Below are 575,264 nucleotides of genomic sequence, written 5' to 3'. Positions count from 1 at the left end.
AGCAAGTAAAACTGATGAGAAATACGCCCTATACCTGTGCCCTCCATTCTCTCCAGCATGAACACTGTAGCTGCCTTTAAGTTCTCAAGTCTGAAGGAGGACATTTAAACTGCGAATACCTGAAAACACTTCATTTACATTTAAAGTTGCGCTTGTATCTCTCTACCCATTTATGGTTCAACAAACTTTAAACGCAACCCACCCTTAGCTTGACGGTAATCTCACTAATATGATAATAAACTGCCAAAAGGAGAAGTGGACTTCCTGGAACCACGTAAATCCTCAGAAATATGTTTTTGCTCTAAATACGAGATCTTGCTTGAAAATGACTTTCTAGGAAATCACCTCTGTTTTCCTTAAAGTCTTTTTCAGGGGAGACTTTTCAGTGGGAAATTTCCGAACCCTGAAGGAAACCCCTCTACACTGATCCTCAGTCCGGCACGAGCCCCCTTGGGTTCAAAATTAAGACGTGCTTTTTGTTTTTCTCTCCTATTTCTTTTTCAGCCACCGTTTTCTTCCCACTGTGTCTTAAAACTTCCTGATTTTGCTTCTCTGCCAGAAGGCTGGGTGGGAGCGGCTCTGATTTAGTTTCACTGGGCAGGGAAGAATTTCAGGGAAGTTTAACCTGGGAACAGGACTCATGGGGAGCCTGGTGTTCAATTAATTAAGGCTCATATTGGAAAAGAGGTGTATCTTAGGTTTTATACAATGCGCGAGCGGTTTTTAATACACAACATTGGGTTAGGCAGCAGCAAAAACCCAGCATGAGGCGAAACGCAGCCATAGTTCAAAGGGGAGGAGAGCGAATGTCAGACACCACTCCTCACTGACAATTTCTTCCGCAGCCTTTGGGAACGTCGGCCATTGTCAGCATCAAGCGCTGGCATCTCCGCCTGGCACACCCTGTGAGGTGACACGAAATGGCCTCTGCACTGACACGCCGGGCTCCTGCGGGGAGCACCGCGGACAGGCCCTGCTGTGCCCCGGGACCCTCGGCACCCCCGCGGGGCCGCAGGAGGCAGAAGAGCGGCCGGGAGGCTCCGCGGGCCACCCCGTCTGCATCACACCCGCCCTCGGCCTTTGCCCCGCTTCAAAATGGCGGCGCCCCCTCGCGCTGGGGCCGCTCTACCCGCCGGGTCCTCCACACTCCTCTCGTTGGGCCGCGCTCCCCCCCCCTCCCCGCCTACCCCGCAGGGGGTGGCTGCGCCTGCGCAGAGGCGCGTGCGCCTACACTTCCGCTTGTCGGCGGCCGCTTCCGGGCCCCCGTTCCTTGGTAACAATGGAGCAGAAAATGGCCGCCTGAGAGGGGAGGGAGGGCGACGCTGCGGCTGTTTGGGGACGGACGGAGCGGGGCGAGCCGGGACCCAGTCCCCTGAGGAGCGAGGAGAGCAGCGGAGCGAGAGCTGGGGAGGCGGCGGCGGCAGGCGGCGGGCGGTGAGTATCGCGACCGGAGGCGGACTCTCAAAATGGCCCGGAGAAGGGAGAGGCCCAGGCCCAGGGGAGGCGGCGGCTGCGGCGGCCCCCGCCCGAAACCGGGGGCGGCCGGAGGTCGCTCTGCCCCTGCTCTGGGCCTCCGCCGTGCGGAGTGCGGGATCCTGGGGAGGGCAGGGCGGCTCCTGGCTCCGCGGAGGCCGGGAGGCCGCAGCCGCCCCGCGGCAGAGGCGGAGCGGGTGCCGTGATGGAGCTGCGGGCGGTGATGGCGGGCGGGTGCGCCCGGGGCACTGCGGGGATCCTCGGCCCCCGGATGGGCCGGGCTGTGTCAACCTGGGGCCTTTTCCCCTTTCTCCTGCCGGAGCGGGGAGAACCTGTTCCTCCATTTGGAGCTGGAGAAGGGTATGTGCTTCCCCCTCGGGCCCCTCACCCTGCAGGTGTCCGGTTGGGCTGGAGAAGGAGTTGAAAGCAGCCCCTTTTTGGAGTAGAGGAGCGTGGGAAATTGTAGCCCTTATCTTGAGCCTCGCCATACAGTTTAGTACCTGCTTAAGTATTCGCAGTTCTTAGGACTGTGTTTTGAGGCTGTTGCGACAAGAAGCCCAGTTGTGGCAGATAGGCAAGAGGAAGTCTTCACATCTTGCTGTGTCTATTGCAAGGGTCTTGATCAACGTGTGACCTGTTAAAACCGGTGATGTCTGCCATTCCTATCCTGTTAGTTTTTCTCTAGTTAATCACGTCATCATTGCTCTGTCACCTTAGTTTCCTGTGCAAGTTCTTCCTTCCCTTTTTCATACTTTTTGTTCGACATTTAAGGTTTCTGTTTACTGTGTTTCAAAACCATTGTCAAGTCCAGCTAGGTGTATTTATTATTTTATCTTCAGTGATCTGCTTTAAAGGAGGAGCAATATCAGGTTGTATATAGTAGTGTGTATATATATAATATAGTTATTAAGGTTTGTTCTGTGTCTTGATTTTTAGTGTGTAGTAGAAGGAGCCTTCCAAAAGGTTTCACAGCAAAGTATTCAGACTTTGTTTTTTAATTTATAATACTTTTGTTTGTTTCACCATTTTTCAGGAAGGTGGAGTCTATACAGAGAAGCTTGTAAACAAGAATTCAGACTTGGTTTTACCCAACAGTACTGTCACACATATCATTTGTTTTCCCTGTCCGTTTTGGCAGTATGGGTTAATTTCAAGTTGAAAATCGTTGTCAAAATGCTAAAGAAGCTCTGACACCAATTTGTCCCAGAATTTTAATTGCAGTGATTTGTCAAATCTTTATAAAAATAAACACTTGGCCGCTTCTTGAGCAGTTCATTATATTAATTGAGAGTCGGATGCTTAGTTTTGTTGTAGTGGTCAAGTAGCAGTTAAACTACTGTATTCCCTCTCCAGGTCTACCCTTTTGGAATTAAAAGAATTATAGCTTGGAATTGTCTTGCCCATTCCCGAGAAGGGAAAACACACCACACATTATAAAATTAAGGGCTTCTTGTTATGTTAGACCACTAAAGCATAACAACTCGCCAGCAGTTCTGACTATGTAACTCTGTTTGTCACTGAAATAACCGCACCAGCATTTTTCAAACAAGTAGTGGTTGTCATCTGTACCGTGTTTATTTTCCGTATTACTGAATTACTAGATGTGTCAGAGTATACTCCAAAACAGCACTGCAAGTGACTGGTCTCTGCTCCGTGTCTTTTTATATTAGTATGATTACTGGTATTTTTAGGGTAATGTATAATGTGATCCTTAAGCGGAAATGTTTTTAAAACATCTTTATATTGCTGTATCTGCCTAGCTTGTTCCTTTATTCTTCTTTGCTATGAGAATGTATGAAAATAAGTTCCTTGATCTTAGTAGAATGTTTCTAGTTGCAATGGAGATGTTGTACGTGTTGGTTGTTTGTTTTTTTATAGCCATAACATAATGTTATGATTTCATGTACTTGAGTCTAAAGATTGCATGTAAGTTCAATTTAATGTAGCTTAACATGTTACACTGTTTGTGTTTTTTTTCTAGAGAACTCAGTTTCCATATATTAAAACGCTTGAATTCAAACAAGATTATTGGGTATTTATCCAAGTTTTTGTGACTTAATCTCAGTCTCGATGAAAACTCATCAGCTTTTGAGCTTAGAAAAAATAATTTTGAAGGGATAAAACCAAACATGAAGTATTTTTATGGTGATCTCATTTATCTCAAAATCAATACTCCTAAACAGCGTAGCAGTGTAATAACTTGGAGCCAGGACCTTGGTGTGGTGAGCAGGCATGTCCAGAAGCATCACAGAGACTCCATTTCGCTTTTGTACAGGTTCCTGGCTGCACTAAAGACCACAGAAATACACAAGCCTGTATCTCCTTCCAACTGTTCAGGTTTATATTAATGAGGTACTCATTAGTAAATTTTGCTGATGTGCTGTATTCAAGCTCAGCTTTTTACCCAAGGTGGTCTGCAGAGCTGTACTGTCTCATAAAAACGTCTAATGATAATTGAATATAGGAAAAGCCAGCACACATTTTCTCTTAATTTAGCAACTTGAAAGCATTTTGCTTAGAACACTCTTAAATTCAATATGCAAGATATAGGTGCACATTGTCTTGTTAAAATGCTTGAGCTTGCCTGCCTTGGTATATCATCAGAAATGGAATTCTAGTCTTACAGATATCTATTTACGTTCAGATAAATGTTACTTGATTTTATTCTCCACTTCTATATTTGTTAGGCTCTAGACATAAATGACAAAAATCCATGTAGCAGAATTCCTGCGGGGGTTGCGGTTGTAATGATTGTTACTGTTGCGTTGGCCTTTTACTTTCAGTAGTTGCTGTATTAGCAGCAGTTTAGCATAGACAGTGAGATTGGTAGTAAATTTAAAGATGTTTTTCTTTCTTCATTGAAATTCATTGAGTTATGATTGGCTTAGTGCTTTCACTAACCAGAAGTTCAGTTTCTTCATGGTCATCACGTAGTTTTGCGGGTATAACTTCTTGAATATCAATCCTGTTTATACTGCTGTCTTCTCAGTGTCAACACTGGTTACTTGCGTGCAGTTTTACTTCTTCCTTTGAGCTTCAGAGTGCACTTTGTGCTTGCTGACCCACCAGCAACCTCAATTCTTAGGGGGGAAAAAAGCACAATTTCCTGGGACTCTAGTGCTGGAAATTTGTTACACCTTGTATATATGCTAAGCTTGCTTTTCTGGGATATCTGAATTTGAGGGCAAAAGGCAGTACTGTCTTAAGTTTCTTCTCAACTTGTATGTAAAAACTGTGGGTTTAGTAAGTAGAGATGATAAAATGTGGAGCCTTGCGTTTTGGCGGTTTTTGCTGCATTTTATTTTCAGAGCTCTGTCTTCATTCCACATGCTCTCGGTATTCTGGACTTGCTAAGTTCTGCTCTTTCATATGGAAGATAACATTGGAAAACTAATTAGTTTTGCTTCTTTTTTAATTAGATCTCTTTGAGTTGGGAATTTATCCTGTAAGATGGTTACTCTGCCTTAGATACTGTAGGGCTTTTGGAAGCTGCAGGGATTCTGTACCCTTCACTTCTCTCTGACTTCTCAGGAGTCGATAGTACATCTAATGATATTTCTCCATCTCAACAGTTGGTTCTGTTAGAAGGTTTTCCTCTCTTTTTTTTTTTTTTTTTTTTATTCCATTGAATTTGCTGCAGCTGTTCTGCAAAAGTATTAATCTGCTTTCTATTGTTTAAAATGTATGTTCAGAATGACATCTTGTTTTACAGCCTTTGCTTTGAAATGTACTGGGATAGTAAAATAGCAGAATTGATGTTTAACACTCCTTGTTAGGCTGGCATATAAATTTTATAGCGGTTTACATGTAATGCTTCGGAGAAGCCAAAATTTTCTTTCAGCTTTCCAAAAGTCATACATTTTCCATGATATTTTTTGAGGCAAAGAGGACATACAGAGTTCTTGGATGTTTAAAATTTCTGGTGAGTTTAGTAGAAATCTATTAAGAGTGTAGATTTGTTGTTCCTCAGAGTGTCAATGGAAAGCAAGGATAGCAGATAAAAAAAGAGTATATCCAGAATTCATGAAACAACTTTGAAAACTAGTAAAGTTTGTTACTTGTTACCATTTCTAAGATGTAGATGAGTGATTTGTACCATTGCTATCAAAGGCTTCGGGGTGATCACAAGAGGAAACATGTGCACCTGGATAAAAAGGAAATAATACCAAACTTGACATAATGAAGCTCCATGTATAATGCAGAGACCTGTGGCATTTCACTGTTTTATGGCCTTTTTCCTTTAATGACAGGATTCACTGACAGTTCTTGCTTCTGCTTTTGAGCTTGCAGACTTGAATGATGAAATATTTAAGAAGAAAATGTAGCTTCTGTTATGTCTTTCTGCTAATTTTGAGTATTGAGAAGATGGATACTGACTGGCATGGAAACTATTTTTCAGCTTTTAATTATTCTAGGAAAATCTGGTGGTTGGGAGATGGGATGGGTCAGATGAATACCGCGTGTGAAGCTGGTTCTGTTTGTACCTAAAGAACCCGGAGTAACAGAACTGCCTGTTCTGGCTGCTGTTCCTGTGTCATTTGAGAAATTGAATGGGAGAGACCGTGGCTGGGACTGGTCCTGCCAAACGGGGTGGTGTGTTGGGGCTGCTCAAGTCAGAGTTCGTGGAAAGCACTTTGAACAGACAGCTGTGTTGTACTGCTGCTGTAGGGCTAAAATGTCTTTGAGGTATGATCAGTGAAAGTAGGGGAGGAAAAAATAGTTAATCTGTAACAACCCAAACCAGAAAATAAGTATTTCTGGCTTCTACTACTTAGTCACTTGTAGTTGAAGGCTTTGATAATTTTTGCAGACTGGAAGTAAGCTAGGCGCTCTACCGGTCGAAGTACCTAATTAAGATGAGGTTATGAATCATAAATGAGAAATTAGCCTTCTGCTGAGCACATCTATGGAACACTTATTCATGTTGCCATCACCTTTTTTGTTTGTACAGAGGTATTAATTATGTTGCTGGGACGTGAGTTAATTCAGGAAATGTTCCTAACATACAGGGCACTACATTCTCATATAATGTTGAAATACTGGTAACACCTGCGTGGGGGGAATTTTTGAGGAAATTTTTATTGCACAGCTAGTTCATGAGCATCTGTTGTTTCTGCAGTTTAACTAATTCAGTGCCTTTCTCCTGTGAAAATTTGAGACTTGCCCCATATATCTAATGAGGATTATTATAACTTTAAGGTATTTCTTTTCTTTTAACCCTGCAAATGAATGATTTCTGAATTTGTCAGATCTATGTTTTACTTAGCTTAATAAGAGTTCTAATGTTTTATGTATTTTTTTAATTTAAAAAATTCAGGCTAAGGTGTCTCTTGGTGTTCAATACAGATAACTAATGTCAGGAGATACTACACATTTGTGAAGGAGGAAGAGCTAGTGATTTATCACTGTGCCTTATGGTCCATTAGTACTTTTTCTGGGAATAATCCTGTAGTCTGTAAGTGCTAAGCAGTATGGAGATACACAGTGTTATTGCTGAAGGTAAATGGACAATGCAAGTGTTTTATCACTGCCAGCTGCTGTCCCGCTAGCTTGTTTTTAAGCAGTAGTAAATTCCTGACTGATTAGATTTAGTTTGCACTCAACTTGGCAAAAGGGAAAATGTAAAATATATCTTTTGCTGTAAGAATGGTAACTTCACGTTATTGAGGGAATACCTAGTACGCTTAAATTGTTCCTATCGAAAGAAGCATAATATTACTTCCGCTTGAATAAAAGAATGTAACAAACAGTACTCTTTGTGAGCTTACAGTTTTTGCTCCTACAGTCTCTAGCACAGTGGAGAGACAGCTCATCACTTGTGCTCTGAAATCTCTGAGCTTGTTGAAGCATAACTGCAGGGAAGATATTTCACTGACTTGTGGAAGGATGGGAACACCAATTAAGAATTCACTGTAGTTATCGTGTCTGGTTATTCAGCTGCTGAAGAATATATATTTTTTTCTTTTTTTAGGAGAAAGTCGTTTATTCTATCTCTTGTTCTGTTGTTTTGTGCAGCCTTTAGGTGATTCCCCCTGCCTCATTTTCCCGTAAAGATATTTTAATTGTTGGGTATCTCAGCTGAAGTTGGTGTTAATAAAGAGATCTGAACTTCCTGCTCATAGATGTGACCTTCCCCACCCTTAGTCAACTCAGTGCTGGCAAGAGAGGACACTAAAGAAGGAAATTCTGAATCTTTTAATGGAGTTGAAGCGTACCTGTTTATTAGATAATCAAATGTGGGTTATTTTGTTGTAACTGAATAGTAGACCTCTTGGTTTTCTCTCATTAGGTTTCCCTGTGTTACTGTAGTCAGCTTCCTTAAACCAGTCTTAATTTCCTGCAGTGTATGAGCTCAGAGCAGGATCCTGCGTGAGGAACAGGTTTGCAAATTATTTCTACAACACTCTACTGTGCTGAAATAGGAGTGAGGTGACATAGTAGCTACCATGGAAATCCTGTTGTACAGCCAGATGGAACCTATGGAGTCGTGCTGAGGCAGTCGTAGTCTAAATATTCTAGTAAGTTCAGCCTGGTAATGTGTAGCGCTCTGCAGTGGTGTGGGAAGTGAAGCTTAAAATTGACAATGTGGACAATAAGCTGAGTGGACAGTGAAGAGACAAAAGTAATAGGAGCCTTGGAGTAGAAATCCCGTTTTCCATGCACTGGTTATGATATCAGAGCTCTAGTCTGAAGAGTATCATCCCACTTTCTGTCAACCGTAAGGCAGGGAGAACGTGTTGATGTGCATTTATGCGTTTCTTTGCCATCTGTATTTCCATCAGTGTAAACATCCCATATAGATATATAGCATTTCTAGGACACTGAAGCTACAAAGCCTGAAATTGGAGCACAACAGGCTAGTGTAATCTGGTGCAGTAGCTTGCGATAGGAAAATACAGCGAGTTTGTCACTGGTAGAAATAGTCCTAATGTCAACTAAAATCTTAATGCAAGATCCCACCTCTGAGGCTTTCTTCTTAGCACTAACATCCCTTCAGTCTTGACCAGTAACTGACGTTATGGTTTGGAAGGGAAGATAAGAAACGATGGAAGAGAAGAGAGGAGCAAACCTGGAAATAAAACTGACTTTGACTTATTCTGAGCATTTCCTAAAAGATCACCTCTCCAAGTGTATATCAGTCTATTGGCAATAGAGGTTATTTATTTGTTTGTTTATTTTTTCCCCCACCACTTCACTTGTTTTGACTCTCCCTTTTTACCTGACCAAGAATGATGCCCCTTCATCTTCTGAAATTGAATGGGCAAATGGGTATTATATAGCTAAGGTGCCTGCAAGCACTGGCATTTGCAGTTAAAAGGAAAATTTCAAAGCATAAGCAGTAAACAAATGTCATGCTCTGTATGCATAGTGCAGTTTTCTTTTTTAAAAGCTGTTGTAGAATTAGTCTAATGTTAATGTTACCATTATGAAGACATTCTATGTGTTTTAAAGTCAGTAAATACCAAGATGGCAGGTGTTTGGGGGAAAATATTTTACAAAACTTTATGCTGCACTTGTCCCTTAACATCTTATTGCAATCCCTTATTTTCTTAATCTTACTGTCAAGTTTGTTTCATTGTTGTCCTAAAAAATGGAGTGTTGGTTGGAGTTTTGCTGTGTATCCCCAGAGAACTAATGTATCTTTCAAGGTTTTGTTTTGGGTGCAAGTCTCTTGTTCTGCTTGAGGCTTTATTCAGATGTTTCTCTTACAAGCAACTGTCTTTATATTCTAGACAAGATACCAGAAATATATCTTTATTTGAAGTTACTTGGAGTCGTCATTCTGCTACAGAAAGCTTGTTAAAAGTTGTTTGAGTTTCAAACAACACTATGTTCTCCTTAGAAATATGTCTGAGGTTTGAAGGACATACAGATTTCATAACTGAGCCCGGTCCGAGCTGAACGTATCTGCTGAAACCATTGCACAACTCTCACTGTGAATGGGTTTGTTTATCCTTGTATTTGACAACATGTCACATGCAAGTCTTCAGACAGGCCGTGCAGTCTTTAGATTGCACCAGAGATTTAGCAATGCAGAGAAAGCTGATAGGCTTCCATTAGAAATGGTAGTAACTCTGGCGATGGCTGCTGCTTACTGAGGAAAAGGTGGAAGATAAGCCTAATTTCTCTGGTAAAATGGCAGAAATTCACAGAGCCAAATAATACCACTAGCCTTGCATAGTGTATTGCTGAGCGGCAACAAGTAATTTGTGTCTTAATGTGACTAACTTAAAAACAAGTTCTACTGTGTCACAATTCAAGCCAAAGAGGGCTGGAGTAGCTGTTTTTTCATCTGCAAGTCTGCAATAATGGGATGTCCTATCCAGTGGAATTTTCTGCTGTTACGCACTGAAGTTGTCAGTGCACTTTAATTTTCACAATAGCAGCTGAACTAAACTACCTCCAGAGATCACGCAATGCTGCCTTTCTGTGGGGACGCACTAATGTAAACTGTGGGCAGTCTTGACTTGACAGCTGTGCTGACAAACCAAAAAAAGATGCTTTTTGCACTAGACAGATGTCTAAGTGTTGGAAACTTTCCAGTGAGAGGGAGAAAAGCTTTATTCTTCCAGTGTTTTCATGTCACATGAAGTATGGTTTAAATGAAAGGAATGTTTTCTGATGGGGAATATTATTGCAGAGCTTTTTAGCATGCAGAGGATTAGCTTGCTAATCACCTCTCTGAGTAAATTCTACCAGTTTTACAGGAAAATTCTTGATGTTGTGAATAGCAAGGCATAGTGATTAAGGAAACTAGTTATTATTTTAACTTCATTTGATATATTTGCATGACACAACTAGTTCCAGAACGTCTCCCGCATTTGCATGTATTTTGTTATAATATTTATATAGACATGACATTCATGGATAATTTGGTTTTTTTAGAGAGAGACATCGTCAGGGAAGTCACACACATGAAAAACAATATGAGAAGATTATACTAAAAAATACACAAGATATAAGACTACATTTTATAGCAGAAGTTATACCTGGTATACACTGTGGAAATTCTAGCCCTCAACATCAGTAATTCAGTAAATGCTGAAATTTGCAAGCAAGTTCTTCTCTTGACATAAAACTACAAATTTGATTTTGCAAACCTCTTTTTTTTTCTTTAGGAAACTAATAGTATGGTTTTCATCTTGTTTTTTCTTTCCTCACACACAGTATCTGTGGCATCTTCTGTTGTATGTGTTTGAATTCTTTGTAACATTTCATTCTGTTAAAATTCACTGGGATTTTGAAGAGGGTGTTCCTCATAGCAGGCAGTAATTCAAATTGATTCCTGCTCTCCTTATTATAGCACAGGGCAGGAAGAAGTGACGGACACTTAATCCCTTGCTTGTTTAGAGTTAGAGAGTGTGATCAAGGCTGGTTTGCTCTTCTGCCTTGTTCTACACTGTTGTGTGGCACTGCAAGGCATGCTGTGTGCAAGTATTAGGAATGTTTTACACTAAAAAGCAGGTAGTCATGGACACATCAACAATGTAAAGATGGATGAAGAGGTATGACTGATGGTATTCCACGTGTTCGTACTTGCCGCTTTGTTGAGTATTTGATAATAGGTACAGATTCTGTTTGCACTTCTTAGAGGTTCATGCTTTGAGAATGATTTCATTTGTGATCCCTGTGGTTAGGCAGCTTATCTTAACTGAAGCTTCATCAGCAAACTTATTACCCCTCGCCAAATTTAAGGATAACAATGAAGAATGTTATACAGGTCAAACATGCCTGCATTCCATGCCATGTTTCACTATGCTGGATGAAGTGTTTGTTTTCTTCCTTTTAGGTACTCTTCCACTCATCAAGATGGAAAGCTCAGATTCTAGCGATAAAGGAAATATTGATCAATCAGAAGCACAACGTCAGAGTCAACTAGATCGGTTAGATCGAGAAGAAGCTTTCTATCAGTTTGTAAACAACCTGAGTGAAGAGGAATACAGGCTTATGAGAGATAACAATTTACTAGGAACACCAGGTAGGTAATGCTTGGGTATGTACAGCTTACTCAAATTGCTTGTAGGCAATTTGTGTCATTTTCTGTACTCCTGAAGCTGTTTCCCCCATATAGTTTATGTGCTGCAGTTGTGTTCCATGGTAGGAAGTAGCTTCTTGCTCGTTTGTGCATACTCAAATTTGAGCAGTCCCCTGACTAGTAGAGAGGTAACTAGGATGATGTGCACCCAGAGTTGACCCAGTTCCAGTTATGGGTCCTTAGACACTTTTGATTGCAAAGTAAACCTCCCTTAAGCATCTGTGTGAAAATTTTGTGCTGGTGAGGTTAAGGGTTTGTAACTAGAATAAATAGTCTGGTGCAAGATTCTGCATGGGAATTTTTATCAGTTTTCAATTGACTTAATACTTTAAATTGACTCTTTATAGGTTGATACCTAATTCAAACCAGTTCTAATTTAAAACATGTCTGCAACTAATTTAAACCTTTTTCATGCTTGTGAAGGGGTTACCTTAAATATTTCACTCTGGACAGCTATTTAATTGGTACAGGATGATGAAAATTGCTGATAAGCTGTAGAGGTTATAGAACCAGAAAGCATATCTGTCTTGAATAGGTTGAAACTGTTGGTATCTTTCAGCTTCAGTAAAACTTACTTGGGACAGTGTTGCTGAAGTGTCCGAACTTCCCCTCAGCAACCTGTTTGACAGTCTCTTTATGGCAGGATTTCATTAGTAAATAAGACAAGCAGTGGCTTGTACCTTCTCTAGAAGCTTTTAGTAATGCTTGCCATACAAGTGATTTGGAAATATTTTTGGAAAATTTTGCTTATTTTCTAAGGTGAAATTACTGAAGAAGAGTTGCTGAGAAGGCTACACCAAGTTAAAGAAGGTCCGCCACAGCAAAACAGTGATGAGAATAGAGGTATATACAGTATTTGTGAAAACTCTTAACTTTAGCACCCCATACGGACCTTAAGTTGAGTGCAGGAGTGGAACAAGTTAAGCCTAGGCAGGTGCAAGGTGAGCTTTGTTTCAAAACTAAGTGAACGTTATGTCTGATATCTGCTGCAGAGGTCAGTTTGGGACAGATTTCACTCATAACAAATCAGCTACTTGCATCGAGATAAAGTCAAATTTAGAGTGGTGTGTGGTGGGGTTTGTTTGTTTGTTTTTATTTTTTTAACTTAAGGTGCCTTTTTCCCTGCTCCCTTCTGGGATGCTTTTTGGAATCCCTCTTTATTTGCCATTCTTCCCTTTCAAAGATGCTGTATGTCTTTTGTCATCACCCTTCTATAGAGATGGGTGGAGGATGCTTGGAGCTTGCCACTGGGGTTCATTCTTTAGTGAGGTAAATCTGCTACAAAGGTGTTCCTCAAGTGAAGGGTCAGGACAAACTTAGTTCTCTGTTTAGCAGTCAGTAGATCACTTAATTGTTTGCAAAGGAAAACACAGATCATTGATGTGTTATGACACCTGAAATGTGACTTTCCATTTAGTTACGATAAACAATATGTGTTATTTTGATTACTTGTTTGCTACATGATGGCCGCAGTCTATCTGTACATATTAGAAAAATGTCCACTCCCACTCCCTTAAAAGAGCTCTGGTAGATAAGAATTGTGATGCTACGTGTGAAACCACAATAGCGCTTGGTAGGATTAAGCACTTCTAGATTGTCACCTGTTAAACTAAGCAATTATGTTCTTGGAAGAGATCACTCCAAGATTAGCTCAGTACTCTAATTTTGGTAGTTCCCTGTCGTTTTGCAGGTGCAGAGTCCACAGAAGATGTTTCAAACGGAGATTCTATAATAGACTGGCTTAATTCAGTCCGACAGACTGGAAATACAACACGAAGCGGGCAACGAGGAAACCAGTCTTGGAGAGCAGTGAGCAGGACTAACCCAAATAGTGGTGACTTCAGATTCAGTTTGGAAATAAATGTCAACCGTAATAATGGGAACACAAATCCAGAAACTGAGAATGAGCCATCTGTAGAGCCTTCCGGTGGGGAGGATTTGGAAAACAGCCAAAGTGACTCTGAAATTCCAAGGTCTGAATCACCATCTGTAAGGCAGCCTGGATCAGAAAGGAGCACTTCAGAGGAGCTGACAACTGAAGAAGCTTCCCTTCCTAGAGGGCAGAGGAGAGCGAGAAGCAGGAGTCCAGAACAGCGGAGAACACGGGCTAGGACTGATAGAAGTAGGTCACCTATTAATCCAGTGAGTGAGACTCCTCGCAGGTCTCATCACAATACGTCATCTCAAACACTCGACCACTCCTCAGTGAATGAAGCTGAGGGAAGCTCTAGAACTAGGCAGCATGTGACATTAAGGCAGCACACAGTGGGAACTGAGGTGCCAAGTGAAAATGCAGTTCTGTTTTCAGCCCCTGAAACAAGACCTGTTCCTCAAGCGGCAGGTTCTTCAGAAACCAATGGCACCAGTGAGACCGCAACTCCTGGGCAGCGGCCTCCTACCATAGTACTTGATCTTCAGGTGAGAAGAGTTCGGCCAGGAGAGTATCGGCAAAGAGACAGCATAGCCAACAGAACACGGTCCAGGTCCCAGACACCCAACAACACCGTCACATACGAAAGTGAACGGGGAGGGTTTAGGCGCACATTTTCACGTTCAGAACGGGCTGGAGTGAGAACTTACGTCAGTACTATTAGGATTCCGATCCGTAGGATCTTAAACACAGGCTTGAGCGAGACTACATCAGTTGCTATTCAGACTATGCTCAGGCAGATAATGACAGGCTTTGGAGAGCTGAGTTACTTTATGTATAGCGATAGTGATGCAGATCCGAGTGGCCCAACTCCAAATCAGAACGTGGATGCTTCTGAGCCCCAGAATGGAGGTGGTGGTACTTCAAGCAATGAAGGTACAGATGCTGGCTCAGGGGAGGTGTACGAAGGTGGTAATGACAGTGGTTCAACATCTGGTGCCAGACGGGAAGGTCGGAATACAAGGGGATCAGTCACGTTTGAAGAAAGTGGTTCTCTGCCATTCCTTAGCCTAGCACAATTTTTCCTACTAAACGAAGATGACGATGACCAACCAAGAGGACTCACCAAAGAACAAATTGACAACCTAGCAATGAGGAATTTTGGTGAGAGCGATGCTCTGAAAACCTGTAGTGTGTGTATCACAGAGTACACGGAAGGCAACAAGCTCCGTAAATTGCCTTGTTCGCATGAGTATCATGTCCACTGCATTGATCGCTGGTTATCAGAAAATTCCACTTGTCCCATTTGTCGCAGAGCAGTCTTAGCTTCTGGTAACAGAGAGAGTGTTGTCTAAATGCGATCGGAATTTTGGCAGGCAGCTAGTGTGATAGTGATGGGCAAAGAAGTCACCTCCTTTATGGCCACTTTTTGAGTGGTACCTCAATGTATAGTAATGACTTGGAGTGAATCTTCCATCATGAAAGCCTTTTCCCTGGATTCAAGCTTTTAAAATTGGAAAATTTCTTTAATTAGAGTTTTCAAGTTCTAGTCAGTTTGGGTGTTAAATTTCACTTGTCCCAAAGACATCTACCCACTTAAAAATATTTTGTTTTTCTTTGTAAAGAGTATTAAGTTCTTTCCCTCACCCAGCCCCTGCCATCGTAGTCTAATAAACATTTTGTCCTCAAGATTGTGCTTATGAGCAGTTCTTTGAGAAGTCATCCTGGCTTAACGTACATGAGTCATAGAGGAATTTTTGCAAGAAATCCAACTATCTGGAAAAAGAATCTGAACTTAATTGCACACTTGAACATACTTTTAATTTTCATACTGGGTTAATATTGGACATGGCTGTGTAAATAACACTAATGTTAGCCCTTTCCCCATCACTATGGCACGCTGTAGGATGAGCTGTTAGCTTAATTGGGATATTTATCTTGTTGTGGAAATATAAGAATTGCCTATGCTTGTTGAAATAAAAAATCTGTTTTAAAATTGTAAAGCTTTTTTGTAGAAGCTCAGTACTTTTCCAATGCACTGTTGTACTAACGCATTAAGAATTAAAATTGTACCATGCTTAGAAATCAAGAATGCTTTTCATACAAAACCCACCACACAGAGTGCAAATACAAGAGAGCTGCTTTTGTAACTGTGTACCTGTCAAGAGCAGTGCATATCTGTACTATTTATGTGAACAGCTACTGTAATATAAAAACAGTTGAATTAGACATCTGAATTGCATTAAAAAAGAAAACAACGAAAAATCAGAAATGAAATGTTATAATTGCAGTGTTTTGGCTCAGTAATGCCACCAAAAAAGGTGATAAAAATTAGAAACTGCTCGAATGACTGGTTATTTCTTGGTGTGGTTGCTAATATTTAATAATACAAACCAGTATGTACCAATTCAGTGAAGTTTATGCCCGATTTTTCTATCAAATTTTACTTTCAATTTTTGCAGCAACTCTGTGTACCTATTCAGCAGACAGGTATTGACAGGTTTTAGTTTCTGTTTTCTTCCCCACCAGTATATGAGTAACCTCTGGCCCTGTTGAGTGAACATGCTGCTCTAGCCAGTGTTAGTAGCCTGTGGCTCAAGTGCCACTGAACAATAACTTAAGTATTTACAGGAAAACAGATTAGTAGAGTGTTAGGTTAAATTTTAAAATTACAGTTGATTATGGGAGCACGATTGAAATGTAGCAAATTCTAAGAATAACATTTAAAAAACCCAACAAACTCTTAATGCTTGTATTGCACAGGTAAAAATGAGTTGAATTTACTTCTAAAATTATGTGTGTGACATATCAAAATCAAGAATCATAGAATGTACCTTGACTCATCAGTGTCAGGGGAAAAAATCCTTCAACCTCAATGACCAGTTCTTTGGTTTGTTCTTATTTTGTTTCTTTTCCTGAGCTTATGTGTGCAACGAGGACAGCAGTATTTATTTCGGCTCCGGGGCAGTAGTTATGAAGGGATATGAACTGCTCTTGCTGGCTATGTGGGAAATGTGGCTTGTTCCTCAGATGACAAAACCAAAGCCGGCCTATCTCTTTTTCCTAACTCAAACACATTTTGGGTGGTTTATAGTGGTGGTTGCATAAGCTCTAGTCTCTGCTCTGAGCCCTTTTTAACATCTCATCAGCTAGTTAAGGATTCCACGGTGTCCCAAAATTCCACATTTATTTCTACGTGTGCGTTTTGTGGTGTTTGGTTCAGTGGGAAACCCTGACTGGCTGTTGAGCTCGCTTTCCTCCTGGTGGGACACACCATCATGGCCGAGGGAATACGTGTATTCTTTTTCAACAGGAGAATAAATAAGCTCACCTTTTTTTTGTATTTTTCCCTCTCACACATATCACTCTCAAATTGGAAGGTAGCTCTGAATTTCAGGTGCTGGAATCTCTATGCCAAAATGTCCTCGACAAAATCACAGTGCTGAGTTTCTTCCAGTCGCATTCGCATGGCAAATACATGCTAGCAGTTGCAGTTTCCAGTAGCATTACTGACTTACTGGAGCATAGAATTAGGAGGAGAAAAACCCTTTCTACGTTAATACTGTGTTAGACTCTGAAAGTCTGACATCTCTGGGGACTAACGCTGGTGACCAGCGAGAAAGGAGCCCACTAGCGCTAATTAACGTGAAGCACGGCTGCGATACGTGTCATTCAGCATCGCTTTCTTTTGAATGTTCTGAGTTTCCAGTAACTGTTCACGTTGGTGGAATCAACTTTACGGTTTTGTTATAGCTTAATAGTGGCATGCCTTAACATTATATCTTCTGTAACAAGAGCAACTAATAAAATGTTGGAGGTTTCCCAAATGGTACCAAGAACAAATAATTTAACCTGAGTTCAGGAGACCTTAAGTGTTCTCAATGTTTTATTAATACACACCTTTTCCAACACTGAGCGTGCGGAAGGTGCTGGGGGTTCATTGACGTCTGGAGAAGTTGGCTGAAATGAAGTTGCTGGTACAGCAAAGACCTGTTGAAATGGCTGAGTCATCTGTCAGCCTCTGGTTATTCAGTTTCTATTATTTTACTGTTAGATTGGGATTAGGAAAAGCCAATATTAACACTTCGGTTGCTAACAAAAGAGTGCAAGACGCTCTAAGCTTCACAATTAGCCTAATTTACAGTTCGTGAATCATTTTGGTATTGAGCGCTTGTGCGCACCTACGCTTTCCTGGCGCTACAGGAGGGATACAGCCGCTCGACTCCTTGTAGCCAGATGGAGGGTGATGCTGGCTCGATTTGTCACTGTCGCAGGCTGGTTGTACAGAAATGAGTCTGAGGAGGCAGCTGGACCCTGCGATCAGCTGCCTGGGTCACAGTGCCATCTCCTGGGAGCCTCCATGTCCCCACAGCCAGGACGGCTCTGGCCTCTGCGCTGTGAGCAGGTGCTCTCTGGGGCATTGAAGGTTGTTGCCTGCTTTTCTTTTCGAAGGAGGGATCGTCTTGGATGTTTTCAAACCACAAACCACCCAGGCTCCTGCTGTGAATATCTGGTGTGTGAGCTCAGTTCCTTTTTTATTTAAGGAGTGTGTTTGATAGTTTAACTCAGATTATGAACTGATACAGAGTTGTGGGTGCTGACTTTATGTTTTTTTAATTGAGGCTTTCTCCATTAAAAGACTGTGAAGAGTTATTCCCGGGGTTTGTTAGATTTCCCTTTCACGTGCACTTTTTTATTTCTTTGAACAAGTTGGGTTTTTTTGCTAAGACCTTCAAGGCAGTTAATTGACTTGTTTTAAGAATTATTTGATTAGTGTAGGTACTGCATGCATAGAAATTACTCATTAAAAGTTTCAAGACGTTCTGTAGGAAGTATTGATGTGCAGGCACAGCAGCTGCACTGACATGATATACCCCATTTTGAAGGAGCCATAATTGTCCATTGTGTCAACTCGCAAACGAACGCAGTTTCCCACCAGACTTTCCACAATGGACCATAATGACTGTCACTCCCGTCTGCTGTCACTTGTCTGCATTATGCAAATGCACAGAGTCCAAGGGACCGTTTCCTTGGTGTTTATCTTGAATTGGTGCCTACACAAAGAGGAGCTTCCCAGTGGTCTCGTAGTAACGAGGGTTTCACGTGAAGCTGTGACAAGAACCGTGGTGAAGGCGGACTGTCGGGCTCTGACTTTTAGCAGCGCCGTGAGGGCCCTTCTGAATTTCCCGGTGTGATCCTCACTGTCACGCTGCAATACAAAGCTTCGTCTTGTCAGCTTAAGCCGCAGCCTTCTCTTTAGTTTGGGATCCTTTTGATTAACGTGTCCATTCGTGTCACTGTCCCATGTCTCGGTTTTCTCAAACTCGCTCCTACCGCAGGAGCTCGCGTCGCTTCGTTCAGGATGTGGAAGCAAGTGCTGGAGCTGATGGGGTGGCCGGTTGCTGTGGAAATGTCCGTCTGCTCCCAGCAGGAGGTGCTTTGGCTCAGGGTTGGCTTGGAGCCATGGATGGGGAATTTATAACAAATTAAGGAATGTTTCCAACCTTTACATACACCAGGCTTTTTGTTTGTTTATCCTTGACTAGGGAGGGAAGAAGGAGGGTGAAGAGACAGGATCAACAGTAACTTACCCAAAGTACATATAGGTTGTGCTGTGTTAAAAAAGAAGTTTGCATCTGTTACACCAGGGCTTCCCAACCTGTTTTTGATATGAGGTATCTCCTTTTTTTTGTTTCCTTCTTTTTCTTATGGGGAAACATACCACTGAACTTGTTTTGATTGTTTTCTCTGGTTTTGTTCCCTTAAGCTGAAATAACTGAGACCCCTTCCTGAATGTCACTGTCTGCTAGTAAGGCTGTTGGTTGGGAAGCCCTGAATTCAACTGAGAATGTATCCGATTTTTGTAGTTTTTGGGGTTTTTTTTGTTTGTTTGTTTTGGTTTTTGTTTGTTTTTTACAGTGCTTTACATCTGTCTATACTGGACTGGTTTAATACCAAATGGTACTCTGAGGTCATTGGATGACAGTTTGACCGGATTTGATGGATAGCTAGCGTTCAGGAGGCATTTGTTCCCTATGTAAGATGTCATAATGCAAATTTAAATAGACTCAATAAAATGCGTGAAGTGTTCATTTTGTGCTTGATCATCACTCCTTGGGTTTATTCTTACAGAGGGAATGCACTGGAGCGGAAATGATGGTGGATGTGGCAGGAGTTTATTTCCTCCGTACACCTTTTTCTTTGAGGCTGGGCAGAAAGGAAAGAGCTGGCACGGTACAGAGTTCTCAGAAGAATGTATTGCTCCTTAGTACGTAAAACTGAAGAAATAAATCTATGTCCTAGACTTGTGTAAATCTGTCAGTGGATAATGTGGGTTACTGAAGGTCTGCAGGTTCTTTCAAGTAGCAGCTGTGAATTTTCCAGGTGCCTGTCAGTACCAGGGCCCGGTGGTCGGCGCTGGCAGGGCTGAGTCTCTCTAGAAATACACTTTGCAGAACTGAGTGGCTTTCACGGGAAGCTCCCACATGTGGCTAAAAACTTCTTCCTAAAATCAATAGCTGATGTACGTGCAAATGCTTGCTTGAGTGGGAAGCTCTGTGTATTACCGGCGCGTCCCTCACCTCAACTCCATTCCTCGAGCTGCCCGGAGGGGTGTGCTGAAATGGAAACAAAAGCAGGGGTACGAAGGGGATGTGCCCCATGTTTTGGGTGGCTCAGCAGCAGGTGGATGCTTGGCAGCCCTATGAGTGATGCTCTTGCTGCGCGAGGAGGAAAGTCATGGAATTCTTCAGGGTTGCATTGAGGGATTCTGCTCCAGCTTCACTCTCTGTGGGCAGAGCTCTTGGATAACAGTAGTTTTTTTGCTCCCATTCCCAAAAGCTGCTTCTTGAGCTCCGTGTCCTGTCTTGCTCTACAGGTGTACAGGTCAATCTGAAATTGAGTCTTTAACATACCTGTTAATGTTTATTTTGGTGACTTAATTCACAAAGTGGTTCGCACACTTTGGCACCAGGAGCTCTTTGCCAGGTTGCCGACTCCAGCCCCGCAGGAAGCCCTTTGGTTTGGGCAGCCCTGTATTTGTTCCTTCAGAGCTGTCGATCAGCCCCCAAATTGCTTAAGGAGTCTAAACCAACCTTGGAGCACATGTGTGGCTGACTTCATCCCCGTGTTTGTTTTCTTTAATATATTCGAGGTCTTTGTTCTGGCCTGTAAAACTTTATATAACCTTGTTCCTCCCTCTCGGTGCTTAAACCCTGTAACCTTTTGCACTGTCCTACTCCTCCCTTCAGGGTATGTTTCTGTGGCAGATCCAGACCTTCACAGGGGAATGTGTTTGGCTGCTGTGCTAAACGAAAGGTTGTTTTTGATGAACCCGTCCATCCCGGAGTGATGGGGGTGCAGGAATAACCATGTATTGAGAGGCTTCTTCCCTCCAAAAGGGCTCTGCTGACCACTCTGTGGTGGGATTGAGTGTTTGGGAACTGAGAGGCAGGGGGAAAAGCACGGGCTGCTCCTGCTTGCTTGACCTGTTCTAAGTGTGGTTGAACCTGTTTTGGGGCTTTTAATATGATGAATGTAAACTCAGCTCTGTCGTGGCTCCCTAAACCCTTACAATAAAGTTATATAGGGAAAACTAACCCCACTTTTTAGTCTTAAACTGGGGCATTGTCTCTGACACTAATGAGATGCTGACGCTGCATGCTCCAGCTATTCCCCTGAATACATCCCCTGTCAAGCCGAGCATATGAAAATCCAACCGTCAAGTCCCCTCAGCAGTGATTACTTCATAAAATAGGAGTCATCCCATATTTGCTGAGAGTTTCTTGAGTTTGGGCGCCCTACACCATCAGGGTCCATTTTTCTCAAGGAAAAAGCCCCCAATGCCCTGTGCAGCACCAGATGGGAGCCGGCTGGGCTCCTACTTGCCAGCAGAGATGATTTTTGTAGATTATTTTGGCACTGGTTGGATTTCTCAGGAGGGATTTGCAGAATGTGATTTCTCCAGGCTGAAAGTTTGAGGCCGATGGGTTATTTTGCTCTGGAGCAACAGCTCTGCCCATTGGGATGGGGCTTGTACAAAACGCCACGAAGCAAAACGCACCTGGCTTGGTTTCTTGGCTTTAATACCTGCTGCGGTCTTTCCTTTCACAGCAGTGAAATGGCCCTGACGACACCACCCCGGACAGAAACCCCACGTTTTGCCCTGTGTCTGTAACACCAGACCTTGCCTGCAGGCTGGCGGGTGGTTGTGCAGGTATTGGAGAGTGTTATTGATTTGAAAGCTCTTGAAACAAAGCTGTTTCGGGAGCCCACGGGGTTCATCTCCTGAGCCCACAGCCAGGACCTGTGCTGAGACATGGAGGTGGGACTGCTGCTGTGAGCATCGCTCGCTGCCAGCCCAGGGGAAGGCAGCGCCAGGCAGGTGAAAGGCAGGAAAATACGCAGTGGAACCAATAGTTTAATCTCTTTATTTACTTCTAAATACACAAAATAAATCCTAGATAAACTTGGAAATGACTTGGCCTTTGCTACTGCCACCTTTGGAGTGATCTTGCTTTAATTTGTCAAGATGGATCTAAAGAAACTGGAATACTTGTGGGAGGGCGGAAAAGCTGGGAAATGCCCTGAAAGATGATTGCTGTCGGCAGGCGTCAGTAGTGCCGCTCGGCCATCTTCCCTGCAGGGACGTGGGGAAGGAGGGGAGGTGGCAGATGATGGAAAGGGATGAAGGACAAAGGAGGGGAAGGGAAACAGGAGGTGAGTTAAACTGAAGGAAAACTAAGGAGGGGTAAAAGATAAAAGGCTTTTGAACTGTGCTCATCTGAGTGGGACTGGTAAAACATCAACACAGGTGGAAGAGGAGTACAGGTAGGAGCAAAACCGCGGAGATCCTCAGAGTCTGGCTGCAAGGAGACAGAGCGGGTCCAGAAGAAGAGACCTGGGGACGGTGGTCTGGGGGCTGAGCGGCAGGAGAGCAGGTGCTGCTGGGGACATGTGGCCTTGGCCATGTGCACCGGGGCTGGCCCGGCCTGAGCGATGCTCCAGATGAGATCACAACAGCTTCGTAACGGTGAAGTCCCGATCCTGGGCAGAATAGGTGTGTGCCAGAACCATAGCTGGAGTCTGCGAGGTTGGGGAGGGGACACACGTGGGAACCCACTTGCACCTCACCCCACAACTGTGAGAGGGGCTATTTAGAGTCACTGAATCATTGAATTGTTTAGGTTGGAAAAGACCTTTATCATCGAGTCTAACTGTTAACTTGGCGCTACCAAGTCCACCTCTAACCCATGTCGCTAAGAACCTCATCTATGTGTCTGTTAAACCAACCCCTCCAGGGATGGTGACTCCACCATTGCCCTGGGCAGCCTGTTCCAATGCCCAACAGCCCTTTCTGGGAAGAAATTTTCCCCCATATCCAACCTAAACATCCTCTGGTGCAACTTGGGGCCATTTCCTCTCATCCTGTCAGTTGTTACCTGGGAGAAGAGACCAACACCCCTCCCATCTCAACCTCCTTTCAGGCAGTTCAGAGATCAGAAGGTCTCCCCCAGCTCCTGTTCTCCAAGCTGAACCCCCCAGGTCCCTCACTTGTGCTATTTACACAACCTTCTGAAAAAGCCCCTGAATGCTGCTTGTGTTTCCAACGTGGGATGGAGCGGGGATACAGGTGTTTGGGAGGGACTTGTTTGATGCAGCTCTCGTGCCAAAAAAAAAGCTAACAAAAGCATCCCCTGAAGCCTCGGCCAGGATAAAGCACACACAAGCAAACAGGTCCAAAAGCAATCGGTGCTTCTTCAGCCCATGGTGTTGCTGCGTTCCCTCCCTGGTGGGGTGGGCTCAGGCTCAGCCCGTTGCGGGGATTCAGCATCAGCTTTGGTGTCAGCAGGTCCCTGGCTCTGGGACCGTGGGTAGCCTGGTCGCTCCTCTACCCCAGCCACACACATCTTGCTCTGCTTTTCCCTTCTTCTCATTCTTTCCCCACCCTTGCACTATGTTTGCCTCAAATCTAAGCATATCTATATATATGCGGCACCCGCTCTTGGGCAGAGAGCAAAGCCCCACAGCTCTGCCGAGCTGGGTATGGCTGGACAGCCTGGGGCTGGGTTCTTTCCCAAATAATTGCTTCAAATAACCAAAGCAACAGCTCTAGGAAATAGTTGCATTTAGAGGCAAATATGATTAAAAAAAAAGCCTCTGCCCCTCATCAGCGCATCCTTCAAGTCCTTCAAAGGCATTTGCAGATGGAGTTGTATTGGCTTTTTGTGTGGTGGTGGTGTTGTGGGTTGGTTTTTTTTAAGCATTGCAGTATTGAAATCCTGGAAAAAGAAAACAGATGGAGAGGACAATGAAAGAAAACAAGCCCAGCCCAGAGCCCCCAGGGAGGGGGAGCGGAGGAGCCTCCAAATGCCCATTAACCACTTGCAGGGAGTCAGCCTCACCCAATGGCAGCGTGTACACATTTTATATATTTATAGATATATATATATATACATATATATATAAACCCCCTCAATATAACTATAGATATCACATATGTCATTCATATCTATATGTCTAAAACATATATGTAATTTATAAGTATTTAACTAATATAAAACATCGAAAGGCTGAGGGAGCTGGGTCTCTTTAGTTTGGAGGAGACTGAGGGGTGACCTCATTAATGTTTACAGATAAATGAAGGGTGAGTGTCAGGAGGATGGAGCCAGGCTCTTCTCAGTGACAACCAGTGACAGGACAAGGGGCAATGGGTGCAAACTGGAACACAAAAGGTTCCACTTAAATTTGAGAAGAAACTTGTTCCTGGTGAGGGTGGCAGAGCCTGGCCCAGGCTGCCCAGGGAGGCTGTGGAGTCTCCTTCTGTGCAGACATTCAAACCCGCCTGGACACCTTCCTGTGGAACCTCAGCTGGGTGTTCCTGCTCCATGGGGGGATTGCACTGGATGAGCTTTCCAGGTCCCTTCCAGTCCCTGACATTCTGGGATTCTGTGTAATATAAAATATTGCCATGTGGTTCATAATATACATAACATACATGTAAATTTTGCACTATGTACATGCAAATGTAAGCTATTATACATAATCAGCTTGTTAAATGCATGATATTTCAGTTTTAATGTATGATTAGAGCTACGAATATTTAACAATTATGTTACAGTAATGAAAATATTTTTTTGTTGTTGTGGTTTGGTTTGGTCTTTTCTTGTTTGCAGCCTTTATATTGAAAAGCTTGGGGTTTTGCTCTGATCCAATATACTTTTTCCCATTTTTTTGTGTACAAACACACCTATCAAGAGAGAGATATATATATATATATATATATATACACACATATATATATATGTATGTATGTGTGTATATTTATTTACTTATATGACGCTTGTGGAGATGGGTTGTGATGAGCTGATGCTGAGCAGGGTCCCCCATTTGCCTGGCTGGGTGTCCCCGTGCTGTGCACTTTTATCACATACCCATGCTCCCTCTCAAGTGCCCCCTCCAAAACTGCAGCTGCCCCAAGAATATTGGTGTAATATTAGGCCAGTGCTGCTTTCTTTGCTACCTGCAGATGAGGCACCGTGCGGCTCAGCATGTTTGCACGGTGCTTCCCGCTCCCCGCGTTGCGATGCCGTGTTCCCTCTCCTTGCTCTGTCCCTGCACCAAGTCCTCTTGTTCCCTTTGGATCTCTATTTACCACCTCTTAGCTCAGCTGTGGGGGGTCTTTTATTTCCCTGTGCAAGAGCCCCCGGGAGCAAAGATGATGGCAACCTACAGCCCACCAAAGACACAGGCACGGACTCCCTTTTCTTTTTAAACTGGTTTTATTCTACACAATTTTTTTAAACAACATTCATAAAACAGTAATTACAAAAATGGGCTAGTATGGGATAGGCTTGTTTTGTTTTCTTTTGTTTTGTTTGTATACCAACAATCAGAACTTCACATTTTGAAAGGACAGTCATACTTTAAAGACACACATTCAAATACTTTACTTCCAGATACAAAATCTTAAGGGAATACAAATTGCTTACAAGGAGCAGATGCAAAAAAATAATTGAAAATTGAATAATTTTAGACTTTGGGGCCTGACTTCTGCACTGAATTAAGTGGCTGCTTTCAGGCTGCTGGTTTTGCAGCTCCAGGCCCCTTGTAATAATAATGGTTGCAGGGCTACTAATAGTGCTTGCAGCTTTTTAGTGTCTTTGCAGGGGCTACAGACACCCTGAGGGTGAGCGTTACCAGCACATTGGGAGGGCAAAGCAATGCACCCCACCCCAAAAACCTGCTGTTTCCATCAGCGATGGAGGTGATGCCGACCCAGGGCTGGAGCACAGCATCAGGATCCACGGATGGGGGGGTGATGGCAGCAGGTTTGGAGGTCCCATTTTAAAAACAAGCTGTCACATGAATTACCCAAAACGGCCAAAATTCTAGCCTCCGCCCTGGTGCTCTTATGTGGAGTTGGTTCCAAAATCCACCTATATGAAAGCAAATATTTGGCTTTGTCCTGCTGGATTTAAGGGCAGGGGAGGGAGAACAGGGTAATTTCCTAACTGCCCTCAGCCTCCCCAGAAAAGTCCTGTCTCTTGCTTCAATGGGTTCAGATGGCTGAAACAGGATATGCTGGGAAAGCTCAGGCCTCGAGAAGTTGCGTCCTTTCCCGAAATGATTGGATTGAATGCACTTGGCAGCCAAAAACCCAACTGCATTCAGGCAATCTGGCCATCGCTGACCAGAGCATCAATGCTACGCAAAAACTTGCTCCAGTAAACAACTCGTCTTACATGCCATGATTAAAAATGTACAAAAAAAAAAGCTTCATTCCTTAGTAAAATAGACTTGCCTCTAATCCTATGGTTAAGAGCTACACTTGCCTTGCTGGTTGGACGTGATGTAGGGTGAGCGTTGGGAAGTATGTTACAGAAACAGGAGAAACTTTGGAGGTACAGAACCTCCTTCCAAAGCCGTGTTCTGCAGAGAACAGGAGAGACCGTGTATCTTTCCTGGCTCGGCTCTGCCGGTGTTTTGTCCCCACAGTGGCACAGCGGTGGTGGAGAGAGGAGGCATGGGGGCACCGCAGTGCCTGTCCTTGGTGGGAGTACTAAGGGCATTGCAATGTTTGCAAAAATAAAGCAACAAAACACCCCCGAAAGGGGTTGTGCAGGATGAACCTGCCAAAGCCCAGCAATAATCTCGCTGTCACCAGGACTGAAGTCCACGGAGCCGCCGTGCCAAGCTGATAAAGCACCCGGAGTGATGCTCACCCCTTGGCCACGGGGAAGGTCACCCCTGCAGCCACCCTCAGCCACCAAACCCGCTTGGAGCTGCGCAGGGATGGCAGCTCCATCCATCCCACCTCTGCTTTCCTTCCAAGGAAGAAGAAAGGATACAGCTTTATTTTGGTTTTCTTTGCCAGTGGGGCCCCTCTATGGTGCCAGGTCCATCCCTGCATGACGTTATGCAGAGGATGTTGGAGGGTTATTTATGGAGCACTTGTCAATCACGTCACTCTCCCCAAAGGTTACAAGGGCGGCTGACATTTAAACTAAAGTGCCCAAAAGAGCTGCCCAAGTGTGGGTTTTTGTGGCAGAAAGCAGCAGCTCCGGTGGCGGGAGGCGCCGCTCGGCTTGGCAAAGGAACCAGGGCTTTCAGAGTCATTCCAGTTTCCTGCTTCCAGCTGGATAAGGAGAAGCAAACTCTGCCAGTGTGAAAGTTATTGAAGCTAAAATAACCAAGGTAACTCCCAAACAAAACTCTGTTGGGTACAGAGGCACGTGAAAGTGGTTTGCAGTGAAGGATGGAGGGATGGCAAGGGTCTCAGCTGGATCTGTCCCCTTCTGCATCCAGAGGATTTGGTCCAAGTTCACCTTTATGCAGGGTGTTACATCTGTATGGCCACATACAGATGCAGATGTCAAGCAGGCTTAAAATCCACCCCAAGCCTCCCGAGATGCTGAACCAGAGTGATGTGAGCAAGCGCAGATGAGATCCTCAGCACCGAATCAGGCTGCCCAGAGCAAATCGCTCTTAGCACCAACGTACCAACGCCAAAAGAGCCCCTCGAGCGCTGTGCGAAACGCTCCTGCAGCACTGTCACACACGGAAGGACAGGAATGTCCTTGCCCAGCTGCAGCCCAGAGGGTTATGAAGCTCCTCAACTGCCGGTGTGGCCAAACTGGCAGCCCCGAGCCACCGTGATGGTGGGAGACAGAACCAAAAACATCTTGAAACAAGGGGTCTCCAAACCCCACGGTACCGCAGCAGACCTGCAACAGCCCTCAAGCTTTGGCAGCAATCAGGATGTAGCCTTCCCACAGCGGGAAGTGTTAGGAAACCTCAAGCCCAGGCACTGAATAGCCAGAATTTGTTGATTCTACGCTATGTGACTTTAAGCTATATTTCCCTGGTTGTAGGACCTCAGGGCAGGGCACAATGCAATGAAACAGCTCTCGGAGATGGATCCAGCTTTGCTTCATAACTTGAAAAAGCTCTAAGCTGAGAATTGCGGCACTTCCCTGGGCAGGTCCTGCAGCCGCTGCCCCACCAGCCTTCCCAGCGCTGGGGCAGCCCCCAAAGGCTGAAAGCACAGCCAGGCCCTCAGCTCGGCTGTCCTGCTCCATCCCTCAGCCAGAGCGAGAGGAGTTAAACCCAACGCCTCACTCTGCACCAGTAAAAAAAAAGAGGAAGAAAAGACAACAACTTGGTTTTGAACACCCTCAAGCTAGGGATTCAGAAGGCAGCCCCAGCCAAGCCCCGAGCAGGCACTGCTGAGACACGTCCCGCGCTTGCTGTGCACTTACACAAAGCTACGCGCGTGCCCGCAGCTCTCCAGGCACTGCAGGCACCGGGTGAAGCTGATCCCTCCCCGCTGCCTTCCACCCCCTTCCCACCAAGGGACTCAACCCATCCTCGTACCCTCGCTGGCTCCCAAAAATGGCTGAGCCTGGAGTGTCCGGCTCCACCTTCCCATCCCCAGAGCAAGGGAGCAGGGGAGGAATCACAGCCCGGCACTCACAGGAGACAGAGAAGTTTGGTGTTTTTACTCAGAAAACTGAGTAAAAGGTAGTTCTTACCATGAACGCTGCTTCCCATTCAGCCCTTTCCCGCCCAGAGGAGGACATGGATGTGCTGGGCCGGGATGGGGAGAAACAGCTGTTTTAAGATGGAACTTTTTTGCACCAGGTAGGGACCTATTTGGCATCACAGCACCAGATTATAACAGAGTAAAAGGATGTTTCAGAGAACAATACAATTTCTCCCTGCTTATAGATTCTCAGACTGCCACAATCCCTCCTCTCACGTGCCACAAGCCTGCAAAAAATTCTTGCAAGCTGCCCAATAATCAAGGACAAATTAAACACACAGCAGCACCATTTAGCTGATAAACAAACCCCAAAATGCTTCCCTTTATGTCCATGGACTCCAACCTTTGCCCTTCCCGTTCCCATCTGTGTTTGCAGACGAGGTGAACCTTTCATCGCTGTTACTCAAACATTCTTTGCCCACTGCAGAATTTGTCCTTGTCCTGACCAGGGGCAGGATCTAAACCAGACAAAGATGCTGAGGGTGGGTTTGGGAGGCTGGTACCAGCTGGATGAGGGGTGGATTCTTTCAACCAAACTTGGGTGGCCCATGAATGCACCTCATCACTCAAAATCTAGAGAGTAGAAAGTCATGGGCAAAGACCAAAATTTGAGGGGTATGAACATGGGTACCACCACCCCTCCGGGGATGAGAACTGGCTCCTGCTGACACAGAGTGGTCGGATGCCACTGCAGCGTTAAGCACCCCCTGCACCGAATGCAGACTCCTCCCGGGGCAATGACCTCTGCAGGCAGGAAGAGCATTTAAGGCAAGTGGAAATCTGTAGAAATTTGGGTTTTGAATCATAAATTGCCTTATGAGCCAGGTAGGTTTTACCGCAGCGAAGTCTCATGCAAAGCTGGGAGCAGCCGCTTGCTCAGGCCAGCTGTGGGTTTGAGACAGCTCTGCTCATCCTCTTGTTAATCTGAAGAAGCTACTTCTTGAATTTAAATCCCTCATAAGCTCTTTTTCAGGGGGCGTTAAGATTGAAAACATGATTTAAAGAACTTAATCAAACTCCAATATGAATAAAAGCCTCAAAACTCATGAAAGGAGCTACAATACAACCTATTTCTTTCCTTCAGCTGTCAGACGGCTTTGAAGATGCCCCACTGCCAACGCTCCCACCTGAAAAGCATCACTTTAATGCCCTGCCCTAGGCTAAGCCCGGCAGATTCCACCGGCGCCGGAGCAAAGGCACGGTGGTTCGGCTCCCCGCAATGCACGGGTACCTGCACGTCCTGCCTTCCGCTCCTGCTGCCGCCCGTGGCCTCCTAAACCAAGCAACGGGCCAGCAGAGCCATAGCAGATGATGCAATACAGGCAATGAAGGGTAATACCAGTCATAGAAAAGAGTATCGAAGAAAGAGACAAATGGACATCGCGTTTTACAGTCATCAACAGACGTGTCACAACACACCGGTTAGTTTTCCAGCTTGTAAGGGGACACAAGGGCCACAAGACCACAAGACCTTATAATGCATTAGCCAATGCAGATTAAAAACAGGGCCAGAGGGGCATGCAGGATCCTGAGCCTATATACAAAGGTCCCACTGCTGACTGTGGGACGGGGGGTGTCCACTGAAACCAAGTTTCCACAGCAAAGACTTGTCTTGGTTTTATGAACCCCCACACTCGCTTGGGGACCGAGGGATGGCACATGTTCCTGTTCGCGCTTCTCATTTTTTAATGGCAGGTGAATAAATGAAAATCCAGGATAAATGCAACCAGGATAAAGGCGAGCTTTGTTTCTTTCTCTCTTCTGAGTTGTTATTCCCAGGAAAAGGTGCCCTGGTCCCTCATTCGCACAGGGACTCACTGGGGTAGAAGCTCTGTGCCACACTCATTAGCGATACTTGGAGATAATGAATTTCTGCACAGGGCTGAGCCCTGCCTTTGCTCGGTGTGGTGGGTACCATGGGCTGTGCTATATTCTTGAACTCTCTCCCCCTGGGGACAGCACTGACCCTGCACCGGCTCTGCACGGCAACACACAGGCTGCAAGTTAAATGCTGCCAGGGCTTTTATACCCTTTGGAAACACCAGGCTGACTTGTGGTTATTGCTGCATAATACACAACTGCCCCCAAAAAATCACAGCGGTACCCTGTGCCCCAAGGCAGCTGCACCCCTGCACCGCTTGGCGCAGGGAAGCCGCCTCCCAGCACGGAGTGAACCCACAACACATGGGGCTCTGTCTCGACCCTGTGTGCCTTGATGCCTCTGAAATCCCATCTCAGCATCTTGCAGAGCCAGCTTCCCCTCTCTTTTGCACCTCAAAAGCCCCATTATTAGTCACTGGGTGAGAAAAGGAAGGTGGAAAGTGGCTGAGGGACCTGCTGCTCTTGTCCCTGCGTTTTTAAGGCATATTTCACAAGAGGAGGATGCTCCTGTGTGGCTCCATCCAAGGAGGGCAGCAGGACCAGAGCAGGATGAGCTCCCCATCGCTCCCGCTGCAGCTCCCTGGGTGCATGGGAGAGCAGTGGCAAAGGAGAGAAGATTAATGCAGGACTTGGTGACCATGTATTTGGTTTGTGCATCAGACTAAAGCAGCGTTTCCTCCTTCACATCTGCTGGCTCCAAAACAGCCTCTGGTGCTGGACAAGGAGGGGGCTGTCTTGCTTGGACGTGACACCGGAGGAGAAGGTTGGACAGCTGCAAGGTTCAACATACTCCATCCGTGGCCTGCTTTAAAAAGGCATTTATTAACTGTAAACTTCTGTTGTGATGTATAGAAAACTGGAGAGAGGAGCGGGAGATCGATCAAGTTTAAATCCTGGAGAGATTTTTCCTTAGAAAAATGGTTAGAGGAAAAAAAATGTGGCTTTGAAATCAAAACTGTCCTGAAAGAGAGAATTTCTGCTAGTTAAAAGCCTTTAACTAGAAGAACATTTTGTGTTTTTTCCTTTACAAACATAGTGCATTTGTAATTATTGAGAATTACGGTCCGTCTAGAAAAAGACCTGTGCTTGGGCTATGGAGAGGCTGCTGGTGGCGACAGCGAGTGTCGGTGAGCGGAGATGTCACTTGTCACATGCGCGCTTCGGAGGCAGGACAGCCGGGCAGCAGCTCCCCGTTCACCGTGGTCTCTGAGACCAGCATCTTGTCTTTGCCAGAATCCAGACGCTGCTTCTTCAGCATCCTCTGATGCACCAGTGGGACGACAGAGAGCACCAAGCTGCCGATGATGGGGGGGACTCCGGCAAAATAAAAGGCTGCATCATAATTCCCAAAATAATCATTGAGGTATCCTGAAAGAGAAGAACAACGGTGGTTATAGTCATGTCAGTCTAATACCGAGTTGTCTTCTCCCTCGAGTGAGAGCTGCAGCTTGCTTCAACCACCACATTTAGGGAGATTTGGGTTTTTAAAACAATCTTTTTTTTCCATTGCATTCCTTGGAGATTTTACAGCCTGAACGTGCACAGCCGAGAAGCAAAGCCTCAGCCGTCCTTCCTATTTAACCAGAACAGGAAACAATCAGACACCTCTCAAACAATCCCAAATGCGAGCTGAGACAATATTCAATGACCTGACATTTCAGGTGGCTCTTCCTAATGCCTTGCTGGACAGGCAGGGGCTGTTCCTCTGCAGATTGCTGCCATCTGGAAGCCCTGCTTTGCTTATGGGTATTTTATCTATCTGGGGATGTCAGAGGAAACATACATTCTGCCAGTTATAAACAATAACCGATCCCTTAAAAACCAATTCGCTTCTGCACGTGTTAGTTCAGCAAGTTCTGACACAGCCAGGCACCCGCAGAGAATAACACACTACCATTCCTTGGTGCTGGAAAACCCCGCTGAGTTTTCCCCTGTGTAGACGCTTGCCTGGGGATTATGTCCATGAAACAAGACCCTTCACCCAGCCCTGTACTGGTGAGCCCAACCCAGCGGGTCCTGCAGCAGCACCTGAACAGCAAGGTGTCTGCAACCCCCACGCTCCTTCACAAGGGCATTAAACCTGAATTTTGCTGCCAGAAGCAGAAAGATCAGAGGTGCTTATGCAGCTTTAGCTTAGCGATTGCTGTTGCAGACCTTCTTCTGCTCAAGGGCCAGCTTTGGCAAAGGGCTCGCTGTTAAGGACATTGTGGTTATGACTGTGCTTAAACATACCGAAGTCCTGGGAAGACAGAGTCTCAGGTGTTTCCATCTCTAACTTTGATTCAACAGTCCAGGGGCTGAACTTACCAGTTGGCAGTTAGTCTCTAGATATCTAAAAGGACTTCTAGAAAACCAGTATTTGCCAAGTTTTAGTTCAGCTTCAAGCAGAAACCAGTTAATGTGATCTTGGGTCACTCTCACTGTTCCTCTACTGGTCACTTTTCTTCAGTTCAGAAGAAAGTCCCTGAGATGCTACAGGAAGTAGCATGGAGTGATGCTACACCCGTACTTCAACATCTATGTGACAATAAGCCAGAAAATTCCAAACCATATGCCTGCTCTCATGCCAAAATATAACCACAGGTGAAAGCCATTACAGGCATCTCCTCCCTCCCAAGCACTGGGTCCAGGTCCAGCACCTCAACACTACCAACCTGCTATTGGTGTACCCGCCGTCATGGGCACGGCCATCAGCCCCATGAGGTACCCTATGGCCTGGGACGCCTGCATGGGCCCCACCAGCTCGAAGGCGATGGGGGCCATGATGGTGGTGAAGAAGCCGTCGCAAAGGCCGAGGAAGAGGCAGATGACAATGACGCCCTCGAACCCTCGGCACTGGGGGATCATCATGCACAGGATGCCCAACAGCAAGAAGGACACAACCTGGGGGGACAAAAGTGGTCATGTCATTGAGGTGCGAGATGAGTGGGGATGAGCAGCAGGAACGGTCACGAAGAGGACACTGAACAGGCCAACGATATCACCCCTCCCTCTGGACCCAGTAATGTCATCCATCCTCTGCTCTCGTCTTGGAGAGGTCCTTAAGCATAACCTTTCAAGAAGCTTTAGGAAGGATTATCTGATGGATTAGCTGCTAGATTTCAGCAGTTTTTCAGTGAGTGGGTGTCCAGCAGTCTGGGAAGAGCTGGGATCACAGAATTTGATTGCTGAATGGACACCAAGACCTCAGGTTGAGTGTGTAACTTCTCTATACACTTTTCTATAATAATTTTTCCACCCTGACAGCAGACAAGGGTGTTAGGTAATGGTTGGTAAAGGATTTGCAATCTGTGGTTGACAGTTATTAAGCCGAGTGTCGGTACTGATGTAGAGATGCTGTCCCCTGACCGCCAGTGGTCAACAGCTACACAGAGGCACAGACACAATGTACCTGCAGGTAAATCTTCTTCAGCCCAGGAATGCAGTCGCCAATGCGGCCTGAAATCAAGCGCCCCAGACCTGACATGGCTCCGATGCAAACCAGGAGGATCCAGTCCTTTTTGGTTTCTTGGAATCGCTTCTCCACGTATTTTACCTAGGATAGAGGGAAGGACGCAAGGACATGAATCCTCAGTAAGTTAATCCCTAAAAGGGACAAGGCTTCCCACAGAGGGCTCATGGCTTTGGGGGTGGTTGTGTGACCCTCATGCCTGCACTATGCTGACCTGCACACACTACTTGTCCCCACCCCAAACCAAACAGCCCCCTCCTCTCCTGCTACCGATGCCTGTCCTTGGGAGCTGTGGAAAACCATGGTTCTACCCACCCTGGTGCAGTGGACACATAGGAGCATTAAAAAGCTGTCTCCTCCCATCACTATTCCTGTTTATAGGACGTGTCTGCGGTCGTTTCTCAGCTTTAAGGTTTTTGTTGGCTCTGTTCCCAACTGTCCATCTCCACCGCTTGCACGGAGGAGCCCTTTCACTGCAGGCAAAGGCACCCCCCTCCCCTTCCAGTCCAAGCCAAGGCTCTCACCAGGTTCATGAAAGGTACGAGATATCCCAGGACAGCTGTAGCGATCCCAAAGGCCCAAATCCGATAGGTCTTTCTCCGGAAAATCCTCAAGTTGAAATACTTGCGTGTCTGGGACCAGCACTGTTGCCGCACACTCCGGCTGCCCAACTTGTCCTGCCCTCCGTGCTGAGAGTCACAAGAAGGTGGCAAGATGGGCCGATAGGTCAAGCACAAGAATATCTGGATGAACATTAAGGCACTGAGTACTTGGAAAGTATGTGCCAGCCCAATGGCCTTCCCGACCATCTTCAGGAAGAAGGGGAGCGGCACGGAGATGAGGCAGCTGCTGCCGGACACGATTCCGTTGGCCAAGCCAAGGCGGCGCTTGAAGTAGTGACCAAGGATGACCAGCGAGGGCTGGAAGGCGAAGGAACTGCCACAGCCAAAGAGGATCCCATACGTGAAATAACGAACTTCCAGAGACCTAGTGGAAAACAAAAAAACCCAAACATCGAGGTGGTTATGTTATGCAGAGATAAGGAAGCCTCTCTACCGTGGTTCTGCAAAACCTGGAGCCAAGATGCAGGTCTCACACACCACAGGTGCTACACAGACAGTCTGACCTCAAGGAGCTTATTCCCTAGCCAAAGTAAGGATTATCCTCATTTCACAGCTGACATGTTAAGTCTTCAAGAAAATGGAGTCTAGCTGGGGAGCGCTTTCTACAAAGAAGAGAAGGCAGTAGCCAACCTGCCCTCCTTGGGAAGTTGACCTAATTTGAAAAATTTTTAAATTACAGCAAGCAAGATTTTCTAAGGTAGGCAGGGTAGGTTATTTTTAGCTAGAAATCCTTTTTTTTCCACTGAAAGGATTCATTGAAAACATTCTGCACCCAGTGTTTGAAAGCAGAAGGCACCAGCCCCACTAGTTATTAGGCACTTAGGAAGGGAACGTTGCATTTCTGCTCAGGCTCCAGGCTGGTTAATTAAGTTCTTCTTCTTTAAGCTCTTCTGGGAGTTTCAATTAGACAGTTAATAGGTCTCATTTGTACCTTACATTGGTGGCTGCACTTGAGGAGAAAATGAAGTGGCTGCTCTACAGAACAGGTGGAAAGTCCTGAGAGCCTTTGGCAGGAGCCATTTCCCAATTGCCAGTCCGGTTTTCCCAGCAGGAGCAGCTGAGAAAGGAGCCTAAAGTTAGGCGGTGCCAATAACCCATTGTGTTTCTCTCCAGATGAAGGATTTTTCCTTCATTCCGGTGCAACACATTCAGCTGCAAAAGTCTGCACATGAAATACTGCATGGGACGAGAGTGTGATGGAAAAGTTTGGGCAGCTCATCGGGCAGAGGTGTTGCACAAACAGGGTCTTTACTCCAACACTCAGAATGATTTGTGTGAAATACCGAGTGCTGCTCCTGTAGCAAGTGAGAAGGCAGCAGCCCAGATCTAACAGAGCACTTTGAAGTTGAGAAGACATTTACAAGCACATCATTTCTTCCATTACACGCTCTTCTCTTTAGCTAGCCAAGCAGAAAGCACAACATGCTTGCTGTATCCAACAGCTCCAAGACAAATTACTGTCATGAAAGGCAATTTCCAGCTCCTCCAGAAAGAAGCCACATCAGAAAACCCCTCTGTGGGAGCCAGGCAAGCAGCTGGGCTACACAGGCTGTCTCCGACCTCCCACGCACCAGCCTTGGCCATCTCAGCTGGGTCACACCAGCTTTGGTACTGCTGCTAAGCTGACATGTTGGATAAGTGGAGACAAATGCCAAGGTTCCCATCTACTCCCCATGGATGCTAAGACACCCCTACATGAGCGTAGCAAACCAGGGGCTCCTTTCAGCCTTTCTTCTTAGCCAGGATTTCCCACCCTGATTGCTGGGAATCAGCCAGCTGCTCTCCATCAGGAAGGGTGGCATTGTCTCCCTTGGATAATGAGATCTCCCATGGATAATGACATCTCCTGGGACAAGGAGGTGTCTGTCACAGCCTCTCACAGGAATGGCCCTGGTTCAGCTCTGCTGGGGGAGGTTTGAGGTATTTCTCTTTGTGGGAGAAACGGAGCAGAGATTGCAGCGGGGAAGGAGAGGCCGATGAAAAGGGACCAAAACCCCACCACAAAACACTTAACAGTGAGGAAGTGCAGGGCTGGGAGGGCACCGCTGGGCATATGAAGACAGCCCTGCTGAACTGGCTACCATCTCCCATTCCTCATGCTGAAACATTCCCCCTCAAAACTGGAGGGATGATGAAGTCTGAACACAACTGAGTTTTCTCTCTTTTTGAGGGTGCATAAGATCTGCAGCGGCTTGAGCTGCTGAGGAGTACAGGAGACATCCCAGGGCAAGGCAGCAGAGTGAGGAAAAGCCTCACCTCAACCCCATCCAGAAAACTTCAGCCTTCCCCAGAGCTCTGCTTTTCAGCGTATCATGTTTATTTAGTGGTTTTCATACAAAACTCCAAATATTTTGAGAGTAGGAGGCAACTGAGCATGAGCTGGGCGCTGGGGTCCTGCCGTGCAAGCTCAGTGGGTTTTTGGATCAGCTTGGTGCGGTGCTGGCAACCGCGGCTCCTCTGTTTGGACAAAGCAAACCCATTTTAGAGAAACCAGTAGATAAGGGGTTGCTAAGCCTAGATCCAGCCCTGCCTAAGCCCACCAAACCATGGCTGCATCTCCCTTTACAGCAGCAGCTGATGAACAGCAGCTCCCTTTGCAGTGGCGCTGGGTGGCTCATCTCCAGCTGCAGGGAGCCGGCAAGGGGGAGCAAAAAAAAAACCAAACCCAAAAACCCAACCCCTTCTCCATTGTTCTGGGTGAGAGAAGCCACTAGCTTTGATTTTCAGGACATCCAGATGGATTGCTGCCAAATCCCACAGCCCTGCTGCTCTTCCCCAAGCCGGGCTGTGCCAAAGGCAGCAGCGTCCGTCGCCACGGTCCAGCTGCAAAGGGGCTCCTTTCTGCCTTACAAGGAACCAAAGGAATGTGAACCGAGAGCGAGGAGGCAGGAAATGGGGATTGCAGCTCTTGAGCTCTCCTGGAAATAGTATTCTTCTCTGCCTGTTTGATTTTTATTTTTTTTTTAAGCCCAGCACAACAAGCCACTGGCAGCGATGCGGTCCCAAGAGCTCTTTGTCTTTGCGTGAGCATTTTACAATGGTGGGGGGAAACTCCAAACTTTGTTGATTAGAAGGAAAGCAAAATTACGTGGGAAGTGCCTGTGATCTGCTCTGCCAGGAGCACAGGCACACCTTCCCTCAGGACCAACCGTACTTTCTCCGATTACTGTTATCTTGTGAAATACAAAGGGGTAGCACCTGTGGAGGAAGTCTCAGAGGGTGCTTTCTTGCACATCGTTGCTGCTGCCCGAGATGTTTTAGCATCCTAAGTCCCCCAGCTGCGACTGGTCCCTAGGGCTTTGCAAGGAGGCTCAGAAGCTGCCCCCTGCTCCATGCAGTGAAGGGGTCCCATAGCTGGGGACTCGGTGACCCATCACACAGCATTATCCACAGGGAACCAGGGTTGGGCAAGAACAAGGGAATCATTGACCAGGGTAAGAGGGAGCTGGCGTCCCGCTGCCCAGTGCAGGCGGGGTGGGCAGGGAGGAGCACAGCACAGGCGAGTCGCCCTCTGGGAAACCCGCATTTGTTTTAAAAAACACCCACTTCTTGAAGCATTTTAATTAAAACAATATTGATCTTAACTGAAACCCAACCCAAACCAGTGTTTTTATTCAGAAAAACTGAGGAAAATGATGCTTTGGAGGGTGTCTCCGTGGTGCCTTTGAGACTCCATTTAACAAGTGCTGCGTGAAGGACCCCAGAGGTGACCTTTTTTTGCTCCCACAAAGATGCAAATGCTTGGTCGGAAAGATTCTCACAGGGAATCAGGTACACCTGCCATCCAAATGCACATCAGCAAGTGCCTGCCAGCAGAAATTCATGGCACTGAATCAGCCGCGGAAAATGAGGAGCAGTGATTGCCCTGCGCTGCCGCAAACATCCAAGCCGGGAACAGCACACACTGCTCCAAACCTCGTCTGCCTTCCCCTCCCTGTCTGCCCTGCATGGAAACTCACTCTTGCCAGGTGTAATCCATCAAATATTATTTTAAGCATTAATTTACTCTCAGTACCACATGTGAAATCAGTGCAAAGTAGAATGGTTTTGTCCAGGAGTGTCTCTTTGGAGTTGCCTGCGAGAGGCACGCCAACTTCTAGCTGCCTGTTTTAAAGATCAAATGAAGGACACGAGGGCTGAAATGCCATAAAATAAAGCCCCTTGCTCAGGTAAAATTCACTCTCTTGTTATATAAGGACAAAAGAACAACTTAGATCAATTTGGAGAGCACACATGAACAGCACGTGAGCTGTAGGGATGCCAGGAGACCTCCCATCTGGATGGAAACCACCTGCTTTGCCCCAAAAGGCAGCAGCAATGTGTAGATGGGGCAGTTGCAGGGAACAGTGAGGAAGAGGAGCTCGCTGAGGAGCTGGACTCTGCAGCCTTACTTGGTGAAGGAGCTGGAGAGGAGTCCGATGAAGGCGATGGTAGCTCCCATGGCTGCCGTGGTCCTGCAGCCAAGCCGGTCAGTGAAGATGCTGACGATGGGAGAGCAGAAAAAAATCATGCCCATGGCCAAGGAGCCGACCCATGCTAGGGAGAGAGAAAAAAGGTGACGGTGAGGGCAGGACATCAAACGGGTGCCAAGAAGAGAACAACCAGGGACCAACTCCAGCTTTGAAGGTGGTCTCGGCAGAGAAGCAGCCCCATCACATCATTAATTAAAAGTGCAGCTAATAAATAGCACGGTTTCCACACACGCTGCCCACTGGCATCATGATCAGGGCACGATCTGCAGCATCTCACTCTTCACCCATGTGATGGAGGCACGGTCAGGTTTTCCTTTCACTCCCCTCCACTGGGTTCGCACGTGTCCGAGGGAAATCACTGAATTTTCAATGCTTTTTTCTAATGGCCCTTGCTGTGCCTGTAATGACGCCTCCACTGATGCTGTTTCCACAGGGGACATCTCCACGATCAAAAGGCCCCTGAACTCCTCAGAGCCCTCTGCTCTGAGGCTTCGGCTGTGAAGAGTTTCATACCCTGAGTTACAGCTCTGCATTTCAAGGTACCACACTCATCCGTCACTGCTGCCCAGAGCCAGGACAACCTCATTTCCCCCTCGCCCCATGTTCAGCAGGGACTTCTTGTTGTGCTGGCTTGAATTGCATCTGCATCACCCCGCCAGGTGATGCCCAAGTACGACCATGATCTCGTGTCTCCTTCCAACCCATCTCTGGAGAAAAACACTGGCTGGCTGGCTCTCTTTTTTCAGAAACTTTTATTATTTGCAGATTATTTCAGCCTGTCTTCTCTGTTTTCTTCTGAGAAAAAAACTCTCAGTCTATCAGCTCTGAGGAGGAGCAAGAGGTCCCTTCATGGGGCACAGCAGGACAGATGGACAAACAAGAGGACCCCAGCCCTATCCTGGCACCCAATCGGGGGCACCTCCTGGAGCATCTCCCAGCTATAGGCACTGTCTCTTGGCTACCAAGTGCAACTTGCCCCACACAGACCACAGGACATGTGCGCCTTGCTTTTTTTATTTCCCCCCCTTCTCTTCTTTCACCCAAAGCAATCACTCTGCGAACCCTTTTAGCGCAGCCCTGCACAACAACAACCCCGTCCTTCAAGAGCCATGAGATTTTTCAGAAAATAGCCAGGTCCCTATTAAAAGCAAATCCCAGCTATAAAACAGCCTCTCCAACCTCTGCTTTTCAAAAAAGGACCACACAAAGAAGCCCTTGCTAGCCTGGGAAGAACTGACCCTTCCAAATTAATTATAAGTTCGCAAGGATCCAATTTACTCTGAAGTCTTCCTTTATAAACGCAGAGTGGAGCAATAAGAAGGAAAGCAGAGGCTGCGCAGGAACCTCGTGGGATTCGCTGGGCTCTCGTCTCGACATCAGGCAAAATGAAAAAGGGTGAGGGAGAAGGACAGGGCCCCCCTCTCCGGCTGATTTTCTTGGTTAGAAACACAAGGCACAGTGTAATGTAAGTCCTTCTAACAAGATTAGGTGGCACGGCTCCAACGAGCCGTCCAAAACAACTCCAAGAGAGGGCAAGGGGTGGGAGTAAAGCCAAGATGGGAAAGGCTCGTTAAATTGGATAATATACTTCCAGAAATGTTCCTTCTACTCCAGCCAAGGCAGTAAAACGTTAGATGGCCCCATCATGTTTGAAGTTTGTTATTTTTGGAAATTACTTTAAGAAATGCGGAAATAAAAGCATAAAGCAAAGTATTAAATTTAAAGGGCTAGATTCTGATCTTAATAACCTGGGGATTTACATGCAAATAAGCAGTATCAATCTCTGGCCCCAAAAATGCACACTCACCTGCAGAGATCAAAGCAAACCCAGGGCGAGAGGCTCAGCAACGGGCACTTAAAAGCTCCTCCAGCTTTGGGTTTGTAAAAAGGAGATATCGCTCAATTAAAATCAGTAAACACACCAAAAAAAGAGTCTCGTGGCAAATTGCTCTACCTTAAAGAAAGGGCTTACCACAAGCAATGAATAAAAATAGGCTTGGGGAAGAACATCAAGTTAAAATTAGTAAGAACAATAGCCTCACTTCCAGAGTGGGGTTTTGTCTTCCCAGCACTTCCCAGTGCAGCCCCGGGAAGCCAGGAGGGCTGGGCGAGATCCAGTGCTGGGAGGAAACCTTGGCAAAATCTGGGGGACAAGAAAGCCCCCGCCTCCAGTCCCGGTGTGATTCACCCCAAAACAGCCCCTGGAGAAGCACGATTTACCCCCCTGTTTTAACCCCAGCGCGACGGTGGTTTTCTCCTGTCCCCTGGGTCAGGGGAAGGCTGGAGGAAAGCCATGGCAGAAAACCATGGGTTGGGACAAAAACGGGGTTCAGGTGAAGTGTAGCCCCAAACCTGCCCTCCAGACGTGGAGCTGGAATCCCTGGATCTGCTGCAGGGGATGAAGGGTTTGCTTTTGCCAACCCATGTAACATGGTATGGAAGTTTCTCCTGGACATGAAGGGCAGAGGCAGCTGTTCCTCCAGTGGAAACCAGACAGGGCTTAACCAGCCTGAGTCAGGCTTCCCTTCGGCAGCTCCTCAGATGCTGGAGAAGTTACAACTTGATTTAAAACCCAGAGGAAAAACAAAAAAAGGGGAATCTTTGCTTCTGATTTCCACAAGGTCTGGATGAGACTGTTAATTCCTAGCTCAGCCACACCTCGCAACCCTCTGTGGCTGATAACCTGGGCAAGATATTGAAATACAAAAAGACAAGCCCCCACAAGAGGCACGAAGCCTTATCAGCCACGTGGTGTGATCAAGCAGATCCTAAAAGAAATAATGGACTGAATCCAGCTGAGGATGGGGCTGGAATGAGCTCAAGAGCTGTGCAGAATTTGGACAGGAGTCTGGTTAAGACTTGATCAAGTCTTGAGGTGCTGTAAGTCCAACCACCTCCTGGAAGTGCCAGCTGAAGGGACTGATTTTGGAGCTGTCACAGTGGGACCCAGCTGGCAATGGCCAAGAAAGCCCCTCTCCAAGGGATGCATGTACAGAAACACCAATGGCTTCAGAAAATGCTCTTTTAGTTAAAAAGAGGCATTTAAAGCACTGTCCTTTTGCGAGAGGGAGTGAAGATGACCTCTGGTTTGGGGATGGCAGCAGCCTGAGCTGCCACCTGAGCCCAGGCCACCTGCAGCCTTGTATTCCTCTAGAGCCGATGGGACCTTCCTGGTGGTCCTGAGGATGCTCTGGGCTATGGAAAGAGCCCAGCATAGGGCTGGTGCCCCTTTGCTGGAGCAGCAAGTTTGACCGAGAAGAGCCAAACTGTTGGCCCATGGCAGATCCAAAGCAATATGGCCTTCAACACGGACAGAGTTGAAGATCTCCAGGGAGAACAGTGTGGATGTGGGTAACATGGCCAAGCTGAGCTGTCCTCACTCACTGCTCACTCTGGGCTCAAGACAGAGTGAAAACTGTGTAGGTCGTGCATCTGCCCACCAGCCCTACACCATCCAGCTATGCCCATGATGAAGGAGCTCTGGGACCAGGTGTGCCTCAGCCACCACGTCCTCCTGGCCGTGGGTAACACCACTGCTGGGGACCCTGTGGCAGAGGAGTAGGGTCAGGATCTGCAAGGGGGCTGGCAATGCTGAGGAGCCAGGGAAGGCTGTGAGCACCATGTTTGCGTGTTCATGGCAGCAAGAGGTGGGCAGGGTCCCTGTCCCACGTGCCAGACATCAGATGAGCTTGCTTTCCAGCAGGGCCATCCCAAAAGAAGCATAGAATCATGGAATAATTTGAGTTGGAAGGGACCTTCAAAGCTCATCCAGTGCCACCCCTGCCATGAGCTGGGACATCTTCATTCAGATCAGGTTGCTCAGAGCCCCGTCCAGCCTGGCCTGGGATGTCTCCAGGGATGGGGCATCCACCACCTCTCTGGGCAACCTGGGTCAGTGTCTCAACACCCTCATTGTAAAAAATGTCTTCCTCATGTCTAACCTGGATGTCTCCTCCTCTAGTTCAAAACCATCACCCCTTGTCCTGTCGTAACAGGCCCTTCTAAATAGTCTGTCCCCAAAAGGATGAAAAGCTCCTTCCTTGCCAGTATTTCCCTGAGCATAAAAAGATTCTGGAGCACTGTGGAGCAGAGCAAAGTGAGAAACAGCAGGGGAAAATGTCCCCACTACAAGACGCAGACCCAAATGCCCACAGAATTTAGCTCATTGTTCCAAAAACCATCACTAAAAAGTCATACTGAATAATATTTGCAGCTGAACCTATTTGTTCCTTTAAAAATGTGTCTCCAGGGAGAGAGAAGGAAGGGACGTCGCTCTCAGCTGTGCTTCCCCGCTGACCCAAATACCCTGGACTGGAAGGATCAAGGACCAGGAGGTGACCTCAGATCCGCTGCTGGAGGAAGTGTCTTCCCTCGCTTCCCGCGGCTTCTCCCGCTCGGGTCGCATGGCCAGGACAGGGCGGCTACTGGAGGGGACAGGGACATGCTGCAGAGGATCATCTCACCATGGCATTTGGCATTTCTTGGAGGAGAAGTGGGGCAGCCAAAGCTATTTTGCCTCCATCTCCCCATCTGTACTGCTCCTCCAAGAAATAAGTCATTTCTTGACTTGTGCGTTCTGGTGGCAGGGAAGCTCTGCGGCCACGACAAACCTCGCCACACATCTTCAAAGCCCTTCCCAGCTCCTTTTTCAGGTGGCCTGGGAGCCCAAGCAAACTGGTGGCCCTGCCCACGCAGACACCATGGGGAAGGGGTCAGCTCTGACTCCCATTTCACGGAGCTAATGTGTGCTGTCCATCTGCAATGGAAATGAAACAGCTGTTTCATCTTGTGCCCATAAAACACAATTTGCGTCATCCTCTTGCTTGCTCAAAGTGAAGCCTGACTTGCTCCCAACAGCTCAGCCCTATGTCCTCAACACCCCCCGCAGACCGAGCACATCCCGGGGAGGGCTGGTCAAGGCTTAAATAAAGGCAGATGCAAAGCCACATCTGAGGAGGTCACCACGACGCACAGCAGGAAGGGAAACTAAGCTAAAGAGCAGCAAACAGAAGCTTGAGAGCAGCAAACCAAAGCTGAGGAGCAGCAAACCCAAGCTGGGGAGCAGCCGGGCTCCTCTGGACGGGAGGTGGTGGTGCGGTGCAGTGGCAGCTACTGTGCATCACGTGCAGCTAAAAGCCAGATAAACTCATTAATTGTATTGCAAGCCCTGCTTAGTACCATACCCTAAAGCTTCAGAACAAAGTCCTCCTTTATCAGGTTTGGCTGACTTCTCCCCGCTCCCTCCTCTCGAAAACAATTCCAAAATAGCCTGAAAATTGGAATAAATGGAATTATTCAGAGGAATTAGTCAAGGCCAGGTCTGACTAAAGACCCTTTCAGGGTCCCATGTGTGGCAGTATTAGGAAAGAGTAAGGAAAAATGTGAATATTGTAGGAGAATTGGCAGCTACTGTCACCACGCCATGGTCCCATGACCATGGATAACACAACAGTTTCTCAGAGACCAGACCCAGCAAGCGTCCATACAGTCTTTGCAATAGGAGACTTGTAAAGAATCAATTTTTAACTTGTTCATGAGCATAGGGCACTGGAGTAGAGTAGGCTGGGAAAGTACTTTGCTTTAAAAATCCACCACATCTCCTGTGAGCAGGCTTCTCTGCCTTCCCTCGCTCTCAAGGACGCAGGAGACATTTAAGAGATGATGCCCAGGCCACCTCTTGTAACCACTAAATGACAGACATCAGCTTATGTGAGAGAAAAGTCCCAATATTAGCTGCCCTGTGGCCACGTTAAGTACAGATGGAGACAAATCTGTGGTTTTGCTTGGCAAGCAGCAGGTGTGGAGTGTTTGCCTGAGGTTCCTGCACTGAACGTCTTGGAGAAACTCAGCCCTAGCCACATTATGCACCATTTAATTCCAAAACCATAAAATTCAACCCCGGTTAGAGCAACATGGCGTTGGAGCTCGTGTCTGAGCTGCGTCACGTCCTCCCCATTCACAGCCCAGCTCCCGCTTGGCCTCAGAGGCTTCAGAAATGCAAATTCTTGTGAAATCCATCCAAAAGCAACAAGGCAACATGTGCTCTGCAGCTGAAACCCCCCCCGCCTCCATGTGCCCAGGCTGGATTTTTCTCCCCAGCATTCCCTTCATCAGGACAGGAAGGTTTTTCTTCTCTGCTTTGCCTTCTGGGTTACAATTTTTGAGAGATGATTCACCTACCACACACTAAAGTTACCCAACAAATAGCTATGGTCACAACAACTTCATCTCAACATGGGCTCCCATCCATCATGTCCCATCCAGACATCTTTCCATGGCCTCCACCCTCGAGGAAGTTGGAGATGTTGCTACTCCAGTCTCTCCTGATGCTGGGTGACTCCAAGGGATGTTGGATTGGACCAAGTTTGCCCGTGTCTCATCTCCCCAGGTGAGAGCCTAGGGATGCATGTCCAGAGGGCAGAACTTGGGGTTCAACTGCTGTTGGGCAAAACCAGTGCCCTGACACAGCTCCTGCCTGAATGAGCTGGCAGAGCCTCTTAATATTGGGGGGAAAAAACCCCACATCCCAGGGGTGAGCGTTCCCTCATTGAACTGCACTGTCAAACACCCCACCAGCCCCTGGCTCCGTTTTAATACAGCAATTTTACAAAAGTTCCATTTTAATTGGTGAAAATTCCCTCCTCCCGCCCGCAGAGTGCCAATCTGTAATTAGCCTTTCATGTAAAAACGATGTTTATTCCTGACGGAGTTTATCTTGGCACAAACACGCACTCTGAAATGTGCACACATTTGAAGACTCAAACCCTGCATTTAATTCTCTATCTGCTTGTTAATGCTCATTGTTCCCAAGCCCGTTTTCAAAACACACCCACTGGGAGAAGAAAGCGTTTATATATATATATATATATATTCAAAAAACCCTTACAGCATCAGGAACACCAGCAGCGAGTGCAGCATCACAGGCACCAGCCTGGGGTCTGGCTGCCCCACAGCTCCCAACGCTCACCCAAACACACCGTGCCAATCCCAGAAGCCTTTCATCCTGATTTTCTTCCTTTTTTTTTTTAATATAACTGTTCTCCCCAGCTGTGATGTCTCTCAGATGTCCCCCCTGCAATGCAGTCACTCCCCTGAAGGACAGGAGCCTTCGTGTTTGTTTGTCAAGCTCTACAGTGGTAGGGTGGGCAAAGCATGGTGGGGGAATCATCACCAGCCCCCAGCCCTGTTTTGGAGAAGGAGAGGCAAGTAGATGAGGACTAGACCCCCAAGTTTCACAATTCCTGGGCTTAATTTGCAGTAATTTGAGATGTACATGCTCCTTGTGTGCAGCAGCCACATCTCCTGGTGCAGCAGCTCGGGGCTGGACCAGCAGCCCCCAGGGACATCCCAGCTGGGACTGGGTGAGCGAAGCAGACCAGGGGTCTTCTTCTATCCAGCCCCAAGCACAGACGACGGCATGGGACCCATCAAAGAGAGTGGGGAGCAGGGGGGGGTCTGCTCCAGGTTGCCCTGCTCTGGGTGACCACATTGCTTCCAACAGGGCAATAAACACAATATCTGCCTTATAAAGTGATAGAGAGTAAAGGGTCAGGGTTTGGGTCAGAGTCACGGTCAAGGTTAGGGTCAGGATTAGAGTCGGGGTCGGTGTTAGGGTTTGGGTCAAGACGAGGGTCAGGGACAGAGTTTGGGTTAGGGTCGGGGCTATGGTCAAGGGTTAGGGTTAGGTTTAGGGGGCCTGGCTCTCCCCAGCCCAAGGAACTCTGCCAGGTTAGGAGTTCCTCCAGGCCCCATGCGCTGCCTCCTCACGCTGTGTTTTTGGGGAATGTTCCCACTGCTGGAGCCAGGCAGGTCCTGGAGCCGATGCAAATGATTAACTGTGGCAGGATGGTGTGGGTCAGCTGTGAACCCAGACACTGGCTGCTGCACGTCAGAAATTTTACACCTTTGGAAAAGCCATGACCTGACCAAACTTCACTGGGCTTTTGCTAAGATTAAACTCCTCCAGTCACTTGTAGAAGTGCGTGAAGGGCTCGCTTGGGAACAGCTCAGCACTCGCACCATGTCACGGCCATCCTCCCATGCTTGAGAGGGCAGTGGTGACACCGTTCCTCTTCCCCAAGCCCAAAAATGAGTCATCTCCTCCAAATCCCCACCGTGGCTGCTGCTTTTAACTGGCAGACTTGTACTGGTAACCAGTTCCTGCAGTACACAGATGACTGGGAAGACAGTGCAGTTGGGAGATGAGGATGGAGTAGCTTCAGGAATTCACCCCACTGCTTTATTTCCCTTTGGAGACCACTAGCACCAAGAGATCGCTCTGCAAAACGTGGTTGTCCATCCAAGGCAAAAAACACCGCGTTTGCAAACCAGGCAGGGAGGATGCAAGGAGGTGGCACCAGCTACCACCTCCCAGCCTGGAACCCAATGAGAACTGACACTATTGGGGGGAATACCTGACACTCCAAAAGGGCAGGAGAGTGACTCTGGAGGCACCTCACCCCCTACCCCACGCTCACCTTGCACCCCAGCATCCTGCCAGCCATCCCATGCACATGGCTGTTGCAGCATTTCACGGGCTCGGGGCAGCTTGGCTGAATTTGTGATACGCCGCCAGGACGCAGAGATTGTGGCTCCTGGCCAGCACACATCACAAGACAAAGCAGCACCATGGCTCGTGGGCCCAGCTGAGGCCAACAGGACGCTCGGTGTCAAGGTCAGTGGTTCATCTTGCGCCAGACACAGCCTCTGTGTGCATCCCTATGGGTGCCTCTGCCCAGCGCAACCCTACCGCTGCAGCTGGCATTGCGTCTTCTTCTATATGATGATATTATACCCAAGACATGGTTGCAGAACCCCCTCAAAACCCAACATTATTACAGCACCTGGGGCATCCCAGCTCCTTGATGTCTCAGGGAGAAGAAGGGCTACGGGCCCCCAAGCGGAGGCAGGTTGGGTACCCCTCCCAAAACACAGCTGGTGGCCCAAGACTGCTCCATCCCTTGCAAAATCACTGGGCGCTTTTTGTCTCCTCTCTCCCCCCAGAGCAAACCCCGCCTGGGCTGCATCTGGGGACCCTCCGCCTTCTGCAGGGAGGCTGGGGTGAGAAAGGATGCTTTTTTCCAAGCTGGAAGAGACAGAAAAGTTTCCCTCTTTGCCAAATTTCTCCCAAGCCATCTTCTGTTTCCCATTAATGGTGAGAAGAAACCCTCAAGCCTGGGTCTGTGCTCCTCCCATTGCAAGTCCCATGGGCAATTGTCAACATCCCAGTAAAAAAGGAGAATTAAACCCACCTGACCTGGCTGGCCATGATGCAGGGACCCGCAGAGCAAGGACTGGCAATGGATGGAAAACAACCCCCCTGCTCTGCTTTTACATCTCCCCCACAGACAGTTTTTCAACTCCAGTTGCTGGCAGGAGCCGGGCTGATCCCAGTTGAATTCCTTCCAATTACCAGCAAATAAATAGCAGTTAAATGGAGGGAAAGAGAAAAACACCCTTTTTTTTCAAAGGGAAAACAAAGAGGCTGGGGAAAATAAATGGAGACGAAATATTGGGCTGGTCATACGCTCATGAAGATCGTTTTCCCCTCTGGTTTGTGTACTTGACAGCCTTCTCTTTCAGTTAATTAAGGGATACTCAGAAAGAAAAATACTTCCAGCCCTTTGCCAATGCTGACCATTAAGGGGAGAGTCATAGCATGCTTGAGCCCAAATCCAAGAGCCCTGACCACAGCTCCTCCATCTGGCCCAGCCACTTAAACCACCGTTTTTCAGACAAAAAGGTGCCGTTGCAGGACATCTACAGTCTCCTCCCAACCCTGGCAGACTTCTGCCCAACCTCTTCTCCAAACCCTCTGCTGACAGGCATCTCGAACCTTCTCTAGGCAAGGGCTGGCTCTTCTCGCATTCCAAGTATTTCTCCCAACCAACACCCTTCTTGCTGCAAAATTTCAAAGCGTCGCTTTGCAGCCTGTCCCTCACCAGACAGAGAAAGCAGCTTATTACCTTTTTAGCAACTTTATAGGGAGCTGAAGGCAGTGATGCACCTTCCTCCTCTAACAGGAACAACCCCAGCCCAGGCTTCTGTGCTGCTGGCTCTGCATCACAGCATCCTCCCCTCCCATCACCCCCAACCTGTATAAACCTCACAGACCCTCCCAAAAATGCTGCAGCAACCTCAGCCTGAACCCCCCTGGGGCAAGCGCCCTGAAACAGAGAGTGCTGGGGCAGCAGCGATGCCTCCTCCACGGCACACGACCAGAGCCGGCTGCTCAAATATTATCAAAATATTTCAGTTATGTTACTTATTCGCTTACACCCAACAAGGCCCCAATTTCCCCGAAAGCAAAGTCCGCCCAATACCAGACTATAGATAGGGCTGGAAGTATGAAAGGGAAAATGTAGGCAGCTGCTGCGGGCGCTTTCTGAAGGGAGGCCCCTCTCCAGGCTGTGCCAGTCAGCTTTTAAGTTGGCTTTTAAGTTGTTTTGCCCCCAAGCTTCGTTCACAAATGAGATAACACCTCCCTGCAATGGCCTCTTCTGTCTGGGCTCTCCCACAACTGTTGGTGGATCCCTGGGCTGGTCCCAGTGCTCATCCCCAGCCCAAACCCTCCGCAGCGCAAGGGATGGCACAAGGTGATGACCAACCACAGCGGAGGACCCACCAGGGAGCCTCTTACCTTGAGTGAATATCTTTAAAAATCAAAATTAGCTAAGAAAAGCTGTCTATAAGCAGGTCGAGCAGAGCCCTTGAGTGGGCACACAGCCAGGTCAATCTCCGGGGCTGCCCCAGCCATGTCTGTGCAGCAAAACCTGATGGTCATTGGGAAATTATTTCCTTCTCTGATGCAGAAGGGCTTCTTCTGGGTCTTCAGCATGGAGACATTAACACTTTTGGATAGAGCTCCTGAAGCCTGCTGATGGGGGGAAAAAAATCCCCGAACAATGCAAGACTTGTGTATCATCATTAAACCACACACCCAGGGGCCAAAAGAGGGGTGAAATATCCATGTGATTTTAATCTCCTGGAGTTTCCTTACATTAAAGCACACGCTTGAGAACACCTGGATATCTCAAAAAAATAGACCATGCTGTAATTAAGCAAATCCGATAGCTAAAGGAAACTGAAGAACAGCAATATTTTATTTAACTTTTTCCTCGACAAGAAACAGGTTATACCCCTTTGCCAATGGGCTGTTACTTTTGGCTGACCTGCTCTCATTTGAAAGTTTTTCAGACGCCGGGTGGCTTCGGCAGCCACCCCGCAGTGCGGGGAAGGGCCAGCCCTGCCCTTTGATGCTTTGGGCGGATGGAGAAAAGCCATGGCCGAAGCATCAGAGTTTCCTGTGTGGGACGGCACCCAGCCCCACGGTTCCCATCAGCATCTCGGGAACCCAGCCCCGAGCCCTCCAGCTCCTGTCGGTGCACCTTGAATGGGGATCCATAATACGTATATACACACACACATATATATGTGCATACATATGCCCATATGCATCTATGTATACACACACATATACATATATATTAAAAAAGCAACCCCCTGAGGTCTTTAGCCCACACAAGGGTGGCTTCCCCTGAGCCCCGCAATGTTTAACGAGACCGAGGGGAACCGGGGACAGCCCGTATCATTTAAAGTGCCTCGGCAGCAAAGTGCCCGGTGAAACATTAATGTGCTTCCCCGGAGAAATGCTTTTGCTTTTTGCTGCATCAAGGCCTTTGAAATCAGAATAAATAACAGGGCAGGTTAATGAAGGTTTCTATCAGTTACTGGGTAAGTTTTGGTCCCTCTGCGATTCAGGTTTAGAAACCAGGGAGCCACGGAAATATTGTATTTTGGGATAGGAATTCAAAATACCCTGATTCCACAGCTGCCAGGCATGGGATTGCTGTAGGTAACACACACCTCAGTCCCTGGGCTCATTTTCAAGCACCTGAGTTCAGATTTCTCCCATAAAGCTCATCCATGCCCAGGGGCAAAGGGAAAAGCAGAGGCCAAGCAAGTCCAGCGGTGCAGAGCTGAAGCCCCCCCATGATTTTGGGGGTAAGGAGGGGTGTGAGAGGCCACGGGCAGCTCTGGGATGCAGACCCCCAGCACAGGGTGGATCTAACCCTGCCACTTGCCCCAGCACCAGACTGTGGAGATCTGTGGGTGGACACAAGTCTACCAGCTGCTCCATGACCATCTCTTCACTGAAGCATCATAGGATTGCTCAGGGAAGGCTCAGCCTCTACAATGACCCCAACATGGGGCTCTCCATTCCCAACCCATGTCTGGCCACAGCGAGCTGGCTTTGCAAGTGGCTTTACAGCTGGGCAGAGCAGGGCCAGGGTGCTGAATGCCACTGTGGGGCCAAGTGTCTGTGCCATGTGCCAGCAACGAAGGAAAGACTGCTGAGACTGGGGTAAATCTGCACCATGGGCTCTGCAGCCATGGTGCTGAGCAGAGGCAGCCAACAGCTCTTTACTGCCCATGTAGCCCTTCCCGGGGCAAGAAGGGCTCCCAGATCCCAACTGCTACAGCTGAAGTCATGGCAAAATGTCAAGCCCTTTCTGCTGGCCAAGGAGCAACGCAGAACTGGGGCAACCTCTGGACTGGAGCAGCAGATGCAGCTGAGCTGTGCTCCCCAGCTGAAGCTGAGTAGCAATCACAGGTAACCAGAAGCTGAAAATTCCTCCCTCCCCAAAAAAATCTGTGCTGTGGCACTGACCAAGAATAGATGCACTAAGCAGAAAGTGTGGGATGTAGAGCCCCATTTGCATCCACCACTTGGTCTGACCTGGTCACAAGGCTTCAGTGTGTCAAGGAGCTGGAAAGGGCACAGAGGTGTAAGGGAATGGGGTGATGGAGAAGCTGAATCCCCCCCAACCATGGCTTGGGGGGCTCCCGTGCTGCTGCCAGTCCTGTCAGGCTCCAAGGTGGTGGCCGTGGGTCAGCTGGAGATCACTCGTCATTTGCAGAGCCAGGGAGAGGCTCCCTCCTGCCTTGATTGCTAATGAGAGTAATACCAGCTGCTTCTCGCTTAACCAGTCTGACCATCAGGCTGAGCCAAAACTGATTCATTCATAAGAAAATGGAAAAGGAGATCAACTTGTCACCAGCTCTGACTAATGGGGAAACCAGCCAACAACCTGCTGCTTGCACACTGGCCCCAGCATCGTGCTTTTTCAGCTTTTCATCATCTTCCCAAATTCAAATGCTCAGATGAAACGTGAACTTCGCCCTGGCATAGCCGGGTGGCGGGTGGCCTGAGTGACAGAAGAAAGGGCTATCTGCTGCAAAAAGTGCCAGCATGTGGCCGGGGAGTCAACATCATCTGTCAATGCCTGACATTTTGCAATAGCTAATTCCTGCTTCAGAAGCAGAGAAAATATTAAAACCCCAAAAGACGTTGCTTTTCATGCTGCTCTGCCTGGCATCATCTTCCCAACAGCTTTTTGTTGTGGGTTCCCCAACTCCCCCATTTAATCTTCATCCTGAAATAAAAATCTAAGCAACCACCTTCATTGAGCAGAATAACTCCCCACCACTCTGCTGTAAAAACGTCTTTCTGCTTTTCTGCAGCATGTTTTGTTGTATGGGGCCAATGGGGCACAAACCATGGCAGTGAAGGCTGCAAATGTTGTCCCAAGGGAGAGAAACAAGCTCCAAAATCTAGACTGGGGCTAATCTAGGATGGGCCAGCGAGGGTTAACAGCCAGCCACAGAGGTCAAATCAGGACCCGAAGCACCTCCACTCCCCAGCTGTTTGGATCGTGCTTTGGTCGATGAACTGAAGTAGGGCAGAGTTTAACAGCTTCAAAGAAAATTAATAAATAAATTGAAATAAATTCAAAAAACAACCAAAAACCCACCCGTACTATATCCACGTATGATCTATTAGCTTTGAGCAGCACATTTGATTTTACATTAATCTCCCTTAATAAAGCCCTTTCCCAAAATGCATATTCACAGAATCACAGAATGTCAGGGATTGGAAGGGACCTCAAAAGATCATCCAGTGCAATCCCCCTGCCGGAGCAGGAACACTTAGATAAGGTTAAATGATATTGCAATGGCCAGGCTCTCTCAGCCAAAAGCTTGAGACACCATCTCTTGTCCCCAGACATCCTGAGTTTTTATCACCCTACCCTGCAAATGTCAGGACAAACACAGCAAAACTTGAGTTCTTGGTGAGAAACCCACCCTGCATGACTATGGGTCTTGAAAATCTTGATTTTCAAGGCAGAAAAGCCCCTGCCAGGCCAGCCTGGGCAGGGAAATGCCTCAAATCCCAACACCAGGAGTGCACAACCGCCTCAAATCCCAACACCAGGATTGCACAACCGCCTCAATGGTTGCAGGGTTCCAAGGGGACAGCAGAAAGCTGAGATCCTGTGGGTCAGAGACAAGCAGAGCTACAGGTAGGAAAAACCTGCAAGGGATAGAAACCACATTCCCAAGGTGCAAGGGAAAAGCCATCCAGAAAGTGGTGGACACCATCCGTGTCGGTCTTCACCCTTTCCCCTGCCAGGCTGGTTTCTCCCAACTGCAGGTGAGCTTCCCTGGCATCGGGGTGGTCGGCATGGCTTTTATGTGATGCTGAATTTCCCTGCAGGCAGGGCATGCAGAGTGGTACAGGCAGGAGGAACCCTGCAAAGACCTCCTACCTCCAACAGCGATGACGCCACACTGAGTTTATTAAAAAAAAAAAAACACACAAAAACCCAAAACCCCAACACCACCTGATATATTCACACCTTGGCAACATCCTATCTTGATAACACTCTATTATTATACCCTGCAATTAAGCGATAAAGCTATAATTGCCTTATCTGATAGAGCTGGGCACAGCAGCAGAGCAGGAGCTGGCCTCTGCACCCCTGTCCCACTGGTAGGGGCGGGTTGGATTTACAGGGCAGATGGCATCACATCGGGCATTTTAAAGCCACCCTGTCCAAAAGCATCCTCCTGTTTGGCAGACAGATAGACAGACAGACCATCAGGACTCCACAGCAGCACTGGGCTTCTTTTCTCCAAACCTATGTCAGCAGCATTACCCCTGTGCTACCCCACTTCCATCTCTGGAGACCTCAGGTGGTACCCAAGGAAGGCGTTAGTGGCCTCCAACCAGGATATCTGGCCAGGATAGAAGCACATAGGAAAAAAGGAAAAAGCAGCTTTTAATCCACTTGTCCTGTGGGAAAGTAGAAGTGGATGGTCAGGGAACCAAAGTGCAAAACCACATCACCAGCTGTGCCCCAGCCCTCCCTGCTTCAGCATCCCGGGGAGCAGCCCATGGCCACACAGCCGGGAGAGCCGGCCAGCGGCCGGGGCACTTGGAGAGCAGCCCTTCAGTCCAGGATTGAGCACATCCAGCCAACCAGCCGCATCGGGGCACTGGTTTTAGAGGAGGTGACCCCAGTTCCCCAGCCCAGCATCTTGACATGCTGAGCAAAGCTGCACCCAGCAGCTTTCAGGCCATAATAAATGCAGCTTGGTATTTTCATTCACACGCTCATCACCTCTGAAAGAGCCCTCACAGGCTATGGCAGCCTTTCCAACCTGACCAGCCCTGATTTAATTTTTTTTTTAAGTTTGGTGTCCCCTGTATCCTGATTCTTGCCAGATTTTCAAGTCTTTTGAACATCTCCCAAATTCGCCCCAATCCGCCTGGGTAGCGAAGCCGCCCGCTCCCCGCACCCCCAGCCCAGCGGCCGCGGTGAGGGGTGCCGGGCCCTGCCGTAGCCCCTGCCAGGGCGGGAGCGCTCCCGCCCGGGCGAAGCCACAAGAAAGGCCGATGCAAATCGCATCGTTAGCATTCTTTCCGTTTTAATAACCCAAGGTGTTACCAGCAACAGTGTTACTGATTTTTATCTCCGCAGCGCCTTTTAAGAGCTGCAATTTGTTTTTCTTGGAGATCTCATTTTGTTTTATTAAACCTGACACCGAAGAGGGAAAGGAGACATTCTGGGCCCAGAACAAAAATATCCCATTTAAATACGCCGTATTATTTTCTTGGATACGCTTCTCCTTTGACTTTAATTAAGCTCTCCCTGGGCTCGCGAGCTTGGCGTGCTTGGCTTTCAGGAGAATTTAATCCCAGCAAGCTCCCCCCACCCCCAGCGCTCCCCGATTCCATTGCTTACACAAACCTTAAGAAATAAACTGGCTTTTGCTAAAATACATGGATTAGTAGCTGGCCCACCATCAAGAACATCTTGACGTTGCCTCTTCATCACCAGCTGGCCGTGGAGCAAGCACACAGTCCTGGCTGCGCCACTCGCTTTGCTGATACACCCCAAAAGCAGCTTTTATCTCTTATTTCTTTATTCTTTTCTGCCATTGCAATGCTGGATATGGAAACAGGAGATCGGTCCCTCGTGCCTGACCATGCCCAAGAGCTGCCTCAGCTATCAGAGGAGGCAGGTTCACCCACGAGCCCGGCTCCAGCGGCCACAGCGCTGCTGCTGAGCCTTGTGCAATCGAACCGGCTGCTGCCGTAGTGTCAATAATTACCAACCCCCCACCCCCCACTTCATGGTAGAAGCACTTCAGGATTATTGCAAAGTTAAACACTCCAAAAGTTGGGAAATCCCAGGAGGGAGCTTGCCTGGGCACCATCTGGTGCATACCCATTATGTAATTACTGTCGATCTTTAATCACAGATGATTTTTTTTCCATCGGACCCAATTCAGAGGCTGCACAGGAGGTACAACCCTCACCAAAGAAGCTGCCATTAGATTTGATTTCCACCTCGGCGAGCTCCTGCTGCTGCACACGAGGTTTGTACAAACCCTCCGGCCGCAATGCCTGACTCCTTGGCAAGCACCAACACACCCGCTCACGCAACGTCCCCCCGAGAGGGAAGGATTTCAACTCCCTTTACGCACAGGATCTGCGGGCGGACAGATTAAGGCCAAGAGGCTGAAAAATAAGCTTTGTTTTGGTGCCTGATGCACCACGGCCAAGAAAGGGGCTTTTGGGGATGCTGCTGCATGGCAGGGGGGAGCCTGCATGCCCTGGGGGCCCCCATCCCAGTTGGTCCCTGGGGACAGGGTGATAGGTGAGTGTTCAGAGCAGGTTCCATTGCTGCAGAAAGACTGTTTCTCCTCCCTGAGGAGGGCCCCAGCATTTGCCGGGGGCAAACCCCAGCAAGTCAGCCCATGCAGCAAGCACCCACACCGCTCCGGCAGCACGCGGGGCTTCCCCAACCCGGGAACGTCGGCTGTGACCCCACTGTGCTCTGCATCAGGGCAATCAAGCTAAAAACCATCACTGAGCTGCTAAATCCAAACCCAGAGCCAAAAAGACAGCAAAGACTGGGAAAAACAGAGTCCGGTGAGCTTGCCTTGCCACCACATCTGGAGACCAGATGCTCCCAAAGCCTGTCTCCATCTCGCACTGAGGTGCTTGCACTGGGACACCACGCCGGGAGCTGATATTACAGCGGTGTGGTGCAATGCTCTTCCATCTGTGCCCCGAGGGATGCAGGGATGTAGGTACGGGATATCCCAGCCTGGAGCTCCCCTGGGGTGTGCAAAGCAAAGGTGCAAAGGGGTGACGGGGCTGAGCTGCCAGCACAACACCCCCGTCATCTCATCAGCCCCATGCGAGCCCAAGAGGTTGCTCAGAGCAGCCTAAGCTGCTCCTTGTGAGGACAGCGGGCGGCAGGGCTGCCAGGCATGCCCGAGACGAGTCCCGGCGAAGCAACCCATGACGGGCACAGGGCTGCGACCTGGCAACCGTTCCCAAGGGCTTTCCCCTGCATTTCTCCCCGCTCCAGCTCAAGGGATGTGCTGGGGGCAGCAGGGAGCTTGTGCATCAAGTGTTTCTTTAGGGATCTGCAAATAACAGGGCAAAGGCGGGGAGGGGGTGGGAAGCCTGAAAATGTGTTGCACCCCTGCCCCGTGGGGTGTGCTTGACAGGCTGAAGCGGCAGCAGCAGCTTTGCTGCCTGCAGCCCGTGACGCAGGCAGGCAGCGGTGCAGGCAGGGTGCTGCGGGCAGCCCCACGTCCCGCCTGCCCGGGGCAGCTGGCAGGACCTGTTGTACGAGGTGCCTGGGAGAGATTGGAATGGCTTGCGTCTGTGAGCGTGTTGCAGCAATTCCCAGCACACGTCATGTGGGTTTTGCAACCGCCCCAACTGTCTCGGGATGGATAAACGGAAAAGAGCACGGAATGAACCGAGCTCCCCCATGCCCACTGCAGGCACCAACACCACCCCAGCACAAGAGCTGAGCAGGGTCCCAGGTGATGCCCAGCCCGGCACACACCCCTCTGCTGGGGCTTCTTCTGCAGGGATGAATGACAGAAGTCAGCATCTCCTTCCCTTGCGATGGCGAATAATCAATCCTTTGAGGAAGAGGAAGGGAAAACAGAACAAATCCCTGCTGTGATGGGTACAGAGCTGTTTTTTGCAAGCATTATAACATATGGGGGATGCCTAGTCCTCTTGTCCCGCATTGCCAAAGCAGGTATGGTTACGACACAGACCCACAGGCTCGTGGCTGTGGAAAGCTGGGGAAAAGCAATTCCCCAGGAAAACTGCTGGCTGCAAGAGGAGTGTGCACAGCCACTGTCCCTGGCATCCTCCTGCATACCCTGCCTGGCTTGTAGGAAAACCCTGAGGGGTCATCATCCCAAAAAAAGCAAGCAGGAGAGACCAAGGTATTTGGTGACATGCCAGAAAACTCCCTACGGCACCTGGACACCAGCCAAAAGTGAGCAAAACCCCAATTACTGAGCCCGGGTGAAGCCTCAGCAGTTTCCAGCAAGGGGAGACTGTTCTGGGAGCCCGCATGGGGGGTGGTGGGGAAAAGTAAGTGCACGTGGCACCGACCCAAATACCGCCAAGGTCCCCGTCAGCCCACACATTGCTTCGCCCAGCCACACTGTCACTCTACTGCTGGCACACACGCTGCGCTGATTTGGCAGAGGTCCCGAGGAGTCATCGAGATAAAAAAGCAAAAGGTTACCCAGGCCCTATGTTGAGATGCTGCCAACTGATCCAAATTCCCCTGGGTACAATGGGTACCGGTGCTACCGTCCCACCAGGATTAGCTCCCTGTTAGCATGACGGGAGCAGGGCTTGTTTACTGCCACCCATGCCCCCAGCAGGAATTTCTCCCTGCACGCTGCAAGATACAGAACCAGGCTGCAGACATCCCTCTGGGCACTTTCCAGAGCAACCAGGGCACTGCAGACGCCACAGAGCTCGGTCCTACCAGCGCCGGTGGGCTCACAGCCTTGGGATGGGGGAAACTCAGGTTATTTCCCCTTCCTCAAACATCCCTACAAATCCCACGGGGGTTCTGACAGCCCCAGCTCCATGTCCACCTGGTCTGGTGGTCTCCATCATGCCATTTTTGGGTAGATGGCTTCTTCCACCACTCGTCTGGTGACACAGTGGGACAAGGAACCCATCGGTGCTGCCCCGCAAGTGGCATGAGTCCCGTGGATGGACATGTCCATAAACAGGTGGGATATGGAGGGAGGGAGGCAGAGGAGGTGCCCTGGGGACACGGGGCAGGTGACAACGCCCACATGAGCTATGCACAGCCAGCCCAATGGGCACTGCCTGCGAGGTCAGCGGTGCCTGGCGGCTACAGGGTTTCACCCAGCCTGGTGGGTTAGGTCTATTTTAAGGTGCTGGATGTCGAACGCCACAGTTGGCGGTCATCTTCCAGCTGCTGAGGGTTTTTAAGGGGATTAAAGGGTGACCTGTCCAGTTCCCGGATTTCCTCTCAAAAGGTGAAATGAAACTGCTCCTTTGCTGCTGACCCCGAAAAACGCACAGTATTGCACCACTTCATGTCCATCTGACCCCACACCTCTGCATCTATCCCAGCCCCACACCCTGCAGCATCCATCCCCTTTCTCCTCCCGTCCCTCGTCTTCAGTGACGGAGCTGAAACCTTCAAAGTTTAAACTACAATCAAATCCCAGCAAGGTGGGGTGGTTTTGTTTGTTTTGTTGTAACTGAAAGGACCAAGAAAGAACCCCAAACCAATTGCACAACCCCATGTGCTGCTTCTTTCTATACTGCAGCAAGGTCACGGGAGCTGCCACCACTTGAGGACAATGGCCACTAGAAATTACAACTGAGACTCCTTAGCTGGGTGGTGGGGGACACTTAAACTAAAAAAAACCACTAAAATGGGAAGTGTGCTGGCTGAGAGGGACCCTGCAGTCTTTAAAAACAAGAAACTCCTCTAGAAACAGCGCTCCAGCCTCCTAATAACCTTATTCACTAGTGATGGCCACAAGAACCAGGTTTAATGACACAGCTACGTTTTGTTTGCTTTTTAGGCTGCTTTATCTCGTGCAGCACCTTGCACTCAGCTCAAGAGATGAAAATCCAGTTCCGCTGCAATTCACCCCTGTTCCCCTGTGATCATGAGCTCTGTCTCCCAAAACGGTGGGAGCTGAGCCAGGGAAGAGCCCCATGCTGGCACACCAGCATCCCACTGTGAGAAACCCCCAGTAAAGCTGGGAAAGCTCCATGGCACCTTTTATACTCCCCAGCTAGCAGGGCTGGGTGATAATAAGTTTTTTTATGGATCTTCTTGCGGGATTTACATCCCCATGCAGTCTATGTAAATATCGTTCATGACAGCACATCCCTCTGCAGGTTTAGGAAATGCAGAAGAAGGCTGGAAACTCAGATGGATGTGGGGAAGCCCCCAGGAACACCAAGGTCCAGTGCTCTCAGCCAAAGCATCTGTGAAACAGAGCCAGTGACACTCCTTGGCAATTAATAAAAGCACCGAATCCTGCAGATTTGGGTAAGAAGGCGACAACCACAAAGTCACCTTCAGTAGACAGGAGCCTCCCGGGCACCAGCACTGGGCGATGACACCCATCACAGTTCTCTGATATGTCACTGTTTGGTAATTTGTATTTAAGAGCATCAATAAGGGTGGCCTCACCCATCCCAAAGCCCAGACCTAACACCTGGGGTAGATGCCGTTCATTGCAGCAGGCTAAATAAAATGCAGTTTCATGGCAGCTGCCCCTATTTGGCCTCACCCAGGCCACAGAGTATTGCTGAAATTTAGTTGGGACCCTTTCTAAGAACTACCTCTTGTGATTTATGGTCTCCTTGGTGTTTTCCTTCTCAACTCCTAGTGCTCCAGCCATACTCATGAGCCCTGGCGCTCTTCTTCAGCCCACAGAGTTGTCCGTGGCTTCTCCTCCCCATCTTTCACTATGGCTGTTAGCACTGAAACACTTCATTTTCTCCAAGAAACAAACACATTCTTCCTTACCAAGCCTCCATAATGACGCTGGAGTAAAAACAGCTTTTTCCAGCTGAGCTCACCTGTCCTAAGGATGTGAAATCGGGGCTCAGGAAGAAACTCCCCACCAAACCAGATGGGAGAAGATGTGAAGATGACACCAGTTCTGCCTTGGCTTCATGGGCAAAGACAAATCCAGGGTTGTGGTCCATGCACCAGCCTGGCTTCCCCTGGCACGGGGCACTTTGGCAGCTCCAGCTCCCCGGGGAAAGCTGCTCCCCGAGTTCTCGCACACAGACCAGGGGATGCTGCCAGACACACGGACAAACTCGGAGGAGCTGCAGCCAAACCAGACCAGCTCCTCAGGCCATCTCTCTGAGTGTTTGCAACTCCCATTCCCAGCAACCAAAACATTAAATATTAAGCAAAGAGAGTTAATCTATACCTGGGATATTGACACAAAGCAGAGAAGGGGAGAAGAAAAAGATAAATATTTAAAAAAAAAAAATCAATGTCTGTCTCCAAGCTGTCCTGCCAGCACTTGCCAGACCTCCGAGCATGGCACCAAGGATGTGTTTGGAGGAACAAGATGCACTGAGGTGCCGCCCTCCTGGCTCTCCGCTCTCCCCAGGCAGTCGGAGCATCCACCGGGACCCTTGGGTGGCTTGGGCACAGAGCCCTGGCCGGGGACGGGCTCACCTTGCACTCACCTCTCCTGAAGCTGTGAGAGCATCCAAGCAGCGGCAGAAAAGGCATCGATTTGAGAGGGTCAGCGCTCAGTTAATACTTACCAGGACTGGTCAGCCGCTCAAATTGGCTTTTGGAGCTGGGAAAGACAAGCACACACCAGGATGGCTCATCTGTCCCTCGGCTCAGCGTCAGCCCATGCCTGGCGGGCCTAGCACCGGAGCAGCCGTGCCCCATGGATCTCTCGGCATCAGAACAAGCCTTGTACAACCGGGGGGAAATGCCACCATTCACCTCCTAGCAAACACTTTCAAGCATCACTCAACACCTCTCCAGCAGAGGAGACCGATATTTTTTTTCCTGGCTGAGTGCTGCTATGTATATTATTTTTTTTTATCCCAGTCTCAGCAATCCCCCCTAGGCCTCCACTTCCCCCAAAAGAAAACAAACCCAAAAGCACAGAGTGTGCCTTGCAAAAGTCCCGGCTCTGGCGTCCCACTGAGAAGGGGCACGCGGTGGTCGCAGCAGCCAGCCCGCCTCAGCCCGGCGCTGCTTGTTGACATATGCAGTACAGTATATTTCTTTAAACAAAGGAGCCTATGCATTCAATGCATTGTTGCGAGAGGATTTGTTTTCAAAGCCTGACCCGAAATCTGAACTCCACGGATCCTGCGTTTCTCAAGATCAAACGCGAGAAAACGTGACCAATGCAAACAAGAAATAAACCTTGATAATTATAGCTGTGTGCTGGGGCGGCTATTGTTTAGTGCACACTAGTACCCACTTTAGCATAAACATAACCCTATTTTTAAAGAGATACCTGACCGGCTCACAACGTTACTCCCCATTTTGCCTCCAAACACCCTCTTTGGTACAAATCCACCTTCCTGAGAACGGAGGGGAGATTAAGAGCGGAGCCAAAGGGCTAAGCGATGCACCCATGGCTGTGCTGAATGCTGGTGTCAGAGCTGGGAGCGGATCCTCGTGCCCTCAGCCTGCTCTCCTGGTTGGCGGAGGACAAGGGGGACCCTGGGGTCCCACGGTTGCTTGCAGCCAGCAGGAGCAGACCAACACCGGAGGACAAACAGACAGACCCTGTCTTTTCAGGAAGGCCATATCACTTAGCGCTTGGAAAGGAGCTACAATATTTTCCTGATTATGTTTGCACGCAAACGAGTGCCGCGGGGAAATTATGCAACCCTGAGCGGGGAGGGGTGGGAGCAAGGGAGGAAGGGCTGGAGGGGGGCCCCACACTGCAGCACGCTGCTCTTGGCCCCAGACAGCGCAGCTGCAGCCCCCGAGGTACCGTGCTCCCTACGGCAGATGGGCTCCATCACTGTCGCTGCCTCTCCTCGCTGCCGCCAGAGCCCCTGCACCGCAAACTCCCAGCATAAAGGCAGCGCTCAGCCAGCGTGTCGTACAGCGCAGGGGTTATTAACGGCCTCTTTGTTCAGCGCCCTGACCAAAATGCATATATTCGTCACCCAGGCAATTTAATTACTGAGCCCAGGTTCACCTCACACACCCACACGCCTTTCTTTTTCGAGGCCTCTATGCGGTCATAGCCATAAATAAATAGATCGCAGGAACAAGAGGCAGATGCTGACTCCTACCACCTCTGTCTTGGGCATGGAGCCTTTAAACCACCAGAACTTGCAGCATTTAATTTCTTTTGTTGCCGCTTCTACCTTTAGAGCTCTGCCTTAGGCTTTCTAGATATAATCACAGGGAGCAGGAAACGGAGCTACACGATGAGCTTCCTGGGGATCACACACACACACACACACACTCGTACAGCCCATCAATCATCCTAATTACAAATGGCCACATGTCTGCAGCTCTCAGGGGCACTCCATTACTGCCCACGATTGCACTATCACATCATTTCTCCGGTAACAGTATCACGGAGTTAATTAGTGATCTGGAGATGTAGCGTACCTCATAATGGATTTCATCCTGGTGCGCTCACTGTCGCGATCACCAGTCATGCATCAGCTGAGCAGAGGGAACGTGGGCAACACCAGTCCCCAGAATGAGACTTTCAGGTCCCCCCGTGCTCCCCAGCACTGCCTCTCTCCACAGCACACCCCCACTGGGGTTTCTGACTGCTGCCCACATCCCACCCTGAGTCAGGACAACATCACAAGCAGGTTCTCTCAGTATCAACTGCCTTTCTCTACCTGCCTGATAAAAGCAAGGTCAGCCATGAGTGTCCATTACAGGGATGGATATGGTCTTCTCAGGGAAGATACCAAGTTCTGGGACTAGGCTGGACCTCCTGACTCCAGTGTCCATCATGGATCCACTGGGACTGCCATCCGACAGGTTGGTGTCCCTCTGCCAAGAGTAAGGTCCTAGCACCAAGCAATGTCCCTTTTCTCCATGTTAACACTACACAGTCTTAATCCTGCCTGAGCCTGTAGGTCCTAACAAAACACACAACTGGCTGCAGTTTATTAAAGGATGTTGGCTGCTCAAGACCCCGCACCAACCTCAGCGTGACCACGCAGGCAGCGCTGCCCTACGTTGGCTTTCCCACCAAATGGATACAACTCGGAGGAAGCGTGTCAGCAAGGCGTGCTCTCCTGCAGCCACCCCGAGCGTGGTCCGGCAGATAAGGCAGACAGACATACAGCTTGAAAAAGCCATAATGAAATAACTATAATAATAAAAAACAAAAGGGGTGGCTCACATACATCAGCTAATTCACCGGCAATGCTCTCCTTACTCCAAAATGCACCAGGCAGGACAAGCTAAGGGCATGCTTTTCAGATGAATTACTTTTAATTGAGTACATAGGAGCTTAGAAACACATGATGCTGCTGGAGATAAATATAGCCACGACTACGAGGATGGAGGGGGCAGGGAGTAATCGCGGTTCAACGCATCCGAGAAGGAGCTTCCAGCCGCACCAGCTCCCCGGTGTGCTCGGGAAAGCAGAGCCGGCCGAGCCGCTGCACGTTCCCCCGCCGCGGCCCCGCTCCCCCAGGCGGCTCCCCGGGGCTGACAGCTCCGCTTGTACAAGCCCCGAGCGGTGCTCGGGCACCCCCTGTTCCCCCTGCTCGGGCCGGGAAGGGACCGTGGAGCCCGTACCTGTTTTGAACTCCAGCGCCGGGTCCTTCTCCCCGTCGCCCAGGTCGCTCTGCAGCATCATGTAGATGATCCCGAAGGAGTTGTGGATGCCGAAGATGGAGCCGTTGCACCAAGCGGCGGCGAAGACCACCACCCAGCCGAAGCCGCCCTCGGGGGGCTGGAAGGGCGCGGCAGCCCCGCTCGGTCCCGGCTCGGCCCCGGCCCCGGCCCCGGCCCCATCCCGCGGCTCGCCCTCACCCTCGCCCGCCGCCGGCCCCTTCTCGTCGCGGTGCGCCATCGCAGCCGCGCTCCCGCCGCCGCCCGCCGCCCGACTGCCCGACAGCCGGTCCCACATGCCCGCCGCCCCCCCCGGCCGGCCCCCCCTCCCGCCCCCTCCTGCCGCAGCCTCACTCCCCGCCTCCCCTCCGCCGCCTCCATCCTCCTCCTCCTCCTCCATCGCGCCGCTCAGTCCCTACCTGCGGCGGGGGCCGCCCGCGCACACAACCCCCCCTTCTCCCGCCGTGCCCCCCCCTCGCCCGGGCCGGGCCAGCCGCGGGCGGCGCTTCCCCGACGTCAACGGCGTTCGCCGCCCGCCCGCGGGCCTTAAAGGCGTCCCCGGGCCCCGCCGCAGCCCCGCATCGCCCGCCGGGCCGCCGCACCGCCGCCGCATCCTGCAAGCGGGCGCAGCCCCGGGGCGGGCCGCCGCCAGCACCGCCCTCGCGGGGCCCGGCTGGGCCGCCGGAGCCGCTGGTCGTCCCCGCTGTCTCTCGGTCCGGGAGAGCCCCGGCCCTGCGCTCCGGCCCCCGGCTGCGGGAGCATCCCGCGGGGGGAAAGTGCCCGGCGGGGAAGAGCTGGGAGGGACAAGGGGGCTCCGCGATGGCCGCGGCTCGCTCGTGCTGATGCTGCTCCCCTCGGCCCCGGCCGAGGTAGACGAAGCACCGGGAGAAGCCCGAGCCGGTGGCAAAACGCACCCCAGGCACGGCGGTTTATTTTATTTCATCCGGTTTTGCAGGTGGGATTATTGGCTCGCCAGCATACCCGACGCTGAAAAGTTTTGAGACCGTTTTTGTAACACCAGCCCAGAGCCACATAAGCTTCTTGCTGCGGGGTGGCCAGGCGAGGAGCCTGCAGCTTAATCCCATCAGCAGGATGTTCCCCGGGGCTGTGGGTCACCCCATGTCACCTCGGCATTGGGGTTCGCCGAGCAGGACGGGCAGGCTAGTGGTGGCCATACAAACTCAGCAGGGAGCTGCTCTCTTGCCTCTCTCATGTTTTGCAATAAGCTCTGCCTTTTCTTTCAATAAATAATTATAAACCCACCAATATATTAAAGCCTGTCTTTTCACACGCTGAAGGTATTTACACTTTAGTATATGCCAAGTCTAAGTTATTATTCTTTCTTTACCCTAATGGCTGTGTCAGTGTCAGATTCCTATCAGAGTAAAATAATACATCCCGGCCTCACGCTGTTCTTTCTTTACCTCCAGGGGTATGAATTACCAGCACCTGGCGAGTCAGCAGGGCAGGCTGGGGAGCCGGAGGGGAGGTGACAGGCAGGGCCCCCATGCCAGCACCATCTCCCCACTTCTCCTGCCGCTGGAGAACAGCACCCAGCCACGGGCAGGCGGGCTTGGAATGTGTTTGCCTACGTGCTGTGGCTCGCCAGGCTTGGCGAAGACCCTCTAGGACATTGCTACAGCCAGAAAAGCCTTTGCTTGGCCTGCCTGCTTGTGCTTGACTGCAAATCACTGCCAGATCTGTGACTACTCCATCGCCATCCGCTTCCTCCCACCCAGGGAATGAGCAGTGGTTGGTTCTCCCCAGCTTCCAGCAGCCTGAGTGTGGGTTGGCGAGACCTGAGCCAGAGGGGTGCGATGGTGGGAGGCAGAGAAGTGGCCTCCTCCCCTCACCTTCCCTTTTCGTTGCCACGCCGATTGATGAGCCCAAATCCTCCCTACCCGGCGGGGTGCCCGGCGGTAACGCCACACTCCGGTCAGCCTCGCTGCTGGAGGAACTGCATTTTTATTTCTCTTCCTCTCTGGTGGAGTCTCCTCCCCGGATCCCCATCTCCACAGCACGGCTGGGAGCGGCTTGGGAGGTTTGGGAGCATCTTCCACTGCCCTCTGCCGACACGAAGAGCTGTAGCGCTGAATTTTAATAACCATTTTGCCATAGGGCCAACTGGATTTGCTGGCCTGCTGATTTTATTTTGTTAAATCCCAGCAATCTGAGAGAGAAGGGGGTTGGGGTACTCCAGGCTGTGCACAGGGGAGCTGCACCTCAAAATGCTAATACCTCACAGCAGCAGAGCTGGGGTTGGATTAAAAAGAACACAGAGAGAGGTGGGAGAGCCCTTTGCCGTAAGACACATCATCTCTAGTGACTTTCCTCTCCAGAGACGCAGAAGGCTCTTGTGGAGTGGGAAGTGGGGAGTTAATATTACTTTGGACCTTGAGCCAGACACAAAACCACTGAGCAGCACCTCTCCTGGATGTTGCTGCACTCCGTCTTGATGGAGCTTTTTCTGGTGCTGGTTGTGCCAGGAATCACTGCAGCTTTCTGAGCTGGGCTGAACGACTCCAGTGGGCAAGGGGGTAAAATCATGGAGGGGGCAATAAGTGAAGGGAGGTTAAAGAGTGAGTTGGTGGAGGCTTCATCCAGGAGGGAGCTGCAACCTGGAAAGCTCTGGCGTCGTCAGGCAGAAACGGCTCTGCTCACTGGTGTAAGACCAGCTTTTATTTAGGTTGAAGCATCACACCCAAAGTGTTTGCAGCTCTGTAATCACATGCTGAATAAAATACTGAGAGAAAAAACAGAGAAAGCTGCTCTTCCGTGGTTGCAATTGATGAGAAAATATCCCCCTGTGTCTGTGGCTTGGCTTACCTCAAAGCCCCTAGCTTGCTGGCTTGGTAAGGGATGTGGTGGATGGCTGTGGCTAAGCTGTGCTCTCCAGGACCTGCATCTGATGTCCCTGGGGAGCTGGCAGGCAGTGCCTTGTGTTGCAGTTGATGGGTCTCTGGTTGCCCAGATAAAGAATGACTGCCAGCAGCTTGTTGCTTGTCTCTGAACTGTAGTGCCTTTGCCAAAGGGATTGGCAGCTACAAAATGTGTGTGTTTGGTTTTGTGGAAGGAGACAAGTGACTGAATGGAAATATCTTATGCAAACACCTTGGGAAGTATCATGGTGGGATGTGGCCTCTGAGGACAACACAAATTCCCGGTAGGTGTGCAACCTGGCTTTGTTTTGGTGGGTGTTGCACAGTGGCATGGGGACACGTAGGGCTGTCCTGAAGAGATAACATCACTGACAACATCTGCTGCTTGGTCAAAAGCATCGAGAAAACAACTCCTGGCAGATACATTCATGTGCTGGGCACAACCCCTTCTTGTCATTAGCAACGCTTTTCTCTTCAGATTTCAGCCATAGTTAAGACAGCCGTTACATCTGGCCTGACAAAGGCAATAAATAGATTATCCCAGAAGAATAAACAACTCGAGGGCAGCCTGAAGGGACATGGCAGCAGTCACCCACCGCAGGGATGCTGGGACATGGGGTCTGGCACCCAAGGATTGTCATGGTGAGAAGACAGCGAGAATACCAGGGCTCACGGTGCTGCCGGCACTGCCTTCAATGGATCATGACCCCGATGGCAGCAGCCAGGCCACGGGCAGCACTGCGGGACTGCCGCCTCTTGTACCCAGCCAATGCAAAACGCACGCCACGGCACCCTTTCTCTGCCTGACCTTCCCAGTGTCTGGGATCAAAATATTAGAGGTGGCATTTTCTGCCTCGTTAACAAGATTAAAGTCAATTCTACTTAGTTTGGCTGAAAAATGAGGCAATTTAAAAGTGCTGGTGTGAGCAGCAGGTTTTGAGGATGTGGTGTGCCATGGAGCTCTGTGTATGGCTTTGTTTCGCTGGTGGAAATCACAGCACCGTGTTCACTCAGCGGCTGCAGGCTGGGTGGGGAACGTGGTCTGGCTCAGCCACAGCCACTGCCCTGTCAGATTTACCATGCAGTTGAGCAAAACCACCATTCCTGGCCCAAACAGAGCAACAGGATGTATCTATATTGTATTAAACGGCTTCTGAAGTGGTTTACCTGCCCGCTCACCTTCAGTGTCCAGGTGAAGAGGTGTAAAGGGCGCTTTCTGAGAGCGCTTCACTGAGTTTGCATCTTTCCTTTGAAATAAGAGCTACAAGGACATGTTCCTGCAAGGAAGTGAGAGCTCCTGGCCAGAGTCACCAACCCCAACCACCATCCAGCCGCCAGCAGCCACCCCGCTCTGCTGCGTAACCCCACAGGACCTCAGCGAGAGGTGCCAGAGATGCTCTGCTGACGGGAAGAGCTCAAGCCGGTGCACAAAGGAGGCAAGGATCCAGCTGTAAATTAATATTTTATAGAACACCAAGAAAAATCAGAGGAGCTAATTACAGTGATAATCATCGTGGCCCGAAGGCATTTCCATGGAAGTCAGGAATTACCCAGGATTACCTCACCGCTTGCAGCAGCCTGCGCGGGAGGCGAGCGCGTGCGGCGGCGGCACGGCACCCGGCACCTCCTCCTGCGCCGGCTGGGGGGCTGTGACCCAAACCAAGGAGCAGCTGGGTTTTGGCAGCCTCCCGGCATCTGACTCCGGATGCATGGCACTTGGTTTGCCAAGCTGAGTGTGATGGAGGGTTGGACTCGCGTGGTTTTTGGCTGGGTGCTTACGCCAGTGCATGCCTGTGATGTCCCCAGTGCCACTGATGCAGGAGCCACTGTTGACTCCAGGTAGGTTAAAACCCGGAGGTGTTCAGGGCATTGCTAGTAGAGACATTTGTGGATGTGCCCCCAGGATAAGTTGTTCCCACAATTCATTAATTAGTGGTAGCAACTGTTAATTGTATAGTTTATCCAGGGGCAGAGTGAATTCCCTGTGAGCTCCTCGGTTTGGAGGCTGTGGGGCATATCTCAGCTCCAGCACGGCACAAGGTTGGCCTCACGCTGCTTGCAGCAAGCCGGGAGCATCTCCATGAGCTGCGTGGCCAGGAGGGCCGCCTGCTCCTGCGCCACAGCCCAGAGCAAAGTCAGCGCAAACATCCCCGGGGAGAGCCGCTCCGGCAGCAGAGGAGCAACGGTGAAGCTGGTTGGTGCAGCTGAGCTCGAGCAGGAGGGCACGGCCAGTCCAAGAGCCAACCTGCAATAGGGAAAGGAAAAAAGCTTGGGTAAAAACCCGATGCGTGCTGTGCAGAGCCAGGAAGAGCCTGGGCAGAGGCTGGCCCCAGGCTGAGCATGCTGCTCGGCTCTGCGGGTGCCGCTGCCTGCCTGCACCCTGCCCAAACCGTGCGGCAGCACCCCTGGCACTGGCAGAGACACCAGGCATGAAGCATCCCCTCCCACAGCTCCGGTGCAGTCACAGAAGGAAAAGTTCCTAATCTCTAGAGTTAGTAAAGAGGCAGAGAAGAGCTGCAAGGACCTCTCGTTGACAGACCATCTGCCAAAATGTCCCTTAGCATGCGGCCTGGCCACCACCTGAAGACTGCGGTGAGACAGCAAAGGTCCCCATGCACAGGAGCGGAGCTCACGCTCCCTGGCTCTCCGTCTGTCTGCTGTCAGGAGTAGCGTGCTGCCTTTCTCTGACTTTCTCTGCCCATCCCTGCAGCGTGTTGACCAGATGGCCAAGCTGCATGGGGTGGCCCAGGCACGCTGCCTGCTCACTGCCTGCACCCCACGGGGGCTGTCAGCACACTCACCCAGGAGATGGTTCAGGGGCTCCTGGGGCTGAGGCTCAAGGAGCTTGTGACACCCGATGGATTTGCTCCTGACGGTTTGCAGGTTCATGATGTGGTGACCTGCTCTGTGAGCCCTGGCAGCACGAAGAACCCCGGAGCTGCTCCAGCAGGGCTGGACGTGACTGACAGCTGCAGGCAGCGTTGGGCAGCTCTCCACTCAGACACAACAGGCTGTAGCATGGGGGCTGCTCACATCTTCTGGCTGAAGATGAGTCCTCTGGATCCCTGTCCCTGTGACGAGGTGGTGCTGACACAGGCTGTGCCAGTCCTGCATTCACCATGCATCTGTTCCTGTTTTCTCTTCTTGACGAGGACCGGGAGCAGTCACAGCAGCGCTTGGGGCTGAGGGTGCAGCAGCATCATGTGCTGGGGAACAGAGAGGTTGGCCCTGCTGCCTCCACAGTGCTCACTGTGGTGCTTTCCTTACACACACAGCTTAATCCAGCCCTGGAGCACTCCGTAAAAAAAATCAAAGCGTGAGTCATCCCACTCCAAACCTCAAACCATGTCACAGACCATCCCTTGCTCTGCTGAACTACTCCTTCTTCCCCCACATGCCTCAGAGGAAGGGGAAGCAAACAAGGTTTCCCACATCCAAGCTCCTCGCACAGCTAAAAAACCTGTCTCGCCTGGCTCACTCTGCCCTCTAGTAGTGGCTGGATTTACAGCAATGTGCTGTTTCAGTGCTGTGCCTTACACTGCTGCATCACCACCCTCCAGCCTGGAGCTGCCCCTTGGGCAGGGGCACAGCCAAGAGTTTGGGGAGGGTGTAGGGAGCACCAGAGCCTGCCCTGGCTCCACAGCCATGCCTGTGCTAAGGAAGTGTTGTGTTTTGTTTTTGTTTTTGGTTTTTTCCCTAGGTTTCCCACAGCAGTGACTCATGATAATTTATGAAACACAGCGTAGAGAGCAGCTCGAGTTGAGTACCTCCAAAAGAGGGACCCTGAGCCAGGACAATCCTGGGCAATTATACCCTTACAGTCTAATCCTTCCACCCCTCACATATCAGTTTGGGCCAATTGTAAACTGTCTGGGGCCTCCCTGTTCTTCATTGAATCTCTTCATTTTTGTCAGGTGCGCTGTTTCTTGCCTCTGTTTGTGTTTTACTTGGCCAGACTGGATGTCAGTTCTAGGTCTTGACCATTGGTTGCTATTTTGCACCTGCAGCTGGTGAGAAAAATAATTCCTTGGCAATAACCAAAACATTATGTTTCTTGTCTTCTTTTAGACGCACCATTCTGTTCCTTTACGTACCTCTAGGGATGCCGCTCCTGCTGATGATCAAAAGGTCCCTTATTTTCTTGCTTGAGCAGACTCTGGGGCCCTTCTTTGCATAATGAGGCAGAAATTTCAAAAGTTCACAGCTTGTGGCCTAAGCAAAGTTAGCTACTTATGCTAAGCAAGTTCTATATAAGCAGTTTCTAAACAAGTTCTATAAGACACAGTATAGCAAATAATTCAATAAACTAATGCAGCCTGTTCTCTAACAGTTGGCACTGATGTGCAGCCAGCATGGGCAGAGCCATGCGCTTCTCCCACAGTGCCCGAGTGAGTCATTTGTGTCACTCCTTGGCCAGCCTGGAAAATTGCTGCTGAAAGTCCAGGGCTGGAGCATTTGGTGGCTTTGGTGGGCTGGAGTGGCCTACGAAGGGCAGAACCCTGAGGTGGGGTCGCTTTTGGACACCCAGGCTTGGGTTTCTGGTAGCTCCTGCTGAAGGCTTAGAACTGGTCTGAGACCAAGTGGCACCCATGGGCTATGAAAAAATGAGGAGCTCTTTTGGAAGCAGCAGCGTCAGACCTCCAGCCCCATTGCCATAGACCCCGCCTCCTCAAATGATGAGATTAAGCCTTTACAAGCAGTTGCACCGGGTTGCAAAAGTATGGGAAATTAGTTATTTATTTAAAAAATGACAAAAAAACCCCCAAAGTTATAAAGAAGGAAGCTGGGGTCCGCACAGTCGCAGTCGGTCCCGGTGCGTGGTGCCGTTCCGACCCCGCGCACCGGGGCCGATCGTGCGGAGCGGGGCGGAGCGGGGCGGAGGCGGTGGCCGAGGGGGCACATGCGCCGTGCGCGCACTGCGGAGCGGCGCGGAGAGGCGCGCAGAGGCGCGCAGCGGACGCCGCTGCCCTGCACCGCCCCGCGGGGCCGCCGCCGAGAGACCACCCCCCAAAAAAAACCCGGCGGAGGTGAGCGGGGGGCTGGGAATGCGGGAACATGTGAGTTTGGGGAGGGGGACACCCTATCGCGGGGCATCGCGGAGCGTCCCCGGCGCTTTGCAGCCTTTTTATTGGGGTCCTCCAAGGCTTTGCATCCTTTGCGGGCGGGGGACATCCTTGCATGGAGGAGACCCCACCGCTCTGCATCCTTGTATTGGAGGGGAGGAGGTGTCTGGGCGCTTGCATCCTTGCAAAGGGGGGGTTCTCCACTGCTTTGCATCCCTGGATTGCAGGGGTGTCCTCCATACCTTTGCATCCGTGCATGTGGGGGGTGGGTGCATGTCGCTTTGCATCCTTGCATTGGGAGGGGGTTGTCCAAGCTGCTTTGCATCCTTACTTGGTGGGGTCCCTCATCCCTTTGCATTGATTCATCACAGAGTAGGGGGGATCCTCCACTGTTTTACACCTTTGCATGGAGGGGAGCGGGGCTGCTTTGCACCTAGTCATTAGGGGTGGGATTCCCAAATCACTCAGCACATTTGCATCACGGTTCTCTGGGCCTCTTTGCATGGGGGTGGCCATTGCTTTGCAGATGTATGGGGGAGCCCTAGCAGCTTTACAATCTTGCAAGGTGTGTGTGGGGGTCAGGCCTCCTTGCACACTTACATGGTGTGGTGGGGTGCTGTCACTTTGCATTCCTGCATGGAGTGGGGGGTACCTGGCTGCTTTGCACTCTTGCACTGAGGGATGGGCATCACTTTACATCCTTGCATCCTGGGGAGGGAGGATCCTTTGCTGCTTTTCATTTTTAGATCATTGTGGAGGATAAGCTGGGCCTGCGGTTGCCTGTGCAGGGAGAGGCACCTCTACCCAGCATTGGGAAGGGCTCATCACCCCCCGGTTGGGAAATGTGGGGGGCATGAGGGGATGGGGTGCTGCAGCCTGGCATGAGGCTGGCGAAGCAGAAGGAAGCAGGAAGGCAGAGGGAACAGGGCCAAGCAGGGCAGAAGCCTGGTGGTATCTGCCATGCGAGAACCCCCACCCAGCCCAGGGTCCTCTCTGGCGTTTGGACCCTGTCCAGTGTCCCCCAGCCCAGGGTACCCTTGCAGGCAGGCGCACACGCCCCCACCAAAGGTGTGGAGCTTGGGCCTCCACCTCAGTGATTCAGCTACTTACAGGGAGCTTTAATTTTATTGCTTAGAACTCGAGTTCTTGCTGCCTCGTGGTGGTGTCAGCGCGATATGGATTAAGATGCTTTTTCGTATAGTTTGTGGCTGCTTTGTCTGCAGCTGCCTGGCGCACAGCAGCCGGCTGCCGGATACGCTGCCGGACACGAACCGGAGGAGGGGAGCGCAGGACCTGGATGTATGGGCAGACCAGCAATGGCAGAATTAATAATTGATCTTCAAAACTTCAGCGTGCCAAGGCACACCCCTCATTTGCTGCATCTCGTGGCCTGGATTTTAGAGATGTTGCTAGTTTCATTTAAACAAACAAACAAACAAACAAACAAAGGTATTTTCATGGCATCTCTATATCTCAGTAGCATCCACTATGACAGGTTGAACAGCTCGGTGATTTGGGGAAGTTGAAGACAGCATCAGTCCAGCAAAACTTCACCTGGCAGCTAGAAGGTTAACATGCACTGTGCTCTTCTGCCACAAACGCAGAGCACACTAAGGGCTCTTACACAAAATGCCTGTGATGCAACTTAGACCCCTTTCCCGAGGAGCTGAAGCCCACAGAGAAAACTCGAGATGGAGCATATTTTGCTTTGAGCTGTCATCTCCCTTGGCCCAGTTCTGAACTAAAGATACTCATCCTCCATTTTATGGTAGATGACAAATCAGCTGCGGATGCCAAGATCTTGACAAGTTACGAACAACAGCCCTCAAGCCAAGAATGTTAAAATAAAATAAAATTAAAAAAGACATGAACCTAAAACCCAATAATGTTTTTTTGCAGAGCTGCTCATCCAAAAATCCACCCTCTGGGCTGCACCCCTCAGGCAAGAGCCGCAGCGTTTTGCAGGTTTCTGAGCAGAGGGGATGCAACGAGCTCCCAGGCAGGAGCTGCCCTCACTCCCCCAGGTCCCCCTGGCATTTTGCAGGGCTGCACGTATAGCACCGGTGGGCAAAGCCGCGTTGTCAACGTGGGAAGGGCCCACCCGGGCACACAGCGCAGCCCCGGCAGGGAACTGACTGGAGCCGGCTGGGAGTGCTCTGTGGCTGGAGATGCTGGTCCTGCGGCTGTTCCCAAAGCCAGCGAGCACCGGCTTTCCAGAAGGGCCCTTGCTGCTCGCCGAGGGTTTCCTGGGTTAATCAAAGAGCCTTCTATATTAGGGAGAATAAGGCTGGTTTGTTCAGCGGCGTCTTGCTCACACAAACCTCCAGCAAGTGAGAGAGATCCTTCTGTTAATGAGCTGAGCACAAAAAGGAAAAAAATGTCATTGAAGATTTTCCTTTGGCAACAGAGAGTCATTAAAAACAACACGATTCCAGGCCAGGGGGGATCTTTTCTAGCCAAAACAGAGCTGGGACGTGCTGCTGTTCCCACTGCCCCATTCCCCGACTCCTCTGAAGATCAAGGCATCACGGCTCCCAGGCGGTCCTAGCACAGGAACCGCGCACCGAGCAGCCAAGGGATGATGGAGGAGGATCACATGGAGTTTCATCTGCACCTTTTTTCACCCCTTTCACCCTTCAGCATTAGAGTATCAGAGTGTTGCATTTGTGTGGGTTTAGCTTGTATCGGAAGCAGAAATGAAGCCAGAAGGTGGTGGTGATGGCAGGTCTGTCTGGGGGCTGGCAGCGGCTTCGGTGGAGTGGGAAAGACCTGATGAAATAGCCCTTAGCACCCTGACCAGCACCGGGGAGCACCGAGGCCTCCCCATTTATGAGAAATCAAAGGACTGAGCCAAACCCCACATCAGCTAAAACCCAAGGGAAGCAACTGCCTGAAAACCCACTTGCCAATTTACCATGTTTGCTAGTTGCATACCTGTAAAGAAACATCATTTAGATAAAAACCATTAAGCAGCCTGTTCGTTTTAAACCAGACATGCAGCGGCACAAGCTTTTTATACTAACCCCAAGGTAGCAAGGCAGTTGCATTTACAGCATCCTCCTAAGCAGGCTTTTTGGCAAAGGTCGGTGTTGCAGAGCCCAGCCTTCAGAGGCGTTTGTGATTTAGAGGCAATTTAGTCAAGTGCTGTTCCTAGAGCTGTAACATTCTGCAGTAGAAGTTAAAAAAAAATACCATGGCATTTACTAATAAAACTCTTTAGGAATATTTTTAGCTGTGATTTCACGTTATGTTGCACTTTGCTGTGAAGTGTTCACTCGCTGAAGCCTCCTGGCAGTTGTTAGCTGTGGTAGAGCTGCCTTTGGCTGAGCTTGCAGAGGAGGAGAGCTGCAGATGGACCGGAGGAGAGGTGTGGGCAGCACTCCCAGCCGGGGCGGGCCGTGTGCCTTCCTGGTGGGACACAGGTCACCGATCCAGCCCCAACCCAGAGAGCGATGCAGCTCTGCCCCAGGACCAGCCAGACATCCAGCTCCGTCTTCCCTTTGGCTGGAGGGCCTGACCCTTTCCCTGCAGCTCAGCCCCAATCAGTTCTTGGCTAACAGCAAATATTGTGTGCCACCCAGGAGCAGGGCTGAGACCTCTCAACTCATTTCACATGTGCTCTGGAAGCAGCCAGTCCCCAGCCCCAGCTTCCATGCCCCCCAGCCCCATAACCTGCAGACCGGGAACAAAAGCAGCATTTTCAGTCCCCAAAGCATTTTGCTACCTGATGCTTTGCTGTGCAATGTGCTAACCCTTCCTGCTCAGGATGGGGCTGGGATGCTTTCTGTGACCCCAGCCAGACTCCTTCTGGATGGAGAGGTCTCAAGGAGGGAACAGGCAGTGGCATTGCTTTTCCCATGCCCACCAGCCTCGGTGCAATCAAGAGAATTTAGTCTCACTGAAGATCTGCCCTCTGGTTTATTTTTAGCCAGGGGAATGCTTGAGATCCAGCTGTTTTTAATATATTTAATTAACCTTTGGACAAGAGCTCTGGAGTGATTATCAGCTTTGCACAAAACAATGACATTTGTCATGCTGGTAGCGTTCACAACCATTTGGGCTAGCAACGAATTAAAAAGTGGTCGCAGATGCATTTTGTAAATTAGAGCGATGAGTCCTTGCGGTGCAGATCACACTCCATTTTGTGTGAAGTCAATCAGCAAATCTGGTCCAGCTCTAGCAAGCAGGTTTCTCCGCATTGCTGAGAGCTGCCTGCAGAGTTTTTACTGGTTGATTTTTTTCAGAGACACCAAAGCTCCAGCCCCTATAGGTACAGACTCTGCTCTCCCACCTGAAGATGTTCATGGCCCACATCAGCCAAACATCTGAGGTCAAGAAGCAGTTTTGGGCCACCTGAGCCAGAGCTCACCCCTCAGCCATTAGGTAGCTGCTGGTGGCCTCTTCTGTCCTCTGTGTATTCGTCCTGTTGCTCCTTGAACCCTCCTGCACCGATTTCCAGCACACCCTGTGGCAGAACTCCACAAATCAACAGCTCAAAAGCTTGCTGCTTTTGCAGCTAACACTTATTTCTGTCTGCTCAGGAATGCTGCACACCCCGGGGATCTTTCCCAGCTCTCTCCTGTGCCAGATCTGTCCTGCCAAATTCCACAGGACAAGCTCCTGCAGGCACCTATGAGCCCAGCTGACTGTCACCCCTGCCTCTTGTCCTTTTCCTGACTGCAGAGTCCTCTTTTTTTCCTCCTTTCAATATTTCAGGACTACCTTGCATCTCCTTCTCCCTCCTGCCCCTGCAGCCCTTCCCCTCCTCGCCAGTCCCAAGGTATCTACACCAACGCAGGTTGCTGTCCTGAACAGGCACTGCAAGATCTGACTTCTTGTCCTTTTGATAATAATTTGTAAACTTTTTTTGCCTTTTATTCAAACATAATAGATGTTCAATACACCACTTTGTATTTTTTCACTACTCTGGCTCCTGACATCTGACCAAAGCTTTTGCTCCCTTGCAAAACCCTCTGGTTACTGGCAGCGTCTGGTCCTTGGGGTTCAGCAGCGCCCTGAGCAGCCAAGCAAACAGATTGCTCCCAAACCTTGGCCCAGAACTGAGCTTAGCTGAGGGGGGTGACCTAGACTCCCAGTTTTTAGGGCTTGGGCATGGCTGTGCTCACCACACGCTCCCCCACATTCTCCTCAAAACAAGGCTCAGGCTTTGTCTCATCTGTCTGACACACGGTGCATGAGGTTTCCCTTGGCTGCCTTGTGCAAGTTCAGCTGCTGCTTCACGTGCTGGGTGCCGTGTTTCGATACCTTTGCAAAGGTATTGAAGGTACCTGCTTGGCTGATGTGTTTTCGCAAGCCAGTGGTGTGCAACGTGGACATCCTTCCCAGCCCTGCCACAGCTCCATTCCCAATCTGGGTTTCTCCTGCAGGGAGCACCCAACCATGGAAACCCCCAAAAGTGCCTTCTGTCCCACCTTGGCCCAGTGAAGGAGGTGGCAGCAGGGGGACTTCTCTCTCCTCTTTCATGCAATATGAAACAGGGCACTGAGGCTGAGACTGCAGCTAATCAGGCACTTACCAAACCAAACGTCTGTCATGGGGATTAGCCAGCACCTGAGAAGCATGTTGTCACCCAGCCTGTCCCTCCTTGCAGGGCCATCCAGAGCATGCGTGATCCTTGAGGCCACTTTGAACCCCTCTGGTCGAGTCCAGCCTGGCTTGGCAAGTCACAGCCTCAATCCCTGCCCAGTGGGAGACAGCGAGTTGTGTTTGGGGGTGCAGTGGGGAAGAAGTGACAGTCACATACGTGAAAAACTGCTGCAAAGAATGTAAGGAGCAATGGCTGGACACAAAACTCAATTTTTTGGGCCCTTTTGCAAAACAAGAGCTGCTTTTCTGCCCCAACAGCCCGCAAGGACTTAAGCTGCAGGTGCGATGGCTGCTGAGATGAAGGATGACATCTGGAAGGAGCCAGCTGTAGGGGTCACCTGTGAGCCAGCATCGGCACATCACACTGCCGGTCTGGTCTGCAGGGACTAGGCAGTTGTGCTCTGGGGTAGCCCTTATTCTCCAGCCCTCTTGCACTCTTCTCCTGCATGGTCTGGCAAAGCAGGGGCTCCTCTTCAGCAGCACCAGCAGCTCTGGGGTTTGGGATGCTGCGGTCAGTTTGCTGAATGTTCCTTGGGAAAAATCAGCTTGTATGGGTGGAAGATAAAGCTCATTTCTAGTCTCATCACCTCCCCTGCCTGTGCATCTCATCTGGCCTTTGTTCAAGCAGTGGTGAGCTAGATGCAGTTCCCTTCCAAGCTCCTTTGCTTGGCTTGGAAAGCAGGTGGGAGGCTGCACCTCTGCAAGCTGATTCCCAGCTTGGGTAGGACACAGCAGATTTTGGAGGGGATTTGTGGCCATAGGGGAGCATCGAGGCTCTTTGCAGGCTGCAGAGGGCTGTGAGCTGGCTGCAGTCCCACACACTGGCTGCAGTGAGCTGCCCCTGGCTAGACAGAGTGATGGGGAAACTGGGCTGAGCAGCATCTCCCAGAGCACGGGCAGCTGCTGCCCCAGCGAGACACTCAGGAGGTTTGACAGATGTATTATGGGAACTGCAATGCCCTACCCTGGGAGGAAGCAGCTATGTGCTGTGGAGAAGCGGACGCTTTCCAGTTATTATCAGCAGCAGTGCATTTCTCTTTGCATGACAGATGAGGCTGTCACCACTGCCTTTCACCTGCGACATTGCCCAGTGCAACAAGATTTAAAGTTATCAACTCTTTCAGCTGTCAGAGAGATAAGACAAGTGTTGGGAGAGCCCACACAGTGTGTCTGTACTGTGGCAGCAGCTCCTGGGAAGCGCCTGGCTGGTCCCACTCCTCCTGCCTTCCACCTCCAGGAAATTCCTGCTGGTTTTGTGGCTCCCATTTTCCTCCTCCTGCAGCCTGGCACAGGCATTATCCCCTTGAAGGCTCCTCACTTCCACACTGTGTGTTGGCGATGGCCCATGATGTGGAACACTGAGGTGGGGTCCAATATGGTGATACGTATGGAAGAAATCATGAATCGCTCTTGGCCAAACTCTGTCCACATTTGAGCTTCTCCCCATTGCACCAAGGAGCCACTTCCATGCCCAGTGGATCCTTGCTCCTGGGAGCCCTTTTCAGAAGGTCTGAGGACTTGCCACCAAAACCACCCCCTGGAAGGCTTGGAAATTGCCCAAAATATCAGCACAAGCAGGAGCAGTACTGGGCATAACTGAGCATCCCTTTGCTGGGGCTTGGTCCAAGCCACCAGCGCTCAGAGTTTATCTGCAGCCTCTTGGTGGGTGTGAGCAAGACATGCCTGTGAGGACAGAAATCAAGTTGCTGTCATGCGTAGCCCATCGCCATCCAAAGTGTTTTGGTCCCTTGAGATGGTGGGATTTAGGTTAGAAGTTGGCTTTTCAACCCAGACATCAGAGGTCTGGTGCTACTGGTGCACAAGGGATGCTGTTACAGCAGGTTGAGGTGGCACTTGTCATGGGAGGGGATCCCTGAATTCCTGTTAGTGGCCATTAATTGGGGAGGTTAAAAAGCAGTTTCTGCTATGGCTCAGCCAAAGCTGGCTGTCCCAGCTACACTAGCCAAAGTCTATGTGCCTCTCTCCTCCGTGGTTTCTTCTGCTGTAAGCTCTGAGTCTTGTTAGGGCTTTTCTGGAGGGAGATTAAAGGCATCTTTCTTCTCTAGGAGTGCTTTCCCATGGCGTAATCTCAAATGCTGTTATCAGACCACATACCCACCTTCTGCCAGCCTGCAGGTCTTTCCCTGCTGGGAAGAGTTTCAGACCTCAAATCCTTTTCTCCTTCATTCCCCTCTTGCATCCTCACAGGGGGTGGAGGCACAGAGAGGTCCCCTGCGTGGGGACAAAAAGCCCTGGGTGCTGGTGGCCATGTCCCAGGCGGATGCTGAGAATGGCTCTTTGTTCCTTGTTTCTAATTGCTGGGCCCAAGCAGCTCATTAACGGCTCTGCCCCGTGCCCCATCCCTGCAGCTGCCACTCAGTGGGGACCTCCCCACTTGGACGTGCCCAGGCTCGGCCTCTGTGTTCAGATTTTGGGTTGACACAGAACACTCAGGCTCAAAGCGAGCTTGGGGTGAAGCTGCCAGCATTGCTTGTCTCTTTACACAGCCTGGGGGGCGGGTGGTTCAGGGGGTGCTCAGAAAGGGGAGTTGTACATGGCCCGAGCAGCTGCCCATCAGCAGGTATCCTCAGCCTCCCCTGCAAACCCTGTCACAGTTTTCTCAGCTGAAAAACGACCAGCTGACAGAAGCCTCTTGGGCTTTTTTGGGAGCCAGGGACAGTACCAGCCCCACCATCCGCGTGCAGTGACTCTGGGAAGGACCGGAGGACACACAGTTTGCTCTGAGCCCAAAGCATCATGCAGCCCTAAGGAGGGCTCAGGGCTGGGGTCCTTCCCATGGCACCCTGATTCCCCTGGGGCTGTACTTACAGATCGGGGAGCACAATCAGCTCTTTGGGAAGTTCTTTATTAATGATTTAGAAACAATTTTTTGACTCTTCCGTGGAGGGAGCTTGCATTTGCATTTGAAAACTGCAGAGGAGCTGGTGGTGATGGCAGGGGGACGGGAGCACTGGCCGGGTGCTATCAATGGGAAACTGTTCTGTCTAATGCTGCCGGGGCTAAAAAATGTGAAGTCTGCAGATTTCTGGCTCCGTTTGTGGTCAGAATTGCTGCCTCTGTTGTCAGTGCCCGGTTGCTCTGCTCCCAGCTATTAATGGCCCTGTTTGGAAGCTGTTTTTCCTTCGCTGCCAATGCAGAGCAGGGTCCTGTGAAAGACGGGCTGGATGGGGGGTGACCAGGATGTGAAATAGGAGAGATTCAGCTCGCTGCACTCGGGAGCTGGGAAGGCTCTTCGTGCTCTCCGGTCCTTGTCAGACCGGGATCCAATTCACAGCGATTTCAATGCTAAAGCCATCAGTTCGCCTTTGCATTGGGAGCGGAGCTGAGGCGCAATGCACTCGTGTCATAGAAGAACCCCTTGTGCCAGCCTGCGGGTCACTGCCTGTATTGTGCCTGTCAGTGTCCCCGTCCCAGGCTGCAGCACCCCAGTATACACCACCCTGGCTAATAAATGCTGCTTTTTTTTCTCCTGTCTCAGCCTGTTTCACACCACTCACCCTTTACGCCAGTGGAGTAACCTGTGCCCAGGGTAACCGCTGTGCCCATCCTTTGTCCGCCCTCACCAGCTCCCATGGGTGCTCTCGCTGGAGATGGGTCTGTTTGGTGCAGGCATCTCCATGCATCTCCTTGAGCCCCGCAGAAAATGAACCATCCCTGGTTCAGGCGGAGCGGGGGCCATGCAGCGATGCTGCGGAGAGCAGGGGTGAGCTGGCTGCGGCAGCTTGCCTCGGTGCAGCGTGTGCGCAAATCAAACCCTGGAGAGCCTTGCACTGAGCTGGAAATAATAGCATTACAAGTGCTTGCTCGCTTCTGGCCGCTGTTTGGGTTGGCTGAGGCTTTTCGGGGCCGGCTGAAGGGCTGCAGCACGTGAGGGTTTGCTGTTGGTTTGAGCGCAGCTCTGGGAAGGTAAGTGGGAAAGGTTCCCCAGGCTTGTCAGCAGAGCACAAAGGTAGAGACAGGGCCCCAGCACAGTCCTCACCTCCATCCTGGCATCTCTGTACTTGCTGGCATCCGGAGGTTTGCACCCACAGTGTCCCCTGCATGTAAAAGCCCTGCTGCCATCGTGGGGGCTGCATCCTCCGTATGCCGGTGGGGGAAGGACAAGTCCCCTGGACAAAGTGCAGAGGGAGTGGGTAGAAAAAACAGGCAAAAGGGGTGTATTTTCTTTTTTTCTTTCTTTTTCCTTTGTCCAGGAGAGGCGTGAGGGCTCGTCGGCAGCATGCCGCTGGTGAAGAGGAATATCGAGCCCCGGCACCTCTGCCGGGGGGCTCTTCCCGAGGGAGTGACGAGTGAGCTGGAGTGTGTCACCAACAGCACGCTGGCTGCCATCATCAAGCAGCTGGGCAGCCTCAGTAAGTCACGGCACAGTGACCCCAGCATGAGACAGTGCCAGGGCAGTGGGATGCTGGTGGGATGCTGGTGGGATGCTGGTGGGATGCTGATGGGATGCTGGTGGGGCACCGTGGTTGCTTGCTCTGGTTCCAGTCACAGAGAAGCAGGGGCTATGTGAGAGCTGTGCAGGCTGCAGTCACCTGTAGTTCAGTGGGAATTATCCAGCTAATAAAAACAGGAGGATGCTCAGGGCCAAGCCCAGTGTGGGGCTGGGTGATATTTTTAAGACCTGTTTTCTTCCTGTAGCCAGTCTGTGCAGTGGGGGGCAGGAAGCCTTTGTGAGCCCCTTGCTTCTGGGCTTGGCCAGAAATAGGAATGTCGGGTGAAGATTAAAAAAACCCAACCTATCCTTTTTCATCTTTAGAGTTTTATGTGAAAGTGAGGTCTATATAAAAGGTCTAAATCCACATCTGTCTTCCTGCCCTGGACTAATTTTATTAGAAAAGGGGAAGACGAGAGCATTGCACATGCCAATGTGAAGGTTTAATAGGGGCAGCCTATTTCACTGCTGCATTTTGACTTAAAATAGAGAGAGAAGCATGGGCTCTTCGGGGCTCCCCCTCTATTTTCCCCCTCCAGAAGTAGATTCTTGTCTAAAATACTCTCAGAAAAATAAACGTTATATTCAGGGAGCTGCTGAAAGTGCAGCAGGCAATGTGAACAGCACCCATGGGTGCTCAGGCTGTGGCTGCTTAGTCTGGGGAAAAAACAATCAAATAGCCATGGCTGAGTCGGGTGACAGGCCAAGCAGATATCAAAAGTGCCTTGATCTTGGGAACCATTTGATATGTGGTTTTGGGGGAAGTCCTGAGGAGCTGGGGTGCTGTGCCAGGATGGGACGGGTGCTGGGACAGGATGGGTGCTGGGCAGAGATGGGTGCTGTAGCCTGCAGGTGTCAGCAATGCTCTGCCAGCCTCGCTCAGCCCTGTGACAGCAACAGCCCAAATAAAGAGCTGTTGCAGCGACGCACTGAGTGCTGCAGGAGAATAACTGCTGAAGTGAAACAAATCGCGGCTTCCCCCTGCTGTAGCACCCACCTCACTGCCCTGCTCTCGGTTTGCTGCCTTCAGGGCTGGGTTTCTGCAGGTCATGGTAGTTTCTTTGGCTGCATCTGCCCAACTATATGCAAAGGCTTTTCGGGGCAGAAGCCACCGTGGTTCAGTGCATCCTGTAGGTACCGCTCTCACTGAAAAGAATGCTTGTGCACAGAGGAGGGGGCAGGAGAAGGGTGGGTGTTTTGTGCTCCCCTCGTTCTGTTCAGCACTTTGTCAGGTCTGGGAGAGGACGAGGCTCAGATCCCAAAAACCCAAGGCTGGGGAGAGGGCCCCATGGAGTGGTCCAGGTGACCGGCTGGGCGAGGGCTCCCTGCCTGCCGCCCTTGCCCGTGATGGGTGTGCGTTGCCCTCTGCCAGGCAGGCACGCAGAGGACATCTTCGGCGAGCTGTTCAACGAAGCCAACAGTTTCTACATGCGGATGAACTCGCTGCAGGAGAGGGTGGACTTGCTGGTCATCAAGGTGACACAGTTGGACTCCACTGTGGAGGAAGGTGAGGAGCTGAGGCTATTTTGGGGTGACAGCTGGGTGGGAGTGGGTGGGAGACACGTGTTTGGGGCCAGACCACCCGCCATGCGTGGTTCAGAGAGCTGAGGCCACCCCTACACCCCGTCTTCTTCCCATGCCTCCAGTTTCGCTGCAGGACATCAACATGCGGAAAGCATTCAAGAGCTCCACAGTGCAGAACCAGCAGGTTGTGTCTCGCAACTCCATCCCCAACCCGGTGATGGAGATGTACCAGCGCTGCGACAAGCCCCCGCCGCTCAACATCCTCACGCCCTACAGGTAGGGCAGCTGGTGCATTGCTCCTTGGGCGGACCAAGGGGGTGTTGGGGTCCTTTCCAGGAGAGGCATTTGGGGGTGCACCCCATTTGCTGCTTGGCAAGAGCTGAGAGGCTGTTCTGCCTGCTTGCTGTGCCACCATCCCCATTGCATAGGGATGAAGTGACCACACACAGTTGTAGTGACTGCTCTGTTGGACGTGTTCATGGTGAGGTAACAGCTTATGGCTGTGATTGTACCAAACCCCACTGTGCAGGGGAAGGAGATCTTATCCTGTGGCTGATAACCCCCTCTCCTCCCTCCCCAACCCCACAGGGATGACAAAAAGGATGGTCTCAAGTTCTACACTGACCCCTCCTACTTCTTCAACTTATGGAAGGAGAAAATGTTGCAGGCGACAGAAGACAAGAGAAAGGAGAAGCGCAGGCAAAAGGTAACAGGCAGGCAGGGGACACCGGGTGCTCCCCCATGTTGTGGTGGGTGCATCTCGCAGGGCTGGGTGATGCTGCCTGGGTGCTGCTCATGGTCCAGAGGAGCTGGGCTGGAGATGGAGCTGCATCTCGTGTGTGTCCCCAGGAGCAGCGGCTGGTGGAGGACTCCACCCGGGAGGTGAAGAAAGTGAGGAAAGCCCGCAACCGGCGCCTGGAGTGGAATATGATGGCGTATGATAAAGAGTTCCGACCCGATAACAGGTTCTCACCATCCCCCTATCACATGGCATCATCGGAAGGATCACTGTCCCCAGATAATAGGCAGGTTTTACCTACTATGTGTTAGCTCACCGGCTCTCCTTTGCTTTTCTATTCTTCTCCATCTTTGGGGGATGCGCTGCTTGCAGCAGGGTTGGGATGTTAAGCCATAAACCCATGGTAGCTTCATGGACAGCTGGTGTCCCCAGGGTTGCATCCTGGACCTCAGGAGCAGCCCCAGCGTTGGGGTAAAGTCGGAGCGCTTTCCATTTAGCGGCTAAGGGACAAGACTGGGTTAGCTGTGTTGGCGTCCTCCTCCCCTCCGCTATCCCTCTGCTTTCTTGTATATCTATATTTTTGTGGCCATTTTTTGTTCTGTTGTCTCAACCCCAAAATAACCTCAAACCCATGTCCCCCCAACCCTCCCGCCCAGCTGACCCCCCTCCCAGGAGTACGACCATTGAGTTTCCCTGTGCCGTAGATCTTACGCATCAGACGCAGCCGACCACTCGTACCCCGCGAGCCCCAACCACCCCGCGCAGCTCCTGGCCCCGACGTCCCACCTGGCCCCGGCAGAGCACAAGGAGGGGGTGCTGGCAGCTGTTGCCCCCCAGGAGCACGTCTACCGCCCGGCGCCGGCAGCGGGCAGCCGGCAGAACAGCCTCAACCGCCTCCAGCAGCCCCACGTGCCGCAGCCCCCCGAGGCCATCCTCAACGGGCCCAGACCTCACTTAGTCAAGGATTATGGGTAGGACTTCAGCCTGGCTCTTGCCCATGGGAAGGGGAGCTTGGTTGGGGGCTAACCCCAGTTTCTGGGCTGGTGCAGGAGGGAGAGCCCTCCTCCGCAGCTGCCATGGTCTGAAACTACTAGTGAGACCTGAGGCCAAATCAGTGAGGAGCACTTTTGGGGTAACCTCATCCCAGATAAGGGACAAGGCGGATGGAGGGGACTGTTTTCCCCTAGGATGTTGGCTGCTTTCCCACGACCACGTGCCCCATAGCTCATCACTCTGGCAGAGCCCCCCATCTCCATGACCGTGGGACAGAACTTACACGGGAGTCCAGAGCAAACCAAGCCATGGCTCAGCCGGTTGTTGCCCAGGATGGGTGTGGATGCCTGGGATGGGTGGTGGGTGCTGTTGTTCCTCATGCCACTGATACAGCTTTGCCCTCCCGTTGCAGCCCGCAGCCGGTGCCGATGGCCGAGTACTTCGTGCCGCCAGCCCCGCCACCCCCACCGCCCGTCATCCCCTCTGCACAGACAGCCTTCGACAGCCCCATCTCGGCTCCCCCTGCGCTGGCACCCAGCTCGGCTGCCCCCCCATCCTACGCACCCTCACCACCCCCTGCACCCCCTGGCCCCTACTCTGTTTCCCCGCCACAGGCTGGCCCCATGGGACCCCCGGTGGCACCCCCACCCCCCCCACCGGGACCCCCTGCCATCGCTGCCTCGCCGGCGCACTCGGCATCGCCACCGGCCCCCACCGTGGAGCCCCGCAAACCGCAAATCCCACTGATGCCCATGAGCGACGCCCGCAGCGACCTGCTGGCAGCCATCCGCAGGGGTGAGCGGTGGGGCTGGTGGCAGCGGGAAGGGGTGGGGACGGGTCCCCAGCATTGCCATCGTGGTGGTAAAATACCTCTCGGTGTAGACTTGTGTGGCACTGGCTTTGTTGAGTGCAAGACAAGCCGCAGGTGGCCAGGTAGTGCATGAAGATGGTGGCATCCAGGTGGGACCTGGGGAGGGAAAGAAAAGTGATGCAGGGGGTTGGAGGGAGAAACCCATGGCTGGAGGTGGGATGGAGCCACACAGGGACACCTGGCAGCTCTTGTGCACGTAGCTTCCTTCCAGGCCGTAGCAGAGAACATGCTCCAAGGTCTCTCCCATTTCTCTTTCCTGTAAATCTTCAGGTCAAATGGCAGATTTCACCTTTAGGAAAGTTCAGCCTCTTCAGGTCAAGTGGAGGAGGAGGAGCTTTGTTGTGCTATATAGCTTTATAATCACATGCATATCACATTATTGTCTCATATTGCTTTATAACTGTGTGCATCCTCCTGCAAGGGGCTGCAGGCACTCCCTTTCAGCCAATACTTTTAATTGGGGTGGGGGATGCTGCACATTGGGCAGAATTCCCCCTAAAGCCTTTTCCCCTTCCCTACTGCAGGAATCCAACTCCGGAAAGTCCAGGAGCAATGGGAACAAGAGGCCAAAAAAGAGCCCGTGGGCAATGACGTGGCAACGATCCTGTCTCGGCGGATCGCGGTGGAGTACAGCGAGTCCGACGATGACTCCGAGCTGGACGATAACGAGTGGTCAGACTGAGGGGCCGCGGGGCTGGGCTGGCGCGGAGCTCCCCAGCTCCGTACCAGGTGTGTATAGGCGCCTTCCCCAACGTCGATGCCAACAAGCGCGGGCGGCCCCGTTCATTCAGGAGCTTTGCTTTTACACTATGTTGAAAACCCTTTGGGCGGTGGCAGCACGGGTAGGATACACCTCGGAGGCAGTGAGACCAGAAATTAGCAGCACCTTCACGTTTAATGACTTCAAAAAATACTCAGAAGGCAGGTTAATAGGATTACTCCAGATTTACACCTAGAGCAAGACCAGAGACTGGCCCTGAGTGTACTTTGCTAGGAAAGGGAAGCCCAGAGGCAGTAGTGCTTTTTCAGCTAGATGTTAATTGCGTTAACGAGGAGCTCCTGGGGAAGAAGCCTGTTTGCACAGCCGGTGCCAGCATGGGCGCGCAGAGCTGGCCGTGCACTGGCTTTGGGGACATTTTGCTGCCTGCATTTGTAACATTGGCAGATCCAAAAGCTGCATGTGGGCAGGAACCTCCTTCCCACAGAGGGATGCACTGCATTTCGCAGCAGTTGCATAGGGATGGTCACCATTGTGCGGTCACTCCTTGGAGAAGACCGAGGTGTTGGTAACCTGAGCCCATTTCCATTCTTAGGACTGGTTTTATGGGACAAAAGGGTAAAGGCAAGGCTTGTGCAGCTGGTAGGGAGATGCAGTGCTAGTCTTGGCTTAGACCCTTAGGTGCAATGTGGGCTGTCCTCAAGGGGGGAAAGGGGCTGCCAGCAAGGGAGAAGAGCTGTTCAGGGAGCTTCCCCAAGCCCAACTCTCCTTGGCCTTAGTGCTACACCATTTCAGTGTTATTTGAGTAAAAAAAACCCCACACAAACGAAAACCAAAACCAAACAATTATACAAAATGCTGCTTTTATGTTAACTCTCAATTTGCACTTTGTATCCCCATGAACTGCGCCCGTACAATTAGGATCAGCTCGGACCCAAGCACTGTTGCCTCCCGGCCTGACCCTGCCGCATCCCTTACCCCGCGAGTGGGTGCTGAGGGGGGTCCTGGAGAGCTGGTCGCCCACCACAGTGCCAGAAATACTGCTTTGCTCATCAGAATAGAGTGTGATTCATCAAAGGCTTTTTACACAGCTACAAAGGGAGGAAGCACGAGAAGGCAGAGCAGAGGGGTGGGGAATGCTGAAAATATCACAGTCAGAAGTCAAAGCCTTCAGAGAGCTGGGAGAGGTTCCCCACCGGCAGAAAATGGGTCAGGACCAGCCATGGACTTGCCCAGCGTGCTGTCCTGAGGTTTTCACTTGTGTTCCCATATACCACAAGTCCCTGAATGGGGGAAAACTGAAGCCGCACATTGAATCTCTTCTGGGCAGAAGCTTGGCTCCGAGCCCACCTCTGTGGCTCTCCCAGTAGCCATGTACGTGATGGCTGCAAAAATAGTATTTTGACTATCTAGAAGTGACCAGACCTGTAAAGGAGGTGAGAAAATACAGCTGGGAGCCAAAAGGCTCAGAGGCTGATGCTTAAATTCACCCTGAGAACTACCAACGTTGAATGATGCCCCAAGTATTTGTTTGCTTTCCCCATGGTGAGAAACTCTTCATGGCAAGATGCGATGAACCCCCTGCCCAGCTGCTGAGAGGTGTCCCCAGGTCCCCTGCCTTCTCCTGACTGATACAAAATGGTCTCTGTCCCTTGGATGTGACACCTTCTCCATCTCTGCATCTGGGCTGTGAGCTGTGGTGCTGAGTGGGAGGCTGGAATGGAGGAGCATCGTGGATGTGGGGGAGAGCAAGGGTGGTTGGGGAAGGGTTTAGGATGGAGTGTCCTGCCATATCCCTGGCTTGGGTCTCCCTTAGGGAAAGCTCCTCTTACCTTCAGTGGTGCTGATTGTTGGAGCAGGAATTGCAAATAAAATCCTCGGATTCAAGCCCAGAATTCCTCATCTTGGCAGCGCTCATGCTGTTTAAGCTGCTCAGGTGCTCATCCTGCTCCAGCAGCCTCTCCCAGTGTGAGGAAGACCCAGCACTATGGGATGAGCTGTATGAATCCATCCCAGTTCCCGCATCAGCATCCCAGGAGGCTGGCAGGGAGGCTTCGCGCCTCCTGTTTCACCCAGTTCCCACCACAGGCAAGAAGCAGCAGAGCAATAGGACACGTGGAATAGCTTATCTGCAAACCCCAAGGCAACAGGATTGACCGAAGGAGACAGGGAGACATGCTGTCCTACAGGTACCCAGGGAATTCCTGATCCTTAGTGCCCACCAAGAGCTGTCAGTTCTGAGATCAACCCTCTGAGATGCAGAGAACTGGCTGCAAAAGCTTTTGGCCAAAGCCTGGTGTCTCCACACAGGCAGAGAGCCCCTGCAGTGCCCATGATGGGCTGTCCTTAGCCAGGCAGCTGGGGTTGGAGCTGGAGGAAGTTCAGAAGAAAGGCTTGCAAAAATTTAGAGTAACATTTGAGAGTCACCTCGTGGTATTTATTGTGGGGTGTTATTAATATAGACGCGATCACAATAATGTTTGTTTGTGAAGAGAAATTTGGTTTATGTGGATGATTTAGAAACAGCAACAATGCTTTGTGAGAGACTAACAGTGGGCTCTCGGAGCTGCTGTTACCTCTTTATGGTGGTCAAAGGGCTGCAGTTGACTGCAGGGACCCAGCTGGGGCTTGGACAGAGCTGGTGAGTCCCACCGGGACATGAAGGAGCTGTAGGACATGCAGGGACATGTTTGTCCCTTGGGTCTGTGAATGTCCCAGTTCTGCAAAGCTGAGCTGATCCTGATGGGAACTGGAGAGGAGCCCAGTGCCCCTAGAAGACTGGGTCCCTTCTTTTCATGCACTAGTTGCTTTGTGTGTGTCACGTGAATCTACGATAACTCTGGTAGGACTCCGTTGGTGTGTCAGGATTGTCCTCATAGCCTCCCACTTCCCTGTCACCTCACAGCAGGTTTGCTCTGCTTGGGATTGGCAGCAGTCAGTCAACCCCTGCCACTAGCAGGGCCAATGCCGTTGAATGGCAAAGCGCCTGACAATCACAGAACTCCAGCCTCGCCTGCCCTGTGCACCAGCCACATCTGCAGAGCAGATGCACAGCTGGGAGCCTTGGGGATGCAGGAGCAAGGCTCATCCCCATTTCCTCACACCTTTACATTCTTACACCATCCTCTCCTCTTTGGACATCCCAGCACATCCTCATCATTTACAGTCTGCTTAAGAAAATTCCCGGCCCCTGGTAACACAAACCCATTTCACATGCTCAGCTCCAAAACAAGTCAGCAGGACCATAACCTCCTGGTGTTGCCCATTGGTTGAAGACATCACGATACAGCTCTTCCAGGGATCTGAACTGCCTTGGCTTCACTGAAGCTGTCTTGATACCCTGGATGGGCCTGATCCACAGGTAGCCTCCCCTCAGTGAGATGTCTACATCAGAGATCATTGCTCAGGACTATTGCATAGCTGGTGGAGAAGTAACATATGTAGTCAGTGTGGGCTGTAGACACCCATTTCTGGTCTCATCATGGTGCACCTTGTGCTTCCCAACTCTCCTGACAACATCACAAGGTGGGCAAGCACATGATGGCACCAAGAGCCCCAGTCTTATGACACAGTCATTCCTGCAAGGCCGGCTCTGCTGGTCAACATCCTTAGTGCCTTTGCTTGATGGACTCAGCCATGTTTGAGGATGAACATCTTACTTTAGGCGCGTTCATCTATTTTTTGCCCAGGTGACCTCTGAAATCCAACCTAAGTGACACCAACTCCTTGGTTGGTCTGAGCTGGGTTAGTGCTGGTGGAATTGGTTGAGCCATACTAATTAGCACTGGCTGGCTGACCCATATGCTTTGTACTCAATATTTTGTACATATGTGCCTATTTCTGTATACTCTTCCAAAAGTAGGCCATGGTGCGTTACACAACCTGAAATGCTCAAATCCCCACGTGGGCTGATATAAAAGTGAATATTTAAATATTTTATCTAGCTTGGCAGCCATTAAAAATACAATCCAGGTCACAGATGATTTAATTTTTCCTTTCTCAAGCATACCAGAAGCAGGCTGAGGAGATTCTCTTGTACATTAAGGCATCCCATTTCATGTTAAAATATAGCAGCGGCATTTCATTGCCAACAGATAATCACGGAGTGCCAAACATTTAATGAGCCCAACTGATCTCCTGAGAGTTTCTCTTACCATTTTATCTGCTTTCTCCTACTTGCCAATTTATGGGCATAGATTAAAAATAATAAATATAACTGCCAATAGGAGGAAGTATATTCTGCGTGCATACAAATGAATTGGGTCAGATGCAGCGGAAGAGTAAATAAGCCAGTTTGGTTTGCTTTGATAAATTAACAGAAGGCTATAGTCCTTGGGGTCCATCAGGAACCTCTTGGACATCTCTGATTTATCTGAAAAGGAACATTATGGGCACAGGTTATTGCCTGTGAATGCTACATAGGTGTGAAGTCTGGTCTTGCTTAAGTTTCATGAAGGTTGGTGGAAGTCTAGCAGTGTTCGTGTCCTGGCATTGCACTCTCAGTGTCTCCTTGATTTTGAGTGGACATTGGAGCTGGTAGTTGACACTGGTGGCTCTTGGAGGATTGGTGTCCTGAAGGAAAAAGGAATTGGGTAGTTTCTAACTTTCCACCCTGGGCAGTGACCTGTAGAGGTGCGAGCATCACATCCTATAAGACATCCTGTTTTTGCAGCTACTTGATCTCAGGTTTAACTCTAGTGAGAATTTAAGGCTGAACACAGCTTCTCCAGAGAACTCCCTTTACCTAAGAGCCCTCAAATTTCCTCCCAGCAATTTTTTCCATCTCTATCTCCCTTTCAAGACACCAAACAGCCTGAGCAGCAGTTTTACAGACTCCCCTGGGAACAGAGCCTGAATTAACACCTCAGCTTAAAGGACAAATGGAAGTTTTGCTTGTGGGGAGGCAGGTTGTAGCACTGGAGGTGGTATTTTGGAGGGTGCTTTCTGGAGGTACGTGGCTGGCAGGAGCACCACGCCAGTATCTTAGGGACGGACCATGGAGGGCTGTGGGAAGCATTCCCCATCGTGAGATGCTGGCAAGGAGAGCACAGGCTGTTCCTTCCACCATGATTCCTGTTTTTCCTGTAGTAGTGGTTGTTATTTAGGGGTAAGTGTTATTTAGGGGTAAGGTTTTCTCAGCTGGCATGTCACTTTACGGATAAAAAAAATAAAAGGGCGGGCAAGGACTTTGTCCTGAGGAGTTTACAGTTTACAGCAAAGACCATATAACCTGCACTGCACTTTAGAAGCCTCAAATGCTCACCCACCCATGAATTTACCCCCAACTGGGCAGCAGCACGTTGAAGACTGTTGTCCCTTCCTTAGGTGACCCCACAACCAGCACCACGACCACATCCCCCTGCTGATGGCAGCGGTGGGGCTCTCCTGCCCCTCTCCACTATCCCCACACAAAAGTGCCTGAGCAAAGTACAGGAGCACCAAGACATGCTGGTTTTGTCTGCCCTCAGGATGGTCCTCACATGTTACTCAGGGCTCTACTCCTCTGGGGTGTCCATGCATGTGATAGGAAATATGACAAGGGGCACCACTGCAGTTACCTGCCAACACTTAGAGCTGTGCATACAGTATATACGACGCTCTACTAGCTCATAGAAAGTGTCCTCCTTCAAGCACCTGTACAGAAGCCTAGATTTGGAAGTATTTCAGTCTTTTTTGAGAGTCAAAGGGGTTTTTTTGCTTTGGTGTGTGTGTGAAGCTGATCTTCTTTTAACAGACCCCAGGTTTTCTAGGATCACTCTCTCAAGCTCTGCTTTCTCCAGGTGAGAACTGTGCCTGCATTTTGCTGGGGGAGTGAAAGAAATAACCACACTCACAAACTTCAGTGAGGGGTTTGTCCCTTCTGTACTGTGCCCACAGGCAGGCTGGGAGGAGGGCACCAAAGTGCTCCCAAAGGAGGACACCATCCTGGTGTTGCCACTAGGCTGAGGCAGAGCCTGCAGCAAGGGACCTGCTCTTGCTGCAGAAAATCCCCAGCTCAAACCTGGATTGACCATGGTGTCCCCCGAAGACTATGCTGATGTGACATCATCACTATTATCTGTCTTATGTTGGTACAGGCCCTGAGGTCACAAACATCTCCATAGAACTACATGATGGTAGATCACCAATGCTTCACCCTCCCATGGGCATATCTCCTAATAGACTTCTTCCCACAGAGCTGCACCCACAGACCCGTTTGTGGTCTTTTAGCAGGAACAGGCTCAAATCTGCTGTTGGTCATTGTGTTTGGGAGCTTGCGAGCCCAAGGGTGCATGATATGAGCCTTTCCCTGCACACTTCTCCCATGGTGGCGGTACCAGAGGACTGGGTTGGTCCTGGGTGGACTTTCAGCCCAAAGGTAGCTCTAGCACTTAGCTGTGCAGAAAGTGTTCAGAGTGCAGAGAGGAGGAAACAAGACAAAGAAAATAGCCTGGCATTTTAGGTTGGTTACACTCCCACCATTCCATATGGGGAAAAACTTCAGGTGGGCAAAAACCTCTGCAAAGCTACAAAGGACAAGGGGGAGAGTAAACCCATTTTTCTGTGCGTGTGTTGGACTAGAGTAGAAAGCATGGGCTTGAGTTGTGACAGAAAGGAGTAAAATCAGATCTCAGGGCAAGCTTTCTCAAGGTAAGGGTGAAGAAACCCTGAAATGGATCACAGGCACTCAACCATAGAGGTCTTGGAGAAGCAGGTAGGCAAAGACCAGAGAGAAGCCCTCGTTGGCCCAGTGGGTGGTGAAGGTGCCCACAGGGCATCTCTTCCAGCTTGGTACGTTTGAAGTTCTGCCTCATCCCCTCCTCCAGCAGCACCACTACTTACAGGTCTGTCCTGGCAGGTTACAGTCCCAAAACATTGCCCATCAGCCAGGGCAGGCTGCTTGTGCTCTCCCTTAGCTTTGTTGGCCCTTTTCTGATTTTGGTGTTGACCCTTAAATACAATAAAGATAAAATGTACTGCAGAATAAACACCTGAGGAGGAAGGATGTGAAGTAACCACAGAGAACCAGGACACACAGCTGTTACCACTGTATTTCAATGGTTAGAAGGCAACAGCTCCAGCAGCCTGCTCCTTCAGACCATTCATGATCCGCAGACTGCATTGTGTAAACCATGGTGGTGCATCAAGTCGAGCAATTTTAAAGTTACCCTTTGATTTGGGGTAGCTCAGTTCAGTAATCTGAAAACAAACACAAAACTGAAAAAAAACCACAAAGTAACTTACATGTGATTTCCAAAAGGAAAATCTGTTCTGTCTCCTTCCCCTGCACCTTGAGGGACAGTCAGACCCAGCATTGCTTCCCAGCTAAGCACCAAAAAATGGAGCAGTTATCACCATAACCGCTTCCAAAAAATCAGTTCTCTAAGAAACTGGTGCTTGAGAACAGAGCAAGCAGCACATTGGCCCACAGGGCAACAAAGAGACAGGGCTCCTGCTACTGTAGAAAGTGCTTTTATCCCTGAAGGTCCCACCCCAGCTTAAGTGTTTCAAATCCCATTGATTTTCACCCATTACCAGTGTTTGTGTATGCCTGATGCCTCAGCTGAGAACACTTACTCCATAGAAAGTCACTTCTCGGTGTGAAAAAACCCATAAAAATCTTGCATTAGAAATGAAGAGGACTTTGAGCCTGATGGTGTTACTGTGATACACATGGAGGATTTACTGGTTTCCTGCTGGCAGCAGGAGCATCTGGCGTGATCTGGCCAGGTCTCTGAGAATCACACTGTTATGAGCATCAACAACCCCCCTCACCACCACCACCGCCAAAGTTATTTTAACACTGAGATGTTTCAGATCTACCTTTAATTCTGGCCAGTTTTCCACAAATGGGGCCTCTCTTTGTGGTGCCTTTCATCTCAGAGCAGATTAGGAAAAAGAAAGAAAATCCCCACTAAAAAGAAAACTTTTTCTCCAAAATGCATTTTTAGGAGTGTTTTGGGGCTGATGGCTCCTCATTTCCTTCATTCTGGGGCTACTTGACTTGCCTGGGGGAATCTGAACCAGGATATCCCCAGCGTGAGTTTGGGTTGATGCTGAAGCATTGCTGATGCTTTGTTCCCCTCTGCTTTTGGCTGTGCCGTGTCCCTTGTGCCTTTTCTGGAGGTCCCCATTGCGTGGCCGAGGAGTGCGGGGCTTTGCGGGGCTTCCCAGGGCAGGTGTGTTGGCCGAGCTGGGGAAGGGTAGAGTATTTCCAAGTATTTCTGATGCTCAGCCTGTCCTCACCTGGGTGGAAATGTGGGCCTGCCCAGACCCTGAGGTATCTGCTGGGATTCCTCCTTCCCCGCGCAGGGGGTTTTACACCCCTGGCTGTGCACAGGTAGTTTTGGGAGCAGCTTTTACTCTGATCTTGTCCACCCCAAGGGAAAACTTGCATGGGGACATGGAGGGCACGCCGGAGGAGACAAACGCTGTCACCACTTTGCTGTGGGACACATACATGCTGGTGGGTTTGCTCCAGAGCGTGTGCACTGCTGCTACCATGGGACAAGTATTCAGGCTGGAGAGCCTTCCTCCGCCTCAACCTCCTCCTCCTGCCCCAGCCCAGGACATGATTGCAACAGGACAGGAGCCAGCTCGCTGCCAGGTTTCCATGGCCATCAGGGTGAGCAGGAGCAGCAGCACCCCTGGGTGAGCCCATGTGCTGCAGGAGCGTTATTTTGACAGGCACTGAAGCCACAGGAGGATCATCTCCTGTGCCCTGCAGCCACCAGCCTGGGGTTCCAGGCCAGCACAGGCTGGGAGCACCTCAGATACCCCAAAAACCCCCCAGCGCTACCCAAACACAGCAGCTACAAGGTAGGGAAAAGCCCTGGGACAACTGGTCCTCCTAAAATACAGCATCTATGAGTGGCCGGCTCAAGCTGGGCACTTTAAAAGCGATTTTCTCCCCTTCTAGCACTGGCCTTTCTTAGGGACAGCCTGGAGCTGAGGCTGATCTTCGCGGAGGTTGGCTCCAGCTCTGCAGGGTGGCGTGGCGGGGACAGGGAAGTGTGGTTTGCTTCCCCGCATCGATGGGGCTACCCTGATGCTCCTGCAAAATGCTCATTTTTTAATACCGGCAGAAGTATTACCTGTATTTCTTTCAACTTGCTGTTTGACAGAATCAGCTGGGAGATGGGCATCTCTCCCATGGGAGGGTCACCCGTTGCAGGCCATAACTTGATTTCCGTTATTATATAGTTGACATTGAAAAAGAAGGAGATGTTCACTGTCTAATGGGGTCTTTTAACCATGTGCACTTAGTCAATAGGTGAGTAGATGTTGCTGCTTGTATCTATTTGCCGTACCCAGTTGCTACATGTGAACAAGTGTGTTTTTTCCCAGTGTTGTGGGTTCTGCCTATCGTGACACGATGACGGAAAGGTAGGGACTATGTCCATCGCAACACGAGCTTTCTTCTGTACAGTGTAGAGAGGAAACCTGGAACAATCCGAAGCACCACTTGTAACTACATTTGTTCAAAAAATGTCGTCTTAATCCCAAACTGTTGACACTTTATGCATGTGATAATTTAAAAAAAATAATAATAAAGATTTTAAGAGGTTAAAGTAGATTTGGGTTTGGCTTTTTGTCAGCTTGCCCTCACTGAGTCCCTTTGCTGTGAGTTATCAGCCCTGTGATATGCCCTTCTCTATTAGAGTCAGGGCACAAAAGCAGCAGCAGAAAGCTGTGATTTCTCTAGAACTCTTCATTTGGAGAAGCTGGCTCTCAAAGATCAGTTCATTCCCATGAGTATTTAATGCCTGACCGCCTGGGCGATCAGGGGGCAGAATCACTTGCTGATGGAGAAATCTCCATCCTTTTGCATGGAGCCATTCCTTTCCAACCTGTTTGATCAATGTCTCAAGCAGGTTTTATCCTCACCAAGCTCATCGTGATCCAAGTGGAAACACAGACCTTGGGTGAGGGAAAACAGAAACCTGCGCTAGGCTTGCTTCAGCTGAAATAAAAACACAGACACGCACAGTATGGCACATACCTGGGACAGGAGCCCAGATCTTCAAATGTTTTAATTTTAACCCCCCCTCCCTCTATTTTTGGATATCCTCTTGACAAATCACTTTAACAGTTTTATTTACAGTAATAAAAATAAATTACTCTTACAGATGAATGTATAATATTGTACACAATAGAGATACAGTGCAATAACAGCATTGATTTGTTTTCACTTGTTCATAAAGTGCATCAAAGGGGTCTGATTTAACCATAATTGAATTATAACTGTACAATTTTCTTTGAGATCCATTTTCCCGGTCAAGTTAAAAGGCTAATGAAAACACATCAAAATAAGTTGCTGTTTTAATTGCTCGGAAACAGCCTCGTTCCTGGGAAGCAGGTTGGACGGGAGGCAGGATGGGGAATGGGGACGATCGAGTCCTGCTCTGCCCATCTGTGCTGCCGTGGGTGACACCGACGGGTGCTGCCCAAAGCCCAGTCAGGCTAATTTGCATTTTAGAGCCCCAGGAGGGTGACTGAAGTGCACACCAGTAACCTCAGAGCCACCCTGGTGACTGCAGGGCCACCCCAGTAACCCCAGAGCAGAGTCTGGCCCTGGGCCACCCCACTCTGGCTGAGGCTCCTGCTGAGCTTTGCCACCAGAAACTCATCCCCTGCTCAAAGCTAGAGGATTTGCTCTCCTGGGAGGATTCTATTTATCCTGCTGGGGGATTGATTCTGTCCTACTCACAAAGGACATCAGAAAAAAGCCCTGTCCTTGTCATTCTCTACGTGGGGAAGAGAAAAGGCAGAGCTGAGAGTTCAGGCTGCAGCAGAAGCGAAAGACCAGTGCTTCCTCTCATCCTTAGCCAGATACCATCCAGATGGAAAAGAGCTTTTCCTGGGACAAACCAAATGTTTTCCAACTCCTGGATCCTGCAACAAGGTCATAAACCTGTTCTTGTGATTTTGGTCTCTGTTGATATGATGTGCTGTCAGACATCCAGCATCCTACCCATTGCAGTATGCTCAAGTTGTGAAGGAATAACCTGGGTTTAGACATAATTATGCTTGACGTTGAGCAGAATTTGTGAAGGCAACTGTTACCCTTGGAGCCAGAGACTATTCACACCCTCAAAGTCAGGCACAAAAGACCTCTGGACTACCCATCCTGATTTGGGTCTTCTCTACTGAAAACCCATTTTCTCTCTACAATGCTCTGTATTGCAGAGTTTTCCAATGGGAGTGGGAAAGCTCCATTCCCGGGGCTGCAGACACAGCGGGAAGGGTGGCTCTTGGGGGATTTTGCAGTAGGCAACTGCATTGCTAACAGCAAAGGTACAAATGGTACAAGCGAAGCCATCAGCTGTGTTAGGGGAGTAATTCCATAACAGCGGCACGTTACCACCTCACCCAGGGCAAAGGTTGCACGTGAGTGGAAGAAAAGAGTTACAAGGAAATACCATGCGCATTGAACAATTATTCCTGACAATTAAAAGTGAACTGTTGTTAACAATTAGGTGAGTTTTCAAAGCTGCTCACTACACATCGATACAAGTGATTACCAAGATCAATGGCTTTTTAAAGACCTCCCTACCCCAAATTTGATGCTTCCACAAGGAAGAAGTACTTCATCACCTACCAAGAACACTAACAGTTTCTTGGGATTTTATTCAAAGCTCAGTGAAAACTCTTTGTTTGAGATGAACAAGTTACGGCTGCCACATCAGGACTGAGATCCTTGAGACATTTACTGCTGGTTACTCAACTGAAGTTGGCTGAAAAGAGATGTTTTCTCTGCTCAAAATCCCCAACTGAACGAACTGGAAAGAAAGAAAACAAAACAAAGAAGCAAAACAAAAAAAACAACCAAAGCATCAACAAACCAACCAAACAAAATGGGGAAAAACACAAATAAACAACCACAAAAACCACAAACAAACAAAAATCCCACAAACCCTAAGCTGCTTCATTGGTTTGTTGGTAGAGTCTATATTTCTTATCACCTTTTCTTTCTTTCTTTTCTTTTTTTTTTTAATTTTTTTCAGTTTCTCAGTTGAAACACTCTGGGACAGGGACAAGAGCTTGCTGTTAATGCACAAGCTCACACCCACCCCAGCACATCTCTAAGAAACTCAGGGTGTTCGTGCAGCTGTGGTCACATCCCATCCCACAGTGTCCCTGACAGTATATCACAGTATATCCGAGGAATGTTTTCTCTTTCTCCTGCTTGCCCTCTCCTCATCCTCTCAACTCAAACAGCCAACCGCTGACACAGGAAGTATTTCATACCTATAACCTGCTTGCCACCAACTCACAGTAGAAAAGCCAAAGGCAAACAGAAACCTGTAAACAAACAGACCAAATAAGAAACCGAATCATTTCCCTGGATGCATTGATCCCTGCCATAGGTTTGGCACTGGTTAGATACCTCATGTAATTGCTCAGGACCAATGTTCTGCTTGTTTCTACTGCTGTAAATCCAGACCAGCTCCTGTAGGGTCCAGAAGTGATGTGAGTGTAAGAGGGGCCAGGCTCTGGCCCTTCACATTTTACCAGACGCTATTTGCAAAGTTCGGTTTTTGAAGGTACAGTGACAAGATCTGGGCTGTTCACCAGGGTGAGGACACAGAGGTCTTCCCAACTAAACGCCAGCCAGCCCTTTCCAAGCAGGTGCAGCTTCCAGTTGGAATGGCCACAGTGGCTCTGTGGAAATCACAGAATCATGTAATAGAACTGTTTTGGTTGCAAAAGACCTTTAAGATCATTGGGTCCAACCATTAACCCAACACTCAAGTCCACCACTACACCATGTCCCTAAGAACCTCATCTACATGTCTTTTAAACCCCTCCAGGGCCGTTGCAATGCCTGACAATGCTTTCTGGGAAGATTATTTTTCCTGGTGTCCAATCTAAACCTCCCCTGGTGCAACCTGAGGCCATTTCCTCTCGTCCTGTCACCTGTTACTCTGGAGCAGAGACCAACCCCCTCCATGCTCCAAGCTCCTTTCAGGCAGTTCAGAGATCAGAAGGTCTCCCCTCAGCTCCTGTTCTCCAGCTGAACCCCCCAGGTCCCTTGGCTGCTCCTCATAAGCTCACAGGACACCTGCACATTTCCACCAGCTGAAGACTTTGTGTTTTGCAGAACTGCCACTGTCCCCTTATAGCTCATCTGAAAAAGCACTACAATTAGATCAACGGTTTTTATAGATCTTAACTTTTCTAATGACTCATGACATAGGAATCCCAGCTGGAGGAGGCTTACCAATACATTCAATACCAGAAAATTGAGAACAACGGTCCATACTGTGTCCTTGTCGTGATACCCATGAGCTAGAAAGGGGCTGGTTGGCTCTTTTCACCATTTTTCCAGATGTTTTAGACCCTCAGTGAATCCGCAGAGGATTTACTGTGCTGGAAAACCCTTTGTGTTTTCCAGTGCTCTTCTTATCGTTGGTGCCCCATCCACATATGATATCATGATATTTACAGGAGCTGATCCTGGTTTATGGCAACAAAATCTCATCCAAATTCAGGCCCTGTTTTCCATACTGAGCATGTCCCAAAGCCACACCGAACACCAGGGCATTCCCACCCTCCACACAGCATTGCTAACTTGCTAAGTATTTTAAGGCTTTAAGTTAGCTCTCATGATGTCCAACATAAGGAGCTTCCAACATCCAGTGTCCTCACTGATGTCCACCGTTATCACTCAAAATATTTTCCAGTCAAATATTTTCTTTATGAAAAAAAACCACAACAAAACACTAAGCAAAGGTGCAGTAAAAGGGTTAGAGATTTCCATAATGCAATCTATGGCAGGTTAACTCATACCTGTTTATTTTCTTGCTCACTTCTCCTTGTTTTCCCCTCTTTCCACTGATAAGAAACAACAGGGGAAACATCAAAGAAAAAAACACCTAGAAAACGCGTTTATTTTTACTGAGTGGAAAGACTGCAAAAATGCCAATGTATCAAAATGTTCTTTAGAGATTCCTTAAGTGTCTTCACTTAAGCCTATCAAGCATTTTTAACAACTTCCATGACCACCTTCAACAGTCTCCAAGAGACAGGTTTTAGATTGGCATTTTGAACTAAACCTGAGCATGCAATATACTTGTGCCACATCTTCATGCTGGCCATGAGCTGGATTAGTGGGATTAGTGCAGCAGAATGTCTCCCTAGTGCAAGGACCAGAATTCAGGCAGCAGCCTTTGCCTTGGACAATGTTGTTGTCCAAGTACCAAGCATTTCAGTGAGGACATCTCCAACTCTTCTCTAACTCAGCTGTTTGGTAGGGACCTTATCCTCAGCTTTAGCTCCTCTCATGCCAAGTTCGTCTCCTACTGCTATGGAGGGACGCAGCAGAAAATTGTTTTCCATTGCCCCTTGTACACCTTTGTCAAAGCTGATCCATGATCCCTCCAACTCAGACAAGTTTCAAGTATATGATTAAACTCTAACCAGAACATTTTAAAATCAAATTCTTCAGCAACAGGGAATTGACTGGAAAGCCAAGAAAATGCAACTTTTTTCATGACAATGTTTCTCTAGAGATGGGTAGTTAATACTACATTTCATTTAAAGTTACAAAATGAGCTTCCCAGAGAAACAAACACTGTCTACTAGATAGGGCTGTATAAAAACAGTTCAAAATGTTCACGTTTCAAAAATGGTTTAAACTATGTCTTGAATTTTCACACTGAGGAACTGCAGGGATCTGGCTGCAGAATAAATAAAATGAGCAAAGTGTTTGTATATATATTACTCTTTCTTACATATAGATTTACTTTTGAATGTATGCTGATTCAACATTGTGCCTACTGGCCATTGTCCAAGGCATTCAAAAGAGAAAGGAAATGAAAAAAAAGGTGAGAGATTGGCCACCTTTCAAAGGTAGACAATAAGTCCAAGCCCCAGGCACGCTGTGGAGATTCATAGCTTTCTTGTGTGCATTTAGCTCTGAGGAGCGAGAAATTCATTGCACAGATCCAGAGAGAAAAAAAAAGTTGTGCCTGTATCCACCCATAAAGTGGCTTCATACCCACTGCTGCCTCACAAAGCAAGAACATTCCTGTCTTCCATGAAGCCACGGTGTACACGCACCGTGGTTTGGTGGCAGTGATGCCATTGGGTTCTGTCAATAGGAACCCACATCTGGTTTGCCCATGGTGCAGCAGAACCTGGCTCCTGCTTTAAAGAGTGGCATCTTGGATGCTGAAGATCACAGCATCTTTCTTTAAAGAAGAGCAAATGTGTTTGGGACACCAGGCTCAGCTGGTGGGGTGTCTCCTGCTGCAATGGCTCAGCTATTTCCGTACCGGACTCCATCCACCACCTCTGCCCTGGGCATTTCACCCCAAGCCCTGACATCTCTCTGAATGTTGCTTGATTTCTTGCTTTTTAAGTGAATGCGCTATTCCACTTCTCGGCCAAAAGAAAGCACAAGATAAAGGACACTTCATCATGGTCTCACTAACACCACAAAGCATGTGATACAGTAGAGGAATGTGAGGGTACCGTAGCTTCTCTAATGAAGCGAGTTAAACTGGTAGCATCCAGAATAACACGTGTGAATACAGAGGCTTCCCTTTAGGGGACCCGAGCAAGCCCAGACCTGTCTTTGGATTAAAATCCCACCCCATGTAAACGATCGGTGTGGAAGTGAGTGCAGCTGGGGCAGCACATCACCCCAGGGCCCCGAACCCGGCAGGGGTGCCCTACTTTGGCCTCCCCAGAGCCTTGTGGGTACGGGACACGCTGGCTGCCCTCACCTCCTGTACACCATGAGCCCCCACCCTGCCCGCTGTCACCTTTTTTTGGGGGAGGGGTGAAGAATGGATTCCCCAGGGTACCCCCATCCCCATAACAACCCAAAACAATGACTGTACCCTAAAGTGCCTTTCGCCCCGCAGGTTCTCAAAGTGCTTTGCAAACGACATACAAACAGAGACGCATTGTTTGCCCCACAAGGTCCCCTCCACCCCAGACCCCCGCAGCTCCCTGCGCTCCTCCGGGTCCCCCGGCAGAGCCACCCGCCCCCCTGAGCTGCAGCTGTCCACCTCCCCCCTCCCCCCAATTATTGCATAGCATTGCAAGACCTGATTTTAGGGGGATGGGCACCCTGGACAACAAACCCACACGTGGGGACCAGCCCCGTTGTGGGGGGACCTGACACCCCCCCTACCCCCTGCCGCTCCCCGTGGCCTTCCCAGCAGCTGCCACTCGTGGGACGTGCCCCCCCAGGCCAAGCTCGCTGCTCCTCTGTCTTCTTACCATGAGAGGAGACAAACGCCATCATACAGACATTCTTTTTTCCTTCCTTTTTTTTTTGTGTTTTGTGTTTTTAAATAAAAAATAAAATGTGTAAGAAAATAACATTTCTAAAGGAAACCATTATCATTCTATCCTCTCTCTTTCTTTCCCCCTTCTTTTTCCCTTTTGCTTTTTTCTCTTTTTGGCCATCTTTCCATGGAACGAGATGTGCTGGCCGGGGAGGGGGGTTCCTCCCGGTAGGAAACAATAACGGTGGAGGGGAAAAGGAGGAGAAGGAAGAGAGCGAGGGATTGCGTCTCGCTCCGTGCTCAGTCCTCACACATCACTGGATGTCCTTGGTCTGGAGGAGAACGTGGAAGGGATACATCCGCAGCAGGCCAGCCAGAGCGACTTCTGGATGTCTGGGTTTCTGAAGGCGTAAATGATGGGGTTGATGAGGGAGTTGCAGGTGGCAGGCAGCGCCAGGGAGTAGGTGTAGACCACGGGGTAGCTGGAATCGGCCACCAGAGAGTAAATGGCAAAAGGGATCCAGCACAGGGCGAAGGTGCCAAGGATGAGGGAGAGGGTGGAGAGCCCTTTGCGGGTGGACGTGGCCTGTGCCGTGGCGATGAACTGGTGCTGCACGGCGATCTGCTGGGCGTGCCGGAAGGCGATCTTGCAAATCTGCAGGTAAAGCTGCATCATGAGGGCGAAGAGCAGCAGGAAGGTGACGGCCAGCACCGCCGCGTTGTCCTTGGTGACGGGCCGCAGGATGCTGCAGGCGCTCTGGTCCCGCAGGCAGTTCCAGCCCAGGAGGGGCAGCAGCCCCACGCCCAGGCACAGCAGCCACATCAGCAGCACCATGGCGCAGGTGAAGCCCAGCGTGCGTTCGCTGTGGTAGGTGAGAGCGTTGTACAGCGACAGGTAGCGGTCCACGGTGATGGCCAGCAGGCTGCAGACGGAGGCGGAGAAGGCGGCCAGCAGCAGCCCTGCCGCCCCCAGCTCCGCCGCCTCGCTAGGCGGCCGCAGCAGGTACCGGACGGCGAAGTTGGCCACCAGCCCCAGCCCCGCCAGCAGATCGGCCAGGGCCAGGCTGCCGATCAGCAGGAACATGGGGGCCCGCAGGCTCGGCGTGTAGAACAGCACGGCCAGCACCAGCGCGTTTTCCCCCGCCACCGCCGTCCCCGTGGCGCACAGCGCGATGTCCCAGGGGCTGACGGCTCCCCCGGCCCCGGTTCCGCCGCTACCTCCCGGCGCCGCCGTCCCCGGCTCTCCCGCCGCCGACGGCCAGGCGCTGGGTTCCGAGGCGTTGCCGAGCCCCGGGAGCCGCTGCTGCTGCGGCTGCGGCTGCCACGGCTCCCCCATGGCGGCGGGGCCGTGCAGCATCGCTGGGGAGAGAGGGAGAGGGATGCGGTGAGGGGTGGCGGACCCGGGCGCCGAGCTGCGGGAGAGGCGCCGAGCCCCGCACCGAGCCCGGGGAGCCCCGCACCGGGTTCCGGGGACACCCACCCCATCGTTAGCTCCGGGACGCCCTGCACTGAGCCGCTCCCGCCCACCGCAGGAAGCATCCCGTCCACCTCCCCCTAGCCCGACTGCAGTTTCCCAGGCAAGTAATATCCCCTCCAGCCCGGGGTACGCCCGCATCCCCCCCCGCCCCACACGCACCCCTGGCCGGGGAAGCCTCCCCGCTAGCTCCTGCTCCTCCCGTCGGGCTGAGGCCGAACACAACTCAGCGCCCCGATGCCGGCAGCAGTCTCCATGCGCTCTGCCCCGCGCAGGGTCCGCGGGCGCTGCGCACCCCGGCGCCGGGGAACGCACGTTGCCACCTCCCCCGTCGTCCTCCTCCTTTCCCCGGGGCAGCTACCTTTTGTCGCCTATTTATAGCTCAAAGCTCGCCCCCCCCGCCCCGCAGCCTTTTCTTTTCTGCGTGCAGCGAGTAAAAATAAATACTATTAATAGGCCAGCCCTCGCATGTATGCGGAGCCGCTGATGAAATGAGCAGGCACCGGCAAGGGACGGTCTGCGTTAACTTTCTCCTTTCTCCTTCCCTTCCCCTCTTTTGGAAGAGACTGGTGCAAGGTGCTCCCAGCTTGCTGCAGACAGCTGCAGGATCCTGCCCGGCTCAGTGCAGTCCCTCTTGCAGAGTAAATGCGCGCCCCCCAGGGCCGGGCAGCCGAAGTGTGAAGGTCGGGGGGGCTCTGCCCGCTGCCAGCCCCCACTGCCGGCATCACCCTTTCCCGCATGCAGCCCAGCCCGGGGATTGTTGTTTTTTTACCTGGCTTTAATGCTCAAGGATCAGCTTGCTTCCCCTCGTTTGTATTTTTTTTGCTTCCCAGTCCTTCCAGTCCTTGGTGTTAAGCCTCATTCCTCGGTGAGCATTGCTAATAACGTTGCCAGATAGCTGGCATCCACTTGCACTTAATATTCCTGCCCCATTGGATCTGCTGATAAATCTCAACTCTGACGTCAAAGTCTTCACTTATATTCATGATCCAAGTCTGTGAATCAGAGCCGCTGTGATCAGAATAACAACAAGGCTGGCTCCCTGCTCCACATCCACATCCACACCCGCAGGCACGAGGGGATGCGCGCACCCGCACGCACCCATGCACGCACCCCTGCACGCACCCGCCCCGCCGTTCATTCATAAGCTCTCCCGCCAGCCCCACGCACCTCCCCAAGGTCAGGGCCCTCCGCACCTGCGTTTTGCGGATGCAGTTTGGGTGCCAGCCAGGCCCCGGTGGCTCGCAAAGGCGGCCGGGCAATGTTTATTTTTACCGCTTGTGCTGAGGGATGCGAGGATCTGAAGGGAGGGGTGGTGATCTGGTGTGGCGTGGTTTGGCTGCCCCACTCTTCAAGGGCAATGCCCAGGGATAGCAGCGCTGGTCTCCATGCAGCCCCAGGAGCTGGCAGCTGGGGTGTTCGGGGGGCCCTGTGTAACCAGGCTGGGGCAGATGCATCCCCCCATGGGGCAGACATCATACCCCAAAGCCTTCACCCTGCATAGGCTTCCCTCCAGCCAGTGGAAAAACTGGGATAAAGAGGATCAACCCCTGGGAGTTTCACGTGGGCTGCCCAGCCCAGCACCCACTCTCCTGCACAGGAGTCCTGCCCAAGGACAGTGGGTGCGGGGGGTCTGTCCCCCTCCCCACACCACAGCACCCACCCGCCCCCAAGGCTTCTTTCCTGACTATTTGGGAAAGGATCAGTTTGGAAAGGAACATATCCCAAAGACACAGTAATTTTTCTGGTCACAGACAGCTCTGTGATTCAGAGAGGGAGCAGGATCTTCAAAGCAGGGATGCTCAGCTCCTGCGTCGGCAATATTTCAGCTACACCTTCTCCCCCCTTTCCAGCTGGTTTCATAATACTCCAGCTTTACTCCTTCATCCCCCTCTCTCTTTCAGGCTGTAGCTATACAGTGCAGCAAGGAATAATTTCCAGCTCCTGATGCACAAAGATATTTTGATGAATACCGGTGGTTTTGGATGAACCCAGTCGCCCCAGTTAGGATCATCTGGGTTCTTAATCAGGCTGAGCCCCATCCCAGGGGACTTGAATCGTCATCTACCTGGGGCCGCCAGCCGCGTGACTGAGCGCTATTGTGTGCCGAGTGACATGAGCAGCATGAAAAGGGGCGGAGGAAATCTGAGCAAAGAACTGAATGAATACGCTCCTGCTCCCAGTAATTACACACTGCCTGGGAAAGGGGAGGCGGGTGAGGAGCTTTGATTGACTCCTATCAGCAGCTGCCTTTGCCAGGAGGTGGGTGCAGAAGATGGGCTGGGTTGAGCTGTTGCGGCAGAGATGTGACAGCTGTGCAAGGGACAGAGCCCACCCAGGGCCCCCAGGCTGAGATGAGTGCAGGTGGCCTCAGCCCAGCCAGGCTGATGTGCCATGAGCAGCCGCAGGTCTGAACAGGGATGGCTCTGCTGTCACCATCGGATCTACAGGGGGCTGCCGAACCCCCTACCTGTCCAAGGGGACACTGTTGCAGCTCTGGGTCCCCATGCCCAGCCAGCAGTGAGGCTGAGCAGGGATGGGCACATGCAGATGCACTGCGCATCCATCCAGTAGGTGCCCTCAGACACTCAGTTGCCCCAGTCTGGCCCTTGGATCTTCTTGCACACACACACACCCCCCAACAGATCTCAGGTGACCCCAAAGCTCCTCATCTCACTGGCGGTTGGCTTGGACCTCCCACTCCCTCCAGCATCCAACCACTCCTGTAGCCTCACTCACAGAGATACCATCAAACACCCAGGTGTCTCAGTTGATCCCCAGGCCCCACAGTGGCCTTGGTAGTCCCAAACCACCCTGCTTCTTCCCTTCCCCACCTTCAGCTCCTCCCCTTAACATTCCAGCACAAGTTTGGTACAATCCCATGATGATATTGTCAGGTCCTGCAGCGAGTACCAGACTCCACAGGTTTTGTCTCCCAGCACTGAGAGGTGCTCCCTTTCCACGTACTCATAGCTGTGCTGGGGCATCCAAGCAGTGTCATAGTTTCCTCAAGGAAAATAAAAATGACCTTATCTGGCCATTTTTTAACCAAGGCATGTCACCTACAGAACTGCTTCGAATGCAAGCAGTGTTGCATCTCTGATGAGCACCACTACACATCGGATTTGTAATATTTGAGCATCCGCCTTTTATAGTCCCAGATAATGCTTTGAGCTGGGTATCCAAAACAACATTTTGACAGTACATTAAGTATACTTTATCTGTATTAAAATTATAGACTCAATAGTGAGGTGTAAAAACCAAAGCTAATCAAAATCACCAGCAAAAGCCTGACGCAGCGATGGCAGAGCAAGAGTCCCCCAGCCTCACCTGGGAATGTCGTTCAGCAAGGAGAGGCTTTCCCTTATCATTTCTCATCTTCCTCCTTGGATTTTGGCTCTTGGGAAGAAGCTCAGAGTTAAACATCACATGTGGTCCTCCCCACAACTGCAAGGCTTGACCTGGGTCTCATCCTGCCTTAGAAACTGGGCTTTTTTTGGCTAAAAACCAAATGGCTGGCAATGTGGCTGCCTGGCAGGCAGGAGACAAACTTGGAAGCCACTAAATTTTTCTCTCCATCTCTGACTTACTTCACCACAGCTATTTCTATAACCAGGTCTTTGCGGTGATCAGGTGGCCCTAAGAGGGAGATAACGAACATCTGGGTGGGTATAGGGTGGTGATCACTAACAACCTGGCCATCCAAGGCATAGCCCACTAGTAACCAAAGTTTGCACAAGGGCTGCTGCCTAACAGACATAACAGGTGGTCCAGAGCTCACCAAGAGGAATAACTGTGATGTCAATAATCTGTAAAAGCGGATGGAGTGGCAGCATTTTCACCACTGTGTGTTTGTTTTGCAAACAGCAACAAAAATACCCTGAAAACCACAGGTAACCGAGCCAGCGGGCAGCTGGGTGTAGGTCCCCTGGGCTATGTGGTGAGCCCTGAGCCATCACCAATCGCTGGTGGTACCGTGGCAAGCCCTGTGCCGTCACCGATGGATGGTGACGCCGTGGCGCTTTGCGGGCGCTGCCCCGGATTTGTGGCTGTGCAGGGAGCCCTTCTGGGCATCCTCTGCCATCCATCACGGGCTGTAATAAAATCATACCCAGGACACATTTGATCAAATAGATGCAATGCAATTTGCCATCATCCTTTTTCTCGAAAAGCATTAAAATCATCTTTATTTCTTTTCCTTGGGGAAATATCACTACGTCCTTGCATCATATGAGCTTTTCCTACCTCAGCTCCTGCTCCTACCAGAGCACCCATGGCCAAACCAGCAAGCATTGCCTTGAAACCCCCCAAGACGGGTGTGCAAAGCCGCACCGCTGGAAATTCATCCCCATATTTACACAGGCATCTTTTCCGCAGTGAGTGGATGCAGCCTTATTTCAGCACCTCTGTTGTTCCCTATTACTCCAACAGTGCTTGAAGAGCTATAAGAAGGAAAAGTGTGGCTATAATTAGCAGTGTTGACTAATCAGGGTGGCAAACAAGCGCGCTGCACCCGCCAGCCTCCCCGAACCGGGGCTGTGCATTGCTGGAGAGTGCATAAAGTCCTGCATTCAAAGGCTTTGCATAATCTTTGCGGCTACGGGGTGGAAATGAGGCCATTTTCTTGCCGCTGCTGCTGCTGGAGAGCGGGGACTTCTCCCAGTGCTGCTTCAGCTCCAGCCTCCCTGCCTGGTGGGAGAAGGGACCAGGGCTCAGTTTGGGTGTTTGAGATGCTGATGGCAAACCCAGGCTTTGGAGGAGGCAGAGGAGGGCCTCTGGCTTATAAAATCATCCCACCCTGTTGAGAAACAGTTGATTTAGCTGAAAAATCTCTCTTGCGGGTCACTGGAATGGGTCTGTTGGAGGGCCCAGCTTGCAGAAGTGACCCCTGCCTTCCCACCTTCAGCGGCACCATCGCAACGTGGCTTGTGCCTCTCAGAGAGCTGTGGATGGGTAGTTGCCTTTAGCACACAGGTCTCAGCTTGCCCCACACTGCGGAGACATGTGAGACCTTCCTGCACCAAAATGAGGTATCTCTGGGTTGTCTGGTGTGGGGACAGCGAGGACACCATGTCTTGCTGCACCGTTGCAGTCAGATATCCAGCTGCTGTGAACATTCCCCCATTTACCTGCAGGCTCAGCGGGGTTTGTCCCAGGAGAATGTTGAGGTCCCATTGCTGAGTTTGAGCTCAGCCACGCTCCAGTGACAGGTCCAGGCTGCTGGGGCCACCCCTGCTCGAGGACAACTTGCATCCCTGCATCCCGCTGGCGCTGCACAGGGACAAGGCTGTATTGCACATGCATGGGGATGGGACACAAATGGCACCTGCGCAGGGACAAGACCCCCAGTATGGGTGAGCAGGGGCGATGCCACGCTGTGCCAGGAGGGCAGGAACAGCCCTGTGTGATTTGAAGTTTTCTCTCCATTCCCACCAAACACTCAGGCCAAACCAGGGGGAGGATTTTTCCTTCTCCCTTCAGTGGTATCATTCCCATCTGAATGATTTTGCCCTAAGCCCTTAAGCTCCTGAGCTTTCCTGAGTCAGAGGGACACACTTTGAAGCACCTTTGCTGGCACACACTGTGCCACCATATGTCAGCTCAGCTCTGGCATTCAGGGCTTCTGGGGCAAGGTGGGTTTTTTCCGAAATAAAAAGCTTTTGCACTACGTTTTCCTCCTTCTCCCAGGCTGTGTTTGGTGCTCTGGCTGGCTACCTCACCAGGAGTGGCTGTGTTTCCCTTACGCCATTGTTCATCAAGCCATAGGGAACACTGGGAGCATGCAGGATGCGGGGCAAAATATTAGGGCAAATGATTGTGATAATTAGCAATGAACAAAAACCTAATTCACCTGATGTGGCACAGAGGAAAGGAAGGTTTTCTGTGGTTTTGGAAAGGGCAAAATAAGAAAGATTCTTTAAAAAAAAATGACTCTAAAGTCTATTTGCAGCTGAATGCAGGGCAGCCTTCATCCCCGCTGGTCTCCTGGCCACCTGCTGCCACCAACGAGAGCTTTCTAAGGCCAGGCTTGCCGAAAGCCACTCCAGTGGAGCTCAGCTGCTGCACCCACACTGGGACCACCATAACTCTCATCAGGGACGCAGGTCTGAGGACCAACAAGGCCCCAGGTCCCTGCAGAAAAGCCATCGGTTGCCCTGGAGCAGCACCAAAAGAAATCCGCAGCCACCACGTGCCAACAGGGATGGATCTGTCTCTCCATTGCAAGTGTTAAACCCTCATGCTGATCCCTCCCAACGTGTCGGCATGGGGAGGTGTCAGGCAGCCCACCCGGCGGGGAAAACCCCCCCGCGGCAGCACTCAAAGCACCTCCAGCCTCCCCAGTTCCTATCCCGCTGGGCAGGAAGGACGTTGGGTTTCATAAAACCCAGGGAACAAGTTCTCAGCTTTGAAGTCGAGCAAAAGGCAGCTCCACACACCCCCTCACCCAAGCACAGCCAGTCCTCTCTATTTATTGGTTTTAAGTCTGGCTTCTGACATTTAAACAGGATCCTACGTAGAGACATGGTGCCGGGCTCCCCTCTGAGCATCTCCTGAGCGTGGACGCATTCCCTGGAGTTAGGCTGGGGACCACACTGCCCGGAGCCGTGATCTGAAGCCTGGGGTGGGCTAGGACTTCACCAGAAAAAGGTCACAGCTGCTTGCTGGTAAGCAAAATAATTAATGTAAAGCAAGCACTTGGCTTGGAAAAAAAACCCAGCTTGAGTTAGGGAGACTTTTAAGTGGGTAAAGCCAAGTGCCAGGAGCCAACAGGAGCAGCTCCCATGGGCTGGCATGAGGTGCTGCCTCCCCCTGCCCTCCCACTGCCTGTGTCCCCCAGCCACAGCCCTGCCCAGCCCAGCAGGATGGGTCCAAACGCAGCTAAAAATGCCCAACTGCCCCTCAAATTATTAGGAATAGAAATAACATGGGAAAAGCAGATTTCACCCCTTTGCATCTGACAGGCTCAGTTGCTCCTGTAGCTCAGGGCACAGGCGTGCAGTCCTCGGCCCATCCATTCTGCAGGTGATGTTATTTCTGCCCATGACTATTGCAGCAGAAGGGTGAAGGGTTCTTGACTTCCCAGGGTCTGGGGCAGCATTTGCAGGCAGCATTGCTGCAGGTACCGGGCTTGCCAGCAACCTGGATCTTATCCCAACCTTCAGTCTGAGCCATACACACCTGGATTTTGGGTGTATGGAGGAATTCCTCACCCTCTGGGCATTGTGTTTTCTCCTTTGGCACCACTGCCCACAGCTGCATCTTAGTGGTGGGAATTTCTCAAGGGTAAAAGAGACATTTCCAGAAGCACAAATAGCCAGACAGACTGGAGAGCTGCTTCATAGACTGGGAATCTGCCTTCTCCATCCCCCGGTCTGGGGTTTAAACCAGAAAAGTCTTATGTTCTCAAAGGGTTTCCCTGTGCCCTGTGGCCTTTTCCCCAGAGTTGTGCTGCACGTCTCCCCACAGCGATGCTGGAGGTCACTTGGCTGGAAAACCTCATCCCCTGAGATGGTCAGATCTATGGCAGAAAGGCTCTTAGCAGAGGGAGTGAGAAAACAGAAAACTAGCAGTGAGGAAATACCCTCCAAATACTTAAAACGTGCCCAATCTGAAGGGACTGGGGAGATCTTGGTGGGAGTTTTTGGGAACATAGCAGCAGTTTTCCCTGGCATATGCAGAAGAATGATGCATGGCCCTAACAGAACCACGGTGCATGTCACCGACAGAAGCATCAGAGACTGCATCCGATTTGCTTTTATTTACCACCTGGGAGCTCCTAAGCAGGTGAGGGCAGTGGGATGAATAGGGAGGATGAGACAGGGGACTGCACTTTCCCATCCGGTTTTGAGCTATTATCCTTATTTTTAATTTTTTTACATTTTTTTTCTCCCCAAAGGTCAGCTGTCTTGTCAGAGCTAGAAGTCACAACCAGCTTCCCTGATATCAGTGTAATCGTGTTTGATGAGTCACTTGTTTAACGGGAAGAGGCTGCTGGTTGCTATAGGGATGGCAGCAGCGGAGAGAGGATCCCTTCATTACCCTAATCACTGCTTGTGACAGAGAAAACACAACCCCAAACAATTCCAGGCCAGACTCCCCTTCACTCGAACTTCTTGACACAGTGTGGTATGTCAGGTTTTTTTCCCCAGCTGCAGGGATGCCCAGACAGATCCCTGAGTGATGGACAAGCTGGAGTTTGAGGATGTCACAGGGCTGGGAGGTGACGAGGACCAGGGAGGGGTATGGATGAACATGGTGCTCAATGTTGGGCTTGGGTACCACGGGGAAACCGGGGCCTGTGGGGGCTGCAGTGGCTTTGGGGTGATAGAAGGAGCTCCCCGCCACTGGCTCATTGGATTCCCATCCCTCCTTGAACTGTTTCTCGATATCCTGGGAAAACACGGGGCTCCTGGGCGTGCCAGGGCTGATGCCTTTGCAACACAGCCAGTGCCCTGATCTGCAAAGGTGAGATATTGGCAGCACCAAGGGAGCTGCAGCTGTTTGTTGCCTTTGGAAATGAGGCCAGCGGGTCACGGAGATCAGCCGTGAAGGTCACTGGGACCCATCTCCTCCCGGCTGGGTGTTTGCCAGCCTTTCTCCCTGCTGGCTTTCATCACCATGGGGCATCCCCATCCCGCAGGCAGGCACCTGCCAGGGGAGCCTGCTCGGTCCCTTAGCTTCACCTTCTTCTCTTCTGTGCCAGACTGGGGGATTTATTCCCCAATTTGGTCCCGGAGGAGCTCCCGGTGACTTCTATAGGGCACACAGGGAGGGCAATTCTGTCAGGTCCCCCACTGCCATCAGTAACCTCCCACCATCTGTGCGATGCTCAGCAGAGCTACTGCTCTCCCCCGGGACACCCCCTGCTTCCCCAGCTCTTCATTAGGGGATGCCTAATTACCACCAGAGCATTGATCGATGCCATTTCACCACAACGCTCTCGTTCTGTGTAAATGGCTATATTTAGCTCCGCTGCTCCTGCCGGGGATGCAGCTTACCTGCTCACACTTCTTCCTCCGGAGCAGGAGGCACCTCTTGATGGTGGGGAGGGGAGATGGGAGAAGTCTCCAGCTTTCAGCTGTGCTCTCCAAAAAGGTTCATACTTGTTCTCTCCTACATGAGCAGGGTTTGAAGAGCTGCTGTCTCCCAGCTGTGCTGGGTTTCAGAAAGGACCATCTTTCCCCCTTCACAAATCCCCCTGTGAAAAATAAAAAGTGGGAGATAAAAAAGGAGGATTGCAGCCGGGGAGATGCAAATCTTCTGGGTACCAGCTGGTCTGTTGCCCCTTTGGCGAGCAGTGCTTAAGCCATAGTGGGAGAGCCCATTTTTGTGTGCTCTGATGCCATGGTTGCACTGACAGGCTCTCTCCCATCATCTTTGTGCTCTCCCAAGCAGCCGTGATCCCATCAAGCTTGATCCCATAGGTTCCCCAGATTTTTGGGAGTTATTCATGCTGGCAACACCATGCCATGGCCTTCTCCGCTCCATCAGCCGCCTGGCATAATCTCTGTGGGTCGCGCGGCTTTCCTCCATGCAAGAAAACCTTAAACACAGCTGGTTCCAGAGCAGCTCTGGGGATGGGGACATCAGGGCTGTCACCAGAGGAGATGCAATGGGGAAAAAACCACTTGTGGTAAAGCGATGGCTGCATGGTCGCAGCGACGTGGCTCTGCATTTGGAGCGCTCCAGCCCTCTCTGCCCGACCCATCTCACTGGGTGCAACATGGGGACCAGCGCAGGCACCCACATTTATCTGCCGTCCTCAGCACATCAATTCATGGTGGTGCTGGCTCTGGCTTTGGGCAGAGACCCCAAACCCTTCAGAGCCCCTGCGGGGGTTTGCTGGGGCCCCTGTCCCCGCTGGGTCCCACTGTGCTGCTTCCCAAGCAGCGGCTCTCAGCCTGTACGCAAACGGGCTGCTGGACACAGCAGCGTGTGCTGAGCCGCAGTGTAACTCGTGTGTGGCTCGGGGACCCAGTGATGCTGCTGGTGCAACACGGCTGAGAGAGCCTAGAATGGGGGACGGGGGCTGCTCTGCTTCCTCCAGGGCTCAGCGGTGAACTTGGTCTGGCCGTCCCTGCCCACAGTGCCCAGCCCAGGCATGAATGTCCCACACGTGCGGACACCTGTCCTACCCGCATCAAGAAATGGGGTATGAGGAGCAAACCAGGGACACCCCCTTTGCTGGAGAGACACCCCTTTCCTTCAAAATGCACTGCTCCTGATCCAGCAGAGATGACCTGGAGGCATTAATGAGGCAGGAAGAAGCTCATCCTGCATCACGGCCGGGAAGCAGCCTGGAGCCCACGATTTATTTATCGGTGCAGGTGAAAACTGCTGCAGCGATGAGAGCAGAGAGCAAGGGCTGGGGATGAGCTGCAGAGCCACAGGCAGCAGCGCCAGGCACCCCACGGCACCCCGTCCCCACAGCCCTGGTAGGGTTTGTCCTCGCGAAACCCACACCGGGCATCGCAGGGCGGGCAGGTGCCGGAGCAGCTACCTGCTGCCTCAGCTGCAGAAACCACTGTCAAGGTCTTTTTCGTATTTTATGCACTGTGTATACCTTGGTGCTACACGCAACCCCCGTGCAAGGTTTTCAGATGCCTTGGGGAGGCGGATGCAGGCGATGCAGTGCTGTTCCTGCATCCGTGCTCCTCCTGTGCGGACCCCACTGTCCCCAGGGCCAGGGACTGCTGTGCCTGAAACTGCCCCAAGAGCTCCAAGCTCTGTCCTTTGGAAGGGACAGGTACTTTCCCATTTGCTTCATGGTGCCTCTGTCCCCAAATCTGCCTCATCGGGTGTCTGAGTCCCCTAAAGTGCTGCCCTGTTGGGTCCCTGCATCCCAAATCCTGCCTCGTTGAGTCTCTGCTCCCCAAATCCCACCTTGCTGGCTCTGAACCCCTAGATCTTGCCTCAGTGAGTCCTGACCCCTGCTGCTCCCTGCACCCCAAGGCTCACAATGCCAGAAGGGACAGCAATACCCACATCCCCCTCTGTCCTGTTGGGGAGGGGCGGAGATGCTATATGCCCATGTAACTAAACGATCATTAAAGACCAGTGCATAAATAAATCCGATCCAAAATCTCTGAGCTTGTAATCTTCTGTGGCTATTTCAGCAAGGAAAAAAAAAAAAACAACCTCCTTGCTTTGCCCATCAGGTGTTTCTTGAGACACAAAAGAGGCAAAATAGCTTCTTTAAATAGCCGAGCGCAGGAGGCAGCCGGCAGAGCGGGAGGCAGGAGGCAGCCGGGCTCCCGCTGCTGGAGCTGCGGCTCTGCGGGTCGGCCCCGCACGCAGCCTGTGCCGGCTTCACGCCGGGACACCGCGGGCCAGCGAGCCGAGGGCTATTTTTAGCCACTTGGCTTTTTAAGAAAACAAAACCCCATCCAGGAAAGGCACCGCTGATCCACTGGGAAAAATAAACCCAGCCCAAATGGCGGTCCTTGGGAGCATCCTCAAACCCTCCTGCATTTGGAGGTGCTGTGATGGGGTTGGGGACTGGACCCCCAGCCCTGGCTCACTGCAAATTTAAGAAAATACAGGGGATTTTGTGCCAAGGCACAGACTGTTTGGATTGCCTGTGTCTGTTTAACTGGAAATCAGGTAGCGAACGCTCTGACCAGTGTCAGAGCAGCCACTCGGTGCACAGTCCAGGTGGCATTAACTGGTGCCTCAGATAAAACCCCAGTGTGAGTGCGGAAGGGGAGGGGAGTGGACAGCAACTGGGGTTCGTTTGTGGGGCACACACGCATGGTGGGAGTGCCTTCCTCCCCGCTCCTGCACTTACACAACCAGGCAAAACTAGGAGCATATTTTTCCCCCCAAATTACAGTATTTTCATCCTGGAAACCTTTCAAGGCGAGCGTGACCCTGGTGCTCACAGCAGCACTCAGTTCTGGTGCCAAGTCCTGTACGGGGATGGGCGCTGCTCCCTGGCCCCTGCTGCCCAGCCATGGGGGATAGGACAGAGCATCTTAGGAGAAATATCCCCAAAACAGGGTGTTTTGGATCCCCCCAGATGCCCCAGAAAGCAAAAGGGGAGCAGGGCTGTGTCTGGCCAGTGCAACCCACTCTGCAGGATAAATAAAAGAGAGTTAACACATGACAAAACCAGGTGGACACCCCGGCCAGACCGTCCCACTCATCCTTCCACCTACTGCTCCTGACTCATCGCAGCTCCGCAATGTGGAGGCAATGGGAGGAAGAGAGGGAGGAAGAGAGGATGCCCGGCTTCTCCCGGCAGCCGAGGAAGAGGCGATGCCTCCAGGCATGGCAGCAGCTGACGGTGCCAACTCGGGAGCGTTGGCTGCCAAGGGGGCGAGCGGCAGTTTGAATCCATCAAAGACGCACAAGGCAAAGGGAGACTTCCTGAAATGCTTCCCACCAGCCGTGGAGGAAAACCAGGGTGGAAATGGTTGGGATGAAACCCAAAGCAAGGTGGTGTTTATTATCCCCAAACCTACAGTGGAGAGCTGGAGAAGGGGCCAGGAGAGTGGCTGCTCAGTGATTTTGGGGCAATCCGTCCGTTCGCAGGAGTGCTCAGAGGGAGACGACTGCCTCCCAGCAGCATTCACCAGCCCGGCGTTTTATTTCTTTCAGTGCTGAGATATAATTAGTGCCAGTTCTTCAGGAGCTGCCACTCACCATCACGCAACATTTGCTTTTCTTAGGAATATGACTAACTGGCAAATGATTAAACACGCTCACCCAAGGAGGAGGGGGAGTGAATTCTTTTTCCTGCCTAGGATTTGAAAAAAGAAAAGCAACCCAACAAAACAACTTCAGGAGCCACTTTGCAGTCACAGAGAGCAGAATAAACCTTGACAGCACCTGAGGAGGGATGCGTGACTCCAGCACAAGGATGCTCAGAGTCATGACCCCAAGAAAAAGTCAAGCCACCTTCCTGCCCAACTCCTGGTTTTCCCTGGTTTCTGTGCTGCAGAGGGTGCTATCATTTGCTCACCTGTTCTGGTTTTGTTAAAAAACAAGTTTCTCTTTTAGTGAATTTGCCTGTCACCTAAAGCTTCATATGAGCTTCATTTTCCTGGAGAACCAGATACATGTTCTGGTAAACCTAGCAATGGAATGTGAGGTTATTGATAAGGATGGATGCACATCTTGTGAGAGGGGCAACAAGAAACAGGTGACCAAAAACTGATCAGCTGAAGTATTCCATCCCATTCACATCATACTTTGTATAAAAGTGTGAGATCACCAGGATCTTGTCCCTTTTCCCTATGGCTGACATTAGGAGAGGACCTTGCTGGTCGTCCCTGCGAACTGAGACCAGTGACAGACTGAATCCAGCTCTGGTTGGCTGCAGAGTCCAGTCCAGGACTTTGGGTGCCGGCTCTGCAGTTGCTGAGACTTACAAGATTGGGTTTGTATATTTTGTATTATTTTCTCTATTTTATCAGTAGCATTAATAAAACATTTTTAATTTTTCCAACTCTCTTCTCTCTGTCCTTCTGTACCTCCCGATCGCCTGTGCCGAGTGGGAAGGGGGGACAGGGAAAGGCTGAAGGGGGAAGTGGGGGAGAGGAGTTTAACAATACATCTGCCAGGGTTTGATTGTCACCCCGCAATCAAAGCCTCACACTGCCCTCTCAGCAGAGCCCTTTTAACACAACGGTTTCTCCAAGCTCATCTCACCAGCCGTGCTTCGAGGAAGGACGGCTCTCCCGGGGACCGATGGTGACATCGCTGTAATTACTGCCCTTTAGCTGCGACCCGCGGCCCGTGCTGCAGCCGAGAGCCGAGCTCCGGCCTCCAGAGAGCCCAAAGTTGGACCCCGCTCTTTCAGGTGGGTTATTTCGGAGAGGTTTTATGTTTTGTCAGAAGATATTTTTAGAAGAGGATAATGCGGTTGCCAGCTCTCACGGGAACCCTCCGCTCCAAGAGTCGTTGCTGGTGAAGCACTTGGCGCAAACTGCGGAGCAGCAGCCTGGAGAAACTGGTTTTCCCAAATCCAGTAACCTCCTGCTGTTGGGGGATGGATGGGAAACTTCAGCAAAACCAAAGTTTGGCCTTTCTGCTGGGTCTGAGGTTAAAGAAACCGTGAGGCCTCAAAAACCCAAACCTAGTTTTATCTTCAGTTCTATACCGCCCATGAGAAACCAGGCAAATAAGGGTAAAACTTCCATTCAGCTCTGCTTAACCTGCACCTTAGGGCTAAGTTAATGAAAATATTTCTGTTTTGCTCTGTTTCGTGGCTTCACACATCCTTTAATACCCCTTCCCGGCCTGAAGACTCATTCTCTGATCCTCGCTATCCCGCACTTGTCCCCACGTTTTGGGGACACCCCACGCGCCTGCCAAGAGGCTTTGAAAGGTGTCAGCGAGCGTCCTCGGTGCAGGGACACGGAGATGTCGGGGCTGTTCCTCCAGCCACGTCGGCAGCAGCTACCAGTATGGTTTGACTCCTCTGTGCTGAAGTGACGGCAAAGAATTTTGAAGGAATAAACTGGATTTTTTCCAAACTCGCGGCCTTTTGCGTCGAGAAACATTGTGACTCAAAATCTGAAAATGAACAGTTTAACATCAGAAAATGTAAAAAGATAAAAAAAGAGGACTTGAAAAGGGTTGCCAAGAATAACACTTTTCCCCATCTCCACCACGTGCTCTCTCAGGCAATTCATTGTGCTCTTGCCGCGAGGAGCTGAGTGTTTGCTTGTGTGAGGGTGGAAGCAAAGGGACCCAGAGGAGTTTCGTAACAGAGCAATCTTCTGGCACTTGGCTTGTCCACGTGACGGGGCAGGGGGACCTACAGGTGCTGCTCACACTTGAAAAGCACATGGCAACTTGATGGTGCCTCAATTAGAGCCCAAACATCCACCCACATGTGTTTCATCACCCAGGGACATAGAGGTAGAGATGTGCCACTGAGACGAGACTTCCCACCTGCAACAGACCCTGGAACACTCAGTGCCCCCGACCTGCAGAGACACCACCACAGACCTGACCATCTCAAAATACTGAGAGCATTTCAAATTGCCCATCGCTAAGAGAAAAAGGAACAACAAACCCAAATTGTAGAGGGTGCAAACAAGTCAAGACAAGGAGGTCTCGCAAGGTGTGGAATCTATGCTGACACCAACGCGAGGTTCCTGGCCAAATAACCTTTCCTGCTGGCTTTGCCTGGGGTCTGACACACAAAGACCTCCGAGACACCAGCCCTCTGCTCCCCGCTAGGGTTTCCCTTCCTTCAGGCCATCCCTTCCCTGCCTCCGTTTCTTCACGGCACAGTCCCCTCTTTCTGCTTTACAGCGCCGCGGTGACTTGTTGCGGTAGATGCACGCTGCTTCTCTCGGAAGGAAACAAATGCGCTAATAGAGCACTAATTAGGATACTTAATTACAAAGTTATTAATCTCCTGCTGAAAACCGCCCACTATTGTCGTGTCTATACTTAGGGGTAGACAGAAGAAATGACTTCAGTCACATTTGAACTGATCTCCATCCCCAGCCATGGTCTGGTGGTCAGCCTGAAGCTCACTCAGCTGGGCAGCTGAAGCTCCTGTTAGCTTGTCCCTTCTAAGTCCAGGCCTTAAAGCCATGTAAATGTCTCTTTCCACCTTTATATTCTTCACACAGTATCTTTTGCTGAAGCATCCTGAAAAGGAAATGAACTCTGGGTAGATCTGGGGATGTTCTCAACCCCAAACGCAGCTCCAGCCTCCAGCCTTCCCCTTTCGCCCTTCCTCTGCAGGTTTCCTCTTGCACGACACCTCAGACTTGGAAATCACCAGAAGACCCAGCTGGGACCACTTTATTATTTTTACACAAACTGCAGTGTAATCTGTGCCTCCACTGCATATCCTGGCTTTGGTGCAGCTCCCTGGTCCTGGTGCAGAGGACACTTCTCAGCAGCACGGCACCGAAAGTGTTTTGCCCTTGATAAAACTGGGCCAATGTATCTAGAGTAATACTTCGGGAGCCCTGATATTTTAAGACCATCATAAAACTTTTCTTAGCTTTGCCCTTCAGGTCTAACTCCTCCTCTTGGGGTTTCTAAGTCACTTTCTGTTTCAAGGCCCCTGACACTGGCCCAGGGGTCCAGACCCCATCACGGTGGTCTCAGAGAGCATCTATTCCTACACCCATCTCCCACGTCCCAGACAAACATACCCTGGCATGGTATGAAGGAGCTTCCAAAACAGTTGCCAATGGCTCAACGTGCTCCTTATTGGCAACCCAAATGATATACTGTCCCTGTGGAATTTGTCCTTCCCTTCGGGGTGCTGTGTAGAGATGTTGCACACACTACGACAGGTTCGTTCGAGTCCCAGCCTGCCCAGGGACCCACGATGCTCCGCCGTCTGTGCCACCAGCTCCAACGCTGCTACACTCTGTTGTACGTACGACCTCTAGCAGCGAGATCCTCACCCTGGCCTGGGGCTGAGCTTTGACACAAGCCGAGCTCCCCAGACGCCACCGAGCCAGCATCCCCTCCAAACGCACGCTGACACAAAGGGGAGTTGGTTAAAATGAGCAGCCAGATGGCAGAAAGCATCAAATCCTTTTCCTTTGCAAAGCGTTGTCTTCAGAGTAAAAGTCCAAGATGACCCTCACGCTATCCCACCGCTACCTCTTCATTTTTAACTTTACGTACTCTGAACTATCACGTACAGACATCTAATCCCAGTTGGCTGTTGCTTGCAGGAACCAAAGGCTGGCTGGGTAGGTGGAAACCAATTCTGCAGATAGGACTGATGTTGCAGGAGCGGGAGGGAAGCAGACAGAAGTAGCCCGAAGGTTAATTAGTGCAACAACGGCAAACGCTGGCAGGACTTTACATGTTGAGAATTAATTATGTTTCAGGGGATTGTTTCCTTTTGATGAGCACTGAGGACTACAATGGGAAGGTTTTACTTGTCTCAGGGGCCTTTGTTAGTCTATTTTCTTTCTTGTACCAATCAAATGTGATTTGTTTTAAACATATCCTAAACCGAACTGGCATGGTGACTTTAAAAGCTCTTGCTGGTAACTAGAACATGCCAAGCACAAACACCAATTCATAAACAACTCTGGTTTCTGAAGTCTTTAGGGCAGAGCCTCTCCACAAACCATAGGATCTGCTGACCTGGAAGCAAAATATCCACACGGGGTGAGTTTTGCTTCAGCTGTTAGCGAGCAGAGAGAAATAATAGTTATGGGATGGGCTTTAGAGCACCCTCACTCCAGCACCAGGTTCTGGAGGAGACCTGAAGTGACATGACCAGCCCTCAAATCTTGGTATCAATCCTTTCTCACCTGTGCTCCAAGCTAAACCCACATCGTTTTCAGATGTTCTGATTTTGGTTGTTTGCCCTAAAGAAAATTAATCCTGGGTAATACTTTTTCAAAAGTGACTGAAAGTTAAACATTCACCAGCGTTAAAATTAGCTCCATTTATTTATTGCTAATGTGTGGCCCAGCAGGACAAGGACCAGACAGTATTTTGGCTTTAAAATGTGGTTTTACAGAGTAGTTGTCATTTTTCAATCTCATTTGCTTCCGTTGCATCCTGACCTAGTCCCACAAATTCCTCCTCATGGGAACAGCCTTTGTTTGATCCAATTTTCCCCATAAAAACGTGAACTCCAACGAACGACACAGAAATGAAAACCTGTCCCCCAATGAACCCATAAAGCTCCAAGCATATGGTACTATCTTTGCTTTCCAATGCCTCTGTTCCAGATCAGTCAGATAACATTTGCAACAAAGTCTTTGGGAATCCAAGAGCAAGAGGTGAAAGAGGGAGAAGGAGAAGGGAAATCAGAGGGAAAGGCAAGGGCAGAGCTCTGGGGGCTGCTGACCAGCTCAAGAACACCTGCACCGGGGACCAGACCCTGCCAAAGCTCTCCAGTTATCATCTGTGACACTGAATTATTCGCTTCTCTTGCTTTAAACCGCTCACGCACAGGTTTTATACAAGTACAAACCCAGCCAGCACGGAGGGAGGAGGTCTGAGGAGAGGGAGCGCCCAACCGCGGCCGTCTGTTTCTGCCTGGGGCTGAAATACAAGGAAAAGCGTTTGGGCCATGTGCGTTTGATCATACATGACCTTTATTGGAGACAGGTGGGGTCATCTATTATACAGAAGTAACATCGCACCGTTCTCTTCCAATTTAATTCCTTTTAGTCTCCTTATAAATCTGTAGCAAAAGTGCACTTTTAACAGTTTTTAATCTATAGTATATATCTTTCAATATTATCTCTCAGTCAGGTATTTGTAAAAATGTCTTGCCAGATATACAAAATACATGTCTAGTGTACTACATTAATTCTTGTATTTACTGCTTAGATTATTTTTAAGTCAGTGCTCTCTTATTATTTTTTGCAAGGCTTGGTGATGACAGGCTTCTGGGAGCGCCACCAGGAGAGACCCACAGCTTGTGTGTGAACAAGGGGAGAAGGCTCTCAGCCAGCAACAATTCGCACACAACAGGAACAAGATGACAAGAATGTTTGCTGTTATTGAACACGGCGCTGCAAATGACAGTACTCTGGATAATAAAAAATAATTTAAAAACCCAGTATCCATATTTTCTCTTCTGGAAGAGATGTGCCAGGAGGATGGAAGCTGTACCCAGCTGGAACACAATGATAGTGATACATCTGCATCTTGAAGACAGGAGTTAATTGCTAACGTGACGTTTCTGGTTGTGATAAGAAGAAACAGATACATAGAGCCACGACGAGAAACTGTTTGTGAAATGCTGTTTTCCTGAGGACAATATTTTGGTAAAATATTTTCTATCCTGTACAAGCCACAGAATTGCATAAGTTAAATATCCTCAAGAACAACAATCACTGGTAGATACCACGAACGGCTGTGCTGGGAACAACCACAAAGAGGACAGCTCTCACGTCACCTAACAAGATGAAGAAAGGAAGATATTCATTTCCACTGGTAGTTTAGAGCCAGCTGTGACAAGCTTTGGCACGGCAACAGGACTTTTCCAAAAGAAAACTTCAGAACATTTTCTGAGATTTCTTACAAACTTCCTTAGTCTTTTCTTTCTAGTTATCCTTGAGATTATAATATATACACACATAACGGATAATTACTTAATTTCAGTCTTCAAAAGACTAACAATTTCCCCTGTTAAGCAAGGCCTATAGAGGTAAAACAATCAGAAGCATTTTTAGAGGAGTGTTATGATTCCCAGATGGACTGGAACATTACCAGCAGGTGATGAGGAACACTTAGCAAGGTAACATCTGGGTTGGGTGGTTTGATTTCCTTCTTACTTGTTCATTATCTTGAAGACTACGAACAACTGGATTAGCTACATAAATAACGCTTCCCTTGGTTAACTCTTCACAATTAGTGCTGTTTCTGTGTATTAGCATAGATTCAAAACGCGAGTTGCATCAGTTTACGACGTATTGAATGAAATGTTGAACATGTTTCGGAAAGAGGGCACTTTTGGTTTACACAATAGCTCCAAGAAATGCTGTAACTTCCAAGTTTCTACAGCAACTGGTTGCCAGACATATTGTTCAGAAGGTAACTGCTCCCCTTAAATCTGCAGCAATGAGGCTCTGAGTCAAGACTTCTGTTTCGAAAGAAAAAGAGATTAGGCTGAACATGGACAAAGTTCTAGACCTTCCGAAGAAGAAACAGAACAGAAAAATAAAAATATACACAAAGAATCAGTGCTTGTTAGTGTTACCTAAAACCAAGATAATGTATAACGGGGAATTTACAACGCTGCAGAGAGAGGTTTTTTGTAATAAAAACTACAGACTTGACATTTCCAATATGTCTTAGCTTTGTACTGCTTCTCAAGTCTGAGTCACCCAAAATATCCAGCAACCAGCTGCTGTGCATATCCTAAAATATGCCTTCAGCTGACACTGAATATTGAAATCGTTCTGCTAAAATACAGAAAAACGACAATGGTAGAAACCAAGGTATAGCCTCAGGCCAACGTTAAATGGTCAAAATTCTACAATGCTACTTTTAAATCTCTTCTTCAGTTCGTGAACAAATAAGCAGCCAGGTTTCAAGTAGAGGTAACACAGCTTTTGGAAGATAGCACGTAAAAAAAAGCCCAGAAAGAAAACTGGAACAAAAGCTCTTCTTGTTACGGCAGTCGGCACTCATCCTCCACGAAAGGGCAGGGAGACACCTCCATTCGCCCCGCTACGTCTGTCCTGGTCCTACGGCAACAACGAGGAGCTGCTTCTGCTCTCACAAACACGTTCCATTTGGACATATCTTGATCCCTTTTTTATCTGATTTGTATACATGTATCTCTTATCTTAGTCTCTTGACTGGTAGAAGAGGATATATCCAGACTCTGAGTTTTTGGAAATGTCTGATGTTAACCCATAGAATTCTTCAATGGCTTGGGCATCGATTTTCTGAAAATTAATGAGAGTTATAATTAGCCTGAGTCAAAACATCACCCCAAGAATCCCTTTCCCAGACAAAGCATTGTTTTCCACTCTTGGGGGTGATGCTGGAAAGCCCCCCAGCATTAACGCAACAATATTTCAGTATCAATGAATCCAACCCAATACAACAAAACATTTTTTCCACTTATTACCTTACTCACTATTGAGAAACAAGGAAATAAAGATGAAATAATAAACCTCTCAGAATCAGTGCACTCTTAAGCCTGACTGTGAAAAAAGGGATCCAGGAAAACGTATCCTTAAAAGAATACATTACTTTTTTAGTATTTGCTTTCGCATTCAGACAGGTGTTACCTGACTGTTCGTAATGTATATTTTAAAAAGCGGTCACTAATCAGCAAAGAAGGTTTTTGTACAGTTGGGAGTACATAAGGACCATCTTGAACAGATTTTTTAACATTCAGATTAACTAACCCCAGATTTTAAAGTTCTTGTGACCATTTCACATAGGGAAGCCCTGCAAGTGCTACTGGTAACTATACCATGAAATCTGTGGATTTCATCTGATTATGACCTTCTGGTCTTACAAGAACTTTCTTTCCTTCGCCAGCACAATGCCTACTACAATATTATCACAAGGTTTTCATTGATGAGAAATAATTACTTGCCATATCAATACAATTAAATGGTCTGCTTTTATTTCGAGTTGGGAACTAAATGCAGAAAAGCTGTTTTCCCATTTTCTCCTCCAACCAGCAAGGCCTGTTGGGCATTTTAAAGGTCTTTTAAAGACGCAAGTTCCAGAGTCTCGATCCAGCTCCTGAGAATGATCAGCTTCACATTCCTGAATGTGCCTCTGCAGTCAGTGCAGAGCAAGCACAGCAACTAAACACTGAAATAAACCACTCCCAATGACCTGTGTTGCTCAGCACTATATTTTAGTATTTTAAAATACCTTTAGGACTCTGGATAGTGGGGGAATAAAACCCCAAGGAGATGTGTTGCCTTTCTCTCTTCTCCATTCTAAGACTTCAGAGAAGCTGCAATACTGTGCTAAGGGCTTTTGTATTTTCACCCCATTTATTAACCAAACATCTCCTATAAACCGTTGGGTACAAAGGCCTTGTCATATATTTAGGAGATAACTCAAACGTTTCATTTTAAGTGCCAAGCAACTTGTCATGCAATCAAGTCTATTTCCACTACTCATTTTGAATGCAACTCAAACATTTGATCTAGATTAATTCATCCTACAGATATTTTTAGTTTTCTCACAGCAAAACTCACTTCCTTTTTTAATTTCACTGCCCACAGAAAACACCGTGGAACTGAAAGAGGATTATATAGATCACAAAGTGGACCACAAAGTTGCAGCTTTAAAGGAACAACCAGTTGATGGTTTCACAACTATTTTTAGGATTCTGCAGCCTCACCTGGCGTTATGATTATTTTTCCTGTTAACTGAGCTTTACTACTCTTTGTTCATTTCCAGATAACTCTGCTGGTTCCCCAAACCAACCCCTTTTCTTGCGGACCATTCATAGCATTCAATTGAACAAATATTTAAGTGAAGATGTAGAATCATTCTCCCCTTTTCTCTATGTGGAGAAGTCCTTGGGTGGACACTTTTCCCTCCCTCAGATAAAAATTGTCACTGTAACGTCTCACTTAGCTGCTCTAATGACAACACGTCTAACTAGCCAGAGATCATTAACTCAGGTTTCTCAATTAATTTTACTTGGCACGGTATCCCACGCGGACTGATCGGCCTCCTGGATTTGATGCAGCTGCTTTTCACATATGCTGTAGTATGTTTGATTATTATCTATCTTCAATTTAATTGAAAGTTGGCCTTCCAACCAAATCCAAATAGATAAATAAACATGACTTCACCATTTCTGACATTTAGTGGCTAATAAGGATAAACTACTTCCTATTGGCGGTTCAGAGCTACTAATTCCCATCACTTGCCAAAAATGCAACAAAGCTTTTTAACTGTGCTTCAGGGGAAAAAGCTTTTTCCCATGTTCTCTTTCAGTTGCAATATCTGTATAGAGACACAAGAGCTTTGGACTCATCTCCTGTCATCTGCTGACTAGCACTTGTTTTGTCATGCAGCCAGTTCACACAGAAAATGTGAAGTCTTAAAAATCTGACTTCATGTTCTTAGAGTCTCTGAAGAGCAGAAGAATTCACATTTTAGGGGATTTGGAGGTTCTTTTTTTGTCACTTCATTTTTGAGGACAACCTCTGAAATGTCACACACAGCAATTTCCTGCAGTGTCGCCTTATGGCCAGTCACAAGCAGTTTGAAAACAGTACTTGGTCGAGTTCAGAGTGGACACTTAAATGTCTTTAGGCAGCAGATGGAACTGACAAAAGCAGTTGTGGCTTTACCTCACTATTCCAGTGAACAGCCTGCAGCACTAGTGAGGAATTAATTCTCCAGAGCTGATGACTAAGAGGGGAGAGAGAGAACAGATGAGTAAAACTGCAGCTACTTCTTCCAGCAGCCTGTAGTATCAGCAGAGGAGGAGAAGCCTCCACTGCCCTGTTCTCCTTGATCACCGAATCTCCAGAAATTCAGGTGAGTTTTAGAAGGTCAAGGAAAGAGGAAGGGTGGGACTTTATAGATGGAGGGAGGTGAGATGGGACCTTGATGTTCATCACACATGCGGAAGACAGGAGAAGCTACAAAGAGATGCTCTGGGACAAACCCAGCAGGAATCCTCATCCTCTGCTCTTCAAAGCAGCGCAAGGAGTAACCGTTCATCTGAAAGGGCCAACGGTCTCGAACGACGAGTGCAAAACTCTCCTGTGCAGTTTTTCATGCCTTCCAGCGGAAAATTAAAGCCTAAATTTCACAGAAAATAAACACCACATGCAAACGCCAGCCAAGGAGAGTCCTCTAGCGGGAAAAGGAATTGTAAACTGCTGAGACAGTGCTACAGGACAGGGCTATCTTGCTAATCCTAATCAAGACAGTGAATACTCCAAGAACCACGGAAAACACAAAAAGCAGAAATTTCAGAACAATGAGCTTTGTTTTTACAGCATTTTAGATAAACTCAGTAAAAGAAGATGAACTTAAAAAAAGAAGAAAGCCATTATTAAAGTTAGAAAAGCAACTTAAAGGAAAAAGACAAAAAAACCCATCCCTCTAAGAGGGAGGAACGACATTCTAGCTCACTTGTGACAGCTCCTTGAATTTATTGTCCAATAACAGACAGCACATATTTAAAAGCTGCGTTTTGGCACATCTATAAAAGTGCCAACAGTGTTTGCAGATAACAAGAAATTCCATTTTGACCTAAAAGCTAAGGTACAACATAGAAGTGACCGATAAAAAATAAACAAAGAACAACAAGATGGTTATTTTATACCTGCTTTTAAAATGTGAAGTTTATCTCCTGGCTGGAAAAGACAGTGAATATTTGCACTTAAAAATATTGAAGTGAACACTACTTCCAACATCGCTGACACAATTACGTACCTTGGCCATGCCAGAAACAGAGGAATATAACCCTCAAAATACAATAATGGGAGAAAGGCAACTGTTTGTAATCATACAAGCTATCCAAGTCACCCTTGATGCTCAAAGCTAAGCAAAGATTTAAAAAAAAATTGGAGATAATACTACACCTTCTTTATATCAACACAAGGAAGGAATTCGCTGCACCTATTTGGACACGTAGCATGAGGCCTCAACCTTGACCATGAGATCTTGGAGGCGAACGCTACATTTTCATGTCTACAAAAAGCAGTTCTACTGTGGTATTTGTTCTACTGTTCAATATTTGCTTGATAATTATGTGAAATACACGGATATATATATATTTTGGATATTAGTCTTTACAGATATGTCAGTAGAAAAGTTAAGGAACAATTTGCTAGAATAGACTGTTTAAATATTATCACAAATAGCCCAAATATCTTTGTATGCTCTCAGGACCTTCCCACAGTCTTCAGTTTTAATACACTTCAAGTTGGGGGGGGGGATTTGCCTACAAAAGAGAGAAGTTCTTAAATACAGCAATGAAATGCAACTAGCACAAAGCAAGTCAGAAACAAAACGGAGCCCAAAAGGTGCGCTGAGATAAGAGCATTTCAGATCTGGAACACGACAACTGTGGTCTGAGGGGTCAATACAGCCCTCGTGTGGGTTTGCCCTTCTCCACACTATTTCTATAACGAAGATGCCCCAAAATGCCACAGTTTACCTTTGAAACGTCCGGAATGATTCTGTGTTTTGCTGAAATACTTTCAGAGGTACAAAAGCTAATCCCAGACATAAAACCAGAGCAGAGGAGCGATGCTGCCTACACTTGTTTGCACCACGTAAATCATACCTACCTCTACAATGTCATCATCAAACAGCAACCAAAAGCCATGGCTCTTCACAATGGTGATATAATGTCCACGGTTTGGACCACTGCCAGGAAAAAAAGGATTAAAGACTTATTAATCTTGTGCCTACAAAAGCAGGAGCACTGCTCTCCCTCATGATTCCAGCTATTACTGGCAGGGTTAGGTTTCCCGGCTCTTAATGTTGTCTAATAATACTCATAACATCGTTTAGGTTCTTAGCCTTTGCCAAATTGCTTGAATTAAAATGTCTGTCTTTGCTACTTGCCAAATACAATATATTCAAAATACACCGTTTCCTAAATATTTCCGATTGTCATTCATTTCTTTCAAAAACCAAAACTGAAAGCCAGTTATTTCAATCACTGTTCAAAAACTTTTGACCACGGTCCAAACATTTTAATAACTGTCTGAACTATTTTATTTGCACAGATTTTTTTAATTCCCAGTGTGGTTTAGCCTATGGCTGACGGCAGCCAGCCTTTCTGCGACTGCTGCTCCCACTTTTCCAGCAGCAGTTTCCCAGTCTGATTCTATTGCCTATATCCCAAATGCTCACTGTGAAAAGGTGATGGTTTGGGTTAATAAACTATTGTCCTGCTTTTGTTAAAAACAAGTTTCTCTTTTAGTGAATTTTGCCTGTTAGCTAAAGCTTCATATTAGCTGCATTTTCCTGGAGAACCAGATACATGTTTTGGTAAACACAGCAATGGAATGTGAGGTTATTGATAAGGATGGATGGACATCTCGCGAGAGGGGCAACGAGAAACAGGTGACCAAGAAACTGACCAATGGAGTATAACATCCCATTCACGTGAATACTTCATATAGAAGTGGGAGATCACAAGGATCTCGTCCCTTTCCTTTTTCCTTTCCCTTATGGCCTACATTAGGAGAGGACCTTGCGCATCGTCCCCGTGAACTGAGGCCTAGTGACAGACTGAATCCAGCTCAGGTTGGCTGCAGAGTCCAGTCCAGGACTTCGGGTGCCGGCTCTGCAGTTGCTGAGACTTCCAAGATTGGTTTTGTATATTTTGTATTATTTTCTCTATTTTATCAGTAGCATTAGTAAAACATTATTAATTTTTTCAACTCTCTTCTCTCTGTCCTCCTTTCCCTCCCAATCGCCTGTGCTGAGTGGGAAGGGGGGAGAGGGAGGGGCAAAAGGGGGAAGGGGAGGAGAGCAGATTAACAATACATCTGCCAGGGCTTGATTGTCACCCCACAATCAAAACTCTTGACAACTATATGGATGGAAAACCATGAGCTATCAACCTACCAACCAAAAGAAATAGGGTTCTGACTCCACTCCTGCCCTGTTGTACTTCTTACTTTGTATGTACTCAAGGCTTTAAAACAACCTATATTCATATCAGGTTTAGGCAAAAGAAAGTACTTCTGTAATCTTTCTGGAATTATTGATACACTTAAACATATTACCTCTCATGGAATTAAACTCCTTTGTTTAGAACAGCTAAATGAAAACTGAAACTTAAGGGCAAAATACTCAAAAATAAGTTCTGAGAACTCAAATATTTAGAAAACGTAGTTTATCTTAAGTCTTTGGTAAGTTCCTAGTAAGAATTGACACCAGGAGTCACAGGATTCCTAGACAAGAAAACAGGTTTGAGAAGAAAAAGCAAAGCCACTTCATACATCTAAATTATTAAACATCATTGTTAAAACATTGAAGTGTAGTTATCGGTATAGCAAATTGAGAATCTATAGAAAAAAATACACAGGATAAGTTCTTAACATTATAAAAATAAATAAAAAGTAGCACAACTGTACCACAATAGGGATCACCTATCATTATACGTAGTTTATTTATACTAAATCTATGCAATATTAATGTGTTGATTATATTGTCTTGTACCTCACAAAAATGCTTCAGAACATCTGTGTGCTGTAATAACTTATTGCTTTAAAACTCACACTTCCAGAAGGCAGTTATAAACATTTTTTGCCTTCCACGGCTGCTTTTTTGCCTAAAAGTGCTTGAAATTTTTTCCTCTTTGCTTTTAAAACCAGAATTGAAGCCACCACCACAACAATTTAATAAAGGGTATTTTAAAAGATGAGCAGTACACAGTTTATTCCACGTGGTGGCACCAGCTTCTAAAAAAACCTGTAATGGTTTAGCAAGCAGCAACATGAGAACTGTAACTTAATTCTATTTCAGTGTTTTTCCAAGATTTGTTCTAACTTCATTTAGCTTTCTTGGAAAGCAGGGGTGAGGGTGTGGGGGTTTGTTGGTTTTGGTTTTTTAAATACTGCTCTTTGCTACAGCTCAAAGAAACAACTTGTCTGAATTGCTGACATCATAGAATCCCAGAATCCCAGAATGTCAGGGGTTGGAAGGGACCTGGAAAGCTCATCCAGTGCAATCCCCCCATGGAGCAGGAACACCCAGCTGAGGTTCCACAGGAAGGTGTCCAGGCGGGTTTGAATGTCTGCAGAGAAGGAGACTCCACAACCTCCCTGGGCAGCCTGGGCCAGGCTCTGACACCCTCACCCCCAACAAGTTTCTTCTCAAGTTTAAGTGGAACCTCCTGTGTTCCAGTTTGCACCCATTGCCCCTTGTCCTATCACTGGCTGTCACCGAGAAGAGCCTGGCTCCATCCTCCTGACACTCCCCCTTTCCATATTGATCCCCATGAATGAGTCCCCCCTCAGTCTCCTCTTCTCCAGCTCCAGAGCCCCAGCTCCCTCAGCCTTTCCTCACACGGGAGATGCTCCACTCCCTTCAGCATCTTGGTGGCTGCGCTGGACTCTCTCCAGCGGTTCCCTGTCCTTCTGGAACTGAGGGGCCACAACTGGACACAATATTCCAGGTGTGGTCTCCCCAGGGCAGAGTAGAGGGGCAGGAGAACCTCTCTGACCTACTGACCACCCCCTTCTAACCCACCCCAGGTATCATTGTCCTTCCTGGCCACAAGGGCCCAGTTCTGGCTCATGCTCATCCTGCTGTCCCCAGGACCCCCAGGTCCCTTTCCCCTACACTGCTCTCTAACAGGTCATTCCCCAACTTACACTGGAACCTGGGGTTGTTCCTGCCCAGATGCAAGACTCTACACTTGCCCTTGTTATATTTCATTAAATTTCTCCCTGCCCAACTCTCCAGCCTGTCCAGGTCTCTGCACGGCAGCACAGCCTTCTGGCCTGTCAGCCACTCCTCCGAGCTTCAACATATTTGAAAGCTGATAAAAGAGCAAACCTACGTACCCAGAAGGGAAAATTTAAATCAGGAAAAAAAAGCAGTAAAAAAGACTGAAACATTTTAAAAATATGTACTTTTGGGCAATTAGCTCTGACGCTGCTTAGTGTGGTCCCATAAGAGCCAGGGTACTGTTATAAAATGGCATATGGATGACAGACTCCTTTCAAATGTCAAGAAAAAGCATTTAAGGGCCAAAAAGCCAACGTACCTGCCACAGTGAACAACTACAGCCACGAGGTCATACATTCTGTCAGGGTTTGTAGCGTCTCCTGAAGTGTTGAAGAGCCGGAGCTCCAAGGGAAAGACGACACGGTAGGAGAGTTTGGTGTATCGATGCAGCTGGTCCATGTATTTGAACCTTTTTAAGTGCAGAGCTAGAATCATGGGCAACTTTTTCACTCGCATTCTGAGCCACAAAAATACGTTAAACAAAGAAAAAGGTATTAGCAGATCACCTAAAACAAAGCTTTTCAAGAACAGTTTCAATATGAAGAAGCTTCTTAAAAGGCATCTAAAATGTTGATGAAAATTTTGTTTTGAAATTTGCCTCTTTTTAAAAAAAATTAGCTTTTCTCATGTATATTCCAGTGAGAATAGGCAATATTTACTCTGAAAGATTAACAGCACAACTGACATCTGAATGCAGTACAACTGCCTATGTAGAAAACATCATTTTTCCATCACATCAATGGGAAGAAATAGATGGAATAAATCTCATTTGCTGCTCTATCTGTGACCAAGTACGAGGTGAGAAATACGATTTTTGTATTTGGTATTCCCAGTGAAAGCAACTGGGATGGTTTCCAGTGCCTTTAAGCTGATTAATGTTAACTGGGGAAAATGCGAGTGTCTGGAAGCACCAGATACAAGCTCTTCAGAGAGGAATGAAGAGATTGATTTTGTATTCCTCCCAGATAAGGTTGCCACAAAGTTACTCGGTCTCTCCACTTTTCCTTACTCCCTTCCCCACCAAACACAGATCTAAACAGCCATACGTTCTCTTTTGACTGAATTCACATGGTGTATTTTTCCCACAACTGCCCATTTTAAGAGGACACTTACATTAGCCTGAATATTTGAACCTTACCTCTTCTGTGCTTCCTGTTTACTGCGGCACTGCTCGCAATAGTATTTATATTCACTGCATAGAGTTTCAGTATTACTAAATCCCCTGTGGAAATGAAAGAAAAGTGAGATAAGCTAATAATGTTGAAAAAACCCAAAGCACACACAGAAGATGAAATTCCTCTTATTCAAAATGCTCATACTACCCAAACATATTTTAGGTGCATTTGTCCCAGTCTTGGGATGTAGTATCAATGTTCAGCTGGAAAAAATCTGGAAACTACATCCTCAAGCATTAACTGCGTATTTTCTGGGCAGGAGTCAAACATGATAGGCAATAAACAGCAATAAGGTGATTGTGTTTTGTTTCCAGAGGTAGCGACTCTGTGTTTTCTTTGGGAACAGACATTAAACGTTACGGCCTACAGCCATGAGCCACTGACTAGCGCAAGTCTGGATTATCTTTCATCTCCTAGCAATTATACATCCATTATCAGCTATTAAATAGCCAGCTGCTATACACAACTTGTAGTATCCTAGCAGCTGATAAGCCTTGGGTCTAGCAGCCAAATACACAGAACAAATTTCTATCAGCAAAGAAAGCCCTGGACACAAACATCAGGACCAGACAACTGAAATGTAATAATGCTATTAAAATAAACAAGAATTTATTATGAAACCAAACATACTGTGCTTAGTTTTGATAAAACCTGACTATATAATGTAACAAATTTAAATCCCCGTTGAAGAAAGTGAAAAATCAATCTTACATACCACTAAGACTTCACTGTATTGCTTAACTACTAAAAACCGAAGAAACTAATAGCAATTTCAAAAAGCCACGATAAAGATAAAAAGACCAGCATTCTGAAGAAAACGTATTTTACCATAAGTCAAAGCCTACATCTGCTGCACAACAGAGCCACTAAGCTAAGCTCTTTTCTTCTGACCATTTTTTCCATTCACAAGTATTTTTGTTTACCTCAGACAGTGTGTAATTGATGTATTTTGTTCCACATCAACCGATAGATCCAGAAAGTCCTCATCTTTGCTACTAACCTTGAAAAGAATAATAAGAAATATTTCATAACGGTTTAGAAGCGGCAGATTTCTTTTACCCATTTCTGGAATGACGCAATGTCCTCGCTGCGAGTGGAGAGCGTTGTGATGAAAAAGAAATACACACACACACAAGTCCTTTCTTGATGTAAACTAAAACTGAAGAAACCATCTGATGTGTTGTTACAATCCAGAGAGGAATATTGAAAAACAAAACAACACAAAACCACCAAACCTTTATGGAAAAACATGTGTCCCCCTTGAGACTTCAAGACACATCTGCTGACTCCACTGGCAAAACGGAGGTTTTAACCACTCAGAGCTCTCAGAGCTGGACAAGTTTTTACCATGTTCCTCTCTGCTTTGTAAACCAACACAGCTTTCTACTGCATTTCAGAGTTGAACAGTAAATGGTTGTAGGAAACACAGAAACAGGCAGATGGGTTTTCAATTAAATGGGTTAGCAGTTAGGAAAACCATCTTTCCATGTGTGGAACACTCACATTTAATTTCAAAATTCTTTTAGAGCTTCCGTTCACCACATAACCATAATTTTAGATGGAAAATGCCAAGAACAGCCATTTCAGTTGTAATCGCTTCTTTTTCTCTCCCCTTCTAAGTTTTAATTCTTTTAGAAACATTAAAGTAGACATAGCACACGGCTAACTACAAATTCCTGGTCTGAAGGTGGTGTTGTTCTAATTCTAGACCTTGTGGCACTTCTTTTGCTCTCAAATAGAGTCGCTGTGGACCAGCATCAAGAAGCACAGACTTACAGTGCAATAAATGCAGTTAATCCCAGAGTTCAATAAATATCGAGCAACTCTCATGTAGAAACACAACATGAACTATCAATCACCGACACAGGAATAACACGAAGACAAAAAGGCAGCTTAGATCAGCCAGGTGCAGACTGCCTCGATGGAAACAGGGAGGAGGAACAGAAAAAACACTACGCTTTTTCTGAGAAACATACCTTAATGAGTATTGGTTTGAACATAGAGGTGATACAGTCATAAAATAGGCTATGCTCCATATTTTAATAGAGAGAGTGCAATTTCATCTACCCTAATAAATGAAAAAGTGTGCTTAGTATTAGGAAAAATGAACCAGAACCTGTGCAAAAATCTAAGAGGTTTTGTTTTGTTTTAAACGTACAGCCTCACAGTTAAGACATCTGGTTTCATTGGTTAGTGTTCCTTGGAAGATTTCATGGACCCACGTCAGATCGGTCTTGTCTCCTTCTTCACTCTCAATGCTGCCATTCTGGAGTTTGCCATTCTGCTTCTCCTGCTTTTTCTCTTCTTGGAGTAAGTCAGCAATAGTGTTAAGCAGGTAGTTCAGGAATTCGTGTGCATCCTGCTGCATATAATTATCAAATAATTCTGCAAAGGAGGAGATGAAGGAGAATGAAAAAAATACAGATACTTCATAATATCAAGTTACTACGATTTAGCAATCACTGCATGCCCGTCCCCGTTTTCTGGCCTGTCCTACAACTGTGGGTTACACTGTTAAGAGTCTTTATAGAATTGTACTTTGTTCCTACAACAGATGGGAGGTTACCCTCACCTGTTCCTCAGGTTGTAAGAAACAGGCAGCTGAAAAATAACATAATGGTAACAGTTTGGGCATTTCTTGGAACTGAAGAAAACCATGATTGGTTTTTAGGTTTGTTGGTTTGGTTTTTGTTTTGATTTTTCTTTGAGGAGGGAGAAAAATAGAGAAATTCAGATCTGCTGCCTTCGGTCATTAGTCCAGTAAGTCCAGCATCACTAGGCGAAAGTCCCCTCCTAGAAGTTTATCTTTTCAAATTCAAGCAGAGATGATAAATCAACATACAGAACCCTTCCTCACGAAGCAGCCCTGGGAAATAAACACTAGTTCTCATCCTAAGGAATTTATCCTACCACAAATATAAGTAAACAAGCTAAGGGTGGTTAAATTTCCTTAGAGACTTTAACTCTGATCAGCTCCATGAGGTCTGTTTAGCCCATGATGGTTTCCAGCAAAGACCCCAAATGCGCTGACTTGCAGCCGACCTCTGCAGAACGTGATGCCAACATGGAATAACTGGAGCACTGAGACTCATACAATGCTCTGTGCCTGGTCTGAGCAAGTACAAAACAAAGATACCTAGAGAATGCTCTTACAACACAGCACCGTTCTGATAGAATCTCTCTGCTCCTGTGCTACACAGGTGGTGAAATTCACACTGCAAACAGGAGTTCGAAAATCTTCCAGAAATCTGTTAAAACTTGACAGCTTGGACTCACTCAAAAAGAAATCTATTTATGTTTTCTATTCTTAAATATCCAATGCTTAAATCTGCATTAAAAAGTCATGCATTCATTTACCATTTTCTTTCCTCAATCGGGAAATAAATTTCTTGGGTGGGATGACTCCCACCTTCTTCTTTTGCGTAGCAATACTGTTGAAGAGATCAGAGAGGCATGTCAGGAGGCTTTCCTTCTTTCGAGGCTGCACTTTGTATGCCAAAACTTTTTCCCGAAATGGACGACAAAAATAAAGTGCCTGTAAGACTGAGTTGCAGTAGCAGGTATTGCCGAACTGGTTAAAACAGAACAGAAGGAAAACAAACGTTTTCATATTAGGTCTGTTAGGAAGTAATCAAAGAAAGGTTGCTCATTAAGAATGTCACATACTGAAAATGGAAAGGTTGTCTGTCAGAGCTCATTTATTGGGGAAATACATGTAGGCATGGTGTAGGAGATTCATCCTTGTATCCACACAGCTGGTAACAGCGAGAAAAGGAAGAGAAGGCAACAGTCACAGTGATGCTGAGCACACACAAAAAGCAGGGAAGCACGACCAAAAAACAGAGGGACAGAGGGACAAGGAAACAGAAAGAGACAGCACCCATCGCAGGCACACGGCGCCCATCCGCAGGCAGATCGCAGGCAGACCGCAGGCAGACCGCAGGCAGACAGCGCCCATCCGTAGACATGCGGCACCCATCCACAGAGCACCCATCCGCAGGCACACAGCACCCATCCGCAGAGCGCCCATCCACAGGCACACAGCACCCATCCGCAGGCATGCGGCACCCATCCGCAGAGCACCCATCCGCAGGCACACAGCGCCCATCCGCAGAGCGCCCATCCGCAGGCACACAGCGCCCATCCCATCTGCAGGCACACGGCGCCCATCCGCATCGCTGCGTCCCAGCCATGTTATAGTACTGAGCTCAACGCATGACCTCAGATGGTAGATTTGCCCGTGTCAGATCCACAAAGTACTTTTTAGAGATAGTTAGCAAGGTATCTGCTCAACATTTCCTGTTTCTAATGAAATATTATGAGAAGAACAAGATGCAGGCAAATTCAAAGAGCAGCTGGTTCACATCTGCCATATCTGAAGTCGTTTTGGAGAAAGGAGGACGGCGATAACAGCTTCCAGAGGCAGCGCTCCGTGTTGCTCAACCAGAGCAAACACTCAGATATTATCATATAATCCCCATGGTTTTTAAAGTTGTCTCTTTGCAATTTATTGTGCAACTGTACTGTACAATGCTGCCGCTTCAAAAAAGCGAAAGAAATCCTGGGTTTGCCCATCCCCAGATATTCTGGCAATGAGATTCTGCATCTCAAAAGCACTGAGAGCAAAATATTTTAAATAAACAAAATGAGCATACAAATCTCACTACAGAACACTGACTATTTTGTTAAGTGGTACTCAGAGAATATGGTCACTAATGTTCACCAAAATTCAGTGTGATTACTGTAGCAGAATGATTTCAATTTAATATAATAATCAGTTTGCTGATTGAAACAGAACATTAACAGCTTAAAAGGTTACAGCATTAGAGTTACATTAACGTTAACTTATACCATATGCAAGCAACACAGAACAAGAGCTAAAACTTACTGACATGAGGAAAACAAGCAAGCTGAGTAAGTTAGGATAGAAACTACCTCATATGCCTGTTAGCGGCCTAAGAAAACAAATAAGCATCATGCTAACTAAATTTGCATATAAGACAAAATAGGCAAGAGAACTACCAAAAGTGTGATTAAATATGATGGTTTTCAGATGAGGTATCTAATATATTAGTCTATAACAATCCCAGAAAATTAAGAGACAGAAGAAACTAGAAATTACCCACCTTAACAACAAAAAAATAAAGAATGTCATGGTGCATCTTAACTCAAAACAAGTTTACAAAGCAAGTAGTTAATGAGATTTCAGAATTCTATTAATGGAGAAATCATATAAAAAACGACAAGTCAACCGGTTGTACGTGTCCTGCTTCAATGCTATCTATACAGAGAGAAATTATTAGAACCAAAGTACATGGAACAGAATTTACATTCCATCCAAATAGCTTTTAAAATTCCTGTCAGTAAGATGCAAGATGCTTTGCAGCAGTCAGTGTGATATGGTGAAAACTCCACTTCATGGCATGGTCTAGATTTTGAAAATGTCCTTCTAAATAATATTTCAACTCTCTTTGTTGTCTACCACCTTTACATAAAGTCACGTGGAAGAACTTTTATTCCTGAAATCAACATCTATTTTAGATATTTTACTGCATGTCAAGTACTTTGCAAAAAGACCACACCTTGCATTTTAATTCAGCATTTCTGACTTTTATTTCAAGTAGGAACACAATCCTTGCAACTTTGAGCAATTCAGGGCTTTGGGAAATGTCTCAATTTCTCCATTATTGATCTACCCTTCTCTGAGTTAGAGTTCTCCACAAATAAACAGTATTACATAGCAGTGTCACACTTTTAAGCTGCAATTGGTTTGCACTGGGAAGTCCAAAAGAGTCAGATCTTTCCAATCATGACCTTAACTTTGTTAGGAATTCTTCAGAAAAAAAAAGAGGGTTCGAACCATTTGTCTTTGATAGAACCCCCAAAACCAGGTTGACAAAGCAGTTCTCAACGGGCCGATGAATATTTCCAAACCTAAAGCTATAATGCACAGATCAAATACACAAATAGTGTATAAAGTCTAATGTGACCTAAACTACAAAAGAAAGACAGGTACAAACATGTAGGTTTTAAAATTTTTTTGTCATGGTATAAAAAAATATTTTAAATAGATGCAAAAACACGGGGGGTTTTTTTGCTTAAAACTGTATTTGGAGTCAACATCACCTACCTTTATAAGAACTTGTAAAATTTTATATTTTCAACATAAAATTAAAAGTTTGAAGGCTTAAGATAGCAGCTTTTTTAAACTGAAAACTGAGATGTAATTCTAGAATGAAAACATTGTTCCATCCCTCTTGTACTTCAGTTCAACGTCACACGTCATGTATTTTCACAGGTCTGGGAAGGAGCAGTCAGATCCTTCTCCCATTTACTCTGTTTTAGCAACAGTTTGAGTGCAGGCAAACTGGTTCAGCTCACAGAGCCAAAGAGAAAATAACTTTTTTAAAAAAAGGAAAATTTTAAGGCTTCCATTGTCCATGGGTTTAACATCTTTATTGATGATTTAGATGAGGGGATTGAGACCATCATGAGCAAATTTGCTGATGACACCAAGTTGGGAGGGAGTGTGGACCTGCTGGAAGGCAGGAGGGCTCTGCAGAGGGATCTGGATAGACTGGAAAAATGGGCCGATTCCAATGGGATGAAGTTCAACAAGGCCAAGTGCTGGGTCCTGCACTTTGGCCACAACAACCCCCTGTGGTGCTCCACGCTGGCCACAGAGTGGCTGGAGAGCAGTCAGGCAGAAAGGGACCTGGGGGTACTAATGGACAGGAAGCTCAACATGAGCCAACAGTGTGCCCAGGTGGTCAAGAAGGCCAATGGTATCCTGTCCTCTATCCAAAATAGCGTGGTCAGCAGGACAAGGGCAGTGATCCTTCCCCTGTACTCTGCACTGGGGAGGCCACACCTGGAGTATTGTGTTCAGTTCTGGGCCCCTCAGGTCAGGAAAGAGATTGAAGTGCTGGAGCGGGTCCAGAGAAGAGCAACAAGACTGGGGAAGGGACTTGAACACAAGCCCTATGGGGAGAGGCTGAGGGAGCTGGGCTTGTTCAGTCTGGAGCAGAGGAGGCTCAGAGGTGAGCTCAGCACTCTCTAGAACGACCTGAAGGGCAGTTCTAGCCAGGTGGGGATTGGGCTCTTCTCCCAGGCAGTCAGCAATAGGACAAGGGGGCATGGGCTTCAACTCTGCCAGGGGAAACTGAGGCTGGAGATTAGAAAGCAATTCTGTGCAGAGAGAGTGGTCAGCATTGGAATGGCTGCCCAGGGAGGTGCTGGACTCACCAGCCCTGGAGGTTTTTAAACTGAGATTGGACATGGCACTTAGTGCCATGATCTGGTCAATGGGACTGGAGTTGGACCAAGGGTTGGACTGGATGATCTCTGAGGTCTTTTCCAACACAGTCGATTCTGTGTGTGATTCTGTGTGTGTAAACACTTTATTCTATTTGCAGTGCAACCACATATTTTCCAGCAGTGATGCTGAAGCCATGAAACTGCCTTCTTTAAAGTGCTCCAATTACCTTCAAAACATGAAAGAACTAGAAATAACTCAGGAAAAAGCTTTGCAGAAAAACAGCGTCAAAACGATAAGCCTAAAGATATTGGTTGCAAGGAGCAAAGCATAACAGTATTTGTAATATTTTGTCCTTCAAAACAGAGAATGGATGCAGTTATAATAATTCTGGTTATTTTTAGAATGCTATTTTTTTCCTCTTCACACTATTCATCGCTCGGCTATTTATGTTACAATTGGAGATGCCTTCCATTTTTCTCATTATGGAGCAAACCTCAGCAGCTTTGGAATGGCCATAAACACCATACTTACGGCATATAACTCAACGTGTTTAGACAGTTTGGTGTCTGAGAGCACAAACCGCTAGAAAGCCACACAGAAGTCAATTAAATGCGTTTATAACAAGCTGCAACAAATAACACTTCAACTATTAAGTTAACCGTATTTGGTGTGTCAAACAAAATATCTTTCAATTTTCAACAAAATGTACCCAGACGACCGGCAAATAGAAGTTTCTCATGAGTTTTGCAAAAACTGTAGTTTCACACAATGAATATGATGCCATGGAATTAGTGTTTCTGTTAACCAGCTTCCTATATTAATTGGTAAAAGATGTCACAGGTGCAACACCTGCCTTTCTGCTCCAGAAGCACTGGCAAGATCAACATCAATGTTCCATTCTCCCCATAGGTAATTTAGGCAGACAATTCTTATTGTCCAACAGATCCCAGGCAAGTGAGCTCTACACAAACTGACAGATACCAAAAAATACATCTTTTTAGAAGGATTCACTGTTATACAAGGCTGTCAAAAAATAAAGAAGGCCTATTACTACATGTAAGAAAATTATTGACCAAGTCAATGCCATCTCCTGGCTATGTTCTTGCATAGAAGAACTTCCACTAATCCCATGAGCAATATCTTTTTGGAAAAGTAACACATTTTCATTTTTAAAGCTCAAAATTTCATCTAAAAGCTTCAAATTTTACACTGTAGCATCAGTGTAAAATCAAATCTCTCTTCTCTAGAAGAGCATATGAACAATGCACACACAGAATGAGTTAACACCCTTTCCAGCTAAATATTACAATCCTATAATTAGAAACGTACCTGAGTAGGACGGTTTCTCTCAAAGACTTCATAATATGTATACTTATTTTTCTATATTTAAGATGACATTTATATCTTGGTTAATAACAAGGCACAGCACCATACTGCAGCATGTGGTGTGCATGCAGAGTCTGCTTTTAAGTTAAAAGTGCTCATAGATATGTTTCTAACAGAGAAACTTATCGAAATTATGATATCAATTAAAACCCAGTGTTTCAAGCATAGAAAATTCACTTACATTGACCAAACCAAAATAATGCTCATTCACAGGGAACTGTTCAGGACCAATCTCTTTCTCCAAAGCAGAGGCATTGGCGCCCTATAAAGAAAGAATATGCTTATGTTAGAGAAAAAACAAACAAACTTCCTAAAAAAATCCAATGGAATTCGTACTACTCCTATAAAAAACAAAGAAGCTAAGAAAATAAGATACTTCCACAGAGAATAGCATCTTGTGCTTCTGATGTTCTTCAAAATGAAATCAATAGGATGCTTTATTATTATAAAAGGTAACACGGTTTCTCTTGAAAGCTCAGCTTCATCAGCCCAAATTAGAGCTATCTGATCTAACAGAGCGGGGTTTGGCATTTGAATTGATTTGAAAACTAACAACAAGAAACTTGTTTTCACATAAGACTTCAGGTTACTCACAGTGACTTAGCAACACCAATTTAAATTTAGTCAAGAATGCATTGTACAAATAAACTTGTGACACACAGGGAACTTCTCAATCGAGAGGACACAAACCATATGGGCTACAAATCCCATGAAAGAAAAAATGCCTTTTTGTGATGCTGATGCACAAAAGGTTTGATGTGGCTGTTTATGATTTGCATCTCATACAAGAATGATTGAAAAAAATCTTGCCTTCACTGACACATTAGAAATATTAGAATGTTTTAATATTCTTCCTGGAAAATACTAATGGAAAAGTGGAGCACGATTACAAAAAGAATGGAAACAATAATTTTATCAGTCATTGCTCAAACTCAGGTCACCAGAAAGACTTTGGGTTTGTCATTCTTGATTTAAGAACACGGCATTAAGCTTAAAGCACATTTTGATACATCCTTGTGCCTCCAGCAAATAAGGACAGAACTCACTATTTTCGATACAACTGAAAAATACCATTACAGATCCATATGGTCTTATTTGTCACACAGAACAAAAACTAAAGCATATAAGCATTTTAGTTTCAGTTTTTAACTTTGCCACCTCAAAGTGGTTTATATACCTCTCTTTCCATTTTTTCCCCCTTTTTTTTAATCCACCAATACCTTATAGCTGAGCTCTCACTTGGGATTTGGAACCTTCCCTCATCCCACTCCACCTTGTTCTTTAATGTTTCTTGTTGATCTTCCAACAGTCCTTAAGCTGCATCTGTGCTGTTGTCTAAGGAGCTGCCATCATTCAATGCAGAATCCAAGCACTTTGGATTCTTGTATTTCAAATATCCAAGTCACTCCACCTATAACCTTCTGTAAACAGAGATCCTTCTGCATGGGTGAGCCACACCAGAAAAGCACTAAAACAAAAATTACCGTTCCAAACAATTCAATTCGTCTTTTTCCCTGAAGCTGGTAATGTTTTTTAATTGCTGAGCAAATATTTCCATCACTTCCATTAACATTCTGCTATTAATGTAAACCACAGACAAGGAGAGACTGTATGAACAGGTCCATCTAGATTGCCTTTACCAAAGAAATAACTAAACATTTTCTAAGAAACAGGAAAGAAACCAAGAAATAACCTAGTTTAAAAGGTGGAATGGAAACTCTGTAGTTGGATCTCCCACATCAGATTTACAGTAAATTACATATATTAAAAAAAGAGACAAAATGCAGAAGGCTCAAAATTGGGTACTATAAAAACCACAAACATGTTCACTAGGTGCTTGAAGATTTACAAGCAAGAGGCTTTGCAAGTAGCAATTCTATAGACATTTTCTGAGGCATCGGTGCCAGTTCAAGCAGCTCCTCTCATTTGTTTCCCTGCATCCAGTACCTCATTTTTCCTCCATTATCTCCCCCGCAGAAACCCGCACCAAACCGAGACATCTGCAAATCTGCAAGGAAGAATGGCTCACACAACTCTCTCCAAATGTTACTTCAGCTCTTCACTCATCTTGTTCTGATCAACCCTGTGACTTTGAGTAATACTGTAATAAAAAATTATAACCCACGTACTATGTAAGTGCACAAGAGGTGATGCTGGTTTTGAAAAATGTTCAGTCTTGAAATCAGACCTGACTGCTCTGTGAGGTTCCTTTATATTCTATATTCCTTTACTCTATATTCTCTTTGTTGCAAGATAAAAGGACGGGATGTGTGTAAAATCTGCAAGCCTACGAAGCTCAGTTTAAATTGCTCTGAACTGTCTTCTCATCTCCTCCACAATCTCCACGAATAAGCAGGCACCACAACCTACAGAACTAGTGAAACCAGACAACCCCAATACTCCAGTCTGTAAAGCAACATATGGAACAAATACCTGAACAAGAAATAAAATTGAATTTTTTATCAAAAGTATGCTATAAGGAATTTAATAATCTACCATAAAGCAGTATTGCAGTTCAACGAAACCACCAACCCATATTCCACATGTATCTATCCATTTAATCTAACAGGCTACATGTGGCTTTTTTTCAAGCTCTTCCTTTTATCTACTGCTCAAACTTTGTAAGTTTGGGTAAGTTCACTGCAGGGGCAGATCAAAAATTAAGCTTTTCTTAATAAGTCAAATGCTAAAGTCAATCAGCCACAGAAGCTAAATTAACCTGACATTCAGTTGCAATGCTTCTGAACTTTCTTGTTAGAGAAGATTTTAAATTAGCGTAACTAAATCATAAAAACCAAACAGGAGACTGAAAGCAATTGTGGAGGAATCAAAATCACAATCGAGTCATAAATAGTTCTGAAGATGCAAACTTGCAAATTAAATAATATGTAACACACTGAAGAGGCTCTTTAAGATGCACATGCCTAGCATACCACAGTAAAATACCAACAGCGCAAACAATATAGAGCGATTTATCATTGGAGTCAACGCCCAGATCTACACTACACAAGGCAACGAGTATGTAGGGAAAAAAGCACTTTATGGTGACAGCACAAATTGGCCTTGGTCACGTATCAGGATGGAAATACATAAGACACTTGTAAGGCTGCGTAACTGGAGTCAACGCTCAGCTACTCGCAATCCGTCACCTTTACAACTAAATGTGCAGATAGCAAATTAACCAACCGGAGATGAGATCTAGTGCAGCATGAATCGTGTCTTGCTGTAATGAAGCCTAATAAGCAGCTTTGTTTTCAGACCAATAGGTGTGATACACATTTTCTCACCCCCACTCAAAATGTTTTCCATCTGGATAAATATTTCTGCCTCCAATCGCATAAATATTTGTCCATAAGAAACAATACACGCTTCATAGTTTTGGAAACATAAAAGTCACATTTCTCATCTAGAAATAGAATCTATCAAAAATTGGCAAGTGTCCAAAGTATGAAAATTTATACTTGGTTGTTTGGCGAATCAAGAGAGATGTACCTCTTCTGCGGTGCCACAAACTATTCTGCATCTTACAGTACTTTATACATCTAAAAACATAAGAAAATCAATACTGTATTGCTAAACTATGACACACATTGTGGGAGCAATAAAAAAATGACCAAAAAATATCACTAATACATACCAATTGAGTTTGGTTGGCATATAAAAGCTAAGCAAGTAATGTACACCACAATACAGCTAAATATAAAGCTTAATGCATGAGATTAGAATTGACTTCTCATTGCTAGAGCAAGACAAATAAATACATCTTATAAAAACCCCGGAAGAACATCCTTGAGACTTCCAGGAGGTCCAAGGAAACGCTCTCAAGTATCTGTTCTGTTATTCTGGTTCAGGAAGAGACGATCAAACTTTCTGTACAGGGCTCCGTGAGCAGGAACAAACCACAAATTTATACAGTCAACATGTAATTACTTGACAAGGAAAACATCCTCCTAGTTTAACTAAAGCAGCAATACTGTTTTGCTTATATAATTAGACTCCGAGATAGATGCAGATTTAACACTTCCGTATCACTGGGGGAGGTGACAACTAAAGTTTCAGCAACTTGCAAGCAGGATTTTAAATCTTCTAGAATTTACTGTGACTTAAAGCCATGTCTTGGAGGTTGGTTGCACTTTTCAAGAGCACCCGTACTCTGTTCACATCTCCTTTGCACCCAGAGAGCAGGCAAGCTCAGCTCAGTGGGTTTCCACAGTTCCAGCACTATTAATCAAATAGAAGAATGGAAAGCTGCCTGGTCCATCTGAACTGTTTTAGCAGTTCGGAATAATAGATACGGTTAACAATGGCCAAGATGACCCCAGAAAAAACAACAATAAAATATTTTCTGTCATAGCTGATTAAAAAAGGGACCTATCCAAGAACATTTGTGCTCACTGATTTCCATCAGAAAAGACAAAGAACACATATAATGGATTTTAAATTAGCAAACAAAAGCACAGGGAACTGGTAATATTCCAGTTTTTCTCCATTTTTCATATCAACTCAGTGAGGACATAACACCAGCATTAGATATGTATGAGATATAGGGAAGACGGGATTAATTAAAATTAATATTTACCCAAAGAACATCAAAAGGTCTCGGAGGCAGGTTTTGTTGAGTTTGGTAAAGCCAAAAAGGACAGTAAAGTAACAAGGGACATGAAAAGACCAGTTTCAGAAAGTCTTACCTGAGGTAGCTGTCTAAGCAAGTCATCATGGATGAAGTGACTCCACACTATAGCTGAAATTCTAACTGAATAACCCATCTAAACCAAAACAGAGACCTATCAAGCCTTCCAACTTGCAAGCTGTGAGTCCTTTTTGCTTGGTAGAGAGGTCTTAAAGATTTATTTCCAGTTCAATACACCACGCAAATGGAAAAAATAGTAGTTGACTTCTATTTCTTTAGCCAGATTATACTGCTAACTCGTTGCATCACCCAAACGAGATAAGAGAAGTATGCTTGGGCATTACGGTCTCTTATAAGCTCTACAGTTTGTGATTCCTCCTGCAAAGAAAATGAATATTTTGTCTGGTCTAGATTTAAACGATTTCAGAACTGGAACTGTATCTATACCCTTAAACTTATTTGAATTTGTAATTATTCCTATAGACAAGGGTTTATCGATTGTATCACTACTCTGAGAGGAGGCATAAGAAGAAGTTATTGTTGGGAGATGAAGAAAAGTTATCACTTTTCTATTCACTTTACATAAGTAGCTTTACAGTAGAAATGATAATAAGGCCCAGAGCTGAAGAGTTCTGAAGCTACAGAAGAACAGCTGGGAGTGATGAGGAACAACCACACAGCTCAGAACATGAACTAGGATCAACTGATGAGAGAAATCCACGGCTGGCATCCACATGGGTCCTGCTTCAAGTTAGAACTTCTTCCCTTTTCAGTGCTATGGATTACTAAGTTTCAGCGAAATCCCAGTCCTCCACAAAACTTGGCTGAGAAAAAGTGGATTATTATTACAGACAAACCAACATTACCGGTCAAAATTGTTTATCTTGAACTAACACTTTCACACTTTGAAGGAATTCACACTTCCATTTATAAGTATTTACTTTTTGCTAGTAGCATGGTAACTTTGCAGATGTGGGAATGGTTATAAAAGCAAGGTTGTACTGTTTTGATAAGCACGCAAGCAGACCTTATGAGCACGAAGCAGCTGCTGCTCGAGCTGCAGTCAGAAAAGGATCAAAATTAACTCAACATTGGGTCAGTATCCCTGCTGCTCTTGGCAAAAAATAATCAGGTCAAGGCTGTGCTGTTGCTTGAGCAGTGAGAGGCACTGATGGTATAAAATGAAGGAAAAAACCAGCACAGAGCAGATGATGGCAAAGGGTGCAGTGCTGTGATTCTATCAAAGATTAGGACAGCACAGGAGGGCTCAGGTTGCCGTCCTGCACGTTTTGGAGGGTGCTGGTTTCACACCTGTTTGGACGGAACAGTGGAGTGTCTGACATTAGCACAATCCACCAGCTACCAACAACTGGGTGCATCTGCTACGCTGTAGAGGTGGGTGTGTGACACATTCATGGGACAGGCTGAAAGAATCACAGTAAGAAAACAAGAAGAAACTGTGGTGAAAGAAGAGGGATAGTAAGCGAAGATACAAAAAAAAATAACTATCAAAATAGTCATTAAAGGTGGTAGCGGTGCAAGCAGCATTTCTGACATGCTCTAACTATACAACGGGGTTGAAATTAGGCAGGAAAATCCACGCAACAGCAGATTGTCAATAGATTTATAACCTTTCCTTACTAGCTCAACAGAATGGGACAGCATACTAAAGACTTGCCTGGTTTCTTAGAAGGACATTGAAATTTAGAGATACCTAAGCAAGACAGGACACTTGACAAACAAATGCTATCGGAGTTTTTTAAATGCTAACAAGGATGAAGCAGTGGCTTAAAGTACAAAAAAAAAGAAGTAGAACCACGAAGCCCTTCTCGCATTTTCATAAACTACAACCACAAACTTGCAGTTTGTTTCTTTTTTTAACAATAATGATCCTGACAAAATCTACCGAGTCCGAGTAAATCACTGTCTTGCCTATTTTAGATGCTCCATTTACAGTTCATTTGCAGACAGCAGACGATTTTCAGAAGTGAACTCTTGAAATCTGTATGTATTTGTATTATTGTATAACATTTAAACTGTAGTTTCCTATACTTGCCTATATACTTCAGCTTTTTTAGCCCTATCTAAAATACACACAAGATTAATATCATCACCCGATTACTTTTAACGAGCTATAGAGAACCAGTTAATTTAAAACTCTCTCCATACAGTCCACGGAAATCTGAAGATACAGTCTTCCTTCAAGGATAAATTACTGGTTTTTTTAGTTCAGTGCAAAATATCAATTTCCACATTATATGGTTTTTACACAAGCCTTTTACCCTTCTCCCATTGCAATTAAGATCATTCAGTTCAAATGAAGTAATTAAAGCACTGCAGCTTAGGATATCTCTAAACTTTTATGACAGCTGCATGCAGGCTCAGAACTAGAGTAGCACGTTTGGTGTAACAGCCTGTTGAAATGAAAATCCCTTATGATATACTAGTTTGGGCTCAATCCCATAGTAATTCAGCTTTCAGACTGGAACTGGTTTATTCCCACTGAGCGCATCGCATGCACCTGCCTGCAGAAGACATTTCCCTTAAAGAAACACAAAAAAGGGAAAGACATTTAGGTGGTTAAATATACTGTCTTTTAAAGAGTGAACAAACAAAACGAAAAGGAAAATAAAAAAAAAGAAGTAGGCCAAGCCAGAGTTACTTAAAGCCTTCCAGGAAAGAAATCTGAATGAGTCTGCCTGTACTTTAATTGCTATATTAGCCGTGATAACAGTTCCAGCTTCAGGACTATTAAAAATACTATGTGGGGGATCGCAGAAAGGAGCAGAGCTGAGGTTGGATTTCTGGAAGTTCACAGAACATACTGTCATGATTTTCTAAACACAGAATGAGATGTTGCTTCCCCACCTTTTGAAACTCCTTGGTTGTGTAGCACTGAAGTCAGATAAAAAGAGTTGTCAGCTCAACTATCAGTCAATGTGATTTAGGTTTGGAAATTATCCCTTCTCACACATCCAGGAAGGCTGCCACTCCAGGCATAACAAATCATGGTAAATTGAACTTTGGATGCCAGCGCTTAGCGTGTTTATGCATGCAAAACAAGCTGATAATCTTGAAAGGAGCAGGTGTAACAGTGTCACAGACTTCACAGGCAGGAATGCCTGGCTTTGCCCTCTCTTCAACAGTGAGCCAAGCTTACTGAACGCTTCGGTTACTGCCGGTATCATGGAGACCACAGGGAAATTAGAAAAAGCTACATTTCAAAATAAGTTGACTACTAGGAAGGGCTTAAAACCTGAAGTCTTAATTGGAGTGTTTTAAATAAATTAATACAGAATGATTTATAAACGGTTGCATGTCAATGTTTATTCAATGAGGAGCTGGTCTTGCAAGGTCGAAGGATCTACACCTCACTTACAGATGTAAAGCAAGTCATATACACTCATGAAATTCTGTAATTTTATGCTCTTTAACATCAGATACTAAAGCCCGGTTCCCGTAAAAAGGGCATATGAAAAGGATGCTGGATGAAGGGTAAGAAGCTGCTGCTTAGTCTCAGCCTCTAACGTCCTACTGTATGCAACCCATTTCCCCCTTCTTGGCCACTGTCTCCAAGATCACCAAAGTGTTCACAGCCAGTTCATCCACCTGAGAAGAGCTCCACAAGATTTCTCCAGACCTTGCAACACACAGAAGAGAGGATGTCTCGCTAGCACAGCTCTCAGATATTGTGCAGCTTTTCAGCTCACTAAAAGAACAAACACAAACAGATCTACAGGTGCACCCCAGGCCAAATGTTTACCCGTTCTGTTCTTTTGTGAGATGGTAATAAGATTTTCTCATGACCTTCACACATCAAACAGTGCAGGAACAATACTGTAAGAAGCAAGGAAGTGGATGGTTATGGATGGCAAAACGCTATAGATTTATTAATAGGTTGTAACTTCATAGATTACACATGTACAAGCTAAACAGGCACAGAGGTACTGCAGTAAAATTCAGACACAGGGCCCATCAATGGATCTGAATGTGTATATATTCACAACTCCGTGGATGGGAGGCTAAGTGGATAATTCACTAGCAAAGGAGCTGAAAATATAAAATACAACATAAGAAACCAAACAATGATCCCTTTTATTTAGCCCTTTGTTTTGGCAACAAGTTCAGGAATCTCCCAAACGGACATCTGTAAGAGCAAACACTGAAAGCCATTTACTTTTCAAGAGGAACAAATACTATGTTCATATTAATATAAATACAGATTAATTCAATGTATTAAAAGCATTTGTCTTAAATCCTGACCAAAGAACAAAACAAGGAAGATTCAATAATATAGAGCACATTGAACTACCTCCACTGCTATTTTGACATCTTTTCCTGGTATTCACACTTCATTTTTTAATTGTAACAGCTCTGTAGTAAAGGCCCTCTAGTATAATTAATATCTAGCTTCAACTAATGAGTCATATACTGCCCATAGTTTCCTCATGGCACAAGACAGTTATGATCTCTCATTTTCCCAAGGAAAGTAAAAAAATCTTGAAGTTTATAGTCGATCTGGGACAAAACAGACAGCGGAATAGCAGAAAAAACTAGTCCATGAGGTAGTTCAGGACTCCTGCAAAATCCTAAAACATCATTCAAAGGAAAGCTTTGTATTATTGACCTGAGCTGGTGGGTACCTGCAGCCTGGCTGGCTGCTTTGGACAGGCTGGCATCTCCAAACTGCTGCAAGTCCAAAATCTGGAGAACGCATCAACAACCACCCATCACACACGCAGCATTGAACCAGAGTACAAACAGCACGCGAAAAACCTTGCACAAAGTGACCTACTAACTGCTTTGCAATGGCTTACACACGTGGTTTTGTTGCTTTTTTCCCTTAAAACAAAGCAGTTTATTTTTAAGCTGAGTTTTAAGTCCAAAGATGAATATTTGTTCCCTTTAGCTTAACAAGTCAATCAAGAAGCAGAGTACTGCTGGAAACAGAAGTCTGCTTAGCTACCTCTGCTTTTATCCTCCCTTCCTGAGCGACGCCTTCCCAGCCATAAATGCTATTTCACTGATAAAGCTAAACCAGAGTTCTATAAATATAGGTGAAACGGCAGCAAGGCAAACATACATCAGCAACACAAAAGCCCTGCTTGAACTGAATAATGTAAATTATTCAGGCAGCAAATGGAAATACATTACTTACAAATGATTCAGTCATCTTCTCTCTAGCACTGAAGTTAATAATTACACCCGTGCTGTAGTGATTCAGAGGAGCAGAATAAGACTATGACCAATTTGTACACTGGATTTGAGTTCTTCAGGCATGTCTTACTGGTTTAGCAAACAATTAGACATGAATCTAGGGGAAGTGCCTCTAATTAGCCTACCAGAAACGCCAATATTTCTGCTAACAGCTTACTACAGACTTTTTATTATACAAAATTAGCAGTCAGAGAGGACAAGATCAGATCTATAATTCACATTTTGCTCTATTCTAATGTTCTGCTTCTCCAACAACAAAAAAATGTCAACGCAACAAGAAAAACCCCAGTTCCTGACTCAAAACCCCAGCTGACTGTCTCAGCCCCCTGGAGGTGTGTTCTGAATTAGATGATGCAGTCAGACCCATGGAAATTCAGCTCTCCCTGTTCACTCTCCTCAGTCAAGAGAGGATTCACTTCTGTCCACAACCACATATGTGCCACAGAACTACAAAGACATCGCTTTGAAATAGTTCTGAAACAGCAGCTATGCATTTTTCATGAAGGGTAACAAAAGACCATAATAGTGCTTTCTATTTCACTTCCCCAGTTAATTCTGCAGTTGCTTGCAAAAAGAAAACAGAAGCTCCTGAAGTCCATGGGAAAGATAAGGACTGGGAAATAAAATTAAGTCAAAGGGACGCAGCAGAGCTCTAGTTGGTAGCTCTTGGCTATGGATGTGTCTTGCCATAGGCGACAGCAGCTTTACCAAAACAATGAATCATATTCAAATGGACAAGTGTTTTCCTATGAGTTTCCAATCCTCGCAATGCTATAGGTGCCACATGAACGGTAAGGAATGGCTGAAAAAGGGACGGTGATCGCATAAAGGAAACGCAACAGTCATGGGGCACAGGAGAGATGATCCACAGCACAGAAATCTGGAAGTTATTCTAGGGAGGGGCATATGATTAAAGTTATAACTACATTACTGTCTACTAACGAGTTGAGGCATGGAATTTAATTTTAAAAGAGATACTGGAGATGAGTGTCTGAGACAGAAAGGCAGAAATGCCAGTCCCTGTGCTACTGATTGACTAAGGGGTCTGAGAACGTCCTAAACCTGTGTTTCAGTTTTCCAGCCTGAAGCGTAGATGACGACTAGAAGCACTGGTGAAAACTGCATATTTTACTACAAATATGTAAAGTACTGTACAATCACTACATATTAGCATAATCCTGAAGAAAGTAGTTTCCCAAAGGGACTTTGTTAATGTAATTACATGTGTTTATAAAGAAGGCTTAGGTTTTTCATATTCGCATCATGACAAAGCAAACAGTGATTTTTCTTACTGGAAACTAATTGAAGTAGATGTAAATAAACTGATTCAATTTTAAAATATAGCAACCAGACCTTACTAGCTGAAGAAAAAACAGTGAGACTGACAGTAAGTTTAGCCAAGCTACACATGCACCTAAAACACTGATGCTCAAAAATTCCATAACATCTGATTAAACAGCTACATAAGAAATTTGGGAGTAAGTTTAATTCAATCATTTAGTGCCAGCAGCACTGCTCAAACTTTTCTACAGAGAAATGAAACAATAAGTTCTCCAATGGAAACAAAAGCAGTAAAAGGAGAACCTGCTCCCCAAAAGCTGCAACGTTTTGAAAAGTCTCTTGAAAAAACCCACAGTATTTGAGAAGGGGCACTAGCAAGCTACAGGTATCTGCTTAGCTTTCTTCTGTCATCCCAACCAAAACGAAGGTAAGCGCGGGAGCAGAAATGAATGCAAGATTGAGCACACATAGCCAAAGTCTCCAAAACCAAATCACGAGCACCGGAATGGCTGTATTCAGGTTTGGCTACATACTCACAGAAAAATGCGTTGCCTTACATTTGTCCTCTTAATCTGAGGCTCAGTCAGCTGATCTCAGTCATGATTCAGCCACCTCTCATGACCTTATTTTCACTTGTGTTCGTGATGGGCAATTAAAAAAGCAAATTATATTGTCAAAAAATCTAGTGAGATTAGTAAAGTGTAAAGTTCTGGGAAATCTTCAGTGCTTCAAACTTTAAGATCAGGTATCCATCGCCACAAATTTAAAAAGAAAAAGAATCTCTTGTTAAGTGTGTTACTATGAAACTGCAAACAGGTTTGTACAGAACCACTGCGGCTCTGTTCAACTGGATCTCAAGTTAATCATAACCAGCAGCCAGTACCTACATGGAAAAGAAACAGGAGAACCCTGCACGCTCTACACCAGTGTGAAATCAGTCTCAGCAAGTTGGAAGACAAGAGCCCCTTTGGTCAGGGCAACCGGCTCTCTGGTTTGCTACTGCTTCAGGTGAGATCTAAACCTGATGTCTGACCACTTGGAGCAATTAGGATGCAGGACTACGAAAACCAAAATACTAAAACTGAATACCCTCAGCTTGATTCTAAGTTGGATTTTTACAATTCAACGCCCTCTTATAGTTTATACTGACTAAACTCCTTACAGTAAGAATCTTTGTGGAATGTTTTGACGGCGTATCAAGTTGCAATATTTTCCTATGAGTCAGTGTGTTTCAGCGCTAGACAAACCACTTACTGGCCTCTATTTATGCAGCAATGTAACTTCATTAAAAATTCTGCATAATCATGCAATTATCAGTCTCCCCTTGCTAGATTTTCATTGGTAATATGGATGACACCCTGTTATGTGCATTCATGTGAAATGATTACAGAGCTCCTACAAACTGGTGTAACGACCTTTGAATTGAGCTCAGTTATCACAACAAACGACTGCGACCTGACCCAGAAAAATAATTTATGCTCGATAATTCCTTTATTTCCTGAAAGCGAGCATCCACCTGCCCTAAGCACCTATCTCTGGGAGCTGACACATTCCCCGGCGAGCTCTCCTTTCTGCAGCGAGCTCCCCACGCCTTTCCCCCCTCCCCGGACCGGGGCCTAATCCCCCCGCAGAATCACAGAATCGCAGCCCGGCCGGCCCTGCCCGCTCCGCTCCAGCCCCGCTCGCCCCTTCCCGCCGCGCCTCACCCGCTCCCGCCGCCGCCGCCCCTGCGAGGCCGCCCCGCTCCTTCTGCGGCCCTTCCGAGCCCCTCAGCGCGGGCCCGGCGCCCCCGCCGCCCCCCCGCGGCTCTCACCATGGTACAGATGGCGGCGAGTCTCCGGACCGTCGTCAGTACTTCCATCTGCCCGCCGCGGCCCCGCGCCCCGCGGCCGCTGCCGCCGGCGCCATGTTGGGACGCAGCCGCCCAACTGACAGCGGCAGCCGGAGCCGCAGGTGGCGCAACCGCCAAACGGGGCCGGGCCGGGCGGTGCGGCGCCAAAACGGCGCCGGCTGCGCCCCGCGCCGCTGCCCCCGGGGTTCCCCCGGCTTCCCGGCCCTCCCCGCAGCCCCTCCTTGGCCCCTCGCTCCAGACCGGCCCGGTGCGGTCCGTGCGGATGGCAAGAGGTGCCTCAGTTCCCTCGCCCAGGGAGGTGGCTGGAGGCCCCTTGCGTCACCGGTGAAACGGCTAGAAGGTGCCGTTCTCACAGCGCGGGTGCTGGGGAGTTGGGGGATGTTGTCAAACCCCCCGGCGAGGGAAACCGCGGACACCCAGAGCACGGAAATGGTGCGCACTGAAACTCTGTGTTCCCTGAGGTGCTTTTCAGTGGCTGTGAGCACCCACAAATCCCAGAATGTCAGGGGTTGAAGGGCCCTGGAAAGCTCATCCAGTGCAATCCCCCCATGGAGCAGGAACACCCAGCTGAGGTTCCACAGGAAGGTGTCCAGGCGGGTTTGAATGTCTGCACAGAAGGAGACTCCACAACCTCCCTGGGCAGCCTGGGCCAGGCTCTGCCACCCTCATCAGGAACAAGTTTCTTCTCATATTTAAGTGGAACCTCCTTTGTTCCAGTTTGCACCCATTGCCCCTTGTCCTATCATTGGTTGTCACCGAGAAGAGCCTGGCTCCATCCTCCTGACACTCCCCCTTTCCATATTGATCCCCAGGAATGAGTCCCCCCTCAGTCTCCTCTTCTGCAGCTCCAGAGCCCCAGCTCCCTCAGCCTTTCCTCACACGGGAGATGCTCCACTCCCTTCAGCATCTTGGTGGCTGCACTGGACTCTCTCCAGCAGTTCCCTGTCCTTCTGGAACTGAGGGGCCACAACTGGACACAATATTCCAGGTGTGGTCTCCCCAGGGCAGAGCAGAGGGGCAGGAGAACCTCTCTGACCTACTGACCACCCCCTTCTAACCCACCCCAGGTACCACTGGCCTTCCTGGCCACAAGGGCCCAGTGCTGGCTCATGCTCATCCTGCTGTCCACAAATGGGTTTTTACGGCGATGCCCAGAGTGGTTTTGCACCAAGTAATCCTTTGCTGTTCTGCACCACATGTCGTGCTTTCAGCAAAATCACAAAAAGGGCTCTTTCAGAGCACAGCGCTGCAAATGACAACAGTGTCTATTGTAAACCCAAGAGGAAAAGGAGTGAAAAATGTTGCCGTATCACCATAAAGCACTTTGCGCAGTGCATACCCAAAGCAAATATGTATCGGAGGAAAACATCCCTCGTGGAGTCAGGGATGGGTAAAAATGTTTGTCATTTGGCTGAGTAAGATCTACAGAATTGTGTCAAACCTGAAAGGTGCCCTGCTTGTATTTCATGCTAACTAGAAATGGAGCGCTGTTGAAAAGTGCTGATGAAGGTGGCTGGAAGTCCCCTGGTCATGCTGTGTGTCACGCACACTGTCACCGAGACAGGACAGTTTCCACACGCCGTCCCTTACTCCAGCCCTGACCTCGTGGCAATTTCTGCAGAGATGGAAGGATGGTTCAGTTTCCAAAGGACAAACTTTTTTTTATGAGGCCAAGATGTTTCTGTTCTATTTGAGTTGTTCGCCTGCAGCGATGTTCTCTTATACACATTGTACTTTCCACGTCATCTACTACAGGCTCCCAAGGGAGAGTATTTGGCAACCTAAAAAAAAAAAAAATTCCTTACAAGATATGCTAAAAGTGAGTAAGGACACGTGCTCCTTACAGGGTTTCCATGAACAGCAATGCAACAAAATTAGGGACAGGAAATACAGAAATAGTGGAATTTGTACAGAGTTTAACCGAACTGAACTATATATTTAAATTATCACTTCCCTTACATCTCAAAATAGAATCAAATATGATTTATCACAGCTGTCACAATAGTATCTGAGGACACTTCCTTCCCCTTTGGCCTCAGGATCAGAACAACTTTGTGCTGGGTACAATTATGGTGCTAAAATAGCAGCCTTGTCCCCAGACAACATCTGCTGAGGTTACCACTGGAGCATGCGGCTCAATTTTTAACACATTTTGCCCATGATCAGGCACCTTGCAAGGTGAAATCCCAAGTGCCCAAAGAAAGGCTGGCTCCTCGTGCACATCACATTCTGTTCTGTTCCTTCCCTGCCTCCTGCAAAGATGCTTTTTATTTGCCTTTCCTAACGATGAGGGAGCAAAAAGGTGGTTAAAACACTACTTGTGTTTAGTGCAGTGTGAGAACTGGCCTTTGGGCCCCAAGTTTGCAGCAAAGAATGGTCAAAGCTGCAAAGATGGATCTGTTGTTGTCTGGAATACGTTCAGGAGCGGGGGACGTGTACACGAGCTGCCAGCTACGAGTTTTATCCCAGCATCTGCCAAAGCAACTGGCATTTCCCCAGCACCACCTTTAGCTTTTCTGCTCAGAAATGAGCTGTGCTTCTCCAGCCGTGTCACCGTAACGTCAGTGTGCTGTGCAAAAACATCTGAGATGTACTGCAGGGAAATGTGACCATTGCAAACAGACTTTTAGAAGAATGATGATTTTTGCCAGTGCTGGGCAGAAGGGAAAGAGTGACAACAACCATCATTTCCCCAGCATGCTGGGATCTTAGCATGATCGCTGGCTCTGCTCATCTGTTACTCCTTTTGTAAAATGTATGAGGAATAATTACACCCAATTTTAAAAGCAATTTGACATCCTCATATGAAAAGCACTATGGTAATGGCAAATATTTTTATTTTTAGAAGGCTTCATCTCTGAAGATGTGTAGGAGTGCCAGCAACAATAAAAACAGAAAATCTTATTAAAAACATAGCCCAAAGCAACACAGACCAATAAATAAATCTGTAAAAAAAATGGTGTGGAAATAACATAGTCTCTGTGCAGCATGCAAAGGCACATATCTTTGCATGGAACAACTCAAGCAGTCGTTAGTGAAATCTCCAGAATCATCCACATGTTTTCAAAGTTGCTCTGAGTTTTGCAAACACTCTCCCTCTAAATTAAACTATTGTTTTCCAAGAGAATTTGAATTTAAAACATGGTTTTCTTAGCTAAATATAAGTCCATTGTGCACAAACAATGACTATCTCTTTTAAAAACAATTCTTATTCTACATGCCAAGGGTTATACAATCTCAAATAGTGTGAATCCTTCTGCATGGTTTCCCTCAGTGAAAAGACTATTCTGACAATCTAGAAAATCAGAAAAGGATCGGATTTGAAAACCTCTGGCTTTTACTCTATATCTTAACTTGAATTATTTCAGAATTAGAGCCTAAAAGTTGGGAGGTGGGGGGGAAGAGGGACCAGAACTTGAGAATAGATTTAAAACTTTTGGAGAATATGCTGCTTTTTTATTGTTACTAAACCATGTTCTCTCTGGACAGAGGTTTCTGCACACAGTGGAAACAAGCTTTGGTTAGAAGCACAAGAAGCCCCAGTGCATAAGAAATTTAGATTGAACCATATTAGCAAAGGAATGAGAAATCAATTGGTCTGCTTCCAAGATGCAGCCTAAAACTGCTTTCACATTTGTTTTAAGCAACCAGAAGCCATCACAGCTGCCAAAAGAAGCAGTTCAACATTTCCTCCATCACGGGTCTTTCATTTCTGCCCCCACGCGTCTCCTCTCATGTCAGCACCAGCGTCCGTACAAGCACATGCGAAACAGCTTTTCCAGTCTCTCCTCCAGCTGCTGTGATCATTTCTGGTGCCCTGCTCTGTGCCTCTGCAGACCCTGCTATGTTTTTGAGATGCAGAAAACTGCGTGTTGCCCTGGCAACGAGGATGCTCTGAGGGTTTGTGTCAGCAGCAAAATGTTCCCCTATGTCTCCTTCTCCGTTCCCCTCCCGAGGATACGCAACATTTAGTTGGCTTTTTTTGCTGCTGTTGCACTCCGAGCTGATGAGTGTGAACTGCCAGTGATGACTCCAAGGTCTCTTTCCTAATTTATGAGTGCCACGTCCAAGTTCAGCATCATTTAAGCATAGTTGATATTAATTTTCTCTGGATGCATTCATCTAGGCTAAAACTCACCTGCCAACTTTACGTGTACTCGCTTTTGTGAGGCCCTTCTGGTGTTCCTCAGCACTGGCACAACATTTGGTTACCCAAAAGGACTTGAACTTCTGTTTCTGTTGATTGTGTTGCCTCTCTTTTGGAGCAAGCCAGAAGATCTGTATTCTTCTAGGAATGCCTTTGCTCATGTAGAATATTCTCCATGATGTTCCTTAATTTATCTGGCTTTTTTTCCTGGTTTGAAACTCTTCTGGCCACCTAGAAGCTGATAGATGATACATTACTGTTAGTTTTTATAGGGGGACTCTTCAGATGACTACTTTTATATTAGTCACTAATATATGCTTTTAATAGCAAATGGTAACAAAGGTTCCAACATCCTACACTTAGAGAGGCAGACAGTTACATACTGGTGGTAGCTAATCCCCAAATTTATAATGTGTCCAATTCAATAACACGTTTCAAAGTGCCCTGTTAATTGACCATAAGATTTTGAGCATTTTCCTATTCCTCCTTTCATTTTCCCTGTTCTTACAAAACTTGTGTGAGATTAAAGCACCCTGGTAATGAAATTTCCTGGAAAACAAATCTTTCAGTCTGTGGGTGTTTGCAAAAATCTGGAAGCAAATTTACATTGGAAATTTGAAAACCATTCGCACAGGAGCCGTGTCCCAAAAGACACATGATCCGGCAGCTCCCTCCCGATACCATGAGCTGGGGAGCCCTCCAGACATTTTGTTCCACCTCTTCATCAGCTGACTGTCATGATGCTCAAAGTAATAACACTTGGTGCTTACACAGCAACTCTACACAAATACTGCTTCAGAAGTAGTTTTCAGAGGGGAAGCAGAGTCTTAGAAAAGTGACACATCCATAAATCTTCCGCATCCTGTGCTTATTTCACTGGACTGTTGCACACCAAAGCTGGATTTTTCTAAAACCAGTTCACACTCAGCATGTCCTCTGTGATGCTGCCGTGGAAATAGAGATCATTTGACAACCTGGCCCCCAGTGCTTCAGGAAGAGGTCATAATCCAGCGATCTGGCCTGATTTCCCTTCCTCTTGTGCTCACTCGCAACCGTACCCCTCGGCTCTAAATCCTTCTGGGGAGAACTCGTGTGTGTGCTGTGATTAAAAGCAGTGGCGTGAAAACAGCTGGGCAGAAAAAGTCTCTTCGCTGGCTCCAGCCTCTACGTAACGATCAGTTACCCATGCCTACCTTCTGCTAGGGCTGTACAGAAGACGAGAAAAATCTGCATCCTCAGGTCTCCATGATCTGTGGGTGGATTAGATGCAGTGCCACTTTCTGTTAATATCTCTGTCCCCTACACAGCGTGACAGAGCACATGTTTCAGAATTATGCTGCCCGCACCAGGCTCGCCTCTTCCCCCCGCTGCCTGAAGCTGCTCCTGCCCCTTCCAGACCTCTTTGGAGAAGTTTTTCAAAGCTGAATACTCTAACTATATTTTCTGTACTTTAATTTACATCTGGTTTATATTATTTGCAGTTTTGCTTTATCCGGCTCATTCCCTCCCCACTGCTCTTCCCTTTTTCTTCCCGCCCCATTATCCTTGATAACTGAGAGCTGATTGCAGCCAGTGTACAGTTACATGCTGTCATCCCTATAGACCTCGCAGCCGCCAGCTGTCTTAAAACTATGCTGGGTTTTCCTATAGAAGTCATTCTTTCTTCATTTCCTCTGCCTGTCTCGCCCCACTGAAGGATACCGAGTCCTTCCACGGCCTTCCCAAGTCTGTTGCCAGCCCTAAATTCACTTTTCCATGTTTGGAGAAACTGCAGGGTCCCAACCCAATGCTAACCCACATTCCAGTGGGCCATTAAGACTAACAACATGTATAAACCAGCAGATCAAATGTATCCTGGAGGATACACATGTGAGCTAGTATTACGGAATAACCCACAGCTGCCTGAAAACTGGAGGGGGGTGTGTGTGAAATGTGTTTGCTTTCCTGAAGAGGAGTGTCCCATCAGCTTCGGCACTCTGAAGGGGCCCAACTGCAGGATACAATAGGACAGGGAGAACAAGAGAGCATGGAGCTGGAGCCAATTGAAAATGCAAAGAAACTAGACAGGCAGAACGGGATTATTCAAAGTGGAATTAGAGCAGAGCATGGGGGTGACTGTATCTCGCTGAAAACGCTGCCGCGATGACTGTAAAACAGAAGAATCTCATTTTAGCAAAGAGCCAAGGGCCAGCACATCAAACAGGCAGCGGGGAGATAAAGCGGGGAGCGAGTGGGGAGCGCGGAGGATGGAGACACAGCTCGGTGCCCGGCCGGAGGAATGTCCTGGGTTCCCTTGTGATTGGCTGGGGAACGGAGGAGTCAGTTTTCACGGGGGCTGATCAAAAAGTTCCCTTTTGCTTTCCCAAAGTTGCTGTCTGAGCAGAGGCATTGAGGAGGCCAGGCGCTCTAACATTCCGCAGGAAAGCAACTTAAATGAAATGAAAAGGCTTCTCTATTCAAGGATATACAGCCAAGAACTGACGCCGGGAAGCTGTTTTCCTTATTTTCTCCCCCAACTCCTCCTGGAGTTGAACGGCTCTCATTTCTGGCATGCGTCTCATCTCTCAGGATACTATGTCACAGTATTCTACTAACTTTCTCTTGCTCCCCATACCAGAGTATCCTGTATTGGACTGCGTGCCCAACAAAATCATCAAGCTGGTGGTACTGGGTGGCAGTAGCGTTGGCAAGACAGGTAAGTCCGCAGGTGTAGCTCCACGCTTTTTCTTGCTGCTGCACTTACCAGCTAATTTGCAGCTCAGTTAGACCCAAGGCTGTGAAAATCCTTAACTGTTGCAGCTTGAACATTTTAATTTTTTTCTTATTTTTTCCTGACAATGCACTGAATAATTTGTGGGTTTGCGTGAGCAGCCAACATGAGGTGGCAGCTCAGAGGAGAGGGCACCGTGTTGGGAGCTCCGCACTCCCAAATGGTTCTACCCGCTCCTGTGCAAATAATTTAACTGTGGCTAAACTTCCACACCCCAGAAATGGAGGTAATGGTTTTTATTCTCCTGTTGTACATGTTTTATGCTCTGCAGAGAAATAACAGTGTACAACATGTGTCTTCCTGTATTGTTCTCCAAAGGGGAGGAGAAGGAAAGAGGATAAAGCAAGCGTTATTGCTTTTTAATATGTGGTTCGTAATTTCAGATTATTAAGGCCAAATCTGTTTTACTACATCTGGGGTTACACAGCACTCAGTGAAACATCTGATTGGTTTGGATTTGAAGCAGCCACATTTTCATATTATTTTTAAGTAGTTTGTTGCAGGTAGCTGCACAGTCAATTTCCTTTAAGGGTACTGAAGAGATGACCTGGTGGTATTCACCATGAGAAAAATGATTATTTTAAATGAAATCTATTATAGAGTTATTTGCAGAATGAACCCTTTTATTTAGCTATTAACGAAGTGGGTTTGCAAATGATAAGGAATCTGCTGAGATGAAAGCACTACGGGGAATATAAGTTATTGTTGCCATGACAAGATTTTAAGCGTTGTAAAGCGATCAAGAAAAAGGAAAATGTTCTAATCGAACAGTGTAAGATGGTCCCACAGGTTAAGATGAAGAAGGCCCAGGGAGCTGGAGCATGACCCATGTGTGCAGAGCACATGCAGTTTGTTTGCTGGATGTGATTAGATACCGCTAATGGGTTCCATGAGGAGGACTGAGAATTTTTAAGGCTGGGAAGAACCATTACAGCCTCACTTATAAAACACAGAGGTCTTAAGTGTAGTATTGGGATTAGGTTTGGTTTACTGGCTTGTTACTCTTTTTCTAAATTATTTCAAAGCAAAGGTCAGATTGTTATAGATGCAATCTCAACAAGCAAACTTCCGTATCCTACACAGAACAGCCACACTGAATCTAAGGGGTAGTTTCCAATACAAGTTGCGAAAAACTCTGCATTAAATATCACAGCCTGGCCCAGATGATTTTCTGTGAGTGCTGAGAGAAGCTTTTGCAGAATAATGTATGAGCAATTCAAAGATTAACTTGGTTTCATATTATACTAACTCTTCCAGTAAGATATTACATGTGTTCTGCAAAGACTGATTTTGGTTCACATTAAAGACCCATCTTTTTTTCATTGTTTTACAGCCCTGGTTGTGCGCTTTCTCACAAAGAGATTTATTGGAGACTACGAAGCCAATACTGGTGAGTCTGCTTTCTACTGCAGTACTGCAGAGAGCTTGAAATCTGCACTCTTTTGTGACTGGTGTATATTACAGGAAAGCCAGGCAGTGTTAGATGTCCATAAGGTGCATATTTTCAGTTAATAGCCTCAAGCTATGAAAGCAATAAATCAAAGGCTCATTATTTATGATCCTTTTAGCTATTTTTTGTCCAACTTGATGGAAAAGGATCCGAGTAAAAGGTTTGCTTGGAGACATACCTGTACTAAAACGCAGACCCAAAGAACAACTTGCATATCGACTAAACCGCAGAAACCCAACGCTGCTCCCTCTGCAACCCCAGGGAAGCCAGAGGAATTCCAAAGTGCGTAAAAGGCAGTTCAGAACTTTTCCTGTGTATTCCCTTTTTTCAGTGGCTTTTATGGGAGACTTAAGGGAGATTTCTAACTCAAAGTCTTCTTTCCATAAGATAAGCAAAGTGACCATGCAAACTGCTTCTACTGCCTTTCTTGTTTAATCCTGACACCTCACAGGACGTGTTCCTGTAAGCTGTTTAATTCACAGCCTCTGTTCCAAGAAAGTGCCAACCATACTGCCCAGTGTTGTAGAAAAGATCTACGTACACCATGCCTACCAGCACATCCCGCACGTAGGCCGTCTCCCAGGTTTTGGGTGAAGGAGGACAGGATTTAAAGCAGTGATGGCTTGACTTTGGAGACGTGTGCTGTATTTCTAATGATGAGTTAGGAAAGGAGATGGCAGACACCTTTGATCTCTGCCTGTCTGACAAAACACAATTTGAAAGCTCCTCCTTACAGCTCTCACTGACCCTAAGTAACCTTGAGGGTTGGCTGCGCTATTTCTCTTTCTTTTCCTTCATCTCTTCCATGGGAGACTGTATATCAAGTTAGACTTCTGAGCTTTGCAAAGAATTGCTGCCAGAGACATTGCTGAGATCCACATGCTTTTCTCATTAAGCTAGCAGCCCAACAGCCACGCTGTAGAAGAAACAAACAGGCCAGAAATAAGAAACAGGTGGCAGTGTATTTGTGATCATTCAACCATGCTTCTCCTTCAGCTGGCTATAAGGCAGAGCACAGTCACCTCTGGAAGTACCTGCATTTTTTTCTGCAACGCATTACAGAGTGGGAATAATATGTTGTCTGGTCTTGGCTTCCCATAAAACAGTACCATCTTTTCATCTTAAAATCTGATTTAAAAAAAATATATATCTCAGAAGGGCTCTATCACCTCACAGAGTCAGTATTAAAACATAACATGGTAATGCTAGATTGAGTTAGAGCAAACTTTGCCATACTAAATTTCTTCATATTGTAAATGTTTCTATGAGCTCAGAAGCAATAGCATTATTGTCACTGACCTCCCTGTTAATCTGAATTCCTTACTCTCCAATAGATAGGATTTCTGTACATTTGAGGTGAAATACATTGTTTTAGATGTAGCGGTGACAATTGTATTTGGACAAGACTGAAAGGCTGCACTCAACAGCTGTGGATATTGCATTTCTTCACACAGCCATGTGACTTGTATCAAGTTCTAAAGAAACATGATGATGGCGTCAATCTCTGAAGCTGTCCTTATCACAACCATGGGTAGTTCATAAGATCAAAACTTTAATTTTCATTGTCACTTAACCCGTATTTCAGCAATAAAGTTCAAGCCCAGAATAATGATGGTCTTACTAGAGCTGGATCGGTCCTAGATATTTTGAACTTGCACTGGGCCCTGAATGTGTGTCATTCAGATAAATCAGAAGTCAGATTCTAAGTGTCCAGTGTTTGGGGATTCCAACCAAGCTCTGACTGCTAAGGTCACACAAATCCCAAAGAGCATCCGGGTGTTTCATGTACAGTCACTCTGTGTCCAAAACTGGAATACATTTATTTTTTTAAAAACTTTCCGAGAATAGGAAGAGGAAACAGATCAGTCCTTTTACAGACAACACCTTTAATCTTGGTTTGAGATTAAAAATACATGCAGTTCACATTTTAAGAAGTTAAAAATACAGACTGAAACCCTGAATGGGATTTATGCACCCAGTTTGACTATTTGATTCAACACAAGGTGCCACCTTTCCCAGATACCACCCTAGGTATACATTCAAAACCTCCGACCACACAACAAATACAAAACCACTTTACTGAAGTAAACAGCCACGCAACCGCTCTGCTGCCATCCAATTTGCTATAAGCAGGTACATATCAGAAGCCTCAAAAATCTGGATTTCAACAGTTCCATTTTACCTTTATGTTCTCTTTCTTGTTATAATCACTGACTCCTATGATCTTACTTTTTCACCAGGTGCTTTGTATTCAAGGAAGTTCACCATAGATGGGGAACAGATCTCTCTACAGGTGCAGGATACTCCCTTTGTTTCACTGGAGGTAAAACATCTGCTCAGTGCATCGGTCCTTACAGCACGGTTACTGTCTCTTGTTTGTTGCCAGCACTTCTGTAACTCCGCTTTGCAGAAACACACTTGGGCTCAAATCTAAATGAAGACTAACGGGGGTACCTTAAGCCCTGCCAAAATGAGCCCTTGAAGAGCTTAAATCAGGCTCCTTTAAGAGTAAGAATTAAAACAAATCTATTTAAAACACATTACTGCCTCCTAAGCCTAAAGAGCTGTAAAATCATAGTCTGGCTCACTCCTGCCAACTCCTTTATTGTTTTATTTCCTGTCAAATGGTTTCTGTCCTTGCATGGCAGAAAGCTCACCTGCCTACAAGACTGGCTGGCTCAGCTTACACCTATCTACACATCCAGAATCTTTCTTCTCTAGAAAGGTGTTTCTTTCCAAAGGGTCAGGCCTTACAGCAGTTGTCATTCCCAGCCAGGGTGTTTTTCAGTGGTCTCTTTAATGAATTTGTTTATTTTATTGTTATTTCATTCATTCCTTATATTAAAGGAATATACCTTTATATACCTATATACCCCTTTCTCTATACATGTTCTAGATTTAATATTTGACTAGGAACCTGTTTCTAGAAATATCTTTCCAAGCAGGATCTAAGATTAAGATGTCTTTTTTTGAAGATCTGCTTCACATGCAGAACAAGAGCATAAAAATAATGTCAAAGCAGCAGGAAATGTAGTGAAGTTTGTTTTTACATGAATGGTGGAAATCTCATGAGAGAAATAATTCCCAGAGAATAGCAGAGATTTCATGATAAAATTAGGTATACTCTTGTCACCATCAAACATGGGCTCATTTCTGTGCCGTAGAACTCTTCCACCCTGAGCTTCCAGAACAGAATAAGCAAAGCTCCCACAGCTTCAGTTTCCATTTCTGTTTTCTCTGATGACTGGAAGTAGATTTAAGTAGAAATCTTTGAGAAAGTTCCACGCTCTCTGCTGCTGCTGGGGGTGCACAGAGCAGTGGAGAGGACCCCTCATTTAATCTGGACACTAAAAAGCAAACAAAAGCTGCTATGGAAGTCCTCCAAATATTCAAGTAGGACTTAACAATACAAAGGCTATGCCAGCTTGCTTCGAGAAGACCTGCAACAAGAAGCTGTTGGTGGTGGTTAGGGACTGCCTGATAACAAAGGGAATCCCCCCCTTTCACACCAGAAATGTGTTTATTTTCCAGTTTTTCTGTTTTAATCAAGACTGTGCCCTAAAGTTCTGTGACTGTAGCCAGAACTCCTCAAAATTTAGTAATGGCAACACCTGAGGTTTCTTAGTCAGAAGCAATTTTAATTTAGTTAGGGAGGAGTTTTGTTTTCTATGTCCCAGTCAAAGATCTGCACTGTTTCAATAGTTCCCACAGACACACTCATCTTCGCCTTATCTCTCTTTGCGTCAAATCATGTATCGAAAAATCATTTGAAGGGACTGTTCCTGAACAGGACTTGTTAAGTCTGAGAACAGGTTGGATTTTCTGGTTAAAAACCTTAAGGGAGAGAATTTCTTGTGCTCTGCAGGCTGAGTACAGCGTTTCAGGAGGAAGTCATGTGGAACCCCTCAGGATTCTAGCCACATTGGAAATGTGAACATTTAAGAGAGAAACAGAAGCAAATAGATAACTGATTTTGTTAGGCCATTCATTGCTGCTTGGTCTATACACAGCAAATGACTGCATGTTGCAAAATTCATTCTGGAGCAGAGATTTCCATTTAAAAAGCAGCCCATTAGCCTTTGATTTTCCTGAATAAAGCATTCCGTTGGGGATTATCCATCCATCTCACTGCTGGGTGGGCCTAGCTGGAGTAACTGAGAGTTTCTGCTCATTAGGGCTGTCTGAATGTACACCTTCTCCAAAAACATTTTCAAACGCTTGCCAGAGCAATGAGTTCTTTTTCCCCCGTGAAAGGAGTTTGCTGGTGAAAAGAGGCTAGCAGGACATGAAGGGTGGCTAATTATCTACAGATTGGATACAACCCAGACACTAACAGCGCAAATTGCCCTTCTTCCCACAGCCTGCCCTGTCCTGGCTTGAGTTCACTCTCATTAGCCTTTCAAACAAGGCTGCTAGTGAGGATCCCTCTGATTCTGTGTGCAACTCTGTTGGGGTTTGAGGGTTTTGGGGAGCGAGAGGAGCAATAAGAGCATCTGTTCAACAATTTCACTGCTAACAGGATTTAGTGTTAACTATGAGCTGGCAAGGGCAAAGAACTACTAGATACAATAAGCCGAAGTCTCTGTGGGCAATACTGAAATATTTATGAAAGGCAGTTAGTTAGCAGAACTCCTGTTGAAAGTTGTAAGCCTGATTTATACTCTGAGCCTTCAGAAATTCTGCTTCCTGCTTCCCACAAGCCTTGTTGCTCATCCTTTTTTTACTACCCGATCTACCATAAAAGAACTGACCGGCTTTACTCATTCTTTTCCACCTCTGCTTCTTGAAGTTAGGCTTTATAATTCATATTTAGGTGTCTAAACAAAAGTGATGTGTTTGGGGAGATTGCTGAGCACACGCAAATTCTGTTAAAATGAGTGTGAATGGCTGATATATATTCTATAGATAATTAGATAACAGAACATATGTTCTAATAGTCTTACTGAAGTTGTTGCAGTTGTCTTGAATAGAATTTAGCAATAATAATAAAAGTCTGGGCTCTGTACTCCTGATGCTGAGCTCCCCCTAAAATCCACAAAAACCATTAATTCCTACCAACTTCATCAAGAGCTGAATAGTGAATATGCTTAGGGCCTTGATGGATATGGAAGAAATTACAAAGTTCCAGGCAACCTGTAGTATTGACAGGAATGTCAGTTCTTCCAGACTGAGCATACTGGCAATAACTAAAGCAGTGATCTCCCCGTCTCGTTGGGTTACACGCCAGCATGGATAACAAAGAGTAGAAGATTAGCTGAAAATAGCTTCATCTTGAAAAGTGAGCTGATCTCTTTTCAAGTCCCCACGCTATTGTATTCAGTTTTATATTCCCAGCACTGGTGGTTGTTATGGCTGGCTGAGTAGGAGCAGTGATAGACTGAACAAACCTCTGAGCAGCAAAATAATAACATAAACCCATTGCTGCTCTACAAATGAGCAATGAGATTTCACCTCCTTTTAAGTTCCAGGAATTGGTGATTGGTAACAAATTGCTTTCTCAGAGGAGCTTTGCCTTTGACTATCTGGAGACCTACATGGTAGAAAAACCTGTCAGGCTTCACCGGAGTAAGTGAGAATCCCCGTCCATGGAGACATTGAGCACAGAACTCGAAAAAAACCTAAAAAATCACCTTGGGGGACAACAGTTCATTTGCAGTAGTGTCACTAGACTGCTGAATTTTATAAGGCTCTTATGGTGCTCTTCATTATTTTATCCACAATGAAAGCGTGGGTTTCTGTCACACTGATTTAGCACAACAGAACACAGAAAAAACTTTTCAATATGAATATTTTGTCTGTTCTCTTATTTTCAAGCAATTTGTTCTGACCCCTCTCCACTCCTGTACTGCTTACCTGTCACCACGTTACTGTCACAGTGGAGGTTTCTCCTGTCCCTGGTAGATTCCCCAGCGGTCAGAGGGGTTTCTGCCTGTACATTGAGAAACAGCCACACGTTAAAATGAAGCTCTGAGTAGCTAACAGTGCTATACGACTCTTTGCTCTGTCTGCTCCCGTTTTTCAGTTTTCTAATCTCACACCTCTCGGTTTTGACGGCAGGATGACACTGACAGCATCTGCTGCCAAGAGCAGATAAACCGTTCAATCTACTGGGCGGATGGCTTCGTTTTTGTTTACTCCATCACAGACTACGAGAGCTACCGAGTCATCCGGCCCCTGCACCAGCACATCCGCAAGATCCACCCCAACGCCAACATCCCCCTGCTTCTGATGGCGAACAAAGGAGACCTCCTGCGAGCCAGGCAGGTGTCCTCCAAAGAAGGACTCCAGCTGGCCAGTGAACTGGGAGGTACTTACTACGAAGTCTCAGCCCGGGAGAACTGCGAGGGAGTGCACGAAGCCTTCCAGCAGCTCTGCCAGGAGGTCAGCAGGATGATCGGGAGCTGCAACGGAGAGAAACGAAGAGGCCTCCACCTTGTCCGGCCCAAGTCCCCAAATATGCAGGACTTGAAGAGACGTTTGAAACAGGCTCTGACTTCCAAAGGGAAATCCGCCACGACGCTTTGATGGAGCCGACAGAAATTGTTTTCCGCAGCCCTGAAAAGAAGCAAAAAAGGCAAGAAAATAAGCTGGTCATAAGGGGCATCGCTGAAATTCAGCAAGCAGGTTGTATGAGAGGCTCTTCCATGTTGTCTGTACATCTTCCTTAAAAATCCCATGCTCATTCAGCAAAGGAACCTGCAGAATTTGCTCTTTGGGGTGAGAGTTTAGAAACTGTGATTTAAGAAATAGGTTGTCCCAAGTAATTCCCTTTTTGAAAGGGACAAAGTCAAATAGTCTAGGATTACAATGTGGGTTTTTATTAATAAAAATCATTCAAGTCTACTTTGAAGAGAAGTGACTTCTCGTGGGGATGGCTCTAAGCTCCAGCAAGACAGGAGGAGAGTGATGTGAGCTATACTGAGCAAGCAAAATTTACCAGATATGCCCAGTCACAAGACTGGAAAATAAAGGCAAAAAGTAAACAAAGAGCATAAATAGTGAAAAGTAGTGATTGAACACTTCTAAATGGCAGTTTAGAAAGTGTTCTTAGAAACTTGGGGAGAGATCTGTTCATATGCAAGCTCCGGCCTTACAGTGTCTCTTCAAAGGGAGATTTTTTAAAAATCATTATTTTTTTAGAGTATTTTTCTTTAAATGTATATTGACTATTTCTGAAAGTGATTATATGGACAAAATATGTACTTGTAGCAGCATTTTGTAGGCACACTTCTAATTTTTCTATAGATTTCCTACATATCAACAACAGAGGGAAAAACAGAGCAGCGTGGTTTAAAATCTGCAAGACAAATGGACTGTGTTAAAGAAGAGCAAGGAGGTGACCTATAACTACTTAACTTTTTCTTTTTTCCAAACTAGTTAGCTTTCAAGTTCAAGATGCTGTTTTAAAGAAACAAGGTCATCACATAAATTAAATTTAACTCATTAGTGTGTTTTGGTGGTGGTGGTGGTGGTTGGGTTTTTTTTAAGAAGAAAATGATTGATGATGCCTGAAATTTCTGGCTTTTGGAATTCATCCTTTTGTCATTTGCCTTAAAACCAACCCTTACTCAGTACCTTGCAATACATCCAACTCACCGGTCTCTCAATACGTATTTCACGGGCAGCATCTCCCTGCATTATGTCTCAGCACATGCTGAGGGGTGGGAAGCTGCGTCCTGTGAGCCGCCGTGTTTAATGGTGACAACAACGCGAAGCATCCATCGTGCTGTTCCCAAAGCGAGCGGGAAGAAACTGGCTTGGACCATGCCAAAATCACAAAGGAACAATCTTTTCTTTAAACAGACCCTCTGAGCAATTCACAGGACCATGAAATGAGGGAGAGCTCAGTGATTTACACTCAGGAAGGGGAAACCCTCGCTTGATGGATACAGAAAAACACTCCCAGCTGTGGTTTCAGCTGGCAATGCTGAGATAAATCAACCTTTTACTCATTATAAGCAGCAAAAATATAAACTGAGACTGATGAGTATTTATATAGTTCAGGGCTTGAAATGTATTTTATATTTTTCTTGTCCCTTTATTAGACAATTCTAATCATTGTTTTCCTTATCACCTGGATTTGCTCTATCTGCAGCTCACTTTCTGTTTTATTTATTGTTTTCCACAGCTGGCCATCTGAGAACACAAGTTCTGATTAACTTAAAAGCCTTTTGTTCACACAAAATAACTGCTTTTTTTTATTAGTTTCAAGTGGTAGTAAGAAGGGAAAGAGAAAGCTAGATCATCCAAACAGGGAGTCAAACAATACCAGGGGATTTCTCCTTTAGCTTATGTTTAATGAACAATTTGCTGTTTGAGCAGTGTCATTATTCACTGCAGGTACTTTGGTATAGCATTTATTGGCACAGAATTTCAATATTTTAAATTGCTAATAGTATAGCTCAAATATCAAATCTAAAGATTCAATAACATGAAATAGAGCGAAATGTTTGCAAGAGAGAAACAAACTGAAAATTGTTCACAGTGGAAAAATGATCACTAATTTTGAATAGCAAACAGATATTTTACCATCCCAGTACTGCACAGCAAGGGCTAAATTTGCTGACAGTTGTTTTTATAAGAGCCTCAGAGAATTAGGTGCTCTAGCTTGTTACATTTTTTGCAACTTCCTCTTTCAACTCGAACCCTTTCTTATTTGGGAAGAAAGTTCAACAAATTTCAAACCTCTCAATGTTTTATTTTCAATAGTGATTAATAAAACATGCAAGGTCTTTCCTGAGTGGCATCTAAAATAGCTCCTTTACGTCTCACATCTTTAAATGTTCCTTGTTTATACTATAAATATATTTTTTTCCACTTCTATAACCTAATACACCCTGCTTTGGAAGTATACACAAGTATTGCTGTGCTTGTACTCCTACATGAGGATGTATTCCCATGTTTCTGCAGCACTGGTGGGGACAAAAAACATCTACATTTTAGCTAAGGCTAAAAAATATTGAAACATTTAAGTCTTCTAAATACTAACATATGGCAAACATTTATTCTGCTACAGAAAGCTGAGTATAGTTTCTCCTTTGTTGGTTGACCAGCAATACAAATCCTGTAATAGCTCTGATCCTGGTTTTAAGCCAGGATATACCATCCATGGAAGACCATAGAGCTCAGCATTTTTATTATGATAGTAGTGCAGGACTTAAGCACCAGAACACAGGGCTGTGCCACTGAAGCTAAGCAAGGAGAACAGTAGCATGAAAAGGAGGGAGAAGAGAACACTGTAAAATTAAGCGCCTAAAAATAATCATGTAAAATATCAAAGATTCGTCATGTAGAACCTGATCCTGAATTAGAAACTTCAGGCTGCCAGGGAAAAACCATGTATTCCACTGAAGGTTTGAAATTAAGCCTCTAGAGAGAAGGTACTTGACATAAAGTCAAGAGAGGAATGGAAAAAAAAGATTTGAGGGTGAGGTGGGTTTTTCTGATATCAAGGCAAATTCTTTTCTCGGTTATATTGGTTGAGTCCAGATTAACTTCATTGGAAGCAAAACCAATAGCAACAAGCTGTAGTATTCACTTTTTCTTCTCATCCCTCTTCATTCTCCTGAGCGGTTTAAATCTTGTGCACCATCTGGTTTTCAAGATGGTTTGCAGCTGGGTTTACTTGGGCACAAAGCAGTTGAGTGATTTGCCCCAAGGTTACACAGCTGAGCAAGTACTTGAGAGGAACTCAAAACCTATGTCCTTTGTAATTAATTCCAAACTCTTTACAATAACTACCAGACCATACCACCTCCCTCAAGGTATGCACAAAGCACAGTGAGGTGTATTACACAAGAATGTAATTAAAAGTTGGAAAAAGTAACTTAAATTACAAGCTATGTTGGGAACTGACTGAGCAAAGTATTACTGATGTGCTGGCACTGTGCACCATTATAGTAATACCCAGACTGGCTCAGGAGTTATTGAAGATTTCTGTAAATGGTTATTTGCTGCAGTATTTCTGTCAGCTGCATTTTTCACACGTTTGCAGTGGTTCCTCGTGGAAATACACTGTGATTTGGGAGACGGGAAAATCAGACTCCATTTTTAACTTGTCCTGTGAGTTGCTTGATGATTTAGGCCAGGTCTCTTAACCGAAGTTACTGTGTCCCTAAGAGGAAGGATATTGTCACATCTTTGCCGTGCACAGGAGAGAATCATCAGTGAGAAATAAAGGAATTGCCTGCGTTTGTAGTACGAATGGCTTAAATCTTAACACCTGAATTCAGATCTCAATTCCAGATTCCTTGAACTCATTTATGTCAGGTGTACAAATGAAGATGAAAGAGTGACTTTCTGAGACACTGAAAGGAGCTTAGTCTGTACCAGAAAACAGCTGTCTAAGTGGTTCACAGGGCAAATGGGAAGGCTGCCAGCTTATTGTTACTGCTGGAGTTCCCTCTGCCCAGCTAGAAGACTTGGGGTCAAAATCACACTGACTCTGCTCGAGCTGCAGCTATATTTGCAGAGCCAGCACATGACCCGGAGGTAGCAGAACATAATGATTTATTTGTTAGTATTTAGTTATTAATGTATTTTCGGAGTTGTTAGAAGCTGTCCCTGTCTCTTTTGGGGCTGGCACAGGAAAGCCATACAATTAGAAGTTAAAAGATTTCTGCAGTTTCACTCTAAAAATCTCAAAAGCAGGGACAGTGGTGCTATTAAACACAATCTAATCTGTCACCTCTGGAGCCAAAGCAAGACTCTTCCTTTGATAATTTTTCAGCCCTGTTCGCACTGGCTCTGCCCTTCCTTGTCCCTCTCCATTCATGCCTTTGTGCTCATTTAATTTAGCCAGCAAAAACTGCTGCAATTGTTCTCCCTTAGATTTAGAAATATATTTTTAACTCCAAATGTGGTTTATAGCAACGTGTCTACTTAATCTTTTGACCTTACTTACCTAGGGCATTTTAAAGCATATCTAAATGAAGTCAGCAGAACTCTGTATTTAGATAAACCTTTGAATTCATTCCGTTTCTCCCCAAGTGCTCTCACTGGCTTAGCCCAATATTTCCTTCCCTTGTTTTGTGCTTACAGCGTTGAGCTCATTTGAGTTGCATAGTCATTGCTTACTTAAACCTGTTTAGTTCTTATAAAGTTCTGCTGCTCTTTCCTGAAATCTCTTTGGTTTAATCAAGCAAGGTCTCTTCTCTGAGCAGCTGTGCAAGCGGTAGATGAGCTCAGAACAGCTGGTGATTTTCTGCTCTGTCAGATTTTTGCCCATTATTGAAGATTTTGGAGAATAAACAGGAGCATGGAGAGCAATGCAGCAAACCCAGTTGTAGTCTCCTTTCATCTGTCAGCCTTATTTGGTGACAATAATTTTATCCATCACACAGTGGACAAAGTTTATCCTAAATGATAGTGTTTCAGCATGGGTTCCTACAGCTGGAAAAAACCACCAAATATGAAGCAGAGAGATGAGTTGATAGGCTCTATAAACCCTGGGATCCAATTCATTCAGGAGCTGTCATACCAATCTTCTTCTCTTTAGAAGATACATTTTTTACATTTTCCTTTTTATCCAAATGGGTTTCAAGACACAGGCTCTGGATCTCATCACGCAGACACTTACTGCCTCCTCTGCTGCAGGTCAAGGGATAGCTGCACATTTTCTAAATATGATGGGTGAAAGTATGCATGCCTTGTGCTGTTATTACGGATGCTTGTGGAGACAGTTCCTAAGAATAATGTTTTTCTTCTTTCTGGGCAATAATGCAGAACACTAGCAATCAGTAAGTGGTCAGTTTGAAAAGATATTAGTTTTGTTTGATGAATCTGGAGACACACTGTACCTTCTCCACTGGTTAGAAAGCTCACCAGATAAGCTGGGGTTGGGCTTTTTCTGATGTAGCTTTTGAACTCTCACAAAGAAAGCTGAATTATATCACTTTTTGACCATGATCCAGGTTTCCAGATGCTTGCAGGAGCCACCACTCTTCAGAGTGTTCTGCATTGTATTTCACTTCAAAACTCTCGATATTTTTCTGTGCCATGATGAGGAGAAACAACTTTGGAATATCACACTGAACTGCAGCAGCCTGTTCTCTTGCATCACTATTTTTGATCAAGATCACGAGTATCTGAGCTGGTTTTACATTTGTTGGGGACTAGAACTTGTGCTCTATAAGCAAAGGTGTTTGTAATTTCAAATTAACAAGGCTTCATTATTTAACTAGCAGAACAAGGTAAACTGTTGTTCTGTGACTGTCAGTAAAGAAGAGTGGGGTAGGGAAATGAAAGAGAGGCATAAAATCTTTAAATTATGCTCATGTGTGCATTTGATTTTCAGTAAGAGAGACTGACTCCCCCTCAAGCACTGGGAAAGGCAACAGGCTGGTGACAGTGCTGAATATAGAGAATATGGTGATGAACATAGTGACGGCAATCCTGGCTCAACAGAATGTGCTCCAGTCCCTCTGTTTGGGAATGGTGGGGAAGGTCACATTTGGGAGAACAACCTCCCAAGTGCACAAAAAAGGGTCACTGGGAAACTATGGGTTCTCTGAGGCAGAAGCAAAGTGATGTTTCTGTGAACTACACATCTGGAGGTGCTCTGCTGAAATGCGAAACCAGAATCCAGGCCTTGGAGAGCCATTAGCATTTCCCTTCTCCATCCTTTCAGAGCAGTGGTGAACACCCCACGTCTCTGTCACACTGCAGCCCAGCTGGTTCAGTTATGCCCATGTCAAAGTCACTTCTTCTCCTAAAGGACCACAGCAGTATTGCTGGTCTCAGTGTAGACACTGGTACAGCTCCAGCAACAAACGGCGGGTTTGAGTTGCCATCCTTACCCACCTTTTCACTGCCAAGACCACCTATGAAGTCCAGAGTCCAAGAGCTAGTACCAAATATATCTGACTAGCATTCATCAGTCTGTGCTGGAGAGCTGTAACTGGCTCTCAGGAGAGCCACACTCTGCCAAAAGAGCAGCTTTTAAAGCTCAGAATACATATTTGTGTCAGAACTGTGAAATGATACATTTTCTATGTAAGTGCTGTTCCGCGAGTATTATTTATTAGGCAGCTTTGCAGAAAGCAAGAAGTTTTGTTTCTAAATCCTGAGTGCTAATCACTGAGATTCCTCATTTTATCTATTTTTGTGTTTTTAATTTTAGCCATTTGCACTTACGAACCTCACACTGGGGAATTAAGAGAAACAAATGGAGCCAAAGTTTCATCTTTTATATGTTTTGCAATGCACATTTTCCCCACACTGTAAATACATCTCAGCACTGGAAGAACCAATAATCATGAAAAGGGCTGAGAAAACACGTTCAGTTTGCAAAGCCCAGACACCCCTCAATCCCTGTGCTGTGGCTACTGGTAAGAGCCACTGGTGAGACAAGAACATACAGCTGAAAAGCATCACTGCTCACCACCTATTTACACATGGTTTGCAAGGAGCTTTAAAACTGAGGCTTCACAGGATGAGGGGAGAAGGTTGTCAAAGGGTTAAATGTTTCCTGCCTTTAATCTAGAATCACGTAATGTGGAATGAATGTTTCAGCTCAAAATGTTTCCTCACTCTTGACAGTTTCATGGTGTGAGGTCAAAGTGTGGGAGAGATGGGGAGGAAAGAGGGGGAGCATGGAGTGGTGAGCTACTAAACCCAGAGAAACGCACAGAAACCCCGAGAAATAAAAAGGGTGGTTTCTCAAGCAGCTTCAGCCCAGCTGGAAGGGGCTGTGGTGGAGCCATAGGCAAAATCTGTGACTTTAAGGACTTCCTGCTCAGGGCTGCCTCTGCTTCTCCCATGTGTGTGTTTCTGCTCTGGGCACAGTTCCCACACTACATTGCAAAATGCGCTTTGAGTTTCTCACAGTATCGCTGCCCAGACACTAACTGCAGCTTCGGTCCTTCCTCCACCCTGCAAATTCAGGAGGTGGGACTCCTTTGGGGGTACTGCTCGCTATATTTATTTTTCCTGCCTGTGTGGAGCTTTTCCTGTGCTACAAGATCTGTTTCGTACACCAAAGGGCTCTACTTGGCGTGGCAAAGTTCAATTTCAAAACTCATCAGATTTCAAATCAATTTGGTTTTTTGGACTAACCTGGTCTCAGATCGCTTGTCACACAAAGGGAGACTGGCCTGGTTTGATACCATTTGCAGGCCTTCCTGCAAGGGCAAAGTAATCACTCATTCATGAATATCATGATGTCAGAAATGTATTTCTACAGATCAGTTCAGCACATATTTGCCTGATTCCCTTGTAGTTCCCACCTTCTCTGCCGTGGGCAAAAGCTTCCATTTGGGGAATTTTTACTTCTTTAATTTCTTGCTAGTTAACATAAATTTGTAAGCACTGATACAGGGTCTGAGAAAACAAACAAACAAACAAACAAAACCAGTTACACAAACACTTCAGTAAACACATTTCCTTACCGTCTCCCTCAAGCCAAACACAACAGTCTCAACCTCCCTGTTTTCAGCCTGGGTTACACACAGGCCACCCCAATTCCTTTCTTCCCTGTCTTAAATAAGCATGAGGAAGGGCATCATCATGCACTCCTCTGGTGGGCTGAGGTTTGGGCATGCAATGGGGTGTTCCCATGTAGCAAAGATAAGGACAGCCCCCTGCCCAAATGATAGCAGTAACACGGAGATTTGGTAGATCAGCCTTCCGCCGAGAACAGTAAATTCTGCATCTCCCCACCAAATGATAACAAATGTCTGAAAGGAATCAGCCGAGAAATCCTCTTGCTCAAAGCCACTCACCCCTAAGCTGCATGAAAGAACCAAACTCCCTTCATGGCAGGAAATCCTCAGGCCAGTTTGTCACCAGGATTCAGAAAGATTTAAATAACTGAGCCACTAGCAATGGATTTTGGCAGGTGAATGATACAGCCAGAAAAGCTGGTCAGCAAGCATTTCTGTGGGCTGATAGGTACAAATCCTATTTTAAGTCTATTAGGCAAACACGAGTACTAATGCTTTCAGGATAAAGAAGCAGGCTCCTCCAAGGAGGAGGACTCTAGAACTCTTTTTAAGAGTTTTACATGGAAACAATTCCTTATGATTTAGGAAAAGGTCAAACTCCTGCCCACAGCTCCAAACATTTTATTTCTAAAATGGGCCACATGAAAATTCCCTGGGTCAGACCTAAGAGTTTTCAGCGTGCTGTTTCACCCTTTGAACTGAACAGAAAGATTCTAATTTAAGTCTCTTTCCTTCATGCTACTGTGTGTATTGTGGGACACTACCAGTCCCTCTAATCCCGTATCTTCACACTCCCTGTCTCTCAGGCACTTTTTCCTGCTAGTGCAAGACATAATGCAACCTAAGGGACCAAGAGCACTGCAGGGTGTTGCTCAGGTTCTCCTACCCATGTGCTTCAGTTTCCATAAAATTAAAATGATACGTCCTTCCTTTGTAAAGTGTTTTGAGATGTATTGATTAAATTCCTGTGTGTGAGCTAGGTGTCATACTGTTTCCAAGATTCCATTGCTGCTGTGGAGAAGAGCGGATGGTTTGTTATTACTAGAGCAGGAAGTGGGGATTAAACTTTGCTTGCTAATCACAAACAAAAGCTCTAATCACAAACAAGAGCTCTGTAGCTTCTGGGTAAACCTAGGAACTGTTCGTAAGGAAAGTGAATCCCAGAAGTAGAAACCCAGATTGATGTCTCCAAGGGAGCTGAACTGAAAGCAGGTCAGGCTTGGCAGCCTGCCTCCTCTTCACCTTGTGAATGTTCTCCAAGGGACGGGTCTGGAACATAACTGCTTTGACACGGGGTTTCCGGTTGCAAATGCTCTGTGCAGGCTCCACATCAAACAGCTGGGATTTTTATTAACGTGTGCCTAAGCCACATTTTCAAGTGGTGTAAATTGCCGTAGCATCACGAGAGTCTTGCGGATCAAAAGAAATCCAGCTGTCAGTTTTTATTGGCTGAGGATTCAACCTGGCCTAAAAATCACCCACAGCAAAACTGATTTCTGAGGCCAGGAAAGTAGTTTCATGTAGGCAGACAAAGTAGGACAGTCATCTTTTCCAAGCCCAGCTTTGCAGCGGTAGCTGTGGTGTCTACATTAAGTCACACAGAAAAAGCTTCGAGAGTTGTGTAAACAAAAGCTCTGCGTGTTTAGTGGCCTTTTGATTTGCTTTAAACTCCTCATGCATATTTTGCATTCACTTTCCAGGAATAGCCTGGTGAGATTTACCCTGGCACAAGAGCTCCTAGCAACTAGGATTGATGTCTTCATGATATCAATTGCACTGCTGTGCGGCATCAGACTGCTACGATGCACGTGGGAGTCCTGATCCACCCGTGGGCTACCAGACTATATAAAACAAATATGATATTACAGCAACAACCAAAGAGATTATTTATAGATGCACCAGTACCTTCTAGCATGGTACAGAAGGTCGTGAGCTCCCACTGGCCACACCGGTACATCCAGATAGCACAGGAGTTGCCTCTGGAGCCATACCAGACCCAGCTCTGAAAGCTGCATAGGTCTGTTCCCACAAAGCTGCATTCTCGCTAATAATCCCTGCTTAACTGCAAAAATGTAGCACTATGCTAGCACAGGCCTGCTGCTTCCAGTTTTGGAGCTGGTTTGTTCGGCACTAACTGAGGACTTGCTGCCCCACACTCTATTGTGTGATATGGACGTGCCCTTAGAGTTATGCAGCTGGGTGTTTGTTCTGGAAACATTCATGCACTCACCCACTCGGCCCAGAAACAATGCAATGTGATTTTTTTCTAAGTGGTTATAATTAACAAAACACGACCCATATAATCATGCAGCACTGCTCAACATCACTGGAGAAATCCACAGAAAAATAATTACCTCCCCACTGCTTTTGAATAGCACAAAAAAGTAAATAATCTTACCACCAGAATTCAGTGAGCAAAACAAAGCCTAAATTCATCAGCGGTATCATCTCCCTGCCTTTAATGTTCAAGCAGTGTTTAATAAATGCTCTATGGTATGAGCAGCCTTCACAATTGCTGCACGCTTAGTGTGCTGTGAACTGGAGATGTGACAGACAGTGTTCTGTAAACATCTAAGCTCACAAAGCACGTTCGTTTGTTATAACATCAGTGGTAGCAGCAGCTATGCCACTGCGGTTCATGCCCAGAAACCCAGGTCTAAGAAAGAGCTATCGCATAAAAATAAACAGGACTCTCTGGTCCAGTTATTCAGCAGGGCATAAAAGCAATTAAAAAGATACTAAGGAAACCAGTCATGGAAAATTTAGGTCATACTATTTAAATTCAGTTTTAGGGTTGTGTTCCTTCTTTAGTGCGTTTTCCTCCTTATGCTTTACTGTTGTTTCTAATGGTGATGGCAGCTACAGAAGCATCAAGATCTTTGAGTGCCCTTCTGACTATCCATGCCCAATTTACCTTTCAATGTTCCAGTAAGTCCAGATGCCTCAATAAAGATTACCTGTAAAGTAAGAAGCAGGAAATAAAATGAACTATAAGGAGCCACTCAGCCTAGGTCTGTTATGTGAGTTTTATGAAGTCCAGAAATTTTAAAAGCAAACCAGAAATTTTGTACCAGCACATTCCAAGCAAATGTAGAGGAGAAAAAAAAGAGCCTTGCCACTGTAAAACTGTTTGGGTTTTTTTTAGATACTAGTACTTCTGCATGCAGGAGATTTTCCATTTGATTTCAGTTGTTCAGCTTGAATAACTTTTTTTTCCTTGAGATTCCAGCCTCCTTTAATGAAGATACTTTAACCTCGATTCTAAAAAGCAGGGAAAAGGAGCTCGAACACTGTCTAGCACTATAGCTGGGGTTCCAGATCACTGATGGTTTACAAGACCATGATAAAAGACCTGCAGCTGCCCTGCAAAACTGCACTGTCACCTTCAAATTTGCAACTGAAAATGTGAGGCAGGTGTTTAGCAATCTGCAGTCGTTTCTTTATAGCTAACAGCACTCTGCAGCCCCACAAATCTGGGAATCGGTAGTCTAGGCCAGATTAAATTTTAAAGGAAGGATAACAGCAAGTTATTTCTGCATTCTACTAAACCACTGAAGATATTATATAATAAATGACTATTCTCAGATCTTCATTTGTATCTCATTTCTTTAACATTCTCTCTACAGACTCCATGGAGGCAGTTATGTGTCATTGAAAACTCAGTTTTATATTGTACCACTTTTGAGTGGCAGAAGGGCTGTGTGCAGGGGTGTGCTCTATACCGGACTTTATGGCCAACATTTTCCACTACCAAAGTTCCAAACTATGTGCTTTAGCTGCCCTCACCCAGGCATCCAAATAAGCATCTGAGGATTTAATGAAAGAGGATGGCTGTTCACCAGATGTCCATGCACATATAATTGACCTGGACTATATGGATATCAGTGTAGAATTTACCAAAATATCAGCTGGGAAAATAGTGGTTAAACCACAGAAAACAGGGCTTGGTATGAGGATTTTTCTGTAGATAGAAAGCTGTTTAAAAGAGAAATGGTAACAGAATGGACCGAAGAGGACTGGACTGGTGCGAATATAATACTAGAGTTTCTGAAGAATCAGACTTGGAACAGATCTCATTGAATATTTTTATGAATGACCCTGGCACAAACCAACAGAATATGCGAGTAAAACTTGCTGATGATGTAAAGCTGGGAGGGACCATCAATATACAGGAGGATCAGAGTGCCCTACAGGAAGAACGACGTTCCTCTGGGGAATTGAATCATTGTAATAGGATGCAAGAGCAAACGCCTAGGGACCGAGAACAAGAATTTCTCTCCTAATCAGTCAGAAGCAACACAGGAAGAGAAAGGCCAAAGCATGTTACAGTAGCATGGATGGATATCAACATCTTGCAGCTGTGAAACAGGAAAAGTGATCTGAGGATGTGTCGGGCAAAATAATTACAGCAAAGGCTGGGAGTATGGGTGGAATTGCACACAGGCTGCCTGAGACCTTCCCCTGAGCACTGCCCACAGCCCCACTCACTATTTTCATTACAGGACAGGTGCAGGCAGAGGAATTACAGAGGGCTGGAAACCTGTTGTATCAGAGGAGGCTGAAGCTGTGGTTATATTTTTATACCTCTCACCTGTAAGGATCCTGCAGCAGGCTCCAAATATGTTTTCAAGTCCACATGGAATAGCACATTAGGCACAGAAATATTAACCCAGGTGTGGTTGGATCTTTGGTGGTAGGGCTACATACACAAGATCCTGTGCACTTGCTGGAGCCTCCAGCTTCTTGTTCTTGCCCTCTGGGCTGCCTCTCTCCATCGTGCTGACACAAACTTCTCTGCAGTCACCTGGGAACAGAGTCAGAAAATTGCTCCACCCAAAGAACAATGCAGCAACAATAAAAAGCTAATTATTCAAGATCAGGTCTATAGACAGTCAAATATGTCTGCACTTCCTTGCAATCTGAGGTTTGCTCAGTCAATGGTGACTTGAGAACCCTGGCGAAATGGCGTGTTTGTTGTAGTGGCAAGGCTTCGCAAGGGTGCCCTATTGGGGCTTGTGGAAAGTATCCTGAGAAAAGACAAAGTTACTCGCTACACACCCATTAGAGCAGTCAAGAAAAATTAGTTAGCTGAGAAACAGCACTGAGCAGGGATTAGTGAAGAAACTGCCTGTGAATCCCACTTGTCTGGGAATTAGAAGCTGGTTTCTGTCCATGAGAGTAGGTGAAGATCTGGAAGAGCCTTCCAGTGCAGAACAAACACTTGAACTGGTTTTAGAACAGGTTTGCCCCTTAGGGATTATACAATACAGCTTTGCAATAGTTGGAAGTGTCCAAGGAGGTCCTTTCCGATGACCTGGTACACACAGAGCCAAAAGCACCCTCCTCCAACAATCTTTGTCACAGAACACAGTAAAACGTGTGGCAAACCACACCACATTTGTCTACACATACACAAAAAATCTTGGCCATTTCCCCCCACTTTGTACCTTTGTGATACAGTGCAAATTTCACCAGTATTGTTTATCAGCACTTTTCACTCAAATATCTCAAGACACATCAACCACACCATGCCCAAGACAGGAGAACAAGGCTTCAGGGACTTACTTTCTTCTTGGAAGGAACAAGCCCTAAATTAAGCAGGAGAAGGGCAAATCCTAATCTCTTTATGCTGAACTGTTGCACTGCATTCCTCTCCATATCATTCTCCACTTTAATATTGAAGTTTTCCATCCTGGGTAGATTGACTTCAAGTGTTTCAAATGCACAGAAAAGCGGAACTGGCCACTATGGCTAAAAAGAAATTGTTGTAATGAGGAAGACTGATCCTAAACAAAGAAAAATTCAACTCGAAATGATAGATGAGGAATAAAAGAGGATTTTCTTCTGCCCCAACCTAAAGCTGCAGCATGAAGTTGGGATGATGCAGAGGTTTGCTGTGGAGCACCCATCCAAGAAGCATGGCCATGGCCTGGATGCATGGCACAAGCGCTGGGGCCCCAATGAATCCCACTGTATGCAAACCTGCAATGACACCTACTGGTAACCAATCCAAGATGTTCCTGCTTATGACCAAAGTGAGCCTGCTTGCTTCCAAACATCAAAGAGATTTATTTTCCATCATCAAGGTTCTCCACGTTGGTTTTACACATTCTAGTGCCGGAAGCTGGGCTCTATTTAGCCTGGCTCATTTGCAAACCACCTATTTACCATTTTTATTCTCTGTTCTGAGCTGAATAACCCAGGCTGGAGTACATCAGTGTGTGTGCCTAATGTCTATGGGCACTGGGGCCTTGTTACTCCTCTCACCTTGGGCCAGGTCTATGACATGGACCTTTCATGGCCCACTCCTATGCTTCCACATTAACAGTTCTTTTATGGAATCAGAGAATCAGAGAATCATTTCAGTTGGAAGAGACCCCCTCAGGATCATCAAGTCCAACCATAACCTAACCCAACTCTAGCGCTAAACCATGCACCTAAGAACCTTGTCTAAATGTCTTTTAAACCCCTCCAGGGATGGTGACTCCACCACTGCCCTGGGCAGCCTGTTCCAACACCTGACAACCGTTTCTGTGAAGAATTTTTTTCCTAATATCCAATCCAAACCTGCCCTGGCACAACTTGAGTCCATTTACTCTGGTCCTATCACTTGCTACTTAGTAGAAGAGACCAACACCCTCCATGCTACAACCTCCTTTCAGGTAGTTGCAGACAGTGAGAAGATCTCCCCTCAGCTCCTGTTCTCCAGGCTTGAACAGCCCCAGTTCCATCAGTCGCTCCTCATCAGACTTGTGCTCCAGACCCCTCACCAGCTCCATTCCCTTCTCTGCGCTCTCTCTAGTATTTCAATGTCCTTCTTATGACGGGGGGCCCCAAACTGAACACAGTATTCAAGGTGGGGCCTCACCAGCACTGAGTACAGTGGCACAATCACTTCTCTAGTCCTGCTGGGCACACTATTCTTGATACAAGCCAGGATGCTGTTGGCCTTTTTATCCTACAGGACAGGAGTTGCCCTTAAACTGCACCTAATTACCTGCTCTCTGAAGGCCTTGAAAGGTGACCCTCTTTTTCTGTAGTTGTCAGCAGTAACACCTAGAAGATCACCCATGAACTGGTGAAATGAAGCAAGCATCACTTCAAATAAAACACACCCACAGCAGACAGCAAGGGAAACCAACAGTATTTGATAAAAGTCTTGTTTTAGAACCTAACACTGGAAAGTTTGAGAGCCAGGGATAGTACATCTCCTTCAAAAACCTTTGTTTCCTCATCTTTGAATGAAGACTTTGACAAAATACAACCAGCAAATCCGTGGAGGACTGATGGTATGCTAAGCTCTACACAAACCAAAGGAAGACGGAAGACATGACCAAACTGTGAGAAGTCACGGTCCTCAGCTCAGAGTTAGCATTAGACTTCCTAATTCAGAAGAAATAACATGGAAAGAAAGGGAAGAGTGGGGAAGGGGAAACTGCATATATTCTGAAAGTCAGGAGGGTTTTAATATGCATTCTGTCAGTCCGCTGGAACACCGCAGAATGATCAACGCTTATACAGGGTGCCATAAATCACATGAAAAATACACGCAAAGTAATTAGACTCAGGAATCCCACATGAGATTTTCTTACTGAATTCCCTGGATTTGTCCCAAATTTTAATTCGTCTCCTTTGTCTTTTTCTAACACATTTCTGGGTGGCATTACAGCCATGCATAAGTTCCCTTAATTATTTCTAAGACTGTAGCAGCTGATTGGAATTATTAATTTGCTTTAAAGAAAACCTGCAGTGAGAATGTTCTGTATTTGTAAATAGGTAAAGAGCTAGGCAGACAGATCATCAGCCGGCATCCCTGAGAGGCACACAGCCTAGATTAATCTCATTAGCTTTGGATATCTACAGACTAGACATAAATCGCTGAAGGCTAGTTTTCCAACTTCTCTCTGCAACTAAGAGAAACAGGTACTTGAAGGGCACACTTTGTCTCATCCTAGACATTCGGAAATATCTTTGCCAGGGTGAGATGAATTGCGCCTCAGAGAAGAACCTATTTTTCCCTTATGTGGAGTCACCGTATATATAAATGTTATGCTATATATATATATAAACCTTGTATAAAATATCCTATAAGGAGAGTCTGGACAACTATCCGGTGTGGTAAATACCTCACAAGTATCTAATGTGAAGCGATGAACTCTCTCCCCTCATGTTAAGAGAGAGACCTTCGTGCAACAGCCTTTCCTGTGCATAGCCTGAACTTGTACTGCAAAGGCACAGTGAGAGGCCTTGGTAATTCCTTTTATGAAGGGATTAAGATGTTTTGATTAAATTTTCAACCGAAGTAGGTATTGCATTGTGATGTCTTATGATTACATTAGCTCACATATAGCAAGGCTTACGTTTACCTCTTTGATTAACGCAAATGACACAAATAACTCCCATAGCAACGGATGGTCCAAGACTGGGCAGCCAGCTGTAACTTCCTACAGCAGTTCCTATAAGTTTTCCTTTGCATTAAGCACAGTTCTTCTGGGAGCTATATAGCTCCAGTCACTGATGGGCAATTCCCCCACAGCACAGAAAACTATCACAGACTGCAGAGCATCATTTTAGCCCTTAATTTGGGCATAAGTAGCATTTTGATCAACCAAAACTTTTATATTTTTATATGTCTCCAGGAAACAATGTAACTTCCAAACAGACTAGTTTGTCCATGGTTTTCATACACAGAAATCTAATATTGTATTTACTTAATCTGGCAAATTTTGAAGTCTTCCTTTAGTTAGAGCTAAATACAGTCTGTTCTTGAAATTAATTTATTTATACTACTCGGCGTCCCCACTGATATGTTCAAATGAGAACACTGCCTGCAAATATGTTTTCCTCCTGCATTTAGAGCTCATGGCATTCCGCAACACTTTGAGGCCAAAGTCTGCGACTTCAGAGAACCAATTCTTTGGCAGGAGCCGCTTCTTGTGAAAATATTTTTGGCCCAGAATGACAAGACTTATGTAGCTCCTCCCAGTTCCCTATCACTAGAACACCACAAGCTATTATGGAATGGAGTCACAAGGCTAAGCCAATGTCCTCTGGATCACTGCAAATCTGAGAAGCTGACCCAATCTAAGCATCTGATGATGGATTTCTTTATTTTCTCCGAAATCACATTATCATTAAAACTTGTTCAGCCACCTAAGATAATAGCATCTTGAAGGAGGAAAGAATAATGCTGTTAGCTCACCTGCGTGAATTGCCAGAATTCCAGTGCTTGTTTTCACAGTAACAGTTATCTTGAAAACACGTAGGCAGCCTCAAAAGACACTCGAGATCCACAGCATGATTTGATTAGCTGTACAGCAAGACTGGATTAGCAGCCCTACTGAATTAGCAGCTGATGAGGTATTAAAACTTGAGCTTCTGCATCCCCACTGTGTGCAGCACTTGACCTTTCCAATAGCCTAGTTGGTGCAAGTTCAAAGGACCAACAAATTTGGACAACACCTTAATGTGGGGACAGGGCTTGGGTTAGTGTGACACCAGCTCAGGTACCTGCACGAGCCACCGCTGTCACTGCAGGGATCACTGCATAAATGTGAATGAAAGCAGAGTATGACAGCTGTGTCAGGCAGCTGAAAAGATAGTGAATTTAGGCCTGATGTCACTTCAACGAGAGCTAAAGACCTTGGAAAGTTTTTTTCCAGAGATCTACCAGATGTGAATTTAATGTTCTCAGGGTCTAGGAGACAAACATCCTTCACACAAAACTCCTTGGGACAAGTGATGTCAAAGAGGGAGGGAAAAGCTCAGTTCTTTATAACACTACCACAGAGGTGTTTCTCTTGGATCAATTTTGAAGCACATAAGCAGAGGCATTCCCAGTTACCACCCCTGCACACAGCTAGGATAACCAGGAGATGCTAATCTCATTAATTTACACATGGCATCAGCATTTACACAAAGGCTTCAGGAAAAATTAGTATGTTCCCTATATGCCCTGGAATGTGGCAGATACCTCCGAAGCAACTGTGAGAAGTCTTATAAGGGACAATACAGCAAAGCATCCTTGGGCACGCTACAAAAACAAACAAGGAAAGGATTCGGGAGAACTGGACATCACTTGGCAAAGACCAGAACCCTTTCCAGGTATTTTTCCCCTGAAGCCTCAAACCTGAGCAATATCATTTTACTTTGTTGTAGACAGAAGGATGGTGTCCATGCACGCTGCCATATACAAAGATGTGCAGATTCTAGACTTTTTTCGTGTGCAAGATTTGACACGGAAAAACCCAGCACGTGAAAGTCCCATTTTCTCCATCTTTTGTCATTATTTATAATGCTATAAAGAAAGGCAAAACAAACGAAATTTTACCAATACAGTGTTGTGGCATTTTACAGCCTTTCAGCGAGGGAAGTAGCAACAGGAAGGTTTGGAAAACAGAGAATCAAAGCTGCTGGATGCCAATCTGCAATTAATCTGTTTTCATTTGCTACTTCAGGTTTTATTAATATAACAGAAGAAGAACCAGGGGATCAGAGCTGAATCAAATACTTCACACCAAGAGCATCCAGATTTTTTTTTCTAAAATCTTGTTATTTTCGAGCACACAATAGAAACCAAATGTCTCCATCAGGATTAGGCCATAAGCCACCCACAAAAATAAACATTGCCAAATATAAACTGTTCCGATTCCTTTTTTTTTTTTTCTGTCAGCAAGCAAAACACCATCAGCTTGTTTACACAGAACAGTAACCAGCTTTGCAATTAAGTAAGGCAAAAATTCAGCAACTGATTTGCATTATTTTCCATGCAAATAGAGACTTTATCAAGCCAGCAGAGAGGTAGGAACAGCCAATTCTCTCCAAGGAGCAATGCACAGCAGGTTAAATTGCATTGCTTGTTGATATATAAGGAGGCACCACAATAAAAGAGCAACGCAGTCTGAAGGGTCAACCATTTCCATTTTCCTCCGAGGAGCTGTTAGTATGAATTAGAAACCATTAGTCACTGCAACACGGGGATGCAGGACACAGAGAATCATCAGGATCAGTTTCAGTGACAGATCTTCTGAATCCATAGACAAAATTATTAAAAAGATAATTCCTTACCCCACACTGGAACCCCAGTGCAAAGAGTAACTGCTTTGCATGTCATGGACCCTGATACCACCCCCGGGCTTAATTCTCTTTTTAAACTGCTGCCTGCTGAAGCCAGGGTTTGTCTTGATGCCTGATTCGGAACACATCAAGCACAGTGCTGGTGTTCATATAATAGAGAATGGCAGTTAAAATCCCAGGAAACTGCTATAAATATGGGGGGAAACCCAGGTGACGTCAGAACAACCAGGTATTCCGCCCAAGGTAGATCAGCCAGTATGGGAAGTGGCAGCTCAATGTCAAAGTGTCTTTACTTTTGAACATTTCCAAATAGGATCCATTAGGACTTTGCTTATTGTTGAGATATTTGAACTGCAGGCTAAGATACAAGCACAGTTCTACATTTGGATCAACTTTTGGATTAGAAGCGTTTCTATTATTTCTAGCCATTTTTTCATAAAGCCGCAATTCTGTGGGGAGTTGTTCTGTGTATTTTTATGTGGAACCAGCATTGATTTAAGATTATAACACACAACTAGGCTTTATAGATCTGCATATTAAGGGCATATTGCTATTGTTTGGAGAAATGTTTGTTCACCCAATTTTTAAAAATCCAGCATTAAGAAAATGCACACAGTGTTAAGAAAATTCCAGTTTCAAAAGACAAGATGATGTAACCTTAACTCTTCTGTCTGTTACTCACAGAGGGTAGGCAGAAATCTCGCAGTTGTGCTTTTTGACAGCCTTCGTATATTCAGTCAGAAATCTTTGTTTCTGAAATCTTTCTGTGTTGTCATGGAAATTATCACCATGTCCCTAAGACCAGGATAACAATTTTATGACAAATTACAGGAGATAAGGAAGGAGGATATGTTGGCATAAGACAATACTTACAAGGAAAGAAAATTCACATGATGTTTTTGCACCCTTAAAAGGCATCCAATTAAAGATTACTTTCCAATCTGTTCCCATTCTTTACAACTAGGCAAGTACAAAATGTAGCAATCTACAGGGGATATTTTTTGCAGGATTCGATATCGAGCAGCCCATGCAGTCCAGGGAAGATTGGCCATTCTCAGGTTTTCCAACCATTTGTCCCAAGCATCATGCACCAAAATCTAAGAACGAAGCACAGCAGAACATAAAGATCTCAGTAAGATTTCTGACCATTTTAACATCTGAATCTTGCAGACCATGTCTGCCATAGACACCCTGTGCAATCACCAGGTCTCTAAACCTTTATAAAATTGTTCATGCATGAAAATCACCTGAATGGTACCCAACATAGATTTTTAACAGGTGAAAACTCTTCCTAAATAAAGAAAGGGATGTGGAAACTGATTCTAGCAGAGTAAAGAAAGATTATCTCCCCCCTATTGCTGTACTATAAGCTTTGCAGTGGTGTCCAAGGCATCTGTCAACCAAAGAAATACGATCTTCCAGAAGACAGAGATCTGACCTTCCGGGCTGTATTCTAGGCCACATCAGCTGCAGTATTAGCTCTAAATAGCCAAATGCAAATGGATTCTTTAAAAGGGCATTTTCTCAAGGAGGGCGATTCCTCTTCTGTGATGAAACCATCTTCACATGCAGCTTCCAAAGCGAGGGGAAGCTTTCATGGGCAGTGAGTTAGAGTGAGTAAGTTAGATAAACAGATCATCTGGGCTGAGCGTGGCTTTTCAGGGGGTCATTTTGAGGTGCCACATCTAAAGCGGGTTTCTGCTGCTCCACAGATGAGGCAAGTCAGAGCACAGAGAGAGCCGAGAGGCAGCTTCGCCCTCACCAGGCCTGTCAGACAACCAAAAAGTTGATTGAGATAAGATACTGAACATCTGTCTCTCTAAAACTTCAACCCTGCCACCTTTCACAGTTACCTGGACTCACCGACTAGAATACTAAAGAATGCAAAATTTCTGCTACTTTCCATTGAAGGCATAACTAACTGACCTATAAACAAAAATAGCAGTTCTGTGGCTGTCTAGAAATCAAAAATACTTCAGATGATTCATATAAACAGAAGTGATATTTCTGCTATTTTTAAAGTGAAAAACAAATGGGGAAAAATGCAACTTGGATAAATGTCCAGATTTTTTTTTCCTACTTTTTAAATTTTCGCTGGAGAGACGTTGATTATTTTGGTTTTTAGACTATTTTTTAAAACTAACTTTAACTTATTTACTTATTTTGCAGACAGCACAACGCAGCGGCATGCAGAACCAAAGTAAAGGTACTGCAGCTTTTTGCTGGTTGCGCATAGGCAGAGCACATATAACTTTGTGTTACGTGCACCGGAACAGGCTGCCCAGGGACGTGCAGGAATCACCATCCATGGAGGTGGCACTTAGGGACATGGTTTAGTGGTGGCAGTGTTATGTTAACAGTTGCACCTGATGGTCTGAAGAGTGTTTTCCAACCTACATTACCCCATGATTCCATAATTCTGTGTCTGAGTTGCTTTCATCCGGTTCTTGAAAAACCTATAAGCAGACTCAATGAATGAGATCCTGGACAAAAGAAGGCTCTTAGTAATTAATTGAAAGTATTTGTATTGTTTTTTTCTAATATTGATATTCAAAACTGTAACTACATCAAGAATTTGGAGTTTCAAAATTTGGTTTTCCTCACTACTTTTGAATTATCAAAAACATTTATTTTATTTATAAAAGGAAAGATTTTTTTCACATTCAAAAAGATTCGGCAAAGTGAGATGGTCCTAAAAGAAAACACAAGAAATCCCAAGTGCTTTGATTTTCTCCTTCCAACACAATTTAATGTGTTCAAGTGACAATTTCAACCATTTACCAGTAGAGGGCGGACGCTGACAATAATTTGAGGCTGCAGCCCTAAAGCTTTTGGTTAATTAAAGTGCTAAAGCTGAGAAAAGGAGTAGGATACATTTTAAGATGATCACTTACTAATAAGTCTAACACAAGCTCTCCAAATGGCAAAGATTGCAGCTGACATAAAAGAAGGAAGCTCGCTGCTGAGGGACAAAACCTCCTACTTGGAAAACAAAACAAATCCCTTATTCTCTTCCTGCCGAACAGTAACTGATTTCAGTCCAATTATTTATTTCAAAAGAATAAAGACACTTCCATGTCTGAAAACCACACAGAAAAGTGGTTCAACACAAAACACCCTAGCCATGGTAATGGTGCCAGCTCCGAGTAAGCTGCACCATCGCGGTTAGGGCAGCTTTGAAGATTCGAATGGCTGGTTAAAGGCCTGCATAGAAGGACCAGGGAAAGACAAACAAGCCTCAAAGGCACAACACACCCCTCCAGACCTGATAGCATCCTTTAGCCACTTCAAAAGAGCGCAGGTCTGTTTGATATTCACTTTTCCTCCTTGAATTTGGGAACATGTAAACAGAGAGCCAGGCCAGCAGCCTTGAGCCGAATGCAGGATCCGCAGAGGGAAGTGGGAGGAGAACGTGGCACAGCTGGCCTGGCCTGGCTGTTGTCAAATGGGAAGGTCTATCTAGTGTTGGCCCCTGGAGATCAAACAAAAGATACAGCTGCTTTGAGAATATATGACTATATACATCAGGGAACTTCCTGACCTGGCATAAGGATACCATAGAGGATTTGCGTGCCAGACCCCTACTGCTAGCTGTCGGGATCTTGTTGCAATTCTTGAGAGCTGACTGGCTTCTCTGAATGATTCCACCCCTGGAATTCACTATGCATGGGTACAGTCCTCAGCCTGAGTAATAAGGAATACACTTGAAACAGCTGAAAGAAGTAAAACCATAACCTGTAACCCTAAAGGATGCAGACCCAGGAAGAAAGCAAAAATAACCCAGTGTTTATTATTTTTAGGTTAGTGAGAGTTCTATGAAACATCTCATAGTTGGGTGCCTGACTCAGGATACTTAAAAGCTTGAGGATGTCAAACCTGTAATTATTTACCACTGGCAAATCAAAAAGAAACATCCATTTTCATAAACCTCACGCTTCAGAATGTAAGCCAATCTCTGCTTGCACCAGGAGCTTCCTTTTGAAGTAGGTTATTTAGAAAGGCTCTTTATGGAAATTCCTCTGAAACACCCTGTCCTGACGTCTGCTGGAGATGGCAAACAAGAGCGAATGAGCCACTGGTCAGATGGCTTTGAGGTTCCTCGAGCAGTAAGGTGCCTCCTGACCAAAATATGTGGTCAGCAAAACAGTGTGAATAATTCCTCGACAGGCTCTCTGAAGCCAACCCTGTCAATCCTGCGGCTACTCTGTTAGAAAATAAGGGAGAAAAAACACTTGGCCTGAGCTTCTGTGAGTTAATATTCCTCCCCAGAGCCCTTCACTGAGAGAAATTTCTCATCATGCCACGGACTCTCCGCAGCCCTCACTCAGCCAGCCAGCCTGCCTTTAAAGTACCTTTTCACAGGTCCCACAGAACTTTCGCAACAGTTCTTGCTCTGCAAAACAAATTCCTGTTGCCCTCCTGCCCTTGCTCTCCAATCAGAGGCCACTTTTTTCATTCTCCTTTAAAGGTGAGGTCACTTCGCCCATTTCCTGATAGTGACATTGCAGAGCAGGTCTTGTAAATCCCATCACTGCTACCAAAAAGAGCCCAGTGACCAAAAAGCTAAAGAAAAAGCATCTTTGGCTAGTGAAGTTTTTCCCTTCCCCAAATCTGCAAAGTTCAGGCAGGATGAGCCTCCAGGCTCCTCTCTGAGTGCTGTCACTTGTGCAAACAGGGCTCTCCGGCAAAGCAAAGGAGAAAGGCAGAAACAAGAGATCTAAAGGCTCCTGTCCATACGCTCTCAGGCTTCTTCCCTTTGCTTTATCAAGGCGCCTTACATGAAAAGGAATCTCGCAGTTTAAAGGTCGTGTCAGCCTGCAGCTGGCTATGAAAAGGCTCACCATGAAAATACTGCAGCGGTGAGTGAGTGACGGGGTGGAGACAGCCTATGCACGGCCCCGCTGCAGCTATTGTCCAGCACTTTTTCTGAATAGGGTTGGAAGCCTCTTCCATGAAGAGCTGATCTTTTCTCCTCCTCTGCTACTTACTCGTCCCACTTTCATGTTTTGTACTTCAGAGCTGCGCGGCTTCCTCGCCAGGGTCAGCACAAGGTCATGACTTGTGACATGAGGTTAATGTAGTTGTTAAGTAACAACATGAGTCTTTTCAGTGGCATGAATATTCCACCCCACCCTCTCCCAGACACACACACGCGTTCTGTCTCCGGGCTGAAGCCTCACTTGAACACTTGTTTAATGTATAGGCAATCACGTGAGTCTCTTGGACAATATGCGGTGCAGTTACACAGATTTCAATAACCACACACCCAGTAAAATAAGCTATTTAATACATAGCATTGAAAGATTTCACATCACTTTTAAAAATTGGGCAAATATTGTGACTGCTTTTTAATAGTTGAAAATGAACGATAAATATGCACTGTAGTATTGACACTATATTGTGAACAAGCACAGAAAAGTGCAGGTTGATCCAAATCTCTAAATTTGCTGAACATCTGCAGTATTCATTTACTTTAGGAGGGGCTGCATATACTTAGGAAACAGCTTAGGTGATCTGGATGAGACTTTTGAAGATGGAAATGTGGAAATCATGGAATTGTATTTCAAGGTTGAAAATTTTTGCAGTCAAAGCACTTGGATGTGAGGCTTGTCTGTGGGGGATGAGAAAGAAGAGAGAGACAAAAGAAGCTTTTAGAAAGTGTCAAGCCAAAATGCACCCAATTTTTTTCTACCTTCTCCTGAAAAACCACTAATAAATGCATTATTGGACTGATATCTTAACAGATATTTTCTGTTTCTATTTTCCATGCTCCGTGTAGTCTGTAATTATCCAACAGAAATGAGAGCAGGATACTGGATCAGATATTAGCGTCATAGTATGGTACAAGGCCCCTGTTTGATAACCACATGCAAAGGGGCAATAGATAAGACTGGAGAAGAGAAATCCAACTGTCTGCTTTGCTAATGAGACAGCTTTGTCTGCGTCTCTGAATTCTGAAAGGGCTCTCAGAATAGCTGTTTACCTACTCCCTTAATCTGATGGGAACTTTTTGATCTCAGCTGGGTCTGACCACTCAGTTTACAAAGTACAATTTAAGACAGATAAAGCCTCTTGGAAACAAATCATTCAAATCAGAAGATCCTAGAAAAGAAGCCAAATGATGTTAAGTGAGAAACATGCAACTTTACTGACTAAGATTTTGAATCCAAGATCACCCCTGAAAGAAGAAAGGGGCTGAGGCAAGCTATACTGGATATGTGGCTCTAAATAGGGACCAGAGAAGCAAGGCAAAGCAGACCGAACAGGACAACTTCCCTGCAAGAAAGAGAAATTAAAATTCAAATAGCTTATTATAGTTTAACAGACTTCTCCATCTGCAATAATCACACAGCTGCAGACTTTGCAAACCGCCAGGTATTTCACAGCTACCATTCACAGTTTCACAGACCTAACAGGAAAAGAAAGCAGGTCTCATTTCTCCAGAAAAGTAGATGTCAAAGCAATTTGGAATGGTTATTATTGTCAGAATTGCAAACACATGCAAGTAAGACCATCCCAGTCACCAGGGATCCCCCAGGTGTCAGGGACGGGAAAGGACACCAAGCTGTGTTGGTTTTCTCTTCAGTTGTTACACAATTGATGGATGCGTTGGTGAAGCTATGGAATGAGTCCCAAAGGATGTGCACCTCTCAAGCTCTGCCCTGCTTTTGTTTCAGGCCTCTAAAGGACTATTTGAGATGAACACAGAAAATAAATACATTCATTTACTATTTTGTGTACAGCCTAAAGTGTTATTTCAGAACCTCTTCTGTGCTGCTTGCTCAGTGACCACTTTATTGTTCTAGGTGGGTCTGATGTTTTACGGAAACCAGAGGTACCAGGTTTTGCTTTAGACAATTGTCACTAAAACAGCTTTAAAAGCAACTGTCATGGCTTTATGTGGGTTTCCATGAACTTCCAGCAGCTGTCCAGTTATAAAGCAGACTACAAAACATCTGTGAGAGGCCCCAGAGAAAGCAGTTGGCTCCTACATGCCACAGATGCGTAGACAGCAGGCGAGTTAAACACAGCAGGACAATTAGGGGCCCAGGGGAACCTGGGCTTTTCTTTCCTAGAGATGGAGTGAACCATTTACAAGAGGGAATGGTCAGAACCAGATGTGGGTCAAACTGCAGTCAGCACAATCTCTGTCTCTTTCTCCCTTGCTCTACAGGGGATTCCTAGTCTCGACTTGCAGTTACTTCTTTCTTCAATCTGTGCTGACTTTCTGTCACATTCAAGACTCACCAAAGGGCTCAGATTCCTGGGTCTCCTCTCTGAATTCCAGCTATGAGTGACCAAGCAGGGTCTGGATCCACCTGCCAAATATTACCTCTAGCCCATGACAGTTTTTTCTTCCCAGTCTTTTCTCCAGAAGAGCGATTCTTCGTTGCTATTTGCTTTCTTGGTAGAAAGTAAGATCATGCTTACCAGGCCCCCCCCCCTTATATTTCTGTTGCCATATTCCTCCTCAAGACTCTCATTGTTGACCTGTGATCCCTGCAAACTATCTATCTGCATGTAACATGCATGGTATCAAGTGTAGCAGTACTTAAAATCATCATATGTTTACTCCCAGTGCTGGTTGTTGGGGAAAATATTTATGTCGAAGATCTAAACACCAAGCAGTGAAAGAAACTATTTACAATGACATATATGCCTCACATTATGATGAAAAAAAAAAGAGAAAATTTAGGTAGAATAGTAAAACTTACTAAAGTATAAAAATGCCTCTGAAGGGACATCTATTCCTAACAGTGTTCTGTGTTTGAACACTCACGTTATTTTGAATGGTATCTTTCACCAGGCTTTTGAACTAATGCAATAGAATATTTTTTGTTACTGAAATAAATTTCCAAAATCAACGTGCACTATGCAATTAACACAACCAGACAGAAGAGCTATAGGACAGAGCCCAGTACAAAAACATGCCAGCAGAGGGTACTCATACTTTGGACATCCCAGAGCCGGGTGCACTGTAATGCTCCCAAGGGCTGGAGGGACAGCACTGGAGGACAACAGGGGACCTTCAAGAATAAGCAAAGTACTGACATGAAGAATGCCCATAGCTGCTTACCACCCTCCTGTCACTGAAGAGCTTCATTAGGAGCAGCTGTGAGTAATGTAGCAAGAAAAAGAACATGAATCAAACATTGAAAACGTTGCCAAAGACAATGATTTATAGGTTGTTTCCAAAAAGCTGCTCTTTAACTCTCAGTCTTCTAGGACAAGCAGGTCATCATTATTACAAAACAGCTAGATGGGTGAAACTATCATAAACTTATTTTTTACAGTTCTGTAGCTAAAAGGTTACAGCTAAACGAATACAAGTCCAAGTATAAGTAATATTATCAGTGTATACATGCTTGTACCAATACAGAATTGGAAAATAAACAATAGAATATAAGCAGTGACACCACTATGAAACCTGAGTTTTGAGCAGAGCTCGTTCTCCATGAGACTCTTGGTTCTACTGCAAGGGTAGAGGCTGAGCGAGGAATATGCAGGATATTCAGTAAAAAGAGCCCAAAAAGACAGACGTTTCTCAGGAAAAAGGGAAATTAAGAACCGAGGTTTTTTTGTTATAAAGGCAGCTTGAGAGCAGAGAGCAACAAGAACACTCCATGCTTCAACATGATCGATACCTTTAAGACCAACTTGGACTTTAGCTGCCATATTTAGAGTAATCTCCTCTTAATTTGTTGTGGTCTGACCATGCATGGTAAGAGCTTGAGGACTCTTTCTAACTTTGCTTGGTGTCATATAAGGACAGGTACCTAACCTGCCCCTTAGCTTACTACTCAGACTTAACTGCAATGTTGTTTTAGTCAAGCAGAGAACATACCTGCTGCAGAGGTACTACTGTATGGAACAATTTAGCAAATACTAATTTAAAAGTACCAGAACGTTGTTGAACATCCAGTACTGGAAAGAAGAGCAGGAAAATATAATAGTATCAGCATTTTTGTTTGTGCATAGACAACTAACCATAATTAATAGAGCTGTCCCTTTTTAATTTTATGATTATCTTATTTGAACCAAAATACTACTTGGATTCCTCCTCCACACCTTTGTTTTTACTTTAGATTGCAAACACGTGATAGACACACACTGCTCTGTGCTAGCATACATGGAAGCAACATCTCAACACCAAGAAACCCCAGAAAAAGGAGTTTCCTTGTGATAGATTTACAAGATAGCCTTTTAAGAAGTGAAGTTTCACCACCAATACTTAACAACACAAAATTCCTGAGTACCAAGTTGACTTTTACCTTGTTTTGAACCCTAAGCACCAAATTAACTGCTACTCTAACATCAGTACTGCAACTTAAAAGTCACATCAGAGATAAATATAGCATGCCTGTCCTGGATGTGGGGCCTTATCTGGCAAACCCTTCAAAAGATTCCACACATAAGCCTTCCTCTCCCCAGCAGCAAACAAAACCATTCAGGAAGCCTTCCTTTTCGTAGAAAGCAAGATGACCACTGGATCAATTTTCACAATTATTGAAAGAATCAAGAAATATACAAGCTGATGTAAATAAGAATAGGAGCAGCCCTTTGAGTTCTATTAAACACAGGCTTTCTCTGTAGTGTCACAGTGACGAAACTTCTGCGTGCCTCAGTTTCTAAATCGGTAATGTGGATTGTAAACTGTGTGACTGCCAGGAGCCAAATCTGCAAATTAATATCTCCAAACGACTTTTTGATGATTAGGTAAAAAGAAATTAAGAAGGACCACATATTATAAGTACAGAAGGCAGACTTGCTAGTGGACTCATCAGCAAAGGGGAGCTTCATGGAAGATGAGGAATGTAGTTAGACCAGAAATCAAAAGATGTCATGCAAGCTGCAAAAACAACAGCATCTTCAACCACAGGAGAGAATTGTTGTATCCGTGAGATGTAGCAGCCAGTTGAAATTATTGTTTCCAGTAATTCATTTTTTGAGATATGTTTCAGTCCTACACTTGAAGAAATTCTTTTTAACTAGCTGAACGCTAGATGCAGATAAATAACTTGGATGGCCCTCACTCAAGCAGAGATGCAGCATTTATGGGTTTGGCTTTTTCTTTTTATTTTTTTTTAATATCGAATGTTCACTACTTTGACCATGGAATCTTCTGAAAGATGTAAAAAGGATAGTGCTAGAAATGAGCCCGGTTTTCTGGTCTTAACAGTTGAACAGATTTAATATCGGTTCTCTTCAAGTCAGAAAACACACTAGCATGTATACCATGCAACATTCCCAGAGCAGCTTGTTCTTAAATACATCTTCTCTGAGGAGGACCAACAGTAGAGCTATTGCTTTTCTTACCAGTTCAGAGTAGGTCTCCAGATTTCGAACAAAAGTGAATATTATAAGTGGGCTATGACCAAAAAACAGTTTTAATTTGGGTACAAGGTATGTACTTCAACCAATATTATACAATAGATCTGTGTTCTGTTTCACTTGACATCTCTTGAGCTTTCATTAAGTGATTATTAAAGGTATTTCTTGGGTACAGGCAGTAAGACTTTTCTTACTGTATGCACTAATGAATCTAATTCAGGAGAGGACTGATACCAGCACTTGGCATGGAGCAGCCTCCTTTCAGAGGTAGGTCCATCACAGCAACGTGAGTGTCAAAACACAAATGAAAGCTCTTCTAGGGAATGTCTACTTAAAATATCTGACTGCAGCCACATACATATTCTATTTGTCCAAGTAGCTGCTTCATGGCAGGGTCAGATTCCTCCATTTTATGATTAAAAATTAAAATATTTCTACTCCTTCCTGTATTTTGAAGCTCATACAAGTTTGGGTGACTGAGCTGGAGGGAGTCATGCCTTACCCAAAACTCTTTTATCATGTTCAGACTGTAGAGTCTTAATAACCTGAGTCAAGCAAATTATTAATAGTTTAAAAACCCCTGACACAGTAGTATTTTTGCTAAAATTATGTGGAAGATGCACGTTTTCTTATGTTAACTCACCACTGGAATGTATTTAACAAGGTTTTTCTCCCTAAGTCATGCATAGCTTAAATTGAAGGCAGACTGCTACAACTGGTCAGAACAGTCTCTCAGGGCTGCTGACATTGTTTGACAATGAGCCTATGAAATACGGGTCAATATTCTTGTGTACGGAGACACAAAAGTGTCGGCTTCTGCAAATCATGACTTGAGTGTTCGGGGAGAGAAATGGCTGGAAAAGAATTAGTATTGAAATATTCTGTGTCAAATGGAGGTAACTTATTTTTACTGAACTCACTGCCATCTCCTGCATCAGAATTCAGCTTAATGGGGAAGCACAACAGAGGACTTCTGTTACTGCAAAGTTCATAATTATGGTCAGGAAACTCGTGTACTGTATCCATGAAAACTCTCAGAAAATCTGAGGCATCTGGTCCAGAATTTAAGGTGGCAACTCTGCAGAATTACATTTCTCCAGAAAAGAGACTCAAGTACATATTGAAGAAGCATGTAAGACTTAACAACTGGGTCTGCCAAAAACCAGCCTGGTTACAGTTCAAAGTTAAGGTAGAATTAGTTTAAAAAATGAAGTATTCCTAGGAAAGATCTATGCTATTTTCACAGCTCTATTATTGTTGTGACACCATAGATTTCTATTCTAGAGTTCACCTAAAAAAATGAGAGGTGATTTACAAGTACTAAGGTTATGGAAAGCCCTATAGTCGGGGTTGTTGTGTCTTTTTCAAGCTAGAATCTGGGACATGACCACTCAAAGTGCGTGTGCTGTCCATAAACTCTCCTCACATCATCTCCAGTGGCACTGCAACAAGCAGAAGAAAACAGCTAGAGCTGCAGGTCCCCTGGGAGGGTCTGCAGGGTTCCTAACTGTCAGCTAGAAAAATGTAACCTCATGGTTTGGATCCAGAGTAGCTTGGTCTAGGAATGTGAGAGAGAGCTCACACCGGATGCCACTCTCAGAAAAATCCGATTAATGGTATAATTGTACTTTAAGCACCTATATTGCTTATTTCTCTGATCTCTTCCTCAGTGCTGTGGCAGAATGAATTCTTGTGGATTAGCTTGTTAATATGTAATCCTATTTAGTAGGGACCTTTGCTGCAAAGCAGTCTTGGCTTCCCACCCATTCAGTTAGGAATGTTTATATTTAGTTATTTTCTGGAAACAGAGCTCCAGCTGCAGCACATAGCAATTACTTTGGATGGATCTTGGTTTTCCTCAGGTTATGTCTCTTTTTCTTGGTGTAGACTGAGCTGTCTCACTAGAATATGTCACTTTGCCCAAAGAGAGTTTTGAAGAACAAGTAAGTTTAACTAGTACAGGTCCAGATCTGTGTTAGATCTTAATGAGACTTGCAGCCATCCCACATTCCATCCCTTTGGGTGTACACTGCTGTTATTAAAAATTGATTGTTGTAAATGCTAAAGGTATTCTAGGGCAATTTTAGTAAATAAAAGCTCCAGGGAGAAAATAAATTCCAAGGTGTCTCAGTACCTTTTACCTCTCTAACATCCTGATGCTGAGATGCTTCTTCACTATCTTGCAGGATGGTGCTATATATTATTAAATAAATGGACACTGAGTCTCATATTCCATTCCAGAAGTGAGTACAAACCAGGCAACAATGCAGAAATCCCTATGGAATTCTTTTCTACATAGATATTTGTTTTGGCACCTGCTGTGCTAAATGGCTTGCAGCAAGCTGTTGGTAGAGAACTGATGAATGTAATCTGTCCATTTTAATGAGTTTCACAATCTTCATTTTTATTCTTCAACATTCTTTGCATAGCTATCGAAGTAAATTGTCCCGCCTATGATGGCTAGTTTGACACATAGGATTTGATGCAGTAATTTTGTAAATCCAGGTGTAGGTTACATCTGTACAGCTGGATGAAATACAACCAAAATGGACGCTTTGAAAGATACTGCTCTGGAAAAACATTTGATAGATGTTGTGGTGGCATGGACAAAGGGCATCTCTGGTTTAGTTTTCTAAATGTAAATGTCTTGCTAGCAAAGAACATGGCACAGCCAAGCAGAATGCAAACAGCTTTTGTTCTAGAAATAACCTTGCTGAAGCAGACAGCACAGCTCGTAAGAGCGCAAGGGGACTGTCCTTATGGTTATCCACAGAGCGGCAGACAGTTCAAAACGAAAGGTGATTAAAATCCCCAAACTCATATCTACCGAGTATTTTACACTTATGCTGGAGAAATAAAGGCACTCTGTCCATTACCTTGAAATAATTAATGAACAAGACCTGAACATACTTCAGAAATACCACACCAGTGCTCTATATTCCACAACCCAGCCATACTGGCTGCTGCTGCTGTTGCTGCTACTAAACCCTTGCAGCAGGGAGTTTACATACACTAGGAGTAGTGCTGCAGATTTCCTGTCACTCCTGCTTCCCCAGGAAGACACGGCAAGCTGCCACCGTCTCACCGGGGACTTGAAGGGGAAGAGTTTCCTGTTAGGGACAGGATAATACCCCTTGACATACGCAGCCTTTTCCTCTGACCCAGCTGCCCAAGGAGCAGCGTTCAAAAACACGGGCGGCAGAAAGTCAGCATTTGTTTTTAAACAGTTAACAGAATAAAAGTGGCTAGAGGTCAAATTCTAAATGCTGCAGAAACAAATTATTTAGTTAATATTCCATATCAGAGAGCAGCAGTACCTCCCAGGCACAAAATTATGCAGATAATTGGATCAAGTCTACTCAGTACCTGTTATCAGTTTTAACTATGAGAAGAGTGTTGCAATTACAGGCTATAAAGTAAATTGAAAATCATACTTGCTTTATAAAAATAATTGCTAGAAGCTTGATTGTACCTCATCTCTTTTCTTCAATAAGTTAATAAGGGAGGGGAGTCAAGGCAGTTCAGCTCAGCATCACAAAAGATCAAGTCCAATCCTGTAAAATAATAACAGAAATTTCAGTAGGACCTAAAATCGGCCTAAGGAAATTGTATTTTATTTATTTGTACACTCGACAGGTGTTATATTTCTGAAGTCTCATTTAAAATGCTGCAACAGAAGCGTTGTGATTAAAAGAAAGCTGGGTTGGTTACAAAGCAGCTGCAACATTTCAACAGTGTAATTTAAAAATTATGAAATGGCCATCAGTATTGTTCACAACAGCAGATCAGGAAAGCAATTTCCTTCATGTAGGTTTTTTCTTATATTATCATATCTGCTCCACTGTAAGAAACCAGATGGGATATTCCCCTTCTAAGAAAAGCCAGATGTCCTCTTTAAAGCTGCCAACACACTTTTCTACAAGCAGAGAATCAAACTGTTTACTTCTAATGAAAACATTCTGCAGATCCATCAAATAAAGTACTCCAACATTGTTAATAACTGACCACTCAATAAAACACCACAAGGAAAGACACTGTAAAATAGTCGCAAGTCATTACTAAGACATACAAGACTTTTTTGATATTAATATTCTGTTTTCTCCCATTTATAAACTTCAGACAATGGGACTCCAGCCACTTCCTATAAATCTAAAGTATGCAATGCATATATAGCAATAATTTGTAGCAAACATAACAAAATACTGTAAAAGGAACAAATGTCTTATAGAATCTGGCAGAATGAATCCAGACAATGTGCTAAGGGTCTTGGATTTACCAGAATCCACCGTGTCTTCATGCATGCGTACTTCCATTGCTCTGCTTTCCACAAAAGGGAGATTCCAGGCCATTTAATCATAAATTCCTGGGATGACTCTCCCTCCTTGTTTGTTGTGTGGGTTTTTTTCTTTCTTAATTGTGTTTACATTCTTGTGTGTGGGTTGAGAATTTAGGTTTGTTTGTAATGAAACATCAAAGGTGAGTCCCAAATTAATACTGTGCAGCGGTATATTCTTTGCACCTTCCCACATAAGGACGATAGAAACACATAAGGTTCCTAAGTTTTATGCAACATTAATGGGGCTAAACTAACCTGTAAACCTTTTTGTGATGCGATTTTGCTTCCCCAGTCCATTTTCCTACTGTTATTTTTCCTATTTTTTGCTTACTGATTTTCTTTTTCAGATTTTAAAAAAACCTTTCCAAATCATAATGTGAAATTAAAAAAAAATAAATCTGTAAACGTGCAAGTATGTTTAGTTGATATATCTAATTCTGTTTATCAGAAAGTGGCATTTTAATCCTGACATGCATTGAGCAGGTATGTGGCCCATCATCTTTCTCCACATGGTATCACAGAGGTTACTGTACAAATTACACCATCACATACAGGAAAAAATCAGCAGTTAGAACAGATCAAAGCTCCAACTCAGATTGCTGTATTTTTTCATAGAGAGTCTTCTCAGTTATCAAAAAAAATAGCAGAACTGCTAGCAAATAAGAAGTCCTTACGTTCTGCAGAAGAACTTTGGTATTTCAAAGACCAACAGATTGTGGGGTTTGCAAGAGATGCCAGTGAAGAGAGCAGACTGAGATTCTCTTCGACATAAGGTTAACCCAAGTTATAATTTGAGCGTTACCCAAGAAACTATTTCTCTCCCAAATGTTGTGATGTTTTTCAGGCAAAATGTTTACATCTGAAGCTGCATGAGCTGCTGTTCAAATTCACACAACACATTAACTGCTAGCACAGCAATCCAGTGAAGCAAGCCATTTACGCTTTGCAGACTAAATACTCAACTGTGGTTTGGGATCCTTCTTTACCAGGATCAGTTTTGTATTTAGCCACTTCATTCTTCTAACTGCTTGCTTCCATTCTAGTAGGGAAGACGGTCATCCCTCCATAACCTCTGAATTATAAACTAGACTGGAGCACTGATCTATCTGGCTTTAAAACTATAGGTATCTATTTTAAGTATGCTTATATTTTTCAAATGAAATCTGTTTCTCGAGATTTCCACCCTGTTGATTTTTCAGGTGGATTAGTATCCTGATCTGATTCACAGCTGAGCCACACAAAGAGCTGCAGACACAGCGAAGGGCTGGTGTGCGGTGTTGCAAGCGCAGGAACAAGGAGCGGGTAGGAACCAGTAATACAGCAAAGGCTTCATGTCATCAAACCACAGCCTTGTTTACAATGTGGCTGCTTTTGCTTGGACTAAGAAAGAAATTAATTTCAGTTCCTCACATTTGTGTTAGCTCTGCAGAAGAGACCTGTATCCTCCATGAGTCCATTTAGTAACCATGACTCAGTGTGATTCCTTTATTGCAAAGCCAAACCAAAATTCCAGCACACTCATACAATAAACTTTCACCGTATCTTAATTACATATGGGCACACTGTCCACTCAGGAAAACAGGTCATTGTACACGATAAAAATCTCCAGCGAGTGCTAACTAGACAGAATTCCTAATTTTAAAGATTTGCATCAATTTGAAATTTCCCTGGGGTTTGTCTTCCTGATACCTCGAGTTCACCCACACATTTCCTGTCCTCACCGACTGAGCTGCAGGCTGCGCAAAGGAGAGACTGGTTCTCTGCTACGGTTTAAACCTCTGCCCTCAAAAGTGCTCCAGCTCCGCAGAGCTTAGCTTAAGCCTTTGCTGGCTTACACACAAGCCAGTATTCGATGAGTAACAGGCTCTGGTGTGAGGTTGGCTGACAGCGCAGACACCGCTTGATGTCTCTGCATCAAGCTCTAGTCATTACACAGCTCTGGCTTGCTGTTGGCTGCTCTTCCTTCCCCAAAAAAGAGCTTAATTCCACAGAGTCTCAGGCCAAACACTTTCTTGCCAAAATATTTTTTTGTTCAGAATGGTCTGAGGATGTGACGCTACCCATCTTCCTCAGCCATCTCAGCCTCGGTGCTTCAGAGGAAATCCTATCAAACAATTAACTTAGTTTAACCAAAGTCAATGCTTCTGCAAATCTAGATCACAAGTTCTCAGCCAAGGTCTTCAAAAATACCTTACGCTTCACATCCTGTGGTAACATGAATCTCATTGAACAAAGATGCACTGCTGGTGTGCCTCGGGTCCATCAGATTTCCAACAATGATCTAAAATGAAAAGAATAAAGGGCCTTATTGCATTTTTGGTACCTGGTGCATCTCCTGCAGTCTCACCTTTGCAACATAAAGATCTTTTCCCATGCTAACAGGCATAGCCCAAACCCCCTCACTGACAGACTTCAACAGATAAAAAGAGGGAACAGAATTCAGTGACGTAGCAAAGAATCGAGAAGATTACATAGGAAATTTAACATAGGATGGGTAAAATTGAGCCAGATCAGCCCATGTCTGAAATAAAAGACAATACCGTCTCTCTATACCAACATTTCTTGAATAGTCTTAATTGAGTAACACAGATCCCCAGCCCCACCAAAGTTTTCAGGGCATTGAAAATGCTTATTCCTCTCTCCATTTAGGTCTGCTTCAATGTTGGACATACCTAAATGACCAAATGCAGACAGGTGTGTGCTAGGTCCACCTGTACTGCCTATTACCTATGTTAATGTACAAAGGTTTCCTTCTTCCTCTAAAACTGTGGTTTAATGTTCTATTTTTCTTCATTGGCAGAAATGTTGTGGTCTTTATTACTATTCAGGACCCTCTTGACTGCAGAGAGTGTATTTCCAAAGCTGAGAGATAATCCAGAGCAAGAAATTATAACCCAGAAAATACTATGGGTTAGTTTTGGGGGATTTTTTTTAGAACTGAAACATGTTCTAGTTCACTGCGTGGGCCCAAATGTGACGTGGTACAAAGAAAAGCACCATACCCACCCAGGAAGGTCTCTTCCTCTGGCAGGAACCCCTGGCCTGGCTGCAGCACTAGCACGGCTTCACCACTTTTAGACACCACCTGGTTTGGCACTCATTTCCTTGGCTCTTATTATTTGCCTTGCCAACAAATTAAATGCAAGTCTGAATTGTCAGTATTTCTTTTTATTGCCCAGAACACAAATAATTTCCCTTCTTTTTTTTTTTTTTTTTCCAGCCAGCTGAACTACAATTTTCTCCTTAACTCAGAACAGGATCAGGTTTTGCTCTTTCTTCTGTTTGATTGCATTTTTGGTAAGGCAGAGCCCTCAGGACACTGGCAGAAGGAAAGGAAACAGAGAATCCCAGAATGCCAGGGGTTGGAAGGGCCCTGGAAAGCTCATCCAGTGCAATCCCCCCATGGAGCAGGAACACCCAGCTGAGGTTCCACAGGAAGGTGTCCAGGCGGGTTTGAATGTCTGCACAGAAGGAGACTCCACAACCCCCCTGGGCAGCCTGGGCCAGGCTCTGCCACCCTCACTGAGAAGTTTCTTCTCAAATTTAAGCGGAGCCTCTTGTGTTCCAGTTTGAACCCATTGCCCCTTGTCTTAACACCTCAGCATCACCTCAGAAACCATCCCCGAGTGAAAGGAGAAACGGTTCCCACCAGGGCCAAGGTACCTGGGATGAGCGGCCGGGGTGTTTCCCAGAGCTGCGCCCCCAGCACCTCTTCCTGCGGCCCACTGAGCCTCAGACAGCGAAGCAGCGCCTGAGGGGAGCGGGAGGCCCCGGGGAGGCGGTCCGGGGAGGGGTTGGAGGCGGAGGGCAGCGCGGCGGTGCCGAGGGCGGGCAGGGCGGGAAGGAGACACCTGGGCGGCTGCGCTGCCTCCTCCTCTCACGTAGGTTTCGACTTTCTTCCCCGCCCGGAAACTTAGTGGAGGAGCCGCGTATTGCCGCTGTCGCAGGCCGAGTTGGCGCCGGGCTGCCCTCCCCTCCTCCCTCCCCTTCCCGGGGGTGAGCGAGCCCCTTCCCGGCGCCGGCAGGTGAGCGGGACCCGGGTGGTGTGTGAGGGGCCCCTGCCCGGCTGAGGGGCCGGAGGCCGCGGGGGGGTCGCGGAGCCGCTGTGGAGCGGCCGAGGGCGGCAGCTCCTGCCCCGGCGGGCGGTTTTGTCAGGCGGGGGGTGCTCAGCCATGACCGGGCGCAGCGGGGGAGCAAATGTCGGGCTTTGATAATGATCGTTACACAGGGCGGTAAGTGCGAGCGGGGCTGTGTCCCCCATGGACACCCCATAGCCGGGCGCAGGGAGGCGGCGGCGCCAAATTCCTTCGCTGGGGGATGGAGAGGTACTAAGTTGGCAAGTTTCTGGCGCTGTACTGGTAATTAATGCAGGAAAAACCTATAAACAGGAGTTGAGATAACAGGCGAAGGAGAGCGATGTGGATGTTTTGGAAATGCCTTAAAGGTAAGAAATACAGGTGATGTTAAATATGAGGTAATGTTCTGGAAAGGCTTGTAAGAGGCTTGAAAAAAGTGTAAGGGATGCTATATAACTGGAATGCTTTTATTTTCTTTTAGAAGTGTTCCATGAGGGGTTTAGAGCGGGTGAGGCTGTGTGCTGCTGAAGGGACCGTCCCACTCTGCTGCGCCGCTGGGTTGTGCGCGCTTGACATCTCTACTTGTGACATTGCCCTCCTTATCTGATTGAAAACCGAGAGAAGAGGCCACAGACAGCTGGTGCCAGCACAGGAGGTGGCAGGGAGAGCAGGATTGCCCCTTTCCGTGGCAGTGCAGGCTTGGTTTGCTCTAAGCCATGCTTGAAATGGCACTTTCAATTCCTTGAACAATTGTTTTTTGGTCCTACTTTAGTGTGGTAAAGTAAGGAATGCAAAATGAGTGTTGCCCTGTTGCTCACCAAACCAGGTCATATTTTCACTGTCTGCTCCAGTATTTTAGATGAGGCAAAAGGACCAGAACTGTATAAATGCTCCACGGGAAACATCATTTCAGCTGAAGTGCAGATAATAAGTGTTAGCGCTGCGCAAAGGGTACGTCAGGGCAGGGTCACAGCATACAAGCCTGTGGAGATAATAAGCAGCCTGGGGAAGTTTCTGTCACCGTCACATGGCCCCAGAGTTGTCCAGTCTAATCCTTCAGCCTCTGGAGACTCCAGAGCAGCCCAAGGTTTGGGTGGCGTGCTGTACTTTAAAGAACTGTAGTTATCCTCCTGCAGCAACGCCACTTGTGTGCTCTGCCTTTGAGGGATGGCGCTGATGTTTGTCCTTGATTTCTGAAAGCCAGAGCTCTTTTGGCAGCTGCCCAGCACAGAGAAAGCAGATTGTGCACGTCTCCTTCAAAATTAAACTTCTTTCTCTTAAGTTACACACTCAAACTCTTCTACAATGTAACTAAGCAGATGTAGCATGTCTGCTGCTGAAAAGGGCCTGAGGCAGTGGTAATATTTATTCCTTCCCCCAAAGGGATTTATTTGCTCTCTGAACCAGCTCATGAAGTCAGAACAGCATCAGTGCTTGTGCAGGGAAAAACAAAGGGGTCAGATGGCTGAGGATGAAGCAGTGAAATGATAAACAGGAGGCCAAGCTTTTCTTGGGGTTCTCTAGCTGTTGGGAAACTCAGCTATGCTGTAAACCCACACCTGATTTATGTGTCTGCTCTAGTATGCAAGCTTGATGCGTATGTAACTCATTTAAATAACAGAGATGCACTAGCATCAAACCCCAATGCAATGGAGAGAAGGACCTGTGACATACAGCAAAAAGGAACCTCAACTGTTGAAAGACAAGTTTCTTTTTAAAGTTTCTAACCAAATGAAGTGAGGGAAGTGAGCAAGAGTTAAAAACCAAACCACATGGCCTGGGGTATAAGAGCTGTAAAAAGTGGAAGGAACAGCTCCAGAAGGGACCTGGCAGCTAAATGACCTCAAAAAAACACCCCACGGAGTTCAAAGATACCTGATGAAACAGGCTGCAGATTATTTTGGATAACATTAGTGCTACCGGAATGGCGATTCCTGTAACTTCAATTAGAAATTGTAATGAATGGTTTCGTAAACCGTGGTAGTGCTGTACATCCCTAAGTATGGCTAACAGATGAATTAACACATGCTTATGAGATTGTGAAGTCTTAGACTTAATAGTATAATAAGAATAAACTTTAAAATTGCCAGAGTACAATATATGTAGTCCGCAAAGCAACTCCTGTGTATTTTCTTACTCTTCCTTGTGCATTGCTGTATATTTTTTGTTTCTGCATTAAAAAAAAAAATCCTGCTGAGACTGCTATATTGATTTAACTTTGAAAATCAAGCTGCATCATTTCATTCTGATCGTGTATATCTTGCTAGAGTAGTTGCAGCTGTTGTCTTACTCACAGGCTTGAGTATGTTTTGCTGGTTTAATACAAAACCCTCTTGTTTGGTTTCTCCTTCTCAGCTTACTTGAGTGGGGCTGTTCATACATTTGTTAGGAATTGTATTTGACAGTCCTCGCTCAGTTTATGTTCCCTGATTTATAACACATAAGATGTTGCTCTTGGCTTAGAAATTTCTTGACATGAATTGAGTTTGAAAACATGAAAATATCTGGCAATATTTTTGATACTTTGGACAAGAGGTTGCCTGTGAGCCAGCATCTCACGAACCATCTGAAGTGTAAGAGAGGATTTAGATGAACACGCATAGCAGGAATTACTCCGCTGGTCCAGGAAAAAGCACTCAGAGCTGGAAGGAGGGAAATGGAATAAAGCTGGAGGGATTTGGAGAGACAATCAGCAGCACACAGGCAAAGGCTGATTTTATGTGTATATAGTAGTGCCATGAACTTAGAGGGTCTCTGCACATTTTGTTTGAAGATTGTACTATTCCTTATCTTGAATATTCTGGAAGTGATGTGCTGCAAGGGATTATGTATCTGAAAAACTGCGTTGTCCAGCTTTGTCTGCTCTTTGCCTGGGCTTTAACTCATGTGACTTTTGTAAACAGCTGCAGCAGACTCTCTCTTTAAAAGCTGATTTTTCTGACAGTTAAAAAGGGGTCGAGATAAAACTTGACCTGCTCCTCTGAGGGTTTAAGGGGCTCCCCTGTGACATCAGTTGTGTTGCACTTGTTGAAACTCCAGTAAATCATGATCAGCCCTATTTGTAAAGTTCTCAGACTTATTAACCTACCACCTCTAGGCTCATAAATAACAGATAAATTCTTCTCACCTAGTAAGTACGGTCTTGAAATAGAAAATAAATAAATAAAGCAGTCCCTGCCCTGGGAACCTTAGATCTGAGGATATCCTCTTTTACATGGTCTCAATTGGTAGTGGACAAAAATTGCTGTATGATTATTTCAAGTAGGATACATAAAAATAAACATAATGGGTCTTCTGGGCCTTTTTGTACATATGATTTAAAAAAAAATAGTTCCCTATGAGATTAACACCTGGGGCTGTTTGGTAATCTCAACAGGCTGAAAAGGAGCAGAGAAAGGAGATTGTTGTCTACACTACTCAAGGTCGTTCACGGGTGGCTAAGGAAGAATGTTGTTGCTGCACTGATTTGTGGATAGTGGAAGGACTTTGGTCTGTTGTTGCAGCTTTGGTGAGACAGCCACACCTATTTTAAAATTATTTTTAGAACAAGGGAAAATATAATTCTCAATTTACGTGTACTGCAAATGTGTGCCCAATAATGTAAGATAATGATGGTTCTTAAAGACCTGTTTCTGATATTGGCTCAGACACAGCTTTAAATCACGTTAAGATTTGAAAAAAAAAAAAAGCCTCTTGCAGTTTTGTTTCCCCCTGTGTAAGTCTAAGGTCAAGAAGATACACTAGGAGAAACTGTATGATGAAAAGGCATCTGAAATTACAAGTGCAACTGCACTTGAGCTCATGAACCTGTAATACAGATGTCCTAAGCAGCAGAACGTGTCTAAAGCCTTTTAAAAATTAGCCATAATGCTGTTCTGTAAATCTATAGGGGAATGTAAGTCTTAATCCTGATTATTTTATTATTTTTTATATATAGATTTTTTTAAAATTTTTTATTTTTACTGTTTCCTATAGTGCTTTTCTCCTTGCTTTTTCCACTCCTTGGCTGTCATCTGTGGTGAAGGGCATCCAGGTACTGGTTGCAGCAGCCACAGCTCTGCCTGCCCACACGCACTGGCGGGAGTTTAAACTAAATTCAAATTTCGCTGCGCGCCACCCCGAGGGGCTGCAGCTTGAGAAGACGTGGGCTAGGGAGTTAGCTGGTGGTTTTCTTTTGTTTAAATGAAGATAACTTGCTTTATTTCTTTTCCCTTTACCATGATCTAACAATAAGATGAAATGTAAAGGGGAATTACGGACTTAATTATCTTTTAATTCAGCTTTTTTAGTTAGTGGGAACAAGCCTGGGCTAGCAAGTACTTTGCACTGGTTTTGATAAAATGCCTTTACTCCATGAAAAGAAGTCTGGGGTATCATTTATTGAGCAGGGTGATATGTCCTCCTGTTGCTGACAGCATCAAGTGCAGGCTGGGGCCACCAAGGGGGAAAAAAGAGCCAGGACTGGGGAAAGTTGCTGGTCCCTCTAGAATAGTGCTCTCAGACGTGCTGCATGCTTGTTACTGGTTATTTTGTTTTATTTTGCAGAATTTAGATTCCAAGCATCTGCTGATATAAAGGGATGCTGTCATAGATTGTGCTAAACACTTTAACTTAAAACAGAGAACCGTAAAAAAACCACAAACAAATAGCACTGCTGTAACTGGGACCAGAATTGGACTTCGTGTGGGTAGTGAAAAGTTCTGTGCTGGTTTGTCCTGCAGTAAAGCCCTGGTCTGATGTTTCTGATATTAACAACTGTAACTACCTGTCTGTTGAGGGGAAATATTTCATCACCAGGTGCGAAACTGCTTTCATGCTGCTGGATCGCTTACAGTAAAGTTATGTAGAAAACAGTATTTGCAAAAGTGTTGGTTGGTTGGTTGGTTTTTATTTTAACTAATATAGAAAACAAGTGATTTCATGCTTAAGGTTGAGGACAGCCAAGATTAGTTTCTGTAAACTGAAATTAATTTTAGATTAAAGTAACATTTGAGTGTGATAGAGATTAAAGCTTTGTAGGACTTTCTCACAGATAGGCAAGGCTTAGAGCTACAGAAATACCGTATGCCTACCAAAAGCAACAGTCTCTCCCCTCTCCCTGCCTCTTCATGTTACTTTTAAATATATTTGATAATGACTGCCATGGTAAGGATATTTGAACAGTGACATTTAAAAACAGACAGTTGTTATAATATATTATATATATATTATTATAATGCAGTCTGCTTCTTCCCATCTATGCTTCAGAAACTCTGTGATATGAAAGCATCTGCTTTTTTCTGACCTACATAACAAATCCAACACCTAGATCACAAATGGACACTGATGCAGATGTTTTGTTTCACCAGAGTAATAGCTATAAGGGCTGGCTAGTTATGGAGCCTTATACCTGAGACAAACCCCTGCACATCACATACTTATTTTAGATGCTGTAAGACATGGTGCTATTTTCTTTCTATAGACTTTACAGGTTGACACACATGTGGTAAGAGCATCTGGTATTCATATATAGCCAATAGACACATGATCTCTACCTCCTGTCCTCAAAAGCTAACCCAGCTCTTTGGAAAGTGTGCTACCAGATATTTAGATAAACTTAAATCTTAACATCAAATCTCCTAATCCCTCTTTGGTTTGGTTTTGGGCTTTTTTGCTTTAATTGCAGAAGAAATGTTGGTTATTAATTACAGATTGGGTCCTTTATGCTTACATGATAGCATTGGGTTCTTTGGGTATAGAAAGCTTCTCCCACAAACATCAAACTGACTTTTAGGGATAAATAATGTAGATAGCTGCCAAATTCAAACTGAAGGTGATGTGAGGGTGGAGGTAGGGGTATTTAATTTCACAGAGAGAGATAATTAGACACAAGAAGAAAACCCACGCATGCTGCCAGTGGTGGAACTTCCATAGGAGTCTTTGGGTCAAAGTCTGCAAAGAAGCAAACTGATTTCAGTGAGGGGTGTAACAGAAGAATGCCTGCGGGCAACAAGTTGAATGGAAGACAGTGGAAAGGGTGGTGGATATGGCAGAAACATCTAGCAATGGTGAGAAAGCAGGAAGAAATATAAATAAACCAGCTTTTTCTGCAGCACTTGTCTTCTGTTTGAGGCCATTTAATTTATTGATTTTTTCAGAGCAGTATGTTAAAATAGTCACTGTTTAATCCCCTTGGAAGAAAAGTGTAGGTAGAAAACATTTTGCACCACTACTTAATTCCTTAAGAAGAAGAGAGGAAAGAGGAAATGTATTGGTTCTTCTTACCTAGATAACATGAATTGAACAATAACAGCAGAATTTCCTGCTCTGTAGAAAGAATTGGGATTAATTGTTGAAATTACTTTTGAATAATCCCACTGCTGGGTCCCTGGCGAGACAATTACTGTTCTGTGGTATCATTAACTGAGCTGAGAAGCAAAGGTAGCGAGAGAAATGAATTATAAGTGCCAGCTTCTTAATTTTTCATGTCAGCTTCTCTTCCTCCTGAAGTTAGGTGTTTATCTGCAATTTAAGCTGTTGATTGCTAGTAAGAGTTTAAAACTAAGTAATACAAAACGGAACGATCTTATGTCGAACTTCAAATAGACTAATAAAACAAGGTTTGGTTTTGGTTTTTTTGTTTTCAAATCTCTCTCGAAGGGCAGTATGTTACAATGGAAATCCATATACCACGCTGGAGAGCTGATGTTGCAAAAGTTGCTGAGGAGAAAACTGCTTGGGATAGTCTTGCCCTAGTCAACCACACCTTTTGGCACATCTCTCAAGCAGGGTTTCCTGGAATAATAAGCCTTTTCTAGTATAACAGGATAATGATTCTGATCATAATTAATGGAAATACAATTGATTTTTTTTGTTTTCTAGTTGAGAAAATGATTACTTGCTCAGAAGCCCAAGCAGACAAGATAGAAAATTGTCCAACAAGCACAGAAACACCAGAGAGTTAGAATACAATTTATTTTCAAATTTGTGGTTAAATAATGGGCATAAATGATGGGGGCAATCAAAACTTTTAAAATTTTTGCTCTTCCTTCATACTGAGCACAGCGAAGCTGCTTTGGTTTAGAGTTTCTTAACTGAAGTGTTCATAAATGCGCAGAGCAGTGGGTTGTGGAGGCGGCTTATCAGGAACCCTTTGGTTTGAAGGCAAGGTCAGTCGGTGAAAGGGTTGCTTCTTATTTAGCTGTATAAATTTACCATTTCCAGAAGCTTTGACTTCCCACTTCTCTATTCAGTGGCCTGATCTTCAGCGATACCAGCAAATAATAAAGATAACAGGATATCGTATCACCACCTGAAACTATTCCTGGGTTTGGTATTGTGGTCTTTTGTAGACGTTAAAAATCCCATGATATTTCACCGCTGTTCTCTGTGCTGCTCCTGTAAACTCAGGACAGTTTTCTTGGGGCTGTGAAACGCTGCAGCAGCCACACTGGGACTGTTTGCTCAGGACATCAGTGTGATTTGTATAAAACCTGCCCTATTTCACCTGTGTGAAATCCTCAGTCAAAATAGCAATGACGTTTGCCAAAAAGCCCTGTTACAGAACACTGCCACAATGTACTCCTCCCCATCTCTAGAAATAAACAAAATTGCCATTCTGTGAAACACAAAAATTCTTAACTGACTGAAAACTGTTGGAGGAAAGTTTAGCAAAAGTTTTGCCCCTTTTTCTTCTATTGCTAGGGCACTGGATTTTCATGTTACAGCCCATCTTGAACTTGCTTTTATGTAAGGAGATGGTTTTGGGGTTGGTGCCCCACTGGTTTGTGCCCTCAGTCATCTTAATCCAGAATGTCCTGGTTTTTGTTTTGTCCATCCCCAAAAAATTAATTAATTGTTTAGCCTTTAGTTGGAATGTTGCATTTCCAGTCTCCCAGGGAAATGCAGCTATAAATATAATAACTGGCATAATGAATGTAGTGAACTATTACATAGCAGTATACGTGGGGCACGCGCCCTGCAATTTCAAAGCCGACTTGTATATTGGGGTTTTCAGTAACACAGTCTATATCAGCATATAAGTGCTAACCTACAGGTGCATAAAAACATAAACCCGTTGTATTTCCAAAATATTCTCCTTGGTATGAGGAGGCTTTTTTAATATCAAGAACTAGTTATTTGACAGATTGTTGTTGTTATTTTTTAACTAACGCAGCATCAGACATTCCTCTAGCCATCCTAATCCATTAGGAAGAATTTAATACTTCTGGTTTGTGTCCTTATTGCAGTCTGGCTGCATGGTTTTTTATTTTGCAATAGTGAATATGCTCTGGTTCACTTACCATACTTGTCTTCTAAATCAGTTAGTTAATGTGATTAATCAGTTAGTTAATGCGATTGATCAGTTAGTTAATACGATCTTGATTTTCTTTTGTTGTTGTGGGGTTTTAGGTTTGTTGGTTTGGTTTCTTTTGGTTGTTCTTGTTTGTTTTTCCCAGGAGTTTCCTATGTGATCTGAGGTAGGTCACTTGAGATCATATTCAGGGATATACTGAAGTGTTAAATGCCTAGGAGTTGATGCCTCTGTGGGTTTGTATTTTATCCCCTGGTGATGTAATTTCTCAGTCTTCAAATGGGATTAGCAACAACGCTTATACCTCGCAGAGATGTCATTAAGGTAAATATGTTCTTGACTGCAAGTGACTGGTATCAAAGGCTGGAATTGTAGGAGCAGACAGGGCTGGACTGAATTGCGCCCTGATTTGTACTCTCCACTAACAATGTCAGAGTGAAATGCCCTAAAAAGAAAGAGCACAAGGTGCACTTGAAATGCTGAGGCTTCAGATTGGCAGCCAGGTGCCACAGACACAGTTCCTTTTCAGTGCCTGTAGCTCAAGTGGAGGCACCATGTTGGAAAGATTTAATAAAAAGAATCATTTTTAAAAAGCATAATTGTCTAGCAAAGCTGTAGAAGTATCTCATCAGTGGTGTTTACAAGCCCAGGGTGCTTTGGAGAATTGAATGGAGTTTGTCCATGAGGAATGGCGCTGGGTGGTTCGCCGTCGGGTGGTTCTTGGCGTCCTCCCTACTAGAGCTATTACCAGTGTTGTAGATGTGCAGAGGGATGTAGATCTGAGGCTCTGTGCCCCAGCAGAGTTAAAACAAGAATAGGCAATGTGCTAATATTGTCAGGAATAGTCTTGCTTTGGCAGGAAAATAGATTAGACAACCTGATAAGTCTTCCTTTAAAAAAAAAGTCTATTATTTGAGTCAGTGTTACAGTACAAGAAATCATACTTAAAAAAAGCGATCCAACAGTGATTAAAAAAATACAGTCAAGATAAAGGTGATCCCAAAGAAATATTTTCTTTAGCACCGCACTGTGTAAGAAACAGGGAAATATAAAGAGATTTCTGCTGGTTTATTTCTTTTAGTCCTTTGTCACGCATAGGAATAGATGTATTACTTTCTAAATAATTCAGACACCAGAGGCATTCCTTGCATTATATTTTAGACGAGCAAAGTCCCTTAGAGCAGCAACGTGTGTATATTTTGGGCTTTAACATTTTCATGTAGCCGATAAGTAGTAACTCGGGACCAAGGTAGATCCTTATTTTATGGTTCCCTCATACTATGTGCATTGTGCACATGATTTTACGATTCCTTCACACTATGTGCGAGGCTCAGGGGAACGTGGCACTTTGGAAGGAAGCTGGAGAGGTGGAATGGTCCAACAAAACTGCAGCACAAGAACACGGGGAGTTGTTGGGGTTGGTTTGACCTTCAGAGGTTAGAACAAGTAACCGAAATTTGCTGGAAACTGCAAAAGATTTATATATATCCAACTTCCCCCCTGCAAGCTGGAATCCTGGGGACTCCAGACAGACTCTTGAAACTCATCTGTTTAAGCTGAGGGGAACCGTGCCTGTTATGTTGAAACGATGCCTCTTCTAGACACTTTAAGTCTGTCTTGTCGTGCTGGTATAGTCATCTTTGCTGAATAAGATGTTAGCAATTTTCCTCTTACAGAACATGTGCGTTCTGACGGCACCGCGGAACACGCGGCAGGCGTGTTGGAGCCTGCTGTCCTCCCGCTCCTGCCTTGCCAAAGGGTGTGGGCTGCTTCTCATCACCGAGGTGTCAGGATTAGGTTCCCTGGTGTCTGCCTACTCCTTATTGAAAGGACAGTGGTGTAAAAGTAGAATTTACCTTGGCACTTTTGAATTAAATCTTCACCCCTTGTTTTCGAGGACCTAGAAGTGAGAGGGTGGAACAGCTTAGAGTTACAGGGAAGAAAAAAGCAGCAAGATCTTGGTGATACTTTTATCTTCCACGGGTTTTGAAGTTACTCATAAATAGGGTTCATCTTGTATAACCTTTAAACACAGAGAGCAGAGAATTAATTTGGTAAATAATCTCAAAAAAAACCCCATATAAAAGTAGTTTATCAGCAAAATTACCGTGGGGTTTGTTTTTGCTGAGAAAGTAGATTTGTTTAATCACCTGCCAAAGTTTTATGCAAGTACTACAACCCGAAGCACAGGTATTTCTGATGGGTAGATGTTTGCCTTGGAAGCTTGGTGTTTCTTTAACTGCTGGTGCTGAGCTGATTGATTAGAATTGGTAGGTGACGTTCAGTGATTGTCTGATATCAAAATGTTTCCTTTTCACTTGTAAAATCATTCAAGATCAAATAAAGACTCTTTATAACGCAAACAGCAGGAATGCCTGTTTCGGATGGGGTACGTACCAAAGAACAGGGGTATTTCTAAGAGGGTACCACATGGATACAGCTGCTTTGATTCGCTTGGGTGCTGTGTGTGAACTGTGCGTTCTCTTTTGGGGAGCACCGAGTCGGTCATGCAAGAGTTAAGGAGCAAATGCGAACAGAAGAGCCAGGTTTGTACATCCAGCCCAAGCGCTTTCCTCAGGGGGAAGATGCTTTCTGGCGCAGAAACAGGAGGAGAAGCAAACAACTCCTGCCCGGTGCCCGCCTGGAACCGTGACAGTAACGTTTTCATCTTTTGAAGTGAACAACTTTCTATGGCTAGGTAAAAATCAGCCTGTAAAACAGCTTGATTCTCTTGGTGATATGTTATGCCTTTAATTAAATAGCTGACTTATGCTTGACAATTAATTGAAGTGATGTGTGATTTTTATTAGAAACCCATGACTAATTTTTTCTTGCCGTTCTCGCTATCTTATTGTTCCTGCCTGCCCTCCTCCCAAGCTGCTGCGTGCCAGCCGTGTCCTGCGGGCACTGGTGCAGACCTGCGTTCGCTCTTGCTGAGGCTTTTGCCTCTTCCAGATAAAGCAATTGTTTTCAGATATTTTCCATGCTGCCTTTCAGAATTTTTCCATTTCATCACAGTTCTGTGATTATTTTGGTTTCTTGCTTTTAAAAGACTCTGGGATTTTTTACATAGACTTAAAAAAATGCACCAAATCTCCCCAAAAAACCTCACCACCGCAATAAAACCCTCCACTGTGTAATACAGTGTTATCTTCACTTAGTACCACATTTCCTTCATTAAAATAACTGCGAGGTTAAAAAAAATCCTTCCTCCATCAGTCTCTGTGCCTGTAATCTGCAAGCAAACTGAATTTAATATTTAATTACAATAGGCAAGATTCAAGATGGATGTGCCTGGAGACAACCCTGTTATTAATAAAATCAGTAGAGTGGCAGCTACAAAGAGCTCAGTTTGCCCCTTATTTTATTCTCCCTGACTGCAAAAAGCTGAAGCTTTTCTGTAACGTTACAACAAACTGTGATGTGCACAATTATTTACATTTTTTCCATTTAGGAAGCTCTAGTCTTTTCATAGGAAATTTGTTTCCATGGGTGAACTTCGGCATGGATGAGTGGGGAACAATGCATTGTTTGTTAAAACGAACTTTTTTGAAGGGAGTGGGCTTAAAAGGAAGGAAATGTGGTTTAGATTTAAGTTTCTTTTGAAATTTCTTCCTCTTCTTTTTCCTCATCCCTCCCCAAAACACAAAACAAAAATCCAAGCAGCTACAAGTCCCCAAACTGATGTTTCACCATAACATAGCTTGGAAATATTTGGTATAATCTGGAAAGCCAGAGAGGAACGTTGTCAGTTTAAAAATCACTACATTGTTATCCTTCCCTTCCCTCCCTGGGTTGGTTTTCCTCAAGAACCCACAGCTTTTGTCTCAGATTTCTGGTTCCTGTGTTTGGCCAGGTTTTATCTAGTCTGTGCCACTGGTGGGCGTAAAGTAATGTTAATATAAGCTTCAATTTATCCATATGCTTAAACGTTTTGCTGAATGAGGTCCTTGTGTTCTCTGATTCCTGGGTTGATCATTCACAGGGTCACTCTGGAAGAACCTTAAGGTGAGGGTGAAGATACCAGGGGGGAACCGAAGGCAGGAACACCATTTAATTTTTAATGGGCTAGATCTAGAGCGGCCAGTTGGCTGGAAATCTCTTTCTCTCCCTTTCCTTAGGGGTCCTCTGTGTGACAGCTGCTCCGTGACACGTTTCCCGGCTGCTGGGCCGAGCGTGCCCACTCCTGGCTCTCATGGCTGATCCCCTGGCAGAAGAACATGCGTCCCAAGCCAGTGAGCTCTGCTGCGAGTGCGGGCAGTTCCACCTCTTGCTGGACAATCACCTCTACAACTTCCAGGATGAAGTGGACGATGAGCTCATCTGCCACATCTGCCTTCAGCCTCTGCTCCAGCCTATGGACACCCCCTGCGGACACACGTACTGTTTCAAGTGCCTTGAAAACTTCATGCAGGAGTACAACTTCTGTCCCATGGATCGGAAGAAGCTCTCTTTCCAGCAGTGCCACAAGTCCAGCCTTCTAGTACGAAACCTCTTGGATAAGCTGATTGTCTTGTGTCCCTTCAAGGCAGAGTGCCAGCAGATAATGCAGCGGTGTGAGCTAGAAGCTCATCTGCAGAACAGGTGCATTCCCATTCCCATTGTATTATTGCTCCATCTGTCTCTTGTGCTTCTGACCAGAAAGATCCATTCTCAGAACTTAAACTGGGGCAAGGTGGGACACCAGAGATGAGAAAGGGTGAGGCCAGAAAGGTGGGTGGGTGAAGACAGCGTAATTATGTGTGTGCTAGGAAGGGCAGCTCGTGCTGCAGAGGTGCAGGGTGAGGTGCCTCCCCACTGCCGTGCAAGTTGTCCACAGACACACAGCCTATCAAATGGGTATAAATTTGTGTCTCCTGATCTGGGGCACCTGACTCTGAAAATTATTGCAAACATGCTTATTCTTGTTTCACTTGAACATAGAAGAAAGACAGGTACAAAGTCAACACTCTGGAAGCAAGGGATCGTGCAGTGTTGCCAGTTTAATTGGTCCAGTTAAGATAAATCTTTGATTGGAAGCATGTAAATTCCTTCAAGCTGCACGTTATGCCGTTACTGACTCATCTATTTACAATTCCATTACCTTCCCTCATTCTTTTGCTGAGAAAGAGAAGCAAGTGCAAAATACTTTTTTCTTTATTTTTTTTTTCCCCCTTGAGCACAGGGAGACTTTTTTCCTTGCTCTTGTCAGCAGAGATGTGTTTTGGTGCTTCCAGTGCTGGTTGAGCTGGTGGCAGGTAGAAGATTGTAGCTTTCAAAGAAGTGACAAAGAGCTCTCGCCATGGCGCTTGAAGAACGCTTGTTCCTACCTAGTTAATGATTGCAGGAGAGGGAGCGAAGTGCAAGCCCTGCTGCAGGTGGAAGCAAACCTTCACTGGCACTGTATTTTGTCAGTGGGCAAGGAGAAATGCAACAGGCTTGTTTCCCCACAGCTGTGTTGTAGCTTTTTGTGGCAATGGTATACTGTAAAAATAGGTCAGGCAATGTGCAGGGAACAGTTGTGCTCAGGATACCTTTGCGGTTCCAGCCAAGGATGTGTCCTTGCGGTTCTTGCTCGTCTTTGATACCCACGAGCTGAGAGCTGTTAGAGTCAGAGGAAGTGATGGAAGATGCTTGTGTGTGCTTTTCCCTTGATCTATGCAAGCTTATGATCTCCTTTTTTCTTGAGCTAACTCTTGGTGCTGCTTTCTTGTTAGCAGGCAGGGCTGAAGGCTCAGACGCCAGGGACAAGGCTGCCCAGATGTGCAGCTGTTGTGTTGCTGGGGCCATGGCCCATACCAGGGCTGAGCCTTCCTCTGCTCTGAAAATCTGCGCTGGTACCAGTAAACTGCTGTCACTTGGTAATCTCTTTGGCAGGGGAGTTAAACACAGAAGGGGGAAGCACCCTGAAATGTTTGAGACCTGTCTGGAAACTCTTATCATGCTCTCATACATTTCATAGTTCTTTGTATCATCCTTGGAGGGGAGTGTGTTCTAAAAATCAGGGCTATTTCACCTGGGCTATAAACGTAGTTAGGCTGAAAAATGAAAAAACAAACAAAAAGATAGAAACTTACACTGAGATTTGAGTGTTCCTGTTTTTTAGTTTTAAGTGAGGCTGTCTGATAGCAAGAGACTTACGGAAATAAGCACCTTGCAACTTGTTTTCTTGGGGGATTTTTCTGCCCTTTGCAAAATGAATTTGTTCCTTGACATCTTAAGAGGGACCTGTGCACAAGTCAGTCAATCAGCTTCTGTCTTTAAGTTTCAGGGTCATCTTACTGCTTGGAGAATAAATGACTAGAAATAAACCAGTAGAAGTAATACCAGGATGAGACTTGTTGATCCAGAATGTAAATAGGGGAGTTTAATTTGAAAAGTGACTCTGGTAAACACCCAATACTACTCATGTCTCTGAAAGTGATGCTTTTGCATTCATCACCCTCCTCACCTGACACCTTTTTTTTTATAAGTACTCTTGATAAAAGAGCTTGTTTTTCCTCACTCGTTTTGCCGAGATAGGCTGGCTGTGGTGACGCTGCATACAGAGCGCGTTTTGTTGAATGGAGAAGTGCGTCTTGAACCTCCGTGTGGGGAGCAGTCGGTGGGATTATAAACTCCTGCAAGTTGTCCCAATTCAAGTAGAGCTGCCACCTGCAGGGACTGGAGGTGGAATGCTGTCCGAGGGTCAGATCTCATTCAGGAACAACAAAAAGCAAGCCTCACTTGCTGCAAGTTACTGGTTTGTTAAAAACAAAGCCTGATTCAAGGCTAAGCTTGAAACTTGAGCCACTTCCTTTGCATAGAGATACAGTTCACAGTCATCTCTAAAAGACCCAAGCTAAGTATTCGCTTATATTTTAAGAGGTATTGTTTTCTTCACTGAGTGTTTGCCAGGTAAATATTTAGCAAGGGAGACTCCGGTTCCTATTGCATTCCCCTTTTTAAAATAATTTGCTTAATAATATTAAAAGTAATATAATAACAAGCCTGCTTTTAAGCTGATAAAAGTAGAAGCTGAAGGTCAAATGAGAATAAATTTTAAGCATCTATGATACGAGCTTTGCATCTGACAAGAGATTGAACGTGCTTCTTCACATACCTTTGTCAGTCAGAGCCTGCATGTGCTGGGTGAACCACGCAGGCAGAGACTAAACACTCACAGTCCCTGACAATCTCCCTAGGTGTCCTGGTTTCAAGAAATACAAATCTGAACTACAGCGGAAAAAGAATCCCGTTTCCAAAGGGAAGGAAGATCCTCCTGCCAAGGTGGAGCCAAACACGCCCAAGGACCCAGAGGTACCGAGCGGAGGGTCGTCCCTTGTGGCAGAAAGCTCCGCAGCTGCCGTGGTGTCGCTGGCGACTGCAGAGCCTGGGCTGGTTAATCCAGCTTTTGAGGAGACTGAAGAAGGTGAGAGTTTGATACAGAAATATAATTATGTACTTAACTTTTATAATATAAAAATGAGGTAATCCTCTCAGACAATTCAGTTTTTAAAGTATCCCGCAACGTTCTTAGATATCCTCAATGCTATTCAGCCATTAGTAGCCATTGCAGTAATCTCTTTCCTCAGCTTGTCCTCGAGCAGAAGGGACACACATTCACACACATCAGGTGTGGTGGGATCTGCTCACAAGCGCAAAACTGCCTGTGCAAAACGATGTGGAGAATCTCTGTTAGACTGCAGTGAATGTTTGCAGCATTATTTGTAGGAACAAAGGCAGTCCCTGTCAGTGTGAACATGGAGTGCTTCAAGCACTTACAGAAGCCAAATAATTAGTGACTAGGCAATGTTCCAGCTTCTTCTTAATCTTAAGCTAAATATACAGTCAATTTCCTGGAGCGGTCAGTGCCTCCCTAATGGTGTGAGGTGTGTTTTTATAGCATAACTTAGTGTTTGGATTAAACCTTGCAGATAAAAGTAACCATCTCCACTTCAGTGTAGAACCCCTTGTCTCGACCCCTGTTATAAGGCAGCAGCGTGGAATCTTGGTCCTTTGTTTCACACTTAATCTCAGTTTCCAAGTGCTCAGGTGCCGGAGCTGGCAGCTGCTGTGCCCGTGTCGGGGTTTATACACAGGTCAGTTTACTTCTCTGTTGGCTTTTTCCCGAAGTACACCTGGGCCAGGTTGTGCATCTCCTGTGTGACAACTGCACTTCACCCTGACAGGCAGCACGCTTGGCTTCCTTAGCGTTGGGCCTGCCTCAGCGTTGCACCGCTTGTAGATTTATTATGACTTGCTAACAACGACTTTCATCTTCAAAGTGTCTGAGAAGCATTGCTTAGTCTTCAGGATGCTGTGAAATAGGTAAACATCACTCCTGTTTTAAAAGGGGGTGGTGGGAAAAGAGGAAGAAAGGAAATTAGAGGTGGGAAGTTGCCTGTGGTGAAGTCACCGCAACAGCAGACCAGTAATTACAGCTCAGGAGTTCCCTTTTCTAATGGGCATCATGGAATTTGGCATTTGTTATGTGTGCGCTTCTGGTAGTCCAGCTGTCATAGTAGAAAAATAGATCTCTAAATGGTAAGTGAAACACACTGAATGCCCTTTAATAAAACTCAAGAAATAATAATGAAAGAGTTTAAATTTGCTGTAAGCTAAGGGAAGATGAGAAACATTCTGGAGAAACTAAAGAAACAGGCTTTTAAAGTTTTTAATCTGACCTATTCTTTCCTCTCCTGCTAGCTGCTTTCCCTCCAGACACTACTTTGAACACAACCTGCCAGTGCTACAAATCTGGTGGTGCTATGTGAAGGAAAATTCTATTAATATGTTATTTTTTTTTGCTTCATTTCCACAATCAGACCTTCCTCAGAGAACTAGCCTTGTGGCTGAAACGAACACAATTGAAATTCACCGAGAAGACCCGGAGGAAGAGCTGGGGATGAGGATAGTTGGGGGTAAAGACACCCCGCTAGGAAACATCGTCGTTCAGGAAGTCTTGCGGGATTCTGTCATTGCTGCGGATGGAAGAATAGCACCTGGGGACCACATTCTTGAGGTAGGTAAAACCCCACTGGCAGTCCCATTGCTTCTCTTGACTTGACATGAGGGCCAAGAGAGGAGAGTTGTTTAGAGAAACTGGGAAATCTCTGCAGCTGAGAGTTTTAAAGCACTGAATAGACTTATATGTCAGTAGCATTGTGTATCTGCTGGGGCTGAGAAGCAGATTTTAGAGGCTCCTTCCAGTCATATTTACCTTGCAGCTTTGATTGCTTTTTGAAATTTAGATCATATTGGATAAATAAAAAATATTTGTATCTGATAAGTTTCACCTGGTAGCACCACTGCTCTGCTCTAGTTAGTAAGTCCTATAATTGCTTGCTCTACTATGTTGCTTAAGCTGCATATTCTCCATGGGCAGGTCCAAAGTTTACAGCCTTACGACTTGAAGCAAGCATCAGATATGTACTGTGAGTAATAAAGAGCAGCAGCCTCGCACCGTGCTGACCCACGGCCAGATTTACTTTCCAGATTCATCGCGCTGCATTGCAGCAGGCTGATCGGGATGAGTGGCGCATGGCAGCGAAGCCTGCGCGCAGGGGAACTGTTAGCACCTCCTGGCGATGGCTGCCCCGTCATTTCACAAGCCATAAAGACCTAATTATCCTGTTGGACTGTGGACTTCAGTACGGACAGGTGGACCCATGTGCACAAGTGGCTGATGCAGTCTCTGGGTTGGTTTCTTGGAGAGCAATAGATTAAATTGTTTTATCCAGTTGAATTGTACATGTCTCAGTCTTGACTGGGCTGTAAACAGGGCAGGTCCCCATGCTTAATAGCCCTATTAACATCCTAAAAGAAGACTGCACGTAGTGTTATGTGACAACACACAAAGCAAAAACTTCTCAGAGTTACCTTGGTAAGCAAAGCATGATTAGACGGATGATTCCAGAAGCTTGTAGACTATGGACCACTCCTCAACTTAAAAGTGAGGACAGGTAGTCTCCAATTTGAGTCTTTTCCTCCAAGTGTGTGTTGAAAGCTGGAAGTTAACGGAAAGCAGTTCTGCATTGCCATGGGGTGGATGAAATGACTGAATATTTTGCAGTTTCAGGTTTGTTAGTTATGTGAGATGTCCTGTCTTGTCCCCATCCTCAGCTATTCACCATCAATTATGGTCTAATTTAATCTGCTTACTTCTGCATTCTTTTTTAGAAAGCTCTGCTCTCTAATGTGCATCAGAAGCAGCTGCTTCAGTCACAGCGTTGCACAGGGAGTCGTACATCCCGTCTCCAACTCTGTGATGTTCCACACTGCGGACAGTACCTAAATTATGTAGGTTCTGATTAGTGACTCTGGTTTGTTTGTCTTTCTAGGTGAATGGCGTCAACATCAGCAGCGTGACTCACTGCCAAGCTGTCTCCTTCCTGCGCCACCCAGGTCCTGTTCTCCACCTCATGGTCCTGCAGGAGAAGGGATTTTCCAACAAGACTGCACAGCAGGATTCCACTTCTGCTACGAATCGGGAAGTGATCCATGTTACCTTAATAAAGAGAGACCGATCCGAACCCTTGGGAATCAAACTGATCAGGAAAACAGACGAGGCAGGGATTTTTATTCTAGATATGTTAGAGGGAGGTTTGGCAGCCAAAAATGGAAAGCTGAGTCGGAATGACAGAGTCCTGTCAATAAACGGCCAGGATTTGAGGCAAGGAACACCTGAGACTGCTGCACAGATAATCCAGGTAATTTATGACACGGTGAGGTTGTATGGCTAATGACTCTGCAGCTGCCTGTGTTGATGGCAGGGCTCCTGTTCTGACCTGGGGGCTAACAGAACACACCAGAGCAAACTGCAATCCTTGAAATATCTCTTTGGGAAAATTACTTCCCTGCAGATGTGTGGGAAGCACTGCTTCCAAATGAAGATAAACACCAAGAGTGGGAATCCATCGTGAGTCATCTCTGACAAGTCTGGAGTGAGGCCGTGGCTCATGGCACTTGGGTTCAGCCAAGGCTGTGGGGTGTAGGCTGGAGCCTTTTTTGCAGAGTGAATACTTGTGTGCCCTGAGTAGACGCGTGCAGCGGCGACAAAGAGAGACCAGGGCAGCTGCTTGTGCTTCAAGCACTCAACCTAAAGATATTTGCTGGGAGATGCGATAGGCTGGCAGCACAAAATAGAACCCTGCTGGTTGATTTGAAGTACTCTCTCACCATTCTACCTGCATTTGGGAAAGGAGTCTAGAACACTATGTGAGGCACCGCAGATTAAAAACATTCTCAAATACTCAATGGGTAGAAGAGAGGTGGTCGTTCCCTGTGCAATAGAAGGGTGCTCCTGTTGCAGCATGCCAAATGTTTTGGTGAAAGGAGTAGGCAAGGAATTCTGCTTAAGGATTAAGGATTGCTACATGTGCAACAGATATCATGTAGATCAGTTTAAATTCTTTCATCTCCCTAGGCGGTGACCTCCAGCTTCTGTTTTTATCTAAAGATCCTGACACAATACATCTCATCACATACTGTTTATATTCCGGAAAGGATCTGAGGTCAGCAGAGTGAGGGAGAGACCGTTCTCTTCCTGGTGATCGGCAGAGGAGTGCAGTGGAACGGGAGAACAGAAAAGCAGAGTTCCAGCACTAAGATCCTTTTTAATGTTATGTATGTGATTCCATTCTATGGCCTCTTAGAATTTTGTTTGCATCCCACTAGTGTTGCTGTATTTCTGTTGTAATGTGCAAACACGACTCCCATGTGAGCAACTATGTCTTGATCCCACTGAAATCAGTAACCAAAGTATCAGAACCAGCTTCAGTAGGTTTGGGGATGGAATTCGTTTTCAAGTGACATTTGTGTAAAACTGTGCCAGTCTTCATACGTTATCAGTTCTTCTGAAGACTAATTCAAATTCTCAGTTAGACATATTTTAACTTTGATTGCAAACCATTTGCAGAAAAGAGTCCTTCCACCTGCATTGTAAAGTACCATTTACAGCTACATAGATCTGCACAGCCAGTACATAGTCTGGTACTCCTGGTTGAAGGGGAGGGCAAATCCCCACCTTAGGACACCATGTTTACAATCTATTTCATGAAGACATGGATGTGTCTGCAAAAACATTGCTCTATCTGAAGTGACTTCTGAGGCAAGAGGCTTTAAATTCCATTTCAGAAGACAAAACTCTCCTGTACTAGTTTAAAAAGAAAACAGTTGATGCAGCCTCTCTTCTGAGGCGAGGGAATTCAGTGCAGTGGCACCAGGGGAACGAGGTCCCGTGTCAAGAAGCAAGAGCAGCACCCGCGCTTCTCTCATCCACTGCAGGAAATGCCCCAAGCGAGCACACAAGCCTCACCCCACTGGAGTCCTTCACAATAGGTTTTGTCCAATTATCTGCAAGAACAAACCAAATTAGAAGAGCAGTAACAATAGCAAATACTTTCCCTGTAGTTCTGCCAAGGCCAGACATCCAGCTGGTTAAATGTTTAATTGGCAGCAATCTCAGACAAAAGGTCATGTCTTCAGGTACTCTGGGAAAAAAAAAAGGGTGGGAGATGTTGAACAATAGATGTGGTACATAAGCTGGGAGGGAAAGAGCTTTAAAAGTTTCTTTACAATAAAGAAAAAGCTTCCAGTTTGTATCACGGTCATCCATCATGTGGACCAGTTAGCATTCTAGCTCTGTTCATTTTGTATCACAATACAATACCCTATTTTGGTTATTCGTACTGAAGTGGAGGAATGAATAATCCCTTTTCGTTTGGCACTTGTGCAGGTAGGGAGGCATGAGTGAAGCCTGCCTCTGCTCCTCTTCCTTCTGATTAACATTTGCTAATTGCTTTTTTCTTTACACTGTAGGATTCTGTGGCTCTTGCCAAAACATTGCCTTGTGTGTCATAGCCCTGTTTCAGACCCTTTGGAGAAACCGCTGCCAACCCTTCTCTCCCCCCAACAAATGTCAGGGGCTGTTCTGAATTCCTAACTTATTTTTCTATCTATTTTATTTACACTCTTTTTGTTTCTCCTGGCAGACCACTGAATCCAGAGTGAACTTTGTTGTCCTGAGGCAGCCAGGCGTACAGCTCTCGGACCCGGTAGAAGACGGCAGCACATCAAATAACAGCAGCAGCAGCAGTAGCAACGGAGGGAGTCCCGTGCACCATCGGAGACGACTAGACCAGAATCACTACAGACGAAAATCTAACTACCAGAAGGTGAGTTTGGTAAATAACGGCAAAAGCGCTGGTTATTCTTGGTCCAGCAGATATATTAAGTTTGCTCCGTGATGGCGATTTACCATCTAAGACAGATCAGTAGCTCCATTTCTTCTTGAGCTATTGAAAAGCAGGTTTGTGGCTTTTGGTACTGGAGAACTGCACATTGGTCACCTTCTGGGAAACAGTGTTTTTTAGGGAGAAATGTGTTAAAATTTCTTCTAATGTCTCTACTGTTGATGCCAAACCAGCATTTCATCCTTTCTTGTCTGGAAAGGGCAATGGGAAATTTCTAACACCATCCATGAGACGCTTGGGACTGGCTTCTTGACACTCATCAAGCATGACGTGTTCAGGGTACCGCACACGACACTGAGTTGTGCCTCTGCTCTGGAGCTAGAGGGCTTTATGGCACAGAAGTGCAAACTACACAAATTACACCGTAGTGCTCCTGTGACTCCAGCGATGCGTATGTCATTTATTTGCATATTATATGAAACAGTCTGAGCAAGAGGAGAATCACCAGCCTGTTGTACCAAGAGAGATTTGCTCTGTTTAGAACTTTCATTTGAGTGAGAAAACGTGCCAAATCTGCTTAGACTTCTGTGTCTAAAAGTCTCTGAGGTTTAGTAAGTAGCTGTCATAAATGGCTGGAGTGTGGGTCTCTGATTTAAATCCTAGAATACTGTTTCTATAGCATATGCTATAACATGTGCTTCCACTGCAACCTAAACATTTAGTAGTAGTCAGAGAGAGGTTAATTGCTTGATATGAATGGCCTTGAAATGAATTCATAGCTTGTTCCTCAGCGCAAAATTGTTCTCCTCGGTGAGCATCTCTCTACAGCAAGTTAATGGTGGATCATTAGGAGAGCAGCGCCTCAGCCGTGGTATCACTTTGGAAACACAGGGTAGTATTTCTACCCAGAACAAGTAAATGAGAAGCTGGCTTTTCCACCCAGCAATATTGCTGAAATGTTCTGGGTCAAAGATACAGTTTCTGTTATTCTCTTCCAGATCTGGGCGTCTCATGTGAATTGCGTTAACAAAGCTGCATTCTGTACTGTCATTCTGTTGTAGGATTTACCTCAGGGATATGCAAGTCATGAAAAGACAGTTGCAATAAAAAAGGAACCAAAGGAATCTTTAGGAATAACAATTGGAGGCGGAAGGGATAACAAAAACAAGCTCCCTATATATGTAACGAGCGTGCAGCCCATTGGATGCCTCTTCAGGGATGGCAGAATCAAGCGAGGTAAGGAGGCTCTGAGACCCTTTATCCTTTCGGAACTGTTTGGTTTGGGTTTTTTAGTGATTGTTGGACTTGGGACACTAAAGTGAGGCTGGAACAGGGTTCCATCTGAGACCCTGAAGCAGAAATGGGCTTCATAGCAAAAGGCTTGTAATAATCCTATCTTACTTAATCAACAGGAGATGTACTTTTGAGCATAAATGGCATTGATTTGACTCACCTGAGCTACTGTGAAGCTGTCTCAGCACTGAAATCTAATGCTGCTTCCCACTCAGTCGTACTGAAAGCCTTGGAAATAATTCCAGCGAACTCGGCAGAGCCGTCTCTGGACATCAAGGAGCAAGGATTCAGCTGGTCTCCCCTCTGGATCACATGGCTCGGATTGCCCAGGTACGTTTGTTTGGTGACTCTGTTCAATCACAGAGTTGACTTTCACTCAAACACTACAAATAATTGCTTTGTTGGTTGACCTGGAAGCATGACTGGTATTCTCACTTAGCTCTAAGGCACTGGAAAGCCTTATTTGTCAATGAGATCATAGTATTATGAATGCATAAGAAACTTCCATTGCTTTTTATGGTGTGAACCATCATTCCCAGCTTCCACTGGACAGTAACCATATGTCAGAAGTTCCTGAAAACATTTTTTCTTCTAAGAGAACTGACACAGAAAATAAGAAGTTTAGATTCTGGCATTTGAGGCACTGAGTTGACATTTAGTCAACACAGATACAGTCTCTGCCAAAATATCATTAACTGAAATCAGTCTGTGGCTTTTTCTGGATTGCATAACAGAAGCAAATAGATACCTGTGCTGTTGTATAGTTTCTGATCTGATAACCTCAGTTAGGGGCAGGCATTATTTCAGTCCAGTTCTTTTTGGCTGTCAAAACTGCGTCATCTATAGCACAAAGCAGAAATTATTCTGGATAGTTGAGTTTTCCTTCTGCAAAGCTTTGGACTGTAGACTTAGCACAGATTTTAGCGGCAACACGGTAAGTTCCAGATGACACAGCTGAGACTTCGAAAGCTTGAATTTCTGTCTCCTTCCTGGAGAGGTGAACTCCTGGTTTGCTCGCTTTTGCAGTTCCATCAAAATGCATTCAGCTGTGCGAGGCAGAGCCTGCTTTCATTCCAGCTGACTGGAGGAGGATTGCGCAGGAGAGGCACGTGGAACAAGCAAAGCCAAACCTTTCTGTGGGAAGCTCCGATTATTTACAGCCTTGTTTCTTGAGGCACCTGAAAAAAGAAATACTAACAAAGCCTCCGTTACCTTGCCCTTGTGTTACTTAGCAGCCTAATGCTAAACAAAACAGCCCAGGGAAGGTGCCTTTTGTCTCGAGCGACAGTAACTTGGCTCATACTCAACAGTGTCCTACAAATTTCCTCCGCTCGCCTGGGGAATCAGCCTGTTCTGTGCAGGCCTGGTATGAACGAGCCCGAGCTGCACCTGCACGGCCCAAACCCGAGCACCTACCCTCAGATGCTGGCTGGTGTTTGCTCCCCATGGGAAAACCTGGCTGTGCTTTCTCTCTTCTTCCTTTTCTGATTTTTTGGATGTCTGGTGGCTTGCAGCTCCACCACACTTTCTGCTACAGGGACTCTTTGCTCATCTGCTACCTGCCTTCATTTCAAGGGTATCCTGACATTACCTGCTGTTTAATATGTGGCTTGAAATTCTTCTTCTGCTGGTTGTTGGCTGCCCTTAGTTTAACTGTTACCGTACCTTGCTGAAGGAGGAGCAACGATTTCAGGTGCCCTTTCTGCTCTTCACTCTTCCTTTCTTACTCTGACCTGAATTCATGCATCTGAATTTGCTCTTCTTATGTGGCTGTGAGGGTGGTCAGAAGGCACGAAGCAAGGTTATTTCATTTCAGGATCTGACAATAATCTTCCTTCTTATTTCCAGTAATAAAAATGGCTGTGATTCTTGTATTTCCTCACTCATTTTTCCACCTGCTCACAGTAAGACCTGGTAGCAACTAGCTGGTCATTCACAGAACTAATTATTTCCCTAAAGTCACTAAGAAATCTGCTTTTTTCAGCTAAGTATTTATATTTGACATTGTGGCTTTCATAATCAGATTATTTTCAATTATTGCTTGAGAATCTGTGAACTGAAATGGCACCATTCTTGGTCACCTGGAAATGTTCAGGGTACCTCTACACCAGTGTTTTAGTTTGGCTCAGGAACGTGAAGAGAGAATCCCAGGTGCCCTCACTTGCTGTTGTAGTTCAGGTTACAGAGAGGCCTTCACCTGCACAAACAAGGTTCCTGTTCAAGAGGACTAAACCAGGAGTGCTGCAGAGGAAAGCCCGCTGCAGTCTGGCACCAACAGACCCCGTGTGCAACACGAGATTACAGAAAATGCCCTGAAATGTACCCAAACTAGAACTTGTGTCCTCAGCACCAGTTGTTTCACTCTGAGCTGTTCCTTCCGGGCTGCCCTGCTAAAGCAGACATAGCCTTAGAACACTATTACAGAGCATCTGGCGGTACAGCGTGGAACTTTAAAGCTTATTGCTGATGGCATGTGTGATTTTTGGGTTGTTTAGCTTCTTTTTGCAGTTAATACTCCGATCCATCAGAAAGATCCTTTCCTCCTTAGAGGAAACGCAGGTATTTCTGATTTGAAGCTGAACTTTCTGCAGAAAGGCTGGAGTTGCAGTTAGTGCTCCAGGTCAGGGAAGCGTATGCGGTCATTGCAAAACTTGAGCCCGCAGTGTTTGATTCCAGCCTTGATTCTCCTAGCTGTGGTTTTCTGTCGATGTCAAATGCTGTTTGCTGTCTTGGTGACGCGCCGTTTCTGAAATGTGTGTACGCTTGGAGTATCTTCCACCTCTGACCACAGCCAGTGCTCCACACTTCCAATGAAGATACAAACATAAGAGGGATGGTGTAGTAATATTTTCCAGAAAGTCTAGCCTCAGGCAACTAGTACTGGCTGTACTGAACCAGCTGGCCAGTATCCTTCTTGCATTTTTGGTCTTGTAATACACCTGTGGGTAGCTCTGCTGTCCTTGTAAACTTACTCCTTTTCTATTCTTTGCTTTGTTATTAATTGGTGGGGGTGAGTGTTCAAAGCTAATCATAGGCTACAACGTACTGCTACTCAATGTTTATCATCATCACTGTCTATGTCACCTAAGACAGCATACGAATTTTACTTGATTTCTCCATAGGATTATGTTAAATCAATACCAGCTACTGGTAGTAAGAAATACCATCTCCAAATGCTGGTTTGGAGGGGATGTGCATCCAATTCATTGCACACTGAATCCTAAAGATACTAGAAATACCAAGTTTACAGATAAACTTATCTTCTCTCTGTAAAGGCTTTGACTCTCAAAAACAATAACTGTGCACGGTGTGGCTTAGGGATAATTCAGAGGGCGTGGAAAAGCAGTTTTCCTCCTCCCTTGAGGTTTATCTGGAGCAAAACTTCACCTTTCTGTGAAGCCTAAAATTATTTTCCCACAGTCATAATATAATAAATCGATGTTTCTCTTCCTAAAAACCCATTTCACGGGAAAAAATGATTTCCAGCCAACAGCTTTTTCCAACTCTTGGAGAAAAATGGTTTGATTTGTATTCTGTGCTGCCTGGTGCTCACCCCTCTCGCTCCCTGGGCTATTTATTTATTTGCAGTAGCCATCACATACACTTCTCATAGCTGTGGTTTTACACTTGTGTGGTGCCAGGAGAGGAAAACCAGAGCTGGGTCTTCCAGTGTTTATGTGTGAAGAACTCCTACAAAAGTAGATTACAGTTTCAAAGCAGATAATTAGATCTTTCTCCTAGGGAGAAGTTAACTGAGAAGGCTTTTGAAATCTGAAACTCATCTGCGAACTGCTCAAACAAAGCCCTTGGGGCAAAACCGTTTATTAGGAGAAGTTTAGCTGCTGGAATAGCTCGGTGGGAGCAGTTTCACCCAGCCAACGTGACCTGTGAGCTCTCTGCGCTCCTCGTCAGAGGCTTCGTGTGTCTTTGTGCTGCAAACTGCAGGAGCAAGTGCTCTTAGCAGTTGTGTGTCGCATCCTCCAGGGCAGCCCTGGCGCTGCAGAACACCCCAGGCTTGCTGAGAGGACACCAGCTCAAAACCAGCAGCCTGGCATCTCCGAGGAGCCCAATACTAAATTGTACGTGGCAATCCCAGGCGTAGGTCCTGCAGGAAAGACCTTTCACACTCTGATTTGCTTGTTAGTAGAGGAAAGGCTGCCGGACCTCCCGTGTTTGCTTTCCATCAGTGATACGCAGCTGCTGAATGCCTCCATTGTACCCAGCACGTAGCACGCAGCTCCATTCTCATTAATTGCATGGGTGTAACTGCTGTTTGTGATCAGTTTGGGTTTGTCGCAAGTACAGTGCATGTCCATTAGTACAATTAATGAAGTTACTAATGAATCTTTCAGGTAATGGTAATTTTCGGCTGCCTCTTAAGCTAGCACTGACAATACTGACAATACTGAAAGCAGATTTCCAGAGGGCTGGCGTATTTAGATTTGAGAATGCCCTGCAAAGGGGTTGCCTCAAATCCTTAAAAAAAACCCCAAATAAATATGAGACTGGTACTTAGTTGCGTTTTCCAGAAGGGAAAACATACATTCCTGGTCATCAGTCTTCGAAACGCACTTAACAAGCTGCCTCTGGTTTTGCCCGTGCCTGTCTCCACAGCCACCTCCACTGCTGTCAGGATATTGTCCTCAGCAAAGGGAACCTGGAGAGCTGGGGCTTCAGCATTGTTGGAGGCTTTGAGGAGAGCAAAGGAAACCAGCCGTTCTTCATCAAAACCATCGTGCCAGGGACCCCTGCCTTCCGAGACAGGAAACTCAAGTACGTACGAGCTCCCCTGCAGGTCCCTGTGTTTGTGTTGGAAACGCAATGGGTATTTATGTCAGTGTTTTACAGAGGGGCTGGCTTTTACCCTTTTAACAAGCAGAGCTAAAAGTTAACGACTTCTAATTCTTAGATGCTCATTTGTGTAGTTAATACTGTTACCAAAGTTGTAACAAACCAAGTTCTGCATGAGTGAGTGTTTTGGTTTCTCTATAGAGGTGCAACTAAAGGAATTAACGGTTGTTTTAAAAGGCTGTAATGTTTTAATGGAGTAATAAGATGATAGAAGTGGAAAGGGAATGTTCGAGATGAATCTCAGACTCTGAAGTGAAAATGTTGCTTCAACAAGGAGTTGATGATGCTGGCCCAGGGTGGGTTAGATGACTTTCGGGGTCCTAGGGTACAGTGTTAACAATAATTAAGTACTGACAACCATGTTTCTCATCTTCTGATTAGGTGTGGAGATGAAATAGTGGCAGTAAATGGAGTGCCAGCAATAGGAATGAGCAACTCTGAACTAATCCCAATGCTGAAGGAACAACGGAACAAAGTGACGCTGACTGTGGTGTCCTGGCCGGGAAGTCTCGTGTGAAAGCTCAAACTAAACACCCAACACTTGCATGTACCAGTTGGCCATCCTACAAAGCTAAAGATGTGACAGACCAAGGGACTGCTGAACTCCTGCTCCGCAGTGAATTGCCACGGAAGACTTTTGGTGTCCTGTTTGCAGAAAACGTGTCATTGCTGTGCTGAGGTTATCAACAAATCTGGTGGTTGGATTCAAAGCAACGGTTAATCTGAACAGTTGTTGTGGCTTCCCGGGCTCATTTAAGCTCTTTAGGGTGGTGTTGCAGGGAAAGCTCTTTTTCCAGTGTTTCTCTCCAAATCGCCTCTGAGGCGCTTTGCTCAATTTTAGAGCTCTGCTTTCCCTTCAATATGATCAGGTTAAAACAGGCACAACTGCCCGATTTCCCCTGCTAGCGTAATACAGTTCTGCTACTGATCTGACTGCCATTCTTGGACAATGAGTTATTTTATATGTGCTTTTAAAAGCCAATAATTAAACCATAAGGATGGGGCCCTAATGAAGCTGTTCCTGTAGACCCCAGTGTTGATATTCTTAGGTGTATTTACACCCAATGAATGTGTTTATACAATAAAGAACCAACTGTAGCTCTCAGGGCTGACAGCAGAAGAGCACTGAGGTTAGCAGGATGCACTGACCCACGTGAAGGTTCTCCAGCAGGTAGCTGTTGTGAATCCCAATTTAGGATCCCACTGCATATGCTGTGAACGGGCAATTTAGACTGCATAAAGAACCACTGTCACATGTATCAGCAAAAGCGGTTTAACTGATGTTGTATAAGTAAGTGTGACTTTAACAAAGTTCATTCTTATTGAACAGAGGATATAACAATGATACAAAGTTCTCAAGATACAAATTCAAGTTCTTGTAGAACAAAGTTATGTGTGATGTTGGTCGCTTCCCAAAGATCTCAGCTTTGAGGAGGAACCTTGAGAGGTGTCCATGCAGCAGCTGCCTGGCAGGAGAGCTCAGAGCAGGGTCTCTTAGGAGGTCATATTTATGGAATAAAGTGGTTGGCTTGTGGTCAAATTGCACGTGATGGACACATGAGACTCTTAGTGCCCTCGGTCCCTGGTCCAAGTTGTGGAAAAGCCACCTGCTGTTCACGTGCTAATCACATGATGGGTGTTCCAAGCTCACATGCACCAACGCTCACAGTGTCACTGTGGGGTTTCAGAGACCAGCCTGGTTACAGCTGAGGCCTTGACCTCCTTTGGGGCCTCTACCAAACTGCCACCGGTTTTGTTAAGGAATCAAGTGCATCTGTCACAGTAGCCAGAGATAAGGAACTTGTTTAATTTTCATCCCCTTCCTCAGCTTGATTTCCTGCTTTTATGACTTGATAAAATGACCAAGTTTTCCTACAGCAGGCAGATGATGAAGCGAAGAGGCTTGTTACAAGACACCTCTGTCCCAGGATGCTTATTTTTACCAGTTTCCAGAGATCAGATGCAGAATTAAGGCAGGGGAGGAGGACGTACCTGAGCCAGGTAATCAGGCACGTGCGCTGAGCTCCTGCGGTTCTGTTCTGGTCCCTCATGCAGCTGGAGCAAGCGACCACCTCGCTGGATCAGGGCGAGCCCCAAGGGCCATTGGTCACCTCAGCCACATGGGACCAACTGAACTAAGTGACCTGCAGGACAGTGCCCTGCTTGGCTTCAGGTCAAATCCACACTATTGTTACAATTTAGAGTAAAAGAATTAAAGCCAAGGCAGGTTGGTTTGACCTGTGACAACTTGCTGAGTGCCTACCCGGAAAGTGCAGGTCAACTGATTCCCTCCTCTTTTAGCAGGTTGTTAATCAGCAGTAGAAATGTCTGATCATTCTCAGAGCAGGTTTTATTGAGAGATCTTTCATCTTATGCTGTTTCTGCTGTCCCTTTCCAGGGAAAGCTCAGCTTATCAGAATCAAAGGAGTTTCGCCTGTAAAAATGCTACTTAGAATGAATGTTTAATTCCTTCTTGTAGTAAACTGGCTGCAGGTAGGTGCCTGTTGTCTTAAGCAGTGCTTTTCTTAGGGCTGGCTACTCCGCAATTAGCAATTACTGCAGAGCAGAAGCGTTCCTTGCTTGATGACTTTGGTGTTTATACGCAGTGACTTGACTCTCTTTGGCTGTTGGCAGCACCGAGCAGGGCCTGTTAACAGAGCCTGTTACACAGAAACAGCTTTGGATCCAAAAACTTCCCTGGCACACAGCGTGGCCTCTTTGTTTGGTCGATAAATACCGCGTTGGACTTTGACAGCAGAACAGTGCCTGGCCAGCTGGACTCTGGGACCTTTTTTTATCTCCTTTTGTTGCTACTGAATGCTGAAAGCAAAATAACTCAAAGTCAGAAAGGTGCCTGTGGAAAACTAGTCACTCAACCTCTGTCTGACACAAAGGAACAGAAAAGCCTGAAGCAATTTTTGTCTCTTTCCAATCAATGTGCAGAATCTGTGCCTGGTATGGAACAGTAAATATTTTTGTAGGTAGAGAGAGGGCGATTCCTACTGGGTAGCACCAAATGTCGCTCGGAGAAAGTACAGTAGGAAAAAGCCATGTAGAAGCCAAGAGGATGCTGCAGAAGGCAGCGTGATTTTTGCTATTACTCCATCTTGTTTCAAGGTGCCTTCAACTTCACCAAAATGTCCTAGTAATTTAAATATTGTTTCCAAGATCAGCTTGTTAATAGATATTGAATTTGTTTTGATGCCTTTATAAATTATTGTAATATGACTGAAAAACGTGTCCCATGTGGTTTTTTAACCTTTCCTTCCAGTGTATTGGCTACAACCACCGGAATAAGGCACCTCAACAACAGACACTTCTCCAAGAAAGTGACCTTGCGAAGCAGGAAATGGTGCTTCTGGTTCTCCCTGTCCTGAAATACACTGCAACTGGGAAAAAAAACGGAATGATAGTAAATCCTACATACCCTCCCACTGTTGTGCCCCTGCTCCTGGCTGCAGCCCACTAGGGCTCGGAATTGACCAGAGCAAAAAGCTCACCCAGGAAGAAATAAAGCAAGCTTTATTTAATGAGGCTTAACTCCCTGACTCAGTGTGCTGCACAGCTCAGCAGCTCCGAGGCAGCGCTGGGGCTGCTGCTCCCAGAGGAATCGCACATCTGCGCTGGGGCTGGCTCAGCTCTTGCTGGGGTTTCCACCGCTGCAGTGCGGGCAGAGCAAAACATCTGGGAGAAAGCCACCACTGGCGTTACCTGCAGGCCGCACAGCTGTACCGAAGTCAGCCTCTCCCCACCGCTCTGCGCGTTTCCTGCTGGCAGGAGCAGGACCTGCCACGGGCTCCCCGAGACACTGTCCCCCTTCTCTCCAGAGCTGGCACTTGCATAATGACACTTGTGCAAGCGTGAGGTGCTCAGCCCCCGGGGCATTCTGCGCTCAGTGCCACACGGGCCTGTTTCTCACCACCGGCTTTAGTCCAATGCAAATACTGATGCCCCCGGCCTAAGAAGCGGCCTCTTTTCTGAGAATTATTAGTTGCCATTCAGTATTCCCCAGGGAACACGACCATGAAACCTGTGTGATGCAAGTAAAGATTATTTCCAAAGCCCCACCGTTAGACTTCTCTAATACATTAAAGGCAAACATTTCACCCCTACTTAGTTAATTAAAATCAAACCATTTCAAACTATTTCCCTTCCGGCAGCATAAGCCTGCTAGAAACAGTGAAGGGCTTGGGTCCATCTGTAAAAACATTCCAAGCACACACAAGGAAGCTGCATCACTGAATTGTCAGTGCAGGATTCTCCATCCCCTCTCAATAGCCCCATATCCCTAAGCTCAGGTGCAGAGTGGATGTGATCACCATTAATTGTGCCTATTTACAGGTTGAGGAGCTTCTGTCACCTCCCCAAACTGAGCAAGAGACAAGGGGAGTGGATGCAGAACAGCTCTGTCACCCGTACAGGGGCACCACATACACCTTCACACGCAAAAACAGAACAAGTAGCACTGACTGGGCCCAAAACCTGAACTTAGCAGAAGGGGCACATCTGTCCCTGCACTGCAGACAGGTGTGTTTCCAGGGGCCTGTACCAAGCACTCCTGGATCCTCCTCACCAGGTCTGGTTTGATTTCGCGCACAGCGCAGCAGGTTCAGCCCAGGCTTCCGAAAGCTGTCAGGCGACGGCAGCTGAAATCCAGCGAAACCACGAGGTTTCCCCTCAGATCCCTGCAGCTCGTGCCCAAACAGGCGACCGAGGAGAGGTGCCAACACTCCTAAATCCCGGTGTTGTTCCACCACAACTCCTCTGTGGCTGCAGAGGGAGGAATATTTTGAAGCCTGATTGCTGGCCCTGCCCTTTAACTCTGGTTCAGCGCACACACATTTCCCATGATCTCAAAGCACGCTTAAAAAACTACGTTAAAACCAAAAAAACAAACACAAAACCCTGGTTTTTTTCTCCTTCGCCCTGCAGGTTTTGCAGTTAATGACTCATCAAATGCGGTGTCATTGCAGAAAAGCTGTTATCAGTGCTATAGTGGCTCGAGTCGCTGAGGCTGTAAGCTTCACGGGACACTCAGACTTGCGAGATTGCAACACAAAAAATACGTAACATTTCGGAACCATATTATTTCAGGGCAAAGATTTAAGACAGTTTTAAATAACAAGTAAAGCAGCGGAAGATACTTGTAAAAAAAAAGTCAAAACTAAATCAAGAGAAACTCATGCTCTTACTACGGGTCTTCCGTTCATTTCCCACTTAGAGGTGTAATGTATGATAGAACTATATTGCAAGAGATTAAAAAATCCCCTAGGTTTGAAGTCTTCGCACACCCTGTGCCACCACACACCACAGCTTCTCAGATCCACCAGACCAAAGCGGGATCTTGCAACCCAGCAGTACGAGCAGCTGCTCCTCACGGGCTGCCCGCAGAGAAACCAGAAAACGTGTTTGTAGCTATAAAGAAATTTATTTGGGGATGAGACTCTTCACTACGAGAAGCCAGACTCTAAGCTGGCTCTCAGGATCTAAATCACACTTCTCTTTGGACAATAAATTTCAAGTCGCACTTACTGTCCTATTTTTCAAAACGGAATGATGATGACCAAAAAATAAGCAAAAACTATGAGCTAAATGTGTTAGTTTCAGCTGAAGCCATCTTCCATCAGAAACCATAGGATCTGATACAACAAAGTTCTCCCTAGGGATGTTTATGAGTAGAGTAGCTCAGTGCTTTGTGTACTAGTACTGCTGTATTTTGTTTTGTATCAAAAAAGAAAATAAAAATAAAATAAGTTTAACTGCACGTGCAGCCTCAGCTCTCAAAGCGATGCCACTGGCTTCACTGCTCACCTGGAGGCAGCGGCTTCTCTTCCCTTGGAGAAAAAACAACAAATAAAGAAAAACAACCCCCAAACCAAACCATCACCAACGGCAGGCTGGTTCAAAAGGAGCGGGTTCCTCCCGAGGGCTGACGCTGGGCGGGGGTCACTCCTTGGCATCCTGCTCCTCTCCCTCCTGGGCGCCGTCTTCGCTGGCCTCTTTCTCCTCTTTGCTGCGCTTGTTCTTTTTGTGCTTGTGACGCCGATGACTCTCCCCCTCCTCGCTCTCGTGCTGCTTGCTGTGGGGGGAGAAAGGGGAGAAGAAAGTGACACTGGAGCCCGCGTCAGCGCAGCAATGCCAGAGAGACCCAACCTTGCCAGCTCCGCCACACGCATGGGGACAGAGCGCTTCGGTCTCCTAAACAGGAGCCATCACAAGTGCTGAGGGCATCACGGTGCCATTGAAAGGCTTCGTCGTGTTTATTTGGGACAATGTGGTATCACACACACTGAATCAAGGGCAGGTGATGCAAATGGCTGGAGGTGGCTTCTGGACAGCAGTCTAGGCAGGCAGCACCCAGACAGACTGCTGTCAGAATAATTTTTGGATAGTTTTTATAAGCAACGGCTCTGTGTCCTTCCCCACTCCTAAGGGAGCTCTAATGATTTGGTCACATCTCAAGCTTCAATGTGAAAAAGTGAGGTTGCTGAGAGGAGGAGGAGTTCTCAATCTGAGTGGTGTTTGAAGGCTTCACTCCTCTAAGCATCTTAAGGAATCCCTGGATCCCCAGGATCACTGCAGCTAGAGAAATGTGGGTTTCCTAGCGGGAGGCAGGTCCTGCTTCTACTTCTGCTTATGCATAAATGACTTGGCACTTCATTACTTTTGTGCTTTAAAACTCCTCTATGTCCTCACCCAGAGTTGTTTTCCAGATGCAGCTGGATGGTTGTGGATGTTTATACAGTATGTATATGTGAATGTTTAGACAGCATTTCTGCCATGCCGGAGAAATCCCAGCCAGAAGCACCTGCACCGAGGTTGTGTGTGCCCCCCACCGCTGCCAGCTGTGCCCCCCACAGCCCGGGATCCACATCTGTCTCCCCTCAGGGACACGGGGAAAGCAGGAGCTCTGGTTTTGCTCACTCTGGTCCTTGGCCCCTCCTGGGAGGAGATTTTCTGCTGCTTCTCAAACATGCCACTATTTTTCCTCAGAGGTTGATAACCAAGTGAGGTCTCTAGAGCTGATAGTGATGCGAAGGTGGCAGAATTAAAACAGAGCAGAGAGCAGAAGAAAAAGTAGATTAAATTCATCACAGGAAGATGACGCAGTGCAGACGCTCAGCTCCATGAGTGGGGACAGAACCAGATGTAGAGACAAATTCTTAGCACAGCTGGGAGACCAGTTTGGCAGCAGAGACACCTGACTGGCTGAACCACTGGAGCCCTCCCTGAAAAGCTCCTGGCTTCGAGTACTTTTCTGACTTGTTTAATAAACAGTTTCATAGTCATTAAAATAGAAAAAAAAAGAAAAAGGCCGCTGCATCTCCTCAGCACCTTCAGCCACCTTGTGGACAGCAACGTGGCAGTGGCTTATGCTTGAGCAACGCGACTGTCCTTTAATATTTAAACAAGCGTCAGTGATTTCCTTCAGACTGCTCAATTTGCAATCGACTGGAAACAAGGAAACCCTTTCATCTCCCTGCAAATGCCTTAAACGGGCTCAAACCTCAACGTGCCTCAAGCAGGCACTCCGAATGCACTGGAAGCGGCCTTGAACAGAAGGTATTGCTCCATTTGCTTGAGCTAACGAACACTTCCCGTCCTACCACTCTGAGCAAGACAGAGAGCAGCTGTGCGTGGTTTAAGGAGCAGAGGAAAGGTAGCTCCTTCCCGCCCCTCGCAACAGCCCAGTTCTGTAAATTGAGCTCTCAAGCGGATTCTGACACTTTGAACTGAATCCTGTTCATGTAGTCAGGTATCTAACACCGGATTTCAACTCTGAGCAGAGGAAGCTGAGAAATAACCCTTAAAAATGTTGGCTTGTTAGTCTGGGATCAGTTCAGCTGCCATGTTTTGTATTCCATTTTGACTTTGGTCCTGGTCTTTCTTCCCATCACTTAATTTCCAACCCTTCAGCAATAGGTTCATCCTTGAAAAACCTACTCATCTCCTTAGGATGAGAACAGCCTCTTGCCTCCTGTCACTATGTAGGAGTTTTTCCAATACTAATTTCAAAGTAAGGGTAGTTACTTACAGAGCTGATGTGAATTTCATTTAAAAGGAAGAAGTATGTTGAAGCACCAAAAAAACAAGCAAGTCTGCTCAAGCGATAGCCAGGATGTAAACTGACCTAGCAAACAAGCCCTGCTTCAGATCTGAGAGCAGAGCTGGTACTTTGCTAGAGAAATGCTCTCACAGGAAGATCATCTGTAGCAAACACATTTTCTCCAGAAAAGCTGGTGTTTTAGAACATTCTGCTCTGCTCCAAAGGGTTTCACTGTTCTCCAGATCCTCATCAACCTCACTCAGAAGCACTGGCATGGAGCTCTGATCACGCAGTGCTCAGCCTCCTGCTCCAAGAGGAAATTTCAGATTACAGGCTGAAGAAAACTCTTCAGCTCAAGAACATGTAATACTGAAAGCTGATGCTTCTATTATGGTTTTGCATTTTGCTTTGGGTGTAATTCTTTAACAGTGGGAGCTACGCTGTTCCGATGTGATGTTTAGCACAGGTTAACCTCTCCTTTTCCAATCAGTGCTGCAATTTTCTTGGCAGTGATTTGACATCCTGCCCGCTGCCTTACTAAGAGTTTACTAACACCAAGGACTTCTCTCCCTGTTACAGACTTCTGCCTCCTGCCCGGGTAACGTGCCCGAGAGCACTTGCTCTGTCTGGACGAGCAGGTCACAGGAAGCCAGTATGACCTGGGGTGACAGTTCACCCTGAGAACATCAACCTTCTCATCTGCAGCTGTGTTCCCATCACCAGCCCAGTTCAGCCCTAGACAGCTCTTACCGTCTCGAAGACTTATGTTTGCTGCTCTCCTCCTTGTCCCTGTGCCTGCGCTCCCGGTGACGATCCTCTCGCTCCCTGCTGCGATCTCGACTCCGGCGGTAGTCACGCTCGAAGTCGTAGCTGCGCTCCCGGCTGTAGTAGCGGTATCGTTCATCATCGCTGAAGAAGAGAAAGAGGAAGTGAGGCAGAGGAACACACCACTTGTGGACCTGAACATCAGGAGCCATGTTTACGGGACTGTAGAACCCCACTCCTCACCAACAAAACCTCTTACTCTATCAACAGGCTGAGGTGTTCACGGTGCTCTTGGAAACATCTGTAACAATAAGCTGCTGCTGCTTATTCAACCCAAACTGCAACCCAATCCCACTTTCTAACCACAGTGAAGTAACTTGCCTATTCCATAAGCCCAAACGGTTGAGTTATCACGGTTTCCTTCTGGCCTCTCGAGTCAAGGGTTTACAATATTTGTTCTGTGGATTTGCTAAGGGAGTACCTTAGCAGCAGGCATGTGGCCAACGTCTCAGGGCTTTCACCGACACAATCCATCTGGAATACGCCCAAGACACCCAGCTACCTTGTTTAAAACCAACAGAAACATGGTCCTCTCATCATTCTGCCTTCCCTGGTGCTGGACGCCACCTCGCTGCACTATTGTCCCAGACAACCTGTTACACTAAGGGAATATTTTCTTCCCCACAAGTTCAAAAACTCAAATTGTGAGTATAGCTGACACGGTCTCTCTGCCTATACCCAACCACCTGCACCTCATTCAACCCACACTCAGGAGTGGGCATGACGCACCCCAAATTCAGATACAGCCCACACTCCCCTCTACATCTCACAGTCCCTAATCAACTTCCGAAAGCCAAAAGGGCTATCAAGTCCCACTGTGGGAAACAACATCCAAATTCTGAGAGAATGGAGGCCTGAAACATCTTCCTAATGCTCATGGAAGCAAGCTAGGCAAATAATGTCTAGTATCAATCATCTGGGAGCGCTCCACAGGACTCCACTAAGCACAGCTTTGGCAAGCAGGATCTCAGGTCAGTGTGCTCGAAAGTGCCCAGAAATGCCAACAACGTGCTCAGGAGAGCTGATCACAGGACTAAGCGTGGGCTTGCTGAGGAAGTGTGGGAGTCTGAGCTCTTCAAACTTACAAAGTTTGTCTTCTGTTCCTTCCCCTTCCACCCACAGTGCCCACAAACCCTTAAGGGAAAAAAAAAATAAAGGGAGATAAAAAAAAGGTTAGGAAAATGTTGCCCTATCTGCTCACTCCCTGGGCTGGGAAGTTCCCCAGTACCAGCACCCCTCTGCCAGGAATGCGCATTCTGATCATGTTTTGAATGACTGTTGGTATTTCTGAGCCTGATGCCTGCAAAACACCGACGCTGCCTGTGTGGAACAAAAAAGTGATGGGTTTAGGTAGAGTCTTTGCAGGCAACCTTCACTTTAGCTCTCTAGATCAACACTGGGAGGCCAAAAGCTTCCTTTCCCCGGTGCTCCCAGCGCTGCTGTCGCCCCAGAGCCGGCCAGTTCCCACCAAGGTGGTTGTCTCCAGCAGCGCTGGCAGAAACACCCAGTTAAGGATTTCCATTTTGTGGCTGACTCCTGGTGAATGGCACTCCTTGCCCTGAAAGCCTCTCCAGGAGAGTAGAGCAAAGCAGGGGTGGTTTTTCCTTTGATCTGACAGTTGCATTTAGAAGACAAGAAGCAGCAGCTTCTCTGGCTGATGTTTCACACTGAGCTGCGAAATACCAAGTAAACAGAGAGGGGCTATTTCATTTAGTGGCCTCATATTACAGGTGGGAGAGCAAGAGTAACTGGTTCTGCTGGATTTAAATAAAAAAGCAGACATGGGAAGCCAGCCAGTGACACTGGCTCCTAGTTTGTCCTCTAGTTATTGATCCAAAGTATCTCTTCCCCAGACATTTCAGAACATTAAACTGGTAGAATCCCATCCCTTGACCAGACACCTTGTGCTCCAGGGCAAGGTTAGACCTCCCTACTGGGAGCAGAAGGTGCCAAAAACCAGCACTCACTTGTTGTATTCACTGGTGGTCGGAGTGCGGTCTCGGTCTCGCTCCCGTTCCCTTTCCCGCTCACGCTCCCGCTCCCTCTCGCGCCTGGAGCCCGAGTACTCCCAATGGCTGCTGCTGGAACTGCTTGTGCCTTTGTCCACTGTGGTCACCCAGGGCGTGTGGGACGTGGAGATGGGCGGGTAGCTGATGAAACCTGAATCTGCAGTGAGAGAGCGGAATCCTTGTTCATCTGGAGCATTCAGAGCATCCTTTCTGTCCCTCCCTTTCCAGAGATACTCTCTGGAGATACAGCTGAACCCAAGGAGACAAGGGCCCAGCTCCCTTCAGTCCTCACTCTCCCTTTTTACTTGTAGCAGTTTGCTAAGAACATATGGACAACTCTTCCCTCTGGAAGAAGCAAGCAAGACCAGATAATTACAGACATCACTGCAAAATCTCCATAGCCCCTTACACGGCCTGTAAATGCAAGTGCTATGCCCTCCCACAGCTCTTGCTCTCTAGATAAGCTGGAGAGGGACTTTTTACAAGTGCATGTAATGACCGGATAAGGGGTTAACAGCTTTAAACTGAAAGAGGGGAGATTTAGATGAGATATAAGGAAGAAAGTTTTCACCACAAGAGTGGTGAGGCCCTGGCACAGGCTGCCCAGAGAAACTGTGGATATTCCATCCCAGGAAGTGTTCCAGGACAGGCTGGATGGGGCTCTGAGAGACCTGGTCTGGTGGGAGGTGTCCCTGCCCATGGCAGGGGCTTGGAACGACGTGATCTTTAAGGTCCCCTCCAACCCAAATCATTCTATGATATGATTCTATGTCCATCAGCTTAAGAAAAGCCTGAACTACCAAACACCAGAGAACAGAGACATAAGCAGTTTGTTATCTTCAGTGCTCACCTGCAGAGTTGTAGCCAAACGGAGGAGGCTGTCTGTTGTTGTAGCTGGCTGGCTGGCTTTGGAGAGAAAAAATGGATGCAAGTCACTACCATCAGTGATCGCTTGCAGGTACGTCTGTGCTGCAACTTCACCCCATTTTTTCTGAAGGTCTGTGGAACATCCTCCTGGGAAAGCTGCGGTTTCAGTGACGCTCTGTCACTTTGCACTGCAAACTACTGGAAGTGCATACAGGTTCACTTGCTTTGCCACAGCTTCTGAAACAGCTGTAACTCAGACGCTTCTCCCCTTCACCCACCCTTTCTGCACATCTGGCAGGCTTCCTGGGAAACCACCAGTGCTTACAAAGTACCTGGAGAACCTTCAGAGAAAACATCTGGAGTAACATAACATGCATCAACTACTCTGCACTAGGCCTAAGCACATGCCTAGATTTTATTGATTCCTTCCAGTGTCATGAACATCACAAATCAAGGTAAATGCACAGAGGATTCCCCATGGACTCTGCTCTTTCCCCTCGCCCCAAGCCATGACCAGACTGAGTTACTGGCTCTGATTTTAGACCTGTCCTCCACCCTTCCTCGCTACAGAGCGGCTCTGTCCATGGCTCGGCCCAGGTGTGGTCTTACCCATCCAAGGTTGGAATGAGGAGAGCTGGTGGTGGTGCCAGCGGAGGCGGGAACAACCCTAGACACAGAAGCGTAAGTCAGCACAAAGATCTCACCGTTCAACATGAAGGAACAAGATTTTGTTGCTGTTCATGGTTAAAAGCAGTTAAAGCATCTTTTGAGTCTAAACAAGGCCCTGTTTGAAAGGGAATAATTTTCCTTCAGGGTTGTATTTCCTACCAAAATTAAAACCCTACAGCTGTGTTAGTTCTGTAGGGCCATGGAAAGGAAAATAAAAGAAGAACTACTTTCTATTTTGGCTTATTCATCATAAACATAAGAGTCACTAAGGACTAAACATTAACCCTTACAGTCCTGGGGAAGACAGAAAAATCTGGTTCTTGGGTTGTGGCCACATCGCTCCATTAATTAAAGTGAGTACCTTTGTTTCTTACAAAGCACATAACATAGCAGTCACCCGATTTTGTTTGTTTTTGAAGAAAGCCAATTCTCTGAGCACATATCCGTTTAAAAATCATGAGAAGACACATCACTAATGATGCGGAGAGCTGTCTGAAAGGTCTGACACTATAAAAATGGGCCCAACGTCAAACGCATGAAGAGTTACTATACAAAATCACCAGGCAGTATCTTCAGAAAGCAGAATTAAGCAGAAGTTTATGAGGGACACTTCCAGAAGTGACATAAGCCTTGGAAACTGAAGTCCTCAACCCTGACCAATGTCCAAGTGAGAAGTATGTGCTAATTGCTCCTACACGAACTTCTGAAACTCAGATCAGTAACTATAAGCAACCATTATTTCTACAGGCAGTTACCAATGCCAGCAAGAACAGACTAAACACCCATTGGCTTGAGTTTGGATAAAAATTCCTCTTTTCATTATTAAATAAAAGCAGCAAACTATACTGATATAAAGGAGACAACTGACTAACTGCAGTCATTTACATTAAAGTTGGCAGCTCCAGGTTCAAGTCAATGGAGACTGAGTCAGTAGAGTCAATGAAACTTCGGGCCAATTCATCACCTCTTGCTGGGAACACCTCAAATGTGTCAGGAGAACCTCACCCTAGAAGTGTCTCACTGCAAAAAGAGGTGACCTGAAGTCTCCAGCTCAGCTGGTGGAGATCTGCGCTGCAAACCAGCTGGGGGACACCTCCCACTCTTGGATGCTTTTTTTTTGGTCCTTTTTCCCTAAGATCTTCCAATAAAATGCAACGCCTAGAGCATTTCAATCACACTTGCTCATCAAGTGCAAGTATTTTGAAGTACTACTGTTACAAGCACCTAACTCTAATGGTGATGGATCATCACCATAATTAGCAGGTATTCTCCCTCATTTCCCTTTCCAACCCAGTTACCTGAAGTTCTTTGCAACAGCCTGGTCATTTCGTCCACCTCGCTCCTCCCAAACTACTTTAGTTTAAATGCACTTGCCTTGCAACTGGGCGCTGCAATGTCTGCAATCAATAGCACTTTGCATCCAGTTTCACTATGATGTATTTCTTCTAAATCCAAGCTTATTATGAGTAAGTTCCTTCTAATATAACAATTAAAACCAGCTCTGCAATATTATTGTACATTACGAGAAGTATGAAAAGTGACATTTTAACAAACACAGGAATTCTGACTGAGGGACAGCCCAGTATAGTTTTTCCATATTTCCATTTGGGAAGCCTGAGGCAGAGCATGAATACAAAAGTACGGACGCAAAAGCTGTGAATCAAGTCCAACACGTCTGACACACGGTGAGGACAAGCACACCGAGTCCAAAGTGCTTTGGGTGCAGACATTTTGCAAGTACGTGAATCAAGTATACAGTAGAACGCAGAGGCAGCGGCCTGACTGCACGTACGCGGTCACCATCAGCCTTGGATTTTCAGATGTACAGCATCTGCTCAGAGCTATCGCTCCAGTCTGCTACACGAACAGTGAAATTTGTGTCCCTGCAGTAGGCAAAGTTCCCAATAGAAAAAAGTTACAGCTAGAGGAAACTCAGCTTTATAGTAGCTCTGAATTAGTGGGGCTCTTAACTTATGCACAAGATTGGTTGTTAGATTTTTCTATTACTATTCACCATCTCTATCGCACACCAGGGAGCAAAGGCTTCTGATGGAAATGGCATTTGTTCTGCTCAGTCTCACACTCCAGAATTCCTCCACAAAGCACCAATTTGTCACTTGGACTTCCACTGTGCAAATGCCATAACAAGAACTAAACCATTTCAAAACCGAGTGGCTTTTGCCATCTGAAGCTCTCCATTTCACTTTCTAGATTGGTCTTCAGAGACAAAACAGGATAGTATTAAGAAGCCCTGCAGATTTATATTCAGGTCCAGAATATAAGATAAGCAGCTGGAGTTCAACGCTGCACTGGAGTTTATTACCCTTAAATTAATTGTGCTCTAAAATGGGTCTTGGTGTCATCCTATCTTGTGTGACTTAATCCAAATGCTCAGACATGGCCACCTGCATACTCACAATCACTGCTGTTATTAAGTTCAAGTTAAGACCTACCTGGAATTGGACCGGGCGGTGGCAGACCTACGGAAATAAAGAAGCAAGCAACACAAGTGAGGACAACAGGTAAAGGCGTAATCTCCGTAACTGAAGCTAAACCTAAAAGCACGTTTTTGAATAAACTTCACATATTTGAGCAAACGGACCAGCAGAAAAACTGGTGCTGTTAAGCAATAATTAGCCAATACACTATATCATTTTCCCAAATGGTGATCTCTTTACTTTTATATTTTAATTCAAAATGTTAGCGCTCTCTTACACTGGAGAATTCTGTTTTCCTAGTGTCAACAACAGAAACAATCAATTTGGCCTTCAAAACAACCAAAGGAGCCAAAGAAGAGAACCTGCTGCAGATGCCAGGGTGTCCTTTTGCTTGTCCATTTCTTTTTTTTTAATGTCAATCATAACTGCATAGTGAAATCAGACACTCTGGTCAACAACCAAAAGAACGAGTGAACAATTTATCTTGATTTTGCCAATCATTTTAATGAAAGGCAGGAGGGAAAGGTGCAAATGTCTACCAGAAACTACCGCAGTAATAATCCTCCTCAGATGAAAAGCCTGGCCTGTATTTTTTATTCTGTATCTTCTACCAGCGCAAAATACTGCATGAGGTGCTCCTGGTGACTTCTCACAAGTCTGGATGCTCCCTCAGGACCAGGGAAGCCCAGAGCGTGGCCTCTGCTTCAGCCTTGATGTATGAGTTAAGCCAGGACAACAGGGGCACAGACATGGCTCAGGCTGGATCAGAAGATGCCCAGGCTTATGAAGTGAAGACAGAAAAACGTGTCTTACACTGCAGCCACTACGTCTTTTAATGTGCACTGAAAAGGGTCAAGAGAAAAAATGACCCTATGCCCCATGGAAAATGCTCTGCATGAATCAATACAATTAAACTAAACAGTACTCCCTGAAAATAAGAGTTTCAGAACAAATATGAGGTCTTGGTACTTATTTTAAAAATGTTCTTTAAGCTTCAATGATTGCTTGCTGCTACTTTTATCTACAGTCATGCTGAATAATGCTACAGCTAAACGGAAAGTTGTATGTATTCACGAGATGTTAATGTCTACATATTATTTGCAGTCTCTCAGAGAAAGCGTATTTGTCCCTTTCAGTTGGAAAATTCTTTGTTCTCTCCACCAGTATTGCATTTAGAAACTTCCTGGAAACTTGGGTTTTACACACACAGATGAGACGGTCAAACAGTTCTGTAACATGATGCTCAAGACAATAAAGAGTAACATTAGCAATTTTGCCTCAGCTATCTCACTGGATTCCAGGACTTAGTCTCTAAGTGCAGGGGCAAAGGGGATCCCTGCAAAGACAGGACTCATCTTGACAGTAGTTTCTCAAGCACCAAGTGCTCTTACCACAGTACAAACCCATCTGGCTATTAATAAGAGCACACAAACTTGTCAATGCTGAGGGCTGACCACACCCAAAGGGCTAGAAAAGCATAGTAAAGACCTAATTTATGTTATATACATTTTGCTTTTAAAATGAAGCACAGCTCGAATGTCTGCACTGGACACTAGCGTCTTGTAGGAGCAGTAAGAATCATCCTGCAGTGGCAGCTGGTACAGTAAAATGCACAGAAACAGACACGGAGAGATACGTATTGTGGTACTTCAAGGCATAAACCAACCAAGAACTGAGGTGGATTAAGAGGAAAGTTGTTTGTTAGAACTGCTGTTGTGGAATTGCCCATCCCAGCATCACCCTTGAAACACTTGGAATCAGCCGTAACCAGGCAGGATCCTTGAACCACCCAGCCCACTGATGTGACACAGGATGTCAACTCCAGCCTTCTCAGCTTCCTCCACAGATAAACAGGAACCCCTTTCACTACACTTATCAATAAAGCAAATGATCAGTAGCACCCAAAGGCTCTCTCATGGAAACAAAACCTAGAGGGTTTTTTTTCAAGGAACAGCTGTCATTTTTTAAGTATTCAAGGGTAAATGTTAAATAGGCTGATGGAGACACTCAACAAATATTGGTCAGGTCTAAGGACCTGTTCCCTGACTGACTGACTGACCGTCCGATCACATTTAACCATTAAACCTTTGACTTGCGCCAAGCCTGGGACGTCCTAACTTGCAGGCTCCAACTGCTGTATGTTGCTGTGTGAACACGTACCTGGCGGATGCAGGGGAGGTGGCACAGAAGTGACAGGCGGAGGAGGGTGGAGGAAGTGCGGTGGAGGTGGCCCGGCGAGCGGCGGAGGCGGTGGGCCTGCTGGTGGAGCGAACGGCTGTTGCTGAGGTGGCTGTTGGGGCTGTGACGGCTGCTGGGGCTGCTGTGGGGGTTGTGGTTTACTGCCGTGGTCTCCAAGGACCTTAGAAAGCAGAGAAATGAGAAGAGACCATTTTAATCTCTTCGCTCCTGCTGTGAGGACCTCACCGTGCTGGCATAAAGGGAGTGTATTGCCAAAAGAGGGAGCATAGGGATACGCGGAAAGGCCAGGTTATGCTGGGATAACATCTTTTGGGAAGGAAGGAAAGCTGATCAAAGTAATCAATACACTCAGCAAGGCATCTTCTCTTATGCAGAAGAGCAGTGAGAAGAAATTCTAGCTGTCAGACAACTGGGCAAGGCAGCTGACAGTTCATTGTTACGAACATATGTTATTCGTGGAACAGCTACTGACAGAGGCTCCAGATTAAAAGCTGCCATATTTGAGGGTGACACAGTAGTGCTTCCTTTTTTAAACCAAATTTATCTTTCCCAAAGGCAGCAAGAGGCCAAATTCTGGTCTAGATTGTGCCCATGTAGGTCAAAGGTAGCCTGGATTCACACCTGTCTGACAAAAGCAGGTCACATACCCACCACTGCTGAAGGAAAGAAAAACATGCACATACCAGAATGACCTGGAAATAACAAGTTATCAAAGTCTGTAAGTGGGAGGAACAACAACCATTTCCCAGCAAATGCTTTCTCTTAGGCAAACTCTTTTCTTGGGCTCTTATTGGCAAAATTTGGAAAACTGACCACTGAAAAAAAATAAACAGACCACACAAACACATGTAAAAACAAACCCAGGATTTGTGTCTAGAGAGGGGAATGGTTCCATATTTGGGCTTTTTTTGGTGAATTAGGAGTGGCTGGTAGAAGGAAGGTGGTTTAGAGTTCTCAGTAGATGGTCCTCTAAGCCTCCACAGAGCATCTTCCTACCTGGAACCCAACCCCAACATTATGGTCATACACTGGAGATGCAAGATCAGAACCAAGTCCAGCTTTAAACCCCAGGCTTTTATTTCTTGTAAGGGGCAAGATCCAGTAACATAGGCTGACCTGAAGTCTGAAGCATGGGCTGCACCTAACAATGCTTAGAATAAATGTTATTTTACAGTAAAAAGAAACACAAGCCCCAGGTTGAAGTCCTCCACTGCAGGACCAGAGATTCCAATCCAACAGTGGAGGAGAAGGGAATAATCCACTTAAGAGCCTCCCAGCTACACACCCCAAGGAATGCTTTGGGAGAGCTGATGAGAAAAGGAACTTGGGCCTCACCATTCTGACGGGAAGGCTAGACTTTGAAGGATAATCCCTAGCTCCTAGCAAGAAAAAGCTTTTAACACAGAGATTAATTCATTCTGCAGAAGGGAATGATACATGCATATGTGTCTATGGGGCTGATAAACTACCTACCGCTCTGCAGGCAGAAACAGTGTTGTGGGAGGTCAGGAATGCACAGATGTTTGCTCAGGGGTCACTACAAGTGCAATAAAAGCAGAAATTTGTCAAGAGGGCACAAAACATTTACCTGAATGGGGTTTTCCTCAGAGGCGTGTTTATCACGACGTCTTCCTTCTACTCTCCTAATTGTGCCTGCCTGGCCACCGATCACATCAATCGTCCCACCCAGCTTCCTGGTATAAAGTAGAAGCATCTTTTTAGGCTCAAAAACATTAGAAGCAGCAGTCTTCCCTACTACTACACAGACTTCTCTTGTACATTCTTTTCCACCAGGGCCAAATCTCTAGAGGCAGCACTCAAACTGGACAAGAGGTGGAGAAGTCATTTTCCATTTCAGAGCAATTAGAGCTCTGTCAGCAGGGGTGAGTTAGGTCTCTCTTGACACCCACAAACATGATCCAAAGAATCCCCACAAACGGGTTTAATAACAGGGATTGCACACTCTGGTTCCAAGCTGAAATCCTTTACTCATGCTCCAGATTGGAATAATCATTCTCACATCAGGTTCCATGAAAGTGCAGAATACTTATGAGAAGAAGCCTTTAATGTTATCAGCCCAGATTTTTCCTACTTTCTGTCCAATCTTCCAAGTGTGGCTGATACCCCTGGAGTTATTCACAAACCAGATTCTCAGACACTTTCTAGCCCACCTCCCTGGGGTCTACTCTGTTTCTAATAAAGTCAAAAGTTTTTCCACTGTCTTCAATGAAATCAAGGCTAGATCCTTGAAAGAAAATGTTGATGTAGCCAAGAAATCAGTCACAGAACCTACAGTTTTCATGTTCTTTTATCTCCATACTCAGGTCACTCTTCGGGGAAGAACATTTTTATAGGAACTCATTGTAGGGTCACAAGTAAAGGTTTGTGACAGAGACAAGCACTCTCGACTGAAATTTAAGAATCCCTCATCGTCACACAACAACTGATTTGTGTAAGTAGGGCCTCAGACATGTTTTCCTGCAGTTAGGACAGAAAAACGTCATCGCCTTTCCAAGTCAGACTGCAGAATTTTCCACCTCAGTAGGAAATTTAAACAAAGCAAATATAAAAAATGCTGGCTAGTTGGCAAGATTTCTCACTGCAATCTGCTCATTTTAAGAAGAAAAACCCCAACCCGAACAACCCATTGCTAAGCCTGTGGTTTTGATGCTGCTGCAGTGTATAAAGATACTTGTTCTGGTCCTGACTAAAAGCTCTGCTGCAGGAACAGAGTCTTTCTTGTGCATCAGTATTGTCAAAACCAGACTGCGAGTTAAAACGGGCAAAAATGGTGTATAGTTACAACAGCATCAGCTTCATTTGCAGTGGTGTAGATTTTCAAAAATCTCAGGAGATACACATAACAGCTGGAAACAAACTTGATTGATTTGATGGTACTGCGAAGGGGGACAGAAATGCCAGCAAAACGCTTAAATGCAAAGAGACTAAGCAGAGCTTTAAAGCTTGTAATGAAGCATATAGCTGGTTCTCTCTCAGACAAAGCTGGAATGCTAGACTGATTTCTGCAAGATAGGTGTGCAGAAGATGTAATGTGAATAAAGCAATAGAAACACACAGACCCCAAAAGCTCTGGCTCTTCTGGTTTCACATAATTTTGGTTTTCTGAAGCTTTTGATTAAAAAACCATCAGTGTCGTAAGGACAAAGCAGTTTTCCCAGCAGAGGCTGCCAATCAAAATGACTCAATTGTTTTGTTTTGTCCAGTCTTGTAGATCCTCTCTCTCACAGGAAAATATAACTAATCAGCATGCACCAAACAGCGCAGCATGCAGGTTCAGAAACCAATAGCTCCTCTTATCACCTGCCAAAAATGTAATTCACTTCTCCTTCAGGAGACAAAGATTACCATCATGGGAGTAAGAATAAGCCAAGTAAGCATAAGCAGCCAGCAACGTAAGCCCCCAAAGCTGAGGTATTTGCCTTGTTTTTTGTACGCCCAGAGGCTCACCCCTTGAGCTGGGAGATAAGTTTCCCTCCCTGTGCAGAACTATACTGAGGATATCACCGAGAAAAGGTAAATGGGTAGGTAGGGGTTGCACAACCCTCTGATGAGCACTGCTAAAGACCACAGTAGCTTCCTGTAAAATTAAAAAGCTGCTTCTGTTTCAGGCTCGAGGAGATTCAAAGGTGGTCCGGGGGGACTCCAGCTACCCCTGTGAAAAGCACAGTGCAACCATGCTTCATGTTTGCACCATCTCTTACCTGTTAGGAGGAGGCCCAGCCTTCATGCGTCCTCCCACCAGAGCCAGGAAGTCTGTTTTGAATTCTGTTTTGATGATGTTGTTTTCCACTTCTTTTTCAGCGTTTCCCGTTCTCCCCTGCTGAACCTGCGGATGGCAATATATAACACACAGGTTTAATGCTCTTTCAATTGAATGTAGCATCAAATGTTAACTCTCACCAAAGGAAAAGGGCTCCCTTGAAGAACAATCACAGTGCACATGCAAACAAGCAATCTATTCTTCAGTCAAGGCAGCAGATATTTCTGTAAACTAGCTGGCTATTCAGCCTCAGCCTGCTGTCCACTGTCTGCTGCTAGAAGTCCAAAAGTTTCATAATCTCATAACCTTTTTCATTTAGTTCTGAAATCAAAACTGGAAATATTAATATTTGCTGTATTGACTCATTGGCTGAAGTTCTGATTAAGTGCTGTTGGCCACCTGATGGACTCCTGCAAAGGTTGATGGTCAAAGCCGCCTCCAAGCACAAAAGGCAACCACACAACTGCAACAGTCAACAGCAACAAGAAAAACAGCCATGGATGCCCAGTCCTCCTCTCTACACCTCTCATATACACGATCTATAGCTGGGTGGCTTTCAAGTCAACTGGAAATGTACTCAAGTCTTGCTATTGTGGTGGTTCAAACCTGCCAGGTAGTTGGAACTGTTTGTTGCGTAAAGAAAAGATTTTTAGCAGAGAGATTTAATTTTTAAAGATATATTTTTGTATTTCTCATCACTGAAAGAACACAGAACAGTTAGGTATCTTCTGCTCTTATAGTCTCATCTCCTCCCAGTTTTATCATAGCCATATGCAGCAGTAACAGGTCACCTACCGTGATTTTATTTTCAGTGCTGATGGGAGGAGCAGGATCCAGTCCAAGTTGAAGCCGTCGCTGCTTTTCACAATAAGCTTTCCAAGTTTCTTCATTGAATCCATAGTTAAAATAATCAGAAAGATCAGCACCTGACAAAGGGAGTAAAAGTTAACATCGATTCTAGTAGATGTGCATTCTTGAACTGTCCTTTAACTGCTTAAGAATACAAAAATCTTCCAGAGAGCACAGCTTACTCGTCATTTCATTCTGTCAGAAAACCACTGTGTGCCACAGCAGAGATGGCTGCACCTTTTGGTGGGAGGGGGACTATACCCTGAACACCAGTGGGACCATTTGGGACTTAGAATACAGCACATACACAGGCTGTTAAAAGAGATGCTTGCAATCACTTATCCACCAACCAGATTTTTTCGGACTGGCTTCTTGCAATTGTCCAAATGAGTTGAGTGCTGGGAAGAGCACAGGAATGATGGCTCCAGCTACCACCAGGAAAAATGGGATGGTGCCACAGAGCATTTTTCTTGGCTGCGTTAAGCCGACACGTTCCGCTCCTGACCATCGCTGCCGCTGCTGTTTTGAGAAGAGATTCTGGGACTCACCCATTATGTGAAACAGGGCTAAAGTGGAAGCTTTTTTATTGATACATCTCAGACTAGACAAGTAACTACAGTTCAGCCATAATTCCAACTATAGCCTTCCAAGTTTGTTATCCAGCTTTGACAGTCTTCTATGAAATGCCAGTTCAGCAGGAGCACTTCTGAATAAGAGGTGGTTGCAAACTGCTTGCCATGAAAATGTAGATGTAGAGGGAGAAACACAGCTGCAGCTAACGCTGTGAGGCACCCCTCACAACGAGGAGCAGCGCGGAGCATCTCCCAGCCCTGCCGCGGTGTCCCGCAAACATCCGGGACACAGGTATTCCTAGACAGACCGATTCTAAAACAAGGAACTGAAACATAAGCACTAAGCAAAACACTCTGACCATGCTGAGCCTGGATCTCTACAGCAAGGTTTAAGTTTATCTCCTGTGCAGGCCACTCTTCCTGTTGTACCACCCAAAGATGCAAATTTCACCACAGACTCAGCAACATGGCATTTACGTATCTATTTTATCAGCCTATATTTCATCCCTCTGTCAGTTCTTCTTCCTCTCCCTCACCTAAAAGAGATACCAGCTTGCCAAACAATTAACTGTACAGAATATAAACTTGAAAGGCTGCTGAGTAACAACATACTTGACATCTAAAATAAACTGACATAACACACCTCTGCAGACATCTTCCCTCTATTTGTATTCTAACACTGTTTTAAGGCCAGCTGGCTTCATTTTGGTGCAAAGATGTCAGCATGACAATGATTTCCATGTTTTATCTCTAGATTTCACTTCATTATTTCCCTTCTAACTTATTTTCTTCCTAGCCCCCTCTTTCTCACTTCCTAATCAATGGCAAATCCCCTGCAAAAAAAAAGGCTATGCTTTATATTATGTCCATACTATCTACTCTTCATCACAGAGTGTTTTAGTGCTGGTTTGACATCATGTCACATCAACGTAGTTATTATAATAGCACTGTGATGTACTGCGATGCCCTTCATTTCAGGTGGGCAAGATATAACAAAATCACTCCACAGACAACCTAAAAGCACTAATTAGCACAGCAACACTTCTGAAAGATAAAGAAAGTACAGGGGCTAACGGGGAGAAGAATTATTTCTAAGAAGAGGCAAGTGGACTTTCTGCTTCAGTTAACATTTTATCATAGAACATTTTATAAGAGTAGCACAGCAATTTGGATCTCTGGTTCCTTCATTTACTTTTGTATCAAGTTTGGATGAAAAACACAAGTTTATTCCTAGCATCCTACAGCTGTCACCCAAGAGCTGCTTTGGAGTATTAACAGAAATCCCCCAATACTAATCAGGAAGACAAAAGAGACCATGTATGTATGAAAACCTGCTGTGCAAAGTACTATTTGTCTGGACACAGTCTAGACAATATCGTCCAGAAGAAATAAGTGGGGACTGCTCACTCATAGTTGTGGACCCAAGAGCAGCATCTAGCTAAACATTAGGTAATGTAGCTTTTCTAAAAGAAAAATCCTAGCCTTCCTTGTCAGAGTAGACAGTGTTTTCCTTCCTCTTATCCCATTGTTTGCAGCAGGAGAATTCAAGACAAAAAGACAGCTTTCCTATGATGACATGTGCTCATATGGTAATTCCCACCATCGTTGCCCTCTGCAAGGAGCATTTTCCTGCAGAAGAGTGGACATCCCTGGGACCCAAACGAGAAGGGTGCATGGGGATGACTGAACTTGGCCATGGCGAAAGAGAACAAGCTGCTGCACATGAAGAGGTGACCACACATCATCAACAGCCAAATCTTCATCCTACTCAGTTGACTTTAAAGCCAACAAACATTATCACAAACATTATCAATGCAGTGCTTTCTGGAACTATGGAATTAATAAAATAGAATATTAAAAAAAAAAATAGTTGCTCCCTTTAGGGAAGTCAAATTAATAAAGCAAAGGTAACCCAATTTTAGGCAGAAGCATGGCTTGGTCAATAAGTAAGTGTCACTCATTATCTAGACAGGCAGAGGCTGAGAGATAATTGTTCTGACTTCCCTGTTCCCTTGCAGCAATAAATGGACAAAAATTACATGTGAAATGGAAAAGAGACAACTAAAACTACAGCAAATATTTACCACAAGAAACTGTAAGGCCCCACCTGGTTTCCTCCATGGTTTGTCTTCAAATGAATCTAAATCCACTTCTATAACAGGCAATCCATTTATATTCCCTGCGGCATCTAAGTCAATACCTTTGGGCTGCAACTTGGCTTTGGAGAGAGAGAAACCGTTACTACTTTTAATGCAATGCCTTTAATCCACTAATTTGCTGAGTAAATTACGCCAGTCAAAAATAAAGCACTACTGTGAATTAATTGCTGGCTTTATAGCACACAGGTAACCACAATCGACTTATTAAGAACTACTTCAGTGACTCTATAAATGAATAGCCAGGGTATACAGCACTTGCAGCTGAACAGCAGAGAAGCAAATTCAACCCAGATTGCTACTAGACAGACAGAATAAACTATTAGAGCATGCAGGAAATTTACCACAAATGAAAACAAAAAAATCCTCATGCAAAATATTTATTTTTCTCTCCCAATATACACACATTTTCTCATGGTAAAGAGACTTCTCCAGGATCAGTCTGAAGTGGATTGTGTACTAACTGGAGTCAGCAAAAATGTGTTGAGCACAGAATCTTCAAGGGGAATTTGTTCTCACTTTCCCAATCAGAGGATAAATCATTTGCATAAAGAAATCAATGGAAGGAAGTATATGAAGCCCATGAAAGGACAGTCTCATATATGAGGAAGGACAGAATGCAAGTCACAATATACAGTATAAACGAAACTGAATAGTGGGGAAAAACGTCATCTGCAGAACTACGTATATGCGATAGTCAACAACAGAGTTTGCTTCTTTTAGTACTTTACACTGCAAGTAGCTCTGTCTACTGACCATAAAGTTCTTCTCCGGACAATTTAGAATGTTTAGCTCCAGTGCACAACATAGCTTAGAAATATTCTGGTTTTTTACTACGAAAGTAAGAATCTATGTTTGTTTGTTTTTGAGTTTAAATAGAATTATAATGCACTTGTTTGGTGATGGGTAAACAAATCATTCCATTGCATCCTGGAGCCCCAGACTGTCCTAGCAGTGCTTGTCTTTAGGAAACGCACTTACTATTCCTAGTTTAAATAAGATGCACTGATATCCTTCCAAAGAGAAACCAAGATTTGCAGCTGCTCCAGCTGTAAGTAAAATACTGCAAAAGGTAAAGGGTAAAAATAACAGAAATACCTGAAGCAGATGCTCCATAGCCTCTACCCGTTTTTAAGTTTAGATTCATAGGAGTTCCCCTACATGGAAAAGAATCACTACGTTGGTATTTGAACAAATTACTTGGTTGAAGGTTTTCATGCAAAATATATTCAAGCCCTGACATCCTTCAGAAGGTGCTTAGTTCACTTAGGTTTGTTCATGCCTCTCTGCGATTTTGAATATTAAGTCTCAACATCTTAAAAGTGAGATCCATTGTCACATGAGTTTCTCTAACCCTACAGAGACCCAGCAAACACACTTATTGAGCAACAACAGAACACGAGAGGATTGTCTTGAACATGAAGAGAAAGGTTATTTCTAAGAGTCGTAGTTACCATGCTGCCCAGGAACGTACTTACTATTTAAATGGAACTGAGCAACATGGAATCACAGCGGCACATAGATCACAGAATGAGGAGAGAAAGGTAGGAGAAGCAGATTTCAAAAAGGATGGCTGCAAAATCTAGCGAGCTGCTAACGGATGGAGCATTGCTACTCAGAGTAATCCATCAGACTGAAACCACCTCTACAACAAGAGAAGGGAATTATCTGTAAAGTGGAAAAATTAGAATATGCTGCAAAGCACAGTAAGTCATTTCCTTAAGAGAAGGGCTGCTAGCAGCAAGCAAACATGCTGTCTTCTTATTTTTATTCAATGCAAATGAAGTACAATTTTAAGCTGGTGACATAATTTCCTGGTTTGCAAATCCAGGCTCACCATTTTCAAATCATGAAAAATCAGAGAGCTGAAAATCAGTAAATTCACTGCTTATGCAAATTCTTATCGATACAGATTTTGGTTCTTGACATTTTCACAGATAAGTTAAATGTAACTTCCCACCTTTGATTTTGCCAATAAAGCACATAAATTATCTGCTTAATTTTCCAATAGCAGACCCATGAATTACCATTCCTATTTTACAGATGGATTCTCCAACAAGCAATTGCAGGATAGAGCTGCCCATCAGCTTCCAATCCCATTCCAGTGTTCTAGCCATTACTCCCATTGCTCCCAGATCAGTTCTTGACCTCATGTTCAATCCCAAATCCCCTAGAGCCACCTCAGATCAAAAATCAGCACCATAATCAGCAATACGTACATGTACGATGGTGCTCCCGTTTTAATGTTGCCGATAGTAACTTTCACGTCATCATCATCACTGTCGCTATCGCTGTCATCTTCATCATCTTCACCACTTGGAAGGGCCTAGCAACAACAATAGCACACAGGAGCTCATTAATACATAGAGCTGATAAATTTCCCAGGACGGAAAGCCAAACCTTACAAAGCTTGTATGATAAAGGTCTGCCAGAAAGAATGATTCTGATATAAAGATGTAACTTTCTACTGCACTCCAAGGCTATGAAAAGTTGCGTCTGGAGGCAAAAACCATGGAATTAACCAGCTTTCAACATAAATAGACAGGTGCCCACAAAGAAACTGCTGTGTCCTTTGAAGAAGTGTCCCTACACAATAATCAGGATAAGATTTGCAAAGATAGGGAAGGTTTAACTCGGTTCTAAGAATGTCACCATGTCCCACAGTTCCTCTCCCCTACTCTTTTTGAAAGAGCTAGGGTTTTTCTGACACATCTCCTTCACAGGTCTGTGGTGAAAATATACAATCACAAATAAAAATCACCAACCAGGCTTCACCTAGAGAACCCTGGAGCAACTATTTTCTCACCACAACTTCTGTGGTAGAAGCTCAGCTTGGCTTATTTAGCACACCCAGTCCCCAACTCACTTTACGTAAGAACTTTATAGCTGCTGATTCGACTCCAGCGCAGCACCACTGCTGTGGCAGAAAAGCAGAGGAAGCTTTCCAGATATCCAGCAGTGCAATTCTGCAAGATGCATGAGCTGAATTAACACTTCACTGCTACAAAAGGGCACAAGGAAGGTGTTCCTATAGCCCTCCCTCCTTTTCCATGGCACATGGGTTTGTCAGAACTCTGCATGAATCTTCTTGACATTCCATAGTGGCAGAAAAACTCATCAAAAAGCCTGGAGGAAGAGGGTGTGGAGAAGCAAGCCTCTTCCTCCCCCTTCAGCACTGAGCCATTAGATTGCATTCTAAAAGGTCTGAGGCCAAATCAAAACTGATTCCCAGCACTTTGGGCTTTTGATCCCAGTGTTTCCCATATTTTACTGACCCTCAAGAACTGAGCTGGAGGCAACATCACATCCTGCTTTTCCTGTCAGACTGCAGAGCCCTCATCCATCTCTTCGGTGGGCAGAAGCAACACTTACATTTGGGTTCACTACCCACCACACAAGGTTGGCTGAAAAGCCCACAGCTGTAGTTACCACTGGGAACTACCAGCACACTCCTACAGCACAAATGTAATGTACTGGGCAGCACAGTACACTTGTCTTTTTACCCACAAGTATTGAGAAGTACAAAAGCAACTACATCTACCATTCGCAGTGGAACACGTACATGTTGTGACATCTCTCGGTCTTCAGTGTTGACGGGTCGGTTCTCCTGAGGAGTGTCTTGCAAAGGATGAGAGGGTTCTGCATGTCTAGGAAATGTGACAGGTAAAATTAAGTGGACAAGCCCAATCTACAGGTTCACCTATAAACATTTCTAAAGCATTCGTCCAGGTGACTTTCATATAATGGCTTTATTCATGTAGTGTGTTTATTCTGCTGGCAGTTAGCTCAACTATATGACAACAAATTAATCATCCTTGCTTGGCTTTGCTTTTGCTGGAAAGAATCAGTTTAGCGCTTGCAAAGAGCACCTGACAGACAGCATGGCTGCCTGTCCAAACACCACTCAACAGCTCATTTACAAGTGGAGCCAAAGCTTTCAGCTGTGCTTCAGCACAATCACAACTGATAGGAACAGACCATAATAAGCAAAACTTCATTTTTTCCTTAAGGATGCTAATATTTATACATATATTTAGTAAGCAGTCAGGCCATCTGACCCATAGAAATGAAGGAAAAGGTGATTTTAATGTTTCTACAAATGGCTTACATTAATGAACAGTTAAAATTCAAAGAAGAAAAGGCGTAATTATCCACTCCTTCTTCTCATTCATTACAAATTAGTCCAGATGCAACAATGGTCAAGTTCAAATTTACCTCCACTTAAAGAGCTTGTATACAGATGTTAACATTGTTTATTGCCATTAGCCAAGCAAGAAAGTCAAACTGGTATACACATGCTAGAAACACATATGCTAAGTGTTACAAAGCTAAAATACAAAGAGAACGTTTTTCTCTAATGTCGCAGGTAAAACTTCAAAATAATTCTGTCTTTTCAAAAGAGACAATTAGAATAGACTATGCTCAGGAAACCAAATTCATCACCAGTACTTTGTGAAGACATTGCTATTAATTTAAAATCCCATGTTGGATAATAAACGTACAGAGATTATTTTAAAAAATAAACATATGTAGCACCTAACAGAATCCAAACACTGGTCAGATTAAAGCCATTTCAGAGGTGGCAAGAAAGGAGACACCAAACAAGTAAGCCGAAAGATCATACTGAGGCAACTCAGAAAGCAGCTAGTGAGCATAAAAAAAAAGAACAAACGAACAGGAACAATGTGAGCAGTTACTGAAGCTCCCACATTAGAAAAGCCCCATATACAAAGAAATTCAACAATCAAGATCAAAAAGAAGAGATGAAGGTTCAGCAGCTAACCAAGGAAGCACAGGTCCCATTTTCAAGAAGTTCCAGAGGTGGCAGTTGAAGACACTTTAAGTTTTAAAATTTAGCTGAGACATCTAAGGGAACAATCACCCTCTAAAAGTATTTCAAAGCTGCAGACATATGCAATTACATAAGGACCAAAAGATGCACCAATGGAAAAAAATCTCACAGATGGCTCCAAAACCTGTTGCATTTTGTTTGCCAAATCCAAGCAACTCGTAACATTGACCTCAACCCCAGAATTTTCTTAAGAATCCAAGATGACTGAATTAAGGAAGAGTGACAAGTATTACCTTCAGCTTCAAGTCACATGAAGTATCTGTGGGTGTGCATTAAAATTTGTGAATCGGAGTTCAAAGAAACATTTGCTAAGTAACAGTTCTTCCCTAACCTATTTGCCTCCCAGGAACGAACAATCTGACAGGTCCACAGCCATCATCTGCAGGCAAAAAAATGTCGCAGCTATTTAATTTCCCCAGAAAGCCAACAGAACCCTGTGCATCGCTGATGTCACAGCATCCTGCACAGACTGCTGGTATTAACGCATCCTTTAGGCTAAGGGATGTTAACGGCCACTGTATCCCGCGCTGCACTGATTTCTGCCTCACGGGTAGAGACAAATACATGGACAGGCCAGCAATGTATCTCTGGAGCTGTAGCTGTCAACAACATAGCAAACAAAAAGTCATTTTTCTTAGAAGAGCCCAAAGTTCTTCATTTAGGAAGATTCTCATTGGGCAAAAAGGGAAAAAAAAAAAAAAACAACAAAGAGGGGAAAAAAAACCCCAAACAAATAAAGGAGAGCTAGCACAACCACTAATACTTTTCCTTCGTGCATCTTGCAGTTAGAGGAGACAGTTGCTGGAAATTCAGATTTCTAATCCTGCTTGTAAAGTCAAATTACATTCAGATGGAAATGACAAGGAACAATAGATTTATGCAAGTTAGCAGCAAATTTCTATCTAAACCAGAAGCTCATACTTCTCACAAAGGTCATTTGATGGTTTTAGGCAAAAATTTACCAAGTCTGTCTCAAAGTTGTTTTTGAACAAGTTTTCATATTCCCTATGAGCAGGATACTTACTACAGAAGTAGCACAGTATCCATAACAATCTCAGAAATTCCAGATACTTAATTTCCTATGAACTTAAAGGACAATAAATATTAAATTGAACTTCTGAAGGTGCTGAGCACACAGAAGTTCAGTGAAGATCAAGTCTTTTGAAAACTGTGTTACATTTAAAAATGGCAAACAGATAATATCTCTGCTGAGAGAAAACTCTGCTGGTACAAACCACACCGCTACAAATATACGGGTGTTATGATCAAGGACAGACAATACTTTCCAGACACAGAAAGCAAAACTGATCATTGAGTTGTCCCCAACGCTTTGATCTGAAAGTCTCACCCAAATCACATACTTCATAAATCTCCTATAATTTGTTGATCATGTTGAGAATTTAACCTAGCCTCAAGGTTTTTAGCTTTTCCAGGCTAAAGCACAGGCTGCAGTTTTATCAATGCCAGCTCAGCACAAAGGCCAATCCTCAAAGCACCATTTTTTCCAGAGAATTAAACTGGAAGACACATCTGATTTAAAACTAATTGGGAGAGGCAAAAAGGGCTTAAAAGTCAGTTTGAAGCCAAACAAGTTGACTGATCCAGTTCACCTTCCAAATCCATAAATGCTGTGCCAGCCCAAGCGTAGTGGCTGGGGATGACCCCATGGGATCAGAAAAGGATTGTCTGCTGTTTCTGGACTGGTCTAAAGCATTCATGAAGCTACGCTTAATGTGGTTTGATCTTCTGAGGAACATTTACTGTTATAATGAATAAACAGTCTCTGGACTCACCCAGAAATTGGTCCATCTTCTTGCTTACCAGTGGTGTCGTCTGCAAAAACAATAATAAAAAAAGTAAATTATTCAAGTGAAAGAAAACAAGCTAAATTTAAGCACAAAACACATCACTGCTAGAGAAATACCTAGTATCACTGAGACACCATAACCTCAATGTTCTCTTTTCAAAGTTTACCTGGAAATAGAGCAACTGCAAAAAATAACAAACAAAACCTCTCTGTAGAAGTGAAGTGTCACACCACTGACACAGAATAAAATCCAAAATGCACATTTTAAGTCTCAGAATTAGTAAGGCAAACATTGCATAAGGAACTGAAGTCAGTTGTGAAGGTCCTCACAGACTTTTTAACATACCAGGGAAGAAGAAATATACGAGTATTCTGTTGGAAAGTCTACAAAGAGGACAAAGATGCTTAAATCAAGTCCTACACTTTCTCCTAGACACACACCCCTCTGTTAGGCCAGGGGTTCACCTGCATCAATCAGGTTAACATGACTTGGATGATTAAGAAACTCAAATGGTAACAAAGCATCATTTTAACCTCTTTACATCACAGTGTTGCTAAGAGGACGATAACCTCCTCATCCCGCCCCCCCAAAAGCAGCTGAAACGCCGGGCCCCTCCCGGCTGCATCCCGCTGGGCTGGGGCAGAGGCGGGGGACACCGGGACCAGCTGGGGACACATCCCTCCCCAACAGCCCGGGGGCGGCCCCTCGGGCGGGGGCGGGGGATGCTGGGGCCAGCCGGGTGCTTCGCGTTGCCCCCCAGCCCCGGGCCGGGGGTGGCGGTACCTACCCCCGTAGAGCCAGTGCTCCTCGTCCTCCTCCGCCTCCAGCGCCGCCGCGCCCGGCACAGCGCCAGCCGCCGGCGGCTCCAGCTCGGTGGCCATGGCCGCCGCGCCGCGGGGCTGAGGGGAGCGGGGCGCCCCGAGCTGCCGCCCTCTCCCGCGCCCGCAAGAGGAGGAAGAGGGGGAGGAGGAGGAGGAGAAGCGGCGGCCGCGGCCCCGCTAGGCTCCCGCCGGGGCCTGAGGCGAGGCGCGCATCCGCTGCGGGCGGCACGGGGCGGGGAGGTCCGCAGCCGCCGGGCCGCCTCACTAAGGCGCCGCCATTGCTCTTTCTTGGGCTCCTGCGGGCGGAGAGGGGGGAAGGGAGGCGCGGAGGAGGGCGAGACCCCCCAGCCACGGGAGCGGAGGCCGCTGCCGGGCCTTGGCGCCGGCCGCTCCGCCGGTACAAAAGGCGCCGCCGCACACCGGGCCTTGGGCGAGCGCCGCGGCGCAGGACGGGCCGGCGGGAGCGCATGCGCGGCGCCACAGCGCATGCGCCGAGGGGAGCGGCGGCGCCTGAGGCGCGCGGGAAGGGCGGGAGCGCGGCAGCGCGGCCCCGAACAGAACGGCGGGGAGAACCTCCCGTGTGAGGAAAGGCAGAGGGAGCTGGAGCTTGGAGAAGAGGAGACTGACGGGTGACTTCTTTCATGTTTATCAGTATGGAAAGGGTGAGTGTCAGGAGGATGGAGCCAGGCTCTTCTCGGTGACAACCAATGACAGGACATGGGGCAATGGGTGCAAACTGGAACACAGGAGGTTCCACTTAAATTTGAGAAGAAACTTCTTCCCAGTGAGGGTGGCAGAGCCTGGCCCAGGCTGCCCAGGGAGGTTGTGGAGTCTCCTTCTCTGCAGACATTCAAACCCGCCTGGACACCTTCCTGTGGAACCTCAGCTGGGTGTTCCTGCTCCAGGGGGGGATTGCACTGGGTAAGCTTTCCAGGTCCCTTCCAACCCCTCACATTCTGGGATTTTGTGAGCAGCCCCAGCACTGCACCCACCCAGTGCAGGGCTCTGCACCACACTAGAGCAGCTGAAGGAGCAGGTTTGCATGATCCTGTCAGCCCCAAGCCTTGTCCCGGGAGCCCAATGGCATGGGAAGCACGTGGGTTTCACTAAATCTTTGCCGCATGAACCTCACTGATGAGATCCACCGTGGGGCTCTGCAGCCTCACAGGACTCCCTACACACCACGTGCTCAGTTCAACAACTGCCTCTCAAGCAGAGACAAGCGCCTGCATTTTACAACAGCACTGTCTGGCAACATGAGTGTTGCATTTATATTTTTGTAAATACCAAAATTTTCTTCAGCTTGTCACAATGAGCCTCATAACACTGAGACCCTGGAGATTTTGGCTCCTGAAAGCTGCTGGACACGGAGAGCAGGAGAGCACAACCAATCACTGTGGCTCTTGTCCCTGATGCTCACGGCATCTTGGTAAGAGCCCCCCCAAAGGGCTCAGGAGTCCAGCGGAATTTCCAAAGAGGTTTTTGGAAGTGACTGGAGGCAAATGCTGCTGCTATTTGTGTTCCTTTCACAAGCCCTAACAGCTGTTATGCCAATGTAGCGGTATTCACAAAACAGCTGGTGACACTACGAAAGTGTTCAGTGCTTTTTGGATGGGATTTACATGACGCGTTTCTGGCTTTTCAGCTCATAAGTGAATTTCACATTCTCAAGATGTAGCACCTGATGCTTATTTCTTCTGCCATTTGTTGCCATCTGGTAGCTTCTCCATTTCAGTAGCTGTACCAGTTAGTGTCACCCTCTCTGAGTTTCAAAGCTCTTAATTCCGTCGGTACTACATAGGAACTTACAGCAACATCATTTTCAGTACTACTCAATGCTTCCAAAAATTGTAACTAATCATAAAGCAAGTTACTGTACTCAGCAACGACTAAAAATACCGTATCAAAAAGTTACCTTGGAAGTGTCTTTTCTTGTGGTTCACGCATGGCTATAATCCATTCCTCCTCAGCCCCTGTTCTGCTATGGGTGGAAAGAGATGCTGAACAAATGCTCACCGCAGGAACTAGACAACTGTTCCACAGGACCCCCAAAATACATTGAGAGTCAACACAAGATCCCCTGGTTATACACTACCAGTGATTTCAGTTTAATTTACACAGAGATGAAAACATTCACTCATAGGAGGATCCTCAGCAGTGGCCAACAACTCTTGCTGTCTATCAACAGATTTTACAACAGTGGTTGATTTATTTATTATTATTATTATTTTCCAGATGATCTCAAAACAGCGCTTGAACCTTACAAACACTTGAGATTATCTAAAAAAAAACAAACCAAACTCACAAAGCCCAATAGGAATTAAAGTTGAAAGGAACTTATTTGTACTTTGACAGAAACAGCAGTTAGGATAACTGGCTGAGTTTTCAGTTTACAACTTCGCACTTCATAATTTAGCTCAGATGAAGATGTGGACTGACCCGCTGTGGCTACAGATTTCACCATCCAATACACTGTCATTTTAAGGTCAAAATAAATTCATCTTTGCTGAAAGACGAAAGGTTCAGGTATATAGGAAACTAATGTGGAATTAAGTTCATGAGCTGCCCTGCACTGCTGAGCTGTACCGCGTTGCCATGGTTTCTCCTTGCCATTCCTATTGTTATTTTGTCATTCTGAGCGAATTTATGCACTCAACCATAGTGCTATTGTTTGCAGAAAGTCCTAATAGACCATATTCTGCAAGTCATATGTATTCAAAGCATCTCAAGTTGGACACCCATCATAATCACAAGGCATGTTAATGCATTGTCTACAATACTGTGAAATGAGAACTCCTTTTTTGCTCTATTCAGGCACTTCATTGTCAACAATGTCCAAGGATATTCCTGTAGATTTTGTCTGGAGAAGCAGTAATTTTCAATTACTCATTCAAGCTTGTACATCACATAATTTACACTAAATACAGATCAGTCATTACCTTTTGTTTAATATATGCCTTTTAATTTTAAATTCCTTTTAGTCTGAGAGCTACTGTAATTCCTCCTCACAATTTTATTACAATTTCAGATATCCCATATGACCCAGAACATTCTTATGTTTTCTTCCTAGCAGAAATCTGAGGTCATATTTGTTATCAGTGAACTTAAATATGTAAACATATTTTAATTTGCTGTTCAAAAGAAGGCTACTATGGATCATATGGTTTATATAAAGAACGTGAAATAAAATGTGAATATATTAAAATGATAATCCTCTAAACAGATCCAGTGATTACAGAAAAATGGAGAAAGCTCAGTAGTTTAGCCAAACTCCAAAACCACCCTGTTCACATGTTTGCAAAATAAATAGGTGTAAGTCAATAAAGTCCAAATAAGTTAGATCTAGCAGATCAACTACAAGGAAATTACTGGATCAGTCAAATGGAGAAATAATAGAAAAATTTACATCAGGTAAAGGACTAAGTAAAAGGGCTTTTAGAGAATTACAAGCAGATTTCAGGCATCAATCTTGGAACTAATCTTTTTTAGTAAAAACATTTTTGTTAACTTTGCAGATGAAATCAGTGACAAAGATTTTTTTTTACAGGAGGAATGGGAGCGCATATGAGCAGGAGAACCACTGTAATGTAAGTATGGAGAAATTCAACAGTGCAAAGTGTCAAATGATGAGCCTGGCCTGAAGGGACTATTAATGAGTATTGGGAGCTCATATAAACTAGAGACAAAGTCACAAATTTATCACAGGATGGCTATGAATCAGAAATACAGTACAGCCAATATGGAGAGAAATGTGATCCTTTAAATTCAATGGATCACTTCATTTTCACAGAAGAGATGGACCTGTCTGCATGGAAATACCTGGTGCCTTAGCCATGAGCCATTACCAGGAATATCCGATTGTTTCTGGACACCCGTATTCAAAGGAAAATGAATTCAAACTGGAATAAATGTAAGCAAATGCAAATAGGATGATCAGAAACAGAGACTAACATTTCATTTTGTCTAGCAAATGAAGACTAAGAGCATCAATGTCTCTCTAAGCTTAACTAGAAAAATAAACTCTGCTGGATCACTTCCACTATTTAACAACAATACTGACGTGACAGATGTATAGAATTACGAATGCATTGTCACAGACATTATAGTAAGCTTCACTACTGAACAGTTCTGAAACTGCCTTCCAACAGCAGAAGTTGGGGCCAAATCCCAAACATGGACCGTTCTAGTAGTTTAGGTTATTACATGTCATAAACGCTAACGGGGATTAATTTCATTACTCAGCCCAATGTTTATATATTTGGCCTAACAAAACACTAACATTCTCTAAATTTCTCAAACAATATTCTGTAACTGTTCAACACTTAAACAGCATGTCAACCCAGACGTTCCTGTATTTGTCCAAAACAACTGCGGACACCAACTTTCAACAAAACCATTGCACGTGCTCATTCCAGGAATGCAATATTTTTCCCTCAGGGATGAGCCAAAGGCTTTCATTTGAAGTCCTGCTTTCACAGCTACAAAGCCAGCCTGTTAGCGCACACAAAAGGCTGCATTGTTCTACGGTCACAATCCCCTACATAAGCCAATGTTTTATTTTGCTAACAGACACTATCCATGCTCAGGTTGGACTCCCTTTGAGGTGCAACTATGACAGCACAGGAGAAAACCCTCTGCTTTTGGGAGAGGAACACTGCTGCAACAAGTCTTTACAACAAAGGGTCTGTAAGTCACGCAAACAAGTCATCTGGAAGACTAAATGTGATGATCACTCTGCAGTTTTGGAGGTTTTTTTGAGCACCTTCCGAGGCTTTCCAGATCTCTTTAAGCCAGCCAAACCATACTTAAAGTCCCAACACAAACACCTGATCTGGCTGTATCAGAATGTGTCTCATTTAAAGAAAGCCCACTGCTATTACCATTTCACTTGCAGCTGATCAGTGCACTGCTACAGGGAGAGACGCAGATGATTTTTTTCTTTCCATAAACACATTGCACTTTCAAAGGTTTTCATCTTTAAATTTAATTAAAGAAAAATGTCTCAAAGTGATCAAGCATGTCTGACTTCCAGCTTCTTTTAATGGCACAAGCCAGTACAGTAAACTGTAGAAAGCGAGCTCAGTTAGAATTTTATTTTAATTAAAAAAAAAAAAAAAAAAAGAAAGAAAACTCTCAAGATGTGAGGTCCTATTAAAAAAGTGGGTGTTCACTTGTAAACAGAATAAAAATGTTAAGAACGCAAGGTTTCATACAGCTTAAACAAAACCATTTTTCTTAGGCAGTACAAGTAACATTACACCATAAGAACACCAAAAGCAGAAAACAACAAAAAAAAATGGCAGGAGAATCACATAACATTACTTACTAAAATGAGAAATTATTTACATTTAATACTAATAGCTTGAGATTTTTATTGCTCCAATGGTAGTGTGTTGATGAGTAAATGCAGTAAACTGTCATAGTGGGACAATAATAAACATGTATTTGTGTTTTTGCATATGGAGTTTGGTATCTATTGAGGAAACTACATGAACTGTTTTTATCAAGACCACACCAGATTTGGCAAAAATGTTTTCTGTTGTCTACAACTGAATCCATACTTCCTAGACTTGTCTGTGCATGAGTTGGAACACTATTTTTTTTCCCCTCCTATAGTAAAACTTCACAGATGCAGGTGGGAACCAGTAGCTAAGAGCTTTAATGGTGTTTAATACTTCAATACTCCTTAGATACAAAAACTTGCTACATACAAACCCAAATGTTTCCTAGATAAAAAGTAGAAAGTTAATGTCAACATGTTTATATGAAAAATTAAACATTGATTTGGTAGACGGTAACTGCTTTTAAAAATCTGCTGTAAACTCACACTACTGATAGTTCCTAGTTCCCTTTTCTCCTTACTCTCTGCACAATGTTTTCCCTTTTGTTAGAACCAGTCAAGGCACTTTCTTTACCACTTCCACTACACTTTGCTGACATTAATATCTTTCTCCAATTAACAAGTATCCTGCATAAACTGGTTTACCAATTCATGATGACTTCTTATTGTAAAAAATGAAAATTTCAGTCTCATGATATATAATTACCTGCTGAATGTTTTTATATTAAAGCAAAGTCCAGGGAAAAAAATGAACCTGTAGACCCAAGTGCAGAGAGTTCACAGCAGTACTTAGAGCTGCCTTCACTTTTAAAGGAGCTATAGAACTTGTGTCTTTCAGATGCAAATATAATACTGTGTGCTGGTTTTGCATTTTAATGCAAATTTATCTACTTACTAAAACATGAAACTTACTGTAAAAGGCAGTTTTGGCTCTCATACTCTTTACTAGTTGCTTTATGCCCACATATTTAAATGCCTATTAAAACAAAAAGAAGAGACCCTTTCATGGTTTGAAGCCTATATAACCAATAATTAAGGACAAAATAAAATTTACGTACTTAAAATGTAAACTTTAAAAACTTATATTCTGTGCTTAAGTGCCTTGTGGTGCCCAGGAGAGACACAGGGGCAGGGGACATGGCCAGGCCCACAGAAAGGGGACAAAGGGACAAGGGTGGGAATGCAAAGCCTCGGATCTCTGGTCACATCACAGCAAGGACTGGTGACTCCTGTAGCTCTGGGTATTATCTCCGCTTGGCACAGCACTTCACAGAAACAAGACAAATCAGACTGAAAAATTCTGAAGTGAATACGATGAAGTCAGCACAGGCTGAAGAGGATTTTTGTTGGCAGTGGGACTGAAGACTGCTCAGCATTCACCGCTGGCAACTACTACAACTCACTTTTGGCTTGCCCGGTCTGTCAGTTGGAAAAGAACATTTTGAAAATATAGTCACATGAAGAAGAAAATAAGAACCTGCTGAGATTGTTGAGTGTGTCACACACAAAAAGAAAAAGCAAATAACTAATAAAGTTCTGGCTAACAGTAAGAAACTTCCATTGTCCTGTTAATTATGCTAAGCTCCCTTCATTTACTCCAGAAACTTATTTGTAGGGGAAATACATAGAACTAAGTATGCTATTTCAGTTTTGGTTTGCACTGCGTTTTTCTGCCATTAAGTATTTTCTCTGCTTCCAGTTAACACTCATCCTAAAAAAATATAAATTAGACAGAACACTTTGCTCGGTTCTGTGATAGAATTCCAAGTTGCAAGGTGTAGCTAATATTAAATTCAAACACAGTAGGTTTTTATTCGTTATGTTACAAATGCAATTACACAGTTAAGTTGTCACCAATCTACCACTCAAACCAAACCTCTCCACTAAATATACAGATTTCAGAAGATGAAGCATTGGTCTGTGATTGGAAACTACTGCAAGCGCTGGAGTCTGACACTCCTCAGCTGTACAGTAAGAATAGCACAAAACAATTCGAAGTAACAACTTGCATAAAACTGGCCTGCTGTAAACACTGCGTACAAGAAATCTGGCCTACTACAGTTAGTAGAATGCAATGGTCTTATAGGTAATATATTTTAATACAGCATTGCATACTGAAAAGATGCAAATATATTCCGAGGAAATCTCAAGTCACCCTGAAACTAAAAAGTGACTTGGGATGATGTCGCAAGGAGTCAAGCTGCTGCAAAGAAATGCCTGGACGTTTATGCTGGTATTCATCACAACATGCAGATACTCAGTCATCTGCTGTCTTTTCTCTGATTTCTTATTTCTAGTTAGGAAAGGGAGGGAACTTGGCATCAATTTTCATTCGCTTACTATTATCGAGTGGTCTTGCTTAGGCCAGCCATTCCAGAAGTTTTTCTACAGTTACCTCCCTTCCTGAGATCAGTCAAACAGGGAAGAATCCAAAAATACTTAAGAATTCCACAGTTTGTGGCTTTTCAGACTGTTCCTGAATGCCAAAAAATAAGCATGAACCCTTTCAACTGATCCACTTCCTCCTGCCAGCATATTGTGAAACACTACTCTGATTTAAATTTATTTCCACTAGAAAAGGATACTGTGTCACTTAACTGTTAAGTACTATCACACTACAGAAAAAAAAAGAAAGTGTTACTCCAGCTTTGATTTGGCTGTTCCAAATTTTTCTCCTTAGTAATGAAGGTCCCCAATTATGAACCATTTTTTTTTTCCTTACTCAAAAAGAAAACAAAACTTGACATCCATATATTCCTAACTAAAAAGAGGCCTTAGGGTATTTTGCTAGTAGCAGCCACCATCTACCCCACAAATGCAACTTTTTCAAAGGTGAACAGTATTTAAGCTTCATATTTCAGATGCTACAAGCAACACCTGAAATACTTAAAAGAAGAAAAGACAGAAATGCTATGCATTTTTCATCCATTTACTAAACAAAGTGCAACTGAGCCCTACACATCTGACAACATGTACAAACTCATTATGGCTTTACCGTGAAACCAGCATGTGAATGGGTCTATACAATCTGAGGGATACTAGCAAATGTAATGAATAAAACGATGTCGGGCTGTTGGCAATAGAATAAGAGCTATATTACAGTCTGTAAACCTTGGCATACCACACTTTACATTATGCAAAGAGTCAATATTTACAAATCCATAGTGGGCAAAATAATCAACCCCCTACTGAAAATGATGATTTTGCAAAGTGCAGGACAAAACCAGTGCTGTTGATTGCAAGTCCTATGCAAGCAAGTTATACTGAAGTCATTACTACTAGATGCTTACCTGGACATTTCTACTGAGGGTTTATAGGGTTGCGATGTTTTGAATGAAATATAGTATGACATGGCATTAGGATGCATGTTTGAGGACAGCAAATATAGAAATTAATAAGGCAGCATGCTCAGAACAAGTTTAAGCAGCACTGATGTTAGATCCCTAGTGGCAAGTATATCAGTTAATGTTAAAAATTCAGAGTGCAACATAGAAGCCTCATTTAACATAAAAAAATGTGCAAATTGTTCTCTTCTTAACAAAAGAAAGTAACATAGCAAGGAAGATATTCTACTGAAGAACAATTTTAAGTCACAGCAAAGTAGACCATCTTCTTTCCAAAATCATCTACAAGGCACTAAGGGTAGAAAATGACAGGTAACATGAACGATCAAATGCTGTTCCTCAGTCAGGTCGAAATATGGGATATTTTGGTAAGAACTCTATTAATATTACCTGTTGAAGAAGGGAAAGAAACAAGAACAGAACACAGTAACCAAAAAGTTCAAATCTTCAGCACAATTTCCATGCAACATTAGCTAGTACCTAAGACTAAATGTATCTGAGATATTCTGTAAGGAGGGAATGTTTTCCCAAGTAACAAAGCAGATACTCTAGTTGTTCTGAAATACAGGGCTTCAATATTTCCGCACAAAGAATTTGAATCAAAGCAATTACGAATACCAATGGAAAAGGTGGATAACTGTTAAAGCTACAGACTGGTATGGGAATCACATCAATGCACAAAGTCTCAATGGGCCTCCCTCATTACAAATTACAGACCAAAACAAGCGTACCTGCACTACAAATGTAGCATTGTTATAAACTGAAAAAGATGTTTAGCGCTGACAATTTCTAAGTCTTAACATATGCCACAGTTGCTCTTGGTAAAAGTGGCTTTCATGGGTGTATAGCAAACATGACCACATGTTGTTCTCAAAGTTTTTTTTCGGACAGGTGACAGTCTAGTAAGTTAAACATTATCTATAAAATCATAGTTACGTTAAATACCAAATAAGTAATGGAAGTAATACTTACATATTCCATCATATTGCTAGTTTCGCATTTCCTCTTACTCAGCTTCCAGTGCAAACCAAGCTAAGAGAATAATTATCAAAGGATTAATGCATACTACAGCTTTGTTTTGATGAGTAATGTAACAAGCATTAGCAAAATCAAATTACAAGGATCTGAAACACTTCAGAGACAGATTTAAGATCAGTATGGTATGGAACTATAACAAGACTGTAAAATTCCTATATGCCAGTTATGTAAAAAAACTTGCTATTCTTAAAGCTGAAGAAAACAAACACTCTAACTTACCTTATGATATAGTCTGTTATTTTCCCATTCTAATAACTTCTGAATTGATCTTCTAGTCTAAAAAGTAAGCCAAAAGTGTATTATAAATGGTTCATTAGCCAGCCTCCTCCGGAAGAATCCTGCTACTACATTTCTGCCTTAAAATTAGTTTTATAGAAGCAGAAACAAGCAAAAGAAAAAGTATAAAATGAAGTCCTACCACTTGAACTCCCCACTCCACAACATCAGATCACCTTCAAAAAAAACCCAACATCCATGGGATTTTTGTTAACTTGGGACTACAACCTTCCCAGAATTCATTTACTTAGTAAGAGATCCTTATGAATTGAGTGATTTTGTCTACACCACAGCCAAGAACTGGCCAAATACTGCAGTCACTACAGGTTGTCTACTGACAACACATAATTCACATACATGTCATTTCCAGATTTTGCTAATGGAATTGTTATCTGAATCCTGAAAAAAATCCCAGTCATACAGAACTCCAGCTCACAACAAAGAGTGCCTGCATTTTCAACTCTTGGATACCAAAGTGCACGTGATCTTTATGTTTTGCTCTTTCCACAGTTGTGGGAGAGGAGATGATTTGGGGAATTTCAGTGATTTTTTTAAGGTCATAAAAAGACCACTGTGATGACCTACTGCAGTTCCTGCATTGTATTAATATGCCACAAAATTCTATCCACCAATTTCTTTGCTGAAGCTGGTAACAGTAGGTGAACTAAACCATTTCATTACAAAAGATACAAAGCTATCCAGTCCTGAGTCAAATGGGGGGAAATCCACCACTTCTCTGGAGGTTTTTCCAGTGACAAAGCTACCCTTGGAATTAAAAAGTACATGCTGTTACCGGTTTTACCTGCCTTAGTTTCATATTCCAGCCTTTGGATCTCGTAATGCCTTTTGTTGCTAGATGAGTGTATGGGGACTGGTTGGGCTGGAGTTAATTTTCTTCACAGCAGTTTATATGGTGCTGTTTTAGATCTATGGCTAAAATAGTGTCGATACCACATCAGTGTTTTAGCTGTTACTGAACAGCATTGACCAAAGGGACATTCCATGCCATGTAACATCACGCTCAGCTATAAAACTGGGGGTTATTCTTTCCAAAGCAGTCATTGGGTTTTCTTGCCTTTTTCTCCTTCACTTTGGAAGCAGGCTTTATCTCAACACTTCACTACAAGTCTTACAAACCACACAGCTTCAAAAAATACCATTACACTCTTCCTATTTATGCATTTCCTAGACACTTAACTTCCTGTTTAACATCTTTATTGATGATTTAGATGAGGGGATTGAGACCATCATGAGCAAATTTGCTGATGACACCAAGTTGGGAGGGAGTGTGGACCTGCTGGAAGGCAGGAGGGCTCTGCAGAGGGATCTGGATAGACTGGAAAAATGGGCCGATTCCAATGGGATGAAGTTCAACAAGGCCAAGTGCCGGGTCCTGCACTTTGGCCACAACAACCCCCTGCAGCGCTCCACGCTGGGCACAGAGTGGCTGGAGAGCAGTCAGGCAGAAAGGGACCTGGGGGTACTAATGGACAGGAAGTTCAACATGAGCCAACAGTGTGCCCAGGTGGCCAAGAAGGCCAATGGTGTCCTGTCCTGTATCCAAACCAGCGTGGTCAGCAGGACAAGGGCAGTGATCCTTCCCCTGTACTCTGAGTTCAGGAAAGAGACTGAAGTACTGGAGCGGGTCCAGAGAAGAGCAACAAGACTGGTGAAGGGGCTTGAACACAAGAGCTATGGGGAGAGGCTGAGGGAGCTGGGCTTGTTCAGTCTGGAGCAGAGGAGGCTTAGAAGTGAGCTCAGCACTCTCTAGAACGACCTGAAGGGCAGTTCTAGCCAGGTGGGGATTGGGCTCTTCTCCCAGGCAGTCAGCAATAGGACAAGGGGGCATGGGCTTCAACTCTGCCAGGGGAAATTGAAGCTGGAGATTAGAAAGCAATTCTGTGCAGAGAGAGTGGTCAGCATTGGAATGGCTGCCCAGGGAGGTGCTGGACTCACCGGCCCTGGAGGTTTTTAAACTGAGATTGGCCATGGCACTTAGTGCCATGATCTAGTAATGGACTGGAGTTGGACCAAGGGTTGGACTTGATCTCTGACATCTTTTCCAACCCAGTTGATTCTGTGATAAATCAACTCTAAATGTAACCCATGTTAACCATGGAGGTAATTACAATTACCTTTACTTGATATTGCTAAAGTGCTTTTCAGAATTATTACTTTGGACCTGATTACAAGAGTTGTCAACTTTTTGTTGAAAAAAAAAATACGTAAAAGGGAAGTCTTTAAATTTCCCAAATAGAAAACAAATTTGTGTTTGTTCTTAATAGAAACAGCACAGTAAAGTACATCGAATAAGTCTCAGCTCTGAAATGTTATAGTATCTATAACATACAAAAAAGTGATTTTTATTTAAAATAATAATTATTATTCTGGGCTGTGTGTGAAGAAGTAATTTAGCCTCCAGTTCAGGCAGTCTTTGCAGGTCAGTGTCCAGTCCTGCACTCATTTCAATTCTCAGACATTTGGAAATCCTGGAAAATAAGGTTATCATATACTCCATCCTGTTCTGCAAACTGAGATGGGATTAACTATTCCTAAAGCTACTAATTCGATTGGTAATTTGGTGTAATTTACTTCATTAACAAACATATTTTTTGTTTTCCAAGAAATGGCAAAATGGAATAACTTTTTGAATGCAAGTGAGACAAAAAAAGGGTTTTGAAATGGGGATGAGATGATTAACCATTATTTAATGTTATCAGTAATTGCAAAATAAACTGAATAAGAACATGTACAGAATAATGAAACATATACTTACTCTTTTGTTAAGACAAACGACAGGCCACAGGCTACAGCCCAGCGTGCAGCAGCAGCACAGACAGCCGCAAAGCAGCCACTTCACATTGACAGGGAGGTTCTTTCTCAAACAGGCGTTCACACGACTGATGCTGGTCTTGAATTCTTCTGGGGCAACCTGCAACAGAAGTGCTGAACTTCAGTGGAAAGCCATTACAGGTGTATTTTCTCAATAACTGCCTCTACAGATTAAAATGTCAATGAAATATAATAGCACGATGCAGTATGACCCTGTCCTCTAAAGCGCTGGTCATCCAGTGAGTGTGAAAAGTCCATTCCCTGTAACAAATTAATTTATGGTGCACGCTTTCCAAAAACTTGCATTAAAAAGCTGAGCATCACTTAGATGAACAGTCTCATTCTTATTTATTGCACCATTAATAAATCAATTGTCCTGATAACAAACAAAACCAGAAGTGGGACACAGCTGTGGAACATCTGCACTGGCTACACTGACCAAAAAAAAAGGAAGAATAACAGATATCTGGTTTTCAAGGGAACGTGAGGCAGCTTGGTAGTAAAAACACTTGTGTGTCACATAAAAAAAAGGATAATATTGTCCAAATTAATTTCATACTAGTGCAAGTCTACACTGTGCCTGGATGACGGTGAAGCCCTGTCTACAGATGAATCCATGGAGTGGCCCATATTGATGGGAGGCCACAACTTCACTTGTGGCTGCTTCCTAAAATAGGGAAGCCTGGAAGGACATATACTGGATTATATTCAAGGCAAATAAATGCATCTTGTATGGGGTTATGAATAAAGCCTGGCTGTTCAAAACTGACTTATTTAAAAAATATCCAGCAGAGCTTACTCAAAGTAATATTTTCTATATATTGCCACTGCAGGGTTACAGTGGAAAACCACATTTTCTATCAAAAACAAACTCCTTTCCCCAACAGCAGCATGTTTCTTACAAAAGATTGAGAGCAGTTACCTATTTACATACCCCAAATCCCTCCTCTCTCTACAGAATCTAAATAACTTTCATCTGACAAGTCAAATACAGATTTGTGGTACTGACTCCAAGATGACACTCTCAACTGTAACACAACCCAGCATTCGAGCGCATAGGGCAGAATAATCAGATCCAAATGAATAGATTTGACCAGTCAGGCACAACTAAAGCAAAAAAGTAAAAAAACTTTCTTAACTACTTGCCATGTTGAAGAAACCCACCCCCCTGAATTAGTCTGGATACAAAGCTATGTAACTGTAGCCAAGCAAACCCAGCTCCGTTCATTGGATTCTGCAAACAAGGGGAACAACAACAAAAGCATTAACTTAATGACAAAGACTCCTTTCACCAAAGGAGCAAAACTACGGGACGGGAAATGGAGAGGACCTGGTTCTGCTACCTCCGCCTATTCACAAGAGCCAAATTCATTCAAACATAGCAGGAAAGGGAGTAAATAAATACAACATCTGTTTCCTGGCCATTCAGATCACCATGCAGGATGGAGTCAGAGGTCAGCTGGGTTTGTACATAGGCCAGGTCTACAGTTAGTAATATAAGAATATAATTTAACATTGTGATTATTTTGTAGCAGGAATTAAGTATACAGCTTAGTTTAAAAAAAAAAGGGGGGGGCAACAACCCCCCAGAAATCCCATGTCTTGGGACATTTTCAATGAGCAGAACAAAAATCACATTGCAATGTGGAAAACTAGTCTGTACTTGCATGTATCTGAAACAGGTGGTTTTACAGATCTCCTTGGCAGTGCTGGCTCCTGTATTTAGGATACCACAAACATCAATGGACATGAGTAAGACCATTTCATCTTCAATGTGGGAGCAAGTGTTGTAATAAAGTACAACTGGGTTGGTTGTATGCAGTATGAGTAACATAGAGCTTCTGCAGACATGCTTCAAAGTAAACCGAGACTATGCGCATTAACGAACTAGCATTCTCAGCTCTTAGGGATGTTTACATGTTCTTAACATTTGGATGTGCACAAATGGCACTTTTTTAGTAAGTCTTTTGGAATTTTTATATGTATAATTCTATGTGTTTATCTGAAAGCAAGTTGCTTGGTGGTGGTGGTTTTTTTTCTTGACCCCATTGGTATTGTCACAATGAATCCCACTAAGAAAATAGAAAGTTTCCTTTTCTATTAGACACAAAGTTTGCTGCCCTTAACAACACCACACGCTTAACCCCAAAATACAGCTGTATGAACCTACCAAAGACAAAGGAATAGCATGGCATAAAATTTAGTTTAACATGAAGAAATCGATAACTGATGACAACATCCAACACGAAAAGAAGTCATGCAGATTCTTAGATCAGAGCTGGCAGAAAAATTTGGGACCTAATAAGAAAGCACTGGGATAGTGAGATTCCCTATTTCTGTGCTGCTTTTAAAGGAGTCCCTGTTCTCATCAAGTTAACAGTTTGATGCTGTTTTACCAGAACAATGTTGATGTACTCTCCTTCCTGCAAAGCACAGCACTGCAGAAATTTTGGTACTAACTTCACCTTAATATAATATTAGGAAAGCACCACTGCTACCTACTAATGCACCAGATACTTTCATGTAAAGAGGAATCACTTAGCTGCAGGATGAAATGACTCATGATGGTTATGCCTAACCCAAACTATTGGATATATTTCTACCTTCAGGAAATGTAATGACAATGAATATTTCTGTCAGTCAATTACGCATTTTCATTTGAAACTAAAGGAACTGGTGACCAAGATAAGCCTAATTCTGTGACAAATAGAAGCAAACAACAGTTTTCTTGCCCTCAGTTTACAGCCCAGTAACAGTTATGCATTGTTACACAGTGACAAAGAATGAAATATCTGTAAATAAAAGGACTGTTCTAATTTAATAATAAAATGGTATCCAAATGAAACAGTCACCAAAGAACTTTTTTTATATTCTGCATAATTTTAAATCTCACCTTTCTTGCAGGTACAGATATTGAAAGGTTAATATGAAATAAGTAATATATTTCAAGCAGAGAATGAATGGCACCTCCTGCACAAAAGAAAGCTCCCTAAGACAGTCTAGTTTTTGGGTACTTTTGGCAAGTCTCTTGGAGAGTTTGTGTCTGGGTCTTGAAAAGACTTGAGATAAGTACATAGCTCCTGGCTGTGTAGTAAACCTTGTAAAGAGACATCAGTTCCTTTTAGGTCTTTAAGGGAGGAAAAAAAAACCCCAAACATAAAAGGAAGGGAGGGGGTGTCATAATATTTTACAACAGGATGCAAGAGAATCTACAAACACAGGAAGAGAGCAAGTAAAGCCCAGCAGGCCTGATCTTTCTCCTCCAATCATCATGATCACAAACCCTATCCATCACGTGTGGCAATGGGATCACAATACCAAGAGCACATTTTATGGCTTACATTTCCCCACACTGCACAATAATCTCTGTACAGGACCTTCACTGCTTTAAGACCAGGGCAGGAAACTCCACTTTCTCCCCTAAGGTTCGCCAGCTCCATCATTTTCTTGTCACCTGGAGCAGTGTGTGCTACTGTGCCATACATCATGAAGAGTATTTTGTTAAAAGCTTTTAAATGCTTCTTTTAAAAGAATTAGTAATCCTATAAAGCTGTAGCACACAAAATTTAAATTTAGCTTTTAATAAGGTGATTGGACTTGGGCCTAAGTATTGCCTCTGTATTAAATGTAGTCAAATCTTTTCTTAAAATATTCCATTGAGCAGAACGCACCGGTCAAAAACCTAGCTCGATATTTACAAACCAGATGAAGCTTGTGTCTCAACGGGCAAGATGAATACCAAGTCTATCTAGCTGAACTAGCAAAGACCAACACATGAAAGGCGTAGCTCAATAGTTTTACCTATTCAGGATTTTTATTGTGCGTTGGATAGATTTTCATTCTGTGTTTAAAACCCCAGATCTTCATCTGTATTTATTACAAAGAAAAATAATACCATTGAAAAATCTATCAACCACACCTAACAGCTTCATCTTTTACACTCCATTAGCCATTGGGATATATTATTAATATCAATTTACATTGGACAACAAAGCCATTAAACTTAATGATACACAGACAATCTGAATAAAGTATGACATTACCTTATACTAGCTGTGAACTAATGCAAGTTCATAATAAATCTTTTAATCACAAATTGTTAATATAAACTGTTGCTATGCGATTCAAAACTTGTGATTTCAGACAAAGTAAAAACTTGTATTTTAAGAACAGTAAAGGATCTTATAGTGGTGTGTCAACCGACTAAAATTCTTATTATTGTGAATTATTTATCAGGGTCTCTGAAGAAAACCTTACTTGAAAAAAATGAGCTTTCATTTTCAATAACGGGAAAAAAGTGATTGACTGCCACAACCACTGGAAGTCACAGATTTATCTCTTGCAATTCATGAAAGTATTAAAAACCAAAAAACCCACAACTGCGGTTTTTAATGTCTTTCATAACAGCATGTGGCAGACAGTAAGGAAAAAAAAGAGGTTTACTACCTCATTTGATTGGAGTTTTTTCCCCACAAAAGGGAACTAATTTATTTTCAAGGTCTTCTTACTCAGCAAGCCACTCAAATCCATATATGAGAAAAGGATAACAGGATATCAAGATTCTCAAGAGAAGCAGCATACCTCCATAGAGCAAAGTCACTGATTAGATCTATGCAAGAAGAAGGGTAAATGCCAAGCAGAACAACTTCCTCTTTCCTCTCTTTGCAAAATTAAGTCCAAGTCGTCAACTGATCTTTAAACATAGCTTTTGTTCACTATTTAACAAGAGGAGAAAAATACAGTGCAAAATGGCATTGATGCTTGTATTAAAATTGCAGGCTTTGCGTTTTTTTTAACATACATGTAATTTAGACAGAGAGAAAGAGGTTAACCTACATAAACAAGTTTTAACATTTCCTTATAGGTATTTGTCCTGGTTTTGTTAAAAAACAAGTTTCTCTTTTAGTGAATTTGCCTGTCAGCCAAAGCTTCTTATGAGCTGCATTTTCCTGGAGAACCAGATACATGTTTTGGTAAACATAGCAATGGAATGCAAAGTTATTGATAAGGACAGATTCACATCTCCCAAGAGGGGCAACGAGAAACAGGTGACCAAGAAACTGACCAACTGTGTATAACATCCCATTCATGTGAATACTCCATATAAAAGTGGGAGATCATGAGGATCTCGCCCCCCTTTCTCCCTTTTCCTTATGGCCGACATTAGGAGAAGACCTTGTACATCGTCCCTGCGAACTGAGGCCAGTGACAGACTGAATCCAGCTCCAGTTGGCTGCAGAGTCCAGTCCAGGACTTCGGGTGCTGGCTCTGCAGTTGCTGAGACTTCCAAGATTGGTTTTGTATCTTTTGTATTATTTTCTCTATTTTATCAGTAGCGTTAGTAAAACATTATTAATTTTTCCAACTCTCTTCTCTCTGTCCTTCTTTCCCTCCCAATCACCTGTGCTGAGTGGGAAGGGGGGAGAGGGAGGGGCAAAAGGGAGAAGGAGGGGAGGAGAGGAGGTTAACAATACATCTGCCGGGGTTTTATTGTCACCCCACAATCAAAACCCTCAACAGTATTTTATATATGTGCCTATTTATAATAAACTACAACTTGGCTACAAGAACATAAAAATTGCTATTTCCAAAAAGTATTCTGTGGTTTTTCAGTGATCAGAAAGAGCTTTGCAAAAAAGAATAAACCTTAGACATGCAACATGATGAAACGCAAATGGTGTTATCAGTAGCCCTCACATTACATACTATGGAATCAGTAAGATGACTCTTTTTGAGCTCAGCAAGACTCTGAAGCAAGCGCAGACTTCCCAGGCTGTCCTTTAACAACCCAAAACTCCAAACAGCAACCTGCTTTTCAACTGCACTGGACAAATCCAACACAAGTACTTCATTCATTCTGCTCTGGGGTGAAAATGAAGGAGAAAAACCCCAGATGGATTTGGCAGAACCAGGAGACACCATCCAGCTGCGTTTTAGTATATTGTTGATATGACTCAACAGCTACTGCAAGAGGCTGCAGAGGTAGAGTAGCTTATGGTACGACATTAGGGAAAGAAGTAAGAGCCAAATAAACATTTTCTTCACAAATTCTGGAAAAAATAGACAAGGGGGATATAAAATGAGGCAAAATGAAAGCACTAGAGGATGAAAGAGCAGAAAGAAAAAAATCCAAGAGAAAAAGAATTCAAAATTTAAGCCTAATACCAAAAATATGATTATGAATTTATAACCAAGATTTTTGTTACAAGATTTCATTAATTAATAGCTACAAATTAATATTTATTAAACTTGCATTTAATAAGATGACAGGCCTCCAGAGAAAGCAAGAGAATTGTCACCACTCATTTTCAGAACAATCACTGTATTTCTGAAAATGTACTAAAAAGCTACTTCATTTGTAGATTTAACACTATGTTTTGTTCCCTAGAGCTTTAGATAAAACAGATTCTCTTCCAGACATCTAATATAAGCTCAAGGCTTGACAGAAATATTACACAGAGAGGTCTAGTACTTGAAATAATTTCATTTACACAGGAGGTAGCCTAAATGCCAGATATCGATAAAGCAAGGTTAAATGATTCTTGCTTTCATGTAGATTGTGGCCATGAAAACAGTATGATGCCACATAGAGTTTTTCTGTGTTTAGAATGTCAATAATGACAGCAATCACTGCAAATCATTTTTTCTTGTTTCCGAGTACACTGCAGGGACTGGCCATCAACCAGGTATCTCATAGAGGACAGAGTGAATTCAACAGCGCAGCACTGGCCTGTGGATTCATGAGCATGTATTCGTAACACAGAAACCACTGGATGCACTGGATCTTTCCATTTAAAAGAACAGTTTAATCTCACACTTACCTTCCCTGTCAGAACAGAAGGAAATTCTGTATCAAACTTGTTGCTCAAGCCAAACCTTGAAAACAAAAGAGACAAACAAAATATATTCCACCTAACTTTTTTTGTTTCCCTTAATAAAAAACTGTAATAGATTTTTTTACTTTAAAAACACCTATTAATTTATTTTGCCCTTATATTTACATTATTTCATAAGCTGTCAATCTAAGTTTATATAAGGTCTTGTGTATCACTCATAAGGTAATTTCTAAGACAAAGAAATATAACTTGTTGCCTTACTTCAATACATTCAAGTTGCTAAAAATGCAAAAATTCTTTTACAGTTGGAGGGCAGTGAGTTTCAGTCTTTGCTTGCTTCAAGAAACAAGAGATCCAGCTATTAAATTTCAATTTTACTAGGTTCAAAAATCCTTCCAGTGCTATTTTTCTTACTCATGCAATTTATTCACATGCAACAGATAAGGCTAGTTATAAGAAACACATTCATCATCATCATCGGAATTTATAACCATATAGTTTTTAAAAAAACTGCTTTGGGCTGAGTTAAACTATCTCATGCAAAACATGTTAAGAGCCTACACAAAGAACAGTTTCAAAACAACTGAGAACTTCAAGAAAATTAAGTCTTAGGCATCACTGTGACTGTTTGAACAGAGCTTAATGTTAAGTTTGTAAAGTTAAATATAGTGTACATCAACTTCACCGTCAGCTCTGCTAACTTATCTCCTGAGCATTTTTGTAAAAACAAACATCCAAAAGGATCACAGCTAAAACAGGGAGCACAAATATATTGAGTATTGCAATATTTATTGCAGAAACAAACCTTCTGGAGAGAGAGTATCTGTTTGAGTCAAAGTGACCCCTGAAATACTCCTTACTGGTCACTTGCACAAATACGCATGTTGCTGAAAAGTCATCAGTCGCCTATCATTACATAATCCATACGCACCCATGTGCACAGTGTAAAATTCAGATATCCAAACCTGGCCATGTGACTTGTTTACAAAAAAGTATACAACAATGTAAAATAAACCTTAAAGAATAGATAAGCATTATAAAAGAACTTGGCCTGTCTTGAGAAATCCCAGAAGCTAATTAAAATGTTTGTCAACAATACTGGTGAGGTCCAATCAAGTACTTCAATGGCTAATTTAAGTCAGAGCCTTGACTCATAAAATAGCAGCATACTGGAGCACTAGTTGTGTAAAACATTAAAAAAAAAAAAACAATTCCAAAGAGTAATTGAGGTATCTCAGCCTTTTTCTCTTAAGCTGTTCTAAGCACTGTAACCAATTGCCAATTGTGTTTGTTTTATTCAACATATTTTAACTGAGTTTCTACAAGTGAATGTGACTGAACAGAACACCAGCACAGCGTGGGCTACTGCATACTCAAGTGAACTGGAATGATGTCAAATTAGTTAACGATGTTAAATTAGTGCTAGGAAATCAAATAGTTAAAACAGTAAGCGTAGTGAAGTAGCAATCAGACAATATGGAAATTTCAGGTAATACTGCAGAGTTATTTCCTCTACCCATTCAACAGGTTAATTCCACTAAATCATGCTAAATGTCCCCCTAGCCCAGAACACTGACTCCTACAGTGATCAGCAGCAGATACCTAGGAAACAGCAAAAGTAAAGCAAAAAATGCAAACATACTAGCTTTTCCCCAAAATACTCTTCTGACCTTCAACAATTTGTAGTTTACAAACTTCCTAAGTCATACATAATATCTTTTATCTCATTGGTCACATATACTCATTAAAATTCCCACTGCAGCATCGGTTTCCATAAAGAATAACATATATTACTGCTTTCCAATTTAGATCTATTAAGAATACAAGACCAAAATGTATTTTATGACATTAAATTTGAAGGCTGATAATGTCATGAAACATATTTAACACCCAAAACTTTGTACCAGTTGCCAAAATACTTCATTCAGTTGTAACACATTCAAGAAACCTCACTGACAAAGATGCATCTCTCTTACACTGACACCTGCAAGTGGCTAGAAGAACATTAAAGATTTTGACTGTCGTTTCTCTAGAACTTTTACAGACCCTCCTTGCGATGATTTACCACAGTTCAGAAACATTAAACTCTTATTAGATGGGGGGGGGGGGGGGGAGGAGTGCAGAGTTCAAGAACCAAATACAACAAGATTTATTTTTTCTAGAAATGTTTAAGCAGAATGTTGTATAGTTCTATACTTTTACAAAGTTGCTTGCAAAGCTAATGAAGTGTTATTGAAATATTTAATATAAAAAAGTTAAGACTTACAAGTGTCGATTATGAGACAAGCAACTTCGCTGAACCTTCTACAACAGACTAATGATCTAGCATGATTTGGCCTACGAAGTCTTCTAAAATTCGATTTAAAAATTGCTATGTAAAATAACTTCCATTATCTGTCCATTAAATCATTTAAAACATCAGTTGTTAGCAACTTATTTCCAGGTAAGTTCTCCAAGTGCTCAGTGTACTAACAGTTAGAAATTCAGCTAAGCCACCCAGATACTTTGGTTGCAATTTTCTCACAAACGTCTCTAAAAGCAAAGCACTGCTGTCTATAGGCAACAATGCTGAAATAGAACTAGGGTGACCTCACTTTCTAGTTCTCACTGTCTCCATTTCCCTGATTCAACGTATGGCAGCAGACAAGTCCATCCCATTTTCCCTCATTTATAAAGCGGACAGAATGCAACTTGTCATCCAGAGCTGTAACAAAGCATGTTCATAAATCCCACATAAAGACTGAAAGGAACACCCTGAATCATGAACTGCAAACCCCACCTGCAACAGGTATCACATTATAAAATGCTTCCCGTTAGTTTGCAAAGCATAAGGAAGGTTTCCTGTCCCCAGAACTGAAACCGGAAAATTTTGGAAAACACTTTCTCATATCTAGAACAGACATATTTACAAGTGCTTTACCTTTATTTTTTAAATTCTTTTTACTTTTGAATTTAATAGCGCTTCATCCTTGTTTATGCCATACTGTACTTATAGATAGAAATCAGTGTTCCTAGACTACATGAGCTAAACCCGTTTAGTCAACTCTCTTACAACAGGCTCCCCAAACTCCTTTCAGCATGGCTCCTTTCCCCACAACTAATCCTGGTTACATTTAAACTCTCTTGAACAGACAAACCCAGAGCCTACTTTCTATTTTTCGTCAAGTATCATCTAAGCTTTGTCCAGCATTAGAGAATAAAGAAGACATTAATTCAGAGCCCTGAGCTGAAATATCTTTAAATACTTTCTCTTCGAATACTTTCTCTTCCTAGGACCTTTTCCTATGAAGCCAACAGAATTACTGAAGAGCATCCTTACCCATGGATAACGTTTTGGAAAGCTAAGGTTCTGATAACTAGCAGAAGGCTGAGGTGATCTGCTGTTTTAAACATGGAATCTGCTACTTTGATTATGTGGAATATGGAGTAATAACAGACAAAAATCAAAGGTCATCACAAGTGAGAGCACCTGGCTCTCCCCTGCCTTCTGTAATTGATGATAACATGCTTTTTGTTAGCACCTGGACTGCAAATCCTTCCTGCTAAAGAAAAGATCAAAAGTTCACTTGTATCAAAAATCAGGAAGTTTGCAGACTTAAGCAGGAATCACAAGCTGAATGCTAAGGGAAAAAATGTGTTTAATGGCCATTTCATTACCTCATTACTATCCATTCACACTGACTTCACAGCACGGAAAAGTCAGAAAAAGAAAAACCTGAAAGCAAGGTAGAGTTTGTTTACTGCTCTGTTTTTGAAAGTCATTAGGTATATGACTCAGTCTTCACTAAAAGTGTTTCTGTTGAGATATTTGGATACAGCACCCAGAGTCACACTGACTACGCAAGTAACAGCAAACAATGGGTTTATAAGTCACTAAAATGGACTTTCAGAAGCAAAGAAAAGGCATTTACCAGGTTCTAGTAATTTCTCTGTGCTAAAATTCAAAAGCTTTCTTAAAACAATAAATATGACTGCCAGTTAATTTTTTCAAAGTAAGAATCTTCCAGAGTGAAAGAGCATCAAACAGGACGAGCATAAATTTTGCTAGCTGCTTTCACACACGTTCTCTTTCTGTGAGTAAAATAAAACAAATACGCTTTACATGATCACTCGACATGCACAAAAGGGTTAGCAAAACACTCAGTGCAAAAAGCAAGATGCTGCTAAAAACCCTCAGAAGATTACTGGAATGTATATTTAGTACTTTTGGATACTGCCATAGAACTCTGTTAGGGTCAGCACCTCACCAACAATGTCATTAAGAACAAAAACTCTCATGCAAGAAAGTAATACATAGTTTGAATCTACTAACTTGGGAGTTTTATAAGAGGCCTGCACTTTTCAAGCTGGACCAGAAAATGACCCTGGAATTAGACACTTATTGCTTCCCTATATATCAAAAGCATCCAAGAAGGCCAACATCAGATGAGGAACAGAAGGCACCTGAAACAAAAATCCAAAGAATGCAATGGCTTTTTAAAAATAACTGGGGTTTTGAGGTTTCATTTGTTTGTTTTGTAATAGAGTGTCTGACTTGTCAGGACAGAAATGTTTACCAGCACTGTTCCAGACAGGTTCAGAAAACAAATAAGAGTTTTACTGAATGATGTATCTTACTTCAGTAAGTGGAGCAGGCTGCTTCTGAAGCCAACTGATTTCAAAAGCAGCAGCATCTGTGTGATCAAAAAGTGATGGAATTTCAGAGCTGACACATACAAACCAGAAACTCTTCAGGAAGCAAAATATGTCCCATTTAATGAGGAAGTTAGGATTACGTACTACATTTTATTCATAACATCCACTGTTTCTATTAATAGAGATTTTAAAGTAAGTCATGAATTGGTGAAAGTTGCCTTCTACCATTCAGGAAGTTATACTTGTTACAGGAAGAAAGCTAGGAGGGGTGGAAGAAAGGGAAAATAAGGTGCATGGAAATACAGTTCAGGTAGTTACAAGGGCTCATGATTTCCACATCACTTACAAGTATTGCTTTCTTTTGCTGTAGACATCACTAGTTGACAGAGTTCTTGGAGATGCTCCTGCCCAACCCCAAAAGATGCTGGAGCCAAGAAGAAACTTTAAGGAACGTCACTAACACACAAAAAGCATCACGGCAGACAAAGCAAGTGTGTAGCATTTCTTCCAGTTTAGTGTTTAAAGCCAGATAACTAATAAGATGGGTAGGTGGTATTCTGATCATTTTGCTTGTGTTGCATCCCTCCTTTAGTCAGGCCACGTGCTATTTGGGGTAAGGACAGAAAGAAATTCCATCAACACAAGCAAGTACACTGTGGTGCAGCAGAGCAACCACCCACTGGCACTAGCTCAATGCAAACCTGATTCAGACTTACATGATGGATACTGTATCAAATCCAACATTAGTTCTCTTAGGATGAGAGAGCCTTCCCCACCCAGTGTTTTTGCTGCAGATAGCTACATCAAACTGCACCTATTTACAGAGAGAAATGTGCATTCTTTTATGCAATCCACAGACAGACCTAAAGCAACACAAGCTTGATGGATCACTGCAATACAAAAACTTCAATATCTTCCCTCCTGCCACAAAAAGTAATGCAACAACCAGCAACTTGTTACAGACGTACTTTGTTACATTAAGTCCTCCACTTGCAGGAGTAGGAATATTAAGAAAATCCCTACGATTAAACATCACATCACAATTTGCTCATCTTCTGTTCCAAGTGTTTAAATGAGCAGCAAACGTTCTGGCTCACGTTACATTCTGATGATAAAAACATTTAGCCTAAACCAAACTCACAACTAAGTTTGGAGCAGATAAACTACAGGGCAGCCATGTGCCTCCTCTGCAGTGCAGCGTGGGGACTCCATGGCCCAGCTGAGGCAGAGAAGGGTCACAGCAAATCGTTCGAACAGGCTGCTGACCCTCGCATGGTGTGGTGTTTACTTTCTATCGAACACATTGTTTGCAGAAAGCACACTCAGGACTGTCAGGGCTGATCAGCTGCTGCTTCTGCACCCAAGAGTCGGCTGAACTTCAGGTGATCAGTCACGACTTAGGGTTGCCTCAAGCTACTGGGAAACACCAAGTGTCCCGTTTTAACACGTTAAAAGCAAAACTGCTCTCACAGAGCAGGTGACGAGGTCGGGCGAGAGCAGAGCTGCAGCTCCCGGCGCTGCGGGCACCTCGCGTCCTGGGGGTGAGGAGCTCGGGGCAAAAAGGGACGGGGCTCAGTCCTCCTCGCGTCCCTACCCCCTCCAGGCACCGCTAGCGGGCGGCCGTGCCCCGGTAGCCCAGTGCTCCCACCTGGTGTTCCCGCCCGGCCGCCGCCGCCCCCGCCACACCGGCCTGTCACGCTGCCTCGTGCCCGCCGCCAGCCCCCACTCCTTACACGGTGATGTGCCCGGCACCCCGTACCGCTACGGGATCCGGCGCGTCGCGGGGCCGAGGCAGCTCCTGGCTCCGCACCACAGGCTCGGACTCCTCCTCCTCCTCCTCCTCCAGCTCATAGATAGTGTCGAAGTCCGCCATATTGGGGAGTAGTACGCTCATCTCAAGCCCTCCCCGCGCGCCTGCGCACTGCGCGCCGGGGGCGGAACCCTGTGCGCCAGTGCCGCCGCGCAGGCGCAGTGCGGGACAGTGAGAGTGTTGAGGGGCGCGTACCCCGCCGGGGGAGGGAACATTCTCTTCGCTTGCTGGGCGGACGGGAAGAGTTGGGTTCTTCCCCGCCCTCTTGCGGGGGGTGTGCTTGCGAGGGGCCGCGGGCATCCCCCGCCGTGTCTCGGGTAGGCGGTGCCCGCGGGGGAGGATCGGCGGCCGCTGCCGCTGACAGGCGGCTCTACCGCGCTGCACGTGCGCGCGCTCCTTCCCGCCGCGGGGCGGGTCACGAGCCGGCGCGAGGGCGCTGCTGAGGGGAGGAGGCGGCTGCGCGGCGGGAGGGCGGGCGTCGTCCCGCTTGCACCCCGTTTGCAGGTGTATTTTTGTGGCGTTTTTAATAAAAGCAGGCGGGTATAGGCCTTCTGCTCTTATCCTTTCAATTCTCGTCGCTTACTTTCTCGGGTTTTACACGGGCCACTCAGGGTGACCGAGGGGAAAGTGAGGGATGGGGGATGTGATGTTTATGACGAGGCCTGTGGCTGTCGAATTTTCCCGAAGCTTTGAGATGGTTTTCTGGGGTTCTTTGGTCGGTTTGGAAATTGAGTTCTGTGCGAAGTAATGGGTGGTGAGAGGGAAGAATATCAGCACAGGGGTACCAAAATTGGGGAAGAAAAGTCTCCCAGAATAGTAAGAACAGAGGAATGCTCCTTTCCTCTGCACACAGGTGTAAATTATCATTCAAGTAACTTTAAGCACTTTACTAGTGACCTATTGCAAACGGAAAGTAAGCCAGAAAAAAAAAATAGTGTTCATAATTGCAATATAGGGATCAGAAGTAAAATTCTATAAAGGTTTGTGGGGGTTTTTTGTGTGTGTTTTTTTAATTAATTAATTTTTACTGTTAGTGTGACTCTGTGTTGGGTCTGATACCTGGCCAAATATGAATTCCTGACCCACAGCTACTGTAAGGAAGGAAGCTTGCCTGCTCCTAAAAGAAGAAAGTTTGCATCTTCTGTCTGCTGTTTTTAGAAAAAGACTTTCATTGTAAATTGTCTTTGCTGATTTTCAGGGCTTTCTAGACTGCAGCAAAATGCAGATGACTCAACGGGGAAATCTCTTGCTGCTTAGGAAAGCAAAATTATGAGATCTCCAGTTTTATCACTGCTGCATACTCTTACTTCAGCTCAGTCTCCATGTTATGTGGAGTTGCAGGTAAATCACACTCTAATAACTTGAGAAAAAAAATCATAACTAAGAGACAAAGTGTTGTTACAAAATGAAATTAAAACACATGTTCTATGTTCTGCCATTTTTGTCAAAATATTTTCTCTTGTCCAGTGATGAATATTGTGGATAAGTTGCAGAGAAAATAAGTCCAGGATAGAGCGTATCTCAGTGTCATTGACCAGACATTAAAAAGATGTCCTATTTAGAAACATATAAAAAAATTGATTAATTCTATTATTGAGGATATAAGATTTTTTCCACTCATCTTCAGTTGTATATATGGGATTGCCATTCATAACCCATAGAAAGAAAGTCTTAAAGCCACTGAAATGAAGTTGTATTTGGGGTTAATAATAAGGTACTGGCCTTTATTTTACTCTCAGTTAAATTCAGGATTTCTGCTTTAGCTGATATGAAAGTCAAAAATATAACACTTATAACTGAGAACACCTTAAGAAATGATACATCTGATGCCGTGCATTTACATTACAGGCTTTAATGTTTAATTGAGATTGTATTAGTTCTTGGCGGTTTTGGTGAACTGTCCATGAGAAGAGTAATTGTATTTAAAACTACAGGGGATGTAACCTGCTGTCTTTTTTGCCAGCATTTCCTATGTTAAAAAGGTGAACGCCAGCTTTTGCGTTCATGGCTATGTGCTGTTGTTGAGCAGAAGTCAAAGAGTTCTAGGAGTATTTCAGAGCCATCCATGGAACAGGTTCTCAGTTTATTATTGAAGCATTTTCCATCATTGTCCCTGCAAAATACTAAGTACAATAGTGAAAACATAATTGCTTTATCTTCTTAACAGTGCTACACCACTTCTTGTTTTTTCAAAGCTTTGTGTGACCACTGATTCTTATAAACCTTGCTGGTGTATTTCTATTTCTTAGACTGTTTTAAGCTGACAAGAGTTCTTACAGGTGCTTCCATATTTGATTAATTTGAATAGAGAGCCACAGGTAAGGTTTATAACTCTTAACAAGATAGATGTGAAATGTGTTGTCTTAAATAATTAGATTAAGGCAGTGAGAGATGCAGCAGCAGTATCATGTGTGTTTAATTGAAAATCCTATGTTTTAATGTGTTCTAATTTAATAAATAAGTTAATGCTGCAGACATTTAAATGGACATTGTGACAGAAGTGAGCGTTCGGTGGAATTAAGGGATGAATTTTGTTAGGTTCTCAAACAAATGGTAAAATAATTTGCTGAATGGAAGCATAAAATAAGGAAGTGTAGAGTTTTGGCGTAATACACTGTGTGATCTCTTTATAATGAGCGTCTGAGATATTAGCAAACCAAGAAAGGAAGTCTCTTTAATTGGAAAAGATACTTTGCTATACTAGCTTAATATTTAATGTCTTCGGCTTTTTAATTAATAGACTGAAGTCAAATCTCAGCTGAAGTTTCAATTCTTTTTTTTCCCTGGATTCTCTCGTAGCAGGAGTAATGACTATCTGGAGTAAAAATAGACCATTTTAGAAAAACACCGTTAGTAACCCATATCTGTATCTGAAGAATGCCTACTTAGTGTTGAGTTTCAGGTGTAAATACTATAGGGAATTTTTTCAGTATGATTTATCAAACTTTATGGCGTCACAGGAAGAAGTATTTCACTGCATCGTTTTCAATATTTTTAAGGATGCTGTTTACTAGATTAAACTATTATATCAAAAATACTGAATGATTTGTGGAGGGAGATATTGGTGTCTGGCAATGTTTATCCATTCAAATCACTTTCTTTCTTGAAATAAAAAGTGTTGTTATATAGAGCATGGAACACGAAAAGAGAGTGCAGGAAAGATAGGAGTTAAAACAAAGCACAGTATTAAATAAAAGAACTACTGAGAAAACATGGAAAGTGAGTGCTAAGGTGGGCCTGAGGGATACTGAACCTTATTCCAATATATTTTTTCCTTCTTTATTCCATATCAATCTGCACCACATAATCATTCAGAAGCAAGAAGATGCAACAAGAGATGTCATGTTTTACTGTCATAATTCACTCATTTCAGATACTTCTGTGTTTCAGCAAAGAAAGAGGTTGTTAGTGTAGGAATATATTCTTGGAGTTTGGAGAATGTATTTTAAGGCTGGTGGTTGAACCATCATGTTTCTTGATCAATATCAGCTCAAGAATTGGGGAGGACTTGGAACTTTAGGGCCTCACTGGAGATGCAGATCTCTTTTGGTACGGCAGAAGTATCCTCTTTTTCCCAAAGAGTGAACAGAACAAACAGTATTGGACCTCACCTGTAAGGCATTCTCTTCCTGAGTCAAGTTATACAAGCTGGTATTACTGATTCCTTTTTGAGTGAGTGTTCAGAATACAAGCTCTTGAGAGTTTTTTAGTGGTGAGGAACGTGTTGGGGTTTGTTTTCAACTGGTGGGATGTGGTGGGTAGTAATGAGGTATTTCTTGATACAAATAATTTCCATTGATGTAAAATCATTGCATGGTGTAAAAAGAGTAATTTTCATAAGAACTGTTTCTACCTGTGTGCCACGTGAACAGCTTTGGAGAATTTACCTCTGCTGTAATCAGTATTAACTTGACACAAGAGCAAGTTAAGTTGTGGTAATGTCAGAACATCTGTGTTTACGCTTCATAGTGTTTTGGCAGACAGCCGCCTTCTTTCAGTGCTGTTTCAAGCCTGTTTCAGCTAAGCTTTCTGTTTTCTTGGCTTCCCTGCATGTGCTAGGCTGCTGGTGATTTATATTGCCTTTGAGATTGATTTCTGCACTTCTTCCAAGAGAGGAAGATGCGGTAAATGGTCCTGTCTGAGTACAGAACTTGCATCACATTTGAAAAATTTGCCATGGTAATAGGCAGTAGCTGTAGCAGAACGCATACAGAACTGCATGAAGACAAAGCTTTAAAATGGTCTGTAAGTGTATCGGGTACAAAACCAGCAGTGGAGCTGTTCTCCAGCCATCCCTCTGTGGTGTGACAAACTGGGCAGGATTTTTACACGTAACTGAGCGTAAAGGTGTGTTTTGTGTTTGATGTGAATGATGAACTAGCTGTCAGGAAGACTGAGGTCAGTCATTGCATTTGGGTTTATGCCAAAAAGCCTGAATCTCTTTTGTTTTGTGGGAGACTGAGGACCCTTAAAATCCAAGCTGAATACAAAATATTAGGGTCCCACTGCTGGGCAGCCTTCTGCCCCTTAGAGCTTTCAAGCTGCCATGTGTGTATATATATATATATATGTATGATATACTTACTTTTTCCGTTAGTACAAAGAACCACGACCAAATGCCTGGCCCGTGGCAGTTGTGTATATCTCTGTCCAGAACACTTCCATCTAGGTACTTAAAACCTAATTTCTGTATTGTTTTCTTCTGTTCCAGTTTTTTCTGGCATACTCAGTTTTTAAAATGTTCTTTTTCATATCCATCTGTTTCTAATTCTGCCAGTGCACACTGTATAAGCCTTACTACAAACCACAATTTTGTGAGGTTGCCCTTTTACTTCAGACCTAGGCCAAGTTTATTCCTGAACATAGTGATACAAGCTTAACTGCTGAGGTTATTTAACATGGAAATAAGTTTACCAATAACTGAGCTTGGAATGGTTGTAGTTACATACTGCATTTTGTGGTGTAGAAAGTGACTGCAAATATGTTTTTATCACTGAAAACCTCATAACAATTTTTTCAAGTAGCATTTTTAAACAACTTTTAAACAACATGATAGCTCGTATCAGAGGTTGAATTTCTTATGTGTTGGTTCTGAGCCTTGTTGCAGGAGGGATATGATTTCATGACTTTAACTAATACAATTGGGAGACCTCTGCTTTTGAACTAATAAAGTAATACATTGATGAACCAGCTCTGCAGTACTGGAAATCTCTGCCCAGATCTCAGTGAAAGTGGTTTTAGCCATTCTGGAATTCCAAAATACTGCTGAAGTATTCTTTTCCCGCTAATGCAAACTCATTTCCCAAGTTGACAAATAAATCTGCTTGAAGATATTCCAAGAAAAACAGATAAGGGTTTAGTGGGGAGAAGTCGTAAGGAGCCGGACTGTTCCCTTTACGAACATCTGATGCATAATGGAATTCGGGAGACCTGCACAGCTGTATCACTCAGGCTGGAGTTGTGTCAAACACTGAAAATTCAAGACTCTCTTGTGAGGTGTGTGTCTGATTTTCTTTTTTCTCCCTTTCTCACTGTGTTCTTGTTGCCTTTTAGTTCAGCTGTGCAGTCAGATAGTGAAGATGTGTTTGCTGCTGCTCTGGTTACTGTAGCCAGCCTTGTTAGATGCTGTGGTGGTTGGCTTTCAGAGCTACAGCTGTCAGGTCACAGAATACCAAATGCATGCTGCTAAAATTATACGTATTCTTGCTGGCGGCTTGAGGCAGAACTATGCCTCATTCAGAGAAAATTGCACTGGCTGCATGAAAACTGGTATTGATAAGTCAATTCAGAGAGGAATCCTGCAACTTGTAGAAAACAACTGTGGGAAATGTTGAGATTTTTACTGGCCGGCTGTTGTGTATCCCATCTCTTTTTGAGCTATCCATAGGCAGTGTTCTAAGTTTTCACTAATTTGAATGTTTCATATTTTATCTCTTTTTTTTTTTTTCTTGCTCTACTTTTGATATCTGGGCCGATAGGAAGAATATCAGGCTGTAGGGAGTTTCAGTTAATGGATCGAAATGTTAAGTTGATAGGCATTTGAAACATTTTTAACCTTAATTGCAGATGAGAAGCAGCAGCTAATAATGGGTTTGGGATCCATGATTACAACCTGGCCATCTAGCATTCAGCCTTCTGTTGAGCCATTCACCTGTGGTAGTGTTTTTCATTCTCAAGTTATGAAACCTTTACCCAAATTGGCATGATACCATATCCTGCGGGTAATTTCAGTAGGATCATTAGTGTTTAGTGCATCCATGGAATAATAGAAATTGTTCCTTCAATGCAAATAATGTTTTAAAAATAATACTGACTACATATTTTAAGATTGGATAAGTACCCGAGGCTTTTTAAAATAACTCCCAAAATGTTAGCATTGCCTACCAGTCTTGTCTTTGGGAAATAAAAGCATAACTTTTGACTGGGAACTGTAACCGATGTATAGGTGATCCTGTTTTATGCTATGGAATTTATTATGAGAAAAAGACCGTGGTAATTTCTGTTGGTTTGGTTGTTGCATTTAGCAGATTTTTTTTTTTTTCCATTTCCAGGTGCATTCATCATCTCATTGCATGTTCACATTCTTTTATTTAGAGATAGAAATATGTAACTTGTTAGGTAAATTTGGATATGTTCCTTTGTTGCAGTAAGGAAAGTCAAGAGTGATGTGAGAGGTTTAATGCAATTACTTTTGTCATGCAAATATTTTGTGATGTCTAAAAGGTTTTTGGCTTTGTGCAGAGTTATGCAGCTCTGTGCTGTTTATACTGAAAATGCCTAATGTAGAGGGAGATCTGTTTTCAATAGTAACCTTATTTTCAAGAGGTTGTCAAGTTTCTGATCCAGGTTTTTGTTTAACCTGTATTATTACTACAACCAGCGAATTAGGGCTTTAAGTTATGGTCTCTTCTCTGTAAATCGTGGGTTTAGAAATATCTTGTAATAGGGTCCTTTCCAATTTCTAGTCTAAACTATCTGTCAGGGAATAGAGTGTACTATCAGCAAGTTTGCTGATAATACCAAGCTGGGAGGAGTGGCTGACACGCCAGAAGGCTGTGCTGCCATCCAGAGACCTGGACAGGCTGGAGAGTTGGGCAGGGAAAAACTGAATGAAATTTAACAAGGGCAAGTGTAGAGTCTTGCATCTGGGTAGGAACAACCCCAGGTTCCAGTACAATTTGGGGAATGACCTGTTAGAGAGCAGTGTAGGGGAAAGGGACCTGGGGGTCCTGGTGGACAGCAGGATGAGCGTGAGCCAGCACTGGGCCCTTGTGGCCAGGAAGGACAATGGTACCTGGCGTGGTCAGTAGGTCAGAGAGGTTCTCCTGCACCTCTACTCTGCCCTGGGGAGACCACACCTGGAATATTGTGTCCAGTTGTGGCCCCTCAGTTCCAGAAGGACAGGGAACTGCTGGAGAGAGTCCAGCGCAGGGCAACAAAGATGCTGAAGGGAGTGGAGCATCTCCCGTGTGAGGAAAGGCTGAGGGAGCTGGGGCTCTGGAACTTGGAGAAGAGGAGACTGAGGGGGGACTCATTCATGGGGATCAATATGGAAAGGGGGAGTGTCAGGAGGATGGAGCCAGGCTCTTCTCGGTGACAACCAGTGATAGGACAAGGGGCAATGGGTTCAAACTGGAACACAAAAAGTTCCACTTAAATTTGAGAAGAAACTTCTTCTCAGTAAGGGTGACAGAACACTGAACCAGGCTGCCCAGGGAGGTTGTGGAGTCTCCTTCTCTGCAGACATTCAAACCCGCCTGGACACCTTCCTGTGGAACCTCATCTGGGTGTTCCTGCTCTGGCAGGGGGATTGGACTGGATGAGCTTTCCAACTCCCTTCCAACCCCTGACATTCTGGGATTCTGTGATTCTGACATTACTGTAAGTACAGATAAATCTGTAATTTTCTTTCTTTTTTCCTACAGATCAATATTTAGAAATTAATGAAGCCAAATCACTGTGCCACTACATTGAGTCTCAGCATGAATGCTTTGTGGTTAAGTGTTTCTTCTTGATTAAGTATTTCTAGATAATGACTCTGAGAAAGGCAGTTGTTCCCGAAGCTTTGGCACCTCTACAGTATTCTCATAAGAATAAAGATGATTCAATTAAATGTCAGAAGGGATTTGCTGGCTTCTGGAATTAAACAGTTGTGTGATGCAGAATTTTCTTTTGATATCAGCATGGTGTTAAAGTGGCTCACTACTTTGCAAACTCGAAATACCAATCAAACAGCTGAATTTAAACAGTGTGATGATTTTCTATTTACATAAAGTGAAAAAGACAGGGAACTGAGGGCGCTTGGGGAGAATACCCACTGGGTGAGAAGGATCATGTTTGGTTTATTATTATTTTAATTGCCCACTGGTGCTAAGGGAGAGTTTAATTAAAGTCCCTGGGGAAGTCTTCGAAGGAAGAAAGATAAATATTGGAAAGTGTTATTTATAGCCTTTAGTGTTTCTTCTCACCCGTATAAATGCAAGAATTAGATACAAGGGCTGGATCACATCTTCTGAAGCTTTTGCTTTGTATGAGCAATCTAGACAAATCAAACAAAGCTGCATAGAAAACATTTTAATAATAGCAGTGTAGGGACTTCGTAATGGCTGTGTTGCCTCCACCCAACTGCATATCCTGATCCTTGTGTTCTCATGCTGATCTTGGCAGAACAGGTATATAGGATGGACTCCTGTCAGGCTGTTGTGTAGCCTTTGATGGGCCATTAAAATGTGCCAGCATGTAGTTCTGAACCGTGTTTTGATTTGACATGATATTTTCAGTACACTTAGATTTAAAGGGACATTATAATCTAGATGGAGGGTACTTACGCACAGTGCAAGATAGGGAGAATAACTTCTAATTTGACTTTGCAGTTTTTAGGCTTAGAGATAATTTTCTAGTCCATGAAAGAGAATGTCTCTCCCAAACATTTATGCTTTGAGTACATTTAAAATAGACCTGGTGGAAAAAAATTCAGAGTAAAGATAATGAAAAAGGAAAACTCTTTTTATTGACAATACTGATTTTAAACCTCTCTCAGGAGATGCTTTTTATCTCAAACTCCCATTTGACATCTACAGTAGTCGCATTTAAAACATTTCCTTTATGAACAGTGGTTGTTCTGAAGTGCAATCAGTGTCTCCAGTTGCTCTTCTGCCCAGCTGATCAAAACAGCTTGGTGTTTCCTGACTGCCAGGCTGTTCAAAAAGGTAAACTGGAGCTTGTTTAGAAGTGGCAAGATGATAATTTTGGATATGTTGAATGGGAACTTGGCAAATAACTAAGGTTTTTATTTCAATTTTAACATAGATTAGAAAGAAAAAGAAATTTTACGTTAAACCAGGCGTTTCTGGTATACAAGTATAATGAATGGTGTGTTGTATGTTTGTGGCTCTTTGCCAATCTTCCTTGTTGATTTGAAAATTGATCACAGTAATAAAATCTGGAAACTAGGAAAAAAGTTTTCTCTCACTCTCTATGTCACTGATACCTTCACCAAGGCCATTGCCTGCTCCTCTGTAGAGGTCAGCCTTTTGATGGTTTGAGATTGGGTAGCAAGGTAAAGGTCCTCTTCCCTTTTTTCTTGTGTGTCTAAAGTATTACAGCTTCTTTCTTCATGAGTTACTTGGGAATTATTTTGTCTTCCACATCCTTCATGTAGAAAAGGACAACACAGGTAGAAGGGCTGCTGGAAGTGGGAAAACCTCCTCTCCCAAATTTGTTGTAGAGCAAATGTATGGATTTCTTTGAATGAAAACTGGAGCAGAGCAGTGTGTATGTGTCTGCTAGCATGTGTACTTCTATTACTATAAACAGAAGTAGATCTGTTTGTGTGCATGTTCTGTAACATTCTCCTCTATCTTCTAAAATGTCCACGAAATCATATAACACTGTAATATCAGTGAGCAGTTTTAGAAGATCCTGAATTAAAGCTGTGCAGATATAGTCCCAGTTTCTCATAGGGTTGAGTTTTATAAATATTTATATACATAGTATTTTTTGTTTGCCGTTTCTCTGCATTAAGATATGCCTGTTTATTTTAGCCATATGAATAAGAGATTATTTGCAACATATTGGAGTACCACCCACAAAATGCTTAGAATTAGTAAGATCTTATTTTTTGTTACAGATTTTCTTCCTAGTTTAGCTTGAGGCATTGTTTTTGAAGAGTCTCTTTATCATAACTCCTAATAGACTTACTTTCATGGAGTTCCTCTAACAGTTATTTTTAAATAATTGGGAAACAGTGAGTCACATCTTCAGATTTAAGTGATGTTAATTTATTGAGTCCAGACAGTGAGTGCTTTGACAAGTTCTGCCCATGTCGCTCCATGCATTGTCAACGTTCAGGAACCTTAAGAAAAGTAGAATTTGATCTTCTGCTTCTGAGACCAAGAGTTAGACATTGTTGAAATAGGGAGTGATGCATTACTTTTCGTGTTCCAGATAACTGTGTTTTCTGTTTGTTTTCTTCTGGTTTCCCTTTTTATTATCTTTACTCCTCATGACCTTTTCAATAACTTTTTTTTCCCCCAGTAGATCACTTCTATGCTATCAAAAAGCTCATATTATGAAATTCCTACAGATAGTATGACTGGAAGGTTTGGGATTGGGTTTTTTGTTGTTGTTGTTTTAGTGCTTTGGATTTTCTTTCTGCTTTTCCAGCTTCATCAGTCATCTTCCTGATATCACTGCTACCTTCTTACCTGCTATCGTGGACTGATAGTAAAAGCTGACCACACTGTGAGCATGTTTATTCTTAATTTGTGCTTTTTCAGGAGTGCGTATGGAGTGAATGCTTCTTTCTTGCATGCTTGCTGTGACTTTGTGAATGCTAAGCTGCTTGGTAACAGCTTCAAAATACAGTGTCAGCTGCTTTCGGATACTTCTTACCTTTAGCCTGAAATAAGTGTCATGTATAAAATCAGCGACCCAAGCCTGCTACTATGTGACTTGAAGGTTTAGAGACATTAAACAAGCTATAATATTTATCTTTTTGTGGCTTACTCATAGTTACAGTTCTGTTTTTGTTATATTTGTGCTCATATTTTTGAGCAATAATGTGTGCATTCATTGAAGACTGGAGTAATATTTACATCTTGCAAACGTGTTTCTCATTCTAGATGATCTCAAAGGCCCCTTCGAACTCAAAGCATTTACTAATGTTCATGACAAATTGCTGCATTTCTTACAGTTGAACAAATCTTGGTGGGTAACTATTGTGTAAGAGACTGGGATTCTTGAATGCAATTACATTAGGAAAGGAGATATGTTTTTAATTAAATTTAATTAAATGCAATGTGTTGATAGAGCAACATAGTTGTTTCTTGAGGGTTTAAAAGTGGTTTAAATGTTTTTCTTGTTTTTAAAAAGTAGCATTCTTTTCAGTACACTTAAGTGTGAATATTTATTAACATCTATGGTTTACTCTTAATTATATAAAATGTAACAAACTGAAGACATTCAACATCTTATATTTTATGCAATAGTACTCTATTTTATAAGCAGTTCACTGACAATTTTTTGTGTGTATATATATGATCAGATTAGAACTACATTTCCTTGAATCCTCAGTTGTATCATTCTTTTTGTCAGTGTCTGAAGCAAGTTACCTCCTACTCAAAGATTTTGAGTGATGAATCTTAGCAGCGCAAGTTCCCTGAGATGTCTCCAATAATTAAAATATTTTCATAATAGTCCCAGGTCCTGTACTTAGAAACCAGCACTCTGAGGACAGTCAAATGGAAATGATCCTTTGTAAAGTTGAGTTTTCAAGGGGGCATCTGCGATGGGGAAATCCATTCTTGCTTTTTCTTTCTTTCCTCTTTTTTTCCCCCCCTCTCTGTTCATTCTGAAACTATAACTTGATGAATGTCATCAGGCCGTAATCCATTTATTCCGTGTGGTGGTGGGAACAGAGAACTAGATATTTCATTTGGACTGAGTGAACCAGAGTCACTCTGAACCGAGCCCCCACTGCCATCAAACTGAGATATTTTCTTCTTGATCAGTTTTCTTTCTTTGGCTCGGCGGTTCTGGAACCAGATTTTCACCTGTGATGTTATAAATTATATCGGATTAATTCAAAGTAGTGCTCAACTTTTCACAATAATAGTAGCAATGAAAATATAGATATGTTAAAAAAACAAACAAAACCAACAAAAACCCTCACCGGGAAGAAGTTTCTTCTCAAATTTAAGTGGAACCTCCTGTGTTCCAGTTTGAACCCATTACCCCTTGTCCTATCACTGGTTGTCACCGAGAAGAGCCTGGCTCCATCCTCCTGACACTCACCCTTTAGATATCTGTAAACATGAATGAGGTCACCCCTCAGTCTCCTCCAGCTCCAGAGCCCCAGCTCCCTCAGCCTTTCCTCACACAGGAGATGCTCCACTCCCTTCAGCATCTTTGTTGCCCTGCGCTGGACTCTCTCCAGCAGTTCCCTGTCCTTCTGGAACTGAGGGCCACAACTGGACACAATATTCCAGGTGTGGTCTCCCCAGGGCAGAGTAGAGGGGCAGGAGAACCTCTCTGACCTACTGACCACCCCCTTCTAACCCACCCCAGGTACCATTGTCCTTCCTGGCCACAAGGGCCCAGTGCTGGCTCACGCTCATCCTGCTGTCCCCAGGACCCCCAGGTCCCTTTCCCCTACACTGCTCTCTAACAGGTCATTCCCCAACTTATACTGGAACCTGGGGTTGTTCCTACCCAGATGCAAGACTCTACACTTGCCCTTGTTAAATTTCATTCAGTTTTTCCCTGCCCAACTCTCCAGCCTGTCCAGGTCTCTGGATGGCAGGACAGCCTTCTGGCGTGTCAGCCACTCCTCCCAGCTTGGTATTATCAGCAGTCTTGCTGATAGAACACTCTATTCCCTCGCCCAAATAATTGATGAATATATTGAATAATATAGGCCCCAGTACTGACCCCTGAGGCACTCCACTAGATACAGGCCTCCAACTGGACTCTACCCCATTGACCACGACTCGCTGGCTTCTTCCCTTCAGTTTCTTATCCTTCAACTGGAGCAGAACCATTGAAGTTCTGTTGCATAAGGTGGGTTTGATTCAATAGTTACTGTATTTGCAGACTGCAGAGCTGTGGTTTGTAAGTGTGCTCTCCAACACAGGGATTTTTAGGAAATTCTTATCCTGAATTCCTCTAGTCTTTGTATGAACATAGCTAAGATACCTGGGACCCTGTTTGGGAGGCTATTCAGGACAGGCCTTCAATATGTACGTTATATGAATGAATGCAGAGCTGCTTTCCAAAGAAGCAATAGATATAAGTATGCACTTGAAAATTTCCCGAATGGATAATCTTGGCTATATATATGTGCATAACAGGCAGAAAAATTTGGCACCTTTATAAAGTGGATGTGAACTACTATGATAGATGAAGTACCTGTGAACATAATAGCAAAAATAAATCCTGACTTGAAAATCAGGCTGGAAAAACTCCTTAAAATGTGCCAAAAATCTAACAGACTGAGGAAGAATATGGCCTGTGGAAACAGTGACAGAAAGTTTGTAATAAAAAATACATAGATATCGCACTCGATTGTTCTTTGAATGCTGAGATTTTATTTTCCTGGCTTACAGCTGAAATGTATCCAGTGCTCTGGACTTTTTTTGGCCACCATTTTGTGTGGCTGCAAGAAGAAATAAAATGGTGAACGTCATAACTACTGAGAACATAGCTGAGCTAATGTTAAGCTGAACTGTTTAAATTCCAGCTGTCTAGCAAGCTGTTATACACGTAAGGATAAGTACTTTTTCTGGCACAAATGAATTCCTAATGCTTAGTTACCCATAACTTGAGGTTTCTGTAAGATTAGCCTATTTGTTTATTTGTATTTGCATAGTGTATTCTCTGTGTGTCAAATATACTCACAAACTTTTTCATGGTTGCCTTCGCACTACTTTTGGGTACAGAACGTGAATGCTGCTCATGTCCTCGGGCAGTAACAGTGTCTGGTGAATGGGTGCGTACGAATGATGGATAGTCTCTGTGTACCTGTCTTTCAGATAGTCCCAGGTTTGCTGCAAGTTCTGACTTTCTCCGTATTGTAATATATCTGTTACAGTGAAATTCCTTCTCTAATTCTAGTCTCTGATGATCTGTGTAAACAACTCGGTACTTTTCTTTTGTTCTTGTTTTACCTGTTGAAGAAAGAAATGTTATTAATATGTTGAATTTTATTTTCTATAGCATCTTTCAAACACCTCAAATGTTTTACAGACATTCATTAAACTACAGAGTACTTGCATGGGATTGTTTTTTGTGTTAGAGCAAAGGAATATGAGGTGCAGAGTGAGTGTTGGTTATTGTAACTGTCTGTCCCTCTTTATCTTACTCTTTGTAAACACACATTTAAATGTGACGCTCTATGTGAAAAACACCCTGAAGCATCTTAAATAATCCATAGCAGTACATAATTTGAGCTGGCTATATTTGAACTCAGAGGGCTTTCATTTCAGTGCTCATTGAAATGACTTCCATGTATATGTGGGCATAAATACACAGGGTATCAAGACTGAAGTTCAGTCACAATTTGTTTAGTTGTACCACGTCCTAATTCTTTATTTGGGTTTTTAAAGATCACCTCTCTAACACAAAGAAATATCCAACTAGGAATGCTTTCGGTTTCTTGTGCGGCCATAGGACATGCTTTTAAGTTCAATTATAACTTGAATTTATTTTTTCAACAAGGTCCAGTCTTGCAAGATGCTCAGTGCCCATAGAGCTATTACTGGGGGTATTCGATGTGCTGAGCTTCCCTTTCAAGTTGAACACACTTGGCAATTTGTAAGATGAGGCAATAAAATACGTGTAAAAGCATTTAGGTATTATCCTCTCTCTAATGTATAAAAGAAGTACTCTTAAATATATTGGATGAATACTGTTAAGGAAGCATTACTTGCTGTTTAGAAGATATCTCATTTCATGGACTTTTGAAAAACAATACTTCATGTAATAATACAGAGAGATCACTTTTCAACTTATTTGTTCTCCTTTGCACTTTCAAGAGCCAACTAGATAGTTTTCCTTTTTCTTCTGATCTTCCCAGGTTTTTTTTGATGTGAGTTTTCTGGGACAAACTGTAGGACAAAGACTCCTTTAAAGTGGTTCCCTAAAATCCATTGAGGTGTTAAGATGAAGCACACGCCACACAAAGGAGCGACAAGGAGATCTTATCAAGAACCCCTTTCACATTCAGAAACACAAGCCAATTGGTTTGGAATTTACAAGCCCTAAACAAATGTCGGACTCTTTCATCTTAGCAGAGGAAAAAAGGACAGAAATAGATGAAGGAATATTTTTTTCCTCAGTTCTCTCTAATTTTGGATCAACGCTGAGGATAGACGCTGATATTTTTATTTGAAGGCTGGAGGTAGACATAGCTGAAGACATTTTGAAATATGCATAATTAAGGATGTTTTCCCAAATCCTATGGCACTCTGACTTCTAGTGTACAAGGTTTTCCTGACTAAATTTGCAGGACTAAAACAATCATCAAACTAAGTTTACATTTTTCAGGGTACAAATCGTTGGCTTTGAAATATTTGCTCTAATGATAGTTATAATGTTAACAATAGTATAGATATTCAGGTTCCTTGTAAACTAAAGGCTTAGAAGGTAATCTTTGAAAACAAGTTAAAATTCAACAGGGTTATTCCGGCTTCACTATAATCAGCAAATATAACCATGATTTGAGGGGGTGGAGAAAAGGAATAGTTTTCCCCATTCCCCTTGGTCATAAAATTCACAGAGCATTTCTTCTGAAGACAATAAAGCCAGGAGAAGGCCTCTTTATTTGCTGTGAAAATCATCACCCTTTCCGGCAATATAACTCCTGAAGAAAAGAGGGAGAAGGAAGAGACGAGACTGCATATCAAAGCGAAGTGAAGTGTTGAAAGGGTCTGTTGCCTCAATATGACAGATAGGCCTCAAAACCTCAGACAATGTAGCTCAGTGGAAAATAGATGTCACAACTAGTTTACAAAGCAAAATAAATTAGCATTAGAGCAGAGGCCTCGCCTTTTTTCCTGCTTTTCTATTTTGCTTTCTGGCTATGTTTCTGCTGTGATGTAATGTGAATTACTTGTACATCAATACTTGTTTAAACAAAGACATAAAATGTGTTGACTATAGTTTTAAAAAAAAAAAGCTGATGCTGACAATGCAAAATATAAAAATAATGTTGTACTTTGTTAAGTCCTCTTAAAGTCTGTTCTCATTCTGAGAAGAGTCACTCCCAGATGAAGTTTCATATAAAGCTTTAAAAGATCTGTTTTCTAGTCCCTGGTTTAGATACCTTATTTCCAGTAAGCTTCATGCCTTTAAGGCTTACTCGCTCTCATAAAATACACATTTTACACTGTTGATTACACAGATTTTCAAAATGAATTGGTCTGAAGTTCTGCTCTCACAGAACTGAAGCTGATAGGGCATTTTGTCACAGATTTTTAGTGAAAACAGGATCAGACTATAAGGAATTCTGGAGATGTTATTTTTCTAATTTTGTTAGCCTGTCTGGGAAGGTATCTTTACCAAGCCCACTTGCCATGTTTGTTTTTGAAAATTTCTCATTGTCTGATATGTTTGTAATATCTGTGTATTTGAAATAAAAACAGGCTTGGTTCTGACTGTACAGTTACTGTATTTTAATAAGAGGATATACATAATGTCAAATCAAATATTATCAATTGGAAACGCATAGCACTTCTGTCTTTGATAGTGTTTCATCCTGAGAATTTACTTGGTCAGGTAAATTTTCATTTCCCTTATCCTGCAATTTTATTTTTTGTATAAAATGTTCAACAGAAATATTTCATCATCATGCAGTATATTTAATAGAGTCTGAATAGAGGGGGGAAAAATATCTCATTAATATCTTTTCTCAGAAATAATTCCAGTTATCTTCAGGACAATACTTCAGTAGGTTCCCTCATTTAAGTACATGTGTTTTGATTTCTGTTATTCTGTGCTGCTCATGTATGTTGACATGAGTACATGCCACTAGGGAGGTTAAGGACATATGCGTATTTATATATATACTTGTAAAGTTTAAGGCTGTGGTTCTGGAATTTTAGAGCAATGAACTGTACTAAGTAGTGATAATATTGAAGAAGAGGAGCCAGTAGGTATTTTGATAGTGTGAATTAATACTATGCAGTAAGGAAAAACAGAGAGCAAGTCTGTTTCAAAGGTGGTTGTAATGGCATCAAGTAAGTTTGCTTGAGTTATCTTCTAGAGAAAGCATTGATAATATGTAGCCACTATATGCCTTGTCATTAATTGCTTGAGTTTCTTTTTTCCCAACTTTTTTGTGCCAGTATAAAGTTTTTCCAGTTTTTACAGTTAGCATTATTTTAAAAACACCAATGAAAAGCCAAATCTATTCAGTACTTTTTTTCTTTTGCAAAATACCACATTCTTGCTTTACTCTCCTAAACCCCTTTTTTTAAGCTGGGTTGATGTCTCAAAGCTGGTTTTAACACTTCAAAGGACTGGGCTCAAGGAATGCGCAGCCTCAGGACACGTATCTATTGACAGGCCCTGATTCACCTGTCCAGTATTGTTCATAAAGTATTTTGGAGTGTGTGTAAATTCTGTGCAAGTATACTGTGCAAGTTCAGACTAGAGATGAATATAAGCACATCACTGCTTTTCTGAATTGCATATATATTTTATGAAGTTGAGCAAGGGTATGAGAAACATTTCAGAGTCTTGCATGTCTGTGCAATAAGTATAAAACTAGGATTTAGATTTTTTTAGTCTGTTTTATTCTTTAAGAATGCTCACACATTTAGAATTCAGTGACAACATGACAGAGGCACAGTTGCCTCATTGACATTCAGTAGTGTCAGTTGAATTTGGTCTATACGCAAGTCTTGCATCACTTCTACACCTGGAAATCTCCAATGATGTTAATGAAGTTACTGCTGATTTACATGAGCATACATAGGGGGGAAAAAACAGACTATAAATCTGCCTGGCTTTGAAGACTTTTGTAGAGGCTGCAAGTGGAAGGATGGGATTGTGATATCTTAATGTTCACTCAGCATTTTATATTTAGTAACAATGGGAAAACAGTGTTTATCTGCTTTGTAACTAAGAAACAATTACCAGACTAATTTTGCTCGAGTAATAACCATTTGAAGGAGGATTGTGTCTCAAGCGGCAGTGCTGATTTTCTGTCTTCTGATTGCTCCAATTGTAATTGCTTTTCTTTCTTTAGAGCATTTTCTTTGATGCTCTCTAACACACACTTACTACTTTTAACCTTAGCAATAGATTTAGCAAACCTTGCTACACCCAATTTACACCTTGGGAATATACATCGAGAAGTTCATCTGGCGTGTAGATTGTGACAAAAACAGGCGCATCAACGAGTGATTTTTTTTTTTAATTGTGTAATTGTGGCAAGCTGCAAAATTCTGGTACGTCAGAAAAATGTAAAACCGATTCGAAACTAAATGAAAAGAAGCTTAATTGATGAGATACGTGGTCTGCAAACAAAATAGCCTATGCTGATCATTTGAGTCAGATTACTTCCCTAGGAATATTTCTTCTCACCTAATGAATCTAGGTAGAAAAATTAAAGCCACAGGAACAACAGGAGAAATTTGCATAATCACTAGAGTTGGATCAGAGGATGTAATTTTCTTTAAAATCATTAAAAAGTCTGTAAAGATTTAAGAAGATCAACCTGATTTTATACTCATATTTATCTTGTATCACAAATTTTTGTCTGTAACTGTTAAATGTTGCTGTGTTCAATGTTCCATAACATTCTCAACAGTGTCATGTTTTTAATCCAAAATGCTTTGCAGAATGTTAGAACAAAGTTTCCTGGACTTGAGTGAGATGCAGCCATATCTGAACACAACAGCTTTTCCACTGGAGTAACCATATAAAGCCTTTATGGGATGAAAGTGAAACTAGTGCAAATTTAGTTAAAACTGCATTAAATAGCAAAAGGTTAAATAAATTTCACAAATGACACACCAACCTGTGTGCTTTGAGTAAAGTTAATTATTTATAAGATCAGTGATAGCAGAAGATGCTTTCTCAGGCTGGAAGTTGAATATACACTTACCAGTAGTGTTCACTTGCACTGTTTTCCTCATCCATTCGTAAGAGCTGTGCCTTTGGCTGTTGGGAGAGATTTGCTGGGCATTAATTGTTTCTACAGGCAGTAACCCCCCAGGTGCGGCAGGATGGAGGGAGCTGTAATCAGCAGAACTGTAGGAGACCTGTCCAGGAGATGAGCCATTGAGCTGGGCAGCAGCGACTGTGCTGGAAGGTCCTGGGCCGTAGGCGTTCCAGTCCTCCCGCTGTGGGCCGTAGTGAGATCCCCAGGTTCCCGCAGGCTGGCCATGGGTGTCCAGACTTGGCACATGATGATATCCCGTGTAATCAGAGTAGGGCGGCGTAGACACAAAATTTTGCGCTGGCAGGTGGTTGTTCCCTCGTGCAGATCCTGGATACATGCTGTTCTCTTTATCCAAGAGAGAGCTCACGTACATGATTGTCACAGATTATTAATAATGTTGTCACAACATCTTGCTCTTCCGTATTTTCTTCCACTGCCCAAAAATAACTGTGTTTGGTTTTCTCTGATATTGCTACTCTGCTTGGAATCTTCTACTTCATCCTCCTGTATTATCAACTGTGCTACCAGGTGCTGGTGGTAATGGTTTACCAAGATCTTGTCTGACGTCAGCGTAACTGCCTGCCTCATAATTACATTTACATTCAAATGAAGGGCTGACCAACCCCACCTTTCTGCTACTTCTGGTGCTTTCTCTTTTACAGAACTTTTATCTATCCTATTACCCTTCCCTGATATCCAACAGCAATTCCAGTACTGTAAGATAATGCAACAGTTGCTTGCATTTGTCACTTGGTAAATAAACCGGTTTTTAAGACAAGACAGTGGTAACTATAATAGCAATTTTTGATGTTTAAATGATTCTTGCCTGAAACCTTTAGTTTTGTTATGTGTTACCAATCAACAAGTAAATTTGTTAGGCTCTTAATTTCTCAGATACAAAAAAAATATATCATTTTTACTTATTAAATTAAGGAAAACAGTTTGAATAATTGTAAGGCAATAATTTCAGAATACAGAGCACCATGTAAACTGCATGTCTTGAATATAAATGTTGCAAACATTTTCCCATGGTTATTGATGTTTGTATGTGGTTTTCCAGCAGAGGAGAAATTCAGGCTGTAACTGTAGTGCACGTGTTCACACCCTCCCAATACAAAGTGATTTAAAGAGATCCCTTCATCTACCAGCCATTGCAAACTGATACATTTTAAAAAGCAGACAATAAATCTTCCTAACAAAGATGGTGCCAGAAGTCCAAAGAAAATGACTGTAAAAAGTAGTGAAAAAAGTCTTTGATTAGGCCCAGCAATATTGTTGCTTTCTGTTTCCAGCTGAAGACAGCTTTTATCTGCCTGCAAGGCTGGGTTCTTTCCTCTGGAACTGCTGCCGAGTGGCTGTTTTCTGTGGTGGCCGCTTAGGTGAGTGCAGTCAGCAGGGAGAAACATCTGGGTTATCGAGGTGGTGGATCAGAACTGCCTTGGTGCTTTTCTGTAGAGCACCTGACATGTGAGCTCTATAGGTCAATGTAAGTGTTCCCACTGAGAAAAAGTATTTTGAAGGGGCGTTTCTATGTTGTTATTAAGATCTTCATATTAACATGGGAGAACTAACCTATTGCTCATGACTTGAGAATTGCCCCTCTATGATTATGATTTGTATGCTACAATTTGTAAAGTGAATTTGCTATATTTTTATGTTGGAGGATTTCTTTGCACTGAGCTATTTGTCAAGGGATATGCTTGCAAAAGAGGTGCAAATTACAATGAGTTGTTTCCCTTTACAAAGGTGTGGGTTTTCATTCAGTATGCTTTGTATTTTGACAGTACTTGTATTCACACATCCCTTCTAATTCCAGCACTAAAGGATTCTAAATGTGTACTTAAACACAGGAAGAATATTCCTCTTCTGTGTTTTTTTAAAATTTCTTTTATTTATTTATGAAATATTTTTTACTGAGAAGCGTAGCAAAATCTTTTAATTCATTTTGCTATATTCAGAGACTTCTTGATCCTTGGGGTCCTGAGAATGTTGAGGAAAGTTGCATCATGGGATAGGACATGGAAAAAGTAAGGCTTTCTGTAATTGGTGTACCCATATAAAAACAGACATTAAAAAAATGGAACAGACTCTTGTTCTCTTTGTCTTGAAAGAAAAGGAATTGTAATAAAATTTTTGAGAGCCCGCAGAATTTTTAGTACTGATATGTACTAAAAACACCAAGGAACTCCACTGAGCATACCTCAAATTAAACAAGATCTGTTTCTTATACTGGAAGTATCTTTGGCCTATTTGTGATAATTATGCCAGCAGTTAAATTCCAAGGTATTGTGAAATGTCATGCAGAGCTGCCAGTCATAGGCAGATCCATAGGAGGGTGAAGTGTCCTCTCCATTGACTGTATCTGAGATCCCTTGACATGACACATGAACACTGGTTGCTCACAGACTTCAGATCAGACATGCTGTCTGACTACTCGTAAGCACACCATTTTCACATCTCTTTGAGTGACATTTAGTTTCGTATAACGCATTAGATGATGGTAACATTTTTAATCTCTGGTTTTCCTCTTTATGAGATGCCTCTGTGCATACCCCCCACAATTTCACTATCACCTAATCCCATTTTTTTGTATCTCAGACCTTTATCCTTTATTCTCTGTTCTTCTTTTATCTTTTGTTTATGCTTCTCCTTTCCCTTTCTTGTTTTGCCTGTTCCATTATCTGAATTTTCTTTAGATCTATTTCAATTCTTTCCAGAACATAATTAGATCAAGATACACTGATGGTGGATTGCTACACTGATTTGATATCAACTAACAATAGTAAGCTTTGAATAAGGCATTTTGTTTAAAAAGATTTACATAGCAGGATAAGATTGCCGAGCAGGACTGCAGATTTTTAACACCAAAGTGAGAATAAGATAACTAAAATGGCAACATTCAGATGATCTTCTGCACCCTGACTCTTATGCCTCCCATTTTGTGTAACAGATCCACATGGATGCATTAAAAAGGAACCATACCTTCATATGTAGTCTAGTAGTTTGAGGCTAACAAAACTTTAGTGTTGATGTTTTTGGAGAGCTGTTAATCTGAGTCTGCCTTCCCAAGAGTCATTTCTTAGCCACGCGTGTGTCCTTCATGCTCATGTCCAGCATGCTGGTAGCTGCAGAGCCACAGAACCGCTGCATCTGCAGTGTACAGCAGTAACTTACACTGTAGTTCCAGGAATACTTCCAGTGGTTATTGCTTTCAGGAAAAAGAAATAAATCCCTGAAATGCCCTTGCCCTGTCCATAATTGCGCTAAGGAGGTGACAATGAGTTGCTGCTAGTAGAGGAAGGACTTGTCCTGCGTAGAGTGCTTGTGGAACTGTCATGTTACTGTGGGCCCTCTGACTTTCTAGGGTAGCGGGAACACAAAAGCAGTTCTGAGTAGTGGGCTAGACATCCAGAAGTCTCTCATCCATGGGGGGGTTTGCATTTATACAATTTTCTGCAGTGGGTGATAAAGACAGAAGAGGAAAGATCTGTGTGGTGTTGGCAGCAAGAGTGCTCTTGGTGTACTTCAGAGAGAGTGATTGCCAGGTAACTGGCATTTAGACAAGGTTCCTAGGGACATGGTTTAATGCTAGAGTTAGGTTAGGTTATGGTTGGACTCGGTGATCCTGAGGGTCTCTTCCCAATGCAACGGTTCTATGATTCTTTGATTCTAACTGAACGCCAGGCTTACAATTTTCCATTTTTTCCCCATCTGCCTGTTAAAATGCTGTGTATAATTTATCTAAACCAGTGTCTGCAGGAGATGCATCACTGTTTGTTGAAGTGTGGTTGCACATGTGTAAAATTAAATGTATTTTGATATCTTTGGGGAAGAAAATTTTCTAGTTTTCTAAATAAGTGGTTGATGAAAATCTAGCAATAATAACAAGCATGGTGATAGCCATTGGAACTATTCAAGTTTTGTTTGTACAAGCAATGTAGATAGTATACTATGGTATATGTGCTGTTCTAAAGAACATTTCCAAACTGAGTAGTAGTAATATAATAACAAACATGCAATCAAATATTTTAATGACAGCCATAACAACTGCAATTTCAGGGACTACTGGTAGATTAAAACTGGCCTGTACAACAATAACTTCTATTAAAGGTGTTTATATCTGTAATAGCTTTTAATTGGGAATGCTTGCTCATAAAGTTACTCTTCCTTTTATATGGCGATTAAAAGGAACAAATCTGTCCATCTTTGAAGCTTGAAAATTTTATGAAATCTATCGGGGGTTTGTTTCTGAGGCAAAATAAGCAGGTGAGCATTGTGTGTCCTGTTCTAGCTAAGGTGATAGAATATGTGTTTGTTTTTGTGTGTCCAGATGACCATTCTAATAACACATCAGTAAGGTCAGAACTGCACACTTGGAATTTGAGTGGAATGGCTAGCAAAGGACTTTGGTAGCAAACCATGTATTGCTGATAGTTTTAAGCAGTATTTTGGAGGTGTTACTGACCCTTTATTAAAGCTGGGCTTTGCACACATACCCATGCCTCCTAAAATTAATAGTCAGCTGTATAAATCTTGAGGAAAGGTGAGTTCTCTTGGAAGAAAATCTGACTAGTCATGAAGGCAGGCAGATGGTTTTATAACTTTAAAACACACTGCTGAAAAGCCTGCTCTTGCTTTCACTGAAGCTTCTACAAACACAGAGCTGCTGAAAATTTTATTTATCCTTTTTAATTGGGCTGGTTTAATATGTAACACCCTAGTTAGATCTCATTTTCAGGGCTTGAAATGCAAGCACATACCAAATTGTATCTCCAAATTGACAATGTGGCACAGCCTAGAGAGCCAAACGAGCAATGGGAGCTGAACTATTTCCACTTGCTGAACTGAGCTCTTCTGCAGAAAAAGACAAATGGATATATCACGTTTCAGTTCTGTACTGTGTCTTTCTCATCCCTAATGTGTATTTCTTTTTCATAAGAGACCAGTAGTAGAAATAAAAGCATCAGTTGCCCATGAAGCCTTCCTCAATGGTTTTGCTTTTAACTCCATGTGCTGAAAGTTTTGTTAACAAATCCGTTTGAAAAATGATGAAAAGTGACTTGTTGGGAGCATGGTGATTGTATTTACCCTTCTCTCTGTTCCACTAACGTTTTTCTAACTGCTGCTAAGAATGACTTTTCTTTCACTTCTTAATGGTAACTTTTGTGTTTTACTAAAAGTAGCAAAAATATATGTCATGTATGATCTGCGTCAGTGTTGTATATGCCAGGAAAGAATGGTCTGGAGCTAAAGGAGCTCTTAGTATTCTGAAATCTAAGTAGTTTAAAATCTGCTACAAAATCAATGCTGTCAGTAAAAAGAGTACATTTTACTACTCACAAGCAGACTTAATATGGCAGGAGTTACAGAGTCTGCATGTGAGTTCCAGGTTAAATAAATTCTTTTTAGCAGAGCCATGAAAATGAATAGCAAACCCTCTATTGATATTTATTTGGTTTCCTTCTGGAGTCCTGTAGTGTAGAGCTCCCACTTCCTGTAAGTAATTCATGCTGACCAAAATATAACTTGATGGGATTATTGGGTGCTCACTACTGAATCCTTGAGACGCTGTTTGGTGTGGTGTTTCACCAAGTAACAAAGCAATCGACTGCCTTTACCATTTGCCATCCTTGCCATGTGCATGGTTTATATTCTGGTAGACTGGCATTTTTGTTGCACAGCTGTAACTCTTCCTGCATACTCTCACGTAAGAGAGGTTATTGTCTGTATAAAGTCTGTTCTGCCTTAGAGCAACTGTATTTTATTGTGGCTTAGAAGACTAGGAACACTCAGGGTGTATCTTAATTAAGCCTCTCTATTTATTGTGATACCTCTTAGAACAGAGCTTGTTACAAAACGTACAAAGAATTATTTCTGCTCTTTGTGTGTGAAAACAGCTGGCAAACTTTTAGTCCTAAAACAGTGCCTGTTCCTTTACTGAGTGGGGTTTGCACAATGTTGTGTCCAACTAGTAACATCCTGTGCTGCTCTGAAGCTGCCTGGCTGTGGAAGTCATCCGCAGGGACACATCGTTTCAGCACATGTTCTGGATGTAAAAGCTTAGGTTGAAGGAAGCCTGTACTGCACCAGCAAACCGAATAAGGGTGCTAAAGTATGAGTATGCTTTTTATTTTTCATGTTAATGTCCAGAATGAATAAATTTTTGAATCTACTCCTTGAGTAGAAGGTAGCACATATTAGATGCTCTCTCATGTGTACGTTACTGGTTGCATAACACCTAAGCAATTGCAGGTACTGCATGTTTGAAGTTTTTTGTTTTAGAAGTGTAATTTTGAGTTATGTTTTGCTTAGTTGCAGGAGGTTTTTGTACAAGGTCTTGTTTGCTATGCTCTCCTTGATCTTTTTGTACCATATAGACCACAATTCTCTCTGGGTAATGGGGTTTAAAGGTTAGTGAATTCCTCTAAAAATTGGACATACCTTGATTGTTCTTTTAATCACAATTAGGATTAAGGGCTTAGATATTCTTGTGATGTAGTCTAAGGTATGCTTTTCTTCTTCAAGGCACTTTGCTAACAACCAATCAATCTTCACAGCAGCTCTGCTTTAGCGTCTCTAGTTTTCAGATGTGATAAAAGTGATAGGTTATATGATATACCCAAAGCCAGGAATAAAGTAAGTGTTATTCTGAGGACTGGCACCAGTATTTCATGACTCACAGTGTTGGACCAAAACACTTGCAGTTGATTTGTCTCCACTCTTATGTCTTTCTTATTTTTAATTATACACAATACAGCATCTAAGCAACAGCACTACACAGCCTTATTAGAGAATAAAAAGCTTTCTTTTAGTTTAGGTGGGCAACTGTTTAAAGGATTAAGCCTTATTGAAAATATTTAGCTGAATAGATTGCTGGTAAGTTTTACAAAAAAATTTTACTACTTAAAACAATCCCTGGTATAACTAGAAGGTTAATAATCTCTAAGGTATTGCCCTGTTTTATAGATACTGCTTTTGGAGCAATAAATTTTAACCTTTGAACATGTGCTTCTGCAAATAAAATCCAGCCTTATTTTGTGTACTTAACAACTTCTGATTGGAAACACATAGCAACCTATAGCAAGCATGCTTTCAGCAAACTGGAACAGAAATGAGGCAGATCTTCAAAGTGGTCACTTATCTTCCTCAATAACTCTTCTACATGTAAACAAGATAAACCAGGTCATTTTGCCAGATTCCCCTCTCTTCGAATGATGTTTAAATAATTTTAAAGAGAAAGAAGTTGTGTTCAGATATATTTCTTGAAGTTCTTTCTTGAAGGACTTTTTGCTTTTTCCTTTTAAAAATTTTAATACAAAATTAAACTATGTAATGGAAATGTGATTAAAATAGGTAGCTGTGAGCTTATACTGCAAAACCTTGGGCCAGGGTTCTGTGTACTGAACTAGAACTAGATCCTAGATTACTGTGTATCAGCACAAAAGACAAAGTTTTCTTCTATATTCTTACCTTCTGAAAGTCTAAATCTGGAGATTTTGATTGATTTTTCTCTAGTATGCAAGCATACTTCATTTAATTGGCCGATGTGAGGATGCTTTTCTCCTTGATCCTTTTGCAGTCTCTGAAGTTAAATATATGTGCATGTGTGTGTGTTAACTGTAGGTAAAATATCTCTAGTATTTCCCTCTGTAGACAGGATGGCTGCTCTGTATACTTCCAATGGATTCCTCTCTTGGACACATCCAATGGATATCTCTTTTGGGAGACTAGTGTTTTAGTTTGGTTGCCACACTCATCAATGGAGATGGTAAATCGCTTTTGTTCCTACCTGCCGCTTGTCATATTCCACTTTTCATAATATGTGGAAATCAGCTGGAGTCTTTCTGATGCTGAACTTTGAATTGCAGCTTCTTCATCTCATTTTTATTACCTATGCCAAGCTTCAAACTGCTGTTGCCAGCAAGAGGAGCAGCATTGTGAGGGCAAAAAGTGGAATTCTGCAATGTAGATATGTGTCTATTTAAAGCTGGAATTTTATTTAGTAAGAGTCTGTCTTGCAACCATAGAATGATAAAGAAAAATGAAGAAATCGTGAAAACTGCCGGCTCTCTGAACCCTCCTGATCTTACTAGTTTCTTCTACTTTTTGTAAGCTTTGTTACCATCACCCTGCTTTTAAATTTGATATTACAATTCAATAACAGGCTAATCATGAAAATCTGCATGTTCACTTTCTACAGTTGCAGATACCACATTGGAAAATGATTATGAAAAAAGTCATTTATTTTAATGTTCTTTATATACAAAGTACTTTTACATTACCAACATTTTCATGATCTAAGAGTACTATTTGTTATAATTAAGGAAAAAAAAAAAAGAAGAATATAGTGCCTAAATGACTTAATGCTTCTAAGTCTTATTTGCAACAGTGACAGGGATATTTAGGAAGACACCTTGATGAAAATTAGTGAGGGTGGGCATCCTAAATTTCTAAATTGCTTTTGACAAGGAGGATATAAATTCCCAGATCATTTATGTGCTTTAAAAATTTTCCCTTTGCAGACAAGTTATACACATGCAATTGTTAGTCATCTTAAGAAGTAAGTATCTGGATTATTCCTGAGTACTGCTTACCTGCCAAATTCTGCTTAGGATGGAAAGGATCAGCACTTCAGGAATTGAGGCCCACTCAAAAATTGCTGAGAGATTATTTTTAAGTGAAATATTTGTTTGTTTTGTCTTCCATTAATTTGCCTTATCAGATTTTTTTTAGTGTCAGGATAGCTCTGAAAGCTGGACCACATTTAAAATTGGTTGAATGCAATTATTGCATCTTTATCCATGGGCTGTATTGTCTCATATCCATGGGCTATACTGTCTCATGCAATACAGTCAGGTTTGAAATACCTACACTTGTGAAAAGCATTTCCCCCTACTTTGCTCTTTCTTTTAGGACACAAGATGAGTCTGACATGATTTTTTTTCTATCAAAAATGAACTTGGGCCCAGATTCACAATTCTAGAATGCTTTCAAAATATTTATGGTAAGATTGAAGAGTGCATGTTTATACCAGTGTGTGGAGCATTGGAAATCATACCTGTCAAAACCAAAACATTCCAAAAAGCTCATCTCTGACCTTTGCCCTTAACATGTAATGAGTGCAATCACCATGACCCAGGCTTTCCATCAAGTGGGTCAAAACATATAAGCCAGGTTTTAATTTATCAAGATCCATGTGTAAAGTCCGTGAAAGTGAGATTAGTACATGGAACCTGTGTGGAGATCAAAGGAGAAGGAATATACTCTTCACCTAGGGGCAAGGGACCAACAGAGCACTTCTTGTGTTGCCCGTGGCCCGTTTTGTGTTGTTTTTTGTCTGCAGGGTTCTGTAACCTGTGGCTGTATCTGGTCCTCAGCTCTCTTCCCTCCCAGTGCCTGCCCACCGCCACGTGGCTGGAGGGGTCCATGCCGGCTGGCTCCACCGCGGCACGGCATACTCTGGCAGAGGCTCCCTGTGACTAGGACTCCTGGCACACAACAGTTCCATCGCCCTTGGGAACTTGCGCTATGCTGCAGACCTGGCAAGTGGCTTTTGGTTTACTGTACTTGAAGCATATGTGCCCAGAACTGTGTCATGCTGGGGACTCCTGCAAAACAGCTACCGTTGGCCTCTCTTTTTCCTACTGTAGTGCTCCGTGTACTGATAGTTTAGAGCGTTCATGATGCAGTCGCTCTTCGCGCAGCCTCACTGAGAGGCCACTACCTGCTGCAGGTTCCCGTTGTGCTGCAAACCATTCATGGGAAGCTGCGGTGGAGGAGGTGGAGGTGGAAATAAAGAACTGGGCATCTCTGAGTGAGTCTGTTGGTCAGGAACTGGCATCGGGCTCACTGAGCCAGAGTCACTCTGCATAGAGCCAAGATTGCTGCCGTCAAAATGAGTCATTTTCTTCTTCATTAATTTTCTTTCTTTGGCTCGGCGATTCTGGAACCAGATTTTCACCTGCAGAGGAGCAGAGGAAATTTTTGTTCAGTTGCTAATAGAATGCAATGCAGTCCTTTATGTATACAGTCAAGGGTTATAGGAAATATCAATTGCATGAGTACCAATGAAGAGTGTAGTGGCAAACTGAGACAACAGACTTGTTTGCTTGTTTTTCATACGTCTAATCTTTTCTATCTGGTAATAAAATATTTAGTAGTAGCTTGATAAAAAGAGCTTTTTCGGTGTTAATCCTTTATTTTTAGGAGGTATTTCTTTATGGAATGAATGTAGATTTCGGGTTTTTTGGTACAAAATCTAACAGAGCAGAATCTCCTGTGTCATAGTGATGGCAAAAAGAATCCGAGAGTATCTTTAAATTGAAAACTATATGTGCTAGTCAGAGCAAGTCACAACCTGTTACTGGCCTAGTGACTGAGGCACAAAACCTTTTCTGTTTGGATGCTGCACGTTAGGTGGTTAGCTCCAATGTGTAACCCAATGGAAACACCAGCACACTACTCTTGGTGCACCACGCTAATTCAAAATACTGTATTAGCAGTGCCTTATTAGCCGAGTGCCTTTTGTTGCATTCATAGATGGAGCCAGAATCTGCTGCTGCTTCCCACACAGTCCACTGCTTGATCATTATGCTGTCACAGAAGTGCAGTCATCTTTGGGAAGAAATGAAGCAACTATTGAAGAGTGTATGGGTTTTGATTAGAGTGGGATAGGTGAGGACATGGGATGAAATGGGTGAAGAATGGTCAGTTGAAAACACGGCAGAACTTGTTTAGGTGTGAAAAGGTGAATGTTCTATGGGAACTGAAATGTCTTTGGACATGAATCCCCAGTGTTGGATTTAAAGCAGTGCATGCCAGCTATTTGTCCTTGGAAGTGGCTCTGTATTATGTCTAGTCAGTGTAATGAATCAAGCTACCTCATTCTAATATGTTGTGTTTTCTTGGAGTCCAGATGGCAAAGGAAAAACTTCTGTCACCGTTTTCTGTAACCTAAAGAAAAATCAATAGTTTGCTGAGAAATACTGGTTTGTTCAGTTATTCTTTGCTAGAAAGTGAAAGAGAATGATGATCCCAAAGGAGGTGAAACAGGAAGAGGTGATAACACCTGTGGCTACTAGGTTGTGTTTTGAAAGAAAACCAGTGGTGAAGTCCCACAAAACACCTAAAGGAATCTCTGTGATAAGTCTTGGTGTACTTATCTGTCGTTCGTCCGTCTCAACCACGACACTTATCCTCGAGACGTTATTATTTGCATTTTACAATTGAAAAAATTGGATATAGCCGAAGCTTGTGGAAATTTGAACTAGGTCTCTTAGGTCCCAGGCTGTTATCTGAGACATTTGGCAGTTCATTTTGTTGTCTAGTTTCTGGAACATCGTTTCAGTACGAAATGATGTTCCATTAAACCAGTCTCAAATACTGTCAAATAACTACAAGTAAATACAGATCTGTAATGTTAGACCGAAAGCCAACTTGGTCACTTGTTCTTCATGTGTTGCCCTCCTTCTTTTCAGTATTTTTTTTTCCATTGTTCTGTTGTTATGCAAATAACTCCTCCTCTGAAGTCTAATATCTCTCTTCTTTCTTGTCCTCATCATCTTCTTTATTTCTGTGTCCTTCCTATATTAGCAATGCTTTGTTTTGTCTGTTTCTTTCTTCATTAGATATTACATCTTTCCTTCCTTGTTTAAACAATTGTTCTGTTTCTTTTGGTCTTGAGATATTCCTTCCAGTGCCCTGGCTGGGATTTTGGCATAGCCAGGAAAAAAAGCTTTTCCAGAAAAATTTCAGGTTTTAGGCTGAATGCGGTGGAACTTGGCAGAGGACTGGGCATGTTCAGTCACATTCATATGACGAGGTGGTTTAATTTGCATGAAAGGGTAGTAATGGGAATATAGATCAGTTATTTCTTAATCGTACATTTTCAAAATTGACTTCTGAGATGTAGGCTTTATGCACTGGCATTAATTTCATTCATGACATATATTGATTACAAAGAAGAGCAAATATTGCCAAAACTCTTGCCATGTTTCCCCAATATATGTCAAGTCTTATATCCTGTCTTTTTTGTTTCATCACTTCAAATTTATGAATGAAACGGTTTATCAGGAATTATCACTGGACTAGGAATTTTGAAGTAAATATTTTTGGTTGTTTACAGAAGCAGGGTCATAATTTTTAAATTCGGCAAAATGAAGCCAAGTTCCTAAGGTTTTAATAGCCAGCAAAAAGACACATAGTGTATTTTTTTTTTATACCTCTTTGAAATAATTTTAATTTTCAATAATTAAATACATTAAGCAGCTGACTGAGAAATATTTGCAAAATGGGTCTTCCCTTCTGCATTTCTGTAAGCTCTTTCAGTGTGTGCTGCGTGAACAAGTCCAGTTTGGATGAACAGTGCTACAACTAGGTGGATTTTGGACTATCCCTGCGCAGTAGACAATGGTGAATCAGGCATAATTTTCAATGAATGACACTGAAAAACAGCTGACTGAGCAAACAGTGCTGTGACGGTTTGCAAATACAAAAGGCACCAAGTGAGCATACTGTGTGCTGAAATCTCTTCAGGGACTTCCTTTGATAAAGCTTTTAATTTTCTGTTTGGCTGCTTACTTCAGTGTACTGCATCAAGAAACTGCGAAGTAAAACGAGGCTGACCATTTGCTCGACCTGTGTCGTGAGCATCTTTGTGGGAGATCTGGCTTGGCATCTTATCTCGGCTGTTTGCAGGAGAGCCAGGGGCCATGGACCCGCTTGGCTTTGGTGGGGGGTGCCACAGGCGTCGCAACTGCACGATTGAAGAACAAGGCACATCTATATCTTTTGACCAGAAAGGATTGTGCTTTGATTTACATTGTGGGAACAGAGTAGAATTTGGAGGAGGTAGGGGGAAATAGGGGTAGGAGAAAGGAGCAGCAAGTATGTAGGAAATCTTTATCAAAAGGTTGAAGGCAGCCAAAGAAACAAATACCTTAAAGTGTCCTCAACATACTTGAGCTCATCACTTCCATTCTCTGCTAAGACTGACCCTGTTGAAACTCGTTATAGTATTCCCATTGACTTCAGCAGAACCAGGATATCTGCTTTAGAAATTTTGGCAAAAATTTCTCCCTACTACAACTACCCCAGTAAAACAGAAATACAGGTAGGATTTTGTTGATATTTTTAAACTCTTGTTTCTCAGAACAGGACTGTATATAAGACCGGTGTTTGCTTTTTCTGTGTTGTTGCACAGCTCCCTGATGTCACTATGAGAGCTGCAGAAGTGCTGATGGGATATTTAGAAATGCACTCATTTCAAAAAGGGCTATCGGGCCGTTCAGCTGGATAGTTGGAGTTCCTGCACTGCAAAGGGAACCCAGTTGCATTGTTTGGTTATTTGAGGCATTAGCATTTTCGTGTTCTTAACCAGTATGGCTATGTCCTCATCCGCAATAATAAATTCAAAGGAAATCCTGAATGGGTGATCCATACTCTACCTGTCTCTCGGAAAGTCTTAGGTTTGCAGCAAGTTCAGACTTCCTCCTGATTGTAATGTATCTGTTGTAATGAAATTCCTTCTCTAATTCTAATCTCTGATGATCTGTGTAAACCACTCGGTACTTCTCTCTTGTTCTTGTTTTACCTGTTTTGAAAGAAGAACACATTGCTTCAAGCTAGAATTTTTTAACTTTAGTAACACAAAAATATCTGGCTTTACATTCGAAAATGTTTGTGGGTATTTTAGGCCTGATTCTCCATGCACTTACCCAGAGTAATTCCCTTGACTGCAGGGGACTTGGTCTTGGTTGACAACACAAGAGGTTCATACCATCAGATTTTGGGTTTGCTTCTTCGTACATAGATGATAAACTACTTCTCATATCCTTTATCACCCTTGTGTTACCGGTTGGGAAAGGGAAGGCGTTCTTGTTAAGAGCAAGGAGCCAGGAAACCTGGATTCTGTTGCCAACTCTGATGCAGGTTTCCTGCCTGCTCTTGAATCGCTCTGTTCCTCTGTCCCTAAAGCTGATACACGGCTACCTGCTTCAGAGCGAAATTGTGAAGGATATTTTACTGCACAGAAAATACTTCTGTTGAGAGCTTCCAAAGTTCCTCACTTCTCGTTGCTAGGAAAATGAATACAGTATTGTGATTCTTACTGCAATTTGGAGGTTGTGTTTTTCCTTTGAGTCTGGCAGAGTCTGTCCACGACTTGATAATAGCACAGGGAATAGTAACATGGATTTTCAGGTGATGGTTAATAAAAAAGAGAAAAAGAAACCAATAATACTTAACAAAAGACATTGAACAATGATAGAACTGCAGCATCTGTTCTTTTGCCAGCAGCACTGCTGCATCCTTTCAGCTGCGGGTACAGCTGACTGAAGCAGACGTGGCTCAGCAGTATCTGGGTCATTAAAAGGTAATGGCAAATGACATGAGCCAGTGAACACAGATGCAAGTAGCTGGAATTTTATGGATCCCATGCAGGATAATTTCTGAGGACAGAATGCGTTGGCGGTAGTGAAAGAGAGTTGAGAATGGGAAAGGCTACTGATGCTTCCTTTCTCACCCACCTTTCCTCTGTTATTAATGTTCATATTAGGTAATCAATATATTGGATGTAAACACCTGCTTAAAACCAAGAACCCTGAGCTCTAGCCTAAGGTCATCTTACATTTTTTGAAAGATTGGATGATTGCTGTGTTAAGAAGAGTGTTCTCATATTTGCTAACCAGAGTCTTACCATTTTTTTGTGCTTCCTTGTCTGTCTTCATATGGACAGTTCTTCAGATGTATATACTTAGATTGTAAATTGTCAGGGAATCTAATTTTAGTTGGTATTGTGTTTTGCAGTGAGTCTTGCTGTCACACTGTAGGTTGTGAATCTTTGTGTCCTCAGTGGTCACTATAATAGAACAGCCCCCTTGGATTCAGGTTCTCTCAGATGATGCATAAAACTCAAGGCATATGATGGCTTGCTGCCTGTATCAGTCTGCTGTTGCTGCAGGGTAGCAAACAACAGCTCGTGTTTGCTTACAGATCTCTTTCTCAAAAGAATATGTGCATGCCTAGCTCTTCAAAATACAGGTTCCTCGAACTCGTAATAGTTGCACTCCTAATGAGAGCAATTAATTTTGATTGGAGAGGACTAAAATAGATTATCAGAGAGTGAGCTGGTAAAATTTCAGTCACCGAGCAGATCACCATGGCACACTGCCCCGGGCAACCAGCTTCCTCCTGCAGGAGAGAATAGCTGGAGGTTTCGTGTATCAGTGGTCCCAAAGGCCCCTCCTTCCAACTCCCCTTGTTTTTGAAGTTTAAGTAGCACACAGAGATCAGAATTCAGGGTACAGAACTATAGCAGAATCTTGAAGTACTTTATCCCTTAATTCATCATTTAGTTTCACAGGTTCATCTTGTTTTGTTTTGTTTTTCCCCTCTTATCTGTGGAGGGTTATATAATATCCCTTCGTTTTAATAGCTAAACATATTTAATGTTGACATTGCCTTCTGCTTGCTTGTATACCGCTATTTTCTCTTCCAGCATTTAGCAGTTAGTATTTTACTACTTGTAAGAATTTTTGACTCACCAGGGTACTGTTTGCATTAGAGGGTTCTTCAGGCTTTAATCCTTTTTGTACTGTTGGTATAGATCCTAGATCAATCTATCTATCTATATACACACACATTAGATATATATACACAGTATATACATTTCTATACTGGAAGTCCTGGTTAGTGTAATGCTGTAAACAGATGTTGCTACACCTCTGGTTGTGAATAATAACTTGCTCGCCCTACACGACAGAGTTTCTCTAGGACCCTTCCCAGGCTTGTAGAACAAGGTCTACATCAAAATTTGATCCATCAGCTTCCACGCACCGTGGTGTGCAACCCTGGGCAAGAACTATGTGTGAATAGTGAGTTTACAATGCTGTGGGTATTTTCCAAGTGTCTTGAGGCCATCAGCCTGTTTACTTGGAATATTTCAATAGGGAAAATAGGTGTGTTTGTTCCTTGTGCTGGGGTTTCTGCTCAATCTGTGCAGTCAAAACCACTTTGACTCAAAAGTGTTAACCTCCCTCTGCAGGGTCTGCTCTGCTGTGTTTGGCTGGGGTACATACACAGGACATTCTCATTTCAGTAGAATTTCTGTCCTTGCGAAACCATAGTGAAAGCAGAATTAGCTCAAGTATGTTTACACTGATAATCAAGTGAAAAGTGCTGTTAATTTTACAACATTATGGTAAGAATTTGAGAGTCTCCAATGAACAGCAATTATTCAGTTCAGTCCACATAACCGCTAGGACATTTGGGTTTGTTCATTCGAAGTGTAAATTGTTTGTTTAACATACAGTCACCTGTGGTGCTTTAATGCCTCACTTGATATTTTTTAACTTTTGATCTCCCTAGACGGTGGTTTGGTTAGGTTTTTTCTCCCTCTTTAAATGGGAATTTGGGGTCATTCTATGGGAGAAAATGTTTAAAATGTTTCCTTAGTCCCCTCTATGTTGTTAAGATGGATTACGCAAAAGAGCAACAAGGTGATCTTATCTTGAACTCTATTCTCATTCAGAAGCCATAGACAAATATAAAATGTTCTTCTATTGCCAAAACAAGGTGGTGAACTTTGAGATAAACCTTCCTGTTTCTGGTTTTAAGTGCTAAAACCCCTTATTATCTGAGTAGGAGAGGGTTGAGTGTTTTGCTTTTTAACCTGAAGAAGAAATTAAATTCATGTACAACACAGAACTTTCTCCCATAACAATATTTTAATTTTGTATGGGTAGCTTTATGTTTATTTTTAGTAGCAATGATAATATCTGGTTTCTTTTTGAAGGAAGATTGGGAGTCTTCACATCTAATTTCTTTCTTTAAGGTAAGTTAAGAGAATAATTTTAAACTAGACAGTCAAAAGGTGAATGCTTCCTTCCTAAAAGTCTATGAGTCTCTAGGATTTGTCACATCAATCTTGTCTTTAATAATTTGCTATTTTGTGTAGGGTAATACCCTCAGTGAGAGACACCAGACAATGGGAGCTGAGATCTGCCTGGCTCTTCTGAGAAAATACTTTTAGTCCTGGCCTAGCTGTGTTTGACTCTGTTAGGCCTTTCCCCAGACTCCCATTGATGTTAGTGAGAGTCTTGCTAATGCCTTTGTTGGATTCTGGGTTGGAATTAGTCTGCATATGGCTTTTCCTTTCAAAGGCAAAGTACACCTTTCTTTTATTTGCCAAAGTTAAACAGCAGCAACAAAACCTATCACTAAACAGTTTGGGACTTCAGCCTCTAAATTCCATCTGTGAGCTGGAATAGATCCATTCTACTGCATTCTGAGCCAAATCTTTCAGATCTGCTTCCTGGTTTTATTTACAGTGATGCATTTTATTTCAAGAAGTATTACCTGAGTACAATTTGAGGTAGGACTAATGGTTTCACCCCAAAGATAGCAGAAGGATGTTCTTCGCTTCTCAGACTTCTTTAGGAGATAATGGTGCAATGATAAAGGTTAATATTTTAATCCAATTCTTTAGTCAAACCCTGCATATTTTACTCAGGTGAGAGAAATTACCAACATTTAATTTTCTGCAACCTAAATTAATCTTGTTAATGACAGATTATAATTTTGATCAGCAATATAGTGTTGTTTTTATTGGAAATGGGTTCTGTCCTGGACTGCTATACTACAGAGCTGCAAGTGGTTGGAGAGGTTATTAGTAGTTGGGTGGAAGGAAAATGACACAAAAGAGCTTTGAAGCAACCACTTTTGCAGTATGAGTGCCTTTGTGTTGGGGGAGTGGATTTCCTGCGTTTAGTGAGCTGTTTAAGAACAGAGAGTTTTGTCAAAAACCTATTTTGCAAATAGTGGCTCTTGAAGAGTGCCTTTGGAGTACCAAGAAACAGGACATTTCAGACTTAGAACACTCTTCGTGAGATATAGTTTAACAATCCTGTTCTATCACACCCGCTCCAGCAATTTTTGTGACTGGCCAGGCTTTGAGTTGGGGGAAGGGAACAGCTTTCCCATTGGTCATAAAATTCACAGAGCATTTCTTCTGAAGACAATAAAGCCAGGAGAAGGCCTCTTTATTTGCTGTGAAAATCATCACCCTTTCCGGCAATATAACTCCTGAAGAAAAGAGGGAGAAGGAAGAGACGAGACTGCATATCAAAGCGAAGTGAAGTGTTAAAAGGGTCTGTTGCCTCAATATGACAGATAGGCCTCAAAACCTCAGACAATGTAGCCCAGGAAAGGAAAAAAAAACCACCATCGGACCTCACAACTAGTTTACAAAGCAAGATGAATTAGCATTAGAACTAGCTTTGGCCCTTTTTTCAGTGCCTGCTCTCTTAAATGTTCAGGAATATTCTTAGTCTACTGAAATTGGCAGCCTTCATCACCTCCAGAAGCTACCTAATTTAGACAGAAGGTGTCATAGTATAGAATAATGTGGGATTACTGTCAGATTACTTATAAAGCATTTTAATCTGGATTCCATAGTCCACTGTTGTTTCAGAGGGAGTTAATGTCTGTACTTGATGACTGGATGTTAGCTTAAGTCAGCTCGAAATGTGAAACAGCTTTCTGTCCTGAAGATGTACTCAGTATGAAGAGAGAGATTAGTCTTAGTTTTTGAGTTTATAAAGATAAAGATTGTCAGAGATTAGGCCTCAGAATTTGGAGATTTTTGATATTTATGCACTTTATAAGTATGGGAAAAGAAGGGGGCAAATTCTCCCTAGTGTAATTTTACTGCCTTAATTGAAGTTGTGAAGCAAAAGTAATAAGTATTGAAGATGGACATTGTGCTGCACATGATGTTCTGTAAAGTTAAATTAAAAAACGCCACAAACCTATCATACACTGCCATTGGATTAGAAAATGTTACATAGATCTGATCCTGTATCATGTGAGTAATATTACTCTGGCCAGGAGTCTTAGTGTGATGAGTAGAAGTATTCATTATTGCAAAGCTGGATGCATAAAGGTTTGTGGAACATGGTGAAATTCTATGTTTGTATTTTCTGCTGAGTCTTGATCATTTGTTCTTGCTATATGTGTTCACATGACTTGTGCCAAAAAGAACAGGATAGGATCATAGAATTGGAGCCTTCCAACAGACTTGAAGAATTTTCCTTCTGTTCTGTTGGCTTCAATTTAAGCTGCTAAAGTTTTCAATGTTGACTATGTTCTGCTGTTCTGTCATAAAGCTCATTGGCCAAATACTGTCCTTCCCTTTGCTAGTGGAAACTTTTCTGTTCATCATACAGAAGCAATTGAATCCAAAGCAGAGTCATTTTTGTCACCTTTAAACAATGATTGGACAGAGACCGCCCTGTATGGATTTTGTTTGCCAGAAGGATCCAACCTGCAGAAAATGTAGGTGGATTTCTAAGTGCCAAGAAATCCCATTTCCAAGGACTGTATAGACTAAAAAGCAAATGAGTAACTGAATTTTTTTTCCAAGTGTTATATGTTCTTTAGGCATTCAGCATTTTTATGGAATAGCTTCTTAAGGGGCTTGCTTTTTCTTCACTGACTTTGAGGAAATGTAACTTCTTTGAGGGAATATATTTATAGTGCATTTGGTAATGATCAGAGTAAATTTTTATTGAACAAGGATAATAGGAGAGGTGTCATCTACAGGAAAAGTCTGCTCGTAGCTTACGTCTGTTTAAAACTTGTTCCCTCCCTGTTATATGGAAACCCAAGTGGAGATTTTAAGATGTACTTTCAGCTTTGTGAGCAAATTCTTATTGCTGCTGGAACTGCCTGTAGTTAACTGTTCAAACTCATGGCTTTGGGCGCAGTTTTACCACAGATGTACGTTGTTTTCTCACAAAGGAAACAGTAAAGGCTCCTCCTGTGTGAGTGATTACGTATCTCCATAAAAATTTCAAAATCAACAGGAGGAGATTTGTAGCTTGTTCTAAGGTGGCTTTATTCTACTTTCCATGAAAGAATTTGCCTGTAATTATGCTCTGTGTGTGTGTGTGGAATTGCCACCTCAAATCTCTAGTTGTGGCTTTGTTCTGTCCCGTTACAACTGCTAGTTGCCTTGGCTTTGCTTGCCCTGTCAAAGTGGTGGTTTAGGAGAGGGGACACGAGCAGTTTAAGGGTTAGAGAAGGGTCTTTTTCAGTTCTCAGTTGAAAATACTAAGTAGTCAGTGTTTCCTCCTTCAAGTGTTTTGAGTCAAAACGTATTTGCTTTCTCCTGGTTCCCGAACACCCTCAAGAATGCCGTGATTAGACGTTGGATCCTGTGTGTACTGCATTTAGGATTGGGTCCCAATCCCTCCAGTTCCAGGGAGAGACACTCAGACACCCTTCAGCCAGAGGGACAGTGATGGATGAAAGCCTTGTTAGGTCTTTCCTGCGGGAAATGCCTTCCAGTAGCACTAAACCAGGATGATAGTCTCACATTAAATACTGAGATCTTCCAGTGGTTTCAAGTAACATAACCTCATAAGCATCACTTAACACCAGTTGAAGACATGGGTTTATACTGAATGTTGGTTTTAAAGTTACAGAGTAAGACTTGAAATAATTTCTTCTTTTGTTCCAGGTTAGTTGTGTAGGTAACAGAGTATGAAAAGACCTATAGGGCATGAGCCAGTGGTAGAAATCTCAATACAGTATTTTGTTTGTCATCTCTCAGGTAATGAGGCCACAAGAGAGAAGCTAACCCTGAAATCTCTGGAGATGGAAGTGTCATTGATTCTGGGCCTTGTTTCTGTAGCTGTTACAAGTCAAGTCTACTCAATGTACGTAAACTTTTGGAAAGAATCACTCCTGATCATGAAGGGATAACAGGAACATTTCTGGCACACTTTCAAGAATATCTTGCAAAAATCACTTGCCTTAATTATTATTGTTTCCATATTGAAATAATAACTAGTATTGGACAGAGACCACCCTTTGTTCATTTGTAATGAACAAATAATACAGTTAATTTCTCGGAGTAATTTCTGTTCTGGTCACTTCAGGTAAGTCTGAGCCTCAGTTTTTCCGCCCTCAAGAATAGTGGCTCATATCTGTTCACATGGAATAAGGAAATCTAATAAATAATAGGTGGGATTCCTTCACTCTTGCCTATACAAAACCTCTACTGCAATTCCTAAAGGTTTTACAAAGAGACAGAAGGGGAATGCTCAATGTATGCATACAGCTTTAGGGGTATAAAAAGCAATGGATTCCATCTAAGAATATGCTGAGGATTTTGATCATGATCCAGCAAACAATATTGGTACTTGCAGTTAGCCTGGTCACACACTGGAAAACACTTGCATGCTCAGAACCAAACTCAAGTGTGTTACTAGATTTGACACTGGTGTTAGGGCAAAAACGGGGAAAGACAGGGTGCCTGTGCTTTTAAACAGAGCAAAAGGAGTTAATGAAGAAAAAGGAACCAGCTCCAGTGAAGCAGATGTATCGGTACTAAGCATTGCTGGACTAGCAAAAAAAAAAAAAAAAAAGAGAAGGGAAGGGAAGAGGCAGCAGGAGAATTACTTATCTGGATTTTTCCCTGAAGCACGACCTAGTACCTATGCAATGAATGGATGGGCTCCCACTAACTTCAGAGGGCCTTACACTGGCCCATGGGTGTCTGGGAGGATGCGCTCCTATGACATGCTGATTTCTTAACTTCTTGAGATGAAGATGCTTGATATCTCGTTGGACCATTCGAGAACGAAGAGACTCCCAACACCTCCTGTGAATGCTCTGACCCTTGCAGGCATGAAATTTGGAAGGTTAGAACGCTTCTTAAGCAGACAGAATGTTATTATCTATTATATCTATATATTGTATCTCTATATTATATATATAGAGAGATAGATATCTCAGTGTCCCCACTATACAAGTAACAGCACAGACAGATCAAACTGGGTCTTTCAGACAGGCAGCAATTTAAATCCACAGGAGCAAGAGGCAGGTAGGTGAAGAAGAGATGAAAAGTAGTGTTTATTTGGGCAAATATGCAGCCATCTGCAAGTCATATAGTTTGTGAGCAATTTCATTGCCCTGTAAGGACTACTCAAAAGTAAGCAGACTGGCTCTCTTCTGTTTTTTTGGGGGTGTGTTTGGTAGTGTTCAGTGAAGAACCAAATATGATTTTAAAAAGCCCAAATTCTTATTCACCCAGAGTAACAACCTACTCTGATTGTCCTGTTGACTTCCATGGACTATGAACTGAAGTTGTGTTCAGCAGGAATGAGGATGACTCTATCCATATAGATCAGATGCAGTATTTTAATAACAACCATTTTTCTGTACAGTTGCTTTCATTTTCCTGAAGTATGTTTTAAGTAATTACTTTCCCATCAGAGACTGATTCAGTACTTGCTTTGAAAACTAATATTTGCAGGCACGTGTGGCCAGAGCTGGGTTGGGAGGAAGGGCTGAAAGGAAAGCAACCTTTCTGGGGTGCAACTGAAATGCTGTGAGCATCTGTTCAGGGAGGGTACTGAGCATCCTTCATTTCTACTGATCTCAGTGCATGTCAAAGCTGCTCAGCACCTTGGAGGATCAAATACTTTTACATCATGGATTGTGCCTCCGTTCTTTCAGGCAGTTTTCCCTCTTTTCCTTCTTTGCTTTCTTTTTTCTTCTCTTTTTTTTTTTTTTTTTTTTATTCTATTCATGCAAGGTACAGATGTTTGTTTTAGGGATGCTCAGTATTTATATTTTTTCTATCATTCCTCATCACAATCAGAACCTTTTCCTCATGCTTTGTGACTGACTTTTACTGGTTAAATACTGTTGAAGACCTGTTTTGTACTCATGTACTATTATGCATCAGAAACTGATCTGTCACTGGATTAACTGATTGTGTTACCGTGGATCTTTGTATTTCTTCATATTCTGAGAGCTACTACTACGAAGTGAAGCAATCCTTATCATTCATTTTTTAAAAGAATTGACTGCATGATCTAGCAGAACTCGTTTCATTTCAGTGTTCTGAGGTTTAGACAGGTTGGTTGTAATACAAAGTCTGATTTCTAGCCCCCCCACTGTATCTATTTTACTTGAACTCCTCGTATGTACTCTAAAACTTGAGGAAAACAAGCAAAATATAGGTGGTGGTGAAAGACAATACTTTCATCATGATTTTTATTTGCAGACATGCTGCTTTGTTCTGATCTATAGGACTCCTATTAAAAGCAATTATTTGATATCACAAATTTTGTTAACATATCTGAAGGGAAAATACTTCGCTGTCAAAGGACATTGCTTTTCATTTGCCTCAACATTAAAGGTCAAGAAAGAAATATAAGAAATAGCTGATCAAAACCAGGATCCAGTAATTGAACTAATATTAACTGCTAGCAAGGGAATCATCCTTCAGAGCAATTAGGATCTTCCTTTGTTAAACAGTACGCTTCCCTCTAAACAGGAAACCCGGCAAAAAAACCCCAACAATGCAAAAATGTGAAATATCTTCTCAGCATAAAACCTCAGTGCCCTCGTACCTGTAGAAGTGGATTGCACCGTTTTCCTCATCCATTCGTAAGAGCTGTGCCTTTGGCTGTTGGGAGAGATTTGCTGGGCATTAATTGTTTCTACAGGCGGTAACCCCCCAGGTGCGGCAGGATGGAGGGAGCTGTAATCAGCAGAACTGTAGGAGACCTGTCCAGGAGATGAGCCATTGAGCTGGGCAGCAGCGACCGTGCTGGAAGGTCCTGGGCCGTAGGCGTTCCAGTCCTCCCGCTGTGGGCCGTAGTGAGATCCCCAGGTTCCCGCGGGCTGGCCATGGGTGTCCAGACTTGGCACATGATGATATCCCATGTAATCGGAGTAGGGTGGCGTAGACACAAAGTTTTGCGCTGGCAGGTTGTTGCTGCTGCACCTTGCAGATCCTGGATACATGCTGGTTTCTTTATCCAAAAGATAACTCACATACATGATGCTCACAGCTTGGCTTTGTCTTGCTGGGACATCCTGCTCCTCACAGGGTTTGTTTGATCTCTCTTCCCCTCCTCTTTCTCTCTCTTTTCTAGCCCTGACTGGCTCTATAAATGACTCATGCTAGCCCTGATGTCCCTTTACTACACATGATTAACAATGGTTTTACCAGGTGCTGGTGGTAACAGTTTACTAAGGTCCTGCCTGATGTCACAGATAACTGCCTGCCCCAAAATTACATTTGCATTCAAATGAAGGGCTGACCATGCAGGCAACCCCACCTTGCTGCTAGTTCTAGTGCTTCCTTTCTCACAGAGCCTTTATATGTTACCATCCCGGTTCTATACTTTTTGAATGTAGTTTGAAATCTTGTGGTCTTCAAGCAGAGTTGCATATATAGTTAACCAATAACTGCTCAGACAGAATTAGTAGTATTTTTCTTGAGTAATACGTGTCAGAATCTAACTTTAGGCGCTAGGTTATGGTTAGTTAAAGCCTGGTATCTGCCAGTCCAGTAGTTCTTTTTTTAGAATGTGCCATATTATTTTTTTTAACTGCAAAGACCAGTTCAGTCTTTAACTGCAGCTCTTACATAGTTTCTCACATGAGCACTCATCTTGACTTCAGCTCTTAGTCCATGTGGGAGAGCACTTAGAAACCACAGTAATCCTTCTGATTTTAACATTACAAAGGATATACAAGAAGTCTCATAGTCATTTTGAGCATTTGTTCATACGAATAGTCTTGTTGATGTTAGCAAGCCTATTCATGAGCTGGCTGCTTGCCACAGTGATTGAAGTTTCTCTATTCTTACTTACAATGTTAACAGAAAGAGAATCTGTTACTGAGAGAATGCAAAATTTGTCACTTTCCCTATGCTTGTGTCCTGTTTGTGATATTGAAATGAGTGGCAGTTTTCCCTAAAGGTTTTTCTGTTCTCATTGCTGTGCTCATTCACAATAAGTGACACCTTTTCTTAGAAATACGGGTACAAGTTCTAGCTTTTTAGCTCAAAAAGCAGTTTCCTAACTTACAGGAGCAATCCTGTGTTTGTAAGTAACAAATTCTTATGACAGATTATCTATAACCAGGACCATGAAGAGAAAGTGCTGGTTTGTTGTTTTTTTTTTTTTTTAATGAGATAGATACTTAGGATTGTTTCTTAATGAGAATTTACTCTGTTTTCATTCCTGTTCCTTTAATGATGTGATACTCAATTGCACCTTTATTAATGAACCAACTTGTTAAAAGGATTTTTTTCCTAAACAGGTGCAAAGTATAATGAGTTTTTTCTTTGTTCAGAGGTGTATTTTTTCTTTGAGAGTCTTTTGCACTTTAACACCATTTAAACTTACAGGTTCCTCCTGGTTCCCAGGAGGGAAGAATCACTTCACACACCTGACAACACCCTTGTTTCCTTTTGTGAGAGAATGGTGTCCTTAGGCGGTGTTCACGAGATGGTTTGTAGCTCTAGTCGTGGAAAAACCCTTTTTGACTGTTAATTTCAGGGGTAGGTGGAGAAGCACAGGCTGCCTTCTCTGAGTATTTAAGATTTTCCTCCTGTGCGCTTTGGTAAAACTTGTACTCTTTTAATTCTTGCTTCTTGAGCCCTTTTGGAGGACAATGTTTTGCTGTCGTAATTGCTGGAAGGTTGTCTAAAAATCATTAGGTGGGGGGAAGTTGGCAGGAACTGTTTCTTCTACTGGTATATGTGAGCTTATTCATTTGCAACATACACATCTGTGAGAGCTGGCCATTCAAAGTGGGCACGTACAGCTGCTGGTACAGACTCCGCAGATCCAGGGAGCTCAGTAATCGGTACGTCATGTATCTAACAGCCTAATTCTCCTGTAGGAGCAGAGTAAATCATATTCGTTTAATTCTGAATTTGGTGTCTGTAGATAGCTTGTGTCTGTAGTTAGCGGTGCAATGAGATTTAAATGTAGCGTGATTTATATTCTATTTTTTTTTTCTGGAGTGTTTCCCTCCCTTTCTCAATCATTTAGAGCAGTACGGTTGCTTTGTACCTCTCAAGTACAGACTGTATGGAAATAGTTATAAAGAAAAAGATACTTTACAGCTTTTTGTTGTAAATTCATTTCAATTTCCTTTCTTCCTCTTCAGAACCATTGAAGACCCATCCTTTTAAGCATTTCTGTACCTCTCCTGAATGCAGGTGTAACATTAAGTCAGCTAGAGGAAGATGCAGCATTTGCTTATTTACAGTAGCATTAGTTGTAGCCCTCCAGCTGTCTGGAAAATGTTCTCATTATGATTCAGCAAAACTTTTCCTGCGGGCCTTAGTTACCTAATATACCAACAGCACAAAACACTGCAGAAGGGCCAGGTCTCACTGCCTGGTTTAGATCCTGACTTGCCCTTCTTCAGCAGTCAGCACTGTTGCATACACCAGACTGTAGTCATGCTAAAAGCATTATAATAATGTTTATCCGTGTTTATTAGGAAAAAAAAATATTATATAAAAATACATTTTGATGTTTTCAGCTAATGTGTGTATATATTGACATGGAAGGAGACTGTTCACCTTGTTCCATGCTGCTTAAAGAAAGCACTTTACAATATGTACTTGTTAAACTAACAATACTTTACTCCTCTGACCACATGCTGTGACCACTAAGCAGGGAACTGATTCCTTTAGATTCCCAAGTACCCTAAGTTGGGCTGGTTTCAACAAGCTCTATTTCGTTTGCAGTTAGTCCACGTTTGTTTTTTAATTTACATCCTTTGACTCTAAGCTGTTGGTTGAACCACAGTCTTTAGACTTAGATGCATTTTTAACTGCTGGGCTTATGTGAATAGTCACATGCTGATATAGTTCATTTAAAACTAAATATTTCCATAGGTTCTCAAACATGAAGTATAAAGGGATTTGGATTTGAGTTGCTTTCCATACTTTCTGGCAAGAATATATATTAGTAAGAGGTGTCATCTTGGGGAGATCAATCTATATGTACACCCAATCCTTTGGAAATATGACATTTTTCAATCAAAGCTGCTTCTGGAAATAAAAATTCAGAAGTTTCTCCAGTGGGTTGTTACATCTGTAAAGTGTTTGTAAACAGTACGATATGTGTAAAGTGTTTGGAGCTATTTATTTTGGTGAATAAAGCTTGAAGTCTGTTAGAATGCACTAATACAGTGCACTCACAGGTGAAAAAAATCACAGTTGACTTCACATGGCATTCAGTAGGCAGCTGGTGGCACATCAGATGCCCGGTGTTTTTGTACCCGTTGATACTACATAGAGCAAAGTTTAGAATTTGAAACTAAATTGTAGATTTCAAACTGAGAGGAGTTTTGGTTTAGGATTTTAGCCCATTTTAAAGAAAATTGCCAGTGTGTTTTGAATTCTGAACTCTTCCTCTCCAACCTGGTGAAATTTAGAACTCGCATTTTACTTCTTATATTATTTTGCTAATAATCCTGCACTGATGATTCTGAATTTCGCTTTGCTGTTCTGATAAAGCTCTCTGCAAACATTTTGGCTTAGTGTGCTATGCTGTGACATGCAGGAATTAAATGATAGTGGCTGAGTAAAGAGATGTCCTTCCAGAGCAGAACCTGGGAGTAACAAAGCAGGAATGTCTCTTTTCCCTGAGTGTGTTTTCCCTGTAACTATCTTTTGAAGATACAGGAATCTCATCCTTTACTACCCTTCTCAGCTTTGCTGGAGTGGAATGTAGCAAACAAAAAGGGTAGATTCTGATCTCCAGAGCTGACTTAAGTGACAGCTGCCCTTGGATGACATATGAGCAGCTACAGGGCTGTACCGGAGGCCTGACACGTTAGAAATGACGTTACCTTGTCTTTGATTTTTATGAGCAAATATTATGGAGTAGGTAATCAGTCGGATTTACGAAGGCTGAACAAAAGGCAATATACAGCACCCAAATTCATAGCATACATTTTGTTAAGCATATGCAGGCTTTCATAATTCTTTTGTGAGTAGCAGCGTTAAGGCTAAAAAAGCAATTAAGGTGGAATTAGCTGCCTTGTAAAATATTATTCTGCCTTCTTAATAGCATCTATTATGTGATAATAAATCCCAACCATTACCAGCATGAAACAAGATTTCTCCAAGTTGGTTTGTGAAGAGACCCAATCCAGAATCATGTAAATCTAACAAATATAGTTACAATTCTGTGTTATGGGCTCACATTGAGAAGCCAAAGGATGAATGGAAATGAGAAATTGTCCTGAGTTTTCAAGAGAAGAAAGAACTTCATGCTTTTGAGATGAATCTAAACCACTTTCACCATATGGCTGATACACAGTTCTAAATGGAAATAGTTTCTATATTCTAAGATTAGAAAGTAGTGTCTACTATAGATACTGATTGAGAAAACATCTCTCAAGGTGGTTTTTATCGGATAGTGCAGATGATGATGGGATGGCTGGAATGCTCCAGTCCACTTGGATTATTCCTGTTCTGCTGCATGAATGGATCTGCAGGGCTTTCCTTTGTCATGTCATAAAGCCATAGATCTACTAAGGTTGAATCTTAAGCTTTCCATGCTGGTCCTCTCAGATTGTAACCACATCACTGTCCTGGGATGTAGGCCTTCTCCTACACATCCTTTGTCTTATCTACAGACTTACAGAACTAAAGTAGCTCGTTTTAATTCTTCAGAGGTGTTTTTAATTATATTTTAAAAATTTCTTTAAATATATTTTTCTTCCCCCCTGCCAGGAGCAGCTCTAGTGTTCAGAGCCAGGTTTTGTTCGTGTTCCAGCACTGCTCCTTTACTCCTGTGAAGCAATGGGGACAACTAGTGGGCAGCTGCCTGAATGGCAAGGAGATATTTCAAATAGGTTTTTCAGTGACTTTGTCCTAATTCAGATTTCAAAGTTCTGCTCTATATGGAATAGGAATACCCTGGGTGACATGAATCCTATCTGTCACATGCCCAGATCGTGGAAGCGGCAAGGCTAGTGAAGAGTCCTGGTTTAGAATTTTGGTTATGTTGCGGGGATTTTTGCCATGCTATTTAATTAACTGTTAACATTTCTTCTTTTGCAACCTGAAGTAATGCTGTTAGGGAATATGCTTCTGAAAGTTAACTTTTCTGAGTGATTTTCTGCGTAACAGGACGCTGAAAGGTCTAAAAGGTGCTGCAATATAGAGCTGAATTATTGAGCTGGCACAGGCAGGCGGGTGTGAGTACGTGGGGCTGGTCTGGTGTAATGCAGGATGGCATCTCATCAGAATGCTGGTATGTCACACCCACTTCACGGAGGTAGAAATGTCTTACGAGGTGACAACAGTGAAGAATGCAGAGCAGGACTGTAGTATTTGCATCTCATATTCCTTAAGGAGCAGCTCTGTTTCTAATGTATTTTCGTTGTTAATTGGTTTATATGCTTTTAAAAGAATGACATCAGCTTCCAGGATGGCACTGCTTAGTGCTCTGTTGTATAAAGAGAGAGCTGACCTGTCTGAGTAGGTAATAAGATACAGAAGTGAGGGAGAATAAACATTGAGATGATTCTTAGTGCCACTAGTTTGTTCAGTTACCTTGGGCTAACCAGATAGTGTGTATCTGGTAATCTGTAAAATAAAAGTAACACTCATGACCTCAAGTTATATGGCAGAATTTAATAAATGCCACAGAAGAGATCCTGTATGAGGAGCGCAAAAACATGAATTATTTCTTTCATCACTTGTGAAATGAATTAGCTAATATATCTTGATGTATGTTTAGCCTTTAGGATGGCTAAGGTAAATGACTGTGTCGTAAGAACATGGAAAACGTTGCTAGTTCTGAAAAGAATATCTCTTTTCCTAACTGTTGTTTTCAGAGTGCTCTGTGCTTTGAATTCTTAACACCTTGCAGTAAGGCGGATCTCCTTAGGCTGTGTGAGTCATGCGGCTTACGCAATGTGATTCAAAGTGCTGAAATTCTTGCAGCCTAACCTGATAATTCACTGCCAAACACAGGAAGAAACCAAAGGGCTCTGCTTAATAAGCTTTTCAGAAGAAAGAACAGATCCACAGTCCATACCTGGCCTCGCAGCAGATCTGATGCACAACAGGAGCTTTGCAGTCCCTGCCCAAAACCCTCAACACTGAGAAGCGAATGCTTGATATGAACTGAGTGGCCAGCTGAGTGAAATGTAATCTGCCATACCAGTACTCTGCTTTTTATGTGTTTGTGCATATATGTTTAACGCTCTTCTGCTGGTGGAAACTCGCATGTCTGCAGCTCTTTGAAATTTAGAAGAAAATGATGTTGTTTTTTCATGTGTGGCAAAACTAAACTAGGGCTGTTAAATCCTGCGTGGTGAAATGCTTTTATCTTAGATAATGGTTTTAAGATTTCTATGAACACAGGTCTCTAGATGCACAATCTGTTCTTTGCACTGTCGGTGCTATTAGGCAGTTAACTGCCAGCCACAGACTATGTGGTCTAATTCTTAACTACCATCAAGGATTCCCCCCACACACACACACCTTTAGCAGGGAAGATATCCCTGGATATGGCAGAATGACTCAGTATAGGTGACTGAGTAACCTACAGCTAAATTTCATAGAGCTGTATAGTCATATATGAATTACAAATAGTCACAGAAATAGCCCCTCACTAAAGTGATATTTTCCACTAGGTGGCACTTTCAATACATAGCACAGACAAAGCCTAGGCAACTGATTAAGTACCCCTATTAACTGCTATTCAAATTTGTAGTTAGTAATTGACCAAGCTAAAAAAGGATCAATGTAGTGCTGCCTGCAGCAAGTTTCACAGCTCCTTTAATACTAACATTGATTAAATCCCCAGCCCCAACTCAGTGTAAAAGAGAATTAGCTCAGAAATTATCCTCTCCAAATCCCTGCATCCAGCCTTCTCCTCTGCACCACCGATCCCCCCACCCCCAACAACCCAACTAATCTTTTATCTTCTCAGAAATTAAATATAATAGTGTTCTTTAAAAAACAGAACAACCCAACATGTTTTATTTTGTCAGATATAACCAAAATTAAATACTGTTACATTTCCCCACTGCTAATAAACAGGTAGGCATCAAACATTGTTGCTTTGCTCAACCCTTCTCCGTCACCAATTCACCAGGCTTCATTTCCATTGCTATTCCAGGCTCTACTCAGAATGGCACAGGAGGTTGGAATATGCACAAACAGGCAAATAAGGACTTGAGTGACACTGGAAGGGCAAAGAAATAAATGACTTGGAGAAAAATGAGTAGCAAAGGGAAAACTGCATAGAGACCCAGGTAGTGTTAGTTTATATATTTAGAGGGTGGTTGTTTGAATGTGCCTAATGTTTTATTTCTGGATTTGGAGCACTTTACAAAAATGGGCCTTCCTAATGCCCTTTCTATACATAAGACATGACCAAAAGTCACATGGTGTAGAATTCACTTACGCTAAAGCTCTGTTCTCCAACTCTTGTAGTTGTTAGTGCTGTTGGAACTGCCCAGGAGCTTCGGGAAAAAAACTGAAGGAAACACAAGAATTCTTGTTGGGTTTGTTTGGAGGTGAGTGAGTTGTAGTCTATTCAGGATGGAATATAGGCAAGACCTAGGAAGGAGAAGATCCCCAGGACAGTGACATGATGTTTGCTGCCCAAACTGAAAGCTATTGGGGAATGGATAGAAGCTTCGAAAAGGCTTTAGACATACATATCCTTAACAGAGTCATATTGTCTGATGGGCTCAGTGGTCATCACACGTCGGTTTACTACCAATAAATCCTCACTGCTATGGATCATGCTTATTATCCTAAATTTTGAATGTACAGCTGTTTGGTGAGTGCAGAAAGGATAAAAATACTGAACAGCAGCTGAGGAAACTTCGATTCAGTTTTCAGCTCAGATCATCAAGTTCAGTTTTGCTGCTGGCACATTGCATAATCTGATTTATGGCAGTACAAGAAATCTTGCACTGCTCGGGGATCTGATGATGAAATCCAGTTCTTCACTGTGAGTTGTAGTCACTGGGAGAACTGAACTGAACTGAATTGCGTCTCTTCTAGCAGTTCTTGTTATGGTCACAAGTACATTCTCAGCAGCTGAGATATGTAAGTGGTTTTGAGTATTAAGCTTGCACATAGTCTTCTAACTGAGTGCTTTATAGGGTTCAAAATTATTCAGTAAACTCAAAAAGAGCCTTTAAGCTATTTATGTTGACTGTGCCCTTTTGAAGGAAGCTACTCTAAGTAGTAGGCTTGCAATTAACATCATTAAAAATTCATTACGAACCAGATGAGATTATTAAAAATAAATCAAATACTTTTGGTTCACTTGTTCTGATTAGCTGAAAGTATTTCTGCAAATCCCAGTATAAACTCCTGAGTTGGAAACATTTGAGTTTGGTGTTAAAAGCAAAACTTCCAATGTCACCCTGAAAGCAGCTCTGAAGTGTCTGGTGTGGGAGGTTTGTAACTGTGCAGCTGTTGCTGCGAGTGCACAGCATCTGCAACGTGGAAGCCAAAGATGGGTTTAAAAATAGAAATGTGTGGGCACCGAATCTGCTTATTTGGGAAGGTACCGTATCTGTCATTGCCCAATGAGTGGCCTTTTTGACTGTAGCCTTGATATGCTAAAGAATCTGTAGCTGGGAGGCTGTTCCTCAGTAACTCAGATCTGTACCTTGGTTTGTGAGGGGAGTTGCACAACAACACAGATATTGTGGCAAAATTTTTCTAAAAGGGAAAATGCAAAGGTGCTCCGCTTTGCTTTTCTTCAAAAGGTGCTAAGTGGGAGTGGCTCCGATTTTTATGCAAGGACAAATGGTGCGTGCAATTCACTGCTGCAAGATATTATTCAGAACAAAGAGCTTAGAAGGATTTGGGTAAAGATGTGATAATTACATGAGTCATACGATGTTTAAAGAATCTGTCTTTGTGCTTCAAGGTACAAATTGTCAGGGGTAATTTTCTAGAACTGTCTAGTGTGTGATTATCTGAAGCTTTTTCTGAAGTATCTGAGCTTAGGTTCCGATTATTTGAAAGACAGTATGCTCGAGTATATGCATCTTTGCATTCGTTTTGCCTGACAATGCTTATTTCCACTATTACAACTGTATAATAGTATTTCATACAGTTTGCAGTGCCTTATATTCATGAAGATCAAAGTATTTTGCAGATATTTTCTATCTTTGTACTTCTAGCAGCTGGATTAGTATTTTTGCTCAAATCTCATCTGTTACACTGTGACTTCTATGGCTGCTAAACTGAGCATGAGATAGTTAAGGCGTAGACGATTATCTGCATAGATACTTCTATGAACTATTTATAAATCACTTGGCATAATTATATAGAGTAAGGGCATCTTGAGAATAAGGAGTCATGGCTAACTAACAATGTTTATTTGCATGTTTGCTGTGCTGAATATCCTGAGTATCTAGTTATTTATATAGCTACTGCTGGAGGAACACAGGATCACCTCACAACCATTAACTGGGTTAGCCTTGTAGTGCTACTTGTAGGTACAACAATAATATACATTTTCTATAGGTTGAGAAGTGAGATGGAGAGAATTCATCTGGCAAGAAGTCAACGGTACAGCAGGAACTTTAAGTACAACTGGAATATAGCTCTTAAAACACAACCCAGTGTCTTACCTACTGTGCTGTTCCTTCTTTGCTTTATACTTGTTAAATTGTCACTGGGCGTTTGACCTGATGTATAGGATGTGTTGAAGCAGTGAAAGTCTGATCATTATGTCAGTGGCAATGTCAGAACTTTTGCATTGTATCCTGACTTCATTTTGCAAATAATCCTTTTGAAGAGACACACACAGTCCTAGTATATGGATTCTGGAGAAATAACTAAAGAATACCATTTATATATATATATATATGTACACATACATATATTGAAGGACTCCTGGGATTGCACAAGTGATGAGTCTCCAAAAGATACAGGCAGTAAAATGAGAAGCAAATCTCAAGTGCTATAAATCTTCCTTTGGGCCTGTGGAGGGGAAGGCCGTTTTCTGTTCGGCTCACTGGGCTGAGCTTGAAAGTCGATGAGAGAGTCTCAGCTGGCATAATACACATGCAGAAATGCTAAATGAAGGTGAAAATTACATCAGCTTATTCTCTTCTTTCGATATCTATAGCTGTTGACTGACACCTGAGTTTAGGTTTTGAAAGATGCTGCTTGTGTATTAATGAGACAGCATTAAAATAACTTTGTAGTTGGTTCTTTCTTTTCTAGTGCGTCTGTCTGAAGTAATTATTCCCTGCCACACAGGGCTTTAGAATGAAATATTACAACTCAAATCAGGCAAGTTCTTGTTCCAAGTAAGGCAGAGACACCTTTCAATTTTGAGACCAGCACAACCGAACTGTTCCCATTGTGGCAGGAGATTAAAAGATAATGTGTGACTAACCGGTGCTTGATGTTGCCATGGCAGATGTTTCTCCATAGCTGTCACTCATACAGAGGAAATAGTCTCACAAATACAGAGTAAACAGGATTATTGTACCAACACCATTAGTTCTATGCAGACTTTAGGACTGAAAAAGTTATTGGATGTGCCTGGCTCTTAGTTCTCTGGTTCTCCTCAACTGAATCATCCCTGCATTGATCCATAAAGGGGTGGCATGAAAAATCTTGTTGTGCTTGGACAGGAAGGATACAGTAGTTTTTAAAATGGAGGTGATATTTAAAGGTGATTATCACCACACAGCATAGCTTTTCCGAAAACAAGCCTGAAGGCCACAATGAAGAGCTCTGAGCATCCCACTGATTTATTTTCCATGCATTCTTAGGTGCTTATTGTTCTTAGTTTTTGGTGGCAATGACAGAAAGAGGTGCAGGTAATTGCTGAATGGTTGCTGCATGAGTACATAGAACCTTTCCCACATTTTTGTAGTATAAAGCATTGGTACTCTGCCCACAAAGAATATGTGCTATCTTTGGAGACTAAAATAACCCCAATCCACAAAGGTAATGATTCCATTAAGATTTAGAGATGTAGAGAAATGCTCGAGAAGTGCTCTAAGTCCAAGGATCTCTGACTCCTTTATGGATATGTAAAGGCTGTTATTTGTCTCCAAAGTGTTAAATACATACTCTGTTGGATCCAAGAGCTTCCAAAGGGCTTTTGAATAAGCATTATAAGTCTAAATTGATACAAGTGTTGGCTTCATTTTTCTTATGGGCAAATAGGGTGCTGAGATTTGCCTATGGTCCCATTGTGATTCTGGAACAGAACCAGTCATTTTTCCAGGAGTTTTGACCCAGCTCTGTAGACTATCTCAGTGTATTCTTTCCTGTACCATTTGCTTTCTGCAGTTCTTCAGATTTACACAATTCTCACACATTCACCCATCTCCTGCTGAGTCATATCCTAGTTGTTCTTCTCTTTAGAAGTTCTCAGGACCCAGCTGGGAATATCTTCCAGTAGCCTTATTTTGCATGTCACAGAAAACTGGTATATTGTAGCTAGAATAGTTTGAGTTGTATGTATGTCAAAATGTCCTTCTTCTTGTAGCAGCACTCTGAATATTCGCAGCTAGTGCGGCTGGACTAGGGAGCTACATAGTGCATGTTTATGACTTCAGTAGCCTGCATGGATTGACCCTGTGCCATGGCTCATGCTTACAAAAATCGTTTTCCTTTCACATTATAAATAACCGTGGAATTTTGCTTTATATCTCAGAGCACAGATAATAAAGAATAGCATATTCTCATCCTTTGCAACCAATCTGTGTTTCCAGTTACTGTGAAGATTTTTGGGGGAAATCTGATTATCAAAAAGAAGAAGTTGTGTTTTGTTTGGTTGTTTTTTTCCCTTGTATGTGGATGGGAATTTCTTCTACATAAGCCCTTACACAAAGTGCTTAAAAAACACTAGGAACAAATGGATAACGATTCAGATGGTTTCTTTGATTTAAATGTCTTATTTTTTGGCTAAATTGAAAAAGCTCTTTCTTTAACATCAAGGGTTCTGTTTTACATTCTTAATTCGTATATTCTGATATACTGGGCAATCTTGAATTTTCAAGCTGCAAACCTAATGTGACTCCAGCAACAGAGTGAGATATTAAGGTGCAGTCTTTGCGATTATAATACATTGATTTAATTAAATAGTATTACTAGAAGCTTCAGTTCATAGAAATCTATAATAACACTGATTGTTTCAACAACAGTAATTTTTATCTTCTGTCTCTCCTTTTGCTATGTGAACATCACTTCCTAACTGTTATGTCCTGTCTCCTTTTTGACTTCAAGCTTTGGTAGTAGTAGAGATTGCCTCCTATTTTCTATGGGTTTACTTAGCACTTGGCGTTTATAGACTCCTAAGGCTGACCAGGAACTTGGGAAGCTGCTGTAAAGTCATTTCCATTCTGAAAAATGGAGATAAATTCTGATAGTTCAGTTCTGGTGATCTGAGCTGCGGCAGGTAAGGTATTAGCTGTGGTTGCCTTGTGAGGACCTGCTCTGTCCTATGGAAGGAGATTCCTGCCTTCCTTCCTTAGAGCTGCATTAGGATGCATTTCAGGGTGACCAGAGTGGTTCACTCCAAAGGAGCTTGGGATAAACTAACATCCGTAGTAAACAGTGTATAATCAGGGTACAAAATCACAGGGGGAAGCAGGAAACTGTAGTCAGTATCTGATGCTGTAGATGTACCCTTAAGGTTATACAAAAGGTTTCTACAGGGCTGGCAGATGCAACACAGCATCTGCAAAAGACCTGCATTCCTCTAGGATGGCAGCTGGAGGCTGAAGAGGGTGCCCCACAGTGTTGGAAATGGCAGCAGGGGCCAGTGTTCTTTGGGCGGCTGGGTCTCACTCAGAAAGACCTGAGCAAACCATCACTATTTCATTTTGACTGTCATTATTTCATCCACTGCCTGGCTCTGAAAGGCTAATGCTATTGAAATAAAAATGAAGGACCTTGTGTAGGAGGTGACTATACCGACGGATATCTGGAGCAAGCCACTGGTATCGAATGAAGGTTCAGACATTTTCTGATTTAGCAAAAGGGCCCTCTGCTCTGCTTCTGCTAAAGAGCAATGCAATAGAGTCTGGTCCATGAATGGGGCTCGTACATGTTCCTGTCCAAGTGTTTTACTCCAAGTTCACAATATTGAAAGCGGGTTTTATACAGAGTATGTAGGAACTTCCATGGAAAAATAACCATTTATAATAGTTTCTGTACTATTTATTCCTCAAGTAGTGCTCTGATTGTAACTCCCAAGTATTTTTCCTGCCATGTTTCCTTTTTTGACCAGGGCTATTTCTTTATTTCTCTTAAGGTACAGGAAGGAGTACTTGAGGTCCCAAGATCAGTATGTTCGTTCTTCTTTTCTCAAAGCCTTCCAACAGGATATCCCATTTTCAAAATAAATACAGCATTTTTGGTTTGGGAAACAGGAAGGGCAGGTCATGGAATGGATGGCAATAAAGATTGTTGCTGAGATTTCCAAACTTGGATCTCAAATTGTAGCAGAAGGTGTACAGAGCAAAAACATGAACCTTCCCTTTTAAAAAGTTTTTAAGGAAAAGAAGCCCTAGCAGGAAATGTTAGACGGAATCTGTTTTCAGTCTTTTGTCTATAGACATATCCACAAACAATGCCACTTGGAATAGAGACTGGCTTGTAAACATGAGCAGAATTCTTCTGTAAACTAGGTTTGCTATTAAGTCTGCTGATCAGTGCATGAATAAAAACTAAGGACTGTTTTTATCACACAGCAAGCAAGCGGCCCACGTATCTTGTTCCTACGTCTGTGGTGGTTTTGTTTCGTTTTCAGTTTTTGTTGTTGGTGGTTTTGTCCTACAGTCATGGTGCAAAGATTTAATGAGCCATCTGCTGAAATACAGTTTTGCTCTGTAAATCAACGGGGAAAAATAGCAGCCTCTTCCCCCAAAGAGCTATTTCTTAAATGTGTTCAAAGTGCCATCTTCTCATTTTAGTGACAAACTTATCCTTTTTTTTTTAACTCCTTTTAGATTCATAGAGCCAGAGAAGCAGCTCTTGAACCATCTATGCTCTTTAAAAATGAAACTGTTAAGCATTCTGTTACACAGACAAGTTATGTCTGCAGTCACACCTGTGAGAAACCTTGTTGGGATGATGTCTCCGGCTGACAGAGGCGGTGCTCAGGTGTTAATGCTGATTTTGTTTAACGACTTTTTAATAAAATCACTTTTCATAATACAGCAGCAATTTTAATATATAAAGCAATTGAAAATATCAGCCTTAGGTTAAACCCTTGTTTGATTATATGTATGTATACATTGGTAGGTGTTTTTCTATGACAGAATACTAGATGTGGTGTTACAGGGACATATTTTCAAAGTCATCTATGAGATTTTTACAAGTTCCTCAGTTGTCAAATGTGCCCGGTCTCATCAAATCAGAGAAAAAAGATGATATTTGATAGCTGTTAGCTGCTTTTCCATTAGCATAGATTTATTATGCTTAGGCTGTACCTGAAGACTGGGCTGGGAACATCCTTCTCTCATAGTCTGCATAGACATACATCTCAGTACAGCTGTATGGATTGTGATCGATCATCCATTGCATGCATTTGGGCGTTTTCTTGTCTTGCAGTAATGATAGTCTGTATTAGTAGCCTTATTTCTCAGGAATTTAGGATGAGGATATTGCTGCTTATCAGAGTGCCTCCATGTGCATTATCGTTTGAAATCCCGAACCCCATTGTGTGAACAAATCTTGCATGTAAAAACTTCTTAAAGTTGACCACAACTAGGATTTTCTCCTATCTCATCCAAAACGGTTAACTTTATAAAATCTGGGTTTAGATACTAACCTCTGAGCAGGGAAAAATTTAATGAAATATAGCAAGGTAAAGTGCAGAGTCTTGCATCTGGGTAGGAACAACCCCAGGTTCCAGTGTAAGTTGGGGAATGACCTGTTAGAGAGCAGTGTAGGGGAAAGGGACCTGGGGGTCCTGGGGACAGCAGGGTGAGCATGAGCCAGCACTGAGCCCTTGTGGCCAGGAAGGCCAATGGTACCTGGGGTGGGTTAGAAGGGGGTGGTCAGTAGGTCAGAGAGGTTCTCCTGCCCCTCTGCTCTGCCGTGGGGAGACCACACCTGGAATATTGTGTCCAGTTGTGGCCCCTCAGCTCCAGAAGGACAGGGAACTGCTGGAGAGAGTCCAGCGCAGCCACCAAGATGCTGAAGGGAGTGGAGCATCTCCCGTGTGAGGAAAGGCTGAGGGAGCTGGGGCTCTGGAGCTGGAGAAGAGGAGACTGAGGGGGAACTCATTCATGGGGATCAATATGGAAAGGGGGAGTGTCAGGAGGATGGAGCCAGGCTCTTCTCGGTGACAACCAATCATAGGACAAGGGGCAGTGGGTGCAAACTGGAACACAGGAGGTTCCACTTAAATATGAGAAGAAACTTGTTCCTGGTGAGGGTGGCAGAGCCTGGCCCAGGCTGCCCAGGGAGGTTGTGGAGTCTCCTTCTCTGCAGACATTCAAACCCGCCTGGACACCTTCCTGTGGAACCTCAGCTGGGTGTTCCTGCTCCATGGGGGGATTGCACTGGATGAGCTTTCCAGGTCCCTTCCAACCCCTGACATTCTGGGATTCTGTGATTCTGCTGAGTGATCCACCAGTACAAACCAACAGCAGAACAGGGTCTGGTATAGAGATATCTCTGGTGATTATCCTAGTTTGTTTATTGTTTTTACTTGTAGATAAATGTAGTTCTTAAAGTAGTTTTCAGGAAAAACTTGCTGGTTTTGTTTGGTGGTCCTAATACAACACAAGTCCAGTACAGTGAGGTCTTCCTTGCTCCAGGAATTGTTGGAAAGGAGACAATAAAGGTGCTTTGATAGATTTAGGTATTCCTGAGACTCATGAAGAACTGCAGCTTCTACTTCTGGATCGGTGTTATGAATATTGCTAATTACATTGCTAAAATTACTGTTGTAAACAAGAAAAGAGTTACATCTCTCTCTTGTTCATAACTGCTAACTGATTTATGAACAAATTAATTATAGGCGATGTAATTTGGTTTCAAGGCATGTCTAAGTGATATTCCAGATCCACTGAAAGCATTTGATTTTGCCTAATGAATAAGGGACAAGAAAAAAATGCTCCAGCTGGTGATCAATGCTGCTTTTTCAGCAAATGGTCCTGTTGCTATGAGACGACGGGGGTTCTCAGCTGGCTGCTGAGGCATCGTCTGATCCAAACCCAACAGAGCAGGTTTGATCGTGCCAGATGATGCAGCCTAAGTGAGTTTGAGTATTACAAGACTTGTTAGTATAGTGTTTCTTCTATGGGGATGTCACCAGAAATAGAAAGAACCAGACTTACCCATGATGTAGATTCACAAAGAATAACAGCAAATTAAAGACCGCCTTTCAAATGAGGAAATTATAGATGGGAGAGGATCCCTGAGGGTGCGCAGATCCTACACACATCGTGTATCAGGGAAGGGATCTGCAGATCTGTACACAGATGTAGTGAAACAACAAAGGGAGAGGCTTTTATTTAGAAATTATTCTATAAAATGTCAATATGCAATAGGAAGAGATAAAGGAGATGCTCTGTTTCCCTCCATTCATAGGCAATAGCCCAGAGAATACTGTAAGAGGTGTAGGAGTCTTTGAGCCCAGTGTACTCTTTGAATCTCCAGTTAACTGTAAATGCTTTGAAGATAATTATAAAACCAGCATATACGTCAAGGCGTGATGTCTTAAAATAAGGAAGAGGAGAATGTTTTGTAGTTTTGTTAGTGTCAACAGAACTAGAGCATTTCTTCCTGCTATTTCCAGCTCCAATTGAAGGTCTAGACCAGGAGTGTCAAACTCATTTTCACTGGAGCCACATCAGCCTCGTGGTTGCCTTCAATGGGCCAAATGTCATTTTAGGTCTGTATAAATGTCCTAAATGAGTTTGACACCCCTGGTCTAAACAAACACTGTTTTGTGATAATGTTTTGAGCTTGTAATATAGAATTGTAGAACTGTGTTGTCTGTATTCTAGAATCAGCGGGAGCTTCTTCATCTGCTTCTTTGGCCATGACTTTGTGTGCTGAAATAAAATGATGTTGTGTATAAATGTGATGAGATAGGTATTCTGCATAAACAGTTACTGGGTGGTAATCATGTCTAATGAAGATATTTTACAGTTTTGAAACACAACTGGAATGCCCAACTCGGGAAGTGGCTCCTTGTGTGTCTCTGGCTGTAGTCAAATTGGAATTCAAATACAGAAAAGCTTGACTGATTTAATGTAATCGTTTGATTATTTTCGGTCTATACATCTATAGAGTTTTTTCTTTCTTTCAGAGATGGTGTAAATAACAGCAAAGGAAAAAGCACGTTATTTCAAACCAGTCATAATTTGACAATAATTAGCAAGATCTTAAGTAAACTCTAATGCCCTTTTTGAAAAACCCGTTCCATTCTGTGTGATTAGAGGAGCTCAGCAGTAAGACAAAGGGACAACAGAATTGCTTTCCTCGCACATGTGCTATATCATAGAGGAGATGGGAGCTGGTTTTGCTTCCTTTGGTGATATTGTAAATAAACTAAGAGAATCAGAGGACCCTTGCAGGTCCCATATTGCAACACAGTATATACAAAATACAGCTTCTAGCTTGGAGCTTAGCAATCCTTAAAAGGTTTGTTGAGACAGCTACAGTCTGCATCGAGCTACCAGTAGCCTACTGAAAATGCACCTTAAAGAGTTAATTTTTTGTTATAATCTAAACTAGTGCTCAAAATAGTTCTGCCATACTGGCAAAAAAAAAAAAAATTGCTGTTATATTTTGAGTCAAGCTACATTTGTGTTGTGGTTGGGGTTTTTTTTGGGGGGTGTCACTATCCTGACAATTTGGTAGTTCGGAGAAATGAAGTGGAAGTCCAAGACCCAGAGATTCTTGCTGCAGCTCCCGTTGCTTTGCTGTTGAGACGTGGTCCTGATGTGTAGCACCACGTTATTGCTTTGCAGGAAGAGGATGGGCAGTAAGAAATGTGCACAAGGAGATCTGTACCTTGCCAGGGCAGGGGAGGTTGGTATCTGCATTGAGTCACAACATCTTCCAAGTCAGTAATGAGGGCTGGAGTTCAGAGCAGTGCTTGGGGAAGCCTGATTTAAAGGAGTGGGTAGCCATGTCCATGAAATGCAGCTGAGGGCTTGTGTTATCTGTAACGTTTCTTCAGTTGTATTTTCACATCGTGGGAATGGTCCTTTAAAAAACACAATCAGTCTGTTCCAGGCTTGGTCGGATTGCAGCTGAGCTGCTTTTCTCAGCTGAGTCGCCTCCATATCCACCCCCTCCTTTTGCTGCCACTCGAGGGCAACAAATCTCGTTGTTGCTGGAATTAGCCAGGCACTATACTACCTGCTGCCATGTGCTGTATGTTCATTATCTTTGCAGCCATGTTTTCACAAACGAGGGGGAGAAAGGGCTAGAGACCCCTTTCATGCTGTATTGCACTACATGGTGTCTCTGAGGAGTGGGGTTCCCTCCCCTGGCCTCAGCAGGTACCGTGTGTTGTACTTCACCGGCTGAAGAATGCACCAGAAAGCAACAGTGCAAGACCAGAGGGCCGCTTTCAACCCCATACTGGAACACAGCACAACCAAATTCCACAGCAGCATCAATTTAATGGAAAATGAAAGTGCTCCAGACCACCAGGCATCGCTGTGGCATCAGGTCCTTTGCAGTGTCACCTCTGTTACTACCCAGGTGGAAGTGACCGTCATGGGCAGTTTTATGGGGCTCTGCTCCCCTCGTGTGGAAGTCTGGTCTCCCATTCTTGTTGTTAAAAGAGTAGCCAGCGGGAATACTGCTGATCATCAGAGAGACAGATGTGGCAGCAATATTTACCTAACATCTGGAAGTTTTATGCTTGGATAACACCATGTCATTTTAATCCTCCTACTAGATCCTCCTTTGCTAGGAAATAAGGATACCCAAAGTTGTCCTGATAGGTAAATAAATGCAGCAGTATCTCCTGGTAGATTTGGGACTATGTCACTCTGTGTTGTGTTTACCAACTGTGTCTCCATAACCAAGTGGCCAAGGAGTGTGTTCATTTTTAAAGGAGATCTTGTGGCTGTGGTGTGATCACTTGCCTTGCAGGAGGAGTTTCTAGGCACTTGTTTATAGAGGAAATATATTAACCTAGCCTGGTTTTTATGTACTGAGTAGTTGTTTGCGCAATGTTACAGCAAGTCAGCATTTCTGATTTTCACATGGTCCTTGTCAATTAGGTTTTATTCCCATTTTTCAAGTAGTGGAAATTTAGGCACAGAACACTTAACCACCTCTTTCAGAATTTAGGAACTACAATCTTGCAGGCCTGCTCTGAGTCCAGCGGATTTCATGGCTTGGTTCCACGGCTAGATGGGAACAGTGCTAATTCTAGCTGAGGTTTCTTCGAAAGGAAGATATTAAGAGGTTGCCATTTCTTCCCTCTTTCATTTCACCTATATGGAAGGGATGTATCTTACCTGAAGGGGATTGCTATATAATCAAAATGCAGAGATCTTTGAGCAATTGCCATCATTATTCCAAAAACTTATTTCACTTTCTTATTGCAGATTGTTAAGGAATAATGTACAAACCATGTTGTGACCAGTGCGCCGTGCTCCCAACCCCTGGACTGAGCTCCGAAAAATAATAGCTAATCTGTATTATTATTGTCATCTTTTGTTCCAATGACTTGTTGGTTTGGGACATGCAAAAAGGAATGAAGCTGATTGACTACCATCTGAATCTCCGCAGCAATTTCTTGGGAATAAAATATCTTATTCTGTACTATTAGTGTGTAGAAAAGCTTAGTAACACCCTTACACTGACAGCAGGAGACACAGCTTGTATTATATATTATAGCTTTTAATATTTTATCCAATGCTCTTGTGTAACTGGAACTTTTACATTTGTGGTTTGTGACTTTGGAGTTACAAATTATATGGCTTAAGCTTGCTGTAGGTTGCCAAGAAGTGTTTGTAGCTTTTGTTGTATAGAGCTGAGGTTCTGCTAAACATTTATTATGTATTTATGGAGGTAATTTGCTGCACCGATTGAGGTGATGTGTCCCAGTTGTACCTTTGTGTTGGTCTCCCTCAGCAACTCCACAGAGGAACCAGCTTCTCTCACAGTGGTGACAGGTTAGCAAATTTGCAGTTGCAGCTTAAACAGTTTCATTGTAGGGTCCGCAGTGATTCAGAGGGGGTTTTACAGTATTTGTTTGATAAAAGTGGCATTCAAAGCTGGGACAGGTTTGGGAATCCCTGTTTTCTGCCTCAGTGTTAATTGATCTTTTACCTTTGATGTAGCCATCATAAGCATTTCTTTTTTGTTATCTAAGTACTGCTCACTGCACAGGCAGATGGTAACGTTCATTTCTTTTGCCAAAGAGCTTACAGTCTAATAGATAATGCAGCCAACAAGTGGGAGGGAAAAAAAGGGGAGAGAACATTATTTACTGAGTATCATTTATCAGGATCTCAGTAGAGCTAGAACAGAAGCATCACCTAAGAGCCAAGGGGGGAAGGACATCAGCAGCTTGAGGGTACACAGAGAAATGTGCCAGCTGAGGGCAGAACTCGGGCCTTCAAAGCTTTCAAATTAAATCCTCAGATCTTCAAAGAAAATCAAAGGAAAAATAATCATTTGTTTAAGCTTGAGGATACTCAGCCTTTTCAATAGAAAATCAAATATAACCAGCCTCCCTTGGGAATAAGCTGGACTGCTGAGTTTCTGACCTCTTGTGGTCAGTTATGACACTGTGGTATTTTTTTTCGGAGAGTAGAGCTTGTTATGTGAAATTTGAAATTCTGGCCTAGATTCAAGAGGAGATAATATAGGCTTTTATTTACCTACCTGTGCCTTATGGCACCTTGTGAAATACTGATACTGCTCCTCAGGCTGTCTTAAAGTTCAGGTGAAGGGAGATCAAACTGTAGAAAGGACTGTACCTCACCACTGATTTCAAGTACAAAGTAAACTTATTTGGAGATTTATAAGCATACAAGTTAAACTGAAGGTCTGGCTAGGTATTTTTTGATTTTGCTTTTTTTGGATTACATTATAGTTGAGATGATCTGTAACTAAAACAATGATTAAGCAAAATTCACTACTTATTTTGATGAATATCATCTTGTTTTCTAGAGCGAGATGCTTTCTTCTTGCACACTGGAACACCTTCCCACTTTGCATCTGTTATTCTTAACACTAGTACTGTTGACATAAAGAAGAATGTAAAAATAATCATAAGACTAAAAAGAACCCCTCAGTTTTCAGACATGAAATAATTCAAAATTCATGTTTTAAAATCTTTAAGTATTTGGTTAAAGTAATAAAGGGTATCCATGAAAAACAATTTTTAATGCAAAATTGTTCTGATCAATTCTGAGTCTTCAGGACAAAAAGAAAAGTTGTGAAGTAGGTGCTTCATGTTTGTTACCTTCTGACACCATTACCCACCAAAGATACGGTGTCATTCCCCAAAATCCATCTTCCCATACGGCTCCTCTTCCAAGGCCTGTGAGGCTCTGCAGAGAGAACAGCGAGGAGCGGTGTAGTAGAGCTGTGTGATATCCACTCAGCACACAGATACGCTTCAACTATTCAGTGTAGAGATCTGTTCAGCTGAAATGATGGAGACAAAGTGGATCAGGAAACAAGACCTGCAGGGTTTTTTTCCATTTAGGTGAGTATTTTCTCAGGAGGTGATACCCTGTCCCTGCACTGCTCATAGGACTTGTTTCCTGTGCAGAACAGCCCTGGTGTTTGTCTGTTCACAGAGGTGGATGATGTGGTACATCTTGTGTTGAACTCCGGAGTGAGGCTCCAGAGCAGGCATTTGGTTGGAACAGCAGAGGCAAACACTGTACCTAGTCTTAAATTAAAGCTTGATTAACTTGTTAACAGGATTATATACGGAGGACTGCACTCAGTGAACCAGTGATGTCCTTTTCAATCCTGTGTCCCCAAATCATGGAGCATGTGTCACCAGTAATTGCCGAGTGTTTACAGAGGGCACAAAAATACTTGTAAGAATAAACTTATGATGGCACAGAGATTACATAATGACAATGTCCATGTCAGGGGCTGTAAAGACCTGTGTCACTCATGACTCTGCTGCTTCAGAGTCAGATGTCATAACAGCACTTAGAGAGGCTCTGGGAGAGAAGAAACAGGAATTGCCAAGAGCATTGTGCCTGAAGAATTCCCAGTTTGTGTCTTTACATAGTTTGACAAGGCCCAGACTCCCTTTTTGGGGGGGTTTCCCCAGTGAGTTGCCTTTTTCTCCCTTGTGTAGTATCAAAAGCGAGAACCCGACCTCCCGCAGACATTCGCCACATTCACAAGGCGTTTCATTACAAGGCTAGGAAGATATGATGAGAGGAGCAAACGGGGAAATTCTGGCTATGTTGCAGCTGCTTTCTGGTGGTGGAGCTGACCTGATGTGGCAGCAAAGCTGCTGAAAGGTTCCCAAGAGGAAGGCTGTGGCTTGAGGAACATGGCAGTGGGTGGATGTCAGATTGATATCTTCAGCCTGCAGGAGACATGCCGATGGCACGGCATGCACAGAAGAATACATTACTCACTTCTATACCTGATCTGTTCTCCAATAGCACCATGGTGTGTGTAGGGTCACTGCAGTTGGGAACACTTGAAAGCCTCTTGTGGAGCATCTGTGACTTACAGCAGATGTCATTTTCCAGATGCAGGTAAACCTCCAGGATACGGGTGTATGAGCCACAAACTCGGTGCTTGTCTGTCCCAGTAGACTGCTTGATGGAAAAGCTTGGTTCAGACAGTGATGTTTAGTTAGTTTTGATACCTGGGAAAGGAAGTGAAGTCGTTTAGGAACCAAAGGTAAAGTCTTCCACCAAGGCTTGGGCCTTATTGAGTGGATATGTTTATTTTAGAGTGCTACAGAAGTGGCAGAGGCTTTCAGGACTGGCATACTGTATGGCCTCATACTTTCAAAGCAATATGCATACACTAAAACTGTTCAAAAAACCCCCTTGATTCACAGCTCCTCCTCCAGTTGAAATTTGAGTTTCAGGAGCAAGTTTAGGAGAAGCAAATCAGAATACCTGTATTTCAAATCAGGTAACGCTTTACTGGTACTGCTTACAGATATCTGGATAACTATTAGCTGAGTGGAGGAGAAATCTGACCGTCAAAGTCTGTTTTCAGCAGAGGTATGTAGAGCTACCTGCATTAAGCATTCACTTATGGTCGTGTTCACAGTGGATCTACGTGATGTTCCTGTGGGTTATGAATGTTGACTGAGTACTGTGAGATGAGAACGGCTTTATGTTTCTGAGGAAGAAACTTCTTTAGTACTTTCTTGGTAAAAAAGACCAAACCAACTACAACAAAACCCATAAAAACCACAAAACCAACTAACTTGGGAACATGGGAGTATATCAAAGTACATTCTGAGTAAATTTTCTCTATTTTAGGTAGGTATTAAGGAACAAGGAGAAAATAAGTTACAGATTTTCAAAATTTGCATTATTCAACTTATGGCTTGCTCCGTTTTGTCAGCACATATTGTGGAGGGAGACAGCAAATGAAAATCATAGAGCAGTGACATTAGACAGGTTCTGTCCTCTGAAGCACAGGGGCAGCCTGAGACAGCATACAGCAGGTGTCATTGACTTGCTAATGTTTTGGTTTGAACCCCTATCAACACACAGTGTAGTAATTAAATTCACAGTGGGGACTTCTAATATTTTTACTAGTTTTTTGGTTCATTGTTTATCTTGTGTAACTGCATGTCAGCTCACAGTTACCATGTAGACTCCTGTTGTATTCCCTTCTACCCTCATCATCCAAACCCTCTTCCCAGCATAACTTTATTTCCACGTAATCTTCCTGTCCTGCTTTTGTCTGCAGAACTCTTGAGTCATATTTCTTCTAAAGACTTCTGCTTCCATGTGCTGTCCCAACTCTAAGCCATCTTTGCCAACAAGCCTTTGCCCTTCTTCCCATCTGTAGCTATTGCTGCTGCAGAGACAAGACAGCGTATTAGACTTGAGACGTTGTGTTCCTCTCAGGGAAGCTCTTTTTCATATTCCTTGTTTCATAGCTTTTCTTGACCATTCCAAAGATATACAACGCAACTCTTCACACACAACACAGGAAACAGCCACCTACTTGCTTCTGTTCTGTGTTTGGCTTTGGTTCATGAGGAGCCCCAGTGATAATGCAGAGGTCTGTGCATTCAAGTCCTTTGATAAAACAATTTATTTCCATTCTGCTCTTCAAAGTCTCAGTGTGGTAATTCCAGTTACTAAATCATTTGGGTGTTACAGAGTTCAGAACTCATCCACAGCCTGAACTGTATTTAAACATGCAGTTCTGAGGAGGTCCCACTACAGACAACCCCAACTCTGAAAGTCACAACTAACACCCAAGACAAAAAGAAAGGTGTTTTATTTCGCCATGTTCGATACATTTTTAAAGCAAACACAAAATGTCATCTCTATTTTTAGCTGAAAAGCATCAGCACTGTAAAGCTCATACCTCGTGAAACACCAGGTACATCTTCATTAGCAGACTAAACTAGGCAATGGAGATCTGGAGAAGTTTGTTGTATGGTGACTGACAGGCAGAATTTTTCACTTAAGCCTATACCTGTGCGCTTCCCTGAGCTGAATGCATCTGACAGATAGATAGAATAAACAAAAACTCTGAGCTAGTTTATTTTCCAACATTTACTTACTCCTGTAAAATGAGTTGCTTAAGCTTATTTTGAACTACTCTTAGTCAAATGCTGACCCTGCCTGCATGAAATATTTTTTCTATCAGCTACTTGAGCACTTTGAAGCTAATTTTGGGCACTAATTTATGCGTTTCTATGCAGGATGATATATATCTTTTGGAGAAACATTTGTTAATGTTGACAATAGAAACTGCAAGATACATTGGAGGTGGAGTTGTTTGGAGTGTTTGCCATCCTTTCTAGGGAAAATAATTTATGTACTTCTCCAGGCTAACAACTTCATTAATGACCTTCATTTAGGAACCACATAGCACAAGCAGGAGTAAAACAGAGAAGAGAATTCCCAAAGTGCAAAATCCTGATCCATTGGCCCGGGCAGCAAATTGCCTTAGCAGAACGGGGTTCGCAGAGGTCTAGAGCAGCCTTACTCTTGGCAGTAGAAGAGTAAACAAACCCATTAGTCAGTACGGTTGGTCATTTCAAAGGTGAGAAGACTGAATATTAACATGACTTTTCTTTTTTTATCTGCTTCTTGAGGGTGTCTGAATAAATTCTGTTAAATTATTGACATTTCTTCTGTCTTCCATCCTCAGTTCTTACATTTCATCTAACAATCTTGCCACCGTCAAATTTGTGTCCGTTGATCTAACACTCCCTTTTCTTCCCCCCACTTCCCTTTTAATTGCTACTGAATGCCAACATCTTTAGAGCAATTTGCAGCCTGGTACCTGCGTATTGCTTCTTTATTAGTATATTTGATAACTATTTTTCTTGTGCTTTGACAGAATGTACAGTCCTGGACAGTTTTAGAAGTGGCCTGTGTGCTTCAGCCTCACCTCTGTTTTATCAGCTGCCTCCTGGCTGGGACTGGTCAAGCAATGCAAAAGGCAGCAGGTTGCTCAGGTTGAGAGAGGTGCTGGAGAACTCTGAATCGCAAGCTCGAGAAAACAAGTGATACCCCACGGGAACAAAGGCTGTTTGTAATCACTTGTTTCCTTTTTTCTAAGTGAGAAATGAAGGACAGCCTAAGGGACAGAGGTCCTGGCAGCTCTATTCCTGTGATGTGAAGACCTCACCTCAAACCCAGCAGCTTATTTTACACAGGCTAAAGACCCATCCGTACTTAGGACTTGGTCACTGCTGAGCTGAGACTGCACTGCTCCAATGAAACAAGTTGCTGAAGACAGGACTCCTGGATGAGGGAGGAAGAAATACAGGGCTGGATACATTTTTTTAAACTCCTGCTTCATTCTGCAGCTTGAAATCCTCTATCTTTCCTTTATAGCTGAATGAGGAATGAAGCTGAACCAAGAGAACTGTTTACAAATATAAAACGAAGGGTGTGGAAGCAAAGCTTATCTGACTCTGAAACACACCATGTAGGTAAAATGCATCCACATGTGTGACCAAATGACATTAACTTGAACTAAATATAGCTCTTCAGGAGCCTGCCTGCTGCACTAGTGATGCTGAATGAACAAAGGAGAAGACTGTAATATCTCCCAGGGTTATCTAAACTTCTCTATCTAATTTTGGCCTCGCTGGGCTTCTGGAGGCTGCTGTTAGCAGAAGGCAGCAGCGCAGGCCTGGGTGGAGCAGTTCCCCTCTTGCAGGTCAGCCAGGGAAACTTGCAACTGTGCACGTCGCCTCCGAACGCAGGGGCTGCCGTGCTAGGAGAGAAGGGAAGCTTCAGCCTGTGTCCTCTGCTTTAGTATCTTTTAGATCCTTTCTGGGTATCTGCACTTGAGAAGATTGGTTTTGTCCTTCCATCTTTCTTTGAGGCCTGAATCCCAAACCAATCCTTGCTTATCAGCTGAGCAACATGAGGCACAAACAGAGCACCCCAAAGATGTTTTCGTAGCTCAGTGTGACTCAGTGCATTGCTGAAGTCTCTACTATGTCAGAGCCTCAAGCTAACCCATGGAAAACAAACTATCTTAGAAGTAGGTTCATTTCAGAAGCTGATAGTCTGGGAACATTCCGGAGTTGGTTCAGTTTGCCTCTGGGAAGGCTTGAGTACCAGTAGCTAGGGAACAATTCAATGACAGCAACAGCTTGTTTCTCCAAGATTTAACTCTGTATTGGTGGTGCTTGCAGGGATAAGGAAATAGCTTCTCCTGATCACTTTGAATGTTTCATGAACACATAAATAGCTGATGTAAAAGGAATTTAACTGTGTTATTCAGAAACAATTCATTCTTCCTGAGTCTAAATAGCAAGCAAAAAGGCAACAAAGCCACTCTGCAGTTAAAAATGCTGCAAGTAGTGATGTCTGTGTTTGCACAGAGATACTACATGTGATTGTACTGGTCAAGAACAAACATCTATACATCATAATTTTGTTCCACAAGTTGACAGTGGCAAATCAAAGTTATCTTTTAAAATTAAACTGTTAACATTAGGCTTCTGATTTATTCTCCCCTATTCACATTCTTCAGCCTCAGATAAATGATACCTCTCATGAATCAGACCTCTTTCTCTCCAGGATTCAAAGTACCGTGCCTGCTTAGGCCAGTGATACAGAGGAACAAAACCAAGATAAATACACTGATAATCTGTAGTATATGAAGGCTGGGACCTTTTGAGAAGGCATTTAAGACTTCAATCTAGTAATTGTATAAGCAGGTGAAATAACCACTGTTGCTTGCTGTTTCAAAGAAGGGATTTGATCTGTTACCTGGCACTGCATCTTCTAATGGGGACCTTGAGCATATTCAGTGGAGAAGAGGACCTTTTTGATTCTTATTATGTTTTACCTGATATGGTAACATTTATTCAATTTTGAACTATATGGTAGGGTCAGAACCCCTTTGAACTTACAAAGGACAGTCACTGCTCTGAAGTGCTGATAAACAGAGGCATATGTGGACAGAAGGGGACACAAAATTAACTTTGCATCTAAATTATACTAGTCAAGTCAATCCTTTTAAGTATTCTGGGATCATAGGTAGAAATCGATACCCCAAATTCAAGTTTTTCTCCCTGCTATAATGCCATTCTTTCTTCGTGGACATAGGCAGGAAGAGAACAGTACCTGTTTGCAGTATATAATAACTGCTTTGGCATCTTGCTGAAGCTGAAGTAAAAATGATCCAAAGAAAGAACTGGTAGGATGTTAAATCTGCCAGCTGACTGAAAATGTACATCTCTTTAAGTGGGGAAGTAATTCAGATCATTAAGGGGTGTAATAGTGAAAAACCTCAAGATAAAACAGCTTTTCTCAGAAACACATTTATCTTGAAATAGGGAAGCTACAGTATTGCATGAATTATATTGTTCACGAAGACCTCGTTGAACTTGTGCCTGGAAACATTTGAGAGTTACGTGAGTGACTGTTTTGATTTCTCCAGAGGATGAAGTAGCTCCCTAGTTGGTCACCTTTGTACAGGAGCTGGCCTGATTAACAGGCAGCACAATGGGAGCGGCTGGAAACGCTGCTCCACTTCTTGCATACCAGTGGAACTTCTTTGTCAGTGGCAGCATTTGCATCTCAATGAGGAAGTCAGACACATGTAAGTGCCACAGTGCTTCCAGACTACAAAGACAGAATTAATCACTGAAAAAACAGCAATGCCCACCCAATTGTATGGCCACATCTGGAATACTCACCTGTAAGAGATATGCTCTCTTGTCACTTGAAGTGTAGTCCATTGATCCTCAAGATACAACTCAATTCCTATACAAGAGACCTTGCCTTCCTACTCAAGCAACAAAATTTTAGGCTCGCCTTCTTAATTTTGTCAGTTGTTAAATGACAGGAGGCCAATGTCAGACAGAAAATCTTCAATATCTCAAAGCTTTCATGGAACTGATTTGTTCAGAGCCACAGAGTTTAAGCACAGGCAATCATTCTCCACTTTCACCAAAAGGCATTGATACAGCCTGAGGTATTTTGGTGACAGAAGCGATTGCTTCATATTTTCATCCTGGCTTTGTTGAAAGAAAGTAATTATTCCAATACCAGTTACAAACTGTAGAGAAAGACAAACCAACAAAACTCTGTACTGAAGGATACAGTGGCCGATCTTATTTTTCCATTTTTGTTAGCTAATGAATATAGTTTGAATTCTCAGAACCAAATTGGAATGTTCCATGGGCTACCAAGGTACAAAACCACTGTGTTGTGGACTGATTTGTACTCATTTGTAAACACATTTCTGCTCTTTACCAAAAGAGATCACGATCAGTGTTTTCAGATTCTACTTAGCAAAGTTCACATAAATTCTTGTTTATCCTAAATCTTTGGAGTGAGATGATATCAAGTCTTGGGAGGGCACAGCGTGAAACAGTGACAAACATGATGTTCCCATTTGGGAATGGGCCGCAACATGGCAAGAAGGCAAAACTTTCCCAGTCAGGCAACTTAAAGAAAAGATCCAGATTATTTTAAATAAGTAAATACCGATAGGTGATCAAGTTATCAAACAGGGACCATTTAAACCGTACATAGCAGAGCATTTCTGAGTTCAGTGTCTGACACGTTAAGGTCTGCAGAAGCACTGATGTCGTTTGGTGTGTTCATTCCTGTGCTTTAACCAGGGGAAATCACCTGGCTGGAAGGTGCCAGGAGAGGGTCAGCACCAGAGCGCTGGTGCCGCACGTGCTACGCTGCCTTTGCGCATCCTGAAATCCTCTGCCTTCTCCCTTAGGTACAGATAATGTGCAACATAATTGCGTGCTTAGAGATGAAAGGCTAACCAGTGATTTATTTAACAGTCTAGGTAGTACAATGAATTCAACTGGGTTTTTTACCTCTAAGAACTTGGCTGAGATGCAACTCCACATCATGCTAATAGAAACGTTATTCTAAGGTGATCATGGCAGCTTTTCTAAGTAGATTAAGGATAAACTTGACAAGCATTCTCTAGTTTGTGCTCAAGAAAGCTAAGTGACAAAGGCAGGAATATTTCCACCTGGATGGAGTAAAGTATTTTTGAACTCCGATGGGGTGGGAGGAGGTGAAGGGAAGGGAATTCTGTCCAGGGTTTGCAGCACTGACCTGAGCACTCGGTTGGTTCTCCAAATTTGAAAGTGGCAGAAAATAGGGATCCAATACAAAGTGTTGCACGTTGACCTGGTTCTTGACATTTAAGTTCAGTTGAGAGGGGAGAATGACATGACACAGCAATTTATAGGTTAATATCAAGATCTCTGTTTACTGACTTGAATACTTGGGTGGACTTGTTTTAAAATTATTTTTCTAAATATTTTTGAAAAAAATGTATTTTTGTCACTTATCACGGACTTATGAAGAGAAGAGCTAAATACTTTTTATTTAGTGGGACTGAAGGGTTAAAATTTGATCTTTCTGTGCTGCATCTCTTTTGGAATCCTAATAATGGGTGAGTGAAAATGAGGCTGAAGACTTGAGGAAGGTTATCTGAGGGAGCTTAAAGGAGACAAGGTGTAAGGTAGCTCTGGAATTGATGGTGGTAAACATAGCCTAAATCCTCAGATTATTTTCATAGACAGTATTTAGAACTTGATGTGGGGAAAAATTAGTAGCAGATAACAAAGTGAAGGGAGAGTGATTAAAAATTGACTTGACATTTTAATATGAAACGTAGTTCATTTCTTTAAGCAGTTTGCATGAAGCTGCATGATGGTAACTGTTAGTGCCCTTAACACTAATTCCATGTTCTCCAACAGTTTTAAAGACTCTGTTTTTTTCTAATGGCTTGTGGTACTTCAGATAAGATTTATCTTTGAAGAGCATCAGATGTGGGGTCTGCTCTGGCAGCAGCAATACTAACTTACTAACATAGCACCTGCCATCTGGATGCTGCAGGTGCATGCAACATGAGTTTTGGATGGAAATCACAGCGTTGAGTTCAACGCCAAAGTAAAAAATGTGCTCAATCAGTGGGCAGGCATGTCGGAAGGAACACAGGCTTCAAACTATAGCGTTCAGAGACCTAAACCCAGAGGAAATCAGATAGCATCAGCTCACATGTATTCAATAGGCCTTTGTGTAATTAACTGTGCCAGAAAGGAACAGAAAAAACTGATTGTTTGCAGAAGTAATTTAACACATCTTGGACTGTTGGCTTCTGCCAGAGATTAAAAGCAAGTTCTGCATCTTCAGTGAGGAGTCCCTCCAGCAGATAGCTTTAACACTCCCAGTCAGGCCTGGATGAGGCCACAATGCACATTGACCTCTCTGGACAGTTTATTTCCAGCCGCCGAGGCCCATTATAGCTCGACATTCCAGATGGCCCGTACGTATCTCAGTCAACTTCAGCTCCTCTGCTTTGCTCAAAGGCTATTTCAAGTCATTCCATCTTTGAGGAAAATTTTCCACTGGAGTTTCAGAGATTCAACCCAATGAACTTCCACTAGAACCTGTTCCGTGAGTGGATTCTCAAGGATTTTAAAATCTCATGACTTTTCACAAGGACACAAAATACTAAGAGATATCATACATACTGCCAATGCAGGTCTTATCTAAGCTGGATGATGATGACGGGAGAAAATGCCAGAATAATAGCTCAAAGAAAGCAACAGCTGTTCTATAAAGAGAGGCACTGATTATTAGCCATATTCTTTGAGCCATTTTAATTTAATTACATTTCATTTTGCTGTTTTTTTTTTTTTTCCAAAACCCTAGAACTCAATTAACAGGCTTTGTCAAGACATGGACTTCAAAGTGCTGGACACAGCGGTTTAGAAACTTATACAAGAAGCCCATTGTAAACCATAGAACACTGTAGTTTCCTCCTGAACTTTAACTCAGCCAGTTTAGCAGGTGTTAGGCTGTCGTTTTCGTTACTTTGACTATGCTTATATGAAACTGTATTAGTTAGCTGAAGTTACGAGTGCATCCAGAACATGAAAATAATATGTTCTACATCAGTTTTCTGCAGTAGAAGGCAATTTTGGAAACAGACCAACAAAACCAAACTCAACAAACTGAAGTCCCCTGGGTAGCACAACATTTCATGCACCCACAGGCTCGTAATGTAGAAGAAAGGCAAAGCAAGGCCCCCATCCTGGGGAAAAACTGGGTTATTGGCTTCTCCTCCTCTTATAGGCATCTTCTTGGAGCACGTTTGTGAAGGGAGACAGCAGGACTTTCTCACTGATTCAGCAAAACATGGCAGAGAAAGTATTTCTAAAGCTATGATTTCATTCCTACTTGTTTTCACAAAAGAAATGGTTATAGTAGAGAACTTCTGAAAGACACAAAGCTCCTTCAGCAATTGAGTCTTGGGTGCCAGGTAAAGCTGCTGTACCAGGTGGGTGGAATTTGTTGGCATGAAGACTCAGGATCAGAAAGGACAGGGCTCCAGCCTGGGCTGCTTCCTATCAGGCTCAAGTTCTTACTTCTACCTTTCTCTCTTTTTTATTTTACATTTTATTTTTACTTTTTCTATCTAGAAATAGGTACCTTGAATAGATCAGTACGAGTCAGGGAAGTAGAGTGGATAAGCTCTTAGACTTCTTGTTTTTCTCAGATTTCCCAAGTTTTTTTCTTTGCTTATTTAAAACGTTTCTGTCTGTCAAGAAGGGCTATCTCTTATCTGTCAGCTCGCTCTTTTGGACTGCTAGACACTAATCTCACATCTAGATCTCACCCACTCGTGAAGAGAGAGAAAATTATCACTTTGAGTCACTTGACTGAGCAGTGACCTAGTGGGACTGGAATACGACTTTAAAAGGGTGCTGAAGTACCGGTAGTTAAGAAGACTACATGGGGTGATGCAAACCACGTTAAAATAAATTAAATTATACATGCAAATCTAGGCCCAGCATTTAGACAATGGTCATGCAGGGGAGTATGGGCTATTCCAGTGTGTGTGATTTTTTGGCCCCTCTGAACTGTCTGCCAGCTCAAAAGAGCAAAGCCAGTCCTGGATCTAAACATCCGTGCACCCAAGCTCCGTTTGTCTTCAAGGGATGCAGAAATACTTTCACTTTGCTAATTCCACCATTAGATGTCCCTGAGCGCTCATGGTTACTGCAGTGGTCCTGCTTGTGCGGGCAGCACTGCGGCACATCAGAGAATCACAGAATCAATTGGGTTGGAGGAGACCCTCAGGATCATCCAGTCCAACCATAACCTAACCCTAGCACTAAACTATGTCCCTAAGAACCTTGCTTATTAAACACCCCTAGGGATGGTAACTCATCTACTGCCCTGGGCAGCCCGTTCCACTGCTTCGCAGCACTTTCTGGGAAGAAATTTTTCCTAATATCCAATCTGAACCTTAAGAGGGTGACTGATGTCCTTCCCTGCTTCGGAGGAGCTCAGGAAAGCAGCAAACTCATCCCAAGTGTTACCCAAATATTATCCTAGGGGTATAGCATTTGGTCCTCTGGTTAATGAATGCTTTCCTGATGTTGCTGTGTACTCCATGGAGAAGGCAGTGCTCACCACGCTGCAGTGAAAGCACCTTCACTCAGGACCAAGCCCTGTGTGATCAATTCTGAGGCTGGTTTAGGTGCTGATATTATTTCTTCGCTTTTTAAATCTGCAAAATGAAACCATTGATTGTTGCTTTTGGCCTCTAGACAGAAGAATTACTGACACTGTGTTGGCTCTGGAATTATTGCTGCAACAGTGACTATCTAAGTTAGCCATAGATAGGCACACTGGGGCCTGACATCACCTGTTGTCAAAAGATAGTTTTAAAGCCTCTCCCCTCCCTGCATGTTTTTCAGATAAAGGCGCCTTCCTTGTCCTAGGTCGTGGTTTCCATTTTCCTAATCTGCTTTCTGGGAAGAAAGTTTTCCTAATATCCAATCTGAACCTTAAGAGGGTGATTGATGTCCTTCCCTGCTCGGGGGGAGCTCAGGAAAGCAGCGAACTCATCCCAAGGGTTACCAAGATACTATCCTAGGGGTATAGCACTTGGTCCTCTGGTTATTAAATTCTTCATTGCTTAATAGCCATACATGTTTGTTTACTTAATGAGCTGAATGTAAGGGCTAAGTGTGATTATTGTTAAAATAATACCCAGCCATCTTTTGCCTATTAGTGTGAGTGTGCTTGGATTCAATTTACTGCATATAGTGGTTGCCCTGGGTGCAGGGAGAAGCAGAACTTGCTTATCGGAGAGGAGAGGAGAGGAGAGGAGAGGAGAGGAGAGGAGAGGAGAGGAGAGGAGAGGAGAGGAGAGGAGAGGAGAGGAGAGGAGAGGAGAGGAGAGGAGAGGAGAGGAGAAAAACCCCCCATGTAATCCCATGAACATCGACCTCTCACTTTTGAGATTGTGGCTTGTCAGAATTACTTAAGCCCTAATGGAGTCATGTCAGGGAAATACAGTTGCTCCAGTGGCAGATTTTGGAGTATGGCTTCACGTCCCTGAATTGCATTAATTGTCTTCTCACTGAGACAAAACTGGTTTAACTGCTTGTATTTATGCTATGAATCTGCCTGCATTTGTTTCTGTAGTGATCTATTAGCTGTGTGTCTGTGTTAATGACAAGACCTTGGTTACAGGTCAGCATCATTTCAATATTGACGTCAGTTATTTTCTAGAGGGCTCACAGAGTGAGTGACAATTTGGACAGATTTTTATTCTATGAGTGAGCACAGAGGACAAATTCAAATTCAGTTTTTTAAATCAAAGAAAATGGGAGGAAATACCTATTAAAAAGAGTTAACACAAATGCACATTCTGAGTGAACATTGCCCATATGGTAATGTTGCTGTTTGCCTTTGTAATCAGGACTATTTTTATATAACCCACTTCATTTTTTTTCCTCCCTTTGGTCTTTCAAATATTGATCTCACTGTTTAAATTTGTATGCATGAGACCTTGTTTATGGCTACATACATAGTAATGTAGAATAAAGGGTAGAAAGATTTGCTGTGCAGAAGATAAGAGATTTGCTATTACTCATCTGTTAAAATAACATGCTGAAGGAGTCCTAAAGAAGGCAAATTAATTTTATTCCACATGCCTTTGTGCCATTCACCTTAGGGAAAATAAAACAGAATGTTCTTTTGATCATAAAAATAGTAGAGGAGTAGGATTACTGTGGTAGAACTCAAACTTACGCCACTTTAATTTGAACCTGTTCTTTTCCTTTTTTGTCTAATATTTCTAGTTTACAGTCCAAGTAAACTCTAAATATTTGGGATTGTTTACCAGTGAAGTCATCACCAGAATGGCAACCTCATGGAATTAGTTCCTAATGAGATGATTAGTCCTGTGTTTATTTTGTGGGCTCTGAATAGCTGGCATAAACTTAGACATTGTTATTCTGCTGTCAAGATTGTGTCTGAAACTCATTTTCTTTTCCAAGACTTTAATATAGCAGAGCTCCCAGAAAGGAACAGGACTAGTTGTGTTGTAGAAATCTTCATTACGCCCTGGGGAGAAATGAGCTTGACCAAGTTGCCAGCCAACTGCTTGCTTTATACTAATTAGACAAATAAAAGACAACACAATAATCAGCAAGAGAAGCAGGTTTCTCCTTTTATTTGATGTGTTTTCATAGAGCCTTGTTCAAATGTGCTGATTTTACCTAGGAGAATCCCTTCCTTCACCTGTGAGGTGAGATCTTCTATGGATGAACAGGGTTATGCAAGAATCGTGGATGACGATGATAAAGTGGAGCACAGCAATGCTTGAAAAAATCTCACCATGACACTGTTCGTCAGTTTAGATGAGAAAGTGATGAAAGATTCTGGCTCCATGTAAAATCACAAGGGAAATTTTGCAAAAGCAATGGATGATTATGCAAGTAGCAATTTTCAGTGCTCTTTCTCTTCAATACATTTGTCTTGTCTATATATATATTTTTTTTTAAATGCAGTTGATCAGAATGCTATTTAGGCCTGATCTGAAGGACTGTGTGCACTCAGCGCTCTGTTACATGACACAGGGACGTTAGAAGCTGGGCGGAACACAGAAGTGCCATCCCGTATGAGACCTTGGGGGTTTATTGCCAGTGAAGCGTCTCTGACAGATCAGAACTAGATACCTCAGAAAACCATGCAAGAAATCCTTTGAACCACAAAATTGTAGTTGTTTTATCAAATCAACCACCAGCTGTCTGCAATTATGTTCTAGAGAGTGAATCTGTAGTTATCTTTTACTTTTATCCTTGCTGATACAATATTCCTGATTCCTAAGAAAGTTTAGCCCTCAATATTATTGAGAGTTTCTGTATGAAGCTCTTACCTTTTCTCAAAGCTCTATTTACTTTGTGCTGCTCTATTGAATTGTAGAAGAGCAAGTCAATATTGATACTGGTTCTTTTACATACTTCCTACCCTGTTCCCATCTCATACACCTCCTTAAACCTTGATAGAATGTGCTGGTAAAGAACCATCCTTCAGAATTCCCTGTGCTCATTTTTGGAGCAGGCTGTTTCAAGTATTCCAGTTCCTATCAGCACCAGTATGTGCTGGGTCATAGCAGATGTGTGGTACCATCCTTACACCCACACTGAGCTTTAACCAGGATTGATTTGGTCTTGCACGTATTAATTTGTTTTGCAGAGCATTTCCTTAGTCCCATGTCTTTGAAGGAGGTCTCACTGACAGCTCAGGATAAGCAGACTTTTGCTTAACCAAAAATTCCCTTGATTATTTTATTCTGTTTTGAAGTGTGAGAGCTCTTTGAACTTGTTCTCAGCAGAGCCGAGTTATTGGAGAATCAAATTCACATCAACAAAAAGCCACAAGTGATTTGTGTTGCAGTTTTTCCAGGACCTGTTCCACTTACCTGTGCCTTGGGTATACAAAGGGAAGTCCTCAGTACAGTGTGATGACTGATTATCAAGTCATTTATTGAAGATGGGATTACATCTCTTTCCAGATGTGGGTTAATGTTCATACCGGTGTAACGCCACATCCTCCAGTGAGGTTAATATTGGTGTAAAATGAGCACCTTGTTTTCTAAGACACGCTGTTTCTACCATTCGCTGATTGGTTCTGTATAATTTTGTGTTATTGTTTCCTTTAAGAATGATCTTGGGGATAATTATTACCTTTTAGCACAGTGTTTCCTAGTACCTTTTTTTTAAGGCATTTAGTTTAATTGTTGTGAGACTAATAGGCAGGAAAAGGAGATACAATAGGAGATAACACATTCATATTTATACAGTCTTGAGACAAGCTTGAGTGAGTTATCTAATTAACCACAGGAAGACTGTATGGCTGTGGAATAAATTAGCAGAAAAACCCAAAACCTGGTTGATTAGAATGCCTGAAACCAGGTAATATATTGCTGGTCTTGCTAAAACTGTTCACATTGGACAAATGGTCGAGAGAACCTGAAACGAAGCTCCGATTCCTTTTTGCTTGTGTGAGCAAGTTGAGTTACACTGTGATTTACAGTGTTCTAAGAGGAAATCGGGTCTACACTTTTTGCAAACTTAAGACAGTCTGTTAACTATTTCAGGTCAGTAGATTTGTTCTATTTAATGGTATTTTAAGACACTTTTAGAAACAGGAAAAAAAAATAAAACAGAGTATTGCTCTTTAATGGAGGCAGCATGAGAATTTTTGGAGACCGAATTACCATACTGTGTGTGCCATCTTAACAGACGAGTATCTGAAGAACACCCACATTCCCATTAGTGCTACAAAGATTTGCTGAATGACGTTTCTTGAGCCCTTTCTCCAAATGCTATGTACAAGACATTATAGATATGGCAATTTCCTTGGAGGGCTCTTGTCCCCTGGAAAAGAATTGAGACTTGAAACCCATCAAGAAGATGATTTGTAGTGCCGTTCCTGAGCATCAGTACATTGCAGTTGTATCCCACACTATTGTGGTAGTTACTGCATCAAGAAAGATGCCCAAATTAATGCTCAGCCTCTCGGAAGAGCTAACAAAACGGCTACTATAGTCAGATCTCAAGATACTGCCTTCTTTGCTGGCCTTTGGATGCAGAAAACCACTTTTACCAGACAAATTCCCCCTAAGGAAGCCCCAGTTTCTAGGAGAGGGGTGCAAGTACTGGAAGAGCAGCCTACCTGTATTTCAAGAACACATCTGAGCTTGTACAACAGAGTATTCCTGATTTGGAATCAAGCTCTAGAAATGCCACGGAGTGGATGATGTTAAAATGGCTTTGTGAAGCTGAGTCTTGTACCACGTAGATCAGATTTTCTCATCACAGTGTTACTTCTTCCATTTGTGTGCTTGATTTCAACAGAAGAAAGAAGTGAGTCTCAGAAACATACTGAAGTAGGATACATATCATCACGGATGCTTACCATCATACCCTGTGCTGCTGCTTCTACCATCAAAAAGGTGGTCTCCAGTGTTAAGAACTGTTAGCGAAGGAGACAGCATGCTTAAGAAATTGCGTATATCTGTGCGGTAACAGGGAACATGGAAAATTGTGCTTTCGGTGTTGCAGATCCGAGGGACTGGGAATGTATCTGGATTATTAAATGCTTTACAGACACTTTCCAGCTCCTGTATGGAGTGGAGCGCTCAGTTGCTTCTGAGAAAGTTCTTTTTTCACGATGGGTATGTACAGGTGAGGGACTCTTTGTTCTCTTTTCACAATGAATGCTTCTGAAATCACTTGGTACGTGAGAACATGGGGTGCCATCTCATACCCAGCTGTTGCTACATTTAGTATCCAGCGATTTTGTAGTAGCAGAGATGTCAGAGAAAGGCGCAAAAAGTTGCAGAGAGGTTGAAAATGTAATAAGCAACTTGTGGAAAGTTTCTCTCATGTATTCTAACTTCGATTTCCAAGGGCTTTCCATTTCTCCTTTAATATTGTATTTCTTTGACCCCTTCTAAATGTGGATGTTCTAATTATCCACGCAAATGTTCGATTCTCTTTTGCTTTTTACCGAATTCCTGCAGGTCACCAGCTCTGGGTTGTAATTTCATGAGTCACTGCTGAACGTGCACAAATGCTGGTAGTTAGGGCAGTCTGACCCTTTGCTTCCAGCACAGCAGCGTTCCATTCACTCTTTTAAGAGATTACTTCAAAGAAACCATTTCTCATGGATAGCCCGTGCAGTTTTGTCATTATTTGAAATTATAGATGTATTTACCTTTCAAAAATGGTTTGGGGAGGCAGTGGATTTACTCCATAGCAAAGGTTTGCTCAGAAGCAGCAGCAACAAGCGATGGATCTGTGTCTCTTCTTGCCCTTTTCCTTTCCCCAGAGCTCCTGTAGAGCTGCAGGTGGAGCTCGTGCAGTCACAACGTACACAAGACCTGTGAAAAGGAGGGCTCAGCTGGAAATTACTCTTCAAATGTGATCAGACTGTTCTGTTCAGGTGAATAGTAAAAGTACTAATCTGTATTAGCATTAATTATATCAGTAGTGATGAGACAGTAAGAAGCTTATAACGTTATCTATATCATATAGGGCTATACATAGAGGATGTAAACCTTGCTGAATGACGAGTTACACCCTTTCATAATTCACAGCTCCAACTAGAAGCTTCTCAATTTCAGAGCATTTAAAACAATGATGAAGAGATGCTCTCGGTTATTTAGGGACACAGAGTTTCTTTGGACAGGTTTGGATCCTGTGCCCTAGTCAAAGGACTGTCTGACCTCAGACTGTTTAATTTCTCTTTCTTTTGTTTATGAAAACCAATTCCCAAAGGCAAAGCTTTTTTTTTGTATTATTTTGCTGAGTAGTTCTAGAAGACGCATCACCAAGCTGATATACCAGAAGTATCTGGATATATTTAGTATATTGCTATAAGGTTTCAATCAAATGGATTAACTTGAGAGCAGCAATTGAAACTGTTTCTAACCTTTGATCTCATAGGTATTAGAAATCTGTGGAATGAAGGTGACAGTGAATCAGGTATTGCCCTTCAAGAGTAGTTTCAATTGAGTCTTTGAAAACAATGTATTTTTCCAGTGCTTTTCAGACTGAAGCACTCTCCTCTACGAAATTCCTTATAGAAGAAAAAAGTAATTTGCCCTGCAAAATGCAGCCTCTTCCTAGAGTGCAACGTGGTTTGAATTACTATATGGCAGTTGTTTGAGGAGGGGAGGTGAAGAAAACGGTTCTAACTAGAAATGCGGGAGGAGGGAAGGCAAAATAAGTTCTTTGAAGTGACTTGAGTACTCCATGTTTATTTGTAGATCTACAAGGCCAGGAGGGACCGTTAGGTCAGCCAGCCTGACTTGGTGGGCTACAGAGCATAGAATACGCAGGTGCGGTGATTGGCCATGGGCAGTTAATTGGACAAGCTGTGCTTCAGACAAGAGATGGCCAGGAGCCAAGATGAGTTATGATATTTAGGTAAAGAATGTGCAAAGCAACAGCCCAAGGCAGATCCTGTCACTGTCGTTCCTCTTAGTCCCAGTCAATGACCATGAAGTTTGCTGAGAACACACTGCTGTTCTCCACAGTCGCTGTGAGTCTTGGAAAAAGCAAATGCCGCCTGGGTATTGATGACTTGGTGGGGCTTTTTAATCCACTCCCCCTTGTGATGGGAATGTAGCTGGGAGTGCTGTGTGAAATTTAATGGAGAGCTCATTTTATTGCACATTTTATGAGCTTATGACCTTAGCAAGTATGTAGGAGCCATTTACTGTCAGAAAGAGATAAAATTATCAGACTTAGTATTTCCAAAAAGTGCTTTTTTTGGTCCCCTTTGCTACCTTTTTATAGCTCATAAAGAATGATTCGTTTTTCTTCCTTTGTTTCTGCTGTAGTTTATGAACCTACCAACTAATAAAATTTCAGGCAAATCTAATTCCATTGAAAAGTTCAATTCAATTTTTTTTTAATAAGAATTTTATTTTAACACCCTTGTTTTAACATAGCTGCTAGCAACATGAGCAGTTTTAGGCTTTGCTGGAGAACACATTTCATTTCTCATTCAAAAGCTGTGCTGGATTTGAATAATTTGCAAGGGCAGGAGTTGCTACTAAAATGACACACTGCTGTTGCCTGCACAAACGCCTCTGGGCCCCTCACAAAGCATTGCCAGCTCTAAGATTGCAAGCAAGCACAGTGTGCTTTTGAGTCTCTCTACTGTGCAAGCAAAGAAAAGTAGCAGAATTCCCTCACACCTATTCTTGCTCAGTGTTTTACCTCTATATTCGCCACATTTTTAGCGGTACACATATCCTATTTTACCTGTGTATTCACCACATTTTTAGCAGTGCAGCTACTGTATTTAACCTGTATATTTGCCACATTTTTATTGGTGCACGTACCGTATTTTACCTCTATATTCACCACACACCAGCCTCCTGAGTTTATGAGCAAAAGGTAAGCACAAAGACCCTTATAAAAACCAGGAACCCCCCTGCACCAAGTCATCTCGACAGCTGCTGCCATTTTGGGGGTATTGAGAAAGGAGAATGCACAGCGAGCTTCATGCTGGCCATTCTTGGAGTGATCTGCTGGCTTCACAAGTCATAGTTTTGTCTGAATTGACAGGCAATGCAAAAGCGACTTACAGCCTTCCCTTGCCCCATTCGAACCAGGATCCTGAGCTGGTGAGTGCTTTTTGTCAAGGTTTTTCAGAGAATACTTAGCCCAACATTTTATCAAAATATTTTTGGTTTGACATTTATGTGCTGTGGGTGGTATCCTAAGACACCTGGCAGATCAGAAATGGCGACATAATTAACTTAACAACATTAACTTTAAAAATACTGCACATTTTCACTCCATTTCCTCCTGTTGCCAAATGTTTGATAGTTTTAAGATACATTGCACTTTTAGAATATATATTGTCCCATCTATAGACTAATGAGGGTTTTATTTACCCTAGTACAGTTTCTTCTGTGCATCCCTCTTGGCTTTCTAAAGCAGTCTGACTGGCTAGCCAAGCAGATGGCTTAATGCTTTGGTAGTGAAATTTGAATTTTGAATACATTTTTTTGTTGTTATTGTTGATTTGTAACCGAATTTGCGTTGCCTTGGTGGAAAAATCAACATATCCCATGTGCTGATGTCACCAGTGATTTCTACAGCATCAGTGTGAGAAGTTCAGAGGGTGATTTCTTCTTAGACACTGGGGAGTTGAGAAGTGCAGATTCTGTTATGGAAAGGATATGGAAAAGGTTAATCTTTTTGGATTAACCTCTACTTTAGGAATAAAGCACGGTCAAATGGTGCTTTATCTAGCATTAGGGGAAAAAAGAGTTCCTTATACCCTCCACCCTCAATAAAATCAAATACCCCCAAACTTACAGGCTGTCGCCCAGAATCCTGCCTGGTTCTTGTGTTCACTCTCATGCCTAAGCTGAGTCTGAGCTGCCAGTGATGGTTGTGTTCCCTGTCACCGTTCATCGGCCACTGTTCCTTTCAGACATACACCCCGACCTGGTGTCACACGTTGCGTTGACAGCACCCTATGCACAACAAATAGGAAGTGGAAGGTCCTTGTTTCTCTTTTTGCATCCTGATCACCCTTTTCTACCTCATAAATCACCAAAACATTTCCCAATCACTTCTGTATTGACGTCTGGCCCAATGTCAGCGTGTTCCCGCACTTGGATGTGCCGCGCTCTGATTCCCTTGGCAGTTGTGCCGGATGCACAGACATCGATTTGTGGGATGTCTTGCAGGGAGTCTGAGATGGACCTTAACATTGACTGGGTTGTGTCCTGGAGGAGTTTGCAGCATCTTAATGCAGAATCAATGATAATGACACGCTGCTTCTCAGCTGTTCCTGCCAATACTTCACACCCTGGCTCAGGGAATTAAGAGCTGTCAGTGAACCACTGAACCTGTGGTCCTTGTTCCGTGCAGTCCCACAATTTGGGGCTGAGGTTGGACTTTCCAGGCTGCATTGTCTTCTGTGCTGTCTTGAGATCTTGAACAGTATTTAACACCCTTTAAATAAATCTCCCTGAAAGCTTTGGATCAGCTCCTTGTTTGTGTTCTGTGTCGCTCACGTGTTCTCGGGGGAAGGTCTGAAAGTACATTCTTACTTTTGATATGTCACAGGTTACTGAAAGCTCCTTGAATTAAAGCCCTAAACTTGTACAGTGCAGGACATATTTCTGAGCCATGTTACCTGTATTTGTACAGCTGTGGTCAAACTTCCAGCATGTTGTTTTAATTGTGTGAGAACTACAAATAATTATTTGTAGCAGGGTAAATTTCTTCTTTGGCTTTTGCAGGTTGTAGATAAGAGATGAATTTTGTCATGTCTACTTGTGGATATTTGTGATATTCCGTATCTCCTTTTTCTTAAGGCAGTGACAACGAGAACAATGATATTGTGTTTCCTTTTATTCCTCAAGTGTATAGGCTGTTTGTTTTAAATAATAAATTGAGAATCAACTGTGACAAATATCCCTATAGGTGCAGCAGCTTATGTATATGCACTAAAATAAAACAAGCTGCTATAGGAAATCTGAATAAAAGCCCTTGCAGTGCTGTGCTGGTAAATGTGCTTCTCCTTCCCTTCTCATATTTCTGTCTGATTTTCCATTTGACCAGTGAAGTAGCAGCAGCAGATTCAGGCCATGGAAGGTGTTTAGGCCTAGTTCAATCAAACCACCTGTTGAAACGATGGCTATTTCTCAAAGTACCTATTCAGCAAACCCTGTTCATGCTATCAGGAAATTCTTGGAGGTGAACAAATGTACACTGAGAACCTGACCAAGTGCCAGATTTCCCCACATTTCTCTAGTCTCACATTAGCAGGGTTTGTGCGTCAGATCTCTACACATCACAGGTAGGCAAAGGAATGAAATCCAGTGCAAAATCTGTAGCTCTCTGCGTGTAGGAACTAGAAGGATGTATTCACTGGAGAATAAATTCATAATGTCTTGCAGAGAAGGTCAGTTTTGTTTCCTAGTTATATAAGCATGCAACAATCTGTGCCTAAAAGAACAGAAGTTAAATGGGATGAATGTTCTGTGCTACTTCATTATCAGAACAAGTATTACTAGTAAAATGCCTAAAACTAGAGTGACACGTAGTTCTTCACTATAATTAATCCAAAATAATTGTAATCAGGATATTATGGTGATGGTTCAGTGAAGTTTTGAAATATTCTTTTACATTGCAGTTGGCTTTTGGGTTCATTGTTGCCGTGGCCTTGTTGCGAAGAAGATCGGTGGGCACTAAGTGTTTATAAATGACCAAAATTTGTTCAAATACTAAAAAGCAAGATAATAGATCTGAGGAAAATCTATTTTTAGGGAGGAACTTCCAGAATGGTGGCATGTCCTGGATCCATAACATTATATAGAGAGCTGAATGGACTTCTTTAGTTCCGACTGTAAATGCAGCTAATAATTGTCAACATCTGTGGCAGAAGGTGTGGGGAAGAAGACGAACACCAGATCACAGGGTTCTTTAATGCCTTCGAATCTTTCTGTCAACACTCAAATGAGTCTAACAGAAAGGGAATTGTATTTCAACCTTTCTCATAGTTTACATCTCTGTTAGTCTAATTTCTCAGCTGTTTCAAATGAAGTGGTCCAAGCTGTTGTGGGGCAGAGTTTTGAGTCTGTCTCGTCGGAAAGCAGATAGTTCAACTGAAGTGTATACAAAGGGACTGTCTTTCCCTTCAGATGTGCATTGAAGTGGTTGAGATGAAACCCTACACATATTTAAAAAGAAAAAGTCAATTATTCAGTTCTCTTTATGGATTTTCAAGCCTAAAGACTTCTCAAAAAAATTCAGCATGTATTTGTTTGCCTTCTGCAAGTCTTTTTTAAAGGACTTTTCCTCCTGCAGACATCAGCTAACACAACTAAAGAAAACCTATCCCATCCCCAGACTCATTCATCTAAAAAACTTCAAAAGGCCTAGCAATTCAATAAATCTATAAGCAAAAACTTTTCCAGTAAAGAACTATGATCTTTTTTGTGTCTTGTGAAGATGAGTGCCTCATCTGTACAAGTCATCTACTCTAAATGGATCAAGCTTGATGTTTTACTGATTTTCATAGTTTCTACACATTTTCTCAGCTCCATAAGACACATGAACCAGTGAAGACGGATTGAAATGATTTGGCAAATGTATACACATTTTTATCTGTGTGGCAAATAAAACTATGAAGTGTCATTATTATGTTTTCAGTCTTTCTGTGAGCAAATTGTGTTCACTGGTAAATGTAAATATTGAAGCTGCGTTAAAATTTAATTGACTATCTTTGCAATCCCTTTCATCCCACATTAAAATAGAGTCCTACCAATCATTCTTCACAGGCGTATGTGACAAACTTATTTGAGTTGTCTGGGTAATGTTTTTATTTCAGTTTCATACTGGAAATATTTCACGTGGCGCTTCATGTCTCTTTTTGGGACTTAGGTTTTAAAATAAAAGTATAATACCACAGAGTTCTTCCTTTTATGGGAGTTTATCTGGAATATATCTTGCGCTCATTTCCTCATAAGTATTTAACCATCCTGGAAAAAGAACATTTTCCTTTATGGCTTTGTCATCGCATGCCAAAAATTCTAGTTTGGAGCTTTTACTTTCTCTATATGAGGGTTGGTTCTGCCAACCTAATTCCAATTCTCTTGCAATATCATTTTCATCATTTCATTCTGGTGCTCCGGCAGGGGGATTGCACTGGATGATCTCTCAGGGTCCCTTCCAATCCCTAACATTCTGTGATTCTGTGACTTCATAATGACATCTTGAGGATGGTGAAAAGAATAAACCAGCTGCAAAAATGCTTGAGACTTTATCAGAAGCCTGTTGCGGCCTCAGAAAAAAAGCTGAGGACCAGGCTTTGTCCTGCTTGTCCTGCAGTGGAACAGCAGCACTGCTCAAGTGGGATTTCACCTTCTGTTTCTTCAACTTGAGGCTCTTTTAGACTAAAAGGGTTTTTGGTGGTTCGTTGCTTTTGTGATAGCCCTCGGGCATTTTACCTTCCTTGCACATCAGAAGTGACAGTGGTTGAAAGCTTGGTTTGTACCTGCTCCAAAGGCCACCTGTGCCATGGATGGACTGTCCTTGCCCTAGGACTTCCCTAACTTCCGAAACTTTTCTGTTCCTGATTTTTTTTGTGTGTGTATGTGAATACAGATTACGTATTGAACATAGTTTACTTGCTTGAAATACCAACACAGATCAGGAGAGAATCTTTTAGCTATTAGTAATAGCCAAAAATATGCTTGATCCCTCCAGAGCAACAGCTAAGAACCTAACCCAAGCCAAATGGAGTAACTGGGGATGGCGAGATGACATCTGAAGTGTGGGAATGTAAACACCAGGAAATACACTCCCATGAAATGCAGCCTATACAGTATTTCTTCCCAGATTTCAGACTCCCCTTGAAGAGTCTTCACAAACAAAGGGAGAGTCTTGAAACTGCCTTGGGATTTACACTGCCCTTTGCTGGACATTTTTCACATATTTTGACATAACTTCCACTGTGCTTACAAAACGGTTTGCGGCCTTTATCTGCCTATAAAGCACATCACGTCTTCTCCCAATACAGTCATTCAGTTTGCATTTCCCAAACCCCCAAATACATGGCAGGGAATCAGAGTAATGAAATAACTTGTCTGCTTTGGTTTGATATCTTTAGTCTTCCTCCAGTTGTGATGTTTGCCATGTACTTTGGAGGAAGTGGTCACCTCCCCAGAACCTGTAACAACACTAGCAAGAAGGTTTGGGCTCTGATTTACACACTGGGCTCAGCTTGCATTTCCCACGTTCATGCCGGCAGTTTCAAAGACAAAAATAAGTGCAGAGGTAGTTTTGTGTTCACTTTTTGGAGGTGGAGATCTACTCAGTGGTGAGGATCAGACACTTGCCATCAGGGACGTTGTCTTCTGTTGAATTTATGAAATACAGACAGGCAGAGATGTTTAAGATTCTTTGTTAAGTGTTATGCTACACAACAGGGATACTATTTAATTAGGGATGGACCCTATTATCCCCAGTCAGAGCTTTATAAATCTCACGTAAACCTTTCTTTGTAGTTTCACCTTAGTAGTGGCATGATTTGGTGGTATAGTTCAGGTTTAGAGAGAACAACATTCTACAGAACAGATCACGACTTAGTTATTCATTATCAAGAGAAGAATATTTATGTTATACATTGGAAAACATAAAAATTAGTCATTACCTGTATCATCTTCCCCCATGCATCTTGTTGCACTCAGTCTGAATTGGCACAGGCCTGAGAAAACGATCAGGTGTTTAAATGTCATTTAAAAAAATGAACAACAAAATCCTATGGAAACTTGATACGGTCTGTGACAAACTGCAACTTGTAGTGATGCACCAGCGAGTACCCCTTTTAGTAGGGATTTCACTGACCATCCCCAGGTTTGTGGAGATGGGCATGGCAGGACTCGGACTGAAAATGGAACAGGGTCTCTAGAGAAAATGTCAAGACACTTCTGGGCTTCTTTTCTGATGTATGACAGACTAAACATTCTCGTCTTGTTGTATTGATATTTAATACCCTATACCATTCTGGTTTTGTACAATGTCGCTCTGTTGCGCTCTACATTCACCTACATGCACAAGCCTACTACAGAATTTTCCGTAGAGATCCCCACAACTAAACTGCTTTTGTCACCACTTGCTCATATTTGCACGAATGTGGGTTTTGTTTTGTTTATTTGTTTCTGTAGTTTAGTTGCTGGTCTCTTACTTACCCACAGTCCAACATGAGCATTGCTCTGGTACTGCTTATGTGTGCTCTGTTCTCAACCACTCTTTATGAATCTATGACCATATTTTCCCCAACATTGCACACTTTTAAGATGCAACTGGACAGGGTGCTGGGCCATCTTGTCTAGGCCAGGCTTTTGCCAAGAAAGGTTGGACCAGATGATCCTTGTGGTCCCTTCCAACCTGGGATTCTACGTTTCTACAATTTTACTTTTCCCTCTCCTTGGCACACACTGAGAAACTTCTGCCATCACTTGAAGCTGAAGGCCCAGCTGTTGGGAACGGAGGACCAAACTGGAAGGGAACGCTCAGCTGAGGAAATAGGGGGGAAATGTTTGTTTTTTCACTTTAGATGGCACCCATTCTTGTGTAGCACTGCTGCTGAGCACTTTGCTTAGGAACAGAGTCAATTTTCTGAAGGGCAAATTGTGGAATGTGTCTGAGAGAAACAAGTGGTCTGACTGTACACTAATCCAGGTATCAGTGCAGCTTGCTTTGTTAGGTGTCGGGGGACTTAACTGAATTGACTTGATATTAAAGGTCTTTTCCAACCAAAACGATTCTCTGATTCTGTGAAATCCTTGATGCAAGCAAAATGGATTAGCATCACAATACCATGATTCTTCTGCCTTTGCATAGATTTTCCAGCTACCATGAGGATTTACTTACCCTTTTCAGGTCTTTTCCCATTATATCAGGTTGGAATAGGCCAGTATGAACAGGGTTTGCTTACTCTGTTCCTTTTATCTTTTTACTTACGGACTACTCAGTATTTAATATTTGCTCTTTAGTGAATGGGGTTAAAACAGAAAAAAAAAGGGTGTTAGTCTTGCCTAAAGAAAAAGTTCCCCGTCACCTAAATACTAACTTAGGAATTAGATTATTGTTAATTATTCCACTCTTGGGATAATGTTAGGAGGAGGGAACTACTTAGCATAATTTAGGGCATAATTAGTTCTCATTTTTTGCTTAAGGAGCTGTGGTTTGCTCAAGTCCAGAAAAAGATTTGAATAAGTAACATTTGTTCCCGCGTGCGTCTGGAATCTACTTTTTTGTATTTATCGACTGGGGATGTTCTTTCTTCCCATGACTCAAACGTATGTAGCTGTCAGAGGCACAGAGTAGAGAACTGCGAAATCAGTGCTTGTCTATGCTTGAGTGGAAGTTTGATGCAGCGGTATTGGACCTGGCACCAGGAAAAGCGGGTACCTTACTCACAAAACAAAGAGAAGCAATGTGACATGGCCAGGTCCAAAACTGCCTAAGAATCATTTGAAGAAGAGCACATACTTTCTGGAAGGAAATAATGGAACAAAAGGAAGGAGTGAAGATGAAGAGTGGAGCATCTCCCGTGTGAGGAAAGGCTGAGGGAGCTGGGGCTCTGGAGCTGGAGGAGACTGAGGAGTGACTCATTCATGGGGATCAATATGGAAAGGGGCAGTGACAGGAGGATGGAGCCAGGCTCTTCTCGGTGACAACCAGTGACAGGACAAGGAGCAATGGGTGCAAACTGGAACACAGGAGGTTCCATTTAAATATGAGAAGAAACTTCTTCCTGGTGAGGGTGGCAGAGCCTGGCCCAGGCTGCCCAGGGAGGTTGTGGAGTCTCCTTCTCTGCAGACATTCAAACCCGCCTGGACACCTTCCTGTGGAACCTCAGCTGGGTGTTCCTGCTCCATGGGGGGATTGCACTGGATGAGCTTTCCAGGTCCCTTCCAACCCCTGACATTCTGGGATTCTGTGAAATTGATGTAAGTTTTTCTTTGCAATCCGTTCACGAGTCCCATTTATTGCAAAATCCTGAAGGCATCTGGGATCTCACAGATTCAAAGATCAGCATCAAGGCAAAACAGTGTTGTATGAGCACAGACAAAAATATCATTGAGAAGTGTAGGGAGGGATGCTGAGTCACTAGGAGTCAGTGCAATGGTCTGATCCACTTATGAGTCGTCATGACAATGAGAGGAATTATTGATTTAACCTCCAGTGCAGCTTGGAGTTCAGAAACAATCCATCAGAGAGACAAGAAGTCATTCTTGATGTTCAGATTTTGATCTAGCGATTTTAGTGCTTGTGGAGATAATGTTTTGGCTTCAGTCCACCATCCTATCCTTTCACAGAGTTATAAAGTCATGTTACGCTTCGATCTTCCTGGCGTATCACGAGGGTGGTTTGTTGCTTGTGTCAGAAGCTTTGGGGAAAGAGAGAAAAGTAATTCTGTACATCCCAGACGTGATTAAGGAAGCCCATTACCTTGATTCACCACATCTGTGATTCTCACCCCCTTCCACCTGCTCTCCTTGCCTTACCCCTGCTTGTCTTCGTAGTTCTGCTCTGTGCTAAGATGGCTTGTGACATTCTAGCTTGGGGCGTAAACAGTGGAAGACAGGATCTGAAAAATATACATGAATAAAAGGTCAAAACTCTCCCAGGAAAGAATAAAGTTATTTTTTTTCTTTTATTTTTTTTAATGCATAGTTATGAAAAGCAAATTAACCTTTGGGTTTTTGAGGAATTCACTGTGACAATGGTCCAGCTTAAAAACAACTGCTACTCCAAGTAGAGTGTCCAGACATGCCCAGGTTTATTCTCTGGCCTCAAGGATCAGCAAGTATGTAGTCCTAGCTTTAAAAAGTCATGCTAATGTTGCTTGTCCACAGCAGCCTAGAAGGGCAGAAGGCACAGGCCTACGTATTGGAGTTGTGGTGCTATTTTTTTTAGTTCAGCAGGAAAGCAAGGACTTCATCATGCTGCTGGGCTCTTTGATCTTACCTGCTGTCAGATCGGAATTTTTCTTTAGCAATGTTGCAGTGGAGGAAAGAATGACAAAAGAGTAAAACTATAAACTACAAAGTTTTCACAGTAAGAGCTGTGAAAAGAAATAATTGTGGAAAAAGGAGAAACACTCATCCTATTTGATTCAGTCAAGGAACAGTGTATTATTGACAGATGCGTGATCCTCTTTTCCCCACGTGACCTAGAGGAAATAAAATTCCTGCTTCATTTGCAAAGGAGAAGATTGTCTTCTTAGCTGTTGGAAACTGTTCTATGATGATTTTAGAAATCTGATTTGATTTTGGAAGCTTGTCCTTCAGAGGATGATGGTAAGAATGTGACCCTGAAAGAAGTTCAGGGAAATGGACAGTTCGCAATTAATATAGTTGACATGAGTAATGACTAGTATCACTATTTAGGTGCGATAAATGGATAAATTATGGTATGAGAGAACACTGAGTACTATTTGTTACCTGACAAGTGAAGTAGGGTAGCGTTAAGAAAAAAAAAAGGCCAATTTGTATATATGAAACCATAAGATAAAATTCCGTGTAAGTTTTCATAAAAACAGTAGCCAAGTTATACTTACTTTTACACAAGAAGAAAGACATCAGTTTCACTTCTGTATGTGAATCAGTGTTGCCATACCTTTTGTCTTGATGCAGACAAAACAGTCATTAACTATTAGCAGATGCCACTTCACATATGATTCCCAGCGCCCTGCTGAGGCTCAAGGTGAATCACTAACCTAATTGCGAACTAATCACTAATATTTTGAAAGGCTTGACCTTGGTGGCATGGAGATTTTATGCTGGTAATTTCACTGTGTAGACCAATATAATTTACATGCAGAGAGGCTACATTCGAATGAAACAATGAGTCAGACGTGATTGTAGGTAATTGAGGTTGGAAAGAACCTGTAATCAGCCCTCCTGCACAGAGCAGGGTCTGGGTCTCTCCGGGCACCTTGCTCCACTTCTTCACTGTTGTCATGGAGAAAAAAGGACAAGGAATTTCTGGAGGGAGTCCAGTGGTGTGAAGATGATCAGGGGTCTGGAGCATCTTTCTTATGAGGAGAGACTGAGGGAGCTGGGGCTGTTCAGCTGGAGAAGAGAAGCTGAGAGGGATCTTATCAGTGCTGATAAATATGTCCAGGATGGGTGTCAAGAGGATGGACCAGACTGATCAGTGGTGCCAACAACAGGATGAGGGGCAATGGGCACAGATGGAAGCACAGGAGGTTCCATCTGAACATGAGGAGAAACTTCTTTCCTTTGAGGTGCCAGAGCCCTGAACAGGCTGCCCAGAGAGGTTGTGGAGTCTCCTTCTCTGCAGACATTCAAACCCACCTGGATGTGACCCTGTGTGATCTGCTCTGGTGACCCTGAGTTAGCAGGGAAGTTGGACCGGATGATCTCCAGAGGTCCCTTTTGACCCCAACCACTCTGTGATTTGGTGAAAAGCTCCCCTGTATGTCCACAGCTGCACTTCTCGTTTCAGTTTGTCTCTCATTTCTCTTCCTCCGGCCATGTTCTGCTGTGAAGACTCTGGCTCCTCCTTGCCAGCCTCATCATAGGCACGTAAGCAGCTGTTGGGTCTCCTGAAGCTGTCCTTTCTCCAGGGTGGACGAGCCCAGCTCCCTCAGCCTCCTCTCACAGACCAAGTGCTCCAAGTCCTGACTGTCTTGGTGGGCATCTGCTGAACTCAGTCTGGTCATTGGTGTCTTGCTTGTGCTTGTGGGGGATGCAGCATTCTAGACATGGTCTAATGAGTGCTAAGTAGAGGGTTAATCACCTCCCCTGGTGTGCTGCCATTAACACAGCCCAGGTCACTGCTGCTGGGACACAGCTGGGTTGTATTCAACTGATACCTACTGAGCACACACTGCCCTTCCAGCAGAGCTGGTCCCCAGCCGCTCAGTCCCCAGCACATGTTACCTCGAGGGTTTGGTCCTTCCCAAGTGCAGGTTTTGTCCCTGTTGAATTCCATAAGGTTCCTAACGTTGCTCTTAATATTTGAAGCAGTTTTTTTTTTCCCTTCATTTGGATGAGTCAAGTCCTGCTCGAAGTGAAAGCACTGAACTGAGTAAACCACCTGTGTAGCCACAGTTTGCTCTAGGAAGTATGCGAGTGATAGATTTAATCTTTTAGTATCATGACCATGGATTTAGACGAGCAGTAGATATATATTCATACCCTTTCTCGAACAGGTAGAACCACACTTTAATCACCTGCCATTAAAGGAAGACAAACAGTTGCATTTGCCTACATTGGCTTACATGCATTACTTATTTTTTACAGCGTGTTGTAAGTTCTCATTTTAACTAAAGCTACTTACGCATGCGCACTGGCCAGCAAAGGGCTGACAGACTGACCACCTCTTTGTCTCCTCTGTGCTCAATCCACACTCTGAAGACAAATCTCTGCACCTAGAAGGTGCACAGCTTAAACCACAGAGGAAATATTTCTTCTTTACTGGGTATTATTTCTTCCCAGTGAAGAAGAGGCTAGATTCAGACCCGAGGGATGCTGTGTAGATCACATATTCAGACTAAGTACCGTCAGTGACAAATGCATAGGAAGAGCGTGGGAGGCTCTCCTCATTAATTGCATTACCTCGACACTTGGCATTTGACATTATGACAGCATATATTTTGGAATACCCTTCAGTCCTATTACTTCTTGAGAGCAACAGCCCTGTCTTAAAGGCCACTTAAAGAAATATGGAATAGGAATATTGAGAAGCCATGTTACTCTGCCCTTGTGGTTTGTGCAGGTGTGGAGTATTCACGGAACTGCGGTGAGGAAAGGAACAGGCAGGTCTCACTTTGTGCATCCGTGTGGATGAGGAAAGATGAAGTGAGCCGCCAGAACGATGAGATCCTGCATTCTGGTTCCTCAGCCCCTGTAGAAGGAAGTAGTTCAAACAGAGTAGTTTCTCCTCTCTAAGTTCTAATTGAATACTAACTCATCAGACTATAACAACAATCGCAACTCATCAGAACTGACTTCAGTACCGTTAAAAATAATGGTTATATTTATGGCCCTTGTAGGGCTTCAGCTACTCTTTATGCAGAGCGAGTTCATTACCGAGCAGTCAGTGGGGGGCACTCAGTGTGCCTCTTCATACGGAGAATAGCCAGTGGTAAAGTGGCGTGGGCTACTTCATAGCTTTTGAGACAAAATTATTATCTGCTGCTTATGGGCCTCGCTGTGTACAAAGCATATAAAAATAACAGTATTTTCCACTTTTGCAGAGCCTTTCCACTTTACAAACCCTCATAAACTAAGTCTTTTTATGGGAGGAAGGAAAAAGGACCTGGTTGGAAATCAGCTGGATTCTCTTCTCTGCTTTCTTCTGTGACCACTGCAAAATCTGTTTATCTTTCTCCTCAATCTTTCTCTTACTAGTCCTGGTTTCTTCATGGACTTTTATCACCTCACACCACCAAGTTTGAACACTTCAGAGTGAGATTTTCTGGTCTTGCATCTCTAGATGCTGCTATTGCAGAACCAAAAATCTTTTACATCGTGTAAACCAGAAGTAGGGGACAGAGAAGTTGTGTACCCTGGGCAAGAGCCAAGAGAAAAGCTTACCTTTCTGGATTCCTAGTGCTGTACTTTTTTCCCTCAAATTCTTTTCTAAGGCCACTTCCACAAGTGTAACTCAAGCTGTATGTGATTAATAATTCACATTTTGTACTAAAAGCAAATTGGAGTTAATTTTGTGTATTTTCCGTCCACCATTTAAGACATTAGTTTCTCCATAAAAGAGACTCCATATTGCCGAGCGTGCAGTGACTCATGCGTTATATAAGTTACAGAATAATTTTATAGTTTACAGAGAAGAGTGTTCTTGCTCATTATGTGGATGAAAGGAGATTGCTGCATTTCAAATGACATGTATAATTTAGACACTTATTTCTAGGACTGTTTGGAACAGGGAATGAAGAGAAACTTAAATGTTTGAAATGACTTGAGTGCTTCGTTTTTTAATGTGACTAGCAAAGTACACAGACCAATAACTTTTAAGACTGTGCTAATAGAATAATGGCTCTGAAACTCTTAACACACTTTTTTCCCTAATAACAGTATTTATTTTAAGACATAAGTAGAAACTAGTATTTGTCAGTCTATAAAGATCTGCAAAGATCTATTTTTTCTGCAGGTAGTTACCTACTGTGCTAACAAAATCGAAAGAGAAATGGCAAATAGTATTTCAGAAAGATCAGCCAGCTGGTAAAGAAAAGGGCATGCCTGCTGCACTTGAATATTGTTGGGAGATTTGCTCCTCAGCCTTCTAAATGTTAGATCTTATCGACAAAATAAGAACATGGACTATGCCGTATGTCAGCAGTGCAGACCTTGTTCAAGTGAGAATTCAACAACATCACCATGGCTGTGAATTAGGAAATATTTCTTTAATTGTGTTCCTTTTAGAATATTATGGTAAGCTAAATGAAACACAATTTCTGGAATTTTGGTTCTGAGCAACACCCAAATGCTACCATGTTCCGCAAATTATCTTCCCAGGCTCATGTACCTACATGCTGTAGTGAACATGGGTCTTATTTAGAAAGCAGAATTCTGACTCTGTCTTCTATCTCAGTCCCATTTATTTCTTTATCTATTTATTTATTTAAATTGAACAAGACAGCAATCTCTGTGTCTCATGGACCGTTCTTGGCAGCAGGTAGGTTTGTGTATTTCTCTAACAAATTGGGCCAGCATTTTCTGAGATCTGGGAATCTTTTCAGCAGATGTAGTGGTTAGATACCTCGGAGCAACACCGAGTGGCAGGCTTCAGTCCTGTAGAAATTAATACGAGATCTATGCCTTGTAAAAATCTCTCCAAACTGTTGCATTATTTATTTATATTATCCTTCAAGGACAACACTTTCCAAGCCAAGAGATGACACAAAGGAGCCCTGGGCTGTATAAATATAGAATCTTTTTATTTTTTTTGGTTAATAGATACAGTACAATTTTTGACTACATAAGAAAGCATTGTTTTCAGTGCATACATTCTTCAGACAGACAGGAACAGGGCAGACAAACATTCCTTAGTGTTTTGAGTATTACATGATTTTCTTTAAGTCCCTAGTTAGTGGGTTTTCCCAGTTTTCATTCCCTCTTTGACAACTCAAGGTCTAAGGAAAAACGAATGGAGCAGTAAGGATGCGCTGGCTCTTGTGGCACAGGGTTATTAGGCAGGACAACAGGACACGGCTCAGTGCAGGTCACCCCGTCTGCCCTTGTGGCATCCTATCTGTTACGGGGCCCAAATGACCCGCTCCAGCAAGTTTTGTTTTGATGGGAACACAATATGAAAACATCACCTGTGTCCAACAACCAAACCAGTGCTTGGGCTCAACACCTGGGTCCTGTACAGTGACTGACTCTTCACAGGGTCGAATCCAGAAGTCCTCCCTGAATTATACTGGCCTGAGATGGTGCTACTATCATAACTTTGGCAAAATTATTTCTGGTGTTGGTTTGGTTTTGGTTTGCTTTTGGTGGCATATTATAAAAACAGGGAAATGGATCTCAGGGTTTGGCCATTACTATTTGCAGGGAGGGACAAAAGAATTATTGCTTCCTTCTGTATTTTCTGTTCAATATATGATAAGACAACTATTCTAGGCTGATCTCTGACTAGGTTACTGATCCTGCCTAACTCCTGTGTTGAGGAAAACCCAATAACGCTTTATCTTGTTATGTAGCTGTTTGCTAGTGATGTTTCCCTGCAAACATTTCCCATTGTTGCCCAGTTGGTGCTGGTGGGAGCTGGAGACCGTTGCCACAGGATCACACCCTTCCAGCTGGAACAGGGCCAGATCTTATTCTCAAAGCAAGATAGGACATGACAAGGCAGTGCAATGCTCAGAGTGAAGAAAAGTCACAAACTGTGGACTGGCCAGTGACAGGCGGACTGACTGACATTCCTGCAGCACACAACAGTGTAAGTACAAAGAGAGAAGCGCCTGGACACTACAGGTTATCCTGGGCACATGCCAAGCAACTGCAGAGTCGTGTTCGTATTAGTGGGATGTCTGGAGCAGCGCAGTTTTATGCCTTAAATGTATACATGCTCAGCATTCAGGGGGTGCAAATGGCAGTGGGTTTGTTTGAGGCTGCTCCTCAGGCTTTAGGTTTTTATCTGACTTTCCCCAGCATCCCAGTTAGGGCCTCCTTCTTGTGAGGATAACTCAGAAGAACCTAAGAGAAACCTCATTGTTTGAGAAAGGACCAGCAGAAAGATGAGGTTCATAGAGATAGTCACCAGCCTTTGTTTTGCTCCAGATACCAATATTGAAAAATCAAAATATTCAAAAGCTTCTGTCATTCAGGGAAGGACACAGAAAGGCTTCCAGACAAATCGGTATAAACTAGTTTCCCTTGCCTATATTGGAAAAATTTTAACTTGAAAAAAAGCTTGCTTCAGAGTGTCTAGTTGAGCCTCTGCAAGAGCAGATGATACAGGAAATAGCAGAGTGAAATGAGTCCTCTGCCTGAACTTATTCAAAAGGCAGAGAAAAGTAATCCAAAGGGACTGTGAAGAAGAAATATCAAGATGAAAAGTAGAGAAAAAGAGATGGGAAGCCAGGTTGATAAGAACACCATCCCGAACAATTAACATGTAGGTGAAGGCACTTATCCTTGGACAGCACATTTCTGTTTGAGCTCTGAGTTCCTCTGCCCTAATTCTCTGGGGTTGTAAGAGGACAAAAACAGTAGGACTAAGCACCATTAAAGAAAACCAAGGTACGTGTTAATACCAGATACGCAGTCAGGTTAGATAAAGCAGGTGGCTGACAGGAGTCAAGTAAGAATCCCTGAGAAGTCTGAAAAAACAATAAACATCACATCATTTAAACAGTTTGGCCCTTTCTGATCCTCTAGCCAATACACCAGCCTTTAGTTCCAGCACAGGCAGTGGAAATTCCTCGGCAACACTTCCAGGAATGAGATAAACCTGTGGATTCCTCCAGATCCCTGTTTCCCAACTGACACTAAATAATGTGGAGAATAAGTGAGAGCCAGAGATACTCGCAGCCGAGAGAACTGCTATGAAATGGCACTAGTAGGGTACTGTAAACTGGAGCCTGGCCTGCAAGCATTAGTGAAATGTTTAGTAACAATACTTAACTCTGTTATGTCTGGATATCTCTTTCTCTCTTGACTAAAATGTTACAAATTTTACCATATAAATGAATCACTATATTTGTTTCTACTGCGTAAACTATATACATCATTGTAAGAGAAGAACAATAATTAAATTAAGGGAGGAGAGAAAAGGACAAACAAAATATTAGTAAATAAAATAGAAGACATATGTTCAATAATACTTTTCAGGCAATACTTTTGCTTATTACATTTACTATAAGGAGGAAAAAAATCTTCCACTCAGACATTGGAAACACAGCTGCGCAAACATCAGTCACTTGCCATTCCCAGAAACTCGCGGGCCGTTGTCGCAGCTTTGGGGAGATTGTTGCCATCGATGCTGCCCAAGACGACTGTTGCTTTTGCCTCTGCAGAGCAGCCCTCGCCGCAATGCAACCCATGTTTTCCAGCGTGTCTGGAGCCCTCGAGCCTGCTCTCTGCTCTCACGTCGTCCCCCGCGCTGCAGAAGGGCTGATCCGTGTTGCTGGGAGCCAGGAAGGGTCCCGGCTGCCCATGCTCCGTCACCGTGGCCTCGGGTCCATGTGGGAAACGTGCAGCACGTTCCTCTGCTCCCGCAGAAACCGCTGCAGTTCACCCGTGCCCAGCTGGAAAGGTGATCTGCTCAGTGCTCTGAGAAGCAGACACTTCACACAGCAGTGTTTCCCATTCTTGTTCAAAATAGAGAGCATACTTGCAGGGTTTTTTTTTCCTATATGTGCTTATTTTAAAGTTTCTAAGCAAAGTTTTTTAAACATTTTCATTTTCTTCCCCTACAGAACAAGGCACAACCATCTCACACTGATGCCATTAACAGTAGCGGCAGACAAACTGTCTGCACCTTTTCTTCTTTTTGCCACGTGAATAAATTACTTCCAAAAGAAGTGATTGATCATTTGATCAGAGCTATAGATAGTTAATTTACTGCTTGATGAAAAACTGATCTAATGAGCTTCCTTGGGCTCATCAGATGAATTCTTCCCCAGTAGTTTCTTCTGTTATATGACCAGCTCTACTTCATACATAGGTACTAAAATACAAAGAAGTGCAAAAATGACCATAAAGCAAGTACAGACCACAGCTCTCTAGCAGGTCCGCTGTGAACAAGGGCTCAGGACTTACTGCAAGTGTCTTCCTTAATCCATCGAATCCGAAGTCAAGGAGAAGAGCAGTTCCCAAGAGCCCGTAATTCAGATGCTTCAGCATTCACAGTTAACATGGTTCGGGGTCTGGAGATTTATTTCCCCCCTTTGATAATACCTGAGGCTTGTTTGTGTTTACTTCAATGTAACCAACTGGAACCCATCATCCAGAAATGTTTTCTTCACTGCTGTGTTTAGGCTGTCTTTGTCAAGGTAATATAATTGTTTTGCAAATGTTGGATTTTTCTTTCTTCCTTTAGTTTGTAGTCATGAAGAAAAAGTCTTTTTCTCTGAAGAAGTCAAATCAGTGTCAAGTCTCAGAAGAAAAAGAAAGGGTTGTGCAGACATTGGAAGAAACTGCACAGTCATTTATAGATCGAGGTTCAGGACTTAGGAGGTTATAGCCTTGACTGGCAATGAACATCTTTCTCATCCTTGCTTTTTATACTTGAAACCTAGATACTTTTTCCCGTCCTAGATTTCTAAAGTCAACTCTGATTGTTACATAGCCCATTCAATGACAAGGATTATTTGCTTATTTTTGAAGTTGTGAGTCTCAAACGTTACAATTTGTGATCTATTCAGCCCTGCACGATTAGGCTGCAAAAAAGCTTTGAATTACCATGAACCCATGAAGGGTTTAGATGCAGAGCGCAGTGCATATCATACCAATATTTACCTTGGCAAGGCAGTCGGAGGCAAATATGTGTCACATATGCTTGCAGTGTAGCATGGGCTAGTATTCCCAGAATCAAACTGCGGGGATCAGCCACAGAATCCAAAGAAAATGTCTTTTTTTGTCTTTTTTAGTAAATAGCCTGTGTGCAGAAAGGAAACAAAAATGCTGCTACCCTGCTGGTGCCTTAAGGGTATATGTGCATTTACGTGCAACTCATATTGTTAATGATTATTTTATGCACATTTACACAAATGTGCATGTGTGCTGGCAAATCCTATCTGCTTAAGCTTAAGAAGGTTCTTATTTAAGGCAGTGATTTTGCCCTGCGATCATTAGAGATGCATCCCCACCAGGGTTCTCTATTGCTTGTACGTTAAATAGATTGCTGTTTGGACAAGGAGAAAACACAGGGAAACAGATTTAACCACATTTTATGGCCCAAAAGGCTTGATACATGAGTACTATCTGCCTTCTCTGTGCCATACAGGCAGTGCAAATTATCAAATCACAAATTGTAACCAAAATATTCTGGATTTCAAAATAGCTCAGAAATATTTCTGGAAGGTGAGATGCCACATTAAGAGTGATGTTTCAGTTTTGGATTTGCTCCAAAAGCAAAACATGAGTATGTGCGTCTGTTGTTTCCAACCGATCCCTTAGGGCATGGTGCTGAGCAGCCTCTGCAGGGTGTGCGCAGGAGCAGCTGAATGAATCGTGGTGACTATTATGGAGCAAAATGCGAATGAAGGAACTTGTAAATCTGCAAATGCCAATGAACAGCTGGGGAGGAAGGAGCGGAAGCACTTCTGGGTTACAGCTCCTACGTAACGATTCTGACAGACAGAATTGTCATTTACTGCATGTGATGCAATAGGCCTTTAAAGATAGCAAAGAAGATGCTCTTAAAATGTTTCTATTCCCATCAGAGATGCGCCAGAAGAAACACAGGCTTTCCCTTCCATTTTTACCCAGCCTCTTTGTCCAGGTGTGGAGGCAGGTCGGGCTCTACCGTGGTCAAGAGGTGCAAGGTGCCCTGTGTCAGCTTGGGCTGGCTGGCTACACCGGCGGGGCTGAGTAGTGGATGACGGAGTTGTAATCTGGAGGTGGGCTGTGGCATTCCAGGTTTGGATCCATGGGAAGGAGAACAGAGTCTTCCAGCGTGAATTCCATGGTGTCCTCTTCTACCTGCACTGCTGGCTGGTACTTGACAGCCTCACGCTCATGGTCAGATAATATGGATTCTTTGCTCTTGCTAACAGCTCTCCGCCTGTTGAGAACAAACAGGATAATATGTTGACCTTGTCTCCATAAGGTTTATTATTTATGTGTAATTAATCATCAAAGTTATTTAAAACCAGATATATAAGTCATGTTGACTTACCTTTGCAACATCCTGTAAGAGAGTGACATTGTAGAGATTGGATAAGGGAACTGAATTAGGTATTTCAAATAACTCTGAGTTTTAAAAGCAGATTTAGGAATAAATCCAGAAGTCCTGATGCCCTGTCTTCTTAGCTTAGCACATTTCAATGCACTATAGATATCTTAGTTATGAATACACCTGTCCTATATGTACAGAAATATTTTCTGTCATTGTTCTGACACAGGTCAGTAAAAATTTGACTTTCCTGAAAGCAGAACTGAAGGCTATAACTTTAAGTATAATAAAGGACGAAATAATGAATAATCTATGACAGACTCCAATTTAAAATGATACTGAAAGCAAGAGCGTGTGTTAAACACAGCCTTGCAGTGTATGGAAAAATTTCTCATATTCTCTAGCCCTTTAAAATTCCTGAGCAGTATGCTAGTGAAGGGCAGCGCTTTTCAACATTACAGCTGCTGGCCCGTAACTGATGCTATTAAAGAGAGCCAGCTTTCATTTTCTGCTGTCTTCTCTGATTAGAGGAGATGAAGGCGGTGGGAGAGAAGCAACTTGCATCACATGGAGCAACCTCAATGTTGAAAGTAGGAGAACCCTGGAGAGGATTTGTATCACAAGGTGACCTTGAGGAACAGCAAGTGTTGCAGAGGAAAAAAAGGTACTTTCTGTCACAGGCTGCCTTAAAAATCATGTTTTGTTAAGCTTGATTTCATCCATCTGAGGAGTTCATTGGAAGAGGTCTGGATAATTTAGGGTTGGTTCTCAAAAAGATCTCAACATGAGAACGGCTTTGGAACTTCTCCACTTTGCTTAAGGCCCTTTTAACTTGCATCTCTTTGGGATAAGCCTCGCTCAGAAACTGGTTGTGACTCAGAATGACCTGCGAATGTGCCTGGGAGAACTTAAAATCAGGCAGTGCTCAAGCACTTGGTGTGTATATTTCATACGTGTTTAAAGGAGCGTAAGACTACATTCTAATGACGCTAAACGAAATGCAAATAATCAACAGTTCATCAAATAATTGTATAATTCATTACATTCATTTTATTTGCACTGACGCAGTGCTTACAGTCCTCAGCAGTTCATGGATTCTGAGTCTGGTGCTTCAGAAAGAAAGCAAAGCCAGTTCCTGCTCCAGGAAACAAAAAAGAGCTAAGAGACAGAGAGTCGTTGGAGGAACGGGAACAAAAATCAGGAATAGGAAGAGTAGCAGATCCCAAACACCAACTGTATGTGCTGTGATGTTTTGTGAGGGTACAGCAGAGAGAACTGCTGCGGGCTCGAGAGTGAGTTGATGACAGAATTATAAGATATAGTCGGCCCAGCTCCATTCAACTATGAAAGGTGAACGTGTCCTGCTAGATTATGCTGCTGTGACTTTAGAAGTTGTGTTATCTTGCCTCTGAATCTGGAACCTGTCAAAAGCTTCCGTTTTCCCACAAGCTCCAGATATTGTCAGTCTGGCTGCCAGAACCAGCGGCAGTATCTTCACTTAACGTTTTTGCTGATTCTGGAAAAGTCACGAGCGTGCAGTGTGTTGACTGGAGGAGAACACTGGTTTATGATCCATGCACAACCACACTGAGCAGCCTGTCAGGTCCATCTGTAAATTCTCTGTCCCCGTAGTTCTCTTCTTGAGGGAGCATGTGATATTCTGTATATCACAGTCAGGGAAGCCAGGAGCTGAGATATTCAGCCAAATTCAGACACAACAAACAGCTCAACTTTCATCAGCTGCAATGGGAGATTTGCTGCTGCGTGGTTGGCCTGGTTTTAGCATGTGGTGGTGGCTTCCACAGTATGTTTGCATCTCCAGCTTTGTCTCTAGGAAGTGAACCAGGACCCCTGAGCTGCAAGAGCCAGCCCACCATGTCTTGCATATCTAGAATAAACATGGGTTCTGTGATTTCTAAAATGCAAAGGCAGAGATTATAGATTAAAGCTAATGTGCTTTCAGACTTGCCCAAGGCATTGAAACCAAACCTGCTGAGTGGCAAGGAGAAATTCTAAAATAAATAGTAACCCTGAGAACTTCAACAAAAATATAGCACACTCTGCTTTCACATTCGAAGTTTTTCCTCTTTGTCCAGAGAAAAACGTGAGTGGAAACTTCTTCCGTATACTATACATTTGGCAGCTGTCCCTTTCTGTACACACACACTTTCTCTGTAGATAAATTCCTCCCTGGCATGAGCAATGGAACCACAACTTTGCTTCACTGGTTAGTTATATATTTTTCTTTTTGTTGCTCGGTTCTGTTGACTCGTGTCAGACAATTCCATGGATGCTCTAGCTTCTCATTTGCCAGGTATTAAAGTTGTCAGTGGAGACAGAGAGAAGCTTGAAAGTATCTGTTTAACTTGGCCCCCAGCCTGCATATCTCAGAGTACTGCAGAAAAAGAAGTGTTATTAGGCTTTAGTTTGGCCACACAATTGGAAATTTTCAGAGCCATGTAGGCTCCCAGCAAGCGTTCTTGTTAGGTTTCTGCCCCTGTAGGTCAGGAGACTGGGTATCTGGGAATAACTCCGCCTATCGCTGAAATCAGGCTGGTGTTTGAAGAAGGGCTCTTAAATGCTGACATCCAATATTTGCTCCAAAGACAGAAAGCTGATGAGTTCAGTCAGAAGCAAGTTTTGTCATTAGCTGTCTCAGGGCAGAGCAGAATGCAATTAATTTTGAAAACTACGCCTTTCATCTAAATGCATTTCTTAAATTAAAGCTAGCCAAAGGTCTTTGCATTTTTCCCTTTAATGCTCTATATTACTAACACTTCAATGTACTCTGTTCATGCTCAGCAACAGACAAATGTCCATATGCTCAGCCTGTGTACTGGAAAACCAGACTGCAGCGTCCCTTTTCTGTCTGTCCTTGAAATCTCTTTTGCTACATAGACACTGCCACAGTGAATCAGACGCCAGTGTCGCCTCCAGCAATGGTCAGTACTCGGTGCTTTGGGGGAAAGCAGAACCCTCTTCATGCTCTGAGCTGGTTGTACTACCCTGGATAAGACAGAAAAACTCTCCCTGAGCCCCACTCGTGAACATTTTCTGATTGAAGGCACTAGATTTGATTAATCACACAATGATGTGGCTGCACAAGTTAATAATGGTTATGTAATTAAACAATTGCATTAAAAGCTAGCCGTCACTTGGGTCGGTGCTTCTCCAAAAGGTATTTCCTTCCTGATTTTGCCTCTGCCTGGCTTCTGAGCGCTGCAGCTGCAGGAGGCGATAAAAGAGATGTTCGGTTTTGATAAATCTGCTCATAACTGGGAATGTCTCAGCCCAGACCCGCTTCAATGTTTGTGCTCTCACCACGACGCAATACTCAAGATCAGACGCGTGAATACCATGACATTTAACTGAAACAGATTTACTCACTGACCCAAGCTGGTCACATTTTACAGAGTGACCAACCTGAAAACTCATTTGTGCTTGCAAGAACGTGTACTTTGGGGAGCAAGATAAAGGGAAATATGTGGTGTAGTGTGGTACTGTGGGTAGTGAGAGCTGTTAGCAGTTCCCATTTTTACTGTGCTAAGTCAGATTTGCTGGTACAGATGAAGCTGAAAAGCCTAGGGATTAAACTAGACAAAGGAAAAGTTAGCCTGGATATTAAGTAATATTTCACAATCTTTTTAAAGTTTTCTGGAGAGATGTCAAAGTTGTTTAGAAATCACCACAGAGGATAATCCTGTAATAGCTGGAAGGCCTAAATGACCTAATCAGATTTTTTTCACCCTACCATATGAACCAGAGGTTTTGGTTAGAGGTAGAAAAATACTGAAATTGTCAAAGAGCTGGGAAATCATTACTGAGCTGTTTATTTTAGGTGAGAGGGAGCCAATTTCTATTTGCCTGAAGCCCAGGGTCAATGACTTGAAGAGAAGCAAGGAAAATAGAGCTGACTGTAAGGAAATCACCCTGACCAGTAAGGGACTGGGGTACCCAGTTTAGCACTTATTCCCAGTGCTGCGGAGCAGCTCTTGGTGCTTTGTAATAAGCTGCCCAGGTCTCTAGCTCTCAACAGGAAGAACTAATAGACTGTTGTGTCCATGTAGAAATCATGGCCTTGTTTAGAAGCTGAGCTTAGGGAAGATGAGAAATTGGGCTGAGAGCTGCCAAGTAGAGCCGTTTGTCTCATGATCATATCTCATAATAACGTGTAGGAGCTTCAGGGCTTTACAACAGCTTTCGTAGGTGTTTAATGAGGCACAGAGTAAGAGTGATTAATTTTTAAGAATTTTTCTGCCATGAAAGAAATAAAAGAGTTATTTTTTCTTCTGATAGTTATGAGTGATCCACAGTTTGCTTTAATACATTTTAGACAGGGCACTGCGCAGTAAGAGTTTCATCCTGGGTTCCCCTCTGGCAGTATTGGTGTATCAGTAGTCTGCTGGCACACAGAACTCAAGGGTATCAAGAATTCATTGTTTTGAAACACTTCTAAATACAAAGTACAGCTAGAATAAAGCTTTATCATGCCAAAGCCACCCACTCATTGTGTCCCCTTGCATGTGTGGCGAAGTTGGTCTGCTGTCCCTGTCAAAATGCAATGAGATAAAAGCACCGCAGTCAAAACCAGGCTGGGGACCACAGCGTTTCACTCTTCTCCTTTTAGGCTTTGCCACTGGAAGCATACAGTGTAATCCTAGAGAAACGTGGCTTACACAACCACCACTCATTCAAAGTTACTTATATTTTGGAGAGCTCACGTCCGGTCATAATGCAAGTACATTTGCTCACCACAGAAGAATGATCCTCTGAAATTAAGTTCTGCTACAGAGCAAACATATTTCCAAGCCTCATTTTCCCGAGCTGCTCCAAAAGGATTGTGGCCCAGTCAGCTGGGTTGCAGTTTTGCTGGGCACCTTGCGTTTGGACATGAATGCCTGATGCTCCCAAGCAACATCCGTTTGTTTCAATATGATTGCCTTGCCTTAGGCCCTGTTTGGCTTTGGCAAAGGCAAAGCCCTCAGAGATGTGATCTGGATGCAGCATCAGCTGAGCCTCAGCCACCTGGAGCTGTGGCACTTGGCCACAACCAGAGATGTCATTTCAGAGCAAGTGAGGATCATTGGGCTGGGGTGGGGGGCAAGGGAAAGGGGGAGAGAGAGGACAACTGAGCAGATACCAAACCTATTATAATCTTAAACAATAACTGGATTACGGAGTCTCTGGAAGAATTTTAAAGCAGTGCTTGGCAGTTAGATGGTAATATTGTGAGATGAAACCTGACACCAGAGTCATCCCATCATAAAGTCCCTCTGTGGTGAATGCGCTCCCCTGAATACTAACTGCAGTGTCATCACCCCGCTCAGTCTTCCTGTCCCTCACTACAGCTACTCCTGTGGCTTTATACTGTAGCAGCATAAAATGCTTAGAGCTCAGAAACGGTTAGTCCAGTCCTAACAGCGATCCCAGGCTCAGAGTATCAGATTCATCTTTAATAAACTCTTGACACTGACACTCCATGGTGTGTAGTGTTGCCAAATTTTAGACTTGACAGAGAAATGAATGCAAGATAAATAAACAGCAAGATTTTGGCAAAAAAATAATAAATGCAGCCACCCTGGTTTAGAAAACATGCTAAGCCTTTGAACAGTTTTGTTTTAGGAAAGGCAGACTATTTGAAAAGGATCCAGGGTAAATGTTTTTGATAGAGATACACAATTTACAAGGTTGACTTTATCTCCCCTGTTCAACCAGTACTCTCTTCTGACCTCTCCTAGACTATTCTGTATGCTTTTGAGGCTTGTTTTTCAATTTAGCAGTGGAGGAGCGCCAAGGGGTGTCATGTCCTCAAATGAGAGGGCATCAGGATGCTCTGTGACTGTGTAAAAAATACTGTTTGTGCCAGCGATAGTCTGCAAGATTAACAAAAAAAGAAGCTGACAAAATAGCATTCTCAGCCGAACCTCAGACACTCAAGAAGGATGTGGCCAAGAAGAAACACAGCTCTGTCCATTCAGTGGTAGCTGGGGTGCTGGGAATAAGGAGACAACAAACAGATCTTGCTGCAGGGTTTGCTTTTGTAGCAGAGCTCTGTTAGGATGGTCTGTGTTGGGTATCTGGCAGTGAGCACAATCCCCGTGGAAGTGGTGACCGCAGTGGGGAGAGCCCCAGATGATGTGGGTCAGACTCACTGAATCCCCAGAGCTGTGTTACTTCTCGGTCAGTCCCAGGGGGCCTGATAGCACTTCAGAAGGTTTCCCTAGTAATCTTGAAAGAATAGGCTGTTAGGGAATTTTTGTGTTTCTACATCTGCTGGATGTTGATTTTCTGATTTTCAGCAGAAAGCCTGGAAAAGGGAGAGAGAAAACCTTCTTCTGCCAACTCCTTACCCAAATGGGAGAGAAATGCAGGAGGGGAAACAGCAGTCAGAGCGATCGACAGAAACCTTCAGAAGGATAAGTCCTATCAGGGGGGCTGTTTGCGTACGTGTTGGATTTGTGTCAATGTGACCGCATGCAGAAAAGAGAAGTGGATCAGCCCAGGCAAAGCATCATAGTAATGCAGTTCCTGACATTTGCACTCCTTTTTTTAGAGCTGGTGCCATTTGGTCTCCATAGCAATGCACGGTTCAGAAATCCTCTCAGTATGTGTGTAGGATAAAAACATGGAACTGTATCTAGATCTCTGCCGATGCCCCAACAGGTACAATGCTGGGCCAATACTACAGGGGAAATACAGGGGAATACATTATTGAAGTCACACTCCTATCTAGCAGAATCTGTAGCATTTGAATGCTCCCTGTTTGTGCTGCAAGGCTCTCCATATTTCCTTGCATAACCTTTTCCCTTTTCCTCTTTCTCCTTCTCTCCTGCCTTCAAACAGCTGGGAATTTATGGTTTAAGACCTGAAAAGACAAGGCAAGCTCCTTCCATCTCACTTTCCTCTCTGAGCAGGGGAGTCAGTCCCTCTGAAATACTGCTGGGTTCTGCCCGTGCACTCTCATGGGAACTCACCCTTAATATGCAGAAATTGCACGAGTTTTTTCTCATCTATCATTTATCTTTAATGTAGAAAAATGATGACTTGATGTAGAACAAGCAAGTGCTCTGGTGGGAAAGATCATGGAGTTTAATACAGAGGAAGCTAATAGAGATATTATCAATAGGATTCAGAGAAAACTCTAGGCAATTTAGTAAAAGTCTAATTAGCTTAATTAGCTGAATATACATGAAATTCCTTGCTACAGAATTGTTTATTTTTTAGTATTTTGGGTAGCTGTTTGAAATTCTGCCAGTTGACATTTGAATTGGTAAAATGGGTTACTATCATTATTACACTTCTGTAGGAAGGTGGAAAAGATGTATTTCACTAGCAGGTCACCTCTCTACCAGTGCCTGATTGTTACAGAAATATAAAGAACTGCGGGCTCACTGATGGCTAAAAGCTAAAGATCTGCTTTTATTCTTCTGTGATTGCCTGTTCTATGAATGGATAAACATACAGAAAAGCCGCTATTTGTAAGCCAAATATAAACAATATAATTCATAGGATCACGAAGGTGGTGGGGTTAAGGGACTTCTCCATAGGACTGTCTTCATAGCTATGATAAAGCAAATACAGAAATCACAGTTCTGGTAAATGTACTTGCTTTGCAGTGCTTTTACTATTTGCTATACATGCCTTCTTCACTTTTCTCACATCACATCAATTGCAAAGGTGCCTGTCCTTCTGGATGTCTAAAGTTAAACATCGCTTAAGACACTGGTATAATAACAGATGTTATTTTCTGGATGGATAAATCGAGTTCTTCAAACATTGTTCCATCAGTAAAGGAGAACACCAGAGAGGCAGTCAAGAAATGCCCGAAATGTGGTTATTCTCAGCTCTTTTGCTCCTGTCATTTGCCATGTGCAGAATATTCTGCCCCAGGAGATCAGATCATGAACATGAGGCACCAGCTTCGCTAGAGAGCACTCTCTTGTGGTTTGTTGTGTTTTTCTAATGTGATTCTGAATCACAAGGCAACTTGTTGTTTTGGGAGAAGAGTTAAATTGATTGACGAGACATTAAGTGCTCAAAGCTCATGAAATGAGTTTTCATTTTAATCACACAAATCAACATTTTTCATGTTAATTAACTGTCCTGTAACTTAAATGCAGCACTGCAGCATTCCTTTCAGAGATTTGCAGCTCTTTTATATTCCAATTCTTTCTGGAACCAAAGTTTACATTATAACTTTCTTGATCTTAAAATACATTAACCATACTCTTTCAGTTCTAGGACTGAAATCCAGAGCTTTCTACCTTGTTTAGGTAGTCTAACCGTTTTCCTTTTGGAATCAGAACCAAATTTCAGAAGTATTTTTCCGAATGGGACACTGTCCTAAAAAGAAATACCAGAAAGTACTCACGCCAGAGCCATTATCCCGTACGGCCAAGAACGGATTTCCAGCCTCTTCGGGCTTTTTATCTCATCTGATGTCAACACCATCCCACTGTCTGACTCCTGAGTAGCAAAAGGAAGAGAACGTGAGGTTTGCATCAAAAAATCTGAATTGTGTGCCATGTATTAAGTGCTTAACACATAGATATGTCCAGTTGTTCTATGACATTAAGCCCATTCTTCAGAATATTCTCTTACCAGTTTTTATCCAACTGTTCCTGCTAATGCTGCTACTGAGCCCGAGAACATTTGCCTTGGTTTTGTGATGATAAAGTTTTTGAGCTGTATTTTGAAAGAGCACTCTTAAAATGAATATATCAAAAATAATTTGACATTTTCAAACTTGGAATTGATATTAAGCATGACACATGGATAGTATCTAGGTAGGAGAGCTGAGACAAGAATAGACAGAAATTCATAAAGAATATATGCAATAATACTGGCTGGGCTCCTCAGAGAAAAAGTACCTTAAACACCTGCTAGAAATACACTATTAGAAACATTTCAATTTTAAGGAAGTGGAAGTTCACCATAATTTTGGTAAATGCAATGCTTTGCAAAGATATATACCCTAAATGGCTCATTGTACTTTGGGTATGGATTTCTTTATGAGCTCTCTGACAAAACTGTCTTGATTAGTTTTACAGCTGAGCTTGTGATTCCACTGCACTTAAAGTTGTGTCTCATGATTGCAGTTAAGATCAAGCTGTTATTGTACACCAGTTAACAGCCATGCACAAGCCTAAATAGTAAATGTTCAAGGGGGTTCCTTTGCATTTGAATTATTTTGTGATGCTGGAAAGCTGCATGTCTGGCAAAATCAGGAGAGCAAAAGACGTCGACACAGGAAGTGAAACTCTAGTTAGTCTTACTTACCAAACGCATTAAAGCAGAAAAAATAATCCCAGCAAACAATAGATAAAAAGCAAAAGCCTTTAATAAATGCTTTGGTAATATATCAGTTGTTAATGAAACTTTTTCAAAGTATAAAGTAAAATCTGAAGTTCATTAGGTCTGTGAAAACCTCAGTAGAACACAACTTTCCTTACTGGTCATTATCTTGACTATTTCCCCTTAAAATATGTGGTCTAGAAACAATTTATCTGAGTGCTGCTTTGCACTTTGTGTACAGAAGAATTGTTAAAGAATATCGACAGACACTACAGATAAGCAGCACAATGGCAGGAAGGTGTGGTACGGTACTTCTGGAGTGCTTGGGCATCTCTTTGAAATCATGACCTAATCGCTGTTCACGATCATTTTAGTAACCCAAGTGCACTTACTTTGTCCAAAAAGTAGATCACACCATAATTTTGCTTTAAAAGAACCTCATATCACATTTATTTCTGATCTGTTAATGTATTATTAGCCTTTTTTGAAACTTTTCCCCCCTTCCTGTAAGGGGTTACTTTCAAATGCCATGAACAGGGAGCATTTAGGAAAGTACTGCTGGCCACAGTAATCGCTGACCGATACCTGGTCTTTGTGTGGTTCAGAGGGACAGATTTTTATCCTGCAAGAGGAAAGATGCAGGAGCCACGGAAAATCCTAAACCTTCTAATCCCTAAGATGTACCGATAATGGCGCAGAAATTACATCTGACAAAATACTAAGGAATAACGGGCATTGATTGGTGCTAACAAGAGAACAGATGAGAAATAGGCTGTATTTGTCAAGGGCATGAAACGTGTCCAGGACAGGTTGTGGCTGGAGACTCTTCCCCAAAGAGCTGTTTGGAGTGGGAGAAAACATATTGAAATATACAATATAAAGCCCCTTAGCCTGATCAAAGCCAGGATAATAATGCATGAGCTTGTCTTTAAATTATTTGTTAAGTTAAACGCAGGTCCAACTGTGTTGTCACACAGACCTTTGTGTGAGATGCTAGGGCCAAACCTTCTGCTTGATTTAAAGCTTTTTCTTACCAGACACATTTGAAAAGCTGCAATAAGTGTTTCTGGTGCTGGTGACAAGTGATCTGTGAACCCGGTGGAGAAAGATGCGGTCACGTCGCTTACCTCGTGCATCACTTTCTCCTTTTCCACCGGCACCTCATCAAATGTCTTCACACTCAGTGGTCGCTTCTTGCTGTTGTTCCTGAAAGCAGGAAAGTTGAGGGGTCAGCATAAAACCCGCACCAGTTGGTGGCTCAATTAACATCCTGACAGCGCAGTTTCCTGGGCCAGTCTTCTTTTTTCAGCTCTTGTAACTAATAAACAATGCCCTGACAAACCGATCAGTCCAACTCCTGTAAAGCAGCCATCCTGAGGGAGCACATCAGAGTGCCCAGCTATATGGAATTTTTCTTACCCTCCCACCCCCATTATATGTTTTTCTTACCCCATTTCCACTGCACTCCAGCGATTAACACAGTTGTTCAAGTTTTCTTCCACAGGACAAGTTTTGGAGTTAGATTCTCCATCGGGGCACAGGGTGATGTTCAGTGGAATATAGTCTTTACCATCCTACATAATAAGTAATAGAAAATAACACAAAGCTGGTAAGGATCGTTTGGTACTGTATCTCGGATGTAAAAGGTTATTGGATTCCACAGAGCTTCACTGGTCTTTGCAGCAGTTACAAAGCTTCTAAATATCCGTCACATACGGCACAACGATGCGATGGCTGTATCGAGGGTGTCAATATATGTGCATCCAGTTTAAAAGTAGCTGGCGCCAACGACTTTCACAGCAGCGTCTTTGTTGAGGTTGCAGCAATTTCTTTGTGATCATTACCGCATTCCAGATGTGTGGCTGTTCTGCCTTAGTGAAGGTGAACAGAATTGCCCCAATCTGCACTTGTATACTGTTACTGCGTCGGCTTCTTTGGGAATTTCAAGGACCAGTCTCAGGGACACCTAAATCCAGGTTTAAGCCATGTGTTTTGGAGGAGGGAGGGAGCAGCATGAAGTCACAAAAGCCCTATGGTCAATATGACTTTGGTAACGGAATTAGAAAAAGAATATTGCCTATGGATAGACTTTTGGCTTGTGCTCAGCTTAAGGTGTTGCAGCTTAGCAAGAGCCAGGCCTTAAAATGGTAGCCTTGAAGGATTTTATTGATTGTCCTTACAAGAAATCGATGCTGCAAGTTTACTGGAATTCAGTACACATCTTAATTAGCTCTGCCGTGTTGTTACACCCCTCACTAATCTTCAGAAATTACTCTTCCTTTAAGTCCTAAACTATTTGTCCAAATTTCCCTTTGCCTGGTATTTTGTTTTCATTTTGAGAAGCAGTTAAGTGCCCTGTTCCCTTGCCATGATTTTTATGGCTCCTTAATTTACTTTGGTGATAGGATAAAACTCACAAGGTCTTCATATTGCAAACTGGGCCCTCTTCGCTAAATTTGTTTGCAAACAGGAAGGAGCTGGAGGAGAGTGTTCGATCCCTTCTTAAATTAAACTGACAGTTATGTAACTGGTGTGGTTGTTTTTACTGAAGAAGAAAACAACCGATTTAACTAGTATGAATTTAATAATTACGTAATTGACTTTCTGAGCTTGAAACGGCATCATTTTAAAGCTCCTAAGAGCACTGATGAACGTAAGCTCAGAAAATGAGAGAGAAAGTTCAGACCAACTAGTGGCAGTTTACAATGTTGGAATCTAATTAAAACTGTGAGATAAAGCACTATTGTTCCTCTAAGGGGCAACAGAACCTTTTTTTTTTTTAATTAATGTAAGTTTCTGCTTATTATGGATGGATAAAAATCTAGTTTTGAAATATAATCCCCTTTGAGTAGTTAACATTTTCTTTACTCATCCCAGCAGCCATTTTCCTTGTGACCTCTCTTACGAAATCAAATCTAATATCACTGCTCAACGTAGTCTTTACCTATGCACATGCATACACATATCCACACAGATATACATCTGAGGTGCCCATTTATGAATGAAATGTTTGCATTGCTGTACCTGCTGCACGTTGGCTTGAAGCAGATCTCCTAAGCGCTCCACCAGCTCCGTGAACGTGGGTCTCTCTGTGGGTACTCCGTGCCAGCAATCCAGCATTGTCTGGTACCTAAATCGAAAACACAGCTATTAAGAAAGGAAAAGGATCGGAGATTTACTCCCAAACTTTTTGTTTCTGGTGCTGCTTGTTTTGGTCATTGTTTGGAGAGTTTGGGATTAAGACAGCTTCAGATCTTCATGTGCTGAAAATCTGTTCTAGTTTCCATGTGGGATGCTTTTTCCTTCCATATTCCTGCCTCAACTGAGCCTGCAGGCTTTTTATTTTCACCTAACCTAAAATTTGGCTGATAGGCCCCACTGGTTTTGCTGAAATAAGTCATGGCTGCCTAGTTTGTGTCACAGAATTGAAAATCAAGGCAGACTCTGATGTCTCCTGAACTGACATTCATGAATGACATGGGGAGATCTGTTAATCTCGTTGGCAATGGTCAAGATGATTTGGTCTGTCTTTAACATTCGTCTGGGGCGTCAGGACACCCAAGATAGGCACAACTACAATGTTTACTGAAAACAAAATACAGAATACATAGCTGTCATCTGATGAGGTCTCCTTCCTCCTCCACACTCACATACAATCCCTTTTGTAATACTTCAGTGATGCGTATCAGCTCTCAATACAAAACCAGGAACTCTTACACTTCTGGAGTAGAGTACTCGGGAGATCTCATCCGGGTTCCTTCTTTGAGCCGTCGGCAAAAGTCCTCATCTATCTGCACTCCAGGGTACGGGGAGGCACCTGATGGGAGAAATAAGGAGGTTCCAGAGTGGCACAGTGCTTATTTCCCAGTCCAGTGGATTAAACACATATTGCTGGTATCTGTTGAGCATTTGAGATCGCCTAGAGCCCGGCAGTAAAAGAAGCTAGAGCAAAGAAGGGTTGCAGTCACTATCTAGTAAGTGTTTTGTTTGGAAACCCATTACAGACTCACTCTGTCCCTTTAGAAATTTCAATCATGCCGTCTCCTCTGCATTCATGATAAAGCCAGGAGCACTCCAAGGTAAAAGATGGCAGAAAATAAATAAATTGTATTAGTTTGAGGTTTCAGATGACCTGTTGGTCAGTGGTAGAACAGTTCCAGCATGTTCAGCCGGTTACATACTGTTTTCCAAACTGTTCCCTTCACCAGGGGAACACACATGAAGTAAAGGCATTGGAATGGCTGCCGAGGGAGGTGCTGGACTCACCATCCCTGGAGGTTTTTAAACTGAGATTGGACATGGCACTTAGTGCCATGATCTGGTCAATGGACTGGAGTTGGACCAAGTGTTGGACTTGATGATCTCTGAGGTCTTTTCCAACCCAGTCGATTCTGTGATTCTGTAAATAAGTCCTCCTCATCTTTCATTGCCGTAGAGCCTCTGGCCTCGCTGACCACTCCGTGTGCAAACTGTCCGCACCTGGTTCCTGCAGAAGACTGTGGGAACCTGGCGGTTCAGCCTCAGATGTGGAGTTGTCGTCCTCCTCTACGGGTTCACAGTTCAGTATGGTAGATGTATTATGCAGCTCTACAGGTAAAATTTCCTTTGGAAGGTGACCTTCCAAATTTTTAGCCTTGTTTTATATTCTGAGTGTGAGTTCCATGCTGTTTATTTTCAGAGCCACACAATTGTTACTGTGAAACCAGGGAGGACAGTTCATGGCAACTGTAATTGCTTTTGGGAGGTAAACGTCTGTAAAGGGACCAGTAGTATTATATTAAGTTGCACAGAAGTTGGCCTAGCCGGCATCAAAAGGAAGGAGTGAGACTTATTTCACTTTCCTGTGTAAATGGTTTTCGTCTTCGGAGGAATGACTGGTATGAATATATGTATGCACTGAATGCATTCTTCAACTAATGAGCAAATGGGGGCTGTTCAGAGGTGGTGATCTGTGTTGTGTGACATCTGCACTGGACGATGCAGCATAAATCAGGGGAACAAATACAGAATTCGAGAAAGTGCTCTGGTATCTGAATAATCCAGATCTCATGGGTAGAAGTCAGGACAAGACTACTGTGAAGTCTGAAAGGTTACTGAACCTCTTGTAGATAGACCTAAAAGATCTGGAAGCTTTCTTCCCTTCCTTCTCAGCAAAGGCTTCACATGCTGTGCAACCCCTGTCTTTCATGTTTTGGCATCCTAGAGGCTGAATGGTGAATTTGGAAAAGAATTTTAAAAGTCTTAACATAGGAGATTGAATGGAATCTGGATCTGTAACCACCCCTCAAGGAATCCGTACATGATTCACCCTCTATAACATTCCTATTTCCTGCCTTTTTTCCGCCCCCTGGCCCCCATTTGGAAACACCATCATGTGCTGTACACTTGGGGCATGACAAGCACAGCAGAAATCTTTTGGCTAGAAGCAGTGGAGAGGGTGCCAAAGTGTGGCTGTTCCTAGAATTGTTCTACTCTGTGAATCTGACCACTCAATCTGCAAAACTATGCACTGGGGAACAAAGATCCTGGCAACTTCCTGAGGGCATCTCACCACAGCAAATAGGCTCTGGTGGCATTCAGGGCTCAGGGACGCGTAGCCACAGCACAGCTGAAGTCCCTTGATATGCAAGTATCAGATCACACTATTAGGATTGTTTCCTGGATTTGTGGAGATTGGAAATAAACAAGAGCTTCATTTCTGCTTTGTATCTTGATTTTTCCTTCCTAGTTACATCTTTAGCCTGTCATTACAATCGTAATAACCTAGTAATTAAATGTCCAGCTCACGTGGCATCGCCCATTACCCAAAGATCTCAAATGGGCTTCTGTCAGCTCACAAGATCTCTCTGAATGAAGAGATGGATAGAAACTGTAGTGTCACCTTCCCACAGTTACACCATGACAGAAGGGTAAGGATGGGAGCAGGATCTGAGGACACTGACGTGTCCAAACTCCTGAGCTGCTGTCTCTGTACATCTCTGAACATTCACTAGCCTGTCTGTTCGTCTGCACAGGCTCATCTTTGCAAACCTACATGTGGTGTTTTCTTTGGGGAAAATCTCTTCCAAAATGCTCAAGGATGTGGCATGCATTTGATATGGCAGCACTCTTTTGATCTTGGTTTTATTTTAGTAGGATAAAAATATGCTGTTGTTATACTACCAGCTACTGCTTGTTTACATAATTACCTTTGATTGCTTTTTGAACAGTGCACATTTAAACTCCAGGAGACACTGACATTCTGTAATGCACCAAGCAAGTGATTTCAAGATGTATTAAATACTGGCCTTGCCTGACATGAAGTGCGCTGACCCCGTTTAAGTAATGCAAAGCTCAATGCAAACTCAGCCCCAAATGAAAATTAAGTCGCTCAAGCCCTCATTTCTCTGTGCATCACCAAAACTTGTCCAATCTGCCAGCCCTTCTGGAGGAAACCTCTCGTGCTTCATTCAGCTGACCCTGAAAAAGGGCCCATGTCCAAACCAAACTGTGCATTTTGCTAATCAGTATCTTTTCCTCTTCTAGAGGGTGCTGAGTCGGTGGCACCCAGTAAAAGGCAGCACTACTAAATGGGAGCCAAAGCATACCCTGTAGCAATGACAAATAACTTGAATCCCCTGGCTCTCAATGATCTGTAAAACTTTATATAAGAGAGTTCAATCAGTGCCACAAATCCTTAATTAAATATTTATCGTGTGAGCTGCAGATGTGAGTGGTGCCAAGCCACAGACATGCCTGGCTGATCTGTATGAAAAAGCCTCTCAGAGCAAATGACTGCTTTTGGATCTGTGCCACGGATTGAAGAAAGTCGTTTGTGATCTACGTCACAGCGAGGGCAGAGGCTGCTCTACGGATGGCAGCCCTTGCAGTAATTTAGTAGATTCCTCTGAATTCAGAAGAGCACAGTCTATTGTTCCAGGTAAGCACCTTCATTAAGAAAATAGGCTATCTAAAATTAAAAGTAACCAGATAAATTATTTTTAAAAATAGTTAAGAGATGAATTTCAGTGACCGTATTTTAATTTTTATTAGTCTTCAGTATTAAAGGCCACATGACTTGAAGTTCACATCTGTTAAACTCTGTCAGGGCCTTTGGAATGGCATAAACAGTTTGCCTTCTGCAGTGGTCCTTGTCATTCATCAGCACCGAGTTCATCTGTTTCCCTGGAGATGCCCGATGGAGGGACTGTCCCCTCTGAGTGCGGCTCTGTGTGCTGATGCTAAAACATCTCGAATACTCTATGGGAACTGGGGCATTGCCAGTGCTTCTGGAGCTTCGTCTTGCTGGGGTGTTTCAAAACACATGAGCAGGTGATGCTGTTACAGAGCCATGGAGATGTTACATCGAAGTCACGAACTCTAAATAAATAGGACTGAGCTCTGGAGAAAGCAATAACTGCCACTTGTTTTAACCACTGGAGTTTCTGTTTCACAGAGAAAAGTGCAAATCAAAGACTTGGGCTGAAATCAGGGTGTGATCTTTGCAGCCAGCCCTAGGTAAAGATTAGGATAGAAACAGCTCCAGACTTCACGTCCAGATCTGGACCTGTCATCTTGAGCTTGATCATTAATTTCAACTGATCCACAAACCAAAGACAGTCAGAGATTAGAGTTTGCCCTAAAATTCAGCAGCTCAGGTTGACAATGCCTCTCGTTTTCTTTTGTCTGCAAATGTTGAGTAAAAAGCCAGAGCTGACATTCCTTAATTCCCTCAGGAAAACAAAACTTGCCACTCTGCAAGGAGAATTTGAGTGTGGCAAAGTCCTGCTGTCTGTGAGGCTCCGTGTCTCAATTTCGGAGCTTTATGTGTTTGACAGTAACCAGATCTCAGTGAGGCTGAGATTTCTATAATAACAGCACCATAAGATTAAATCTATAGTACATAAAGAACGCCATTACTATTCTTTCAAAAATGTTGTGGCTTGCAAATGATATGGCCAGCAGAGTATGCATTTGCCTGTTTGCTGCCAAAATGACTTACGCAGAGTCTAGCGCTGGTTCTCCTATCAACCTGATGGCATCTGCTGCCAATACATTTTTTCTTACTTAGAAAACCTTACTTAGATGTAGTGGGGAAGATAATCAAGCTGGGATAAAATGTCATGTGGACAAACTCCCTGGGCTGCCACCGGCAACATCAGAGCACTGTGTCAACCGCAGCGAAATCCGCTGCGACCTTTGAGCTGTGTGGTTTCCCGAAGCAGACTCCTTGGGGGAAAATATGGTTTGACAGGGAAAACTCTTCATTGCTCTCAAAGAAACATTTCACTCACGAACAGCAGAGGCTTCAATTATCTCTGTGCTCTGTTGGCTTTAATTACTACAAACGTTGGGGCCAGAGTTTTGGATTTTGTTTTGGTGTCCCCCCGCCCCTCTCCCTGGTATTCACTGCTTTAATAGACCTTGCTGAGTGGAGTTCTCATTGACTTCAGCCCACTGACTTTATTTTTCACCTGATCCGCACTGTGTAATTGTATTAACTGCAACAGAACATGGCACCACGTTATCATCTTTTGTTTCAAGCTTTTCGTAGCAATAGAGCCATAAATTAAGGGGGAAAAAAGTTTCAAACCATTCTTACCTAGAGAAAATATTTCCCAAAGCAGCACTCCGAAAGACCATACATCGCTCTGTGTTGTGTAAATTTTATCGAAAATAGCTTCAGGAGCCATCCATTTGAGTGGGAGTCTTGCCTAAGAATGCAAAAGACACAACATGTTGCCAGAACTGTTGTTACTAATCTGCCCAAGCCCTGGGGAAAGAAAAACTTGACATTAGCATTTCAGGTTTCTTCCACTTACATCTCCTTTCCGTACATAATCGGGGTCTTTATAAATATCCCTGGCTAGCCCAAAGTCGCAGATCTTAACCACGTTGTTCTCTGAAAGAAGGATGTTCCTTGCTGCCAGATCCCGATGAATGCACTGCGAAGGAATGAGGACAAACAAGGTCAGAGGGGCCGCCCGGACAATGAGCCCCTGCTAAAGTTGATAGCATGAGAGCTTCGGAGATGGGAAGATACATGAACTTTTGTTGTGAGCAGGTTAGAGAGGGAAAATGTGTGTGGGAATCTGCTGCAAATATACTGTCATATGCAAAGGAGAAAATAACTCGGGGAACAAGCCAAGTATTACAGGTTGTTTTCTGATTTTTCTATGTTAAATAACTTCCACGGTTATGGTGAGAGGAGAGACTGCCATTTATCACCTAATTGCTTTGTGGCAAGTTTGAGAGAGATCAAAAAGCAGCTGCAGCTACATTTGCAAATGCACTCCCATGAGTGTGTGTGAGACGGGGGTAATTAATTGCACATAGGCAATTACTGTGCTCATTATTTCTGTGTGCACCAGCAAGTGCAAACTTTCCATTTTGTGTGTACTTTGGCATGTGTATTGCATTCTGTTTATTTCAAAAACAGGTGTTCCCCAGGCTACAAACGTACTTCTTTCTTTTTGTATTGAAAGAGGCGCTAACTTTCCTGCTAGTCCCCAGCGTTACTGACGAACTAAAGGAATAGCTGGATACTCCTTCATTTTCCAGTAGTACTTTTGTTGACCATACTGGAAGGATCTTTATCTATTTGCTGCATTTAATTATGACACGGTTACATGAATTGTCTTGCAGTCTGGATTTGTGCCTTCTATCTAAACTGTCCCGTTACAGCTGCCAGTCCTTGTAGCCAAGAACGTGATGAATATCCCTTCACAGTTTCTTCAGTGCTGCTTATTGCTTAACCACCAGAGCTAGTGTGATCTCCAACACATTAAGAGCAAAAAACAGATTAACTCAGGCTCGAAAGTATATTTGTATTTCTTCGTATCAGATAGTCCTGATTTTGTGAAAGATGTTCTGCCCCGAGGTTTTAATGAGCTCACTTTTCGGGAGGCGAGGAACTCCATGCCTTTTGCCACTTGGAAGCTATAGCAAATGAGATCCTCCAGGGTCAGGGGCCGCTTGTACAGATCCTCAGCATCTAGGAGAGATCACACACACACAAACCGCTACAGCAACGGCTACAAACTGGTTGGGCACCAGTGCCACTCGCATGCTGATGAGCCAGTCCTGCAATCTGAGTACGGTTACATGAGGTGTCTATTAGCATTACAACTCCGGGTTAGGAACCGCTGACCTAGAGGCAGAACGGATGATTAAAAAAGTTCCGTCCAACATCAATCATGTCATTTAGCTATGGAGCAAACAACATCTGGGGATAAAAGTGAGGGAAACTATTTACAGTGAGCGAGTGAGGAGACTGGGGACAGACTAGCCCCACAAATCTTCTGGTAAAATATTGCTATTATTCATCTTACACAACAGGAACAACTTTTACATGCATATGTTACTGCAAATCCCTTTTTGGGAGAAAAAGCTGAAGTGGAGCACAGGCAAGAGAAGGAATTGGCGGTTTCAGGAACAAGTCAAGTGGTATAAGGGCTTGTAAAGTGGGTGACGGTGTGTGTGGCACTAGCCAAGTAACAGAAGTCTTTACAATAAAAGATTTGGGACTAGGTAGGTTTGTTTTACCTTCTTCATCATCTTCTGAATCGCTGTAACTCTTATCTTCAATAAATCCTGAGCTGGCAGAGCTTCCTGTGCTGGCCACGCTCTCCAGGCGCCTCTTGATCAGTTCGGTCAAATCACTGTTGGACTCATCCAGACTTTTCTCTGCTTGGTCAGAGGTTTCCTGGGACTAGAAATGGTAGGAAACTGTTTTTTAGCTTTGGATGATGCAACGCCGGGGCATTCAAAATATGTAACAGAATGGCATACGGAGAATGTGTCCTCTGGAGATGAGCTCAAAACATGTTTGAACATGATACTCCCTGAATGGCAGACCTAAGGAAGTCTGAGTTCCCATTTATTAACACAGGACCTCCCATTTCACTGCTAGCAACATAAATCAAGCTAGAAGCTGGCTGGGTAAGGCTGATAGATGAGCAGAGAGAGATTCTAATTCTGTACTTCTTGCTTTCTTAGGGGTTCATGCTAAAAATGCGCATGATGTACACTGAAATGCGTCTGTCTCACCCTATCCCGCAGTGTGAGACATGACTGCAATTCGTGAAAACGGTGAGAAAAGAAATTCTGAGTGACTGTACCAGGAAAATCTTCTGTTACACAAAGTCCCTTATGTACTTTTATGCCTAATAATAATAATAATAATAATAATAATAATAATAATAATAGATGACCAATCCAGGAAAATAATCTTGGGGAGTGCCCAGTTTCTGCAGGGCTTTGATCAGAGAGCCCTTGGGTGCTGTATTTTCACAAGTTAGTCCCTTCCTCTCCCCAATGTTCACTTTTAGCCTCCTGTGTCTTCCCCCACATCCTAGTCCACCTTGTTCCAGCACAAATATTTGTGTGGATGCAGACAACCGTGTGGAAGCCAAACCCATTTGGTGAGAGAATAAAGTGCCTATATAAGTACCAATGCAGAAAAAAAATCCAGCTTGTGTTTGCTAATTCCCTGCCTTGTGACTATGAGAAGCCTGTTGTCTTTTTACCTTGTATGCAATGAAATCTCCTCGTTTTCCTCTTAGATAGTTGGACAGATTTCCGTATTTGCAATATTCTACTATGACCATTAAAGGACCTAAAAAGACAGTGAAAGTCAAATGAGTTTTGAAGCACTGCAAAGCACTTCATACTAACTTATCCTCATAAATCCTTTTCAAAATAAGTAAATACTGTCATTCCTATTATTAAGATGAGGAAATTAGGAAACAGAGGCGTGACACTCCAGAAGCATCCAGTAGTGGATATGGAGAGAAGGGATTACAGGACTGATTCTCAGTTTTCCTCCTTAGATGGTAACAGTTGGTATTTATTCCTTACTTAAAAACAAAGGAAAATTCAGAATGATAAAGAAGAATACACAATCCCACGTGCTATTGAGGTTGTTTCAGTCTATACATAGATCCATAGCGTGGAGCAGTCTTCGTTCTCTGCTGCCTTCACAGTTGTTTGGTTTGGGTGGAGCTGATGCCGCTAGAGGCAACAACAGCATCCAGGGTCATAGACAGATCTAAATCCAAAATTGCAAAAATATGTAGGCAAAAGTTTTTGCAAGCCTGGAAAGTCCTGCCAATTTCTTCCTTCTGTGCAAACTACTGTACAGTTCAGTGCAATTGCTGCTTTTAGATACAATTATGCGTATTTTAAAGAGCTGCTTGAAAATGCTTTTATGTTTCAATGTGAGCTATTAGAAAAGAGAAAAGCTTCATTCTGTACCTTTAGCATAATCACTGCTTTTTGTAATCATCAAATATAAGATAAGGTGAAATTGTGGGACTAGAATGCTTATGAACATGTATTATTATCAGTCCTTTCATGTCCAGAAACCTGTTTCAGTCTAGAAGGTCCTTAGCTCAGACTCAGGAGTTTGAACTTCAAAGGAAAAGCGCTGAGAGCTGCACTTGGCTATTGGGGAATGAGGCAGCTCGAAGCTGCACTTCTGTCCGGATTATGTCAGAAATACGCACATGAACATGGACAATATTGACTGAAGAGGCTGTGAGCAGGGCTGGAAGGGACAGAGGGAAGAGGGAACCTCAGAGATGCTGGTTGCTGTGTGCTGCCCGAGACCAGGTGACAAGTTCCATTTGGAAGTGGATTGTCACATTGAAAGGGAGATGGTGAATTCTAGCACTGATAACCAATAGCTTGCTGATAATAACATTGTGTATTTCTGCTGGGGTCTGGCGCTGCACAAGAGATCTCTGGGGGACATCGTCCTGAAGAACCTGAAGTCAGATGTCCCTCACAGATGCCCTAAGGAAATGTAGATACTAATCGAGCTTTAAAGCTTCAGTTAGTGATTTATTCATGGTTTTGAAATGCTTCCTAGGCACGTCCCCTGCCTATTTTATTTCCTCATTGTAAAGCATATACTATGCATTAGTTTTAGCTGGCTTAATATCAGACACTCAGCCAAGGTGTTAAAATCTGTTACTTGTTATATGGTTAAAATAATATATGTGCACACTTAATATCAGTCTTCATCAGGAATACCATTGTATGGTTACATAAAACCTGACAAGGAAGGAAAGAGCACTCTGTTCTGCAGTGACATTTTAAGGGTAACTCTCAGAGAATCATAGGATGTCCTGAGTTGGAAGGGACCCCCCCCCAGGATCATCAGGGAAGGGTGAGAGTTACCTCTTCACCCAGGAGGGCAGTTGGGATGGAGCAGGCTGGAGAACGGGAACCTGAAGGACCCTCAGGAGAAAAAGTTCCTCAGACACTGAACAATCACAGTATTTCATCAGATACTGAGCTGTGTCTTACTATACAACTAGAGCTCTGTGGCTGAATTAGTGCTTTGGTTAAAAACTATCGACCTCTTTGTAATGCTGCAATGTTTTAGGCACCTAATTATATTTTTAAATTTTTGACAACCAATGACAAGTCAAGGGGCAATGGGTCCAAGCTGAAACACAGGAGGTTCCACTTAAATTTGAGAAGAAACTTGTTCCTGGTGAGGGTGACAGAACACTGGCCCAGGCTGCCCAGGGAGGTTGTGGAGTCTCCTTCTCTGCAGACATTCAAACCCGCCTGGACACCTTCCTGTGGAACCTCAGCTGGGTGTTCCTGCTCCATGGGGGGATTGCACTGGGTGAGCTTTCTAGGTCCCTTCCAACCCCTGACATTCTGGGATTCCATGTGTTTTCTGTTAAGGCACCTCATGGACTTGACAGGAGAGGAGACTCACCAGCATTCGCTATGTTCCTTCCCCTCTACTCACAGTCCCAAGGAAATAGTCCTTGTATATGCATCTCAGTCTTAAACCCCTCCAGCTCAATCTGGCCATCCTCCCGTACGAGCTTTTGGGGTCTGCAGTGCTACGACAACCCCCGTGAGCTCCCCGTTCATGGCTCCCAGGTGACAGCAGCACTGGTGGCTGCTGGTTGCTCCTTGACAGACTGGGACTGTCTTGCTGGAGGGAAGATTTCTGTCCTGGCATCCCACCAAATCTACCTCACTGCAGTTTTCTTTTTCCCTTGTGACTGGACAACTCCATGTTCTTTGGGAAAGCAATAGCTTCAGAGTCAGAGATGACAGCAGGTGTGTACACCATCTCTCTCGCTCTTTCCCCTTTATTTATTCTACTCTGTTTTTTCTGCCCTCAGCTCTCCTAAATCTGTCCTTTGGGGATTGTTTTGAAGGTTCATTGTAAGCAGTGAAGAGGTATCTTTGAGACTTGTTACCCTGAAGTTAAAGCACAGTATAGTAAGAGACAAGGATGCTTCATATGGCAGTATGGGAAGGGATGTTTTAGTAACTAAGATCTAAGATTTATGAGGTCCTTTGTTTAAATGTGCACTTTTCAACAGATTCTTTGTATGATGTGCAGCCAGTTGTGTCAGCTTGGCCTCTTGGAAGTCCACGCTGCTGGTCCATTCAGCTTTGGACGGCCTCGGGCTTCCTGTGTACCCCACAAAAAACTGCCTGCATTGGCCTGGCAAGAATGAAGTGCTTGGGAAAGGAGGAGGCCGCAAGTAGCCAAGTGCTCAGCCTGGTACATCCTCCTGATAAGGCAGGGAAGGAGAAGGACCTTTGAAATGATCAGTAGTGCCTATGTGGAGGAATTGGGCACCTAATTGCTCCCTTCAGTCCATACTCCCATTTGTAAACAAGCTTACAAAAGACAGAAAAAGCAAATAGAGAAGTGACACCACTGGCTGAGAGAAGATGTTCAGAAACCATTGATGAGTGGTGGCCGTATTCCGCAGTAGCAGAAGCTTTCCTGTATTTGCATTAACTGCATGTGCATGAGACTTGAACTCCACCACAAATACACCCAAACACCATTGTATCTGAAAACTCTTTCTTCTTTGCTCCTTATTTACTGAGAACTCACCTCCCACTTTGGTGCAGGCTCCCAGCAGGTTGACTACATTCAGATGATGTCCTATGTGGATGAGGATCTTCAGTTCAGACATTAAAGCCTTACATTCATTAGTAGTTGCACATTCTGCTTAAGATAAACAGGAAAAAAATCATCTTTACACAACAGGATATTTTTAACAGGACACAGCAAGATCCTGTTTATACTTGGAAACAAAAACCACCCAGGTTACTTGCAGTATCTTTGCCTTTCAGACTCTTAAACAGATAATAAGTCATTCGTTTCATTGTCTGGTGACCCTTATGAAGAGGAATAACACTTTATCTTTTGGGTGACTCTTCCTTTCTCTAGCATGGGTTAGGGGGGGTTACTGCCCTGTAGGAGAACCCTCCCCCCAAATCAAGTACCAGGGAGCCTTTGCGAGGGCTGAATTTTGCACACTTAGCAAAGGAGCAAACAACCGTCCCAAGCTACAACAGCACACAGATTGTGTTCCTCCATCTATAATGGTGCTGTTCAGTTTAGTCATATTTCTTTACAATACCTCAGAATGTATTTTTCACAATACTGAGAGATTCTCCACTGCAGGTGATGGAGGAATCCAACACACCTCTAAGTTGGATACTGGAAATGTACAGCATCACGAAGTCTCAGCCCTGTGAGATCTCATCAACCCAAGAAATACATTTTCCAGCAAAGCAGAGGGGTCATATTTGTGTGTGAGCCATGAACCTGACCCCTGGTGAAGCACTGGCTGGCCAGTTACTCTGCAGTTTCATTCTCTCATGCTGCCCAAGCTCAGGGAGGCACTCTAAGACCAGGTTGGTCAGAGGTTGGCGTGTTTCCTCTGCCTTCTTTCCAAAACTTCCGTGATGTGTTTTAACAAAAGGGGCTGTGTCCTGTTTCCCCTATTTTTGCCTTTGCATCAGATTTAAATATGAAGAAACAGTTACATAACAGATCACTTGGTGTGACAAATGTAACCTCTTTATCTCTTTGTAGAGTTCTCCATAAACAAATCTTTCAGCAAATTGTGTCATAAAGAAGGAGCTATTCCAAGCTCAAGATTTCTTCAGTCACCAGTGTTGGCAGACGGGTGTGTACGTGGGTGCTATTACTCCTGATTTACCCTGGCATGAGCTGGAACACATGCCTGGCAAAACCTAAACAGAACAGCTTCAGAAAGTGTTTCAGTTAATCTTGCACATTAAGTTCTAGCCTTCAGAGCTGATACCAGCCTCCTCCATGGAAATGACAGATAGTGCTGGAATTACAGAAATGCCTTTTCTTCTTTCTCCTGAATGAATTGACTCACACTAGAGAATCTGCTTTATTCAAGATGGATTATGGGCATGTTAGCTGGGGAGAGACATGTTAGAGCAGGAGGCTGCTGCCTCCACTGGGGGAGGAAGGTGTAAAATGATGGAGGAACTGCCAAATCGTTTGCTGAATATGTGCAGGCAGGGTGGAGTTGACATGAGGATCAGCTGAGAAGCGCAGCGTGGAGGTGAATGAAATCCCAGAGCTATCCAGGGCAGGAAGTTTTGGATGGAGAAGGGAACGTGTCTGAATCGGGGGCTTCCAGGGTATTTCGGGGATCTGGAGATGGGCACGGAACGGAAGAAACAGCAGGAGGAAGATGATCTGAAGATCCACTGACTAATGCAGAGAAAGGAAACCAGATTTGGAGGAGGTCCAGACAGGCAATAAGCTGATGTTTTTGGAATTGCAGCGAGGTGGGAAGCAGCAGAGCGTCAGAAGAAGCAGCAGAGCATCAGGAGAGGCAGCGAGCAACAGCAGCCAAATCCTGTGATAGAGCTTTGTGAATGGTGGCATTGCAGGGGTTAATACCAGCATGTAGCAGCAATGCAGAGCAACGTGGGCTATGAAAAGCCATCCAGTGAGCATCGATCCTACCTTTGAAAACATCCTGAGTGAACAGCTAAAAACCTCCAACCCAAGGAATCAATGTACTGGCTGTTGCATTTATTCATAAGCTGTCTGCAGAGGCTTTGTATGTAAATATGAAAGAACAGTCTCCAAGTTTCCCCCTTCCCGACCACTGAATGGTAAAAGCTTTCCTTAATTTCAGTAATTGCAAGCAAGTTGTCTCTAATTCACTCCCTTGGCATTGCTTTTTTTTCAACCCCTTGAACTGTTCTACATCTGGAAGGGCTGAGATCGAAGGCTTGGATCCAGTTTCAGACTATCTAATGTAATTATATTCTGTAATCTGTTTCCCTCCTAACCCCACAGACCTGGAAGCTGCTGTTTTCCTCCTCTAGGAATACAAGACTTAATCAGCAGCACCGCATGGAGCCGCTTGTCGTTTCCTACATATTAACATCCACTGTATGACGACTAATTGCTCCCATATGACAAACCCACTCCCTTCTGAACACAATGAACTTGGGGCTGGTTCGGAGCTGGGAACTGGAAACCTCATAGCCCGCAGGTTCCCTGAGGAGTCTTGTGAGAATCTCAGAGGAATATGTACCTTTAAGCATTTTTACGGCAACTGTTTTGCAGGTTGAAGATTTATCAATGCCAAAAGCAGACGCCTCCACCACCTTCCCAAAAGCACCATGACCCAGTGTTTTACCTAGAGAAGCAAGAGTCAAGAATGAGCCAAAGGGGACTTAGGATAGTCTGCATCAGATAAGAGGTAAACGTGCATTCTCAGCTGTGCAAGAAATACAGACTCCAGTGCCCAGGCACAACGTAGACCGACAGTCAATAGAAGCCTGTATCACATATTTACAGCATATGGATATAAATGGTGTGATTTATATCCGTATGACTTTAATGCAATACAGTATGTGACAGAGTAGGATAAATAAATCTGGATTCAGCCAAAGGTAAGGCTGAAAACATATGCATGGCTGAAGGGTAAAAACATCACACATAGTTGTCCTCAAGCCCAGGAAAGTCAGATTTTGGTTTAAACATGGGACTTTGGAACCTTGATCTCTCATGAATCATATCCATAGAGATAGCCAGCTAACGCACTCAGACACTCAGAACCCTTTAACCCTTCAGTTATTTGATGTAAAAGCTCTACTAAATGGAATTTAAGATGATCATCTCAGTTTCTCCTCTCATTTGAATTTTCATGCTTAGATTACCTAGTGTGCTCTGGGGGGGCTCTGAGCCACAGTGCAGCAGAGTACAAAGAGCATCATGGTGTGGCTTTTCAGTTCTGCTAGTTTGACCCTATGTCCCACCAGCATCTCATTTTTTGTTATTTTTCTCTGTCTTCCACCTTCTTCCATGTTTTCCAGCTAGAGCACCAAGAGCACACACAGATACAGATATATTCCCTGCGCTCGCCATTGCACACAGATGTTACTGTTTCTCTATTCAAACACAACCTGCTTTTTACATTTTCTTGCTCCATCATCCGGTGAGCCAAGCTATTGAATGAAATTTGGTTCATTTTTTCACGATAGCTCTTTACAACTCAACGCCACGTTGAAACGATGGATAAGGAATTGATTATTTGATTAATTCATAGATTTATTCAAAAGAAAACTTATTTGAAAGACTGTCACCTTTCACATTCACTTCTCTTTTCCTCTATGGGTGTGAAACCATAATTTTGGCAGGGATGGTGCCTGGAGGTGCCTTTTTTCCCTGTCAAGAGTTTGGCTTCACTTATTCAAGAAAGAAAAAGAGGTAATAGGTATTTTGAGACAACATCTTTGCTTTTCTTACCAAATCCCTTATTTCACCCCCCATTAAGGATGATCCTCAGTGCCAGCTCTCCCCAAGGCTGGTGGTACTAAATGACGGGCCGCTTCTCGGGTTATACAACAGATCCACTGAAACTGAGGAGCGTTAAAAATCATCGTTCTTTACAGTAACCATAGCCAAACCACTCACCCAGTCGCAGTCTGTCTCTTGGAAACTCCCATTTACTGCTGTCGTAGGGAAGACGGTCACACTGCTCGTCTAGAGGCATTTCCTCTGGATCCATTATAATTGACAGGTATCCTGTTTTAATATCCGTGGCATCAGGCTAAAAACAGGGTGCGGAGAAATTATTTGCAGTATTTACCCAGCAATTCTGTTGGGAGAGCTGTCGTCTACAAGAGCAAGTGCTGGCTGGGGAGTTCCCTGGATTCCAGACTTAGCGCTGAAATTTATTCTGAACCATGAATGTATCACTTCAGCTTCCTGCCTCTCTTCTTTTTACTGCCTGGGGAATCAATGTTTATGTACACCTGCCATTCATGGGTGCTGGGAAGAGTCACTGATTAATGTTGGTAAACACTCTGAGGACACAAAATCTATCAGTGTCTTCCACCTGTATTTATTCAAGGAAATCAGTGCTTTTCTATGAGAACTGCACACGTTGCACTTCCTGTTGCACTTTGGAGCATTTTGGCATTTTCGTAGCGTTCTGTTTGGAACTTTACTGAAACTTCACTTTTTTAAGTTGCAAAAGGGAGAGGAAAGAATAGCAAGACTTGGGGACAAAATAAGCTGTGTGGTTTGTGCTCATTTCTAGAGCAGGGCTTCCTTTAATACCTGTGTTTCAAAGAAATCTTACTGGACAAGTGCTGAAATCAATCCCTCATTTTAGAGGATTTAGGATTTTTTTTGGTTTCCCTATCTTCCAAGCCAATTTGACTCATAAAGGGGTGGGAAACCTGATTTTCTGGTACCATGGAAGCGGGTAGAAATTTCACAAGCGCAAGTGATCTCTGGAGAAGTCAAAGGACTATCAGCACAAGTCTTGCATGGAAATTTTATAGGAACATTTTGTACAGTTTTTCTACCATCTGTCCCAAACATTGAGCTCTGATACTTCGCATAAACCGGGCCCAATCCCAGCCACTTTGTGCAGCATGAAAGCTCTCTTACTTTTCTCAGTTTCCGAATGAAGAGGGTCAGAAGAAGCCAGAAGAGGGTAGCGGCCAGACCAGTGCAGACCAAAATGATAACTTCAATGTTGGATTTCTCCTCAGAACCTGTAAGTTAAATGTACAAGCACATTTTAAATGTAGCCAAAGCCTATGAATGAACAGTAGTTCTCATCAGTCCAACACAATATATGTGTTTTGCCTTATCTTGGAGCTCACCTTGTATTTTAATGAAGGCTGATGTGCTGTCTTGGCCCATGTCGTTAGACGCCTTGCATTCATAGAGCCCTTCATCATCCTTTTTCACTCGCTCTATGACCAGGGTATTATTTTCCATGGAAATTCCTGTTGTAAGGGATTTGGGTTAATATTACCACAATAATCTACCTGCCTACAAATGCTTTTAGGACACAGAACATCCACACAGGCCTGGTATTCACTTCTATTAAGAGACATTTTAATACTGTGCTCCTCATTGTGGTCTGGCAACAACCTTTCCCTGACGTTGTTTTTCTCCTCAATATCTGTGTAAATCACTTGGGGATCTTTTAACCAACAGCAAATATGGCTGTTAATTTGTTATGAGCAGACAGAGGCTGAGAAAACCTCTATGGAAGTTGGTGAAGTGATGGGAAGATAGGTTTTCTAACAGCAGTAAGATGCACTGGGAAAAAAGGGAGCTTGGAGAAATTATTGGAAAAAGCATGTCTTGAAGGCTGTGGGAAGTGATGGGAATTTTGACATGTTGAATATACAAATCAGGTTACACACATCCCTGGAAAAATCCCTGCATGGAGCAATCCTGGATTCACAGGCAGCTGGGGGCTGCAGGGGGGTGGGAAGAGAGAGCTTACCTTTCTGAGGCTTTTCTATGTTTAATTTTTCCTCGTTTGTGGCACAAAACTGAGAGCTCATCTATTTCCCTAAGGGTATGTTTGGGGCAGAAACAGGGAAACAAATCAGGCTTTGAATCCAAAAGGGACATTTTGAGTTTCTCGATGCCTGTGAATCCTGTTGTTGTTAACAAGAGTACTGCACATAACTTGCCTGGCACTGTGCTGAAATATTTACCCCGAGGTGTTTTTTTCCAAATATTTTATTTATGTTTCCATTGGTTGGATGAGTTACATGCTTGTCCCTCTAGAATTATTTATAAAATTCCAGTAGCTATAAAGAGTTTCTCTCAGAACAGTCTGATCTGAATTATGGATGATCCTAGATTTCCTACCTAGTCCGAGATGCAAAATTAAAGTCACAGGACCAGCTACTGATGTGGGATTCTCCACGGTTCTTAGGAGATCCCGGAACAGAGAGCTGAGAAGAACTTCCAGGCTCAGGTAAAGGAGCCCGTGCTCTATGCCCACACTGCTCCATACCAGCCGAGCCGAGTGCACATTCTCATCACTGTGTTGTGGGAGATAGAGCAAGGATGTGTGTGTCGTGACCATGAGCCAGCACTGGGCCCTTGTGGCCAGGAAGGCCAGTGGTACCTGGGGTGGATTGGAAGGGGGTGGTCAGTAGGTCAGAGAGGTTCTCCTGCCCCTCTGCTCTGCCCTGGGGAGACCACACCTGGAATATTGTGTCCAGTTGTGGCCCCTCAGTTCCAGAAGGACAGGGAACTGCTGGAGAGAGTCCAGCGCAGCCACCAAGATGCTGAAGGGAGTGGAGCATCTCCCGTGTGAGGAAAGGCTGAGGGAGCTGGGGCTCTGGAGCTGGAGAAGAGGAGACTGAGGGGTGACTCATTTATGGGGATCAATATGGAAAGGGGGAGTGTCAGGAGGATGGAGCCAGGCTCTTCTCGGTGACAACCAGTGACAGGACAAGGGGTGATGGGTACAAACTGGAACACAGGAGGTTCCACTGAAATATGAGAAGAAACTTGTTCCTGGTGAGGGTGTCAGAGCCTGGCCCAGGCTGCCCAGAGGGGTTGTGGAGTCTCCTTCTGTGCAGACGTTCAAACCCGCCTGGACACCTTCCTGTGGAACCTCAGCTGGGTGTTCCTGCTCCATGGGGGGATTGCACTGGATGAGCTTTCCAGAGCCCTTCCAGTCCCTGACATTCTGGGATTCTGTGTGTCAATGCTCCATGGCATGGCCCAGCCCTGTTTCTGGGTGATCTGCTGCAATATATTCCGATCAGGCCCCAAGGATATCTGACGGTTTGGGCTTGTGTTTTCAGACCCGCCTGACAAGCAGGTACACTCTGTCTCAGCTTTGTGCACAAACTGTTGTCTCGCACAAGCAGGCTGAGCAGAATGCCGTACTCCTTGACTTACTAATGGGATGCTAATGAGTGCAGCCTATCTGGCTGCCTGCAGGCACGCGCGCTGCCGCATGCGGAAGGCAAGCAGCATAAGCAGGCGCTGGCTCGCAACCGCTTAGCAGCTTTGACCTCAAAGTCCGAGCTGGAAACTACCGCAGTGATGTGATGTATTTGGATTTGTGTGTGTGTTTTCTGAGGTTGTGGTACCATCCTGACTCAGCCATTCTTGCAGTTTCTGTGGGGTTGTAGGTCCCATGTTTGTGGCAAACATGCGAGTCTGTTATCCCGCGTTCCGTACAGCACGCTCGGGCAGTAGGTGCGCTCACCTGATGCTGCTGAAATGGGGTAACCGTTCTTCCGCCACGTAATCTGAGGTTCTGGCGTCCCAGCGACTCTGCACTCCAGAATGATCTTCCCGCTGATGTTAACCTCCAGATCCGTGAGGTTTTGTATCACGTATGGTGCCGCCTTTGCTACAGTCACAAAGGAAAACAGAACATAATAAGATTTCAGAAAGCTGTGCCATCTTCTCTCCTTTGGCCACCTGCGTGGCCTCTCTGGGCTGCAGGTGGCAAAGATTTGGTTGATAAGCGGCAGCAAAAATCCCCCAAAAGATTATAGGAGGTGTGGGGGAGTTCATCTGGCTTATTTTCAAACAGACTAAACTTAGATTTGACTTGAGCTCAAACCTCCTTGAGCTTTTCATCCCCTGAAGAAAACAGAGGACAGTGAGTGGGTAGAGCTGATGCAGAGCAAAGATGAAAAAAGAAAGGAGACAAAAAGGAAACAGTTCTAAGGGTTTTGTGTCCTCCATTGTGAGTACAGTTATCTACTTACTACAAACTATGTTAGCCTCCACTTTATGTTCATTTATAAAGGGGACAGGAAAGCAACAACTAAAATCACAAGCTAAAATACATAAAACCTCCAATAAGGACAGTAGCTGATTGCTGTTAATACATTTAAAATACTTTGTTTGTATAGCAGAAGGCTGGTTTGGAGGGGCGCGTTCTTCAGACCAGTTACCCCTCTGACATGTGCCAGACAAATAACAGACCCCAGGAATTCTCAGAACAATATAATTAAGGTTCCAGTTCTCCCATGGATATATTCCCAGTTTAGCTGTGTTTTTCCCATCGCCATCATGCGTAGGTGTCTGTGTAGGTGGAAATTTGACTAAACGAATAAAAATATCTGCCAGGGGAGAGAAAAGCGAATTGCCTGACTGCAGAGTGCGGAGATGGCCCAGCGCTCCCGTGTCAGATGATGCTGACAGGTGGCTCCAGTACCGGCCGTGGGGACAAGCCAAACCACCGGCACTCTGTAACACCAGGGTGAGATCCTTTCCCTTCCTCCACACTTCAGGAAGAGGCAGGTGCTCGTGCCATTTCTGAAAATAAACCACCTCCCACGCAGGTATGGGAGCTGCGCCAGCCCAGCTGTGGCGTGGGGAGCATCTTCTCCCTGTGTTGCCTGCGTGGAGCGGGTAGGGCCTGGGAGGGGGTGTTGGGGACACATGCTTATTCACTTAAACAAGGCTAACGCCAGCACTGAGTGGCCTGGTTTCTACTGAAGTGACAAGTGCTTACGGAAGCTTAGCTGTCCCTTCAGTATCTCATTAGCCATTCATGGAAGTGGAGGAGTCAATTTGAAAATCACTGTCTGATCCAGCTTCTGAAGGACTCTGTCTTCTGCACCCTGGCCTGCTGCTCTTTATTTCAGTTCTACTCCATTTCTGTGCTTTGGGTTTCTCTTCACCATTGGAAGATGATAGCTAATAAATTCACCCATTCCACCAGCACTTTTTCTTCTGAGAAGGCTCCGACCTGATCAGTCTCTTCACTAGGAAGCAGAAGAAACTCCACTGATTTTCAGTGAGTTTCTGCTGGAAGAAGTGTCCTGCTCTTTATATTCACATAGTCAAAGAAACCAGGCTTCAGGATCTGTAGTGTTACTGGTTTTTGAAAAGAAATGGTAAAAGGAGGAAAGAGGAGAGAAAGGAAAAGGAAAAGGGAAAGGAAAAGGGAAAGGGAAGGAAAGGAAAGGAAAGGAAAGGAAAGGAAAGGAAAGGAAAGGAAAGGAAAGGAAAGGAAAGGAAAGGAAAGGAAAGGAAAGGAAAGGAAAGGAAAGGAAAGGAAAGGAAAGGAAAGGAAAGGAAAGGAAAGGAAAGGAAAGGAAAGGAAAGGAAAGGAAAGGAAAGGAAAGGATTGGGGGGTTGCACATAAGTAACAAAATACTCTTGTTGTGAAGAAATGCATCCCACTTACCCAGAATAAATGGTACATGTGACTTGATTATACACTTGCCCAGTGACAATGGTGATTACATCTGCTGGGTCCAAATCTATTTAGGTATCTGTGTCACCCTGGCAGCTTTAAGTGGGTGGAGGCTTCTACCAAAGTCACATAGATCTGGGGTGACAGTCCCAAATGACAGAGCTGTGCTGGTAGGAACATGGTGGGTGGTGCCTTTTCTCCTCAGTCAACACTATATCCGCACCCAGCATGGAGTTAGGAAGACAGAATGCAGCAGGTGCTGCCCAGGGACCCACCTCTGACCAGGAGCCGCGTGTGCTGCTCCAGCGTGTCAGTGCTGTTGTGCTGGTTCTGGGCTCTGCACTTGTAGAGGCCGCTTTGCTCCTTCGTGACGTTCGTGATGACCAATGTCAACGAAATGGAGTAGTTGTCGGTTTTCTCAATGAGCGAGTCGCGGCGGGCTGGCTCTAAGGACGGGTGATACCAGGCCAGCTGGCTGTAGATGTACCTGGAGGCCCGGCACGTCAGCCGGACATCGTTCCCCACTATGGTTGTGACTTGGGGCTCTGTTTGCAACCCAGACGGCACATCTAGGAGATAGAGAAAACATGTTTGCAATTAAGTCGCAACTGAGAAAATCTTGAGCTGCCCGTTTGCATTTTGATGGTCAAATTTCAAAGAGCAGCCGTAACGGAATGAGGCAATTTTAATGAGACCCACATTTGCATGTGCAAACAGTGCTTGTGAATTAGGTAAGCGAATGCGCCTCTCGTGTCCCAGCGCTGACCTGTGGTGATTTGGCTCTCAGCATTCTGATCATTACATTTGCAAGCAATAAATTGAAAATTTATATATAGAAGTAGTTAATGGACTAAGAATTTAGTGAAGAGGCTGCTATCCAGCTAGACAAATGTGTTTCTGAGCTCTTCTCTTTCTATCTGCAGTCAGTGCTTGAAAGCATAATTGCGTAAGAGAAAGGAACCTATTCCCATTTCTCAGAAGTAACACTCTCTTTCTTTACCACTGAACAATGTTCCCAATTCTCTCTTATTTCAGCTATGCCAATATTTATTTTCATCACATGTGCCTTGGTGGATATTTACTTGATCACTGAATGGATTAACTGATCTAATGATGTATAAGTCCTCGAGCCCTTTATATTTAGCAGAGAAATACTCTGAGGCATGAGTCCAATCTATCCACAAAAGAGTAAGCTCTTTCTTGCTATATTTTTAGTAACTTTTCACTCCAGAAAAAAAGTCAATTTTCCTGAAGTGTCAAACTGAATCCATTTGAAGACAAGACACATTCCTATTGCTGCCAGAGACCTACAATTAAATTGTGTCTGAAAGGTATTCTTTTCCCTTTTTATTCTCTTAGTTTCAGTGATCTGTCCACCCAGCAGACTTGAGTGGAAGTGCATTGATAACCACAGTGACCTGGAATTATTCTTCTGCCTGTTAAGTCAGGATTTTCAAGCAGCTGAGAGTTATGAGGAAGCCCTTATAAAATGTACCAGACGTGGTACAGGGATGGGACAGTTTAGGAGGCCTTGCTCTGGATTGCCTTCTGAACATTGAACAGTGTTTGCAGAAAATCTGATAGATTATTGCTTCAATACCGAGCTGTTGGTAAGATGCTTTCTCAAGCTAGGGTGAAATGGATGGTACTTGGAGAAGGACAGGAGCTAAGGGGGAGCAAGTACCCCTTGCACTTGCGATTTGACAAATTCCACATGGGAGCTGGAAGTTGGCCAGGGCCTCACGCTGCAAACTCCTGCAGAAAGTTCTGCCGAAGCTGTAGTTGAGCATAAATAGCGAGGCTGTTGAAATAACCAATCTGCCTTATAATAAACCGTATATTACATAAAATACAGAGCCCTGAAGGAGCTTTCAGATATGATTAAAAGTCTCTCTTCTTCACGAGTCATCTGGAATAGAACCAATAAGCTTTGCTTCATGTTTTTTAAAGACTGGCATCAGAAATGTTTTACAAAAGATCCAAAAAGAGAAGAGACCCCTCAGGCCACAGCTGTGGAAATTGTTATTTTATTTTCTTTCCTTTTAATGAACTTTCCGTTTGCTTTATGCGGTGTTTTGGTTGGGCTCAATTGCTTAGTGCTAGCTGTACGCTCAAACTGACGTGTGGAATACACCCATCCTTCACATCTGATGTCCTGGGATTCCAACATGTCAAGATGCTGCTTATCAAAGAGCGGGCAAAGACTGAGGCCAGCAGAACTTCTCTAAACAGGAAGAATTAAGGTCCAGTGAAAACACCGGGATGTGGCACAAGCGGCATCTCTCCTGAATCTGTCAAACCAAAATAGGGAAAAAGTGCCCTTTTGACTTGTCTTTTTCTTAGCTTCTCTTCTAAGCATTTGCTGCTTGCTCTGGCAAGTTGTAGTACTGAGCTAGATGGATCTTTGGTTAGACTCAGTTCTTTAGTGAGATCAGTGATCTGGGAGACCTCCTGAAATCCCTCCAGCCTGAGTTATCCTTGATCCCAAGAGCTGGGTCTCAGTGAAAATATAAAGGGATTCCAGGTAAAGTGATGAGGTGGGAGTTTGGTCACATTACCCGAGGTAAACCACAGTGAATCCCTGCAAATCTGCGGGGCAATCTAACCTGGGCCTTAAGCAGTTAGGCTGGCAGCCCCATTTGCAATTTCTTCTTACACCTTGCAGTCCCATTTATTTTGCAGGGTGAGTTTCCCGAAATGGCTGGGAGAGAAATCAATTCAAACAATTCTGCATCTCCTAAGGTAAAGCACCGGCTTGGGCATGGGGTGACAGCATGGGCTGGAGCGCCCCAAGATCCCAGACACGCTGGTGCAAATGCCCTATTAATTTGATGTCTTAATTCCAAGCCTAAATTGTGAAGGACGCTTTATAGTTTTGCCTTGATACCGGACTTCACCAGTGCAGGGTCTTTTCTACTGACTTCACATTCTGGGAGCAGAGGCTTGGCTTGTTTTTCTTATCGTTTCTTCTACTGACATTTTTTATTTAGCATTTGGAATATTTTTAGCTGGAACCTGTGCTATTCTCTTCCATCTTGTTAGCCTTTCAAGCAGCTCTTTCAGCTCCAATAGAATATTCATTGATTTTCATTACAGTGGAAAGAGAAAGAGAGGAAAAACAAGTCTCTCTTGCTCTCCTCTCTCTTTTCTCCTCCTACCTGGATTATCTGGGGAGTAAGTGCAGTTTTGAGAGCACGTTATAAGTCAGTTCATCTCTTAGACTACTTTGCTTACACAATCTTAAACCTGAGCAGTCATTAACTTCCTCTCTCTGAACAGATACAGTGTTTTATAAGACTCCTAATAAGTTGGCTAAAAGAATGCACCGTGGGGCCTTTTCTCTTTCATCAGCAGTCACCAAACATTTGTCTTTCATATTGTATTACAGTGTAGTAGCTGCAAATTTCACTCTCGACTGTGCGGGATTCCGTGGCAGAATAGGGAAATGAGCCATTGGGGGAAGGTAAAAAGTCAGCATAAATCAAAAGAAAGTCTGGCTCCATTTGTATTTACAAGGAATTAATTGGTTTTAATTTCCTGTGCTTTGCACAATAATCTGCGTAATTCAAAACTTCTGCTCTGTCCCAGATTCCATCCCGGTGCCGGTCGGGGTGGGGGGGTTGCCGTCAGGAATAAGCGTGGAGGGAGAGTGAGAAAAAGAAAGGGTGAGCCCTACCATGCGAAACAGCACCGAGCTTTTCATAAATCCTGTAAACATGTCAGCAATAACCAAATTGAAAGTGGCAAGCAGTTGTACAACAGCCCCGTTCATCATTGTTCCAGTATCTGATAGCAGTTTTTTATCTCATGTTTGAAATATAATATTTTCTTTCTGGTAGAAATCTTTAACTCAATTTTTCAGAGTTGCTTTTGCAATCAGATAAGTCCTTGAAAAAGACCTTTTGTTATTATTTGTTATTCTTATCATAATTCATTTATATTCCAAGAACATTCAAAGGTTTCATATGGGTGGGATCCCATTCTGTTGTATATAGTACAATCACACAAAGGCTTAGAATTTGATTTACTGTGGACCTACAGTAATATACCTTTGCCCTTTCCAAGGTGCAGACCAGAGATTAGAAGGTAAATAATACTTGTTCGTGGCCAAGAATACCTCCAGGAGACATCAGGTCAGCTTCTCCCTGCCCTAGGAAGGCTGCAGTCTGCCTTGGGTGTCCTGTGGTGCGAAGCTGGTTGGGGACAATGACACGAGGCAACTCTGAGCATCCTATGGCTCATCCACATTGCCCATGACAAAATAGTCATCTGACTTAAACAAGGACACGGGTGTCAAAACCGAGGTGGGCAAGGTAGGCAGGAGACATATTTTGTTTCAGCAAGAAATGGTAAAAACGATTTATACAAAATAAAAATATCAGAATAAGAGTTAGGCCAGGGCATGATGAATAACACTGCTGTTATACTGCATCGCTGTGGGAGTTTCTGCGGCCAGGAACAGGTTTAGGAGACGTTCGGTGGGACACAGGCAGTCAGGACACCTGCAGAAAGAGCTCAGAGAGGTGTCAGGGCTGCCAGTGAACAGTATTTCTCATCTCATTGGACCCCTTATATGGTTTGGTTTCAGCATGATCTCCAAACCCTGTTGACCCTTCAGTGAAATGAATTCTGCTGGCAAAGAAATGATTTAAAAATAGATAGCAGTGCTATTCCTAGTGTCCGTGGGAGTTTTTGTGGGGGCTCTGCAGTGGGAGAATAAAATGGCTGTTGACATTATTCCATTGGGATAAATACATTTTTCTGAAATGAATGTGGTGGTGATAAAGCAGCAGACTGGAGTGAGACGTCCCCAGAGAGCAGGGGCAGCCCAGACACCACCTGATGAAGCTTCCCTGTCACAGTGCCGTGTCCTGACAAAACATTTCACTCCTGACCTACCAGAACAGGTTTTTGAGGGAAAAAGAGAGTTTAGTCTCTGTATCACCTTCAGATTTCTTCCCAGGGAGGAGTTAAAGAAGCTCAATTCACCCAAAATGTTTGACAGCAGCTTGTTTGTTGGTAGGAGAGAATGGGAGATCAGGTCTTAAAAATCACCAACTTGCTGAATTAGTTGTAGAATCCCACAACAAGCAGCTGTTATGCAGAGAAGAGAGCACTGTGAAGTGCTACCAACATTTGCTTGATTTTGTCCTCAAGGCCCACACATCACTCGTGTGCTCTCAGTCTCTAACTCAGGCTTTATCTCAGCTTTTAGGTTCAATCTACATAAAATTAATCAGCCTAGCAATTCTAAAGCGCCCTGCTTAGAACCCGATGCTTTTGGACTTCTCTGGTTTGGTACCTCCCGAACTGTCCCTGGATGTCCCTCCAACAGGGAGACCAGAGGCAACTGGTGCAAGTAACTTGGCAGTCACTTGGCCTCCTCCATGTGCACCCAGTAGAAGACACTGGGTTTTATCTGTGGGGCAGACAGAGCAGCTCTTAGAGCAGCTGGAGTAACACGCATCGCTCAGCAGAGGAGCATCACGTAGAAATAAACCAGCAGGAGGTCACTCTGCTGCGTTTTTACCACTGCAACATGACCTACTTTAGGAGCGGGATGGGCACATTTAGAAAGATTTCATTTCTAATCCATAAACAGCACTATTTTTAAACACAGCACTTATAAAAGTCAGTCATGCTCATCCAGCATCTGCCTCTTCCCCAAAGCGGCACAGGCTCACAGTCTTTTCTTCACAGGCGAGAATATATCTATCTTGCCAAGGCATAGTCACCTCCTGGTCTGTTTTGGTGAAAACATTTCCACCATAACCACTGCCAGAGATTTTGTCCAGTGATTCATTTCCTTCATAATTAAAATTGCATGATTAAAACATTTGTGTCTCACAACATTGCTCGACTGTTCTCAAAGAAAAAATCTGAACCATTAGCCCACTGTGGGGTAAAAAACCCCTGCATAACTTTATTATTAAAATAAAAAACATAGTTGTGAAAGGTGCGTGGATCATCTAACCCTTTGAATCTGACCTTATGCTAGTTGCCTATTTAGTTGCTGTGGCATTAATTTTAGTCACCAAGTGTTACAAAGTCCTGTGAATAGCTTGGGAACATGCGGCTTTGAGTAACCCATCCAAACATAATAGCTGGCAGAATTCAGAGCAGAAACAAACCCACGTGAAGACTCAACACTTGGAAGTGGTGAAGTGTCAGATTAATAGTTGGTCTTCAGCCTGCCTTGGACATCTTGAGGACCTCTTAGGTCTAAGCTGTATCTGCCAAAAATGCACCTTGGAGGGCTTTTTGTAAGTAAATAAGAGTTAGGGCTTTGGAAAATATCTTTTGGAGGCTTAAACCCTTTTCTTTCTCCATTGGGCACTGGGATAGTATAAAGATGATGTAAATGGAGGTAAAATCTTTACCCCATATGGCACCAGCTTCGTTATTGTTGGATGACATTTTTCATGTTAGCAGTTCTCTGTAATAAGAGTGGTAAGGATGTTTCATGAGCCCTTTCTTGGTTAGTCGAATTTGAAATGTGCTGAATTACTTTGGAGCAACAGGGTCAGACAGCAGGGGACACAAGAGAAGCGGAGGAGAGCAGAGCGCTACCACGAGCGAGCTTCGCCCTCCAAACTTGCTTTGTGGGGACGAAACCAAGTAGTAAGAATCAGACATTTACCTTCCAGGTACTTCTGCACTCTTGGTTCTAAACATTGTTATTTTGATGCAGATTCTAGCAGCCAACATCCACTCACCCAGAAAGCGAGCACAGAAATGATTCCGTTTGTTCTGGTTAAGCACTTCAACAAGGCTGTCCCTCGACTCTTCTTTTTTTTGTTTTTAAACTCCCATTTCTCCTAAAAGCATTATGTAGGTCTTGATCTCACTACTAAAGAATTTCAGTGTTGAAAGGTTAAGCAGATATTTGTTTGGATTTGTGTTCTTTGGAGAAATATCACGTCCACCTCCTCCCTCCTCAAAGGGCACTGCAAAGGCTAATTGCTCAGGCAGGGATCCAGTGCCACAACAACTCCCAGTGACACCAGCCCTGGATTAGGTCTAAATATCGGCCTTACTCACCTTTGCTTACTTAATTGGAGACCAACCATTCTCTTGAGTGAGGGAGAAGCTTCAGGCCTTTGGAAGACTACAAAGAATTTAGCTTTTGCTGGAGATTACGTGAGGACAGCGCTCACGTGTCATGAGAGTTGCTCTAAGACAGAGGCAGCATCAAGGCCTGCATCTGCAGCTCGACAAGGGCAAAAGGGGCATCAGCTCTGCTGTCAAAATCATGTCAAACCCTGCATTCCACTGACGCAGGACCCAGCCTTGCGTGTGGTGAAGAGCCTGAGAGTGCAAGCACAACGTTTGGGGATTCACGGAAGTTTTCATGGGCGCTCACCAGCCATATAGAACTTTAAGGTAACTCCGATCATCAGCATCTGGCTTTTGTGTGGTCTCTCTCACATTTTTTACCTGAAACGTAGAACTCAATGCTCCTCTCTTCTTCACCGATCTTGTTTGAAGCCACACAGTAGTATATTCCTGACGCACTGCTGTTTTCCATAGTTATTGTGCTCACAATCTGCCAAGCAAACAGAGGACAAGTAAAGGCTTTGCATGTGGTGTAGGCTTAGCAGACAGGCTTGAGAGTAGTGGATAAGTCTGTGTTTTATGGTAGAAAAACAGTTCACAAAGGAGCTTCTAGTAATGAGTGAAGCTCACAAATGGACAAGTGCATCTGTTAGGTTTTTGGTCTGTCATCTCACATCAGCTCAGCCCAGTTAATTCTCTTCCCTCCTCATTCCTAAACCTTCCCCTTCTTTTCTTTCTGTCTCTCCAGTGAAAAACAGGGCTCCCCTTTGACACACCGCCAAGGTCTTTGTGTGACAGCATCAGCAAAAAGCTAAAGATTCATCTAATCTGGAAGATTCATCTAAGATGCTGGAAACGCAGTCCCACATCCACCTGTTTTCTGCTTTTCAGTCCTGGTTTCTGTGGGTAACAGGACACCCACATTTGCATGGGAAGCAGGTCACTCGTATGGATGTGGTATAAAGAATATTGTGCTTGGAAGCGCCTTGATTCCATAACCCTTCCTGAGAGCCTTAACCAGAACTTGGGCAGTAAGTCAGGGAGCTCTGGAGAAGCAGAAATGCAGAAAGAAAGGGAGGATGGTGAGGGAGAAGGAAGGAAGACTTGTCCTGAGCTGCACCACAGAGAAAAAGGAAGCGGTTCAGTTACTCATGGGGCTTGAACTTGAACTCATCCTTAAGAACTTGTGTTCCTTAAACATGCTAAGCCTTCTGTGTAGGGACTTCCTAATGAGGAGCCAGCCATATGGCACTCCCCTGTCCCTGTCATGATGCAACATCGCCAGCTCATGGAGCACTGTCCACAGGTCATGGCTTTAATTACTTCTAGTACTTTCCTTAGGCTGTGCGCAAGAAAGCAGGGTCTAACGCACCAAGACAGAGATGCTCTTGCAAGATTACTTTGCTTCCCCTGCAGCCATTCACCTGAGGAACTCTGAGCCCTCACATTTGGAACAAATACCACTTTCTTTGCCGTCATCTGAAAGGACTTTGAGAATCAAAACTTATAACACCCTCTGGCCCTTTGTCCTTATCTCCAGAGAGTGCTTTGAAGTGCACAAAAGCATCTCTGGACTTTCTTTTTAATATCCTAAACTAAACTCACACAAGACATTCCTTTACCCTTCATAAAGCTGCAACATGAATGTATCTATAGCTGTGTGGGATGTATTTTCGGAGAGATATTTAAGATTTTCTGAGCTTTGGCACTTTAAATCCCATAGGGAAATGAATTTCAAAGGTTTTGATCCCATGAGCATTTTACATTCTAGTGGGGAACATTTTCCTTTTCACCTCGGCAGAATAATGAGCAAATGGAAAAGTATCTTCTTCCAATGGGCACTAAACATAGAAATTAACCAATAATAGATACAAACCAAATTTAGGGGTGAAAACAGGAGATGAATAAACCCAGCTCCCTCTGGTGTCCACCAGAGAAAAAGCTGTGCAGTTCTCATTGATTTGTGACATGAAAATAGCTGTAACTTGGCTATAAAATCACCCAGAGGAGCAGTCTGCTCCTCACTCCACAGGTTATGACCAAGCGCATGTTCGGAGCGCTGCCCCGACTTTAAGCAGCAGACACTGCATTTCGAGTTACTGCTGAATCAGGACCTAGATCTTTCTTCTCTTGATTACCGCATCTTAACATTTTATATCTGGGAATAGAAAAAGCCAATATAAATGCACGTGCTGAGGACAGAAGGGGATAAATTTGGACAGCTGTTTAACAGCTATAAGTCTGGCTAAGTGACAGCTCTAGATGGGAAGTCAAGGATAATGCTGTACAACCAGTTAGAATCATGAAGGGGAATGTAATTATCCATTTTGGAATATGTCCAGAGTGGCAGGGGTGACACTGTGACTCTTCTAAAACTGATGTGATGCCTCGAGCTACATTTGGTGGCCCAGAGGTAAATGCGCATATACTCATGGACACACACAGATGCCAGCGTCTCTAACTACATAACTCAAGAGAAGTGTGACATGCTGGTGGGGAAAAAGGGGCAAAAAGCTATACAGAGGCCTCATCCTCGCTCATCTCAGTTGTGTCTACATGTGAAGGTGAAAATGATGTTGAAATGATGGTGGGAAGCAATCTGGGGACAAATTTTTGGGAAAAACGTTACTGAGGAAAAGTGACGTTCTTGTTCATGTGCTCAAAATCACTGTTTGCACTTGCATGCCAGTTTGCTACACACAGGAGATAATGCACTTCACTGTCTTCTCTTAGAACCAGAGTCCTCCAAAATGTGACTTTCAAACCAGCAGAGAAATATATGTGATTTTAGAGCCAGAAATGAAGGATTTTGAGTGATTTTCTTGTAATAAGATGAATCCCTTGAGATCGTTATGCATCAGCTTTTCACTCTAGCTGTGCTCCTGGGTAAATCCCTGAGACTGGGAGTCCAATTATCTTTCCAGCATCTTAAAGAAAGTTCTCAGTTGCCAAACTAACGTAATCCTGGTTCGGTCCTCAACAAGAGTGATGCTTTAGAACACACACGTGCTATACCAAAGGGCATCCAAATCCTCCTTCTCTCTATGAGACCGCATCGTTTTGTCTTTTACCAAAAGGAACCTGAAGGTAACATTTAAGAAGCCAGCAGTGGTATCTGCTTTTTATGAAGTATCTGTAGATCAAGGAGATCCTATTGAAAAGTAACACCTCTTAACCCAGATGTTAAACTCCATTTTATCACAATGCTGATGTTTTGTTAGTTGTTCATCACCTGTTACTGTAGGCAACCCGAGTTGAACAAACTTGAACATTTGAAAATTTGGAATTTGCCTGTACTTGGTCATAGCGTCATGTAGGGATAAGGAGAACATTCTTCTCAATGCCATCCCTATACTTGCAATGCAACCATTTTGAGGAAAGTCTGCAAAAATAAGTTGAATGAGAAAACTTGAACTTGAGCAGCCAAACACAGGAATCTTTTCCTCTTATTAACAGTGAAAACCATTAGCAGACTTTAGCAGACTTGCCTCCCAGTGGAGTGGCACAGTCCCAGCATTTGGGGACTTTTAATATGGAGTAGAAGATTTCTGAGGGGACAAGCTACTTTGTCTACTTAGTCCATGCACCTGGGAAAGTATTTTCCATTGCTGGAATCACAGCCAGGGTAGAAAAGTTCGAGACCTGTTGGCATTTGCTCCATCTAGACTCATAAAACCACAGAAAGACCTTGGCTGCCCGGGCCCGCTGGTGGTCTCCTCTGAGCAGGGCCTTCTCCAAAGACGTTTCTCATGCTTCCTACTCAGAAAACTGCTCCCAGACAGAGCACAGCACTTTCTGCTGAGCCTAAATAATAAATTAAGCTAATAATAAATGATATTGCATTAATTAGAAGTTTGGACTTTTTAGTTTACCTTCCACTCCATGTCCTAGTCACGAGCAGTTCAGCCTAAAGGACACGTTAACCCTCACCCATGTACCCCAGCCACATGCACAACCTCTGTGGCTGTTCTGTCCTCAGCTTCTGCGCAGACTGCACTGGAACCAAAGGTAATTAATACCAAATTATTGGCATGTAATGTCTAGACATCTTCTTAGTGGGAGCTGGGCTGGGATCCTGTGAGTTCCCCGCATACCAAACACTAAACATTCTTCGGACCGTTTGGATTGCCTGTGTTGAATTTGGAAGTAAAGGGCTCCATTTCCTATTACTTAACCTAAAGGCCACCCAATACTGTGAGCCCCAAGAAGGGATTATTAGCTAATAAATAATTACTATAAAAGAATAAACAAAGTTTAAAACTCAATAAGAAAAGAAATAAAATGACTGATCTCTGAAGAACAACTATGACAAGTAAATAGACATTGCTGCTGGGAAAACCCATAATGGAATAGTTCAATAAAGTCCGTATGTCTTGCACTGTAATGTTCCCAAACTGATAAAAACGAACTATTTTAGAAGCAGCCAAATAACATTCCACAGCCATATACCATGAGTGTTTTAAGACATCTTGTAGTAAGGACAGATCAGCGAGAGCTTTTTTTAAGCCGGAGCCAGCATGAATTAATACATCTTGTTATTCCTTGCTTTCTCTTTCCTTTGTCTAATCTCTCCCTCCAACAGCTTTAGTTAACAATTCTCTCTTTCACTTCGTTAGCCGTATGTGGGCGAGGATGAGGAGTAGAAAAAGTGGGTGGAAAACTTCTCAGCTGTCTAATTCTGGCAGAGCTGGGGTGGAGGTGACTGGAGGGAGATGGAATTATAGGAACGTCACCAGAGACCCCGCAAAGAAAATATTCAGCTAGCTCCCAATCCATCTACTTGAATGGCACAGAATAACACTTATTTTTATAGCCTGACAATTCTGATCCGCGATCTTAGTTCATTCATTCAAAACATGCTAAAGGATGGACTGAGGATAAGCGATAAGAGAAGCCTGGGAGTTGGCTGAGAACTTGCAGGGTTTGCTCTCATCTCTGGCAGCGGGTGTTTCCCTCCCTGTGAAATGACAACAAGCACTGTGTTCGGCAGAGCTGATGGTGGCATGTGCGATGGGGAAAGGTGCTGGACAGGGCAGGAACCCGGGGAAAACCGGAGATTTGAGGTGCCTCTGGGGGAACTGGTATCCACTTGTGGCATGGAGGGACCGATGTCTCTGGCCCTGGGGAAGGTGGGTGGGTGCTTGCTACTCATGAGCAATGACCTCCCCTAGGCTTCTTCCTCACACCCAGGGGTTGCAGGTGAGGAATTTAAGATGGCAAGAAGACAAAGGGACATCTCTTATGTCCCTGCTGCTAGCCAGGCTCTCTCAAGAGACAGTGTAGTAGTCCCTGTGCTCCTGTGCTTGAGTAGAGCCTCAAACATCTGAGAGTGGAAACTCTGTTCGCCAGACTCATCCCACTATTCTAATGTGGTCTTTTTGTTCCTTCAGGAGGTTTAAACCTGGCATTTGGGTCATTTTTTTGGAGTGATTGTGAATTTCACCAGCAAAAGAGATGTATGATTTTCATTGCAGGAACATCCACACGGCCAGGCCACTCTCTCATATGTATATGAAAGGGAGAAAAGAAATGATGAGAAACCCCCAGTGAGGACTGAACTATGTATGGATTCTGCTATTCTTTTCTGCTATGTCCTGTTCTCCCGAGCTCAGACCAGTATGTTCAGTTTACTAACAGAAAATGAAACAGGAATCCAGCTCCTTGCAACTTGAAGAGGGAAATCAGGCAATTCATGGATGTTTCACCTGGTGTTAAAAAGCAGTCTGCAGAGGTAGCTACACAGTAGTTCAAATCACAAAATGAAAAGTTCAATATTGACTCAAACCCACCGGGAACATTAAACTAGTATGATGCAATTGCCTCAACCACTATTTGACCAAAATTCCAGTGAAGTACATCTTAACATTAACAATAACCACATGCTTTTCTTTAGTAATGAGACCCAGCCCTGAGAACACATGAGGACTGAAATTCACTTCTCTCTCCGTGGAATAAAAATTGAATAATCATTGTGATGAATAAGGCAAGAGACATCCATTTTACATGCCACCTTTGTCAAATAGATGTCTAAACATCGTGTTGTGATCAAAGATCACGTTAGGCATCAGTGGTCGGCTGGAAAAATCCCTGCATGCTGCCCTGCAAACCAGGTTTTGAGCAAGAATTTGGGTCTGGTCATTTCTGGGGGTTGGTTCCCATATTCTTAGCAGCTCTAAAAAGTTAGTGCATTTTCTTATATGTTGCTGAACCAGCTGAGGGTGAACTCCAGGGATGCAGAGAAATCTTAGAGACAAGGTAAATTCCACCTTCTGCTCTGCAACTGCAGCTGTCATTGGACAGGCTCAAATCACACAGGAAAAATAACCAGGCTCAGCTAATCCCAGCTTCATAACACAGTCAGTAAAAGCCACGCTCAGTCAGACTCCAACATCTTTATTATTTCATCTGCCTAGTCAATGCAGATGAATTAGTTGCTAGGACATGGTGGGAATGGATTGAACTGTTTCCTGTCTATTCCATTTCTGGTGGGAATAAGGACTGATAAAAACCAAGAAAAAGTCTGAAGGCTATGAGTTTTCATCAGTCTCTATTTGAATTATGTTCTGTTATCTAAAGACTCCGCTTAACACAGATTGGACTTCAGAAAGGGGGGAAGGAGAGGAATTGTCTGCTAATGTAAGCAGGGACACAGTGCTGAAACCTGAGATTCACAAAATCTAGTTTTATTAATTTGAATAATATTTTTTATTATTTTACGTCCTGAATAAATCTTAATCAGGACGTAAAAATCATTAGGAATCACCTCAGAATGTGTTTTCAACCAGTGGATCACCAGGACATTAAAATGAGAGACTGGAAACTGCCGCATCTTCTCTTTCTGGGGAAATTCGGCAATAGGGGAAAGCTGGGAAGGCCCTAAGGATGCGCCAGCATAGACTGAGGATGTCTCACTATCCCTGCATGGGGGACGGCAACCAACAGATGTTTTTTGAGTCACCACAGTTGTGAAACCCTTCACTTTTCTGTGTGGACTAACATAACTTGAAGGCCGATCAGCAGATAGAAACTAAGCTCTCGGATACCAGATCATATATTTAGACAGACTGTATATATGGAGAGAAACAGTAGCCATGAGAGCTGCAAAACTTTTGTCAATCCATGCAGCAACCAGAAAGGAAGCAACTTTGTAGGTACATGTCACCAACCTCCATTTTTTACAAGTAATTAGCACGTTGTAGTTGCTTTTGCCTGAGATCTAAAATTATTAGAGAACATATTAAAACCAGAGCTTAAGGGGCACTATGCCAACTAAATAAATCCAATTTATAAATATCTTCCAGCAAGGGGAAAACTCAGGAATGAAATGCGAACGCTGATGTTCTCCTTCCCAGGCCAACCTCCATGGTTTCAGAGCTCTATTTTAGATTACGATTAGAGCTGGAAAATCTCCATGAGAAAGAGCAGATGGCTAAGGCACTGATCCTGCCAGATGCTGATTTAGTCTGGACCCAATCCAGAAGAGCACTTTAGCTTTGTACTTAACTTTAAACATGGGAGGTAGCCCCAGGATTATCCTGTGCTTCAAGGTATGTGAGGATATGAACTACAGCATTTAGCACCTTGCAGGATTTGGCGCTAGAGCATCTGGAGCATCTACCTTGAAACCTGTAGCTGCAAAACTGCTCCTAAAGCCACAAACCTCTGTAAGTCCCACAGTCTGAGCCAGACCACAGCATCTTCTCCAAGGCATGGCCAGAAATCTCTGAATCTACAGCAGAACAACAGCAGCGATTCCTCAGGGATTAGCCTAGACGTGGGTGAACAGTGTCACACAGCATCACCACAGGTATCAGGGAGGCACTGAACGGATAATTCATAGTTTGTGCAGGAAATGTGTTCCCAGTGCTGTTTGGAAGGGGAAGCAGACAGGAAAGTGTAGAAGGAAGGAGATCTACCCACCTTCACTTGGTAACACGGTGGGCAGCCCAAATGGGTAAAGACACATTGAGACCTCCAGCTGAAGCAGGCAGGTTCACTCTGAAAATCAGGCCGGTCATCTCTGGCCACCGTAGGCCTCTTAAATTACACAGCAGTTTAACTCCCGCTAGTGGGAGAGCAAGGTTGGGCAGTACAAAGTGCTCTCTAAGTGCTAAGCATTTTAATGAACTTGGAGTCCTTATCAGTTGTGTGCGCTTCACAGGACCCCTCTTGCACTGAACCGGTCTTACACTTTCTCAAAACTGAGGGAGACATAGAGGTTTTTGACCTAAAAAGTCTTTGGAGAGTTTCAAACAGGGTATGTGACATCATTACCAGAATCCCGGCATTTATAAACAGCAGAGATCCGAAAATGATCCCAGGGCTGTGGAATTTAAAGCATGCTAACAACCCACGGAGCTTGGGAACTGCACGAGAGAGCTCCCCGTGAGCACGGCCTCCCCTCCGGAAAGCCCACTGCTATTCCCTGACATCATTGCTCAGATTTTCAGCACACATACCTTTCTTTTATCCTCATGCTTCGTAGTTTCAATGCTTCTGATCTTGTTGCCTATGGACATATTCTCCCGAACCACAACTTTTTGTCCGTTGGGGTTGCATCTGGAGGTAGAAAAGCAAAGGTGGTGGTCAAGAACAGCTCACTGCAGATAACTCAGGGGGCATTATTAAAGGTAGAGAATGTCATTCTTAGACAATAATCTTTGGTCTTAAAAACTCATAAAATCTGTTGCTGCTGGAGATTGTTAATTCTTCATGAAACTACTGTATTCCTTCATTGCGACATTTCAAAAGAATATAAGAAGCACCTTGCCAGAGGTAGACAAAGATCACTATGTGACCAGCAAGGAAACATCCCAAACTTTCTGAAGACTGAAAACAGAAAATACTGGGGAGCTAATTAAATCATGTGAGTTTAGCGTGGCTAATATGAGTTACACTCCAGCTCAATGAAGCTGTGCCTCTCTAAGTGCTCTTTTAGCACTTGCAATGCATTGAAAAATTCAAAATGCCAGTCATTCAAATCCGTGGGGAGGTTAATACTGCTGAGTGTGTCTATTTGTCTACTCAGCTTTCCGACATGAAGTGCAGGCTGAGGGAGTAGAATGGATAAATACTGGGATAAGGATAGCAGAAGGCTCCTATAACACTGCATATTCCCCAGAAGATAACCATAACACAGTCAGTTATCAATCTTCATTTTTGAATTATGGGCAGAGAGCAGTGTATGTGGCACGTCATGCAGAAACGTGTATCTGCACCGAGGCAAAAGTCTTCTTTAACTACAACCCTTGGAATAAATGAGCAGAGACACAGGTCCCATTTTTAGCAGCACAAAGGTCTCAGCAAGGCTGGAGCTCCAGGTTTCCTGCTGAGGGTGCTGCCAGCTGTACAACTTGAGGAAACCTTTCATTTTAGTGTTCCCGGTTCAACTCCAGTCCAGCACGGCTGGGTGTTACAAACTGAAGTCCGTGATGGCCAGTTAGTGAAGTCAGTTTGGTTCCAGAAGTACCTGGGATCGCACCTTGCACAACACACAAGTGTCCTCACGACACTTCCCATGGCCCATGCCAGCGGCCTCGGGGCCCACCAGAGCAGAACAGGATTATAGGGGGTAAAATTAATATGGACGTCTGCCAGTGATAACCGAGAGCCGATGGTGTAGAAAACTAATCCATAAATCAGCCATGCCTTCGCCAAATCTGCACAAGACACATGGCTAACACCCTGCGTCAAGGGAGGGCTTATAGCTCTCAAAAAGCCTAATTAGAAGATGTCTTGAGTGACTTCCTGCAAGGCACAGTTCTGTCTTGAGGATGAAGGGAAAAAACTGAAGGAAGCAAATCACATCACAGCTCTAAGGAACAATGATAGTGCTTTGGGATTCGAAGTGCACTTGTGAGGAGGGAGGAGAGAAAGAGAGAGAGAGGAAGTGAGACAACAGAAGGAAACGGGGGCTGTGTCATTTCCCACAGGATTCCTCCTACAGCTTCTGCTGGAAAAAGATAAGGCTGCCCCGGGGGCCAGGAGAGGTAGACGCCACTCTGGAATTGTATTTAAATTGATAAGATCAGAGCGCTGGAACAAGGGTTATATGAGGTCTTTTGCCATCAGGTCACTGGTTTGAATCTGGCTTAATTCGGCATTCATGTCCAATTCTTTCTCCCTAGACAGAAAGGTCTGGAAAAGATTTCAGGTCATCTCTGTGGCTTTCCTACAGAATATATAACCTGTTTCCTTATGGGGTTTCCATTCTACTCTTGTTACAAGCTTGTGTGCCTTCTGCTGACCTGCGATGCCAGCAGCCCCCCCTGAGCCTGCAAATCTCTGTCGTTTTCTTCCTGCAGGAGCAGTGTAACTCCCTAAATGAGGGAGCAGGTTACTTCCCTTGCGGAGGGACACCAGGTCACTTTTTAGACCCAACCTGAGACCAGATCACCCAACATCACTGTGACCGCTGCAGCAGAGGACCTGGGACAGGAGCTGCTCTGTGCCTTTTCCCTGTCTCATGGCTCACCATTCGCAGTGCTTGGAAAAGCATTGAAACAGTGAGAAAGTAAAGAACCACCCAGCAATTTTCTCTCTTGCTTCCTAGATCTGCCTTCAGTTTTTTTATGGATGGAAAAGCTGACTTCAGCCCTCTCATTGCAGGAAATAGTTGAAGTGCAGTCAGAATTGTTATACATGACTCCTGGGGTACCAGGGGAAGCATTCAGACCTCAGCCAGGACCTCTCTCTATACATCGCTCTGCTCATATAACAGCAGGAGCAAAGACAATGTCCACTTGTATAAAGTGAAACTCAAGAGGCACCTTGTGTTTTAACTTGCCTCATTCCTCTCTGATAATTTTGACCCAGTGACTTATTTCTGTGGCTTCGCACCGCCGGCTGCCTCCAGACCTCAACAAAAAAAGTGCGAAACCTTTGGCCACCTTTCCCAGCTTCTGCAACGCAGGTGCTGCCACAAGAACCCATGCTCAGTGCGCACTAGTGAAGATAACCCTTAAAAGTGGCATAATTTCCATGTGGCAACTAAATGAAGCCAATTCTTTAGCAGGTTTGTCTGGCAGTAGCTCTTACAGGGGGGAAAATGTGTCACCTCCACACAGAAAGCACCGATCTGTTTTTTCTTAGTCAGCCATGTAGGCTGCATCCAAGAGGTGTACGGAAAGGTCTTGGTAAGTCAGAGGGACATTGCTGGTCAAGCTAGAGAAAATTCAAGCCTGGTCTTCAATCACTTTAAACTTATCTGACACAAATCTGATCATATAGAAGGTGCTTGTAGCTCCAAAAAGATCATACACAACTGCATGAGATCTTCAGGTGGGAATCACTGCTTGTGATTTTTAACAAGGATAAATGAGACATACTGGAAAGAAAAACTGTCTTGAAACTACCAGACTATTTTAGAACATGTTCATGTGTAGGGATGTTCACTTACAGCGTGTCTGTGAGGCTGCAGGGCTGCCACTTCCACTCGATCTGCGGGTCAGGATTGCCGCTTACAGTGCACTTGATCTTGTGTCTGCTTCTTAATTCCACCCGCTCAATCTTATCGAAATCAGTTTCCTTTTCATAGATTTTGGGTCTCTCTAAAGAAGGGGGAAAAAAAAAATGAAATGAGCAAATATATATCCATGGTCATGGTCCTGTTTCCGTCAAAGGTTTTGAAACTTTTGGCTGTGATCAATAAGTGATGATTTAGTGAAGCGACTGAAGTTGTAGGGAAATTACCAGCAGTACTGAAAGCTGAAACAATGGTATTAGTTGTGGTGTTTCAGAGAATACACTGAAATCCTGCCATATTCATCCTAATAGCTTTCAAATGTTGTTGTGAACCTGCCATCCTTCCAGAAAGTTTATGCCACGAAATGTTGGTCTGTATACTGTGGGCAAAATGTAACAGCATTCAACGTCTGGTGGCACCTTCTGAGCCTTATCAAACAGCTGCAATATTGTTACCATTGTGCAGCTTCTCCCCAGGGTTTTGGAAACAAAAAAAAATAGTCTTTTTGATCTGAAAAGTTTGCTTTTCTGTTTATGTGTAATGTGCACGGGATGCAGGGGCGAAGAAAGCAAGGAAGAAGTGGTGGGGACAAAACACTTGTAGGAGAATGCCAAGAAATTCTCACCACCAGCGAAACCATTCCAAATGTCACTGCATTACTCACATCTGGAGGGGTTGCAGGATCTCACCCTTGGGTTGGAAATCTCTCAAGAGCAACCTTTTGTGTGACACTTTCAGGGCTGCTTGTTGCCAGCAGGAAAGAAATGCTTTGTCCCATCTACTTCCAGCTCCCACGGGAACATGCGAAAATGAGAAATAATGCTAAAAAATCCCCAAAGCGGACTGAACTTTTCCTAACCTCAGAGAAGGGTGGGTTTGAGTTTGGGGTGAAAGCACAGGCTCTTCCCTTATGCAGACAGCTCTGCCCATCCTTAGCCGTATCTCTTTGTCTGCTTCTCATAACAGGAAATCAAACAGATTTATTGGTGGGTCCCTCTGTGGACACCTCCGCACAGCCAAGTGTGGCAGCTTTACGCTGAGGGCTTTTGACAAGTTGGGAAGTGAATGTAGATTAGATTTCTATTTTTCGGGTTAACTTATTTTTTCTGCTGTCAAGGAGGCCCCCAGATATGTAAATATGAGCTACTGCCCACCTCATCAATCTCGAGCCCTTTCCCTCTTTTGTTAATAGGGTTTTTTTCCCTTCCAGCCCTCTGCTCTAATGAGAGGACTGACCAGGCTGATCCCGTGTCTCGGTGGGATCCTCGCGAAAGATCTTCTGAAAGATCTTCTGACCTCGTCATAGCCTGAAAATACATCAGCATTTCCTTCTCGACCACGTGAAAGGAGTATTGGCTGGAGCTGGTTCAGCCATACCCTCACTCCTCTGCTACAGTGAAACATCAGCTGCTTTAAAGAACCTTCCTTAGGCCATGATTAACATTTCCCTTGAAAAATCCAAATTATAGGCCTTGTTTGGTTTTGCTCATGTTCCATTTTGCTTTTTTGATCCCCTTTGGTTGTCTTGTTTCCCTGTCTGCCTGCACATAGTGTTCTATCAGGCTCCAGATCTTCTCTCCTCACTCCTTCGTCCCCCCAGACCACGAGAGGGATTGTCTTGTGAAGAAGATGAGGAGGGAGCAGAGTTAGGGTCTGTCCAGCTCACATGCCGCCTGTAACACGGACACCATTTCCTGCACCGCATCGCTCTGGGTGTCACGACTTACTGCCAAGCAAGTGCTTTCAGATTTGTGAGCAATTCACAGGACACATTAGTGGGACTAATGTTGGATTTCCTTGGAACTGGCATCTCATTTCCCATCAGTAAATTATTTCTGATCATAAAAATAATTTTGTAAAACACCCTGGGTAGAGAAGCACATTTTTCATTATCTTGGGCATTTTTCTTTTCAGTGTGTCTGGACTGACCTCAAAAGTGTGATTTTCAGTTGGAGAAAGAGGCTCCAAGTTCAGTCTGAAAGGTTATTCTAGTGTTATATGAAAGGTTACTCAAGTGGTGTATTCTCTGGGCTGTAAGAACAAAGCTTTACACACTTGGGGAGAGATACAGTATATTTGTGTGGTCTTGTGTGCGTGAAAGTGTATGAGGGAACAAGGTTTGATTACAATCTTTTAATATGAGGAGATTTTTCTCTACTCTCGGTGAAATGATGAACGTGATTGTCATTTAAATTATCCTTCTAAAAAAGAAATAATCATTTTATCTTCAATTAATTCAAATAAGAACATACATGAGTGACGAATGAATTCCTAATTCCAGAATTACTGTGTGGCACTTTTAAGTGTTACCTGAAACCTGAAATGAGTCAAAATGATTCATCAATTGACATAATTATTATTTATGCAATTACTTTCTTAAAACTCGAGGGGCTGGCTAAAAATGCCTCCCCATCATTTCTTGTACAGTGCCTTATAACATGGTTAGTGTGGGTTCGGAGCTAATTAAGGGCATGACTCTTAGAAACTGAAGCAATTTTGTAAGTGTCTCCTCTTCCCTGTGCATATTCTAACAGTGGTCAGTGTCACTCTGCAAACGACTCTTCCTGCTGCGCCAAATCCTATTTACAGAAGTTGCCTCAGTCAGTGATGGAAACAAGTTAATAGGCTTCCGTGGTGGGTTCTGGCCTTTTAGATTTACTCAGACCATAACTAGATAGTTGGCTCAGCGGGCTGGCGTCTGCAGCCGTCTCACCTGCAAAAGGCTCTCCACGTTAGCCTGATGAGGAGTTTTTAGTCTAAAGCCGGTGATTATCTAAGGTACCCCTAGCAGTGTATTTCTCAGATAACTCTCTCCCTCCTCCAAACACTCCTTTGCTTTCTCTTTCATGTTTGCTTGCTAAGCAACATGGTGGATTATGCACAACCTCTTGTTTGCTCATGTTTAGGTGGGAGGTAAAGCTTGGGGTAGGAATCCATTTGTAAGCACTGCCAAAATCCAACTATATTTCTGGTTGCACCTTAAATGATGCACCTAAAGTGTGGGTTTCATTGAGGCACTTATATTTGCATGTGTAGTGCTGTTTTTAAGCATGCAAAAAATGGTGTTGGGAATACAGAGCTTTAGCAGGCATGGGACTAATGGCAGTTCAGAAGGTGAGCAAGCAAGCGGGCTGGCTCTGTGCAGACCCCACAGCGCTCCATGCCTGCCCCTGCCCCTGCCCCTGCCCCTGTCCCTGCCCCTGTCCCTGCTCTGCAGTGGTGTGGGGAGCCCGACCCACAGCACTTTCAGCTCTCCTTATCTTTAGCTCACCGAACACCTACAGAGCCTTGTCCCCAGCCAACAGTCACAGAATCACAGGATCGCAGAAAGTCAGGGACTGGAAGGGACCTGGAAAGCTCATCCAGTGCAATCCCCCCATGGAGCAGGAACACCCAGCTGAGGTTCCACAGGAAGGTGTCCAGGCGGGTTTGAATGTCTGCAGAGAAGGAGACTCCACAACCTCCCTGGGCAGCCTGGGCCAGGCTCTGACACCCTCACCATGAAGAAGTTTCTTCTCATATTTAAGTGGAACCTCCTGTGTTCCAGTTTGTACCCATTGCCCCTTGTCCTGTCACTGGTTGTCACCGAGAAGAGCCTGGCTCCATCCTCCTGACACTCCCCCTTTCCATATTGATCCCCAGGAATGAGTCCCCCCTCAGTCTCCTCTTCTCCAGCTCCAGAGCCCCAGCTCCCTCAGCCTTTCCTCACACGGGAGATGCTCCACTCCCTTCAGCATCTTGGTGGCTGCGCTGGACTCTCTCCAGCAGTTCCCTGTCCTTCTGGAACTGAGGGGCCACAACTGGACACAATATTCCAGGTGTGGTCTCCCCAGGGCAGAGCAGAGGGGCAGGAGAACCTCTCTGACCTACTGACCACCCCCTTCTAACCCACCCCAGGTACCATTGGCCTTCCTGGCCACAAGGGCCCAGTGCTGGCTCATGGTCACCCTGCTGTCCCCAGGACCCCCCAGGTCCCTTTCCCCTACATTGCTCTCTCCTGCCTTCTCCAGTAGTGCTGAACTGCAAGAGATCTTTCAATAACTCCTTTCCTGACCTGCTGTACCCCTCGCTATCCCACTGCTCTCTTCCTGCTCCCCCAGCATCAGGATCTGCCGGCTGACTCCCATCCCTTGGCCATTGCCCTCCCCAGGCAGAGTTTTCTCAAGCAGAAGCCAAACAAACCTTAAAAGCTTTCTGGTCTCTGCCTGCTTTTGGAAGGCGCAATGTTCAGATAGCTTTAAATGTATCGAAATAAATGGGTTTTCGTCCTCTCTGGCTTAAAGTGTGATTGTATCCCCAACTCGCTTTGCAGAGGTGCAATTGCTGGTGTGAGAGCTGACCTGAATAACTAAAGACTTTGCTGCTGCTGCACTGGGAAATGCAATCAGAAAGCAGTTCAGTTTACTGTAAATTTCAAATTGATCAGCATTATGCAAATCTCACCTTACTTTCTAGCGTTATCTTTAGTTTGGAGCATTAGGATTATGATATCAACCCTCCACCATTCTGTCTTTTGCATGAGGCTGTTTCTGTCCCTAAATTCATTGCAGATGTTGTTATGGGGTTACACACTTGTCACCCAAAGGAGCATCCAACTTTAGAGGACAGCACATAGCAAGTTTCCCTGCCTTTTTTAGAGAAATTGTGCTTTACTTTCAGTGACCTCTGACTGAGCTGCTGTTCATGTACCTTCCCCACTGCCATTTAAACTGGGTTTCAAATAATCTTTTCACCAAAGCAGAGTGGTCCAGTGAGGCATTTAGTCTCAGCCTTATACACTTTGCTGGAAAGGGGGCTTCATTAAAACTATTGGTAGAAAGGCAACTTGTTTTCTATTTATCCTTTCTATTTCCCAAAAGCAAAAATAATTTGCACTGCAGAATCTTTCATCTGATGTTCATATGGTACTTAATGGAAATAAAAGCTCTGCAAGTCAAGCTAGGTGAATATGCTGTATGGTAGATAGGAAACTCATTAATACAGGTTTGGACTGGTCAAACAGTAAGGGAAGAAGAGGCTGAAATTTCCCCCAATGCAGAAACACTTTGTGTTCAGCTTACAAGTGATTTTTATTTTTCTCTTTTGTTGAAAGAAAAAAAGAAAAGAGTTAAATGACCTGAAAACAAAACTTTTGTTTCAGGCTGAACAGAACATTGTGTTTGAGCCCAGCTGATTTTGTCGGGGTGTTTTTCTTTCTCTGGTTCTGTTTGCTTTTTTGTTTTACTTAGCGCAGCACTACGCACAAAGCTGCTGTGAAGTGGGTGCACGGCTTTGTCCCCACGGTCCCTCTGAGGAAGCAGATGCCAAGATGAAACAAGTAGCCAAAATCGCTCCGTGAGTCAATCCGACGGCCAGGAATAGAGCTAGGGTCACCGATTATCGGTCGCCTGCCTAATCTCCAGCACACACACCCTGCTGCTCCATTGTAACCCGCTGCTGCGGGCTGGGAACGCCAGCAGGGTGGAAGCAAACAGGAGAGAAACCATGCAGCCGGGTACGGGATGGACAGACATTGCAAAAAATCCCAGGCCGCTCGACCTTGTAGGAAAAAAGCTCTTTCCCAGTCCAGCACCACCGCAGATCTCTCATTCAACCCCGATGCTGGGAATTAAAAAGGGTTTTCTCTCATCTCTCTCTCCCCATCATATTTTTCGTGGCTAAACAAAAAGCAACCGCGTAACTATGAACTGCTTAATTTTTAGCAGAACAGGCAGTTTGTAGGGATTTTTGTCTCTGCCCTCTTTGCCTGCTTTTCAAAAGAGAAAAGCACCAGTTAATCTACCTGCAGGCCTGGCTGGGAGCGAGCATGGCAACCACATGCTGCCGCTTTCCGACTCCCCCACCGCTCTGCTTGTGAAGGGCTGTCAGGGAGAGATTGCTGCTGCAAAGACTTCAGTCAAATGCTACAGATTTTTTTGGCCGACTCCAGCAGGCCCCCACCTTCCTCTTCCTAAAATTGCTTTGGCTACTTCCAACAAAATGAAAATAGCTCATCCGACTTTTTCATTAGGGGCTCTGCTGGGAGCGCACAGAGCCCGAGCGGAGGCTGGACTGCAAAGCTGCAAGTGGACAAGGTTTGTGTGATGTCAGTGAGAAAATCCTTCATAATTTGCTAATAATTAGTGTGCCAGGAAGAGCCACTGCTGTCTGTTTGTGCGGATACATTTTTTCTTTTCTTTTATGTATCTCCCAGAGGAAAAATCCGTTGTTTCTCCCCTGCCTGTGTCTGATAAATGAGACTCGAAGGAAAGGCTGGAGCACTGCATCTCTTTGCCTTTGCTCTTCTCCAAGTGTCTCCCCACGCAAAGCACCAGCCACAGCCATACTGCCCGTTCCCAGGAGAACAGCAAAGCGATGGGCTTGGGGGGAGCACATTGCGACAGCAGTTGGATGCAGACAGGCTGTGTTTTATTTGGGGGTTTCTAGTTTGCTTGGCTGGCCTGGAAGGTGGAAAATTAGCTTTTCTATTTTGACTTTTCTTGAATGGCTCATCCTCCAAAGGGCTGTGCAGGAGATGGGTCTGATACACAAAGGAAAAGCAGTGCTGGCATGATACTGAAGCATGCGGGCAAGGTGAAGGTAGATAATTTTGTGTGGCTCTGCTTCTCATATCTGGCTCAGTACTTTAACCTCAACATCAGTTGGTTTGCAGTAATAATAATAAAAAATTCATGTTTCTCACAGTGCAACTTAAGAGGTTTCAGGGGCCCTTCCATGCACAAAAACTACAGGAGTCTCCCCTCATTCTTCAACTGGCGTTAGATGAGATTCATCACTCTAAGAGCTCTTTTTCGCTGAACTGGCAAAGTCCAAATGTATTAACCTCATCCTGAAGGCTCATTTCCCTCTTTGGGCTCTTTCTGGATCTGGTTGAGGTGATGGGGTGTTGTTCACATGGATCGCCACATATTTATTAACATTTATGGAACTAAATCTCTCTAGTAACAGATGGAGGAATAGCCGGTCACCTGGCTGACATAACAAGGAGCACATGGCAATGCACATGTGAATTCTGCGGGTGCCCCTTTTATTCCACTCCTTGCCCAGGAGAGAGGGAATTCATAAGGAGCCTGTGAATTTCTATGGCTTATGGTAGAGCCTATTTCTAGCACTTAATCCCGCATTTCTTATAGATCCAACACGAGAGCTTGGGGGATCAAGGACTCTGAGGGGGAATGTGATTTCAATTGACTAGAGCAGCTGGAACCCAAAGCAATATTTGCTGGAAGAGCCTTGAGAGAGCAAGGGAGAGAAACTTTGGGACAACGAAGAAAGACTGAGTAGCGGAGGAGGTTATTCATCCCACTTGTGAATTAACTTCTGCCTCGGTTCAGTCTCCGCTCCCACCGTGGTGGTCGGAGCACGCTGACCGCTCCATGAAGGGCTCAGCGAGAACCCTGATACATGCAGATGACTTGTGCAAGGGTGAGAATGAAATGCAGCCTGCTCACCCATAAATAGATCGGAGCTTTTTTGTTTGTGTTCTGAAACAGTTTTGTACTTTGTACTTCAGCCCGGAATAACTCTTTTCTCCCACGTTTCTGCTTCTTGGCTGGCTCAGATGTGCAGCCACCAGCTGTTTGCTAGGATTGTTCCTTCATGCTCCCTCCCCTCCAAATTCTTCAGGACATTATTTTCTTGAAGGTTTTCTCAATAAGAATTTAATCAAATAAAACAAAAACACAGCAACCCGCCGCTTCTTGGACAGGGTTTGATGTGTAAATATGTAAAGAAGGAGTGTTTTGAAAATGCAGTCAGCTACCTCCTGGGGACTCGAGTCCTGCAATGAGCCAAGGCGACTCCACAAGGGAGATATGTGCTCCTGCAAGATTAAATTCCAGCTGCAGCGGGAGCATGGCTGAGCAGAGGCACAGCTAAGCTGCTTCTTAAAGAGACATTTGTTGAATAGCGGCCCGATTCTCCTCCAGGCCAGGCAGCCCTGGCGCATCTTCACGTCAGCCAGGTCCAGTGCCACCCTGCAGCCCTGCGAGTCATTTCGCTCCTCCCTGCCTCGGTGGAGCTGGGACGATGGATACCTCTGCAGATACTCCTCACTTTTATGGCCCTGTCAAACTTTGGGAGGAAATAGCTCCTCAGATTTTCCTCATTAGCATGGAGTGAAATGCCTCGCACACGCAGCGCGCGCTTTATGTCAGAACTACTGTGGTTGCTGCGTATGAGCTCCTGTCCTGCAGGGCTCAAGCAGATGACTTCTTATCTTGTCCTTAAAGGGTTCTTTTCTGCTGCCGTTATTATTGAACAAAATACACCACAAAAATTAATATAGTGCAATCTGATGACTGAGTCCTGCTGCTATTTATCCTTTGCTCGTGAACAGCAATTCACAACACTATTAACTTGAAAATTCCTCTACGCCTCGTTTGAATTCACAGCGATGGGTTTGTCACAGCACGCTGACTGCCAGTTATCCTGTCTGGGATGCTCAGGAGCATTAACGATGTATTATTTTGAAGAGACTCACAGGAGAGGGGGCTGTATGCTTGCTTATAATTTCTTCAATGCAGTGTCCCCTTGCAGCAAAAAACCACATTTGAATGACATTTCTCTTCTCATTCAGGACTCTATTTAAATCATTTTCTTATCTTCTCGTTAATAATATAGATTAGAACTTACTTCCACAGATGCCGCTCTGAAATTTAACAGAATGGCTCTGGCTTTTGGGGAGCAATGCTGTTACTGCAAAAGAAATGTGACTTCTCAGTAACTGGGAGCTGGTTCATGGTTATGTACTCAGCATGAGGCTTGTCGGGTGTTGAATCACTGCAGGCTCCGCCTTTTAAACATGACGCAAAACTGATGCTCCTACCACTGTGTTCACTTGCAAGCACAAGAGCATTTTTTCCATCAAGTCTGTTAATCCCTGTGTTCAGATTCCAGCTTCAGTAATTGCAGACTGCCTACGGTTCTAAGCAGAGACATTAATCACCCCTCCTAGCATAGAGGTGGTTGTTCCAGTGATGGGCAAGGTAATTCCTGCATAAAAGAGCTAGAAAGTGGTTGGTCTCCTTCTCCAGGTCTAAGCGTCTGCTGAGAGTCCAAGCAATTCAATCCATTCACGTGCGATACCAGGATATCAGTCACGATGACCGGAGATAAAATGTCAAGTCATTTGTTGAGGAGTTAAGGGAAAAATGCAAATCTGCGTTCAGTTTCAAGCTTCAGAGGGTTTTTTTGAAAGTAAAGCAAATGATGCCCAGTTCTGAAAAATCAATCCCTTTACTGTCACTGGAAACACAACAATAAAGGCTGTTTGCTGCTGTTGTATAAGCCTCAAGAGCAAAATTTGCCTTTTTTTGGTCTCTGTCCACATTCATCTCAGCAAGACGACCCTCTCCTTGTGCTGAGTGCTTCACATCCAGCGTGTCAGGTCAGTGCTGCAGAGACCCGGCAAAGGCAGGAGATCTGCTGGGTGCGTTGTGTCAGTCCTGTCTGCAGCCAGCGCAAATGTCCTCACTGTCTGCAGCCTTCAGCTGAAGACCAACAGCGCTCTTTGGCAGATATTTTCCTTCGTTTGCTCTCATTTCTGGGCTGACCTTCTTTACCAGAAGAAAAACACTTGCTATTTATTTTTCCTATGCTTGACTGTGCAGCACCTTCTCCAGTCGGTAACATCCCTGCAGCTGCCGGGCTTTGCAGACCCTTGAGAAATGGTGGTTTTGCAATTAAATAATGATTCCTGATTGAAGTCTCTGTGGGGCCGATGTCTCAGAAGGGCTGACAATGAGCACCACGCACTGTGTGCGACAGATGGAATTCCACATACTTGTACATACAATCCAGATGAAAGGCTTGTTCTGCACTTGAGAGCATGAGATGGTTTAATCCTGAAATAGCATCTTGCTGATGCAAACAAGGTCTGTTTGTTTTTTAGATGCCTATTTCGGGAATCGCTGCTCTTCAAGTAAACATTCTCTTTGGCGTGCAAACACCAATATTTACCTTGACAAGATAGTTTATTATCATTGTTAATTTTCTCTTCCTTTGAATGTTTCCGGTCTCTTAGCATGACAGCAAACCCATTGTATGGGTAAGCAATCTCAACTGCAGCTTAACACGTTCCTTCTCATCAGCTGAGCTGCAGTACCTGACCACAAGCATGTTCTTACCTCTCTCCACTCCGAAATGACACATTGGTTTATGTAATGTTGAAGGTATTTTAAGCTATCGTATCTTATTTAACATTTTTAGTGGGGCAAATGTGCTTAAGTGACAAGTTCTCCATTTGTTAGACATTATCCCTTTGTGAAAGGTGAAGTGAGAAAAACACAAATGCTGGAAGTTACATGCTGCAGCAGAATGCAAGAGGACAATTGAGAATATGTTTAAGTGTAAAGAGGATAAAGAGAAAAGAATTCACCACAGAAAAGCAAGCAAACCTCTCTCAATAACTTCATCTCACTGACCAAGTGAACTTCGGGAAATACAAAGGGAAGCAGAGCTGACTTTTGCCGAACTGCTACTTGGCCTCATGATTCAATCTCTGTTGCCAAATTCGAAGGATTAAAAGAGGCAGTGGATGTGCAAAGAGACAAAGTGGCTCTGTCTTCCATTATCCCAGCAAAATGCGATTCCAATATCTACTTTCCCTCTATGCCAAGTGAAGCTGCTTCAGTGCACACCACCGTCTACTGCAGTTTCCCCCAGATTCCCCTGAAAATGAACCTGTCTCTCAAGTGGTCCCAGCAGATAAATGACAATGCAAAAAATACCGACTTAGAAAGCATTTCTGTAGCAGGATGATGGAGAGACATAAAAGACAGGGTAGCTTATCTAGTTCCTTCCGTCAGCCCTGTTGGGACTTTTCCTGTCCCAACAGGATGCTCTCCGGTGCTTTGCCCAAGCTGGTTTTTAATCTCAAGGGATAAAACTTCCATCACTTCTCTTGAGAAACTCTGCCCGCAGCTCCAAGACCTCACTACTAGATATCCTCCCAAACTCCTATTAAAATTGAAATCCTGTTCAGTTTGTTCGCTTTCAAGCCATTTCTTCTTCCCTCTGCAGAGGCACTGTCCTGACACAAAGCTGCTGCGGGCTGTTTCCGAGGTGCAATATCTCAGTGGAAAGTGACTTTAGATGTCCTAGTTCCCAACTAACTCTTTGTACAAGCTCTCTATTCTGTTGCTTTTATTTAACATATGGCGAAATGCGGTGGATAGTCAGTGGTTCCTAAATAAGGTGATCTATGCAGAGCCCTGTATCAGCTACGCTCTGGAAATGTCACCCGTTCCTGCTGACCAGTAAAGCAGAATCACACAAAACATGAGAAAGAACCCAGTAGGTCATTATAAACATCAAGTCCTTACCTGTCACTACCAGCTGCATGGTGAGGTTCTTATACAGGCCGTATTTTGCATTGCTCAAGACGATGGTGTAGTTTCCAGCATGCTTTGGTCTCACATCTCTTATGCCCAGCCTGTACTTCATCGGGTCCGGCTCATAGCAAGTGTGGTTATCTTTGATCAGTTTGCCGTCTTTGTACCTGTTGTGAAAGTCCCACCAATGCTCAGCATGTGCACGAAAGCGTGTTAGCCCAAAGAAAACCCAACTGTTACCCGAATTAGAGTGGGTAAAGAGCCATCCTTCAGAAACAGCAAGGGAAACACAGATCTGTCATCGCTGCTTGAATTGGACATCCGTTCCTTTTATCCTTCCACGCTAAAACTGAGTAGCACTGGAAGTGCTATGGGATGGCTGCACCCAGCAAACAGGAAAAGTATATTTTAATGGATCTGGATGAACAGTGCCTTTTGCATGACAAATGTACATCTAGATGCTCCCAACACTAAGTGCAGGAAATCACAGGTTAGCCCAAATTTATTTCATCGGTCTTGAAATAAGATATGAATTAAGCAGAATTGTCTTTCAGTGTGTGTATGTGACCCCTTACTGTTTATGGAAAAGGTCTGTGATGTGGAGAAGTTACAGTCAAAGGGAAGATCGGAGATGAAATCACAATCTTGACTCCTTGCTCACTAAGGGTCGGATAGCAGAGCCTGCACAAGCAGACTCCACTGCTAATCCAACATGCAGATTTGGGTTATGAATATGAAACAGGCCAGACTTTGCCACACACAGAGCTTCAGGCTGGGTGGAAGGAGAAGCCGGGGCATGTGTCCTACTGCCTGAGAATGCTGGAAACCTCCTTTACAGTCGTTTAAACAACTGTACTGCGAGACCTCCAACATCCACAGCTGCAGCTCCGGACGCGCAGGGCAGGCAGCTCTGGTGGTCCCACGGCAGCTCCACGCTGAGCCCCGGAACAAAGCCTTGGCAGGGACAAGGGAGACGGTCCCCACTTTGACCCATAAAAACACTTCCATCTCTTCAGTAACAATTACAAATATCTCCTGGCAGCACTGATTTCACTGCTCTCACTGAATATTAGAGAATTTGGTGTTATTCCGCTGCTAAAATTAATGCAGCAAACATCCCTGAGCAATGACTGTGCAGGTGCCTTTTCTGCCTGGACAGGCAAACCCCTGCCAGCTGTTGGATGGGATTTCATACAGTTAAAGATGTGTAAGGTGTTGGATAGGGTTGTTAAAGGCCCCCTGTAGAATAAAGCATAGAAAAAGTAGCAAGAGAGGCGACAAGCGGTGAAAGGGTAAAGAGAGAAATTAATATCTCCTGGGGTTGCTGATGTGTTTTCCCTCCTATGAAGCTGGTCCCTTATAGTCCTTGTGGAGCCTTTAGTTTGCTTGAGAGGATTCACTGCATTGTCTGCAAGGGTCTGACATTGCCGGTGGTACAGCGTTGGAGAAAATCACTTAAAAGTTACGCAGAGAAACAATTTCTCATGTTGAGAGTGTGTCCTGCAGCTTTCTATTATGCACTGCCTCCTTGCAGCCTGGCCACCACTAATGGTGGTGAACTGGCAACCCTTCCCCCATAGCTTTCTACGTGAATCTTCCAAACAGTTCTGTGCCCAGGGTCAATGAAACCCCTGTTTCTCCTGTAGGGACCTTTTCTGCATGACTAGGAGAGAAAAATAACATGTGAAAGAGGTATGGCATGGTCAGCTTCACGGAGCATATGTCAGTGCAGGAAGGAGTTGCATCTCCTTAAACTGAACTAGAGACCATGGCCACCGGCGTTCCCAGCTCTCATCTTTTATTTGTGTGGTAAGGAACAGTGAACATCTATTCTAAACAGGAGCCCAAAAGAAGGTCGTGTATTCCTGATTTGCTCAAGATGATGGTACTCACCAGGTGACGCTTGGACGAGGGAAGGCGTCCACCTTTGCAGCTAGTTTCAGTGACTTATGTCCGGATGTAATCTCGTAGTAAGGTCCTTTCTTATGTGAAACTGTAAGGAAAGGTTTGTCTGGAAAGAGAAATGAACAGGAGGATAAGTAATGGCAGAGCATGGTACAGTGCTCACATCTTTGAACTGCATCATGTCTGCCTTGGATTTTTTGCAATACGGATGTGCAGAAGCTGCAGAAAACCAAAGGGAAAGACGAGATGTAACCGCAGATCCCCTGCACTGCTCAGCCACAGCCAGCAAGGTCTATCTCCCGATGAAGGACTTTATATTTAAAGCAGAGAACGTGCATCTGCACTGCCCCTGGAGCAGTGTGTAGAAATGCCTGAGGTCTCTCTTGTCCATGTGAATGCCAGCAGGCCCGATTTTCCAGGGCATCAGCAACCACACATGGTGCCAGCTTTTGCAAAGCAGTTCAGCTCCTGTTAATCCCTGTCCGCAGCCACGTCTCAGTCCTGAAAACATAGTGCTGGATACCGACTCTCACATAGATGGGTTGGAGATTATAGATGGTTAACAGTTGCTTAGCTGGCATTCTTCCTAATGCCATTTGTATATTAACAGATTTAATGTGGCATTATCCTTTAAGCATAAAACCTTGGTTTTTTGGGTATTCTGGTGTAGCTGCAGAACTTACCATACACTGTAATGGTGACGTTGGCCTCCAGCCTTGTGACATTGAACGTTTTGCACACATACAGGCCTGCGTCCTGCGTGCTGACATTTTCAATTGTCAGGCTACTGCGAACTTCATACACCGTGCCACTCTGGTCTATTGTTCTTCTAGGATAAGGGTGCTGGAAGTGAAAAAAAAAAGGGTTCAAAAAGCAGCATGAACCAGATCATTTTGTTCATCCTTTCAAAGTTTGTCAGTAGAGCAGTGATTCATATCACAATTACCATATCTCCCCCTCACTGAAATAAAGAATACAAAAGACAGATCAGCAGGAAGAGTTCTTGTGTGAGGCTTCATTATCAAGTCTAATGAGACAGAGGAACGGGGGGAGCTGTGGCACTGCCCTGCTGGAATCTGGGCAGGTAAATCAGGAGCCACAGCACAGACCAGCCCAGGGCTCTCAGTGCACAACTGCCATTGTGCTTTGCTTTTTCTATTGGTTTGGGGGTTTGGATTTTGTTTTTGGTCACAGTCGGTATTTTTCCGTCTTAAAAACCTCCTGCTTTCTAAAAGAAATATATTATGACAGAAATGTAATATATTATGACAGCCAAGCGCCAATGCAAATTCCTGAAGAATTTTAGGAAACGTTATTATTGCTTCTGGTCGGGTTTTTGATCCCAGAGATTTGGCCAAGAAATTTTACACTCGTAATGTTAGAAATCTAAGGAGCGTTCTTAGAAAAACAACTCTGCTCTATCACATGGAGTTCAACAAGGAAAACTGAGTAACACTGTATTGCTTGCACTTCTATAAATTCTGTTATATTTTCTGTAGTTTCTTCACCAAAATAAAATCAGACATTCTGTCTTTAAGTGAACAAAATAGGTCAAAAAATAATCAAATTTTAGGAATCACATTTTACACCTTTCCAAGAGGCTCACATCCTTCTTTGAAATGTATATTTTGCTGAACTAAAAAGAAAAATAAGCAATCATTTTAATTCCGCGCATGAAACAGAACCACGAGTAGTATCTCAGGTAAATGAACTGATTTGGAAAATACCCCTTCTTCCTTCTTCTTTTCTTTAGGAGAACTAAAAGGTTTTAGAACATCAAAGCAAACGCTCAGTCTCTATGTTTCTACTTCAAATTTGTCTATTTTATATTGCATTCCACAGAAAGCTCAAGAACCTACACTTGGAATTTAAATTTCATTCTTTGGTGGAGATTTCAGATACAATTGGCTTTGTTTCACCTTTTCATCCCTAATAAATGCCAAGATGGATGAGCAGACTGACAACTCACAAGCTTCACCGCTGCTTTTGAGACTTGCCCCTGTGAACCATCCCCACCTGGCTTTTCTTGCAAGCATACTTATAGCCTAAGATTTGCAGGTTCATTTGCAGGTTCAACATGGTCAGATACGTTTTTCATCCGAACTAAAAATACAGTCAATTTTAGGCTTACAAATAGTTGGCTGTATTTCAGAATCAGGAGTACTTAGGGTTTACTCAGCCCTTGGAACAGATTTTCTTTTGGGTAGGGGGAGACTGCATGAGAACAAATTCAGAATTCTCATCAACTCACTCTCCCATTAGGACACGTCCAGATGAACTCAATGCGCCCGTTGATGAAGGTTTCTGCTCTGCATTCCAAATTGAGCGTTTCTCCCACCAGCAGTTTTTTGGGAGTTGCTTTCAGTTCCAGGTTCTGTACTCTGCTCTCTGCAATGAAAAATGTAGAGGTATCAGCACACAGCACTCTCCACATCGATGACATTTAAGATGAAATCCTCGCTCCAATTGCCTCTCCAACATCCACTCCTTTCAGTTTCCAAAACACCTCACCTCCTTGTGTCATTTCTGTGGAAACTGTAGGAAATGTCCACAGAGTGGAAGCATTAGGTCAGCTGTATAAATGCCTGAACATCAGCTGATCAAACTAAGCTGATCCTTTTGAGTGCCTCAACATTTGCGTAGCTGCAAGAGGATTCATTTCTGTAAAACACAAAACCTGATTTCCCGGCCCTCTGATGAGCAGCTGCCTTTCCTTTCTGAATGGGATCTCCAAATCTTCATCTTATATATTTATTCATGCCTTAAATACATCAGCTCTGCAATAAGCCACATTGTGTTTATGGTGCCCCAGACCACTGTACAGTAGCACATGGTAGAGTAAGATATTCCCTGTGTCTTTTGGGGAGGGATGACCTAATGGGTTTTTTAGCTTTGCATTCAGGATTCTAGTAAAAAATAATTACTCCAACAATAAAGAAGAAGAGAGATTTACAGGACTTTTATTTGGCTGCCAGACAACTGTACGAGCCTGTTGTTTAAAGCTGAGTGCTAGTTGTATAGAAGGATGTCGTGATCTAATGGGAATGAAGTCACAAGAAACTTTCCTCTGTCAAAAAAATAATGTATGAGGAGAAAACAAAGGAGAAATAAATCGTAATTGGCTTCATATAAACCCACAGCACTCAAAAATTTAATGTTTAGTTGCTTCAAATTAAGATTTGCATTTTGAGCTGAAGCTCAACTGTAAATACAAGGCAAAGGGTATAGTAAATCACCAAGTGAAACTATATAAAAAAGCAAAGATTTTAATTTGCAGTTTAATGAGGTTTTTATACCATGATCTTGTGTGTTTAATGTCCAGAAGCAAAAAGAGAGCTACAGTTCGGTTTATCTCAAACCAACAGTTGTTTTAACGTAGACGTATCTCAACCCAAGCAAACAACGTCTTGGTGGGGTTTGAATAAAACACTCGTGTTTGTACCACCTCAACACTTGGTAATGTTTCAAAACCAGGAGTGGATCAAATCCAGGTTCTATCAAAGAGGAAAAAGTCAAGACAATTAAATTAAACAATATTCCCTGAAAATAAAAGAAACAGTTTCAGAACAAATATGAGGCCTTGGTACTTATTGTAAAACTGTTCTTTAAGCTTCAATGGTTGTTTGCTGCTACCCTTATCCACAGTCACGCTGAATAAAGCTATAGCTAAATGGAAAGTTAAATATATTCACAAGGTGTTAATATCTACATCTTATTATTTGCAGGAAAAAAGGAGAAGAATGAGTTTGCTTTTAGCAGTCCAGCTTGGACTTGCTGCAGACACATATCAATGAGCTATCTCAAATATAATCGAGGCTAACCAAGAAGTAACGCCCAGGGGCTGAGCTATGGAACAGGAACATTATGGCCGTTCCTCGGCGCGCAGCAGCCGCTCACCCAGTCTCTGTGCCATGTAGTAGGAGGTGAAGACGCTTCCACTGACGTTGGCCGTGCAGGTGAGTACTCCAGAGTACACGAAAGAATGCGAGGGGATGACAAATCCTCTCTTGGGGTCCCACACCATTCTCTTGAAGCTCATCTCCACGGAAGAAGGATACTGAGAGAAAACAGAGAGGAGGCTTGTGAGATGTTCCCTTTCCACCACAGAGGCAGCCAGCCAAGGCTGTTCTGCTGTGGATGTTTGGGTAGATATTTGACCTTTTGGAGTGGCTGGTGGTCTCGTTCCACACATATCTCAAGCAACATCAACATAAGCAAATAGAAAAGTTCTGCCTAAGGTATGACTGTCTTTGAAATCCAAACTTTGGACATCATAACTGAGACTTTTGATTCAGTTGCTCCAGTCCCCTCAGATCTTAGGCGAGATACTATGCTACCCATTGTAGGTCCCATTTCCCTCATCTCTTTACCGGGAATGATTATGCCTATCTTATGTGAATTTTGTGAGGTAATCTGTGTTTAAGAGTAAAATTTGCTTCTCCTAATGCTACATGTAGCTACCATGTGTTTTCCTGGGATCTCACAGTACTTTAAAAATATGTGTGAATTTAGATCCCCAAAACTCAGAATTATTCGTGTCACTAGCTCACCTGATAAGCTATGGTCTGTGGCTAGTCACCAGATTCTCTTTGTGTCACAGAAAGGAACAAGACGCTTCCAGAGCAGGCTGTTGATTTCCACTGGGCACCGAGGCAGCCTCCATGACTTCAGATGGTAAATCATAGGATGGCAGAAATAAGGGGACTTAGAGATGGTTTTTGTCCTAAATTCTTAAGTGCTTGTAATTTTCTGAGACTCTCAAAAAAACTACCTGTAAGTTCTACTTATGAGGAAGAAGTGAGGATACAAAAGGCAAATGTGGAAAATAAACTAGAGTAAAAATTCATTTAATAAGAGTGAACCCTCTGCATGCCCTTGGACAGCAGCGATGTCAAGCAGGTTAGCTTTTGCTATTTGGAATAATTAGTTTATTATCATTATTACCACATAACAAAATAATCTGTTTGCTAGAGAAAATCCATTGGCTGAAGAATGAAGGGTTTGGGGAAAGCCTACAGTTGCCGCATGATAACTAACTTCATTTGCACAGCTCTTCTCCCTTCTTTTTATCATATACTGGCCCCTCAAAGGTGAGGCAAGTTGATGTTTTCCTTGTCAGAGCTACCTCGTTGTAGCTTTGGGAGCTGCACTAGGGACTGCAAGTGGGACCTTCCCCAGTGATGTAACAGTTTTGCTCTTCTTCCTGTTGTTACACAGCACGCAATTTATTTTTCTGTCTCCGAACAAACAGTACTTTTGTATGGCAGAGCGGTTTAAATAGGATTCAGTTTAAATTATACTCCTGTTGTGAAGAAATTTCAGCTCCAGGCTTTGAGAGCTGATGCTCGTACCTCTCCTATGAATACAGAGTTGATCAGGTTGGCATTGTTTTAGGTTGCTTTTTATTATATATTCAGCAGAGATCAAAGACGCAGTAATTTTGGCTGTGGGGCAGTGACTGGTGATGTTGCTGTGGGGAAGGAGGCACAGCGAGCCAGCTGCTTGCGTTTGGAACAGCACTTCTGACAGCAGTGGGAAACATGGATTTTGTGTAAATACTTTTGTGTTCAGAACCATTAGGAAAATTCAGGAAAATTACAGAAGGTGATCCGAGACCTGATATTTAATCGCGCTTTAACACCCATGGAGTTCAAACCTGTAGGTGGCAAATTGCACACTGGCCCAGCTCAGGGACTGAGCAGATCGGACAAAACCGAAAATGCTTTTTTTCCCCAAAATTAAGATAATGTTAAGCAAAATTTAAAGTTTGAATTATGTGTCTTTAAATGGGTTTATTAACAACAAAAATGATATGTAGAGTTTGCTCAGATCTGTTTAGTATTAGCAAGAGGTACCTTTCCCCATACATATTTAAAGGCCAGAGAGTGCAATGATTTTAAAGTATAATGGTAACATAAGGAACTTAATTTAAGGTGGAAAAAAGTACATTTTCTACAAGAATAATAAAATGTGATAAAGCTGAATTTCATGGTTTGGCAGCTCTGCTCCCTGATGGCTAAGGGAAGGGAAAGAAAAAATAACCCTACTCAGGAGGCCCTTTTCAACACTACACACATATTAAACATCTTCATAAAATATTCAAAAATATATATTTAAACAATCAAACAAGAAGCGTCAACGCTGCTTGAAGGAAATCACAGTGGCTTTCCTCCCTTTGAAGTGCGTTGTCTATTGGAGATTAAATTTGGAAGAAGAGGATGTTCTAAATCTGTCTGATGGCCTTGTTCACCTCTCCTCCCCCGTGCTCACCTCCCGCCCGCTTCCTCCTCGCACGGGAAGCCGCCACCTCGGCTCCACACGACGCTATGAGATTCCCAGACAGGGCAAAACAAGTGGTGACTTTCCGTAGATGGAGCCGGGGCCGGCAGCTCCCAAAGCCAACAGACATCTCTCAAAGCCAACAGACACCTCCCAAAGCGCGTCCCCCCGAGATGCTCCCGGCCCTGGGAGCTGGCGCTCAACATCTACATCCCTGCCCTGCAGCCCAGGGAAAAAACCTTGCGGGGACAATATTCTTTGCAATTCAAAAGGGAGATTTCCATGGAGATTTCATTCCAGCAGCAGCTTGCAGCAAGTTAAAGGGCTTCAGTTTGTGTTTGAAGAAATTACCAGGAGAGGATTTCGCTGGCAAGCAGGGAGAGCAGGGCTGCCTATACATAAGGGGATAAATGTGCAGGTCTGCTCGGTTGAGGTTCTAAGGCCACATTCTCCCAGGCAGTCAGCACTAGGACAAGGGGGCATGGGCTTCAACTCTGCCAGGGGAAATTTAGGCTGGAGATTAGAAAGCAATTCTTTGCAGAGAGAGTGGTCAGGCATTGGAATGGCTGCCCAGGGAGGTGCTGGACTCACCGGCCCTGGAGGTTTTTAAACTGAGATTGGACACGGCACTTAGTGCCATGATCTGGTCAATGGACTGGAGTTGGACCAAGGGTTGGACTTGGTGATCTCTGAGGTCTTTTCCAACCCAGTCGATTCTGTGATTCTGTGATTTAGGCTCATGCGACTGTGCCGAAGTCAACAGCGACACTCCAGCAATGAATTTGATTGAAGTAGGCTTAAATAAGATAGGGATGTTTCATTTTGATAGCCAAGGAGGAGAAGATGATAACACTTCTCCAGGCCGAAGTGATAAGCCTTATTCCCTGCCTTTTAATCCCTACTGACAAAACTTAAAAATAGAGATCTGCTAAAGCAATAAGGCTCGTGCTGTCCCTCTGCACGTCTACTGGAAATGAGCCATTGCTCTCAGCAGGAGCCCGAGCGCCGTCTCGGGCCTCCGTGATTCCATGTCCTGTCTCCCAGGAGAAGGAGACATCCAACAACTGAGACATCTGAGAGGAGGTAGAGGTCCTCAGACCTCTCTGCCCCCACAGCATCGGCCGATCCGTGTGTGCTCCGTTCTCACACAATTCTAAAGTGCTTTAAATGAGTGACTAGATGTCCATCGACTGAGGAAGCCCCAAGACCCTACTTTTCCACTTTTATTATACAAAATGGCCTTGGCCTCCACAGAGCGTTCTGAAACCTTGGCATTCAGATGTAGCTGCTGCTGAAGGGGTAGATGCTGTGGCCATTTACTTCTGAGGCTGAAACTTGGTTTAAATTTATGAAATAAAGCAGAAATGGGCAACTGTTCTAAAGAGATTCAAGGTATAAGAGAGATACATTTTCATGAGGATATCTAATAGCCAGGTGTTATACAAAGAATTTTGAAGAAAAATAGTGTTGTCATCTATCTTTGCCAATTTATGGAGGAATATCAAGCTGAAATAAAAGAAAAATGTGTGATAAACTCAGCTTAATCCCCAAAACACTCTTGTACACCATTCAGTGGTAACAGCCTGCAAGAGTAGGACTGTGCTTCTGGATTTTCAGTGTCTTTGCTATTTTTTTTCTGAAACTTATCCAGCTTCATACGTTTTATTTGGTATTTTTAGCCATTGTGTTGGCAGCACAGGCCTCTGAATTGATTGAGTTTCTCTGAAACAGCCACTTACCTGGATAAGCTTAGGTTTGATATCTGGCGAGGTAACTCGGCAGGGGACAACAACCGTCTTCTTAGCGTCTAAAATGTAGATTATTTCAGGATGTTCCGGGTGAATCTCCACAAATGGATTTCTGTAGTCTGCAGGGAAAAGGACATTGATTTATAAAAGTGCTCCTTTACTGATCAATGCCCACAAGGGCATTGTAATCAGAGTAGTTCAAACCCACTCTAGGATGTGACAAGACATCAAGTCCCATCTTGCTTGTTTGCAAATGCCAGTGTCATCTAGGGATTAGAGCAAAGGACCAAGAATCGGAATATTTTACCAGTTTGCAGTGTCATCTGGTAGAAATTCAAGTTGTTATCCACCCCCCATCTGTAAAAATAACAAATTGGCTCCACAGGTCTTCATGGCACCTGAGTTGGTTCTTTCCCCCACCTTTCTTTCATAGGTGATGTTGTACCGCAGCACTCCTGAATTCCACACAGCAGAAGTGCAGAAAGCATGCAAAAAGGGAATCTAGACCCATCATATTTAAAGCCAGGCATAAATAATCTGTTTAACAGAACAGGGAATTAACCTAATCATGTTCTTGGGGTTCTGTGGGATTTCCTACAGATCTGCCACAGTAAATCAGGCTGAGGTAGTTTAAGTGGACAAAGCTTCTGAGTCTCATTCACTGGTTTTTCATTGTATGAAAACAGTGATTGGTCGTCAGACAATTAAAATCACAGAATCACAGCATCCCAGAATGTCAGGGGTGGGAAGGGACCTGGAAAGCTCATCCAGTGCAATCCCCCCATGGAGCAGGAACACCCAGCTGAGGTTCCACAGGAAGGTGTCCAGGCGGGTTTGAATGTCTGCAGAGAAGGAGACTCCACAACCTCCCTGGGCAGCCTGGGCCAGGCTCTGCCACCCTCACCAGGAACAAGTTTCTTCTCATATTCAAGTGGAACCTCCTGTGTTCCAGTTTGTACCCATTGCCCCTTGTCCTGTCACTGGTTGTCACCGAGAAGAGCCTGGCTCCATCCTCCTGACACTCACGATGTTTGTGAAATCCTAGCACCTTTAGGATTTTTCTAAAAAGCATTCTTTGACTTGATGTTCTTATGGTATGAAGTTTCCAATACCATCCAGCTAATGCAATACCAACTACACCCCACAGTGTAGGCAATCGACCACTTTTGCTTTGGATTATGCTGTTGACAGGAAGGGATGTGCACCCTGCATAGTAACCCCAACTTGCTTGTCCTTGGCTTGGGATCTGCCTCCACACACTTAATTTTAGAAATGGCTTCATCTAAAGCATAGGGAATAGCTGACATGAAAGGTTCGTGAGCCATCTAGGTTGCAAAAATGTGCTCTAAAGTATTCTGACAGTACATTAAAAAAGGATGTGCTATGAGGAAATGAAAATCAGGTTTCAAAAGAATGCTTAACTACTCCCCAATGGGCTAAATGGGTAATGACTGCAGTCAGTGGGGGCTGACACATCCATCGCTGTGGATCACTAGGAGGCCTTCAACAATGGCCAAACACTCATGGCTTTGGAGAAGGGAAGAACCTATAGCGTAGGAAACCAGCTCTCTGATGTCATATAATGAGGAGAAGTGTCCTTCTTGATGAAGATCATTGATGTGCTTCCTGGACTACCCTTATATCCTCATGTCATGTTTCCTGTTTAATGTAATATTAAAGAGTTTTTAATAGAGAAAAAAAATCTTGCTTGGTGGATCTAGATTGCCCAGAATGGCACATCTCTGTGCAAATACATGAAAAAGTCCACATGCTACCAAATCAAGAGGGCAATGCTACTTCTGTAGCTACCGAGGAAAATAACCATTTATACAGAATTGTAAAAATTCCACCATTCTGGGTGTTGCCCATTTTGGCTATTCCTAATAAACAATCTAAAATGGTGAAACCCTCCAGAATTTCTCCTTTCCCAGTACTTCATCCCTGGCAGTCTTTTGCTTGAAATGAGTGGGGATCCATTTTTCCATTTAAAACGAATGTTCCCCGACAGGGAGCTGTGTATCCCATGCTGGACGATCTGCAATGAATCAGCAGGTGAAGTGCTTGTTCACGTTGAATTGTTCTGGGTGACAAATGTTCTATGTGTGAGTGATGTAGCTGTGCTTATAAGTGACCTACAGAACAGCTTCAACAGGGACTGTGAGGTTTGGATTTGCTCTTCCACAACTTCACCAACAAAGGAAAACAGAGTTGGTTTATCTCACTCACTTTGTCTTTATTTCTCCACAAGAGGTAACTCATCTGAGAACAGGTCATTCATTTGGGGATATCAGTGTTGATTTCCTGGCTAATGACAACTGTCCTTGCTTAAGGAATGTCATGGAAATACGTAAGTGCTGTCACTCGGAATTAATCATCAAAGAACTAGCTCAGTGCAGAGCTGGAGTTCCTTCACTCCACAACCCAAAACACTTTGACTCATAAAAACATGAAGGGTGAAAGGACAAGTGGACAAAATGTACCATGTGCTTCATCATGATGAGAGCAAATGTTGGTTGGAGTTCCGTGTGTGTCTCGAGGAGGTCACACGTGCTGGGATGATGTTTTACAAGGGGCACTTGGATCGCTGTGCAAGTACAGGAGATGGTGAGTAACGTGGAAGCTGCGAGGAGGAGTCGAGCAGTGGCACTGAACACAAGGCAAACAGAAGATAACGACCAGAAATCTGGACCTTGTCTATCATTTCTAGTAGTGTCTTTTCATGTCAGTTTTACTCCATGCCATTGGTTTGTTCTGGCTGGATTGGTCTATAAGAAAGTATGTACTTTGGAGTAAGGGCATTGCAAGAATCATTATGTGAGATGAATTAATTAAAAAATTAGGCATGAACTTTACATCTGAACTTTCTGGTGAGGCAGGCACTGGTTTAGTCAAACCTTGAGCTGAGAAACCTGATCTCCAGACCACAACTTTGTAGCTTGTGCCCATCCCTAAAATTAATCGGAAATTATATTCAAGCCAGCATTTTATGCCCTTTCCCAAACAGGTCCACTAAATTCTTCTATTGAGTCACATTATGGAAATGTGTTTAGCGTCTGTCCCTGAGCATTAGTGCTGTGTAATAGCTCTGTAGTCTTGCTCCCCAGCTAAGCCATACTTGGGGGTATCAAATTTGACAATATTTTTAAAGCAAATTTTAAAGTTTGTGTAAATGGTGAAAGGCCTTTCTACTTAAAAGATGACCCTGGATTGTTTAAAGAAGATCTTTGCATTATTTGTTGTAGGAAAAAGCAGATAAAGTAGATTTTTGTATATTTGCAACAAACACTGGGCATGCAAAAAGGTGTCAAGAGAAGTATATTCATCTTTCTTTTTAGTCCTATGGAGAGAAAGAGGGAAAATCTGATGTGCCAGGTGATGGGAGAAGGCCAAGAAGAGACTTGCTGTGAATAAAGGAGCGTCTTGATACCTAACTATTAACAAATCTGGATCAAATTTAGACTAATTGTTTTAACCGAAAAAATGGGAGCACTGAATTTAAAAATATTTGTGCCAGTATTTGTAGAGGGAATTTCAGAATAGCACTGTTTGTTTAAAAAGTAACATAAATCAAAAGAAGGCAGCTAAGCAAAAGTTAAATAATCCTAAAATGTCATAAAATGTTGAATTATGCGATGATTGAAATATCTTAGTCAAAACAGAATAAAATTTCTCCAAAATATTTCCTGTTCAGTGAAGAAATAATACTCCTTTAAGCCCATTCTCCTCTATCGTCTCTCCCTACCCCCAAGGTTGACCTCTGTGAATCTTTTAAGATTCACAACAGACCTAAAAATAATCTAGTTTTTCAGCAGTAAATAGGATGAATACTCATCATGGTGATACTAAATTACTGGAGAACACCTAAACGGGAAGCATGAATTTACAGTGTATGTAACAGAAGCTATATTTCACTCCTAATTGATTTTTAATAGCAGCCTGCACCTGAATTACCATATGTCTAGCCGGTAGCTAGAATTACACTATCCTAGATCATAAGCTGCAATCTGAATTGGAAGCCAAAATATATAAATCGAGCCTTCCACCATCAGTATTTGAAATCTAGATGGTGTTTGAAAATCACTGTGCAATTAACAGCAAGAGGCAGTTTCTGGGTTATAAAGATTGGGCTGGGAAAGGAAAGGACGGCTTGAGCTGTGATTGATTGTTAATTGCTACTGGATATCAAGTCTCATGGGCATTATGTTTACTTTGTTTTTAAAAAAAAAGAAAAGTGGTTTCTATTTTATGGGTCCTTCTCTTTCCTACAGTAAGCGAGGTTTCCTGGGTGGCTGTAATGTGTGTTGTCTCGGGGCTTTATCCAGGTTTAGGCTCAGTGTAAAGAGAGCTCTCTCTGCCCAAGGCCTCCTTTCCTCCCCATTGCAATCTGTGCTGGAGCTCTTGATCAGGCTGGGATGCCTGTATGAGTTTGGGGAGAAACTCCTGATGTGAAGATGCTGCCATGGCAGCTGCTTGCAGGGCTAAACTATGAGAGTTTAAACGTGAGCTTAGGTCTACACTTTGGCCATCAGTGGAAAGCAACCCTGGAATGAAAGGTAACGGCACTTGCAGGTGAAGGTCAAGCACTCACTAAATAACCCAGGGTATGTCAGTGAGGCCAGGGAGGCTTTTTTTATCCCTAAGTGTGAAACTCTGTGCAAAAGAAAAAATAACATGTACTAAAGAGCATCAGCCCGCAGAGCAAGAGAGCGAACCCTGGTGCGTCCTGTCCCCTGCTTGTGCTTCGCTCCGGCAGCTCCAAAGCCCCTGTATAAATACTGAACAGGGAACTCATCAACTGCCAGCTGATACCTTTGTTACGGTTTGCGCAGACAAAAAACTGAATCCTTCATGAAACGCCTGGGTAGTTCAGGCTGACTGTGGCATGGAAAAACAATCTGCTGGGACATCGGGACTGTCACTGCCAGCTTTACTAACATGTTCACCACCTTCGGTTAACCAACAATCAGTTAACTCCTTGTAAAACAGTCTCTCAGAGACAGGACTTCTTGAAAGAGAAGGGACAAGGGCACTTTTCTTTAAAAACGATAACCTTAGCTGCAGGGAAGATCTCCAGTTCCAGATGGTGTGAATCAACTGCACTCAACTGTTGCAACTGGGCATGGGAAACGCAGGTGCCATCCTGCAATACCAGACTTGGAAACTCTGCAGCTACCAGCACTGAACTCAGAGGGAAAAAATTCTCAGCGAAGAAACACTTTATGAAAATAGGGTATTTCCCCGCAGCTTGGCACATCTGTTCCTCCTGAGCTGGGAAGGTAGTATGCCCTATGAATCTTATCCCTAAAGAAACACCTCTCAGTTTCCATAGCATAATTAAAAAGAATAATTTACTGTGGGCTGCAAAGCTCATTATATGTGAAGAAAGACAAGAGCCATAGCATGTTGGGGACTTATCGGCTGCAGCAGCGGCTCGGAGGCGAGGGAAGGGCCCCTTCCCTTCGGTCTCAGACTGGCTGTCTGGCTCTCCAGGTCAGTGGAAGTTTGCAGGAAACTGCAGCCAGGCCAGGGTGTTACTGTTTACCCAGCACAGCTCAGGAGGGAACACAAACAGCAAAGCGAAGGAAGCCGAGGCAGCGGGACGTGGAGGGGAAGGGGCCTGCGGTCCAGCCACAGGGACAGAGCCAGGCAGAAAAATCCCTCCTGCTGCACACACGCAAAGGTCAAGTGCCTATAGGAACATTGGTTACCTTCAGGCGGTGAAACCCTGCATGGTTAAATTCTCTCTCTGTCTAGAAGGAGAATAATTGCTGCTTGAGATGAGCTTAGGGTGGGTCGCTTTTAACTCAGCAATCTAATAGGAATTGCCTGAGGAACATGCAGTTCTCTCTTCAAGCCTCAGCAGCGACAGTGTGTGAACACAGATACAGGACTCCTTCGCCTCGCGGTGACATCCGTTCTTTTGTTTAGCAGTGTGTGTAATATAGGTGTCTATCTGCCAGGAAGTGCTGGAGGTCTGCTATTGTGTCCTGCTCACTTGCCGTTTGAATCCCGCTCCCCAGAGCGCTCACAGCCCCTCCTGACAGCACATGCAGCCGAGGGACCGGGACACAGCATTGCACCCCAGGAACTCGGCAGCTTGTACACTCAGGCTCTCTCCTACAGCTCTTGACTTCTCAGCCGTGTATCACCTGCCTGCGTGTTCAAAGCATCCTCCTGAGGACACACAGGAGTTCGTACAAGGTTTGGGGTTCTTTTCCTTTCTGCTCGTTTCGTACACCGTGACGACAATTTGTCTCCTGATATTTGTACCATATCCGAAACTGTGGAGATAGCATCACCTCCCCCTTGCTGACAGTATCCATCAGCCCACAGAGATGATAAGCACTAAATGGCCTTTGAGGACAGTCATCCATGGCTGTTCTTGTCTGTGAAATTCCCGAATGTTCTCATTTTGCTTCTCACTTTGTTCCTGCGAAAGATAATTCTCTCGCCCTCACTATTTATTTATTCATTCAGCCATACCTTAGCTGGGAAACCTGGGCAGTCTCACAGGTTCTTTGAGTTCATGTTTTGACATAACCCCCATGAAGTTTGTCTTTAGCAAGCTCAAAAACAGTGAGAGGAGGTTTCTAATCTGTTCTTTATGTTAATAGGATCATTAGCAGTTAAGTGACATTTTGGTCAGAGTATTTTGGAAAGCTTTACAAGGAAGTTGCCTAGTCTGCTGTATTCCTCCTGGTAACACATCAAAGCTTCTTCTACGTGCAGGAGTAACTTCTATAAAGTCACTTGTTTTGAAAATGGATCTTTGAAAGTAAAATAAGAGACTTTTCAGTTTGGCAGGCCAATGGGAAGAATTGGTGGTGGAATGCTTAGATTAAACAGAAAGCAGAATATTTTCTCTTAGGCAAAACAAAACTGACTGCAAAACCCCCAGAAGCCATTCTGAGTCAACATGAAGCATTCTGTTTTGGTCAAATGAAATACATTCTTCCCCTGGAGATTATTGTTAGAAACACAGGAATATTTGTAGAGAAAAATATTACTTTAAAAAGCGTTCCATCAAAAATCGTGGAAGCAAAATGCTTCTCACTGCCAAACAAATAAAAGCCAAGACAGAAGGATTTTTAAAATACAAAACAAAACCACCAAACAAACAAGTCTCCATGCTTTGGCTGGACTTATGTTTCAAGCATCAGAAGAACTCATAAATTCTGACTCCCTGCAACACTAGATTTTAGGCAGGCATTGACTTTGTAGAAAATGTTCACCAGCTCTACCAAAGCCCCATCATTAAGAGCAGGTCCCCTACATTAGCTGCTGCCAGCTGCAGACCTTGGATAAGGCTCAGCAATTAGCAATTATTAAGTGAATAACAAATGGGAAGGAAGAAGGGAATGTGTGCGTGATTTTGGCTGTTGAGCTTTCATTTAGAAATTCTTTATCAATGAGAAGGAGAGGATCGTTAGCTCTTCCCGCTGGGATGTCAAGTGCTGTCACTGACTTAGTGCCAGGAGCTTGTGCTGCTCACTCAACATCATGTCTTACAAGGCTCCTCCCCGTATCCTTTAGGATATGATCTGAAGATACTGAATGTCTTGATTTCAGAATTAAAAGCATCTGACTTTTCCCTTGGATCCAGCCCTTAATACTTGAGGAACAACAGAGAGGGTCCTGCAGAGTGACGTCACCTGTATTTCCACATCATGTGGCCCTCAACACTGTTAACTGGGACATGGTGCCAAACCCTTCCACCAGCCTGAGCGAGACAGCGGCTTATCTGCCGGGCTCCACGCGGAGCAGACAGGACGGTGTTTGCCTATCGCTGCTCGCTGAGTGTCTGGCAGCAAGTGGAGCTGTCTCAGTGTCTCCAGTGTGAAAGGAAGAAAGAAGAAATGCAGCTCCAACTCTCTCCTCACTGGTAATATCTTCTGGAAAGCAAGCCAAAGCCCGAGTCAGGGCTGTCACCCCAGCCCTGCATTTCTGCTTCTCACACTCAGATTGTCTCTGTGAACTGTCAAGAGAATGAAGGAGGCAGAAGTCAGCTTCAGAGGACATCAGAACCCAAATACGATCTCATGTGAGGGGTGCTTTCATGCACTTCTGTCCTCTTTGGATTTCTCTTGGTGGGAAAGGGATGAAGAAGATGGAGCTTCACATTGCTGGGCTGTACTGTGTGATAGAGCTGATGTGACACCCTGCCCTGATGCAGCACTTGCAGCACCAGGGCTCCTCACTGTGCCATAGCAAGGGAGAGCTCACCCCCTTCCTTGGGGTGGCCCGCAGCGGGATGCGCGCTTTAGCAGGACAGGCTGCTTGGATGCGTCCCCTTTTTAAATCAGACCGCGAGGGGAAATCACTGCACAAGCTGAGGCAGCATTTTAGTGGACATGGAGAGCTCTTCCAGCAGACCCCCGAGGACTATCTTACTTTGAGACAATTTGTTTGCTGACAGTATTTCAAATGGCTGAGAGCTACAAGGCCTGACTTCTGCCTAGGCTGGGGCCTGGGACAGCCCTTTGGGAAGGTGGAGCGAATCTTTGCTTGATTTATTTTTTTCCTCCTTCTCTAAGCCATGTTAAATTTTATATGTGCCCTAGGAAACACTGTAGAGAGTGCTCTCTATATTTTCACACAAAATAGACAGCCTGCCCTTTCCTTTGGCACAGGGATCTCAAAGGTTGAAATAAATGAGTGCATTCCTCACAGGGAAGTATCCATTTGGTTGGGAAGGGTAATTGCCGGAGATAGGCAGAAGCAAATGACATTTGCTAGCTGGTTTTGGCAGCATTTGCAGTGGAGATGCCATCCGTGTGAGACTTTCTGACGTGGGATTCAGCTGGTTTGCGGTGAAGACTTGGCTTTGCTGCTGCTGGTCCAGCACTGACTCAGCAGAGGCAGCGTATTCTTGCTTCCCCCGTTCACCCCGTTCTCTGACAGCAGCCCCGGGACAGTTGCTTGGCTGCTCTTCCCGCTCAGCTCTGCAGCGCCGTGTTCGACCAGGTGCTGCATCTCCCTGCAGTTAATTGTCCCTCAGAGTTGCAATGAGGTTAAACAAGGCACTTAAAAAACGCCCAACTCTTTCTGTTCCAGCCCTAAGATATGTTGTATTTTCAACAAGGAGATGGGCAGCAGGAGAAGGGGGTTTTCTTCTTTTTAATTACAATCTTTGGGAGCTGAAACTGCAGCAGGAAGCAGAAAAGGCCTCGGGAACAATTACTCAGGATTAAGATCCTGAGTTCCCCCTCCAGCCTGCCGGTGCACGGCTGAGGCATGGTGGCCGACCCTGCCGCCTTCGGGTCCCTTATGATCCCGCTGATGTGCAGGGGTCACGGCTCAACTGCACCGCGGGGGAGAGCTGCTGAATGCCAGATTCTGACAGGGGTTAGAAACTCCACTAGGGAGGCTGTAAAAACAGAAGCAAGCACAGGAAATAATAACCAATAAGCAGGGCTTCCGATACAATCATGTTCTCATTTTGGTGTCAAGCAGCAGGCCAGGAATGAAGGGAAAAAATACCATTCCCCTTCCTTTTTTGGCAATAATGGCTTGTAAGCTCAGAGGAATCTCCAGCCTTCAGGGTCTGGCTCTGCATTTTTTCACTCCACCTGGCTCAGTCTCATAAACACCCTGCTGAGCACTCGCTCTCTCCACAAAACACCCGCAGAGATGGCTTTTGGATCTCACCCTCGCCTGGCTCTCACGTGGAGACAACTGATGGGCTTCTCAGTGACGCCCAGACACTGTCAGATCAATTTTCTTAAAAAGGCACTTTTAAATATTGAAGAAAATCGTAGGTACATTCCAAATGCCTTGCTTAACTTCACAATTTGTGGAGCCCTTCGCTGAAGGTGAGGTCTTGTCCCCAGAACAGCCTGCTGGCTTTCGACAAATGTACACAGGAGCTGAATGGGAGGAAGAGCGTGTCCTGAGGACAGCAGCCATGCCGAGGTATAAATAGCTTTATTTCGCTGCTGCGAGCTTATCGACTGCGCTGCTGTGGCAGAGAGCAGCTTTGGGCCGATGAGCATCTCGCCAGGACACGAACCGGAGGGATCCAGCTGACTTACCTTTCTCACTCCATCACCCATAGAGTGCACAGTACAAGCTGGTTCATTCTCCACCCTCTTTTCCCTCAATAACTTTTAAAGCACAGGAGTCTGAGTGAGAGCTTTTAGCACAAGGAGGGCATATAACACAAATTGCATCCGAGAGAGGACAGTCTTGGAGGGTGATTTAGAGAAACATCCATCCAGTGCTGTTTTTCAGGGGAACCTTGGCACAACAGTCGCAGGCAAGCAAGAGGACATCCTGTGATTTTTTTAGATTAACGCTGTTCCAAGTGCATCACCAGCAAGCATTTCATAACTTGAGGTATTTTCTTAAGGAAAATGCTCAGGCAGTCCCAAAAGATCTATAACGTTTCCTGCACGTGCTCCCGCCATAGAGTGATGAAGGCCTGGGTAGCCAGCCAGGGCACTGAATCAGGAGAGAGAATTGAGTTTTCAATGCACTGTTTCCTGAAGCGTAGGCATTGGGCTGGGTTAACAATATTAGATGTGGGGCATCTGAGGAGTATGTAATGAGAAAAGGAAACAGCTCAGCACAAGAACTAGGGTGGATAAAGCAAGCAGGGCTTAAGAGTTACAAGAAAAAATCAGAGAAAGGAAATAGAAAGGCAGAAAAAAAAGTGACCGCAGGAACTAACAAGTAACACCAAAAAGCTACTTTCCGATAAGAGGAAGACTTGCTGGGAAAGCAGGATAAGAGTAGAAAGGGACTATTCTCAATAGACATGAAGAGACAGGAAAATGTCATCCACATGAATCAAACAGGTGTGTTCACCTAGTAGTGCAGAAGTTGAATTTAGCTGTGCGGGCGTTTTACAGTCCCCTTGGGATGGAAGTCACCTCGTGGAGACATATGTTTTCTGTAACTATAGGTTTGATGAACTATTCAAATAATATCAGACAAACTCATTGCCGCTCCAGCGTTTGTTTTAGGAAGAGGATTCAAAGACTCACAGTTTAGCATTTGCTAGAAAAATGAATTCATTTCATGAGTATTTGTGGGGAAATGAATAGCGAGCCTATTCAGCACCAGTGGAGTTCATGATGTCCCCTATTCAAGACACTACAAGTCAGCTCCTTTATCTGACTACTCACAATCTCAGCTGGAAAGATCCAGGATGATTCAGTGGTTTAGTAATGCATTTGTCAAGCAGAGCTGAAAAAAATTGGGGAATATTCTAACAAAAATCTGTATTATTGAAATGGTTGTTCAGTGTATTATATTCACTTAATCACAGAAGACCGTGCTCCTCTGAAGTTTCTGCTTCCATTTATTATTTGCTCTGAACTGAATGATTCTGACACATGGGGAGAGACAGCTCAAAGAGAACAAAAATGAGCAATAGGCCATTTTTGCAATAAAATATGTATAATGCAGTCATCGCTGAGTGTGTCTCACAAATGTGAAGGACAAAGCAGTAGACAAATGTGTACAAAGAACGCTGTCGGGGAGTTTCATGCCTGCGGAGGAAGGGAAAGAGGCAGGACTTGGGTATTGAGGGTGAATCTTAGGAAAAGCGCTGTGATAGCAAAACCCTTTAGGATAGAAGAATTTAGTCTTAAAAGGAAAATAAAAGGAAAAGAGGTTTAAAGAAGTCAGTGTATCAGTTATTTGAAACAGAAAACTAGATGGGACAGTCTAGTTTTCAAGTTCCAGAATGGAATGAGATGGGTAATTTCTGGTTCTCATATCTGTGTCCCTGTGAATTCAGCAGACATGAAAATCCAAATATATGCAGGCTCTTCAAAATGTCAAAGCTGGCGCTTGCTCCAGCGCTGGGCCAGTGTGGAGCTGGGATTTGAGAGAGCATCCGAACTGGGCTGCCTAGCACAGATCCCACCGCTGAACACAACTTCCAGTACCAAAAGGACACAGCAACAAAATGAAGTGAAATTCTTACCTCTAACAAACACATAGATCTTGGCCGTGAGATCCTCATTAGATGGGGAGTCATCGTGAACGCAGGTGAAGTACCCGGTGTCGTTAGCTGTGACTTTCCTGATGACGAGCATGCTGCAGCTCTGCCTTGTGCTGTTGCGGCAATTGCTGACGTGCACCCGGGGGTCTTCCTTCTGGCCCTCCCTCAAACGCCAGCTTACAGAAGGTGCTCCCCTGCCAACACAACACCCCAAAATGAAGAATACAGGCATGACTTCAGAGAAAATTTGGGCTTCCTTCCGGCCAACTGTCACTGATGTTCCCAGTGTTCCTACTCTTGTAATTTGGAAATGAATGGCAAAGGTTGCTGGGTGCTGGCGTTTCCACCCATAAGGAATTAAGGTGGGTCACCCTGCGTTCTGCCCCAGAACAGAGGAGATTCCTGAAATAGTCCGTGGGAACTGTAGTGGGATTGCTCCTGGAGGAAACGTGAGTTTGTTTTTATAACACTATATTTTAGCCACTTCAAACTTTAGAAGCCACCAGATAAAATTATATGTTTCTTCCAAGCTGAGGACTTTGCATATTTTAACAGCTAAATTAACTTCTATTTTCCTACGCTAAGGCTGCACAGAGAGAAGGGAACATTTATGTAACTTTGCATCACCTTTCTTACTTAATCAGCAGTGACTCAATCTTGATTTTTGTGAAGGATCTGGAACTAATCAGATTACAAATCTTAGAATATCTGCCCAGGACACATTTTTTTCCAATTAATCTTGTCATGGCAGTCAGAACATAAAGACAGCAGGGCAGATGATCCACCATTTCACCACCTGCCCCGTTCGTTGTCTTAGATGTGATCACAGCTAATGTCAAATGCAATTCTGTGTAGTTCACCAACAAAAAGCAAAGCTTTTTTATAACCTGTTGCAGGACTCAAAGAGAGCCTTCAACCGACCTCAGTTAGCTTGGAAACAGGCACTAGGTGTGCTGGTCCTGTTGTGCTGGAACCATCAGGCCGACCCATGGCAGCAGTAGCTCTTGGAGCTCTTGGGCTTGGGCTCTGGTGACACATTAGTATATGCTGGACGTGCTGGTGATATTAAGATTATGGTCTTTTTGTAGCAGGCTGGTTTTGGTGAGCAGTGTGGAAACTGGTGGGATGTGGGGGTAATGGTCTGTAGATTTTTCCGCGGATGAAATTAGTATTAGAGGGAGGTGGTTCTGTCTGTCTGTGTTTGCAGAGAGAAGCCACCCTGCGAAAGGACGGGAGGTTGACTCACCCCTTCTCACTCAGGCAGTTCCCGTTGACCCAATGGCATTTGTTGAGCTGAGGAAGGAGTAAGAACCTCTGGATGTCCCCAACCAAGTGTCGCCAGGGAGAAATCCGGTCTAGACACATTGACTCAGTATAGAGATGCTAAAACCCAGTGTATCTAACAAGCAAGCTGTGTGAAGTTTCCAATTAGTTAATCACTCTAACTACTCTTTCTGTGCCAGTAGCTTTGTAGTGGTGCAAGAGGTGCAATAAGGGAACACGTTTGCCAGCAAATTCAGTGACACTTAAACAAACATCCTCTTGGCCCCCGTTTCTGCCCGTCCTTTAGTCGCCTTCCTGAAGATGATGCGGACACGGGACTGAACTCTTGAGGTTATTCCCAGCACGTAGGTGAACGAGAGCACTGGGAGAAGTGTGAATATCCTCTCTGGTGAGCAACCTCACCCTCTTTTTGGATGCACTGTCGACTTGGACAGCCCCACCTCATCCGTCACACCAGCTTCCCGTCCTTCAGAGCAATGCGTTATTTTTTGACGTGGAGGTCCCTACCCAGAGCTCTTTCCCTACCTTACTAACGTCATTAATGACATAATGACCGCCGCTGTCAAGAAATGGGACTCCTGGCCCGGAGTATGGAACAATATGGAACAATGCCTCTTCACGCTCAGGCACTCAGCTGTCATCGTGTCACTTCCCCTCTACCGTCACCCAGTCTGGTGTCCCTCAGGCTTGGAAATCTGCACCAGCAGCTCTGCAGAGCAGGTCAGGCATTTCGCACAGCTCCGCTTCCTCACATGTGCCCACCTTTTCCTCCTGTGTATTCTATCCTGGTGGGCAATGGAGACTTCAGCTTTGCTCTGGGATTTTCACACATCTGCAGAGGGGAGTCCCAGAGCAGCTTTGGCCCCGAACCTCAAATGAATGGAGTTGCAGGGAGAAGAGATGTTCACACAGGGTTACCCTCGGCTCGCTGTTTCCTGCTGTGCTCCACACAGCCCTGATGCCCCCTCGAACCGCGAAGGACCCAGAGCTCCTTTGGAGCCAACTCTGAGGGTGCAGGTGCTGCTGTGTCGGGGCGCAGACATCTGCAAAGCACCTTCTACAGGGAATATGGCACTCCAAGTGCAGAGATCTCACTTCCAGCTTCTGTTCTCAGCTCTTGCATGACCTGAGTCAAGGAACCGAAGAGCTCCAGGCCTCTGTTCCCATGCTGGCCTGACAGCGCACTGACAAATTTTCCTGTTTCTCAGACCTGTCAGGTGGATTTATTGCTTTACATCCGTAAAGCAGTTTGGGACTGAAGTGCTAATAATTTCTTCATCTATTTATTCATCTGGTGATATGACAAAAATAGGATGTTCCTATAGATTGAAAAGGCAGTGGGTGGAGAACTGCTGAAAACTATTGGTTTAAGTGGTATGGAGCACTACACCGAACTCATGTCCACGTAACGTGCCTTATGAAGCACCACATCTAGATTTTAAAGGACTGTTTAAACTTTATTGCCATCATGCGTGCTGCTTGCCAAGCTAAAAATACCACTGTAAGGTTGTTTTGACCCCATAAGCCCCACGGCTAGCTGGAGGTATTTGGAATAAAACTGCTTTACACTCCAGAAGACATCACAAATTTATACCGCATGAGTCAATTTACCTTTCACTGTAACAATGAGTTAAATAGACCAGGACAAAAATGAGAAGGGGCCTATGTGTCACCATAAACTACAGCTTAGATTCACCTTCCCACTCCTTTTTCTTACTCTTTCCAGTAATTTCTGTTGCAAGAAACTATCCATGTAATGGCTACAGTCAAGGGGACTTCGCAAGAAGTTGTAAAAATGTGTGTGTGATAGTTTGTATTGCCTTGAGCCTTCTCTCCTGCGGTGCTCTTGGAAGACATTAGAAAACAACCTCTCACAATAGTTTGGAGCATAAATCACGTTTGGAACAAGTGACACTTACATGCATCTCAGTCTGAGGCCTCTTGTGTGACCGAACAAACACATCTGACTCTTTGTATTTGCTGCTCGGTCTCGTGCCAGTCAGATGGGACCAAATGCTACATCCCCCATTTCCAGAGGCTCATCTCCCTGTAAAGCACGTCATTACCTAAATTTTGCTTGTTTCTCGTATGGCTGGTTTTTATACATTGTGCCAAGAGCTGAAGAGCTGCCATAATTTACAGTATCAGCAGTCTGCTTCTTTATGTGTCCTGGTTATCTTTGATTTCAAGAATATGATATGTTTAAACAGGTCAGGTCTTTGAATGTACACATATTAACTGCTGTTTATTTAACTGTCATCTTATAGGCTAGATGGTATTTGAGGTTAAGAAGTTTAAGCTTGTATGTGTATATATAAAGAGCTAATGACATGCCCTGCTGATCTTGTTTGTCATTTACTTACAAACAGGGAGCAAAAGGGTGATTTTAGCTGCAGAGGAGCTGCATCTGAACCTGTTTTCAGATGAGGATTTTCCTTAATTGTGGCGCACCCCCCTCCCATAAGCTTTCCCATGTGCTGACTCAGGGTTTTGCTGGAGCCCCTTGACAACATGAAGAATGTGGCCAAGCTGAATGCTGACCTGAGGCTTTCCTCCCTGCTCTGCTACAGCCTGCCAGACTGTCCGTGCAGAAACACACGGGAGGGTAACCAGGGATGCCAGCTGGGTCAAGGTAATCAATACAACCGAGGAAATCCAGCATTGCTGGAGTAATCCTTACCTGCATTTTATTTTTAGGGTGTCTCCCGGCAAGATGACAATTTGCTCTTTTGCAATGCTTAGCGTTGGTTTCTCAAAAAATTCTTCTTCAGCAAGACCTGACCCAAATAAAGAAGAAATCATCATTAGGCGAGCTATTCAGCATGGTCACAACAGGCACAATACAGTTGAAGCAAGCTTTTTGTTTTGTAAATAGTTCCTAATTTGGGGGCCCACACAGTGCTCGCATTTATACTCATGCAATTCAGTTGAGCGTGGAGTTAGTTGTGAGATCCCCTTTGTTTTTAGGTTCCTTTATTCGTCTCTTTCTTTTCTAACACTGAGCACCTGCATCTCTGCTAATAGTCTTCCTCTTCTTTTCTTAGAGCTAGCTTTATTACTGAATTATTCCATTTCTAGGAGAACAGATTCATTTCAAATGGATTTTACACGCATATAAAAGTGGAAGAAGTCAGATCTTTGGGAAATAATTTGATGTGTGAGCTCATACGTTACATATTAAGCAATAGGAGAAGACAGAACAATAATTCTGGGGAGCGACTCTGATTCACAACTGTGAAGCATGTGCTATATTAGAACCAAATCAAAAGCCTGCTGTTTTCCAAAGCACCGTTCACAAATACGGCATTTGAAGTAAATAGCAAGCTGCTTGCTGTGTGGGCATCGTGGCTGTGCACTGGTGTCAAGCTCAGTGTGTCTGGGACAGCGTCATCAGTGCTGGGGTGACAAGGGTTGTCTAATGACAATGGTCTTTAAGGACAGTAGTGAAAAAGGTCTCTCTCATCATAATCTGGCCCAGGAAATGTCTTCTCAATGTGAAACTGTCCTCTGTGAGATGCATATCTGAGTGTACATCCACGACAATAGAATTTTCAGAAAGTGAAACAGAGAAGAAGCAGGAGTGAGGTTGGCCAGGCTGGTTTCCTTGCCCAAAGTAACATAATCAAGGAAAGGAGAAAACAGACTTAGATAAGTATCTCAATTTCCAAAGCTTTGACATTAAAGCCATATGTTTTCTTCACCCCCCCACCCCGCTCTTCAAATCTGTATCTTCTCCTTTGCCTTGAACTTGATAAGCCAGAAATCTTTAGCTGGGCTTATAACAGAGGCATTATTCTCAGAATAGTGAAGATAACATATCTAGCAAAAAGAGAAACATTAGAGTTTAACTTTTCAACTGGATGAAGCAGTGATTTCCTTGCCTCCCACCTCCCAATTCATCTCTTTTTTGCTGGATTTGAGTAAAATGCTCTTAGCCTGGCACATTCTCTCAGCGTGGAGAGTGAATCACTCCCACTTTGGAGGCTCTGCCTTCTTCCGTGAGCCATTCAAATTGCCATCAGTAACTCAGCCAGTCCAGCTAATCTCACGGTGCCAGAGAATCCTTCCCAAAGGGGATCCTGCCCTTGGACTCCTGTCCAAGACATACTGACCCTTCCTATAGACCTCAGGCTGAGACTTCAAATTAGACCTGGCCACTTCTTCAGCACCAGAGATAGTCCTGGTCCCCCCAGCTTTGCGTGACTGATGACACCAAGTCCATTGCAGAATCAGAAGTTGGAGTCTGGCCAACACAAACTCCCTCCAGTGCATCGGTGTGACATTATTTAGCATGGCCCTACCTAAAAACTGCTATTACATGTAGTGCTGTGGAAGCAAAGTAGCCAGCGGTGTCCAGCCCTGCTGTTCTCCTGTTTCTTTTAAAAAGTACCATTATTCCTAAACACATTCAGGATGACATGTGCAGGGTGCAGCGTCACATTTAGCAAAGAATCAACAGAAAAAGCCCCAAACTCTGCAGGAGGAGACACTATCAGGCAAACACATCCTTGCACTTGACTCCAGAGTCCCCTCTGGTTTCTGGAAACAGCCAGTTCACACTGAGCATGAGCTGAGCTTTGCCATCTGTTAGTTCATGGTGCTGAGGTATTTCAGCCTCTTAATACCATGTGCTGAGCTTTGCAAAAACAACCAAAAAAAAGGCCAATGGCTTTGAATACGTTTGTCAAGTGTCATTTAATTTGTGAGCTGAGGGTTGTTGGGAGTCTTATGTAGCTCTCCCAGGACGCAGCTACTACCGAGACTTCACCCAGGTGCTGCTTCGACTTAGAAAATCCTGGGGTTTGGAATAATCCTTTATTCCTTTCGTCTTGTGCCTTTCGTTGTTCTTAGGGCTTAGCGGGGGCTTAGCTGATGTCTTGAGCTGGCCTTTTGAATAGACCTGAGTTTTACCTCTTGTGAGCAAGTGTGATGCGGTCGGAGGGGCCTGGAGCACGGTGCCAGGCAGCTGGCACCAGACCTGAGCCGCTCCTGTGACCGCGCAGCAATGCAGCCCTCGGGCTTTTGTAATAGTTGAGACTGTTTTTGCTAAAAGAAAGAAAAGTGTTTTTCAATTATTCTGTTTATACTTCGGAGCTACTTCTTTCTCAAAGTTTATTTTGGCTTTGGGAGCTGAAGAAAAGCAAAGCGTAACTTCAGTGCTTTTCTACGCCATGGAGGACAAGAGGAGAAATTCCTCTGCCACACAGGCGTTTGATCGGTGCTGCCAGGTGACAGAGGGTTTATATAAACACAGTGTGTGCCCTTTCTAGCACACCAGAGCCAATTGGGGAGAAAAGTTTGAGGGCAAAACTGAGGGAGTAGTGGGGGAAAAGCTTGGGCTGTGCTACATTGGGAACCTAAACGTCACAACTGGCAGGATGGTGCCTTACAAAGACTTTAACCTCCCATGGTCCCTTTAGAGCTGAGCTTCTTTTGGAGGCAAAGCTGGGCACAGAGGTAGATGCTCTTTAGCTTGTACAAAGCCTGAGTCTTCTGGGACACTGTGTGCAGGTTTCTGACTTGCTGATAAGCTCTGGATTGCCAGAGCTGTGAAACACAAGCAGATGCGATCTAGTTGTGGGAAGGGCAAAGTCAGCCCAGTGTTGGCAACCCAGAGGAAAGCAGCGTTTAATTACACCATGTAGCTTAGTGGCAGAGCTTTTCCTTCTTAGAATGAACATGAGTGTTCACTATTTTAATGTATTTCATTTCAGTTTTATGGCTTTAACTGATAAATGCTTCACAGTTCTCCAAAAAGGTTTTTCATAGCTGCTCTGCACTTCATATAAAAACTCTCAGGCTTAAGGAATATCTCCCTGAAGTAGGACTTTGTGGTACACTATAAAACCAGGGCCTACAACCTGGCCAGGGTGGGGTGGGAGACTCAAGTTGTGTTGAAGCTAGCGTGTTCTCATTTCACAAATTACGATGTCCAGGCTTAAAATAACATTCTCCTCTTGTCTGCTAAATAATTTTTCTCCTGCTCTATGGCTACAAGGGTCATAAAATGAAAAGTACTTGCACCAGCCATGTCATTACCATAGCAAAGCCCTGCAGAGGAGCAGGCGCTTGGCAGCTCTGCTCTGCAGGATGGTGCATTGATATTAAGGCTCAGGAAGCAGCGGTGGGACCGTGGCTGTCCCTGCCATGTTCTGCATGAAGCCAACACTCCGGTTCGGCTGGTGCAGCACCCTTCCTTGGGTCCTCTGGCGTGGATTGAGATACGATGTTCCTGCCCTCAATTACTTGTTGCCAACACAACTTGACTACAGCAAGACCCAGGGGCGCAGAGTCACCAGGCTAAAGACAACCCCTAGAAAGAGCCTCGAGTCAGGACGCACCTTCTCTCCAGGGCCTCATTGCACCATTTTTCATTCCAAGAGTTTATTCCTACCTTCAGTTTAGGCTTTAACATTCCGCTCTTGATGGTGAAAACCCCATACGCAGCATAATCACGCAAATCCTTGGGAGTGAAATGTGAAAGGTTGACTGATACATTATCCAGGGAAGAAAAGTATATTGAAAACGTTTCTTTCCTGGGATAATCTGATTTTGCAGCAGAGCCAAATTAGACATGGGAGGATCCACAGGCAGAGGGTGACGTGTGACCTCCCTCACGTCTCTGTCAGATGATTTCTGACTCCATCTCCCTTGGCTGAGGGAGTTCTCTCCCACACTAAGCCAACGCCTGATGTTCGTGCTGGGACCATCAGTGAACACGGCTAAAAACTATTTTTAATCTCTGTTTCTTATTGTAACAGTCTTCCTTCAAGCATCCCCTGGGCACTGTAACCACCCAGTAGCTACCCCAAAAAGAGCACTCACAAATGGTTGTGCGATTGAACGTCTCGAGGTATCGTACGTAGTGACAGCTAGCGTCAATATGATCTCTGATGAAGAGATCCACATATCCCTTTCGGGCACTGCGGCACACGGAGGAGGGCAGAGCTGAAAGAGCAGTAACAAAGAGCACCTAACCTCTGCGTCAGATGGCAAAGAAATAATTGCTAGGCAAACCGGAGACTGCTGTGTTGACAGCTAAATGAAGCAGGTTAGACAGGGGCCCTGATTCCACAAGGACTCGGGCACACAAATAGCTTTTTGCACATGATTGAACTCCAGGGACTATTCATGTGTGTGAAGTCACTCTTGTGCACAGAGCTGGGCCCTAGGACACATCAGGTCCCATTAGAAAGGACTGGAAGTCAGAGTTCTAGAGTTTATTTTAGTGGAAGAAGAGAAGAGGCATATACGCAACATTGTTAAACTGTTTTGTTCGCTGCCGGCAGTAGATTGGGGATACTTTTGTAAGCTGTGCTTACCTTAAAGCATTTCTGAATCAGAGCCTGGATTGGGAGCATAATCCATGCCCTGGAAACACTCTGGAATCACTGTGGGCCTTATGAAGAGCGTGCGTGGCCCTGGTCACCAGTCATGCTGTGATCACCAATAATCAGGATCATGCAGAGGAAGACGGACCTGGGCTGCCTGCCAGGGCAAAGCTGGTGAAGCTCAGTCCCTCCCAATGACCTTGTGTCTGCAGCAGTAAATGACACGAAGGAGAGACACTGTGCTTTCCTCTGAGCTCTCAGAGTACCTCATCTCAGGCACACAGTGTGAAAAATGAACAGGTACCCTTTTGAAAGGGTATTTTCATGACTATATCCCCAAGGAAATCCTGTTTTCACTGGAATTAGAAAGCTCAAGGATTCATTGAAAAGCTCTGTGTGTCTAATCGAATGGCCTATAATCATTTTAGGATTTATTTCAAGGTTACCTCCTATGGAAAAAGAAGAGACAAGAGTACTGCCAGCATTATTTTATCACAAGCCTTGCAATATTTGGTGTGTTTATTAAGTCTTCATCCCCTGGAATCAGCTTTCACTTGTTACAATCGAGTAATTTTCTATTATTTTAGAGACTTTAAAAGGCAGTAGCAAATAACTAAAAAGATCCACCTTCTTTTTTGTTGTGAATTTGGTTGGGAGAAGTACATCCACTTCTTGATTCTGCCAGAGTCATGCATTGACATTGATAAAATCTCTTATGCTCTCTTTTCAAAATGCAAAATTTCTAAAATGAAATATTATTGCTAGCATTGACTTTCCCAGCAAAGAAGAAGGGATGTTCCTGTGGTGAAGATCTTGGCTGTAAGTGAGGACCAGACCTCTCAATTTTCTTCTTTTCTGCTGGCTGGTGAGTTCTGTGTCAAACCACCTGATGGGAACTGAGTCAGCAGAGGGACCAGAGGCCCCAGTGATGGGCTGCAGATGGGGAATGTGTAGGTCAGAAAGGGTTGTTAGGGGGTAACTTATCCTCTAGACCTCGTGTGGTTTGATTGCCTCTCTCCCATTTCTTTTTTCTCCTGATTTATTCAGGGAGTTGGTTTTGATCAGGTTATTTGCCTTCCTAAGCATCAATTCTCCATGTGTATATTGAGGATAATAATTTAACATCTCTGTACAGATTTAAACCCTTTATCTTTTCCTATGCTTTTGTACAGCACTTACTGTAGGGGGCTGTGATTCATCATCTGTTGCTGATACAGGCCAAAGCCATGAAGGTCACTGGTTTATTCCCTGCTGAACTGCTTTTCCTAGAGGAGGAGATGAGGGGTTTAGACCCTGTCTCAGTCCTAGTTGCACACAAGGTATGTTGCGACTTTAACAAGTGCTCCATGTGCTGGAGGCTGGTAGCCAAGCTATTCTCCACATGCCTAGGCCGGGTATCTCACACAGTTATCCAAGAGAACTGCAAAATCAAGAAAAATTACCCCAGAGCAGCGAGCAAACTGAAAAAAAGGCAGATCCACCACCTTTGCAGAGGAATCCAAACCACAGACGTGTGACAACTCTCACAATTGGAGGGTGAACCAGAAAGCAAGCAGATGATTAATGGACCTAAGAAGCAGGCTTGACTGTAGTGGGAAAGAATAATCTCCCCGAAAAGCCTGCCCTTGGGAATGCATGGGAGAGTCCAGCTCGTGCTCTGTTTGCAGCTTGCTTCTCCACGGCACTGCGCAGGGACCAGGACCTCACCTCGCTGTGACCAGCAGCCTGCTCTGCTCCTCGCTGCTGGCTCTGCAAGCACAACACATCATCTAGACCAGAAAAGCAGAGCTCACGTGGCCCTTGGGTCCCTTGAAACCCATCAGTATCTTTTGTCAGAATTATCTCCCTTGCCTACACCACTGCTATTCAAGCAGAATTATTTTTGAGGAAAATGGTTCAATGGCTTTTAAAGATTTTCTGCTTTCTTTGTTTAAGGGGAATAGTTACAAGAAGCTGTTGTTTTCCACCTAGAAATAAGCAGGAATTCCCCGGAGCAGTCTTGCAACCAAAATGCTATGTGTGGGCATGAACTACCAACACGTAGGCAAGAGCCAAGGCTTCCATTCTTATAGGAGCTGATGAAGTTCATCCAAAATTAAATTAGCAATCACCAGCTCATCAGGAGAGATGGTTCTGGTTCTTTCTGGATATTCAAATCCTAGTTTTAACCCATGAGCATCTGCTGGCAAAGCAACAGGCTTCATGTTTTCCTTGATCTTCCAGGCCAGAGGAACTCGTATTTGCTTAGCTGACTCAGGAGAAAGGGGAGTAATTCACACCCATTCTTCTGCCCTGCCTGCCACAAATAGAAGTTTTGTGTAGCTCAGCCAGAGACAGTAAGTTGGGTGTATTTCTGGTGACAATAACAAAAAATTAAATCATTAGTCTCAAGCGGAGGAGAAATCAACAACAGCCCAGTAAAAACAACTGCTGAGTAGAGTAAGTGTTTAAAGATAAGACATTGGCCCTGCTCTTGGGATTTGTTCCTACAAGGCTTTTCCTCACCCATAGATGCATCAGCATTTCCTGATGAAGTGGCACAGGGTCACTCTGGTTTCCTTCTGTAATCAGCAGAAACCCTCAGCAAGGCCACCTTATTGCTCTGTGTGCTGACGCTTAAAAACCCCCGTGTCAATTAACAGGAACTCGTCTCTGTTTAATCAAAACATAACCTTTGGAGTTTGGCTACACCTGCTCAAAGGCAACTCCCTGAACATACAACGCCATGTGCTTTCTCGGGTGTCCATGATATGGATCGCTGTATCAGTTGCAGATTTATGGAAAGAGGTCACAGAAAGCAACTCTAGGTCAAAATTGTTTGGTCTTTGGCGGCAGCAGCCCATTAATCACAGCCATTGTTTTCCCTCTGACACTGTATAGAGTCCTAAGGAATGACAGAGATATCACCACCCTGCGCTTATGTTGAGTTATGGAGCGAGGGGACACGTCCTTCCTTTGTAACTGGATGACAAGTGGAGAACTTAGATCTGCAGCCATAAAATAAACATGAAATCTGGGAAAGGAGGTGGCAACATCTGCAATCATCTGCCACGCACTCGAGCACAGTTTAAAGTATTTAGGAAATGCAGTAATCTCATGTTGATGGAAAAAAGGCTGGGAACGTTGTTCTTTCTCGATCCAAATTATGGCAATTCCTCTGGGAAAGAGAAGACCTGGCACATCTCCATGATTAGCAAATATGCAGACCCAGTGGGAACAAGACACACACACAAAAAGTGACCACACTATGTTCTAAAGACTTAAGGGGAAAAAAAAAAAAAAAAATCAAAAAAATGTGAGGTATGAAGCTGTTTTTGCCTCTCCCCCAACGTGGTCTCCTGAGAAAAGCTTTTGGGTTGCAGATGCAAGTGTTTCCAATGATTCCCAGACAGGATTACTTCATAGGCGCTCCAGACATAGCTCTCATTCTTCCTTGACTTGACCATTCTGAGGAGAGGGCACGTTCTCCAGAGGAGTGAGAGGAGGAAGAAGGGCACGTGTTGATCCCTTGGGTGAACCAGCATGGGGACCAGCCCCTGCCCAAGCCTGACCTTCCTCCGTGCTGCTGGATGTGCCCCAGGGTTCACCCTCCGCTGGCACCATTGCCCACGTTCTGCCAGCCCTTCACCTCCCCCGAGAGGACTGAGCACATGAGGACTTACTGCTGGACTTACTGCTGCTCAGTCTTCAGATGGATAGAATAGAGCACTTATCTGGAAGGGAATCTAACCAAGATTTCCCCTTTCTCCAGAGCACTGGGTAGGAAAAGAGGATGGCAGAAGGCCATCTAGATCTGCCTCCACTGGGTCCTTTGCAGGCTTCCCCGTGTCCCTCTGCCAACTCAGAACTGTCACCACAGCTGAACTGCTGGGAGCATATGTGTGTGTTGATGGATAGATCGATGGATCGATGGATCGATAGATCGGTAGATAGGTAGATCAGTAGATAGATAGATAGATGATAGATAGATAGATAGATAGATAGATAGATAGATAGATAGATAGATAGATGATGGATATTTTTATTGCATATCTGCCCAACAGTTCCTCATAGCTACAGGCAGTAAACCGTGGATCAAGTTATGACTCCAGCTTGTCAAAACTCGACATTCACCTCCCTTTAATCTAATCAGAATCACTCCATAGGGGGTTATTTGTATGCGGTGAGTAGTTACTTAGAAAGTTTCCGATGCTGAGGAAGGAATGTTTTAAAACTCTTTTAACTAAATTACTGTATTATTTTGAGTAGCTATCAGCAGATTAGCTCATTTATCAAAGGTGACATGTAAGGCTGAAAAGTCAACAGCAGTAACTCATGGACTTCATGTGTGTCGCAGCGCAGCACCGAATGCTGTGTTCGCTCACACATCAATGGGATTGGATTTGGCACCTCTCTCTATTTCTTTCAAACTTATTTGTTTTGTACAGCTGCAAACAATGAAAGCAGTTGTTGTGCTGACTCCATTCCAAGAACTATTCCCCAACCTGCTCGTGTGCGCAGAGTCAGTCACCACCAAAATCTATCTTGATAAGAGCCAGGACCTCTCATGAAAATACAAGTAGTAAATCTCTATTGATGCAAGTAGTGATTTCTCTCTTATACCTACCCAGCTTTAACATTTATACTGGACTTTTATCTTGGAATAAAGCAGCTGCCTTTATTCCACTCTGAGGATAAGAGCAAAACTCTAGGACTGGATATTTCATTAAAGAGCATGGACTTCTTTTCAGTTAGAGCAGTAGTAGAAAGGTTTTCAATAGGTCTACTATACCTTTTCTTATCTTTTTCTATTGAAGTGACAATAGCCATCAGATTTTAAAAAATACGATCTTTTCTGTGTGGATCTTCTCTGTGTGCATATGATATGATAATTTTATTTATTTTTTTTTACTTGTTAATCACATTATTGCGTGTTTCTCAGCAGACTGGAAATATATATAGTAATTCCTATACTATGGTGGCACTTTTTGTCGAAGGAACGTGGTGCACCATGGTGGCAATATTAAAGCTGCTTGCAGGTTGGTCTGTTCGAAAGGCAGGAAATAGGGAGAATGCAATGACGTTTATTTTTCTGAAGGCAAGAAGTTGCCTTTATTTCAGCGTTTAGGAGGCAATGCAACACGCATCAGTTCATCACTTATCCCAGCTGCCAGCAGAGGTCAGACTCTAAGTTGGCAACATTGAATATTATGGAGGGATTTCCCTTAGATTTCCATAAAAGTTGATATCAGGAGCAAACATCAGTGGCCACATGAATTTTTTTTCCAGAATTCAATAGAATAATGCTGGCTTCACATGACTTGAAAACCTGCTATCACAGAATCACAGCATCACAGAATCGACTGTGTTGGAAAAGACCTTAGAGATCATCAAGTCCAACCCTTGGTCCAACTTCAGTCCATTTACTAGATCGTGGCACTAAGCGCCATGTGGTTGTTCAGACACCCAGAGCTGTAGATCTAACCCAGCTCCCATCATCTTTACAGTACAATCATGAAACAGCTTTCAATAATGATTTGGAGCAGTCAGGCTTGTTTCTGAACGACAGCTTTGGTACCGTGGGGGCTTGGAAAATAACACTCACGGAAATTAAAAGCAAACAGATGAAAATGAAAGGTCCTCAAATTAAAGAGATTAGTAAATCAAGTTTCACTTGGCCATACCGCACAAAATAAAGCATGCATTAAAGCACAAATTAAAGCCAGTATTAACCCAGAATACAATCCCAGTTGCCATGTATACATATATTTACATAGCTATTGAGGGATGAGAACTTTGAAATTCACCTAGCCTGGCTATTTAAGTTCTTAGAACATACATTAAACAGAGAAATTTTGCCTAATATTAACAAATGACACAGTATTTCAAACCATTGAGTCAATTAAATTATTGTACTGTATGTCAGCTTACTCCTTTGACAATAAAATATGTTGATAATTCATCCTAAGTAAAAGACTTTGGAAAAGCAGAAGATGACTACCCTAGAGAGACAGTAAAGTGTCCAGAGAAGAGAGAGAAGTTACGGAACCCCTGAAACCCTGATTTAATAGAAAGTATGTTTCTTTGAAAGCTTTGTGCAGTCTCTACCAGCATTCAGCCTGTGCCTGTACGTATCAAATGAGAGGAGGATGCTAATTCAGGTCCCTCCTCCATCATCTGCAGACTCAGTGACTCTCAAGACTTTCTTCTAGTTTGGTCAGCCACTTGTGCTTAAGACTGATGGAAAAACCCTCGAACTAACTGTACCATGTCCTTAAGCACTGTACAGTACAGAATGACCTTTGTGAGATCTGAAAAAAGATGGTTTAAGCACAACTGATGGGAGTTATCAGGATATGCCATGTGGATCTGCTCTGGGTCCTGTCTTTCCTTCCGGAAATCTTTGTACATGGAAACGATTTGTTTGCAGTGATTTGAGTCAGTAGAGCCGGATGAGGGAGACTAACACAGCCCTTCATTTGTCTTGGTTTGGTGAAAACTGTCCAGATGAGACTGGCCCATTGCTGAATACAGGAGCATGGGCCTTCAATGCATACAGAGTTCAGTAAAGAAACCTGTTCAGTGGCTCACAAGCCATAAGGAAACATGTCTCTACATCTAAGCTGGTGGTTCAACTGCACTGAAGACAAAAATATTTCAGGGCCACAGAGATGTTTGTTTTTAAGACAGCATGAGTTTACTTGCATGTTGTGAGTTACTATTTTAGAGTATAATTTGCTGTGTTCTTTGATGTTCAAAGTCAAGAATCAGTAGCTCAAATCTAAGGAAGGGAACAGTTAAGATACTAAATACATGCAACTAGATCTCAGTTTTGTAGCTTGACTCTGACATCTGAGATGTCAAGGATGCTTATATGGACAATTTTGCCTCAATATAGTAGAATGCAATGGAATGCAATGGAATGCAATGGAATGCAATGGAATGCAATGGAATGCAATGGAATGCAATGGAATGGAATGGAATAGAATAGAATAGAATAGAATAGAATAGAATAGAATAGAATAGAATAGAATAGAATAGAATAGAATAGAATAGAATAGAATAGAATGAAGTGTTCTGTCACTTTTCCATATCTCAAGCAAAATGTCAGTATGGTTTAAATCCACATCCCCTTTACTGCTAATCTGGTTATTTGCCACATTATTTAACCCGAAGACCAAGAGCCTAGTATAGTATTTCCTTGCACAGCACGCTGTAATGGGACCTTTAGATGCTCCAATAATAAAATGTTTGTAAATCAGAGTGTTTAACAGGAGAGTTTGGAATCATGGGAGATCCAATATCAAGGGCATCTATTTATCTGCTTTTTCTGTTGCAGCTGGTAAGAGTCTAGGGAGAGAAAAGAAAATCTTCCCAAGGTTGAGTTATATCAGCCTGTGTAATTCATCTCCCAAAGGAAGCAATGATGCCAGGCCTATCTTTAGGAATATTTAAAATTAGACTAGATAAAGTGCTAGGAGATGTCCTTCAGAAAACATTTGCCGGTGACCTATATGAAGTAATCTCTAAGGGCTTCAGCTACCGCATTTAGGCAGTGTTGGGGCCATGCTGTTGTGCTGAGATGACCTGACCTGGGCTCCAGGTCTCTTTCCAAACCTTTCCAAAGTGCCCATAAACCAGACCTCAAAAGAGGACTGTGGATGTTTTCTAAGAAAGGCAAGAGCTGGCAGAAAAATTTGAATGAGTTTCTACTGAATGATAAGAACATGGCTTGAAAAACAACCTCTGACCGTGCTCCGTAGCTAAATCCTAGTATAGCCATCAAGCAAGGTGAGTGCCCACTGGCCACCAAATACTCATGGATTAGCTGCTCAGAGACACTGTCTCAGTTCTTGGGCCTCATGCCCCCAGGTTTCCTCCTTGGAGCCTTCCCGGAGTTAATCCGGCAGTCAGCCCTGCTCCCCGGGGCTGCCAACCCCGTGTAGGCAGCAGCGCACAAACCGTGGTGAAAACCGGGCAGTATTTATCCTCAGGCCTTTTGTATAGTCCTGAATTCCTCCTCCCCATCACCCAGCCCCCTTTTCCAGGAAAAAATATCAGCTTGCATGGAAACGCTTCTTTGTCAAGAACATCTGTGTCCTCCTGTGTGATGAATCACTGACCTGCAGGAGGAGCAGGCCAAGGGAAGGCCACGAGAGGGATGGAGTTCAAATCAAAACAGGGAAGGTGGATGGCTAGAGAGAAGCAGAGCAAAAGCCCACCCCAGTTAGCATTGTTTTGTCATTTCTCCTTGAGCTATAAATCCAGAAGCAAATGAGCCAGAGCCTGCTGAGATCAACTCAATTGACGCGCCACACTAAGTAGAGATGGATTTGATCAAATCACAGGGATCATGTGTCAGAAACATGTAAATGCTTAGTGTCAGTAAAATCTGCTTGGTGGGGAATTACTTTGTTTTCTCAGTTTCTTAAGTTTACACGTTAAGAAGAAATGGGATGAAACCGACGTTGGACTTGATGCTGGAATCTGTTTTCGATCAGCTCTGTGTTCTACTTCTGTCGGCTTTGTCTGTGTGCCTGTCTCAGGAGGTTTTCCTTTTATTTTTGTTGGTTTATTTTGAAGGGTGGGAGGTTGCTATTTTGGGAGACAAGATAAAAGCCGTTTGCTTGAGATGGGGAAAGAGAACCTAATGATCTCCTTAAAAACCAATCCCAGCATCAGTTACATTTCTGCAGCCCCAGGCAATGTTATGTTATCTCTTGCCTGCAACCTCCCTGGGTAGTTTGACCTAACTAGGTCTGGAAGCTGGTTTCCTCGCTGGTTTGCATAAAGCTGGAAAGTACCAATCAGACCCAGGGAATTGGCTGCATTCATTTGTGAAATCCTTCTTGATGACAAGCTCCATCAGGCCATGGAACAGGGCTTCAATCGCTTCCTCGCAGCCTCCACCGCACCGTTACCCTGATGTGACCCCAGCTTCTCCCCTGTTTGTGAGGCTGCTCCGCAACTGTGACATCATGTTTTTGATGGCAGGGTTTGGAGGAATTCTGCTTGTGGCAAAGCAGGAATCTGCTTCAAATTAGCACTGCACATATTTATCAAGTCCACATAGCACGACTGCCTGTTGACAAATGTCTCTTCTGTCCCCCGCAGGTTTCCGGATTAGCTGCCTTGACCTGCAAAGGTTTGGAGGGAAAGCTGGTGTCTGCGTGCAGCCTCCTGCGAGCCTAGAGAAGGGGCAGCAGGTGGGTGATACACCAGGAGTGATGTCCAGAGCTAAACTTGCTTCTTTAGTGCCAGATCCTGACTGTTGGGGTCACTTTGAGGGGCTTGGCGGGGGTCAGACACAAAGCCCGTCAGCCAGAGTGTTCCTGCTCTGACAGCTTGGTCAGGTTGCAGCGGATCGGTTCATCTTCTGGAAAAACTGCAGCACGGGGGGGAAATGATTGCACAGTGATCTTTGAAACAGCAGATTTGTGTTGTGGGATCCTGCTTTTAAAGGTGCTTTACCACAGTCACTTCCATGAAAATAAAACATTGCCAGGTACCCAGGAGCAGACCCCATTTGCATTAAAGCCACCTACGCCACTCAGCAAAAGCCAGGCAGGAAATTCTTCTCTCTTCATGTCTTAAAATCTATTTATTTATTTTAATTCCTGTTGTGCATAGGGATAAAACACAAATCCTTCAAAGGTTTTTCTTATTATAAGAAGCAGCAATAAAAAAAGACTCATCTAAAAATAGCCAGCTATTTAGGGCAGCCCCTGGTAGTGGGAGACGCAGATTCAGAGGCTTGATTCCACCAGGAACGTGGTGTCTCCAGCATCCTACGCATGGATCTCACTGACAGGGTCATGGCATCGTTGGGTTGGGACCAGAAACACCATCCTGGCTGGAGAACCTTTCCTGGAAAACTGCAGCTAACCCAGCCGCTTTCTACACAGAATTTTGCCACAGCTGTTTTGTTATAAAACTCCAGACTGGTTCCCTTTTTACTATTGAGTTCAAACAGAGCAGAAACAGGCACAACACTGTTTTCTTTTCCTAAAAATCTCACCTCTCCAGCCCAAGAGTTCATTGCAGTTCCTATAGAGAGAAAACGTGCAGTTGCTCTTTAAACAAAAAAATTAGTTCTTCTGCTGGATAGTTAACAAAATCAACAATTATGACTCTAAAAGTAATTAAATGAGGAAAGCAGCTCCTGTTTTTGGAGCTCTCTTATGGCTACCTCTTGCAGAGTATCAGAAACCATGGTAAGAAGAACAATTTGGATTCAGGAGGAGAAAGTACCGAGGTGGGAGATAAACGACATTGCAAATGCATGCATGCAATTAATAAGGTTCCTTCCCATGCTGAATCTACACATACAGCCTTGATTTGCTGCACTGAGGTTTCAGAGAACTAATCCCAGTAATGAAATCCAGGTCTGAGACACTGCAGAATAAGCAAACAGCTTATGGAGGTAGAGCAAGGGCTGGGCTCCTTACTTGCTTCTTTCAGAGGTCTGTTCCCTCTCATCTTGGCTCGTCAGTAAAATCTTTAGTACGGCATGTGAATTTTGGTCTGGCAGATATGAACGATGTTACTGGGGGATTTCACCATACGCTGGAGAGAATCAACAGGTTCCTAGTGTCTCCTGCAGAATATGGTGGTGTTTGTGCATTATATAAATCAGGGGAAGAGGGGGAAGCAGCGCCCACTGCAGAGAAGCAGATAAATTGGAAAAGTAAGTATTGCACAGTCAAATGAAGGTGGTTTTAATTTCTTTTCTGGATGTGCCATGAGGTTACGCAGATGCCTGGATCTGCAAGACCAAGCCAAGATGAGACCAGCCACTAGTCTAGCCAACAACATGCAGTGCTTTAACTCCAAGAAACACCCTTGTTTTCCAGCTGGAAAGGGAGCCTGACCATCTTGGTGCACTCGTAAACTATCAACATGTTTATATCAATTTAAAACAGAATCTTGGGGAGAGTACAAAACAAAGATGAATTTTCAGGCTCAGACCTCAGATGCCAAATTGTAAACCCTCGGCTAAAAGGTCTTAGGCTAGAAACAACTGCAGAGCATTAACTGCATAGCAGTGGTTCATACAGGAGCCATAAGAATAAAGATAGTATTTAAGAAAATTGTGAGGCATTTCGTTTGGGCTTTAACGCAAGGTCATAGAATACAAGCAGCTTTGGGAGGAGAAAAATAACAGTTTGAGAGTAAAAAGAGCTGTATGTCAAGCACCAATCCTGCAAATGTTATTCGCAAATGCTGTTGTGTTGATATGAATATCTGTGCAGTGGGAATAGTCCTCTGAGCACAAGCTGCCTCCACCTTGCAGTCCAAGATAAAGAGATCGTGACACTGAGCAGTAACACTGTGATGAAGGGGCAGTTCCACTGCAAGGGAACAGAAACTCTCATGTGTTCACACCAGCATGGGGAAGGACAGCAGATCACTTTGGGTATTCTTAGCTTATTCGAGCTATTTTAAAATCACAAGTCCCTAAAACAAGCATTAGATCTGTTTAGCTCTTTAAAAATCCTTCTAAGAAGTTCTGATTGTTTATTTTTCAAAGAGCTTTGTTTGTTTGGCTTTTGGCCATGAAAACATGGTTCATCTTAAGAGATTTCATATGGTTGTACCAGGATAACCCAAGCCCATCACTCAGTAGTCTGTGACAGGGCTCAGAAAACGTGACGCAGTTCATCCAGGTCTGCCGGTGCTCTCCTGATGTGTGACCGCTCCGCAGAAGCGCTGAGGTTTGAGCAATTCAGAGCAGTTTTACTGCTGCGCACTGATCGATTTTTGCCTGATCTCCTCAAACACCTGTGAGCATCGATGTGGACTGCACAGCCAGAGTTAACAATGCCAAGCACGACCTGTTTACTGTTTGCAAATGCATATGTATGAGTAATTCTTTCTGTATGATTCATTTAACTGTCTTTTTTGTTCCTTATACCAGCCATGGAGTTATTTTAGAAGATGTGGTGTTTTATTGCTGCAGTGAACAAGGGAACTTTCTCTTTTCCCCGGTTTTTAGAAAAGTGTGGGATGTTAGGAAGAGATCAAAGAGAAAGAAGGAAAATTTGTCACTTTTCCTTTGAAGTCTCCAGTTCTGAACTGGGTTAGAATCTTCCATGTGTCTTGTATGGACACAGACCCCCTGAAGCCAGTGAGTTGCAGCAGGGGCTGAATGCAGCTCTGACTTCCATCTCTCTGGCCTTTCCCGGGCAGCTCATTCACTGGTGGAACAAGATGCTCTGCAGCAGATCCAAACTGCCCCTGGCACTGGAAGCAGCAGTTTGACCTCTTAGACAATCCCCACTTTGCATGAAGTTTACAAGCTGAAGTTTACAATTTTATCATGTGGCTTCATATACTGACAAGAGATCTCATTGTGATTTAAATGGAAAATAAATCTGCAGATGTGTCGTTACATGGTAGAAGGATTATAGAGTTGTAATGCAGATATCTAGCAATAAAGTAAAAAGCAATAAGGCAGCTCATCTAGGAACCTTCAATTTGCAAAATTCTGCAATATGCATCTGTTCCACTGATGATTCCTTAAATGAACAATTATTATTGAAAACCTGAATCCTGAGGATTTGGAGAATAGGAACATGCAAATCTTCTTTCCTCTTCTCATTAAGCCTGGCTTTAACTGTGAGGTTTAGGATCTGCAGCCTTTGCTGACCTCTCAGGACAGGAGGAGGGAGGAAGGGAAATCGTTTTGTATTCAGATCCAAATATAAAATCAGCTTGATGTTCTTTTCTCCCTCATCAAGTGATTCACATTCTTCCCTCCAAGTTCCCTCAACACGGCAAAATCAGTGCACTTTGGTGAGTCTTCAATGCAAAGTCTAGCAGAAAAAGTAATCCAAGTACCAAGTTTTTCTATTTAAAATGCAAACAGGATAAAATCTGCAGCTTTAACTCTTCTATTTTCTTAAGAGATAAGACTGCTCACCCCAACCCTGTGCGCGATTCGGCAAAAGAGGGAAAGGTGCTTTCAGTTACAAAAGACTATGTCTGGTTCTTGTTCTAGAACATGGTGAGGCTCCTCCTGAAGCTCACAGCTGGGGAATCCTGCCCTGGCCACCCTCCATCTTCAAAGCTACATCTAGTTTGCTGTGACATGGGCTGTTCTTCCCAAAGCAGAGATCAGCTGGTGGCACCTCTGAGCCATGAGAAGCTTAGGAGGGCAAAGCTTTGGGCTGATGCTTTGGGTGGGAGTGAATTTGCGCCCCTCACCCCCATTTACAGGGGTTCATTGTGCACATGTGTCCAGCCTTTCTTCCCATAATGTGCTTTCATCTCTCCCCATTTTAAAGAAACCGGTGACCACTCCACCCTGTCATACAACAACTGTAGGGCTATTTACCACTTTGAGAGGAAATCCCATGTCACAACCCTAGGAGCACAAGGAATAATGTCCGGAATTCCTTTATCTGTGACTAGCCCTGGCACACAGTCTCTTTCCCGTCTCTTAAGTATACACAAATGTATTCTTTTGTCAAGGCAAAGGGCCCGGATTTTAATGATGGTTTATTAAGGACAAAAAAAAGGCTTTGGCAGGACTCAAGAACAAACGTTCTCTGACTTTAGGCCCTTTTGTTCTTCAAGGTGAAAAGTGACTATAAAGAATAAGGAAAAATGAATCACTGGTCTTTGCCCTCCATAGTAAATTTGACCTCCGCTGTTTTGACAGTACCTAAAATTGGTGTCCTGTGCTAATCAGGGAAGTAATGTGATAAGTCTCTCTCCATGACTGCTCTGCATGATGATTTTGTTTAAAGTGATCAAAATGACTCTCGGAGCGTTGCAATTTTTTTAACCCTCAGCTCCAAGGCTTCTGCTCATGTTTCCATGCCACATTTTGCCCAACTAAAGGCTGTGCTTATCTTACCAGCTTGCGGAGTGATGGAGTAAAAGGCTCCAAGGGACATTATCAGTTCTGAGGGCAGTGCTTCCCTTGGATAGGAGAATGAGGAAGAGTGTGATGTGGCATCTACATAAGTTCCCCCTGTGCATGCGGGTCCTGAGCTCTGGCCGTTCCCTGCAGCCACCAGACCTTGCAGCACTGCAATGTGTTTTTGCTTGCGCAATGGAGAAGACCAGGGGCTCACATGGCTGTATCTGAGACACCCTGGCAGGTACAGGGCATCTCTGCATGAGCTGGATGCCCACAGGGTTCCCCATCACCGTCCCCAGCAGCGCCGGGTGCCTCTGCGGGGGCAGCTGAACCAGGTGCTCCCATTCGCCTCCTTCCAGGCCAGCAGAACAATGCAGGGTGCAACCTGCACCATCAGCTCCAGGAGAGAGGGGAGGGAAATCTATAGTAGGAAATGGCTGGGAGCACGGAAATTGCAACAGAAATATTGGCACCAGCAGTCTGAGGGAGGCGGGGGCAGCAAGCGGGAGAAGGAATCTTTCCAGGAAAAGAACATTTGTATCAGATACTTCCAAAAATAAAATATCATCATGCCGGAGAAACGTTCGAAATATTGGCAGCATTGCTGGCTTGGCCCACAACTGTTTTCGTCACTCTTGCAAATAATTTTCAAAAAAGTGTTTATGCTCCTTCACTTTTGAGTCCTCTCAAGCAAAAAGAAAGACACATTCGAACAGGGGAGCACAGAGCAGCTCCAAGTGATTCATGGCACCCTCTTCTTCCTGGGTGGTGATATTAGAAAGCTGCAGCCTTGTCGCAGTACAAATAACTCACCAGCTGGAGTTTACCAGCTCTTGTATTTGTATTCCTACAGCACACAGGCAATGCCAGATGTGCTGTCCCTGATTCACGTATATTGTGTTTGATGTCTCTCATCAGAATCAACCTTGGGCTAAATCCAGAAACTAAGCTGTTCTTAGCAGAGATAAATATTTAGGCAAGTCTGCGGTTGGCAAGAACTTGTCCCTCCCTTTGCATCCACTTAAAACTGAAATGAAGGTGGCAGCTCGGAGTGTGAGCACATCAGAAATCTTGTCTGTGCAGGAGGATCACGCTGTGCTCTCGACTGAGCAACTGCCATTTTAAAAGTCTCCAAAGGAGGGGAGAATTTGGCAAGAGAGGACCTTCCAGGGGCAGAAACGGGAGCATTTACACAGCATTGTGTCTGTGTGCTGCACCACCTCATCAAATTAGCACCTGCTCTTATCTGTGTACTGTCAGGCTTTCTCCTGTCTCCAGGGTGTGACAGACAGCTATTGATAGTAGACGTGATCATGGACTCTGACAACAGGGGGGGAATAAATGACACTGCTGCCCTGCTGTTTGTCAGGTGTGTGTGTGTGTGTGTGTGTACCGAGCTGGCTTTGAATGCCTGGTAGGTATAGGTCTCTATAAGTTCTTGTCCACAAAGTGTGCACATAGCGCAGAGATTTGTACTTGTAGGACGGTGGCTGGAGAAGCTGTATACATGGGCTTTTCCTTGCTTGTTGACAAACTCACTCGCTTCTCCACTTACCAAGTGACCTACACTGTGTGTAGAAATCCTGCACGTCTCTGAGCTGGGTTGCAGGGTCTCCTCTGTATACCAGTTAACCTCTAGTATTGTCCTGCTTACAACAAAAGTACGTGATACTCTGAACTCCTAAGGAAAATGATGAGCTGTGTGAATTCAGTTCATGCAAACCTAAGTAAACCAGTCCCTTCCATTTCCCTCCACTGTCACTTTGCAGTCAGTGGCAGTGATTTATGGCCACCTTACACATGACTGGGCTTTTATTTCACAGCTTTATTTGCTTGACCTTAGTTATCTGGACTGTCTGATGCAACGAGTAGATGAGCCCATATATTAAAAATCGTCCAAGCTAATGTTGACTGTAATGGATCACAAATATTCGTCCTCCCCATGTCAAAAAGACTCATGACTTTACCAGCATTGTCCCAGAAGGGGAAACCAACTTCTGCACAGACACGTTCTCATTATAAAGTGACTGTTTCAAAGAGGTGAGACTGTTGCGCAACAGAACTAGATGGCAGTTCTTAGTTTCCCCAACCCAGTGTTTCTGACTGCATGCGTGTGTGTTCTGAGAAATGCTGATTTTGGATGCAGGTACAGTGGGGAGTACACAACCTGACAGTGTTGAAATCACTTAGGAAGGCAGGCAAGCATCACAAACTTAGCACAAAGTACCCAAAGTCCTGTGCAGGAGGGGTCAGGAATACCTCCCTATTTTGTATCCTGCCTGATATCTGCTTTTGAACAAGGTCAGAAGAGATTGTTATTCTCATCAGAGTGGTGCTGTGTTGAAATGTGGAATTTTTCAGGAATTTTTCATTAACGTTGGCTCTGGCAGATAAAATATTGGCCATGCCAAAGACAACATGCTTGGGAATATGTTGCTCTTGAGCACAAAGATACCAGACCCTTAGCACCGCAGTTCACACAGCAAATGGATTGCCCCAGCTGACAAATAGAATAATAGCCATGAAAACTGATAATGCCCAGATATTTTTTTTACCTATATATTTTCATCTTAATTAAAATGCCAGGATAGCATATTCCAGTGAAAACTCATTTATGTTGTTCCCTTTTAAGTGAGAGAAACCGCTTGGTAAGAGGTTAAGCAATTGTAATTCTAGCTTAGCCTGGACGTAACGATCAACTTTTAAACTCTTCAAAAAATTGATCTTTTTCTAGGTGGCTTAACTACACGTGAAAAGACACAGATTACTGGTCACATAGATCCAAAGCAGTGGCTGAATGAGTGCCAAATGTCCAGGAGCCTTCCCAGGCTGGCTTCACAGACGGACTTTACTGCAGGGTAAGTGAGGAATTCGTGATGACCCCCATTGATAAACCCATCCGAGCCCTGATCTGTCAGCCCTGGGAGGTGTCTGTGATGGCTACAGGCTTCTCCCTCCCCAGCCAGGCATGGCCAGCACACCTCAACACCTCCCTCACCCTCCAGAAACAGCCTCACAGAGCGTCAGTCAAACAGTTTGGTTCCTGGGGCATCTTTCAGCACAATAGTCATTTGTCTGTGCTGCCTCCTGCTCATTTCATTCCCAGAGACTTGCAGCCCCTTCTTCCTTTGGCAGCCACTTCACAACCCCACTCATCCTCAGGCTCTTCTCTCTCCTAAAACTAATCCTAACCCTAATCCTGACCCTAAACCTAACACTACACAGTGCCCAGGTCCAATGCTAACCCCACCTGGGCTTCTCCTGTCCTGTTGGCTTCTGTCCTACCAAGATGCCCCAGCAGAGATATCTTTGTGCCTTGGTGCCTGCTGGAGACAGAAGTATGTTCTTGAAGTAAATACTTAAGAGAACTGCCTGGCCAACTGCTTGGCAAAAACAAAATGCTTTTGAAAGAGGAACAATGTCTCTTTTTGTCCTTCTTCCCACCCTTCCTCAAGATACAATCTTAACAAACAGTAAAATAAGCACTGGAGGTTTGGTCTCCAGGTAGGAGAAGATGCATGAAATGGGTTGTCTTGTTTGTATATGTGTGTCCCAATCATCTTTTGTTTTCTGTATGTTATGCCCACCTTTTAAGGACCTTTGAGGGTGAAGATCCAATATACTGTGCCCAAAAATGAGAAAATCTTTTGTGGAAACTGATACTTAAACCTTAGCTGTAGGTTTGAGTAAGTGCAGATGTCAGAGCAAAACATCCGTGGCTGAGAAAGGACAGTGCCAAAATGGCAATAATAATAATAATAATCATAACAGTCTGCATTTCTAAGATTAGTTGCGAGATGGCTTACAAAGGGATTTAACCTTGCAACGTGTTTGTGAGGTTGGTAAGTAATTGCTATTATATACTGCTGGAAACTGGAGACTGATAAGATAAGTATCTTACTTAAGGTCATACAGGAAGCCTGCAGCACGGCAGGAATTAGAGCTCAAGTAAATCGGCTCCCAGTTCTGTGCTGAGCTGCAGGATCATCCAGGGAAAGGCTCTCCTGGCTGCAAGGAGCTGGCACTAGTGGATATCTGGTGTGGACGGCAGTGCCCTCTCCTCCGAGGGTGGCCAGTGGGGCAAGCACATGCGGCAAGGAGGTGCAACAAAGTGTTTGGAACCCTTGCTGCATGCTGAGCTTTCCTCCTCCCAAAAAGCGTGCAAGCTCCAGAACAAGTGAGCTCCTAGTGAGAGCGATTTGTCCTTTTGTTTCTTAACTTTGATAAATTGTGCAGTCTGATACCTATAATCACTTTATTTCTACTGGGATGAAAGCAGTAAGAAAACAAATGGGGAGTAAGGGTGTGAGGGCTGCCTTCCTCCAAGGAGGAGGCGAAACTGCTTCTGAACATCAGCACAAACACTCAGTCGCACTCCAGGCTCATTAACCAGCTCTCCAAGTAGTACCTCCAACAGACATGTGCACAGGGGAGATGAGAATAAACTCTCAATCTGGAATCCTTTAACTGTAACAGACACTCAGCAGGGGAATCCATTAGAAGGGAGCTGAAAATTAGATTTGCAAATTTCTCTGTGCCAGAAGACACAGTCAGAATGAAAACCAAGAGGCTTGTTGGAATATAGTTGCAATCGGAGTGACGCTGCATCCATTTGCACCTATGTGTGCATGTGAGTGTGTTTGCACTACGTTACTCCTCCGAGGAAACCAGCAACCTACCGCACCTGTGTGGGCCAAGTGGCTGGGGAGGTACCGTAAGACGAGCTGTAGCTTTGCGAGCCCTGTACATCCCTGCCAGGCAGCGGCGGTACCCAGGACACATAAGCGGGCTCTGCAAAGCCGGCGTTAGCAGAGGGTGGGGAGCTGGACGCACCTTTGGATGGGACAGGCTTCAGAAGCAGGTGTTACGCTCTTCAGACTGTGAAAAGCAGAGTGACAATAACTGATCTCTCATCTTTTTCATCTGCTTGGTTCTGTTCCCTTGCAAAGTAAGTGAGAGCAGGACATGTCAGTGCGAAAGATCAACAGCCAAACCCAAGTTCTATAGGAGCCTGTCTGGAGGACTTTCTGACACTTCAGGCCAAGCCTGTCCCAGTATCCCAGTCCTAAGCCTTACAGCCTCAAATGCCTCAATATCTTTGTAGCTTCAAATGGCTTTTTCTCTGGCGATTCAAGTGAAAGATCAAGTAAATCTACTACAGTTCCTGAGCTGCTTTTTCTCTTCCAAATACTATTCACCCCGCCCCTCCAGGGAAGAAGGGAGGTGGTCATCTCCCTGATTTACACAAGAGGAGGAGAGGCACAAAAGCAGAAAACATATTCCTCTCCTCAGTGCCAAAGTGCCCAAAGCACGAGAGGTCTGAGTGAGTATCCACAAACTGAAGGGTGCAGTTCATGCAGCAGCTGAGCTGTGGTCTGGGCAAAGTGTCCACGCTAATTAGTGCAGTGAGCACAGCTGTAATTGCATCAGCCATTTCCCATGCAGAGATTCTGGCGGTTTCTGTATCATACCCTGTTCTGCAGTTAGTGCTGCCAAAGCCACTGCAGATGTACCCCAAGGGAGCTCCCCTAAGGTGTTTGTCAAAGGACAGAAGACCAAAGTTGAGTTACTTAAAGGAGGCTGCTTGATGTGCAGTTTGTCTAACACAACAGCAGTTCAAGGCAGAGGAAGACATCAAACTAAATTATGCCTGAAACCATATTCCTAAGAACGTGAAGGAAATGCAGGCAAAATGAACTATACAACCACAGAAAGTTAATGTATGCTCGTTTGTATATCAGACCATTGTCCAGGGGAGCTCTCAGTTTCCTCTCAGGATCTATAATGAATAGACCTATAAGAGAATGTTATGGTGGCAGAGATTTCTCTTTTCCTACTATTTAACTTAGAACAATATAGAATCAAAACAAAAAGGCAGTCTTTCAAAGGCTAGCAGTACAATGCACATTAAGGACATCACTTCAACTGTTAAATGAAAGAGCACAAGAGAGAGACCTTTGCCCTATGTATGCCGAGAATTTCTCTCAATTCCTTTATCATATACGTTGCGATAAGGTCAGCGTATGAGGTACACTCTGCATCCCACCACGCCCAAGTGTCACCCCTTTGCTTTCACTGCCAGCAGATGTCAAGACCAGAACTGAGATAAGCAAAAACATTTTAAAACAGGAAAGACGACTAAAGGAATTAGGGTGTTCTGGGCTCTCCTATTTATGCTTCTTAACTCCTTTTACTGTGTCTTGGTAAGTCTGGGTAGCCTCGCTCTAAATGTAAGGAGATTGCCTATTGTGACACCAGACAAGACCAGATATATTGGTCAGTCTGGGAATTAAAGAATCAGCAGCCCCACATGATGGCCCTGCAAAGCATTAGCTACCTGATCGATCAAGGCAAAGTGTTTATCCTGAACCATAATTGTGATTGCTTTAATGATGTCAATATCATTGCTGCTCCATGTATCCAAAAGAAATGCATAGAAAGGGTTTAAGGGTATCAGAAATGTCCAGAACCTGTAACAGCAATCCCAGAGTCACAGAACAACGCCTTCAGTGTTTCCCTCACACAGGTTATCAAGCGCTAGACTCTGCATTAAAGATTACAGTCAGCCTTTTCTTCAGGAGAAGGGCTGGTTCGTCAAACAGGTCATTTCCACCTCATCAATTACAAGGTGTGGTCACACTAAGTGTGACCCAGGGAAGACGAAGCCACCTGAGGAGAAGCGGTAGTGACAGCACCATTGTTATTTGAATGCACATTCCTCTATCCTCTCTGTGCACAAGGAGAATCTTCTTAGTGGTTTGTTTAATGCAGCAAACGAGCCCCTAAAGGACATTCCTCAGTACTGCACAGGCAGTGCAGTCCGCCCAAGGCACTTGCAGACCCCGAACCGAATAGCTGTGTTTACAATTGGATCTGATTTATGCTGGTAAGAGATTCATGCTGTCAGCTGCGTGTCTCGCATATCTGGCCAAACTGATTCTACCCCATCATCTATCTTACAGTGATTATTCCTGTTTTCCCAAGCAATAGCTGCCTGTTTCAGAAAGACACCTTTATATATTTACTGTAAACTACCTTGAAAATGAGATTTTGATAAAAACATTCATTTAAATTGTAAGATGTTGAGACCAAAATTTCAGGTGAAGTCATCAGACTGAGGGACGTCTCAGGCAGAGGGAGGCAGAAAGGCAGAATGCCAGAGTTGCATTGCTCAATGCCAGGCACAAATCCCCGTAGCATTTGGAAGTCTCCGTTAATGTTTTAAAGTGCAGTGATACTGTGGTATCGCACAGTGGAAGAGCAAATGGCCTTCAATGGCAGCTATGCAAACTCTGCTCCATGGAAATCAAACCTAGCTCCGTTTTAGCTTTTCCACTAATCCCACTTTGAGAACAGAATTTTCAGCTTTACTGCCCCAATTTTCTCAAAAGCGCAGGATGGGTTTGGCAAATGAAAACTGAGATTTATACCCAAACAAAACCGTCTCCTTTCCTATTTTGTCCTTCTGCCAGAAACTCTCCAGAAAACTCAAGATACTGTCAAAAAGAATGTCAAAAAAAATCGTGCACATATTCTTGGGATGGGAAAAGTCAAGCCTTTCTCTTGGGAGCTTTGGTCTGCACTTGTAGACTTGGGGGATGTCGAAGTGCCTGTTTGTGGCTGCCAGCCCTAGATGATATTGTATACCAGCTCTGACTTGCTGGATGGTACATTAGGAAAAGAAGGTTAGCAATTTATATTTAATAACAATATAACAAGCAAAATGCCATAAAGATCAACTTCAGTAACCAGAAGGCACGCGACTTCATGATTTATTACGTTTCACCACATAATTTGCACATTACCTTTCAAATGCAAAATAGGCAACAATTAAAAAGGCAAAGTACGTGGCTAATTTACACTGAATTTTTTGATCCTTGGTATAAAGATCGCAGTCCAATTAGTATATTGTGATACTCCAAATTTCTTTCAGGGGCTTCTCTTTCTGGTCTAACAATGCTCTTCTGATATAAGCCATAGCATATAAATAAACAACTCTGCTGGTCTTTCTGTTTGAAAAGTCTATAGATCAGAATAATCCCATGCCTCCATAATACCCAGAAGAATAAATCAGCCTTGTATACACCCTCCCTCAAATATAATGACAAAATTTCCTGATGGGGAACTCAGTGTACAATAGTGTGCCGAGACAGATGGGAGGAACCCTCGGCATACCCTGCTCAGCAGTGACCTCACCTTGCCCACACAGTCCCTTCACCCCCAGTTGTGCCATGCTGGCTCTGTTGTTTTGACTTGCACTTCTCTTTCATCAGGGCAGGGTGATATTGCCCAAACTGACCCAGAGAATGAAGCTTGCATTGTTTGTTTGACTTGGTGGGAAAGCCATGAGCAAACAGTCTAAATGCGAGCACAGCATAGAAACCCCAGAGCAATTCCAAACCTATAAATACATCACACTGAAGTCTTGGTTTATCTCTTTTCTGGATGAAATCAAAACTTGATGTATCGGTGGGTAAAGTAATAAAGCTGTTAACAGGATCATTAGCAGCTTCACAGTAACAACTGGGCCTTACTTTCCCAGAGACCCATGGTATCATTATATTTGGAAAAGTCATCTCTCAGTGGGATGATGAGCTGTGAGAAACACACAGCTCCTTCAGAGCGAGATGGGCCAACTGCATGGAGATCCCAGCCAGCGGAGGCTCTGCCCAAGGGAATCCCTGCCCATTGCATGCTCTGCTCCGTTCATCCTGACACAGGATTCCAGGGATTAATTACTCTCTCTGGTAATTCCTACTGGGCCAAACCCCATTCTCTCCCCTTAGCTGTTACTCTATTCTTACTCGTAGAAAATTTGCCAAGACTGAAGTGAATTTTGTTAAGCAGGAGAGCCTCCAGGAGCTTAGCAGAATGGGATCTTTAAAGCCAAAATAAATGTGAAGTGGGAGCATACGGTGATTCAGGAATAGCAGTCGGGGTTGTGCTGCCTCACACAACCGGATGCTGGTGCAGGTCGGTGCAGGGGCTTTCATTCATCGTAGGAAAGTAAGCAGGTTATTTAGCTTTCACACAGTGAATTTTCACATCCAAAACAAATGGGGATTTTCCAGCAAGATCAGTAAAATCTCTACCTTTATAAAGCATGCAGTGAGAGAGCAGTTTTCAATCAGTTCTTTTCTCACTCAGATTCTACCACAAAATGTATAAACAACCATAATAAAATGAATGTTCTCAGTCACACAAAGGAAAATTCAAAGACAGGCTATTGTCTTCAGCTTTAAACCTGTGTAACTGAGAGGAAGGTTTGTCCCTAGTGCATGAACATGAAATGAAAATAATCCAGACATCATCCCTTTGTAGAGAAAAAAATGTGGCAGGCCAAAAGGTGAGCTGATTCTCTCTGCTTCACACCATGTAATAGCTTAAATTGTGTTTAAAAGGTTCTGGGGGTGACATCATTGTTTACACTCCCTTGAATCATCCTTTAATTGTAACAGTACAAAACCCTTTTAACTAGCCAAACTTGCTGTTTAGCTCCGTCCTGCTGTGTCATGCAAGAGCTGATAAAACTTCCTTGCCTCTTATACATCCAGAAGATTGAGAAAAGCATTTCTCCCCGCATCTGGGTACTGCATTATTATCTCTTCTGATATTCCGCAAGGGTTAAGGAGCAAAGTAATACTTGTGCTTTTAAGTGCTCGTGAAGTCCTTTCCCTTCTCTTTGCAAATGAGCAATGGCAGTACTAATTCAGGAGCGAAGGGGAGGTGGGATGTGTACCTACCGACCCAGTGCTGCACAACACCACCTGTGGGATTTATTTTTCTGCGAGGAAAGACAGAGACCTTGAGGTTTGCAACTGATAATCTGCAGTGTTTTACTTCCCTCCTTTCAAACACAGTCGCATGCACCTTCCTGTTGAGGGCTCTGGGCAATCTCTTCCAGCAGCCATTTCCTGCATGGAGGCGTATTGTAATTAGGATTGCCCACAAGAAGGGTTTCCAAATGCTGCTGTGTGGGCATGTGTTACGGCCCCTCTGGGAGCCGGCAGAGGCAGCTGGAAGAACATGTGAAGAAGCGAAGGGGAAAAACATGTTTTATAACTCCTGGAGGACACGCTGTAGTAGGCATCTGCACATAAAGGTCTGAAACACCAACCCCGTGCAACCCAGCCCAAAAGACAGGGACGTCCAGGCTCAGAGTCAGCTTTCAGGGGTGATTCCTATGGCTACGAAGGGCCAAAGCAAGCCCTTCTCAGTAACTCTGAGGGAACTGAGGATGAAAACTGGGATTCTGTGAGGCCCCGTGCTCACATCACACGCTGCAGGCTTCTAGAGGTAAAATTGCTTAACTCCTACGTTATTGCATTCAGCACCGATTTCAGTTCATGGGACTTGAGTTAACCGCAGACAGGATGAATGTCTTTCAGAATAGCTGTTTCTGTGTATGTATGTGAAGTATCCCTATGAGCAGCCCCAACTGACTCACAGCTATAGAGGAACAAGCCAAGTAGCCCCAGGGTGGTTGGTGCTTTTCCTGCCAACTGACCTTGGTGCATCTGTAAGGAAGAATTTAAGGTGTCCAACTTCTGAGCTGCGGACTCTAAGGAAGCAAACATTTTGGCTGAGGTGTTTGAGATTCATGAAGGTTTTGTAAAAAATGGAACAGGTAATGACTAGGTCAAGCTTCCTTGACCCTCAAATCAAGAACAATCCCAGCAGGGCTGCAAACTCCCCTCTCTGCTTCCTTGGCAATCATGTTCCCACAGTTCAGAAAAACACAGGAAGATCTAAGGAAACCTATGTGGAAATGCAGAAGACAAAGGCAAGTGATCTGAAAATAGAAGGCTGGTCCCTATATTTCCTTTACATTCTGGGCCTGAATTTAGTTTTTGGCTGAATTTTGAAATCTCGGGGACCATATGCTTTTGCCATTCCCCACAGAGCACAAAGGAAAACTGTCTTGTTCAGCCTTTCATCATTCGAAGGGTTAGACAAGGTTCTTTCCTTCGTCAAGGGCTCCTCAGTGCTAAAAGCTTTACTGCTTAGAGCCACACCAAAAGCCCTGAACGCTGGTGACACACACACCCCGCACTGGCTGTGACTCCATCTGCACTTCTAGATATTCGGGGGGAAGGCTTGCGAAAACTGCTTTTTGTAAAGCTCGGTACAGCAGGAAGACTTGGTGCATCTGCTTGCAGAAAGCAAGAGGTTCAGCTGCAGGTCTCAGGCAAGCCCACTTGGGCTTGCCAAAATCTCTGCAACAGGCACAGTTTTAAAGGCAAAAGTCATTTTGGTAGAGGGAGGAGAGACTGTGCAGACTCCCGTTATGGAAAGGCTGAGAAATTCCTCTTGGCTTCTTCTAATGTAAAAATTCAAGGAATCCCAAGCCCTGAGGGGAGCTTAGGAGACATCCAGGAAAGGGGGGGAGAGCAGGAGAGGGATGTAGGATGTAGTGGGGACAAGAAGTATGTGCCGTAAAGCCAGACTAATCCAAGGACTTGGAGGTGAGGGTATTGGACTGCCTTATAAGCAGCCCGCAGACTTACTCACTATCTATCATAAAAGAGTTCTCAGACCTACTCACTACCCATCAGAGTGCACAGTTTTATTGCACTGTTCCTAAAAGCCTAATACACAAGTTAACAACATCTGCATAGGGCAGCAGCTCAGCTGCCCTTAGTGTGTGAATTCACTGCTTACATTTCCAAACATTCCCGCATTCACTGCTTCCATTTTGAAAAAGCGCAGAGCTGAGGCAGTCCCTCGGTACACGGGGTGTAACGCCGCAGCGACTGCAGGAGCTGCGAGCCCTGTCTCAGCTACGGCAACGTCACACCACATCCAGCTCTGTGAAGTGGGAACTGGGCTTGACCCGAGAGATTCTTGCCTGGTTTGTATTCTGATTATTGGTGAATGCAGGAGGTATGGTCAGCTTGTAAAAGCGGTTGCAAGATTTGTTTAGTTCAGTTCCCAATTTATGTTAATTCCTGGTTTCGGGCGAGATGGGGTTCCCCACACGAGTGTGTTCAGCACTTGGGCAGTGAGAATTTGCACAAAATGGGCGGTTTTGCTCATCATGGCCTGGTGAGATCAGACTCCCTGCCTCCTCTGAACCTTCTTCCTTCCCTGTTTGAGGAAGTGGCTCATGGACCGGTGTCCAAGGTCACACCTCTTGTTCGGAAAACCTTGCTTCACCTGATGTGTTCTCATCCTGCCTTCCTTCTGATGATTGGAAGCTCTCTGCTGCTGAAGCTCCACTCCCTGGGGCAAGCTTCAAGCATGCGCTTATATTTGAATGCCATTTCCAGATAATAACCTTGGCTGGTAGACTTTGGCAGTTTCTCCTGTTTTCTCTGTGGCCTTAAGAACAATTAAAGAAGTGCCTAACTTGGTGAGGAGATGCGTTCTCTATTACACACATTTTGTGCCAGCTTACTTAGGCAGCCAGGCTTTTTTTCGGTCATTGTGAGTACAGTCAGATGCTCTGCCTGAAGATGAGGACTTGGGAGCCTTCTGAAAGAAGACACTAGGGACAAATCTGTTTTGTTCCTAGCTGTTGTTTAGATATTCCAAACATCTTTTAATTACTTCCACTCGTAATTCCCATTCTAGCGGCATCAGGCGGGTTTAGAGGAGAAAGGAAAGGTAGAGCAAGGCTGATCAGAGGAAATACCAAAGTAAGCATGTAGGGCTAAGCTTCAGTGTCCTCCTCATACTGACTTTGAAAGTCAAACGCTGCCTGTTGGAAATTTCCCGTGTAGTTTTAAACAATGCAGGTTGCTGTTGCTCCCCCCGAAACTGTTTTGCAGTGTAAACTGAAAGCAGCTTCTTTGTTCATCCTCCCCTTCGCTGATGCTCAGCTGACCCTTGCTGCATATACTTTGCAAATGTCTTTGGAAAGAAAAGATGAGTTTAATCTCTGAATGTATATGGCATAGGGCAGATTTCCACCCTCCTTCAAACTGCGCTGGCAACTGGGGAGACAAACTTACAAAAACCACAGATCACCTCCCACTGACTGTGTGTAAGAAATCTCCTGTGGTGGCTGGAAACCTTTTGCCCTTGTGCATAAACCTACCAGCAACAAAAATATTATATATTATATATTCCACCCAACTTGGCATATTACTTCACACTGAAGCACATTGCTTTGTACAAATACTTCAATATAATAAGAACAATTCGGAGAATGTATGAAAGGACAGAGAGAACTCAAATGTACTTCGTTACTTTTATTTAGATTGATACGTGTTAGCAGACCAATGGGGAAATGTGTGCAGGTAAGGGGTTTTTTAATTTCTTAAAGAAAATATTGTAAATGTTTATAACAGAAACCTTCAATAAACAACCTGGTTTGTATTCTCAGTATTCTTTTGGGTACAATGCTGGTTCAGAGAATATTCAGGAATACTTCACGTTTTTTTTCCCTTGCCTTAAATAGCTAAATTCACGTGAAGAGATTTCCAGTTGGTTTCAGGCAGAAGGCTCATATATCACAATCTTAAAAAAAAATCTTCTCTGCTTTTTATAACATTTTCCCACAGTAAAGCAAACGTTTAGGAACAACACTAATTAAGAGACACATTTTTGGTTTACTCGAACTGATGAACAGCCCATACTGTCAGCTCTCCAACCCTCGGCTTTCCAGCACTGGAGGAAAGAAGAACCATCCCTGAACGGCTCTGACCTTGAGCAGCGCAGCACGGAGCCCACGGCATCGGAGCTGGCAAACCCAGGGGAATCTGAGCTCCTCAGGCTTTTGACTTAGCTACTGATACGTGACAGATTTGAAATGTATATGTTAGCAAGCTAAATAGCCCGTCCTCATATATGCTATTTGTAGAAGAGGTTGCAAAATGAAACAACACCACCAAAAATTTTGAATTTCAAACTGGCTTTAATTTGAAAACCATCAGGAAAGACCCAATTTTTATTCTTGAATCTTGTTAGTTTTCTGGTGTTAAATCGCTGAAATTATGGAGTTTATTCCAATAACTGAAAAATTATTTGCATTGCTCATATATTAAAAATGTTTGGATGATAACGTCAGGGGGCAAAAGACGCTAAATTTTTCGTGCAGGATATAAGGTGTTGCTAGTGTCAAAAATTCTTAGCAGATTGCTTTTTTAAAGGGATTTTTTTTTAACCAACCCATCTCATACCTACAACATGTGCCAGCTGTTGGTATCTGCACAGTAATTGCTACATCAAAAATTTCAAGCAGAAAGACCCTAAGTAGTTGAACATAAGCTGTATAATAAGGAAAAGAAAGTGGAAATTTAATGATACTTGTAGAAGTGTCTCAGGAAATTTAAAGATGCGATATTTTGCAGCTGTGTTTTATAATAAGGCGGAAGATTATTGCGATGATGTTTGCACGGTCTCTTCCCCCTTCTAAACACCCCCAAGGACTGAAAGCACCAAGCATGTTGGGCAGCGTGCAGGAGATGAGGATATGGTGGTTGCAATCAGCTACTGATACAGAAGGAGAGGGCACTCAGGCTCCTCTGTTACAGTTTGGTATGAGCTGAGAGACTTCTCCTTCACTTGGACACCTGGGCAGTCCTGAGTGGGAAGGGATCCCTCAGCTGGGCGGCCTCACTGCCCTCAACCAGCACCCTGGGTGCTCAGTGTCTTTCACAGTTGAAAAACCTCCTGTCTGCATTGCAGATGAAATTGTTTGGATGCGAATCAGAGTCAGCCTCTTCAGCGCAACTCCGCCTAATTTTGACCACCGAGATCCCAGAGAAGGTTATGTACAGCCTGCAGAATAGATCTGTGCCTCTTCTGCCTTGGGAGGTCAAACAAAGTTTCATTGAATTCATTGCTGGAGGTGAACTTTGAGGGAAAAGTGGCTGAGGAGTTAATACCTCAATAACATCAGTGCTATCTGGAATCCTCCAACCACCTCGCCCTGTTTCAGTTTGGCTTCTAGTCTAATTAGGGCACACAGAGACTCTGCCAACGTGTTATCTTTTCCTAATGATGGACAAAGGGCTGACATCCCTAATGCTGCTTCCAAATCCATCATCAGGCTTTGCCTACAGGGACGGTTACTGATGTGCCTGCCTTCCTTTCTTGGCCATAGGATGTGGGCATTGCCGTCTCTGTGCCTGGCACTGATTGGAAAGTGAATCTGGGTCAAAATCCAAAGTTATTAGGACCAAAATTATTAAGGAAGTAACTTGGTAAGTAAGAAACCAAGTCAGCCCTAAAATGTGGGTATAGCATCTCTAGCCAGGCTTTTCACCCACCTGCTGAGTAACAATTGCACTGTGTCCCACTGCATCCTGGAGGCTCAGGAACCCTTGTGGCAAGACACACTTTCTCCCTTCTGCCAAATGCTCATTACTATCTCTCTCTGATCCGTGAAAGTCTATGACGATTTATGCCTTTGTGAAAATCACTCTGGATTTCTGGTAATATGCCTTCTATGGGCAACTTTTCCAGCCTATTCAGACTTTAAAACTAACATAGCATGCAGCTGGCCGCTCGTGCACGTGTCGGCCAGCTGGAGCACATTATGGGAATTCTCGGAGGGCTGCACGAGCTTCCGATGCTGCGCCAGGTGCGGCTCAAGGTGCGGGCGCTGCTGTCGGTGTGCTGTGGGTTGTGGGTTGCGGATTGCGTTCCTGGGGGTGCGCTTGGGCACTGCCGCCCCGCGTCGCCAGGGCTGCTGTGCTGGGGAGGCTCCTTTTTACCTATAGGCTTTGCTGCTTCAGTTTTTTGGGGGAAAAGCTGGGTAAGGCCTTTGGAATGCAATCTTAGGCTTAGCTATTTATTCTGTAGGTAACTGTGGGGAAGGGACTGTAGGGGATATGTGAAATTCACCGGGGCTAGTGCTTGCCAATCAGTTCCTTTCTGCAGAAGGAATACATTAAATCCCTGAATGATCACAGAAAAATCAAGGACAGTGATGCTTCACAGTGTTTCCAGAAGCTATCCTCTGGATGTTACACTATGATAATATACTATAGAAGTTTTGTACTGTGAAATATGTTCACTATCCAAGAAAAAAAATCATTACTGTCACAGAGAATTCCCCAGTAAGTAACAGAATATCTCCCTTACAAGAATTTGCAGTGTCATGAGTGAATGGCATGGTAATCCAGCAAAATCCTTATGCTTAATAAAATAATGAAAAGTCACAGGGCAGATGGAAAAACCCTTCTATATCTCATTCACCTGCCCCTTGGCTTTTCAGATACCGGTGGGTTGCACCCCACGGGGCCGCTCGGGCCGGCAGAGGATGGTGCGGAGAGGCGCGGAGGTTCCGAAGGGCTCCCCGGGGCTCCCCGCGTCCCAGCGCCGGCCCCAGCGGCCCCGCAGCGCCCCCGGGGCAGCCCCGGGCAGGGGCGACCGGGCCTTGCCCCGTGCGTCCCCGCCGGCCCGGGCGCCACCTAGCGGCCCGCCCGAGGCGCCACCTCGCCTGAGGTACCGCGGGGAGCGGCAGCGCCGGCAGCGCCGGGCCCGCGTTCACCCGCCCGGTCGGGAGGAGAAACCCGCGTGTGAACGGGGCTTACCGTGCATCAGGAGCAGCGCCTGAAGGGCGTAGATGGCCAGCGCGGCGCTCGGCCTGGGGACCATCGCCGGTGCCCGCCGTGTCCCGTGTCAGGCGCGGGGAGAGGTCCGCAAACCGCGACAAAGTTTTCTTTCCAGCCACAAGTTTCTGAAAGCCTGCGGGCTGGAGCGGGAAGGGAGGGGAAGGACGAGGCGTGCAGGAGTTCCCACTTGTTGATTCCAGTTAAATTGTTCTTTCCATTCACCGCTTCATCCTTGGGCTGCAGATTTTGTTTTGCTTTCTTCTCGAGGTGAAAGCTTTAGGTTTTTTTTCACCCCTTTTCACAATAACTTTATTCCTCGTTTCCCCCTGCTTTTCTAATTCATGGGGTGCCTGGGGGGGCGCATGAGAGGAGAAGGCTCCTCAGCCCGGCTGCGTGGTGCAAAGTAACTCAAGGGGTTAAAAAGCAAAGCAAAGCAAAGCACCAGAAAACTTCGGCAAAAAGTTTCCTCCAGTCAGTGAGTCGCTGCTCTGAGCAGTTCCTTTCCCTGCAGTTTGGGATGAGGTGGCTGAACTGAAAAGCCTCCTCTTAGATGGAATTTATCCAGGGAGGTGCAGGTGCTGCGGAGATCGGGAGGAAGAACGAATGTCTCCCCTTGGGCGAGTTTGGCGAGGCAGGACGAGAAGGAGGGTCCGGGTCGCCCAGGCTGGCTACCTGCCGGGGGACACCGCGCAGCGCCCGGGGCCGGCAGCCGGCAGGCAGCGGGGCTTGGGCATGGCCAGATCCCGCCTTAGGTGTTTCTCTCTCCCTTTCCCCCCACCCCTCAGGGTTTGGTTTGCTTTCCCTGGGAAGTTTGATGCGAGTCCGAGATTCTTTATAGGGACAGGAAAAAAAAAAAAAAAGAGGAGGAAGGAGAGACGTCACCAGCCGAGGCAAGGGGACTTCACTCTCTCCCGCCCTGTCATTTCACAGAGCTCCTGGATTTCCTGTTGCTGCTGCTGCCTGAGATGGGGCAAAGAAATGAGCCGAGTTGTTCCCCGCCGCCTCCCAACATCGCCGGTCCCTGCAAAGACAGAGCTGCGTGAGCATCAGGTGGCAACAGCTTCCCCCAGTCCTGTCCCGCTTCCCCCAAAACCAGAAAGGTGGTTAGGGGGTCGGCATCTCCCTCCCGGCTCCGGGGCTCTCAGGGCTCCAGGGCACAGGAGCACAGAGGGACACCACCTGAGAAACAGGCTGTCTCGCAGGATCGCTGTCTTTGCCCCCGTTCCCCTGGTTATTTAGCAGTTTTGGGTTCTCTTTATGCCTCTCAGTGTGTCCTGCTCAATGTATGCCACCTCAGTCCTCCCTGCCCTGCTGCCTCCCTTCTTGTGGCAGCCACCCTGTGCATCCCTCGCTCTTGGGGCACAGGGAAAGTTTCTTATTTGAAGAGGATATTTCAGGCAGCTCTAATGGTGGTATTATTTCTGTAGCACAGCTGTCTCCCTGATCTGTCATGGGTTTCTCGTAGCAGCTGCTTCTGTGTCACCTGAGCATTATCTCCATGCGCTTGGGTGTAGACAGATCCACCCACACATCAAGGCTTCCAGCCTGTCCATGTGCCTTTGCTCTTGCCATGCCAGGCAGGGTTTCAGCAGGGGAGAGCACTCATGGAGCGGGGGCAGCGTGGATTTGGCAGGGAACACGCAGATACTCCCCCTTTTGCCTGGAAGAGCAGAGTCTTCTCCAGGCTCAGGGCTGCTCCTTCAGCCACAGGTGCCTCCTGGGCCAGCACAGCCTCAGCTTTAAGAGGCAGAAACTGTGCTTAGCTAGTGCCAGGCGTGCTGGGAGATGTCCCAGTGCCCATGAGACACTTCTGGAAGTGCAACTGGCACTCAGGTGATGGGGAGAGAGCTATTCCGTGCTATTGCAATGCACATACCAGTTATGTGGCTTTTAATATACACAAACCACTACACTGTACTGATAATTAGAGAGTGAGGGAAGCTCTACAGCTGCCCACACATTATTCCCAATAATGCCGCAAATGGGATTATTCCCAATAATGCCACAAATGGGACACTGGGGTTAAATGACCTATTGCAGCCTCGCAGTAAAGCACTGTCAGCCCCGTGGCTGCAGGATGGGGTTTGTTTGCATTTTTTGTTACTCTTGCTCAGTTCATCTTCAAAAGAACAGAAAGCTAGCAGGTGCATTAGACCTTATACTGTATGTATATCAAGGGGTTTAGTGCAACTGAACTGTGATCAGGGTGTTGTCAAGTTTTTCGTGCCTCTTTTTAGTATGCTTCTAAATTCTTAATGCACAAGCATGTACGCTACATTAAACTGCGCTAGAGCAAAGTGAGACATGGGACTGTGAGTTACAAATCCATATGTTATCCTGCAAGGAAAATGGACACTTCAGAAAATCAGAACTGATACTTAGTGCAGCAATGTCCCAAATTCAAACAATAAATTAAGCACGGAATAGCCTTAGGTATTTCCAGTGTTATGAACAAGAGGCATCATTTCCATGCACGGTGTTAAATCAGGAACGCTTTTCTCAACGTCACATGATGTCACCAGTTAATGCTAATTTTTATATAAATGCCCAGATCATTCTTAAGGTGACAAATGCATTTTCTATGCCTAAAACTAATTTTTAGACAGTACAACTTCCCCCATATCTGTGTTGCAGTAATGGACTTCTAAATAGTTATGGATAATAGTGAAGACCAATCTTATAGGAAGTATAAGTGAAGCATGAAAATTCTAGCTAAATTATAGAACTGTAGTTTATTTTTGATTTACAGAGAGTTATTTAAGAATTCATTACAGGTTACTGACCAGCTGCTAGAAAATCATGTTGCATTTGTGTAATGCCCTAGATAATATTCTATCTGTTGGTAAACTTAATGGACCTTTTAATTAAGATTAAATGCCTACAGTGTGTAGTTTCACAAGGAATTCGGTGTCAGAACCTGGCCAAATGGTCCTGGGAGCTATTTTTAATTCTTTATTTTCTCCCTCAAAATATACAAAATCAAAAATACAGTTGTAGGAATGGCACATTTTGTCCCTGAGCATCTTCATATGCTGGTAGCAACCTGTTCGAGCTTTTCCAAAGCATAGCAGATTGCCCTAACACAACAGCGTGTTCTGTTCATACATATGGGAAAAGCGATTTGCTAACTGGACTAGAACTCCATAATAACTTGTTTTGCTGTGACAATTATTCCACCTGAGGAACTGAAAGCTCCTTAACTAATATTAACAAATATCTTAGCCTCACAATACTCGTGGGAATTGAAGTAGGACTAGAAAAGGGCATTTCACTTCCTAATGAAACGCTTTTAGCTCTGCGGAGACACCTGGCAGCGATATCAGTGTGGCCATAGCTAAACAAAATAATAATGACAAGGAAGTGAAGATTGCTGTGTCTGGTGGAAATACTACTGAATTGGGATGGAAAGCAATAACCTGTTGAGAATTTGGCCAGGATATCAAGGCTGTGGCCTCGTGCACCATGAAGCGCTGGGACCAAGCGGTGCAGTTCTATAGGACCAAGGTCCTGCACCAGCTAGAGAATGACCATCCCTTGGAGTGTCTTCCATCCTTTGTGGCATTGCCCTGACATAGAGGATTACACTAATTATTCCCTTTTATTGGCTTGGCAGGGGACAATACCAGAGCTGGGAACTCCTTCACTTTGGTTCCTCTGTTGGAGCTCGTCGTATGTAAGTGTGTATAAAGGAAGCGCAGAAGAGGGAATGGCCATTCATCAGAGCAGGGCCTGGAATTGTGTGCTGTGTTTAGCCTCAGCCAAAGGTAAAACGTATCTAACCTAAACACAGCTGTCCGGACATTAGGTGTCTAATCGGGCTGGTTACCTAGGCTGCCCTGCTCGCTCACCGCAGAGACAGGCTTTTCCCACTCATCCCATCTGTGCAAACCTCTCTTTTACAAACCTACTTTGGCAGGTGCCTGTTTGCCTCCCTCAACAACAGCAGAAGGAAAAGTTTAGCCTATAAACCTGAATTTTAGATGGCTAATTCTGCCCTTTGTCATCAGGTGGAGGCAAAGACAGCCTTTCCTATGAGTTTAATGGAGACGGTCCTGACCAGAGGTGTGTTCTGCAAAATTGAGTTGTTCTCCAAAGCAGCTCTTGCCCTTTCAGCTGGAGAGAACTGCTATTCACAGCTGTGTGCTACACTAGTGAGCGCTGGCTTGGGCTTCCAGAGCTGGGCTTTGTCTGCAGAAAGAGAAGGAAGCAGAACCTCACAATGGACCGAAAGACATTTTTCTGTGTTAGTGATCTGTGGTAGGAGAGGAGAAGGGTAGTGACTACCTTGAAGGACAGTGAGTTGGCAGGCCCGTCAACTTTCATTGCAGTGTGCTGTACCAAGGAGTTCTCCTTTTCCTGAGAGCACCTAGAGCGTTTTTTGATGGACAGCTTTCCACGCCCTGTAAATTTAAACCCCCAAAAGAGGTGTTGGAAAGAGGCAGGAAATTACAAATGTGCCCTGCACTTTGCTGTGTTGTTCTGGGATAAAACAGTACATGTCTCATAAATTCAGTTATTATTTATTTGATGCACGGGGTGCCTTGGAGACATATGTTGACCTCCAAGACAGGCAAGGTGCTGGCTGCATATGGGTCCCTAAGCCAGTGAACAGCAGTAAAGCCATCATTTCCTAGGGTATGTAGTCCAGTCCCACCTAAGTGCCACAGATGGTAGCACTACCAGCCGTAGCTGCTTTAATCCTGAGGAGAGCTGCAAGGCCATCGCTGGGTGTGCCTCTCTCCGCAATCTGGGCAGGCTGGCTTTTACGCACACACATCCCTTGAGGATCGAAAGACAAGTGAACATTGGCAGTCTGTGAGCAAACAGGGTGGGGAACTCTTTGATGACAGTGTTTTTCATTGGGAAATGGCACGTTATCAAAAGAGAAACCTTCTGTGGGAAGTCTCAGTTTGGAATAACTTCTGCTAGGGATGCTGTCTCTAGGGAAGGAAAGCACCATCCCAGCCTTGCCTGCAACTTGGTGATCTCCGTGTGCAAGGTCTGGTTTCAAGACACTAGCCTGAATTAGGTCAGAACACTGTCACGTCTTGCAGGAGTCCTCTGTTCAGCAAGTCCCTTGCCTGCTTCATTCAACTTCCTGCAGACACGTTTGCTTATTTATTCCTTTGTTTTGAAAAAAACAGAAAAGAAGGCCTCAAGAAAACCCCATTTGGCTCAAGCACAGAATAGGAACAAAATGTTTCTCTAGCTGGGAAAAACATTTCCTGCATAGCTTTGTTCAAATACACAGTAGTACACAGGCTATTAGAAGCCTAACAGCAAGAAGTGTGGGGCAAGCAGAGCCATAGGCAGGTTTCTGATGGCCTGCTGCTCCTCTGTGGGATGGAAGCTTCAGAGAGAAGGACAGGAAGCACACACAGTGATTAGCAGAGTCTCTGGGCACCTTTCTTCTTTATACAAGAAGGGAAAACACGACAAAGAAGGGCTTAATGAATCATCCGAAGCCACAAAACAAAGCTGGACGAGGCATGTCAGTCACTTCAACAACAATAACAATGCAAAAGTATAAGTAGTGTACTGCAAGCACTTTTATTTTTGTTTAAAAACTGTCAAGAACGAGGAGTTTTCCTCTGGTATGGCCTCCAATCCGTCCCTGGCTCGCATCCCGGCAGCCTCTGCCCCGCTGTCCAGTTGAGGTTTGTCACTGCTTGGGTCCGCTGCCGTTCCAGCCCCAGGCCCAGCCTGTTCTGCTGCTCTTCCCTTGCATGATCTTTCTTGCACTTGCACCGGTGCAAAAACGTGGGGACCTGCCTGAAAAACTTAAACACGTGTGTTCAGACACCAGAGGAAAGCAGAAAATTTCATCCTTTTGCTGGAAACATGGGAGATTAAAGGATGAAAATTACTTACCTCCCATTATACGGTGCTTTGAACTGTAGTCTGTTCTTTTAAGCTTTAACATGGGGGAAATGTGTGATGTTCCATCTCTTTGTATTTCCTCTCTAAGGTTGTTTTTTAGCATCTCCTTGTAGCTCTTTGACTCGAATCCTTTATAACTGAGACTGCCTGGGGAGATCCTTACAGCTTATAAATATAATCTAGGCCTTGGGCCCATACGGCTCTTAGGAAGAATTAACTGGTTTGGAGCAGTAGACAGAGTTCTGAGCCAAGAGTACAAAACAAGAGAAATGTTAAGGAAAATAAATGGCCATCAACAAAAGGAGACAGGCGCGAGGTTTGATCACTATTTTGTTTTGCTAGAGTCTGTGGCAGAAAGACAAAGATATCCACCTAATGAGGAAGGAATTCATGAGCTAGGTTTCATCCATACACAGCATTTGAGGTAAGAAAAATATTCCATCCCTTTGAGGTACCTTCACCCAGATCTTCTCCCTGCAGTGACCTTCCCCAGTCAGAGGCCAGATTTCTTGTGAAAGGCTTTCCTTCGCCAGAATATGAACTTCAAAGTGTGAGAAAAATGGGTTTCATCCAGCTGTAGGTCTCAGAGCAAACAACCGAGAATGCTCGTTTTATTTCTTTTTCTTTGGATTCTAATTCTCTCTTACTTTTTTCTTTTTTGGGGATAAAGCAGGATTTTCTTGCAGCTAAGACTGAGAATGAGAAACAGGATTCGCGTCCATGGTGCTCTCCAGACATTCCCTTTATGCTGAACGTTTCTGCTCACGTCTCCAAATCACAGTCACCAGTTAGAACTGTCTGATTCAAATAACTGGAGCAGAGGGAGAGAAGCTTTAGAAGAAGAAAAAGCACAGACAGGCCTTGACAGTGGCAAGACTGAAAAACACAAGGGATTGCAGAGGACTCGCATTGATCAAGACATCGATCACAAATGTGTTAGGGTTGATTCAACACATAGCACAAGGCTGAAGTCCTATACTGTGAGCTTTTTAACTTGATACCAGAAGGTCACCATGCCCCAGCTTATCACTGAAGTCTTAACATATACCCACGCTTAGTGCAAAGGTTTTTAAAAGCCCCTCAGGTCAGGAAAGAGATTGAAGTGCTGGAGCGGGTCCAGAGAAGAGCAACAAGACTGGGGAAGGGACTTGAACACAAGCCCTATGGGGAGAGGCTGAGGGAGCTGGGCTTGTTCAGTCTGGAGCAGAGGAGGCTTTGAGGTGAGCTCAGCACTCTCTAGAACGACCTGAAGGGCAGTTCTAGCCAGGTGGGGATTGGGCTCTTCTCCCGGGCAGTCAGCAATAGGACAAGGGGGCATGGGCTTCAACTCTGCCAGGGGAAATTTAGGCTAGATATTAGTAAGAAACTCTCTGCAGAGAGAGTGGTCAGGCACTGGAATGGCTGCCCAGGGAGGTGCTGGACTCACCAGCCCTGGAGGTTTTTAAACTGAGATTGGCCATGGCACTCAGTGCCATGATCTAGTAATGGACTGGAGTTGGACCAAGGGTTGGACTGGATGATCTCTGAGGTCATTTCCAACCCAGCTGATTCTGTGATTCTGTGTTATAAATGCTAAACCTCACCCCAGCCTTCCCCTCCTGGTGCAATCTGCCGTGGGGGTTTTGGGTCAGCCTGTGCTGGCCTATTTTCTCAACCCATTTGCTGCAGTAACCACAGAGCAGCATCTGCAGCAATGTGAGATGTTCCCTTCAGCACTGATCTGGAAGACCCAGCGGGGAGCAGCCAGGACAGCCCCAGACATCCCACTCTCCAGGAGGACCATCCAGCAAAGCTACACATCACCTGGAGAGCATGAGATAATTTTGCAGTGGTGTGGGTGTCATTAATCATGACAATATTTTTTCTTCCTGTTGCGTATGCTAGAAGAATATGCTCAGCACTCCTTCCATTGAGCTGCCATCTTTCTGTTAGATTTCACAAGTAAATGCTTCTCGTCTCCATAGGGCGAGCATTGAGATTATCGCTGATTACACTAGCTCCAAAGTAAACCAGAGAGAGCTACATGACTCAGTGCAGCCCAGCCTTTGAGGCAAAAATAGCAGGCTGGTGTGCTGAGATGATGGAGAGAAAGAAAGAGACACTGTCTACCAAAACTGAAATGTCTGCAGATGAGCTTTCAGCCAATGCAGAGCCAAAAGAAATGTTTCTTCCATGGACTTACTTATTTTTGAAATCTGAAAGGAAGCAGTTGCTAAAGACAAATGGACATTGTGCTGAAGGTTTTAGAAATGAGACATGGTGGCAACAAAGACACTGATAGTGAAACTGCCATCACTGATCTTCATTGTCCAAGCGAATATGAACTGAATAAAAGCTTGAGCCGAAGCCAACAGAAGCGAATAGGAATGAACGGGAAGATTCCCACTGCCTCTAATGAGTTTTGGCTCTGAACCTAGATGGAGAAACGTAACTAGCAATGAGTAAACTAGATTCTAAAAATCCTTTCACCTTTAACAGAACAGAGTGGTATTAGTAAAATGACAAAGAAAATCTGTTCACGGTGCAGTTTTTTCAAGAGGAGGTTATGTCCTACACTGAATAAAAATCAAAGCTTCACTCATTGTCCTTGCATAGATCAGCAGCAGTGTTGAAGGAAAGCAGAAGAAATATTTCATATTTCTTCACTGTCTATGCTTCTCATAGAATCCAACCTTAGGAGACCATGATGGCTTTTACAGGCAGGCAGACGAGGATGTAAGAGTCTTTCTCAGCAAGGTCACTGAGTGAGTCAGCGCAAGGCCAGGAATAGCGCTCAGGACCAGCATGTCTGAGCGGCTGCGCGGGGCTGGAGACAACAGGCTCTCCTTTGTCTCCGGGGAGCCACCGGCCTGGCCAGGGCGCTCTGCTCAGGCCCTTGTTTCAGGACAGTCCATGCCATGAATTGCAGAGATAAAGTAGACACTTCTTGGATGCTGTTTCCTGCTTAAAAAAATAAAAAGCTAGCAAGACCTTGCTATTCTCAGCAATTGGACTCTGCTGTTTTGCCCATGAATTAAGTCAGATATGTTATTCCTGTTTTGTGCTCTTCCTTCTAAAAGTTTCTCCATTAGCGGTCTGTTAAACTCAGTGGGATGTCAGACATTAGATGGGAGGAATGATGTAGTTGTCAGGGCATTAGCCTCCTGTTCAGTAGCACGGTTCAAACTGCTCCTCTGCCAAAGCCCACCTGTACGTTCCTGGAAAATTCTCTTGATCTCTCTGTCTTTCCGCTCCTCGTCTGTAAAGCTGGGTTAAGTTTATATCCCAAAGACACAGGGGTCTCGTAAAAGTTGTGCTGCAGACCCTGCAGTAACAGCAGCTGTCGAGCACTGTAGTTATCCTGAACACGGAGTCTCAGCCTGGCGAGACACCAGATTTAGTAGCAAGGTGAGAGTGTGCTTTGGGGTTAAAATGGGAGAAGGATGTCACTACAGGCTCCCAAGGTAGCATGGGATGGTGGTGAGACTGCCTGGTCCTGGCAAGCTGAACTGACACTGCCGTGCAGTAAACCTGTATCCCAGGGCAGCTGAGTTCTGCTTGTTTCTGCCCATAATGTTCAGCAACAGGTGAAGCTTGCAACTGAAAAAAAAAAATGCGCTTCTCCTTTTTAAATGATGCAAAACTTGGTGTTTTCTGGAGCCCAGGCACCTGCCATCTCACAGCCTGTTTACTAACATTTAAAGAACAAAGTAGTTATTTTTTAGAAGCCTTAATCTCCCTAGCAATGCCACAAGGCTCTTTTGTACAGAGGTTCTTTGTCTTCTGGGCATCGGGGAGGATGAAAAATACTGCAGGGATTTTGTACTCTAAATGATGGAAGGGGTGAATAGCAAGGGCTTTCAATAGGAAAAAATGAGGATTTTGAAATCACCAAGGTGGGCTCTGAAGACTGAGTCGTGCGTTTCTCATCTCTGCTTCTCTCTTTTACCATTTCTTTGTACAAGTATTTGTCTTAGTCTCTTGGCTGATGTGTTTGGCAATTAGCGTCTGCGTCTCTAATCAGAGCAACCTTTTTAGTTGTGTGTAAGCTCCAGATGAGGGTTAAACTCACAGTCTCTTTTAAAAATGCAACCAAAACATGAAACTGCTGCCTAATCTTTTTTCTCTTAGCTTTATGGACTTGCTTCATTTCTCCTTGCAGCACTGACTGTTGGAGAAATCGCCATCTGCAGCGAACTGCACATTTGCTCCGAAGCTGCGTGTCTCTCGTTACTCATAGGTTTGTGCCAACAATTTGTAGGTCACAGAAAACTTTCTCTTCTTATCCAGACTCCAAGGACATCCTCAGATTTATTGCCCTTTTCTACTGGCTTAACCCAAGATGGGAGTGCTTGGCATGGAGCTTGTGCTGCTGCCGCAGCCACGATGCCGCACAGAGGAGTGTGCCTGGGAGGCTTTGGCTGTTTCACAGGAAGGGACCAAAGGACAGAGCTCCACTGGGACTGCCTGGGGTTTGCCTCACTCCAGACTCACATCTCCAACAAAAGGACCAAATCTTTCCAAAAAAGTTGGGAAGGAGGGGCGGAATTGCACTTCTCTCTGTCCACACAGTGTGTCACCCTTACTCCATGTCATGGTGCGCTCATATAACATTGCTACCGGATCATAAATGACTTCTAAAGGAGCACGCTTCACTGACTTACAGTCCATAAACTGTCACTGTGCAGGTGAAATGGAGATTTTACTGGTGACATCTTTAGCCTGCAGAAGGATTGAACTAGCAGCTTCTTTTGAAGGAAGAGGCAGCCTTGGGAAATGAGCCATTGGGGAATCCTGCCAGCACCAGTGGGCTGATGGGGGTGTTGCAGGGCCAAAAGCTGCCTCTTCCTTCCCAGCATTGTCCTGGAGCACTGAGGAAAGCAGTTGTCCTTTCAGTCTTTCCTTCAGGATTCATAACCAAGTATTCCACCTCCCAAATGCTGCTTTGCCAGAGCAAACAGCCATGAACACCAACACTGGTAGCAGAGCCTCTTTAGAAAGATTCAACTGTTGCTTTCACATGTCACAGCCCTTCATGTCCCCCCTGCTCTTTTTGAGTCACTCTGGCCTCTGTGTTCTTTCCAAGGAGACAGGTAACTGTATTGGGGGTGTACCTGTGGGGTGGGATTCAGCACTTCTTTCTGTTCCCCAGCTATGTTGGCTCTACTGCTCCATTTCAGTGTTTTTTTGTAACTCTAGTAGAGGTACATTGCAGTACTCATTGCAGCTGAGGTTCAGAAAACCCATCACTTCAGTGGGACTGTTTCAGGAATGAGAGACTATTCAAAGTGCATAATGGTAGCAGAATCTGGCAGATGGAAACGGACACGAAGATGTAACAAAGAGCATTTCAGAAGGTGCTTTCTGCCAATTTTATGCACTGTATTGAAGTTCAATAGGCACGGAACCACCAAGGTTCTGTAGAAATCTAACATTTTTACGGGAATTGTTTGAAAATATGTAAGCTGCATCTTCTGTTAGTGTATGCTGGCAAAATCAGTAGAGCTCTGCTAATGGGCACTGTCTGCCTTTCTGTGCCATGTAATTGAGCAACAAATGAGTTGTCTGCCATAGATTGCTGGAGTATGATCACAAATTGCAGACTGAAATTATTAGCCTGTGTTAAAGCATACAGCGTTCTTCTAGAAGGGTTTTTCCTTTATCCCCATGAACATCAAAATAATGCTACAACCTGATGGCTGAATAATAACATCCTTCAAATCCCTTCTAGCCTAGGAGACCCAAGCTGAAGTTTAGATGTCCCTTTGACAAGTAGTGTCATGACACTCATACAGCTCTCATATTAACTCAGTTCTGTGTGATTTGACTGTTCTTTGTCAAGAAAGCAATGCCTCTGAATGACAGGGAAAATATTCCTGGGTCAGCTGCTAATACTTGCTTTTTGCCATCCTGTTTGACAGTAGCTTATTACAAGCATTGGCCTGCACAGCAATACAGATTTTGCAATGATTTGCAATGTTATAGTGATAAAGAATTGTTTACTGCTTCAGTCTCATAACAATGCTGATCTCACTCCTGCACCCCCTCTGAACAAAAAGCAAGATAGGGAAAATGGTCTAGAAAAGGAGAGAAAACATGGATCTTATTTTAATAGCTAATGTCCACTATACACTTGCCCTGGCTGAGTATCTTGGCTTCTTCCTTTCCACAGGCCACATCCCTCTGGCAACTATGGCAGTTGCTTGCACTGAGCAGTCGCGTTATTCAGTTACAGTCCTAGCTTCTTTTAATGCAATTTAGCAGCTGGAAATGAGGAGGAAAGCCAACAGCATGGGAGCAGCCAGCTCCCTGCGCTCCTCCAGCAGCCGGCCCGCACACCGTAGCTGCAAAGACTCTGCTGCACAGGGTGGAAAGGCAGAACATCTTTTCTTTGGCCTCTGACATTCCTTCTGCTTTTGCACAGGAGGAGGAAGAGCGGCAGGATGAAGGCCTGCGGGTTGCTTGCCCGCAGATTCTTGCAGAGAGGCAGCACATGTCTAAGGATGCTCGGAAGGAACAAGACTGAGCAGGGAGCAGTACGAAGGAATAGGTGAGGGAGAAGCAGCTTCCTGTAATGTTCTCCATTTAGCACAGGAACATTTAAGAACTTAAGACCATCCATAGTACATCATATCAAAGATTCATCTACTCCATCACCTTGACAGGGGCTCGAATTGGAGACCTATAAGAAAGCAGCAAGTAAATGGTCTTTTCCAGGATTAGTTTCCCGGCCTGCAACTGTCTGGGCACATGGTAACTGAGAGGTCGTGTCTTTTTGCTTAATAACTCTTGGTGTCTTTGTCCGTCATGACCTTAAGCGCTCTCTTCTTGAGGGCAGGTATGCTCTTGATATCCACAGCAAGTCTGCAAGGTGGATGCAGAAACATCTCCTTTGGCTTCTTTGCAGTTTCTAATAGTTTCATTTACTGCTCAAGTTTCTCTGTGCAACTCCTTGTGCCACTCCCATGATTTTATACTCTTAGGTCATTACCTCTCTCAGTTGCCTGTTTTTCAGACTGGAAACTCCCAGTTTAGCCAGTCCTGGCATTGAAGCTGTTCCATATCACATTTGTTTAACCTTTTCCAATGGGGATCAGTCTCTAACTTAATGCTAACAGAAGCAGCAATAACTTCCTCCACACCTATGGAACAAAAAGCCCTGAGGAGTGATGAATCAGACCAAGTCTGCAGAAATGGGGTTCAGTTGAGATAGAGAAGGCTCTGGCCCTGATAAACCCATAATATATTCTAGGAGAACTGTAGAGAGTTTCCCATTAGCCAAGAATAAAGAGACGCCAAGCAGAGAGCGTTCTTGAAACTGTTTGGGAAACGCAGGGACCCTTTCTGAGACAAATTTCCCAAGTGTCTGAGTCTCTTTATTTCTGTGCTTAGTTGAGGTTTTATTTTCACCCAGGCTCACATTTTGTGCTGGGTTCTCACCAGAATCCCTCAAGAAGCCACCAGTGCCTGGCACCCCCAAGCAAAGACCATAAACCCCTCATTCAGAAACACCATCTCCCCCAGCTACAGCCCTACAGAACTTCATTCTCTCTTTCCCTTCATACAACTTTCCCCAAATGTCAGTGATTTTAGGGTCCCTCCATGCTCAGAAGCTCAACCTGAGTTGCCTTAGAGGGGAGTTAATCATAAAGATATATATCTCTTTCTCATTATTTTAAAAACCTCAAGATGAGCATGTAAATTCCCACAGGGAAATCCCAGCCACAGATTGGGATGAGCCCATGAACATGATCCGGAAATCACGATGGACACGTTCTAGTGCACTGGGCTTTGCCTTCAGTCTGATTTATCCTGGACAGAGCACTGTTACCAAGGGCTGTCTTGCCCTCTGTTCTTGCATGAGATGACAGTTAAAGGCAATGCTACGGATGATTTGATCGTTTCTCTCTTCAGCTGCCTGCGGTCTATTGCCACGTGTTGTCCCTGATGTGACAGAGGCCCTGACAGCCATTATATGGGAAAGTCCAGAGAAAATGGGAAAGCTACTTATTTTTCTTGGCATATGAATGATTGTTCTGGCCAAACTGAGTCCAGCTTTGTGTGTGTTTATGTCACACTTTATTATTTGCATGGCTAGCCCTGGTATAGGTTTCAGGGGCTGGTGGTTTTGTAATTTGTACAACCCTTGGTCCGTCTGCTTTTGCTGTGCTCCGCTGTAGTTGTGGCCTTTTCCTTTTTTATCACCACTTCCTCCTGAGGGAGCAGTAAGTTATGGTCAGAGGTTAACCTCATTTGCTGAAGCATCCAACTTCTGTGCCAATAGATACATGAAAAAGCAGAATGGAGATGACGAGATGGGAAAGAAATAAAACAGATATTCTTCAAATGACATACCCAGCCATTCTTACTGAGACACAGAAACAAAGGAATTTCTGTAATGGCTGAAGTCAATATCAAAACCAGCATTCTGTCTTTGTAACTATATTGTACCAACACTTTGGAGGAAAAGGACAACTCCGTTAAATAAAACTTGCGGAGCCATCTGCCTGCAATGGGCTTTGCTCTCTAAGTCAATCTGGTTCCTGAGCCAAATGCTGTTTGGTGGACACCTTACAGCATAATATCCCCTCATTGCTACAGGTTTTTGACATAGTTCTGTGCAAGGGTCCTTCCCTTGTGCACGCAGCGGTGCTGAGCTCTCGGATGGCATTTTTTCATAGTGAGTTCCTCAGGCTAGCCAGGCATAAAGATGGGTTTTTGTGTCGTGATGGTAAGTGGCTGCAACTCAGACTTTCACATTGTACTCTCTATCGACAGCTTTAGAAGGAGATAGAATTGTGTGACAGAAGCTGTTGTGAGGCTTCACACCAGTGTCAGGGAAAGGACGGGCTTGGGTGTGTTTGTGTTACAAGACCTCGAGTGTCTTAGATTTGTCTGGGCAACTCACACTAGTGTGTGAGAGCTGCAGTTCAGGGTTAGTGACTCTAACAACTATAGTGTATTTCCTTTAAAGTCCAAGCTCTTGGAATCTGGAGGATGTGCCAGATGCTGATGCCAGGTGTTGGGTTTTTTTCAAGGTAGATTCTAGCCTTTGCATGTATGTTTCCGTCTGTATGTCTGTGTGGGAATGCGGGGAATGTGATTCCTTTTCCTTCAAAAACATACTAGAACTTTATCACTGATGTGGAAGAAGGAGGAGGAATAAACAATTCTTCAAGCTGTGGTAGCAGCCAGAGATTTTCTGGCCTTCCTCACAATGGGATTTTGGTCTGTTGGTCACAGTACTCTGTCTCCTGGTTGCAAGAGATACTGCTCAAAGCATGGCTTCAGTGCAGTGTCCTCATCACTGAAGGTGGACGGAGAGACCCACTAGTGCTGTACCAGCTGTAGCATTGGTCCTGCGAAACTACAGCACATTTCTGGAGACCTTAGGGTGGTACTTTATCTATTGAGTGTTTTTATGTATTTCTATAGTTTCTATTCCCTTCCTTCCTTCCTTCCTTCCTTCCTTCCTTCCTTCCTTCCTTCCTTCCTTCCTTCCTTCCTTCCCTCCTTCCTTCCCTCCTTCCTTCCCTCCTTCCTTCCCTCCTTCCCTCCTTCCCTCCTTCCTTCCCTCCTTCCCTCCTTCCCTCCTTCCTTCCCTCCCTCCTTCCTTCCTTCCTTCCTTCCTTCCTTCCTTCCTTCCTTCCTTCCTTCCTTCTTTCCTTCCTTCCTTCCCTCCCTCCCTCCCTCCCTCCCTCCTTCCCTCCTTCCCTCCTTCCTCCCCTCCTTCCCTCCTTCCCTCTCTCCTTCCTTCCCTCCTTCCTCCCCTCCTTCCTCCCCTCCTTCCCTCCTTCCCTCTCTCCTTCCTTCCCTCCTTCCTCCCCTCCTTCCTCCCCTCCTTCCCTCCTTCCCTCTCTCCTTCCTTCCCTCCTTCCTCCCCTCCTTCCCTCCTTCCCTCTCTCCTTCCTTCCTTCCCTCCTTCCTCCCCTCCTTCCCTCCTTCCCTCTCTCCTTCCTTCCCTCCTTCCTTCCTTGAGCAAAAATTAAGGATTTGTTTCTACCTACATGTTCCAACCTCCCCTTCCTGCCCCACTATTTTTTTTCGTGACTTTGCACATTAATCATAAACGTGCAGTGTTGGTGATCAAGCAGTTGTAATCATCAAGCTCAGTTGCTGGTTCTGGGGCAGGGCCTGCAGTTTGATTGACAGCTGTCAGGAGTGTTCTGCTCCTAGAGATCACTCACATCTCGCCCACCAACCCACTCTGCTGTTTGACCACACACTGAGATCTGTTTTCTACTGTCCGTCCAGCATTGTCCCCTCTGCTAATGTCATCTGGTCTTTTCTCCAGTAGCCACCACGAGCAAATGATCACCATCCCTGTTGCTGGCTACTGCTTATTGATCAGTTCCTGGAATTAATGATGACTTGGATGCCCTAAACTATGAGAAGGCGGCTCATGCAGCGTGAGTAGAGCAGTAACAATCCAGCTCCTTCGTGGAACTGCGGGACTTGTATTTCTCACTCAGGCTCCTTTCATTTTCCTATGGGCTGGGGGTCAATAGGACAAGCTCTCTGTTGGCAGCCCTGGGCGGGCGTCCTGTGTGTCTCAGCTCCCCTGGGTATAGTGACGCTACTTCTGTTGCTTTGGTGGAGCTCTGTCCTAACTTTGGCATCAGCCTAGATGATTCTGTTAGCGCTTGCTGGACAGAGCAGCTTATCAGCCTTGGCTGATGGTTGGCTGGCTCTGCAATAGATAAATCAGTAGATAGGTTCATAATTCAGTCCCCTAGAAATGGACTCGATGTGACAAGGCAATAATTTTAGGTTGCAGCAATCATGTTTTGCTAAGATGTGTTGGCAGCTTCCCCAAGACTGAAAGAAAATATTCTAAATACAATAAAGAGCACTTAAAGCCTAGCCTTAAATAAATATTAGGCTTTGAGACTAGCTGGAAGAAGCTGCCAATAGGATGCCCAGCTCCCAGGAATGTAATCTGAGATTCTTGCCTCACTTTGTCTCAACAATTTAATAATCATTTGGGCTGATAAAGCCCCAAAGTGCTGTCCATCCAAATGGTTTTGAACATTAGTTAAAATTGTCCAGGAACTCCTCTAATTAGGTACAACCTGACACAGAGTCTGTTACTTGCTGTGGGGTCTGCAAATACCCTCATCCAAGCACCTTGTAATGGGGAGGTAACACCAGACCGTGAACCCCAGTCCTGTGCAATATTCCCGTGATAAACATATTTCGGGGTTACTCAACCCTGTGGTTATTTTTTGCCAGATCCTGTTCGGTAAACTGCCCTGTGTTCCATGTTTGCTGATGGGAACAGGGTGGGGATCGCTGTTGCACTGATTATAAATATATGCCACATCCTTCCAGCAGCAGATAAAGCAGCTCCTCTAATTTGAACCAAGTGACTCCAGCTCCACTTTCAGAGCACCCAAACTAAGTGATCCACAGCCTGCGAGATTCCCTCGTGGCAGACAGAACATCCTGGAAAAAATAATAATAATAATAATAATAATAAAACCTAAACAAAACATCCTCCTGTGAGCTAAATACAGGGATACACAGGAAAAGCTTTTCATCTTGGATAGACAGTCGTAATTGTCTTGTCTTCCTCTCCCTTCAAGAAAAAACAGAATCCAATAAAACATGTTTTACTACCCAAGATGTTGTCTGATAGATGAGAATGGGAGAGAGGAAGTGGAAGAGGAGGGAGCACCTTGGGAAAAAATTAAATCCTAGGACATTAGTGCAAAACACACCTCATGCTTATGGAATAAATAAGCACAGTTTCTCCAGGAAAAATATAGGTGAGCAGCATCAATGTTGCATTTAATTTTCTTTCCTCTGTTCTGGATGTTTTGTTCTGCTTTTTCTTGGGGAACAGCAATTTAAGTGCTAGAAATGGTACCTCTGGCAGGAGAGTAATCAACAGTACTAAAAGCATAAATCTCACTGAGCTGAAAGCACCTAGAACCACCAGTTGAGCTTCATAGAGGCCAAAGGTTGAAGATGTGGGCCCATGTCCATGTGGAAGTTGTGCTCAGGATACAGGTTATATCTGGGGCATTTGGAAGAGGAGATTTGGTCCTTTTGCTCCTCCATTCAGACCCTATGCCAAGCAGAGCTTGGCCAACTCCGAGCCCGGAAGAAAGGTGTCCAGGATCCCACTGCTTTCAGTCATACATCCCAAATTCTCATGTCATCCTCACACACCCAGGCTTGTCTTGAGCCTTCTTCTCTGACCACTTTGTTCAAGTCAGCTTACAAAAATAACTAAAAATCTCTTTATCCTGAATCCATCCCAGCTTAAGAAACAAGCAGGAGATTTAGTGGGGGAGTGTAGAATGAAGATTGTGCAGGAAGGGGAGCAGGGAGAAGACAGACCGCAAATAAAAGCCTGTTATTATATTACTCTGTTACAAAAGAGCGTGAGTGTATTAATGACACCACGTTACTGGGAGAGACCCCCAGGAGGACTCAGGGCTGTTATAGGAATACGTGCAAGGACACAAACCCGCCACCCACACGATGGAGCCTCTCGGCAGCAGATCCGACCCACCGAGCTGGGTCTGTGGAACAGAAACGGTGGTCGGTGGTTGGGTTCGCCAAGCAGTCTGGTCCGTGCCAGACACAAGGTGTGGTTGAATATTAGGTGTATTTGAAGGATCAACAAAAAAGTCCCATAAACTTCCCTCTGGTTGGCATTCCTTTCCGTGCTGATGGTATATGCTGGACTCTGAGCTGCAGGTCTGACCCGTGAGTCAGAATTGTAGTTTCGACCTGCAATAACAGCAAAAATCCCCACTGATGTCTACAGGAACAAACTCCATGTCTTAGGATTGGCTTTTTCCCCCTGTGAAATGCTTCCAGAGCAGCTTCACCAAGTCTCTGTGCATCACATTTCTCTTCATGGCTTGCAGTAAATATGTGTATGGCCTCTGATCCTGGATTTCAGGCCCTTTATTTGAACGCACAAGATTTCATTTCTTTGTCAGCTGGTAATTCAGCTCTTGGGGTTGCTTCCCTCAACTTCCTCGAGTTACAAATTCATACCAACTTTTCCAAGAGTGTTTGTGCACACAAGGCAATGATCTAGTGTCACACCTAGACCCGACCTAGTGTCACACCTAGACCCGACCTAGTGTCACACCTGGACCCTGATCTTGTGTCACACCCGGACCCTGATCTTAGTAGTCCTCATGCATTCCTAAATCAATTTCTAGTGGCAACAGTAATGCCTCACTGTAAGGTAAGTGGAGGTAGATGTGGCCTAACCTGAAGGAGAGCGTTAGGTGCCCCTTTTCTCAGCACGGTGGGGTGGCTGATCCACCCTGTAGAGGAAACGCACGCAAACTCTGCTCTGATGTCCAGAAATTGAATTACGTCCCCTGTGCCTCAAGACTGCTTTTTTGTGTCCTCCCCTCCCTGTTGGAGTATTAATAGCTTTACAGGTTCAGTTGTAACAGAAGGAAAAAGAAAAAGTAAAGCGAGGACCCAAGTCCTGACGTAACCTTCATATAAAGAACCAAACCTCCGTGTCTGTGTCTCTGTGAATCACGAAGGCAAAACCTGTTACCACAGTGTTAAAACTTCCTCAAGCAAAGAGACAAGCAATTGCTTTTTTGTCAGCTTGGTTGTTTCTTCATTTTAAATATGTGTAGCATGATCAGGACAGTTTTGCATCTGAATTTGAAGCCAGAGCATTAACCTTTATAAGCTTCAGGAGGGATTTAAGCTTTCCATTGATTTCATATTTCACCTCTTGTTATGTCTTACATAGCAGTGTGGAAGGAACAACGCACGTCCTTTTGTAATGCCTTTTATTTAGTGGCTTCAAAATGCTGGGAAACCATTCAAGATTTGGAATGAGAACTGGGTCAGTTCTGCCTTCCTCATTTTAGCGATGAGGACAAACAGGTAGGGAGGTTAAATGATTTGCCCTGCACAAAGGAAATGTATGAATGGTGTGATTCGGAAGAATACCTTAAACTTCTGGCTCTGTTACCTCTGTACTTAGCACAGGAATTAATTTCCTCCTTCTGTGAGAATTACTTCCTCTGTGATCATTGACAGTGAGGCTGCCAGACAGAAAATTATAATTAAAGAGACCCCAAAGAAGATCAGCAGCCCAAAGCTGAGCTTTTTCTCTCTACAGCAAACTGAAGGGGTGATTTCGAGGGAGTTTTTAGAAGAGAATGGGACTGCCTCACATGTTCAGCTGATGGGTGAAGTGACTGTCAAAAGGCCTCCCAAACCAGCCTTGTACCCGCTGCCAATACCCCCCAACCCGCGTGAACGTGGGGCAGAACTGGAGCAAGAAGTCAAATTGCTGGGCATTTGCCCCAGTGAATAAACCTGGCTAGCCAACAAACCTAATCAGGATTTCTTCTTTCCATTTCTGTTTGCTTTCATTGCTAATTAAACCCTGGGCGTGGAATTCCCTGGGAAACACATGGCTCTAGATGTTCTCTTTTATGTAGGACCTCGTGATAGTTGGTGTTCTTCTGGTAGTGACAGTTTTTGCGGGGATGAGGCTGCATGAGAGTCTCAGTTTTCATTTAATGTTAAAATGAAGTTTCCAGCCATCGTAGCTGCAGAGAAAAGCATAGGTGATAGCTCAAAGAATACATAAGCATGCCAGGTCATCTACATCAAATCAATTAACACAGATTCCAGGGTGTTGTTTTATCACCTTGCAGAGGCATTGCAGGCTTAGAAAGCAGAAACTGTTCTATTGCCACTTTACATGACAATACAGTGACAGGAGGTCAAATGAAACTCAATAGCATTTCAATAATGTCTCAACAAAGTATCTGAGAAAGCTTCAAAAAGAGAAAACCAAATGCACATTTGTGCTACACTATCTCAGAATGAGAAGAATGATCTCTACTGTTATACCTGCCGCTGATCCAAAGATGATGCAGTCCCATGCAAAGCATAAAGCACTTTGCAACCCCTGTTTTCAGTCACAGGTACCCGAGGATTTCCAGGTCCTTCAGCAGCCTTCACCTTTGACTTGAAATCTGCCTGTATTTATTTCTGCCACCAAAGTGGTACCACTGTTCATTTTGGTAGGAAACATCCTTGTCATCATCTTTCCTCTGTAGCCTGGCACAAAAACTTCCACAGATCTGGCTCATGGCTGTTGTCTGAAATTTAAGGTATAACCCCTACATGAACTAAGACCTGATTTCATTATCCTATCAACTTTTCCTTCCTTCTTGGTGGATCCTTGGAGAAGAATGCAGAAAACAAGGCCTCCGAAGACCCGACCGGATTTCCAGCAGGAAGGGCAGCGTGTTCTTATCTAAGACATTTACTGGAGGGGAAGGATGGGAAGTGTTGATTCATCAGTAACTGTTGTGGAACAAATCTTTTAAAAATTGCTACATTTGCCTGCTGTTTATAAATAATCGTATTTTTAAATGCCACATCAAGAGAAAGATTATGCTGGGAATCACTGATGTGATCCTGGACAATCTGGCGATTGTGTGAAAACCAGCACCTATTTTAGTTACCTACAGAAATAAAGAGGGTGTGGGAGTCCCTGGAGGCAAACGGATGAGGGACCAAGTTGTTATTTAAAGTAACAGGCTGGGACATTGATGCTTGCACATGGACCGTGAGGTGTGCAGGGGCTGGAAGAGCCAGCACGACCAGTGGAAAGCAATGACAGCCCCTCCGCATCCGCTTGAAACATGGCAGGAGCTGATAGCAACTGCAGGAATGATCTTTTTAGACAGAAATCGATTTTCACAAGATTGCCGGTAGAGAAAGAGCACATTGCCATTAGCAGAGCGCCTACGAAATCCAGTGTTTGCTTCCACCCCTCCAAATGGATAAAACATCAAGAATTTTGACAGCGATGGACCTGACCCTCTGAAAAGTAATTTTCAGTGGACCTGCACATTCTTTTTGTGCAGGCTGAAGGACAAAAATGAGTGTTCTTTCCCACGTGACAGCTGACTGCAGTCTACCTGCTGTTTTGGCCCTTGAGGACAACGGATAGAGAAGTGCCAGCAGCTAGGGATGAATGCATCGCTCTGTGTTCAATCTCTAAATGTCCCCTGCACTCTTCTGTAGCTTTATTTCGTACCAGGCATAAAAGAAGAGATAATGATTATTTAAGGGCAATAACAATGTTTGTTTAAAACTATTGCATTGTAAACAGCAGCAAAAATTAGATTATACCTTTATATTCCAATATGGGCAATTATATTGTTGAATTAGCTCAAAATGTGACAGCAGGACATAGCTCGTTGCATCTTGCCCCTTCTTTCCCTGTTTTCTGCCACACTGGTGATGGCAGAGGACACTTTGCCTTTGGTCCTGGAGGCAAGTCCTTACGCAGCATTGCTTTTAAGATGTTGATGATTTTCATGCCAAAACCAACCAGATTTCAGGAGTCAAGCAGGGCTTGTCAGATGGTTTATGATCCTGAGTATTGAGAGACTGCATGCAAAATAATAATTTGCTTTGGGAGAGGTGGAGGTCATGGGGAATAAGATAGAGCCCAAAATGATGAATTTCCCTGTTGATACATGCACCTGAGAGAGCTCTGAAATGTCATAATCACACAAAATTGTCCCCAAAGCTTTGAAAATGATGGCAAGTGTTACAGCCAAGCACCCCATGATGCTTGAGCACCACATAAGCGATGAGCGGGATGCGGCCAGCACCACGGCGGGTGTTGTCAGTCCTGTGGAGACACAGAAGCTTTGCAGGGTGGGAACGATGGTTGAATCACAACGTAATTTAGGCTGGAAGGGAGCTCAGGCCGGGGGGGCATCTGGTTTAGGGCCAGGCCAGCTCCATCTGACATGTAATAATTTCTCTTATAGGAAACTTGATGAGTCCTCTTCCAGCAACTACCCCAAATCTGTTTGGCTGCACGTCACCTGAGCACTGTCTGCTTGTGGTTCGTTTGTTTGAATAATATTTTCTCCTTTTTTTGTAAAGAAATATTTCCTGGTTCAAAATGTGGAGGTAAGTGGGAGGAGAGGAGCATGGTGGGGAGGAGGAAACCAGGAGCACAGAGAGCAGGAAATATTCCCCCCATTTGTGGAGAGAAGGCCACCAATACAAAAGTTATTACTGAGAATGTGTTATGTTACTTGCAATAACCGATGAAACCAGCTAATAAAGGAAAATCATAATTTTTAAGGCAGATGAAAGGTAGTCAAGGAAACCCAACATCTTGCCTTCTCTACTGTCTAGCCTCAGGAAAAACACATTCTCTGATACTGATGCCATCAAGATAAAATCACGTTTTAAAAATATTTATACCTGTGCTGCTAGTCGTGCTAGATTATTAAAATTGTCTGGCAATTTCCATCACTCTGCCACCATTAACTAGTGCATCCCGGTCCACCACCGGGAAGAAGCATCCAGGGACAGCCTTGTCTGAGCGAATTGCTTAAGAACCAGGGGTTTCATTTAACAGGAGAGGAAATTATTTGAAGTGCCGTCAGAGATGGGAATAAAAGGCAATGCGTTACTTTTGGAGAGGGGAGCTGAGTCTGTGCTGAGGTCCAGCTGCTGCTGTGAGGGATTAGAGGCAGGGGTGGGAGCAGGAGCCTGGCGTGGGCTTTGGTGTCCCTCACAAAACCTCCCATCCCCTTGTGCACGGGCTCTGGGTATGAATTTGAGATCTTTGTTTCACCAACCAACACTTTCCCCACTTCTCCATGGCTGGAGGAAGTAACTAGGCAGGGGTGCTTTGTCAGTCTTGCGCCTTACACTTAATTTTGGCTCGTTAGGTAAAGTGCCCCTTTGGGTGGCTGATGGACTCCAAATTGCCTCTTTATTGACTTAGAGAAGTAGAGCGAGGCAGTGCGGTCCCAGGCGGCGTGGTGTGGGAACTGACATCAGGTCACATTTTATGAGCAATATTTACATGTCCGGGGCTGATAAAGCTTCATTGTGAAGCCGCCAGTTTCCTTCCAAGGGCTGCAAGGCCGGCTCCATGGCGGCTCTGAAGGAAATGAGGATGGGGTGGAGACTGACCCAAAAAACGCATGAGATATTTTATAGATGGACTGTGGAGAATGCGGAGGGAAGCAAGGGCAGGGCAGGGTGGGATGGGGAGTCTCTGCACGCAGACAGTGGGCTCAGTCCTGGCTGACACCACGGGCTGTTTGGCATTCCTAGGGAAGGGTAAACGCAGAGATAACTGGGCAGGGATGTGCGTGTATAGCACTTAGCTCTAAAAGGCCAAGTTTCCTGTGGCCTTTAATACTCCTGCTACACAGTTCTTGAACTCTTAAACAGGAACGGAAAGGTCAGCGCCACCTTGCCCCTGCCTTGGGACTGCTCTTTGGTGCTTTGCTGCCTTGGGCTGCCCTCACGCACCCCATGCCCGTGGGTTCTGGCATCACCGTCTTCCAAAACAGCAGCTCCTCTCACGGCTGGAGCGGTCAAAAGGAGCTGAAGGGCAGGTCTGTTCCGCTTGTCCTGTGGAAATCCTGAGGGTTACAGGACTTGCAATGTGGTCATGTTTCCACTTAGATTGAACCAGTCTTCAAAGCTGGTTTTCATCACATCTATTAATGGTTTTCTTCTGATTGAAGAGTGGTGTGAATTTCTGCCAAGATGGTGACGACAGTGATGTGGGAACTTGGAGTAAGATGGCAATAATAAGTAATTATAAGTCATAATCAATTAGCCGCGCTGAGCTCTCTAGACAGAATGCTTTTCACTCTGGGTGATTCCCGTAGATCGCCCCATTGATTTGCTGAGGAAGCCGGGGCTGTAGCACCGTAGCAGAATTGATCGCTTCACTCTGCTTGCATTTTGGTCTTACACAGATATTCTGCACTACGGAGGACACAGGTCATTAGGAAACTGCTTTTAGCTCGTCTTTTACACCTCAGCACCTGCCCTGCTTTCTCCTAACTGATGTTGGGAATCGATAGTCCATCACATTGCCTCATGGTGCAGGGCAAGCACAGCCTGAGCAGCTCTGAGACCTGCCTGATTTAAGCCTTCCGTGCCTCAGTTTCCCCGCTCGTGCAGCTGGAACACCACAAAGTGCCCTGGCATGGGAATTGCTGCAGGGAAGCTGAGGTTTGCTGAGCACCAACTAAAAACGTGTTCACCCAGCAGCAAGATGCAGTGCTCCGGGGTGGAGCTGAGCAGCTGCTGGATAAATCCCAGCACCTTCCTGTGCCGCGTGGGTCCCCGCACCATCTGGTCCCGCCTGTGAACCAAGCCCTGCTCCAGAGGAGCAAAGCAGACTAGGAATAATTGCTCTCTCCAAGTGAGTAATGTGGGATTGCTGGCCTGTCCCCCAGCATTTCATGTTAATGATGTCTCCTGAGGAGCGGAGAGGAGAAGGGGAAGAAAAATTGCAGTGCAAAAATGAGTTGCTGGAGGCAGGTCCCAGGCATTCTTCTTTGCTTAAATTTTCCAACTTAAATAAACAGATGTAAAAAATGAGATAAATAGAGGATTTTTTCTTTTTTTTTTTTAAAGAACATTGATCAAATCAGGCTGAATCATAAGCCATGTGGCACTGAATGAAGGACACAGGAAAGATATTCCCAGCAATTCCAGTTTACCGTGAGCATTTAAAATTTAATAAGGATTTTACTGGGGAATGCATATACCTATATAGAAGGCGATATCAAGCACAGGACCACTAATCCCACAAGCAGACACTGTGTTTTTCCAGAATTTATGGAAATGCAAGAACTGCCTTGGGGGCTTTCAAGTCAGGTTGGTATCAGTTAATGTAGGAGCGACAGTTTCGCGTCCTTCAGTGAACTGGGGTGTTGTTCAGAAGTGTGACACCCATACAGACACTCATCTGATTTGGGTGTCACTCCTTAAGTGATACACCCTGAAGATAAATACATTTTGATGGCGTCCATGGACACCGTCAAAAAAGAGAAATGAGCTTTTTCTCCGCACTCAATGATTTTTGCAGGGGAGAAATGTTTCAGATGCTGTTGCTTGACTGAAAAAAACATCAAGTAAAGTAGAAGATGAGAAACTTTAGGACTGATTCCTGACAAGAGTTACAAGAGGCTTAGTGCGATGAACTTTCAGAGTTCCAAGAAGATAAAGTGGAATAGAAAATTGATGTGATAAAAGGAGAGATTGGTGCAATAGACATTTTTGATGTGCCACCCTGAAATATACTGTATTTCATTAAATTATTCCTTCGGTTGAAGGAATAACATTTAAGCGCAATAAGATTAGGAATTTAAAAGACTTCAAGAGAGCTTCATTTCTCAGAAAGCACATTCAGGGACATTCTGACATTTAATTTCTTAGCAAAATGTAAAATGAAGCTGGAAAATGGGACATAACATTTGCTTAAAGCTTGGATACAGTTTTGCATCAGTTCAAACAATGCAATCAGGGTTGAGTGAATAATTTGCTTGGCGAGTTTGCCTCTTTATTTCTGTTTACAAATGTTTTGTGAACAGCTCGCAGTTTTCTCAAAGACACACATTATTTTCTGGGAGGTACTAGTTATTAATCAAATAAGTTTTATGAGTAATTCTCAGTCTTTCCTTGCTCGGTTCTATATTTAGATTTTCTGCTGCGGTGGCTAATATTGAGTGGAGGCTTAGGTCACCCATTACTATTTCTATTCTCTGACTCAGTGCAAATACACACGGTTCTGAGCACCAGACTTAACTTCGAGTGTCCTCTAATTTCTGCTAATACACTCATCCTCCCCAACACGGCTCAGAAATGAATTCAAAAGGAAAGTGTACAAATGTTAATTGACCTCAGCACGTTTTTGAGCTGCCGTGGCAGGTATTTGATGCATTGCTTTCCCCGTTCTAATTTTAAAAGCTCCAAATAGCAACAAGACTGGGGAAGGGGCTTGAACACAAGAGCTATGGGGAGAGGCTGAGGGAGCTGGGCTTGTTCAGTCTGGAGCAGAGGAGGCTTAGAGCTGAGCTCAGCACTCTCTAGAACGACCTGAAGGGCAGTTCTAGCCAGGGGGGATTGGGCTCTTCTCCCAGGCAGTCAGCAATAGGACAAGGGGGCATGGGCTTCGACTCTGCCAGGGGAAATTGAGGCTGGAGATCAGAAAGCAATTCTGTGCAGAGAGAGTGGTCAGCATTGGAATGGCTGCCCAGGGAGGTGCTGGACCCACCGGCCCTGGAAGTTTTTAAACTGAGATTGGACATGGCGCTTAGTGCCATGATCTGGTCAATGGACTGGAGTTGGACCAAGGGTTGGACTGGATGATCTCTGAGGTCTTTTCCAACACAGTCGATTCTGTGATTCTGTAAATACAAAAATCTGAAGCAACATTCAGTAGCAACATTCAACCTAGGACTTGTCTTTACCGTTGCCCTCTCTAAAGAGCAAGCTTAGATGACCAGCCTGGGTTGAAAACCTCACTTTTAGATATCCTGTTAAGTAAATTCTGTTTGAAATTTATTTTTTAAAAAAATCAGCATTTTGTTGAAGAGATGGCTTCCTACCAGAAAAAAATTAGACATATTTTGATCACTGGTGTCAATTTTGCACACCTGCAAATGCATGCTGACCCTCTGTATTTTATCTGGCTCAAATCTACCATTTTGCTTAGAAGATTTGCTGTAATTCCTCTTCTTTCAGCATGGGTCAGACTGAAAGGCACAAATACCCGTTTATATTCTAATGAACCCAAATTGGCACCTCAGTGCATCACTGCCTTTCTGCAGGCTGTCGAAGAGCAACACCTCCATATTTCCATGCTGCTACCCCCTGCCATCTCAAGCCATCTTTGTCTGTAAATCATTCAGGAATGCATCATTTGAAATGGAGGTGTTACTGCTCAGGAGTTTTCCTGCTATTTTTCAGGGCTCCGTAGGGAATTTCAGACCCATTGCCATCGCCAACCACCACACTGGAAGTGTTAGGTACTGGATGTCTCCACAGGGGTTTCTCTGAGTACAACGCTTTCTGTTACCCAATTTAGATGCTGAACATTGAAGTTTAAAGTGTTTGATTCAAAATTCAACAGATAATGAGCACTAAGGGTACAGTTCTACATTGCATTAAAAAAGAAAATCTCCTTTGAGCTGTCAAAAAGAAAGCATTCTACAATTTTACCTTGAATTCTCCACCTGAAGGCAGGTTTTGGAGAAGGAGCCAGGCTGGTGCGGTGCTGTGGCACCTGCTGAAGCAACGAGAAGGGCTGAGTTCTGCTCCTGCTTCTGCTCCACTTCGATGGACGGGGTTCAGGAACCCAGACGCCATGGACACCACACAGGAGATGAACCTACACTGGGTTTAATCTGGGTTTATCTCCAGGGCTGCTACTTGTCTCCCTGCCCCAACAAGCTAGGCTGGTATACTAATGATGTGACTCCTGCAGGAATGACTTTCATGGCCCAGGGCTATTTTTTCTGCAAGGTGGTAGTGAGCAAACATCTTTTTTCACCTGTCCTTGGCAGCTGGTTGTTTTACTGAGGTGCAGGTTCCTGCTACCCAAGTTTAGATATTTAACTGAGGCACCTGAGACAGGCACCTGCAAAGGGGATTCAGGTATCTGATGGACGAAGGTTCTGTTTGCCATGGTCCCTCTGGGGGTGCAGGATACCTACATTAGTAATTTAGACAGCTCTAAATTTCAGTAGTTGGCAGTGTGGATTTTCATCTGGCTTCTGACCATGAGCCCGCACTGTGCCCTTGTGGCCAGGAAGGCCAATGGTACGTGGGGTGGATTAGAAGGGGGTGGTCAGTAGGTCAGAGAGGTTCTCCTGCCCCTCTACTCTGCCCTGGTGAGACCACACCTGGAATATTGTGTCCAGTTGTGGCCCCTCAGTTCCAGAAGGACAGGGAACTGCTGGAGAGAGTCCAGCGCAGCCACCAAGATGCTGAAGGGAGTGGAGCATCTCCCGTGTGAGGAAAGGCTGAGGGAGCTGGGGCTCTGGAGCTGGAGAAGAGGAGACTGAGGGGGGACTCATTCATGGGGATCAATATGGAAAGGGGGAGTGTCAGGAGGATGGAGCCAGGCTCTTCTCGGTGACAACCACTGATAGAACAAGGGGCAATGGGTGCAAACTGGAACACAGGAGGTTCCACTGAAAGAGGAGAAGAAACTTGTTGGGGGTGAGGGTGTCAGAGCCTGGCCCAGGCTGCCCAGGGAGGTTGTGGAGTCTCCTTCTGTGCAGACATTCAAACCCGCCTGGACACCTTCCTGTGGAACCTCAGCTGGGTGTTCCTGCTCCATGGGGGGATTGCACTGGATGAGCTTTCCAGGTCCCTTCAACCCCTGACATCCTGGGATTCTGCCAGGTTCTTCTGTGCGACTTTAAGGGTTGAGACTCACGGCTGCCTGTGTGTTCATGCAATGCGCTCAAAATCCTATTTGTCTGCCCTGTGCTCACTGGCATGCTTTCCTTGTATCTTTTCCTCTTTCATGTAGTTTCCTTTAACAGACTAATTCAGAGATGTATGCAAAAGCTGTTTAAAAATAGCTGTGCTGTTGAGTAACTGTGTCAGAAAACCTGTGTGCATGTTCCTGCAAAACAGCATTTTTAGCTTGATGGACTGTCTGGTTGCAATGTCTGTCTTTGGGTTTTAAGTTGTTTACTGTTTTCAAGGAAGTTTCTTGACTCCTTGCTAGAAGAAGACACAGGAATGGGAACAAATATCAGAGCATAACACATCTGTTGGTAATCAGTAGATTGAACCGGTCAGGACCATCTACTTTTCTCGTGCTTACGTGCTGGAAACTTGCAGAACAGACCATGGTTATATGCTTTAGAATCTTTGTAAGTAACCTCCAGTAAAGACAGGGTGAGGTGAGTTCAAAAAAGAGCTAACAGCTCTGAGATGAACAGGTAGGTTTAAAGGATGAACGGGAGAATTAGTAGTCAGGACTTGCTGGCCAGGCCTGCTGTTCAGGAGTGTTTCTAAATCCAAGATGTGCAAGATCGAGAAACCTGATGGCCAGATCTGACCTCTGAACCACGCTGTTAAAGGCAGGAACGTTAGAATCCCCATAATGATCCTGCGAACGCTCCTGATTTCAGCAGAACTGCACCTCGCTGCTGCTGTCAGGTACTCCTGCTCAATTCAGATTCAAATCCAGAGCTTGGTCCATCTTTGTTTTCCAGGCTTTTAAGAAAAGAACAGTTGATGATGAAAAATATGGTGGTACAGAAGATGATACCGCTTGTCAGTGATGGATCACAGCAAAGGCCAAGGAGAAAAAAGTGGTTTTCTTTGCTGTGTCTTACATTAAACAGCAAAGTCAAGAGAGGTGCTGTTGAAATGAGAAAGCTGTGGGTGACATTTTGGAGGAAGGGGAATTGCAGCTAGCAGTCATAACCTGAAATGACCATTACCATACAACCGTAACCATAGCTACCCCTCTTTGAAAAGAAGTGCAGTGAGACGCGTAAAATCATCTTTATTAATGACAAGCTGAATGACTGTCGTACCCACTCGGAGCAAAACAACCCGTCCTTTGATACAGCTCTCGGTAAAGCTTTGTTCCCAATGTGTTTTGTTAAGAAAATGGAAGAGGGAAGGTGAGGGCATGATAAAAATGAGAAGGCCTGCCATGATTCTAAGCTTTATTTTAAGTTAATCTACATAAGAGGAACATATTCCAAAAAAAGAATGTGGCCAACAGTAAAAATAAAATAATCTGTCACTACACTAGATAAACTGCAGAGTGGACTGTATATAGACATATGCAGGCAGCATGTGACCAGAAAAAGTCTCTGTTAGTAGATGAGATTGTATGACAGGACACTTAGGTGTTCCTAGAAGAATGCGTTATTGTCATTTTAAATTAACCAGGTTCTGCCCAGGCAAGTGTAGAGTCTTGTATCTGGGTAGGAACAACCCCAGGTTCCAGTATAAGTTGGGGAATGACCTGTTAGAGAGCAGTGTAGGGGAAAGGGACCGGGGGTCCTGGTGGACAGCAGGGTGACCATGAGCCAGCACTGGGCCCTTCTGGCCAGGAAGGCCAATGGTACCTGGGGTGGGTTAGAAGGGGGTGGTCAGTAGGTCAGAGAGGTTCTCCTGCCCCTCTGCTCTGCCCTGGGGAGACCACACCTGGAATATTGTGTCCAGTTGTGGCCCCTCAGTTCCAGAAGGACAGGGAACTGCTGGAGAGAGTCCAGCGCAGCCACCAAGATGCTGAAGGGAGTGGAGCATCTCCCGTGTGAGGAAAGGCTGAGGGAGCTGGGGCTCTGGAGCTGGAGAAGAGGAGACTGAGGGGGGACTCATTCATGGGGATCAATATGGAAAGGGGGAGTGTCAGGAGGATGGAGCCAGGCTCTTCTCGGTGACAACCACTGATAGAACAAGGGGCAATGGGTGCAAACCGGAACACAGGAGGTTCCACTGAAAGAGGAGAAGAAACTTGTTGGGGGTGAGGGTGGCAGAGCCTGGCCCAGGCTGCCCAGGGAGGCTGTGGAGTCTCCTTCTCTGCAGACATTCAAACCCGCCTGGACACCTTCCTGTGGAACCTCAGCTGGGTGTTCCTGCTCCATGGGGGGATTGCACTGGATGGGCTTTCCGGGTCCCTTCAACCCCTGACATTCTGGGATTCTGTGTGATTGTGTGATTCTCTGACTCTGACCGTAATTACACAGCTGTGAATCAGAAACGACCTCGCTGACCGCAGCAGGGCGACTGCTCTTCACATGGCCAACGGGAATAAAAATGCTGAGAAGAGTTGCTTTCCGCCAGCAAAGGTTTAGGATTTTAGGATCAGAATTAAGCAGTGCTTCCAAATCCAGCCAAAAGACAGCAGGCTGGGAGTTCACTAGTCACCCTGGGAGGTAAAAGAAAGAAAAAATAATCTCTTCACCAGCCTATGAGTGAGTTTTAAAAAAACCTTCATGTCCTGCTCTGGAAAATAAACTGTACTGAGAGCTCAAGAATTCCTAAGGCAGTAGGCAATATATGCATATAGGAAGGCAGGTATAGCAACAACATAAGTAAACCATTGTAAACTGCAAATAGATATGAATAGGACAAAAAAGATTAAGTAGAAAGAAGGAGTTTTGTCAGGAGCACTATGACATATTTATCTTTTGGGCTCTGTCCTTAAGGAACTGCAGGGCAAACCAAACTTTACATTTTTCAGAGGATGTGTTTAAAGGGCTTTTTTTCCCCACTGCTTTTGAGTCCTGTATATATTTGCTGCAGGAGATTCATTGTTTCAGCGAGTGATTTGTATAATGCAGTTGTTACGGTAGGCAACCAAGGATGAAGATAATGGTTAATAGCGCTTGCTGTTTTAATAGAGAGTGGCAGATTTGTGGTGTGTGTCAGGGCGCTGAGGTTTTTCACAGCATTTGTTTTTTTAATGCAGTAGTGTTCACCCCAAACATTCCCAGACCAGCTGGTTCACTGTTTACTCCAAAAACCATGATATTGCCTTAAAAATAACCAAAAAAAGAGTGAGATCTTCACTTCAGGGACCGACCAGGGCTGCTCTTTGCAGGCATTGCCACCTGGTTTTATATAATACAACTTTGTACAGCACTTCTCCATCTTTCGACCCTCAAATTCAGCTGTCCCCAGGCCCAGCTCGCTGTGATAAATCCTGCTAGCTCGTAGGTGACCGCTCAGGCAGCTTGGGTACCTCTTGGCCTTTCTGTTTGTTTTTCAGAGGTCAGTATGGTTTTCCTCAGCAGCTGTGTGGCGCCAGTCTTCAGGCAAGGTTCAACCTTTCAGTGTTGGTCAGAACACCGCCGTTTTATTTTTTCTCCTCCCCGTGAAGTGGTTGAATCTGGGTTATGGCAGGAGAACCAGTCTGCACCACCAAATGGAATCGCTGTTCATTTTTTCTCCTTTGCCATGCAGACTTTCAGTACTCATATAAGTGATTGAAAACTTGTCCCCTTTTGCTTTGGGTTGCTTTCTTGTGTGTGACTTTTCTTGCAATCCATGTGTTCCCTGCTTTCGGCATAAACTGTATGGCACACTTCTCCTTTCAAGGTTCAGAAGCTTTTTGGGATCGCTAGGAAGGATTGAGGCTCCAGACCTTCTCCCACCCTCATCCTTACTGCAGTTAGACATTGCAGCTGGGACGAGTCACCCCACGGTGGTCTGCAGGAAACCTCTTGTGCGTCTTTCTTGCAACAGAAGTGCACAGAGATGGCCGTCAGGTGTGACCCTGCCACCTTATTTACCCCAAATCAAAAGATGACGAGCACCTGCTGGTGAACATTGGCTGTGCAAATCCAGCACCTGTGCAGGGGCTTTGTTTGCAGCTGGGCAGGTCTCTCCAGTTCCATGTGCTTGGAGGTCTATCCGAGACAACACATCCGGTTGCTTTCAGTACCAACCACTTCTGGGAAACACTTTGCCGTTTCTCTGGCTTGAGACGCTGGTGACCACAGGGAAAAAAATGTCCTTTCAACCACATCTGTGAGTATTTACTCTGCTGAAAGAAAGTGAATTCTTTGTAATGCATTAACCTTTGTCTTAATAATATGCATCACTTTAGTTGTCACTGTTTCTTGGAAAACAATGCTATTTTATTACAAAATTAATCTAGGATCTTTGGGTTTTGCAACTGAGTGTTTTTGCTTGCATTATGTTCCACTTACTTTCTCTAGGAGATGCGTTACTCTTTTTTTTATATTTTCTTAGTACTTAAGAGTGAAAAAACTCAAGATCTTTCTTCAGAGAAGTTATGCTAGAAATACTTTTGTGATCCTTGTTGTTCGCTAACTTATGCCTGACACGCGCTGTGAGTAATTGAGGAAATTCTTCTGCACCGATAGCAGTAAATATTGGTGTCTGTTCTCTTCCATGGAAAATTATTTCTGTGCTTGTTCCAGAAACTGAAATGACTCGTGTTTCTTTGAAAGGAATTATCTTAAATTGTTGAGATATATTTCCATCGCTGTTGTTGTCGGGATCACATTGAGGACAGGATGTGTTGGTTTTGCTTTTGTTTGTTTGGTTGGCTTTTTTTAATTTAAAAATACAGGATTGTTTGCGTTCAACGTGCCATAAAAATTGTGTAAACTGTTCCGCAGTGCATTTGGGTGCGAGTAAGATGGTTTGGGGAGGCTAAACAGACTTGAGCAAATCGAGTTTGTAGCCACTTGTAATCCTTCTCCCAGTCATTCCCAGTTCAGTGCTTTCCTTTGACTCACAGGTACAGCAGTGGCGAATACTGCAGCGGCAGAGTCTGGGAGAATGGGAGAATAAGCAGATAATCTGCCTGGAAACAACAGTCCAGGCTTGTTGGTGTTATCACTAGGGTAGTGACAGAAGAAACAGAAAAACGTGGGGCAAGCACAGCATTTTGAAAGGGTAAAAGACTTGGTTTGCAATGGCCTCACCAGATCTTCAACTGATTGTTGTCAGGTTGGACCTTTGAAGCTTGTCTGGTCTGTCCTGCTGTTCAGAGCAGGACCAGCTGTAGCCGTGGGTTGCTCTGGAACATGAGCCCCCTGTGTGCCTTGGTCTCCACTGCTGATTTGAGTAGAGGCAGGCTGTGGGAAATTGTGACTGTCGATAGACATAGAATCATTTTGGTTGGAAGAGACCCTCAAGATCATAGAGTCCAACATGTTGAAGTTGACTTATATTGACTTATGTTTTTTGCTTTCATAGACAGTGCTCTGACTTGGATTCTTTAAGGAAATGTTTCATATGGATCGATGTTTTAAAATGATGAAATTAAGACATCTGCTGTTGTTGTGGCTGGTGTTAGTCTAAAATTTCAAGGCTGTGCCTTTGTATTTTGCATTTCACTTACTGTGGTCAATAAAAACAGAGGATTGTTATGTTCTAGTTTAACTTCTTCCCATCTGTATTTTCTGCCTGACTCCCTCAATGGCTCAATGCAAAGTCTGAGGCCACAAACTTTTCCCACCTACCTCCATGAGACAGTACAACTGATTTTAGTGCTGCCACCAAAAGTATGTACGTTGTTAGTGAACTCTGATGTGCTGCAGTGCTCTTTTAAATTAAAGTTTAGCACCAGCCTTTAGCCAAACTTTAAGTATGAACATCCTGTATAAGGAGAATTCTCTGTATGGCAGTTCACCTCTAGAAAGGCAGAGTAAATGAAAGACCTGAAAATTCCCATTAGGGAGGTATTTGGCTTGCTGAAGGTTGGGTGCTGGGTGGACAGGGTGAGCCCTGCAGCAGGGAGAGAGGGGTGTCTATAGCTCTTTATTTGGGTGCCTGTCCGGGGTATAACCTTACGCTCCCCACCTCTGCTGACTGCAAAGCATGGAAACACGTTTCTTCAGACATGATGTGAGCCTTGGCTTGTCCCTGATGGAGCTATGAGGATGCATGGGAGCTCTCCATTGCAGGAGAGGATTGAAAGCCAGGTCTCTAAGAAGAAAGCAGTGGGAGCAAAACCCTGTTCCTGCTGTGGAGAGCAGCACAGGGGCAGCACGGGTGCTGTGCCCGGACCTGCACGTGCTCTAAGTGCTGGAGGAGGCTTTCCCTGCTGGCTGCGTGGCTTCCTCCCGCCACAGTCCGTACGAACTCCTTGGTGCTTCACAGCAAGGATGGTCCACGGTCCTAAAGAAAACCCCGCAAGCTAAAACCGTCAGAGTCTGGAGAGCACAGCGAGCGCAGCTTGTTGGAGTCGAGAGCCACGTCCTATAAATGTTAAAGGGCACATGGCAGGAGATGCTTAACAGATGCAAAAGGTCACCACTGCCCAAGCTTTCAGTAAAACAAAGGCCAACTATTTTTAACTTAATTTCAAGTGGGAAGCCTAAAGCCATGAGCTGGCCTGATTGCAGAAGGCCTAGGCTTCTGTGATAATCAGAGCTGTATGCATAATGTAAGCCCATGACTGCATATGCCACATCTGTTCTGACCTCTGCTAATGCTGTGATGCCCGCAGTTGCAGTTGGGGCCCAACCTTGTGAATTCCTGCAAGCTCTGCCTTAAAAATCTGTTCCTGTCTTGGAGAGTTGCTGTAAGAGACAGCAAGATCGCGAACCAAAGGTGGGGGGTGACAGAGCGAGACATAAATAATTTGCATTATTTAGCAGTGTGCCCATCTTCAGCTGTCTGCTGCACAAGAGTGAAAAGGCAAGAGACTGATTGCAAGGCAAATGGGACAGATGCCATAGGATGCGTAACAAAGGGATCTTGTGCTCTGCTCAGAAAATCCAGGGCTACTTTGATGTGTCCTCTACAGGACATAAAGCTTTGACTCCAATGCTATTTTCAAAAACCAATATATGTCTCTTCTTTTTAAGACAGATCTGCAGAGATCATGTTAATGTACCTGTTCGCAAGAGTATAAGCATTGACAGGAGAAAGTCCACATCTCTGTTTTGGATGGCTTTATTCACCCTGGTATTATAGCCAAGAGAAGCCAAGTTCTGGTCCCAGATGACTTCCTAATATTTCTCAGTGCTGCTGTATAAAGTGGGACTGCAGATGCAGGTCTCTGCTCATACTTGTTTCTGATATTGAATAAAAGCTACTGTGGCTTCTCGGTGAACATTAAGAATTCAGCAGGATCTGAACATCATCTTGGGTGGGCAAGCAGCACCACAGTTCCTGGAAGCTGAGCTTGTCATCTCTCTATTGTGACAAACTGTCTCAAGAAGAAAACAAATGCAAGTTTGGACCAGCCTTATTCCTCCTGAAATAGTATTTGCAGCAGGGCTTTTCTCGAATTTATGGAGGACATATGGGATATTTTTCTGATTTCTTCAGGCCAGGCCTGATGCTCAGCAAGGCACACTTTTTCCATAGCAGTGATGGGAATCAGGAAGACCTTTTCTTAAGAATAAGCTCAGAAGGCATCTAAGCAGAGGAGCCATTTGTTTCATTGAGAGCAGCTGAGAGCTCGGGACAGAGCGTGGCTCTGGTCCTGGAGTGCCCGAGCGCATCGTTTCCCTGGGGCTCACAGCTCACCAGCGAAGCCGATCTGTGCTGCTGGGTGGCTGCCGAGCATGCCACGAGGTCACTGCCCACAGCAGCGATGCAGGTGAGACTGGAAAGGCTTTTGTATCCAAATTAATGCAACGCAGCCTGGGCCTATGCTTGGCTGTCTTTCTGCCAGCTCTGGTAGAAGCAGTCATTGCTCTGACAGCAGTTTGTTGTCACAGCTCTGTAAGAGGTCTGTTATAGGTCTGTAATTCTTCAGAGCCACCGGTGCCATTTTCATCTTACTTGTAGAGCCCCTCAGTCCCCCATCTATCCCAGGTGCTCTGGAGGTCAAAGAGCAGGTATTGCTTACGCTTGCCTAGAAATTCCCACTGAAAAAGGTGATGCTTTGGGAATCTCAGCACAGCACCAGCTGTTTGGGGATTCCAAACAGCATCACAGTTGGGCTGTTGCCCTCATTTTTCCATCAAGGCACAGAGATGTTACGTGGTTTGTTAGTCATGATAGAGCTCTCGGCATAGGAGCATCCTGGTCTAACTGCAGTGGGAGGCTTAGAGCTGCAGTGGGATGTTCCTGGTAAGACCCTCTAACAAATTGCTGAGAACAAGATCCAGTCAATAATCAGCTTTAATCATTTCCCAGGCTGAATTCTGCACTTGTTTTATGTGTGTGTGCACACATGGACACACGCAAACTTGATCCATTTGACGTTGTGCTTGTGGTTGTAGTGAAGACTCCACACTTTCCATCTTCAATACAGATTAAATATTTTTTCACTTTCTCTTCAATGTTCTGCGGTGAGGGTGAAAGTAACATTTCTCACCTCAACTTCAAGGCAAACAACGAAACCCCTCAGGGTCCATATCGCAGTGGGTGTAGCTCAGCCTAGCTGCACCAATGGCACTGGAGCTGCAAGGGTGATGGGGCTTTTGCTGTTTCCACCAAGCCCACAAGAAGTGACAGATCAAATACTTCCTCCTCCAGGTTTGCAAGAACCTATATATGGCTGTACCCTTGTGTGGAGCCTCTCCTGGATTTCCCTCTGTCCATCATACAACACCCCATTAGGTGTTTGTACCTAGCAAACAGCTTCGCAAACCAAAACCCAGTTGCATTTCCATACTGTCCTGCAGTGCACCCTCACTGGGCACTTTCCACGGTTGGCCATTACAATTAATAATAATTAAAAACAGTGCAGAGCAGCAAGAGGATAAATGTCTATCGCAGTTAGTTTCAAAACTATTGCAGATTGCACGCTCCAAATCACAGAAGGGAGTTGACGCCACGGGTGAGGAGCAATGGTTAAAAAAGCCCTGGCTGCTTCCCAGAGAGCCGAAGCACTAATTAGGGCCATGGACAGTCAGCTAATTCAGACCTTAATGAGCCCCAAGGGACTACACGATAACAAAAGCTCAGATGGGCGCACCAGTGCGCAGCCTTGAAGCGGTGCCGGTTTATTAATAAGAACCTTGACAATAGATGTAGAATTGTACATGCAACTGGGAGGAAACTGGAAAAGGAGCGTGTGGAACCTGGGCGGCGGGGGCAGGTCCAGCCTTCTCTAGTGGCAGATTTCGCCCATTAAAAGCCAGATGCACACCAGCAAGATTTGAGGTGTCTGTAGTGAAAAAGCCCAGAGAACTGTGAAATTGGGTTGTTAGTCCTTGGGTTGCAAAGGGGAATTAAACCTGTCCAAAGGCGAGAGCAAAGCCTTCCTCTTCTCCTGAGGACTTTGTAATGGATCTTAAATTTCTTCTCTAGGTGGCTACTTTTGGGTTTTATTTTGGAAAAAAGCCACAGTTCTTTTCTTATCCGTCATTTTCTTGGAAAACATCTTTTGTATGGGCATAGCCAGGATTTTGTGTGTGCACACGCAGGCCTGTTGTCTGCCCTTGTCCCCATATCACCTGTGTGGAACCGTGGCTGACATCTAACATGGACGCTTCTGTGCCTCTGGGATATAAACCAGATGTAAGGCAAAGAAAAGAAACACAAAAAAGCCTCACAGCTGTCCTTGTAACCTGCTCCGAGAGCCCCGTGTACTTCATCATCTTTTATCTGATGTGCTAGGACCCTTTATGGTCAGGGATGTTGCCCATGCCAGCAGAGCCTTCCTCTCTGAGATTTTTTGCTCTTTTGAAGCATAATTAAATTATTTGGAATGTAAACAGTGATGTTTCCTTTGTGGGGGTATCCTGGCAAACATGGGGCCAAGCGCACTGCCCAGCCAGCCTGCTCAGCCAAAGCAAACACTCATACTCCTGCTGGCTGCCAGGGCCATGGAGCCCCAGGCCCTGCCAGAGGTGTTTGCCCATGAGCATCGCTGCTGTCCTGCCGGTGTTCGGAGCCATTCCTACCCCAGCCCTCCTTCTGGGCAGTGAAGGGCAAGATCTGGCCTTGATTCACACATATCCATGAGGGTTTGTGCCTGTCTGGCTGTAGCACCAATTATCTCTGCATTTAGCCTACCGAGAAGTTAGGGGTAATTGATGCAATTTTGCTTCAGAGCTCATTCTTACTGAATTTAATTTAAATTTCATTAACTGTTTCTCACATTTTTAATACTTTTCTGTCTCCATAGTAAGCTAAAATGCTAGTTGTGGAGCATAATGTTTTCAAATTGTGTAATGGAAAGGAGGAAATCTCTGTACGCACAACGGGTTCTCCTCACCTAAGGAGCATTAGGTCTCATCCAAGTTCCTTTTTCTCCCATTGGTCCTATTTTTAGATACATTATATGTATATCACAATCCTCCTGAGGTGGCTACAATTAATTCTGTAAATAAAAATGGCATTACTTGCAGACTCTTTCAAACCTGGTCTTGCTGGGAGCCCCTTCCCTGATGTGTGACTTGCTCTGTCCATCTCTTGCTGAGTCCATCTTGTTTGTCATTAATCCTTTCAAAATACTGTATACAATTTTATTTAAATTTTCTATTGCTCATTTCAAATTAGGCCTTTGCTAAACCTTTGAATATCAAGCCCTGGCAAAAGAGAGCGAGGAGTTAGGTGTTACCTCACCTGGAAAGGTCATTCTGGCCAATGGTAAGAAAGGTTAATTTTATTTCCCTACCTTGCTCCTTACCCTTGTTTACGCAGCTCAGGAACAGCTCCCTGCTTTGTAAGGCAGGATCGCACCCTTCCTCTCATTGCCGAAGTGTTTCCTGAGAAAGTACAACCTGTCTCCTCCATCTGCCGCTGCGATCAAAATAGCTGGGGGGGAGCTCTCCTCCCCATTCCCCACGTGAGCAGCCTTACCCAAAAACCCAACTGCGTGTGGCACCCGTGAACCGGCCCTGTGCACGGGGGCTCCGGGACCCCAAAGCTGCCGGGGGCTGATCACCTGTTGGGGCACATGGTTGGAGAGAGCTGGAGTCAGGGTGGGCCGTGTGTGACGTGCGATGCTGCAGGAGGAGCCCAGGCAGCTCCCAGAGCTGATGGACACCCACAGAATCACAGGCTGGTTGGCGTTGAAGGCACCTCTGGAGATCATCAATCCAACCCCCTGATAGAGCAGCTTCACCAGAGCAGATCACACAGGGTCACATCCAGGCGGGTTTGAATGTCTGCAGAGAAGGAGACTCCACAGCGTCTCTGGGCAGCCTGGGCCAGGCTCTGGCACTCTCACCGGGAAGAAGTTTCTCCTCATGTTCAGATGGATCCTCCTGTGCTTCAATCTGTGCCCATTGCCCTTCATCCTGTCGTTGGGCACCACTGAAAGGAGTCTGGTCCATCCTCTTGACACCCACCTTGGAGATACTTATAAATAAGGTCCCCTCTCAGCTTCTCTTCTCCACGCTGAACAGACCCAGCTCTCCCAGCCTTTCCTCATCAGAAAGGTGCTCCAAATCCTTCATCTTCATAGCCCAAATGCTTGGAGATGACGTCCAGAATGAGTTGAAGAACACAGCACTTGGCATGGTCCTGCTGTGACGACGGCTGCTCAACAGGTTTCCCCCATCTGTATGACAGCCTTCCTATCTTTTGCAGCCTCACTGGATGATATCTTTATTTTATCTGTATTTTCCTATTTATATTTAAGTTCTGCCCTTTGCGTCACGTCAGCATTAACAGCTTGCACCCCGTAAGTGCCCCAGCCAGGCAAATGCATTGGTTGCTGCTGCCCTCTCCTCCTGTCCTCTTCCCGTGCTGCGAAGGGTTACATGTATACAGTCCTAAGATGACATTTGGCCCTTTGAAGGTAACCATGGGGCTGATGTGGCCCTGGTGAAAATGAGTTTGGCACCCTGCTCTAGTGTTTAATGGAGGGGCAGTTTTTTCCAATGCTCCAGCTTTTCGTACCTCTGCAAGTGGAAATGTCTGCAGCATGGACAGGAATCAAGTGCTTATTTTTGACCTACTGAACTTAGTACCACAAAATAAGGGGATACGTTGCAAATTGTGACTTCTTAATCATTATTTCTGGCGTGAAATCCTGAAGATCTTTTTGCTGATATTTTTGCTATATGGAACTTGGAAATTTCATTTTGCAATCTAAGATCCTAAGAAGAACATGAAACAGTTCAGGGTTGGTAAGAATTCAGGGGCCTGCAAGACAAATGCAGGTGTTTTCCTTGTCATGTAACAAGTCTGTCCCATTTGCAGAGCTTTTGCTTTAGGAGTATTTGTAGATCAGATAGGTGCTTGCTCACTAACCCGTTTGCTACAATAATGTAAGGGTGTTTGGTTTTCTTATTTTGAGTGACACCTGCTATGTCATGAGGATTTTTCCATCGGATTCCTCAGTGGCAGTTCTTCTGAGTCGTCTCTTTGGAAGTAGTTATTAGAAGTCTCCCCCGTTCCCAGCTTTCATTTAAAAGAAGGGGAATAAAACTAGAAGAGTCTTAATCAGAGAAGAAGAAATTAAACCCCACTGAACGCCACTTTCAGCCCCCTTTTCCCCACAGTCACCCACACATCTTTCTGCTGTTCTTCCTACTTCTCCTAGCAGCCCCTGGCTCCTTCTGAGCTTGGCACTGGGCAGAATTGAGGACGTGAGGGTAATGCCTGGATGGAGAAGGGAATTCAGACCCTTTTACACCTGTGCGTGCTCTGGTCCTTGACTCTGGGCTGGACAAAGCTGTTGTGTTACTGCTGTAAGAGCAGCAGGGGCTGATTGTGGACGTCTCTGCATCTGCTGGGCCATTGAATCTTAGAAGTCTCTTAAAGCCAAAGGCAGAATGATACTTCTGTCTGTATGATAGATGCGATGTATGATGTGTCCACTGAAATGAAAACAATATTATGTGGTGAAATTGCTCTGGATTCTCTGCATCTTACTTCCAGCTGAAATAAAACGGGTGAGTCTGATCAGAGTATCTAGGTGGAAACAACTGTCTAAGCATTGAAATAGTTTGTTTATTTATTTAAAATCATAAATATGAGAAGATGGGGGGGCGACACACACACAAACTCCAGACCCACATGTCTGTAAGAATCATGAAGCTTCTGTTTAAGTCTGGTTTCCTGGCACCACTGCTCACCCCTACATGGAGGGGAGGCTGTGGAGTCAAATGGAAAGCGAAGGGAAGGAGGATTCACCAGATATTTGGTAGCTTTGTCATTAGAAATCTGAGTAGGTGGAAGAGCTCGGTCAGGACTCAGAATTCCCCAGCCCTCCCTGTGCTTAGCTCCCTTCTCCCCTTTCACCTCTGACTTAATGTAGAATTCATTCCTATGACAATGATACATTCAGCACCTGATATTTTGCCTCTCCTCCCAAGTCAGTCCTCATTCCTCCCCTCCTGCTCCTCAGCTGTATCTTCAGCAGTGTCCCCGTTCCTACATTTGGGGCAATAACAGGGCCCAGAAGGGCTTTGGTATGTTGGTTCCCATCTGGAACCCCTTCTCCCTGGGCCTTGCCAAGTTTCTCATACGTGCATTGAATAAGCCCCACTTTGTACTTTCCCTCCTCACCGCTCTTTGGCCATTTCCTGGGATAACAACATAAGAAAAATAATTGGCAATAACCATGAAAACCTTTGCCCTCCAATTCAACTGTTTGGCTTTATCAAGGAGAAGAAATGTGAAATGGTAATACTCTTTAATTCATTAATGTGTTAATTGATTTCACAGAATTTGTTTGCAGCCACTTAAAGCAGTTTCTCTTCTTTTTTTGAACTGCAAGTACAAGGCAGAAATACGGAAGACAAGGCTGCCACTTGCACAAATAAATGAAAATACTGATATAAGTTGCCTGAAAGCAAAAATCAAATTATTTCCTGTTGTGTTGAATTTGGTATGCGTCAAAACCATAAACTTTCTGCATTTGCAGTGATGAAGAAAAGGGCAATTTTTACCCCCTTAATAACAAACACCTAAGGGGCAATCCGAACAGAACAAGGAGCAACACAACTTGGAGATTTCCACTCCCCCCAAAAAAAGCAAACCAAAACAACCCTCATCAATCTATCGTCATAGATGGGTGCTCGGGAGAGACTTGGGGCTTGTTATACGAAGTGTCTCCTTTCAAAAACACTTCCAATGGTATTTATTTTTGTATTGATTTCAAGAAGCTCTGGCTACAACACGGGTCCTCTTTTGGCATGAATGCTTCCCTTGAATATTTTCCAGGTGTCTTTTTGAACGCAGATGTATAGTTGAGAAATCAAACCGGCAGCGCGGCAGACAGAGGGAATGGCTTCAAAGCTTAACCCGTTGTAGTGGTTTGGCATGGCTGTCTCAGCAGCTTTGCCTGGACATCTGAAGCCAAAGATGCCATTGCTCTCAGGAGAGAAGAACCCTTCTTCCCCTGCTTTCTCTCTAAAAGTTGAACCCACATCCAGAAGATAAGAATAACAGTTCTAGAGACAGGGGGAAAAAGTGTAGATTGCTCCATTTAGAAGGAGGGGAAAGAAAACCAAACCAAACCAAAAACACACCAACAAAACACAACCTGCAAAAAACAACAGAGGTTTTTTCTCCCATTTTATTTTAAGTGGAGATGGTCTTTAATAAAAAAGGGTTCGTTTTCCTGGATGCTGCCCCCCACACGTGTGTCCTCCCAGGTATTTTTGGCTGGACAGCTGTCAGCTAAGCTGGCCAGTTTGGGTCACGTCCATGTAAAGCTTGGATTTTGGAAAGCAGTTGGAGGCTGAAACGGGGCTGCATCCAGGGTGTTAAGGGTCTTTCTAACTGAGCACAATGGAAATAGCAACCACAGACCAAGGCTGTTTCTTCCTGTCGCTTTTCAATATGTTGTTGTTCTGCGCTGTCAGAGAACAACCTGCTTTGATGAAGATGGAAGGATCGTGAAGTGCTGACACTTGTGGTTATTGCTACTGTGGACCTCCAGCTGTTTGGGGTTTAGGAAGAGTTCAGGCATCTGAAAATGTATTAGCTTAACATTTGGCAAGATGAGGATTTGGAGGAGAGAGTATTAAAAACTTGCTTTTCATTAACACAAGTAATTAAATCATTTAGCTAGCTAGCACTTGCAGTACGGAGAGCATGCAGCCATGTGCTATTTTGAGGTTTCGCTTGCTTTCCTGCCAAGTTCTAGGCTCCAGACCAGCTTTATCTTTGTGTGGGAACTAAGGACTTTTGGACAACGTCAGGCATCACCCACTGGATCTGCTAATTTGTGGCTGGATTGTGCAACTCTTGCCCAGCCAATGTGGCTAATTTTAGATGTGCCTTGCAGGGTGAGTGTGGGATGGCTTTGCTTAAGCGTGGGCTGGAGGAACAGCCCTGAGCATGAGGATCAATTGTATAAGAATTTATTACAATTGCAAGTAAAGCTCATGTGATGTAGCCCTTTCTTTTCATTCTGAGTTGTTAATATGAATTTTGCTGTAGTCAAGGGTTTCCTGAGAATGTTATTTATAATACACTCAGTTCCTAAAACCCTTTTATTTCTCGGTAGCAGAGCTGCATCCCTTCTGTGGTTTCATCACACAGTCTAGGAAAAGGGGATTTTGGCTGTTGGTTCATCTCTTTGCCATTATCCTTATCACATCTTTGTTGGATGTAGACTCTATTTTCCTTTAATAAACTTATTTTTAGCTCTATGAAGTACACTTGAGATACCATCCTTCCCAGGCAGCCCCGCTGCTGCCTAAGCAACCGTATTCTTTGTGGAACATTTAATGTAGGGTGGTTTGTTTTCCCAATATGTAGTAAAGCTGCCCTCAAATACGTGTGGTGATTGGACTGGAGTTTTATTTCCCAAGAAAGGCTGAAATCCTGCGAGTCAACAGTAAAACCCTGGCTGACTCTAGTGAAGTGAGGATGAAGGGTTAGTAGCCGGTACATAACCTTGATACAACTGGGAATATTGCATCCAGAAAGAACAAAACCCTGCCCCAGCTTTTCGCTCAGCAGCTGCAGAAGCCCAGGCACTTGCTCCCTGCTCACTCTTTGGCTCTGAGCGAGGCTGGGCTGGCCAGAGACGAGTGGATCTGGCTCTCCGTATCCCCGGTGTGGCTTACGGGGGCTCACAGGGGCTTGTGCTGGGGGGGATTTGGCTAGCAACCTGAAGAAAGAGGGAAATCTGCAATGGAATCTGAGGCGGCTTAGTACTGAGATGATTTGTGCGGAAGAGTCGAAAAATTGGAAGCAGAGTTTATAATATGGACAAAAGTGCCGAGTTTAGATCCCAATGTTTGTCTGATCAGTTCAGAGGAAAATTCCCCGTAGACTTCAGTGCTCTTTGAGGGAGGCTCTTCCCGTGCTGCTGCCGGCTTCGGTTCGGTTCATCTTCAGCGTGGCTTTGCCTGGCGAGGATAAAACTCCAGCACCCTTTCCAAGGGCGGTGTGAGTGCCCTCATGGTTATGGCCAGCAAGGCATGCTGTTTAATGCACGGTGTTTCTCTCTACCGTAGGATCCTAGAGTGTTGTCACAGAGACTTTGCTTGGGAGAATGCCGTGCCAAGGGAAGTTCGAGTTGCACCAGGGAAGGTCCAGATTGGATATTAGGAAACATTTCTTCCAAAAAAGGGTTGTCAGGCATTGGAACAGGCTGTCTGGGACAGTGGTGGAGTAACCACCCCTGGAGGGGTTTGAAAGACGTGTAGATGAGGTTCTTAGGGACATGGGTTAGTGTTAGCTTTAGGTTATGGTTGGATGCTACAGTCCTGAGGGTCTCTTCCAACCAAAATGATTCTATGATTCTAAATGTGGGGGAAACCACTGCTGCAGCCCAGGGAATGAGGAGAGATGGGCCAGGGATTTGATCTTAAAGGTCTTTTCCGACATAATGGTTCTATGATTTGTGTCTGGCTGGTTCTCAGCAGCTCATGTGAGGATTGCTCAGTCTCATCCCTTCCATTAAAACCATTATTATAAGGGTGTTACCATTTGCCATCTAGTTTGAGATACAGTGCTGTCATTTTGTTGTCATAGCTCCTAACTGATCGCTCCGTGCTGTTCACACGTAGCACCAGAGTTCAGCTTTTATTCCTATGATCAGAAGCTTTCAAAAAGCTTTCACAAAGTGCCACGTACATCAGCAGCTCAGTACCACCATGTCCATTGCTCCTGGATGTGGTGCCTTTTCCCACCATCGGCAATAGCACTTTTAACCTCTGTGCCTGGCTCACTGCTAATTTACAGCGCCCATAAAACATCTGTGCCTGCCTGGGACTGCTTAATGGAAACTCGGCTACAATCAGAGCCGGAGAAAATGCTCCCGAGGAAAAGAGATAGGAGCCTCTCTACCACAGCAAGAGACAATTTTCCAGGGGGGAGCTTTGCAGATGTTTATGGAAACCTGCCCCAGGTCTGGAAGGACGTGCACAGACAAATGCTTGAGAACTGGATGCAGGGAGGCTCCGTGGTCCAGTTGGAAGTGGAGAACGACAGTGATTAACGCAGGGTAGGAGGTGTCAGCTACGGGGAGTGGGCTGGAAGGGGGTTTGGGAGTGGAAGCCAAGAGCCCTGCAAAACACAGGGCCCCTTATCTCCCCGCTAGAGGAGGTGAAATGAGGAGGCTGTGCGGTGATACGGTGCACGCTGGCAAGGAAACAAAAGCAATGGAAATCACAAAGAGAAACTATTAAAACCAACAAAAGCTGAGAAGGGGCCGCTGCGCTCCTGCTTGGCCATTGCTCCCGAGACATTTCAGAGATGTCCTATCTAGCTGGGATCCAGGCTCCGTCAGACTAATTTTGAATTTTAAAGAGCTCTAAGTATGCCATTTACCGCCCTCTCAATTGCATTTGAATCAAACCACGGAACCCAAACAACTAAAATTAGGGGTGTCCTTTAAGTTAGGGGTGTCCTTAAACCCGGCTTCAGGTGCAAAGCTAATGGCTTGGACTCGAGCAGTGGGGTCAGGTGAGGAGAGGCTGCAGCGTGTGCCCTGTGCAGTGTCAGGACACCCCTCGTGTCTCGGTGTGCTGGTTTCTCTCATTGCTAAAATGAATGGGGAGCGGGGTGTGTGTGCACAGCACCTGAGCACAGTGCTTGCCCAGGCTGTGCTCTGCTTCCAGGCACCATTACGCGAAGAACAAGAAATAATGTCACTGGAAGAAATGCTGCTGTTTAAATGACTCGCTCGTGGCTTTGTTTCAGCCGTTACAACATTGCAGAACTAATGGCCAGGCACTAACGTTACAGCAATGTCCTTGTCACAAATGAATGCGTGCACTGAGTTTTATTTCTATAATGTCATCGGACTGGCAGATAATGAGAAGAGTTTTTGCTTGTAAATTGCAGCACACGTTGAAAATCACAAGTAGAAAACAGAGGGGGTTGTGAATCAATCACCTCGCTGATCAAGGATTTACAGCTCTGCACTGGTCAGAGCAGGGAAGCATAAGGCAATGACAGAAATCTGCGTTTTCTGAACAAGCTGTACTAGCGAGATGTGTCTGGGAAGGGAGAAAGCAATGAATTAAATACAAAAGGAAATTTTTAAAGAAGGCAAAGAGGAAAGGAAAGAGAGGAAGGAAAATGAGGGAGAGGGAGGAAAAGAAAGGATGAAAAAGAAATAAAGAAAAGAAGAAGGGAAGGAATACATCAGTTTGTAAGTGTAAAGCTACCCAGAGGATGGGAGCAGTGCTGGGTGGGTGGTGGCTGCGGTCAGGGCTGGCTTTGGTTTGGGTGGGCACAGGGCAGGTTGGCCAGTCCCTTATGGCCTTTGCCATCAGAAAAGGGACACGATGTGGGGCTTGGCTGGGTGTGCTTAGGCACTGCTCAGGGTGACGGGCAAGGGGGAGCAGGTGGGTGGGAAGTAAAACAGTAAAGCAGGTGGAGAACACAGCTTGTGGCATCTCCCAGGTGAGCTGGCTGGCCATGGGGACACCATGGCTGGGGACATGCTGTGTTGGGCAACAATTAGGCCCAGTTTAGAGTCCATCTCCAGGACCATCTGGCTAGAAACGCTTTTGCTTCTTCAGCGAGGGCTGGTGGTGTCACACGTGTCCAGGGCGGCAGCCGGGTGCCCTGGGAACACCCAGCGTGGTGGCAGGAGCAGGTGTCCGCGGGCACGGAGAGGCTTTTGCTGTGATCTCTGCACCAGACTCGCTTTGATCATTGTACAAGCCCTCAGTCTTTCTGTTCCTTCAAATACTGCTGAAATTTCTTACGTGGCCATGCTTGAAATGACATCCCCTAATACACCACCTTCTTCCCACCACCTTAGTCTTCCAGTCTAATCATTCACTACCTTCAGTGCTGAATTCTCTTCTCAGGAGCTAAGTAATAACAGTGCTTCTTCAAGAGCAGCTTTTAAGTCAAGATGAACAATTTTGGAAAAAATAAACCAATATATTTTACTTAGACAAGCGTTACCATGTCATTAATGTGCCTTCATTTGCTGAGTCTTTTTACAGTCCACTTAGCCTGCAATCTGCCTGCTGTTTGCTCCGAGCGCTCTGCTGGACCGGACAGGGACAGTAACTGCTTCACTGGCTTCTTTTTTAAATGCTTATTTCACTTGAAGGGGCTCCGCTGCAATGTTTGGATAGAAACGCTGCAGAGACACGGTTATTTATTTAAACCATCTGTTTCCATTGGCACAAAGATAGCCCCATCACAATATATCTGTTGGTCTTCCGACTCTTTGCACACCTGGCAGTGGCTGTACGTGTCAGCACATCCAAGGGAGCGGATCCTGCTGTTGCAGGCAGTTTGTGCTCAGTTGGTGCAGGTGTAAATAATGCCCATCACTGACGGCACTGCCCTTTTTCTGCTGCCCTCTCCAAATTTCTCATCTTCCAGTCTGGGAATAGCACAGGACTTCAAACCGGGCGGGGGTGGGATTCAAACTGACATTTCTACAGCAGTTTACACCAGCCTTTCTCTTCCAGCAAAAGCTTGTTTGTGTTGGGTGCAGGATAAATATGGCTTTTAACCTTCTACGTGACTGGGTATTACTAACGTGCCTTTTCATGAAACGCCAAAAGAACTACAGAGCCAGGGCAAAAACCAGTGCTGAGCGGTCTCCACATCGCTCTCTCCCAGGGTTGTTATCATCTCTGGCTTTTTGGGGAGCTGTTATTCCCTAACTGCAAAACATCCCCATTAGCTCCTGACCCTGCTTCCAGTCTCTCTGGGGGTGTGAAGGAACCCTGTAAGGGTGGACATGGGCTCTGGTGGGTGCTGACTCTTGGGTATGTGCTCTGATTTCTTTGTCACCTCTTTTCCCCCCGGGAGACAAGTTGAACCCAGTCCCCAGTGCCTCAAGTTCCCAGTGTGTTTTCCCATGTGTTGGTGAACCAGTGGTGCAAGAAGTGGATGGGAAGACCCAACCGCCTGTTTCCCTTTGCCAGGTAAGTGTTGTAATGACCCACTCCAGCATACAACCACGTTGTATCACACACAACAACCAACTTGCTTCTCCCTGTCCAGAGATGTCATTAATTGGAACCCTTGGGTAGCGCTAAATTACGTGTGAAGCTGAAACCACTCATCTGTAATCAGGCAACAAAATCAAACTTGTTTAATGGTACATCCAGACAGTAAAAATAAGGCCAGTGGAACTGGGCTAGCAACACTGACAACAACAGCGTGACACATCCTTGAGCAATCCGGCTGCGTGCTTACCAGCACAGCCCTTCTCTGCAACCTACCCAAATTCATCGCTTTTCTCTGTTGTCTTTTGCTCCCGGGGATCCTGCCCACACCTGACAAACAGGCTGCGAGTGCCACAGCCAGAATGCAGGCTGGGGCAGGTGCTGCAGGTGGGATACGTACCGTGTGTGTCAAAGCCCCTGTAGCATCACCTTCGCAGTCACCTTTACTGTCACCGGCAAACAGCAGATGCCTTCAGGCGGTGATTCGGCAGGACCAAATGCGGTGGCTTTGTGGGGAGCCTGCACACTCGCAGTCCTTAGAGAACGGGCACAAACCGTCCTGGGAGCAGAACCAGAGACCGCGGCGCCCGTCTCGGCTTTCGCCACGACTATGAGTATTTATTGTATTTGCTCCTATTTTCTTTTCCTGGTCCAAAGACTCTGGATTTCCTTTGTATAGCGTGAAACCACCGCAGCAGCAGGGCTGACCAGGAACTCCTCTCTTGCTGCCCTGTATCTGTGGGGGAGTGAAACTTTGAGGAAAGCAGTGCGTTGGTCACATATTCCCTCAAAACCAGGCTGTGGGATAAGGGCTCTGTTAAGGCAGGTGGCAATGTGATTACAGCTCCCCTCGACAGGACGAGAGAATAGCCCTCCCTGTTCCTGACCCACCTTGAGCATACACACAGCTCCCACCCGTGTCACGGACACCAGTGCTTTTGCCTGTTGGAGCGGGGCTCTTGGTGGCTGCCACAGGACTTTGTGTCACTTGGGTGTCCCCTGGCCAGGGACATCCACACAACAGAGCTTGGCTGCAGCCAAACTTATAAACAACTTGTGAAATACAAATGATGTGTCTTTGGTCAGATAAGGCAGCAAGCGATAATTCTTTTTTACAATTGCACCATTAGTGCAATTTGCCTGTCTTGTCCTTTGCTGGATTCGGGCCTGTGAGGCTCTGTAGGACCTGCAGCCATAGACACTGGCTGAGGATTAGATGGGGAGCAGAGCGTGCTGTAAGGCTGTTCTTGTTTGGCACAGGAAAAGCACTGGTCTGGCTGCTGGAGAGTTAAAATAAAGCATATGGCACCTCTCTGCATTTATCCAACTTCCAAACAGAAAACAAAACACTGGTGTGACAGCACGAATGCACAAAAAGCAATTCCACTTTAAGATGTGCTAAAATACCTTTGACTCAAAAAACCCTGCGGCCTGGGCTGCACAGGGGTGGCTGACGGTGGAAAAGCTATCACATGTCCAGGTCAACCGGCATCAGATTGATACTAAAACCACCTGGGCAACACAGCTCAGCAGAGCTCGGCTCAGACAGGCCAGCTCTTCCCTGCGATGGAGAAACACCCAGCGACAAACGACAGGAGCGACATCACTTCTGTAAATGGCTTATTTGTTCAAACCTGCTGCTCTTTTCACACCTGCAGTGTGGTATAGTATCAACCCTATATAAAACCTGCCTTAAAAACCACTGTCTTTAGGAGGAGGAGGTACTTCCTCTTAATTGGCTGAGCTAAACTATTTCCAAGCACTTCCAGTCTGGATCAGTGCAGGCACTAAACCTGTGGATCAAGTACTGCTTTCAGTTACACCTGTAGTAAGCCTGTGTTAGGTCCAGTCTGTACCAGTTCAGAAAACAGTCAGCAGTGGGATTGTTTGAATTTTAACCTCAGTTACACAGTTCTATGGAAAAAGCCACTGACTGAGGTGACTCTGGGTGGCTGGTGTAGGGGTAAGAGGAGCCCTGGCCCTGCTGGTGTGGATGGTGGTTGTTGGTTGTTTGGCACCCCCATCCCAGGCAAACAGTGCTATGGGCCGGGCCACCTGCTTTCTGATTTCCTACAAACCTGCAGCAGCTTGAATGCACACGTACACACCCTTTGTTTGCTTCATGAATAAAAGCCTCACAGCTTTGTAAAAGCGAGCTAAAAAGAGAAGCTAATATAGATATATCCTCTTACTGAATTCACCTTCCACTGACTTCCAGGACGTGCCTCTTGGAGCTTGAGTTCAGAGAGGTTATTTGTAACTCGAGTACCATGGTTTACGCTGAAAAAACCTAGATCCTAGCAAAAAGTGTGTTCCCCTCCGGCTGTACACTGGGTACAAAAGCCAGGCAGGTACAGGTGTGGATGTTCCAGCTCTCTGCTATTACAGCAAACAGGGCAAGACAGTGTGTGCGAAGAGCTGCGTGTGTACAGCCCCGTGCAATGGCCAGCTCCTCAGCTGGGAGCTGCAGAGGTGGCCAGCAGTGACACACGCTCGACAAGATGCCACGGACCAGAGCACTTGTTCAAGCATTGATGTTTTTTTCATGAGGGAACCGTTTCTGCAGGGATTTAACTTTTTTATATATTGTCCTAAATGAAAGATTAAAAACCCACAGTGTTCTGGAGTTGGAGGGGGTATTTTTGTTGCTGCTGTAGCCAGGACTGAAAGAGGAGAGTGATGCATGTCCCTCAGCCAGCGCTTCGGCTGGTGTGTGACAGCAAAGGTTTGGAAATGGGCCCCGGAGGGCTCCTGGAGCAGACACATATTTGAGCCATTGCTGCTGCATGGCCCGGCCTGTGGAAAGGGCTGAGCACAGGACCTGTCAAAGCTGCAAGAGGTAACACATCACTGCGGTTCTCAAATGAGAACGTGCACTTCTTCACCAGGATACATTTGGCCTGGAGAGGGCTGGAAACGAAAGGATGTGAACATTAAAATGCATATAAGAAATACCATGACTCTCTTTTCCATAGCAAAGGTAAGAGATTCAGACAAATAAACACAGCTTTACAAGTTGTACCTGCAGCTCTGGGGAGATCGGTTAAGCAGCAGTGAAGGATTGTGAAACCCTCGGTGGACCGCGCTCAGAAATGCTCTCAGTGATTCCCACCGCAACCCCAGCAACACGCAATTCCAGTTTGTTCTTCACTAACTCAGCACAGATGGTGCTTTGGAGGATGCTGACTCGCTGCTGTACTTAGTGTAAACCCCGTGCTGCTTCTCAGCTACAGAATAACAAGACAATTTATTGTTTGGGGTAGATTGGGATCTGTAATCCCAGCACTGTCAGTCAGATTCCAAGTCTGATTCCTTAAAAAAGAAAAGTTCGGCTGTAATACCACGGATATACACACACGGATAAAACAGAGACGGCTTTGACGTACAGTTGTTCATACAGCATTCCTGTCATGTCACAGACATATCAGCCTGGAAGCTTTGCTCATTCTGTGGCGGTTCCCGAGTGGAGCCGGGGCCCAGCTCAGCCCTACACGGCGTTTTCTCATATGTTTCACAACGTGCCCTCAGCCACACAGCTCGGGAACCGCACAGGCAGGTGTAATCAAAGCTTTGGTGCAAAACAGTGGACTTAGGCAAGTGTTTCAGCGAATTTCTGAAGCGAGGCCTCAGAGATCAGCTGGCCACATCTATCCCTAGTGCTGCCTGGGGGGTTAATTGCTCTTTTATGCAGCTATATGGCCTAACGAACCTAGCACCCTGCAGGACAAGCTCATTTTAAACTGGGTTTCTCTGGTTTTTGTTTTATGCAACCAAAGTTCACAGTAGCTGGCTGATTGTTGGGTGGCCAGAACCAAATACTGTCACTCAATGGAATATGTAAGTTGGCTATCAATCAACTACAGTGCTCCTCTCGCCAGGAAAGCAAGTAGGGGTGGGAGCGTGTTGGAGGGGCACGGGGGTTGTTTATTGCTTATGAAGAAGCTTTGGTAGTGCTCTGGCTCCCAGCACACACACTGGGAAACTGGGTTTCTTCCCCATTCCCTCTTTGTCAGGGCTTTGTTACTTTATGCATCCTGGCAGTACACATGGCTTGTGCTCTCCCTGACCACCTCCCTCCCCACGCCTCGAATCTGCAAACTCACGGGCCGTGCCGAATTCTGACAAACAACCTTTTGGCTTGCAAAGCGAGCACTGCGGGTAGAATTGTCTTCAAGGGGAGCTTTTATATGTAACTGCATTTTGGGTCCGCTCTCCCCAGCAGCGTACTTTGGAAACGGTGCTGTGCCAATCCGAGTGACTTCGGTTCTGCGCTACAACAGACACAGCATCATTCGGCCAGGTGAGCCCCAGCACAGCACCAGCGTCATCTTCATTGCAAGCAATAATGTAAGCAAGAGCCAAAAGCTTGGCTTGGGATATTGCTGAAGCAGCGGGTGGATGTGAAGCTGTGATGTGCGAGGTCTGGCTGAGCCTGCGCCTGAACCTGCTCAGACTCCGGCCCCGCAGCAGCCCGTGCGCTCAAGCTTTGCCTCTATCCTGGTTCCCTTTCTCCCAGAGCAGAGCTGCTTGGCTTGTGCATTTATTTGAATTCCCTTTTCTGACTGGTTCCCTAATGTGCAGGCTGAAGATGCGGTCAGTCTGTGTGCCAGCAAACCGGCCCCCAGCCACCCAGACAGGCAGAGCGCAAAGAGCAGAAAGTCAGTGTTGTTACTGAAAACAAAGCTTTTTGGCTGCGGTTATTTATAGCAGCTTGGTACGTGTACCTGTGGGTTTCTCCATGTGACAACGGGCATTGTCCCCAACCATTACTGGCTCTGGATGTGATAACCCCCATTCTCTTGGTCGTAACTGTGTTTTTTGGGCTGTCTAGAAATGCATCGCTCAACTGTGTTACCTGTGAAGTGCCACTGGGTGTCCGGAGCGAGCGCTTTGCCCTTCAGGTGTAAAGCACCCGTGTTGCTTCTCCCTGCGGGCACTTGCTCCAAGGGACACCCAGGGCAGAAACCCGCGGGGCTCTTTGCGCTCAGCCCCACAGCGGAGCAGGGCTCCCCCCAAAACCCAG

General features: G+C 44.4%; 12 protein-coding genes and 5 long non-coding RNA genes across 27 annotated transcripts; 7 read left to right on the top strand and 10 right to left on the bottom strand.

Annotated features, from left to right (window-relative positions):
* Positions 1–1,250: 1,250 nt before the first annotated feature.
* RLIM (ring finger protein, LIM domain interacting) lies at positions 1,251–17,206 on the top strand. 2 transcript variants are annotated; one of them, XM_065846260.2, is made up of 4 exons: positions 1,252–1,434; positions 11,264–11,452; positions 12,269–12,352; positions 13,200–17,206. In XM_065846260.2, exons 2-4 carry the CDS (start codon positions 11,284–11,286, stop codon positions 14,732–14,734), a joined length of 1,788 nt encoding a protein of 595 aa, XP_065702332.1. In that variant the 5' UTR covers positions 1,252–1,434; positions 11,264–11,283; the 3' UTR covers positions 14,735–17,206. The 2 variants fall into 2 exon arrangements, with proteins under 2 accessions (XP_065702333.1, XP_065702332.1); XM_065846261.2 differs by lacking the exon at positions 12,269–12,352 and having other exon boundaries at positions 1,251–1,434.
* A 12,580-nt stretch (positions 17,207–29,786) lies between these two features.
* Positions 29,787–64,244, bottom strand: SLC16A2 (solute carrier family 16 member 2). Its single transcript, XM_065846247.2, has 6 exons — positions 63,809–64,244; positions 38,769–38,913; positions 34,279–34,741; positions 33,695–33,838; positions 32,958–33,186; positions 29,787–31,671 (listed from the first exon to the last, which is right to left on the bottom strand). Exons 1-6 carry the CDS (start codon positions 64,242–64,244, stop codon positions 31,451–31,453), a joined length of 1,638 nt encoding a protein of 545 aa, XP_065702319.1. The 3' UTR covers positions 29,787–31,450.
* Positions 64,245–71,629: 7,385 nt separating this feature from the next.
* LOC136106270 (actin-binding protein WASF3-like) lies at positions 71,630–96,247 on the top strand. Of its 2 annotated transcripts, none has more exons than XM_071813410.1 (9): positions 71,630–71,750; positions 81,608–81,766; positions 83,219–83,353; positions 83,493–83,646; positions 83,959–84,076; positions 84,220–84,335; positions 84,814–85,080; positions 85,515–85,897; positions 86,498–96,247. In XM_071813410.1, the coding sequence occupies exons 2-9, from the start codon at positions 81,634–81,636 to the stop codon at positions 86,653–86,655; spliced, it is 1,464 nt and encodes a 487-aa protein (XP_071669511.1). In that variant the 5' UTR covers positions 71,630–71,750; positions 81,608–81,633; the 3' UTR covers positions 86,656–96,247. The 2 variants fall into 2 exon arrangements, with proteins under 2 accessions (XP_071669511.1, XP_065702602.1); XM_065846530.2 differs by having other exon boundaries at positions 71,632–71,750; positions 84,220–84,395.
* A 6,482-nt stretch (positions 96,248–102,729) lies between these two features.
* Positions 102,730–105,421, bottom strand: LOC136106371 (G-protein coupled receptor 12-like). Its single transcript, XM_065846713.2, has 2 exons — positions 105,161–105,421; positions 102,730–104,273 (listed from the first exon to the last, which is right to left on the bottom strand). Exon 2 carries the CDS (start codon positions 104,269–104,271, stop codon positions 103,222–103,224), a length of 1,050 nt encoding a protein of 349 aa, XP_065702785.1. The 5' UTR covers positions 104,272–104,273; positions 105,161–105,421; the 3' UTR covers positions 102,730–103,221.
* Positions 105,422–122,417: 16,996 nt separating this feature from the next.
* Positions 122,418–155,202, bottom strand: LOC136106300 (ubiquitin carboxyl-terminal hydrolase 12-like). Of its 2 annotated transcripts, none has more exons than XM_065846576.2 (9): positions 155,031–155,202; positions 142,271–142,351; positions 136,803–137,016; positions 135,604–135,830; positions 134,369–134,445; positions 133,409–133,492; positions 132,530–132,727; positions 129,090–129,168; positions 122,418–124,742 (listed from the first exon to the last, which is right to left on the bottom strand). In XM_065846576.2, exons 1-9 carry the CDS (start codon positions 155,076–155,078, stop codon positions 124,641–124,643), a joined length of 1,110 nt encoding a protein of 369 aa, XP_065702648.1. In that variant the 5' UTR covers positions 155,079–155,202; the 3' UTR covers positions 122,418–124,640. The 2 variants fall into 2 exon arrangements, with proteins under 2 accessions (XP_065702648.1, XP_065702650.1); XM_065846578.2 differs by having other exon boundaries at positions 136,803–136,876; positions 155,031–155,190.
* A 1,315-nt stretch (positions 155,203–156,517) lies between these two features.
* Positions 156,518–169,365, bottom strand: LOC136106465 (uncharacterized). The gene is made up of 3 exons (XR_010652129.2): positions 169,290–169,365; positions 159,208–159,454; positions 156,518–156,850 (listed from the first exon to the last, which is right to left on the bottom strand). It is a non-coding gene; the product is annotated as an uncharacterized lncRNA (long non-coding RNA).
* On the top strand, positions 161,086–172,189 carry LOC136106464 (ras-like protein family member 11A-like). Its single transcript, XM_065846799.2, has 4 exons — positions 161,086–161,911; positions 163,320–163,376; positions 165,677–165,759; positions 169,494–172,189. Exons 1-4 carry the CDS (start codon positions 161,767–161,769, stop codon positions 169,959–169,961), a joined length of 753 nt encoding a protein of 250 aa, XP_065702871.1. The 5' UTR covers positions 161,086–161,766; the 3' UTR covers positions 169,962–172,189.
* Positions 172,190–180,790: 8,601 nt separating this feature from the next.
* Positions 180,791–207,570, bottom strand: LOC139828834 (uncharacterized). 2 transcript variants are annotated; one of them, XR_011740836.1, is made up of 5 exons: positions 207,285–207,570; positions 205,812–205,902; positions 202,758–202,839; positions 182,469–182,681; positions 180,791–180,834 (listed from the first exon to the last, which is right to left on the bottom strand). It is a non-coding gene; the product is annotated as an uncharacterized lncRNA (long non-coding RNA). The 2 variants fall into 2 exon arrangements; XR_011740835.1 differs by lacking the exons at positions 180,791–180,834; positions 182,469–182,681 and adding an exon at positions 188,684–190,050.
* On the top strand, positions 207,448–238,524 carry LOC136106072 (ligand of Numb protein X 2-like). Of its 4 annotated transcripts, none has more exons than XM_065846106.2 (10): positions 207,448–207,646; positions 220,112–220,574; positions 223,154–223,380; positions 224,777–224,973; positions 226,292–226,660; positions 228,944–229,126; positions 230,206–230,380; positions 230,557–230,767; positions 235,052–235,210; positions 235,670–238,524. In XM_065846106.2, exons 2-10 carry the CDS (start codon positions 220,186–220,188, stop codon positions 235,803–235,805), a joined length of 2,046 nt encoding a protein of 681 aa, XP_065702178.1. In that variant the 5' UTR covers positions 207,448–207,646; positions 220,112–220,185; the 3' UTR covers positions 235,806–238,524. The 4 variants fall into 4 exon arrangements, with proteins under 4 accessions (XP_065702178.1, XP_065702179.1, XP_071669509.1 ...); XM_065846107.2 differs by lacking the exon at positions 207,448–207,646 and adding an exon at positions 207,831–207,853; XM_071813408.1 differs by lacking the exon at positions 207,448–207,646 and adding an exon at positions 207,871–208,065.
* A 2,172-nt stretch (positions 238,525–240,696) lies between these two features.
* On the bottom strand, positions 240,697–267,341 carry LOC136106073 (uncharacterized). The gene is made up of 16 exons (XM_065846109.2): positions 267,148–267,341; positions 266,346–266,385; positions 263,263–263,347; positions 261,920–262,026; positions 260,799–260,857; positions 259,652–259,762; positions 256,919–257,049; positions 256,065–256,189; positions 253,931–254,036; positions 252,304–252,502; positions 250,159–250,185; positions 247,646–247,703; positions 247,020–247,075; positions 246,128–246,326; positions 244,086–244,244; positions 240,697–241,367 (listed from the first exon to the last, which is right to left on the bottom strand). Exons 1-16 carry the CDS (start codon positions 267,239–267,241, stop codon positions 241,235–241,237), a joined length of 1,689 nt encoding a protein of 562 aa, XP_065702181.1. The 5' UTR covers positions 267,242–267,341; the 3' UTR covers positions 240,697–241,234.
* A 308-nt stretch (positions 267,342–267,649) lies between these two features.
* On the top strand, positions 267,650–271,883 carry LOC136106346 (uncharacterized). The gene is made up of 3 exons (XR_010652119.2): positions 267,650–267,843; positions 270,729–270,768; positions 271,751–271,883. It is a non-coding gene; the product is annotated as an uncharacterized lncRNA (long non-coding RNA).
* A 257-nt stretch (positions 271,884–272,140) lies between these two features.
* CHIC1 (cysteine rich hydrophobic domain 1) lies at positions 272,141–293,608 on the bottom strand. 2 transcript variants are annotated; one of them, XM_071813409.1, is made up of 7 exons: positions 293,217–293,308; positions 292,200–292,297; positions 286,834–286,888; positions 279,957–280,112; positions 277,124–277,180; positions 276,839–276,898; positions 272,141–276,256 (listed from the first exon to the last, which is right to left on the bottom strand). In XM_071813409.1, coding segments are annotated over exons 2-7 (381 nt in total). In that variant the 5' UTR covers positions 292,202–292,297; positions 293,217–293,308; the 3' UTR covers positions 272,141–276,205. The 2 variants fall into 2 exon arrangements, with proteins under 2 accessions (XP_071669510.1, XP_065702743.2); XM_065846671.2 differs by lacking the exon at positions 292,200–292,297 and having other exon boundaries at positions 293,217–293,608.
* A 76-nt stretch (positions 293,609–293,684) lies between these two features.
* On the top strand, positions 293,685–466,019 carry LOC139828836 (uncharacterized). Its single transcript, XR_011740838.1, has 4 exons — positions 293,685–293,797; positions 294,492–294,634; positions 333,070–333,175; positions 465,660–466,019. It is a non-coding gene; the product is annotated as an uncharacterized lncRNA (long non-coding RNA).
* LOC136106501 (homeobox protein CDX-4) lies at positions 304,945–312,831 on the bottom strand. Of its 2 annotated transcripts, none has more exons than XM_065846841.2 (3): positions 312,402–312,831; positions 307,313–307,458; positions 304,945–305,346 (listed from the first exon to the last, which is right to left on the bottom strand). In XM_065846841.2, exons 1-3 carry the CDS (start codon positions 312,829–312,831, stop codon positions 305,140–305,142), a joined length of 783 nt encoding a protein of 260 aa, XP_065702913.1. In that variant the 3' UTR covers positions 304,945–305,139. The 2 variants fall into 2 exon arrangements, with proteins under 2 accessions (XP_065702913.1, XP_071669777.1); XM_071813676.1 differs by having other exon boundaries at positions 307,313–307,476; positions 312,417–312,831.
* LOC136106510 (homeobox protein CDX-1-like) lies at positions 322,150–336,314 on the bottom strand. The gene is made up of 3 exons (XM_065846853.2): positions 335,882–336,314; positions 325,904–326,049; positions 322,150–322,419 (listed from the first exon to the last, which is right to left on the bottom strand). The coding sequence occupies exons 1-3, from the start codon at positions 336,312–336,314 to the stop codon at positions 322,165–322,167; spliced, it is 834 nt and encodes a 277-aa protein (XP_065702925.1). The 3' UTR covers positions 322,150–322,164.
* On the bottom strand, positions 391,199–521,702 carry LOC136106322 (vascular endothelial growth factor receptor kdr-like). Of its 2 annotated transcripts, none has more exons than XM_065846616.2 (30): positions 520,857–521,702; positions 485,876–485,972; positions 481,894–482,105; positions 469,953–470,080; positions 465,832–465,991; positions 464,186–464,322; positions 462,618–462,777; positions 461,923–462,040; positions 460,021–460,196; positions 448,631–448,781; positions 445,692–445,791; positions 437,614–437,722; positions 430,452–430,745; positions 428,227–428,373; positions 425,858–425,983; positions 425,640–425,746; positions 424,656–424,791; positions 423,271–423,375; positions 420,786–420,902; positions 417,430–417,518; positions 416,447–416,612; positions 415,798–415,895; positions 414,724–414,846; positions 414,504–414,615; positions 409,640–409,739; positions 408,947–409,052; positions 407,372–407,496; positions 407,050–407,128; positions 405,000–405,094; positions 391,199–396,517 (listed from the first exon to the last, which is right to left on the bottom strand). In XM_065846616.2, exons 1-30 carry the CDS (start codon positions 520,918–520,920, stop codon positions 396,307–396,309), a joined length of 3,948 nt encoding a protein of 1,315 aa, XP_065702688.1. In that variant the 5' UTR covers positions 520,921–521,702; the 3' UTR covers positions 391,199–396,306. The 2 variants fall into 2 exon arrangements, with proteins under 2 accessions (XP_065702688.1, XP_065702689.1); XM_065846617.2 differs by having other exon boundaries at positions 420,786–420,899.
* LOC139828835 (uncharacterized) lies at positions 499,628–565,363 on the top strand. Its single transcript, XR_011740837.1, has 5 exons — positions 499,628–499,711; positions 507,107–507,230; positions 537,031–537,145; positions 543,539–543,683; positions 553,617–565,363. It is a non-coding gene; the product is annotated as an uncharacterized lncRNA (long non-coding RNA).
* The last annotated feature ends 9,901 nt before the right edge of the window (positions 565,364–575,264 follow it).

Source organism: Patagioenas fasciata, chromosome 11 (assembly GCF_037038585.1).
Source record: "Patagioenas fasciata isolate bPatFas1 chromosome 11, bPatFas1.hap1, whole genome shotgun sequence".
NCBI classification, from domain to species: Eukaryota; Metazoa; Chordata; class Aves; order Columbiformes; family Columbidae; genus Patagioenas; species Patagioenas fasciata.
Note: the sequence above shows the minus strand (reverse complement) of the source record. Positions and strands in the feature narration are given on the sequence as shown.

Bases quoted from the DNA above. Each gene is read 5' to 3' on its own strand.
- RLIM (XM_065846260.2), top strand. From the start codon at position 11,284: ATGGAAAGCTCAGATTCTAGCGATAAAGGAAATATTGATCAATCAGAA. The intron at 11,453-12,268 runs GTAGGTAATGCT...TTATTTTCTAAG, and splicing joins CAATTTACTAGGAACACCAG to GTGAAATTACTGAAGAAGAG. The intron at 12,353-13,199 runs GTATATACAGTA...GTCGTTTTGCAG, and splicing joins AAACAGTGATGAGAATAGAG to GTGCAGAGTCCACAGAAGAT.
- SLC16A2 (XM_065846247.2), bottom strand. From the start codon at position 64,244: ATGGAGGAGGAGGAGGAGGATGGAGGCGGCGGAGGGGAGGCGGGGAGT. The intron at 38,914-63,808 runs GTACGGGCTCCA...CTCTCTCCCTAG, and splicing joins GGCGCTGGAGTTCAAAACAG to CATGGGTCGGCTCCTTGGCC. The intron at 31,672-32,957 runs GTTGGTAGTGTT...CTTCTCTTTCAG, and splicing joins GGCGGGTACACCAATAGCAG to GATACCTCAATGATTATTTT.
- LOC136106270 (XM_065846530.2), top strand. From the start codon at position 81,634: ATGCCGCTGGTGAAGAGGAATATCGAGCCCCGGCACCTCTGCCGGGGG. The intron at 81,767-83,218 runs GTAAGTCACGGC...GCCCTCTGCCAG, and splicing joins CAAGCAGCTGGGCAGCCTCA to GCAGGCACGCAGAGGACATC. The intron at 84,396-84,813 runs GCAGGTTTTACC...CCTGTGCCGTAG, and splicing joins TCACTGTCCCCAGATAATAG to ATCTTACGCATCAGACGCAG.
- LOC136106371 (XM_065846713.2), bottom strand. From the start codon at position 104,271: ATGCTGCACGGCCCCGCCGCCATGGGGGAGCCGTGGCAGCCGCAGCCG.
- LOC136106300 (XM_065846576.2), bottom strand. From the start codon at position 155,078: ATGGAAGTACTGACGACGGTCCGGAGACTCGCCGCCATCTGTACCATG. The intron at 133,493-134,368 runs GTAAACAAAAAT...TCATTTCCACAG, and splicing joins TCAATTACACACTGTCTGAG to GGGATTTAGTAATACTGAAA. The intron at 129,169-132,529 runs GTACGTTGGCTT...TTTTCCTGGCAG, and splicing joins GTAGTTGTTCACTGTGGCAG to TGGTCCAAACCGTGGACATT.
- LOC136106464 (XM_065846799.2), top strand. From the start codon at position 161,767: ATGCGTCTCATCTCTCAGGATACTATGTCACAGTATTCTACTAACTTT. The intron at 161,912-163,319 runs GTAAGTCCGCAG...ATTGTTTTACAG, and splicing joins CAGTAGCGTTGGCAAGACAG to CCCTGGTTGTGCGCTTTCTC. The intron at 165,760-169,493 runs GTAAAACATCTG...TTTTGACGGCAG, and splicing joins CTCCCTTTGTTTCACTGGAG to GATGACACTGACAGCATCTG.
- LOC136106072 (XM_065846106.2), top strand. From the start codon at position 220,186: ATGGCTGATCCCCTGGCAGAAGAACATGCGTCCCAAGCCAGTGAGCTC. The intron at 220,575-223,153 runs GTGCATTCCCAT...CAATCTCCCTAG, and splicing joins GAAGCTCATCTGCAGAACAG to GTGTCCTGGTTTCAAGAAAT. The intron at 229,127-230,205 runs GTGAGTTTGGTA...ATTCTGTTGTAG, and splicing joins GAAAATCTAACTACCAGAAG to GATTTACCTCAGGGATATGC.
- LOC136106073 (XM_065846109.2), bottom strand. From the start codon at position 267,241: ATGGCCACCGAGCTGGAGCCGCCGGCGGCTGGCGCTGTGCCGGGCGCG. The intron at 259,763-260,798 runs GTATTTCTGTTA...CTCTCTCCAAAG, and splicing joins CTATGGAGCATCTGCTTCAG to CCAAGTTGCAGCCCAAAGGT. The intron at 247,076-247,645 runs GTAAGACCACAC...TTCTCTCCAAAG, and splicing joins CTCATTCCAACCTTGGATGG to CCAGCCAGCCAGCTACAACA.
- CHIC1 (XM_065846671.2), bottom strand. From the start codon at position 293,593: ATGCCCGCGGCCCCTCGCAAGCACACCCCCCGCAAGAGGGCGGGGAAG. The intron at 286,889-293,216 runs GTAAGGAGTGGG...TTTGTTTTCAAG, and splicing joins GGTGCCGGGCACATCACCGT to GTTTGGCTTGAGCAACAAGT. The intron at 277,181-279,956 runs GTAAGTATATGT...CTTACTTTTTAG, and splicing joins TCGTTTGTCTTAACAAAAGA to ACTAGAAGATCAATTCAGAA.
- LOC136106501 (XM_071813676.1), bottom strand. From the start codon at position 312,831: ATGTACGTGAGCTCTCTCTTGGATAAAGAGAACAGCATGTATCCAGGA. The intron at 307,477-312,416 runs AAGTGAACACTA...ACATATTAATAA, and splicing joins ATGGATGAGGAAAACAGTGC to CATTTCTTTCTTCAACAGGT. The intron at 305,347-307,312 runs GTACACAGAGAC...ATAACATCACAG, and splicing joins TGGGACTATCTGAAAGACAG to GTGAAAATCTGGTTCCAGAA.
- LOC136106510 (XM_065846853.2), bottom strand. From the start codon at position 336,314: ATGTATGTGAGTTATCTTTTGGATAAAGAAACCAGCATGTATCCAGGA. The intron at 326,050-335,881 runs GTACGAGGGCAC...CTTTCAAAACAG, and splicing joins GGTGCAATCCACTTCTACAG to GTAAAACAAGAACAAGAGAG. The intron at 322,420-325,903 runs GTAGAGTATGGA...GCTCCTCTGCAG, and splicing joins TAAGACTTTCCGAGAGACAG to GTGAAAATCTGGTTCCAGAA.
- LOC136106322 (XM_065846616.2), bottom strand. From the start codon at position 520,920: ATGGTCCCCAGGCCGAGCGCCGCGCTGGCCATCTACGCCCTTCAGGCG. The intron at 423,376-424,655 runs GTGAGTGGTTTG...TTGCTTCTCTAG, and splicing joins AAGAGACAGACTGCGACTGG to GTAAAACACTGGGTCATGGT. The intron at 420,903-423,270 runs GTACATATTCCT...GTTTATCTTAAG, and splicing joins TGCCGTAAAAATGCTTAAAG to CAGAATGTGCAACTACTAAT.